Source organism: Nomascus leucogenys, chromosome 10 (assembly GCF_006542625.1).
Source record: "Nomascus leucogenys isolate Asia chromosome 10, Asia_NLE_v1, whole genome shotgun sequence".
NCBI classification, from domain to species: domain Eukaryota; kingdom Metazoa; phylum Chordata; class Mammalia; order Primates; family Hylobatidae; genus Nomascus; species Nomascus leucogenys.
This window is the reverse complement of record NC_044390.1, coordinates 95,340,027-95,916,742: the sequence shown is the minus strand read 5'-3', so window position 1 is coordinate 95,916,742 and position 576,716 is coordinate 95,340,027. Positions and strand designations below refer to the sequence as shown.

At 45.1% G+C, this 576,716-nt stretch overlaps 1 protein-coding gene and 1 non-coding gene across 2 annotated transcripts; both read right to left on the bottom strand.

The window, feature by feature from the left end:
- Nucleotides 1-111,610: 111,610 nt before the first annotated feature.
- On the bottom strand, nt 111,611-564,800 carry TMEM132C (transmembrane protein 132C). The gene is made up of 9 exons (XM_012509870.2): nt 564,711-564,800; nt 415,725-416,613; nt 287,320-287,466; nt 210,019-210,202; nt 151,023-151,166; nt 125,437-125,642; nt 123,361-123,634; nt 122,033-122,224; nt 111,611-114,552 (listed from the first exon to the last, which is right to left on the bottom strand). The coding sequence occupies exons 1-9, from the start codon at nt 564,793-564,795 to the stop codon at nt 113,347-113,349; spliced, it is 3,327 nt and encodes a 1,108-aa protein (XP_012365324.2). The 5' UTR covers nt 564,796-564,800; the 3' UTR covers nt 111,611-113,346.
- On the bottom strand, nt 432,793-432,896 carry LOC115837158. The gene has a single exon (XR_004032188.1). It is a non-coding gene; the product is annotated as a small nucleolar RNA U13 (small nucleolar RNA).
- Nucleotides 564,801-576,716: the final 11,916 nt, after the last annotated feature.

Here is a 576,716-nt window from a genome sequence, read left to right as displayed (position 1 = left end):
CTCCCAAAGTGCTGGGATTACAGGCGTGAGCCACTGCACCTGGCCTCTTTTTTTTTTTTTGAGATGGAGTTTCGCTCTTGTTGCCCAGGCTGGAGTGCGATGGCGAGATCTTGGCTCACCGCAACCTCTGCCTCCCGGGTTCAAGCAATTCTCCTGCCTCAGCCTCCCGAGTAGCTGGGATTACAGGCATGTGCCACCCCCCCGGGCTAATTTTGTATTTTTAGTAGAGATGGGGTTTCTCCATGTTGGTCAGGTTGGTCTCCAACTCCTGACCTCAGGTGATCTGCCCACCTTGGCTTCCCAAAGTGCTGGGATTACAGGCATGAGCCACCACGCCCGGCTTTTTTTTTTTTTTTTTTTTTTGAGACAGGGTCTCTCTCTGTTTCCCAGGCAGGAGTGCAGTGGTACATTCGTGGCTGGCTGCAGCCTTAACCTGCTGGGATCAAGCAATCTTCCCACGTCAGCCTCCAGAGTAGCTGGGACTACAGACACACATTACATCCAATTACTTTTTTATTTTATAGTTTGTGGAGTCATGGTCTCACTATGTTGCCCAGGCTGGTCTCAAACTCCTGGCCTCAAGTGATAATCCTGCCTCAGCCTCCAAAAACACTGGGATTACAGGCATGAGCCACCACACCTGGTCAAGAATTTAGTAGAGATGGGGTTTCACCACGTTGGCCAGGCTGGTCTCCAACTCCTGTCCTCAAGTAATCCACTCTCCTCGGCCTCCCGAAGTGCTGGGATTAGAGGTGAGAGCCACCACACCCGGCCATGTGACTATTATTTTTGTGGGAAAGGGCTGGATTCCTGACCTAGCTCTCTCTGTTTGGTGAAGGCTGGGGTTTGGATTTAGTGAGTCAAAAGTGAGCTGTAAATGGTGCAGATGCTTTCACTGGCCCCTATACACAGCAGGATCCTGAGCCTGGCAAGAGGATGCCATTCAGGGAGAAAGAAGCCTCCAGGTCCTCACTGTTAGCAAAGCCTAAGGGGGAAACACAGGGGGGCTGTGAACTTGGAGGAGAAAAAAAGGGAGTGGAAAAAGCCATGCATCCACACAGCTCTGCAGGACTTAGGGCCAGGCAGGCCCAACCCAGCATGAATGTTCGAGGCCATGGGGGCCAGCCCTTCTGTGACATAGCCACCTCTCAGCATCAGAGAAGTAGATGGCTGCTGTACTGGGCTGACTTATATAGCCCCAGCCTTCATGTCCATCCAGAACCTGTGACCTCATTTGGACAGTGTCTTTGCAGATGGAATCAAGTTAAGATGGGGCCACACTGGATTAATGTGGGGCCTAAATCCAATGTGACTGGTGTCCTTGGAGGAAGGGAATTGGGACCTCCTTAGGGGCTGTCATCCTGCCTGCTCCAGTGGCACAGAAACCAAACTTTGCTGCCTGGCAGCCAAATTCCAGGATATTGAAGCCACCTGCGTGAAGCCCTGGCATGTTGTCACAGGAGAAGTCGTCGTCAGTCAAAAATGCCTTCCTCACAAAGCTGGTAAGAATGCTAAAACTGCTCCCTCCAGGACCGGCAGTGCTAATAGCTTACAAAATTAAACTTTTTTCCTACAGATCTAGACATGAAATTTTATTCTTTATATTACTGCACAAATTTACTTCATGGGTACAGATATGGACATAAACAAAATTACCCGCTTTAGAGAACTGAATTAAGAAAAAAGCCCTCCCTGCTCTGAAGTCATCCAAACTCCCCGAGCAGAGAAAACAAGCCCCAGCGGGCCACCTTATTTCCTTTTCATTTTTGGTCTAGGACTTTAATTTTCCTACATCCGAACACAAAAGTCGTATGTTCCTGAAGTCAGGAAAACCGCAATAGCCCATTTATACCCACTAGAAGTTACACCCGTGCTCTGCGTGTTAAGGCCGATGAAGGAGCACTTCATTACGCCCCTCTAACTGGAATCCCATCTCTGCCGGGCAGAAGCTCTTCTGGAGAGCTGCTTTTCATGCTCACACTGCAATTTCACATCCATCAGGGAAGCGGGAAAGAGGCACTCGGAGCTGTCACTCAGGGATGGGCCACAGGGTTTGGACCGCCAGTCCTTCCTGGGGCGGGGCGGGGGCACAGCCTTCTACACAGAAACCTCCAGCAGGTGGGAAGACACCGTGAGATGGGACGAGGGAGTGAGTGTGCACGGGATGGGCACAACTTTCCTCGTGGGCAGGTGGACCCTTGAGGGCTGGTGCTCAGGACCACTCCTGCCCAGCATCGACCACTGAGCCCCACCCCTGGGCCCTCGCACCTCCCCATGCCCAGGCCGGGAAATCGTCCCCTCCACATAGGTTTCTTGGAGGGATTAGGAGGTCGGTGGGCCGCAGAGGGGCACCCATTTGTAGATGCCTAATCCTGCTCAGGCAGTTTGTAGCATTTGACTACTGGTGCGGATGGGGACCAAAGTGAAAACACCTGCTCCAGGTAGCCAGCTGTGCCCCCTCTCCAAGCTGGAGCAGACTCCCTGGGCCAGGAGGACTCGCCTCTGGCATTTTTTGCCAGCAGCCTCCGGGATCCCCTGATGATCTGTCAGCATTCAATTTGACAGATTTGTCATCTACCGGGAGCCCCTCGTTTATTTATTTTATTTTATTATTTTTTGAGACAGAGTCTCGCTCTGTCACCCAGGCTGGAGTGCAGTGGCAAAATCTCAGTTCACTGCAACCTCCGCCTCCCAGGTTCAAGTGACTCTTGTGCCTTAGCCTCCCGAGTAGCTGGGATTACAGGCACCTGCCACCACGCCCGGCTAATTTTCGTATTTTTAGTAGAGACGGGGTTTTGCCAGGTTGGCCAGGCTGGTCTTGAACTCATGGCCTCAAGTGATCTGCCCGCCTCGGCCTCTCAAAGTGCTGGGATTACAGGTGAGAGCTACCGGGCCCAGCCAGGAGCCCCTCATTTAAAATGACCTGCCGGCCAGTGCCAGGAGCAGGGCAGCTGAGGCGAGGGCCCTGCCCTAAGCAAGCACCTCACAGGGTCCTTCACCCGAGGCAGCCTCTTAAAGTGAGTTAGTGTTGGGAGCAGGCATTAGATCATGAGCTTGTTCTCCATTAAAAAAAACTTACTAAATCGACAGAAATTGTATATATTAATATTTATTGTGTACCACACGTTCGAAAACGTATACATGGTGGAATGGTTACATCGAGCTAATTAACGTGCATTACTGCACATATTTTACTTGTGATTAATAACACTTGAGACCTCTCATCAATTTCAAGAACATAATACCTTGCTATTAACTATAGCTGTGTTGTGCAATAGCTCTCTTGAATTTTTTCCATTTTAATTAACTTTGGGTTAGGATTCAGACCAGCTTTGCTGTGGGCTGAATAATTACCACCACCCCCCAACCCCAGGTGTCCTGCCCTGATCCCGGAACCTGTGGTTGTCACCTCACATGACAGAGGGCACCTTTCTCATGCAATTATGTTGATGCCGTGGAGATGAGCAGATTGTCCTGGACTAGCCAGGTGGGCCCCAAGGTCACAAGGCTCATTATGAGTGAAAGACGGAGGCAGGAGGTCAGAACCAGAAGATGAGAGGACAAGATGCAGGTGGGAGCGACGTGCTCTGAAGAAGGAGGGAGGGGCCACAAGCTCAGGGGTTTGAGCGCCTCAGGGGTTTGGGCACCTGTGGAAGCTGGAAGAGGCTGGGAAATAGATTCTCCCCTGGAACCTGCAGGGGGAACATGGCTCTGTCAGCACCCTTGATTTTAGCCAGTGTGTTAATTCATTCGGGCTGCTATGACCGGAATATTACTGGGACGGCTTCAACAACAGGAATATATTCTTCAGAGTCCTGGGGGCTGCGGCATCCAAGGTCAAGGCGCTGGCTGATTGGCCTGCTGGTGAGGCCCCTCCCGATTTGCCCACTGCCTGTTTCATGCTGTGTCCTCACGTGGGGCAGAGATCCTCTCCTTCCTATCCCTTCTCATAAGGGCACTAACCCCATCACGAGGGTGCCACCCTCGAGGCCTAATGGCCTCCCAAAGCGCCACCTCCTGATACCATCACCCTGGGGACTGGGCTGTCACATAGGAATTTTACCAGGCACAGGGTCTGGAGTGACCAGTGAGTCCCATTTCAGACTCTGACCTCCAGAACTGAAGAATAATACACATCTGTGCTGTTTTAGGCCACCAGGTTTTCGATACTTTGTTGAAGCAGCAATAGGAAATGAATGGAGGATATTTGTTTGAATGTAGTAAAACCTCCAGGCTGCACTCACGTGCTTCGTCATGTTTTTGAAGCTACAGAAGTAAGTGATCGTCTCACAGCCCTCAGGTAGTTCAGCATTCTCTCCTGGGTCTTTCGAATTTGGGGAAACCAGGGACTCGTTCCCTATCCCAGCTCCCCCATAGCCAGCGTGGTGAAGCTATCCTGTGCTCCAGGGCTGAGATGGGGCACGAAGTTGAAGGGAGTGCCAAAAATCTCAGTAGCCAGGATAAAAAATATTTAACTCGATATTTTAAGAACTCAAAATTAATGCAAAAAACTTCATGATGAACAAAAAGGCTGCAACAGTGAACAGAGGCAGGACTGTTTCTGCCCTTTCAGACTCAGCCGCCCCCACCCCTCCTGCCAGACCCTGCTGCACATGGTCACTCCGTTTCTCAGCCCTTGGACTTGTCTATTTCCAGACTGTAACATCCCTGGCACTCCCCCACGCGCAGCACAATCTCTGGCTACTCTGAAATGTGAATGGGTGACTTATCCAAAACCACCTAAATGAGCCAGAATTTACAACTTCACTTCTGTGTAAGTCATTTGTCTTTTCTAGAGGAAGGGAATGGACACAGTTCCGAGAGGATCAGAGAAGCTTCAGAGTAGATTTATGCTCAGCATTTAAAATCTTTAACCCAAAACAAGCCCGGTACACTCAAAGGACTTCCCGCTTACTGCTCTTTAGGGCTGAGATATTTCAAAGACATAAACCAAACCACACAAGTCAGCATTTTTCTAATGTTCTGGACACCATGCTGAGTTCAAATCGACTCATTCACCATGAATCATAATAACATCGGAAACAACGCCAAGAGAGTCAGAGAGGCCGGGCGCAGAGGCCCACGCCTGTAATCCCAGCACTTTGGGAGGGTGAGGCAGGTGGATCACTTGAGGTCAGGAGTTCAAGGCCAACCTAGCCAACAGGGCGAAGCCCCGTCACTACTAAAACAACACAAAAATCAGCCAGGCATGATGGTGAGCACCTGTAAGCCAAGCTACTCAGGAGGCCGAAGCACGAGAATTACTTGAACCGGGGAGGTGGAGGTTGCAGTGAGCAGAGATCGTGCCTCTGCACTGCAGCCTGGGCCACAGAGAAAAACTCTATCTCAAAAAAAAGGAGAATCAGAGAAGGAGATTCAGCCTGGTTATTATTGTGCATCAGAGGTCGTTCATTCATTCACTCCTATCATTCAGTCACTCAACAAATATCCCTCAGCCACCTGTCAATTTATGCTGTAGCTCCATTTTAGACAGGGACGCAGCAGTGAACTAAACAGGACCTCAACTTTCCTGGAGCTCACATTTTCATGCGAGAGACAGATAATAAACGTGTCAGCAAACAGCCACATTTCAGAAAGTGAAAGCGTTTTGAAGAAGCAATCGAAGACGATGTGATGCATGACGAAGATGGAGGAGGGGGTCTACCTCAGGTTGGCTTGTCCAGGGACATCAAGGGACCAGGAGTCAGCTCGCTAATATCGAAGGACAGAGTTTCAGGCCAGGAGAACTAAGGGAAAAGCCCAAAGTCGGAGAAAGCTTGATGCATGCAATGAACAGAAAGAAGGTCTGGGAGGGAGATGGGGGAGGCAGGGCTGATGCGTAGAGGCATGAGTAACATGCGTGAGTAACTCCACACAGAGCATGACTCCGGAGCAAACCACTTTTTTTTTTTTTTTTTTTTTGAGGCGGAATCTTGCTCTGTCACCCAGGCTGGAGTGCAGTGTCATGGTCTCGGCTCACTGCAACCTCTGCCTCCCAGGTTCAAGCAATTTTCCTGCCTCAGCCTCCCAAGTAGCTGGGATTATAGGCATGTGCCACCAGGCACGACTAATTTTTGTATTCTTAGTAGAGACCGGGTTTCACCATGTTGGTCAGGCTGGTCTTGAACTCCTGACCTCCAGTGATCTGCCTGCCTCAGCCTCCCAAAGTGCTGGGATTACAGGCATGAACCACCGCGCCCAGCGGCAAAACACTTTTTTTTTGAGACAGAGTCTCACTCTATCGCCCGGGCTGGAGTGCAGTGGCGTGATCTCGGCTCACTCACTGCAACCTCCACCTCCCGGGCTCAAGCGATTCTCCTGCCTCAGCCTCCCCAGTAGTTAGGATTACAGGCGCCCTCCACCACGCCCGGTTAATTTTTGTATTTTTAGTAAAGATGGGATTTTGCCGTGTTGGCCAGGCTGGTCTCAAACTCTCAACCTCAGGTGATCCGCCTGCCCAAACCACTTTTTAAGGATAACCCCCACCTTCGGTCAAGCAGTTGGTGAGATTCCCAGTAGATGTCCAGCATTTCTTATTCAGCCTGCTATCTAGTGGCCGACACATAGAACTACAGTCTATTTTCAAAAACTGCAAAGGCATTTTCTTGAATGCCTCTAGTAGCGAAATTGTGCAGAGAAGAAAAACACCGTTAGCTTTCGCCAGAATGTTCGTATGGAACCTGGTCACTTAAGTTGTTTTTCCAAAACCTCTTAGGTTCAAAGTCAATACGATTTTTTTTTTTTGAGATGGAGTCTCGCTCTGTCGCCCAGGCTGGAGTGCAGTGGCGCGATCTCGGCTCACTGCAAGCTTCGCCTCCCGGGTTCACGCCATTCTCCTGCCTCAGCCTCCAGAGTAACTGGGACTACAGGCGCCCGCCTCCGCGCCCGGCTAATGTTTTGTATTTTTAGTAGAGACGGGGTTTCACCGTGTTAGCCAGGATGGTCTCGATCTCCTGCCCTTGTGATCTGCCCGCCCCGGCCTCCCAAAGTGCTGGGATTACAGGCGTGAGCCGCCGCGCCCGGCCGTCAATACGATTTTTGAACACACCAGCCGTCTGTCACGTACGGGGATATACGCCCTTGCGGATTTGCTCTTGCGCTTTGAGAGAACGACCATGCCTCAAGCCTGGGCTTCGTGGAAGACAGCCGGAGATGCGGCCTCAGGGGCAGGAGGCAGGAACAGGGAGTGAAACCGGGGAGAAATGAGAGTAGGTGAAAGAGAGGTTCCGGAGCTGGTGGCCACCCCGGGTGCCTGGGACCCGACTCCCTGGGTCCTTGGGAGGAGCCTTTTCGAATGCATTTCAGAGCTGTCGGCTTGGGCACAAGACGGGGTAGGCGGGGGGAAGCTATCCATGGGTCTCATCCTCCCTCCACGAGCATGGTTCCTTGAGCATAGCTGCCAGCTCCCGGGTTATCCAAGGGCCAGGGCTGAGCGGGTTTCCAGGCATCCCCACTGTGGAGTCAGAGGTGAGTTCTGGAAGGTCATCTAGGTGAACTGAGGGCACTCCTTGCATGGGAAGACCCGAACAGAGACGGTCAACTCAGAGGCGCTGACCTGGACAGATGCCTTGTGCACACGCTAGAATTTTTCCCAAGACAGAAATGGTCTGGGAACCACCAACGGGGCACTTCCCAGAGCGCTGGATCCAGACACCCTCCCCTCGTTCACCCGGTTCTTCCAGGGACCAGTGTTTGCTCCTGTGAGTCCCAGGAGCTGGCGTTTCCCAAGCTGCTTGCTGTGCTGGAGGATTTTCATCCTGAGCCTTGGACCAGGTTGGGGCGGGTCAGATCCTGAGCCTACAGGAGGCCGAGATCACCGACAGGCACCTGCTGGCTGTGTGTGGCGTTTGGGGCACTCTGCTCAGCTTGGAGGGTATTTTCTTCAATTGACCTGATAGCTCGGTGTCCTCGCTAGGGTGGCTTCCAGCATCCCTTGGCTTGTGGCTGCATTGCTCCCATCTCTGCCTCTGTCTTCACGTGGCCTCCGCTCTGTGTCTGTGTCCTTTCCTGTCTCTTAAAAGGACACTTGTCATTGGATTTAGGGTCCACTCAATTCCAAATGATCTCATCTCCATTCTCTTTTTTTTTATTTTTATTTTTTTCTTTGAGATGGAGTCTTGATCTGTTGCCCAGGCTGGAGTGCAGTGGCACCATCTTGGCTCACTGCAACCTCCGTCTCCTGTGTTCAAGCAATTCTCCTACCTCAGCCTCCCGAGTAGCTGGGATTACAGGCACCCACCACCACGCCCAGCTAATTTTTGCATTTTTAGTAGAGACGGGTTTTCACCATGTTGGCCAGGATGGTCTTGAACTCCTGACCTCAGGTGATCCACCTGCCTCGGCCTCCCAAAGTGCTGAATTACAGGCGTGAGCCACCATGCCCGCTCTCATCTTCATTTTTCATGACACCTGCAAAGGCCCTGTTTGGGAATGAGACCACATTCTGAAGATCTGAGTGAGCATGAATTTTGGGGGAACACTATTCAAACCACTAAACACATTGGAGAAAGAATCAGGAGATTTTTTTACATTAGAAAATCCAGACTTCTGGCCAGGTGTGGTGGCTCACACCTGTAATCCCTGCACTTTGGGAGGCCGAGGTGAGTGGATCACCTAAGATTGGGAGTTTGAGACCAGCCTGGCCAACATGGTGAAACCCCATCTCTACTAAAATTATAAAAATTAACCGGGCATGGTGGTGGGCACCTATAATTCCAGCTACTCAAGAGGCTTAGGCACAAGAATCACTTGAGCCCGGGAGGCAGAGGTTGCAGTGAGCTGAGATTATGCCACTGCACTCCAGCCTGGGTGATAGAGTGAGACTCTGTCTCAAAAAGGAAAAAAAAAGAAAAGAAAAAGAAAAAGAAAAGAAAGAAAATCCAGACTTCCAAAGACATCAGAAAATTGGTCAAGATTGCTAGTCCCTAGGCTGTCTCCTTTGGAAGGGACATCTCTTCCGATTTGTTGCAGTTCTGGCGGCTCAGAGGAGGCACACCTATACCCTCTCCCTGGCTGGTTAGTGCATTGGCATCACCTACCCGGGCTGGGCAGGGTCTGAGTGTCTGGCCATTGATGTGAGAGAAGTTAATAGTTGGCAGAAAGTGCTGAGTAAGCTGCTGGCTTCACTATGGCCATTCAAAGTGAAACAAAATTGTGCTTTGAAAAGTCCAGCATCAGGGGAGAATAGACCCTTCACTTTGGAACCTTTATAATGGTAGGTCACAGGTTAGAACAGAACACGTCCATGAATTTCTGTCTTGTGCAGACAATTCACATTACAGCAATTTATATCATTCCAATTAAGTAAAGCCATTATTTCCCTTACTCATTAGTTCAGATGGCTCTTATCTTGTTGAGAGAAGTTCATCCAAGACACAGAGACTTTATGTGGTCTAACCTTGCCTGCAGTAAAAGGAAAGTCTGTCTGCTGTTGCATGTAACCCTATAAAGGTTCATCAGTACTGCAGAGATAGATTTCTATATAAGGCTAGAAACATCAGAAATCCAACACAGTCTGGCTTAAGCATGATAGGAAACTATCATTGGTGCAATTGGTGCAAATAAATAAAAGCCTACATATGGATTTCAGGTATGGGTGGATCCAGCAGCTCACATCATGGTACCAGCACTCTGTCTCTTCCCATCTTTTGGGTATGGTTTTATCTGTGTTAATTTCACTCTCAATTTATCCTGCAAGGCTGCAAGAGCTTCTGATCACCAGCAACTCCATGCTTCTATTCTACCAACATTGAGCCCTGTGAAAATCAGGTTTCCCCTTCCCACAAGTTCCAGTAAGAGTCTTAGAATTGATCTCATTGGTTCTAACTGGAAAGGTTACAGACACATGCTCATCACCACAGCCAGGAATGTGCAAACCTCCCACTGGCCAGGACTGGTTCACACCACAGCCCTGGAAAGCAGATCAGGACCGGCTGTCCCAAACCACATGGATAAAGACAGGGGAACTGTGGCTCCCCAAGGAAATTCTGGGATATATATTTTTTTGTTGTTTCTAGGGATGGGGGTCTTGCTCTGTTGCCCAGGCTGGAGTGCAGTGGTGCAATCGTGGCTCACTGTAACCTCAACCTCTCAGGTGCAACCAGTCCTCCCACTTCAGCCTCCAGAGTAGCTGGCACTACAGGCATGCATCACCATGGCCAGCTAATTTTTTAATTTTTATTCTTATTTTTGTGGAAACGGGGTCTCGCTATATTGTCAAGGCTGTCTTCAAATTCCAGGACTCAAGCAATTGCCTCACCTCAGCCTCCCAAAGTGCTAGGATCACAGGTGTGAGTCATTGCACCCTGCCTTGGGGTGGTGTTTCCAAAGTAACCGGAAGGAAACTTAAACAAATTAAGAGACGTCTGCTACATATTGTGTTACCCATTGACATGGTTTGGCTGTGACCCCAACCAAATCTCATCTTGAATTGTAGCTCCCATAATTCCCAGGTGTCATGGGAGGGACTCTGTGGGAGGTAACTGAGTCTTGGGGGCAGGTTTTTCCCAAGCTGTTCTCGTGATAGTGAGGAAGTCTCACGAGATCTGATGGTTTTATAAAGGGCAGTTTCCCTGCACACACTCTCTTGCCTGCCACCATGAGAGATGTGCCTTTGCTCCTCCTTCACCTTCTGCTATGATTGCGAGGCCTCCCCAGCCATGTGGAACTGTGAGTCCATTAAACCTCCTTTCCTTTATGAATTACCCAGACTCGGGTATGTCTTTATTAGCAGCGTGACAACAGACTAATCCACCAATTTTACCTGTTTGGACTTTTGTCTGAATCTCAGGCCTTCCTCCAAGTCCACAGCCCTCGACAGCCAAGCTCCCAGCACTCTGGGGAGTAGTTTTCCAACTTAACACACAACCCTGCCCGCATTGCTTTATCTCAACACCCACAGGTGGTCCCTGATCCAGGGAATGGTTCACACCAGTCAATTTCACTTAGACACGAATTTCAGGCAGGACCACTTTGCCAGAGGGTTGGTTTGATGGTGGCTTTTGAATGGAGGACTGACCAGACCCTGCCCAGATATAGTCACAAGCTGATGTGGGGCACAAGCCTCAGACCCTCAGACAGTGGGGTGTGCGCTGGGTCATCAGAGGAGACCATGCAAAGAGGTGGTACAAGAAAGGGGACCCAGGGCCCACCTGGAATGCAGCGTTTCTGAATCAGACCTATCCGTGTCACTGTAACTGTTGCTATGTTCACAAGTATGAGTTTACGGGGGCTTCCCTAACAAAGTACTACCAGCTTCATGGCTCAATACGACAGAAATTCAATCTGTTCTGGAGGCAGACACAAGTATTCTCATTACACAGACAAGGTAACATGCACGGAGATACATAGCCCCTTGTCTGCATTGCTCATTTAGGAAGCAGGAGAGCAGGGATTTGACCCGAGAGAGTCTGCTCTGAAGACCATGTTTTTCTTCTTTTTTTCACTTTATATATAATTTTTATTCATTTTAAAAGTATATATTTAAGGCATACAACATGATGTTTTGATTACTACTGTCAAGCATATTAACATACCCATTATCTCAAATAGTTACCTTTTTTTTGAATGTAAAAAGCACCTAAAATCTGTCATCCCATTTTTACTACAGAAAACACTATTATTGGCTGGGTGCAGTGGCTTACGCCTGTAATCCCAGCACTTTGGGAGGCTGAAACGGGTGGATCACCTGAGGTCAGGAGTTTGAGACCAGCCTGGCCAACATGGTGAACCCCGTCACTACTAAAAAGACAAAAACTAGCCAGACACGGTGGTGCACACCTGTAGTCCCAGCTACTTGGGAGGCTGAGGCAAGAGAATCACTTGAGCCTGGGAGGCGGAGGTTGCAGTGAGCCAAGATCACACCACTGCACTCCAGTCTGGGTGACAGCACCAGACTCTGTCTCAAAAATAACAATAATAACAAAGAGAAACATACCAAAGATGAAAAATAATTGTAACATTAAATACCATGAAAACACCTAAACTCAGTTGCCTGCCTATTTCAAAATAGCTAAAAGAGAAGATTTGAAATGTTTCTAATACAAAGAAATGATGATGGAGAGCCTAAATACCCTGATTTAATCACTGCACATTGTCTGCATGTATTAAAAGATCCCGTGTATAATTATTCAGTATCAGTTAAAAAATTTTAAAGAGAAATTAGCCAGTGTTGAGGAGGTGTTAAACTATACGTGTACCTGAGTGAGACCTGATTTCCGAAACAGGATTGAAAAGAAGCGTTCTCATTATCTGGGTCGATGTTATTCCATGCCACAGATGTGCAGCTGTAAATCATTTCCCAGTGATGGTGACGAGCATCCCACCTGCGTGGAAACTGGAATCAGGCTTCATTCAGCTTCCAGTCTCCAGTGATTAGGGCCGTGGTGGAGGGGGGGGGTGCTGTCTGTGAGTCCTCATTCCAGAGGTTATAAGAATGAATACTGGCAGCCTCCTTCCAGCCAAGCTGGGTTAGCAGGCCCACACATCAAGGCCGGCTCAGCTGTCTCCTGGGGAGACTTTTCAGGGCCTCAGGAAGAGTGGATCCTCACTGACCCTGGAGTGGGGCGGCTGAGGTCAGTCCACACCCCTCAGCTGCAGCCCCTCCAATGCCAGCTGCTGGAGCCTGTACAAAGACCCCCCTTTCGTCTCCTGATTCTGCAGCAAGTATAGGACCTGCCAGGGGCACAACCTGGCAACCGCCTCTTCATGTGCATACACATGCATGCACTTGCTTACACACAAACTCACACAGGCACGCATACACACACATACCACACACAGCATGCGTACACAAACACATTTGCACACACAGAAACAACACACACTTCTCTCTCCAAGTGTCAGTTTTATTCTCTGGCTACTTTTTTTTTTTTTTTTTTTTTTTTTTTTGAGACAGAGTCTCGCTCTGTCGCCCAGGCTGGAATGCAGCGGCGTGATCTCGGCTTACTGCAACCTCCGCCTCCCAGGTTCAAGCAATTCTCCCACTTCAGCCTCCCGAGCAGCCAGGATTACAAGTGCATGCCATTATGCCTGGCTAATTTTTGTATTTTTAGTAGAAACAAGGTTTCACCATGTTGGCCAGGCTGATCTTGACCTCAAGTGGACTCCTGACCTCAAGTGATCCACGCACCTCGGCCTCCCAAAGTGCTGGGATAGGTGTGAGCCACCTCTCCTGGCCAATTCTCTGTCTACTTTCCTGTTTCTTCAGAAGCCACGCCCAGAGCTTGGACGGGAGGGATCAGGATCACTCCTCTTATAACGTTTGGAAGGTACTGGAGACGCAAGAGTAAAGGAAGTGAAGACGCATAGACCGGACTGAACTTAAGTTCATCACCATCGATGACTTCCCCCTCCCTCCAATAATTAACACCCTTTGGGCTTTGCAGGCACATCCTTGACTAATAAAAGGCCCCTTCTTATTTAGTTACACAAATTATACAAAACTTCATACTTTAAAAATGATATAAAACATAGACATTGTTTAAAGAGGAATAATGTGTGCCTTCCCACTATCCAGTGTAGGGAATAGCAATTTATCAGCATCATCAAAACCTGCCATGTACCCCACGTTGCCCTCCTCCCTTCCCTCCTCTGTTGTAGATTTCATCTTTATCATGCTTTCTTTTCTTTGTTGTTTTACTACATTTGTTTGTGTCCTTCAACTTTTTAAAAAATTTTCTATGCGTTTAAATTTTACATAGATGGATCCATGCTATATGTCTTTTTTTTTTTTTTAATAGATGGAGTCTTGCCTTTGTAGCCCAGGCTGGAGTGCAATGGCACAGTCTTGGCTCACTGCAACCTCTGCCTCCCGGGTTCAAGCGATTCTCCTGCCTCAGCCTCCCAAGTAGCTGGGATTACAGGCACCTGTCACCATGCCTGGCTAATGTTTTGTATTTTTAGTACAGACAGGGTTTTACCACGTTGGCCAGGTTGGTCTGGAACTCCTGACCCCAGGCGATCCACCCGCCTCGGCCTCCCAAAGTGCTGGGATTATAGGTGTGAGCCACCGTGCCTGGCTGTATGCCTTCTTTTAAGATTTGCTTTGATATTTCGCCTGTGAGATTCAGCCCTGTTGATCCGTTTAGCTATCGTCCATTCATTTTCATTTTAATTCGATATTCTGTTATAGGAAGGTACCACAGTTTCACGATCCCTTCTCCAGCTACTGGGTGTTTGGGTTATTCCAGTTTTTTGCTACAGCAAACAGGGCTGCATGTGAAGAGTCTGAGTTGGGTCTCAGATGTTTCTCTCCAGCAGGGGAATCGGTGGACCATCTTCCCTTTTTTATCTAGTGAACACCTTATCAGCTTCTGAGACACTGTCTAAAAGCTGCCTCTTCTGAGAAGTCTTCGGATCATGTCTGCGTCCCCTGGCCCTCTTCCCCCTGCACTGGGCTAGTGGCAAGGACTGTGGGCTCAAAGAACAAGCTGTGGCCCCGGGTGGTGTCCCAGGAGTGTCTTGAGTATAAGCCACATCTCTCCAAGTGGACTTCAACCTCCCGAACTAACTCTCACAAAACATAAATGTTAAGAACTTGGCCTCTAGAGCTAGACTGCCTAAGTTCGAGTCCCATGCTCCCACTGGTTAAGTTGCACCTGGAGGACGTCACCTAAGACAATGATGATGGTCCCTTCCTTCCTGAGTTGCTGAGGTTTAAATGAGTCGCCACATGCCACATGCTTTGACTGGGGTCTGGCGCATTGTAAGTGCTACACATTTGCTATCTGCTTCTCACAGTCCATGTGCAAGTCACAATAATCCTATTGCCTTCATCTTCAAAGTAAGCCACGAATCTGACCAAGCCTTCACCACAATTTCCATCCCAGTCACACCTTCCTCATGCAGTACCTGGACTCTTTCTTACAAGAGCCTCTGACCTCGATCCCAAGATTCTACCCTTACCCCCCCTATAGCCTATTGTCCACCCAGCCAAGAAGACAATTCTTTAAAAAAAAAGTTAATTCATTAGTTAATTCTGATTACATATATTTAAGATGTACATGATATTTTGATACACATATACATGGTGAAATGATTACTACAGGAAAGCAAAAGAACATTCCCATCACCCTCCATAGGTACCTCTTTTTTTTTTTTCTTTTAATTAGCATCCGGGTCTCACTCTGTCCCTCAGGTTGGAGTGCAGTGGATCATGGCTTGACCTCCCAGGCTCAAGCAATCCTCCCACCTTAGCCTCCCGAGTAGCTGGGACCACAGGGGCATGCCACCATGCCCAGCTAATTTTTTATTTTTTGTGAGAGAGACAGGGTCTCACTATGTTGCCAAGGCTGGTTTCAGACTCCTGGGCTCAAGTGATCCTCCCACCTTGGCCTCCTACCACGCCCAGCTAATTTTTTTTTTAAGTTTTTGTAGAGACAAGGTCTTGCCATGTTGGCTAGGCTGGTCTCGAACCCCTGGACTCAAGATATCCTCCTGTCTCAGCCTCCCAAAGTGCTGAGACAGCGTGAGCCATAGTGCTGGCCCAGAATTCCCTCTTGTGTGTGTGGTAAGAGCACCTAAAATCTACCCTTAGCTCATTTTCAATATAGGATACAATGTTACTGAATACAGCCCTCCCGTTGTGCCTCCATCTCTAGACTTATTCCCCCTTCATAACTGCAACTTTTTTTTTTTTTTTTGAGACGGAGTCTTGCTCTATGGCCCAGGCTAGAGTGCAGTGGCACGATCTCGGCTCACTGCAACCTCCACCTCCTGGGTTCAAGCGATTCTCCTTCCTCAGCATCCTGGGTAGCTGGGATTGCAGGCACCTGCCACCATGCCACCTAATTTTTGTATTTTTAGTAGAGATGGTGTTTTGCCATGTTGGCCAGGCTGGTCTCGAACTCCCGACCTCAGGTGATCCGTGCACCTCAGCCTCCCAAAGTGCTGGGATTACAGGCGTGAACCACAGTGCCCAGCCATAACTGCACCTTTGTTGTCTTTGTCCTGCACCTCCCTATCTCCTCCCCTCCCCACCCTGGAAACCTCACTCTACTCTGTTTCTCCCTATTTACTTTTTATGTATTTATTTATTTTTTTTGAGATGGAGTCTCACTCTGTCGCCCAGGCTGGAGTGCATTGGTGCAATCTCCGCTCACTGCAGCCTCCGCCTCCGGGGTTCAAGCAATTCTCCTGCCTCAGCCTCCCGAGTAGCTGGGACTACAGATGTGCACCACCGCGCCTGGCTAATTTTTGTATTTTTAGTAGAGATGGGTTTTCACTATGTTGGCCAGGCTGATTTCGAACTTCTGACCTCAGCTGATCTGCCTGCCTTGGCATCTCAAAGTGCTGGGATTACAGGCGTGAGCCACCGCACCCGGCCTGTTGACTTTTTAAAGGTTCCGCAGGTAGGTGAGATGGTGCTGCATGCTTCTTCCTGCGCCTGGCTTATTTCACTTAGCATTGCGCCTTCCACTGCATCATCTGTCATCACTGGAGACACACTTGCTTTCTGATGCCATGAGATTCTGTATTCGCCATTAGAATGTGAGCACCAGGATTTTGCTCTGTTCTCTGCGTTGCATCTGTGGCACAGGGTAGGTGCTCAATAAATATTTGCCTGTGTGAATGAATGAACAGATAAGATCCAGATCTTATACGCTGTCTGTATTGGTTAACTATTGCTGTGAAATGTGTAACAAACAACCCTCACATGTCAGCAGCTCGTGGAGACGCATGTTTAAGGGTCTGGGAGTCTGCTGGGAGGCTCCCCTTCAGCTGGTGATAAAGTTCAGGTTGGTTCCACCTGTCTCTCTTCCCAGAACTCGGGGTGAAGGAGTTGCAGACACCCAGGATGCATTCTTCTCACTTTGCAGGACAGGAGCCCAGGAGACCACGCCAACCACGTGGGCCTGTGGAAAGCCTCTGCTTGGAACCTCCATATGTCCAGTTGGCCAAAGCACTCAGGGCTCATGGCTGAGCTTCGTATCATGGGTTGAGAAAATATACTGCCATCCCGGGAAAGCAATAGCATGGGTGAGGAAGGATGGAAGGGTTTCGAATACACAGAAACTACACCGTACTGTTGATGATCTAGTGGTGGTACCGCCAGCTCTGGAGCTGTCACAATTCATGGGGAGAAAGAACCCAGGCTGGCCCCTGTCACCGGAGCAGTGAGCTGGGGGAGAGGGAGGAGAAGAGGTGAGAGAGCCAGAGGTGCGACGGGCTCACACAGGGATTTGTTCTGGAATGTGATTCTTTTAATTTTTTGAGACACAGTCTCGCTCTGTTGCCTAGGCTGGAGTGCAGTGGTGAGATCTCAGCTCACTGCAGCCTCCTCCTCCCCCTGGGTTCAAGTGATTCTCCTGCCTCAGCCTCCTGGGTAGCTGGGATTACAGGCACCCGCCACCATACCCATCTAATTTTTGTATTTTTAGTAGAGACAGGGTTTCACCGTGTTGGCCAGGCTGGTCTCTAACTCCTGACCTCAGGTGATCCGCCTGCCTTGGCCTCCCAAGGTGCTGGGATTACAGGCATGAGCTACTGCGGTCAGCCTGGAATGTGATTCTGACTGAGCTGGGGACCACTGGGCGTCCTGGAGCAGAGGAACGAGGTGGTCTGACTGAGGCTGCTGGCTGGATGGAGAAGAGACTCTAAGGTGCAAGGGTGGAATCAAGGAAACACGGGGTGCTGAGAGCAGATTGAAGAGGGATCATTTCCATCATCGTGTGACGTGAGGTTACCTGGATGCCCGGCCCTGTGCCACCTGAAGTCAACCTGAGCACCTGCAGTGGTGCACAGCCCACAGTTTGCCTTAAAGGATGATGGCGTTTCAATCCCAGGATGTTTGATGAGAAAAGAGAGAAACAGTGCATTGCTGATTAGGGCAGCACCACTAGCCAAAGCTCAGAAGCTGAAAAGAAGCACTTTGGGAGGCCGAGGCGGGTGGATCATGAGGTCAGGAGATCGAGACCATCCTGGCTAACACGGTGAAACCCCGTCTCTACTAAAAATACAGAAAAATTAGCTGGGCATGGTGGCAGGTGCCTGTAGTCCCAGCTACTTGGGAGGCTGAGGCAGGAGAATGGCATGAACCCAGGAGGCGGAGCTTGCAGTGAGCCGAGATCACGCCACTGCACTCCAGCCTGGGCGACAGAGCAAGACTCCGTCTCAAAAAAAAAAAAAAAAAAAAAAAAAAGACGCTGAAAAGAGCATGGGAGATAGATTACGTGATGCAGGGAAGCATTCCCGCTAACAGGGAGCACTTAGCTGTGTTTCTCCTGCTTCTGGAGAGGATGGGAATCTCTGTTCCTCTCTCCAAGAATAGGGTGACGGTATTACCTACTGTCCAAAGCAAAACACCTTTGAGAATGGGAGTTTAAAAAATATATCAAAACACCACATGGTACTCCATAAATACATACAATTAGTATCTGTCAGTTAAAAATAAATTAATAATAACACTATACCTTAAGAATCTATACCTTAAGAAATATTTTTATGGTGTGATGAATTAGTTTTATTATATTGATGGGCCTATAAAGTCTATTTAAAAACTGTTTTAAAAAATGTTTGAAAAACTATTCCAAAAAAAATCATACCTGTGTACATTATGGAAAAGAATGTTAAATTCTTTATGTTAACTAAAATACTTTGGCCTGGCATGGTGGCTCACGCCTATAATCCCAGCACTTTGGGAGGCCGAGGCGGGTGGATCACTTGAGATCAAGAGTTCGAGACCAGCCTGGCCAACATGGTGAAATCCCATCTGTACTGATAACAAAAAATTAGCCGGGCATGGTAAATTGTACCTGTAATCCCAGCTACTCAGGAGGCTGAAGCAGGAGAATCGCTTGAATCCAGGAGGCAGAGGTTGCAGTGAGCTGAGATGGTGCCACTGCACTCCAGCCTGGATGACAGAGCAAGACTCAGTCTCAAAAAAAATTTTTTTTAGTATTAATTTAAAATAACAGACCAGGCATGGTGGCTCATGCCTGTAATCCCAGCACTTTGGGAGGCTGAGGCAGGCAGATAACTTGAGGTCAGGAATTCGAGACCAGCCTGGTCAACATGGTGAAACTCCATCTCTACTAAAAATACAAAAATTAGCCGAGTTTGGTGGCATATGCCTGTAATTCCAGCTACTCAGGAGGCTGAGGCAGGAGAATCACTTGAACACAGGAGGTGGAGTCTGCAGTGAGCCAAGATCGCACCACTGCACTCCAGCCTGGGCAACAGAACGAGGCCCTCCCTGTCTCAAAATAAATAAATAAATAAATAAATAAATAATAAAATAACATAAGCTGACTAATTATGCTTATTGCAGATTCGCACTCATTATTTTCTTAGTCATGCATGTCTCTAATACTATACCAGTGTTATTTTTCTAGAGAATACATTTTTTCAATGTAATCTGTCTAATATAAGCTCAGAACAAGAGCTACTACATAAAGTTTCTTTCACTAACTTTTAAAATATTTAAATTAATAATAAAATATTCAGCCCAAATATTTTCACAGGCAAAGTTCTTTTTGCCTCTATTCAGGGAAGCTTTCTCGGACAAATATTTTTACAATACAAAACCTATCAAACAAATTACCTCTATTTAAGGTTTCTTGACACATTTTACCAAATTTAGATCCAGCTGAATTGTAAGCTTTCTCAATTATACTTCATTCTGACACAGAATCTAAATTTATCTAATTAAATATAGGAACTCTTTCAAAAGATTCTTCCTGCAGGTCAGGATATTTCAAACACAATCCCATGATTTCAAAATTAGATCTCGCTGCAGTTTTACACCCTCATCATTCGATTTGTTTTGTTCCTCCTGTCCTTCCGCAGGGATAAAATTCAATGTTTTTCTGCTTTGCAGCTTTTTTTTTTTTTCTCAAGGATTGTTATTTGCTAAAAGCTCCAAAAAGCTAAGGTTTGTGATGTGTCATTGTCTGAATACTCTGATGAAAGATTTCCATCTGATTGTGAGCAGAATGCAATTCTAATCTCAAGCTTTTACAAAACAGTTCTCTATCATTGTAGGACACTTAGGTGGATTTACAAAGTAGCTCTTCAAAGACTCAAATACTTCTCAAATCTGATTGAATCATAGCACCAAACAGAAACTGATCACTGTTTTGACATTTTTTTTGTATCCACCTCAACTTTATTGAAACATTTTGAGGCCCACTTATTCTGCGTGTATAGAAATATAACTAAGCTGGCCACAGTGGCTCATGCTTGTAATCCCAGCACTTTGGGAGGCCAAGGCAGGAAGATCACTTGAGCCTAAGAGTTTGTGATCAGCCTGGGCAACATAGTGAGGCCTCATCTCTATTAATAAAGTAAAATATTGTTTTAATATGTATATATACCTTTAAAAGAGAAATATATCTTTTACAGCTAGAGCTTTCTATTTGTTATCTATTATTGTGTAACAAATTACTCCCAAATTTAGCAGCTTAAAACAGCAGGCATTCATTATATCACAGTTTCTGTGGGTCAGGAATCCAGGGAGAGCTCTCAGCTGGGTTCTCTGGCTTAGCGTCTCTCATAGGTGGCAATCGAGATGTTGGCTGAGTCTGCACCAGGTTCAATGGCGGGGAGGATCCGCTTTCAAGCTCACTCACAGAGCTGTTGGTAGGACACAGGGTCTCCCTGGCCGGTCACTGAAGACTCCGCCTCCTCCGTAGGTTATTCCCAACGTGGTGGCTTGCTTTCCCCAGAGCGAGAGATGGGAAAGAGATACAGCCCAAGGAGTACTGAGAGAGCCTGTGCAACACAGAAGCCAGAGACTGACTGTAACCGACTTCAGAAGTCATATCCCATCACTTTTGCTAGGTTTGATTATTAGAAGCAAATCACTCCATCCAGCCCATAATCTAGAGGAGTGAATGGTACAAGGGCGTGGACACGGGGGGGCGGGGGGGGGGCAGGTGGGAGCCATTTGGGGTCCACCTTAGAAATCGGTCTGTCGCAGCTTTTCCTTGCTAGACCACTGCAACTCAGTTGGACATAATTATGAACAGTGTATGCACCTCAATCAAACCAACTAAGATCTGCTCTGTAAGGGTTTGTAACATTAATTTCAAAGAACAAACATTATATATAGTTATTATGTAACAATACGATGTTTTGAAATAGGTATACATTGTGAAATGGAGTCGGAGTCTTCAGTCACTGGCAAATTGGGCAATTAACATATGCATGACCTTGACCTCACATACTTAACATTTTTGTGGTGAGAACACAAAATCTCTCAGCAATTTTCAAGAATATAATCCATTGTTAACTCTAGTCACATGTTGTGCAGTAGATCTCTTGAACTCACTCCTCCTATCCTCCTATCTAACCGAAACATTTTATTTTTTGAGACAGGATCTCTTTCTCACCCAGGCTGGGGTAAAGTGGTGCAATCATGACTTACTGCAACCTCGAACTACTGGGCTCTGACAATCTTCTTGCCTTAGCCTCCTGAGTAGCTGGGACTACAGGTGCACGCCACCATGCCCAGCTAATTTTTTTTTTTTTTTTTCTTGGAGACAGAGTCTTGCTCTGTCGCCCAGGCTGGGGTGCAGTGGTGCAATCTCAGCTCGCTGCAATCTCCGCCTCCCAGGTTCACGCCATTCTCCTGCCTCAGCCTCCTGAGTAGCTGGGATTACAGTGCCCAGCTACTTTTTAAAAAATTTTTTTGTAGAGACGGGGGTCTCTCCATGTTGCCAGGCTAGTCTAGAACTCCTGGGCTCAAGCAATTCTCCCATATCCTGGGATTACAGGCCACTTGCCTAACTGAAGCTGTATAGAAATATATCTAAGCTGGGCACAGTGGCTCATGCTTTTAATCTAAGCAAGCCTGGACAACATGGAGAGACCCCCATGTTGCCGGGACTACAGGCACCCACCACCACACCTGGCTAATTTTTTGCAGAGACGGAGTTTCACCATGTTGGCCAGGCTGGTCTTGAACTCCTGACCTCAAGTGATCTGCCCGCCTCAGCCTCCCAAAGTGCTGGGATGACAGGCGTGAGCCCCCGTGCTCGGCCTTTTTTCCCTTTTGAAAAATCAGGCCAAGACTTTGACTGCGGGTCCTGGGCTGCGTCAGGCCTTGAAGGTCCTGCCAGCGACTTGTCTCTCTCCGGCACCAGAATGTTTCGGTCCAGCAAAGGGATGTTCCCTCTCCCCAGAGCAGTGGGTGCACTGTGGCTGGGTTGTTGTGTTTTGTTTTCGTCTAACCTAAATATTGACTCTCTCTAGAAGCAGCAGATGCTAGAACAACCTTCTTTCCTATCACTTCAGACTAAGGAAGCTCTTGGAAATAGAGAGCAAATATTTTGTTGAAGTGCATTGAGTGAAAACAGAGAGAGAGAGAGAGAGAATGTGCTTCAGCTGGAAGATTTCTTTGTCAGACTGGCAATTCCCAGAGGTCCTAAGGCCTGGGAGATGAGGCTGGACAAATTTCAAATACACATGAGGGGCTTATACACCTCTGGGACCAGCCTTTTCCATTCAGGTGGCTTTGAATAAATTGGGAAGAAAAGTGAATAATCAGAGGAAAAGCCTCAGCAGGCAAAGTTGCTCTCAGAGAAGTGACAAAGCAACATACACATCAAACCGCCAATGCTGACAGAGGACGGGCTGCAGCAGGGCTGCCAGCATTCCCGGGTACCTCATTGGTGCAAGACTTTTACAGGCAAGAGTGTGTTTAACTCTTAATGACTATATGATGTGGATATTGTAACCTCTATTGTTTATACGCAATGCTAGAGGTCAGGAGTATCCATTTCAGGAAACCAAAGAAGACATTTGAGCACAGATAAATTTGCACAACCTTTATTCATTCAATAAGTATTTGTCCAGCCCTTGTGATATGCCAGGCACTGTGGAAGGTGCAGGAAAGAACACAGTTTCCAATTCTGCTTTCATGGAGCTTAAAATCTAGTCGGAGGCTGAGGGAGGGGAGCTGGAGAGACAATGAACCAGGAAAGAGGTAAAACCAGACAACGTCACAGAGAGATTAGTGCTTCGTGGGAGGCTAAAAAGGCGCCAGGATGGTAGTGCAGGAGTGACTCCCTTAGATTTGGGGAAGCTTCAGAGGAGAGGGGAATGGGAGCTGAGAAATGGCGAGAACCCATAAAACTGACCCCCATTTGCCCCTCCCGGGGGGAAGAGTCTACCAGGCAGATAGAAGAACAAAGATCTTCTGTCAGGTCTGTTTGAAGGATACAAAGAAGGCAAACGTGGCTTAGTGAGGAAAGGGGAAGTGGTAAGTGTTGGGAGGGCAGAGGCAAGCTTGTAATCCCAGCACTTCAGGAGGCCGAGGTGAGATGATGGCTTCAGTTTGGGAGGTGGAGGCTGCAGTGAGCCATAATCATGCCACTGCACTCCAGCCTGAGTGACAGAGTGAGACCTTGTCTCAAAAATTAATTAATTAATAGAATTCTGCAAGGAAGCGTACTGGCCCTATCACTTTTATGAGATGAAACTCAGCCCCACGGCCACACCTCATTGCAAGGGGGCCAGAACGTGCCGTCTATTTGTATGCGTGTGTGGCAGACGAAAGATGGTGGCAAATCTTTTGACACTTCCATTGCAAGGGAACTGTTTCCCTTCACCTGGGGTCTGGGCTGGCCTGTGTTTGCGTTGACCAGTGGGGTACAGTGGAAGGGATGCTGTGCTTTTTCCGAGTTCAGTATGAACAGGAAAGACAGCCTCTGGCTTGACCTCCATAGAATAAACCCAACTGTTCTGTGGTTGCCATGTTGTAAGGAAGCTGAGGGAGTGGGAGCTGCTCGGTGAGACCCAGCAGGTTCTGCCCCCACTGTCTAAGCCATCTCAGCGGTGCCTTGAAGGCACCCACAGACACATGAGGTATGATCATATTAAATGGTTTTCTGAGGGCACTGAAGTTTGGGATGATTTGTTATGCAGCAACAGGTGACTGAGACAACAAGGAAGGAGAAGGCGCTGACAGTGGCAAGCATCACCAGTCTCCGTTCCATTTCACATTTCCTCTACCTTGGATGGCACATGTGCAGGAAGCACTGCAATGGCCAGTGCGGCAGCTCACTCCTGCAGTTCCAGCACTTTGGGAGGCCAAAGTGGGAGGATCACCTGAGCCCAGGAGTTCTAGACCACTCTGGGCAACATAGTCAGACCCCACCTGTATACAAAATTAGCCAGGTGCGCTGGCATGCGCCTGTAGTCCCAGCTACTCAGGAGACTGAGGTGGGAGGATTACTGGAGCCCAGGAGTTTGAGACCAGCCTGGGCAACCAAGTGAGACCCCATCTCTACCCAAAATTTAAAAAATAGCTGGATGTGGTGCTGCACACCTGCAGTCCCCTCTACTCAGGGGCTGTGGGGAAAGGATGGCCTGAGCCTGGAGGTCAAAGCTGCAGTGAGCTATGATCATATCACTGTACTCCATCCTGGGGATCAGAGTAAGACCTTGTCTCTATTTAAACAGAAACAAGAAGAAGAAAAAGAAAAAAAAAATGCAAACTCTTTGTCCCTGCACTGAAGCTAGCTGCTTCTTTTCCCTGATTTTTCTCCATAGCACTTACCACCTTGCACATACCATTTAAGGTGTTATAGGATTTGTTAATTTAGCGACCGTTTCACCCCACTGGTGGATTTGAGAGTGTGGACTTAGGAATGCAATCCATGGCCAAGTGGCCTTCCCTACTTCCTTCCCTCAAACGGAATTCTCTGGCTGCAGCTCAGACCCATTTACCCAAGCAGCCGCAGGGGAATCCTCTGCAGGGGGCGAGTGAGGAGGGCAGGGAGAGGACGGGTGCATCCTTCCTTGCTTTCTGTCCCGGAGTTAGACATTAGAAGCCCAGGAAGAAACTCGGGAAGAGGAAGAAAATTGTCTGTTTTGCAAAAGCCGAATTGTTTGTATTCGATAAATTGAAAAGAAATTTTAGAAAAACAAACGAAGAGAGGCATTTCTTTCTTTTCACTTCAAGAATTTATTCTTCCTTAGACTCCCCGTGGCCTGGTCTTTCTCTCAGCGATCTGGATGCATCCTGGACACACGGCTTTGCTTCAGCCCTCTCTGTGGCTAAGCAATTTTACAATCAGTTTACAGCTATCCATCTTAGTTTCTTCCAAAGAAAGCTGTTTTGCAAGCACAGCTGCTAGTGGCAGATTCCCCATCTTGAGAAGACAACCGGAGAAAAGTAGTGGTTTGATTTAGTTGAGGGAGCGCAGGGCGGTGGGGAGAGTCTGGGGTGAGGTGGAGACAGAGCCATCCGTCTCAGTCTGAGACTGGCCGCTGCACCCCGGGGGACGGCCCGTGTCAGCAGAACCACTGCTCTTTAATGAATTCTGAGCCGAGGGACATGTCTACAGGTTTGTAAACAGATTATTGCTGTGTTGAAGACAGCTTTGATGATTTCAATCTGGGACAGAGGTCCACACTCAAATAAGAATGTACACTTTGGAGCCGGTTAATCTTTTAGTCTGAGACCCACCTGCAAACTCTAGGCTCTCTCCTGAGCCCTGCTCAGAATTTCATGAAAGACCTTGCCTCTAACACAAAGCAACTCATTCTCTTCCCTTTCTTTCCTTCCTTCCTTCCTTCCTTCCTCCCTCCCTCCCTCCCTCCCTCCCACCTGCCTCCCTCCCTCCCCCGCCCTTTCTCCTTTCTCCTCTCCTCTCCTCTCCTCCCCTCTCTTCTCCTCTCCTTTCCTTTCTGTTCTCTTTCTTTTATCCCTCTCTTTCTTCATTCCTTCTCACTCTTTTCTTCCTTCTTTTCCTTCCTTCCCCTATTTCTTTATCATTCTTTTCTTTATTTCCCTCTCTCTATCCATTCCCTCTGTCTTTTCTCTTGCTTTCTCTTCCTTTTGTTTTTCTTTCCTTCATCTTTTCCCTTTTTCTTTTGTTCTTTCCTTTCCCTTCATCCCTCCCACCCCCAACTTTCTTTCTAATTAATTGTCATCTCCCTGCTCCACCCCACTGCACTGGACCTTCCGGAGCAGTGCCTGTCTCTGCTCACCGCTTCTTTCCTCTCCCATCGTGCCATGCCCACAGTAGGAGCTCACCACATCATTGTTAAGATGTTCAGGCAGGAGCCCTCAGGAAGGTGGGGCACCTTGAGCACAGTGTCCGCCTTTTCTGGCTGAAGGCTTGGGGAGCGTGGGGGGCTTGGGCATTCCTCAGAGGGAGATGTTGTGAGCTCACAGTTATTTACAAAACCCGTGTTCCCAGCACCATGCAAAGCACTTGGCATATCGTCTCGTCTCATCCTCATAGCAGCCCAGTGGGAAAAGACTTGTTAATATCCCCAAGTTAGGGATAGAGAAACTGGGGGCACAGGTGGGTGCAGCAGCTTTCTGAAGGTAGCAAAGCTGATGAGGGGGCAGCCCGGTTTTTGAACTGAGCCTTCAGATTCCAGAGCAGATTCCCTTAGGCACTAGAGAGAGAGAGAGAGAGGGATTCCACACCTAGCCATCAACTGTAGAAGTACTCATCTTTTCTGCCTGTATTTTGAGACGGGGTCTCACTATATTGCCCAGGCTGGTCTTGAAATCCTGGGCTCAAGTGATCCTCTCACCCTGGCCTTTCTAGTGGCTGGGATTACAAGCACATGCCACTGCACCTAGCTCTTTCTGTGTGTTTTTGTAAAATCAACTTTATTGAGATGTAATCTACATATAACCCATTTTAAGTATTCCATTCCATGTAGTGTGTGTGGTTCCACGCCGTGTCTACCACCTCTCCTGCGTGGTTATGCATGGATTAGTTCATGTGTATTCCTGTCAGAAGGCTTGCGCGTTATTACCTCCACATTAAGGATGGGGAAACTGAGGTTCTGAAAAGGCGGGTGACTTGCTCAGGGACATACAGCTGGTAGCAGGGCTAGGGTGCAGACCCAGGTTCATGTCAACCTAGATTCCATTCCTGTCTCCTGTGATCATCTGCTCTTCACCCCACGGGTGAGGGAACTGCCACCCTTAGGTATAAGGATGGAAAACGTGACACCCAGCACAGGATGGATGGGATAAACGATGGTTTGTCAGCCACTTGTACTCCCTGCAGGCGAGAGGGCATCACTTGCTACATGGGGCCACATGGAGGTTGTCGTTGGAAGCAGACTGTGCCAGCGGGGACTGGGGGCCAGCTCTATAGTGACAAGAAGATGTGGGTCCCCTGGTTCCCACAGGAGGGTGTCATTGTTTCTGTAATTCCACGGGGGCAGGGAATGGAACAAAGCCCAGGGCTCGGGGAAGGGCAGGCATCATGCCTGGTCTCCATGGTAAGGAGGGTGGAGTGGCTGCGGGGCCTGATCTGTGGGAGCAGAGTGGGAAGGGGGGCTTGCAGTTAGGCAAGTTCCCGCACAGTTTCCCCAGAGGTCAAGGCAGCCCATAAGCTCGGGCCTTTCTTTTAGAGCTCACACTGCCCTGTCTTGCAGCGGCCACGACCTCTCATGCTATGCACATGGACTGTTGTACTTCTGGAATGCTCAGCCAAGCCCCCTTCTCCTTGACACTTCCACCTAATAACAGTGACTCTGCTGCATTTACTCTATGTCAGGCATCTTCTATAAATCCTGCAACAGCAGCATGGAATGGGTCCCACCAGTGGGTCCCACTTTACAGGAGGAAGCACTGAGCCTCTGGGAGTTTGAGTGGCCTGTTCGTGGACACACACAGCAAGGGGTGGGTGGCACTTGCACGCATGTGTGTTCACTGGTTCACCTCGGCCCTGTCTGCCAGCCCTGCCCCCTCCTCCGCTGCAGGTGGCAACCAACAGGGTGGCATCTGGACATATCCAGAGCCACAGCCCTGCTGCCTTCAGAGCCTGAATCCCAAACATCTTTGAAATGGAGTTGTTTCTGCCCAAATCAGTTTCTTCAGGTTGGTTGTACACTGAGGATTTGCAAGATGAGGTTAGCTAAAGTGAGAAATGATTGAAACCATCACTCAAGCTTTAAACTGCTGCTTGCTGTGGCATCGGCCACTTGCTTCTCCCGGTTGGGGGTTTCTTTCTTTTCTCTTTCTTTCTTTCTTTCTTTCTTTCTTTCTTTCTTTCTTTCTTTCTTTCTTTCTTTCTTTCTTTCTTTCTTTCTTTTCTCTCTCTCTCTCTCTCTCTTTCTTTCTTTCTGAGATGGAATCTCACTCCGTTGCCCAGGCTGAAGTGCAGTGGTGTGATCTCGGCTCAGTACAATCTCTGTCCCCTGGGTTCAAGTGATTCTTGTGCCTCAGCCTCCCAAGTAGCTGGGACTACAGGCCTGCGTGACCACACCCAGCTAATTTTTGTATTTTTTGGTAGAGACAAGGTTTCACGATGTTGCCCAGGCTGGTCTCGCACTCCTGACCTCAGGTGATCTGCCTGCCTCGGCCTTCCAAAGTGCAGGAATTACAGGCGTGAGACACCCCACCCAGCCTGGGGTTCATTTCTACAGAACTCTCCAGGATAAGCCCTGGCTGAGCCTCAAGCCAGCTGTGTGCAGCTCGTGTGGGGGTGCGGTGATGGCTCTACCTCCTCCCCACACCTGGATGGCGAGAAGCCTGAGGGCAGAGTCTGGCTCTGCTCACGTCTGTCCCCACAGTGCCCAGCCCAGCACTGGCCACACAGGGATGCTCCAGATAACATCCCTGTGCAGACAATCAAAGCACTTGCTTGTTGGATGCTCACCAGGCACTAAACCCTTTGCCATGGGCTAACTCACTGAATCCGCCTGTCGACCCCATGAGATACAGCCTCTTATTACACACGTTTTCAGAGGGGAAACTGAGGCACCAAGTGTCAACACAGCCCTCGCCACTTCCTGGGTCTGAACCACACATTTCCTTTTGGGTGAGATTTCCCTCTGCTTGGAGCTTTCTCTGCATTTCTTCCCCATTTAGGAGGAGGAGCGACCGTTTCCAGCTATCCTAAGTGGGAAAAGGGAAGATGCTGAGAAGCTGGATCACGCATCAGCGAAGCCTTGATTTTGGGCTTCTGGCTTCCGGAACCATGAGGCCATGCACTTCTGTCATTTAAGCCGCTCAGTTTGTGATAATTTGTTCTGGCAGCACTAGGAAACTATGCACAGGACGAAAGCCACGATGTCAGCAGGGCTGGCTTCTCCTGGAGGTCCCAGAGGAGGCTCTGTCATTCCCTCTTCCAGCTTCTAGCAGCTGCCGGCATTCCTGGGCTCATGGCACCTCTGCTTCCGTGCTCCATCTCCTGACTCTCTGCTGTGCCATTCATCTCTCTGCCTCCCATGTGTGAGTTCCCTTGTGACTAGGTCCTCCCATGTCCCTTGCCTTGGATAATGCAGGATAATCTCCCAAACATTGTCCCTTAACCCAATCACACCTGCAAAGCCCCTTTTTTTCCCCCATATAAGGTAACCTATCCGCAAGTTCCAGGATTTAGAGGACATCCCTTGGGACCATTGCGAGCTGACCACACTCACATTCTGCTGTGATGATTATGGAGACCACGTGCTCTATACAGCGCAGCCATAAGCACGACTTCCTGTCTTGCACTGCGTGAGAGTGTGAGCCGCCTGAAGCCCCCAAGGTCAGGGGTTCACCCCCACAGCATAGTCTGTTCTCGCCTGTGCTCTACGAGCGACCCCTCCTGGTGTTCTTCATCATATTCAGCAATATCTGTGAAATCCAAGAGGTTCACCTTGAATGGGTTTCTCTAGCAAAGGGCCAGAGTCTCTTTTTTTTTTTTTTTGAGACAGTCTTGCTCTGTCGCCCAGGCTGGAGTGCAGTGGCGCAATCTCGGCTCACTGCAAGCCCCGCCTCCCGGGTTCACGCCATTCTCCTGCCTCAGCCTCTCTGAGTAGCTGGGACTATAGGCGCCCGCCACCACACCCGGCTTATTTTCTGTATTTTTAGTAGAGACAAGGTTTCACCGTGGTCTCGATCTCCTGACCTCGTGATCCGCCCGCCTCGGCGTCCCAAAGTGCTGGGATTACAAGCGTGAGCCACCGTGCCCGGCCCAGAGTTTCAAATGTCTGGGGTATCAGGGTATACCCCAAGTATCCAACATGGATACACCACATGAGAGCAAAATATGGGGAACTTGCAAAAATTATGGATAAAATTTTATGGTTATAAAGTAGAGCTGGGTGCGGTGGCTCACACCTGTAATCCCAGCACTATGGGAGGCCGAGGTAGGTGGATCACCTGAGGTCAAGGGTTCGAGACCAGCCTGGCCAACATGGCAAAACCCCATCTCTATTAAAAATAAAACAACAACAACAACAAAACTAGCCGTGTGTGGTGGCAGGCACCTGTAATCCCAGCTATGCGGGAGGCTAAGGCAGGAGAATCACTTGAACCCAGGAGGTGGAGATTGCAGTGAGCTGAGACTGCGCCACTGCACTCCAGCCTGGGCGACAAGAGCAAAACTCCATCTCTAAATAAATAAATAAAATAAAATAGGATTGAGGTCAAATTTAATCTTTTTCTCTGAAGGACAGTGGGGTTCAGCTGCCATCTGGATTCCATGTGAAATGCACTTAGCATACAGTTGATTTTTTTTTTCCTCCAAATACCAGCTATTTCTAAATTCAACCCCTCTCTTAGGCCAACCCCACTCTACTATTCTTACAGCAGGGGAAGCCCTGAGGTTTCCTGCTCATCAGTGAAGAGGGGCGATTTCTTTCCCATGACAATGACAACTCCATTTCCAATGTCTAATTTCTTCCATTGTCATCACCACATCATTTTCTTTCTTCCCAGGGAGCAAGCTTCTGCGATTGTTTGCCGATGAGTTACTTGGACACTGCAACACTGCTATTATTGGGTCCTCCTCCCCCAATAATTATTTTCCCAATACTACATGATCCTTAATTACCTCTTGATCGATTTCTCTCCCTGCGAGCTGGTTGTTACTGCTAAGGTTAAGCTCAAGGCTGATGGAAAATTCAATCAGATGCACATAGTCCCCAGTCCTGCTAAAGACTTTCATAGATAAGAAAGTGTCACTGTTTGGGTACTTAAGTTAAACAGTGCAGTAGTCTGTGGACATCTGATCAAGGTTGGTAAAATGCTGACCACAGGCAAACATCTTGAGATGTTGGTCAGGAAAAACTATCAGAGGCCACAAGTGGGGAAGAATGGTTTAGGAGTTTTTAGCCTTAACAAGTGTCAACAGAACTCACCACTAAATAGTTCTCCCAGGACCTTTCATCTGCGTTAGGCTCATTATTCAGGGACCAGCTCAGCTACCACCTGCATGAAGCCTTCTCTCATCTCTCCTCGGAGCACCTGAAGGAATCCACCTAAAATCACTGTGGCTGGGTGGGGTGGCTCACGCCTCTAACCCCAGTGCACTGGGAGGCTGAGGCGGGTGGGTCACCTGAAGTCAGGAGTTGGAGATCAGCCTGGCCAACATGGTGAAACCCTGTCTCTACTAAAAATACAAAAATTAGCTGGGTGTGGTGGTGGGCACCTGTAATCCCAGCTACTTGGGAGGCTGAGGCAGGAGAATCCCTTGAGCCCAGGAGGCGGAGGGTGCAGTGAGCCGAGATTGCGCCACTGCACTCCAGCCTGGGCAACAGAGCTAGACACTGTCTCAAAAAAGAAAAGAAAAGAAGAAAAGAAATCACTGCAAACAGCCAACTCCTTTCTAAAGGAATCTTAATGTTACTGGATTAATGCGCAGCCCCCTCTCCGGAGTCAGGTGCTTCCCTAAGCCAGTCATGGGAATCTCATTTTAATCACCAGGGACGGGTTGAGGAAGTAGAGTGTGAAATGTTTCCAGCCGAAGGGGGCCACGTGAGGCTGCTTGGAGGCACCTGAGAAATGCGCCTATTTTTTTAAAAAGAGGGAAGCACAGGAATGAACAGTCCCTCCTTTCAGTCAGACCCATCAGTGATGCCTGAGATCTTGGCTGCCGTCCTGAGACCAGGAAGGGAGATTCCAGAGGGGAATCCACGCTCGAACAGCAGTAGAGCAGAAAGAGGGAAGGGCTGCTTCCTCAGTGGCATTGCTGGCTGTCTGAGTCAGGAATCCTGCAAACTTCGGGTCTTCTTTCCTAGACAGCAATGCATTTTTCCTACTGTTCGAGCCACTTGGAGCTGGAGGATAATGCAGGAATTCTGAATGCGCTTCTCCTTGTTGGAGGGGACACCCCTCTGCACTTGCCCGGTATGGAATCACCCACTTTTGACAAATTGAAAGGAGACGTTTATTTGTTGTTTTTGTTTTTCTTGGCTGAAAACTTCTTGAAAGCAGTTTTTGGAATCTATTTTCCATCTTCTCCCAAGAAGTCTCAGGAAGCAACTCTTTAAATGATATTTTTTTCTGGGTGCAGTGGCTCACACCTGTAATCCCAGCACTTTGGGAGGCTGAGGTGGATGGATCACTTGAGGTCAGGAGTTCAAGACCAGCCTGGCCAACATGGTGAAACCTTGTCTCTACTAACAATACAAAAAAAAAAAATTAGCTGGGCATGGTGGTGTGTGCCTGTAATCCCAGCTACTTGGGAGGCTGAGGCAGGAGAATTGCTTGAAACCAGGAGGCAGAGGTTGCAGTGAGCTGAGATCGTGCCATTGCACTCCAGCCTGGGCAACAGAGTGAGACTCTGTCTCAAAAAACAAACAAACAAACAAAGAACCCTCTTTATACCACATGAAATAACAACATCTTGTATAGATTGTCTGAAGTGTACTTCCTTAAAAAAAAAATCTGACTATTCTAGTTACTGTGGTTGCATAATGGATTACCATACAAAGTGGCATCAAACAACCATTGGTTATGCTCACAGATTTCTTCACTCAGGAATTTGGAGAGGACACAGTGGGGACTGCTTGTCTCTGCTCCATGGATGGCTGGAGCCTCACCTGGAAGATCCGAAGCTGGGCGGCTGCCATCCTCTGAAGGCTCTCTCACTTATGCATCTAAATGTTCAAGCTGGCTGCTGGCTGTGAGCCTCAGGGGCGCTCCTGGGGTCTCCCCATGGGTTCTCTTTATGTGGGTCTCTCTCTGTGCGGGTTTCCCTCTGTGTGGGTCTCTCCATGTGGACAAGTTTGCATGTCCTTAAACCATGGCGAAGCAGCTGTCATCCTCCAGAGCAAGCATTATCCAAAGAGGGAGCCAGCTTGGAGCTGTATCATTTCCAGGACCTGCACTAGGAAGTCACATGACTTCACTTTTGCCATACTCTGCTGTCTGGAGCAGTCACTGAGTCACACCAGGATTCAATGGGAGGGGCGTAGACCACCAATGAGTGAAAGCGGTGTTTGTCACACTATAAGAACAAAGGGGGTGGAGTGACTGCTGTGGCCTCCAGCACGTGTGTTCCCTGAGTGCCTAGGGATGGATTGGGTTTAGCAGGGGCCTGGAACCTATATTTTCAGGCTGCTTTACAGTTGGCCAGATGCTCACCCTCACATCCCCCATCCCTCATTTCACAGAAGAATAAAGCTCTTAGAGGGCTGGAGAGTTACCTGAAGGTCACAGCAAAACACCAGACACAACCCCAATGTTTAACTACAGAAACTGGTCAAAGAGGTGATGGCTCATCCACACAATGTAATGTTAGGCAGCTATTGAATAAAATCAACTTTATGTCCAACGATGAGAAGATTACAAAGTTACAGTGTTAATTTATTTTTTAAAAGACGTATAAAAATAGGATGATGGCTACTCTTAGGGGCAGGTAGAATAATGGTGTGGGTGCACAAAGAGTGTTTCTGTGTGAGTGGTATGGCAGTAGTTGCCAGGGTATTCATGTTATAATAATCTATTATTTATAATTTATATACATTGTTAATTATTAATAAATTATAATTTATATAATTGTTAATTTAATAATAAATTAACAATTTATCAATTTTTTTGGCATTCTGTATTTGTGTTATATTTAACTATAAAAAAATTTAAATTAGCTGGGTGCAGTGGCTCACACCAGCACTTTGGGAGGCCAAGGCAGGTGGATCACTTGAGGCCAGGAGTTCGAGACCAGCCTGGACAACATGGTGAAACCCTGTCTCTACTAAAAATATAAAAATTTGCCAGGCATGGTGGCTGCCACTGTAATCCCAGCTATTTGGAGGGCTGAGGCATGAGAATCATTTAAACCCAGGAGGTGGAGGTAGCAGTGAGCCGAGATCACATCACTGCACTTCAGCCTGGATGACAGAGTGAGGCTCCATCTCAAATAAATAAATAAATAAATAAAATAAAAAATAAAAAGTTTTAAATTAAAAAAGACCAAAACAGTTTAGCAGGCCCTCAGAAAACTGGACAAAACTACCTTTTGACCTAGCAATTTTACTCCTAGATTCACTCCCCACCAAAATATGGAAAACAAATGTTCACATAAAAACTTGTACATGAATATTCATAGCAGCTCTATTCATGATAGTCAAAAAGGTGAAAACAGCCCAAATGTCCATCAATGGTTGAATGAATAAACAAAATGTGACATGTCCATACAGTGGAATATTACTCAGCCATGAAAAAGAATGAATGATTGACATGAGCCACAACATGGATGAGCCTTGAAAACTTTAAGCTGAGGGAAAGAAGCCAGTCAGAAAAGGATACATACTATATGACTTCATTTGCTTGAACCATCCAGAAGCATTAAATCCATAGAGATGGGAATTAGATTGGTGGTCGCCAGGGGTGAGGGAATGGGGAGAGACTGCTTCATGAGAAATGTTTTGAAACCAGATAGAGGTGGTGATTGCACACTATTGTGAATGTCCCAAGTGCCACTGAATTGTTCACTTTAAAATGGTTAATATTATTTTATTTAATTTTACCTGAAAAAAAAGAAAAGGGCCAAGTATGTTAAGGGCCCTACCATGGCAGAAGAGATCCTGTTGGATGAGGGAAAGCAGTCACGAGCGCTCATTAATTGCCCTGCGAGGCTGGAGGAATCTGTCTCCAGCCTGACTGCCCTGCTGGGAGGTGGAACAGGTGCCTTCTCTGTAGGGGGATTGGGGGGCAGCCTCCCCAGTACCCATGGGCTTGGGCAATAGCTGCCTTTCCCTAATGCTTTGTCCTCCACAGATCCCACCCACATGGCCAGGGTCCTTGATCTGCCACAGTTTCCTAGGGGACAGGGCTCCAGGAAGGAAGGCAAGGTGGGAACAGTATTCTTGTTATTTTTTAGGATCTAGGGATTTCATCTGATTTGAGCCTTTCATTGAGAAGTCCACACGATCAATAGAAAAACAGCACTGGGTCCCAGGGAGTCCAAATTTTAGCTATAGTCCATGGTAATAGACCCAAGGTGGAATGCCACATCCCAGCAGAATGATCACATCTATTTTGTGAGACCTGGGGAGGTGTGGTGGGGAGAGGAAGCTGTGTGTGTGTCTGCGTGTGTGGATGTGTGTTCCTAAGTGCATTGTATGGCTCTGCCTATGTGTGTCTCTGTGTGTTCATGTGTATAAGAGTGTGTACATCCGTACGTATCTATGTGTGTCTCTTACTGTGCATGTGTGTCCATGTGTGTATGCCTGTGATGCACATGTGTTCATGTGAGTGTGTGCATGCATGTGTATGTGTCTGTGTGCGTGTGCACATTCGTGTGCACAAACCAACTAAGCAGGAAGCTTGAGGACAAACCTCAGGGTCTGATCATGCCCTGGAACATCTCATCCAGCTTCTTACTTGAGTTGCTACAAAGCCTCAGGGGAAGGCAGTTGAACGACCTTCCCAAGTCCCAATAAGTCTTTCATTGTCCTTGACCAAAGGAATAAAAATGCAGCCCACCCAAATATTAACAGCATCTTTTTGTCATCTCAAACCAAACTGCTTTATAATAAAAAAGAAAATTACTTTATTGTGTGCAGACCTCAAGTTATTCACTTTCATCCCTCAAAAATTTTTATATGCTCCTAACATATGGAAAGTGGGCATCAATGGCCCATAATCCTGTAAAATGAGAAATCATATATTTTCTTTCCTACGATAAAAAGGCTCAGCTCTGTGAGGAGAGTGGCGCGAGCTGGCTGCTTTTATTTTTTAAGCCATCATGATGAAGGTCACTCATTTGCAGGTGGAGAAATATGATAACCCATGTCGGGGAGTCAAGCTGAGAGGGGGCTGTGGCCTCTGGGGACAGGATGGGTATTGAGCCTGTGGTCAGCAGGGTTTAATCCTAGACTTTCTCCAAAGCCCTGTCTGTGGTCCTTCCCTCTGGCTTCCCCCTCCTCTCCCCTCTCTGGAGGCTTTGTCTCTCTGCACGCTGGTCCCCAGGCTGGCTCATTAAGAAGCCGTCTCCTTCCCTGTAGCCCAGTCTTGGGCTTTGTTGTTAAAGAATCTGACTTCCTTTCTTTTCTTTTCCTTTCTTCCTTCTTTCTTCTTTCTTTCTTTCTTTCTTTTTTTTCTCCTTTTTTTTTCGAGATGGAGTCTTGCTCTATTGTCCAGGCTGGAATGCGGTGGCACAATCTTGGCTTACTGCAACCTCTGCCTCCCAGGTTCAAGCTATTCTCCTGCCTCAGCTTCCTGAGTAGTTGGCACTACAGGTGCCCATCACCACACCCAGCTAATTTTTGTATTTTTAGTAGAGATGGAGTTTCACCATGTTGGCCAGGATTGTCTCAAACTGCTGACCTCCAGTGATCCATCCACCTCGGTCCCCCAAAGTGCTGGGATTACAGGCATGAGCCACTGCACCTGGCCTATTTCTTAAATAATGGAATAACATGGTGGATTAGTTTTCTAGGGCTGCTGTAACAAAGCACCCTGTGTGCCATAAAACATCAGAAGTGTATTTCCCCACCGTTCTGGAGGCCGCAAGTTAGAAATCCAGGTGTTGGCAAGCCAGTTTCCCTTGGCTTGTAGACACATCACTCCAATCCCTGCTCTGTCTTCACGTGATGTTCTCCCATTCTCCCAGGTATTTCTGTGTCTGTTTCTCTCTTCTTTTTCTTTTTTTAGAATCTTTTTTTTCTGTTGAAACAGGGTCTTGCTCTGTTGCCCAGGCTGTTGGAGTGCAGTGGCGTGAACATGGCTCACTGTAGCCTTGACCTCCTAGGGTTAAACAATCCTCCCATCTCAGCCTCCTGAGTAGCTAGGACCACAAGCACGCACCATTACACTCTAATAATTTTAAACATTTTTGTAGAGATGATGTTTCACTATGTTGCCCAGGACGGTCTCGAACTCCTGGGCTCAAGCCATCCTCCTGCCTTAGCCCCCCACAGTGCTGGGATCACAGGTATGAGCCCCCGCACCCAGCCTGTTTTTCTGTCTTCTTAGAAGAGCATCAGTCATTGGATTAGGAAGCACCCTAATCTAGGAGGACATTATCCTAACATGATTATAACTGTGAAGATCTTGTTTCCAAATAAGGTCACATTCTGAGGTTCTGGGTCTTTTGAGGCACTCACTTTTCAACTCAGTACACACAGTGATAGCTGTATAGATGGTGCATAAAGCAAAAATCATGCATGGTCAGAATGACCCTCAAAAACCCTTCGAAAAGGAGACAAAAGGTGCAGCTCTTTCTCTGCGAGGGAAGAAACGCTTTCTCAGAGACTCTGGCAGACTCTCCTTACTCGTCATTGGCCAGAACTGTTTCACATGTTTCCTGTGGATGAGTCATTGGCAAAAGGAATGAGACGGCCTTGCTTGGCTTTGTCCAATCATGATTCATTGCCTGGGACTGGGAACATTGTCACCTGTAACAAAATCAATGCAAGGAAAAAGCAGTAAATGAACTGATGCTGCTGGGTAGACTGTTTGCCAAAATGGCCTCAACTCTCCCCCTTTCTGTATCTACACTCCTTGCAATATGACTTTGCAGCTCCTTCATAAACACGTGGAGCCTATTTCAAAACTATGCACCTCTTAAATGCGAGGCATCCCTACAATGGGATATTACACATAGCCCTAGAAAGAAGGAAGCATTGATACATGCCACAGTGTGGATGCACCTTGAGAACATCATGCTAAGAGTGAAGAAAGCCAGACACAAAGGGCCTCCTATTCTATGATTCCATTTATGTGAAATGTCCAAAATATGCAAATACGTAGAGACAGAAAGGAGATTTGTGGTTGCCAAGGACTGTTGGGGAGAGCCGGGGGCATTGGGGAGTTTGGGGGTAATGACTAGAGGTGAAGGGTTTCTTTGGGGATAATGAGAAAGTTTCCAAGTTGACTGCAGTGTTGTATGCATAACACTGAATTTACTAAAATCTGTTGAATTCTATTCCTTAAATGAGGGAAATAGGTGGTATGTGAATTACACCTGATATAGTTTGACTATGTCACCACCCAAATCTCATCTTGAATTGTAGTTCCCATAATCCCCACGTGTTGTGGGAGGGACCAGGTGGAGATAATTTAATCATGGGGGCAGTTTCCCCCGTCCTGTTCTGGTGATAGTGAGTGAGTTCTCCGGAGATCTGATGGTTTTATGAGGGATGCTCCCCCCACGTCACTCTGCACTTCTCTTTGTTGCCACCGTGTGAAGGACATGCTTTCTTCCACTTCTGTCATGGTTGTAAACTTCCTGAGGTCTCCCCAGCTCTGCAGAACTGTGAGTCAAGTAAATCTCTTTCCTTTATAAATTACCCAGTCTCAGGTATGTCCTTAGAGCAGTGTGAGAAAGGACTAATACAACACCTTAATAAAGGTGTTGAAAAATAGTCTACACCTCTTGTCTCAGAGCTGGCCTTGTGACTTGCTTTGTGCTAGAGGATGGGGCAGAAGTGATGCTGTGTCTGTTCTGAGGCCTCCAGAAACCTTACACACCACTGGCATTTCTCAGACTCCGGGGGGTGTCATATGCACAAGCCCAGACTGGCCTGGGGACAATGACACCTGGACCTAGTAACCCCGCTTGCCCCAGCAGAGAGCAAGCCAACCAGCAGGCATGTGAGTGAGCCCATCCTGGGTTACTCAGCCATCTCTCCAGATGACTGGACTGTGAGCAACCAGCCAAGACCCACCGAGCCACCCAGCTGACCCATATTCTCAGGATCAATAATGAGCATGTGTTGCCGAGTCACTACACCTTGGGACAGTAGGTGACCCAGCGATAACTTACACAGCTACCATCCTAACTCTTGCTCAACAGCTTCATCCAGATATAACTCACAGACATCACAGCTCATCTATTTAACCAATTAATCAATTTTAGAACCATTTTCATCACCCAAGAAAGAAGCTCAGTGCCTATGAACAGCCACTCCCTGTTTCTCCCTTTCCTGTCCCTGAAAACCGTGAATCTACTTTCTGTCTCTATGGATTTGCATGTCTTTGGCGGTTCATGTAAATGGTGTCGTTCGATATGTGGGTTTTTTTTTTTTTTTTGGTGACTAGCTTCTTTCACTTAGTGTAGTGCTTTCAAATTTCTTCCACATTGCAGCATAGCCTCATAACTTTTTATGGATAGTATCAGTTATTTATTTGCTTCCTTATTCTCTTTCTGTAGTAAAATTGAAGATCCATGACCTCAGGAGTTTGCTTGTTTTACTAATTGCGGTTTCTACCTTGCTTAGAACTGAACTTTGCACATAGAATGCTTCTGGAATGAATGAGTGAATGAATGAATGGATGGATGAATGAATGAATGAATAGGAAAATCAGTTTGTTTCCCTCCTCCTATTAAAAACAATGTGGAATGACCAAAGAACCTGAACAGGCACCGAGTTAAAAGCTTGTCTGGGTCAGGGCATGTCTCATTGTCATGAGGGGCAGGCCAGGGACTCAAATCCAGCTCCACCAGCTCTCTGTATTTTCATGAAGCTACGGGGACAACTGCTTCTTTCCCCAGCTTCATATATTTTGATTCCAGGCTTTTGCAAAGCAATGTTCTTTTTGCTGTTGCATAATAACAACAAAAAAATTCTTCTTTTTGCTTCTGGCAAAATCAACAAAATTGACAATGGAAGACAAAGGAAATTTTCTTACTTGATAAAGAAACTGGTTTTGCTTTAGGTGGGAAAGGTTTCCCCAGCTCCATTCCCTCTCAGTGTGTTAACAGGGACAGGGAAGGCCTCACTCCCTACTGACCGCTCGTGCATTTACTTTAATTCCAGGGTCCTGGGTGGGAATGAATTACAGGGTTATTTAAGCCTGTCTTGCCATAAGCCTTGACAAAGTCTTTCATTTCATAAAAATGTCCTTCATTTTCAAAACTCTGTTTGGCAGTGGAGGGTGCAGCCTGTAATCCTTTTATGCTGTGGTGGTGTCTGTTCTCCATGTGACTAGAAACGTCTTTATTGGCAACATTTTGTCTAACTGGGGAAGAGAAAGAGACCCTGGTTGCAAAGGGTAGTCCTATCTGTACTAACGCTGAGGCCCTGGGCTTCGTGACAGCCCGTGGCACGTTCCCAGTTGTTTCTAGCATGTCCAGCAAACCTCCAAAAGTTTGCTCAGGGGTGTTCACTTGGAGAAGGACAAACACGTTGGGGAGAGTAATAATTTGCAGACCTCTGGAGAACCATTCAGTGCTCCAGCGCTGACAAATCCCCCATGCTGTGACTTGCCAAACCATTTTGTAATGGATGCATGCGGTGCACATCTATAAGAAGCATTTTCAGGCCTAGGGCTAAAAGAATACATCACAATGAAGAAAGATGGTGGCAATATATGTGCGCCAATAGCCGGTAATTCACCAGCGTTGAAATCATAGCCAGCCATTGAGGACTCTGTGAAGGAAGGAGAAGGGAATTGGAACTGCAGTGCGGTCTCTTAGCTAAGTGTCTCCGGGGCTGGCCCAGAGGTGTGAATGCCTTAAACCTCCCAATAGCTTTGCCTGGTGGGTAGGACTCGTGGCCTAGCTGAGGACACTGAGACAAGGAGGAATTGGTGGAATTAAAAAAAATACCTATTTCCATTTTTTCTTTGCACACAATACCTGCTTGCTGTAAAAACACCATTAAAAAAATATATGTATATATAAAGTAGAAGCAAAGCCATTCCTCACCACAGCCAACCAAGAGATAGCCACTGAGAGCTGCTTGTCATCTTCCTGGCACACTTCTACAGCACATGTACACGTCAGTGTGTGTATAAAATGCATTATTGTTTTAACTCAAATGGGATTATAATCTTTATATTGTTATTCATCTTACTTGAAAAAAATCTTTGTATAACTAAATTTTTTACACCTACACAAAAGTAGAGAGAAGAGTATGATGATGTTCACCCACTGAGCTTTAACACTTGTCAGTGTTCTGCCAAGCTAGTTTTATCTGCCATATCTCACTTTAAAATTTTTTCTGTTTTGGAAACTGTTAGATACAAAGGTAGAGAGAAGTGTATCATGAGCTCTCCTGTGTTCCTCACTTAGGAACACAGTTTCAGCAGTTTTTATCATACAGCCAACCCTAAACCCTTCTTACTAAACCTCCACCCTTGGATTTTTCAAAAAGCAAATCCAGGATGTGGCACAGTCTATAATCCCTGCAGTCTCAGTGCTCTGGGAGGCTGAGGCATTCGAGACCAGCCTGGGCAACACAGCAAGACCCCATCTTCACAAAAGATAAATAAATTAGCTGGTGTGGTGGCATGCACTTGCGGTCCCAGCTACTTGGGAGGCTGAGGTGGGAGAATTGCTTGATCCTGGGAGTTTGAGGCTACAGTGAGCTGTGATTGTGCCACTGTACTCCAGCCTGGGTGACACGGTGAGTCCCTGTCTCAAAAAAAAAAAAAATCAAATCCTATTTCACCCATAACTTTCTTTCTTTCTTTTTTTTTTTGGAACAGCTTTATTGAGATATAATTTACATGCCATACATCTCACCCATTTAAAGTGTACAATTCAATGGTTTAAAGCATATTCACAAAGCTATACAGTCATCACAATCAACGAACATTTCATCACCCTAGAAGGAAACCCCTTGCCCATTAGCCCTTTCCCATTTCCCCTCTCCCAGCCCCTGGCAAGCACTAATCTCCTGGATTTGGGTATCCTTTATATTTTACATGAATGGAATTGTAAACTATGCAGCCTTTTGTGTCTGGCATCCCATATCTCATATCTTCAAGGCTCATCCACATTGTGGCGTGTGCCGGTGCTTCATTCGTTTTTATGGCTGAGTCATGTTCCATTGTATGGATACCCCACTTTTTGCTGATCCATTCATCAGTTGAAGGGCACTTGTGTTGTTTTCACTCTTTGGCTGTTGTCAGTAATGCTGCTGTGAACATTCGTGTACAGGCTTTTATGTGGATGTATGTTTTCATTTCTGTTGGGTTTATACCTAGGAGTGAAACCGCTGGGCCATATGGAAACCTTTTGAGGAGCTGCTGGGCTGTTTTCCACAACAGCAACAAACACTATGCTACATCTCCATTAAGCTGTGTGTGAGCATCCCCATTTCTCCACATTCTCACCAACACTTGCTAGGATCTTTTAATTAATTAATTAATTATAGAGATGGGGTCTTACCATCTTGCCCACCCAGGCTGGTCTCAAACTCCTGGGCTCAAGTGATCCTCCTGCCTTGGCCTCCAAAAGTGCTGGGATTACAGGTGAGAGCCACCCCACTGATATGTCTTTTCAAATAAAGTCATATTGGTGGGTATAACTTTCTTTTAAATGTATCGACTTATCATGGAAATATTAATGGATCAGTATATATCCATATATACTCACATATTCACTGGCTGCTTCCTAATCCATTATATGAATGTAGCATCCTATCTTTATCCTTTTGGCTAAGCATTTATGTCAGTCATTTCCCATTTTTCAGCATCACAAACAAGGTGACAATGAGTTCCTAGGCATCTACAGTTTTCTCAACCAGTGTTCCCAAGAGAATTACACTCTCTTGCCCTGAGCCATCCATTGTATGTCAGGAATGAACTTTTCTCCCAGGGGTCTAGAAAGGTGTTAGTTATGTAACCACCCTCGAGAGAATTGATAAAATAGTCTCTCAAGCCACTTTCTGTGTTGCATGATTCACATGAACACCCCTGGTTGGGAAGACTACATGTGTTCAAATACCATTTCATATTGTTAGAGTAGAATTGTGAGTTGAAGTTTTCCTTTGACATTTGGGGCTATTCCTAAATTGCCCTCCAAACTGGTCACATCCATTCACATGACCACAGTGTCCAGCATATGCCTGGAATATTGTCATATTTTACATTTTAATTTTTTATATTTATATAAGTAGAGATGGTGTCTCACTGTGTTGCCCAGGCTGGTCTTGAACTCCTGGCCTCAAGACATCTTCCTGCTTCAGCCTCCTAATGTGCTGGGATTACAGGCATGAGCCACCACACCTGGCCATGTTTTAATCTTTGGTAACCCTAGAAGCCCCAAATTATTTGTTATAATTTTTCCCTCCCATTCTTAGTGCAATTGAAAATCTTGTCAAATGTTTAATAGCCACTAGAATTTCTGCATTTAAGAATTTGTGTTAGAATTGAACATAATTACTCTTTGAGGAAACATGGATTTCCAATACCTGGGTATACTTCAACATTTAATTCAAGACATTCCTGACAACTGTTGGGGGCTAATTTTGTCCACCTGGTAAAATACGGTACCAAAATGTGTCAGTAGACAGCAGGCAGGTCTCAATGGACTTTATCTGACAGCTTTAAATTTATGTGACTCCTGATAAATTTTTGACTTAAGGGATTATATTTTTAAAAATTTTGCTGATAATTGATCCACTTAACTTTTTTTTTGTATTCACATAATTCTAGTTCATGTTACTTACAACCCAAACTCTAGCACTCTTAAAATAACCAGAGAGTTGTGGGGCTTGATGGAAACATACACCCACTGGACTCCAGAACTTTCCATCATTTCATCCCAGGCAGCCCTGCATCCTCCTACCTAATTACTGAAAATATGGTCAAAAGCCAAACAGTAGACTTATGCGTCAGTAACCTGGGACCTGGGGAATGTGTATTCTCCGTTAAAAATCATCACATGACATTCTAGGATCTGTAATTACAGCTCACCTGCCAGGTACCGTCTTTATGATGTATTTGCAGCAATTATTCACATACCTGAAAACAGTCACCTGTCGTCGCCTCGATTTTATTAAAAACATGTGTCTCGTCGCCATATAGTAACCATATTTTGCATTTTTAAAAACCATTTTCTCTATTTCATAAAGCAAAGGCAAAATATACTCTAGAAATATCAAATAATTGCTTTCACTGCATGGCTCCAAATAAAGAACTTTTTTTTTTCACTTCCATCCTCTTCCATCTACAGAGAGTTCTATTTTTTCCAAGCGAGTTCCCAGCTGGCACGGAGGAAAGGCTGGAGAGAAACATGGGAGGGCGGAGGGGTTCAGGGGAGAGGGCTGTGGTGGAGAGAGACTGATTTTAATCATGTTGAGGTCCCAGATGTGCCTATGAAGTGGAAGATCCAGCAATGGAGAGGAGCAGAGAGCCCTGACTCAGCCTGGAGGAAATGGGTCCCCCTCACCTGGGTCTGTGCCTCTGTTTCCCTCCAGAGCAAGGCAAGGGCACCTTCCAGAATGATGCCGCTGTCCTGCCCACCTCACAGGCCCTGAGCGGCTTGCACTTTCTAGTTTTTGTTTTTGTTTTGTTTTGTTTTTTGTTGAGACAGAGTCTCGCTCTCTCCCCCAGGCTGGAGTGCAGTGGCACGATCTCGGCTTACTGCAACCTCCACCTTCCGGGTTCAAGCGATTCTTCTGCCTCAGCCTGCCGAGTAGCTGGGACTACAGGCGCCCGCCACCATGCCCAGCTAATTTTTGTAATTTTAGTAGAGACAGAGTTTCACCATATCGGCCCAGCTGGTCTCGAACTCCTGAGCTCACGATCTGCCCGCCTCGGCCTCCCAAAGTGCTGGGATTACAGGCGTGAGCCACCACGCCCGGCCTGTGCTTTCTAGTTTTTATGCATTATCTCTCGAGTAGCCTTTTTACATTTAGGGGATGTCTGAGTTTCCCATTGCTGCTGTAACAGATACCACCAACTGAAGTGGCTGAAGATGGCACACATTTATCATTTCACAGTTCTGCAGGTCAGGAGTCAGAATGCATCTCAAGGGGCTGCTCATCCTCAAGGTGTCTGTGGGGCTGCGTTTCTTCACGACGCTCTGGGCAGGAGCCCTTTTCTTGTCTTTTCCAGCTTTGAGAGGCTGCCAGCGTTCCTGGGCTCATGGCCCCTTCTGCATCCTGAAACCAGCTAAGTGTCCTCTCTCTGTGTCCTCCTGCGGGAGTCTTACCTTCCTCTGATTGATGCATGTGCTTCCGTTTATTGCAAGGACCCCTGTGACTGCACCACGCCCACCTGGGGAACCCAGGAGAATCTCAGAATCCTGAACTCAATCGCAGCTACCCAGTTCCTTTGGCCATGAAGGTGACATTTTCATAAATTCCAGGCTGCAGGACATGGACGTCTTTGTCCAGCCTCCACAAGGGAAGCCTCACATGATGAGTCTCACTGTCCTACTTTAGGGGTCAGAGCCCGCACGTCCCGACTCCCCCACCCTGCGCTGTTGCTGAGACGCTGGCCATCGGGGAAGGGCCCCAGCCTCACCGAGGAGAGGAGTGGGAACTAGGCCCCAATGTCAATGTGGAGGCTGGCCAGCAAGTTGCCAAAAATAGACAACAAGCTGGAATTGGCGCAAGGCGTTTGTCACTCACAGGGCACAGGAAACGGAGAGAGCCTCAGCGTCACAGAGCCCGCTTCTCTGTCCCAAATGCCACGGTGCAGTGGCTACCCACAAAGCAGGATGGGAAACGCAGGGCTGCAGGCCTGTGGTAGCGTGCAGCCGACAAGCCAGTCCCCCTCCCTATGGAGTTCGCAGGTGCCTGGCAGTCACTCTGTGGGCACCTCGGCCTCCTTGGTTGCCTCCATACCATCTGCAGAAAGTGCTCAGTATCAGGGGACGCTATCCTTGCAGCAAGGACACACAAAGATGCCCCAGGACCACCGCAGATTGCTTGCCCCAGCCAGCGTGAGCCTGAGCTGATGGAATTCCCTGGGATGAGACTTTAGTTCTAAGGGGAACAATGTGAGAAGGAAGCCCAGCCTGGCACTGCCATTTTTTGTTGGCCCCGTTGGTTGAAGATGGGTTTGGCTTTTGGTGGTGGGAGAAGCAGTGGCTATTCTCTCAGTGACTATATATATGGCCAAGTTCCTGGTGCAGAGGTGATGTCGCTAGGGTTGGGGGTCTTCACGCCTGTGCTAGGGGCCCTGTCTGTGACCAGCGGGTCAGTAAGAGCTCTATAGCTTTCCCCATCTGGCCAGGCCTGCTGTGTGATTTCGGACACGGTTCCTGGAGATCGGCTTCAGTGTAAGTTCTCCAGTCCTGCCAAAGATTTCACAAACTCCCCAGTATGCTCGAAAGAAACTTTACCAAGCTCAGCAGCTGGAATCAACCTCTAATCTTGGCAACAACAACAAAAATTTGATCTTAATTAAAGCTGTTCTTAAAACATTACCTCTAGCTGCTGGACTGTTTTATCTTCCTTTGCTTATTTTTGCTTGTTAGTGTGTGGCCCTGGAGAAGCTGAGCTGTCTGGGATCCTAAGATGTGTGTGTGTGTGTGTGTGTGTGTGTGTGTGTGTGTGTGTGTGTGTCTGTGTGCTTGCATGTGTATAAATTTAGCAAAGGAAATTCCTGAAAAATTAGCCAGATTTTATACCATTTTGGTTCCTGATAACAGTGTAAAGTGTGTCTCAAGTCCTGCTGGTTCAGAATGTAAAACTATCTTCTTAAATGCACCTGTCTCTGTGGGGCAGGGTGAGCATTTCTCCAAAATGCACCATTTTCTCTGCTAACTCTTCTAAACCAGTGTCTGCAGAAATGTAAAAGGGAATCTGAGAGGAGCGTGGCATTAACATTGTCTTTGAACCAGGAAAACCCAGTCTTCAGCTGCTATTGATTTACTTTCCGTTTGGAGAGGTTGTTATTTGCTCTGATGAAGGCTGAACACGGCTTTTATAAACTATTTCAGCATTGCCCAGGTGAGCAAATGCGGACCCACTACCCCACTGATCTGACAACATCCCAGAGCTGTCCACCCAGAAAGACCCCGTACATTTATATCATATTAAAGACCCTCTTATCTTTTCCAAGCACCTTGGGCTCACAAACAGTTGGGGCTGAAGAGAAGGGAAATAGAGATCGATGTGTCATTTTCTTCAAGACAGGGTGTCAAGACCACAAAAATATTAACTAGGGCAAGAGGAAATGTAAAAATAAATATAGCCACTTCTGAATCCCTTTTCCAAATAAACAAACATTTTGTTGATACCAGTGTGTGTAGGGTCCAGGATTGAATGAGATGCAGATGCTTAAAATCACTCCTGCTCCAGGTGCTAGTTGGGAAAGGGAGGCAAACGCAGCTAGAGTCATTCACAAACATTTGTGGGGTTGTGGAGGTGAGCAGTATCTGGCCTCTGAAACATCCTGATTCTCTGAGGGTTGAGTCATTAGGTAAAGCCCTGTCGTCTTCATCTCTTCTGTTCCCAGTCCTGCATGCATTCTCTCTTCTCTTGGTCACAAAACCGTGTGATGTTTTGGGGGATGAACGCACCCCACTTTTAGTGTATGAGGTTTTCTTTGGCTCTGGAGGTAGAGACACTTGACTAGGCAACCAGAACACCAAATACCCTTAGCCAGTGCTGACTTTATAAGTAGACACGGGATGCAGCGATCCAAAAATATTCAATTATATGTGGTTTTTTTTTTTTTGAGACGGAGTCTCGCTCTCAAAAAGGTGAGAGTAGCCCAGGCTGGAGTGCAGCGGCGCGATCTCGGCTCACTGCAAGCTCCGCCTCCCAGGTTCACGCCATTCTCCTGCCTCAGCCTCCGGAGTAGCTGGGACTACAGGACCCCGCTACTGCGCCCAGCTAATTTTTTGTATTTTTTGTATTTTTAGTAGAGATGGGGTTTCACCGTGTTAGCCAGGATGGTCTCTATCTCCTGACCTCGTGATCTGCCTGCCTCAGCCTCCCAAAGTGCTGGGATTACAGGGGTGAGCCACCGTGCCTGGCAATTATATGTATTTTTTTAATGGTTAGGGAAAATATGGTTCTTTTTCCTGGAAGTATGGAGGGGCTGTGAAGCAAGCCGAGCATTCCCGACAGCCATGGTTCTGCCTGCCTGGAAATGGAGGTAATGCAGGAAATGACAGAACTGAGAGGCAGAGAGAGTGACCACACTCAGACCTTGTATGACCACCTGGATCCAGCTATGCCTGAAGCTTCATGGATCTTTAATTTCAGCTAGCCTCCTCCCTCCACCCCCAAACTTTCTTTCCTTTAGGTCACTTCGAGTTGAATTTCTTATGTCTTGGAACCAAAAGAGTCCCGGCTCATATAGAAATCAGGTAATACTTTCTGTTCTTTATCCCCTCTACTCCTTGTCTCCCTTTCTGTCTTATTTCATCTTCTCCAGTTCTGCTGTTCTTACGTGTTTTCCCTTCCACTCCATTTCCTAGCTCTCTGCTGATAATATCATCATGTTTCCTTCAGAGACAAAGTGGGTGAATGGCCATTGGCGTTCTTAACGGCATTAAAATGAAGACAGGCAGGGGGTTGATCCTTGGTCCAAAAGCTCTGCAGAGATTTCCAAATTAGGCTTTATTTATCAAGCATGAATCTCTCCCCTTAAAAGCCAATTTTTTACACACAGAAGGACATGCACTGAGGAGCCCTGAGATATCTGGGAGTTAATTTTATTTTTGCCTACTCACCAAGGTTTAATATTTATACTCAAGTTTGTGCTTCCAAAGGGAGAAAGGTCATCGTTCTCACTGTCTGCATTTCTGTGATTCTCATGAAATGGAATTATATAACCCTGAAGCCTGCAGTTATGAGTGAGTATGTTCCAGTATTATTCCGGGCATTTGTGTAGTAAATGTTCTGCTGGGAAAAATTAAGCAAGCTTAGTTTAGAATTTCTCCTCCTTTCTTACGGTAGAAAAGCCCTAATGAGGGCCTGTAACTACAGCCTCACTCAGGGCACCTTCTGGATAATGCACATCTGCTGTGCTTATTCTCTGAAGAAAAGGAAAAAGAACTTTGACCCTCTGTTTTGGGTAGATGTCGATGAAGCTATCGATGAACTTGTTTCTGAAATAGGCATAATTACACTTTGGCCAGGAAATGCAGGGAAATTGTGTTCTTTTACATGAAAATCAATTACGGAGGCAGCAGCTTCAGAATAATTAGAACATATGAAAATTTTTATGAAATACCAGTTCAGACTTCATGCGTGAGAAGAGCCTGAGTCCGGACCACAGAGCCTGAAAGAGGTTTCCATGGTAACACCGCTTCCCTCGCAGTGCTGATGAGCCCTGGCCATTGCGAATGAGAGGCACGCTCTTTTGAGTTCCCCACTTCCCTGATTGAAATCCCCCTTTTCTGTCTTGCTCCTGGAGAGGCCATCCCAGGTTTACTTTTTAAAATAGCCCTTCTGCAAACATCACTTGTGACTCCTCAGATGCATTGGGCTTTTCTATTCAAGTGGCTAGAAGAGGCAGCCTGAAGGTTCCAGAGTGTCTCTTGGCCCAGCTCACCATCAGTATCAGGAAGATGAAAACGGGGTTGCCCAAGGGCTAATGGAGTCTCAAACTCCCATTCGATTGGGTACCATTGGCCTCACCCCTGACATTTGTGAGGCCCAAAGTGAGAACATCAGTGGAGGTCCTCCTGCCACAGATGTAAATGCTTAAAGGTTACTAATCAGGCGAACAAACAAAATGTGTTCCCTATCGTTGCCTTCAATGTAGGACAGGTGAGCCCCAAAGTTGGGGCTTAGGTTGGAAGCGTTCTTGGCTTTGCCTAGGAAAGAATTCAAGGGCAAGCTGGTGGTGTTAGACAGGAGTGTTTTACTGAATGGTACTGCTCCTTGTGGGGCAGGACTAACTCAGGCAGTGCACCCAGAGTTGACAATGTATGGGCTCTTGGCAATTGCATTTATACCTACTTTTAATTATATGCAAATTAAGAGGAGGGCTAAAGCAAATTGAGGGGTGAGTGAGTTAGAACTTTCTAGGAAAGGGACAGTAATTTCTGGGTTGTTGCCACAGAAAGGGGTGACAACTTCCAATGTGTTCCCATGGTATTTGTAAACTGTCACGATGCTGGTGGGAGCCTCTTATGCCAATGAACAATGAGGGCAGCTAGGGATGGCTTTTGTCACCATCTGCTGGTTCTGCCAGTTCTTTCACTTTATCCTGACTGCACCAGATCCTGTTTTGGTCAACGGGGTTGTCACCAGAAAACAAATCCTGCTGGTCTCTTTCCTCACTTTGACACTATGTCTGCATAACAACCCAGAAAGCCAGGCTCCAGTGGAAAACCCTTTGACTCCCTGTAGTTGCATAGGACATGGTACATACAACAGGGAAAGCCAGCCTCAGCCTTGATGCCCGGTGGTGGTTTGCTCACCTTCCCTCCCTCCCACGTCTTTCTCCTGCAATTGGAGAGGCCTCACCTGTCTGCATGCAAACACCTGTCCTCAGAAGCCAGCTCTGCTTGGCCTCCCTGCAAACAGCTACTTCCTGGGTGCCTCTCTGGGCCAGGCTGGGTACATGGGCTTCATGGTCCTCTCTTGGGAGGTCAGCCTCAAGGTAGAGGCCCTTACTGGTCTGGAAATAGTCCTGGGGCCACTGTGCAGAGGATTCTCGGGTCCAGCTCTGCGGAGCACAGTCTAGAAGTGGGTACCAAAGCCTTGGTGGACACATCCCGTCGGCCTGTGAATTAGTCTGCTGGGGTTGCCATAACAAAATGCCACAGACTGCATGGCTTTAATAACAGAAATTTATTTTATCACAGTCTGGGGGCTAAAAGTCTAAGATTGAAGGTGTCAGCAGGTTTGGTTTCTCCAGAGGCTCCTCTCTGGGTTGGGGTCAGTCTCCTTCTCTCCTTTTCTCTGAGGCCTCTCTCTGGGTTGGGGTCAGCCTCCTTCGGTCCTTTTCTCTGAGGCCTCTCTCTGGGTTGGGGTCAGCCTCCTGTCTTTTTCTCTGAGGCCTCTCTCTGGATTGGGGTCAGCCTCCTTCTGTCTTTTTCTCTGAAGCCGCTCTCTGGGTTGGGGTCAGCCTCCTTCTGTCCTTTTCTCTGAGGCCGCTCTCTGGGTTGGGGTCAGCCTCCTCTCCTTTTCTCTGAGGCCTCTCTCTGGATTGGGGTCAGCTTCCTTCTGTCCTTTTCTCTGAGGCCTCTCTCTGGGTTGGGGTCAGCCTCCTTCTGTCCTTTTCTCTGAGGCCTCTCTCTGGATTGGGGTCAGCCTCCTTCTGTCCTTTTCTCTGAGGCCTCTCTCTGGGTTGGGGTCAGCCTCCTTCTGTGCTTCTCACTGTGATCTCTCACGGTCTTTCCTCCATGCTCACGCATCACTGGTGCCTCTGTGTGTCCAAACGTCTTCTTACCACCACACCAGTCAGACTGTATTAGGGCCAACCCAATGGATCCATTTTAACGTATTCACCTCTTCAAAAGGTCCTATCTCCAAACGCAGTCACATTCTGAGATACTGGGGGTTAGGGCTTCAACAGATGCATTTTTAAAGAGATATAATTCAGCTCATCACGGCCTCCTTCACAGGGAGGAACACGGGTAAATGTTAATACATGGGCAGAGGAACGCTGGAGCGGGGTCCTCCGAAGTGTGGGGCCAGGGCAGAGACCCACCGCGCCCACGTGTAAGAGCCAGACTGCACTTTTTGTTTGCTGCTGAAGCTAATGGTCTGGCTTCCCTGCTTTCGGTGACCTCTTTTCACTGCTGGACCATTTAAATGGCATCCTCAGATCCTAGGATCATATCTGTCCATTGCACTAATTCCGTGATGAGCTCTCTCTGGGTAAATCACAAAGCTTTCTTCATAGATCCCCCAGGTGGGAGTGCAGCCAACGTTAGGCCAGTATTAATGGGCCATCAGCACAATTGAACATGGTCAGCTCATAGAAAGTCACCGAATCTGTTGTTAGATTAATCATTTTCAGAACTAAAGAAAGGAAAAAAAAATCTGCCGGTGATATTGATGAGAGAAGCAGATTTCCAGCGGTTTCCGAAACAAGGGAAATGCAGAAAACGGTCGTTTTGTATAGAAAGGCTTTTCTTGATTGATCAAACGATTTAGAGTTTACAGTTTAGGCCAAGGGAGCACTGAATTGAGGTTGTTTTTTTTCCTCCTCTCAAGAGACAGCTGAGTTTGACCCTTTGCTAATATGGAAACATTAGCGAACAGTGGATTTTCCTTTGCAGACGGCCGGCGAAGTGAAAACCGGTCCAGCAGACACATGCTTAACTTGTCAGTCTGCACCGGTCAGGTACCGTTGTCTAACAAATCCCTCGCAATTACATCTTGTCCAATTTTTCTCCCCAGTAACAAAGAGAATATGATAGAATTTGCTGAATGTGGATACTCAAAGAAAATGCCCCACTTGGAGACATGCCTGTGCATTCGTGAGGCCCACTGCAGAGGTTTCTCATCCAACTTCAACACAGTAAAAAAGAACAAATAAGCAATTCTTCGTTGTAGCAATTAGGGATGCTACTAGTAATACCAATAACTGTACTGAGTAGTTTCAAAGAGCTGAGCAGTGGGCGAAGTGTTCTGCTTGTATTTCGAGAATATCTACCCAATGACATTTGAAGCGAGCCATCACTCCCATTTGACAGCTGAGCAAACTGAGGATGAAAGTCACTAAGTAACTGGCTAATGGCCACTCAGCTTATAGGAAGTCCCTGAGCCATCCAGATATTGTTTTCTTTCCTTGTTTGTTTTTTTGAGATGGAGTCTCGCTCTGTCACCCAGACTGGAGTGCAGTGGTGTGATCTCGGCTCACTGCAACCTCCACCTCCCGGGTTCAAGCAATTCTCCTGCCTCAGCCTCCCGAGTAGCTGGGACTACAGGTGTGCATCACTATGCCCGGCTAATTTTTGTATTTTTAGTAGAGATGGGGTTTCGCCATGTTGGCCAGGCTGGTCTTGAACTCCTGACCTCAGGTGATCCACCCTCTTTGGCCTCCCAAAGTGCTGGGATTATAGACATGAGCCACCGTGCCCAGCTAGATTTTCTTTTAAGTGTACAATTAAATGGTTTTTAGTATATTTATGGAGTTGTGCAACCACCACCATGGTCAATTTTAGAAAATTGTCATCACTCCCCAAAGAAACCCCATACCCTTTAGCTATCACTTCCCTAATCACCATTCTCCCCAGCCCAAAGCAAAAAACACTCTACTTTCTATCTCTATGGATGTGACTATTCTGAACATTTCATACAAATGGAATTGCACAGCATTTGTCCTTCTGTGTCTGCCTTCTTTTCCCTCAGTATCATGTTTTCAAGGCTCATCCATGTGATAGCATGTATCTGATTCTGATTCCTTTATTATGACTGAATAATATTCCATTGCAGGGATTAGACCACATTTTGTTTTTCCAGTTACCCACTGATGGACATTCAGGTTGTGTCCACCTATTGCTACTGTGAATAATGCTATGAACATTATATATAAGTTTTTATGGGAGCACCTGTTTTCAGTTCTCTTGAGTATATACCTAGGAGTGGAATCTGAGCCAGGGCTTGAGCTGGGTTTGTCTGGTTGCTTATTTTATTTTTATTTTTTGGAGATGGAGTCTTGCTCTGTCGTCCAGGCTGGAATGCAATGGTGCAATCTTGGCTCACTGCAACCTCCACCTCCTGGGTTCAAGTGATTCTCTGGCCTCAGCCTCCCAGGTAGCTGGGATTACAGGCACCTGCCATCATGCCTGGCTAATTTTTGTATTTTTGTAGAAATGGGGTTTCATCATGTTGGCCAGGCTCGTCTTGAACTCCTGAGCTCAGGTGATCCACCCACCTAAGCCTCCCAAACTGCTGGGATTACAAGTGTAAGCCACCACACCCAATTTGCTTATGTTAGTAACCAATAACTTTGGGAAAAGCAAAGCTCTTCTGCCTATGAAATAGCTCGGGTGGAAACTGGTTGACTCCTGAAGGATCTGGTCAATATTGGCTATCCAGATGATATGGTTTGTCTCTGTGTCCCTGTCCAAATCTCATCTTGTAGCTCCCATAATTTCCATGTGTTATGGAAGGGATGCAGTAAGAGGTGATTGAATTATGGGGCCAGGTCTTTCCAATGCTGTTCTTGTGATAGTGAATGAGTCTCATGAGATCTGATGGTTTTACAAATGGGAGTTTCCCTGTACAAGCTCTCTCTCTGCCTGTCGTCATCCATGTAAGATGTGACTTGCTCCTCCTTGCCTTCAACCATGATTGTGAGGCCTCCCCAGCCACGTGGAACTATAAGTCCATTAAACCTCTTTCTTTTGTAAATTGCGCAGTCTTGGGTATGTCTTTATTAGCAGTGTGAAAACAGACTAATACATCAGATGTGACAAGTGCCCCCCTCATTCTTTTTTTTTTTTCCACAACCTTCCAACTGGACATGACATACTACTGACTTCTGGCCAGAATGTGGCCACCAGGCAAGTTTTGCTTTTCCCTTAGAGTATGTTTACGTAATTGTTGTTGTTAGTAATTGAAACACCTTCAGATGGACTATCACCTCCCTGGTCCCGTACTCCCTATCACTTCCTGGAAGCCCTCATTATTGAAGGTGTAATCCCTGGATCAGCCACATCACATCAGTATCCCCAGGTCGCTGATTCTCAGGTCTCCAGGTGCAGAATCTCAGGTCCCTGCCCCAGCCCCTCCGAATGGCAATCTGCATTTAATTAACAAGGTCCCTGGGCAATGCTTACACACTGGAAGGGTTGAGAAGTGCTGGTTTAAGCAGCTGAGTTTGCAACCCTTGCTCTATGTGACTTCAAAAGCATGAGTTAAGATAGACACCTGGGTTCATGGGTTCTCAGCTTCCTAGATACTAATTTTTCAGCTCTGTCAAGATCTTAGAACAACCGCATCTATTTCTATCTGGCTGGATGAGTCTAATAATCGGCTGTGATGTCCTCAGCTTATCTGAGACAGATAACACAAACTATTCCTTACCTTTGAGTACTTAGCGAGCTCTTCTAAGGGTCTGAAGGGACTGAAAAGTCTTGGACAGAATGTGAAAGAGATCCACCTCATCAGTTTGTTTCTAGAAACAGTCTCTTCCTTGGAAATTTTATAAATAACTTTGTCTGATTATATGAGCAATCCATATTTATTATAGTAAATTTAGAAAATGAAGAGCATACAGAGTTAATAAGAGTTAGTCTTAGTGCCACATAGAAGGCACATTACCTCTAAATAGCTAGTTTTTTTTTTCCTGAAAATACACTTACACACAGCATGTACACACACACACACACACTCTTTAAAAATACAAAATTTAGATCATATGGTAGGCACTGTTTTGTGAACTACTTTTCCCTCAAAGTATATTGTAAAGATTTTTTCAAATTTACAGAGTAATTTTTTTTTCATTCAAATTACTAAGGTAATACTAGTCTGTGGTAGGCAGAATAAAGGCCCCCAAAGATGCCCATGTTGGCCGGGTGTGGTGGTTCACTCCTGTAATCCCAGCACTTTGGGAGGCCGAGGTGTGTGGATGACTTGAGGCCAGGAGTTCGAAACCAGCCTGGCCAACATGATGCAACCCTGTCTCCACAAAAAATACAAAAATTAGCCAGTATAGTGGCACATGCCTGTAATCCCAGCTACTCGGGAGGCTGAGGCAGGAAAATTGTTTGAACCTGAGAGGCAGAGTTTGCAGTGAGCCAAGATTGCACCACTGAACTCAACTCTATCCTGGGCAATGGAGCGAGATTCTGTCTAAAAAAAAAAAAGGAAAGGAAAGAAAGAGACAAGGAAAGAAAGAAAGAGACGCCCGTGTCCTAATCCCTGTGACCTGTGACTATGTTACTTTACTAGGTTTTCCGTGTGAGTCTAATGTAATCACAGGAAAAGAGTGAGACAAGAGTCAGAGATGTGCTGACGAAAGCGGAAAACGAGTGTGATGCACAGTGAGACAGACTTAACCAGTCATTGCTGGCTTTGAAGAGGAAGGAGCTCAGAGTCTGGAGAAATCTTCAGATGGGACAATGCTGGCTTTGCAGGTGGAGAAAGGGGCCATAAGCCAAGGAGTGCGGGTGGCCTCTAGACACTGAAAACATCAAGGAGACAGATTTTGCCCTAGAGCCCCTAGAAGGAATGCTGCCCTGCCAATGCCTTGATACAGCCCAGTGTGACCCATTTCATACTACTTCCAGAATGGTCAGATAATCTAAGCCAGCAGGTTTACAGTAATTTGTTATAACAGCAACGGGAAACTAACACATGGTTTGTGGTGTTACAGTTCAGAAGAACTATTAATGAGAAGCAATATTCTTTTGTACCCACCCCAAACATTCCCTAGTTCTATTGACAATTTTTAACCATTTCTAATTTGTGTGATTTTGTGCCTATCTCTATAAAGCGTCATTTACCTATACTGTGATTTTTGTTTGTTTGTTTTTAATCAACTTTAGACATTATCTAAGAACTCTCAGCTATGCAGAGTGTCACTACCTCCCTTTCCAGGTCTCCTTAAATTGTTGATGGCCATATACTTACTTTAAATTCCTTAACTGGTGAGATATATACATGTATATAACATACAGCAATCTCTACTTCTTGACCCATCAATGCTAAATTTTATCTTGTGATGGCTACGTGATGGGAATATAAGTGCTTTTGATATATTTTCTGCCTTGCTTTTCTTTCTTCTTCAGGCAGCTTAACTTTGGGTTGATCACACAAAGTTTAATAAGATTTATTGTTTGGCATCCTGGATCCAAAACTCTCTGCTTAAATACACATTGATTCTAAAAGTTGAAAATTAGTATAACATGATTACATTATTATGTACATTAAAACTTTTTGCACCATCATAGAGAGTCCTAGAATATAATTGTTCATTCTTCAGTTCTAATAAAATGAGCCTATTCCATCCAGTGAGTCAACCGTCACTTGTGGTCTCAATGTACAAAGAATGTGTTATCTTCACATTGCCATTGAGGACCCATGGATCCTTATTGCTTAATGCAAGGCCGTGATGTTTTTGTACAGTTTGTTGTTTCTTCAGAGTTCATGAATTTCTTTTTCTTTGTCTTAGAGAGAGAAAATGTATACTCTCATCATGTTGCTAAGATCTTCTAGCCTTCTCCTCATTCCAGCTCCTGAAATAGATTCCTCCATTTTTCTTCTTAATGATATTCTCCCATGAGACATTGACTTCTTTCTTCAGTTTCAATAGATGCTTTCTGTCTACTGCAGAGATGTTATTGTTTTCTTTCTGATGGAGGCCAAGGTTAGTCCAACAGTTTCTTGGGTCCCGTATCTTCTTCTCTAGGATTTTTTTCTAAGAATTTTTTTTGTTTTTTTGTTCACCTTCTGCACAATTAAGGTAGGTAGGTCAATATTATTGGCCTGTTTCTTTTTTTCTTTTTTGAGACAGGGTCTTTCTCTGTCACCCAGGCTGGAGTGCAATGGTGCAGTCATGGTTCACTGTAGCCTGGAGCTCCCTGGACTCAAATGATCCTCCCACTTCAGCCTCCTGAGCAGCTGAAACTACAGGAGCACACCACCATGCCTGGCTAATTTTTTTTTTTTTTTGAGACAGTCTTGCTCTCTCGCCCAGGCTGGGGCACAGTGGCGCAATCTCGGCTCACGGCAACCTCTGCCTCCCAGGTTCAAGCAATTATCCTGCGTCAGCCTCCCAAGTAGCTGGGACGACAGGCACATGCTGCCACACCCGGTTAATTTTTTGTATTTTAGTAGAGACGAGGTTTCAGCGTGTTGCCCAGGCTGGTTGTGAACTCCTGAGCTCAGGCAATCCACCCGCCTCGGCCTCCCAAAGTGCTGGGATGACAGGCATGAGCCACCGTTCCCGGCCATGCCAGGCTAATTTTTAAAATTTTTTGTAGAGCTGGGGCTTTGCCATGTTGCCCAGGCTGGTCTTGAACTCCCAAGCTCCAGTGATTTGCCTGCCTTGGCCTCCCTGAGTGCTGGGATTACAGGTGTGAGTCATCACATGCAGCAGGATTTTCATCTGTAAGGAACATCTTCAAAAAAGGGTAGGATCTGGGGGTCTTTTCATGTCTGAAAAGGACCTTACTTTGTACTCCCCGTTGCATGATAGTAGGCCTGAGTTTAAATGTCTAGTCCTGAAGTCATTTTTCCTTGAAGTTTGGAAGAAATTGTTCCACATTTCTGTGGCATTGAGTGTTGCTGATGAGAAGTTTGATGCAAGTCTGATTCTTAATTTCTTTATAGGTGAATTTTTTCCTCTCTTGGAGCTTTTAGGATATTTATTTTATCTTCGAAGTTCTGAAATTTCATGAGGATATGTTAAATTCGTTTAGTTAATTTTAATTAATATGTAAAATTACTTTAGTTCCGAAATTTCATGAGTATAAGTGTTTTAAATGTACTGTGTTCATATGAGGTGACCCATGTCTATAGTTCTGGACACATTTATTATTTCTTTAATATTTTTCTCCCCTCTGTCATCTCTAGTGTCTCTTCTTTGAGCTTCTTATAGTTCCTGTCTTGCATTTTGTTCTAGGAAAATTCCTCCAGTTTATTTTCCGGCCATTCAATTTAATTTTTAATTTTGGCAATGTTATTTTTAAATTTCCAAGAGCTGAGCAGTTAGTCTCCGATTGTTTCCTTTTTTCTTTTTTAAATTTTATTTTATTATTATACTTTAGGTTTTAGGGTACATGTGCACAATGTGCAGGTTTGTTACATATGTATCCATGGGCCATGTTGGTTTGCTGCACCCATTAACTCGTCATTTACATTAGGTATATCTCCTAATGCTGTCCCACCCCCTCCCCCCACCCCACAACAGTCCCCGGAGTGTGATGTTCCCCTTCCTGTGTCCATGAGTTCTCATTGTTCAATTCCCACCTATGAGTGAGAACATGCGGTGTTTGGTTTTTTGTCCTTGTGATAGTTTACTGAGAATGATGTTTTCCGGTTTCAGCCATGTCGCTACAAAGGACATGAACTCATCATTTTTTATGGCTGCTGCATAGTATTCCATGGTGTATATGTGCCACATTTTCTTAATCCAGTCTATCATTGTTGGACATTTGGGTTGGTTCCAAGTCTTTGCTATTGTGAATAGTGCCGCAATAAACATACGTGTGCATGTGTCTTTATAGCAGCATGATTTATAGTCCTTTGGGTATATACCCAGTAATGTGATGGCTGGGTCAAATGGTATTTCTAGTTCTAGATCCCTGAGGAATCGCCACACTGACTTCCACAATGGTTGAACTAGTTTACAGTCCCACCAACAGTGTAAAAGTGTTCCTATTTCTCCACATCCTATCCAGCACCTGTTGTTTCCTGACTTTTTAATGATGGCCATTCTAACTGGTGTGAGATGGTATCTCATTGTGGTTTTGATTTGCATTTCTCTGATGGCCAGTGATGATGAGCATTTTTGCATGTGTGTTTTGGCTGCATAAATGTCTTCTTTTGAGAAGTGTCTGTTCATGTCCTTGGCCCACTTTTTGATGGGGTTGTTTGTTTTTTTCTTGTAAATTTGTTTGAGTTCATTGTAGATTCTGGATATTATCCCTTTGTCAGATGAGTAAGTTGCAAAAATTTTCTCTCATTCTGCAGGTTGCCTGTTCACTCTGATGGTAGTTTCTCTTGCTGTGCAGAAGCTCTTTAGTTTAATTAGATCCCATTTGTCAATTTTGGCTTTTGTTGCCATTGCTTTTGGTGTTTTAGACATGAAGTCCTTGCCCATGCCTATGTCCTGAATGGTATTGCCTAGGGTTTTTATGGTTTTAGGTCTAACATGTAAGTCTTTAATCCATCTTGAATTAATTTTTGTATAAGGTGTAAGGAAGGGATCCAGTTTCAGCTTTCTACATATGGCTAGCCAGTTTTTCCAGCACCATTTATTAAATAGGTGCTGGAAAAACATTGCTTGTTTTTGTCAAGTTTGTCAAAGATCAGATAGTTGTAGATATGCGGCATTATTTCTGAGGGCTCTGTTCTGATCCATTGATCTATGTCTCTGTTGTGGTACCAGTACCATGCTGTTTTGGTTACTGTAGGCTTGTAGTATAGTTTGAAGTCAGGTAGCATGATGCCTCCAGCTTTGTTCTTTTGGCTTAGGATTGACTTGGCGATGCGGGCTGTTTTTTGGTTCCATATAAACTTTAAAGTAGTTTTTTCCAATTCTGTGAAGAAAGTCATTGGTAGCTTGATGGGGATGGCACTGAATCTATAAATGACCTTGGGCAGTATGGCCATTTTCACGATATGGATTCTTCCAACCCATGAGCATGGAATGTTCTTCCATTTGTTTTTATCCTCTTTTATTTCATTGAGCAGTGGTTTGTAGTTCTACTTGAAGAGGTCCTTCACATTCCTTGTAAGTTGGATTCCTAGGTATTTTATTCTCTTGGAAGCAATTGTGAATGGGAGTTCACTCATGATTTGGCTCTCTGTTTGTCTGTGATTGGTGTACAAGAATGCTTGTGATTTTTGTACATTGATTTTGTATCCTGAGACTTTGCTGAAGTTGCTAATCAGCTTAAGGAGATTTTGGGCTGAGACAATGGGGTTCTCTAGATATACAATCATGTCATCTGCAAACAGGGACAATTTGACTTCCTCTTTTCCTAATCGAATACCCTTTATTCCCTTCTCCTGCCTGATTGCTCTGGCCAGAACTTCCAGCACTATGTTGAATAGGAGTGGTGAGAGAGGGCATTCCTGTCTTGTGCCAGTTTTCAAAGGGAATGCTTCCAGTTTTTGCCCATTCAGTATGATATTGGCTGTGGGTTTGTCGTAGATAGCTCTTATTATTTTGAGATACGTCCCATCAATACCTAATTTATTGAGAGTTTTTAGCATGAAGGGTTGTTGAATTTTGTCAAAGGCCTTTTCTGCATCTATTGAGATAATTATGTGGTTTTTGTCTTTGGTGCTGTTTATATGCTGGATTACATTTATTGATTTGCATATGTTGAACCAGCCTTGCATCTCAGGGATGAAGCCCACTTGATCATGGTGGATAAGCTTTTTGATGTGCTGCTGGATTCGGTTTGCCAGTATTTTATTGAAGATTTTTGCATCAATGTTCATCAAGGATATTGGTCTGAAATTCTCTTTTTTGGTTGTGTCTCTGCCAGGCTTTGGTATCAGGATGATTCTGGCCTCATAAAATGTGTTACGGAGGATTCTCTCTTTTTCTATCGATTGGAATAGTTTCAGAAGGAATGGTACCAGTTCCTCCTTGTACCTCTGGTAGAGTTCAGCTGTGAATCCATCAGGTCCTGGACTCTTTTTGGTTGGTAAGCTATTGATTATTGCCACAATTTCAGAGCCTGTTATTGGTCTATTCAGAGATTCAACTTCTTCCTGGTTTAGTCTTGGGAGGGTGTATTTGTCAAGGAATTTATCCATTTCTTCTAGATTTTCTAGTTTATTTGCATAGAGATGTTTGTAGTATTCTCTGATGGTAGTTTGTATTTCTGTGGGATTGGTGGTGATATCCCCTTTTTCATTTTTTATTGCATCTATTTGATTCTTCTCTCTTTTCTTCTTTATTAGTCTTGCTAGTGGTCTATCAATTTTGTTGATCTTTTCAAAAAACCAGCTCCTGGATTCATTAATTTTTTGAAGGGTTTTTTGTGTCTCTATTTCCTTCAGTTCTGCTCTGATTTTAGTTATTTCTTGCCTTCTGCAGGCTTTTGAATATGTTTGCTCTTGCTTTTCTAGTTCTTTTAATTGTGATGTTAGGGTGTCAATTTTGGATCTTTCCTGCTTTCTCTTGTGGGCATCTAGTGCTATAAATTTCCCTCTACACACTGCTTTGAATGTGTCCCAGAGATTCTGGTATGTTGTGTCTTTGTTCTCGTTGGTTTCAAAGAACATCTTTATTTCTGCCTTCATTTGTTATGTACCCAGAAGTCATTCAGGAGCACGTTGTTCAGTTTCCATGTAGTTAAGCGGTTTTGAGTGAGTTTCTTGATCCTGAGTTCTAGTTTGATTGCACTGTGGTCTGAGAGACAGTTTGTTATAATTTCTGTTCTTTTACATTTGCTGAGGAGAGCTTTACTTCCAAGTATGTGGTCAGTTTTGGAATAGGTGTGGTGTGGTGCTGAAAAAAATGTATATTCTGTTGATTTGGGGTGGAGAGTTCTGTAGATGTCTATTAGGTCCACTTTGTGCAGAGTTGAGTTCAATTCCTGGATATCCTTGTTAACTTTCTGCCTCATTGATCTGTCTAATGTTGACAGTGGGGTGTTAAAATCTCCCATTATTATTGTGTGGGAGTTTAATTCCCTTTGTAAGTCACTCAGGACTTGCTTTATTAATCTGGGTGCTCCTGTGTTGGGTGCATATATATTTAGGACAGTTAGCTCTTCTTGTTGAATTGATCCCTTTACCATTATGTAATGGCCTTCTTTGTCTCTTTTGACCTTTGTTGCTTTAAAGTCTATTTTATCAGAGACTAGGATTGCAACCCCTGCCTTTTTTTGTTTTCCATTTGCTTGGTAGATCTTCCTCCATCCCTTTATTTTGAGTCTATGTGTGTGTCTGCACGTGAGATGGGTTTCCTGAATACAGCACACTGATGGGTCTTGACTCTTTATCCAATTTGCTAGTCTGTGTCTTTTAATTGGAGCATTTAGCCCATTTACATTTAAAGTTAATATTGTTATATGTGAATTTGATCCTGTCATTATGATGTTTGTTGGTTATTTTGCTCGTTAGTTGATGCAGTTTCTTCCTAGCCTTGATGGTCTTTACAATTTGGCATGTTTTTTTTTATTGGCTGGTACCGGTTGTTCCTTTCCATGTTTAGTGCTTCCTTCAGGAGCTCTTTTAGGGCAGGCCTGGTGGTGACAAAATCACTCAGCATTTGCTTGTCTGTAAAGTGTTTTATTTCTCCTTCACTTTGAAGCTTAGTTTGGCTGGATATGAAATTGTGGGTTGAAAATTCTTTTCTTTAAGAATGTTGAATATTGGCCCCCACTCTCTTCTGACTTGTAGAGTTTCTACCGAGAGATCTGCTGTTAGTCTGATGGGCTGCCCTTTGTGGGTAACCCGACCTTTCTCTCTGGCCGCCCTTAACATTTTTTCCTTCATTTCAACTTCGGTGAATCTGACAATTATGTGTCTTGGAGTTGCTCTTCTTGAGGAATATCTTTGTGGCGTTCTCTGTATTTGCTGAATCTGAATGTTGGCCTGCCTTGCTAGATTGGGGAAGTTCTCCTGGATAATATCTTGCAGAGTGTTTTCCAACTTGATTCCATTCTCCCCGTCATTTTCAGGTACACCAATCAGACGTAGGTTTGGTCTTTTCACATAGTCCCATATTTCTTGGAGGCTTTGTTCATTTCTTTTTATTCTTTTTTCTCTAAACTTCCCTTCTCGCTTCATTTCATTCATTTCATCTTCCATCACTGATACCCTTTCTTCCAGTTCATCGCCATCGGCTATCGAGGCTTCTGCAATCTTCGCGTAGTTCTCGAAACTTGGCTTTCAGCTCCATCAGCTCCTTTAAGCCCTTCTCTTCATTGGTTATTCTAGTTATCCATTTGTCTAATTTTTTTTTCAAAGTTTTTAACTTCTTTGCCATTGTTTTGAATTTCCTCCCGTAGCTCGGAGTAGTTTGATCATCTGAAGCCTTCTTCTCTCAACTCATCAAAGTCATTCTCCGTCCAGCTTTGTTCCATTGCTGGTGAGGAACTGCGTTCCTTTGGAGGAGGAGAGGTGCTCTGCTTTTTAGAGTTTCCAGTGTTTCTGCTCTGTTTTTTCCCCATCTTTGTGGTTTTATCTACTTTTGGTTTTTGATGATGGTGATGTACAGATGGGTTTTTGTTGTGGATGTCCTTTCTGTTTGTTAGTTTTCCTTGTAACAGACAGGACCCTCAGCTGCAGGTCTGTTGGAGTTTGCTAGGGGTCCACTCCAGACCCTGTTTGGCTGGGTGTCAGCAGCGGTGGCTGCAGAACAGCGAATTTTTGTGAGACCACAAATTCAGCTGTCTGATTGTTCCTCTGGAAGTTTTGTCTCAGAGGAGTACCTGGCCGAGTGAGGTGTCAGTCTGTCCCTACTAGGGGGTGCCTCCCAGTTAGACTCCTCGGGGGTCTAGGTCAGGGACCCACTTTAGGAGGCAGTCTGCCTGTTCTCAGATCTCCAGCTGTGTACTGGGAGAACCACTACTGTCTTCAAAGCTGTCGGACAGGGACATTTAAGTCTGCAGAGGTTCCTGCTGTCTTTTTGTTTGTCTGTGCCCTGCCCCCAGAGGTGGAGCCTACAGAGGCAGGCAGGCCTCCTTGAGCTGTGGTGGGCTCCACCCAGTTGGAGCTTCCTGGCTGCTTTGTTTACCTAAGCAAGCCTGGGCAATGGCAGACGCCCCTCCCCAGCCTGGCTGCCACCTTGCAGTTTGATCTCAGACTGCTGTGCTAGCAATCAGCAAGACTCCGTGGGCATAGGACCCTCTGAGCCAGGTGTGGGACACAATATCCTGGTGTGCCGTTTTCCAAGCCCGTTGGAAAAGTGCAGTATTAGGGTGAGTCTGACCTGATTTTCCAAGTGCTGTCTGTTACCCCTTTCTTTGACTAGGAACGGGAACTCCCTGACCCCTTGTGCTTCCTGAGTGAGGCAATGCCTCACCCTGCTTTGGCTCGCTCACATTGCGCTGCACCAACTGTCCTGCACACACTGTTTGGCACTCCCTAGTGAGATGAACCTGGTACCTCGAACAGAAATGCAGAAATCACCCGTCTTCTGTGTCGCTCACGCTGGAAGCTGTAGACCAGAGCTGTTTCTATTCGGCCATCTTGGCTCCACCCCCCCCCCGGTCTCTGATTGTTTCTTTGCAATGTTCTTATTTTCTGCATATAGTTGCTCCAAATATGATTATTAGTGTTCCTTTAAGCTGTCTTCCATCTTCTAAGAGGCTGTGTCTCTTTGTGAAATATGTCTGTGTCCTACGTGGTCAGCTGAACTGCTTGCTTTTATTATTCTTTGTGTTTCTTCATATGTCTCACCAACGTGCAGCAACGTCAGTGAAACAGTTGCAACAAAAAAAGAATTGCCAGTTTGGAAGGTAACAGATGATGGACTGTTTTCATTGGTCATCATGAACATCTCTTAGATGCTTATTGATTCTTTGTATTTCTCCTTTTGCCAGGGAATGGGTCATTAGATAAAACACAAAAATGAAACTGGAAAGGGATAGCTAAGAAAGAATTCTCTGGCATCACTGAATCCTCATTAAATGCTGCACGTCTTTCCCTGCTACCTAAGTCTGAATCTCCTGGTGCTCTGCCTTCTCCCTTCCCCTCAGTGATAAGAAACAGATCCCCAGGATGAGCTACTCCATTCATCCAGGAAGGGAGATGAATTAGTCAAGACCAAACAGGAAAGAACCACTTCTATGAGGCTTCAGAAAATACTCAGCTAATGAGAAGAGAGACTTTTTGGCAGCTGCCCTCCTTTGTCTTCTCTGCTCTCTTGCCATGACATCAGGCATGTCTACCTTTTTCATTAGATTGCTCCAAATGAAGAGAATTCACAAAGGTGCAGAGGCTCCTCTTTGGAAGTTATGCGGTAAGCTCTTTAGAAATGCAGGCACAGGCTGAATCAGAGAAAAGAGCCCTCATTATTTGGGCATGCTTGCAAGATTTGAACCCTTGTGCATGGATTGGGGTCAGAGCAAATGGACCACGACAGCAGATACAGATTAACCCCCTGTGTTGTGGAGATTCTTCTGCTAGAGGAGTTTCCTGCACCTCCCATAACACAGTACCACCAACTGGGTGATACTTTGCTTAAAACAACAGCAATTTATTCTCTCATCGTTCTGGAGACCAGAAGCTGAAATCAAAGTGTCAGCTGGCCACCTTCCCTCAAAAGCCTCTAGTGGAGAATTCCTTCTTGCTTCTGGGGATTGCTGGCCATTCTGGGCTGGTGGCTGCCTCTCTCCAGCCTCTGCCTCCATCTTCACAATCTGTCTTTCTTTTGCATGTGTCAGTGGCTTCAGATGGTGATGATAGAAGGATGCCAGTCATTGAATTTAGGGCTCTCTTGACTCCAGAATGACTTCATCTTAACTAATTCACCTGCAAACACTTGTTTTGAAATAAGGTCATATTCTGAGGTTTGGGCGACATGAATTTTAGGGAACTCTATTCAACTCAGTATGTATGCCAAGAATGACTTCTTTTCCTACCACCAAAAATTCAAAGCATCACCTCCCCTTTCTGTTCTCTTTATTGTTGCAAAATTCCCATGTATGGTTGATTGCATTTTGCAAAGATGGCTGCACTACTATATCTCCCATCCCACCTGCTCTAATGCTGTGACAGGGTGGGCTCATGGAGTCCATGTCTCCTGCCTTGAACTTGGGTGGACCTTTAGACTAACAGAACACAATGGTTACTGATGATGAATGACTTCCGACACTAGGTCATAGTTATGGTTTCTGCCTTATGCACATGTTCTTGTTCTCTCTCTCTTCTCTCTCCCTCTTTCTCCCTCTCTGTCTCTCTCTCCTTGTGCTTTGGCACCTGAACTGCCATATAAGAAGTCCAGTCCAGCTACCTTGACATCACCATGCTGGAGAAACCTCTTGGATAAACCACATGCAGAGACATGTTCAAATCTTCCAAGCCTCATGATCAAGAAGCTTCAAGACGGTCCTAGCACCAGCCCCCATCCAACTGGACCTACATGGAGGGTCTGACCCAGAACCAGCCAGCTGAGCCACTCCTGAATGACCAACCTACGGAAACCAGAAGAGGTGATAAATGATGATTGTGTTTTAAAGAATGAAGCTTTGGGGTGGGTTGTCATATAGAAAATGGATAGCTAATTCGTTGCCACTTCAGGAAAATGGAGAATCTGCAAGGAGGCTTCTCTTGCAAATCCCGAAGGCCACTTGCCTGCTGAGTTGGTTGAACCTCTTCATTATTAGCTGATTCTGGGCCCCAAAAGAGGAGCTTCTCCAAGACACAAAGAACTTCTCCCTACATGGTTCTCCCTGCCCCTCAACCAAACCTCTCCCATGTGCTGGCGCTCCAGGAAGTGGAGACAAGTGACAAGAGTGGCTTCTCTCCTCTACAAATGGGAAAGGCATGGAGAGGAGCCTTTGTGGCTCAGCCTTCTACAAGCCTTGCTCCTAGAGCAGGCAGCTGAGGGTGGGGCCTAAGATGAAACAGTGGTTTTTCCAGTCTCTCAAGGCTAGACCCTGACCAGCCTGCAAGTCACCTGCTCCACCAACCGTGGCTCTCAGGAAAGCTCAGGGAGACCACGCAGTCTTCTCAGGGCGTACCTCCCCTCCTTCCTCTTCTCACCCTGCCCAGGCCCTACAGATGGGTATGCCTCATCCTCAAAGGGCCTCCCAGGAAGCAGAGGGAGGGAGCAGGGAGCATGATGAGGGAAGAACAGAATTCATCATCACGAGGCTTTATCAAGGTCACAGCTGTGGCAAGGGAAGCTCAACTCTGCAAGGCTTTACCTCACAAGTTTCCAGAATGCATCTCCAAATCGTCCAGCTGAAGACTGGAAGACTGGAGCCCTTACCCAGGGCTCTAACCCCCTTTTGGCTGCAGGGCTTCTGGGGCAGCCAGGCCCCCACTACAGATTGCACTGGTCCTTGTGATAAGTGGCCTCCTAACTCAGAGAAGTCTCTTGGAAGGAAGAGGAGAGGCAGGGAGCACTGGAGCTGCACAGAGTCAAGGCTGGATGAGCCTGTGCTGTGCAGAGCTGCCCTGAAGCTGCAGCTGCTACCAAAGGCAGGTGAGGGCCCCTGATGCTAGAAGCACCCACCATGTTCCATGAGCACACTTTCACCAGCTCCTGATGTTGTTTGGTTTGGTGGTCTAACTCCATGGTCTAGCTTCACTGTCAAACATGTAGGGGAAGAAAAGATTTGTATTTTTCTCCACCTTCTTAGATTCATTGGCTAGAGCTCTGCAAATTAGACCAACAAAACAGATTAACCAGAGAAAAACAAACAGGAAGTTTATTGATGTGTGTGTCCTGCATACACACGGGAGAACCCTGTGATGCATAACTCAAAGGGATGCCTAGAGCTTGGGCTGATGTTGCATCTGCAGTGAACTGAGTGTGTGTCTCTCCCAAATTCATATGTTGAAATCCTAATCCCTAGAGGGATGGCATTCGGAAATGGGGTCTTTGGAAGGTGATTAGATCACAAAAGTAGAGCCCTCATGAATGGGATTAGTGCCTGTACAAAAGGGATCCCCAAAGCTCCCTCTTTGCTCTGTGCCATATGAAGACAGAGTGAGGAGATGGCCATTGTGAACTTGGAGGAGATCCCTCACCAGAAACTGAGGTCATTGACACTCTAGTCTCGGATTCTAGCTCCTAGGACTGTGAGAAATAAATTTCTGTTTTTTTATAAGTCGCCCTGAGCGGGCTAGGACAGCATCTTAACGAAGAACGACAATTTTGTAGAGAAGTGATAAAACACAGGAAAGAACTTTGAGCTTCTGGGGCAGCAAGTGTGGGCAGGTAAAGGTATGAGACAAACAAAAGGACAGTGAGGCTTGTAGGTTTGCTGTGTGGATCTCTTTGATGTCATCGCCGGGCCGATGAGGATTGGAGTTGTGTCTGGTGACAGAGAATCATCCTGCCCTTCTTGTAGAAAGCGAGTTCATGGAGATTTGTCCTGTGTCTGCTTCTCGATTGCTTTTAGCTCAAAATAATTCCCACGTCAGAGTGGCGTATTTGGGGGTGGCGTACTCTGAACTCCTACTGCCTTCAAATACCACCGGACACTTGAGATGTGATGTGGCGAGTCTGAATGGAGATGTGCCCTCAGTATTCTGCACACTGAATTTTGAAGCCTTAGTGAAAAATACAGACTATCTCATTGAAAAATTTTGGTATTGATAGGTGGGCGCAGTGGCTCACACTTGTAATCCCAGCACTTTGTGAGGCCGAGGCAGGTGGATCATGAGGTTAGAAGTTCAAGACCAGCCTGGCCAAGATGGTGAAACCCTATTTCTACTAAAAATACAAAAATTAGCTGGGCATGGTTGCAGGCCCCTGTAGTCCCAGTTATTGGGAGGCTGAGGCAGGAGCATCACTTGAACCTGGGAGCTGCAGGTTGCAGTGAGCCAAAATTGCGCGAGTGCATTCCAGCCTGGGTGACAGAGCGAGACTCCGTCTCAAAAAAAAATTTTTTTGTTATTGATTATATGTAGGAAGGATAATAGTTTAGATAAAGAGTATTAAACAAAATGTTATTAAAATACATTTCACCCCTTTTTTACTTTTTTAAATTATTTATTTTTTGCTATCAGAATCTTTTTAATTTTTATTTTATTATTATTATACTTTAAGTTTTAGGGTACATGTGCACAATGTGCAGGTTTGTTACATGTGTATGCATGTGCCATGTTGGTGTGCTGCACCCATTAACTCGTCATTTAGCATTAGGTATATCTCCTAAGGCTATCCCTCCCCCCTCCCCCCACCCCACAACAGTCCCCAGAGTGTGATGTTCCCCTTCCTGTGTCCATGTGTTCTCATTGTTCAATTCCTACCTATGAGTGAGAACATGTGGTGTTTGGTTTTTTTGTCCTTGTGATAGTTTACTGAAAATGATGGTTTCCAGTTTCATCCCTGTCCCTACAAAGGACATGAACTCATCATTTTTTATGGCTGCATAGTATTCCATGGTGTATATGTGCCACATTTTCTTAATCCAGTCTATTGTTGTTGGATGTTTGTGTTGGTTCCAAGTCTTTGCTATTGTGAATAGTGCCACAATAAATATACGTGTGCATGTGTCTTTATAGTAGCATGATTTATAGTCCTTTGGGTATATATCCAGTAATGGGATGGCTGGGTCAAATGGTATTACTAGTTCTAGATCCCTGAGGAATCGCCACACTGACTTCCACAATGGTTGAACTAGTTTACAGTCCCACCAGCAGTGTAAAAGTGTTCCTATTTCTCCACATCCTCTCCAGCACCTGTTGTTTCCTGACTTTTTAATGATGGCCATTCTAACTGGTGTGAGATGGTATCTCATTGTGGTTTTGATTTGCATTTCTCTGATGGCCAGTGATGATGAGCATTTTTGCATGTGTGTTTTGGCTGCATAAAGGTCTTCTTTTGAGAAGTGTCTGTTCATGTCCTTTGCCCACTTTTTGATGGGGTTATTTGTTTTTTTCTTGTAAATTTGTTTGAGTTCATTGTAGATTCTGGATATTAGCCCTTTGTCAGATGAGTAGGTTGCAAAAATTTTCTCCCATTCTGTAGGTTGCCTGTTCACTCTGATGGTAGTTTCTTTTGCTGTGCAGAAGCTCTTTAGTTTAATTAGATCCCATTTGTCAATTTTGGCTTTTGTTGCCATTGCTTTTGGTGTTTTAGACATGAAGTCCTTGCCCACGCCTATGTCCTGAATGGTAATGCCTAGGTTTTCTTCTAGGGTTTTTATGGTTTTAGGTCTAACAGGTAAGTCTTTAATGCATCTTGAACTAATTTTTGTATAAGGTGTAAGGAAGGGATCCAGTTTCAGCTTTCTACATATGGCTAGCCAGTTTTCTCAGCACCATTTATTAAATAGGGAATCCTTTCCCTATTGCTTGTTTTTGTCAGGTTTGTCAAAGATCAGATAGTTGTAGATATGTGGCATTATTTCTGAGGGCTCTGTTCTGTTCCATTGATCTATATCTCTGTTTTGGTACCAGTACCATGCTGTTTTAGTTACTGCAGGCTTGTAGTATAGTTTGAAGTCAGGTAGCGTGATGCCTCCAGCTTTGTTCTTTTGGCTTAGGATTCACTTGGCAATGCGGGCTCTTTTTTGGTTCCATATGAACTTTAAAGTAGTTTTTTCCAATTCTCTGAAGAAAGCCATTGGTAGCTTGACGGGGATGGCATTGAATCTATAAGTTACCTTGGGCAGTATGGCCATTTCCATGATATTGATTCTTCCAACCCATGAGCATGGAATGTTCTTCCATTTGTTTGTATCCTCTTTTATTTCATTGAGCAGTGGTTTGTAGTTCTCCTTGAAGAGGTCCTTCAGATCCCTTGTAAGTTGGATTCCTAGGTATTTTATTCTCTTGGAAGCAATTGTGAATGGGAATTCACTCATGATTTAGCTCTCTGTTTGTCTGTTATTGGTGTATAAGAATGCTTGTGATTTTTGTACACTGATTTTGTATCCTGAGACTTTGCTGAAGTTGCTTATCAGCTTAAGGAGATTTTGGGCTGAGATGATGGGGTTTTCTAGATATAAAGTCATGTAATCTGCAAACAGGGACAATTTGACTTCCTCTTTTCCTAATCGAATACCCTTTATTTCCTTCTCCTGCCTGATTGCCCTGGCCAGAAATTCCAACACTATGTTGAATAAGAGTAGTGAGAGAGGGCATCCCTGTCTTGTGCCAGTTTTCAAAGGGAATGCTTCCAGTTTTAGCCCATTCGGTATGATATTGGCTGTGGGTTTGTCATAGATAGCTCTTATTATTTTGAGATACGTCCCATCAATACCTAATTTATTGAGAGTTTTTAGCATGAAGTGTTGCTGAATTTTGTCAAAGGCCTTTTCTGCATCTATTGAGATAATCATGTGGTTTTTGTCTTTGGTTCTGTTTATATGCTGGATTACATTTATTGATTTGCAAATTTTGAACCAGCCTTGCATCTCAGGGATGAAGCCCACTTGATCATGGTGGATAAGCTTTTTGATGTGCTGCTGGATTCGGTTTGCCAGCATTTTATTGAGGATTTTTGCGTCAATGTTCATCAAGGATATTGGTCTAAAATTCTGTTTTTTGGTTGTGTGTCTGCCCGGCTTTGGTATCAGGATGATGCTGGCCTCATAAAATGAGTTAGGGAGGATTCCCTCTTTTTCTATCGATTGGAATAGTTACAGAAGGAATGGTACCAGTTCCTCCTTGTACCTCTGGTAGAATTCAGCTGTGAATCCATCGGGTCCTGGACTCTTTTTGGTTGGTAAGCTATTGATTATTGCCACAATTTCAGAGCCTGTTATTGGTTTATTCAGAGATTCAACTTCTTCCTGGTTTAGTCTTGGGAGTGTGTATGTGTTGAGGAATTTATCCATTTCTAGATTTTCTAGTTTATTTGCATAGAGATGTTTGTAGTATTCTCTGATGGTAGATTGTATTTCTGTGGGATCGGTGGTGATATCCCCTTTTTCGTTTTTTATTGCATCTATTTGATTCTTCTCTCTTTTCTTCTTTATTAGTCTTGCTAGTGGTCCATCAATTTTGTTGATCGTTTCAAAAAACCAGCTCCTGGATTCATTAATTTTTTGAAGGGTGTTTTGTGTCTCTATTTCCTTCAGTTCTGCTCTGATTTTAGTTATTTCTAGCCTTCTGCTAGCTTTTGAATGTGTTTGCTCTTGCTTTTCTAGTTCTTTTAATTGTGATGTTAGGGTGTCAATTTTGGATCTTTCCTGCTTTCTCTTGTGGGCATTTAGTGCTATAAATTTCCCTCTACACACTGCTTTGAATGTGTCCCAGAGATTCTGGTATGTTGTGTCTTTGTTCTCGTTGGTTTCAAAGAACATCTTTATTTCTGCCTTCATTTCTTTATGTACCCAATAGTCATTCAGGAGCAGGTTGTTCAGTTTCCATGTAGTTGAGCGGTTTTGAGTGAGTTTCTTAATCCTGAGTTCTAGTTTGATTGCACTGTGGTCTGAGAGACAGTTTGTTATAATTTCTGTTCTTTTACATTTGCTGAGGAGAGCTTTACTTCCAAATATGTGGTCAATTTTGGAATAGGTGTGGTGTGGTGCTGAAAAAAATGTATATTCTGTTGACTTGGGGTGGAGAGTTCTGTAGATGTCTATTAGGTCCACTTTATGTAGAGCTGAGTTCAATTCCTGGATATCCTTGTTAACTTTCTGTCTTGTTGATCTGTCTAATGTTGACAGTGGGGTGTTAAAATCTCCCATTATTATTGTGTGGGAGTTTAAGTCCCTTTGTAGGTCACTGAGGACTTGCTTTATGAATCTGGGTGCTCCTGTGTTGGGTGCATATATATTCATGATAGTTAGCTCTTCTTGTTGAATTGATCCCTTTACCATTATGTAATGGCCTTCTTTGTCTCTTTTGATCTTTGTTGGTTTAAAGTCTATTTTATGAGAGACTAGGATTGCAACCCCTGCCTTTTTTTGTTTTCCAGTTGCTTGATAGATCTTCCTCCATCCCTTTATTTTGAGTCTATGTGTGTGTCTGCACGTGAGATGGGTTTCCTGAATACAGCACACTGATGGGTCCTGACTCCTTATCCAGTTTGCCAGTCTGTGTCTTTTGATTGGAGCATTTAGCCCATTTACATTAAACATTAATATTGTTATGTGTGAATCTGATCCTGTCATTATGATGTTAGTTGGTTATTTTGCTCGTTAGTTGCTATAGTTTCTTCCTAGCCTCGATGGTCTTTACAATTTGGCGTGTTTTTGCAGTGGCTGGTACCGGTTGTTCCTTTCCATGTTTAGTGCTTCCTTCAGGAGCTCTTTTAGGGCAGGCGTGGTGGTGACAAAATCACTCAGCATTTGCTTGTCTGTAATGTATTTTATTTCTCCTTCACTTATGAAGCTTAGTTTGGCTGGATATGAAATTCTGGTTTGAAAATTCTTTTCTTTAAGAATGTTGAATATTGGCCCCCACTCTCTTCTGGCTTGTAGAGTTTCTGCTGAGAGATCAGCTGTTAGTCTGATGGGCTTCCCTTTGTGGGTAACCCGACCTTTCTCTCTGGCTGCCCTTAACATTTTTGCCTTCATTTCAACTTTGGTGAATCTGACAATTATGTGTCTTGTAGTTGCTCTTCTCGAGGAGTATCTTTGTGGCATTCTCTGTATTTCCTGAATCTGAATGCTGGCCTGCTTTGCTAGATTGGGGAAGTTCTCCTGGATAATATCTTGCAGAGTGTTTTCCAACTTGGTTCCATTCTCCCCATCATTTTCAGGTACACCAATCAGACGTAGGTTTGGTCTTTTCACATAGTCCCAAATTTCTTGGAGGCTTTGTTCATTTCTTTTTATTCTTTTTTCTCTAAACTTCCCTTCTCTCTTCATTTCATTCATTTCATCTTCCATCAGCGATACCCTTTCTTCCAGTTGATTGCAGCTGTTACTGAGGCTTCTGCAATCTTCGCATAGTTCTCGAAACTTGGCTTTCAGCTCCATCAGCTCCTTTAAGCCCTTCTCTCCATTGGTTATTCTAGTTATCCATTCTTCTAATTTTTTTTCAAAGTTTTTAACTTCTTTGCTATTGTTTTGAATTTCCTCCCATAGCTCAGAGTAGTTTGATCGTCTGAAGCCTTCTTCTCTCAACTCGTCAAAGTCATCCTCCATCCAGCTTTGTTCCGTTGCTGGTGAGGAACTGCGTTCCTTTGGAGGAGGAGAGGTGCTCTGTTTTTTAGAGTTTCCAGTTTTTGTGTTCTGTTTTTTCCCCATCTTTGTGGTTTTATCTACTTTTTGTCTTTGATGATGGTGATGTACAGATGGGTTTTTGGTGTGGATGTCCTTTCTGTTTGTTAGTTTTCCTTCTACCAGACAGGACCCTCAGCTGCAGGTCTGTTGGAGTTTACTAGAGGTCCACTCCAGACCCTGTTTGGCTGGGTGTCAGCAGCGGTGGCTGCAGAACAGCAGATTTTCGGGAGATCACAAATTCAGCTGTCTGATAGTTCCTCTGGAAGTTTTGTCTCAGAGGAGTATCCAGCCGAATGAGGTGTCAGTCTGTCCCTACTGGGGGGGGTGCCTCCCAGTTAGGCTGCTCAGGGGTGAGGGACCCACTTTAGGAGGCAGTCTGTCCGTTCTCAGATCTCCAGCTGCGTGCTGGGAGAACCACTACTCTCTTTAAAGCTGTCAGTCAGACAGGGACATTTAAGTCTCTGGAGGTTCCTGCTGACTTTTTGTTTGTCTGTGCCCTGCCCCCAGAGGTGGAGCCTACAGAGGCAGGCAGGCCTCCTTGAGCTGTGGTGGGCTCCACCCAGTTCGAGCTTCCTGGCTGCTTTGTTTACCTAAGCAAGCCTGGGCAATGGCGGGCGCCCCTCCCCGAGCCTCGCTGCCGCCTTGCAGCTTGATCTCAGACTGCTGTGCTAGCAATCAGCGAGACTCCGTGGTCATAGGACCCTCCGAGCCAGGTGCGGGACACAATCTCCTAGTGTGCCGTTTTCCAGGCCCATTGGAAAAGCGCAGTATTAGGATGGGACTGACCCGATATTCCAGGTGCCGTCTGTTTCCCCTTTCTTTGACTAGGAAAGGGAACTCCCTGACCCCTTGTGCTTCCCGAGTGAGGCAATGCCTCGCCCTGCTTTGGCTAGCGCACAGTGCGCTTCACCGACTGTCCTGTACCCACTGTTAGGCACTCCCTAGTGAGATGAAACCGGTACCTCAAGCAGAAATGCAGAAATCATCCGTCTTCTGTGTCGCTGGGGCTGGGAGCTGGAGACCGGAGCTGTTCCTATTCGGCCATCTTGGCTCCACCCGCCTCGATGATTTTTACAATGTGGCATGATTTTGCAGTGGCTTGTACCAGTTGTTCCTTTCCATGTTTAGTGCTTCCTTCAGGAGCTCTTTTAGGGCAGGCCTGGTGGAGACAAAATCTCTCAGCATTTTCTTATCTGTAAAGTATTTTATTTCTCCTTCACTTATGAAGTTCAGTTTGGCTGGATATGAAATTCTTGGTTGAAAATTCTTTAAGAATGTTGAATATTGGCCCCCACTCTCTTCTGGCTTGCAGAGTTTCTACCGAGAGATCCGCTGTTAGTCTGATGAGCTTCCCTTTGTGGGTAACCCGACCTTTCTCTCTGGCTGCTCTTAACATTTTTGCCTTCATTTCAACTTTGGTGAATCTGACAATTATGTGTCTTGGAGTTGCTCTTCTCGAGGAGTATCTTTGTGGCGTTCTCTGTATTTCCTGAATCTGAATGTTGGCCTGCCTTGCTAGATTGGGGAAGTTCTCCTGGATAATATCTTGCCGAGTGTTTTCCAACTTGGTTCCATTCTCCCCGTCACTTTCAGGTACACCAATCAGATGTAGGTTTGGTCTTTTCACATAGTCCCATATTTCTTGGAGGATTTGTTCGTTTCTTTTTATTCTTTTTTCTCTAAACTTCCCTTCTCACTTCGTTTCATTCTTTTCATCTTCCATCACTGATATCCTTTCTTCCAGTTGATCGCATTGGCTCCTGAGGCTTCTGCATTCTTCACGTAGTTCTTGAGCCTTGGCTTTCAGTTCCATCAGCTCCTTTAAGCTCTTCTCTGTATTGGTTATTCTAGTTATCCATTTGTCTAAATTTTTTTCAAAGTTTTTAACTTCTTTGCCTTTGGTTTGAATTTCCTCCTGTAGCTTGGAGTAGTTTGATTGTCTGAAGCCTTCTTCTCTCAACTTGTCAAAGTCATTCTCCATCCAGCTTTGTTCTGTTGCTGGTGAGGAACTGTGTTCCTTTTGAGGAGGAGGGGTGCTCTGCTTTTTAGAGTTTCCAGTTTTTCTGCTCTGTTTTTTCCCCATCTTTGTGGTTTTATCTACTTTTGGCCTTTGATGATGGTGATGTACAGATGGGTTTTTGGTGTGGATGTCCTTTCTATTTGTTAGTTTTCCTTGTAACAGACAGGACCCTCAGCTGCAGGTCTGTTGGAGTTTTCTAGAGGTCCACTCCAGACCCTGTTTGCCTGGGTCTCAGCAGTGGAGGTTGCAGAACAGTGGATTTTTGTGAACCGCGAATCCTGCTGCCTGATCATTCCTCTGGAAGTTTTGTCTCGGAGGAGTACCCGGCCATGTGAGGTGTCAGTCTGCCCCTACTGGGAGGTGCCTCCTTGTTAGGCTGCTCATGGGTCAAGGGTCAGGGACCCACTTGAGGAGGCAGCCTGCCGTTTCTCAGATCTCCAGGTGCGTGCTGGGAGAACCAGTACTCTCTTCAAAGCTGTCAGAGAGGGACATTTAAGTCTGCAGAGGTTACTGCTCTCTTTTTGTTCATCTGCGCCCTGCCCCCAGAGGTGGAGCCTACAGAGGCAGGCAGGCCTCCTTGAGCTGTGGTGGGCTCCACCCAGTTCGAGCTTCCTGGCTGCTTTGTTTACCTAAGCAAGCCTGGGCAATGGTGGACGTCCCTCCCCCAGCCTTGCTGCCGCCTTGCAGTTTGATCTCAGACTGCTGTGCTAGCAATCAGCGAGACTCCGCGGTCGTAGGACCCTCCAAGCGAGGTGTGGGATATAGTCTCCTGGTGTGCCGTTTTCCAAGCCCGTAGGAAAAGCACAGTATTAGAGTGGGAGTGACCTGATTTTCCAGGTGCCGTCTGTCACCCCTTTCTTTGACTTGGAAGGGGACCTCCCTGACCTGTTGCGCTTCCTGAGTGAGGCAATGCCTCGCCCTGCTTTGGTTCATGCATGGTGCGCTGCGCCCTCTGTCCTGCACCCACTGTCTGGCACTCCGTAGTGAGATGAACCCGGTACCTCCGATGGAAATGCAGAAAACACCCGTCTTCTGCTTCACTCACGCTGGGAGCTGTAGAGCGGAGCTGTTCCTATTTGGCCATCTTGGCTCCCTCCCCCTCTTTTTTACTTTTTAATACAGCTTCTAGAAAAGTAACATTACACATATGGCTTGCATTGTGTTTCCGACTTTTTTTTTTTTTTTTTTTTTTTTTTTTTTTTTTTTAGATAGAGTCTTGGTCTGTCATCTGAGCTGGAGTGCAGTGGTGCAATCACAGCTCACTATAGCCTGCAGCCTTGACCTCCCAGGTTCAATTGGTTCTCCTGCCTCTGCCTCCCAAGTAGCTGGGACTACAGGCACGCCCCACTAATTTTTGTATTTTTTGTGGAGACAGGGTTTCACCAATTTACCCAGGTTGGTCTCGAACTCAGATGCTCAAGTCATCCACCTACCTCGACTTTCCAAAGTGCTGGGATTACAGGCATGAGCCACTGCGCCTGGTCATTGTATTATATTTCTAAGGACAGTATAGGTTAAATGCCTGTGAGTCACACACACATCCAACACTTGTATTCAGAAGCTATTGTGTGTAAAGTGCAGGGGACCCACGTGGGAGCATGAACAGACAATCTCTGTCTTTATAGAGCTTACAGTTTAGTGCAAAGCTGTGCGCCATGCCAACAGTCTCCCTGTGTTAAGAATTGACTGAGTCAGACTTTTGGCTTGAGCGTGCAGTCAGGCATGGGTGGCCTTGCACATAAGTATGCCCAGCTCAACCTCTGAGGACATCGCTTATGTTAGAGACACTTACAGAGGGAGCAGGCTGGAAAACAGACCCGTCTGCTCCCTCAAACTTTTTCTCACTCCCTTGTCATCTGTTAACCCAGTAGCAGCTCACCTGGCAAAGGCAGTGTGGGGTCAGGTCCCTAGCAGCCTCGCAGGGCAGGACTGTGTTGTTTGACAGCTGGGAAGAATGTTAACCTCATTAGTCACCCAAGAGGAAGCAGACCTCTTTCCCTAAAACCTGCTTGTCTTTGATTAACCAAAGAGGAAAAAAATAGACCGAAGAGGATGGCACTGGGTGTCAGATGAGGATAGGAAGGGAAAAGGAGAGAAAGGATGGAAGGCTAATGTAAAAATGACACAGAGGCTTTGCATCCCAGTTGGTGTAGCCTCTCTGTGGCTGACTCTTTTTTTTTTTTTTTTTTGAGACTGAGTCTTGCTCTGTTGCCCAGGCTGGAGTGCAGTGGCATGATCTCGACTCACTGCAACCTCTGCTTCCCAAGTTCAAGTGATTCTCCTTTCTCAGCCTCCTGAGTAGCTGGGACTACAGGTGCATGCCACCACGCCTGGCTAATTTTTGTATTTTTAGTAGAGATGGGGTTTCACCATGTTGGCCAGGATTGTCTTAATCTGACCTCGTGATCTACCTGCTTCGGCCTCCTAAAGTGCTGGGATTACAGGCGTGAGCCACGGCGCCCGGCTGTGGCTGACTCTTTGGTTCTGAGGTTTTATTTTGGAACTGCAATGGAGCTTAAGCTCTTTCCTACACAACAGGTGCAATTTTGCCATTTATGCTTGGGGCCGTTGGGCAGGTGGCCTTCCCTGCATACAATGGCATGGTAAGCCTGCTTCCTGCAGCGTGTTTCCCAACCTGCAGCTAAATATCTGCCAGGTCATGAGAGAGAGTGAAAGCAAGGAGCACAGGTCTGGGGGTTTGGCTGCCCTTGAAAGCTGCGTAGAAGAAAAAGCCACATCTGCTTGTTGCCTCATCCCTCCCTGACTCACGGAGATCAGAGAAAATGCACTAGGAGTCCATACGTACTGAAAATTTCTCAGTCCATATTCACTGAAAATTCCTCATATTTACTGAAAATTCCTCAGGCATTTGGCATCATATTGTTATAGGAAACAGGTCCCTATTTGGACCCCAAGAGAGGGTTCTTAGATCTCATGTAAAAAGAATTCAGGGCCAGTCCACAGAGTAAAGTGAAAGCAAGTTTATTAGGAAAGTAAAGGAATAAAAGAATGGCTACTCCCTAGGCAGAGCAGGGCCTTCCTGAAAGTAAGAGGAGGAACGCGTCCACCCGAACTATAATACTCATATATATATAGGACTAAAAAAGATCATGGGGAAATATGTTCTGCTACAAGGGTTTGTGATAAAAGATTAATTTTCTTAATTACTATACTTTGCAAGAATCAATATTATTATCTTTAAAGCAAAATCAGGAATGCCTTTGTTCTGAAGATATCAGGATATCAAGACACTCCCAAGTCTGGGCCTGTTTCATAAACGTTATCAATCTGTTCCCTTAACCATAAACATCTCGAGGCTAGCAACACCTAGCTTCCTGGGAATGCAGCTCAGCAAGCCCCAGCCTCGTTTTCTAGCCCTCACTCAAGATGGAGTCGCTCTGGTTTGAATGCCTCTGACAATATGATGCTAAACATTTTGCTTGCAGAATGCTTCTACACTGAGGAATAGTGAGGTGCAGTGGGTAGGGACAGGGCCACTGGATCCAGGCTGCTGGAGTTTGAATGTGGACTTTACCCCTTGATAGCTAGAAGACCATGACTAAGCTGCTTGGCCTCTGGTTGACTCACTTTTCTCATATGTAAAAGAGTGGGAGCAATAACCCTACTGTTACAGTAGGTAGCTAGGCAGACATGAGCAGGGCAGGAGAGGCCCACCCTGCCCCAGGAATGGTCAGAGGGTTGTTAACTGTGTCTCTAAAATAAAAATTGGTCACAGCCAGTGCCAGGGAAAGGCAGTCTCTCAAAGACAGAAACACTGAAACTGGTGATCAGCAGCTTCCCGATGGGATCTCAGGAGCTGGGCGAGTGGACTCAAGCACGCACACTAAGAGGCAAAATGGCGGAGTTTAACTGGCATATGACCTTCCTCTAGGAGGGCTCAACTGGTAAGGAAAAAATGCCTCATGTGAGCATGCACTCAACTTCAGTATACACACTGCACACGCGTCCCCCTGCGAGGGCTGGCAGGCCACTGGGCGTGCGGATGGCTGGCCCCAGAGAAGAATCAGGGGAGAAGGAATGTGGACTCCAGAAGCCTGCCAGTGTATAAAACCCCAAGTCAAAGATCAAACCACGCACTCGGAGGTCAAACCATGTACTCAGATGTCTCGAGTCACCCGCTTGGTCCTCTTTCAAGTGTACTTTACTTCCTTTTGTTCCTGCTTTTTAATAACCTTTCACTCCTGCTCTAAAACTTGCCTTAGTCTCTCACTCTGCCCTATGTCTCTTGTTCAAATTCTTTCTTCTGAGGAGGCAAGAACTGAGGTTGCTGCAGATCCCTACAGATTCACCGCTGCTAACACTACTACCTACCCCATGGGTTTGTTGTAGGGAATAAACCATTTAATATTTTTAAAGCTCTGTGAACAGACTCATATGCAGGTACATCAGCGTCATCTCTTACGTGATCATTTAATCCTCATGGTGACCCTATGACAGAGGTATATGAGTTTCCAATTGCTGCTGTAAGAAATTATCAACTTAGTGGCTTAAAGCAATGCACATTTATTATTTTATAGTTCTGGAGGTCAGAAGTCCTAAAATTAAAGTGTTGGCAGGACTGCTTCCTTCTGAAGGTGTCAGAGGCATGTAAACCATATGCAGTTTTGCTAATTTATGCTTGGGGCTGTTGGCAGGTGGGCTTCCCTGTACACAGTGGCATGGTAAGCCTACTTCCTGCAGAGAGTTTCCCACCCTACAGCTAAAGATCTGCCAGGTCATGAGAGGGCGTGAAAGCAAGGTGCAGAGGTCTTGCTTGCAACTCCATCTTGAATAGGGACTGGATAAAATGAGGCTGAGACCTACTGGGCTGCACTCACAGATGGTTAAGGCGTTCTAAGTCACAGGATGAGATAGGAGGTCAGCACAAGATACAGGTCACAAAGGCCCTGCTGATAAAACAGGATGCAGTAAAGAAGCTGGCCAAATCCCACCATAACCAAGATGGCAATAAAGAGTGACCTCTGGTCGTCCTCACTGCTACACTCCCACCGGTGCCATGGCAGTTTACAAATGCCATGGCAATGTCAGGAAGTTACCCTGTATGCTCAAGAAAGGGGAGGTATGAATAACCCACCCCTTGTTTAGCATATCATCAAGAAATAATCATAAACGTGGGCAACCAGCAGCCCTGGGGGCTGCTCTGTCTATGGAGTAGCCATTCTTTTATTCCCTCACTTTCTTAATAATCCTTGCTTTCACTTTACTCTGTGGACTTGCTGTGTGAATTATTTCTTGTGTGAGATCCAAGAATCCTCTCTTGGGGTCTGGATTGTGACCCCTTTCCTGTAACATCAGCTCTAGGGGCAAATTCATTTCCTTGCTTGTCCCAGCCTCTAGAGGCGCCCACATTCCTTGACTCAAGGCCCTTTGTTTGTATGGCTCTGACTGGCTTCCATCTTCACATCTCCTTCTCCAACTCTGACCCTTCTGCCTTCCTCTTTCCGTTATAAGGACATGTATGATGACATTGAAGCCACTCAGATAATCCAGGAGAATCTCCCCATCTCAAAATCCTTAATTATGTCTGCAAAGTTCCTTTTGCTATGTAGGGTAACATATTCACAGCTTCCAGAAATTAGGACATGACATCTTTGGGAAGCTGTTGTTGAGACTACAGTGGGTAGATACTAATATACACCTGTGACGTTGGTATGTCTTTCTGAAAGATCATAGGAAAGGGTGATTTGGCCCATGTCCTGCTGAAATTACTGCTAGCCAGTGGAACATACAAGTGGTGCATAGGAGATTGTACCAAACAAGTCTGTATTTCAAGATTAAGTTGGATGTGCTAATCCATTCAGAACCACGTGGGACAGGGGTTCGCAAGTGGCTGGATTATTGGATTCCACCATTCCCAAGAGACCAGCGCTTGCTCTAGACTGTTGAGTGTCCACACGGTTATCCCGCTGGTGGCTAAAGGGAAGCCATTCCTGTTCTCTGTGCATGGCCTCTCTTTTCTCCCTGCATGCTCTGTCTCATTTACTCATTATTCCTTCTGCCTTCCCCAGTCTCATCTTTTCTTTAAGTAAATTTCTCAAGGGAGATAGCAAGAAATGATGCCCAAACTCAAGGCTCAAACACTGGTGTCTCTGATCTCAAAGCTTATGCTCTGAAGTCTGAAGAATACTCAAGATAGCTCCCGGGTTTGAGAAAGAAATGTTTTGCCTCCCAGTGGCCATGCAGAACGGGTAACTGACTGCACCGCACCTGTCCTGGGTATGATAAATTCCAAAAAGAATGCCTTGAGCTGAGTCTTTGTTCCTGCCGTCACCCTGATGGCACAAGTTATTTGGGTGATGTCAGCAACAAAAACACTGGACTGACAAACAGCCACCAGAGTTTGTATAAAAACTAAACTGGAGGCATTAGAGTGTGACTTCTGGCTCCACTGGGTGGGTGCTGTGGCTCACACCTGTAATTCCAGCACTTTGGGAGGCCGAGGCAGGCAGATCACCTGAGGTCAGGAATTCAAGACCAGCCTGGCCAACATGGTGAAACTCCATCTGTAGCAAAACTACAAAAATTAGCTGGACATGGTGGTGTGTACCTGTGATCCTGGCTACTCAGGAGGCGGAGGTTGCAGTGAGCCAAGATTGTGCACTACTGCACACCAGCCTGGGCGACAGAGTGAGACTGTCTCAAAAAAAAAAAAAAAAAAAAGAAAAATTTCCCCACTCCTAGTCTTTCTTACAGACAGCAACAGGAGGATGCCAGGGAAATTGTGCGCACACATGGTGAGGTGCACTGAGGCGGAGATAGCAGAGTGTCCACCAAACCACATTCCTGGCACAACCAGGCTGCCTCTCCCTGCTTCCTCTGCCGCCTGTGTTGAAAACGCAGGAGGAAGTGACAGACCTCACGCCCACGCATGGCCCATGGAAATCCCTGACATAGGATCCTTGTTTTCTTTCCTCAGCTTCTGGTTGATTCGAGAGGACGTTGGGGAGCCTGGAGCTGCAAGGTGGAAGGAGCTGAATGAAAGAGGAAACAGGGCCTCCTTCCACCTTCCACCCCATCCCTATGGGACTGTGAAGTGAGTGAGAAATCAACTTTTGTGGGATTATATCAGCGGGATTTGAGGATTATGTGTTGTAGCCCCTGGCTACCCTGACTAATGCATCCAAGTATTTCCAACTCCATGGTCTTCTTTCAGCCTTTCTACAACCTCGTGACATAGGTAATTCCATTTTGTTTTTTTTTTAAGGCAGGGTGTCACTCTGTCACCCAGGCTGGAGTACAGTGGCATGATCATGGCTCCCTGTAGCCTCAACCTCCCGGGCTCAAGCAATTCTCCCACTTCAGTCTCCTGAGTAGCTGGGAATACAGGCACATGTTGCCACACCTGGCTAAAACATAGGTACTACTATAATACCTATAATACAGGCAATATTATAATACCATGGTATTATAATAAATAACACCATATAAGATTAACTTTAAAGATGAGCATCCAAAGACAGGAAGTGAGTGAACTCTGGCAGTCTTCATCCCAGGTCACCTTGTCCTGGTTGCTTTTGTGGGATGGGGCAGAGGCCTTGGGGCCAAGGCAGAAATGTTTCCTAAGCCTGATCTGTGATTCTACAAGGCTTTAGCTCCAGATGACTTAGACCCAAGACGGTCAGTGAGGCAAGTGCTATAGCTCCCCAAACCCCAACCAGGTCACTCCCTGCCCTTTCAGGTCTCCTGGGTTTCCTGGCTGGAAAGAAATGTAGCTGCTGTACTCGAGAAGCAGCTGAGTGGGTGCACCCTGAAGTGGAGGGTGATTGTTCAGCAAGGCACCAGAAATGCAAATGGCTTCAGACACAGTCCTTGCCCCTGAACTGTAACAGTCACAGCCAACACGGACTGAGCTCTCACCTCGGGCTGGGCACTTTGCTGGGTGCTCATCTTGCAATACTTCACGGAGCACACACAAGAGCCTTATTGGGGAGAATCTCCTGCTGGAATCACTTCCACTGTGGTGGAAGGAGAATTGTGTGGTGGTTAAAAGTCTAGGCTCTGGAGTTGGAGCAACTCTACCCCTCTCTAACAGGGCAATGCTATTCATGTTCATTCGCCTCTCTACTCCCATTTTCTCGTACAATAGAGATAATGAAACTGTCTTAAACTATCTTTATCCTAAGGTTATTGCAAAGTTTAGGCAGAATGAGGCTAACGCTGCAATGGAATAAGAACACTGTGTGAGCTACCAAGTTACTAAGGAGACTGGGGTGCAGAAAGATTAAATTGTTTGTCAAATGACACTGAGCTAACATGGTCAGGATATGCACCAAGTCAGTCTGACTCTAGAATCCACTTTAAAACACTTCGTAGGAGGGAAAGGAATTTGTCAGGGTCACGTACATGAAGAACAAAATTTTTCACTGGGGGCCAAAGACTCACCTCAACCAGACTCACCTTATCTGGTGCTCATCTGTTCAGTGGAGGTCTCCCAAGGCGTTATGCTAAGGGTGTAAATGCAAGTGTGCATTGACCATCCAGAATCCACTTTATCCTTCTCGCTGCCTTTTATAACCTGGTGCACCTTTCTCTACGTACAAGCATTTTCTGAATATTGTGTGTGGGGCAAATCACATTTGAAGCATAGCTTGGATGTTTACTCATCAAAGGCTACCCCAGTGAGTCCTTTCGTAGAGCAAAGTTTTGGGGAAGATGACTAATGACCCTCCTGGTAAAAAAGTCAATGTGGTAAATGCAGATCTCAGTAAACTCAGGTCTGTGACCACACACTTTAAGTTTTTGTATAATAATTTAATTTATTTTAAGGCAAGCATGACTTAAAGACCTACATCAAAGAATTCCCTAATACCTGGAATGGTTTGGTAGCAATGGATTCTGATCCACACAGGAACAGCATGAAAATGGGGACTGTCTTAGGTCATGTCACGTGGGATTCTGCAGGCTCAACAAGGTGTAGGAATGCTGAAAGGATCGTGTGACTGCCACAGCAGCTGGGGAGTAAATGAACATGACCTGGACCTAGAACAGTGTTGCGTTGGGGTCAGGAAGGACCAGCTGGGGCAGCAGATGCCTGCACGAAGAGACTCAAGGCAGCACCCGCTCCTCAACTCGTGGTACAATTTCATGCATCACTTTAACCTACTGGAACTCAGACGCATCCCTGGGGAGAAAGGAGGAAAATCTGAATTGTTTGAAAGTGAATTCTTGTTCCTAAAGGTAAAGGACTTCATAAAAAAAAATTTCAGTAAAAAAAAGAAAATTATATTTTTAATGCACCCAAGTCTTTGGCCTGAAGACCATTCTACCAGAAATAAGTTTTCATATCTTGAGGTTTTAAAATTGGGAGCACATTTGCTTTTACTATGGTCATTTATTAAGAAGCAGAAGATTCTAGAAACTTCCATGTCTGCCTGTGGCCACGAGTGTACTTGATTTAAGCAGTGGATAGTAACTTAGGCAGAAAGGAGGAATGTTTTCTTATTTGATACTTCTGAACTTAAATCATCTGGATAATTACAGCTTTTCTTTTTCATGAGATTGATCTTCCTTTACCGGAAGATGTCTGATAACTGTTTAAACACTGCCAGGTGTCCCAGTAATCTCAGTCCTCAAATTTTTATATAATTGCAGGTTCTGTTGCAATTTGTGCCTATTTTCTCCACTAGAAGACGACACCAGGCAAAAAGGCCAAGTGGGGTGCCGCGGACAGAGTGCTACTTATTCAAACCAAGACAAAACGCTCACACTCAATGTATTAATCTGTTTTCACACAGCTATAAAGAACTACCTCAGACTGGGTAATCTACAGACAAAAGAGGCTTAATTGACTCACAGTTCTGCATGGCTGGGGAGGCCTCAGGAAACTTAGAATCATGGCAGAAGGGGAGGCAAGGCATGTCTTACACGGCAGCATGAGAGACAGTTAAGGGGAAACTGCCAAACACTTTTTTTGTTCGTTTTTTTGTTTTTTTTTTGTTTTTTTTAAATTAAAGAAATTTTTATTATTTCTTTTTTCTTTCTTTTTTTATTATTATTATACTTTAAGTTTTAGGGTACGTGTGCAAAATGTGCAGGTTTGTTACATATGTATCCATGTGCCATGTTGGTGTGCTGTACCCATTAACTCCTCATTTAGCATTAGGTATATCTCCTAATGCTGTCCCTCCCCCTACCCCCCACAACAGTCCCTGGAGTGTGATGTTCCCCTTCCTGTGTCCACGTGTTCTCATTGTTCAATTCCCACCTATGAGTGAGAACATGCAGTGTTTGGTTTTTTGTCCTTGCGATAGTTTACTGAGAATGATGGTTTCCAGTTTCATCCCTGTCCCTACAAAGGACATGAACTCATCATTTTTTATAGCTGCATAGTATTCCATGTTGTATATGTGCCACATTTTCTTAATTCAGTCTATTGTTGTTGGACGTTTGGGTTGGTTCCAAGTCTTTGCTATTGTGAAAAGTGCCGCAATAAACATACGTGTGCATGTGTCTTTATAGCAGCATGATTTATAGTCCTTTGAGTATATACCCAGTAATGGGATGGCTGGGTCAAATGGTATTACTAGTTCTAGATCCCTGAGGAATCGCCACACTGACTTCCACAATGGTTGAACTAGTTTACAGTCCCACCAACAGTGTAAAAGTGTTCCTATTTCTCCACATCCTCTCCAGCACCTGTTGTTTCCTGACTTTTTAATGATGGCCATTCTAACTGGTGTGAGATGGTATCCCATTGTGGTTTTGATTTGCATTTCTCTGATGGCCAGTGATGATAAGCATTTTTGCATGTGTTTTTTGGCTGCATAAATGTCTTCTTTTGAGAAGTGTCTGTTCATGTCCTTCGCCCACTTTTTGATGGGGTTATTTGTTTTTTTCTTGTGAATTTGTTTGAGTTCATTGTAGATTCTGGATATTAGCCCTTTGTCAGATGAGTAGGTTGCAAAAATTTTCTCCCATTCTGTAGGTTGCCTGTTCACTCTGATGGTAGTTTCTTTTGCTGTGCAGAAGCTCTTTAGTTTAATTAGATCCCATTTGTCAATTTTGGCTTTTGTTGCCATTGCTTTTGGTGTTTTAGACATGAAGTCCTTGCCCACGCCTATGTCCTGAATGGTAATGCCTAGGTTTTCTTCTAGGGTTTTTATGGTTTTAGGTCTAACATGTAAGTCTTTAATCCATCTTGAATTAATTTTTGTATAAGGTGTAAGGAAGGGATCCAGTTTCAGCTTTCTACATATGGCTAGCCAGTTTTCCCAGCAACATTTATTAAATAGGGAATCCTTTTCTCATTGCTTGTTTTTGTCAGGTTTGTCAAAGATCAGATAGTTGTAGATATGTGGCATTATTTCTGAGGGCTCTGTTCTGATCCATTGATCTATGTCTCTGTTGTGGTACCAGTACCATGCTGTTTTGGTTACTGTAGCCTTGTAGTATAGTTTGACATCAGGTGGCATGATGCCTCCAGCTTTGTTCTTTTGGCTTAGGATTGACTTGGCGATGCGGGCTCTTTTTTGGTTCCATATGAACTTTAAAGTAGTTTTTTCCAATTCTGTGAAGAAAGTCATTGGTAGCTTGATGGGGATGGCATTGAATCTATAAGTTACCTTGGGCAGTATGGCCATTTTCACGATATTGATTCTTCCAACCCACGAGCATGGAATGTTCTTTCATTTGTTTGTATCCTCTTTTATTTCATTGAGCAGTGGTTTGTAGTTCTCCTTGAAGAGGTCCTTCAGATCCCTTGTAAGTTGGATTCCTAGGTATTTTATTCTCTTGGAAGCAATTGTGAATGGGAGTTCACTCATGATTTGGCTGTTTGTCTGTGATTGGTGTAGAAGAATGCTTGTGATTTTTGTACATTGATTTTGTATCCTGAGACCTTGCTGAAGTTGCTTATCAGCTTGAGGAGATTTTGGGCTGAGACAGTGGGGTTTTCTAGATATACAATCATATCATCTGCAAACAGGGACAATTTGACTTCCTCTTTTCCTAATTGAATGCCCTTTATTTCCTTCTCCTGCCTGATTGCCCTGGCCAGAACTTCCAGCACTATGTTGAATAGGAGTGGTGAGAGAGGGCATCCCTGTCCTGTGCCAGTTTCAAAGGGAATGCTTCCAGTTTTTGCCCATTCAGTATGATATTGGCTGTGGGTTTGTCATAGATAGCTCTTATTATTTTGAGATACATCCCATCAATACCTAATTTATTGAGAGTTTTTAGCATGAAGTGTTGTTGAATTTTGTCAAAGGCCTTTTCTGCATCTATTGAGATAATCATGTGGTTTTTATCTTTGGTTCTGTTTATATGCTGGATTACATTTATTGATTTGCGTATGTTGAATCAGCCTTGCATCCCAGGGATGAAGCCCACTTGATCATGGTGGATAAGCTTTTTGTTGTGCCGCTGGATGCAGTTTGCCAGTATTTTATTGAGGATTTTTGCATCAATGTTCATCAAGGATATTGGTCTGAAATTCTCCTTTTTGGTTGTGTCTCTGCCAGGCTTTGGTATCAGGATGATGCTGGCCTCATAAAATGTGTTAGGGAGGATTCCCTCTTTTTCTATTGATTGGAATAGTTTCAGAAGGAATGGTACCAGTTCCTCCTTTTACCTCTGGTAGAATTCAGCTGTGAATCCATCAGGTCCTGGACTCTTTTTGGTTGGTAAGCTATTGATTATTGCCACAATTTCAGAGCCTGTTATTGGTCTATTCAGAGATTCAACTTCTTCCTGGTTTAGTCTTGGGAGGGTGGATGTGTCGAGGAATTTATCCATTTCTTCTAGATTTTGTAGTTTATTTGCATAGAGGTGTTTGTGGTATTCTCTGATGGTAGATTGTATTTCTGTGAGATCGGTGGTGATATCCTCTTTATCATTTTTTATTGCATCTATTTGATTCCTCTCTCTTTTCTTCTTTATTAGTCTTGCTAGCCATCTATCAATTTTGTTGATCTTTTCAAAAAACCAGCTCCTGGATTCATTAATTTTTTGAAGGGTTTTTTGTGTCTCTATTTCCTTCAGTTCTGCTCTGTTTTTAGTTATTTCTAGCCTTCTGCTAGCTTTTGAATGTGTTTGCTCTTGCTTTTCTAGTTCTTTTAATTGTGGTGTTAGGGTGTCAATTTTGGATCTTTCCTGCTTTCTCTTGTGGGCATTTAGTGCTATAAATTTCCCCCTACACACTGCTTTGAATGTCTCCCAGAGATTCTGGTATGTTGTGTCTTTGTTCTCATTGGTTTCAAAGAACATCTTTATTCAGCCTTCATTTCGTTATGTACCCAGTAGTCATTCAGGAGCAGGTTGTTCAGTTTCCATGTAGTTGAGTGGTTTTAAGTGAGTTTCTTGATCCTGAGTTCTAGTTTGATTGCACTGTGGTCTGAGAGACAGTTTGTTATAATTTCTGTTCTTTTACATTTGCTGAGGAGAGCTTTACTTCCAAGTATGTGGTCAATTTTGGAATAGGTGTGGTGTGGTGCTGAGAAAAATGTATATTCTGTTGACTTGGGGTGGAGAGTTCTGTAGATGTCTATTAGTTCCGCTTGGTGCAGAGCTGAGTTCAATTCCTGGGTATCCTTGTTAACTTTCTGTCTCATTGATCTGTCTAATGTTGACAGTGGGTGTTAAAATCTCCCATTATTTTTGTGTGGGAGTTTAAGTCTCTTTGTAGGTCACTCAGGACTTGCTTTATGAATCTGAGTGCTCCTGTGTTGGGTGCACATATATTTATGATAGTTAGCTCTTCTTGTTGAATTGATCCCTCTACCATTATGTAATGGCCTTCTTTGTCTCTTTTGATCTTTGTTGGTTTAAATTCTGTTTTATCAGAGACTAGGATTGCAACCCCTGCCTTTTTTTGTTTTCCATTTGCTTGGTAGATCTTCCTCCATCCCTTTATTTTGAGTCTATGTGTGTCTCTGCACATGAGATGGCTTTCCTGAATACAGCACACTGATGGGTCTTGACTCCTTATCCAATTTGCCAGTCTGTGTCTTTTAATTGGAGCATTTAGCCCATTTACATTTAAAGTTAATATAGTTATGTGTGAATTTGATCCTGTCATTATGATGTTAGTCAGTTATGTTGCTCGTTAGTTGATGCAGTTTCTTCCTAGCCTCGATGGTCTTTACAAATTGGCATGTTTTAGCAGTGGCTGGTACCAGTTGTTCCTTTCCATGTTTAGTGCTTCCTTCAGGAGCTCTTTTAGGGCAGGCCTGGTGGTGACAAAATCACTCAGCATTTGCTTGTCTGTAAAGTATATTAATTCTCCTTCACTTATGAAGCTTAGTTTGGCTGGATATGAGATTGTGGGTTGAAAATTCTTTAAGAATGTTGAATATTGGCCCCCACTCTCTTCTGGCTTGTAGAGTTTCTGCTGAGAGATCAGCTGTTAGTCTGATGGGCTTCCTTTTGTGGGTAACCCGACCTTTCTCTCTGGCCACCCTTAACATTTTTTCCTTCATTTCAACTTTGGTGAATCTGACAATTATGAGTCTTGGAGTTGGTCTTCTCGAGGAGTATCTTTATGGCGTTCTCTGTATTTCCTGAATCTGAATGTTGGCCTGCCTTGCTAGATTGGGGAAGTTCTCCTGGATAATATCTTGCAGAGTGTTTTCCAACTTGGATCCATTCTCCCCGCCACTTTCAGGTACACCGATCAGACGTAGGTTTGGTCTTTTCACATAGTCCCATATTTCTTGGAGGCTTTGTTCACTTCTTTTTATTCTTTTTTCTCTAACTTCTCTTCTTGCTTCATTTCATTCATTTCATCATCCTTCGCTGATACCCTTTCTTCCAGTTGATCGCATCGGCTACTGAGGCTTTGCAATCTTCACGTAGTTCTCAAAACTTGGCTTTCAGCTCCATCAGCTCCTTTAAGCCCTTCTCTGCGTTGGTTATCTTAGTTAAACATTCATCTATTTATTTTTCAAAGTTTTTAACTTCTTTGCCATTGGTTTGAATTTCCTCCCTTAGCTCGGAGTAGCTTGATCGTCTGAAGCCTTCTTCTCTCAACTTGTCAAAGTCATTCTCCATCCAGCTTTGCTCCGTTGCTCGTGAGGAACTGTGTTCCTTTGGAGGAGGAGAGGTGCTCTGCTTTTTAGAGTTTCCAGTTTTTCTGCTCTGTTTTTTCCCCATCTTTGTGGTTTTATCTACTTTTGGTCTTTGATGATGGTGATGTACAGATGGGTTTTTGGTGTGGATGTCCTTTCTGTTTGTTAGTTTTCCTTGTAACAGACAGGACCCTCAGCTGCAGGTCTGTTGGAGTTTGCTAGAGGTCCACTCCAGACCCTGTTCGCCTGGGTGTCAGCAGTGGAGGCTGCAAAACAGTGGATTTTCGTGGACCGCAAATTCAGCTGTCTGATAGTTCCTCTGGAAGTTTTGTCTCAGAGAGGAGTACCTGGCCGAGTGAGGTGTCAGTCTGTCCCTACTGGGGGGTGCCTCCCAGTTAGGCTGCTCGGGGGTCAAGGGTCAGGGACCCACTTTAGGAGGCAGTCTGCCCGTCCTCAGATCTCCAGCTCTGTGCTGGGAGAACCACTACTCTCTTCAAAGCTTTCAGACAGGGACATTTAAGTGTGCAGAGGTTCCTGCTGTCTTTTTGTTTGTCTGTGCCCTGCCCCCAGAGGTGGAGCCTACAGAGGCAGGCAGGCCTCCTTGAGCTGTGGTGGGCTCCACCCAGTTGGAGCTTCCTGGCTGCTTTGTTTACCTAAGCAAGCCTGGGCCATGGCAGGCTCCCCTCCCCCAGCCTCGCTGCCGCCTTGCAGTTTGATCTCAGACTGCTGTGCTAGCAATGAGATAGACTCTGTGGGCCTAGGACCCTCCAAGCCAGGTGCGGGACACAATCTCCTAGTGTGCCATTTTCCAAGCCCACTGGAAAAGCACAGTATTAGGGTGGGACTGACCCGATTTTCCAGGTGCCGTTTGTTACCCCTTTCTTTGACTAGGACAGGGAACTCCCTGACCCCTTGTGCTTCCCGAGTGAGGCAATGCCTCGTCCTGCTTCGGCTCACACACAGTGCGCTGCACCAACTGTCCTGCACCCACTGTTTGGCACTCCCTAGTGAGATGAACCCAGTACCTCAGATGGAAATGCAGAAATCACCCGTCTTCTGCGTCGCTTATGCTGGGAGCTGTAGAGCAGAGCTATTCCTATTCGGCCATCTTGGCTCCACCCCCCTGCCAAACACTTTTAAACCCACCAGCTGTGCTGGGTGCAGTGGCTCACGCTTGTAATCCTAGCACTTTGGGAGGCCAAGGTGGGCAGATCACTTGAGGTCAGGAGTTGGATACCAGGCTGCCCAACATGGTGAAACCCCATCTGTACTAAAAATACAATATTAGCTCAGCATGGTGGCGCATCCCTGTAATCCCAGGTACTTGGGAGGCTGAGGCAGGACAGTCGCTTGTACCCAGGAGGTGGAGGTTGCAGTGAGCAGATATTGCACCATTGTACTCCAGCTTGGGCAACAAGAGTGAAACTCTGTCTCAAATAAGTATATAGAAAAATAATTAAATAAAACCATCAGCTCTTGTGAGAGCTCACTCAGTATCACGAGAACAGCACGGGGGAAACCATCCCCAGGACCCAATCACCTCCCAACAGGTCCCTCCCTCGACACATGGGGATTACAATTTGGGATGAGATTTGGGTGGGGATATGAGCCAAACCATATCACTCATGCACCAGGAAGCTGAAGGGTGAGGGTAGCCACTTACCCTGATCCCACATGGAAACTGCCTTCTGCCACGACTCAGCTGAGAGGATTCCATGGAGGAATTTCTACAGACGCCATCTGAAGAAGGTTTTTTATTTTTTATTTTTTGAAACGGGGTCTTGCTCTGTTGCCCAGGCTGGAGTGCAGTGGTGCAATCATGGCTCACTGCAGCCTTGACCTCCCGGGCTCAAGTGATCCTCCCACCTCAGCCTCTTTAGTAACTGGGACCACAGGCACCTGCTACCATGCCAGGCTAATTTTTGTATTTTTAGTAGAGATGGGGCTTTTTCATGTTGGCCAGGCTGGTCTCCAACTCCTGGCCTCAGCTGATCACCTGTCTTGGCCTCTCAAAGAGCTGGGATTACAGCCATGGGCCACTGCACCTGGCCAGATTTTTCTTTTAAGTCATTTGATCACTACCTCAGTAAATGGATGAACCATTCACTAGTTGCTAAAGTAAGAAATCCCAGGATTCTTTTGTTTTTTATTTTTTTGAGACAGGGTCTTTCTCTGTCACCCAGTCTGGAGTGCAGTGGCATGTTCCTAGCCCACTGAGCCTTGAACTTCCAGGCTCAAGTGATCCTCCCACCTCAGCCTCCTGATTAGCTGGGACTACAAGCACATCCCACCTCACTCAGCGAGTAAATTTTTTTTTTTGGTAGAGACGAGGTCTTGCTCAACAGAGGCCCAGGCTAACCTCAAACTCCTCAAACTCCTCAAACTCCTGTCCTCAAGCAATCCTTCTGCCTTGATGTCTCAAGGTGCTGAGATTACAGGGATGAGCCACGATGGCTGGCCCCAAGATTCTTGATCTATTGGCAAATCCTTATGGTCTTATGTCTTACATTGAATTCCTCCAGAAGTAGAACCTGGAACAAAGGTTTGAAAGCAAACAATTGATTTTGGAGCAGTTTATTCCAAGAAGGCACCACTAGAGAGCTGGGCCGTGAGGTTGGGAAGGGAAGGAAGCCAATGCAGGCGTGTGAACGAGCACATCACCTCTGTGACAAATGGAACTCAGTCCTGCGAGGACTCTCAGGGAGATGGGGTCAGTGGTGTGTTGGTGAACGGCTCTGAAGGAAACTCTGATTTGTAGCTTAATGCATTGAATGGTATCCTCTCCCAAATTCATGTCCACCCAGAACCTCAGAATGTGACTCTATTTGGACATAGGGTCTTTGTACACGTGATTATTAACGTTAAGTCATACTGAATTAGTGTGGGCCCCATATCCAGTGACTGGTGTTCTTATAAGATGCAGCAACATGCAAAACTGGAGGGAAGGCACTGTAAAGATGAGGGCAGAGACTGGAGCAAAGCAGCCACAAGCCAAGGAATGCCGGAAGCCACCAGGAGCTGGAAGAGGTGAGGCAGGATCCTCCTCTAGAGCCTTTGGAGGGAGCACGGCCCACTGACACCATGATTCCAGGCTTCCAGCTTTCTGAACTGTAAGAGATTACTTTTCTGTTGTTTTAAGTTTGTGGTAATTTGTTACAGCAGCTGTAGGAAGCTAATGCATATAGCGTGATATGGTTTGGATCTGTGTCCCCACCTAAATCTCATGTCCAACTGTAATACCCAGTGTGGGAGGTGGGCCTGGTGGGAGGTGACTGGATCAATGCAGTGGAGTTCTCATGAATGGTTTAGCACCAACCCCTAGGTGCTGCTCTCATGAGAGTGAGTGAGGGAGTTACAGCGAGATCTGGTTGTTTAAATGTGTGGCACCATCTTGAGTTAATTTTTGTATAAGTTTACAATAGCAAAGACTTGGGACCAACCCAAATGCCCATCAATGATAGATGAGATACAGAAAATGTGGCACATAGACACTGTGGAATACTATGCAGCTGTAAAAAAGAATGAGTTCACGTCCTTTGCAGGGACATGGATGGAGCAGGAAACCATCATTCTCAGCAAACTAACACAGGAACAGAAAACCAAACACTGAATGTTCTCACTCAGAAGTGAGAGTTGAACAATGAGGACACATGGACATAGGGAGGGGAACATTACACACTGGAGCCTGTCAGGAGGTGGGGGACGAGGGGAGGGAGAGCATTAGGACAAATAACTAATGCATGAGGGGCTTAAAACCTAGATGATGGGTTGATAGGTACAGCAAACCACCATGGCACATGTATACCTATGTAACAAACCTGCACATTTAGCACCTCTATCCCAGAGCTTAAAGTAAAATTTAAAAAAAAAAAAAATGTGTGGCACCTCCCCGCCCCTTCCTCCTGCCCCAACCATGGGAAGTGCTTGCTCCTGCTTCACCTTCCACCACAAATAAAATCTCTCTGAGGCCTCCCCAGAAGCAGATATTGCCATGCTTCCTCTGCAGCCTGTGGGCCCATGAGCCAATTAAACCTCTTTTCTTTAGAAATTACTCAGTCTCAGGTATTTCTTCCTAGCAGTGTAAAAATAGATTAATAAAGAAAGTTGAATCTGTATTAGGGTTCTCCAGAGAGACAGAACCAATGGATCTATGAAAGGGAGTTTATTAGGGAGAACTGGCTCACACAATTACAAGGTGAAGTCCCAGGATAGGCCATTTGCAAGCTGGGGAAGAAAGAAGCCAGTAGTGGCTCAGTTGGAGTCCAAAAGCCTCAAAATCAGGGAAACCAACAGTGCGGCCTTCAGTCTGTGGCCAAAGGCTCAAGAGCCCCCAGCAAACCACTGGTACAAGTACTAAAGTTCAAAGGCTGAAGAACCTGGAGTCTGATGTCCAAGGGCAGGAGGAATGGGAGGGAGCATCCAACATGGGGGAAAGAAAGAAGCCAGGAGACCCAGCAAGCAAGGGCATCCCACCTTCTTCCACCTGCCTTGTTCTGGTTGTACTGGTAACTGATTGGATGGTGCCCACACACATTGAGGGTAGGTATTCCTCTCCCAACCCACAGACTCATGTCTATCTCCTCTGGCAACACCCTCACAGACACACCCAGAGACAATACTTCACTAGCCATCGAGGCATCCTTCAATCTAATCAAGTTGCCGTCTAATATTAACCATCACATAATGTTTTCCAATTTTGATGGTGTAAATATCCCCCCTCTCCATGGCTGATTTTAAGCTGCCAGTGAGATTGGACTGGATAATGATTTGGGAAGTGATGTTTATGGTCATACTTTGTGAGCCAATACCACCTGACTCCAGCTCATGACAGAATGGCATAGATCCTACACTGTAGAACATGCTTCTGAGTTATTCCATCGAGGGACATAAATGCTTACTTACTTTTGCTGCATAACAAATTACCCCAAACTTAGCAGCTTAAGATGACAAACACTTGTCTCACAATTTCTGTGAGCCAAGAATTCGGAAGTAGTTTAGCTGGGTGGTTCTGGCTCAGGTTCTCTTACAATGTTGCACTCAAGGTACCAGCCAGGGCTGCATTTATCTGAAGGTTTGAATGGGGCTGGAGTATGTACTCCTACTTGGCTTTTGGCAGGAGGTCCCAGTTCCTTACCAGCTATGGGCAGGAGGCCTCAGTTCCTCAGCACAGGGGGCTGTCTATAGAGCTGCTTGAGTCTCTTTACAACATGGCAGCTGGAATCCCCCAGAATGAGACAGTGCAAGAAAGAAACCACAATGCTTTTTGTGGCCCAGTCTCAGAAGCCACATATCATTACATCTACCTCATTTTATTCATTGCACAGTGTGGCATAAATTAGTGGGGAGAGACCTATGCAAGGATGTGGACATGAGGATGCTCCTAGATCCTGTTTCCTGACTGTCATTGGCTGAGGGCTGCTCACCAACATGGCAACTCTCTAGCTATTCCGAAAGCATTCAGTCATGTTTTGCATGCTTGTCTTAGGTGCTCTTGGCAGGTACTGCACCTGGAGTGTGGGGGAATATGGGTGGGGCACCAACAGGGTCTGTTGTATTCTTGCTGCAAAATGCATCCTACATTTTAACAGTTCTTTTCATCTCCCCTGCTACTACCTCTGAGCCACTGCAGTCCTTCCCCAGTACAACTGCAAGTAGGCCTCCTAATGGAACACACCTGAACATACTCTCCACCTGGTGGCTCTACTCATCTTTTAAATGAGATTCTGAGAAGCCCTCAGTGGCTTTCACTCTACCCACTCTCCTTGCCATGCCACAGGTTAGCAGTCTCACCCTTTATGATTTTCTCCTGCACTCACTGCCTTCCAGCCACACTGGCATTTTTCTAGTTCTCAAACATGGTGAGCTCGCTCTTGCTTCCAGGCCTTTGCACCTACTATTTGCTTTGTCTGGGATCCTAATCCCCGGGTACAACTGTGTTTATTCATAAATTCTCAGCTTATATGTCATCTCATGACCACCCCACATAAGTAATACCTTTTCCACGCATGGTGCCTGGTTACTGTTTACCACACCACTCTGTTTATATCCTTTGTAGTGCTATTTTTTTCACTGTCTTATATCATCATTGATTAATTTAATGTTTGCTTTTAACTGATTCTCCTCTTCAAGAGTACAAGTTCCATATGGATAGGGACTCCAACTGTCTTGTCTACTGCCATATTCCAACCACTTACACTAGTGTCTCATTCATAACCCATGCTCTGTGAGTATTTGTTGAGTGAACGGATGAATGAGTTGGATCTGCTGTGACTTCACTCCAGTTTGTATCATCCACTAAGCCCACACTGTCACCTTTAATGGAATTGATTTCTCTTTCCATGGCTACAGAAATACTCTGAAGCAGCAGCTGTCTAGAGAGTGTGTCCTCACAATTCAAAACGGCCTGAGTCTTCCAATCACATGCCTCATTCAAAGGACAGTGCATATTACAGAAAATGTAAATCTTGACCCCTAACTTAATCTGAATTTTTTTTAATCAATAAAATTTCATAGTCCGGTAATTTTTTTCCACCCAAATGCCCTCTTTGACAGAAAGAAAAAGGCTTTTTGGACAGAATATTTTGGTTGGTAGAGGATAAATTGAAAAAATGTCATAATTTTCCTCATTCTTTGAAACATAATCTAATGTCTTCCCTAAAAGAAAAATGGTAACAGAATAACCCACTTTCCTCTTCCTCTTAGTTCTACTTTATAAACTTTCTTGATCCACATTTTCAAATAAGCACCTCCACCTCAAAGAACTCCTAAAATAGGACTCGACCATCAGAGCCCATGGGTTTTTGTTTTTGCTTATTTGTTTATTGTTTAGAAGCTGTTAATAAACCTTTTTGATCAGGCAAACACTCAGGAAACCCACCCAATTTAGCTTCTCCAGATGCCAATTTTTAGATGCAAAGACCATCCCAACACCCTAGTGTGACAGTCAAATGTTTGAATACTTCAAGCCACTATAAAGAACTTAGAACAAATGCCCATTTAAAAAGCCAACGTATTACATGGGCATTTGGCCGCTGTTCCCAATAGAGCTGTGACCTCCACAGCTGTGAACAGGGGAAACAGTGACTTTTCATTGCCCCTGGGAAACTCTCTCTCCAACAACTTGGTATTTTTGTTTTCACTTTTGTTTTTCAATGCCCGGTTCTTGGCAAGCTCTCACCTTTCTGTTCTGAGTCTTTGTACCTGTGCTTTTCTCTGCCTGGTAGTTCATCTAGATTCCTAGCATTTCTGATGCATCCTAAGTCTCTGGTCAAGCCACATTTCCTCTGCGTGACCTCCCTGACCACCTGGAGGACCTCCCTGACCACCCGGAGGACCTCCCTGACCACCCGGAGGACCTCCCTGACCACCCTGACCACCTCAGGTACCCTCCTTAGAACTTGTCCTAGCACTCTCTTCCTCCCCTTAACGTTTTCCACAGCTGAAACTTTTTTTTTCTTTTTGAGATGGAGTTTTGCTCTGTTGCCCAGGCCGGAGTGCAGTGGTACAATCTTGGCTCACTACAACCTCTGCCTCCTGGGTTCAAGTGATTCTCATGCCTCAGCCCTCCCTAGTAGTTGGGATTACAGGTGTGCGCTACCACACCCAGCTAATTTTTGTATTTTTAGTAGAGATGGGGTTTCACCATGTTGGTTCAGCTGGTCTCAAACTCCCAACCTCAGGTGATCCATCTGCCTTGGCCTCCCAAAGTGCTGGGATTACAGGCGTGACCCATCATGCCTGGCCACAGCTGAAACTTTTACAGCATCCAGTGTGAATATTTGGTTTGTATTTGTAATGAATAAAGTCGATGTTCTGCCCACATCCAGATCTCTCCATGCCATGCCCTTTGGTGAATGCCTTTTGTGAATTCCTTCCCCCTGTCTGCCTGGCTTCTGCCGGATTTCCTTCCCACTAGCTGGCACCTGCAGCTCTTCCTTAGAGGACTGTTCTTGGGCACTGGAATCCCACTTTGCCTACCTCTGCAGAGGTCAGGAAGAGCCTGGAACTCACATTGTCCCAGGGCAGCTCTCAACCCAGGAGGACGCATGTGGCCCTGGACAGGACCAAGTAGACAAAGGCAGCACATCCCGCCTTTGGCAATACTGTTTCTATCATTAACTGGGTGATTTTTGGAAGGTTGCCAGTTTTGAGTGGTGTCTGGAGCATCAGAGGGCTCTTTTTCAGGCCTAAGGGATGGACAAGAATGACTGTCTCAATTCTTTTCCTTCCCTTACAGAATAATCCAGGGAAAGCTGGGTGGTCTGGATGTTCTGCAGAGCATCACGCTGACCGAGTGCATTCATGGACCACGTTAATTGGATCTGATGAGCAGGAAGTGGCAAGGACTTTGAATGACCTGGAATACATGCTCCAGAGAGTGAGAGACGAACTCTGCAGAATGTTCGAGTCCTGCCACGTTGGTAAAATGCTGAGCGGTCTAAGGCACGTCTACGCGGTTGAAACTTTCCCTATAAGGTACAGTACAAGTTGCTTCTTGTACCTCCCAACACTGAGAAAGAGCACACTGCTTGGCATGTCTCCTCTGGTTTCAGAGGCAGCCTAGCTTTCTTGGCCACACTTTCTTGGCCATATATTGAGAGACTCATCAGGTTGCCAGCTTTTAGTGGGGCTCAGAGTGAAACAAAAAAGTCTTCATCAAGTCCAGGCTGCAGATCAATGGCCTTGTCACTTGGGCCATTTGAGCTGGCAGAGCCCATGGCCATAGAGGTATTGCTGTTAAAGTAGGTGCCCTGTGTGGTTTCTGGAAATCTCCAAAACAAGAAGCCCAGTGGAGTGCCCAGGGTTCTGGAGCACAGCCACCTGTCTCTAACAGAGAAATAGACACCATTATTCAAATAGTAGCTGCGAGCAATGGTGAGAGCGAGCATCTATAGTGGGTTGAATGGTGCCTCCCCTCATCAAGGACACATCTACAGAATGTGATCTTATTTGGGTTAAGAGCCTTTGCCAATGTCTTCAAGGAAAGGATCTTGAGATGAGATAATCTTAGATTGGGTGGGTGCTAAATCCAGTGAGCGTCCTTATGAGAGGCAGGAAAGGAGAAGACACAGAAGGACCTGCCGAGACAGATACAGACACTGGAGTGATGTGCCCACAAGCCACAGGACACCAGGAGCCACCAGAAGCTGGAGGAGGTGAGGAAGCCTCCTCCCCTTGAGCCTTCAGAGGGAGCATGGCCCTGCCCACACCTTTATTTCAGACTCCTGTCCTCCAAAATGGTGAGAAAATAAATCCTGTTGTTTTAAGCCACCAAGTTAGAGGTAGTTGATTGTGACAGCCCTGGGAAGCTAATACAGCATCTGGCTGTGCAACCAGAGCTGCCCATCCTGAGCTGGGAGTCACCAGACCCTGCAGGTCATAAGGCTGCAACTCACATGGGTTCCAGAAGCAATCCACTGAAGATCCACTGTAAGATCCACAGTAAGGTCTGCTGTATGACAGAAGTGGCCTCTCTGAGGAAGATACTCCATCCTGAGGAAGAGCCCAGGCTTGGAGTCAGCCTCCGGTGTTTCCACGATGCCCATCTCTCCGTTGTCACAGATGGCCACCCGAGGGATTCCGAAAGGGCAGATGATAAAGGAGGAGAACCTCAAGCCTGGTAGAAAGATGGGTCTGCTTAGTAAACTGACACAGGCCACAAACAGTCTACACTGCTGTCCCAAGAGGAGCTGGAAGAGCATTGAGTGAAATTCCTTTTAATGGACAGAGCTCTGGACACGTGCCTTCCATCCATGTCACATGGAGAGAGAAGTGGCTTCAGGTGAGGATATACGTGCACTCCCAGGCAGTAACAGGTGGTCTGGCTAGTTGGTTAGGCCCCCTTAAGGAGGAAGATTAAAATTCTAGAGTCAAAGAAGTCTATACAAGGGGCATATGGCTGAACCTGTGGGAGCAGGCACAGAGCGTGAGGTTCACCTATTGCACGTTAACACCAGACTGCAGAAGAGGCACTCAACAAGTGGACAGGATGACCTGTGCATTAGAAGCCAGCCAGCCCTTGTCCTCAGCTGCTCTGCTATGCTCAGTTACGGAATGGACAAAGAGGCAGAAACGGAGGCTGTCCCTGGGCCTAGCAGGATAGTTGGCCTTTGCCAAGGAGGCTGTTGCCACTGTGGCTCCCAAGTGCCTGAGCTGTCCTCTGGAGAGACTCGTCCTGGCCCCCACATGGCTCATCCCAAAGATACTGTGTTAGATTCCCATCGCTGCTGGAACAAACCACCGCCAAATAAGTGGCTTCAGACAACACAGATTTATTATCTTAGGGTCCTAGATAAGCATGGATATTTTCCCTTTTATTTAGGTCTTCTTCAGTTTCTTTCAATAGTGTTTTGCAGTTTTCAATCTTCTGTGTATATATTTTGCAGCTGTTATAATGTTCATACATAATTAGGGCTGTTCTAGCTTCCTTTTGAATAATTTTTATTATGATTATGAAGTGTCTCTTCGTCTCTAGTAATGCTTCTTGCTGTAAGGTGTTCTTTTTCTGACATTAGTATAGCTATGTTAGCCTTTTATTAGTGTTAACATTGTACATTTTACCATCATTCTTTCACTTTCAACCCTGCTAGCTGTGGCCCTGGGAAGGAGGCTCTGCACCTGTTTTTTCATCTATGACAAGCGGTAAACCACCTACCTCAGAAGGAGTTGTAAGTAAATAACTAAAAGATGTTTAACATCGGTCCTGGCATGGATGGAGTCTCTTATTACTGTTGCTGTGGCTATTAATATTAATAGAGAAGTGCAACTCTCCATTCACACTGAGAGAGAAGAGTTTCTTTCATCAGACCTTCGAGTTTCTGAAAGACCATGAGAAGATAGGCTGGGGTATACAGGTAACTTCTGTCGACAATGGGGTGGGAGCAGAAGAGCAGCAGAGTGGAGCCCCTGCCCATTGTGGTGTCAGTCATTCTGTGCCATAGCTTCCCCCCTTCTCTACCTCTTCCCTCTGACTGTGTGCACCTTGAGGTCTCAGCCATTATTCCATCTTTTGCATGTTGCGCTGGGCCAGGCATGTAGCAGGTGTTCCATGAGTGTGTGCTGAGTAAGTAATTGAACCAGCAACCGAGAGACAAGGTAGCCTTCTATTTCATCACGTGCATATGAAGGGAGAATTCCAGGCTTGCAGTTGTCTCTTTCTCTGGTCTCATACTTTAGTGAAAAGGCAGTGGCTTTTGTGAAGTGGCACACACCTGTTTAACATTTGACCTTATTTGCAAAATGGGTTGACACATATCCTGGGAATGAATTAGAGGTTATGAGCCCACAGATCCATCCAGGGGATCACATGTTCACACACCAAGGGGAAGTGGGCTTGGCAGGTGGCTGCAGGGCTGGTGCTCAGGTGGGAAGGTGTGCTGGAAATCTTCGATGACTGATCCAATTTGTTTTAGGGTCTAATGAGATTAGGACTGTGTGCCCTCACTCGGTAAGGTCATTTTAGCACTAAGATTGCAATGAAAGATAAATTTTGAACACCACGAGGCCCCCAAGTGACTGAACTCACCAACAGAAAGTGTTTAATGATAGTGGCCATCACTTACATAGGCCGGAGTTACCAACCATGCAGGTGTCCCCTGGGAGGATTCCTGGAATATGGGTCTTCCAGGTTTAAACGAGGATAGTCCCAGAAGAAATAGAACCACCTGGTCACTCGAACATAGACTCTTATTTGTCTACCAACAAAAATGGCAGGTTTTTCCTTGAGCATCCTGCTTGAGGGAGGGAATTATTTATTTATTTATTTATTTATTTATTTATTATTATTATTATACTTTAAGTTTTAGGGTACATGTGCACAATGTGCAGGTTTGTTACATATGTATCCATGGGCCATGTTGGTTTGCTGCACCCATTAACTCGTCATTTAGCATTAGGTATATCTCCTAATGCTGTACCTCCCCCCTCCCCCCACCCCACAACAGTCCCCGGAGTGTGATGTTCCCCTTCCTGTGTCCATGTGTTCTCATTGTTCAATTCCCATCTATGAGTGAGAACATGTGGTGTTCGGTTTTTTGTCCTTGCGATAGTTTACTGAAAATGATGATTTCCAGTTTCATCCATGTCCCTACAAAGGACATGAAGTCATCATTTTTATGGCTGCATAGTATTCCATGGTGTATATGTGCCACATTTTCTTAATCCAGTCTGTCATTGTTGGACATTTGTGTTGGTTCCAAGTCTTTGCTATTGTGAATAGTGCCACAATAAACATACGTGTGCATGTGTCTTTATAGCAGCATAATTTATAGTCTTTTGGGTATATACCCAGTAATGGGATGGCTGGGTCAAATGGTATTTCTAGTTCTAGATCCCTGAGGAATCACCACACTGACTTCCACAATGGTTGAACTAGTTTACAGTCCCACCAACAGTGTAGAAGTGTTCCTATTTCTCCACATCCTCTCCAGCACCTGTTGTTTCCTTTTTAATGATGGCCATTCTAACTGGTGTGAGATGGTATCTCATTGTGGTTTTGATTTGCATTTCTCTGATGGGCAGTGATGATGAGCATTTTTGCATGTGTGTTTTGGCTGCGTAAATGTCTTCTTTTGAGAAGTGTCTGTTCATGTCCTTTGCCCACTTTTTGATGGGGTTATTTGTTTTTTTCTTGTAAATTTGTTTGAGTTCATTGTAGATTTTGGATATTAGCCCTTTGTCAGATGAGTAGGTTGCAAAAATTTTCTCCCATTTTGTAGGTTGCCTGTTCACTATGATGGTAGTTTGTTTTGCTGTGCAGAAGCTCTTTAGTTTAATTAGATCCCATTTGTCAATTTTGGCTTTTGTTGCCATTGCTTTTGGTGTTTTAGACATGAAGTCCTTGCCCATGCCTATGTCCTGAATGGTAATGTGTAGGTTTTCTTCTAGGGTTTTTATGGTTTTAGGTCTAACATGTAAGTCTTTAATCCATCTTGAATTAATTTTTGTATAAGGTGTAAGGAAGGGATCCAGTTTTAGCTTTCTACATATGGCTAGCCAGTTTTCCCAGCACCATTTATTAAATAGGGAATCCTTTCCCCATTTCTTGTTTTTGTCAAGTTTGTCAAAGATCAGATGGTTGTAGATGTGTGGTGTTATTTCTGAGGGCTCTGTTCCATTGATCTATATCTCTGTTTTGGTACCAGTACCATGCTGTTTCGGTTACTGTAGCCTTGTAGTATAGTTTGAAGTCAGGTAGCATGATGCCTCCAGCTTTGTTCTTTTGGCTTAGGATTGACTTGGCGATGCGGGCTCTTTTTTGGTTCCATATGAACTTTAAAGTAGTTTTTTCCAATTCTGTGAAGAAAGTCATTGGTAGCTTGATGGGGATGGCATTGAATCTATAAATGACCTTGGGCAGTATGGCCATTTTCACAATATTGATTCTTCCAACCCATGAGCATGGAATGTTCTTCCATTTGTTTGTATCTTCTTTTATTTCATTGAGCAGTGGTTTGTAGTTCTCCTTGAAGAGGTCCTTCACGTCCCTTGTAAGTTGTATTCCTGGATATTTTATTCTCTTTGAAGCAATTGTGAATGGGAGTTCACTCATGATTTGGCTCTATGTTTGTTATTGGTGTGTAAGAATGCTTGTGATTTTCGTACATTGATTTTGGATCCTGAGACTTTGCTGAAGTTGCTAATCAGCTTAAGGAGATTTTGGGCGGAGACAATGGGGTTTCCTAGATATACAATTATGTCATCTGCAAACAGGGAAAATTTGATTTCCTCTTTTCCTAATTGAATACCCTTTATTTCCTTCTCCTGCCTGATTGCCCTGGCCAGGACTTCCAACACTATGTTGAATAGGAGTGGTGAGAGAGGGCATCCCTGTCTTGTGCCAGTTTTCAAAGGGAATGCTTCCAGTTTTTGCCCATTCAGTATGATATTGGCTGTGGGTTTGTCATAGATAGCTCTTATTATTTTGAGATAGGTCCCATCAATACCTAATTTATTGAGAGTTTTTATCATGAAGGTTGTTGAATTTTGTCAAAGGCCTTTTCTGCATCTATTGAGATAATCATGTGGTTTTTGTCTTTGGTTCTGTTTATATGCTGGATTACATTCATTGATTTGCATATGTTGAGCCAGCCTTGCATCCCAGGGATGAAGCCCACTTGATCATGGTGGATAAGCTTTTTGATGTCCTGCTGGATTTGGTTTGCCAGTATTTTATTGAGGATTTTTGCATCAATGTTCATCAAGGATATTGGTCTAAAATTCTGTTTTTTGGTTGTGTCTCTGCCTGGCTTTGGTATCAGGATGATGCTGGCCTCATAAAATGAGTTAGGGAGGATTCCCTCTTTTTCTATTGATTGGAATAGTTTCAGAAGGAATGGTACCAGTTCCTCCTTGTACCTCTGGTAGAATTCAGCTGTGAATCCATCTGGTCCTGGACTCTTTTTGGTTGGTAAGCTATTGATTATTGCCACAATTTCAGAGCCTGTTATTGGTCTATTCAGAGATTCAACTTCTTCCTGGTTTAGTCTTGGGAGGGTGTATTTGTCAAGGAATTTATCCATTTCTTCTAGATTTTCTAGTTTATTTGCATAGAGGTGTTTGTAGTATTCTCTGATAGTAGTTTGTATTTCTGTGGGATTGGTGGTGATATCCCCTTTATCATTTTTTATTGCACCCATTTGATTCTTCTCTCTTTTCTTCTTTATTAGTCTTGCTAGTGGTCTATCAATTTTGTTGATCTTTTCAAAAAAACGCCTCCTGGATTCATTAATTTTTTGAAGGGTTTTTTGTGTCTCTATTTCCTTCAGTTCTGCTCGGATTTTAGTTATTTCTTCCCTTCTGCTAGCTTTTGAATGTGTTTGCTCTTGCTTTTCTAGTTCTTTTAATTGTGATGTTAGGTGTCAGTTTTGGATCTTTCCTGCTTTCTCTTGTGGGCATTTAGTGTTATAAATTTCCCTCTACACACTGCTTTGAATGTGTCCCAGAGATTCTGGTATGTTGTGTCTTTGTTCTCGTTGGTTTCAAAGAACATCTTTATTTCTGCCTTCATTTCGTTATGTACCCAGTAGTCATTCAGGAGCAGGTTGTTCAGTTTCCATGTAGTTGAGTGGTTTTTAGTGAGTTTCTTTATCCTGAGTTCTAGTTTGATTGCACTGTGGTCTGAGAGACAGTTTGTTATAATTTCTGTTCTTTTACATTTGCTGAGGAGAGCTTTACTTCCAAGTATGTCGTCAATTTTGGAATAGGTGTGGTGTGGTGCTGAAAAAAATGTATATTCTGTTGATTTGGGGTGGAGAGTTCTGTAGATGTCTATTAGGTCCACTTGGTGCAGAGCTAAGTTCAATTCCTGGGTATCCTTGTTAACTTTCTGTCTCATTGATGTGTCTAATGTTGACAGTCGGGTGTTAAAGTCTCCCATTATTATTGTGTGGGAGTCTAAGTCTCTTTGTAGGTCACTCAGGACTTGCTTTATGAATCTGGGTGCTCCTGTATTGGGTGCATATATATTTAGGGATAGTTAGCTCTTCTTGTTGAATTGATCCCTTTACCATTATGTAATGGCCTTCTTTGTCTCTTTTGATCTTTGTTGGTTTAAAGTCTGTTTTATCAGAGACTAGGATTGCAACCCCTGCCTTTTTTTGTTTTCCATTTGCTTGTTAGATCTTCCTCCATCCCTTTATTTTGAGTCTATGTGTGTCTCTGCACGTGAGATGGGTTTTCTGAATACAGCACATTGATGGGTTTTGACTCTTTATCCAGTTTGCCAGTCTGTGTCTTTTAATTGGAGCATTTAGGCCATTTACAATTTAAAGTTAATATTGTTATGTGTGAATTTGATCCTGTCATTATGATGTTAGCTGGTTATTTTACTCGTTAGTTGATGCAGTTTCTTCCTAGCCTTGATGGTCTTTACATTTTGGCATGTTTTTGCAGTGGCTGGTACTGGTTGTTCCTTTCCATGTTTAGTGTTTTCTTCAGGAGTTCTTTTAGGGCAGGCCTGGTGGTGACAAAATCTCTCAGCATTTGCTTGTCTGTAAAGTATTTTATTTCTCCTTCACTTTGAAGCTTAGTTTGGCTGGATATGAGATTCTGGGTTGAAAATTCTTTTCTTTAAGAATGTTGAATATCGGCCCCCACTCTCTTCTGGCTTGTAGAGTTTCTGCCGAGAGATCAGCTGTTAGTCTGATGGGCTTCCTTTTGTTGGTAACGTGACCTTTCTCTCTGGCCGCCCTTAACATTTTTTCCTTCATTTCAACTTTGGTGAATCTGACAATTATGTGTCTTGGAGTTGCTCTTCTTGAGGAGTATCTTTGTGGTGTTCTCTGTATTTCCTGAATCTGAATGTTGGCCTGCCTTGCTAGATTGGGGAAGTTCTCCTGGGTAATATCCTGCAGAGTGTTTTCCAACTTGGTTCCATTCTCCCCGTCACTTTCAGGTACACCAACCAAATGTAGATTTGGTCTTTTCACATTGTCTCATATTTCTTGGAGGCTTTATTCGTTTCTTTTTATTCTTTTTCTCTAGACTTCCCTTCTTGCTTTATTTCATTCATTTCATCTTCCATCGCTGATACCCTTTCTTCCAGTTGATTGCATCAACTCCTGAGGCTTCTGCATTCTTCACGTAGTTCTTGAGCTTTGGCTTTCAGCTCCATCAGCTCCTTTAAGCACTTCTCTGTATTGGTTATTCTAGTTATACATTCGTCTAAATCTTTTTCAAGGTTTTTAACTTCTTTGCCTTTGGTTTGAATTTCCTCCCGTAGCTCAGAGTAGTTTGATTGTCTGATGTCTTCTTCTCTCAACTCATCAAAGTCATTCTCCATCCAGCTTTGTTCTGTTGCTGGTGAGGAACTGTGTTCCTTTGGAGGAGGAGAGGCACTCTGCTTTTTAGAATTTCCAGTTTTTCTGCTTTGTTTTTTCCCCATCTTTGTGGTTTTATCTACTTTTGATATTTGATGATGGTGATGTACAGATGTGTTTTTGGTGTGGATGTCCTTTCTGTTTGTTAGTTTTCCTTATAACAGACAGGACCCTCAGCTGCAGGTCTGTTGGAGATTGCTAGAGGTCCACTCCAGACCCTGTTTGCCTGGGTGTCAGCAGCGGTGTCTGTAGAGCAGCGGATTTTCGTGAACCGTGAATGCTGCTTCCTGATCGTTCCTCTGGAAGTTTTGTCTCAGAGGAGTACCCGGCCATGTGAGGTGTCAGTCTGCCCCTACTTGGGGCTGCCTCCCAGTTAGGCTACTCGGGGGTCAGGGACCCACTTGAAGAGGCAGTCTGTCCGTTCTCAGATCTCAAGCTGCATGCTGGGAGAACCACTGCTCTCTTCAAAGCTGTCAGAGAGGGACATTTAAGTCTGCAGAGGTTACTGCTGTCTTTTTGTTTGTCTGTGCCCTGCCCCCAGAGTGGAGCCTGTAAAGGCAGGCAGGCCTCCTTGAGCTGTGGTGGGCTTCACCCAGTTGGAGCCTCCTGGCTGCTTTGTTTCCCTAAGCAAGCCTGGGCAATGGCAGGCGCCCCTCCCCCAGCCTCCCTGCCGCTTTGAAGTTTGATCTCAGACTGCTGTGCTGGCAATCAGCGAGACTCCGTGGGTGTAGGAACCTCTGAGCCAGATGCAGGGTATAATCACCTGGTGTGCCATTTTTTAAGCACGTCGGAAGAGCGCAGTATTAGGGTGGGAGTGACCTGATTTTCCAGGTGCCGTCTGTCACCTCTTTCTTTGACTAGGAAAGGGAACTCCCTGACCCCTTGTGCTTTCTGAGTGAGGCAATGCCTCACTCTGCTTTGGCTCGTGCATGGTGTGCTGCACCCACTGTCCTGCACCCACTATCTGGCACTCCCTAGTGAGATGAACCCGGTATCTCAGATGGAAATGCAGAAATCACCTATCTTCTGCATCGCTCATGCTGGGAGCTGTAGATGGGAGCTGTTCCTATTTGGCCATCTTGGCTCCACCCCCAAGGGAGGGAATTCTTCAGGCTCATTGTCTCAGGGCCTTGGAACTGGGGTAGCTCCATTGACCTGAGCGGACCACTGAGGGATTTGCCCAAGGTCAGCAGTTGCCTTGCTGCAGATTCACACAGGATGGGGGTGGAGGTGGCTGTGACCATTTTTTTTAGAGTCAGCATCTCACTTTGTCACCCAGTCTGCACCCAGGCTGGAGTGTAGTGGTGAGATCTTTGCTCCCTGCAGCCTCCACCTCCTGGGCTCAAGAGTTCGTCCAGCCTCAACCTCCTGAGTAGCTGGGACTACAAGTGTGCACCTCCTGCCTGGCTACTTTTTAATTTTTTGTAGAGACAGGGTCTTGCTATGTTGCTCAAGCTGGCCTTGACCTCCTGGGCTGAAGAGATCCTCCCACCTCAGCCTCCCAAAGTCCTGGGACTACAGGTATGAACCACCACACCCAGCAGATTGTGACCATCTTATAGTTTAACTCAGGGCAGAAACTAAACATCCAGCATCACCTCCAACCACAATCCTCCTGTCCCTTGTTTGGAGCACAGGTCTTTTTGAGAATTACAGAGCTAGCCAGGCAGGTACTCAGACACAGGAGTGGATGTGGTATCTAAAGGAAAGGTCTTGAAGCCTCTGTCCTCTCTAACTGTGAACCTGCAACCGTGTGCTAAGGAGGCCGAGGTCTCCTGCAGCTTTGATTAGGAAAATCACAATATATTCCTCTCATCTGCTTCTCACAAGGAGAAAAATTGTTACTCGATGATGTCATGGGGATTCTAATCCCATGTGGAGGATTTTTACGATGGTTTCCCATAATGATATAAATGCCAGCCCCTCTAGGCAAATCCATGCGGACAGAAAATAGTGTGGTTGTGACTTAGGGCTGAGGAGAATGGGGAGTAGGGAGGTGATAGCTAAAGTGTATGGGCTTTCCTTTTGGAGATGATGAAAATGTTTTAAGGTCTGATGTGATGGTGGATGCACAACTTGGTGAATATGCTAAAAAACATTAAGTTGGCTGGGTGCGGTGGCTCACGCCTGTAATCCCAGCACTTTGGGAGGCTGAGGCAGGCAGATCACCTGAGGTCGGGAGTTCAAGACCAGACTGACCAACATGGAGAAATCCTATCTCTACTAAAAATACAAAACTAGCCAGGCATGGTGGCACATGCCTGTAATCCCAGCCACTCGGGAGGCTGAGGCAAGAGAATCGCTTGAATCCGAGAGGCAGAGGTTGCGGTAGCCGAGATCATGCCATTACACCCCAGCGTGGGCAACAAGAGCGAAACTCCATCTCAAAAAACAAACAAACAAAAACCATAAAGTTGTACACTTAAGTGGATCAGTTTTATGGTTTGTGAATGATGTCTCGATAAAGTTATTATTTTAAGAAAATACCTTAGCTTCTACCAAAAAATTTTCTTCCCACAACCAATGAATAATAACAATCTCACCCAAACCTCAAACAACAATAACAATAAATGCAAAACTGTCAAGGCAAAAGTAAACCCTTTCTCCAGGGGAGAGATTTCACACCTGCTCCCAGGGTTTCCCTTCTTCTGTTAAGGACATTGGTAGTTTTCAAAGCTGGGGCTCGGACTGGCAGTGTTGGCATCTGGCATAGCCCTGGAAGTCGTGAAAAAGGCAAATTCGGGAGCCCTGCCTTAGTCCTATTAAATCAGAACCTCTGGCGACAGTGCCCGGTCATCTGCATGTCTTCAAGCTCTCCTGCTCACTGATTTTGGGTACTGGTGCGGATGATGCTGGATCTATGAATAAGAGCCCTCCTGCCTGCTCACTTCGAGCACTGGTGTGGATGATGGTGGATCAATGAATGAACACCCTCCAGCTCACTGACTCTGAACGCTGGTGTGGATGATGGTGGGTCTATGAATGAAGGCCCTCCTTCTTGCTGACTTTGGGCACTGGTGTGGATGATGGTGGGTCTATGAATGAAGGCCCTCCTGCTCTGACTTTGGGCACTGGTGTGGACGATGGTGGGTCTGTGAATGAAGGCCCTCCTGCTCTCTGACTTTGGGCACTGGTGTGGACGATGGTGGGTCTGTGAATGAAGGCCCTCCTGCTCTCTGACTTTGGGCACTGGTGTGGGTGATGATGGGTCTATGAATGAAGGCCCTCCTGCTCTGACTTTGGGCACTGGTGTGGATGATGGTGGGTCTATGAATGAAGGCCCTCCTGCTCTCTGACTTTGGTTTGGGCACTGGTGTGGATGTCAGTGGGTCTATGAATGAAGGCCCTCCTGCTCTCTGACTTTGAGCACTGGTGTGGATGCAGTGGGTCTATGAATGAAGGCCCTCCTGCTCTCTGACTTTGAGCACTGGTGTGGATGATAGTGGATCTATGAATGAACACCCTCCTGCTCATTGAGTTTGGGTACTGGTGTGGATGACGGTGGGTCTATGAAAGCCCTCTGTATTAGGAATCACTGTGGATCAGTCAAGAAACCAAAAGGGAAAAAGTTTTTTTTTTTTCTTTTAAAGATTGGCAAATATAGTCTTCCCTTCAGCCTAAGAGTTTAATTCTTCTGGGGTTGTATATTTTGGGTTGGGAAATAGCAATTAAGTGAAACAAAACACACCCCACAAGACACTGATTTGTCAAGCCATGAAAAGCCTTTTAATGACAATCGGCATCACAGGTATAAATAAATATCTTCTTTCCATCTATAATATGTGCTACAAATATATTTTTCAAAGGTCCAACCCAGGTTAGGAGGCTTCAAGGACCCTTTCTTAGCTACTGATTTTAGTAATTAAAAAAATAAACACAATAAACACCCCTGGAATCTTTGTGAGCGCCCCCCTGCGGAGAGCATGAGGGCTGTCAGGCATCTTCCTCCTGCAGCCGCAGCCAATGGTGCACACGGAGAACTGGAGTCAGGTGATCACGAAGGGGCTTATTTCACTGGCGTGGTCTTCGTTGCCACATATGTGTCACTTTGGATGAATGCGTTTTTGCAATGTGCTGCTACACAATTATGCTGTTCAAAAACACAGTTGATTGACAATCTAACATAGATTTTATCTTTAGAGTTTATGCTGGTATACCCCACCCAACAAAGTAAGAAAAACAACTTAAAAACCCTCCAAACAGTTTTTATCTTTGTTCATGTTCAGCATCAGTTATGTCTTGTGATAGACCCAGCCCACCAGGTTGACTCTGATTACACCTGGGCGTGGCCTCTTTTTTGATTTAACCCAACTTTCTCCTATACAGGAACACCCCCACGATGACAGGGGTGGAATCCCGAGGGGTCAGGTGGTCCGGGTGGGGCTCTGTTCTCCTGGCCAGATCCCGTCTGCACAGCCCCTCACAAGGCCACACCTGTTGGCTTTGCCCTGTGGTAGTGGTGATGGATTAAGGACAGTTCCTCTCCTCCCCCAGAAGGCTCTGAGAGCTCCCTCCAATTGTACAAAACCAGCCACTATCAACAAAGCTGGAAGGATATAGAAAAACACTCAAGTTACTACTTAAACAGTGGATTAATTGACATTGTTCCCAGGAACCTATCTAATGAATAAGGATATAATTTATGTTTCACTTAGGAAAAAATATACTGCTTGATTCTCAGAAATAAACATTAAATATAAATGCAATGGAAGTCCAGGACACAGAGAGAGAGAGAAAAAAGGAAAAAGTGGAAAAGAAAATAAAAGATGACCAAGTAAAGATTTAAAACTCCTTAGTTCTGTCCCAAGAGGCATCCCTTGTTAAGAAATGTCTCCTCCCCAGCCGCGTGGTGACAGTTGAAGGCTTTCCTTGGAAAAGTGAATAGTGAATTAGAATGGAAAATGTCTCTTAGCAGGCCCTATTTTTATATTTTGCTCCTTTATTAGAAATATAAACAGATGATTATTTCTCTTTTTGTCTTTTTACATTTTTTAACAAATAATTTTTGGTAGCTTGTCTGTAGTATGTTTTGACTCATAAAATAACCTTCCTAATTTTGCCTGTGCCGTTCAGTAACTCGGTCTGTACTCCCCATGCCCCAGACTTTATTCCCCTGACCTTTGAAAATCCACCATCATTGACTGCTACAAATCCCTTGATACAAAAATGTCTTTTCCTGACTTCAAAACTTTCCAGCTGGTCTAGCATGGACCGGGGGACCGTCCCTTCTTAACCCCACTGACAACGCCTTCTGCCCCACTTGGGCCAGTTTCCAGTACAAGGAAGGCATCAGGGCAGGGCCCTTTGCCTAGAGGGGCCTAAGCCTTATCTTTGAGTTTCTCCAGATAGTTTCTAAGTTCCTTGGGGGCACCTACAGCCATGTCCTGACACACCCATTTGATGTCCTCATCATTGCTGCTGACGATGGAGTTCACCGTGGGGCAGCTGTCGTCTGGGGGGATGGTGGTAAAGGTGGTAAATTTCACCTTCTTCCTCTTGGAGGTGGGCGAGTGCAGGGGGTCCTGCTTCTGTTCTCTGCCCTGCCGCCCCCCGGAGTCGGCTGACCTGTGAATCTGGCTCTGCACGTGCTTGTGGGAGCCGCCATTGAGCAGGAGATGGTTGCTCTCCTCGCAGGCCCCCGGTCCACGGTCTATGATGGTGGTGTGCTCGTCCTGGGGCGGCGGCGCATCCCCCATGCTCTCCAGGAGCTCAGCCTCATTGCCAAGCCACACCCAGTCGTGAGAATGGGTCATGGAGGCCTGACCTTCCAGGGGCACTTGCTTGTGCCTGTACTTCAGGGCAAAGGTGGCACAGTTGATCAGGAAGACGAGGATGGCCAGGCAGAACACCCCCAGGAGGGCGTACATCCCTATCTCCAGGTCACTCAGGCCCCGTGGGGTCTGCACCAGGTCATTTTCCTCCAGCCCACTCCCGGCCTTGGGGAGGTCCACGTGGGCCGGGAAGTTGGTGAAGTCAATGGGGATGTTCTGCAGCTGCCCCTCTCCTGCCAGCCTACCCCCGTCCGCCCGGCTGTTCTTCACCACTTTGTTGTCCAGCAGGGACCTGGCCGTGGTAGTGGCTCTTCGGAGCGCCCCTTCCTCACGCTCCACGGGAGAGCTGCCATAGAAGTGCCCGTCCTGGCCTGTGCGCTCATGCTGCTGACCCTTCTGCCGGCGGTCGCTGGCGTGGTTCTTGATCTCATCTTCCTCATAGTCCCTGCCGGGGCTGGAGTCAGCATCGTTCTGTCCGAACTTGACCCTGACGTTGCCGACGCCCACGGCCAGGACGCTCTTGCGTTTGGATTTCTGGCAGGCCTCGGCGATCGTCATGTCCACGCGGATCAGTGGGCCCTGGCCTTCCCCTTCGGCCACCACAACGGGCCACCTGAGAGAGCGGGCCTGGGGGACTGACACGACAGCCTCGTTCTGGGAGGTGGCTGCCAGGGAGAAGTCCTTGGTGTCGTAGATGTCCAGGGGCGTCACAGAGCCATCACTGAACTGCAGCCACGTGCTGAATACAGCCTCCTGCAGGGACACAGGCAGTTAGAAGACCACCTGGGGGATGCCTCTTCCCTTAGAAACCCCCTCCTAGGAGGACACCCAGTGAAACAGGGAGCAGGACCTCAAATCCAGACCCAGCAGCTCATGCATCTGGGGAGAAATCATACAGGTTTTCTATCAGGGCAGAGAAACCACCTTAATTTAAACAAGAACAAATGGGGATGTGACTAATAGCGCCCTCATAATCCTTACCAGGAACAAACAAATGGCAAAACAAAAATCCCTAACTGAGATGAGGCTCCAGGTGGCTTTATCCACACCGTCATCGCTTGAATCAGTTAGCCGGTGCATCTTCCCAGACAATGACTGGCTTCCAGGGCAGGCCCTGGTCATTTTGTCACACACTCTGTGATTAGTGGCCTGAGTATGATGAATGGATACAGCTGTTGTCTGTATCCAGCCTGATGACAAATGTTGATGGGCAGGAAACACTGCCAGAACCAATGACATTAGAAAGGAACCTCCCCTCTTCTCCCTGCACTGCCCCCAGTGAATTAAGCTTTGCCTGAGAAACAAGAAAACAAGAGCATTTTGCCCTTTAAGGTTGACCCTGTTGTGCCGTTGCAGATAGATGCTTTGCTTGACTGTAGTTGGGTGACAGTGATGTGTGGGATGCAGTATATGGCACTGGCTGGTGGGCCTGGTTCAATTGTGCTGCCTTTGTTCTGCGTGGGTAGCAGAGTGAAAGAGGAAGCAAAGTGTGAAGGGGTTGCGTTTATTTTGCAGACTCACTATACTTCTGTCGGTGACCCAACAGCTATGTAAAAATTATTTGCCATTGTGGGGACTGATAAAAAAAAAAACTGACTTTATGTGCCTGGCTTATTTTACTCAAAATGATGTCTTCCAGGCTCATCCACGTTGCTGCAGATGGCAATATTTCATTCTTTTTATGGCTGAATAATATTCCAAAAAAACCAGGAAGCTACTGGCCTAGAAATGCCACTCACACCCATGCCCATGTGACTGGCAGATTCTCGTGAGCACAAGGTTTCCTGCTCTCTCGCCTCCTCCCCAGGGCAATAATGCCATCCTCTCCCCTTTGTGTGCCCACAGCAAACATAATCCCACAGAAGGCCTTGTTCTTGACTTAGCCACGGGTACTTCTATTCTGCCTCCAAGAGTGGGAGCTCCCATGAATAGAGGAGGGTGAAATGTGCAATCCTAATCATAAAATAGACAGCCCATATCCACTGGGCGCTTGCTGTGGGTCAAGTCTTGTTCGCAGTTATTACAGAATGTATTTTCTCCCCTTCCACAGAGTAGGTTGGGTTATGCTTCCTGCCCAAAGAGAGGTTAAGAACTGTGCTCACATGCACACATATGTTCATCACAGCACTATTCACAATAGCAAAGACATGGAGTCACAATAGTAAAGACACAAAGTCAACCTAAATGGCACCTGATCCATAGCAAGTGCTCAGTGGATGCAGGCTCTCCACTTTGTGATTAGAATTGCATATTTCCGCCTCCTCCATTCATCTAGGAAAAACTCTCCAGTCCATCAGTGATAAACTGGATAAAGAAAATGTGGTACACACACACCATGGAATACTATGCAGCCATAAAAAGAACAAGATCCCATCCTTTGCAGGGACACAGATGGAGCTAAAGTCCATTATTCTTAGCAAACTGACACAGAAACAGAAAACCCAACACTGCATGTTCTCACTTATAAGTGGGAGCTAAATGATGAGAACTCATGGACAGATAGAGGGGAACAGCACCCACTGGGCCTATTGGAGGGTGGAGGGTGGGACCAGGGAGAGGATCAAGAATAATAACTAATGGGTACTAGGCTTAATACCTGGGTCATGAAATAATCTGTACAACCAACCCCCATGACACAAGTGTAGCTATGTGAGAAAACTGCACATGTACCCCTGAAGTGAAAATAAAAGTTGTTAAAAAAAGAAATATGTCCAGTCATATCGTTAGGAAGAGGCAGGATCAGGGCTGGAACTGGTGTGGCTTTAGAGCTGAGCTCTTGACCACTGTGCTAGGGACCCCCGGAACAGCCACTGCCAGAGCCCATTTTATCAGCCCCACAAAGACCACGATGACTCACCCTCTGCTGAAAAAGTCAAGTAGCTGCCTCCTTTCCTCCCTGCCTTTTTCACAGCAAACCAGGTCTGACCTCGTGGCCTTCCTTTGTCCCCATCCGTCCTGGACACTGTCACTGCAGCCCAGGGAGGCAGCAGCACCCACTCCATGGACGGGGCCTGGGAAAATCCTACCTGCTGAGCCAGAGATACAGCAGCAAAGCTTGTGTGTGCTCTGAGCACTGGATGGAGGTGTCGCCACTCAAAACCAAAAGCCCACACTTGGGTGTGGTGACTACCTCTGTGGTATAGGAATTGGGAGAAAAGAAACTCACTTGAAGTTGGACCTGTGCAAATGCAACCTCCTTCAGAACAAAACAAAGCCCAGCAACCAGGGCTCAAGAGGTGCTCATGATACACAGAAAGAAAGGTTACAACCTGTAGGTGGAAAGGCTGCACCATGAGGGGGTGCATTGAACATTTACACAGGAAGGTGAGCAGACTGATATGTGAGATCATAAAAGACTCCAAAGGCTATAACATAAAGGAGACCAACAAAAAACAATAGTCTATGAAATAAAACATAACATAAAACAAACCAACAGAAATAGTCTAGGAAATAAAAAGAAATTTAAAAATTTAATTAAAAAAATTAGAGATATTAAAAGGAGTTGAAATTGTCTCAATAAAAGCGAACGGGGGCCAGGTGTGGTGGCTCATGCCTGTAATCCCAGCACTTTAGGAGGCCGAGGTGGGTGGATCACCTGAGGTCAGGAGTTCAAGACCAGCCTGGCCAACATGAGGAAACCCCATTTCTACAAAAAATACAAAAATTAGCATGGTGGTGGGTGCCTGTAGTCCTAGCTACTCGGGAGGCTGAGGCAGGAGAATTGCTTGAACCTGGGAGGCAGAGCTTGCAGTGAGCCGAGATTGCACCACTGCACTCCAGCTGGGGTGACAGAGCAAGACTCTGTCTCAAAAAAAAAAAAAAAAAAAAAGCAAATGGAAACAGAGCAGGAAGGAAGGGGTGCAAAGAGCCATGTAGAATTTCTAGAAATGAAAAACACAGTCACTGAAATCAGTGACTCAATGGGTGGTTCGAACAGCAGATGAGACATGTTCGAGGACAGAATTACTGCAGTGGGAGACGAAGCCACCCACGTTACCCCAGATAGAACCACAGGCATATCAAGAAATGACACTGTGAAGGGCAGGTGAAAAGACATAAAGGAGAGAATGAGAATGTCCAACGCTTGTTTGGTAGGAATTCCAGAAGGAAAAATTGGAGTAGCCTGGGAGCAGCCAGTGTTCACAGCAATGATCCCTCTACATCTCACAGGACCGAGGAAGAATGCGCGCAATTAAAGAATTCTGATGACAACGTTTGAGTATCTGCATGTAGCTGTAGCTGAAGATCCAAATGCCTGGACACGAACTGATGCATTCTGCTGTGTGTGAAGGCAGGTTGAGTTGGGTTGGGTCATAGCACTTGCGATGGTAAGCCCTGGCCAACACCAGCTGGCTCTGAGGGGTGAGCCTGTGTAGGAAGTTTTAGGAGGGCGTGGAGCTCTCTGTGGGTGGCTGCCCATTCAGCTCCTGCTAGCTCAACTTTCAATGATCAACTTTGCTTTTTTTTTTTTTTTTAACTTATTTTTTTGCCCAAGGTCACTCTCTGGCTCCTGGAATCCACGTGGTTGTGCCCACAGCAAGATGTGCCAAGGAGTAAATAACCGCTGTGGGCAGCCCTCAATGAAGGACTCATGGAAGTTGTTATATTTATCCCAGATCCCTTGCCCCTCAAGTGCAGTAACTCTTCTGGTCTTTCTAGACTGGCATACTGTCACCCAGCAGACGAGCTCCGGCTGCCATTGGTTGTGGCTGAGTTGGTAACACACTCTACTGGTTGCATTTTTCTTCCTTCCATCACCCCTGACTTCTCTACTGGTGTTGTCTGCACCACCTGAATAAACTACTTGCACCTGAATCCTTGTCTCAGGCTCAGCTTCTGAGCAGACCAAAACTAGGACAGAAGAGATGGTTCAGGGATGTTGGTGCTCACCCTCGTCTCCTCTGTCCATATCAGCTGATGAATCACACAATCCAATAAGCCGTTCTAATGCCTCAACCTCATGCATGAATACCAAGTGATTTCTCCTTTCATTTTTCTATCCTACTTTCTTTAGAGCAAACAAGGCACAGGGGAAAATGCAGGCTACTACCCTCTATTTGTAGGTGTAAAAACCATTCAGATTTTCTATTCCAAAGTTGATAATATCATGAACAAGGTGCCAGCCTTCTACGCTCTAAGGGCTGAGATAAAAGACTGAACAGTGTGTAAGTTCATCATGGCTGACATTTCATCTTGAATAATTTTTCTTCACAAACTAGATGGGGAAAGAAGTTAACATGAAACAAGCCCCTGAACAGCAGACAACCGGAATTAAAGCCTCACAACACCGTTGGCTTGCTAAGATCCATCTCCATCAGCCCTGCGGCATGACTGAGACTAACTTCTTCCATTAGCTCATTACAGAGAGGCTGGAATGTAGTGTTTCATCAGGAGAAGCCAACGCATTTCCCCAAAGATGAGAAATTCTGAATGACTTAAAATAACACATGCTCAGAAATGATTTAGAGCTCTATCCTTTCAAGAGTCGTGTGTGCAAATCAGATGAACTACATCCACAAATCCCCCTGAGTCAGTGCTAGGGGACGCCAATTACTGTCAGCTGATGAAGACAGATGGGCAACAGGAAATGTGGAGCGGCCGGCCATGCCCCATGCCAAGGGGGTTGCAATGCCAGTCGTCCACCCTAATTCATTATCCATTCTCAGCAAATAGCTCCATGCTTTCAGCTTTCTCTCTCCCACTTTCCTCTGCTCTTTTTTCTTCTTAATCCCAAATGTGAGAGTATTACTCTGCTCTTTGTAAACCAGAAAACAACATGTTGATTTCCTGCCCCATCCGCCCCCAAAGAAGACTTGAAGCCAGTGCTGTGGGCTGGATGAGCACCTGCATGCACCCCAGGTCCCTCCTGCTGACACTGTGGGGCATAATCAGGTAGCAACTATCTCCTCATTAGGCAGAATTCCTAGAATGGCCCACCAAAGATGTTCTGCCCCAGTTCCCAGAACATGGGCATGGGATGAGTGACTGCTGTCATGATTATGTTATATTGTTACATGGCACAGGTGATAGAGTGGTCTTCCTGGATTATCTGGGTGAGTCCAGTGAAATCACATGAGTCCTTAAAAGTTGAGCAATTTCTCTAGCTGGTGACAGAAGGGGAAGGTGGAGAGACTGGAAGCATGAGAAAGACTCCATGCATTGTTGCTAGTGTTGGAGCCGATGAGGGTAGGGTGGGGAGTGAGAAGGGATGCAGGTGGACTTGAGGAACTAAGAGAGGATTCCAGCCAATAACCTGCCAAGAATTGGCAACCTCAGTCCTATAACTGCAAAGATCTGGATTCTGCCACCACCCAAATAATTCTGGAAGCAGATTCTTCCTTACAGCATCCTGGTAAGAACTTAGGCAACCAACACTGTGATTTCAGCCTTCTGATACTCTGAGCATGAACCCAGCTGAGCCCACCCACCGCACTGTGAGCTAATAAGTGCGTGTCATTTTCAGCTGCTAAGTGTGTGGCCATTGTTACGTAGCAGCAGATAATGGGCACGTCTCTGAGCACTGAGCGTCATCACTCTAGCTCGTCATAGACCCCACTACTGGACAAGGCAGCCACATGGACTTTGCACAGCCTGCACTGCTTGCTTATAACACCAGCCCAGCCCCTGTAGGCATCTGAGTTTGCAGTCCTTGAACTGCATTGAAATCCTGCACTATGGCTGGAACTTTCCAATCCCCCCTAGAAGAACACAAGCCCCTAGACTTTGTCATCATGCCTGCTCCCTTGACCATCGCCACCCTCTGTTCTCATCATCATGCCTCTGCTTTGTAGCACTATTGTGTTCCTGCTAGTGCATGTCAGGGGATCCCAACCCCTACTACTAACCCCTGGGCCCTGTCGCCTGTCCCAGCCACATGACAGCTCCTCCAGCATTGCTCAGTCCATAATGGGGTGTGAATTTAATCTTAGCTTCCTCCCCAGACCGCCTGCCTGTTGTGGCCGCAAGTCACCAGAGGAAACGGTTTGAAGCAGAGTGTTCCGAGTCAAGACTGTCTGCTCTGAAGGAGCATCCAAGGCCCTGTGTGCTTTCACTAAAATAGTGATCGTAATAACAGCAGCCGTTCCCAGGAAAAGAGCTAACACAGGCTGGCATGTGCCAGGCACTGTTTTTAGCACTCAACATCGTTAAGCCTAATTTGCAAACGGACTCTTCACAGGTGTTGTTACTTTCTCATTAAGGATTGAGACACGGGTGAGGCGTCTTGCCTGAGGTTACATAGGTGGTAACTGACATAGCTGTGATACCATCTAGGCCTTTTGGCTCCTAACTTTGTACTCTTCTCATAAGTATTGTTCTAATGATGACATCAGAAGCAGAAAGTCCTGCAGACAAGGCAAATACCCATATGCAGGTTGGCAGGTTGTTAAGGTCAGATGAGCCTATCCTGGCTGTGTTATGTAGATAACTCTCCCTGCTCTCTTTCTAATTTCCTGTCTTCCAGCCCAGTTCTAAGAGTCATTAAGTCACTCAACCAACATTTACTGAGCACCTACTATGTGCTGGCCCTGTGATGGTCACTAGGGATGGAGCGATGAACAGGGGGCTTGTCTTGTAGAAGCTTATATCCCATGGAGGAGAAACATGCTTTATGTGGTAAGAAATGGGGCTGATTCAGACCCATTCGCTGTGAGTGAAGGCATTTATGAGAAGAGGGTATCACAGCTGGGTATGAAAATGAGAAGGAGCCATGCTCAGTGGTGAGGGTGGTGTGTCCCAGGAAAAAGCAACAGCAATTGCAAAACCCCTAAAGAAGTGCAAGGGGAGTGTGTGCCTCAAATAGGATGAGAGAGATGAGGGCTGCAGAGGATAAAGTCAGAGATATAGCCAGGGGCTATGTTGTGTGGGGTCATGTGGGCTGTCAAAGGAATATGGTCTCTTTCTAAGTGCAGTGGGAAGTCATTGGAGCATTGTAAGCCAGTAAAAGTCATGATGTGATTTATGGTTTTAAAGGCTTACTCTGCTCTTGAGAAGAGAGGGGAGTGCAGGGGTAAGAACAGCAGCCAAGAGACCTGGTGAGGAGGCTGGTAAATGGTCTGTGTTGCTCAAAAGCTATGTGGGTAAGATGAGCACTTTGTCTGCAATAACATGGCTTCCATTGTGGAATGTGGTTCTGCTAACCTGCCCCCATTTCTCACTCCACCCTGCCCCTTTGCTGAAGCAGGCACAGTGGCTGACCCTGCTCCCTCTGAACCTCTGGCATTTGGCCCCCTACCTGTTTGGGGGTCCGCAGCACCTCCTCAGCTGTGACCACAGCTGTTATGGCCTTGCTGTTTTCTGCGTTGGGGTAAAGGGCGACAGACAGCCCAGCCACGAGCTGGATGGCCAAGTCTGTCACCGACACTTTGTCATCTAGCACGGTTATTGTCTTCTCTGCCAGGATGGAGTCAGACAGTGGAGACAACACCTGTGGAATTGGCAGGACACAAGGAAAATCCATCACACCTGTTTCCAGATGTTATCCCCTTTCCCAGCAATATTTCTTCCATCCCAACAGGCCTGAGGTCCAGAATACAGGGCAAAGGAGTTACATATCTACTTCACTCTATACACTGGCCCATCCCATGCCTTCGTGAGAATCAAAGTTACCCTTTCCCCAAGACACCTTAATTCTACCTGTTGAAAAATTGGAATAGATATTAAAATCCATTCTGTCTTTAAAAGGGAATGACCCCTCCTATTTAGATGAAGTATGCTTGTACAGTACACAACCTGGCTTACTGTACATGGTGATCCTGTTGAACAGACTCATGAAGAGTTGAATTATAAATTTATAAAAGTGAATTATAAATAGTTCACTCCTCCCGCCACCACCACAATGTATCGTCTGCCAAAACATTGCTTTCTGCCTCATCTTGTAAGCCAAATGTTGGGCTTGAGATGTCCAGGGGAAATGATGGGAATGTGCTAACCATTTCCACATATGGTGTAAGGATCCTGAATGACATTCCAGAAAGGTGGATTCAGTAGGGTGGGACTTGAGGGATTGAGGAAAAGGCTGTTCATGCCCCATCATGAAATTTTACGATTCTATACACTTCCTCGAGTGAAAAAGAGGGAGCAGGATTTCAAAGAGAGTTGTTGAATAAGTAAATGGCAGGAAGACAGAATGACTGAAAGAAGGAAGAAATGAGAAGAAGAATCCATGCTTTTTCCCTGGGCCACTGGTAGAAGTGGTACATAGAGAAGACCATGGCTATTTCTAAGAAGGCATAGGGGGAATAAGTTAGCAAAGTGTGGACTAAGAAGGAGAATCAGAGGTAGGATGGGGGTGCTGGGAGGTGGTGGGAATGGTGGAGGCAGCCATTGAGAACGAGGTCACATGGGGAGCTAAGAGGGTGCAGCTGCCACCTTCTCCATTCTGTTTGGAAGGAGACTGGACTCAAGATCTGGCCTGGGCTCATCTTCCTGTGTTTCCATGATACCATCTGGAGCCATCATAGGGTTGGGGAATCGGCCACAATGACCTGCCCACCCATTGACTCTCCCTCAACACTGCACACATGCCCAGTGCTGGGGACACAGAGATTCCCAGCTCCCTACCTGGATGGTCGTCATCCCAACCTCTCGCCCAACCAGGACCCGGCTGTCCTGGAGGGTGGCCACGTGAGGTTCCTCCAGCTTCATGAAGTCTGCCACCAGGTGAGTGATGTCGAACTGCCAGTTAGGACTAAGCAGGTAGTTAGGCTGGCCCCATGGGCCGGCGCCCTCGGACACAAACTGGGTGAGGACCCGCACGGTGGCGTGCTGGTACTGCAGCGCACAGCCCCGGCCCCGCCGCTCCTCCTCGTCCTCATCCTCGCTCTCACGAGTGGGCCTTGTGGGAAGGGACAAAGAGCTCTCAGATCCAGGGAGAGGAGTCTAAGATGTTCTTGAAACAGACAGGCGCTCGCCTCAACCTCAAGGAGACCACACTGAAGACATGAGCCCCAGGACCATGCAAGGGGCACCAAGCCTATCTCTAGGCTACACTAAGCGATGGGCATCTCTTTCTCAAATACATTTATTGAAAAATAAAAGACAAGGGCTAATATGTACCAAGCCTGCACTGTCTCATAAGTAGGCATTGGCCACATGTGGCTATTTTATTTTTTATTAATTAATGAATTATTATTATCTTTTTAGAGACAGGGTCTTGCTCTGTTGTCCAGGCTAAAGTGCAGTGGTCCATCCTAGCTCAATGCAGCCTTGAACTCCTGGGCTTAAGTGATCCTCCTGCTTCAGCCTCCTGAGTAGCTGGGACTACAGGCATGCACCATCATGCTTGGCTAATTAAAAAAAAAAAATTCTCTAGAGATGGGGTCTTGCTGTGTTGCCCAGGCTGGTCTTGAACTCATGGCCTCAAGTGATTCTCCCACCTTGGCCTCCCAAAGTGCTGGGATTACAGTCATGAACTATCACACCCAGCCCTAAATGTTAATTTAAATAAATAAAAATTAAATAAAAAATGGAACCTCCTCATCACACTGGCTACAGTCCAGGCACTCCATAGCTACTTGTGCTAGGGATGACCATATTGGACAGAGGGGTTCTAGAACATTCCACCACTGTAGAAAGTCCTATTGGACAGAGCTGTCTTACACACTTGAGATGTGGCAGGTCCCATTTTATGCTTCCACATGTATGAACTCTTTTAACCTCATAACACTATGAGGCAAACTCATAATTATTCTCATGAACAGACGAGGAAACTAAGGCACAGAGAGGTTAGGTAGCTTGCCCACGCTCACAAAGCTAATTAGTGGCAGAGATTGGATTGGAGCCCAGGGAGTCTCAATTCTTCCCCCTCAGGGATGTGGAACAAACTCATTGTCTTGGCCACTCATGACCACAGACTAATCTGAAGGACTGGGTAGATTCACGGCTGTCCTCCCCCATCGGGCCAAATGCCTTCAGATTCTCCTTGTAGAGACGGATTCCGCATCTCACTGTCCTACTTACTCTTCTTGAGACGCTCTCCCTTATGAGAAAGGCCCTGGTGCCTGGGGCACTGTCAGGAAAAGAGCCCTGATGGTCTGGGGCGGAGCATTCCAGGCAGGAAGCTGCAAACTCAGGAACACCTTCACTTAGCTAATGTCTGCTAATCCGGGGGTCACAGGGCTGAGAAAACAAGGCCCCATACTCTTACATGTGACAGACAGACAGACAGTCCGGAATCTCAAATAAATTACAGGCTTTTGGCAAATAGTGAGTCCAGCATCCATTAGAAACACAATTAAATTTTATCCAATAATTTGATCTGCACAGAACATTTCAAGCTTATAGATACGCATAAAGCACAGGAAAGGACTGACTTTTTTTGGAGAAAATAAACCAAACTTCAAATTGCCTGGTAACCAAGATGCTAAAAAAATGTATTAATTCCATCGTGTCATTTTGGGAGAGCCACTTTCAAGAGACAGCCTCATATAAGCCCCAGTGTAGAGTGCAGACAACCTGGGTTTGACACAAACCTGCTGTTTAGCAGATTTTGGGCCTGGCTGGGTTATCTGGGAGCCTGGGGGAGATTCAACTGCTGAGATAATACCAGCATCTCTTAAGCATTGGGTCCTTTAGTGTTAAGGTCAGTAAATAAAGTTGTTGTTATGGCCCTAGGGCATCTCCCCATCCGAGGCTCACCTCTTATTGGTCACAATGGGGACCCTCCAGCCCTTTATCTGGCTGAGCTCCGTGTCAGAGACCTCGATCTGAAGGGGCAGCCGGGGCACCCACACAGTGACAAGCAGGGGGGCGCTCAGGTACTGGTATGTGAAGTTCACCACCGCATCCATCTTTCCTTTGATCTCTTTGCCATTGACAAAGACGTAGTCGCAGCGGTCAGACACCTGCAAAGACAGAGGGAGAAAGGATGGAGGAGAAGTTCATGGGGCCTTGGAGACCAACCTTTTTTTGTTTTTCCTATTATCTTGCAAAGCACAAATGCTTAATTCTGGTTTCTCCTAATGCAGAGCCTGAGACAAGGATTTCGTGCACTCAGTTTAATTGGGAGGTGACCCCAGGGAGCGGGGGTGAAGGAGCAGATGAGGAAGACAGAGAAAGAAGAAAACCCAATAGGAAGGTGCACTTTTTAGGCTGTTACAGGGACCATGGGCTTGGTTTTCAGAGGCTTCATGAAAAGTATCTAGAATTGTCCACCTGAGGAGTAAGAGGAGGGAATATTTTTAGCTACCGTCTCTTATTCCTACTGGTTGAGGGCTTCCCCCGCCTGGAACAGAAAATAGAAAGCAGATTGAGGTGAGACTGCAATCAAAAAGTGAACTTGAACTTGTATAGAACTGCAGCTGTAGCTGAAATCTGGGTGGGCTGAGTGATTTGATGTGAGCACCAGAGGTTTTCACACCCTGGGCAGGTGTGTCTTCTCAGAAAGTAAGCTGCACCCACAACCCACCCCATCCAGCCTCCAAGGATGCAAAGGGCCTGTAGTGCCTTCCTCCCCAGCATGATTCTCACTAATTCTGAGGTCTCTCTCCTGCATGCACATGCAGGCCTGATGCAGGTTCTTCATGGTCCCCAGGCTTTGGCAAGGCTGGTCCCTGTGCCTGGGAGCACCTTCCCATCCCTATTTGCCTGACCTACCCCAGCTCAGGGGTCCCTGGGACATGTCTTCTATGACCCTGTGGGATTGTTTATATAATACGTGTTCATTATGTGAATGGCAGATCACATTAGGGACTACCAACCTGTGTTCCCTTTCCCTATGTGCCTCCCTTTCCTTTTCCCCTTTCTGGCAGATTGCTGTCTCAGGAAAGGGATGAGACAGAGCAGAAAGAAAAATAAACACACGGACTAAAAAAATAAAGCTTGCAATTATTTGGCTTTTGTGTTCCAAGATTATTCATTCAAATATGACTCTATCTACCAGCCCAGTGGGCATTCCCAACGTAGCAAGGAAACAGCAGAATGATACCTGTGTTCTCAAGCAAGCAGGAAGGGGCAAAATGGACAACAATGAGGGGCCATTGAAGAGGTAACCTGTGCAGACTGTGACTGGTAAAAAATGTCCCCTAGGAACTGTGAACAGAAGACTATAAGACAAGATATGCCCTTCCCCAAGGCCTTGGCAATAGTTAAGTCCCCTGGAAATTAGACTGGTACTCTGTTTCTGCCACCCTGATGAATTGAAAACTGAAAATAGAAACCAAGTTGTGTTATAAAGAAACAATATGACCCCTGTTGAATAGCCAAGCTTATCAGATGTGATTTAAATTGGTCCCATGTGTCCATATCACCTCTTAAACTAAGAAATCTTTGAAGGCAAAAAGCACGTCTTGTTCATTCTTCACCTCTGGGTTCCTTACACCAGCTGCTTATGAAGCAGGAGCTCAGTGAAATGGATATTGCATGGATGGATGGATAGATGGATAGACAGATGAACAGATGGATGAATGCACACACTGATGCATAGACAGATGGAAAGATGGAGGAATGGATGAACGGATGGATGCATGGACAGGTGAATGGGTGGTGGACAAATGGGTAGACAGCTGGATAGATGGATAGATGAACAGATGGATGAATGCACACACTGATGCATAGACAGATGGAAAGATGGAGGAATGGATGAACGGATGGATGCATGGACAGGTGAATGGGTGGTGGACAAATGGGTAGATAGCTGGATAGATGGATAGACAGATGAACAGATGGAGGAATGGATGAACGGATGGATGGATGGACAGGTGAATGGGTGGTGGACAAATGGGTAGACAGCTGGATAGATGGATAGACAGATGAGCTGATGGGTGCATGCACACACTGATGCATAGACAGATGTAGGAATGGATGAACGGATGGATGCATGGACAGGTGAATGGGTGGTGGACAAATGGGTAGATAGCTAGATAGATGGATAGATGAACAGATGGATGAACGCAGACACTGATGCATAGACAGATGGAGGAATGGATGAACGGATGGATGCATGGACAGGTGAATGGGTGGTGGACAAATGGGTAGATAGCTGGATAGATGGATAGACAGATGAGCTGATGGGTGCATGCACACACTGATGGACAGACACATGAATGGATGGGTGGACAAGTGAATGGCTGGTGGATAAATGGGTGACTAGGTCAATAGATTGATGGACAGGTGAACAGACAGACAGATGCACACATTGATGGACAGACAGATGGGCGGATGCATGGATGGATGGATAGATGGATGGATGGACAGGTGAATTGCTGGCGGATAAATGGGTAGATAGCTGGACAGATGGATAGACAGATGAACTGATGGATGGAGGCATACACTGATGCACAGACAGATGGACAGAGGGATGGATGAGCAGGGCCTTCCCTTCATGGGGATGCCTGCTTCAGGACAGTCATCAAGGATCTTGGGGTTGATGGAAGATGCAGTGAGAGACTGAGATGAGATGGAGCCAAAAGTCACAAAAACACAAGAAGTTAATACAAGTTTCTAGAAAGTGCTCAGCCAGTGTTTCCTAACCTTTCTTGGGTCATTCACTCTTTTTAGAATACACATAAAGCTAATTCTTGCTAGAGAAATGCACACACATACAGTTTAGTGGAACATTTCAGAGTTAATGAAGTCACTTGGAACCCCCTCACGTAGCACTTAGCATACTAAGCTATAATTGCCGATTTGCTTATCGGTCTTCTGTCTAGATCATGTAGGTTGGAAAGAACAGAGTCTCCTTCTGGGGGGTCTGTGGCCTCTGCAAAATAACATCCAGTGCTGAGTAAAGAACTCTTATAATCTGATCACCCTCTCTTTCCCCAGCTTCCGGGAACCATGGATGGCTACTCTGGGCTCAATTTTCGTCTTCAACTTGCACTTCTGTTTGGAGAGGCAGCTGGTGAGGGCTGGGCTGAGAGAATTTCCTCCATCTGCTGGGGACAGTGGCAGGGAGCAGTTGGGACGGGAACACATGGATGGATCTTCTCATTCATGGTCAAGAGTGGTTTAAAAACGTTTACATGCTGAATAAAGAAGGAAGGCAATTTTAGTTGCCATCCCAGGCTTGTCATTAGCGGGTAAACACTGTCCTGGATCTGGCAAGGCATTAGCATAACAGCTGAGCAAGAGTTATATCAGTAATCACTTCTTTAATCAATGTTGTAATTTACAGACCATTGACTTTTCTCATTTATTACCTTTCTGAGCTCTGGTGGGAGGAAACCTGGCTGCTCCCGAATATATAAATAATTAAGAGCAATGCCAAGGGTATGAAGTAGCCATGCATGATACAGCCATCATCACTGCTATTCCTGAAGGTGTCATAAATGTCTGGGGACATCTCAGGATGCATTAATCATCTCCTAAGTGGCCAGCAGTGAGAACCGTCATATGAAAAAGTGAGCCCACTCATCTACAAAAAGGAACCAAAACCTGACGGGCGTCTCTTTAGTCCCTGGGCTTTGTTTCTCAGACTGCTTTTCATCTGTCATTGTGCATGAACTGCCCATTGAGAAAACTGCCCACTGAGCTCCACTCACTCTATTTAAACTATGCGGGCAGAATGCGTAGTAGCCATGGCCCAGAAATCAGTGTCTGTCTGTGAGGACCCAGGGGCGGTGGGGTCACGTGAGGCTTGGTGGAGCCACATATGGTCAGTTGCCATATTCCGTTATCACTCAGGCTTTGACACCTTCCTGAGTCTGTACCTACCTCCTAGGAAGAGCCTGGTGGTCACTTTCCAAGGGGAAGGCAGAGGCATCTGCCGGTCAGCCATGGATGTCCCGTGGGAGCCTGGCCTGAATCGTCATCTAGCCAAGCTGGTTCTCAGACTTGAGTGAGCCTCAGGGAGGGCCTGTTGGTGTAGACTGCTGAGTGTCCGTCTCAGATTCAGCAGGTCTGGGGTGGGGACCCACACGGGCATTTGTAACCAGCGGCTGCAGATGCTGTTGTTGCTGCTGCTCTGGGTACCACTGTGAGACCTACTCCTTGCACCCTCTACATCCCGCTTATGATGGTAATCGTTTAGTTATGATGCTTGCAAGTGCATCTCTGTGCTGACAACTCCGAAACTCCTGTCTCTGGATATCCACCTGCTTCTTCCACGTCTCCACTTGGGTCTCTAATGAACATTTCAAACTTACGTTCAAAAATCAAACTCCTAGTATGGTTTTTGTGCATCTCAGGGCACTGAGGTTGTGCTTGAATGAAGTTCAGATACAGGAAAATCAAGTGTACATTTCTTGTACACCCAAGTTTGTGGACCTGCTCCGTTAATATGAATGAAATGCTCGTACACAGTGACAATCCTGCTTCACATCTGCAAGGTGCTTTCACGTCATTTTCTTTCTTTTTCTTTGAGCTCAAGTGTTTTATTGCACGATATGATAAATATAGTTAATAATAGCATATTGTACATTTCAAAATTGCTGAGAGAAAATTTTGAATGTTCTCACCACAAAAAGTTAAGTATTTGAGATGATGAATATGCTGCTTAGCTTGACTTAATCACTGTATAAAGAATACATTGTATTCACACATCATATCACTTAGTACTGCATAAATACATACCACTATAATCTGTCAATTTACAATAAAATAAAAAATTAAAAAAGAAAACAGAAAAGAAGGCCAGGCGCAGTGGCTCACGCCTGTAATCCCAACACTTTGGGAGGCTGAGGTGGGCGGATCACTTGAGATCAGGAGTTTGAGACAAGCCTGGCCAACATGGTGAAACCCTGTCTCTACTAAAAATACAAAAAAAAAAAAAAAAAAAAAACAAACCCTACTAGCCAGGCATGGTGGTGCACGCCTGTAATCCCAGCTACTCAGGAGGCTGAGGCAGGAGAATCGCTTGAACCTAGGAGGCAGAGGTTACAGTGAGCTGAGATCGCACCACTGAACTCCAGCAAAGAAATGAAAACAGAAAAGAAACCCAATTTTTTTAAAACATTTTTTAAGGCTTTATTTTTACCATAAAATCAATTTTGCCCACTCTTCCTAGGCCACCAGGTTTCTTCTTGTTATTATTTGCTTGATTTGTCTTTTTCTCTCTTTTACTTTCAGCCTTTCTGGAGCCTTCTGTATCCTGGATGTTCTAGATGCTTTGCAAGAATAAACACTTACAATGATTTTTCTTTTAGAATGTTTTCCCTATAATTCATTGTTCTTTTGCTGGAACTTTCAGCACATTCATGTGAGTCACAATGGATGTTTTACTTGGATTTATTTCTACCATATTATTTGTGCCATCTATTTGTCCATCTTGTTTTCGTTTTGCTTTTTTTAATCTCATTTTTTCCTTCTTTGCCTATTGTTTTCATACTCAGTTTTTCTAGAGCTATGGACAGCAGTTATGATCCTATTTTTTAGATGAGAAAACCAAGGATCGCCATGGTTGTGGCTCATCCAAGATGGAGAGGTGGAGTGAGAACTGTCATTGAGCACTGGTTCAAGATTTGACTGGACTGTTTCAGCCATGTTGATACTGGGATTATCGCCTTGGCTGAAGTCGTCCTTTCTGCCATGTGGCTGTTCGAGTCATTTGCATTCCTATGGGCAGGTGGGCAGGGGAAAGGCAGGTGCTGAGAGAGGCCGCTGTCCGGCAACTGTGGCATGCCCGTGGCAAGGGGCCAGTGGCAGTCCGGAACCTCTCCTCAAGTGGCTCTGCCCACATTTCCTCATCCCAACCCCCAGGGGCCACTCGGAAAGGCTCTCTCTTTCCAAGTCTAGGCAGGGAACAGATGGTCCACACAAACCTGGAACCTGAGGATTGCTGATCGAAGGGGCGGGTAGGGTTAAGGGAAAACAGTGTGAGCGGGGAAAGCATGCCAGGGCTTAGAGGTAGGCAGTGGGTTGGTCTGCATCCTCCAAACTCATGTCTTCCTGGAACCTCAGACTGTCAGCTTGTTTGGAAACAGAGTCCTTGCAGCCCAGGGGCCTCTTCTCAACAGTTGCCTCTGAATCTAGGGCTACTGTTGGAAAATGTTTAAATAACATCTCCTTTTCAGCTCTGGATAAATCCTTAAATGATGTACAAGTTCCTCTCTGATGTGCCTGGTTTTCTTCCCTGTGCATCTTCCGTGGGTTTCACACTGTTCACTCACCCAGCCACTGGCCTCCCTGCTGCTTCCTGAACATGCCGGTGCACACCTGCCACAGGGCCTTTGCATGTGCTGTTCTCTTTGCCTGAAGGCTCCTCCCCTACTCGTCTGCCTGATTTGTTCTTCATGTCCTTCAGCTCTTTAATCTGGTGGATCTCAACCTGGGCAATTTTGTCCCCCAGGTGGCATTTGAGCATCTCTGGGCATCTTGGTTGTAATAAATGGGAGGATAGATTTGCAACCAGTATCATGGGGATGGAGGACAGGGATGGCGCTCAACATCTTACAGTGCCTAGGCCAGTCCCCCACGACAAAGAATTGACCCACCCCAGATACCCCAGATGTCAATAGCACTGAGGCTGAGAATCCCTGCCTTGCTCAAATGTCAACTTCTCAAAGATTCTTTCTCTGACATTTCCTTTTTTCTTGAGACAGAGTCTCGCTCTGTCACCCAGGCTGGAATGCAATGGCACCATCTCGGCTCACTGCAACCTCTGCCTCTCGGGTTTAAGTGATTCCCCTTCCTCAGCCTCTGGGTAGCTGGGACTACAGGCATGCACTACCATGCCCGTCTAATTTTTGTACTTTTTTTTTTTTTCAGTAAAGATGAGGTTTCACTGTGTTGGCCAGGCTGGTCTCAAACCCTTGGCCTCAAGTAATCCACCCACCTTGGCCTCCTAAAGTCCTGGGATTACAGGCGTGAGCTACCATGTCCAGCCTGACATTTCCATTTTAAATGGCAACTCCCCCGAACCTCCCTTCCCTATTCCTTGCTTCCTCTCTCTAGATTGCTTACTGCCATCTGATGCACTGCACTGTAGATTTTACCTGCTCGCTTTGGTTATTATGTATCCTCCCTCATGAGAACCTAAACTCTAGGATGGCAGAGATTTTTGTCTGTTTTGTTTACTCTTGTATCCCTAGGGCCTAACACCTGACACACAGCGGATGCTCAATAAGTATGTGTTGAAGAATGAATGAATGAATCAGAGCTTGCAAACTGGTGGCCTCCCATCACATTTGGCCTAGACAGTGTTGTCTTTTTCAACAGAGACAGGGTCTTGCTCTGCTGTCCAGGCTGGAGTGCATTAGTGCAGTCAGAGCTCACTACAACTTCAAACTCCTGGGCTCAAGCAATCCTCTTTTCTCAGCCTCCTAAGTAGCTGGGACTACAGACAGGCACACACCACCATGCCCAGTTAATTAAAAAATACATATTTTTTAAAGAGATGGGGTCTTGCCATGTTTCCCAGGTTGGTCTCCGACTAATGGGCTTAAGCAATTCTCCCTCCTTTGCCTCCCAAATCTATGGAGCATTAAATGGCCAGAGCTGGTCTCAGCATCAACAGGGTAGAATGTTTCCAAGGTAACCACCACGTGTGGCCTTGGCAGGGAAAGGTGCTCAGGTATCTGGGTCACTGAACACTCCCTATGCTCAGGGGAAACTCAGGGGTAACACTACCCACCTATCACACACATATGCACACATGCACACATGCATGCACACACACGCATGCACACCCACATGCACATACACATGCACGCACACACACACGCATGCACACACACGCGAATGCACATACACGCATGCACACACAGGAAGAGATGGACTTTTATCAGTGATTGCTTACTTTATAACAACAGCAAACATTCATTGACTGGCCACAGTTATCCAGGCACCATTCTAAGAGGCCCACATGGATCATCTCTCTGAGTCCACACCATAAACACAGGAGGGCACTATTATATTTATCATATCCATATTGCAAATGAGAAAACCAAGGCATGGACAGGTGATATACCTTGCCCGTGCTCACACAGCTGGTAGTCATCAGTCAGGACTTAAACACAGCCAGACAACCCTAGAGGTCTGCTCTCAGCCATGACACTGAGCTGGCTCTGCACTCAGGGAGGCCCGCCTTCTCCTCCATCATGGACAGGGTCTACTTCCTCTCCCCATGGATGTTGGACTTGGCTTTGGCCAGGAAAATATGAACAGAAGTGACAGCCATGCTTGGACCAGTCCAAGCTTGGACTTAGGAAATGTGTACTTCTGCTAGTCTTTGGAACTTGACCATTAATAGCATTAATAGCTACTTCCTCCAAAGTAGCTATTAATACAGTCTCTCAGCCTGGGACCCAGAATGGGACACAAGGAACAAGAAGCCGACCACAGCCCAGTGGCAGCGAGAGACCAAACCCAGCAGAGCTCACGCCTTAGGCTGAGCTGTCTGGCCAAGCCCCGCTTACCTGCAAACCCATAAGCAAGAATACATTGCAATCGTCTTGAACAACCAAACGCTGGAGTTGTCTGTTACAAAGACTCGCTGACAGATTCATTCTGCTAAGAGATGGGATGTGGCCGATCCTGACTCTAACCCTCACGGGCTTTTACATGGCTTCCCCTCTCTTCCTTACCTCCCATTCACCTTTTTATCTTATTCTATTTTCTCTCCTTTTTAGGCAGAGGACACTGGCAAAGTTGAGAAGAAAGCAGGGATTGGCAGAGTCCTGATCCCGGATTTAGGAGGCTTCCCAGGATGTGGGAAGACTCCTGTCAGAGCTTCTTGTCCTGGAGGGGCCACCATTTCAGGACATTTACCAGGACCTGACTTTGGGACATCAGTTTAGAATCCCTTTCCTCTCGTTGCCTGTACCTGTTCTCACCCCAGGGAACTTCTGGCTGATCTGGCATCTCCTGTGCAATGTGCTCTTCCCCTGTAGTGGCCAGAGCTGAAGTTTTACATTTTAAGGAGGTCTCTCTCATTACTAAAGCAGTTCTCTCATTACTAAAGTGCATTATAGCTACTTCTTTGACATCGCTGGAAGAGAAGGAAAAAGAAAAAGGCAGAGAAAAGTCGGGGCTAAGCAATATTTCTGAGACTACGTTTATGCTCTTCCCCTCCCTTTTACATCTTGCCCGGTGAAATGATGGCCAAGCAGAATTCTAATGGCCAGGCAGAAATTTGTTCTGTGATAAATCACACTTTATCCAGCTGACGGTGCACAACGCTGCCAAGACTTGGACACATCTCCCATCGTTCTCGGTTCGGGACTGCTGTCCATGCGGGGGGTTCGCAGCGCTAATGGGCTGCCTGGCCTGGCTTGGGGAGGAGGAAGGGGAGATGGCTGGTTGCTCACCCCACTTGGGCCGAGAAGACAGGCAGGATTGTGGGTCAGGGCAGTAGGGACCAGAGAGAGGCATACTTTCTGACAATAGGACATGCTTCCTTGTAGGATCCAAATGTTGTGGTTAGGAACACAGGCTTGCATCTGTGTTGTGCTGGAGTTTGCACTGCTTTAGGATTCACTTTCCTCATCTATGAAACCAGGATTCTTTCTTTCAACCAATACTTTCTGTGCCCCTACTACGTGCTAGGTGTTTCTAGGCATGGAGATACAGAAATGAGTGGGAGAGACCAGGATTTCATTTACAGAGTGAGAATAGATGATAACAAGTAAAAAGAAAATAATTGTGAGCCGTAAATGCTACAATAAAAATAAAATAAGAAAACATGACTGAGAATGGTGCAGAGACCTCTCTCGTGAGGTGACGTTTAGGTCGGAGATATGGGGGAAGAGGGTTCCAGGAAAAGATTCAATAAGAGGCACCAACATGTATGTATGTATGTATGTATGTATGTATGTATTTAATTTGAGACAGCGTTTTGCTCTTGTTGCCCAGGCTGGAGTGCAATGGCGCAATCTTGGCTCACTGCAACCTCCGCCTCCCGGGTTCAAGAGATTCTCCTGGCTCAGCCTCCCAAGTACCTGGGAGGACAGGCATCCACCACCATGCCTGGCTAGTATTTTGTATTTAGTAGAGACGGGGTTTCACCATGTTGATCAGGCTGGTCTTGAACTCCTGATCTCAGGTGATCCACCCACCTTGGCCTCCGAAAGTGCTGGGATTACAGGCGTGAGCCACCGTGGCCAGCGACCAACATTTATTAAGTGTCTGCTGTACGCTAGTTTCTGTTCTAAGAGTTTATATGTGTGGATTCCTTTCATCTTCACACAAACCATTTTACAGGTGAGGAAATCAAAGAACAGAGAAATCAAATAACTGGTCCAAGGTCTCACAGCGAACAAGAGTTGGAGCTGGATTTGAAAGCAACCATCCAGGTCCAGAAGAGCCTCACTTAACCTCTCTCACTTACACTGCGTGAGGGCCTGGAGGTAGGAATAATTGTGGCCTGTTCTAGAAAGAGAAAGAAGGTTGGTAGTACAAGGTCAGAGAAGTAGGCGGAGCTTGTCATGCCGGAGAGAGCAGCGTCACAGGTTTATCAGGAGAATTAAATAAGAAAGCCTACAAGTAGGGGAATTAGCCCAGTGCCCGCAAATAGGGACACAGTGAAAGCCTGTGGCCAGGCAGAAACCTCGGGCCTGGCAGATGGGACTCTGTAGAGGGCCGGGCAGACAGAACATATTAGCCCCAGAAGGGTGTTTACAAGGGAGTTCCAAGAGGAGAGTGGGGAGAGGCTTCCAGGATGACAGCCTTAATCAGATCTGACCGCACCACGCGTGCAGTTTCTCTCCCGCAGCTCCTGCCCCAGGTCACCCTCTGCACCATCTGTCTTCTTTCTCCTTAATAAGGCACTCGAGATCCTAAAGCCCTAAAACCCAGAGGCGGATGCACAGGGAGGAGACCATGTGAAGATGCAGGCAGAGAATGCGGTGATGCGTCTACAATCCAAGGAAGGAGTGCCCTGTTCCAGACGCTGGAAGAGGCAAGGTGTCCGCCAGCAGCCATTGCCTGGGATTGTTCCCTGGAGGCCTCGGAGGAGGGGTGGCCCTGTCCACACCTTGACTCCAGACTTCTGGCCTCCAGAGCTGTGAGAACGTAAATATCGGTTGTTTAAGTCATCAGTTTGTGGCACTGTGTTGTGGCAGCTCTGGAAAACGGTGACAGAGTGTATGCACAGCACTCCCACCTGGGGCGGGCGATGCTCTGTTTCAATAGCGTTACATGTCTGATATTTTCTTCTTGCATCCGTTTTCTGATTTGGAGTCATTCTTCTGAAGCTTCCTACACACAGAGAGTGTTAACGGCCACGCCAGCGGTGCTGAGGCCTCTCACAGTCAATACAGGACCAACGCCTTCCTAGGAGACCAACGGGCAGCACCTTGCTGGAAGACGCGCAGAGAGTACCCGGTTCTCCCATTCCTCTCCGCCCTTGGCTAGATTGGGAACCACTGCTTGGATGACTGTCATCAAGGAAAACCCATTCATGGGTGGGGCTGAAATGGGCTATTTCCCTGACCCAGGCCACATTAGAAATGGAGTGGAAGTGCTGGGGCAGGGAACAATCAGGTGACAAAGAATAAGGGGGTGGAGGAGAGGAGCCCCCACTGTCATCCCATGGAGCTCCCTGTGGCCACAGCCCTAGTTTCTTTGGGGATCTTCCCTTGCCCCACTCCAGTTCAGAGGTTTGGCTGAAGCTCCGCCTCCAGCCAGAAGAGTGAAATCATGTGACGATGGCCTAAGCCAATCAGAGCTTCTCATTCCTAGCCACAGCGATTGGCTCAGGGGTTAGCACAGGACCTAAGCGGGAGCAATCAGAGGAGACCTCAGGATTTTGATTCAAGCCAGGCCAGGCAAAACGTACCTGCTCTTTTCTGCTAGATTTCTACCTGTAAAGGTACCATCTGGGCCAGGCACAGTGGCTCACACCTGTAATCCCAGCACTTTGGGAGGCCAAGGTGGGTGGATCACTTGAGGTCAGGAGTTTGAGACCAGCCTGGCTAACATGGTGAAACCCTGTCTCTACTAAAAATACAAAAAAAAAAAAAAAAAAAAAAAAATGGCTGGGCGTGGTAGCGCTCACCTGTAGTCCCAGCTACTCAGGAGGCTGAGGCAGGAGAATCACTTGAACCCGGGAGGTGGAGGTTGCAGTGAGCCAAGATCATGCCACTGCACTCCAGCCTGGGAGATAGGGTGAGACTCTGTCTCAAAAAAAAAAAAAAGATACAGTCTGGTAGCTGTCTGCAGCCATGGTAGGACAGGACAACTTGTCAGAGACTGTGATCCGCATGGAGAATGCTGAGCCAGGTGATGGAAAGTCGGAAATAACATAAAAGTACTGATTACTTCATTTGAGCCCCTGGATCCAGCCATCCTGGAAGCCAGGAAATCTCTTACTGTTCAGATATAGGAACCCCTAGATGTTTTCCCCCTTAATTCAGTTTGGGTCTGTTAACCAAAATCATCCTCTCAGATATAAGTGGCAATTTTGTTGGATATCTTCCCCAGCCCAGACCCATTGGTGCCACTCTTTCCACCAGCCTCTCAGCAAGGAAGACAAGAGGAGAAACAGAAAAAAACGTATAAAAATGAAAAACAGTATGGGCGTGGTGGCTCACACCTGTAATCCCAGCACTTCGGGAGGCCGAGGCAGGCAGATCACTTGAGGTCAGGAGTGTGAGACCAGCCTGGTCAACATGGTGAAACCCATCTCTACTAAAAATGCAAAGAATTAGCTGGGCATGGGTTTCATGCCTGTAATCCCAGCTACTCAGGAGGCTGAGGCAGGAGAATTGCTTGAACCCGGGAGGCGGATGTTGCAGTGAGCCAAGATTGTGCCACTGCACTCCAGTCTGGGTGACAGAGCAAGATTCTGTCTCAAAAAAAAAAAAAAAAGAAAAGAAAAGAAAAGAAAAACATAAAAACGTTGTCATTAGGCTCACAAAGCCTGGTCATGATTAATCCTCTAAGAGGAAGCTGAGTACTGTAAGAAGACAATTCAAAGTACACTGAGAGCAAGCAGCCTGGCTGAGTTTCAACTCAGATACATACACATTTGCTATTTAATATTTTTTGCTGCTATTTAATATTTTTCTCTTATTCTATTTTCTGCAACCATTTAAAAAATATTTCCAGGGGACCCTGCCCATATCCCCATGGCCAGTCTATATGTTGAGGTCTTGGCCTCAGCCGCACAGTTAAGTGGTGTCCATCACAGTCCTGTGGCGACAGGATTGGTCCAGGGATGGTCACATGGCTCAGCCTGGCTCAATGACAGAAAGCCCCAGGGTTTCTGATTGAGTGACGGCAGTGTCTCATTTCCACTGGACTTGAACCTGGGGAGGTGTGGATCTGGAGCCTCCAGGGGACTCCATCTGGGGCTGCGAAGGCATCTACACGGTTGAAGGCAGAGGTGAGAGGTGCGGAGAAATTGATTTGTGAATCCACCTGTGCCTGAAGCCAACACTGCCCTAGACCTTTTATTGAAAAGACAGTTTCTTCCTTTACTTGTTAAGCCAATTTGAGGGTCTGAACTGTTCAACTACTGTACACTCCTTGATAAAGATATGATGGGTTGGCGTAAAATGCTGTTGAGACCAAACCCTGGTTCTCAAATTCATTTTAGCAGAGGGGTCAAAGTGGGACAGAAATGATAGGATCTGGCAGGAGAAAAAACAAGCACAGAAGAACTGATTTCTAGAGCTACATCTTCCCCGAGGCAAACCAGATATCCGGGTCTCAATCTGGACTGTATCCCGTGCTTCATGAACCTGACCAGAAACTTTTCATCAATGCAGAGACCAGCTGCAAGGTCCCTGGGACTTAAAAACTTCTCTTTCCATTTAAGCACACCCACATGGAGCCCCATTTGGCTTAAGTAAAATCTGACTCATCAATAAATGGTCTCATGTTCCGTAAAAGTCTTTTATTAGAACAGGATATTATTTGTAGCTTAAATCAGAGGGTTGGAACAACCTGATCTTTTTTGGCCAGTTCTAGGCCAAGAAAGGTTGATCCATCAACCTCTCCTAGGAACGAATGTGTGGCATAGCTCCTACCAGTCAAAGGTTTTGATTCTGTGCTTCCCATAGAACTTTCTGTGATGATGGAAACGTCCTATACGTGTGCTGTCCAGTGTGGTAGACACCAGCCACACATGACTAATGAGCACCTGAGATGTGGCTAGAGTGACTGAGGAGCTGACATTTTCATTTTATTCCATTCTAACTAATTTAAATAGCCACACAGGGTTGGTAGCTGCCATACTGGGCAGCACAGCTATAGGTAAATCTTAATATCAGTCTATGATGACAGCATGTTCCCACGCTTGCCTGAGCCTGCTGGGAATCTGAGGCCATATGCGCTTCGTGATCAGGCAGACCTGAGTTTGAATCCTGGCTCTGCTACTAATCAGCTGTGCGGCTTTGGGCCAGTCACTCAGCTTCTCTGGGCCTGAATTTCCTCATTTGTAAAATAGGACTTAGAGTCGTACCTGCCTCATACTTTCTAGAGTGATCTACTTAAACACCAAACCAGAATGCCCTGCAGTGTCATGTTGCTCTGAGAGTAAAACAAAATTCTGAACACAGACTCCAAGGCCTTGGACAGCCTGGCCCTGCCTATTTCATCCATCTTAACATTTTCTCTTCCTCTTCTTCCTCTTCATCCTCCTTCATCCTGGCTGTTCTTTTGTTCCTTGGACATGCAAAGCCTGTTCATACCCCGGGGCCTTTGTGCTTGCTGTTCTGTCTGCTTCAACAGCTCTTTTCCAAGCTCTTGGCATTTAGATCTCAGCTCAAATGCTACCTCCCCAGAGAAGCTTCCATGATGGTTGACCATGAACTAGCCCTGTGAATTCTCTCCTCATCCCATTACCCTCTTGGTTTTCTCCATAGCATCTACAATATTTGAAATAAACTTGCTTTTATGTTTGTTTACTTATATACTTTCTATCTGTGCTATTACAGATAAATATGTGAAAGTGGGGTTCTGGCGCAGTTGGTTCATGACTGTATCCCCAGAGCATGGTACGTGCTCAGTAAATATCCGTGAAGAGAATGAGGAAATCATAGCTTTGATGGAAGGATTATGACTGTCAAGACTACGGCTGTAAAACAGTACGTTAGTGGGTGTCAGGTCCACAAAGGCCCCAAATGTGCTTGCAGGGCTTTGCCTGGCCACTCGTGCTCCTAGGAGCCACCGTAAGAATGTTCTTAAGGTGCTGCTGCCTTTTGCCACCAAAGCGAGACACACAGAGCCAACCCAAACCCAAAACAAACCTGGATCCCAGCCCACACAACCGGCACACTGAGGCTGGGCTGCTCTACTTAACCCAGGGGCCCCGAGGGAGAAGCCAGTGCTTGCTGTTGTAAGTTACTGAGAGGTCAGGTTGTTTTGTTATGCAGCATTATCACAGCAATAGCTGCCTAATGCAAGTCTAGCCTTCCAGTGATTAAATAAAGACCCAAGTCCACTAGCCAATACAGTGTGGAGAACTTTCTGCTTTGAACAGCTCTCAGCTCTCAGCAGAGCTTAGTGAATATCGCAGCTGCCATGACCCCCGTTACCAGTGCTACCTGATAATTATTGAGCACTTACTATGTGCCACGCATGTCACATGCCTTTTCTTTTTCAATCTTTGAGTAGCATGTATGCAATATGACTGTTAGGATCTCCGTATGTGAGATAAGGACACTGAGGCTCAGAGAGGTTGACTTCCCCAAGATCACTCAGAAGGTAAGTGACAGAAAGACATAACAGGAGTCTGTCTGAGGCCAAAGGCAGTGGCCCTTTCTTCCAGACTAAGTCACCACACCAGGCACTTTCATGGCAATAAGCGTCCTCCCACAGGAGACTGGAGACCCTGTGGTGTCTGCTCGGCCTATGGCAGGACTTCTCAACCTCAGCATGATTGACCTTTGGGGTCAGATAATTCTTTGTTGTGAGGGCTGTCCTGGAATCGCAGGATGTATAACACTGTCCAGAACTTCTAACCACTAGATGCCAGTAGCCTCTGCTCCAGGTGTGACAACCAAAAATGTCTCCAGACATTGCTAGATGTTCTCAGGGGGTTCAATCACCTCACAGAGAACCACTGGTCTAGGGCTGCCTGGGTAGGAGGAAGAGGTGACACAAAGGCATCGTCCTGCATGCTTGAGATGGATGACTGCATTCAAACTCACAACAGCCTTCTGGGGTAGTCCTGGGTCTTCCCCCAGTTTGCAGATGAAAGAACTGAGGCTTAAAGAAGAATTTGTCAGTGGCAGAGTTCAAGCTCTTAAACATGCCTTTTAAACTGCACTTTGAATCCCAGATGGAGGCATGCAGGTGCTAGAAGAGCCCCTCAAGGAAGGGTCCCTTTACAGCAGGGACCCCAAGCCCACTAAGAGGCCAAGGTAGGGCAATGTCGCCCAGCTTGGCTTGGAGCCCGGGACTTCTGGATTCCAGGAATTTCTTTGTTCTTTTTAATTTTCTTTCATCTAAGAACCAAATGGCTCTTGAGGATAAGAGACCTTCCAGGGTTTCTTCCAAAGCCCCTCAGTCATGACAAGTACAAATAGAAAACTCTCTTCTGCCTGTCCTGCTGCTTAGGGAGGGATGCCACCTGAAAGCAGTAATGCATCCTGTAGATACCCTAAAAACTTAGGGCTGTTGCCAAAGAACTTCACACTCTCAAGGACTCGGAGCCTGCAAAATCAATAGTAGGTTCAGCACAGAGAAAGTTCAGTGCTGACGGGAGCCCGAGCTCAGGGCAACTATCAGGCTATTGGCTAAGCAAGGTTGCTCTCCATGTGCCGGAGCTAATGCAGGCACCTTTGGTCACTGGGGAAAAGCCCGGCCTGCTCGTTGCCCAAATGCATTATTTTTAGCTCTGCACTGGGATCCATTCGCTGGAATTGTGCCCTGGAGGTCAAACAGGCTGCACTGGAAATTCAATAGATGAACTTTCTCTAACGATGCTTTAAATCTCAGCATCCCCACCCTGTCCTGGGCAGTGCCTAGCAACCCATGGCTACAGGAGTCCTGCGGAAGGCACATGCAGGGCTGAGGACCAGGGTGGGGGCACCCAGGGGGCACAGGGTGGGGTATCGTGTGTCACTGTCATTAGGGTGAGGGGATGTACATAGGGAGCTGTCCAAATAGGAGGTACAGCCAGGTGCAGGCATTAATAATCATTATTTTCCTTGCTAACTGACTCCAGTGTCCCCTCCTTGAGGACCACCCCATCCCCAGTAACTCCTACCCAAGCCCCTCTCCAGCAGAGTGTCCTATTCACGGCGCCCAACATCTCCGTAAGAGTCTCATGCATTTTCTTATTATCTGCTTCTCTCCATCGCTAGCATGCTGCTTCCTTGAGGGCAGGGACCGCTTTTGTTCTACTTATTGCTGTGTCCCCAATACCAGAATGGTACCTAGAAAATGGCCGGCACATCTGTGTTTAATAGATTGTCATGTGACCTGTGAAAAACACGGACTGGATATTGCTAAATCTATGACACCACTCTAAGAAAACCACTGCCAGGTAATCTGTGCCATGTCATCAACTGCAAGCAAGACACAACTTTATGTCAAAGATGTTTTAAAGCTTGGACCCCAGAGATGAGATCCTCTATGATGGACACTTGGGCATTGCAAGTGCTTGTCCATATTGCATGTTTTTCTTCCTATTATTGTTCCTGGGGTTATTGTTGGGCGAGTCATGGCCCTTGGCCCTTCTCTAGGTGCTGCTCCTTCACCTCTTGAATGTGAATCAACAAAGAGGCCGACATCCAGGGTTCTCTCCCATTCAAATGTTATGACTCCTATTAACCTGCACATCGCAGACCAGACTCCTCGGCCCTTATTGTTCTTTGACACCGCACACTGGCCTGGCTTCATGTTCCAAGTGCTGCAAGGCAGGGATGTTCATGACGCATTGCAAGGTGAGAGAAGGAATCGGCAGAAATGCATAAGGATATGGCTCTATTTCTGTAAGACATACCAGGACTGCAAAGCCCTTATACGTGTGTGTTGAATTGTGTAGACACGTGTGTGAGCGTGTGTATGTATGTGTATAGATCTGCCAATAAGACAGTTTGTGGTTAACAAGAACAGTATGTATGATATCTTATTATTAAAAACTTATCTGTATATGTGGGTATATGTGTGTAAGAAATGATTACCAAAATGTTTACAATGATTCTCTAAGGGTGATGGGAGTAAAGGTAGTTCTTTCTTTCTTAGAGTTTTCTGGAGCAATTATTATTGTAGACAAATTTTATACATTACTTATATAATCAGAGAAAATACCCACTGAAGTATTTCAGGGTGATTAAAAAGCATACAAAAATAAATGAAACAAAATATATATGTATATCATCAATTGTATAGTTATCCTTGCTGGGAACGCAAATTTGAATCTAAATGAAGAAATATCAGGAAATCTTAAATGAGGAATATTTTATTTAAAAAGTTAAAAAAAAAAGGACTGTATTCTCAAGAGTATTCTGTGTGTTAAAAGACAGGGCAATGCTCAGGACCTGCTTCAGCTAAAAGGAGACTAGAGTACGTGACAATTAAATGTGCATGTGAGCCTAGATTGGATCTTGTACTGCAGAAAAATACGCTCTTCCACAAGACACGGTTGGCCAACTGACAAAATTGGAAAACAGAATATGGATTAGATAATGTATTGTATCAATATTAAATTAACTGAAGTTGATGACTGTGGGTATGTAAAAGAATATTCTTATTCTTAGGAAATATACACTGAAGTAGTTAGAGTTAAAAGGCCTTGATATATGTAACTTACTCTGAAGTGGTTCAGCAACAAATCAGTCAATCAATCAATCAATCAATCTATCTATCTATCTATCTATCTATCTATCTATCTATCATCTATCTATCTATCTATCTATCTTCTATCTAAATCTACCATCTATCTAATCTGTCACTTATCTATCTAACCTATTACCTATCAATCATCTATTAATCACCTATCCTATCTATCTCCCTTCTTCCATCTGTCCACCCATCCATCTATTCACCTATCCACCCATCCATCCATCTATCCATCTACCTGCCTACCTGTCTATCTGTCTATCTAGAGGATGGGAAGAGAGAGAGAGAGAGACTGAAGCTGTGAAAAAGCAAATGGGTAAATATTGGCAACAGTAGAACCTCAGTAAAGGGTATATAGTATACTTTGTCCAGTCATTGCAACCTTTGAGATAAGTATGAAATTCCAAATAAAAAGTAAAATGTTAAGCAAAATTTGAATGTACAGAGACTATATAGCCTAATGGCCGAGAGCTTTTGGCCCTCTAGGTAGAATCCCTTCTCTGCCATGTGCAAGTTGCGTGACCTCAGGCAGGTGGCCTCCATTTGCTGAGCCGCAGTTTTTTCTACTATAAGACAGAATTAATAATAGTGATAATGCAGACGTTATGAGTAGTAAATGAGTTGGTATGCAAAATAAAGTGTGGCATTTTACCTCTTCTGTTGGGCTGTGGGTCCTGAGAGGTTCACTTTCTTCATCTGTTTTTTCCTTACCAAAATCACAGAACCTTAAATGTGGTAGTTGGTTAATAAATGTTGGCTGAATGAAATTGAGGAAAAGAGGAAGAAAGAAAAGGAAGAAGGAAAGAATGAAGGAAAGAAAAAGGAAAAGCTAGAAAGCAAAATCATAAAACCCAAGTCCTCCTGCTGAACCTCAGCCTCCACATTTACACAATGGGTAGTGTCCCATCTACACACATTCAAGTGCTTACATGGGCCAAGCAGATAATGGAAGTGGACCAAATATAAGGCAACTGTGACAAATCAGAAGGTGCCGTTGGGAGCTAAGCTATGAGGATGCAAATGCATTAGAATGATACAATGGACTTTGGGGGCTTGGGGGGAATTTTGGAGGCGGAGGGCACGAGGTGAAGGATAAAAGACTACAAATATGGTACAGTGAATACTGCTTGGGTGATGAGTGCACCAAAAATCTCACAAATCACCATGAAAGAACTTAATCATGTAGCCAAATACCACCTGTACCCCAATCACTTATGGAAAAATGAAAAAATAAATAAAGGGCACCACACAGTGTCGCCAGGAGAGCACACTGTAGCTCTACCAGATCTGCTGGATTTTCCCAATAAGCCAGAGGGGAAACCCTCAGATATGACTCGTGAGAATGCAAAATGGTATAGCAACTTTGGAAAAAAGTTTGGCAGTTTCTCAAACATTAAATGTCAGGTTACCATATGACCAAGCCACTCTACTCCTCTGTATCTACTCAAGAGGAATGAAAATGTATGTCCACACAAAGGCATGAATGTGGATATGCACTGCAGCAGGATTCATAAATGGATGAAACATTTAAAAAGTGGAAACAACCCAACCGGGTGAATGGATGAACACAATATGGTATATCCATACAGTGGAGTATTATTCCGCAATAAAAGAAACAAACTACTGCCCCATGCTACCATGTACGTGAGCTTCAAAAACATAATGCTAAGTGGAAAACGTCGACACAAAAGACCATGTATTGTGTGATGCCATTCACGGGAAATGCGCACAGCAGGCAAATCTATAGAGACAGAAACCAGCTTAGTGACTGCCAGGGACCGGGGATGGGAATGGGGATTAACTGTGACAAAAATGTTCTAAAATCGGATCGTGGTGGTGGTTGCCAAACTTTGCATAATTTACTAAAAATCACTGAATTGTACGTTTGAAATGAGTTGCATCCAGTTCTTATATTTTTAAGCAACACTGTGCATATCACACAAAATATACCTGTAAGCCTCCAGTCTTAATCCCTGATCTGCCTAATCAGATGATTACATGAGATGACCAGAGTTGACTCTGAGTTATTAAGCCCTTACTACATGCTGGCTACTAGGTCATGTTCTCTGCTGCATTTATAAACCTGATTAATCCTCATGCTGATCTTTTGAATTAGGAACTATGCTTATCCTCATTTTACTAAGAAGGAGACTGAGTACTGGATGGAACGCTATATGATTCACCCAAGGCTGCATAGCTTGAATGTGGCAAAGCCATGAGGAATTCTTTGGGAGACATTCTCCATGATATGCTTCCATTTCAGCACATTGTACAAACAGAGCACAGGCTATTTTTGTTCTGAAAGGTCTTTTCAAAGGTGTTTTATATAGTGAGCAGTCTTGGAAGACAGACAGTGCCTTCTTCTGGAGCAAAGGGCAGACACGCTGAAGGTCCAGTATGATAAAGGCATTGTCTCTTTGGGGAGGTCAGGCAGGCTTCCTACCTGTCTTAAGTCAGGTTGACCTGCTTTAACAGAATACCGTAAGTCGGGTGGCCTAAACAACACACAATTTATTTCTCACAGTTCCAAAGACTGGGAAGTCTGAGATCAGGATGCCAGGATGGTTGGGTTCTGCTGAGAGCCCTCCTGGCTTGCAGACTGCTGCCTTCTTGCTGTATCCTCACATAGTAGAGAGACAGCAAGCTCTGGTCTGTTTTCCTCTTCTTATAAGAGTGCTACTGCCATCATGGGGCTCCACCCTCATCGAAGCCTAATTACCTCCTAAAGGCCCTACCTCTAATACCATTGCATCGGGTGTTAAGGGCTTCCACATAGGAATTCAGGGTGGGACACAAACATATAGCCCATGATAAAAGATGCACGTTCTCTAAGGCCAGGATTCCTCTCCTGAAACCCAATCCACTACATGTGCAAGTGTCACTGGCCTCTTCTGCATAACCCAGTGGGAACTGAAGCCCAGGCAACTGGTGCAGAAAGATGCTGACACAGTGACTGTCCTTTGTCTCTGACGTCGGGGTCTTGTGTCTTCTGCCAGCATCCACAAAACTGTGACAGTTTGATTTGCCAGTTTACGCTAGGGTGCAATCTCAGAGCCTTCAGAATTCTTGACAGAACTCTGAACTGCCTAAATCCAAAACGTCATGGGCCTGCTGCAGACTAGGCACGGATTAAATGTCAATTCCCTCCCCCTCTTCTCTCCATGGCATTCTGAGCTGTACCCAATTAGCACTGCGAGTATCATTGATCTCATCAGACCCGAGGCCACAGCCAAGCCTGGGTCCTACGGACTGTGCTCAAGTACACTGAGCCTGCCTGCTCTGATGTCCTCACCCAGCTTCTGCTGACTCAAGATTTCAGATTGCTTTGTCAACAGCCAGGGGTATCAACTCTGGATTCATTTCAGGAGGCAATTTTCTGTTTGAATACATTGATTTCCCTAAAGATACTGATTATAATTCCTGGAGATATTAGTAATGGACTCCATGTCGAAATTGTCTTAAGAGTAGCTAAGGATTGCTATGTATACAGCTGGGATAAATTTTGGGTTGTTTTCCCTCTTGGTTTTTGTAGGCTGAAAGATAGGTTCTTTACCTCTAGAAAAGTTATCAGTACTGGAGGTGTCCTATCAACACGTTACATTCATCAAGGGTTCTGGCTTTTAGGGGGCTTGCAAATCAGTGACAATGACCAACAACGACCTGTGCTGTCCACTGTGGGAGCCACAAGCCACACACGGCTATGAAGCACTGGAAATGGGGCTGGTGTCGATTTCAGTGTGCTGTTAGTATAACACACACACTGGATTTCAAAGACTTAGTGTAAAAAAAAGGAAAGTATTTCATTATTAATGTTTATATTGATTACATGTAGAAATGGTAATGTTGTCATATAATGGGTTAGACACGATGCATTACTACAACTAAATTCAACTTTTCTTAAAACTTTTTTTGAATGTGCCTATTAGAAAATTTAAAGTTTCATATGTGGCTCAGGCCAGGCACGGTGGCTCATGCCTGTAATCCCAGTACTTTGGGAGGCCGAGGTGGGTGGATCACTAGGTCAGGAGATCGAGACCACAGTAATAATAATACTAATACTAATAATATAAAAAATTAGCCAGGCACGGTGGTGGGCACCTGTAATCCCAGCTACTTGGGAGGCTGAGGCAGGAGAATGGCGTGAACCTGGGAGGCGCAGCTTGCAGTGAGCCCAGATCGCGCCACTTCCCTCCGGCCTGGGCAACAGAACGAGACTCTGTCTCAAAAAAAAAAAAAAAAAAAAATTCGTATGTGGTTCACATTGCGTTTTCATTGGACAGCGTGGTTTAGAACTTCATCCCCCTTTTCCTCTTCCTCCCATGGGCCTTGTTGTCTTTCTGTTAAAGCAGTCTGGATTCAAGGCCACCACCAGCCCATATATCACTTTTGGGTAAATTAGGGAAAAAAGCGCTTCCTTGAGATACTATCTCCAACAGTCAGAAGGATCGTCATAGTATACAGATGTTGCTGGAATGTTTACTGCCACCTATTGGAGTGGACTGTCTAGAATGGTGGTCTGTTGCTTGTTCTGAGGGTGGGGTTTGCAGAGAAGTATTTTTCCATGTCATTTCTCCATCTCAACAGTTTGTTAACTTCTCTTCTACTCAGACATGGAGTTTTAAACACCAGAGAGAAGGCTGGTTGCTATCTGTCAGACTCTATTTGAGGGAAACAAAAATCACTACCTGCATGTTTTTTTTCATATTTGTTTTTTTCCTGGGTGTGTTTCCAGGGATTACAGAAAAATACAGAGAGAGACTAAATGCTTTATTTCTGGCTTGGTAAAGCCCTCACATTGCCTTATTCTTTAAGCAAGCATTGTGTCTAGCATCATGACTAATGATGGGAAACACCAGGAATTGCAGTTCTTCCTCCACAAAACTTAAGACTCTATAGCACACATTACTCTAGGCAAGCCGTTTCTGGGAAGAGCAAAATGCTGGATATTTTAGACTGTCTAAGCCATATAGTTTCTGTCAATTACTCAATTCTCCTGTGGTAGCCCCCAAAGCAGCTACAGGCAAAATGGAAGTGAATTTGAGTGGCTGTGTCCCAGTAAAACTTTATTTACAAAATAGGCAGTGATTAGGTTTGGCCCATGGCTCACGGTGTGCAACCCCTACTCTAGAAGGGTGCTTTTAAACAGTTACCCCATCGGCCAGCCCGCAGTGCAAATATATTTTGTTTTTTATTTTTTTGCCCATTAAAAAAATTAGAATTTGTTGCTAACCTTGAAAAACAAGGTTGTTGTTGTTTTTTTTAACCAGAAATCTAGATTTTCCGTCCTTTTGGAGACATAAAATACTGAAATCCCACTATCTCATGACCACAGCTGGTTATAGCAATTTCCTTGCTGGGAAAGACAAAGAGCAGAATCTTGGCTGCCCTTCTAGAATAGGCAGAACCAATTTACCACTTCACTTATTGAAGTCACCTGCTTAGCTACAGTAGGCATTCAGGGTTTGACCTATAGTCCAAAGCACCACTGATGGTCTATCAAGGGATGAGTGGGTAAAGAGAATGTGGTATATAAACACAATGGAAGACTGTTCAACCTTAAAAAAATAAAGAAATCCTATTACTTGTTAGAGCATGGACGAACCTACAGGACATCATGTTAAGTGAAGTAAGCAGGGCACAGAAAGACAAACACTGCATGATCTCACATACATGTGGAATCTAGTGAAGTTGAACTGATAGGAACAGAGAGAGAATGGCAGTTACCAGGGGATGGGTAAGGGGACAGTTGTGCAGATATTGGTCAAAAGATACAAAATATCAGTTAGACAGGAGAAGGAATATGTTCAAGAGATTTTTTGGTACAATATGTTAAATTTAGTTACTAATAATTATATATATATATATTTTGAGATGGAGTCTCACTCTGCCACCCAGGCTGGAGTGCAGTGGCACGATCTTGGCTCACTGCAACCTCTGCCTCCTGGGTTCAAGTGATTCTCCTGCCTCAGCCTCCCAAGTAGTTGGGACTACAGGTGCACACAACCATGCCCAGCTAATTTTTGTATTTTTAGTAGAGATGGGGTTTCACCATGTTGGCCAGGCTGGTCTAGAACTCCTGACCTCAGGTGATCCGCCCACCTCAGCCTCCTAAAGTGTAATAATATATTCTTGAAAATTGCTAAGAGAGTAGATTAAGTTCTCATCATACAAAAAAGATAAGTATGTGAGATGTGCAGTTATGCATATGTTAATTATTAGGTTGGTACAAAAGTAATTGTGGATTCCGCCATTTAAAAGTAATGGCAAGAACCATAATTACTTTTGCACTGGCCTAATAGCTCAATTTAGCCATTCCATAATGTATATGTATTTTAAAATAATATGTTGTGCATTATATAGGTATATGCACACACACAATTTTTAATTGTCAAATAAAGGAAGAAAGACAGGAATGAACCAAAAACCCTAGCCAGGTTGGCATGATGCGAAAACAAAGAGATGGCAGTGGACAGGTTGAGTGGATCAGCTGGAAGTGTGTTGCACATAAGTCTCTGTATGGTTGAACCTCATGTATTTCAGTCTAAATGTCCCTAGCAAATGGGATGTCCAAGTGAAGTTCCCACCGGTTCCATCCAGCTGGCTGTGGAATGACTTACTTTGATAACGTCCTTGTCTGTGGACTTGCACTCCACCGACTCTGAGATGTCCATCACGGCACTGTTCTCCTCCACAGACACCACCTTGATAGGCATGGCAACTGTCTTTCCTGTGAGTATGGCAGTGTTCAGAATTTCAGTGTCCTGCCAAAAAGAATCAAACACACTGGGTTAAGGGAGATATTCCATTCTGTTGGGAACTGGACAATTCTAGGGGGAACCTCCCAGGGTAAACACCAGGCTGTCCTTGTTTGTACAAGACACATTGTACCATTTACACACTGTACCAGGACTTGGAATAAAGGGCTATTCTTTGAACAATTTACCAAAAATGTTCAACAGTTTACTTTTATTTATGATCATATTCCTAGTTTTCAACAACAATCAAAAAGTATTTATTCTTTTTCTTTATTGCAGAGACCAAGTAGAAGTAATACATCAGTTAGGTTTGGTTGTAAGCAACAGAAACTAACCCTGGGTACCTTGAGCAAGCACAGTAGGTTGAATAATGCTTTACTCTCACCCCCTGCAAAAGATATCCATGCTTTAATCTCCGGGATCTGTGAATATATTACCTTACATGGTAAAAGGGACATTGCAACTGTGATTGAATTAGGATCTTAAGATGCAAGAATTATCCTGGATTATCTAGGTGGATCCAGTCATCCTAAAGTCCCTATAAGAGGGAGCCATGAAGGTCAGAGGAAGAGGAGGAGATGTTGCAGTAGAAGCAGAGGTCAGGGTGATATGGCCATGAGCCAAGAAATGTGAACAGTCTCTAGAAGCAAGCTGGAGAAGGCAAAGAACAGATTTTCTCTGAGAGCTTCCAGAAGGAGTGCAGCCCTGCCAACATCTTAACTTTAGCCCCTTAAGACTCACTTCAGACTTCTGTCCTCCAGAACTGTAGGATAATACATTTGTGTTAATTTGTCATGGCAGCATCAGGAAACTAACACAGATCCTTATGGGCTAGATCCTGGATTGCTCCCAGCAACAAAGGAAGAGCTGAAGAAGGCTTTGCAAAGTCCAGATCACCTTCAAGGATACTAAAAGCAGGGAATAATGGGCAGTGTCTCCCAAATAAGGTGGAATGAATGTCTTCAACCATTACTTTCTTTTTCTTTTTTTTTTTTTACTTTATATATAAGGGAAATTATTGGCTCACGTAACTGAAATGCCTATAGCATGGGATATGATTGTGTCCAGAGGGCCAAACAATGTCTTATATGCTGTCAGTTTTCTTGACATCTTTTTTCCCCCTTCATCTCCCCTTCCCCCATCTTCAACCATTTCTATTCTTTTTTTTTTTTGAGATGGGGTCTCACTATGTTGCCCAGGCTGGTCTTGAACTCCTGGCCTCAAGCAATCCTCCCACCTTGGCCTACCAAAGTGCTGGGAAAATAGGCAAGTGTCACCATGCCCAGATAATTTTAATTTTTTACTTTTCTTGTAGAGACAGGATCTTGCTATGTTGTCCAGGCTGGTCTTGATCTCCTAGCTTCAAGCGATCTTCCTGCCTCAGTCTCCCGAAGTGCTGGGATTACAGGCATGGGCCGCCATGCTTGGCACCTTCATTTTTTAAAAAAGCAAGCCTAAAGCAACGCAAAGTGCCTTCCTCTGTTGCTCCATGGAAGCCCGTTCCATCACAGCCAACGGGGACTTTGATTTATCCTACTCAGATGACTTCATGCAAAACTATTAGTGTCACACCTCTCATGTATGTTGTGATTTGCCAGGTGATGAAGAAAATACCTTCTATTTGATTTTGTAGGATACTACCTGATTGCCTTTTTATAATTCTTTTCTTTATGGACAGATGAAAATGAAAAAGGGCCTTTGGCTTTGGGACATCTAATGATGCCAGTCTCTCGCAAAGTCCCTCTCCAGAAACACTGCTCTGGTGTGAAGCAGGAGATGGAAAAAGATTTTCTCCGTTCTTTCTCCAGGGAAGCAATTGACACAGAAATGACCTTTTGCATTAAACAAGAGCGCGGCTGAAAGAGTTATGAGTTTTAAGTAGAGCCTCGGCCTCTCTCTGATGCTTTTGCATCAGCCAGCAGTTACATCACCCTCGGCCATGTCTTCTCCTGGGTCCATGGGATTCCTGGAGCTGGGCTGCAATCCGGGCAGCTTGCACAATGTCTATTATGGAGGCTAAGAATACTTTAGAAATTCCCCAGGTCTATTTTCAGGTTCATTACAGGTAATGTGCTCAGAGTTCAGTCTTTACATTTTCTCTCGCAGAATGGTCTTTGGCTAATGGCTTCATTAAAGCAGTACATTCCCTCATGGATTGTGATTAGTTTTCTAACGGTTGTTGCAATTACACACACACATGCACACACACACACACGTTCACACACTCTACCTAACACTCCCTATCCCTAAATTGCACTTTACCAAAATTAAGATGGGTTGGACATATATGTATATGTGTATGTATATATCTATATCTATACATATGTATTTTTTTTTTGAGATGGAGTCTCGCTCTGTCCCCCAGGCTGGAGTGCAGTGGTGCAATCTCGGCTTACTGCAAGCTCTGCCTCCCGGGTTCACGCCATTCTCCTGCCTCAGCCTCCAGAGTAGCTGGGACCACAGGCTCCCGCCACCATGCCCGGCTAATTTTTTGTATTTTTAGTAGAGACGGGGTTTCACCGTGTTAGCCAGGATGGTCTCGATCTCCTGACCTCGTCATCTGCCCACCTCAGACATATATATTTTCCACTGACCAACGTCAATTTCAGGAGCAGAGAATTAATAGTCATAGAAATAAGAAATGATAAAAGGAAACTTTGGCCTCCAGAATAAACTGGCTGTGACACGGAGGAATTTCCCTGTATTTAAGATCACTCTTCTGACTGGTAGTTTGGTGTCTATGATGTGGTGGGCCCTGGAGTCTGGACTCCTGGATTCCGCTCCTTGCTTTCCCATTAACTTCCTGTGCAATCCTGATCACATATCATATCTCTTGGAATCTTTGTTTCCTCATTTTACAAATTAGCAGGGGTTGGGCTATGTCATCTATCTTTTTGACTGTTGAATCCTGGACTGTCTTAGTCCATTCAGGCTGGTATAAGAAAATACCACAGACTGGGTATCTTCTAAACAGCAGAAATTTGTTTCTCACAGTTCTGGAGGCTGGGAAGTCCAAGTGCAAGATTCAGTGCCTTGTGAAGGCAGAGAGAAAAAGACGTGTGTGTGCCTGTGTATGAGTGCCTGTGAATGTGTGTGTGCCTGTGTGTGTGAGTGCCTGTGTGTTTATGGGTACATGTGCCTGTGAATGTGTGCGTGTCTGTGTGACTGCCTGTGTGTTTATGGGTACATGTGCCTGTACGTGTGTGTGCCTGTGTTTGTGTATGAGTGCCTATAAATGTGTGCCTGTGAATGTGTGCGTGCCTGTGTGAGTGCCTGTGTGTTTATGGGTACATGTGCCTGTGTGTATGTATGTGTGCCTGTGTTCATGTATGAGTGCCTGTGAATGTGTGTGTGCCTGTACGTGTATGTGTGAGTGCCTGGTGTTTATGGTTACATGTGCCTGGGGGTGTGTGTGTGTGTGTGCACGCCTGTGTTTGGGTATGTGTGAGTGCCTGTGTGCAGAGGGGTGCACATGCCTGTGTGTGTGTGCGCCTGTATTTGTGAGCCTGTGTTTGTGTATGTGTGAGTGCCTGTGTGCATATGGGTACCTGTGCCTCTGTGTGTGTGTGTGCCTGTGTGTGTGTGTGTGTGTGTGAGTGCCTGTGTGTATGGATACATGTGTCTGTGTGTGAGTGCCTGTATTTATGTATGTGTGAGTGCCTATGTTTGTGTGTGTGTGTGCGCACCTGTGTTTGTGTATATGTCTGTGTGCACGTGGGTACATGTGCCTATTTGTGTGTGTGCCTCTGTGTACGTGTGAGTGCCTGTGTGTGCCTGTGCCTGTGTTTGTGTATGTGCGAGTGCCTATGTGTGTGCGTGCCTGTGTGTATACATATGAGTGTCTGCTTACATATGGGTGCATGTGCCTGTGTGTGTGTGCCTGTATTTGTGTGTGTGTGAGTGCCTGTGTGTGCACCTGTTTGTGTATGTGTGAGTGTGTGCATATGGGTACATGTGCCTGTGTATGTGTGTGCCTATGCTTGTGTGTGTGAGTGCCTGTGTGTGCCTGTGTGTGTGTGAGTGCCTGTGTTTGTGTATGTGCGAGTGCTTATGTGTGTGTGTTCCTGTGTGTGTGAGTGCCTGTGTGCCTATGGGTGCATGTGCCTGTGTGTATGTGTGAGTGCCTGTGTTTATTGCGAGTGCCTGTGTGTGAATGATATTGATGTGGTAGGCCTACAGAGTTCTTTGCATCTGGTTGCACCTCTCAAATACCTTTTTAGTTGAGGCCAATTCACAGCAATATACCTAGCACACTATTTACGTGTATACAATTGTTCTGTCTTCTGAAACCCACCTAAACCCCCACTGGACCAAGAAGAACACATCATGTGCGTGGCAGGCTGGGGGTGGATGCCACTTCCCTTTATGCTGCTGCTTAGCACTGCTCCAAGAAGGCCTACACTGCTAGCTGCCTTTCCTCTGGCCCCATCCGGCTCTGATAAGTTTAGCATCACAGAAGGCAGCCTGCTTCCTGAAAGCGCACAGGTGTACAATTCCTGCCGACCCCGGTAGGTATTAGAGACTGCTTAGCAACACTGTCTCAAGGCCTCAGAACACGACAGAGGCAGAACTATGACTTGGAAGCTTTTTGTATTATTAAATGTTTCTTCTCTCCTTTTACCCTGCTCTGAAGCCCTCCACCCGCCTCCATCATAAATCAGAGAACTGTTCTGTTTTGCTGAAAATAATCAATAAGGTAGGGTTCTTTAAATGATGGTCATTTCAAATTTGAAAAAAGCCCGAGGCTTCTGAGAAAACACATTTTTGTTGTTTGATTTACCCTCATAAATGTAAATTAGTTTGGCCATTTTCTAGGTGAATTGTATTTTTAACTTTTAAATAAATAAGAACACGGAATTACTTCTGGAATGACTTCATGGAGTTACTTCTGTGTATGGGTACATGTGCCTGTGCGCATGTGTGTGTGCCTGTGTGAGTGCCTGCGTGCGTGCGTGTGGGTGTGTGTGCCTGTGTGTACGTGTGTGTGCCTGTGTGAGTGCCTGCGTGCATGCATGTGGGTGTGTGTGCCTGTGCGTACGTGTGTGTGCCTGTGTGAGTGCCTGCGTGCGTGTATGCATGTGGGTGTGTGTGCCTGTGTGTATGTGTGTGTGCCTGTGTGAGTGCCTGCGTGCGTGCGTGTGGGTGTGTGTGCCTGTGTGTACGTGTGTGTGCCTGTGTGAGTGCCTGCGTGCATGTGCCTGTATGTGTGAGTGCCTGTGTGTGCATGATATCAATGTGGCAGGCTTACAGAGTAGGCACTCGCACATATACAAACACAAGCACACACACATAGACACACACACACGCGTACACGCAGGCACATGTACCTATACATAGAAGTAATTTCCTGAAGTCATTCCAGAAGTAAATCCATGTTCCTTAACACGGAAGTGTTAAAAAGACTCAGAAGCGTGAACGGACTCAAATATGTTAGGGGAGTTCGACTGACTGGCCACGGAGATGGGGGATTTGTCCCAGGAATGGGTGTAAAATGCCCCACTTCGAATATCCCCCAAGGGTTCTCCTGCAGAGTAGAAAAGAGTGAGGAAATGTATTACGTCCACACGATGGAAGACTATTCAGCCACAAAAAGGAATGCATGCATGTGAGAACATGGATGGATCATGAACATGTTGTGTGAAGTGAAACAAGGCCAACACAAAGGCGCCATATTACACGGTCCTACTCATATGAAATGTCCAGACCAGGCAAATCCACAGACAGAACGTGCATTAGTGGTGGTCAGGGGCTGCAGGGATGGGGAAGGGAAGTGACTGGTCACGGGTACGGGATTTCCTTTTGTGGTGATGAAAGTGTTTTGAAATTAGATAGGGATGATGGTTCATAACCTTGCGAACACTAAGAACCACTGACCTGTATATTTTAAAACAGTACATTTTATGGCATGAGAATTATATCTCTATAAAAAAGAAAGGAAAGAGTGTGGGATGGGGCTGGAGCCATGGAAAGGCCACATCAGGCTCAGATCTGGCTTTTGATTCTGGGCTCCTGCCTGGCCTCAGACAAGCCAATGACCTATCCACCCACAGCTGACTGACCCTGGAAATGGGACTAAGAACAGACACGTCTGTGGCTCAGAGACCAGACGTCTGCCTAGTAAAGCAACTTTGGGGGTTTAAATTTCATGAAGGTCTGGAGAAAGGGTGAGCTTAATCTAAAATGTCCCAGAGAGCAGCAAACAACCTCTCTCAATCCATGTGGCTAGGAGTCAAGAAGAGGTAGTAGTTAATAAAAAGGAAAAAAGAAGCCAGGCCACATTTGAGGAGCTCTCGGCATGTGCTAGGTGTTGCTACTATTCTCACCGCTACCCCAAACCCATGAAGCGGGTAGCTGTGTTATCCTTAGTCTGTGGATGGGGAAACTGAGGCATGGAGCTGAGTGACTGACTTGTCTGGGGGCACAGCCCATACATGACTCAGCCACATTTGAACGTCCAGCCCAGAGCAGGGGCATATGTTCTTGACCACAGCTTCTCGGCAGGTCAAGAGCAAGGACCTGAGAGAGAACTGCCTTAAATCCTGGCTCTGCCCTTTTCTTGCTATTATTTAAATGCTCCAAGCATCAGATTCCTTGACTGTGAACTCCCGGAATAATTAGGTTTGTTGTGAAGATTAAATCAGATAATGTTTATGGATTGCCTGTCAGGGTTTGGAACGAAGTCCAAGTAGACTCAAAGGGCGCCTATTAAACATAAATGTGAAGTGTCTCGTATGAGGCAATTGGTGGCTGGAGGAAGGCCAAATTCACCCACTTCAATCTCTCTTTCTCTCTGAAAATTGGGGCTGTGCAGGGGGAGGAATAGAAAATAAAATAAAAACAGGTTAAACACATAGCAGACATCCGAACACATTTAAAATGTATTTATGTTAGCACTTTTTGTATTCATTTCAGATTTTTTTTCTTTTACAAAAGAGAAAAAACATGGCTGTTAACTTTAAAATCTCTGTCATTTTTCCAGTCCTGATCCTCAATTTCCCTCCCTAGAGGCAATCACTGTCGCGATTTGGCACGTATCTTTCCAGTTTGTGATTCTTAGGCTTTTACCAAATATCCATATTTGTGTAAAGAAAATACGGTATTGTCTTTTACTTTTATGTTTTATACAAAAGCACGTTTTACATAGTTTATGTAAATATATCATACTGTACTTTCATCAACTTATGTTTTGTTTTTCAAAACACTCAACATTATGTTTTTATGATCTATCCCTGTTTGTATAGCTGGAGCATTTATTCCTATTTAGATCCATATTTACATACTGATTGAATTCATTTGTCTCAAAATTGACTAAATTCCATTGTGTGCCTTTTCTATATTTTACTTTTCCATTCTCTTACCCATGGAAACTTACAGTGTTTCAAATTCTTTGCCTTTGCAAATAACTGAATCTCTCCACGTGCATATGTATCCAGGGTTTTTTTTTTTAGCATCTTCTCATCCTAGAAGTGAAGTTGCTGGGTTGAGAGTGTACACATTTTCCTCTTTGATCCTGCTATTTGGTGCTTCAAAGCGGTTGTTATCATACACTCCGAGCAGCAGCGTGGGAAGCCTTCCTTCCCTGAGGCCCCGGCAAACCCCCGTGATTATGTATCCCTTGGCCAGGTCATGGTTCCAGCTGGTCAGTTAAACATTAACCTAGCTGTTGCTGTGATGGGATTTTGTACATGTGACTAATGCTCATAACCAGCTGACTTTATTTATAAAGGAAGTTATCCTGCATAATCTGGGTGGGCCTGGTCCAATTGGTTTGAAAGGCGTTTAGAAGCAGAGCTGAGGCTTCCCTGAACAGGAAGAAATCTTGCCTGTGGACAGCACTTCAGTTTGTACCCCAAAGATCCAGGCTGCCCTTCATGACAGTTTGTCCATGACACATAGCTATATCTGTCTGTCTATCTAGCCTATCAATCATCTGTCTGTCTATTTATGTGTCTATCATCTATCCAATCTATCTTCTATCATCTATCTAATCTGTTATCTATGTATTATCTATCTTATCTCTCACTATCTAATCTACCGTCTATCTTCTATGTCCTATCTATCTATCTATCTATCTATCTATCTATCTATCTATCTATCTACCTACCTACCTACCTACCTACCTATCTCCTCATCTTGTTTCTCTGGTGAAACCTGCTGTCTTACCAGCCTCTTTATTTTAGGTATTTTGGTGGGTAGGGTACTATTCACTTCCCTATTACTGTAATAACTGTGCCTGGCTCATGGTGGCCGTGGAGGTTCAGGGCTTGTGGACCGCAGAGATGTGAGAGCTCTAAGGCCTGGCTTTGGGCCAGTCCACAATGCCAAGGTCATGGGCACATGGGCAAATGGGGCTTGGCAAGCCACTTTCTTCCTTGAGGAAGCTGATCCCCATCCTTGAACTATATGCTGGGAAAGTGACCGCATAAAGTGTCCGGGAACCACAAACGACAAGTGGGAATCCCATAGAGAAAGCAGGAATAGCCTGCCTCACACTTTGCTATGAAAATTTGGCCCTTCTAAGTGGATTTAAGGGACTTTTCTAACCGTGCAGGTTAAACTAGTTGGCCGCACGTCTCAAAGGAGACCCTGCAGGAACTCCCAGTGGTTGTGCCCAGACCTTACATTCTCATGCCCAAGTTTAATTTCTGGGAAGAAACTTCTCCTACAGAACTGGCTATTTTAAAGCAAGTTATAAGTCATCCCATTTTTGAGCACCAGAATCAGAGAGGAAAGGGGTTCCTCAGCCCACCTGGACGAGGAGGAATGTCTTGCCCAGGGCCACACAGCTGGACAGTGACACCATCTTGCTTTTATTTCTTTTATCCACCACACCTGCCACCTCTCTCAAGCATGTTTTCTCTGAGGTGGAGCAGACCCTTGGTGGTGACAGCAGCATGCGTTACGCGCCAGATTCTCTTTAAGCGCTTCGTGTGTCCCAGCTCCCTGAACCCTTGCAGGGAGACTCTGTTCTCACCCTGATTGGAAGCGTGAACAGACGAAGTCAAGAATGCCAACTAACTCACTCAAACTCACAAAGCCAGCAGCGGGGTGGAGCTGAGATATGAACCCCAAGTGAGAGGTCCGGCCCCTGGTTCTTACTCTTTGCACAAGACAACCCTCTAGAAAACAAGCTCACCAGTGGAGGGTGTGGGAGTGGACGGGTGGCCCTGAGGGCCAGTCTCTCCCTGGACTGGAGAAGCCACTGGACAGTGGGACGTGGACATTTTTTATTTCTCTCCAGACCCATTCTGACATCGGTGACTCTTAAATCTATCTATCCAATCCGTCTTCAACCATCTGTCCAAGGACATTTAAATTTAAGGACACTTAAGGACGCTTAATCCAAGTGTCCTTCATTCCATCTACAGCCAGGGAAGCAGTCCGTTCCTGTGAGCGCCTCCCAAATCTATGGATTTTCTTCCCCGCCACCTGTCTCTGAGGGAGGAATAACTGGACGAATGCTCCCCCTCCACACATACAGGCGTCCACAGAGCCCAGGGTGTCTCGCTTGGTCTCCTCTGGGGGCTTGCGGAGCTGACTGCAGACCAAAAGTTTCACATTTTCCTTGAGGAAGGCAACTAATAGGGAAATCTACTATTCACCAATTCAAAGTAGATGCTGAGAACAGAGATGGCAACCATGAGATGCTTTTCAGAAGGAAAAGGAAGATGGATTGAATTTCTGTGGGGAGAGCAGGTGTCTGTGATGGCTTCGTAGACGTCTTTCACGTCCCATTAGATTTTGCAGACTGATGAATAAGACACAGGAGCCAATTCCTGCCCATAGCAAGTTTTTATGTAAATCTCTTAGCCAAGAATGATTTTTACATTTTCAAGGCTTTTTAAAAAAAGAAAGAAAAACAATATGTGACAGAGACTATGTGTTCTGCAAAGCTGAAAATATTTACTATCTAACCCTTTATAGAAAAACTTCGCTGATCCCTGAACAAGGTCATTTTTCCAACAGGAGGGGCGCTCTTTCCTCCAAAGGCCTCTTTTAGTCTTTGAGTTTCAGGCCATTCTCTCTGGCAGAGCCATGGAGTCATCCTCCTTTTGCAGAAGCTAACTCCTGTCCTTACTGCTTTCTCCTCTTCAGTGGTTACAGCCTCTGATCCACCATGCTTCCAGTGGGACTTCAACATCAGCGTGATGGCCCCCTCCATAAAAGCCTGCACTCTTTGCTCAACTTGGCATAGATTTGCATCTTGATAATTTGCATTGCATGTTTGGACCTATGAGGAATCTTGCACTAAACCAGAGGGGCTCATGTTAAATAGGAAGGGAGATTTGAATTGGGGAGAACTTTATAAGTGGTTGATCATTTACATTTGTGATGATTTTTGTGTTATTGAAAGCATCTGGTTCCCTGCACATGCTTTTAGCTCAAGGAAGGTGACTATAAACACTTGAATAACAAGAGTTCCCTAAAACTGGCCTTTCCGGACTTAACCATAGCAGATAACGTTACCACACTGCCTGCTCCAAAGGAAAAGTATATGAACAGGAAAAAAAAAAAAAGATCATGTCTTCCTCTATCTCAGCGGAAGTGCAGTTGGTCGGGGAAACATCCCAGCAGGTTAGGAGGATGCTGGAGATGGCGGGAAGGCACACCGCTCACACGGCAGGTTCTGGGGAGATCGCTCACACGGCAGGTTCTGGGGAGATAGCTCACACGGGAGGTTCTGGGGAGATAGCTCACACGGGAGGTTCTGGGGAGATAGCTCACACGGGAGGTTCTGGGGAGATAGCTCACACGGGAGGTTCTGGGGAGATAGCTCACACGGGAGGTTCTGGGGAGATAGCTCACACGGGAGGTTCTGGGGAGATAGCTCACACGGGAGGTTCTGGGGAGATAGCTCACACGGGAGGTTCTGGGGAGATGGCTCACACGGCAGGTTCTGGGTAGATGGCTCACACGGCAGGTTCTGGGGAGACCGCTCACACGGCAGGTTCTGGGGAGATCGCTCACACGGCAGGTTCTGGGGAGATAGCTCACACGGGAGGTTCTGGGGAGATAGCTCACACGGGAGGTTCTGGGGAGATCGTTCACACGGGAGGTTCTGGGGAGATAGCTCACACGGGAGGTTCTGGGGAGATAGCTCACACGGGAGGTTCTGGGGAGATAGCTCACACGGAGGTTCTGGGGAGATAGCTCACACGGAGGTTCTGGGGAGATAGCTCACACGGGAGGTTCTGGGGAGATAGCTCACACGGGAGGTTCTGGGGAGATAGCTCACACGGCAGGTTCTGGGGAGATAGCTCACACGGCAGGTTCTGGGGAGATAGCTCACACGGGAGGTTCTGGGGAGATAGCTCACACGGGAGGTTCTGGGGAGATAGCTCACACGGGCGGTTCTGGGGAGATAGCTCACACGGCAGGTTCTGGGGAGATAGCTCACACGGGAGATTCTGGGGAGATAGCTCACACGGGAGGTTCTGGGGAGATAGCTCACACGGGAGGTTCTGGGGAGATAGCTCACACGGCAGGTTCTGGGGAGATAGCTCACACGGGAGGTTCTGGGGAGATAGCTCACACGGGGGTTCTGGGGAGATGCTCACACGGGAGGTTCTGGGGAGATAGCTCACACGGGAGGTTCTGGGGAGATAGCTCACACGGGAGGTTCTGGGGAGATAGCTCACACGGGAGGTTCTGGGGAGATAGCTCACACGGGAGGTTCTGGGGAGATAGCTCACACGGGAGGTTCTGGGGAGATAGCTCACACGGGAGGTTCTGGGGAGATAGCTCACACGGGAGGTTCTGGGAGATAGCTCACACGGGAGGTTCTGGGAGATAGCTCACACGGGAGGTTCTGGGGAGATAGCTCACACGGGAGGTTCTGGGGAGATAGCTCACACGGGAGGTTCTGGGGAGATAGCTCACACGGGAGGTTCTGGGGAGATAGCTCACACGGGAGGTTCTGGGGAGATAGCTCACATGGCCGGTCCTAGGGGGATGAAAGGTCCAGTTTTGAAACTGGAACCCAGAAAAGACGGTCCAGCTGTCAGCATTCAGAGGGCAGCGACCATCGTGGCTTCATGAGTTCAAACTAAAAAGGTGCCTGCCTTGTGGTCTCCATGGGAGCTGCGTTCCTGCTCCTGCCTTGTTGGAGCTTTGCTTTCCTCATCTGTGAAATGGGGATAATCCCACTTTCCTCTAGGGTTGTAGGCAAGAGGACCTACAAAAAATCCCAGGTCAGTGCCTGGTACAGAGGTTGCCACTCCACCACCCCAACCCCGTCCATCTTCATCCCAGGAATCAGAGCCCACAATCTGTGACACTGTATTTGAATGTCCCGATTCACCATGTCCCTTTTGAGCTCCCTGTAGCTGCACCAGACCAATAGGTTCCATTTTTATGTAACAAAGTTGTGAGTTGTTTTTCACTTGCCATGGACCCCCAGTTGAAGGTCACATAGCCTGAGCATGCCTAGATGAGCCACACGTGCAAACACAGAGGAACCCTAAGTGCTCAAACTGAGGTGTGGGAACTGAATTAAGAAGAGGGCACTGCATAATAAGGTCCAGGATCCAATCAAATTGAGCCCTGGCGTCACCCCATGGCAGGATCCAGTCAGATCATGCCTCCCTGCATCACCTCACTGCAACATCCAATCTGATCACATCTCATTACCCAATGCTTATAAAACCTGACTCAACCCTCAGCTCTGGGAGAGACTGCTTTGGGAATTATCCCAGGTGTTTTCTTTACTTATGACAAGTAATAAAATCTCCTTGCTAACTCCTCCTTGGTTGTGGTCATTAGACTTATACCTGCCAACCAACTGAACCCACCTGTTGTGTGGATAGCAACCCCCCAGCTTCTCAGCTGCAGGAGGATGAGCATTCAACTGCAACTAATTTGGGAACCAATTTATTATCATTTGGAAGTCCAAGGAGTGGCTGTTTAATTGCACTTACAATTCGATAAGGAGGCACCATCAGTGGGAACCTGGAGGCATTGGGAAGGTGCTTTGCTGAGGGCTTCAGTGCCTTGAAGCTGAACCCCTGGGTCTGGAGCAAGGTGTGGTCTGGTACTGATCACTCAGTGAATGTGGAGTCTGAGACTGACCTGCCCCGGGGATTAAGAAGAGGGCACTGCATAATAAGGTCCAGGATCCAATCAGATTGAGCCCTGGTGTCACCCCATGGCAGGATCTAATCAGATTGAGCCCTGGCGTCACCCCATGGCAGGATCCAATCAGATCATGCCTCTCTGCATCACCTCACTGCAACATTCAATCTGATCACATCTCATTACCCAATGCTTATAAAACCTGGCCTCCCTTCCTGAAATAAAGAAAAAGAGCTTTTCTAGCTACCAAACAATGATGAAATCTGTTTGCTGGAGTAATATTGAGATATTAACTTATGTTTTCCCTCTCTGTGGCTTCCCCTTCCTTCCTCCTATTCAAGCAGGGAAACCAGTTCTGTATGTATCTTCGGGGGAAGGAGGAGAAGGATAGAAAACAAAACGCCTCCCGAATTCCAGAGAGGTGAGGAAGTTCACAAGTAGGACAAAATGTTGGGTCAAAATCACGGGGGAGCAGGGCGCTCCCTTCACCCATCCTTCCAGAACAGAAAGAACCAATTTTTTTCTCTTGGGAGGTAATAAGAGAGGAGGAGTGGTCTTTGGGTTCCGAAAGGAAACACACATCTGGTTTCTAGGAAGCGTTTTTGGAGAAGACACAAGAGGAGATGCCTGCCTGGTGTCTGTGCAGCAACGCAAAGACCCTTGAATCCCAGAGGTAGCTCCCAAAAGGCAGGGGCTAGGAAAATAAACTGATTAGATCTGGAGGAAATAGAGACCCAAGATATTGTGGCAAAAGAGGCTGCCTCTCAATATCCACTCTCCTTTATTCTTCAGTTACTGAACCATGATGCTTTGGGAGGTGGGTTGTGAGGACAGACTAAACTTCTCAGCCTCCCTTGCAGCTGGCTGTGACCATGTGACTGGGTTCGAACACAGTGGTTCTCAAAGTGTGGTGCTTGGGCCAGCAGAATCAGCATCCTCTGGGGACTTGTTAGAAATGCAAATTATTGGGCTCTACCCCAGACCTACTGGGTCAGAAACTCTGAAGGTGGGTGGGGCACATTAACTAGTACTTTACCAATTCCTCAGGTGATTCTGATGTTGTTGAAGGTTGAGAACCGGTCTAGTCCAAAAGTAAACAGAAATATGCAGTACTTTAGAAAATCTCCTTCATGAGAACTAGACTCAGTAAGTGGGGCATTTCTTTTATCCTTTTTCCCTTCCTGCTACCAGGAATATAGATATAATGGCTGGAACACCAGCAGTCACCTTGGATCATGAGGCAAACTTGGACATAAAAGCCATTTGCTAGGCTGGGCACAGTGGCTCACGTCGTAATCCCAGCACTTTTGGAGGCCGAGGTGGACAGATCACTTGAGGTCAGGAGTTCGAGACCAGCCTGGCCAACATGGTGAAACCCTGTCTCTACTAAAAATATAAAACATTAGCCGGGTGTGGTGGCACACGCCTGTAATCCCAGCTACTAGGGAGGGTGAGGCAGGAGAATCGCTTGAACCCGGGAGGCAGAGGTTGCAGTGAGCTGAGATCCTGCCACTGCACCCCAGCCTGAGCGACAGAGCGAGACTCTGTCTCAAAAAACAAACAAACAAACAAACAAACAAGCCATTTACTGATGGTGAGATGGTAAGACAGGAAAAGCCTAAATCTCTGAAGACTAATGAGTGGTCATGGCCTTACTGATGTATGTGAAATAAACTTATTTTATGTTTCACCTAGAGGTTTTGAAGGTTTTCTGTTATTCTCAGCCAAACTTAAGGCTAACTTATGTAGATATTTGTTTTTATGCTTGAGATGGTGGACAAGGACTGCTACTGGTTATGCTTGAATGCATTACAACAAATTCCAGTTTTGTACCCATGAGAAGTCAAGTGTCTGACGAGGGTGCTAGATGGTGCCTTGCAGTTTGGGAATGGCAGGGAGTGGTGGTAATCCCACTGCTCTCTGTGGCTGCTGGTGGTGGGTGCCCCTGTGGAGCCAGGCTGACAGCGAGGCTGTTATAGGAGGAAGGAGAAAGCAGAAACTGACAATTCAGCCTAATTTGCAGCAATAGAAAAATTACTCCAAAAGGGCGCTTCATTTTCCCAATTCAAGGCATACTAGTTAAAATGATGCACGGGCCGCCCGGCAGCCGACTGGTGTGCTGATTAGCAAGGGTGCTTGAAGTGTGGGTTCTGGATTCAGGGCAGAGAAGCCCAGAGAAGAGCCATCTGATTAACAAGCTGACTCTGCTAGGTGTAACCAGTGATTTACATAATCAGGTGATTAAGAATACCTTACACACATGCACACACACACACACACGCACACACACACACACACACACAGGCATTGTAGGGGAGGCCTCTTGCAATTCCACCCAGTAAGGTAATTTTCCCTCTAAGCAGGCCAAGTGCAGACCCCAGCTGTGTGGCACGGTGAGGTGTAACAATTTCTCTCATCAGGGGAGAAAAGAGAACCTTGTTACCACCGGCTTGCGAAGGGCAGTCCTGATGGAGCAGACCAAGCTGATCCCATTACCTGACCACACTTCCTCCCCGCTCCCATTTCCTAATGAACCCAAGAGTCCTGTATGACGTTTTGGTAGAATTGATCAAAAAATGCTTGATGAGATGCCAATAGGAAAATGCGTTGCTGATGACGGCACTAACAATTCCCCTCATTTCCTCTGTGACTGCCTTAGATTCGGTAGGAGCAGGGAGACCCCGAGGTGGCAGGGCAGGGGACAGAGGACAGAGGAGGTTTCTCACAGGAAGCTCTCTCTCCTGAACATTTACAGGAAGCAAGAGAAAAGACGTTCTTCATCGATACACCGGCAGGCCCGTCCATATGGAGGCTGTTCTCAGTTATGCCTTCTCTGTCACCTCCGTTTGTCTTGACTTTGCAATTCCTTCTAGAAATCTTAGCACAGTGCAATAGTGTACCAATTAAGATCCACGTCTAAAACCAGGCAGCATCTCAGCCCAGCATTCCATAGCAGAGTACAGCAGGGTGCGTGTGGCGCTGAGTGACAAGAGCTTACTAGTTAGCTCAGAGATCCTGCGCGGGACATCAATCATCAGAGCGGCTCAGAGTTACTGGGCACCTACGATGTTGTTAGGCAGGAAGCAATGCACTATTGTATACATAGTCATGATAATAACAGTAATTTATGTGTATGCCTCTGTTAGTTTTCTAAGGCTGCTGTAATGAAGTACAGCAAACGGGATGGCATACAACAGCTGAAATTTCTGCTCTCACTGTTCTGGAGGCCAGAACTTGGAAATCAAGTTGTCAGCAGGGCCGTGCTCCCTCTGAGGCTCCAGGGCAGGGTCCTTCCCTGCCTCTTCCTAGCGTCAGGTGTTTGCCTGCAACCCTGCAATTCTGGGTCTTGTGTATGTGACGCTGCAATCTCTGCCTCCGCCACCGTGGAGCGCTCTCCCTGTGGCTCTGTCCAAATCTCCCACCTATAGGGACACCAGTCATTGGATTAGCAGCCACCTAATGACCTCATCTTAACCCAGTGGTATCTGCAAAGACCCTACTTCCAAAGAAGGTCAGATTCATAGGTACTGAGGGTTAGGACTTCAGCATATCTTTTAGGGGAACAAAAGTCAACCCACAACAATGTCTCTTCATTCTTTGCAAAGAATTTTCACATAAATCATTGCCACATTTCACATTCAACACAGCAGAGCAGAAAGGGCTGGTGTCACCACAGGAGGGGAAACTGAGGCACAGAGGGCTTGGATTCCCGCCCTTCTCGCCTCCGGACAGCCAAGCCCTTCAGTGTGCTCTCCCCTTCCTGGGTCAGCCCCTCTGAGTTGGTGGTGAATTGATCCAATCAGCACCATCGTAGTAGTAAAAATACCAACCCTAACATGGGCCACCTTGCACCCCACCATGATTTTGAGCTCTTTTCAAGTACCAGGTGCTGTTCCAGACATTTCTGCATGCACTGATTTATCTAGTTTCAACAGCCCAGTGAGCCGGCACTTCAATTCTCCCCCACTTCACAGGTTAGGAAATGGAAGATTTGCAGGAAGTGTAATGAACTAGCTCAAGAACTGGCAGCTACTAAGTATGGAGGTGGGGAGGGGAGCCGGGGATGGAGCCCAGGCCGATGGAACCCTAAAGCTCACGCCCTGACCCACTACAATATCTGACACTAATATCCCTCAAATATTGTAACTCAACTCAGAAAACGCAAATGCATACACTAAATATCTCAGGAAAGCTCCTTTTAAGAAATAGCTTTATTGAGATATAGTTCAAACAGCATACGATGCACACATTTAAAGCATACTAACCAGTACGCTCTCACTTGATCTAGCTTCAAAACACCTCCCTTATGCCAGAAGGAGACTCTAATCCCATTAGCAGGCCCTCCCATCCCCCCCTCCTCCCAGCCCCTGGCAACCACTAATCTGCTTTCTGCCTCTATGGACTTACCTATTCTGGACATTTTATTTAAAGGGAATCATACAACATGTGGCCCTTTGTGCCTGGCTTCTTTCATCATATTTTCAAGTTTCGTCCACGTGGTAGCATGGATTGGTCCTTCCTTCCTTTTAATGGCCTGATAATATTCTATTATATGGAAAGACCACATTTTGTGTATTTCTTTCTCAATTGATGGACATTTGGGTTGTTCCCACTTTTTGGCTATTATGAGTAATGCTGCTACGAACATTTAAGCACAAGTCTTTGTGTAGACGTAGGTTTCATTTCCTTGGGTTTATACCGAGGAGTGGCATTATGACAGGGCCTTTTTAAAAGTAGGTAATTACATAGACTTTTCCCCAAGGCGAATTATCTTTCTTTAACTCTGGTGAACTGACAAAGTTAGAATAATCCCGTGGATTTATGAATCTCCGTCCTCCAAAGTGGCCTGAGCACTGTTCTCCATGCTACGAAATCCATTCCTCTGCCATTATTTTTGTGGTCATTCCAGACAGCAATGGGGGCTCCAGAAGGGCTTTACCCGGGTCAGGGGCTGGGAAGGGTGGCCGTGCTGGCCACCAGGCAGGCCTCCTGTCCTGGGCCCCTGTTTCCCGGAGCACGCTCCACTTACAGGCACGTGGAGGCATTGTCCTCTGTCTTCTGTGAATCCTGCTCCTTGTGGCTCCGAGAACTCTGTGTTCCGAGCTGCAAATGTTCTTGGATGGTGTCTCATTAATTATAGCTTATCAGCTGCCTTGCGAGTTGCATCTTAATGAGTGACCCTCATCGCTGACCCTTTATTAGCACAGGAGTTCTTTGTTGGGTCCTGCATCTCTTCCGATTTTGTAAACACAGATCAATGGGATGTTGTGGGGCTGACGTGTCCCACTTCCCAACCCGGAGGAAGGGGAAAGCTTCCTTGCAGGTGCTCTGCGCAGCTCTGCTCCTGGCACCGACCCCGCCCCACAGCCAACAAGAAATCCCTTTGATGTGCAGAGGAGGATGGGGTAAGGGTTCTCTCATAATCTAGTTATGTGGCTAGATCCTATTTCAAGAGAGTTTACTCTGCACACAGCAGCCAGGGCCAGCCTTGGGGTACCTGAAAACCCTAAGAATACAGAGGTCAGAACACAAAGGAGAGTCATCCTTGTCGAAATGACCTGCAAGGGTCTAGGCATGTGACTTCTGGACTGCGGAGAAGGGTGCTAACTGCATTAGTCACATGGAGCTGAAAACAGAGTTAAAAACCCTTTAAAACTTCCAGGCTGCCACTCTGCTCAAACGTCCCCCTGGTTTTCATCTGATTCAGAGTGAAGCGAAAGTTCTGTGGAATCTGGACCCCTTGGTTTCCTCCCTGCTTCTCCTCCACTCCGTCATGTTTTCCAGCCACAGTGTCTTGTTGCTATGTCTTAAACATGGCAGTCTTTGCATATGCTGTTCCTTCTGCCCGGAGTGCTGTTGCCCCAGATATTCCATTCCCATTCCCTGCTATGGTCTCCCTAGCTGTGATCACCTAGGAGACATTGTTTCATTTCAGCTTTGAGGACTTGACTGTCTCCCTCTTAAAGGGAATCTCCACCTCCACGAAGAGATGTTCTGTCTCTCAGTCGCTGTTCCTCCCCCATAGCCTGGAACAGTGACTGGGCATAGCAGTTGCTTAACGAACATATAGGGCATGAAAGAAAAGGAGAAACCATTTGCACATCTTTCCTATTTGAGTTCTAAAAGCATTTTAAAGAAGGGAATTTGAGGGCACGGCGCTTTATGAAGAAGGCCTTGAATTAGAGAGAAGCAGCAGGATCTTGGCCTGCTTCCTGCAGGAGCACCATCAGGACCCTGGATGGAGTCGTTGTCCGAAGTGCCAGCCTTGGAGATGAGGCCGGGGCCCTGTGCTGGGGATGCAGACAACTGCAGATGTGAAGAGACTCTGCAATCCAGGAATGATGGATGGCTCAGGGCAGCCCGTGTGTCAAGACCAGGAAACAAAATCTTCAAGCCGCAGCCTTGGCTTGGGCAACAGGAGATCCAGGAGTCGTTACCCCAGAAAACTGCGAAGTGGGTAGAAACCCCAAGAAGGATGGGGCTAAATTTCGTTTCTTACTCCCTGATGGAATGGTGGATTTAGAAATCTGGGCAAGGCTCAGGACAGCAAGTCATGGTTTGAATCTGTAGTCCCCATCTGAGGGTTGGAGATTTATATCCACGCTGCTGCTCTGTGGTCTATGCCGAACCTCCGACCCCCTTCTGATTGGTCAGTGTTATGACTCTGGTCTGTTCTGATTGGTTGGAGCCCACACCACTCCAGTTGGTGGAATTTGAGCCTCACCTCATTTGCATCCATGTAAATGGGACATTTCAAGTAACACATGAGATTGGCTCTGCAATTTCTCTGGTGCCCTATGAGTGACCATGATGACTCCCTAATCTCCTGATGAACGTGGGCCAGCAATGACTTTTTTTTTTTTTTGAGACAGGGTCTTGCTGTGTTGCCCAAGCTGGAGTGCAGTGGCGAAAAAGATCACTGCTGACTGCAGCCTGTAACCCCTGGGCTCAAACAATCTTCCCATTTCAGCCTCCCGAGTAGCTGGGACTGCAGGCATGCACCATCCTTGCCCTGGTATTATTAATAATTCTTTTTGGTAGAGATGGGGTCTCACTATGTTGCCCAGTGTGGTCTCCAACTCCTGGCCTCAAGCAATCCTCCCATCTCAGCCTCCCAAAGTGCTGGGATTACAGATGTGAGCCACCATGCCATGCTTCCCCCACCTTTTTTAAAAATAAAACTTTATCCATGTTAAAAGTCTTACAATAGCAATGGCCTCCTTTTAATGAGACTCTTACACGAGGTGTTCATGGGTCTTCTTGGGGTACCTGGAAACCCCAAGAATACAGCAGTCAGAACATAAAGGACAGTCATCCTTGTCAAAATGACCTACGAGGGTCCAGGCATGTGGCTTCTAGACTGTGGAGAACTGTGTTAACTGCATTAGTCACACGGCGTTAAAAACAAGCCTCATTCCTCTTCCCTACTGCACTCTGAGTTTCTGCCAGAGGTTACCACTGGAGGAACATAGGCTCACAATAGTAAACCACTTAACAGATCATTCCTGGGGAGATGCAACTCGCCTCAAATGGTAGCTGAGCAATTTTCCTCCCTCCCTGAGGACATAGCTAACAGCTCTGCTGGCTGGCAGTAACAGACCAATAATTCTGGGCTGTCACTGCAGGGAAACCCAACTCCCTCCTCATTTACTTTCAATTCATTCATAGTGCAAGCTGGGGTACAGGAAACAAACTTTACTTATCTGTCAATTTGCTTCTAATACAAGATAGAGAATCCATTTTAAAACGTGCATTTAAAAAAGAAAGCAATTCAATTTAAGCAGGCACCATCTTTGGAAAGTCTCATGCTATTAATGAGTTATTAAACAGGCCATCCTTTGGGGTGGCACATGGGCTAAGTGGCACCAACTTCCCTGAGAAATGGCATTTTTTTTCAACCTAGCCAAGAAAGGAGGCAGTTGAGAAATACGTACTTCTCCAAAGTTGTAATCTCTTTCACTGTTTGCAATATTTTGCATCACTTGGGTATAAACACATTATTGCTATAAATCAAGGGTATTTTCAAAGTCAGTCCCAAGGGCAGAGCCTGCTCCAGCCGTATTATGAAAGAGGTGAAAGTGGCCTGTGGTAACTGAGTGTGAGAGGCATTTCTGGTGTGCATCCATACCTGGACATCTTCTCTGTCCTGAGCCACAGGGAAGCGTCTATGTCCCAGACCCTTTGCAGCCAATAAAATATGAGTACAAATGATGTGTGTCCCTTCCAAGCTAAGGCAGAGAAGAACCAGTGTGCCAGCTCTCTGCTTCCTCCCTCCCTGGTGGCATAATCAAGGGCAAAAGTATCACATGATAGTGTGAGTTGGATCCCTGAGTCACTGGCTGGAGGGCAAGACAGGCTGACCTGGACCGCACTTTGCATGAGTGTGATAAATACACTTTGGCTGTGTGGAATCCCTGAAATTCCATCAGTAGTCGGTTGTGGGAGCTAGCTGGACAGCTGCTGATAAATCACCCCGAGAAGCCAGGATGGCAATCACCTGACACGACAAGAGTTCTCCAGTAAACACACTCACATCCAACGCTGATGGGATCTAGTAAACACACTCACATCCAACACTGATGGACTCCAGTAAACACACTCACATCCAACACTGATGGACTCCAGTAAACACACTCACATCCAACACTGATGGACTCCAGTAAACACACTCACATCCGACACTGATAGACTCCAGTAAACACACTCACATCCAATATTGATGGACTCCAGTAAACACACTCACATCCAACACTGATGGGATCTAGTAAACACATTCACATCCCATGCTGATGGACTCCAGTAAACACACTCACATCCAATACTGATGGACTCCAGTAAACACACTCACATCCAACGCTGATAGGATCTAGTAAACACATTCACATCCCATGCTGATGGACTCCAGTAAACACACTCACATCCAATACTGATGGACTCCAGTAAACACACTCACATCCGACACTGATAGACTCCAGTAAACACACTCACATCCAACACTGATGGACTCCAGTAAACACACTCACATCCAACACTGATGGACTCCAGTAAACACACTCACATCCAACGCTGATGGACTCCAGTAACACACTCACATCCAACGCTGATGGACTCCAGTAAACACACTCACATCCAACACTGATGGGATCTAGTAAACACACTCACATCCCATGCTGATGGGATCTAGTAAACACACTCACATCCAATGCTGATGGGATCTAGTAAACACACTCACATCCAACACTGATGGACTCCAGTAAACACACTCACATCCAACGCTGATGGACTCCAGTAAACACACTCACATCCAACGCTGATGGACTCCAGTAAACACACTCACATCCAATGCTCATGGACTCCAGTAAACACACTCACATCCAATGCTGATGGACTCCAGTAAACACACTCACATCCAACGCTGATGGGATCTAGTAAACACACTCACATCCCATGCTGATGGGATCTAGTAAATACACTGACATCCAATGCTCATGGACTCCAGTAAACACACTCACATCCAACGCTGATGGGATCTAGTAAACACACTCACATCCAACGCTGATGGGATCTAGTAAACACACTCACATCCAATGCTCATGGACTCCAGTAAACACACTCACATCCAACGCTGATGAACTGAGCTAAACACACTCATCCAATACTGATAGGTTCCAGTAAACACACTCATCCAACGCTGATGAACTGAGCTAAACATACTCAGATGCAATGCTGATGGGCTCCAGTAAACACACTCAGATCCAATGCTGATGGGCTCCCGTAAACACACTAATCCAACGCTGATGGACTCCAGTAAACACGCTCATCCAACGCTGATGGACTGAGCTAAACACACTCACATCCAACGATGATGGAGTGAGCTCAAAGGGTGCCCCTGCTGGGGCACTGGCATCTCAAAGAAAACCACAGGTAGAGGGAAACACTTCCAAGAGAGGGATGAGCTAGCAATGGTGGCTGCAGTCAACATCTAGAGGCTATCAGGAGAGAGAATTTGGAGGCTGGTTTTCTTGATGTCCATAAAATCACAGAAAGCTTTCATCAAGTGAGGATTTGGGGGTGTGAGCATAGAAACGAAATCTGGATAACTCAAGCAAGAGAAGAATGTGCTGGAAGGATCTCGGGTGCCCCACAGAATTGGCGGTCAGGTGCCAAGACTGGGGCTGGGCAGTGAGGGCTTCTCCACGTCTTGGTAGGAAGATGCTGGTGAGGGGATGCCAGGTGGCTTCTGTTCTGTCCTTGCATCGCCAGTCAAGAACCGGAAAGACCCAGTTGGCCCAGCCTGGGTGGCGCCCATCCCTGGCTGTGGCAAGTCTGTGAGAGAGGGCTCTGGAGGAGGGAGGCTGTACCGGTTCTGAAAAGCCACAGCGCCATAGTCCACCCAGACCCTCCACAGACGGTGGCTTGGGCACAACCACATCTGGTTTCCCAGGTTTTCTCTAGTGAGGCCAGGAGTCCCCCATCAGGGCCACCTCTGATCTGTTTCAGTGAAGGCCAGGAGGTTCACAATCTCAGTGCCCCATTAGTTCCACTGCAGCTCTCAGCACAGAGGACTCATTCTCCCTTTCAACGCTGTTCGCCCCCAAACCGCATGAATCCTACTTGACCCTAACCATAGCCTGAAAGCCCAGCAGCTGCCACTTAAATAATAGATGACACCGCCCTCTTGTGGCACAGACTGGCAGCACAACGCGTCCCAGCAAACATTTTACCTGTCGCGGACTTTTCTGAACAAAGAACAAGCTGCAGCCCACACACCTGACCAGAGGAAAACGGACTTTACTCCTCTCATATTGTCAACACATCCAGAGCCCTACTGAGGGGAAATATACATGCCATAAAACTTAACAATTTAAGCCTACAGTGCAATGGATTTTAGTAATTTTATACAATTGTGCAGCCTGTACCACAATCCAGTTTTGGAACACCGTTATTATGCAGAAGGTCCCTTGTGCTATTTGCAGTTAATCTGTGCTTCAACATCCAGCCCCCAGCGATCACTGATCCTGCTTTCTGTCCCTATAGTTTTGCCTTTTTTAGAAAGTTCATCTATATGGAATCCTACAATATGTAATTTTTAAATGCTTGACTTCTTTCATCCCAGTGGTCTCTTTTATTGCCAAATAGTTTTTCATGTATTTGATATTTTTACTTATTGTTCTATTTGATTGCCAAATCGTGTTTTATTCTTTGGCTGCCCACAATTTGTTTACTCTTTCACCAGTTGAGGGACACATGGATTGACTTTGGGTTTTAGAGATTATGAATAACGTTGCATGATAACATTTGCCTTCCTATCTCCATGTGGACAGATGTTTAGGTTCCTGAGAGCAGAATTTCCGGGTTGTATGACAAGCATACATTTCACCTATTAAGAAACTGGCAAATTGTTTTCCAACAACTCTTTGTCATCCTACTGCATTCCCATCACCAGCACATGCAGGTTCCAGTTCCCCACATCCACACCAACACTTAGCATTGGCCACCGTTTCCATCTTAGCTTTTGTCGTGCATAGGAGCTGATATTTCATTGTGGCTTTAATTTGCAGTTCCCCCATGACTAATCATACTGACCATTTTAATTTATCTATCATTTCAGATTTCAATTAATTTCTATTGTAGGTTTGGGCTCAAGTCCATTTTCTAATATTATATTTAGACCTTGCTTTTTTTGGCTCAAGTTCATCGAGCCATTACTGTAACATCATACTTAATCTTTATGTTGGAAACTTTGAAAAGAACCAGATAATAGGATGAAAAGGAGGCATTTTGGCTTATCATCAACCAAAAAATAAAAATAAGTGAAAATCTAAAGAAAACGAGAGAAGCTGGAAGCAGCTTGATGTAGCAAACAAAACAATAACATGTTTTATATTATCAACAATTTAAATGATCAAAACACATATAATTAGATGTACTACTTTCTCTTCACAAATTTCCCTGTAAAAATGGATTTTTAAAAATCTGCCCGTTGTCTATCCCAGCAAATACAGTGTCTGAATAATGAGATCTTTTGGGCCCCAAATGGACGTGTGTGATGCTGTCAGCTGAGCATGTGACTTGCTGCTGCTCTCTGGCCAGTTTTTCTCTGCTCTCGCTGAGCCAAGTTCCTCAGCCGAGGTTTCATTACCTCCTCCTCAATTGTTAACGAGCATGTCTGCTGAGGAGTCTGGGAGTATCTGCCAGAACGTGAGGTCCACATCAAATGTGTAAGCCCAGACAGCAGCAGCCAGGGGCCTCCCTTGCTGCCCTGGGTTCATCTCTCGGATTAATTCAAACCTTTTGCAAATTAGTGGAGAAATTTTCCAGTTTCCTGTGTCTCGGCCCAGCTTTGCAGATTTAGTTTTGAGAAGCACAAGCGGTAACCTGGTCCTGAAATCCCTCGTCCCACGTGGTGTTACTGACGTATTGGACAAATAAAAGCCTCTGGGGAAAGAAAAAGAGGATCTCGTCTCTTTCTTTCAAGTGATTAAGGGGATGTGAACTGGTGTGTCAACTCCATGGTTTTTCTGGCAAATTCAAGAAAGCATTCTCTGAAGTCAGTGAGAGATCATTACAATGCTAAGAAGAGGCCCGGGCATCAGAAGACACAAACATTTCCTGCTCCCTGCTTTAGGACACTTGCCAAAACCCTCCTCAGTCTCTGCCCACTGGCCCAGTCGGTGGAGCACCAGTGAACAGCACACACACTCAGAAGCCAGTTCACTGGATTCCAACCACAGCCTGCTGCTTCTGAGTTGTGTGTCCTTGGCAAATTACTAAACCATTATGTGCCTCCGCTTCTCTTTTAGTTTACTTTGCATTGCCATAAAGGATTATCTGAGGCTGAGTAACTTATAAAGACAAGAGGTTTAATTGGTTCATGGTTCTGCAAGCTGTACAAGAAGCACAGTGCTGGCATCTGCTTCTGGGGAAGCCTCAGAAAACTTTTATTCAGGGCGGAAGGCAAAGGAAGGCTGGCATCACATGGCGAGAGAGGGAGCAAGAGAGAGAAGCAGACGTCTCAGATTCTTTAACAACCAGGTCTTGCATGAACTCATTACCACCAGGAGGATATCAACACATTCATGAGGGATCGGTTCCCATGACCCAAATACCTCCCATTAGGCCCCACCTCCAACACTGGGGATCACATTGCAGCATGAGATTTGGAGGGGACAAACATCTAAACCATATGAACTTCCTTCCCTTTAAAAACGGGAAATACCTGAGCTCAGGAGTTCGAGACCAGCCTGGGCAACACAGCGAAACCCCATCTCTACTAAAATACAAAAAATTAGCCAGACATGGTGACACACAACTGTAGTCCCAGCTACTCGGGAGGCTGAGGCAGGAGAATCACTTGAACCCGAGAGGGGGAGCTTGCAGTGAGCCAAGATCGCACCACTGCACTCCAGCCTGCTGACAGAGTGAGACTCTATCTCCAACCAAACCAAACCAAACCAAACCAAACCAAACCAAACAAAACAAACAAAAAACGGGAAATAATCTGGGCGTGGTGGCTCATGCCTGTAATCCCAGCACTTTGGGAGGCAGGTGAATCACTTGAGGTCAGGAGTTTGAGATCAGCCTGACCAACATGGTGAAACCCCATCTCTACTAAAAATACCAAAAAAAAAAAAAAAAAAAAAATTAGCCGGGCGTGGTGGTGCACACCTGTAGTCCCAGCTACTGGGGAGGCTGAGGCACAAAAGTCACTTGAACTTAAGAGGCGGAGATTGCAGTGAGTCGAGATCGTGCCACTGCACTCCAGCCTGGGTGACAGAGTGAGATTCCATCTCAAAAAATAAAAACTTAAAAAATAAAAGCGGGAAAATAATACCAATTTTAGATTGGTTTCCTGTGGCTGCTATAACGCATGACCACCAACTTGGCGGCTTCAGTAATAGAAGTTTATTCTCTCACGGTTCTGCAGGCTGGAGGTCCACAATCAAGGTGTTGGTGGGGTCACGCTCACTCTGAAGACCCCAGGGAGGCTTCTTCCTTGCCTCTTCCAGCTGCTAGGGGTTGCAGGAGTCTTTGGTGATCCTTGGCTTGCAGCAACATCACTCCAGTCTCCGCCTCCCTCTTCCCACAGTGCTCTCTGTGTTTCCTCCTTTTCTGTCTCTTATGAGGACACTTGTCATTGGATTTAGAGATCACCCTAATCCACTATGATCTATCTCATCTTGATCCTTCACTTAATCACATCGGCGAAGACCCTATTTCCAAGCAAGGTCATATTTACAGGTACGTGGTGTTAAGACTTGGACATACTTCTTTGAGGGACACAACCCAACCCACTCCAGATCTCACAGGGACACTGGGAGGACATGTATGCAGTTGTTGTCTTAGTGTTATTGAGGGAGATGCTGGACATGGATCTGTGGGGAAGATGATGGAAGTGTGTTCATGCAGGGACAAGGGTGCAAATGAGGCCTGAAGGCTGAGGAGGCCTGGGGAGTTGTGTGAACGGGGCACCGTCTAGTGTCAGAAGCCAGATCTGAGCATTCATCTCCTGACTCTGCATTCCAACCACGGGCTATTTCACTCCTCCCTCTGGGAGCCTCCTGTGTTTTTCCCTTCATCTCTTCAGCCCTTTTCTTATCAGCAAATGTGGCATTTGTACTGGAAACCAAGCTAGCTGCAGCACACTTTCAGAAAACAGTTTTGAGATACGATGCACATACTATACAATCCACTCACTGTGTGTGTGTGAGTGTGTGTGCATGTGTGTGATACAGGGTCTTCTTGCTCTGTCACCCAGGCTGCAGTGCAGTGCTGTAATCATGGCTCACTGTGGCCCAACCTGTTGGGCTCAAGTGATCCTCCCACCTCAGCCTCCCCGGTAGCTGGAACTACAGGTTTGTGTCACCACACCTTGCTAATTTTTAAATTTTTTGTAGAGGTTTTGCCATGTTGCCTAGGTCTTGAATTCCTGGGTTCAAGTGATCTGCCCGCCTCCACCTCCCAAAGTGTTGGGATTATAGGCATGAACCATTGTGCCTGGCTCACTCATTTAAAATATATAATTCGGTGGTTTTTAGTAGATTCTCAGAGTTGTGCAGTCATCTCTACAATCAACTTCAGAACATTTTCATCACCCCCAAAAGAAACTCTACACACTTTAGTTGTCACTTGCCTCGAGTCCCTCCCAGCCCTGGGCGGCCACTAAGCTCCTTTTTGTCTCTGTGGATTTACCCCTTCTGTAATGTCACATAAATGGAATCATACAGCATGTGGTCTTTTGTGACTGGTTTCTTTTGCTTAGGATAATGTTTTCAAGGCTCATCCATGCTGCAGCAAGCATCAGTGCTTCATTTTTATTGCTGAGTGACTGCAGTACTCTTGAGCAGAGAGCTACTAAGCAGAAATCATAAATTAAAATGGCTATATCTCTGAGTACTTCCCAAGTGCCAAACACTGTGCTAATTACACACATTATTTTAATTGAAATGTTTACAGAGGTTGGGTAGGCAAAACAAGGAGGTGAAATGGACTTTGTAGAAATTATTGCAAACCCCAGCCATGCCTGATCCAAACTAGCAGGGATGCAGCCTCCATTCGGCCTTGCTGATTTCTGTCTTGTGGTCTGTGGCTTGCCAGATATTTTCAATCTTTAAGTCAGGAATCTGGATTTATTTGTGTGAAATCTCCCAAACAATAAGTATGAACAACAACAAAATTCATCTTAAGATTCTGACAAAGAACTTCTTCCATGTAACAATCTTCACTTGTAAAGCAAGAAGATGGTATTAACATAACCACAGTGGACCTACACATCCTGTTTGTAACCCCAAAGTCAATTTGGGAGGAAGGGTGATGAATTCATCTTCTTTTGCTCAGATATCCCAGTTTTAAAACTGGGAGTCCCACATCCCAGAAACCTCCTCAGTTTCAGGCGAACAGGGATGGTTGGTCACCCTACTGGAAGACCACAGTCTATTCCCATAGGTATCCATGTTTGACATATTATAGCTGTTCACCTTTGGGAACTGCTCTCAGAGTTAATTTATGAACACAAGAAAGGAAAGAAGTCAATCCCTTCAATTTATTGTCACCTTCTTTTGGGTCAAAAATGCCATTCTCTTTCTCCAATTTTCTCATTTATCAGATCTGATTTTGCCTATTCTCAAACATGATGTCACCACTATTACCATGACCATCACCATCACCATAATTATTATCATCACCATCATTCTTGCCATCATCATTATTATTATCATCATCACCATCATCATTATCATCTTCACCACCACCATTATGACCATCATCATCCTCATCATCAACACCATCATCATCACCATCATCACCATCACCATCATCATCACCATCACCATCATCACCATCATCACCATTGTCATTGTCAACACCATCATCATCACCATGATCACTATCACCACAATCATCATCATCACCATTGTCATTATTATCATCACCATCATCATCACCCTACCATCACCATCACCACCATCATCACCAGCACCAACATCACCATCACCACCATCACCATCACCATCATCACCATCATCATCATCACCATCACTATCACCATCGTCATCATCATCACCATTGTCATTATCACCATCATCATCACCATCACCACCATCATTGTCACCATCACCACCATCATCACCATCATCACCCACCATCACCATCATCATTACCATCAGCACCGTCATAATCACCATCACCACCAGCAGCCTCACAGTCATTATAACCACCACAACTATCATCAATGCCATTATCATTTTCCTCCTCTTCTCCACCCTTTTACTATAAATATTTTCCAATTTAAGGTGTGCTAGTAAAAAGATAAACCCTGGAGCCAGAGATACATAGGTTTAAATCCCATAACCACCTTTCCAAGCTGTGTGACCATGGTATATTAGCTCTGCCTTCTGGCCTCCATGCCCTTACTCATAAAATGAAGATAATATAGGTTCAGACACCACTGAAACAGCTGCTATGAGGATTAAATGAAATAATGCACATGAAGCACTTAGCATAGTGCCAGCACTGAGGAACTGTTAATTATTATCACTGTGGAAATGAAACTCAATAGGGTTCAGCAAACTTTGATCTTACAGATTTACCAAACCAGGGCAGCTCTAATTTCTGGAAATTCTTGCTAGTTTTTACTCTGACTTCCTCTGGTTAGGTGCCCCAGGATTACACAATCCTATTCTGGGGGATACTGATGATGTTTGCCTGGAAGGGGGACTTTCCATGGCTGACACCGAGAAAGACAAAACAAGACCAAATATGTGAAAGCATTTGATAAGCTGTAGAGCACTGAGCAGGTGTCAGGAAAGGAAATGATGACTCATTGTTTAGCCTTTAGTCACTCACAGAGCCAAGAGGGTCATCCAGTCCAGTTCTTTACCCCAACCTCTGCAGAACTGAAGACAAACACCCAGGGTCAGGCTTCCCATGCAGAACTGGAAGCTTCTAGAGGTTTTGCAGAAAATGAAAGCACTCTCATGTTTCCCATGGTGTCTCGCTATGTATAAATAATCTCAATTAAAATCAGCCCCCAAATTACGGGTGACATTTTCTTTTGCTGATTCTGAAAGTCCCAGGGTTCCTACCTAGATATGCAAGGCTGCAGAGAAATTAGGTCACAGAAAGACAAATATTCGCAGTTGAACTTGGCAAAGTTCTGTTCTGGGAGCTTCTGCTGTGCCAACTGTGGGCTCCCACTGGGCTGTTTGTAGCAGAGCAGGCCTCATTTGATCTGCGGTGCTTCCCAGAAGCAGGTTTGTATCGTGGCGAGAGGAACATGGGGGAGATGCCTTAAAAATTAGACGGCATCCAGCTACTCAGGAGGCTGAGGCAGGAGGATTCCTGGAGCCCACGAGTTCCAGGCCAGCCCAGGCAATGTAGCAAGACCCCATCTTTAAAAATAAAATAAAAACCATTTAAAAAAGAGAATAGCAAAAACAATTTAGAAAAGACTGTGGTAAATACAGAGGCTTACGCTATAAATACAGCTTCTCAGCTGGTCTCTCAGCTTCTGCAGTCATCCCAGGGAGGGAGAAGGAGATCAGACAGACTGAGGTTAAGCCCCATGGCAGCTCCTTACAAGCTGTGTGATTTTTGGGTGAATGACTTTACTCTTCTGGGCCTTGACTTTCTCATCTGCGAATGGGAGTAATGCCTGCTACCACACAGAGCTTTCAGGATGGCGTAAGGAGCTCCTGAGCACATGGTGAACACTCCACAATGTTGGGTACTGTTGCTGGGGGGATTGTAGGCTGTGGGGAGGATTTCTCACAGTCCTCTTGGAAAATCAACAACACATTCAAGAGAAGACCTTAAAAATAAAAAATAAAACTACCATGTGATCCAGCAATCCCACTTCCGGAGGTATATCCAAAGGAAATCAACTCAGTATGTAGAAGAGTTATCTGCACACCTATATTTATTGCTGGGTTACTCACAATAACCAAAATATGAAAACAGTCTAAGTGTCCATGGACAGATGAATACATAAAGAAAAATGGTAGAGACATATGGTAGAATATTACTCAGTCATGAAGAAGGAATTCCTACCATTTGTGACAATATGGATGAACCTGGAGGACCCTAGGCTATGCAGAATACACCAGGCACAGAGGGACAAACGCTGCATGATTCCATTTATAGGCAGTCTCTGAAACAGTGCAACTCATAGAGGCAGAGAAGGAAATGGTGGGTGCCAGAGACTGGGGGAGGGGGAATGAGGAGATGTCGCTCAACGGATGTAAAGTTTCAGTCACGCCAGGTGAATACTTATGTTCTAGAGATCTGCTGTCCAACCCTGGGTCTGTAATGATAATAGGGTGTTATGCACTTAAAACTAGTGTTAAGGGGGTGGATCTCATGTTAAGTGTTCTTAATACACACACACACACACACACACAGACACACACACACAGAGAGAGAGACACCCACAAAAAAACCCCCAAAAAACAAAGCAGAACAAAACGCACAAAAGGACATAAGTAAACTTTGGGATGGGTCTTCTTGTTACCTTGATTGTAATGATCATTTCACAGGTAGATGTGAATGTGCAAATTGATGAAATTGTATACATTAAACATGTGCAGATTTTTGATACATCAATTATACCACAACAAAGTTATTTTAAAAATGTGGATGACACCGGGTGTGGCAGTTCACGCCTGTTCTCTTAGCACTTTGGGAGGCTGAGATGGGAGGATCACTTGACCCAGGAATTTGAGACCAGCCTGGGCAACAAAGTGAGACCCTGTCTCTAAAAAAATTTAAAAAAAATGGCCGGGCGCGGTGGCTCAAGCCTGTAATCCCAGCACTTTGGGAGGCCGAGGCGGGCGGATCACGAGGTCAGGAGATCGAGACCATCCTGGCTAACACAGTGAAACCCCGTCTCTACTAAAAATACAAAAAATTAGCCGGGTGGTGGCGGGCACCTGTAGTCCCAGCTACTCGGGAGGCTGAGGCAGGAGAATGGCGTGAACCCGGGAGGCGGAGCTTGCAGTGAGCCGAGATCGCGCCACTGCACTCCAGCCTGGGGCACAGAGCGAGACTCCGTCTCAAAAATAAAAATAAAATAAAATAAAAATAAAAATAAAAAATTAGCTGGTGGTGGTGATGCATACCTGTGGTTCCAGCTACTTGGGAGGCTGAGTTGGGAGGATTGCTTGAGCCCAGGAGGTCAAGACTGCAGTGGGCTATGATCGTGCTACTGCACTCCAGCCTGGGCAACAGAGTGAGACCCTGTCTCAAAAAAATATGTGGATGAGAAAAATTTAGAACATCTCCTGAGAACCTAGTAGAACTGGCAGAGCTTGCCTCCCGCAGGGAATGACAAGATTGGGCAGCTATGGGGAGGTGGCTAGAACTGACTTCTGGGGCTCTCCAAATGCAGGATGTGTGGCACTTAGAACTCATCCTCACCTTTGTGCCTTTGTCACAACTTGGGGGCAAGAGGAAACTCCCTCTCAGATAAAGGTTTTGGGACAGGGAGCTGGCATGTTGGGACTGTACACTGAGTGACATCCACCCAGGAGCGCTGGCTTTTCAGAAGTTCTCTTTAGGTTCAGAAATAAAATTGTAAGTTGCCCGTGGCTCTTACAATATTCTGCTGCAACCCTGAGAGGTTACAACTTCGCTGTGGGTTGCTTTTACACAATGGAGATCTGTTTCAGGGGCTCATGTGTCACCTGGTGGCAGGTGGCCCCTCAAAGGGAAAACAGAACTCTCCCATATGTGTGCTTGGAAAGCACAAAGAACACTTTTTAATAAAATAAATGAATGTGCTGATTTTGACCTTTTTAAACTCCATGACAAAATCCAGATAGAAACCAAAAAAAAAAAAAAAGAAAAAAAGAAAAAACTCATTTCATCTAGCTATTCTCATATTAATTTACAAAGCAAAATACCCAAGATTAATTCTCATTTTAATCTGCACCCACCTAAGGTTCTTGAAAATGAAATTCCATTAACAATTCCTTTTCATTTTTACTTTCAAGAATCTTTAGTACGCAGGGACTTCAGCTTCGGTGACTTCTGCACTTGAGCACAGCGGGAATTCTGTAAGCATTCTGAAAACTTTTTTTCTCTTCAATTATAGGATAGGATACAACGCTGTATCTTAGCAAGTTTGTTGTTTAGAATCTCTTAACATTATGAAAGCATGTATTGGAGATAATGTCAGGAACACATTTGTAAGTGAATCTAGGTCTGATTACAGCAAATGCTTGCTTTAAAATACTTACTCTGAGTAACCTGATCCCTATTATTTTTTGTGGGTGATATGTGCACACACACACCAGCCCAGCATTTACAAGAATGAAAACTGCTTCTTCCCTATAGCTGCCCGACAGTTATACTTAGAAAAGGAACTATCTACTGCTCATATACTCATTTCCTAATAAATCCAGCCTTTTCCAGGCCTCTTCAGAAGGAAAGGAAATAAAAGGGATACTATGAATCTTAAGCTAATAATAACAGTAATTTCAGGCTCTGGCACAGGCAAAGCCAGAGTCAAAGTCTTTGGTTTGGTGCTAAAACCTAAAATGCGGGTGAAAGAAAAACTAACGAAGAAATGAACACCCTATAGATGGCGTCAGTTTCTCTGTAACTAAGGAAAGTGGGTGTTACTCGGTTTGTAGATGAGATCGCACAAGGGTGCCAAGTACAGTTGGACAGGCTTTGCACAGCATAAGGGCTCCACATCTAAGGAGGTGTCATTCACGTAGCAGGCATCATGTATTTTCTGATAAAGGGAAGTCAGTTGTCATATGGAAAGCACTTTCTAATTTGTTTGGGTTAGTGTTGGGGCCGTTCCCTTGAGACATAATGAATTACAAAGAAGAAGCACGCAAATATTTTCAAAGCCATCTGTTCTCAGATAGAGAAGCACTGGTTTCTAAATCAAGCCCCGTCTCCTTACTTTTTGATTTCATTAATGAAAAGACATGGTGCCTGGGCACAGCGGCTCATGCCTGTAATCCCAGCACTTTGGGAGGCTGAGACAGGAAGATGGCTAGAGGCCAGGAGTTTGAGACTAGCTGGGCAACATAGTGAGACCCTGTCTCTACAAAAGGAATTTAAAAATTAGCTGGGTGTCATGGCACATGCCTGTAGTCCCAGCTACTCAGGAGGCTGAGGCAAGAGGATCACTGGAACCCAGGAGTTCGAGGATGCAGTGAGCTGTGATCATGCCACTGCACTCCAGCCTGGAAGACAAAGCAAGACCCTACTCAAACAAACAAAGAAGGAAGGCATATGATTCTTGTACCAGGTAAGCAGGAACCTTGATTATTTTGTTCACTCCCTGAACTCAAAGTCTAGAATATTTTCCTCGTGCTTTGTGGATATCCAATAAATATTTGTTAAATGAATTAATTGATAGGCAATTTTGTATATGAAGCTGCAGTTAGCTTGACATCTGCCCTTAGCTCTTATCCCATTCTCTTGGGAATATTAATTATTAACCACGATTTTTTTTGGTGGCGGGGTGTAACATAATGGAGTGAAGAATAATCTAGATGAAAAGTTAAATAAATGAAATCTCCACTTACACTTGACTCACACATTTGCAAATAACTGTTTGGCAAGAAAAATTAGATTTCCATGTGAGAATCAGGAATTAAAGACTCTTCCCAAACATCTCTTTTTACTACTACTATTTAATTCTTCCAGCCTTCTTAACTAGGTGAGGGTTTCTCAGAATTCCTGGTCTTAGGATCCCTTTATTGTCTTAAAAATTATTGAGAACTGTAAAAAGCTTTTACTGGTGTAGGTTTCATCTATTGATACTCATTGCATTAGAAATTAAAACTGAAAAGTTTTTGAAACTCAAGATGACACAGTCACACTTTATATTTATTGTCAGGGTGATGACAACATCCTATGTCTCTGTGCACTTGGGAGGGACTGTGAGCAAAAAAGGCAAATAACATTATAGCATTTTGGGGAGTCAGCTTCCAAGATGGTCCCAGTAATCCTTATTCTCAGTAATCACACCATGTGTATAATCCCCTACAACACTGAATCAGGGCTGTCGATGTAACCAATGGGATGTAGCAGAATCCATGGTGTATGGCATCCGAGGCTGTCATAAAAGGCTCTGCAGCCTTGATCTCTGCGGGGATCCAGCCACCATGTTGTTAGGCCACTATGCGGCCTGCCTGGGAGGAACTCACTTGCCAGCCAGGTGAGGAGACCACCTTGAATATGGATCCTCCAGTCCCAGTCGAGCCTTCAGATGAGACTGCAGCCCCCACCAATCTCATACCTGCAACTCATGAAAGACCTCAGGACAGAACCACCCCGCAGACTCGCTCCTGAATTCCTGGCCCTATATTGCTATTGTAAGCCACTGTGTCTTAGGGAAAATTGTTATGCACCAATCGATAATTACTACAGCATTATTAGAAAAATAGTTTTGATCTCACAGACTCCTTGAAAGGGTCTTGGCGGCCTCCAAGAGTTTCCATACCACATTCTGAAGACTGCTGAACGCAGCCATGCAGGATTTAAAGAGATATATTCCATAAAGATTTGAGGTCAGGAGAAGCCTTTGCCTAGAAAAATGAATGGAAAACGCAAGGCTTCAGGCTAAGGAGACTGTTCTCATTTGGCGACCTCAATGGTTCTGTACACATGGCTGAGGTGCAAAGAAAAGGGCTGGTTGCTTTCCTCCTGATCTTCTACAAGACTGAGTGCTCCTCCTACTCTGTTATCTTCCCATTTTCATAGTCGGAAAAAAATTACTCCTGTTCCTCCACTCACCTGGGACTTTAAGGGCACAATTTTACCAGGTGTGTTGGCACAGAAACTAGCATAATACTAATAAACTTGGAATATGCATCTGGAGAGAAAAAGAACATCAATTAAGTCTGTATGGATCATAAATAACAGCAACTAGCTCCTTTGTAGTAAACAAAGCAATTTCCTATGAACATGGAGGAAGATCTAATTAATGTTACTGTTACTACTGCTACTAATTAATAATAATGGCCAATATTTTTCTATAGTATTTAATATGTGCCAAGTACTCTTCTAAGCATTTTACATAGATCAACTGAAGTAATCCTTGCTGCACTGGTGAGGGCTGTTAGCCTCTGACACCTTATTCTCTTTTGTGTCTTCATAACATTGGCAGAATTTAGGCCAAGGGATGAGGGTCTGTGGCTGTGAATGCCCGGATGCCTCACTCAGGTTGAAGCTCACTTGCCCCTGATCTCTTATCAATAGAGATCGGTATGCTACAACTAAAATGGTAGCAGCCAGATCTGGGGTGTCTGTAAAGCCAGGGGTCATGGGCATCTGTTGGGGTTTGTCTGTCAGCCCCCTTTCCCCCCATCCCCACTCCAATTATTTTGGATCCTGTTGGATCTGAGGTTATGTGGGAGGCAGGCACACACCGTGCCTGGCCAGTCACAGTCAGGGTGGCTGCTCCAGAAATGGGATGAAAATGCCGTTAGGAGGAATCCTGGGATTTTTGCTGGAACTCTTGGTAAAGAGGTAGACTTTTTACTGGGGATGAGAAATTGCTTGCATGCCAGGAACTACCTTTGGGAAACCGTGCCTGAGAAAAAAATCCACAGACAGAAAAAGCAGAGCTGAGACAAACAGACAAATGGCTAGGCTAAAAATGTTTGAGCACCTGGATCCAACAGTGCCTGAAGCTACATGGTCAATCTAATTCATTCTCCATTTGGATTAAGCCAGTTGAGCTGGGTTTCTGCCACCTGCTCCAAAATTGTGCTGATGAAACACTAGGAATTCAAAATCTTCCACTATGCTTTGTCTGATTTTTAGAGTTTAACATACCAGATTTCACACAATCTGAAAAAACATAGCCCCATCACTGGAGGATCTCAGAAGAACCACACCAAAGGGTGAAGAGATGAAGAATGATAAGGAGAGAGACTGTGACTCCCTGCAGGGCTGGGGCCGAATCTGGTTCTTGATTTCTAGTGAGGCACCTCCATCACCACAGATGCTCTCTAGCACTGCTCTGTGCAGTAAAGTGGCCACTAGTCATGTGTTGCTACTTACGTTAAAATTAATTAAAATTAGATAAAAATAAAAATTTAATTCCTTTTTTTTTCTAGCCAATTTTAAGTGTTCAAGGACTGCATGTAGCTGGTGGTCCCCAGAATGGACAGTGGACACAAAACATTATGACCAAAAGCTCCGTTACATAACACTGCTTCGTCTGTTTCTAAATGTGAATCTTTCCTTCCCAGACCAGGACCAAAACAACATAAAGTTTAGAAACATACAGAAAACATACACATTATTATCATTATTATTATTATTATTATTGAGACAGTCTCACTCTGTTGCCCAGGCTGGAATGCAGTGGCGTGATCTTGGCTCATCGCAACCTCCACCTCCCAGGTTCAAGCGATTCTTGTGCCTCAGCCTCCTGAGTAGCTGGGAATACAGGCACATGCCACCACGCCCAACTAATTTTTGTATTTTTAGTACAGATGGGTTTCACCCTGTTGGCCAGGATGGTCTTGATTTCCTGACCTTGTGATCCGCCTGCCTTGGCCTCCCAAAGTGCTGGGATTACAGGCGTGAGCCACCGCGCCCAGCCAACACATTATTATAACTCATTTATTCAATGTAGATATGTTTTGGCCATCAACTAGATATTGAGCAGTGATCTGGAAGGTGGGGACTAGGGAGTGGACACGGCCAAGTTCCCAAGCCTCTGGGCATGACCGTCCGGAGCGGACATGGATGATGGAGAGGCTGACTGCGCAGATAGCATCGTGTCTGGCAGAGATGGGACTGCAAAGGGAGTGGAGAAAGCTCAGAGGGGTTCGAGGCTGCTCTTTTACGCAGGTTAGTCAGGAGGCCTAGTGAGGAGGGGATATTTGAGTAGACGCCTGGATGAAGTCTGGGAGCCAGCTGTGAGAAGTTCAAGGGCAGCCATGCTGAATCCTGGACGTGCATGGAGTCACCGAGCAATGAACTATAAACACAGGCCCAGGTTCTAACTATGCTGATTTGGCTTAAGTGGTGTGGGATGTGGCCAGAAGCTCCAGCCCCTGTCCCCTAGTGACCCTCACGGGCAGTCAGAGTGGCAACCCCGGACCCAGGGCAGTGCTTCTCAAAGTGGAGTCCCTGGAGCTTGTTAGGGATGCAGATTCCTGGGTTCGCCACCAGCCTGCCACCTGAGACACCTTGGAGGGGGACACCCAGGCTTTCCCAAGTCCTCAAGGCCATGCTGACCCTGCTCAAGTTCAAAGACCCCTGAAACACAGCCACGCCCCTCCCTTAGCCCACAGCTTGCATTTGAATTTTTAAAATTTATTTTATTATGGTAAGAACAGGTAATATGAGATCTACCCTCTTGCCTTTTTTTTTTTTTTTTTTTTTTGATGGTGTTTTGCTCTTGTCATCCAGGCTAGAGTGCAACGGCGCAATCTCAGCTCACTGCAACCACCGCCTCCCAGGTTCAAGTGATTATCCTGCCTCAGTCTCCCGAGTAGCTGGGATTACAGGTATGCACCACCATGCCGGGCTAATTTTTGTATTTTTTAGTAGAGATGGAGGCCTGACCTCATGATCCACCTGCCTTGGCCTCTCAAAGTGCTGGGATTACGGGCGTGAGCCGTGCCTGGAAGAATTTTAAAATGCAGAATTCAGTGTTGTCGACTACAGGCAGATCTCTGGGGCTTGTTGGATCTGCAGGGCTGAGACTTCATGGCCCTTGATTCATAACTCCCCATATCCCCTTCCCCAACCGCAGGCAGCCACCATTCTGCTATTTGCTTCCATGAATTGGACTATCTCAGATACCTCATATTAGTGGAATCATATTGGTTTTTTTTTTGTTTTGAGACAGGATCTCACTCCCATCGCCTAGGCAGGAGTACAATGGTGCAGTCATGGCTCACTGTAGCCTCGACCTCCCAGGCTCAAGCAATCCTCCTGCCTCATTTTTTAAAAACTTCTTTGCAGAGACAAGGACTCACCATATTGCCCAGGCTGGTCTTTAACTCCTGGGCTCAAGCCATCTTCCCACCTTGGCCTCCTGAAGTGCTGGAATTATAGGCGTGAGCCACCTCAACTGTCCCAGGTTTTTTTATTCTTAAGATTAGCAAAGGCTGGGGGTGGGAGCCAAGATGGCCGAATAGGAACAGCTCCAGTCTACAGCTCCCAGCGTGAGTGATGCAGAAGACGGGTGATTTCTGCATTTCCATCTGAGGTACCAGGTTCATCTCACTAGGGAGTGCCAAAGAGTGGGTGCAGGACAGAGGGTGCAGCGCACCGTGCATGAGCCGAAGCAGGGCGAGGCATTGCCTCACTCGGGAAGCGCAAGAGGTCAGGGAGTTCCCTTTCCTAGTCAAAGAAAGGGGTAACAGACAGCACCTGGAAAATCAGGTCACTCCCACCCTAATACTGCGCTTTTCCAACGGACTTGGAAAACGGCACACCAGGAGATTGTGTCCCGCATCTGGCTCAGAGGGTCCTACGCCCACGGAGTCTCGCTGATTGCTAGCACAGCAGTCTGAGATCAAGCTGCAAGGCGGCAGCGAGGCTGGGGGAGGGGCGCCCACCATTGCCCAGGCTTGCTTAGGTAAACAAAGCAGCCAGGAAGCTCCAACTGGGTGGAGCCCACCACAGCTCAAGGAGGCCTGCCTGCCTCTGTAGGCTCCACCTCTGGGGGCAGGGCACAGACAAACAAAAAGACAGCAGTAACCTCTGTAGTCTTAAATGTCCCTGTGTGACAGCTTTGAAGAGAGTAGTGGTTCTCCCAGCACGTAGCTGGAGATCTGAGAACGGGCAGACTGCCTCCTAAACTGGGTCCCTGACCCTCGAGCAGCCTAACTGGGAGGCACCCCCCAGTAGGGACAGACTGACACCTCAGTTGGGCAGGTACTCCTCTCTGAGACAAAACTTCCAGAGGAACAATCAGACAGCTGAATTTGCGGTCCATGAAAATCCGCTGTTCTGCAGCCACTGCTGCTGACACCCAGCCAAACAGGGTCTGGAGTGGACCTCTAGCAAACTCCAACAGACCAGCAGCTGAGGGTCCTGTCCGGTAGAAGGAAAACTAACAAACAGAAAGGACACCCACACCAAAAACCCATCTGTACATCACCATCATCAAAGACCAAAAGTAGATAAAGCCACAAAGATGGGGAAAAAACAGAGCAGAAAAACTGGAAATTCTAAAAATCAGAGCACCTCTCCTCCTCCAAAGGAACACAGTTCCTCACCGGCAACGGAACAAAGCTGGACAGAGAATGACTTTGACGAGTTGAGAGAAGAAGGCTTCAGATAATCAAGCTACTCCGAGCTACAGGAGGAAATTCAAACCAATGGCAAAGAGGTTAAAAAATTTGAAAAAAAAATAGATGACTGTATAAATAAGATAACCAATGCAGAGAAGGGCTTAAAGGAGCTGATGGAGCTGAAAGCCAAGTTTCGAGAATCATGTGAAGATTGCAGAAGCCTTGGTAGCCAATGCGATCAACTGGAAGAAAGCGTATCAGCGATGGAAGATGAAATGAATGAAATGAAGCGAGAAGAGAAGTTTAGAGAAAAAAGAATAAAAAGAAACGAACAAAGCCTCCAAGAAATTTGGGACTATGTGAAAAGACCAAACCTACGTCTGATTGGTGTACCTGAAAGTGACGGGGAGAATGGAACCAAGTTGGAAAACACTCTGCAGGATATTATCCAGGAGAACTTCCCCAATCTAGCAAGGCAGGCCAACATTCAGATTCAGGAAATACAGAGAACGCCACAAAGATACACCTCGAGAAGAGCAACTCCAAGACACATAATTGTCAGATTCACCAAAGTTGAAATGAAGGAAAAAATGTTAAGGGTGGCCAGAGAGAAAGGTTGGGCTACCCACAAAGGGAGACCCATTAGACTAACAGCTGATCTCTCGGCAGAAACTCTACAAGCCAGAAGAGAGTGGGGGCCTATATTCAACATTCTTAAAGAAAAGAATTTTCAACCCAGAATTTCATATCCAGCCAAACTAAGCTTCATAAGTGAAGGAGAAATAAAATACTTTACAGACAAGAAAATGCTGAGTGATTTTGTCACCACCAGGCCTGCCCTAAAAGAGCTCCTGAAGGAAGCACTAAACATGGAAAGGAACAACCAGTACCAGCCACTGCAAAAACATGCCAAATTGTAAAGACCATAGAGGCTAAGAAGAAACTGCATCAACTAATGAGCAAAATAACCAGCTAACATCATAATGAGAGGATCAGATTCACACATAACAATATTAACTTTAAATATAAATGGGCTAAACGCTCCAATTAAAAGACACAGACTGGCAAACTGGATAAGGATTCAAGACCCATCAGTGTCCGGTATTCAGAAAATCCATCTCATGTGCAGAGACACACATAGACTCAAAATAAAGGGATGGAGGAAGATCTACCAAGCAAATGGAAAACAAAAAAAGGCAGGGGATGCAATCCTAGTCTCTGATAAAACAGACTTTAAACCAACAAAGGTCAAAAGAGACAAAGAAGGCCATTACATAATGGTAAAGGGATCAATTCAACAAGAAGAGCTAACTGTCCTAAATATATATGCACCCAACACAGGAGCACCCAGATTCATAAAGCAAGTCCTGAGTGACCTACAAAGAGACTTAGACTCCCACACAATAATAATGGGAGATTTTAACACCCCACTGTCAACATTAGACAGATCAACGAGACAGAAAGCTAACAAGGATATCCAGGAATTGAACTCAGCTCTGCACCAAGCGGACCTAATAGACATCTACAGAACTCTCCACCCAAATTCAACAGAATATACATTTTTTTCAGCACCACACCACACCTATCCCAAAATTGACCACATACTTGGAAGTAAAGCTCTCCTCAGCAAATGTAAAAGAACAGAAATTATAACAAACTGTCTCTCAGACCACAGTGCAATCAAACTAGAACTCAGGATCAAGAAACTCACTCAAAACCGCTCAACTACATGGAAACTGAACAACCTGCTCCTGAATGACTACTGGGTACATAACGAAATGAAAGCAGAAATAAAGATGTTCTTCGAAACCGACGAGAACAAAGACACAACATACCAGAATCTCTGGGACACATTCAAAGCAGTGTGTAGAGGGAAATTTATAGCACTAAATGCCCACAAGAGAAAGCAGGAAAGATCCAAAATTGACACCCTAACACCACAATTAAAAGAACTAGAAAAGCAAGAGCAAACACATTCAAAAGCTAGCAGAAGGCAAGAAATAACTAAAATCAGAGCAGAACTGAAGGAAATAGAGACACAAAAAACCCTTCAAAAATTAATGAATCCAGGAGCTGGTTTTTTGAAAAGATCAACAAAATTGATAGACCGCTAGCAAGACTAATAAAGAAGAAAAGAGAGAAGAATCAAATAGATGCAATAAAAATTGATACAGGGGATATCACCACCGATCCCACAGAAATACAATCTACCATCAGAGAATACTACAAACACCTCTACACAAATAAACTAGAAAATCTAGAAGAAATGGATAAATTCCTTGACAAATACACCCTCCCAAGACTAAACCAGGAAGAAGTTGAGTCTCTGAATAGACCAATAACAGGCTCTGAAATTGTGGCAATAATCAATAGCTTACCCACCAAAAGGAGTCCAGGACCAGATGGATTCACAGCCGAATTCTACCAGAGGTACAAGGAGGAACTGGTACCATTCCTTCTGAAACTATTCCAATCGATAGGAAAAGAGGGAATACTCCCTAACACATTTTATGAGGCCAGCATCATCCTGATACCAAAGCCGGGCAGAGACAAAACCAAAAAAGAGAATTTCAGACCAATATCCTTGATGAACATTGATGCAAAAATCCTCAATAAAATACTGGCAGACTGAATCCAGCAGCACATCAAAAAGCTTATCCACCATGATCAAGTGGGCTTCATCCCTGGGATGCAAGGCTGGTTCAACATACGCAAATGAATAAATGTAATCCAGCATTTAAACAGAACCAATGACAAAAACCACATGATTATCTCAATAGATGCAGAAAAGGCCTTTGACAAAATTCAACAACCTTCATGCTAAAAACTCTCGATAAATTAGGTATTGATGGGACGTATCTCAAAATAATAAGAGCTATCTATGACAAACCCACAGCCAATATCATACTGAATGGGCAAAAACTGGAAGCATTCCCTTTGAAACTGGCACAGGACAGGGATGCCCTCTCTCACCACTCCTATTCAACATAGTGCTGGAAGTTCTGGCCAGAGCAATCAGGCAGGAGAAGGAAATAAAGGGTATTCGATTAGGAAAAGAGGAAGTCAAATTGTCCCTGTTTGCAGATGATATGATTATATATCTAGAAAACCCCATTGTCTCAGCCCAAAATCTCCGTAAGGTGATAAGCAACTTCAGCAAAGTCTCAGGATACACAATCAATGTACAAAAATCACAAGCATTCTTGTACACCAATCACAGACAAACAGAGAGCCAAATCATGAGTGAACTTCCATTCACAATTGCTTCAAAGAGAATAAATACCTAGGAATCCAACTTACAAGGGATGTGAAGGACCTCTTCAAGGAGAACTACAAACCACTGCTCAATGAAATAAAAGAGGATACAAACAAATGGAAGAACATTCCATGCTCCTGGGTTGGAAGAATCAATATCATGAAAATGGCCATACTGCCCAAGGTCATTTACAGATTCAGTGCCATCCCCATCAAGCTACCAATGACTTTCTTCACAGAATTGGAAAAACTACTTTAAAGTTCATATGGAACCAAAAAAGAACCCGCATCACCAAGTCAATCCTAAGCCAAAAGAACAAAGCGGGAGGCATCACACTACCTGACTTCAAACTATACTACAAGGCTACAGTAACCAAAACAGCATGGTACTGGTACCACAACAGAGACATAGATCAATGGATCAGAATAGAGCCCTCAGAAATAATGCTGCATATCTACGACTATCTGATCTTTGACAAACCTGACAAAAACAAGCAATGGGAAAAGGATTCCCTATTTAATAAATGGTGCTGGGACAACTGGCTAGCCATATGTAGAAAGCTGAAACTGGATCCCTTCCTTACACCTTACACAAAAATTAATTCAAGATGGATTAAAGACTTACATGTTAGACCTAAAAGTATAAAAACCCTAGAAGGAATCCTAGGCAATACCATTCAGGACATAGGCATGGGCAAGGACTTCACCTCTAAAACACCAAAAGCAATGGCAACAAAAGCCAAAATTGACAAATGGGATCTAATTAAACTAAAGAGCTTCTGCACAGCAAAACAAACTACCATCAGAGTGAACAGGCAACCTACAAAATGGGAGAAAATTTTTGCAACCTACTCATCTGACAAAGGGCTACTATCCAGAATCTACAATGAACTCTAACAAATTTACAAGAAAAAAACAAAGAACTCCATCAAAAAGTGGGCCAAGGATATGAACAGACACTTCTCAAAAGAAGACATTTATGCAGCCAAAAAACACATGCAAAAATGCTCATCATCACTGGCCATCAGAGAAATGCAAATCAAAACCACAATGAGATACCATCTCACACCAGTTAGAATGGCCATCATTAAAAAGTCAGGAAACAACAGGTGCTGGAGAGGATGTGGAGAAATAGGAACACTTTTACACTGTTGGTGGGACTGTAAACTAGTTCAACCATTGTGGAAGTCAGTGTGGCGATTCCTCAGGGATCTAGAACTAGAGATACCATCTGACCCAGCCATCCCATTACTGGGTATATACCCAAAGGACTATAAATCATGCTGCTATAAAGACACATGCACATGTATGTTTATTGCGGCACTATTCACAATAGCAAAGACTTGGAACCAACCCAGATGTCCAACAACGATAGACTGGATTAAGAAAATGTGGCACATATACACCATGGAATACTATGCAGCCATAAAAAATGATGAGTTCATGTCCTTTGTAGGGCCATGGATGAAACTGGAAAACATCATTCTCAGCAAACGATGGCAAGGACAAAAAACCAAACACTGCATGTTCTCACTCATAGGTGGGAATTGAACAATGAGAACACATGGACACAGGAAGGCGAACATCACACTCCGGGGACTGTTGTGGGGTGGGGGGAGGGGGGATGGACAGCATTAGGAGATATACCTAATGTAAATGACGAGTTAATGGGTGCAGCACACCAACATGGCACATGGATAAATATGTAACAAACCTGCACATTGTGCACATGTACCCTAAAACTTAAAGTGTAATAATAATAATAAAAAAAAGTTAAAAAAAAAGATTAGCAAAGGCTGAACAAAGGGCCACGTGTAGAACTTGCACTCCATTCTCATTTGAAAAATGAATGGATGATGACGTAAAGCAGGTCCCAGTGTGCATGATGTGTGTAAGAGAGATTGAAATCACCCCAAAGTTATCCCTTGCATCCACACAGACATGTATTCTCCATGTTTTTCCTCCAAAATATTTTCTTTCCTCCTCATGTGACAATTACTTAAAATAAATTATAAATTCATTCATAGATCAATGCTCTCACATGTTTCAAATGATGACATAATTATGAGGCTGTAGAATAAAGGCTGACAGCTTTTAATGTTAGCCTTGGCACCATAATCATATACCAAACAATAAGGATAATGCATCTTCCTTGGGCTGCATTCATTTAGGCAACAGGTATTCACAGAGCAATTTCCATGAGGCAGGAGCTGTGCCTGGCACTGGTGATCAACACATAAAACAGATCAGAGTCCGTCACCTCCCGGTGGAGCAGGCAGATGCGGCGGGTCATTCATCCACCTATACATGCTACAGCTCCTTGTTACGTGCCTACTGTGTACCAGGCATTGTTCTAGAAGCTACTGATAGAGTATCCGCTCCCACATGGAGCTGACACCCCACTGGGGAAATTCAGAAAATGAATGTACAAATAGACATGCATTTTATTTGGTCATGTTATGCGAGAAAATCAAGCCACTCAGGGCATAGAGTGGGTGGCTGTTATTTTAAAACAGGTGATGGAGGTGCACCTGAGAAGACGTAAGCAGAGACCTGAATAGCAGGAGGAAGAACACAGTTTGGAATGTGGGGAAGAGGCTCCTGGTACAGGAAATAGTAAGTGCAAAGGCCTCAGGGCAGAGTGCATGGGAGGGGCTGCAGAAGGAGGTTAGATCCCAGTGTGCCGCCGTGGACCAGACATTGCACTTTTTTAAAAAGTGCAGTGGGGAGTTTTCAGGGAGGCAAGAGCAGGGAGGAGATGACGGGTTCAAGGCTCTTACTGTGAGGAAGGGGCTGCCAGGGGTCAGCATTGAGCAGGGGAGACCAGTCCAGAGGCAGGTGATACATCCAGGTGTGAGATGATGGGGCTAGGCTGAGACTGGAAGTGGTGAGGTGAGGGGAGACTGCTGCATTCAAGATGCATTTTGAGGGATGGCACAGATGGGCAGGTGCGATACCAGAGTGTGCGGCAGGCCCGGGGAGACCTGGCTGATGCCAGGATTCTGCACCTACATCTGCACCTGCACCTGCATCCTAGATTTCTCCTGCAGCAGCAGCTCCGTGGCCACCTCAAGTTGTGCAGATGCTGGCCGTGAGCTGTCCAGCAGTTTCACAGCCATTTTTGGCCTCCTTTTCATGGCACTGACCAGGACGCAGCACTTTCTGGGCATGGAGGCATGACTCCTCGGTGGAGGGAGCCGGGACACTGCAGAGCAGAGCTGCAGGGCAGGGGGAGGCATCAGACCTGCAGAACCTGCTGTCTTGGGTTGGAGGAAGCAGAACAGGGGACAAGGGCTCACAGGGGCTTTCCAAATGATGGTCACAAGATAAATGATCACAAGATAGTGCCTGGGATGCTGGTGCCTGGGGACAGGAATCTTATGTCTGTTATGCTCGTTGCTGTTTCCCTAGACTGGCACCCACCAGTCCCCCAGGGGGTGTCTGGTGGGAGACTAGGAGGCAAGAGACTCAAGGGTAAAATGAGATAGAGACAAAATCCCAGCTGTCAGGGAGCCAGCATTCCAGACTGGTGCGGCTGGGGGAGGGGGAGAAATATATACACAAATGAAAACATAAGGAAGATAATGTCAGATAATGATCAGACAGAACAATAATTCTGTCAAGGCTAAAATGAGAAAGAGATGAAATTCCAGCTGTCACGGAGCCAACATTCCAGATTTCACTGGGGAGGGGAGTAAACATACAAACAAATGAAAACATAAGGCAGATAATGTCAGACAATGATCAGACAAAACAATAATTTTATTGGATATGCCAAAAATAAGATCAGGCAATGTGCTAGAATGGGGGCAGGGAATGCAGCTGTCAGCACCATCTTGGGGCAGGAGGGCCTCCAGGGACGAGGTGGGCACGGAGTCCTGAGGGAAGAGGAGGAGGAGGTGGGGTACCTCTCAGGATGGCACAGTGAGGACAAAGATGCCGGGTGAGGAGAGCTGGCGGCACCTGCAACAAGGCTTGCACACAGTAGGTGCTAACTAGGGAGCGGCCCTTGGTGGCTCCTCCCTTGACTCAGCAGGCTGGGGTGGCGGTGGGGCTGGAATGAGCATTTCCTTCTGTATGCAGCAGGCCTGAGCCATTTCTCTATGCGGGTCATGGGCATCTCTAGCTGGCAGGTGAGGTCTGAGAAACTTTTCTCAGAATAAAGTTTTTAAAGGCATGCAGTAAGATATGTGCGCTCACACAGGAAATCAATTGTATTGAAATGCAGTCACTGGCTGGGCACGGTGGCTCACACCTGTAATCCCAGCACTTTGGGAGGCCAAGGCAGGCGGATCGCTTGAGGTCAGGAATTTGAGACCAGCCTGGCCAACACGGTGAAACCTTGTCTGCTAAAAATACAAAATTAGCTGGATGTAATTGCAAATGGCTGTAATCCCAGCTACTCAGGAGGCTGAGGCACGAGAATCATTTGAACCCAGGAGGCGGAGGTTGCAGTGAGCCGAGATCGCACCACTGCACTCCAGTCTGGGTGACAGAGTGAGACTCCATCTCAAAAACAAAAATAAAAATAAAATAAAATAAAGATAAAAATAAAAATAAAAATGTTCAGCACAGGCCAGGTGCAGTGGCTCACGCGTATAATCCCAGCATTTTGGGAGGCTGAGGTGGGCAGATCACCTGAGGTCAGGAGTTCGAGACCAGCCTGGTCAACATGGTGAAACCCTGTGTCTCTGCTAAAAACACAAAACATTAGCTGGGCATGGTGGTGAGTGCCCATAATCCCAGCTACTTGGGAGGCTGAGGCATGAGAATTGCTTGAACCTGGGAGGCCAAGATTGCAGTGAGCCGAGATCGCACCACTGCACTCCAGCTTGGGTAACAGAGCGAGACTGTCTCAAAAAAAAAAAAAAAAAAGAAATGCAGTTAGCAAAATTCAAAATAACTTCAGGTACTGTAGTACCTGTGTTTCTTTATTACTGAATTAAGTAATAAGATGTAGTGCTTTACTTCAAAGCAGTGAAGAATATAGAAGGTATTTCATGACATCTGTATCAACTGCATATGATATGACATGGAAATGTGTGAGTTTGGTGGCAGCTGCTAATGCTTTTGGGGCTATGACCTGTGTTCACAATGGTTGTGTCCCCCAAATTCATATGCTGAAATGCCAACCCCCAAGGTGATGGGTTAGGAGGTGGGGCCTTTGGGAGGTGATGAGGTCATGCAGGTGAAGTCCTTATGAATGGGATCAGTGTCTGATATGGTTTGGCTGTGTCCCCACCCAAATCTCATCTTGAATTGTAGCTCCCATAATTCGTACATGTTGTGGGAGAGGCCCAGTGGGAGATAATTGAATCACGGGGGCAGTTTCCCCTAGGCTGTTCTCATGGTAATGAGTAAGTCTCAGGAGATCTGTTGGTTTTATAAGGGGTTTCCCCTTTCACTTGGTTTGCAATTCTCTTTGCCTGCTGCCATCCATGTAAGATGTGACTTGCTCCTCCTCGCCTTCCACCATGACTGTGAGGCCTCCCCAGCCATGTGGAACTGTAAGTCCATTAAACCTCTTTTTCTTCCCATACTTGGGTATGTCTTTATCAGCAGCATGAAAATGGACTAATACAGTGTCCTTATAAAAGAGACCTCAGAGAGCTCATTTGCCCGTTCCACCACATGGGGACACAGTGAGAAGCCACTGTCCATGCACCAGCAGGCAGGTCCTCAGCAGACACTGAACCTGCTGATCTTGAACTTCCAGCCCCCAGAACCATGAGCAGTAAATTTCCACTATTTATAAACCATGCAGTTTACGGCATTTTGTGAGAGCAGCTCAAATGGACTATGATAGGAAGAAAATGCTAAGTTTCAGTTAGAGGTTAAATGGAAATGCAGGTGTAACTTTCCCATTCAAGTTCAGAGAGCCTTGTGGATTCTCTGGGGGTTTCTCCACCTCAGGACCCCAGCAGGGTGGCTGCAATGCTGCTGCAGCTTTAGGGCACAATCTTCTACTGGCACAAGCATAGGGTCACCCCCCTCCCTTCACTACTTTCTCTCGGGACTGTGTTTCTTACATTCCAGCAGGAGGGCTCATCATTGAGACAGTGAGCTGGCAGGTGGCATCACTCTTCACATGAGGGTGGCACTGGGTTTACAGGGCTCTATGGACAGATTTCACTGAGAATGGTACCTCTCCGACTCAGCATGATTCTAACCGGCACATGGATAAACATTTCTGTATTAACAGTCAGGTTTCTAGTGTAAAGTGATTAATGAACTACTGTTTGAATACCCACAAGTAATATATGAATACTTGTATTTTTACTAATAAATATAAGTAGAAGTGTAACCTGAAGCTTATTTAAGCTAAAATAACTAGCATTTCCTGAAGACTTACTAAGTGCCAAGCAAAGGTTTCTGAGTACAGTTAGTTCTCGAAGCAGGACCATGAGTTGGGGGTCATTTTCATTCCTTTTTTTTTTTTTTTTGAGATGGAGTCTCACTCTATCACCCAGGTTGGAGTGCAATGGCACGATCTCGGCTCACTGCAACCTCTGCCACCCAGGTTCAAGCAATTCTCCTGCCTCAGCCTCCCAAGTAGCTGGGATTATAGGCCCCTGCCACCATGTCCGGCTAATTTTTGTATTTTTAGTAGAGATGGGTTTCACTATCTTGGCCAGGCTGGTCTTGAACTCCTGACCTTGTGATCCACTCGCCTTGGCCTCCCAAAGTGCTGGGATTACAGGCATGAGCCACCGCACCCGGCCTATTTCTATTTCACAGATGAGAAAACTGAGGCACAGAGAAGTCAAATAATTTGCCCAAGGTCACACAGAAATTAGGAGGAGGCATTGGGACTCACCCCAACTCAGTCAGGCTGAAGCTGAGTGCCCAATTTCTATACTATTCTCTCTTTAGAAAATAATATTAAGTAAACGATAGACTCAGTGGTTTTTGGACATGGCAAAAAGTGAGAAAGGCTGTCATTAATCAACACCGTGGCGTGGTGTTCCCTCCTGGGCCCTCCTCCTACCTTGCGCAAACTCCAATTGACCTGGAAGGTGAGGAAGAAGAAAATGCTGACCTAAGTCATTCCCGCTGATTTTTCTGTTCTAGCATCACTCTTTTCACTTTGGGATGATAGATTATTATTATGATTATTGCTTATGTATATATTCTCTGTTTTCATTTCTCAATCATCTCTAATGAAATTATATCATCTTTTTTTTTTTTTTTTGAGACAGAATCTTGTTCTGTCTCTCAGGCTGGAGTGCAGTGGGGCAATCTCGGCTCACTGCAACCTCTGCCTCCGGGGTTCAAGCGATTCTCCTGCCTCAGCCTCCCGAGTAGCTGGGATTACAGGCGCACACCATCGCGCCTGGTTAATTTTTTGTATTTTTAGTAGAGATGGGGTTTCACCATGTTGCCCAGGCTGGTTTCGAACTCCTGAGCTCAGGCAATCTGCCTGCCTTGGCCTCCCAAAGTGCTGGGATTACAGGTGTGAGCCACCGCACCCGGCTGAAGTTATATCATCTTATCATTTTTAAAATTAGAACATAGCTTTACTTTTTTTTTGGCAGGTCTAATTTTTTTAATTTTTTATTTATTGTTTATATATATATATATATATATTATACTTTAAGTTCTAGGGTACATGTGCACAATGTGCAGGTTTGTTACATATGTATACATGTGCCAGAACACAGCTTTACTTTCTAAGTAAAGCAAGTCCCATAATGAAAGCTTAAACTTGGAAAGGCCTGTGCTAGCCCTCAGTCCCCCGCTTTCCTTTTACTGGTGGGGAAACCAAAGTTCAGATAATGATGATGCTACAAAGGACAGCAATGATTCCTCAAATTTTTTGAGTGTTGACTCTGGCAGGCAGTGGGTATGGTATCATTTATTGCAGAATTAATCAGTGACCCTGCAAACATTGCCACCAAGGCAGAACAGCTTCGTATGCATCAGAGATTTACTTTTTAGGCAAAAATCTGGGCCAGTTAGTTGGAGGGGAGCGACATTTTTAAACCTAATCCCAAAGCAAATCTCCAGCTGTGACAAGAAAATACTTATTCTATCCATATGGTTATCTTTCAACTGAGCAAATATTTTTCAATTGCCCTAGAGCATCCAACCCATCCTTAAAATTCTCTTAGAGAGTTACAAATAGAAACATTTTGAAGTTGGAATAGGAAAGTGGAGATCAGGACAGGATGTTTTTGAAAAACAGTAAAACATTATTTTTCCACTGTCTCCTTAAAAGCAATATTCTCCAGTCCCCGTCAAAGGAGATCTCCCCCGCGTCCTATGACATGCCTGCCTTGGCCCTTCTCGAACACAGAAGATATTGCTAACACACTTCCCCACGGACCCCAGAGCAGAGTGAAGCCAACCATCACCTGCAGATTGACGTGCAGATCCGATAGCATCTCTGCAGTGCCATGGGCCTGTTCATGCACATCCAGGTCTCTGAATTTAGCAAGGGCAGAGGATGCAGGAAAACAACCATAGGATGACCCCAGGTGGGAAAATCCAGCGACAACCACTGGGGTCAAGATACCCCAACAGGATGTCTTAACTGCTCCCTTCCATTTTGACTGTCCATGAAGAGAAGAAAGGCCACCCTGGGAATGTTTCCTGGTTATATATATATAGAGAGAGAGACAAAGTCTCACTCTGTCACCCAGGCTAGAGCGCAGTGGTACCATCTTGGCTCAGTGCAACCTCCGCCTCCCAAGTTCAAGTGATTCTCCTGCCTCAGCCTCCTGAGTAGCTGGGACTACAGGCACCTGTCGCCATGCCTGGCTAATTTTTGTATTTTTAGTAGAGATGGGGTTTCACCATGTTGGCCAGGCTGGTCTTGAACTCCTGACCTCAGGTGATTTGCCCCCCTCAGCTTCCCAAAGTGCTGGGATGATAGGTGTAAGCCACCACGCCCAGCCCATATATATATTTTGAGGATAATGGTGTGTTCTCAGAAAAAGAGAGTCTAGTGGGAGCATGCAGCATTTAGCTCTCAGGTGTCACTCAGGGTCCTGGCTGGAACAGACAGCCTGCTCAGGGTGGTTTAACTGGAGGGAGTGTTGCAAAGGCTGAGCCATGGAGCTGTGGGCATAACAGAGGGAAATAGCCAGGGATGGTGCAGCACCCCACGCTAGTCCCAGCTGGGAGCTGTTTCTACCCCAAGGCCTAGGGGCAGGGCAAGGCAGTTGAGATGCTGGAGCCCAGAGAGAGGAGAACCACAGAAAACAGACTTCCCAGTGGGACAGGTATGTGGGCATGGAGGACCACACCCCCGCAGGACACACATCAGGCTGGGCAGATGAGGATGCATTGTGTCCTGAGACAGTACCACGGATGGGGGCTGAAACAACAGACACTGATTCTCTCATAGCTCCTCAGGCTGAAAGTCCGAAATCAAGGTGTCAGGTGCAACACAATCCCTCTGAAGGCTCTAGAGAGAACCGTCCTTGCCTCTCTCCTAGGCTTGGCATGTTGCCAGCTAGTCTTTGCTTCCCTTGGCTATGGGGTGCTATTGGAAGCTCCAGTCTTTGTCGCCATCCTCACATGGCCTTCTTGCATCCTCCACGTTCAAATCTCTGTCCTTATAAGTACACCGATCATTGCATTTGGACTCCACTCGAATCCAGCATGATTTCCTCTCAACTTCGGTACATCCGCAAAGACCTTACTTCCAAATAAGGTCACATTCACTGGCTCCAGGAGTTAGGACTCCAACCTACTTTCTTGGGAGGGTGGGCATAATTCAACCCATTCCCTCCAGTTCTCTCTGGTGCCTCCCACTGGTTAAAGCCCTCCAGAAACCAGAGGGCAAGGGAGCCTGGGGGCTGTAGTTCACATGGGCCAGCCCCCAGGGCCCAGAGCAGAGCCCAGAAGGGTCTGGAAGGGCAAACCAGTCACAGGAGAAGGCCCTGCTGCCATCTCCTTCTTCATCATCCTTTCTAGTGGCGTACTTCATCCAGGGGCTCCAAGGATCTCTCAAGCCCTAATGAATCTCCATGACACCCCAGAGAGGTGAGAATTAGATCATCATTTTGCAGATGCAAGAATAAGTAGCAATCTCTCCTTTAAACAGCCCTACTGATTGCCACTTTATTTTTAATTTGATTTTATGCAGAGAGATAGGAACATGTTCTAGGAATTTTGAAAGCTCTGTGTAAGAAAAAAAAAAACCCAAGTTACCCTCATGTTTTAGGGGTCAAGGAAAACGATTTCATAATGAGTTTGCAAAGGATGAAAAATGGCAGTGATTCGAAACTTTTCAAAATTCCAGGTAAATCTCACCACTTTTCAGGAAATTTAATTTCAGACTAAATATGTCAGTCCCGGGGACAAAGAACTTCTTCCTACACCTGCCAGAATTAGTGGTTACTGCCTTCTCTAGAGTTTTGTGCCTAAAATTTAGTTTTTTATTTATTATTATTACAAATAAGCAGTAGGAAGAAAGTTCATGACACTAACAAAGCTAGAAATCAGTTAGACCCCATCCTCTTGCTCTCCTTGATTTGTCTGACAGCAGCATCTGATCACTATCTGGACCTCACCTTAGGAAGTACCTACCTGTTTGCTGTCTGTCGCTCCACTAGAGTATACCTGCAGGAAGGCAAACTTTGTCTGTTGACTGCTGTCCTCTGAGGATCTGCAGCAATGAATACCTGCAGAGCTTAGTGTGAGGTTGAATGAATTCTGCTGTTTGTTTATTCCTTTTTTTTTTTTTTTTTGAGACAGGGTCTCATTCTGTTGCCCAGGCTGGGAATGCAGTGGCATCATCCTGGCTCACTGCAGCCTCCAACTCCTGGGCTTAAGCAATCCTCCCACCTCAGCCTCCCCAGGGGCTGGGACTACAGGTGTGTGCCACCGCACCTGGCTACTTTTGGTATTTTTTTGTAGAAATGAGGTCTCACTACGTTGCCCAAGCTGGTCTTGAACTCTTGGACTCAAGCAATCCTCCTGCACTGGCCTCCCAAAGTCCTGGGATTATAGGTGTGAGCCATCACGCCTGGCCTTGTCCATTTATTCTTAAAAAGAGACCACCACCTCAGGCACTCACATACAGAAACTATCACCTGGAAATCTGTGCATGGTCTCTGCTCATGTGGTCTCAACTTGGGATACGAACCCTTTTTTCTTACACTGAAGAAGAACTGAACTGCCAACATTTTTGTTGTCCCAAATGTTCCTTCCTCTGTAGTTCTGAAAGCTTTATGTAAGAAAGTAGCCTTGGTCCTCCCATTCAGATACCTCTCTCACCCCATCCCCCAAGCCTAACACTGGCACAGTGGGGACAGCACAGGGAGGAGGGGATTAGGGAGAGGTGGGTGCTGCAGGAGGGCTGTGGAGCTAAGACTTGGAGCTTTCCTGCCCTCACAAGGCAAGAGTCTCATTGCCAAGAAGACTGGAGGCAGGATGAGCAAAACGGTGGCCTTGGGAATCAGTGCTCTCCCAATAAAACAGTGCCCAGGGACCAGCAAGGGAGATTCAGGTGACTTCCGCCTGGAGGGTCTGCTGTGGGGAGAGTCGAGAGCACTTCTCCCTGCTTTTCCCATTGCATTTACTCAGGGGGAGTCAGAGGCAGTAGGTGACGGGGGGGAATGCTGTGGCTGAATCCTCCCATCCATGGCTCTCTCCTTGGATTTAAAAAGGAGCTTCAGAAGGCTTGATTTTAAGGCGAGAACTTCCCCAGTGAGGCAGATTTTCCATCTGTTAATCCCCTATTTCACCTTTCTGAAGTTTGTTTTCTTTAAAACGATCAACAAATTGGAAAGTATGCTTAATTGGTTCAAAGATCTAACCAGCTGTCTCACTGGCTGCTAACAGACAACACAGGACTTGCTTTTTGTTTAGTAATTTTTTTTAAATTTCTCATCTTCTAGTCAAAGCTGCAGTTTTATTAGCTAGTTACTTCCAATAAAAGTTTATTTTTTGCCCGGTTATAAATGACCTAAAGCTTATTCTGAACCAAAACTTTGAACATACAGAAAATAGGAGAATAGAAGTTCCTCTAAATTGCCTCATCTATTTTCTAATTTTCCATGTTGCTTTGCATAGCTGAGGTCAAGTTGTACATCCCAGGGGATGCAAAACAATGATACTGCATGTATTAGTCTGTTTTCACGATGCTGATAAAGACATACCTGAGACTGGGTAATTCATAAAGGAAAATAGGTAATGGACTCACCGTTCCGTATGTCTGGGACGGTCTCATAATCATGGCAGAAGGCAAAAAGCATGTCTTACATGGCGACGGGAAGACAGAATAAGAGCCAAGTGAAAGAGGAAACTCTTTTTTTATAAAAAGCACCAGATCTTTTAAGACTTACATTCACGAGAACAGTATGGTGAAAACCACCTCCGTGATTCAATTTTCTCCCCTCGAGTCCCTCCCACAACATGTGAGAATTATGGGAGCTACAATTCAAGATGAGATTTGGGTGGGGACACAGCCAAACCATATCACTGCACGAGCACCCAAATCCAGCATTCAGAGCCCAGAGCTCTGTGCTGGTGCTGCAAAGATGTTTGTTAATCAACAAACTTTTGAAGAAAGCTCGTTTGAATTCACATGCATTTACTTGCAAACAAAAGGATCCTGACAAGAGTACAGACATTAGTAGTCACCTCACTTTACCTTAAAGGCATTATGAAAACACAACAACCTCAAGAATAACAATACATCCATCCAAGGAAGACCTGTGCTCCACTGAAAAGGACCATTATAGTATCTCACACTCTTAAGATGGCTTTTCCTTTTCAAAGTATTTGAATGTCTTATCCTTCTGAAATAGGTAAGATCGAAACCCAGCACTTGTAATCCAGAGCTGATGTTGGCGTGTGCTCTAGGACACAGGTCTGCACATTTTCTCTCTAAAGGGCCAGATAGTAAATATTTTAGAGTTTATGAGCCAAGAGGCAGAACTGAGCATATGAAGTAGCTAGACAGGATCATTTAAAAACGTAGATATTTAAAAATGTTAGAACCATTCTTAACTTGCGTGGTGTACAAAACTGGGCAGCAGATTGGATGTGGCCCATGGGTTGTTGTTTGTTGACCCCTGTTCTAGGACATAAAACGTCAAAAGGAATCATTCTCTAACTTCAAAGTGTTTGCAGATCTTTGTGGTAGATGATGCCTTCTGGGGTGGACATCTGCTGTTTTGTCTGACCAGCATCTGTTCCCTGTTTCAGTGAAAGCCAAATTTTTCCATGATGCACAGGCTCTTAGTCTCATTCCACACTTGCCCCACCTGAGGCTACACCTGCCCCACCTGATTCCACACCTGCCCCACCTGATTTCACACCTGCCCCACCTGATTCCACACCTGCCCCACCGGACTCTACATCTGCCCCACTTGATTTCACATCTGCCTCACCTGATGCTATACCTCTCCCACCTGCTGCTACACCTCCTTCACCTGATTCCACACCTGTCCCACCTGAGGCTACACCTGCCCTACCTGATTTCACACCTGCCCCATCTGATTCCACACCTGCCCCACCTGATGCCATGCCTCCCTCACCTGATTCTATACTTGCTTCACCTGATCCACACCTTCTCCACCTGATGCCAAACCTGCCCACTTGGTTTCACACCTGCATCACCTGATGCTACACCTGTCCCACCTGCTGCTACACCTCCTTCACCTGATTCCGCACCTGCCCCAGGGTGATACATCCCCCAGGCCTGGCCAATCAGAGCAACACATCCTTTTGATTTCAGTGATTGGCTTCATGTTGGGCTCATGACCCAAGCCAATCAGTTTCAATCAGTCCCTGTCCCAAAGGATTTGCTGGAGTGACTGGCAATGAGGTTTCCACTCATTTCTATACGGACATGATGCTGTGAAGAAGCCAGCATGGCATTGCCGGGGCCACCTTGTGACTAACAAAGAGGAAGGAGAGCTGAGAAATGAAGAGAAGCCACCATCCATACCACATCATTTGCACACGTGGGCCCCTCACACTCCAAGTGTGGTCTGCAGACCAGCCGCGCTGACATGGCTGAGGAGCTTTGAAAAATAAGTACCCAACCCAGACCTCCTAAGTGAGGATGGGCATCTACTCAAAATGTTCATGTGATCTGCATGCCCAATAATGTCTGAGAAACACTTTTCTAGACTTTTAAACTTACATGAGCCGAGTTTAAGTTGGGTTGTGTTTGTAGCCTTTATAACTCAAAGAATCCTGAATAATCCATTTCTTATAGTCCTTATTAATCCATTTCTCATAACATGATTCACACAAGTAGCATGTTTGCTTACACGTTCTCATCAGTGTACACGACTAATAGTAATCTAAGAGTGGCCACATTGTGAGTCAGATAGAGGGTGCTGCACTACTCAAGCCCAATGTCACTCATCTACTTTCTACATTTCAGGTTGACCTCGCTGCCCAATGACAGCCTCTCAGAGTTCAATGCCAAGTGAGCTCCATCATCCTAAGGAAAGAGGAGATGAAGGGGTGTCTATCTCAAGCACGGAGTGGGGAGCAAGAAGGAGCCGAGTTTGCAGAAAGATGGCAAAGCTGACCATCCTTTTAGCTCAGGGGTTTCCAACCCTGGCTGCACACTGAAATCATCTGGGGAGCTTCTCAAAATCACAGGTGCTCACTTCCACCTCCAGAAATGATTGTGACTTGCTGTACTAAACTTTATGACTAAAGTTGAGAAAGGCCAGGCTAATGAAAAGTAATAACTTCCAGGGTGGGGAAAGATGAGAAACTTTGAAAGTAAACACTCCATAAAACCATTGTGGCAAACATCCCATGACAGATAGGAAGGACACAGGATGCAATCAGGTGGCTGAATGCAGGAGCATCCAAGGTAACTCAGGACTCACCATAGCCAAGGGAACGATGCCCACCAGGTCCTTCTGGCTGACAAAGATCTCGGACACGGCGATGTCTGTGGTCCCCTTCCGCGGGTACTCCACCTGCCATGTGATGGGCTGAGTCCCTGAAAGGCTGCTGAAACTGGCTATTTCAAAGTTCATCTGAACAACCTCATTGAATAAACTGCTGCTCCTGGAAGAGAGAAAAGAAAATGGCTTTAAGCCAACTTTGTTCAAAGGACCCTTCTCTCCTCATAATAGCACCCAGAAGATAAAGAAAAAGAAACGCGTCTCAGGGATGGCTCTAGGGTTTTGGTGGGGGTGCCTGGGGCATGGAACCACCTACAAGGTAAGGACTGGCATCTGGGACAGAGAAGCACCCACAAGTTAAGGATATGGGCCAAGAATATTCAACAATGAGCAGTAACCTGTGTCTGTGTTGATGAGGCCTTGGAATGATTATTACCAGCTCTGCAGATGATGAGCTAAGAGGTAAGCGAGCAAAGCTTCACCTCTATTTACAGCTACTCCCCATAGCTCACATTATCACCTGAGCTCCACCTCCTGTCAGGTCAGTGGCAGCATTAGATTCTCACAGGAGTGTGAACCGTATTGTGAACTGCACATGTGAGGGATCTGGGTTGTGTGTTCCTTATGAAAATCTAATGCCTGATGAGCTGTCACTGTCTCCCATCACTCCCAGATGGGACAGTCTAGTTGCAGGAAAACAAACTCAGGGCTCCCACTGATTGTACATTACGGTGACTTATGTAATTAGTTCATTGTTATTCAATATTCATTATTCATTATCATTACAATGTAATAATAATAGAAATAAAGTGCAAAATAAATGTAACGTACTTGAATCATCTCAAAACCATCCTTCCCCCACCACACCCATCTGTGGAAAAATTGTCTTCCATGAAACCGGTCCCTGGTGCCAAAAAGGTCAGGGACCACTGCTGTAGGCCACTCACTCAATAGCACCTTCAACCCCTTCTGCTTGTTCTCCTCTGCTGTAGGGGCTGAGAGGCCTAAACTACATTCTCAGAACCCCTTGCTGCTAGATGCAGGATTGAAGCAGAGTTTGCTCCAGTCAGACCCACTCATTTGGGATGCAGAGGAAGAAATAGGTTCTAGAGCAGCAGCCAGGAAGGGAGTTGGGGTTTTCTGGTGAGCACAATGGCCCTGGTTCTCCTGGGGCAGCTGTGGGGTGCCCCTGGCATCCAGGCCCTCACATCATCATGCCAAGGGGTGACAGGGATGTTTCCACCACAACAGTCCTCTGCAGAGGTTGGACCTTTTTCATCTGTGTTATCGCTGGCTGCCCTGTCCCTAGCTGTATAGTAAATACATTCAATTCAGTGGTTCTCCTAGAGATTATGTGAATTGTCTAATATCCTTTAATGACATCTCTTCTGCTTAGAGGGGCTACTTAGCTAAAGGGACTCTTTGTCTGCAACTAAGAATTCTGACCAATTCCATGCATTTGAGATATATGTATCTTGGGAACTACTGTTGGTCCAAACTTTTTCATTTTTTAGATGATAAAATTAAAGCCAATAAAGGAAAGATGGCTCGCCCACAACCATATAGCTGGCTAGTGCAGAGTCAACATAAAATGTAGCATCTCTTGTTTCCCAGTCCAATGCTCTTTATAGATCCTCGCCTAAGACAGCTGGTGGTCAAATATGACATCACAAGGCTCCAACAGTTTTTTTTTTATTTGTTTGTTTGTTTCCTTAGGGCAGGAGACAGCAAACTGTGTCCTGTGAACCAAATGCAGCCAGCTGCCTATTTTTGTGAGTACCATTTTACTGGAGCACAGCCTTGCCTATTTGTTTACATTTTCCTATAGTTGCTTTCGTGTCACAAGAACATGGTTGAGTAATTGCATCAGTCAATGTAGAGCCTGCAAAACCTAAAATATTTCTTATCCAAATCGTTACAGAAAACTTTTGCCAGTATTGGCTAGAGAAGTTCAGAGAAGGGGAAGTTGGCCGAGCTTTGTAGAGCTGTTGAGTCAATAGAACTGCTATTGGTGGAAACAAGAAGGAAGGGCATGGCAGGCATCACGCCAGGTTTGTAGGGGGGCCAGGGTTCTGGTGAGCCTTGGCATCCAGCCTGAGGTATCTCCAGTGCCCTCTGTCGATATGCTAAGGATGGCACTAAGTGGTGGGTCTGTGGTCAGCAAGACCTCAGGCTGCCATCCCCTGGAAGGCTACATGTTTGCAGATGAATTAAAGGAGATTTTCCACGGCATATCAAGAAAGAAACACCAAATATGCTTAAAAACTGCATCTCAAGCATGTGCCAACATGAAGAGTAGCAGTGAAACACTTTCCTTTGCTGGGGCACTAATATCGAGTGCACCGTTCAATCTTCAGGGCTTGATTGACAGCCAGAGCGCTAACTCTCCACCACATCACCCTCAGTCCTGCTCAGTGGCTGGGGAAGGATGTAATGGGAAGGTTACTGCACCAAACCAGCACTGGGTTTCGTGAATCTTCCTTAAGTTCACAGGGCCGGGGACAGGGCCCAGAGAATCATGATTTATGAGATGCTAGAGAATCCTCTGGGAGGGAAAAGAAATCCAAGGTCTTGACCATCAAGCTAGAGGCTGCAAATCTCAAGCATGAATTGCTGGTCTTTAAAAATGAGGGAGAGATGTCTTGAGTCTAGAGTGTTTCCAAACTAAGAGATGTGTTCTTGGTCCAGCAGCTGAGGCCCACAGGGGTCTAAGTGTGCACAACTCAACATTCAGGAGATCCTCTCTCACTGCTGGCCTGCAGACAGTCTTGCATTCCAGGGAGTTGAATCTCGTCTTCTTAGCAAACACGCCTAGACCTGCTTCTCCTTATCTGCCACCGGGTACTGGCACTGGTGCTGTCCAGGAGCTGCATGGCTACTTGACTGACTCTACTCAGCAAATAATTCAATTCCCTTAGTATTGGATGTGACAACCATCCAAATGTCCAAAGACCCCCTTTCAGTCCCCAAACGGATGCCTATACTGGCACAGCACCACAGAGGTTGCAATGAGCTTTCAGCCTGCACCTCTCTTCACTCTCTTACAAAGTTCTGTGAGCACTGCAACCACTCACATCATCTCTCCGAGACTCAGAGGCACCATCTAGAAGATTGAAATAATGACATTCCCGTTGTGCAGGGAGGAAAGAGGCATGAAAAAGAAGCCAGCACAACTTCTCACGCTCCAGCAGCAGCATCCTCCACTGCAGTTATGCTAACGAAGGGCATTAAGAAAGGCACAGTCACGGACAAGGGAAAAGAGAAGGAGTATTTTTCCTTTTGGCTTGAAAGACATTGTTTCGTGATTTTTGTGAGCAGTGAGGTGACCTCCTGAAAGCGTTCTGTTGTAGTTGACATAAGAATAAAAACAACACGTGACTGTTAACAATATACTCACTATGTGCCAGGCACCAGACCAGGTTCCATGCAAACCTTATTCCACATCCCAATACAAACTCCGAGGTGGTGATTAAGGTTCTCATTTTGCACCAGTGTCAGAGCAGACACTTTTGAACCTCTGCAGCCAGAAAGTGTGTTTGCATCAACTTGCTCTTCAACCACAGATAGAAGAGAGCAACTCAGCAGGATACCGTTTGAAACATGCTGCAGCTCCCCACTCAGATGCCCATCACTTGTGAGCCAACTCAACCTAATCTTGGTTTCAGAACGGAAAAAAAAAATACAAGTTTCACAACTGGATGAAAACTCCAGCTTTCTGGCAGCTGCACAGAATTCTAGGTCAGGGTGACATCAGGGCAAGCTCTCTGGTGCACTGGGGGCAGGGGCCTGGCTGGAACACCGACATCTGTCTTTCAGGGAGTTGGAGATCTCAGACAAAAGGAAGAAGAGATAGTTCTGTGTCCACCGGGACCCTGGGAATGTGTGTGATAGAGCAAAGGTCAGACCAGACTGACCCGACAGAGAAACGAGCCCCCGGGAGGCCTCAGGATTCAACATTCTGACACAAGACAAAGAATTCCCCTGGGAAGATGCAGAACCAATACCCTTGTCTCTTTATTTTTGTGCATTCATATTCTTTCCTACCCCTTCTCCACCCTCACACAGTCTTTGCCTTCTTTGTCTCTAAAAAATGCATAGTATGATGTATCTAAGTTAAAGAAAATGCAACCCTATTTTGAAACTTGACCCTTCTGTGGAGATGAGTGACTGGGCGATTTGGTGTCGCTGGTTCGGCTCTGTTCATTTTAAGGGAGGGTCTCCACTCTGTCCTTGCTGACTGATGGGATGGCTGGCCAGTGGTACTGGACAGCAGAAGAGTTTCCTAGAAAAGCTGGGAATCTAGGCTTTTTTTTTCTCTAAAATCTCTGGATTTTAAATTATAAGAACCTTCACTTTTTAGCTAAGGCATAGATCAGACAACATCTCTGCTGATTCTCAGTTTCCTGTTTCTGGCTTAGAAGGTTTCCCTCCAGTACCTACATATTCTGGCAAAAGCATTTTATGGTTTGCTGTGACCTGAGGTGGAAGATATCTTCCCAAAAATGATGCATGTGGTGATTCTCCAACTGCAGTGCCCAGGATCCTTGGCGCTCCAAGGGGTGAGACAGCAGTGGCCATGGGGCTGGAGCCAGTCCCTAACCCCGCTCCCGCCCCTGACATATTCCTGTTGCAGTGAGAGTACCTCCAATCGGATGTGTTGTCCACATTAGGCCTCCAACAAGCCTTTCATTCAAATAATGAAAGAGAAAAGAAGAAACGAAACAATAAATGAAATGAAGAAGAGAGGAGAGGAGAGAAGGAAGGAAAAAAGTGAGGGAGGGAAGGAGAGAGGAAGAAAGTTAGCAGTTTGAACCGAGACGAAAAGCCATGGCCCTTTAAGGGGAGCACACACGTGTCAGGATTCATGCCGTGGGCTTCAAATGAACTTCCTGACTCACAGCCTGGCTTCCCAGGTACCGGCTGGATGACTGAACAACTCTGCCTCATTTTCTCTATTTGCAAAATGGGGAGGTTAATCCCTCTTATTTCGGAGTTGACATGAATGAATAAGTCAAAGTGCTTAGAACAGAACTTGATGCCAGCAAGCATCAATAAATGGAAGCTGTTTCTTGGTTTTAGCAGGACTTGACATCGCATTCAGGCTCAGTGGCTTTAGGGTTGGCTGCCTAAAGCCACCATTCACACGCAGGCTTGAAGGCTGGTCCGGGAGCTTCCTGAGAACGAACCACAGTGGAGGGGCAGGCTCTCAACCATTCACTGTGAACTGGGACTCATTACGATTTGTATACAGTGCATTTCCTGAGTGTCTGCCTCTGCAGACACAATGCCACAAGGCACACTGTACTGGCAGATAGAGACTAAAAAAATAAGAAATCTTTTCTTCTTTCAATTCTTCTGTGGTCAGTGCCTTTCCGCTGACTCTCATCAGACTGAAATATTTGCTAAGCTTTGCCTTGAAGGGACCAAGAGTCTTTCACATCAGCTCATATGGGGCTTGCGATGTTGCTGGAGTAATAAAGAGAGGAATTTAAACACTTAAGTGACTCCAGAGAGCACCCAAGAACTATCACTTGGTAAATCAATAGCGTAGATTTCTTGCGGTAACTCTTGAACTAAATTTTCAAAATTGGCTTAAAAAGCTCTTACTCAAAAGCAAATAAATTCTCCCAACAGTCACAATACAGTTTGGACCACTGGAAACCTAATTTACCAAACCTCGTAGCCGTCAGACTCTATTTGGTAAGAAAATTGAGTCTGGGGGTGAGTTAAAAGCCAAAAGGGCTTTACCTCCCTACTACAGGGAGTCAGGGATTTTAGCTCCAAAGTTGGTTGACAGCTTAGTGCCCGCAGAAAGAAAAGGGACTAAGCAAATAAAGAAAATCAACTTTCTCATAGGGAAGCCGCTTCAGGAGAAGAGAAGCACTCGATCCAGGCTTTGCTTTATTCATTCTACCTCACGAGTATCTCATGAAGGCGAGGACACGTGCTTCCTCACTGGGAAGGGCTTTCTTAGAAAGTCTCATTGACCCTAATGTCAATACTCACATCTGAGGGCTTTCTGGGATCTCTCCATGGTGCCGAGGCACGTCCCTTGCTGGCACAAATTGCAAGCCACAGAAAACACCCTGCATTGATTGACAAGGAAAAGAGAATGGAACAAATGCCTCAAAATTACCAGGCTGACAGGAGAAATAGGCATGGGGCCTAGGTGGGAGCAAAGGAAGGCTACAAAGCTAGAACTTCAGATGCCAGTTCTAGAGAGGACAGTGCTGCTGATATCAAAACTTTCTCCTGTTCTTGAGTCTTTGCTTTAAGGATCCCTCATTGAAAGGTCTGAGTAAGGAGCTCTGATTGGCTGAGCTAAGCTAACACACCCAGATCCAATACGCCAGGGGAATCAGACAGAATCTGGCCTTTTAGAGAGGGAGTCCCTCCTTCATCCATGCTCTCTGTACCTAGCTCAGGGTGTGCAATAACAGAGACAGGCAGCAGGGAGGAGCAAAGAGTATGAAGGTCACCCTATTTCCAAGCACCCTTGAATTACATTATGAGTTCAAATTTGAAAAGCCAAACAGGCTGTGCACGGTGGCTCATGCCTGTAATCCCAGCACTTTGTGAGGCCAAGGCAGGTGGATCACTTGAGCTCAGGAGTTTGAGACCAGCCTGGGCAGTATGGCAAAACCCTGTCTCCACAAACAAACAAATAAAACAAAAACAAAAACTAAAAATTAGCCAGGGTGGTGGTGCAGTCTGTGGTGGCAGCTACTTGGGAGGCTGAAGTGGGAGGATCCCTCGAGCCTGGGGAGGTGAAGGTTACGGTGTTGCAGGGAAGCGGGGGTTACAGTGTTGCAGGGAGGCGGGGGTTACAGTGTTGCAGGGAGGCGGGGGTTACAGTGTTGCAGGGAGGTGGGGGTTACAGTGTTGCAGGGAGGTGGGGGTTACAGGGTTGCAGGGAGGCGGAGGTTACAGTGTTACAGTGAGCTGAGATCTGGCCACTGCACTGCAGCCTGGATGACAGAGTGAGACCTTGTCTCAAAATAAAAAAATAAAAAACCCAAACAAGCCACATTTCACTTCTCTCTACCCCATTCTCCAAAGCCTAAAAATTTACAGAAGCAGATAATGCATGGAAAGATGAAAAAAGAAAGAGTATTGCAAACCATATCAATGCCAGCGAAACTGCTTAAAAGATCTGCAATCCTTATGGAAGAAACCTGAGCCTCCCCATCCTCTAAATCGGGGGCTCTCCATTCTGGCTGCATATTATAATTACGTGGGGAAATTAAAAGAAAAACTGTCAATAGCTGTGTCTACCCTACACGAACAGAATCAGAATCTTGAGAAGCGACACTCAGACATTAGTATTTTTTAAATTTAAGTGATTTTAATGTGTTGTCAATGTTGAGAATTACTGCTGTACACAGAAGTGTTTTCTGTCTGTGATTAACAAGCTTTTCACTTTCTTTTTTTCTTTTATTTCCTCATTTCTATGCACAGATATGGTTGGGTAGATCTTACAACTCTGGGTTTTGAAATGAACACATTTGGGTTTGAATTCTGACTTCACTATTTAGCAGAGGGGTAACTTGGGCAAATTACTTAACCCACTACTTCTCAACCGTGGTGACACACAGATAATTCTGATGCCTGGGTCCCATCTCAGAGATCTTGCTTTCATTGGTGTGAAGTGGGTCCTGGCTGTTGGGAGTCTTAAGAGATCCCCAGGAGATTCTAATATGCAGGGATGTTTAAGAGCCTTTAACTTCACCTCTAGAAGAATCAGTTTTCGACCTGTAGTAAGCCAACCCTTGTGAGGCTGTTTGTCGCAAGGATAAATGGCACAGCACATGTGTAGAGCTTAACGCACATGGTAGCGACTACCCACCCAGTGGAAGCTCTTAGCATTCTACAATTGTTTCTCCTGTTTAATAACTCAATGCATTTATCTTTCTAAGGCCATGTATCCTAAGGGTTGCTGAAGGTACCAGGTGAGTGATGAGACTTTATCCAAGCTCCCCAGGTCCTGATCTAAGTGATCTTTCCCGAATGACATTTGCATCCCTTCCTTCCCCTAAATATAGCTAGACCTGGCCCTGTTATTTATTTTCCTTGCTGCAGCATAGAGGGAGAGTGTGACCACAAGCTTTGGAGTCAGTGCCCTGGGTATGAATCTCACACTTAATTATTTACCAGCCTTCAGACATTACTTCTGTGATTCACGCTCTCAAAACCACGGTTTCCTCATCTGTGCAATGGGATACACAGTCTGGCCTTGCAGGGTGCTATGCATACTGAGAGAGAGAGAGAGAGAAATGTGCATACGTAACAGGCCCCAGGAGTCGGGCACACAGGTGATGCTCCACAAATGGTAGCTCTTACTATGACATCAGCTGTCGTGCGAGGAGTAAACGCAGCTAAAATTTCCAGGAGTCATTCTTGAACGCTATCTTTTTTTCACATCCCACACCGAGTCCATCAGGACTATCTTGAAATCACATCCCGAACCTGAGCACTTCCCACCACCTTCGTTACGACTGCTCCAGCCCAAGCAACCATCATCTCTTACCTGGCTCACTTCAACGCCTCCTAACTGGGATATGCCCATTTCTGCCCTAACCCCCTACTTCCCCTACCTCTCTCCTCAATGCAGCAACCACAATAATTCTGCTGAGATGTGACTCGGGCCATGAGATTTCTCCAACCTAAACCTCCAAGGGCTTCCCCATCTCACTTGGCTTAAGCTGAAGTCCTCACCAGGGCTTGTGAGGCTGAGCCTGACTGGTGCCAACCACCTTCACCCCTGGGACTCTCCTACCCTCTCCTTGCTCATTCTCCTCCAGCCCCACTGGCCTCCTCGAAGCTTTCAAACACTCCAGGAACATTCCTGCTTTAGGATCATTGACTTTGCTCCTTCCTCTGCCTGGAATAATCTTCCGTCACACATCCAGAGGCCTTCTCAACCTCCTTTAGGTCTCAGCTCACATGAGCCCTCCCATATCACCCTCTCACCTACACTTCCTGCCTCCTCTTCTACTTCTGGACTTTTCTACAGCACTCATCACCCTCTGACCTGTCCTGTATCTTCCTTATTCATCGTATTTGTTGACTTCTTCCAGCTCCTCTTATCTAAAATGTAGGCCCCGTGAAAGGGTTTTAAAAACTTGTTATGCTTACTGGTGAGCCCCAGCAATAACAGGACTTCATATCCATAAAACGAGTTTTAAAAATTCTAGAAATGATCCACTCTCTGAAAAGCTTGTCAATATACAAGAGAGACCCCTGGAACCAAGACCTGCCCCTTTGATGGGTCGCTTGGTGTGAGGGCAAGAGAGGCAGAGAGGTGCATCCATCTGTGGCAGGGTCCACAAACTCAAGTGTCTTTGGAAGCCAGGCAGGTAGAAAGCAGGTGATTGCACTGTCACACACAGGCCTTGATGGAGGCTGTGACACACTAGGGGCCCTCTGCCACATTTAGGGACAGCTGCTTCCCAGTTCTAGCCCACCGCAGCCAGGTGCAAATCTGGACCCCTTGTTGCCAGAAATTCTGTTTTCCAAGAATAAAACGGAAGTTTGGATTTTTTAAAAATGGGAAATCTCCCACTGCGGAAATGTTGAAGCGAATCCAATTAAGAAAGGAGGCTGGGCAGCGAGGGAAATACAGTCAGGGGGAATAAAACCACGGATGAAACGAAGGCCTTAAGAGAGGAGACTATGGGAGCTTCTGGTTCTTCCCGGCCCCTCCTGTGTGAAAGCCCCAGGCAGTGGCTCCAGGGAACCCCTGGCCACACGGAGGAGGGGTCCCTTGTGCTCTTGAGAGCCTGATGGTTTTTATTTTCCATGCAGGATGCAACTTCCTGAAGCACAGCAGGTGGCCTGCATGGGCCTCGCATACCAGAAGTGTGTCATGCAGTCATTCTCCAGCAGCTGAAGCTTGAGCTAAATTAGGTCACACTTCAGGAAGTGCAGCTGCCGAGAAGGCCTCAGAGGTTCGGGTGTCTTGGCTTCACACAGCCCCCGGCCCAAGCAGGCTCCCGGTGCTCCACAGACATCCCAGTGCGCTTCCCAGTGCTGCAATGGTGGCCCCTAGGCCAGCCCGAAGTGGGCACTGAGTCCAGCCCTTCAGATCCAATTCACATGCTGGACAGAGGGTTCTGCCAAAAAATGATGAATCTTTCAAAGTGATTCTCAGAGAAGATGGAACTGGGGTGCATGGAGGCTCTAAAGACCCCCACACATGACCTGAAAAGATCAAGGAACCTGACAATGACCCTTTCACATCTTGCTTTCCAATGAGTGTAAATTCTCCAGTGCGAGAAACCAACCTTGCTGCCCAGGACCTTATGAGATACCTGAAGCAATAAAAAGAGGAATGAGGGAAAACCCAGTGGTGCCTCACACATGAAACTGTCCTCTCCCACTTCCTTTTCCCCAGCCGATGCCTCAGGAGGTGGTCTGACGTGATGCCACTGAGGGTGTCGAAGGCTGTCACACCAGATCCATCATGCACCCCCATCCTCCTGTCCCATCTGGTCTCTGTGAGGGTTAATTTTGTGCATTACCTTGATAGAGCCATGGGATGCCCAGATATTTGGGCAAACATTATTCTGAGTGTGTCTGTGAGGGTGTTTCTGGGGGAAATTAACATCTCAGCTGAGCAAAGCCCTTGGCCCCCACAATGTGGGTGAATGTCATCCAATCAACTGAAAACCTGAACAGAACAAAAGGGCTGACTCTCCCCAGAGTAAGAGGGAATTCCTCCTGTCTGACTGCCTGGGACATCAGTTTTTTCCCTGCCTTTGGACTCAGAATGAAATATTGTCTCTCCTGGTCCTCACATCTTCAGAATGGAGGTACTTTGCTGGCTCTTCTGGGTCTCCAGCTTGACAACTGCAGTGTTCGGGACTTGCCAGCCTCTATAATTGCATGAGCCAACTCCTCATTATCTATTTATGTATCTATCTATGTATCTATGTATCTATCTATCCATCATCTATCTATTCATCCATCCATCTATCCGTAATCTGTTATCTATATATTATACACCCATCCATCCAACCATCTATTCATCTATTATCTATCTATCCATCTATTTATTATCTATCCATCTGTGCATCCATCTACCCATCTATTATTTATCTGTCCATCTATTTATTATCTATGCATCCATGCGTCCATCCATCCATTCGACCAACCATCCATCCATCCATTACCTATCATCCATCTATCCATCTTTTATCTATCTAGCCATCTCTCTCTCTATCTACCCGTCTATCTATTATCCATCCATCCATCATCTATCTACTATCTATTCATTATCTATCTATCCATCCATCCATTATCTATCTTCCATCCATTATTTATCTATCTAGCCATCTATCTATTAGCTATCCCTCTATGATCTATCTATCCATTTGTATCATCTATCTATCCATCTATTATCTATCTTCCATCCATTATTTATCTATCTTGCCATCTATCTATCCCTTTATGATCTATCTATCCATTTGTATCATCTATCTATCCATCTATTATCCATCCATCTACCCATCTATCTCTCTATCCACACGTCCATCTATCCATCCATCCACTCATCCCATCTATCCACCAATCAATTAATCACTCTATCCATTCTATCTATCCTTCAATCAATCCATCCATCCTATCTATTCATCAATCAATCATATCTATCCATCCATCCAATGTATTCATAAATCTGTCTACCTAAATCTATATCTATGGACTCATCCACTCCATTGGTTCTATGTCTCTGGGGAACCCTGACTCATACAAGCTCCTTGCTGGAAAGGCTTTGGATGGGAGAGGCAAATTCCACCAGGGAGAGGGACACGGAGGGAAAACCTGCACCTTCGACATTCTCTGTCGACACTCTCTGCCCTCTACCCTTCCCCATTCCACAGCAGCTAATATGACCCTACTTCCACTCTGGCCCAACCACAAGTGGGGTTCTTCCCTGGCCTGACCACAATCAGAGTCCTTTCCTTAAGGACATAGGATTCTTTGATTCTAGCTTTGTTTCTCAGGGCCTCCAATTTGCCACCTGCTGCTTGTGGACACTCTAGTTTGCACAGTTTTATATGATGCTATGAAATATTAACCAAGCAGTTTTCCTTACTGGTGACTAACTGAGCTTCTTTACTGCACCCTGAGTCCTGGAAAGTAGCGAGGAGGCTGCTGATACCCTCAGAAAAGCCAGCACAGTGGAAGAAAAGAGATGTAACATTTAGGGCTCCTGAGTAAAAAAGTAAATATATAAAGTAATCTGCAGACTGGCTCTAAGTGAAGAAAATATTCGGGAGGAATACTCACCAAGCCCTCCACCCAACATCCACTCCTGGGAAGACTAAACACAGGCATAGAGGGCCTGCTGGAGGGGAGAGGCGCGAGTGGGTGCAGGTCCTTTGGAGGGCTGAGCTCAGCCCTCACTTTGAGCCAGTTTCCTGCGCTCTCCTTCCCGCTGTGGTAACTGCTAAAAGCAGCATCTGTTCTTTTGGTTAGACCCTGTGGTAGATTATTAAATGGTCTCAGATGCTACCCACCCCAGTATACACACCCCTCTGCAAGGGGACTCTGCTGTGCCGCCCATCAAGAGGAGCATCTGTGTCCTCACCCGCCTGAATCTAGGCTGGCCCCGTGATTCGTTTCAGCCCCTGCAAGGTTGCAGAACTGATGATGCAAAATTTCCAGGGCCGTTGGGAGCCTTCCAGCTGCTTTTTTTCACTCTCTCAGAGTATTGCTCTGAAGTCAAAGTGTCATCAAGACCCCTGGATGCAGAATCCTGTGGAGAGGGGAGAAGCCTGGCAACCCAGCCCCAAGTGACTGCATCAGATGGACACAGCTCCAGCAGAGGAACTGCCCAGAAAACTCCGACTTATTGTGAGAAATATCAAATATTTGTTTGGATCCAGTAACCTTGGGCCACCTTGTCAAGCAGCAATAGATGAAGGTTCTGGTTGCTAGAGTTCTCTTGCTCATTCCCAAGTGATCCTAAAGTCTCCTCTGCACTTTGCCGGCAGCATGTGGCAGAGGTAGATCAGGATTAGCTTGGGATGCCCAGGCAGAGAGGAACTCAGAAGAGGCCGCCCCAATCCCCAGGACCTTAAAGCCCTGAATGGGGTGGAAGCAGTGGGACATTGGCCTAATTCCAGGGTAGGTCACTGAAGTTAGCTGGGGCAAGAACCAAGGCAAGCGTGAACCTGGCATCAGTTTCTTGCAGGAAGAATGGGTGGAGCAGTGAGGATGGAACAGACCATGTACTTGGAGACCAGGTAGAAACACGGATGCCTCGGTGAATTTCAGGGCTAAATGATGGAATCATACACCCCTGTGAAGGACGCCACAAGAGGGTGAATACCTGAAGACCTAACATTTCCCCCACAGCGCAATGCCACGATGAACTTTCCCTCCTGGGTCAATCTTGGGCAGATCAGGCAGAGCTCGAGAGGTTGAATCAACGGAGTTTCAACCGGAAATGCCTTGTCAGACCTGGAATGAGCGAGATGAAGTTTTCTGCCACCAGATAGAATGTGGGGAGACACCAAGTGCAATGCCTGGGGAAGAAATAGGGCTGCACAGACTGTTTTGCACGCTGGAGCTTGTAGATTGGAAATACACTGATGCGTTGGTAAGCTGAAGTGGATTGTGGTTTAGAAACCTTTATTTCTTATTTTAGAGACAGGGTCTTGCTCTGTCCGGGCTGGAGTGCACTGGTGCCATTGTGGCTCATTGCAGCCTCGACTTCCTGGGCTCAAGTGATCCTCCTACCTCCTGAGTAGCTTACACTACAGGTGCTGACCACCACACCCAACTAATTTTCTTAATTTTGAATTTTTTATAGAGATAGGGTCTCGGTACATTGCTCAGGCTTATTTCCTGGCCTCAAGCAATCCTCCCACCTTAGCCTCCCAAAGTGCTGGGATCACAGAAAAGAAAACTGTGAATATCAGGAAACTGCTCCCAGAGCAAGCATGCGACCACCATACGCAGCTACAGAATGTTTATCAACTGACCAATCTGAGCCTGGCCTCAGGATCTGTAATGCTTTTACCTCCCAAATCGTGATACTAGGTTGGCACAAAAGTTATTTCCATTAAAAGGCAATTACTTTCTCACAAGCCTAATAAGCTGTCTCTCCACCGCCACTGCACTGATCCCCTTCCCTACCCTCTTACCAGGTCCTTCCGCCTTAGGATGACTCCAATTCATCAAGTGCCCTCCACCTCAGTGTCCCTGCCTGTGCTTTTCCCCAGGGCTCGCCCATCTTGGCACTCACCCCTGCCATCCATGGCTCCCTTATTCACGACATCCACCCCAGTTACACGGGACTCACTTGGCCACTTTATGTAGATGGCCTCAGTGCAGGATGCATTTCTATGCATTTGGTGTTCACCATCTGCCTCCTCCTTTCTCTGTCATGAGCCCCGTGGCAGCGAGGACACCGTTCTACTCCCCGTTATCACCTCGTGATACATCACAGCACTGGCTTGTAGAAAGTGCACAGCAAATGTTTGCTAAGTGAAGAATAACTGGGTGATGGCTCCAGGAGCTGAGCGCCCCGACAACCACACTTTTCTTTCCTTCCACGAGTCAGGTTGGTATTCATTTTTACTCAAGAAGGGAGTAAAAATGAATACGCCTCTCTGCGTAGCCGGAGAGGAGGACAGATGCATCCTTTGAAGCTATCAGCCTCTCCAGAAGGGTTGAGCCCATTCCAAGAGAGAAGCGAGACGCAGAGCTCATTGGAGACCTTCCAGGAAAGACACGCTCCAAGGTCCACTCCTAAAACTTTGCATTTTCAAAATATCACAGAAGACAGAAACTGGATTTGCTCCAAAGCTTGCTGTTGAATTTTATGCCTGCTGAGCGCTACCAAACACAGAATGAAGAGGCTGAATTAAGTATGCAAAAGGATAATTTACAGTTAATTTTCGTAATTGATGGGTTGAGGGTTTCTGTGGTAGCACTAACTGCTAAGACTAAAAGGCCCTAGGGGGGATACAGTTTTTACATTTAAAACAGAAGGCTTTCTCTACTCAGCATCCAACTCATTCATCCATTTATCCATCCATCAAGCATTCACCAGGCACCGGATTTGTGCCAGGCACAGTGGGAGAGGTGCAGAAGCGTATCATTGTGGTCCATGGTGGGTCCCAGACTGCCATAGGGAGTTCCCTCACACCTGTGATCAGTGCCCCATCCATTTGGCTAAAGACAGGCGAGGAGACTGACCAGAGTACACTGGAAGGCAGCAAGTCTTGGGGCTGCCCTGCTCTTGTCCCTGCATGCCCCCTGTGGTGCCCAGCTGTAAAGGTGTTTCCCAAGCAGGCATGGGTCCACTCGACTTGAGAAAGCCATCCAATTCTCACTGCAGCACTTCCCTTTGTATTTAGGGGTATGAGTCTGTATTAATAAAGACATACCCAAGACTGGATAATTTATAAAGGAAAGAGGCTTAATTGCTCACAGTTCAGCATGGCTGGGGAGGCCTTGGGAAACTTAAGTCGTGGTGGAAGGAGAAGTAAACATGTCCTTCTTCACACGGTGGCAGCAAGGAGAAGTGCTGAGCAAAAAACGGGAAAAGCCCCTTATAAAACCATCAGGTCTTTGCCGGGCGCGGTGGCTCACACCTCTAATCCCAGCACTTTGGGAGGCCAAGGCGGGCAGATCACAGGGTCAGGAGATCGAGACCATCCTGGCTAACACGGTGAAGCCCCATCTCTACTAAGAATACAAAAAATTAGCTGGGCGAGATGGTGGGCGCCTGTAGTCCCACCTACTCAGGAGGCTGAGGCAAGAGAATGACGTGAACCCCGGGGGGTGGAGCTTGCAGTGAGCCAAGATCACGCCACTGCACTTCAGCCTGGGCAACAGCAAGATTCTGTCTCAAACAAACAAACAAACAAACAAAAAAAACAAAACAAAACAAACCAGCAGGTCTTGTGAGAACTCACTCACAGTCATGAGAAGAGCAGCATGGGAGTAACTGCTCCCATGATTCAGTTACCTCCCACCAGGCCCTTCCTATGACACGTGGGTATTATGGGAACTAGAATTCAAGATGAGATTTGGGTGATGACACAGCCAAACCATATCAGGGTCCACATTACACTCATTCTGGAATAATTTACACGAACAATCTCTGTCCTCTTGTTCAAGGTCCTCAACCTTGGCTGCATGATAGAATCACCTGGTGAACTTTAGAAGAACACTATTGCTTTTTAAAAAACCTTCCTTTTTTCTTTCTCCTTTGCAGATTCAGCTGATCTATGGCGGGCATGGGTATCACTTTTCATTTTGGTAAAGCTTCCTAGGGTATCCCTACGTGTAGCCAGACTTAAAAAGGATTTTTTAAGGGAATAGTTTCAAATATGGAGATCCTATTTCTGTATGAAAGTAGCAGCAGCAAGGCAACAGTCCCCTCCAGAGCAACATGTCAGAGGCCCAGGTGCCCTAGCCGCTGTCGCTGCTCCAGGTTTCCCAATGCCACAGGAAGGTCCTGTCCCCCAGTACCTGGAAGGGCTCGGTCACTGGGTGCTTCTTATTCTTTGCTCATCAGGCAGGAAAACCAAGCCCATCCTAGGCAGTTCTGCAGCAGGGAATTAATTCTGGTGTTGAAGGTGTAGAAGGAGCAGACAAGTTAGGTAACCCGAGATTATCAACGAGAGGAAGATGCTTCCACCTTCAGGGTCACGGGACAAACGGTGGGGGTGATGACCCCAGGGGCGAATTCACTGGATGAGATCTGGGTCTGCACTGGGACCTGCCCTGTGGGAGCTGCAGCCACAGAGGAACAGGGGCCACTGCCTGAGACACCATCAGAAGCAGAGGCCAGAAAACACCCAGGCTTCTTTCTTCCTTCCCACTGTCAACTGCCCACCAGAGCCTCCTGCTGGCTACACGTAGCCAAAATCCAGTTGGCAAGGGGTCCGGAAAATGTAGTTTGCAGGGATCACTGAGTGAAGGAAGGGCAGGAAATGGATTGAAACTAGACAAGCCACTGGGGAACACACTCCCACCCCAAAACCCACCCCAGCCCCACCCCAGCCCCACCTCCAGCTCAGCGGCGCATGGTCCCAGCATTACAGTCAGATGCGGCGAGGGTTATGATATGAAGAAAGCCTGGCACAATCCCTACAATTGGGGCAACTAAACCCAAGGGGTTAGAGGGTTCCCTGAGACAGGGCCTTTGAGCTGAAAGATGATCAATAAATGAGAGAAAGCCAGGAGGAACAGGCAGGGATATTTTAGGAAGAGGGGCCATTGGGAGTGAAGAGACTTCGAGGAACTGAAAGATCACTGGTGTGGGGGTGCAATGTGCACAGGCCCAGACACATTCTCACATTGGGGAGCAAGGCTGGGGTGGGATCCTGCATCATTGCTGGGTGGTGGAAGGGGGGCCAGGGGGCTGTCTTCCACACTCATTCCTCCTTTTTTTTTTTTGAGACCATGTCTCACTCTCGCTCTGGCTGGAGTGCAGGGCCGTGATCTTGGCTCACTGCAACCTCCGCCTCCCGGGTTGAAGTGATTCTCCTGCCTCAGCCTACCAGGTAGCTGGGATTACAGGTGTGTGCCACCACACCTGGCTATTTTTTGTATTATTATTTTTGTTATTATATTTTAGTAGAGTTGGGGTTCCACCATGTTGGCCAGGCTGGTCTCTAACTCCTGGCCTCAAACCATCTGCCTGCCTCGGCCTCCCAAACTACTGGGATTACAGGCATGAACCCCCATGCCCAGCCTCCTCTAACAGTTTTAAAAACATAGTTTTAATCACTGCCAGGTCAACATTTTATCTTTAAAAAAGAAACAATCTTTGAGAAGCTGTCACATTAGGAGGACGTGCTCTGGGGAGCCCCTGAAATCTTTTACTTGGATGCATCCTCTCCCTCTGATCTCAGCCTTTGTTTTCCCTCCTTGATAACTATGCTCCAGCTACCCTGGGACCTGTGCCTGCTCCACAGACACACCACATTGGCATTTGCTGTCCCTCTAGCTACTCTCTGCATGTTTGCTCCCCATAGAAGTCGACACCATCAAACACTCAAACACCCACCTCAAGCAGACACCTCAAGGCCTGCAGCTCCAGAAACTATCACTTTGCTAGGCTGTCACGGTTGCCCTTAACACCATTGGAAATCTTGTTTGCTTTTCCTTTGTTCATTTTCTATCTTCTCTGGTAAGACGTAAGCACCTCTAGATGAGAAACTTTGTGTTGGTCACTGTTGTATCCCCAAGGTTTAGAATACTGCCTGGAAGTACAGGAGGGGATGAATGCATCTATATTAGTTAATAATAAAATGATGAATTTATGTTCCTTTGTTCTAGCTTCCAGCTTAATCCATCCTTCTTTCTTTCCTTCCTTCCTTCCTTCACTTTCTCTCTCTCTCTCTCTTTCTTTCTTTCTGCAGGCTGGAGTACAGCGGCACTATCTCAGCTCACTGCAACCTCCACCACCCAGGTTCAAGCGATTCTCCTACCTCAGGCTCCCAAGTCGCTGGGATTACAGGTGTGTGCCACCATACCTGGTTAATTTTTTTTTTTTAGTAGAGATGAGGTTTCACCATGTTGGCCAGGCTGGTCTCGAACTCCTGACCTCAGGTGATCCACCCGCCTCAGCCTCCCAAAGTGCTGGGATTACACATTTGACCCACTGCACCTGTCCCCAGCTTAATTTTCTTTGGGGATAGCATGGCTATTTGCATTAATCAACACTCCTGTAAACTTACTGGCCACATTGCAGAAGGGTATAGCCAACTGGGTAAGCTGATTTGGAGAAGCAAAAGTAAATTGAGGAAAAGGTGGAGAGAAGGAAACTCACTTCTAGGGGGGCACTGTTGAAAGGCTGAGCTACTTAGCATCCCCTGTTTTGGAAAAGCCATTATGGAACACCTTGAAAGCATCCCTAATAGAAAACAGATGAGCTGAAAAGAACACCCTGCCTTGAAGACAGTGGTCTTCAGTCATCCAAGTTGCTTGTCCCATGGAGATGATAAAGCACTTAACAAAATTAATGTTAACAAACAGTCTTCAGTGGGAAGAGCCCTGTGTGGTGGGGTTTCAGTCTGCTGGGGCTGCTGTGCGTGGTGAGGGGAAGGCAGGTTCTTCAAGCCCTGCTGCTGCTGTACCGGTAGCCCAGTGTGATGGAAAGAACACGGGATCAGTGAAGCCCTGCCGCCTCTGTACCAGGACCTGCGAAAGGGGCAGCCCAGTGTGATGGACAGAACACAGAATCAGGCATGGGGAAGTGGGTGGCTGGCCCTGATAGAGTGGATGTGTCTCACTGCAGGGCTTTCCCGCATCCACCCGACTTAATAGCATGGCGGGCATGGCAGTTTCTTCCTGGGAAATCGCCCTTCTCCTGCTGTATGGAGCTGTGATGGGAGGCTACATTCTGGGGGATGCTCCTCTGTTTTAAAGCTGAAGTGGCTGATTCCTCTTTCCCATTCTGTACGGTCAGTGTGACGTCACCAGGTGGATTTCCCTTCTAGGTCCTTGCCACTAAGTGTTGCAAAGAAGAAAGAAAAGAGAAAAGGGCTGCATCTGTCAGTGCCACGGGCGATGCTGGCTGACCCATCTGCCTGAAGCCCTGGCAAAGGCAGCTGCTGCTTGGCCTCTGGTCTCACTGGGTCAGGCTCACCCCCATGTGCCTCCTGCTGCCTCTTACAATCCCGTGGCCTCCTCCTCGTCACCGCATGGGTCCCTTTGGCTTAGGTTAGCCAGATTTAGTTCTGTTGTTTTGCAACTGATACACCTGGCTTGGCAATTACCTTTGCCCATCCCTGGGTCCAGCTTCCCCCTTAGTGAAAAGCCGGTGTGGTAAGATGGCCAGATGATCTCCCTGCTGTGCCTTAACATCCTGGACTCTAGTAGTATTTGGCACCAACACTTTGGGAAGCCAGGGCCTGGAGAGAAGTCGCTTCAGATGACAAAATCCTACCTTCCTCAGGTTACCTAATTGTCATGTCAAACTCTTTCATCTCTAAATAGTTCCTTGTATTCTGACACCAAGGTGGCCTAGCTTGAAATGCAGGCAGATGCTGTGAACAAATGTCTCCTCTGTGAGCCATCTCCAGACACAGTAAGAGAGTCAGATATCAGAAAAAATGCAGTGGATGGAAAAATAAATGGAGGATCAAAACAAGACTTCCCCGCACTGTTCTCCGGGGAGCAGTGTTTCCTTCCAGCTTCACCAATGGCGGTGACCCATCCTAGAAAGGGAACGCTGGCCGGCAAGCACCTCACCCTCCTCGGATGTGAGGGATGCAGTCGCCACCGAAGCTAGTTCCCTTCGGCAGAGGGGACGGCCAGCTAGGGGCATTTTTCTAATCACAGGCACTGAGGCCGTAGCTGTTCTACTGCAGCAATCCGAGGGGACCTCCAATTTAGAAAAAGCCATTCTTAGGAGTCTTGGAAGCTGCCTGCGTGGAGAGCGAAGATGCTGAAATGAATGGCATCCTCTGAGAAATCAGTTTAAAGGCTACAATTTCGTCTTAGAGTAAACTGTTTAGGTGGGCTCCCTGGACTGAGGGCTGCGGGGAATTGAATAACACCGTGTTCACACTGGAAATGGAAAACATCATCCTTGTTGAAAAATAGTTTTAGTCCCAGATGCCTCCCTGTGCTGGAGTGTTACAAAGCAACCGTGACAGCTGTTCTTTCACTTTCTCCAATTCCCAGCTTTGCTTGGGAGGGAGGGTGGCTCTGGGTTCGCCAGGTGCAGGGGTGGGAGGTCCCTGGCTCCCTCCATTTGCACGGCACAATGTGCATCCTTTCAAGAAACACCCACCGAGCACCTGCAATATGCAAGGCGGTTCTTAAAAAGTGGGGGGCACAGCAGCCACAAAACAAAGACCCCGTGTCCCGTGGAGATTTCACTCCAGTGTATGTGGGGTTGGGGGACAGGGGACGGGAGGACAGTTACAGTGGCTCTCCGTGGTGAATATGCATCCCACAGCAGGTGGCTCAGCACTGAGCGATGCTCCCGAGATGTCAGCTGTCACAGACTCGCACGGGCACATCCCCTTTCACCTGGCCTCCCCCGGGGTGGGGACACTGCCCAGAGTCTGTGCAAAGCTGTGCAGGGGGCAGGACTCAGTGCTGACCCAGGAGCAAATGATTCTCAGACCCCACAGAGGTCAGAGATGCCTGCAGTGGAGGTGGGGGCTCTCCCTTGGCTGATTTCTTTGTTCCCTCTTGTTTCCTCAGTGGGTGGCGTGCTGGGTGGGGGGCGGGAGGCGGTGGGTAGGCCAGCATTGAGAGCAGGTCTTATGTTAGGGGTACAGAAGGAGCCCCACTGCTCTCTAACTCAGGAGAGCCAGAGGTTGGAGCTCAGGCTCCTACCACACCCTGCCAGCATTGTTTCCATGATTCTGTAGGCAAGCAGGAAGGCTTAGGCTGTGATGAGATGAGAGAGAGATGGAAACTAAACTGCACTGGAGGTTGGAAGCTGTACAGGAGAGGGAAAGAGTCTGCATTCGCCCCTGTACTATATCTCTCATCTTCCGAATTGTTCAAGGGATTGGAACCTGGTGGAATGAGTGGAGAAAGAGATGGGGACCCCTATTTAGGGTGCAGATGCCCTGAGCTGGGTGTCGAATGTGCCTCAGCTCACACAGTCCTCAAAACAATGCCATAAAGTAGGCACCGGCCTCATGCAGAATCAGGACCTGCCCCAGTGCACAGGGCTGCTGGAGCAGGACCAGAACCCAGACCAACTCAACTCCAATTCCCATGCAGGAATCAGGCATGTCAGGTCAAAGCCTGAGCTCCGTGGATTGGCTGCGTGAGTGTCTCCACATCGCAATCTGCAAAGCGGGAGTGAGGTCACACCCATCATGGGCTTGCCTGGAGAGTGGAAAGGACCAGCTCCGGCTCCACTGAGGGAGAGATCTGTTTCTTACTTTAATTTGGGGAGAGAGAGAGAGAGAAAGAGAGAGGGAAGGAGAGAGGAGAGAGGGAAGAGGGAGGAGAGAGTGAGAGAAAAGGAAAATGGAGAGAGAAGAAAGAGAGACAGGTAAGAGAGAAGGAAGATAAGAAAGGAGAGAAAGAAGAGAGAGAGAAGAAAGAAAGCAAAGAGAGAAGGAAGGTGAGAGAGGGGAAGAGAGAAAGAGAGGGAAGGAGAGAGGAGAGAGGGAAGAGGGTGGAGAGAGAGAGAAAAGGAAGATGGAGAGAGAGAGAAAAGGAAGATGGAGAGAGAGAGAAAAGGAAAATGGAGAGAGAAGAAAGAGAGAGAGGTAAGAGAGAAGGAAGAGAAGAAAGGAGAGAAAGAGAAGAGAGAGAGAAGAAAAGAGAGAAGGAAGGTGAGAGAGGGGAAGAGAGAGAGAAAGAGAGGGAAGGAGAGAGGAGAGAGGGAAGAGGGTGGAGAGAGAGAGAAAAGGAAGATGGAGAGAGAAGAAAGAGAGAGGTAAGAGAGAAGGAAAAGAAGAAAGGAGAGAAAGAGCAGAGAGAGAGAAGAAAGAAAGAAAAGAGAGAAGGAAGGTGAGAGAGAAGAGAGAGCAAGGGAGAGACAGAGCAGAGAGAAGAACCATGAGAATTTGGATGACTGTCGCTGTGGCTTCAGGGAACCCCACTGCAGAGCCAGGCTGGCTACAGAGGGAAACGTGGCCCTAGGATCCCAAGGGCAGCGGCTCACCCTGAGAAGGGCCCAGGCCTCCTGATTCTCAAAGAATGGAGACAAATGACAGGGCCAGGACCCTGCAGTTAAATGGCCCATAAGAAAAGGGAATCTGGCAGCCCGGGGGTCCTCGCTATGGGGGAATCCTGGAGGTCAGCCATTTTCTCTCCCCATCCCCTAAGCCTGTGTCCCCTCCGTGGCTGTTCTGACAGGCCATCCCTCAGCCTCAGCAAGTTTCCAGCCAGGGCAGAGAGCTTAGCACCTCTTAAAAGTGCCAATTCCATTGTCACAGCCTGACTGCCAGGAAGTCCTTCTTTATCTGGAGTGGAAATCTATGGGGATAGCTTCCTGCCATTAGTCCCAAGTCAGCTTTGGAGGATAATGAACTTCACTCATTCATCCATTGCATCACTCATCTAGTCCTTCCATCATTTGTCCATCCACTGAACACACATTCCTGAGAACTTGCCATTCAGAAGCTGGGAGGAGTGTGTGGTCAACGGGGAAGATGCAAATGCAGGAGCTTCTGCTCCCCTGGGGTCAGGAGTCCCATTCTCACATGTCCAAGAGTGCCAGTGAGTAGGAGATAAAATAAGTGAAGCGATCCAGGCGTGTAAAAACTAAAGAGCAGCAGCATGGTGAGGTGTGATGACCTTAGGAGCAGCCTCCGTGTCAGGGTAGGATGGTGACCTGGGGCCTGCCTGGCCCAGTTAAAGGGGCAGCTGCTAGCTACTGGGACCTTCAGCTTTTCCAGTAAGGACAAGAATCTGAGTATTTATGTAAAGTCTCTTGGCTGTGTCTGTTGTTTTTTTTTTTTTTGAGTCTCACTCTGTTGCCCAGGCACACAATCTCAGCTCACTGCAACCTCCTCCTCCCGGGTTCAAGCAATTCTCCTGCCTCAGACTCCTGAGTAGCTGGGACTACAGACATTTGCCACCACACCCAGCTAATTTTTGTATTTTTAGTAGAGATGGGGTTTCACCACGTTGGCCAGGCTGGTCTTGAACTTCTGACCTCAAGTGATCCACCTGCCTCGGCCTCCCAAAGTGCTGGGATGACAGGCGTGAGCCACCGTGCCTGGCTGTCAGTTTTTTTAACTTGGCAAATAATTCAATAAAAAATGTAAAGAGACAAATGGGGCAGGCTGGTGGGAATGTGAAATGGTGCAGCCACTTTGGAAGACAGCCAATCAGTTCTTTAAAGGGTTGAAAATAGAGTTCCCATATGATCCAGAAATTCTACTCCTAAGTGGACATATTCATATGGAACCATATCTCTGCATAAAAACCTCTGCAAGGATGTTTCTAGCAGCATTTATTCATAAAAGCCCAGGAGGAGAAACTCAAAAGTCCATCAGCTGACAAAGCGTTGAACAAAATGTGGTCTATCCACACGCGGGGGTGTTACTCAGCCATACAAAGGAATGAGGCATGGATGGCCCCTCAGACCCTGATGCTGAGTGGAAGACACCAGTAACAAAAGGCTACACACTATGATCCCACCGACACGAAACGCCCAGAACAGGCAAATCCACAGAGACAGAAAGCAGATGAGTTGTTGCCGGGGCTGGGGGAGGTGGGGAGGGGGTGTGACTGCTAATGGGTGTAGGATTTCTTTTTGGGATGATGAGAATGTTCTAAAATTGATTGTGGTGATAGTTACGCAACTCTGCAAATATTCTAAAAACCATTGAATTGTACGCTTTAAATGGGCAAACTGTATAGTATGCATTTATAGTAATAAAAGCGTTATATTAAAAAAAGTAAAGCATGGCCCCAGTGGCTCATGCCTATAATCCCAGAACTTTGGGAGGCTGAGGCAGGAGGATCACTTGAGGCTAGGAGTCTGAGACCAGCCTGGGCAACATAGTGAGGCCCCTTCTCTACAAAACATAAAATTATAAAAACTAGCTGGGTGTGGCAGTGCATACCTGTGGTCCCAGTTCCTCAGGAAGCTGAGATGGGAGGATGGCTTGAGCCCAGGAATTCAGGGCTGCAATGAGCTGTGATGGTACCACTAGACCCCAGCCTGGTGACAGAGCGAGGCCCTGTCTTTAAAAACAAAAACAAGGCTGAAGAACGTATGTCTGCCTGAGCCAGCCTCAGCCTGCCTGCATGCAGCTTCCAGTCCAGCATGTCTACACCCCTTGTCCCTGGACAGCCTGAACCTCCTGCCTCTCCTTACGTGATGTGACTCAACACCATTCTCCTTAATCTGGCAGGAGAATAACAGTCTAGAAGGGAGTTGCCAAGACTGAGGTGCTGTTCTTGCTCTGGCCAGAGGAACCAGGTGGAAGTGGGGGAGACCCGGAGTCCCTCGTTGGGAACCTGGACCTTGACTCGCGTTCCGACTGTGCAGCTACGTTACGCCACGGTTTGCCAACTGTCATTTTCTAAGCATTGAGAATTTGCAAGCTTTTCTTTCTCTCCACCTGCACCGTTTCTGAATTACATGTTTCTTATCCTGTTTTCCTGAGTGGTTTATTTTCTGATCCAGTTGCTAACTTTCGAGTATACATCCCTGCTAAGCTCTGCCGTCTGTTTTGAGGCCATCATAACAGGCAGTAGTAAGCTCTTGGATCTGGATCTTGTCATCCCGAGTCTCAGGCAGGCCTCCCTGTCCCAGATCCCTTGTGAATGCACTAACTCTGACTTCCACATTGCCCTCCAACGGGTACACGCGTGCTTCAGCCTGTGGCCAGAGTGTCCTGGCCCTAGCCCAGCCCAGGAGAGCCCGTGGGTATGCCTTCGTCAATCTCCCAAAGCCTCCAAATCCCAGAGAAGTCATTTCCTTTTGGGTTTTAATGCTTCATTCAATGAACAACCTCCACTGTTTATTTTTCTTCCTCCTGAGGAAGGCACAGTAATGATTCATGAAACTGCTTCAAACGTAACAACAATGATGATGATGAATAGGAGTGATTCTAAGCATTGCATGTGCAGTTACCATTTAGTACTCATAATAACCCCAGGAGATAAGTATGCTTTATTCCCACTTTACAGATGAGAAAACTGAGGCACAGACAGCATAAGTACCTTGCCCAAGGCTGCACTGCTGATAAGAGGAAAAAAAAGGAATTCAAATTCAGGCTTATTCCAATCCAGCCTCTTCCAGGTATCAAAAACGTACTACAGGCCCTGGAAAGGGAATGCTGAGCAAAACTTCTACTGCGTCTGTGCTGGGAGATCATTCTGGTATTTCTGCAAGTTTTATGACAGCTTTTCATGCTATGCAAATCTCTCTGGAAGCTAGAGAGATGTCTCCCTCTGGGGCAGAGGGGAGATTTGTTTCCTGACCAGGATAATGAGGAGAGTGTCTTGCTGCAGGGCCGAGTTTGGGCAGGTGGGCCAGGAGCCTGGGTGTGTCTGGGGGTGTCCTAAGCTTAGCATTTCTCAACTGTGACAGAGACCTCTCAGTGCTCCCCCAGTTCCACCTGGGACTGCTCTGCCTCACCCCTGCCGCCCTGCCCTGGGACTTGGCAGGGAGGATAGGGAACCATCACAGATGCGAAGCTCACGCTGCCTGCCGTGCTGTGAGGCTCTGTCTGAACCCATTTGGGCTCATTGTTTCCTGGCCAGTGGAATTTAAGGAAGTGTGGCAGGCAAATCTCAGGAACTGCTCACCTATTTCACACTTGGCCTCCTGAATTAATGCTAAAATAAAGAATCAGGGAAACCTACTACTATACAATGCGACACGACGCTATCGAGAGAAGGTAACTTATAAGGGGGTGGGGGGCTGTGGGGAGGGGGAGGTGCAGGTCTGGATTTTTATACCAAAACCTGGAAGATGAACAGAGGCCAGTGCACAGTGGGCAGACGGGCAGCGTGTGTTGGGAGGGAGGCAGGTGGAGTGAGAGGGATGGAGGGAGCCAGGTGAGAGTGGAGGGAGGTCTGGGTGGAGGGATACAGGCTGCAGAAAAGTCTGATCTTGGTCCTGAGGGCAAGGGGAGGCCCTTGCAGGGCTGCATGCTGGATAGCTTGCTGTGGGGTGGCTGGCGGAGGGGGCCTCATGTTCTGCACTAACACTTGTTCTTTGTGCGTCTTGCCTTCGTGTCCTGCATCGGGAGAGCTGTGCATGACTCCCTTCCAGCCCGGAGTCTGTGGATCCCTCTCCATGTGTAGGGAACCGACACGACAACCTGGTTCTCACCCTGGAGCCCGACACACCCTGCAATCTGGGCTGTGCTCGCTGGTCGTGCTGCTTCCAGGCTCGCTGACTGCCCTCCAGTCCCCAATGCTCCTGAGGCAGCTCCAGCCTGCAGCCCGTCCATAGACTCTCATAAAATCAGCAGCGCCATTGCATGGTGTCATGAGTTTGCAAACACAGCCCCTGACTTTCTCTTCTCGCACCAGGTATCTTGGCTTGTGGGCTGCTATAATAAAACCTCACAGACTGGGTGACTTATCAACCACAGAAACGTACTGCTCTCGGTTCTGCAGGCCGAAGCCCAAGGTGAAGTCAGTTTTGGGGTCTGACGAGGGTCCTTCTCCTGGTTCATAGATGCTGTGTCCTCACTTGGTGGAAGGAAAGAGGGAGCTCTCTGTGGCCTCTTTTATAAAGGCACGAATCACATCCCTGAGGGCTTCATAGTCCCCACTCCCTAATACCACCACATTGGGAGTTACATTTTAATATATGAATTTTGTGAGTCAGGGGGACACAAACACGCAGTCCATAGCACTGGGGCAAGGCTTGGATTCAAGCAACCCATGGCAATTCCCAACTAAAAGACTCCAACTATGTATGAATGAATGAATGAATACACACACATATCGGAAACAGATTTTTTTTTTAATTAAAAATTTTGTTTTTGAGTCAGCTTCTTGCTGTCACCCAGGCTGGAGGGCAGTGGTGTGATCTTGGCTCACTGAAGCCTCAACCTCCCTGGCTCAAGTAATCCATCTGCCTCAGCTTCCGGAGTAGCTGAGATTACAGGCACACGCCACCACATCTAATTTTTTAAGATCTTTTGTAGAGACAGGGTTTCACCATGTTGCCCAGGCTGATCTTGAACCCCTAAGCTTAAGTGATCCACCTGCCTTGGCTTCCTAAAGTGCTGAGATGACAGGCGTGAGCCACTGCACCCAGCCAGAAAGAGACATGAAGGTCATCTTGTGACCAATGTCTTCTGTACTCTGGAAATTTGGATCATTTCCACATCTTAAAATAAGGGTACGCCAAAGTGCCTCTGTCCTAGAGTGTTACAAGCATTCAATATGCTTTGCACAGAGTCTGACCCGGAGTGAGTGCTATTTAAGAGTTGGGTGCTGTCACTGTTATTTTTATTACTATTATCCTTAAGCTCCGGTCTCCAAACTTCATATCCGGAATGCGTATCACCTGCATCATGTTTTCCTCATTCGAGGTACCTATTGTTCTGTTATTTACTTTGTGTTTTCTCTGTAAATCGACTCACTTTTTTTCCTCAAACTTACACACATTTATTTAACAGAGAACTGTATATCAATGCATCACTTTGAGAATGAGATTCCCTTGCCAATATAAAATCAATACAGTGAGTGCCTCATTAGCTCTTCCTGCAGGAGAAAGTCCTGAGCTTGAAGGCTGATCCCCAGTAGGACTCATCGGGAGAATTTGAGAGAGCAATAGATGAAATCACGTGCTCACTTTGTGATTTGATTGGCTTAATGCCATTGTGTACATGATCCACATAAAGTCATCTGCCACAGTCTGAGTGTTTGTGCCTTCACTGTCCCCCGACAAATCCAGATGCTGAAATCTAAGCCCCCGAGGTGATGGTGTGAGGAGGTGGGGTTTTAGTGAGGTGATTAGGTCATGAGGGTGGGGCCTTCCATGACTTGGCTTTAGTGACATTACAAATGAAGTCCCAGAGAGCTCCCTCGCCCCTCTGGCCATGTGAGATTAGAGTGAGAGGACGGCTGTCTAGGAGGAAGGGAGCCCTCACCGGATACAGAATGTCCTGGCACTTTGATCTTGAACTTCCCAGCCTGCAGAACTGTGAGCTCCATTCCTGCTCTTCAGAAGCCATCCAGTCCATGGTACTTCGTTATAACAGCCTGGATGAACTGAGACACCATCTTATGTAATACTTTGGGCAGTAAGTCTTATTTGGCCAGTGCTATCCACTGCTGCCAACACCCAGTGGAAACAGCACCACAAGAACGTATTCCCTGAATGGAGCTGTACATGATGCATCCCCACACTGGGCAATTCCCTTTCTGTTCTCCTTCTGCCTTTATGGCCCAATGTATCTGTGAATATGGCTCTAAGTGAAAAAGGAAGAGCAGTCACTGAAAAGCAGGGTTTCCAGGTCCTTGGCTCTGTTTTTTCCCATGTCCTGTGGCCTCTGCACCCCCAGGGGAGAGCAGGTGCTGCCCAGGAAGGCTCTCAGGAAGGCAGGAATTGTCCCAGGCAACAGGGAGGGCTTTTGCTGAGTCTGAGGACAGTGCTCCCCACAGCAGGAGCCAGACGTGGCTTCAGGGATGAGGCAAGGATGAGAGTTGTTTAAATCGGCTTTATGTAAGACAAACATCTTCCTTCCCGTGCTGGCTTAGCTTCCTGTTTAATATTTGCCACAATTTTCTTTCCACAAAAGGCACAGTTGTTTTGAGAGACAGAGAGAGAGAGAGAACAAAACAAGGAAGATGCAGAGGAAAAGTCTCACACATCGTTAAGGAATATTTAAATAAAGGCAGCAGCTTGGCAGTTTTATTTGCTTATGTAATAGTGGAAAAATACAAGCCCAAATCCCATTTCCCCCTGTAGCTAATAATCCTTCTAACCATAACAGAGCAGAATTCTAGCCTTGCAAAGTAGTTCACAGATTGCTAACTATATACCGCTAAATAGATCTGTATAATATATATCATACATTTATAAAAACACAAGATACTAATAGATGTCTATACTATAAGTCACATATAAGCATATACTATATATTTATAATAATATATAATGATAGAGTATATTCAGCTATGGTCATTGTTTAACTTTTTCGACATTTAAAATAGACATTTTAAATGGGACCCATGCGTGCACTGGCAAACTTTCAAACATAACAAAAAATATGCAAAAATTTAAGTTTTCTCCCATCCCTGACCCTTAATTCCTCAAATCCCTTCCCATTGTAGAGCTTCCCAGAGATCCGCTACATATTGATACATATATTCCTGTTTTATTTGCTCTTTTGCATCGTGGTAAGGTGCACGTAACATAAAATTTGCGACCTTCACCGTTTTTAGGGGTACGGTCCTCCGCACAAAGCACATTGATGTTGTCGTGCAGCCGTCACCACCATCCATCTCCAGAACTCCTTTCATCTTGTAAAACTAAACCTCTGTCCCCATTACACACAAACTCCCCACTTCCCCCTCATCCCAGCCCCTGGCACCCGCCCCTGTATTTTCCATCTCCATGAATTTGACCACTCTAATTATCTCTGCTAAGTGGAATTCTACACTATTCGTCCTTTAGCGATGGGCTGATTTCACGGAGCATAATGTCCTCAAGGTTCTTCCATGCCGTAGCCTCCCTTTCATTTTCCTTTTAACCTCAAATAGTAACACACAGCACACGCTGCTTGCTGCCTTATTTGATGTTGTGATATTTCTTAGGGAATGTTCCAGATCATTGGGTACACATGTGACTCATTTTAAATGGCTATACACGGGTGGAGCCAAGATGGCCGAATAGGAACAGCTCCGGTCTACAGCTCCCAGCTTGAGCGACACAGAAGACGGGTGATTTCTGCATTTCCGTTTGAGGTAATGGGTTCATCTCACTAGGGAGTGCCAAACAGTGGGTGCAGGACAGTGGGTGCAGCGCACTGTGCACAAGCCGAAGCAGGGCGAGGCATTGCCTCACTCAGGAAGCGCAAGGGGTCAGGGAGTTCCCTTTCCTAGTCAAAGAAAGGGGTAACAGACGGCACTTGGAAAATCGGGTCAGTCCCACCCTAATACTGCAATTTTCCAACGGGCTTGAAAACGGCAAACCAGGAGATTGTGTCCCACACCTGGCTCAGAGGGTCCTACGCCCACGGAGTCTCGCTGATTGCTAGCACAGCAGCCTGAGATCAAACTGCAAGGCGGCAGCGAGGCTGGGGGAGGGGCACCAGCCATTGCCCAGGCTTGCTTAGGTAAACAAAGCAGCCAGGAAGCTCGAACTGGGTGGAGCCCACCACAGCTCAAGGAAGCCTGCCTGCCTCTGTAGGCTCCACTTCTGGGGGCAGGGCACAGACAAACAAAAATTCAGCAGGAACCTCTGCAGACTTAAATGTCCCTCTCTGACAGCTTTGAAGAGAGTAGTGGTTCTCCCAGCACGCAGCTGGAGATGTGAGAACGGGCAGAGTGCCTCCTAATGTGGGTCCCTGACCCCCGAGCAGCCTAACTGGGAGGCACCCCCCCAGTAGGGACAGACTGATGCCTCACTCGGCCAGGTACTCCTCTCTGAGACAAAACTTCTAGAGGAACAATCAGACAGCTGAATTTGTGGTCTCACGAAAATCCGCTGTTCTGCAGCCACCGCTGCTGACACCCAGCCAAAGAGGGTCTGGAGTGGACCTCTAGCAAACTCCAACAGACCTGCAGCTGAGGGTCCTGTCTGTTACAAGGAAAACTAACAAACAGAAAGGACATCCACACCAAAAACCCACCTGTACATCACCATCATCAAAGACCAAAAGTAGATAAAACCACAAAGATGGGGAAAAAACAGAGCAGAAAAACTGGAAACTCTAAAAAGCAGAGCACCTCTCCTCCTCCAAAGGAACGCAGTTCCTCACCAGCAACGGAACAAAGCTGGACAGAGAATGACTTTGACGAGTTGAGAGAAGAAGGCTTCAGACGATCAAACTACTCCGAGCTATGGGAGGAAATTCAAAACAATACCAAAAAAGTTAAAACTTTGAAAAAAATTAGACAAATGGATAACTAGAATAACCAATGAAGAGAAGGGCTTAAAGGAGCTGATGGAGCTGAAAGCCAGCTTTTGAGAACTACGCGAAGATTGCAGAAGCCTTGGTAGCCAATGCGATCAACTGGAAGAAAGGGTATCAGCGTTGGAAGATGAAATGAATGAAATGAAGCGAGAAGGGAAGTTTAGAAAAAAAAAGAATAAAAAGAAATGAACAAAGCCTCCAAGAAATTTGGGACTATGTGAAAAGACCAAACCTACGTCTGATGGTGTACCTGAAAATGATGGGGAGACTGGAACCAAGTTGGAAAACACTCTGCAAGATATTATCCAGGAGAACTTCCCCAATCTAGCAAGGCAGGCCAACATTCAGATTCAGGAAATACAAAGAATGCCACAAAGATACTCCTCGAGAAGAGCAACTACAAGACACATAATTGTCAGATTCACCAAAGTTGAAATGAAGGAAAAAATGTTAAGGGCAGCCAGAGAGAAAGGTCAGGTTACCCACAAAGGGAAGCCCATCAGACTAACAGCTGATCTCTCAGCAGAAACTCTACAAGCCAGAAGAGAGTGGGGGCTGATATACAACATTCTTAAAGAAAAGAATTTTCAACCCAGAATTTCATATCCAGCCAAACTAAGCTTCATAAGTGAAGAAGAATTAAAATACTTCACAGACAAGCAAATGCTGAGTGATTCTGTCACCACCAGGCCTGCCCTAAAAGAGCTCCTGAAGGAAGCTTCATGGAAAGGAACAACCAGTACCAGCCACTGCAAAAACATGTCAAATTGTAAAGACCATTGAGGCTAGGAAGAAACTGCATCAACTAACGAGCAAAATAACCAACTAACATCATAATGACAGGATCAAATTCACACATAACAATATTAATGTTAAATGTAAATGGGCTAAATGCTCCAATTAAAAGACACAGACTGGCAAACTGGATAAGGAGTCAAGACCCATCAGTGTGCTGTATTCAGAAAACCCATCTCACATGCAGAGACACACACAGACTCAAAATAAAGGGATGGAGGAAGATCTATCAAGCAAATGGAAAACAAAAAAAGGCAGGGGTTGCAATCCTAGTCTCTGATAAAATAGACTTTAAAGCAACAAAGATCAAAAGAGACAAAGAAGGCCATTACATAATGGTAAAGGGATCAATTCAACAAGAAGAGCTAACTATCCCAAATATATATGCACCCAATACAGGAGCACCCAGATTCATAAAGCAAGTCCTGAGTGACCTACAAAGGGACTTAAACTCCCACACAATAATAATGGGAGATTTTAACACCCCACTGTCATCATTAGACAGATCAACGAGACAGAAAGTTAACAAGGATATCCAGGAATTGAACTCAGCACTGCACAAAGTGGACCTAATAGACATCTACAGAACTCTCCACCCCAAATCAACAGAATATACATTTTTTTCAGCACCACACCACACCTATCCCAAAATTGACCACATACTTGGAAGTAAAGCTCTCCTCAGCAAATGTAAAAGAACAGAAATGATAACAAACTATCTCTCAGACCATAGCGCAATCAAACTAGAACTCAGGATTAAGAAACTCACTCAAAACCGCTCAACTGCATGGAAACTGAACAACCTGCTCCTGAATGACTACTGGGTATATAATGAAATGAAGGCAGAAATAAAGATGTTCTTTGAAACCAATGAGAACAAAGACACAACATACCAGAATCTCTGGGACACATTTAAAGCAGTGTGTAGAGGGAAATTTATAGCACTAGATGCCCACAAGAGAAAGCAGGAAAGATCCAAAATTGACACCCTAACATCACAATTAAAAGAACTAGAAAAGCAAGAGCAAACACATTCAAAACCTAGCAGAAGGCTAGAAATAACTAAAATCAGAGCAGAACTGAAGGAAATAGAGACACAAAAATCCCTTCAAAAAATTAATGAATCCAGGAGCTGGTTTTTTGAAAGGATCAACAAAATTGATAGACTGCTAGCAAGACTAATAAAGAAGAAAGGAGAGAAGAATCAAATAGATGCAATAAAAAATGATAAAGGGGATATCACCACCGATCTCACAGAAATACAATCTTCCATCAGAGAACACTACAAACACCTCTACGCAAATAAACTAGAAAATCTAGAAGAAATGGATAAATTCCTTGACAAATACACCCTCCCAAGAGTAAACCAGGAATAAATTGAATCTCTGAATAGACCAATAACAGGCTCTGAAATTGTGGCAATAATCAATAGCTTACCAACCAAAAAGAGTCCAGGACCTGATGGATTCATAGACGAATTCTGCCAGAGGTACAAAGAGGAAATGGTACCATTCCTTCTGAAACTATTCCAGTCGATAGAAAAAGAGGGAATCCTCCCTAACACATTTTATGAGGCCAGAATCATCCTGATACAAAAGCCTGGCAGAGACATAACCAAAAAAGAGAATTTCAGACCAATATCCTTGATGAACATTGATGCAAAAATCCTCAATAAAATACTGGCAAACCGAATCCAGCAGCACATCAAAACGCTTATCCACCATGATCAAGTGGCCTTCATCCCTAGGATGCAAGGCTGGTTCAACATACACAAATCAATAAATGTAATCCAGCATATAAACAGAACCAATGACAAAAACCACATGATTATCTCAATAGATGCAGAAAAGGCCTTTGACAAAATTCAACAACACTTCATGCTAAAAACTCTCAATAAATTAGGTATTGATGGGACGTATCTCAAAATAATAAGAGCTATGTATGACAAACCCACAGCCAATACCATACTGAATGGGCAAAAACTGGAAGCATTCCCTTTGAAAACCGGCACAAGACAGGGATGCCCTCTCTCACCACTCCTATTCAACATAGTGCTGGAAGTTCTGGCCAGGGCAATCAGGCAGGAGAAGGAAATAAAGGGTATTCGATTAGGAAAAGAGGAAGTCAAATTGTCCTTGTTTGCAGATGGCATGATTATATATCTAGAAAACCCCATTGTCTCAGCCCCAAAATCTCCTTAAGCTGATTAGCAACTTCAGCAAAGTCTCAGGATACAAAATCAATGTACGAAAATCACAAGCATTCTTGTACACCAATCACAGACAAACAGAGAGCCAAATCATGAGTGAACTCCCATTCACAATTGCTTCAAAGAGAATAAAATACCTAGGAATACAACTTACAAGGGACGTGAAGGACCTCTTCAAGGAGAACTACAAACCACTGCTCAAAGAAATAAAAGAAGATACAAACAAATGGAAGAACATTCCATGCTCATGGGTTGACAGAATCCATATCGTGAAAATGGCCATACTGCCCAGGGTCATTTATAGATTCAATGCCATCCCCATCAAGCTACCAATGACTTTCTTCACAGAATTGGAAAAAACTACTTTAAAGTTTATATGGAACCAAAAAACAGCCCGCATCGCCAAGTCAATCCTAAGCCAAAAGAACAAAGCTGGAGGCATCACGCTACCTGACTTCAAACTATACTACAAGGCTACCATAACCAAAACAGCATGGTACTGGTACCACAACAGAGACATAGATCAATGGAACAGAACAGAGCCCTCAGAAATAATGCCACATATCTACAACTATCTGATCTTTGACAAACCTGACAAAAACAAGAAATGGGGAAAGGATTCCCTATTTAATAAATGGTGCTGGGAAAACTGGCTAGCCATATGTAGAAAGCTGAAACTGGATCCCTTCCTTACACCTTATACAAAAATTAATTCAAGATGGATTAAAGACTTACATGTTAGACCTAAAACCATAAAAACCCTAGAAGAAAACCTAGGCAATACCATTCAGGACATAGGCATGGGCAAGGAGTTCATGTCTAAAACACCAAAAGCAATGGCAACAAAAGCCAAAATTGACAAATGGGATCTAATTAAACTAAAGAGCTTCTGCACAGCAAAACAAACTACCATCAGAGTGAACAGGCAACCTACAAAATGGGAGAAAACTTTTGCAACCTACTCATCTGACAAAGGGCTAATATCCAGAATCTACAATGAACTCAAACAAATTTACAAGAAAAAAACAAACAACCCCATCAAAAAGTGGGCAAAGGCCATGAACAGACACTTCTCAAAAGAAGACATTTATGCAGCCAAAAAACACCTGAAAAAATGCTCATCATCACTGGCCATCAGAGAAATGCAAATCAAAACCACAATGAGATACCATCTCACACCAGTTAGAATGGCCATCATTAAAAAGTCAGGAAACAACAGGTGCTGGAGAGGATGTGGAGAAATAGGAACACTTTTACCCTGTTGGTGGGACTGTAAACTAGTCCAACCATTGTGGAAGTCAGTGTGGCGATTCCTCAGGGATCTAGAACTAGAAATACCATTTGACCCAGAGATCCTATTACTGGGTATATACCGAAAGGACTATAAATCATGCTGCTAGAAAGACACATGCACACGTATGTTTATTGCGGCACTATTCACAATAGCAAAGACTTGGAACCAACCCAAATGTCCAACAACGATAGACTGGATTAAGAAAATGTGGCACATACACACCATGGAATACTATGCAGCCATAAAAATGATGAGTTAATGTCCTTTGTAGGGCCATGGATGAAACTGGAAAACATCATTCTCAGTAAACTATCACAAGGACAAAAAACCAAACACTGCATGTTCTCACTCATAGGTGGGAATTGAACAATGAGAACTCATGGACACAGGAAGGGGCACATCACACTCCGGGGACTGTTGTGGGGTGGGGGGAGGGTGGAGGGACAGCATTAGGCGATATACCTAATGCTAAATTATGAGTTAATGGGTGCGGCACACCAACATGGCACATGGATACATATGTAACAAACCTGCACATTGTGCACATGTACCCTAAAACCTAAAGTACAATAATAAAATAAAAGAAAATAAATGGCTATACAATATTTCAGTTAAGGGAAGTGCCAGCACTTATCTGACCATTCCCCAGTGCCATGATAGATGTCTCAGTGCCTTTGTGCACCTCTCCTGCAGGACACAGTCCTGCAAGAACGGTTGGGTCATAGCCTTTGGGCATTTAACATCTCCTGTCACCATACCACTGTCGAAAGAGATGGCATTAGATTACAGGCTCAATAACAATATCCCCAAATATACATTTTTCATGTGTGTGGTGATTTGGCATCAAGAACATAGTGTTCAAAAAAGTAGCCACGGCCTGTACGTGTAGAGACGTTCCATGGCTTCAAGTGTGAAGACGGTCCATCAGTTGCTGATGCATTCATTTTAGCCCCCAGTGAAGCATCCCTCCTGGACTCAAGCCTTTCCTAACTCTTCCCCTGGAATCTAGGCTGGCCCTGGGAAGCGGTTTTCCAAAGACAATTGGCAGACATGATGTTGCACCAGATGGGAATCTAAGTCTTGAGGGGTCGTGGCAGCTTCTGCTCTGTGCTCTGGGGAAAGCCAGCTTCTAACTGCCCTGAGGCCACCATGGTGGGAGGAGTGGAAGCCACCTATGGGGACAGCCAAGTGGAGGTCAGCAAAGGCCCCCCGACCCTCGCCCAGTGGAGCACCCAGCTGACAATAGCTGACGCCCATGTGCCAGCTGCACAGATGAGGCCACATGGACTTTCTGAACCCAGATGAGCTGCCCTCAATCGGTGCCACATGGATCAGTGTGAGCACTTGCTGGGTCTCACCAAAATGATATTCATGTCAAGAGCACAGAAAGATGGCTGTAAAAAACTGTATGTTGGGGTTGCCTGTTACACAGCAATTATTAACCCTACAGACCATTCGCAGCACAGTGGGATATACACAAAAGGTAGGAAACCAACCCCAGACCGTAACAGTGTCAGTATTTAGGTAGGGAGAGACCCAAAAACAAGTACTTACACTAGAATATGCTAAGGGCAAAAATACAGAGTGTGCAAAGTGGTATGGTTCAAGAAGGAGGAGAACGTCTAACTTTACCAGCTGGTGGAATTGAAGGGGGGCTTCCTGGAGGAGGTGACATGTGCTCTGGGTCCTCCAATGATATTGCAACTTTCATGCATAGAACTCCAGAAAGTTTCTCATTAAGTCCAGTGGTCTCCTGCTTCCAAGGAACTATTTCCTGTAGAGGCCAACAAAGGTCAGTGGACTTTCTCAGAAATGTTCTCCAGCTGGGGCAGAGATGGTGACTGAGAACTAAAACTATGTGAGAAATATCTCCAATGCCAGCATCCAGATTCCCTCAACAGTGGATCATCTGCCTCTTTCAGTTTGGATTAAGAAATATGCCTTGGCAGGAGCTGTCTTCATCCTGCTACAAAATACCTCAAATGCACAGCCAGCACCCTGGCTGGAGCTTTCTGTTTGCCTCTTGAAGAGCAGAAATGCTAGGTTAGGTCTTCTCCTACTCATTTTCTCCCGGAGCTTCAAGAGTCCCACAGAGCCGTTCAGCAGAGACACCCTGGGGAGACTCCTCATTCAGCCTTTCTCTGCAGGAGTGGAACCGTGGATGGAGACGTTTGAATGCTGCTCTTTCTGCCAAGGAGGCCAGCTTCATGCACAGCTTCTTCAGCCCTCACTGGTGTAACTTGTGGTTGGGGTGGGGGGGGTCTGCTGTGTGGCCGCTGGGTCTCCATCTGGGGGTGCTCGGGAATACTCAGCACACGTTGAGAGAGGGAACCAAGGAGCAGTATTTCCCCTCCTCTCCTCTAGGGTCCAGCCATTCTCAGCTGTTGACAGTGCTCTCTCAATGGCCTGGCATCTTCCCTGTTCCCAGCATCAGGCAGGACCAGTGAGGTCCGATCAACACCAGTCTGATTTAAGGTGAGCCTTTCTAGAGGCGACTGCTTCAGGTGGAGAACACTTTGCCACCTGCAGAGCAACTTTTCTTCAGTACTTAGCTCAAAATTCTTTTTTGTAAAGCTTTTTTTTTTTGACCAATATTCTGCATAAGGGAGACTTAGAATCTCATCACTGAAATAATTCCCAGTGCATTGCGTGCCTTTGCATTTTCAAAAAACACTTACGTATATGTTGTATAGTGTACGATGTCGGCACAGAAGTGCATCTATTTAACCTGATACAATCATACCTACTAATGAATTGCATGCTCAAAAATTACTTATAATTAGGAGTATAAGATCAAAGATGTTTGGAAACTAATGACGTATATTGATTTAATTAGCCATGTCCCTATTGATAAACATTTGGGTTGTTTTCAGTGTTTTTCTCTTATAAATAATGCTGCAGTGAGTAAAACCTTGATGCCTTTTTCTGAGTTCTCTTCTCAGCCACTACAAATGGAACTGCTGTTTCATAAAGTGTAAACATTTATGAATTGAATGGAAAATTCCAAATTGCTTTCCAAAGTGTCTGTACAGGGCTGGGCACCATGGCTCATGCTTATAATCTCAGCACTTTCGGAGGCTGAGGTGGGAGGATCGCTTGAGCCCAGGAGTTTGAGGCTGCAGCGAGCTATGATTTTTTGCCACTGCACTCCAGCCTGGGTGTATCAGTCCGTTTTCATGCTGCTGATAAAGACATACCCGAGACTGGGAAGAAAAGAGGCTTAATTGGACTTACAGTTCCACATGTCTGGGGAGGCCTCGGAATCATGGTGGGAGGCAAAAGGCACTTTTTACATGGTGGTGGCAAGAGAAAATGAGGAAGATGCAACAGCGGAAACCCCTGATAAGCCCATCAGATCTCGTGAGACTTATTCACTACCATGAGAACAGTATGGGGGAAACTGCCCTGATGATTCAATTATCTCCCACCGAGTCCCTCCCACAACACGTGGGAATTATGGGAGTACAATTCAAGATGAGATTTGGGTGGGGACACAGAGCCAAACCATATCACTGGGTGACAGACTGAGACCCTGTCTCAAAAAAAAAAAATAAAAGCATCTATATCAATGTATACTCCCACACAGAGTGTGTAAGAGTCTGTTTCACCTGCATACCCATCCACCTGTGAGATTATGAGATGCTTGAATTGACACTGATCTGAAATCTTATTGTTGTTTTCATGTGCATTTCCTTAATTCCCAGTGATATGAATATCTCTTCCCAGGTTTAATGGCAACTTTTATTTCCTTTCCAGTGAATTGCCTGTTCATATTGCTTGCCTATTTTCCACTGGGTTATATTTATCTTTTTCTTATTCTCAATACTATTCCTTGTCTGTTACATGGGTTGCAAATATTTTCAGCTTCCTCTTCTATGGTCGTCTCCTCGAGAAGGCCATGCAGTCACTGAGGCCTGGGATCCTGTCGCTGGAATCTCTGACCCTCTGATATCTGGCCCCCTGTCTGCCACAGAGTTGGGTGTGGCATTTGCTGAGGAAATGTAGGAAGGATTCGTGGTGTTGAAGCCACTTGTTTGGGTCTTCTAAGCTGGCGTCTGGCAGCCTGCACCCCCTCAGTACACAACTCCATTTTTCTCAACCTTTTCTCAATGGCATAAAACCATAAGCTATACATCACCCCCAATTCATCTCTTCGGGGAATCGGAATAAAACATCTGCTTTCTCCATTTCCTCATAACTTTGTTCCTTTATGACTTGGCACTGCTTGGATCGCCCTGAACCAGAGCCCCCTCGAGCTAACGCAGTAAAAAGAGAAGATGAGAAGTCATGCAAATCGACATCAGCTGCCTGGCTCTGAAACACACTCCAGCTGGGTCTCCCATGTGTCTAATATCCTGGCTGGTCATTATCATGGCGAACTTTGCATTTTAAAGACTGGAAAGAGGTTCAGATTCAAGGAGCCCAGGATTTGTGGTAACTGCTGTGATGAGAATCCATCCTCTTCAAAGGAAAGTCAAAGTGAGCTGTGAAATACTGCGAAACCCACAGACGCAACGTGCCCTTTGCAGATGCAATAAAGGGTGTTTCCTCTCCCCTTCGGTGGAAGCAGGAGTCTGCAAGGGGCCTCACCACGGACATATGCTGCACATTTGTTCAAGGACTGACTGGGTTTTGGAACTCACTGTGATTTGCAAATTAAACATTTCTTTTGTTAGTGTTTAAAAGGAAAAATTTTTTTAAAAAAGATTCCCGGAATGGGGACTCCAACAGCATTGTGATATGGTCTGAGCACTCCGTCTGAGCCCACACATGTCTGCATTAATCATTGGCAGTGACTTTATATCTGCTCCCTGATCTGGTGCAAACTTCCCTCTGACTCTCTGGAGCCCTCACGATCTTCCTGCAGCTCTAGCTCCCTTTTCTTCTTAAGAAGACCCTCAGCTTCTGGAGGGTGGGAGGGTTGGTGTTGTAAACTAGTGGTTCTCAACCAAGGGCAACTTTTCCCCCCACAGGACATTTTTCATTGTCACAATTGGGATAGAGGAGGGTGTGCAGTCGGCATCTAGCGGGTAGGGCCATGAATGCCGCTAAATATCCTAGCAGGCACCCGAAAGCCCCCACCACGAAGAATTACTGGCCTAAAGTGTCAACAGAGCCAAAGCTGAGAAGCCCTGGAGAAAATGCAGATGCCTATGGGGTGGGGTAAGTCATATCACTGAGTAGCAAGCTGGGGCGAGTGCGCAGCGTAAGTTTAGTCTCAGGGGGCGGTGGGGACTGTCGCTATAAGAAAAATCATACCCAGCTCCTTCTCCACCCTGATCAACGCCATGTGCAACGCTCCTCTGTCCTCTGCAAGAGAATTCAGAAATTCAGATTTTTAGATAAAATGTGTTGATTTTAAAATCACTGCATGGAGTGAAAAAAAATGTATCTACTTTGGTCATCCAATTTCCCATGTTGGACCGTGACCTTGGACTCCCTCTAACCAGGCTGCAGTGAGGTAAGATTTATTAATACCTGCCAGGCTACTTTCATGGGTTATGTTTGTTTGCTGTTTTTATTTTTTTATTTTATTTTATTTTATTTTATTTTTTGAGACAGAGTCTGGCTCTATCACCCAGGCTGGAGTGCAGTGGTGCGATATCGGCTCACTGCAAGCTCTGCCTCCCAGGTTCACACCATTCTCCTGCCTCAGCCTCCCGAGTAGCTGGGACTACAGGCACCTGCCACCACGCCCAGCTAATTTTTTGTATTTTTTTTTTAGTAGAGACGGGGTTTCACCGTGTTAGCCAGGATGGTCTCTATCTATCCGCCAGGCTATTTTCATGTGTTATGAATTTTTTTAGTCCTTCCAATAATTCACAGTATTATTCCCACTTCACAGATGGGGGAACTGAGGCTTGGAGAGATTACGTCATCTGACCCAGGTCCCCCAGGCAGTACACATGGCGGGTTTGAACATGCGTCTGTCTGGATCTCTCCTCACTGCCTGCGAACACGTGTGTCACAGCCTTTTTGCTGAATTGTTCGCTTTCTTTGAACCTTCCCGTCCTCATTACTTAAAATTTAGCCACCTATCCAGGTCCAGAGCAGTTCAAACTTCTCCGAAGAGCCTTCTTGACCACATACAGCCCACTCTTATCTCTCTCTGGATTCATGCAGCAAAGACATGAATCAAGACATTTATCCTGGCTCATTCTGGGTCAGTATCAATCAGCCCATCTCTCCAGCTTGAAGGCAGGGACTCAGTTAATCATTCTCCTCTGCTTCCCTCTCTCCTGCCCAGCACAGAGGTAGGCACTCAGCAAAGAGCATGTGCATCACTTCTCTAAGTGGGCTCTGTGGGCCTTTCATAGATCACCTTTGCAGGGAGAGGTTCTGCCATCCAACACATTTGGGAAGCAAGAAGTTTCCTTCCTGCAGGACTTATCAGTGCCTTTCCTACTATGTAATGTGCATCGAGATGCTCCAACAAAGAGAATATAAATTGCATTATCTTCCAAATGTATTTGAGAAGAGAAGCTGGGGGCCAGATGTTTGTTGGGAGGAGGGGTGGGTAATGCAAGAGTCATCTTCATGTTCTCCTTGCCCCAGCACATATTCACAAAGTGGCAGTTTTTCAGCAATTTTAAAGTAGTATGTTGACATGACATTGATACATTCTTAATGGAAGACATTGGAGCAGAAACGATTTAGTGATACAAGCCAGCATGTTGGACGTGTGAACAAAGCTGGGCTACGAGGCAGTGAGATATGTGGGGGGAGCAGAGCAAGGGCCTTCTTCATGTGTCTCCTTCCCCATCAACTGTGGCCCCGTGCATGGGCGAAGGAGGCTCCTTCAGGTGCTTGCCCCAAGGCTATAAGATGGCGCCACTGGCCACTCCACGAATGGAGCTTCGTTTTCCTTGGCAGCATTCGCTTGTGTGTGGTGCTGGCATTCCACTGAACAGGCTTCAGGAAGTTGGTTCAATTGTTGCAAGGCAGGGCTGGCATAGATAATCCCCTAAAAATAAAACTCCCCTAGTCACCTCTATTTGGAGTCATGTTTTTACAATCTCCCAAATTATAACTGTGTTCATCTATTCCAAAAAAAAAACAAAAAACTTTTGGCCGGGCTACGCCTTCCGCATTGGAAAGGTGGCAATCCTGAAGCAAGTTAGCCCCCATCCCCATCTCTACTAAAAATACAAAAATTAGCAGGGTGCGGTGGCAGATGCCTGTGATCCCAGCTACTTGGGAGGCTGAGGCAAGAGAATCGCTTGAGCCCAGGAGGCAGAGGTTGCAGTGAGCCGAGATCATGCCACCGCACTCCAGTCTGGGTGACAGAGCAAGACTCTGTCTCAACAACAATAACAACAACGACAACAAAAACCTCTTTAATTTTCCATTCTCAGGTAGGTTTAATAGGAGGAAAGGATCTACTTGGAAAGTCATTTGCATCTGATAATGGATAATAAGGTGACAAGTAGACTTTGAAGGTACAAACGGATTTAGATGTATACTCAAGTAAAAGGATGTTATTGGTGAGCAGAATAGAAAAAGCAAAGCTGGGAGTGGGTACCCGGGGAGCTCAGACGGAGGTGAGGGAGGGCTGGTGAAGGGGGAATTGAGAATCCATGTTGACATACAGGCTGCGACCAATGTGGGAGGTGGGGCCGGGCAGCCTGCCTTGCTTCCAGGCATGACCTATATTCTAATTTCAAATGCATCCTTCTGTTCATACAAAAGAAGATTAAGATGAAAGCTCTCTTGGGGCATTTAGAGGCAAGAAGGGAGCCATTTAGGCTCACTCAGCTCCACTGGCGTGGAGGGAAGCGGGCCCAAGGCCAAGAATTTAATTGCATTTATTTCTATGGTTGGCTTTTATTTATGGCAAGTGATATAGTTTTTTTCATACTCAGTAATGACATAAAGTTTTCTCTTGAAATATATTTAAGAAGAAAAAAATGAGTTAACTTGAATATACAAGACAAACTAAATAATAATAGTATGTACTTATGACCTGCGGATATGGCAAACATGGTGAAAGGTGTTTAGGAAACTCTTCCATGGCTACCTGAAGGCACTGCAGAATCCTCATTTGAGGGGAGCCGCGAAGAAGGTGGTATTTCAAGCCTTCTAACAAGGCAGCAAGGGCAGGACTAAAAGGGCAGGTACCTGCTTAACTGGAAGTGAGGAGGAGAGACTCATCCGAGGCCCTGGGGGGAGTTAAAGGCCACTGCTCTCTTTGCGACCCCAAGATGAGATCATAAAACTTTTAAAAGATCAATAGCCACTTCAGGAGGGCAAGGCTGGAGCAGAGAGCTGAGTTAATAAGAGCAGAGTGCACCAGTGGTGAGAGGCACAGTTCAATCCCTTGATGGGCCAATTAGTTTCCAAAAGGAACATTTTCAAGGCTTGGGGACAGAACGCTCAGCCACTGTCGCAGTCAGAGATTTCACAGAAGCACAGCTTTGGTTCCAAAGCAGCCTGGAAAAGCGAGTGCCACCGGGGCTTGGGGAAGGTTTGTCTCCCAGGTTCTCTTATCCCAAGGGGGGCCACGGCCACAGCCTCTGGGAATAAAATGATGATGCATTCCCATTCTTGATGTACCAGTTTTTCTCCCAACAGTGAAAAGAGACAGTAACAAATGGGACTAAGAGCACAGGTCCCTGTGGTGTATCCACACAATGGAATATTCTCCAGACATAAAAATAAATGAACTACTGATACATGCTATCATATGAATAAACCGTGAAAAGATGATGCTAAGTGAAGGAGGTCCATCACAAAAGACCACGTATTTTATGATTCCATGTACATAAAATGTCCAGAATAGGCAAATCCATAGAGACAGAGAGCAGATTCGTGGTTGATGGGGGCTGTGGGGAGGGAAGAAGGTCAAATGCCTGCTAGTGGACATGGGGTTGCTTTTTGAGGTGATGAAAATGTTTAAGAATTAAACAGTGGTGATGGTTGCAGAAGTATGTAAATACACTAAAAACCATTGCATGGTACACTTTAAACGGGTGAATTTTAAATATGTGAATTATCTCTCAATAATATACCACAAGAAACAAAAACTAAGAGTGATTAATTTTAAGCACATTTGAAATTTTCTGAACAGCTGCCAGCAGGATGAAAAAGATTTTCCAACATCATCATCATCATCAACAACAACAACAAAACAACGTTGACAACAAAAGCAAGGGCCTGGGAGTCAGAATCCTGCCTTCAAAACTCTGCCACCCCTTAGGTGTGTGACTGCAGACAAATGGCTTAACCTGTCTCAGTTTTCACATGTGTAACACAGAAATAATTGCAGAGGATAGATTTGACAATTTAGAGATGCATGCCAAGTGCTTAGCAAAGGCTGGCAAATAGAAAGTGTACAAGCCTGTCACTATTATCATCGATTACGAGCCATTTGTCACTCTATCCTAGTTACTGATCCAAGGGAAAGTCTCATGCCAAGGAAGATTAACTCAAAAAATAGGAGCCGTTCAACAAAGAGAAGTTGCCCACTCGCGGGCTGTTTTAATTAACTGAGTACATATATAACTCAACTTCAAGCTGCAGAGGTGATCAGCCTCCCCTTTGCAATGGTTTGCTCTTTTCTGTCTCAATTTTAAGGGCTTCGGGAGAGAAGGCTTTGACTCTACCCTCACAGATACTGGGAGGCCACTGAGTCCCCTCCCCTCCCCTCCCCTCCCCTCCCTCCCCTCCCTCCCCTCCCCTCCCCTCCCCTCCCTCCCTTCCCTTCCCTTCCCTTCCATTCCATTCCATTCTATTCATCTTTTCTTTTTTTTCAGAGTCTCGCTCCATACCCAGGCTGGAGTGCAGTGGCGTGATCTCAGCTCAGTGCAACCTCCCCCTTCTGGTTCAGGTGATTCTCCTGCCTCACCCTCCCGAGTAGCTGGGACTACAGGCATGCACCACCACGCCCAGGTAATTTTTGTGTTATTAGTAGAGAGGAGTTTTCACCATGTTGGCCAGGCTGGTCTCGAACTCCTGACCTCAGGTGATCCACCCGCCTCTGCCTCCCAAAGTGCCACTCACTTTTCAGTTTAGGTCCTGACCATGAATTGTACCACAGGGATATTCATGATGCCCAAGAAAGGTGCAAGATATCAGCTTCAGATAATTTAGTGGCCACATATTGTAGGAAATACTGTGACAGGCTTCAAAGTGGACACTACTGAGTGTCATGAATGGCAAATTGTGCCATGTTTGGAAGACATCTTTCCTGTTATTTGATTCTATGATGTCTGTACAGTGCGTTGTCTTTGACCTATTTCGCAATTCCATAACTTTTAAATAAATGATAGCAACGGAAACAATTCTTGTCAATAGACATACAAATAAATTATGTTCAGTGGAGGCGCAATTGTTGCCCTCCACACCCATGTATAAAAGTCAGCTTTTCACCCACTTATAAATTTATCTCATGGTCTGTATATTTCTCTGCTTTTATTGATAAATTTTCCTTTGAAATGCTACATTTTATAGACTCTTTCATTAATCATTAATTAAAATATTTGACTTTTTTTTTTTTTCTTTTTGAGATGGAGTCTCACTCTGTCGCCCAGGCTGGAGTGCAATGGCGCAATCTCGGCTCACCGCAACCTCCACCTCCTGGGTTCAAGCAATTGTCCTGCCTCAGCCTCCCCAGTAGCTGGGACTACAGGTGCACACCATCATGTCCAGCTAATTTTTGGATTTTCAGTAGAGATGGGGTTTCACCATGGTGGCCAGGATGGACTCGATCTCTTGACCTTGTGATCTGCCTGCCTTGGCCCCCCAAAGTGTTGGGATTATAGGCGTGAGTCACCACGCCTGGCCTCTCTTTATATTTGTAAGGTATGATGACTTTACTGTGTTTAAAAAAAATTATCCTGTAACAATGTAAATGCTCGTCAAAGTTATTATTCCATAATCCTACTGCCAAGAAAGATAAAGCACAGGACTGTCCACATTACAAAGAAAGACACAGCAAGGAATTGCAGTGCACATGGTGGGAGGTACAGATGAGAGAGGAACTTGTATGGTTTTCATTTTATTACCTGTTACCTCTGCTATAGCCTATTTTGCACCTACTGACCCCTAGAAAAGGGGCCGCAAATACAAATGTCTTCAGAGACCAGTCAGATAATGGAAATGTGTGAAGAGGCTGGACCTAAAGTAATGAGGAGTGGCAAGGACAACTGGAGAATGCATTCTCTGCCTGCATTGGCCAAATTCAGTGAAGGAACTCGAAGCACCAGGCCCTTTCTTTATGAGGGCCAAGGAATCAGTCCCTGGTGCCCCAAGGTAGCACGGTTTTTCCACTTGGAACCACCCAAGCCCATCAATCTAGATCTTATAGAACAATCCGGTCTACACGGAAACACTGCCAATTTACCGGAACTGAAGTCTCTCACCTGCCCTCCAGAAGGGGGCCACTGGGAAGGACAATTGAACTTGGCCAAAGAAACAGAGTGACAGCATGCCTAGGAACGAGGGCTTCAGACCAGTCAAATTCAGGTGGGGCAGCAGTGCCGCCACGAGGGAACAAGAAGTCATGTGCAAAAGTGGCTTCACCTGCCCCAGGCTCGGTTTCCTCATCTGTAAATAAACAGGAGATAATAACGGTTTCTCTAGGGTAGGGACGCTGTGAAGATTAAATGATAGCAGCGAAATGCTTCAGCCAGTACCCATCATGTAGCTGGTGCTTGAGAGACATTAGCTATTATCATACAAATCGTACTCCAAATATTAGCATTGGAATGATCCATAACTAATAAGTATTGATCAGCACCATGCATAGACAAGATGCTCTGAGTGATATAAAAGTGAGTGAGGAAGAATGCACAATAGAGCAGAGAAATAGAAGTGTCCAGATCAGATCTGCCAGGAGCAAGGAAGTGGAGCTCTGGCCCAGAGCCCAGGTGTGGAGAGCATGTGGGTTCCAAATGGGGCAGGCTCCTCTGGGACTGTGTGGAAAGTGCCCTCGGTAGTGGACATCTGTTCAGTCTGCCCATCAAGCATGTATTCTGTTTTTCCAATAACAGCATCCAGTTTCCCTTGGGGAAACCTCTCCACTCCTCTTTGGTACTAAGGGCTTTGCAAATGGAGTCCTATTTTCACCACTCTTTTTTTTTTTTTGATTGCAAAAAAGTAAAATAAATTTATTGTAGTAAAAGATGCATAGTAGATTTACCATTTAACCATTTAAGGGTACAGTTCAGTGGCAGTAAGTCCATTCAAATTGTGCAACCATCACCACCATCTGCCTCAAGAACTTTTTCATCCTCCCAAACTGAAACTCTGTCCCCATTAAACATTAATTCCCCAATCCTCCCTCCCCTAGCCCCTGGCATCCACCATTCTACTTTCTGTCCCATGAATTGGACTGTTCTGGCTTCTTTTTTTTTAATCTTTTTAAAAATTATTATACTTTAAGTTCTAGGGTACATGTGCACAACATGCAGGTGTGTTACATATGTACACCTGTGCCATGTTGGTGTGCTGCACCCATTAACTCATCATTTACATTAGGTATATCTCCTAATGCTATCCCTCCCCGCTCCCCCCACGCCACGACAGGCCCCAGTGTGTGATGTTCCCCATCCTGTGTCCAAGTGTTCTCATTGTTCAATTCCCACCTATGAGTGAGAATATGCGGTGTTTGGTTTTCTGTCCTCCTAGTTTGCTGAGAATGATGGTTTCCAGCTTCATCCATGTCCCTACAAAGGACATGAACTCATCCTTTTTACGGCTGCATAGTATTCCATGATGTATATGTGCCACATTTTCTTAATCCAGTCTATCATTGATGGACATTTGGGTTGGTTCCAAGTCTCTGCTATTGTGATTAGTGCCGCAATAAACATACGTGTGCGTATGTCTTTAAATGGGATAGCTGGGTCAAATGGTATTTCTAGTTCTAGATCCTTGAGGAATCGCCACACTGACTTCCACAATGGTTGAACTAGTTTACAGTCCCACCAACAGTGTAAAAGCGTTCCTATTTCTCCACATCCTCTCCAGCACCTGTTGTTTCCTGACTTTTTAATGATGGCCATTCTAACTGGTGTGAGATGGTATCTCATTGTGGTTTTGATTTGCATTTCTCTGGTATCTTCACCACTCTTAAACCCTATGTTTTTAGTGAGACCAAGTCACTGGCTTTGAGAAGTGGGCATGTGACCCAGGCCTGGCCAGTCAGAGGCCAGCACAGGCCACAGTGGGCATGTGACACAGGTCTGGCCAATCTGAGATCAGCAGAGGCCACAGTAGGCATGTGACCCAGGCCTGACTAATCAGAGACCAGTAGAGACCACAGTGGGCCTGTGACCCAGGCCTGGCCAACAAGAGGCTACCAGCAAGTGGTACAGTGGGCATGTGACACAGGCGTGGCCAATCAGAGACCAGCAGAGGCCACAGTAGGAATGTGACCCAGGTCTGGCCAATCAGAGGCCAGCAGAGGCATATGATTGGTTCAGGGATAAGCAGGTGACTCAATCACAGCCAGTAATTCACAAAACCCTGGAATGTTTTTTGTGAACAGTGGAGGAGCAGTTGTGGCTTTTTCACTTGATTTATATCTAAGAAGATGAAGACCTGGTACGGGGGAAAGGAAAACCTGCCTCTAAATGGAGTCAGCACAGAAAATACACCTACTGCAAGACAAGAAGGCACCTCTTAATGGAATAGATCTGAGTTCCTGCATCCAAGCGTGCCTCACTGGATTCTCTTGTGGACTCTGCAACAAATGTCAGTTAGATTTTCTGTCTCCTATAACCATGAAAGCCCTCATCAAAATACTCTCCTTTAAAGGAAAAACACTGAGTGATTCCTCTTACACGATGTGCTTAGATGAGTCAAATTCATAGAGACAGAAAATGGAACGATTACCAGGGGCTGGGGGGAGGGGGAGTGGGGAATTTTTGTTTAATGGGTACAGAGCTTCAGCTGAAGATAAAACAATGTTTTGGAGGTGGATGGTGGGGATGGTTGCTCTACGGTTTCGTTGTTTTTGATACCACTGAATTGTACACTTAAATGTGGTTAAAATGGTAAATTTTATGTTATGTATATTTTACCACAATAAAAATATTCATTACAGAACATTCTCCTTTGTAGAAGACTGTGTCAGTTACAATATTTTGACTGAACACTCTAGAAACCTAAACTGAGGCTGGATTAAATGATAGTGAGATGTACCTTTTCACCGAATAAAGAAGGATAGAAGACAGGCAATAAGGGTTGGTTAATTCAGTGACTCCGCAATGTCATCAAGGACACAGAGAGTTTCCAATTTTCTGTTCTACCATCCTTAGAGCACTGGCTTTTGTTTTTGGCCTTGTCTGGTATAGTTTCAAGGTTGCTAGAGCAACTCCAAGCCGTTAAACCTCCACACGACCACATCCAAAAGCCCAAAGCAAGCATGTCCCTTCTGTCTCCTGGGCCAGCCACTGTTGGTTGCTTCCCTGACATCCATCCTTTTCTTCTTTCTCGCTAACAAAGCCCTGATCTTTTCAGGGTGGTGATGTGCCCAAGTGAAAATATTAACTTCCCCAGACTTCCTTATTGCTAGCAGTGGCTATATGGGTCCCATCCAGCCATGAGATATAAGCAGATGTCTACTGGCTGGACTCGCAAGGAAGCTATTGTTTTTCTTATCCAAAGAGGCAAACAGAGCCAGCCTTCACCTACTTACTGCCTTAGCCATACGTCTTCCTCCATTTGCTCAACCTGGAACACAATAAGATACCTGTGGGTATAGCTGTCATCCTGTGAGCATGAGAAAAGCCACCACAAGCCAAAGATGGCAGAGCAGAAAGAGAAAAGGAGCCTGGGTCCCCTGGTGGCTTTGTGGAGACACTGAGCCAGCCCCAGCCTAACCCTAGCCTCTGAACTTCACGCTGGGTCAAAGGAAAAAAAAAAGCCATGTTTTGTTAGGCCTCTGCAATCTAGTTTCTGTTCATGGCATCAGTAAAAACACCCATTGGGGAGTGAATGAGTAAAAAAGAAGGCAAAACCAAGCAAATTCTGGAATGAAGTCTAACCCAAGACCCATTCATCAGAGCAGTTTTTCTCTGACGTGCATGTCAAAACAAGATTTGTAAAGGCCCATGAATGCACTCACATGTTGTGAATTATTTGGAAAAGAAACTGACAAGAGAAAGCACATCCCCAGTGGCTGTGCTTCAGCTAAGTGTCAGAATGTGTGTTGCATCTTTTCCCGATGTGACCACAGTGTGTGTGTGTGTGTGGGGGCGGGGGGAGGTGTAGATATTTTTCAGTCCTTGAATTTTCTTTCTTTTACCTTTCCACCCCTCTCTGGTGCTAAGGAGTCTAAGATGAGAAGATAACCCCAGTTGTATTCACGGTGGGTTATATGCTTTTTCATATTTTTCCTAATATGGCCAATGTTTATTCTCCATCTCTCCTTTCACTTCTCACGTTAACAGCATGATAATAAAAGAGCATCGAAAGTGGTCAAAGAAAATACAGTGAAGAAAGAAAGAATCCAGGCGCTTGGAGACCAGGAGAGACTTCAATGTATCTGAGGTTGGTTTTTTATTTTATTTAATTTCTTCTTTTTCGGTATTTTATGATTTTGGCAAAAGGTGGAATGTGATCAGGGCCCTATCTGAGGCAGCTGTGTAAGCAATCCTCATTTAACTGGAGACAAAGAAAAATTAATCCAAGCCCAGTGTGGCTAAGTTGCCATGGAACCAATGAAACCCCTTGAATATTATCGTCCTCAACAGATGTTTGCTGACTGTCTTGATTTACCAAATTACCTGTCAGGTTTTACTACTCTCTCCACAAGCTGCTCTAGTGTGGGCTCTGTCTTCATGTCACCTGGTTAATAAAAAGCTGATGGTATAAATGGAAAATGTAGATTGTGCTTTCTTTTCTTTTTCTTTCTTCCCATCCCCTCCCTTCCTCTACTCTTCACTCCTCGGTTAAAAAATCTGTCCACTATGTATATATTTGCTGTAGTAGGTGAAAGCACTTTTTCTTTTTTCACCATTTAAGAACTCATTAGTGCTTTTAACATCTGTCTTTGTAAGAAAGGCAGAGTAAAAAATATACTTGGGCCTGATTTTTGCTGCAGGAAGGAGGCCGAGGAAGGCCTGTCAGACCCAGATATGTTTGTCCTGATTAAAAAAATCATAACTGGCCCCTGCTTCTCTCTCTGACCTTAACCACCACCTTGTCCCCTCAGGCGTCCTGCTCCAGCCCTGCTGGACACTGTGGAGACTCCCAATTCGGTCCCAAACTCAGTCCACTGTGCCATCTGCCTGGGCTCACGCCCTTCCTATTCCATTGTCGAACATCACCTCCTCAGAGAACTGGGTTGACCGCTCCAACTCAGCACGCCCCCGCTCACCTGCTTCAGTATCCCTCATGGAATGTCCTCAACTGGCAGGTCATATGTCTACCTGTGTTCTCTCCTCTCTAGATTAAAAGCCATGAGAGAGCAGGGTCTCAGTCTCTTCCGTCACTCAGTCCTAGAAGAGTGAGTGCCTAGCGCAGAGAAGGATCTCAGTAAATATTTTTAAATGAATGAAGTAAAGATTGCATAAAGAACCCCCGGTAACAATCCTTTTCTGGTTTCATATTGACTGTGGTTTTCACTGGGCAGATTGTTTCTGAGAGATGGGCACTTTGGATCTTGTCAGTAGAAAGATGAGGGACACGGGGCTCAGGGTCTCATGACACCCGTTTTGTGCGTCCATCTCACACCCGGCTTTACCTCACTTTCCCACCTTCATTCTCTCCTTGTCAGTATCAGGAGAGGCTAAGAACATAGATTCTGAGCTAGTTGAAATCCCCCACTCTGCCACTCGCCAGCTGTGTGACCTTGGAGCATTTCTTAAACGCTCTGTGCTTCAGTTTCAGCATCTGTAAACCAGAGCTGATAACCACATCCACCTCGTAGGGATGTGGAGATTAAATAAGTCTGCATAAAGTGCTTAGAATAATGCCTGGTCCACGGCAAGTACAGGGTAAGTATTTGCTATGATTATTTATTTGAAATTTGTTTTGGCTTCCTATATTGGAGACAGTATTGTAAATTGTCTAAAATCCTTTGTAGAACAAGGTGTGAGCATAAATAATAAAGCTGTTGGAGTGAAGCCAGGAGAATGCATCCTTGCTGCCATGCAAATCTATGATTTTTTTTTTCCAGTTTCATATCCTCTGGCTGCCCCTGAAGGTCTTCATCATTAAGGGGCACCATGAAAAGCATTTGGTCTGTAAGTAAGAGAGAACTGCTGCCTTGTTTAATGGCAAGATGACATTGTTAAGGGGTGTTTTTGAAAAGAAACGAAGCAATCACACTGTTTAGTAAATGTTCTTCTGGCATCATTTGTTCCCTAAATCACAAACCCATTCTGCACACCGAGGCACTGTGGAGGAGGCCAGCAGTAAATGTCTCTGCATGAAGCCCACCCCTCAGGAAGGGCTGTGTAATGGCCATTGGCTCCTGCGTCATGTAACTTAGGGGGTCCTTTCATCTCTATCTCCAGGCCATGTGGCCGAGATGGGGCTCCCACCGTGCAGCACGTGGCACAGGCTTAGCAAATCGAATCGGCACAGCACATGCACAAGGCATTGGATCTTGTTCAGAGACAGGCATTGTAGCCTAGAACCTTCACATCAGACTGGTCGTCAGAACTCTGGCATGGCCACAGAACAGAGCTGCTTTCTGCCCTGCTGGACTGGAGCGTGGAAAGGTCAGCGGGGTGGAGATGATCTGCCTATCATCCCGCCACGTGAAGCATGAGAATGACTCCAGTGGAGGAAAGCAGAAAGAAATCAAAACACCTTAACGTGGAGGAGGCCACTTTCTAGTGACATACTTTTTTCCTCAGCTTTACTGACATATAATTGACAAGGACAAATTATATTAATTCAAGGCATACGACATGATAACTGGATATACATGCTCACTGTGAAACCATTACCGTAGTCACATCTGTCACTTTCCACAGTTACCAGTTGTGTGTGTGTGTGTGCGTGTGTGTGTGTGTGTGTGTGTGTGTGTGTGTGTGTCTATGGGTATGTGGACACTTATGATCTCTCTTAGCAACTTTCAAAGTAAACAACACAGTATTACTAACTACGGTCATCGGGTGACATACATTGAACTACTAAATCCCCTTGTGCAGAATTCAAGCTTACTCCTAGTTTGCTAGGTTCTTTTTTTCAATTGAGTTTGGGTTGGCACTTCTTTCTCTTGCATTGAAACAGCCTTTTTGGATAAAGATAGGTCTGTGTGAAACACTCCTTGAAGGAGACATTATGATGTTCTGATTTGGATGCGGTCTTAGAAGACTGGCTATCCTTGAGTGGTCGTGGAAAACTTGAGATTGGGTTGGGATGTTTTTCTAAAGGGTCAATAAGCTGAATTTGCTCCTCAAAATGACGCAGCCCTTTGGTATTTTGTTCCCAAGTTTCTAGAAGTGAGGATCCTTGAAACATTTAAAAACAACACAATAACCACAACCATAACAACATTAAGCACAATGATAAGGCTTCATGTTTCCCAGGAGCCTTTAAAAGCACATTAATTTTCAAAATAACTGTAGGTGGTGGATGCTATTCATGTCATCACTATTTTAAAGATGAGGAAACCTAGACATAGAGCTTAGTAACTTGTTAAAGTTCAGTTATTAAGTTGAATGTTGGAACCTGAACCCTGGCAGTCTTTTCTGAGTCTAAGCTCTGAGGCACCATACAGTATTAACTACGTGATGTGGCAGTGCAGCTGGGAATGTGGCTATTTATCCACCCATTACTCCCCTGATGGAAGATTCAATCAAAGAGATCAATCTCATGTAAGGACAGCGTCACTCTTCCATTCAAACTCAGAAGTAATTTCATAGGCATTTTATGTCAGTTTGACGTGCTCTAGACTGAGAAAAACAAAGCAAATACCAACAGCCAGGATCTTTCCCCCTGTGGCGTGGCTGCAATCAATACAGGGCTAAACACAATGTTTCACATTTTCAGGTAATGGTTGAACCAACCCAATACATTTAAATAAAAGAAGCAAAGAAATAACACTCTCAGGTCCAAAAAGTCAATCAGTTCTTTAGGAAAACCTCCCCCAAACAATATAGGTTCTCAGAAATATGCACACAAAATGTCAATCATTTTTTTTCTATATTAGACCTATGTTCATCCTCATGCTATCTTCTTTAGTAGCATTCCTTAATCTGAAGGCCTAGAATGCAAGGGAATCTGAAAGGTCAGAGACAGCTATTGATTAAAACATTTTTTTTTTTTTTTTTTTTGGCTGGGCGTGGTGCCTCATGCCTGTAATCCTAGCACTTTGGGAAGCTGAGGCAGGTGGATCACTTGAGGCCAGGAGTTCAGGATCAGCCTGGCCATCATGGTGAAACCCCGTTTCTTCTAAAAATACAAAAACTATCTGGGCATGGTGGCACACGCCTGTAATTAATCCCAGCTACTCGGAAGGCTGAGGCAGGAGAATTGCTTGAATACAGGTGGCGGAGGTTGCAGTGAGCCAAGATTGTGCCATTGTACTCCAGAGGCAGAGTAAGACTTTGTCTCAAATTCTCAAATTCTTTTTCTTTTTTCTTTTTTTCACCTATTTAGATTATATTATGTTACTGACCTTCATGCAGTTCTTAAGAGTCAAATTATGGAATTTATGCTGAGTTTTAAAAAAAAGAATCCCCAAATAGATGGTGAATTTCTTGGAAAGAATATAGCATTTTGGAGATAGAATACCATTTGTTTCTTCTACTCTGCTAGGTGGTTTTGGAAGAGTTACTTTTAATGCACCTGAATATCAGTTTCTTCACCTGTGACATGAATGCCCACACCCTGTCCAGCTCTCAAAGGTTTATTGTGATGATCAAATGAAATGATATCCATGGAGATGCTTTTTGCAAATTATAAAGTTCCATAAAGACATGAAGAGCTTTTTATGTCTTACATTTACATTTTCCTATTGACTATTTTTTAATACCAAGAGTTTATACAAGCAATTCTAGGTCATCTGTAAGAACACTGTGAGTTACGCATTGCTGCGAAACAAGTTTACTCTAAAATTTGTGGTTTAAAACAACACACATTTATCATCTCAACGTTTCTGTGACTTAAGAATCCTGAAAAGCTTAGTTCTGGCCTCTGCCTCAGGGTCTCTCAAGCCTGAAATCCAGGTGGTAGGAGAGGCCGGGGTCTTACATGAAGGCTAGTTGGAGAAGGATCTGCTTCCAAGATCATGTCATTCATTGTTGAGAGAATTCTGCTCACCATGGGCTATTGGGCTGGCAGCTTCAGTTCCTTATTGACTGTTGGCTACAGATCACCTTCAGTTCTCTGCCAGGCGGGCTCTGCCAGCACACAGGCCAAGAAGACAATGGAGTCTGCTAGCAACACATAAGCCCCAGGCTTTGCCACCTAATCATGGGAGTGGCATATCACTCTTGGTTAGTTAGATATCCCAGAATATTTTTATTAATTAGTTATAATAATTATTATCTTTCTCAGACCATTCTCCATAACAATATCCCATAATATTGGTTAAGAGCATTGGCAGTCTAGCCCATGGAAGAGGACAGGATTGTGTAAAGGCATGACTACCAGGAAGCGGGGATCCCTGGAGACCATGTCAGAAGCTGCCTCCCACAAACAAGAATCCCTGGCTTTCCTAATATCAGCAGCTCTCATTTTGGGCTAAGCATGTGGCACTTGTCAACTTATTTGCCCTTGAGGGCAATCTCATGAGGTGAGAAATACAAGTTCCCTTTTACAGATAAGGAAACTGAGGCCCAGAGAAGTGTCTTCCCTGAGTTGTACGAGATATAAGTGGCAGAACTGATTTTAAATGGCAGATGTTATCTCTCAACCCCGTCACTGCACTTACATTGTTTTCTGGAATATGGGACTCATCGTACCCATATCTCAGGGTTGATGTAAGAATCAGAAATCATCATGGTTGAACTGGAATTCCTGCAAAGAAGCAGCACGGAGTGGGCATAAAGCACTGCTGGACAGTGCTGGCCTTGACGCTGCCCAGGCCAGGCGGCACAGTTTGTACTTGAATCTCATGCTGGCTTGCGGAGCACTGCTGGAGATGAAGCTGTGATGGCTGAAGCCTCTCCTCACTGACTGAAAAGCCGTGAGAAATAATAATTATTATAAAGGTGTTGTGACCTGCATATCTGTGCCCCCCTAAAATTCATATGTTGAAACCCTAACCCCCAATGCAATTGTATTAAGAGGTGAGGCATTTGAGAGCTGAGTAAGTTTAGATGAGATCTTGAGCATAGAGCCCCCACGATAGGACTAATGTCCTTATGAGAAGATAAAGAGCCCAGAGTGCTCTCTCTGCCATGTGAGGCAAAGGAGACAGCAGCCTACTGCAATCCCAGAAGCAGCCCTCCTCAGACAACAGGTCTGCGGTGCCTTTATCTTGGGCTTCACAGCCTCCAGAACTTTGAGAAATAAAGGTTTAGCCATTTATGCCTAGTGTTCCATTATTGGAACGCTAAGCATGTGGGAGTTATTTATATCCTATTGCTCAAGGTCATTGCCAAGGTCTGACTGCAAAAATTCAAAAAATTGCAACCTCAGGCATAAATGCGTTAAGCCAACCAGTGTATGGTATTTTTGTTTGAGCAGCCCAAATGAACTAAGACAAGAGATAATATTTATTGAGTATTTGCTAAGCATCAAGCACAGTTCTAAGCTTTTCACATTTTTACATTACTTGTCATCCCCATAACAATCTTTTGATATCCCCATTTTATACGTGAGAAGTCTAAGGTCTGAAGAGTGATTCTTCCAGGAATGTACACTGCCCAAATTCAATCACATCAGACCCAGACTTGCCCGAAAGCGCATGGCACAGTGCTAGGATAATAGCAGCAGCTCTGCCAATGGGGGACATTAGATGATCATATCATCATTATCATTATCACTCCAAGGAGCAAACAGGAGTCCTTGGCTTGTGGCAATGGTCGCCTTAAATATTAAAGTCTCCCTTTCTGCTGAGCAGCCCTCTGTGCTCTGCTGGTTCTTGCTCATGTGATTGAAAACTTTTACGAGCCCACTTCTGTCCTTTGCAGTTGAGCCCTCACCTTGCTGTCCAGATGACCTCCTTCCAGAATGGCCTCCAGGGCCTGCCAAGGCTCTGGACCTCCTCTCTGGCTCCCAGATGTTCCTCTACTTCAGAGGACTCATGTTGGCTTTCCTTCAACATTCGTTCTCTGAGTATTTTCAGATTTGTACTTGAATTTGAGTAGAGACTATCAGCTGTCCCCTTCTTCCTCTGTGCCCTTTGGGCATGGCACATGGTTAACCAGGATACGAGATGACATTTCCTTGCTTCCCTTGCAGCTAGGCACAGCTGGTGTGTCTGTTCTGTCATGGGACATGACATAGAGCTTCTGGGTCAAGAGCTTCTGGGTCCTGCACTTAAAAGAAGGCAGCAGGCTCCTGGCTTACCCTTTGTCCCTCTCCCTGTCTGGAGTTCACAGTGGTGATGAGCTATCTGGGATTGCACTGACTGTAGCAACATTTTGGGGTGATGGAGCCACAAGCTGGCAGGAGTCTGGGTACCTGCCACCTTTGCAGAGTGGAAGCTGCTACAAGAACTCAAGCACACAAACAAGAGAGAAATCTGCTCTATCTTGATGAACCAGGGATTTGGGGGCTGCTGTCATAGAAGCTGATCCCTTTATCCTAATCAATCTACACGCACCATGGTTACAGTGGTGACCACTGTGGTTTTAAGATAGTCGCTTGCCATTGTCTGCTCCATGGTAGGAAGGCGGGGCATGCAGAGCCTCAGCCCAAGCAGCCGGTGAAGTATTAAGGTGATTTGCTTTCATCCTACACTTAAGCTGCAGTGCTTCCTTCTAAAGTGGGGAAATTAAAGACATGATGAATGAGGCATCTTTGCCATTTAGCCGGCCTAGTTTACACACCGCTGGTGAGAAAATACTGCACTGGAGATGGAACAAGTAGGGAATAATAAGGACCACTTATGAAGAATTAATGTGATGCGGGAAACAGAAAGAAAAAAACTTATTAGGTCACCCAGGAAAGGCATGGAGAACAGCCTTACGGAACAACTGTCATGATGTCTTTGAGAAAAGAAGTAAGAGGTCTGAAGGGCCAATTTAAAGTTATTAAGATAATCTCTCTGTGTTCGAAGACTGTCTCTTTTCATACCGCTTTTAAAAAATAGGTGTTGCTATGCTTTCTCCTGAACCACAACCTCAAATATTTTGCCAACTTAAGAGGCTTGGGTGTCATTTCAGAATGCTTGGCGCCAAGCCACATGGGCTTGTGCAAAGTGACAGAGGAGAGAGAGGCGTGGTTCCCAGTTTTGCGGAGGCTGTAGTTTGGAGTAGATGGTGGTGGGAGGGTAGATGCACACTGGATCCTTATTTGGGGCTATTGGGATAGTCTAACTGGTTGACGGTATCTTCCTGGACCACTCCCCCCAACACCCCAATCATCTCTTCTCTGCTCCACTGCCCTCCCTCGCTCTCCACCCTCCCATTGGCTGGGCTTCCAAGTACTAGCACACCATCTTGAATCACATCAACAAGGGCAGCCTCTAGTGCCAGGAGAAAAGAGACTGGGCTTCTGATAGCATTGCAGAGCAGAGGCACCAAACCACTTTGGATCTCTATGGAACAGAAAAAATTATGTTTTTGAAATTCAGACCACTTTAAACGAAATCTCTTTTGCAAGCAATTGGCCCATATCCTAAGTCATACACTTCTTTATGTGGGTTCCTTAACAGTGCACACCTCTTCTTTATAGCATTTGCCAGAGTTGCAACTGAATACTTTTTGGCGTGCATCTTTTCTAACCAACAATGAAGTCCACACGGTCATCGTCCAGACCTAATGAACCCTAATATCCCCACTGCTTAGAAGGTACTTAATAATTATTTGATTAATGAATATAAATACAGAAGTTCAGGGGCTTCCTCTAAGACCTTCCAATCGGGCTGCTGTCATCAGAGGTCCCTCCCTGGGAGGGTTTAACAGGCATGCGGAAGGCAGCGTGTGAAGATTCTTCCGTTTTCAAACTTTTAGGGGAACAGTCTGAGCTTTCCTGCTCCCTGCAAGTCTCTGATTTCTGAGAGGCAGCCTGGCATGAAAAATAAAGATGAAGAAGCTCTATATTTCCTTATGATTAGCAAATTTCAAGCTTGGGCAAAGCCATGAAGTTCTTGCCAACTGGAATGACATCTTAACAAAATGTCTTGTCTGTGTGTCCAGCAGTGCCTAGTACAACATTGACATAAAAACTTTGCTTCATAAATCCCTCACTGCATGAACAATAAATCCTCCCCCTGCCTTTATCACAGCTGTTGAGAGGAGGAGAGCTGGCCGGGAGGTCTGGGGGAGGGGAAGAAGCCATGGGGCATGACAGTAGCTTCGGTTTTTGCTTGCACTTCCCTTCCAAAACCTTGGGGCCACATCATTGACTCCTAGGGCGCCCTTCTTTCAGCACATAGAGACTGTCTGAGCCTCTTCCTTTATCTGTACAGTGGGACAACAGGCTCTAACTCAATATATCATGACAAGCACCATTCATTTATCTAGTCATTCAGCATTCATACTCTCAACATGAGGGCTCTCTGATCCCATTTCTTCATCTGTAAACTAGAGACAAGATAATTCAACATATTGTTACAAAGATCTTTCACCCAGCAGTACATGTATTCATGCAGCAAATATTTCCATCCCTTCCCTGTGCCAGGAACTGAGTTAAGCCCTAAACACACAGATGTGAGGGCGATAGGCACTTCCCTGCCATGGTGAAATCTGCATTCTCATGGAGAGACAGATGGCAAACAAAGAAACAAGGTGATTCCATACTGGTGAGTTCTAGAAATAAGATGAAGCAGGTGATCACCATGGTGGTCACAGATAGCCTCTTGGAGAATACTTAAGCTAAGATGTAGAAATTAGAATAATCTGGTCATGCAAAGAGTCCAGTCAGAGGGAATGGCAGATCCAAGAGCCCTGGGGTAGAAACACACTTAGCTCATCAGGGTCAGGTTTCCTGGAAGGCCACTGTGGGAGATGAGTTGCAAGTGATGGGAGAAGCATGGGGTAAGGTCCAGAGTGGGCAGGGGCCAGATTACTCAGGATCTTGCAGGCCACAACCAAGCTTGGGGATTTATCAGAAAGAAATGCAAAGATTGAGCCAACAGGAAGTTCCCTGGTCTGACTGAGACAGAATCTCCCTCTGTTGCCCAGGCTGGAGTGCAATGGCACCATCAGGGCTTACTGCAGCCTCTGTCTCCTGGGCTGAAGTGATTCTCCTGCCTCAGCCTCTCCACTAGCTGGGACTACAGGCATGTGCCACCATGCCTGGCTAACCTCTGTATTTTTGTAGAGACAGGGTCTCACTATGTTGCCCAGACTGCTCTCAAACTCCTGGGCTCAAGCAATCCACCTGCCTCAGCCTCCCAAAGTGCTGGGATTATAGGCAGGAGCCACCATGCCCAGCCTGACTTATGTTTTAAAGAGAACACTTTGGTCATTTTGAAAAGAAAGATGGGGCTGGCATTGGTGGAAAGAGTGGAATTAGAGAGCCCAGGTTAAGTGAGAATTTAGAGGAGACACAAGGTAGAGCCTGCACATGGTCCCTGTTCACACACAGTAGCTGTCCCTGCAGCAGATCCAAGGGGGATGCACCAGTGACTCAGTGGATCCCAGGCTCACAAATACCATGCTAGAGCTTCCCAGGAGTCACGGGGCTGGCTCTGGCACAAAATCCTAAAATTCCATAGCACGATTCCCACGGTGAGTGGTAATCTCAGGCCACTCAATAGCCAAGTCATTTTTGAGTACATAAAACATGAGTCTCAAAGGAGCAAACAGCTTATGAGTAAGGTGTGGGTAAAGATGGTGGTGGTGTGAATGGGTGCAGCCTCTGTGCAGGGTAACATGCTAATATACAATTTATAAATGCCCACACCATTTTGTCCACTGCTGGAGTTTATTTCACGAATATGATCACAGAAGTACAAAATACTCTTTGCATAAGGTTATTCAAAGCAGTACTTCCAGGCAAAAAAACAAACAAAAAAAAACCCGAGAATAACCTAAATGCCAGTTCATATGGGGGTTGGTTTATATAATTTACACTATATGCCATAATATACAGATGTTTGAAAAAAAAAGAATAAAGAACTTTATGTACTAACATGGAAAAAATACAAGATATATTGTTACATAAAAAAGATTGAAGTTGCAGTAGAAAAGGAAATGTGTGTGTGTGTGTTTGTGTGTCTGTGTGTGTATGTTTGTGTGTGTGTCTGTTTGTGTGTTTGTGTGTGTGTGTGTTTGCATATGCATGAAATATTTTCAGAAAGGTATGTGTTAAACTGCAAATGTGGATCACCTCTGGGGGCTTGCACTGGGTGGCTGGAGGCAGAAATAGATATTTGTATATAAGTCTGTAATACTTTTTGAGTTTGGAACTATATAAATGTATTACCTTTTACCCCCAAATAAATCAAGATTATAAAAATAACAAAAGTAGGAACAAGGGGGAATATACCTTAGGAAAGTGACAAATTGCAACAAGCCTAGGACCTTTAGTGTTGGTTTATAAATAGTCAAGGCAAAGAATAGTCAATCACCAGGTGCCCTCTGACTGGGCACTGCTCTCTCTTTTACCTACAGGTTGCCCTGAGGGTGGGAGTAAAGGCCAGAGCCAACCAGCCACTGAAAGGAAGAGAGAGGTGGACAGGATAGAGCTTCCAGTGGGAATTTGGAGTGGATCAAAGTCAGCAGGGCAGTATAGCTCCGTGGTTGGCATGTGCCACTGTATTAGTCTATTCTCATGCTGCTAGTAAAGACATACCCGAGACTGGGTAATTTATAAAGGACAGAGGTTTAATTGACTCACAGTTCAGCATGGTTGGGGAGGCCTCACAATCATGGTGGAAGGCAAAGGAGGAGCAAAGTCACGTCTTACATGCTGGCGGGCAAGAGAGCGTGTGCAAGGGAACTGCCCTTTATACAACAATCAGATCTCATGAGACTTATTCACTATCATGAGAACAGCATGGGAAAAACCCAGCCCCATGATTCAATTCCCTCCCACCGGGTCCCTCCCATTACATGTGGGGATTATGGGAGCTATAATTCAAGATGAGATTTGGGTGGGGACACATCCAAATCATATCAGCCACCAAGGGAAAATAGTGCTGTGCCTCTGCTACAATTATAATGCGAGATATTCTGCACCACTGTGTAAAAAATGTCAGGAAGAACTTAAGGAGGCCTTGTTCCATAGAAAACACAACTAACACTCCAAGTGGGCACCCCCTATATATTAACCCACTTAATCCTCACACGCACTCCTCAGCAAAGGTACTATGATTACTTATCATCTCATTTTCATGTAAGAGCCAAGGAGACTGCCTAATGTGCACAAACCCACGCAACTTTCATGCAGAAGAGCCAAGATGTGAATCCAAGTTGCCGGGATTGGCTCAAGAGACCACGTTGTTATTTGTGGCACCATATTCCTTTGTGGAGTACTTGAAATGTGGGCACCATGTGAGCAAAAACCTTACCTCTGATGTAGAAAAAAGATCCATTAAATTACAAATAAAAAGGCAACTGCTCATTTCTACTGCAGTTTGCCACTGTCTTGTGAAGATCAGCCAGGTATAAGAAGGAGCCTCAATAACAAGAGTCTGTGAAATCTGAAGGGTTTTCCAAAGTGGATGAACTTTGCATGGCATGGTGGCTCAGTGGTGGCTGAGAAGACTGTGAATATGTTCTCTGAGACACACAGAGCCTTGGGGATATTAGAAATCTAGTCCCACAACCCTGTTCTAGTGTCCAGTTTGCTGTCTGAGGACCAGTAACAGAGGCATGGCTTCAGGGGGAGGACCTCACCTGTGCGTGTTGGTAAGGCAGGGTCTCTAAGGCGAGACATTAGTTCTGAAATGCACGTGCTTTATGTCAGAGGCCAGGGTATCAGCTTCCCAGCCTTCCCCTAAAACTAATTACTGGTCTGGCAAGAGCTTGAGAGACTTGTTAACTTGATACAATAAATCATTTCAGGACAGATGCTGAGAGATATATTTGCTTCATACATTTTCAGTTTTGACTGGGGACCACATGTCAGACTATGATGGGAATGAAGAAAGCAGAAACTCCTCATTCTGGCCATGAAATACCTTAAATGAGGCTTGGGTGCCGAAAGAAAAGAAATAAGCTTCCAGAGGTAATGCTGGGCTGGGAAGTGGGAAGGGTCCCTTGGTGGAAGATGACATGCCCGTCAATCTCTTTGCTTAGGAATCTCTTCCTTGTTGTGGGAGAAGAAAGGGCATTTAGAACCATAAAGAAGAAGATTAAAATATTGCCACTGATCTTTAGTAGCTCTTGGGCTTGGCAAGTAGTTGAACTCCTCTGAGTTCCCCTGTTTTTCACTTTTATGGTGCTATGCTACAAATCACCCCAAAACATAGTGGTATAAAACAAAAGCAATCATTTTATTGTTTCTCATTGTTTCTGTGAATCAAGAATCCTGGAAGGGCTTAGCTGGGTGTCTTTGGCTTGGGTCTCTCATGCAGTTGCTGTCAGACAGTGGCGGGAGCAGTCAGGGGCAGGTGGACACCATGCTCTATTCACAAGGTTTGGGGGTCCTGCTTGTGGCCTTTCCACATGGGATAGTTGGGCTTCCTCACAGCATGGTGGCTTTGGACAATAGGGCTCCCTCCATGTTGGTGCAGGGCGTTTTTTATGATTTAGCTTTGAAAGTTACATAGCATCACTTCCGCTCAGCACTATGAGTCAACGAGTCACTACAGCCCATCCAGTTTCAAGGGGAGAAGACAAAGTTGTCACCTCTTCATGGGAGAGTAGAGAGGTTCCAGAAGAGCACGTGGGTTGGGGACATGGAGAGTATGTTCCTTGGGAATACTTCTGAAAAAAGTACAACCTATAACACAGAGTGTCATAATTTGAAAATGGATCATATTAATACTCACTGTATAGGGGAAATGGGTGATGGTGTGGACAAACTGTCCCACACTGTGGAGGTTCTCATGGGTGCCATGCCCTACACATCAGCTTTCACTGCCCAGCCTCTATTCCTCCTCTATAGACACATCCTGACTTCCTTTGGGAAAACTCATTTCCTCCATGGTAGGTAGTCTTGATGGGATGATAAACCGTGGTGCTTGCATTTTGAAACGAATCAAGCAATGGAGAAGCCCCTTCACCATTTCAGACATCAAATCGAGGCTTGGGATGCCAGACCTGGCCCTTCGATCTCCAGTAAAATCTTCTTTCAGGCTCTATCACAGCCTCTCCTCAACTGTTCCTCTCCCCCACTCTCCACCCACCACCCCAATGCCTCCAGCAAATTCTCTTGGAAGAGTTTAGTGTCTGCAAATGCCAGACAACTTGGGCCAGGCGCGGTGGCTCACGCCTGTAACCTCAGCACTTTGGGAGGCCAAGGTGGGAGGATCACTGAGCCCAAGAGTTTGAGACCAGCCTGGGCAACACAACGAGACCGTTTCCACAAAAAAATACAAAAACTAGCCGGGTGTGGTGGTGCATACATGCAGTCCCAGTCGCTCAAGAGACTGATATGGGAGGATCACCTGAACCCAGGAGGTTGAGGCTGCAGTGAGCCATGACCGTGCCACTGCATTCCAGCCTAAGTGACAGAATGAGATCTCGTCTCAAAAAAAAAAAAAAAAAGTTAGGCAACAACAATAACCTCAGTGATCTTGGGCTTTAACAGTCAATGTTTGCCACGGACCTCTATGGAGTCCAGGAAGCCAAAGGCCTGGCGCCTGCTCAAGGTGAAAATGAGGGAGAATTTTATGGAGACCCACGCAACTTGTGTATCAATAAATTATCCTGCTGCAGATGCTCACAGAAGCCTGCTATAAGTTTGGGGTGTGTGGTGTGGGAGACACTTTTAACTTGTTTTAGGAGGGGACCCAAAATGTAAGTTTATGCCATTGGTTGGGAGATTTTATTTCGTGGTAGTTTGCAATCTTCAAATATCTCTTATGGAAAGCAGTTGGTCTGAGCAATTTCCTTTAGGGAAAAGCAGATTATTTTAGCACTCCATTCCTCTAAGCACTGTTGAAAACTGTTTAAGCAGCTATGAGCATGTTCCTATTCCAGAATTCTCCAAAACAAATAGCCAAGCACAGTTATGTATATAAGGTATGCAATTGAGACTGCTTAAATGAATACTAATGGGCATTTTATTCACCATTTTCAATGATTTTGGGTTTTTTTTTTTTTTTTTTGGAAAGAGCCTTCTCGTTTTATTACCTGCCTGATTTACTTTTCTCCCCTGCAGCAGAGAGTCCCTGAAGCACGATGCTGGCTCTTGAATTAAGGAGCCTGGGGATGCAGCAGCTGCTTCTGTTCCAGGGAGGGGGAAGAACAGGAGAGGCATCATTCACTGTTCTATGGAAGCATGTGGATCCCGGTCTCCTCCAAGAACGCCTGGGGAACACTGGCCCAGAGACCACCCCATCAAACTAGAAGCTGGGTGACAAGAGGAGCAGGGAGAGAGAACTCCACATCATGTAGCAGGATCCCAATTAGGGCTGACACTTACAGCCATAAGAAACAGAGCTCAGATGCGTGTTTACAGCAACTGCTGGAAATACAGGAGTGTCTGTGTGATGTGGTCTGTTTAGGAGGGCTCGTGTGGTGAAAATGAGGGGCAGCTGAGTCTTTGAAACAGCTGGCCTCCTTTCTAAGTCCCTCCAAAAGAGGCACAGTTGAGTTCCCCGACAGCTGTTTTGCTGCAAACTCTGTACCTGGACAATACAGGCAATCAACCTCCTAAAGAAAACAGGCATTATTTTGACTCAAACAGGCCACTTTTGCACATGGTTTACTTCCTGATGAACAATTTTTCCTGAACAATATACCTTTCGTTTGATTCGCACAGTGATTTTAAACATCCAAGCAAATGTTCAAAAATGGAAAGATTTCTGGATTTTCAGCAGGTCTAGAAAAATCCAGAGATTTGGCAACTGACAGCCTGCATTCCCACCTGGGAAGGCTCTAGAGCCTAAAGAATGGATGTGTCCCCTAAGAGGGTGCAGCCTGCCACCCTCCCTACCTCTCGCAGCCTGCAGGGCATGGTCATTCCACCCACTTCCTTACCCACCTCCTCCTTTCACCTGTCCCTTGCATGTGAGACTCCTGGTTAAATGGCTCAGAATTTCATGTGGATGCCTCTGAGTCCAGCTAGCTTTGCAGCCTCTCAGCATGCGGTGCTACGATTACAAGTGTCAGAGACAGCCACTCTAGGGGACCGATGAAGCATCCCAGGAAGGGTTTCCAAAAGGCAACGTGCATCCCTTGAGTAAGGTTGAATCACGTGGACAGAAAGTGTTTCCTTTTTAGATTCTTATAGAAGTTTTGAGGTTAAAGCGAAAGTCTCCCGGATGGCCCGTAACCAGTCCTGGGCACAGACACCCCCGGAGCTGCAGCAAGGAGGGATTGAAGGAGTAAAGGGGGCGTCACACGGGGCCCCTCCCTCTCCTCCCGCAGGCCATTCCCGGCTCCCTGCCTCTTCCCTGGCCCCTTCACTCGTCTGGTGCCAGCTTTTGACTTTGTTCCCCAATTTCTATGTTGGGTGTGAAGGCCAGGAGAAGGGGTGACAAAATAGGAAGGGCAGAAACTCGGACTAGAAATCCCTCACAGCAGCTCCCTGTGCTCCATGATTCAGAATGGGGGGAAAAGGCAACGCCAGATCGTCTTGGAAATGTCTGCCACTGGTTTATTCACACTAAAACGCTGAGAACAAACAACCCAGGTGCCCCGCGATAGGGGGCTTTCTAAATAAATTCAGGTCATCCACTTAATCGGTTATTTAAAAAGCTAAGTATGGGACAAGCAAAGTACTTTGGCAATGTTAAGTTACCAAAAGAGATGTAACATATTACAGACTGATCCCAATGGTATAAAAATACTTAGATACACTCTGTAAGGCAGGACACAATAATGGTAATAGTTACATAAGATATGGAATATGTGTTTTAAAAACGTATCTTTGAATATGTTTTTATGATTACAAAAGTAAAATAAAGGCATTAAAAAATAAGCCTGATAAAAAGGTAAGAAGAAGAAAATCTCAGCTTGGTCCACCTGCAAGCTTGTCCAATCTGTAGCCCACAGGCTGCGTGTGTGGCCCAGGATGGCTTTGAATGTGGCCCAACACAAATTCGTAAACTTTCGTACAACATTATGAAATTGTTTTGCAATTTCTTTTTCCAGCTCATCAGCGATCGCTAGTGTTAGCATATACTATGTGTGGCCCAGACAATTCTTCTTCCAATGTGGCCCAGAGAAGCCAAAACACTGGACACCCCTGCACTCTCGTGTGTCCATAGCACTTCCCTGTGCCTTCTAACCCCTTTCTGTAACCTCCAAGGCAAGCACGCACCTTCTTGCTGCTAACATTAGCTAGCTAGATTTCAACAGGATTTTTATGATCTTGTTTGTTTGTTTTTGAGACAGAGTCTCACTCTGTTGCCCAAGCTAGAGTGTGCTGGTGTGATCTTGGCTCACTGCAACCTCCGCCTCCTGGGTTCAACCCATTCTCCTGCCTTAGCCTCCTGAGTAGCTGGGATTACAGGCATGCACCACCATGCACAGCTTAATTTTTGTATTTTTAGTAGAGGCAGGGTTGGCCTGCTGGTCTCAGATTCCTTGAACTCCTGACCTCAGGTGATCCACCATCCTCGGCTTCCCAAAATGCTGGGATTACAGGCGTGAGCCATCGCACCTGGCCAGGATGTTTATGTTTTAATTGTATTTGTTTATGCTCACCTTTATTTCGTGCAACTGAGAGGCATTTTCTCCATTTATTTGTATACATTAAAGTTATTTTTTAAATAAAACATTTTTATGATTTCCCTAAATATTCATCTGGATGCTTACTTCCTGTGAGGGTCTTTATTCTTTTCTTTATTTGCCCAATGGTATGACGCCTCAGTTCATGAGACCATTAGAAAGACTTACTGAAATAATGTACACAGAGCATTTTGTAAAGTGCCAGAGACAGTGAAATACACACAGTATTATTCTGTGTGCTGTCAAGCACTATGAAATCTACAGAATATTATGGTTTTCTATGTAAGTTTCTATTTTTAAGATACTATATTTGCTTCTGGAAGAGATGTTAACAGTAGTGTTTTAATAAGAATGCCTAAGTGGGAACCTGGAGACGCATAAGTGAACCGGTTTAAGTGGAGGTGTTTAACATTCAACAGCACAGGCGCACGTGGGCCAGTGGGAAGTGGAGCGGCAGGCAGGTGTGCCTACACCGACCCCACTGGGGAGCCCGCCTCATCAACAGCCTCAGGGGGTTGCATTCCCAACACGGAGTCCCCCCTGAACTTCAGTGTATGCCCACAGTTTAAAGAAACACCTAAGTTTTGGCATTTTCCCTGAAGGAATTAGCTTAAAGTAAGGCTCCAGGAATGCTTGAGGCATTTTCCCTGAAGGAATTAGCTTAAAGTAAGGCTCCAGGAATGCTTGAGGAAACCTTTATTAGATCAAGGTGCAACGTTCGAATCAAAAGCAGCCAGGGTCCGCTCTTCCCTCCTGCCAGTGCTGAGGTCAGACTCACTGCTCGCTTCACTGCTCCCCAGCTACTCAGACTCACCGGGACACCTGGTTTTGAACCATCACACTCAGGGGACTGTTGTGGGGTGGGGGGAGGGACAGCATTAGGAGATATACCTAATGCTAAATGACGAGTTAATGGGTGCAGCAAACCAACATGGCACATGGATACATATGTAACAAACCTGCACATTGTGCACATGTACCCTAAAACCTAAAGTATAATAATAATAATAAAAAAAAGAAAACAGATGCAGATCGAGGAAAGGAGATGAAGGGGGAAGCGGAAGATGCTTCCTAAGGAACACGAGGATGCCAAAAGAACCGCAAGATGTGTTCCTGCCTTTCAGCACGCTCTCCACGTGCTTTTATGCCTCTTCCCTGCAGACACAGAAGCATTTGCTTCATGCTCGATCCTCTCCGTCACAGGGCGCTGACGGGGAAGGACCTGGGCAGCATGCTAATTGCTCTGTTGGCCTCGCACCCTGTAAATACGACGTGCACTCTGGTAAATTGTTGGCTGAGTTTGCCTGACTGCCGAGATGCTCAGACCTCTCCCAGGGTGATGCGGAGCCTGGAAACCAAATGCTACACGGTTTGGTGCGCGTACAGACCAGGTGCTGGCTGTCTTCCTGGGTCTGAGTGTTTATAGACAGATGGTTTCAGGACCATAACAACTCTGGTCTTTCAGAGGTTCTAGGTTACAGGGAGACGGCGCTCCAGCAAAACAGCTGTCTTGCTTGACAGTTTTCCTAACAAGTGCTCTCTCCCTGTCTAAGAGGACATTTCGCCAGGGGAGGAAGCGGGGGGCTCTTATGTTTCTGAGAGTCTCAGTGTGGGTTCATTAGAAGCAGATCATAAGACAAGGATTCATTTGCAAGTGACTGATTAAGGATGTTGTTTCCTTTCTCCCCACGCACCAGGAGAAACTGGAAAGGGAGAAGGGGAGAGGGAAATAGTTCACATTGCAGGAAGAAGCAAACAGAAGGTGTGCTTTCAAAGACCCAGCCTGCAGCCGGACCCCATGGGAAGCTCTGAGTCGAGCTGTGTCCATGACAATTCAGAGTTGTCTGCACTGGGGGAGATGGGGCTGAGCTTTTGTACTCCACACCCGTCCATCATCGGCAAAGAGGATCCCAGGCTCTTCCAAGAATCTGCACAAGTGCACAAAAGTGAGGGGCAGCCCCAGGTGGTGCAGTGATGGAAGCAAGTTCAGGATGACAGAGCAAACCCCATGACTACAGACTGAATTGTTCCCTCCAAAATTCATCTCACAAAGCCCTCTCCCCTAGTGTGACTATATTTGGAGAGCAGGCTTTTAAGATGGTAATTAAGGTTAAATAAAGTCCTAAGAGGGGGCTCTAATCCCATGGGACTGGTGTCCTTATGGGAAGATGAAGAAGCCAAGTGCAGTGGCTCACACCTGTAATCTCAGAACTTTGGGAGGCCAAGGTAGGTGGATCACTTGAGCTCAGGAGTTTGAGACCAGCCTGGGCAACATGATGAAACACTATCTCTACAAAAAAATACAAACATTAGCTGGGCTTGGTGGTGCATGCCTGTAGTCCCAGCTACTTGGGGGGCTAAGAGAGGAGGATGGCTTGAGCCCAGGAAGTCAAGGCTACAGTGAGTCCTGTTTACACCACTGCACCCCAGGCTGGGTAACATAGCGAGACCCTGTCTCGAAAAAAGAAAAGAGACCAGGAGCTTCTCTCTCTCCATGCACAGAGGAAAGGCCCTCTGAGGACACAAGATGCTGAGAGGGTGGCGAACTGCAAGCTAGGAAGAGATCCCCCACCAGAAACGACCCTTGACAGCACCCTGATCTCAGACTTTCCAGAGTCCAGATGCTGAGAAAATAAATTTCTGTGTTTTAAGCCAACCAGTCTGTGGAATTTTGTTCAGGCAGCACTAGCTGGCTAACACACCTACCGAGGGATATAGAGCAGTGAAAGAGATTTAACGGGAACCGGGGTGGAGCAGTGTCTGCCAGCCAGGGTGATCCATTGGGTGTATCTCCTGTCAGGACAAGAATAAGCACAAGCTACAGCTTGTTCTTCAAGGCAGACCTTCCAGGTTGGAATTCCACCTCCACCTCTTACTGAGCGGGTTTGAAAAATGCATCGTGTCTCAGTTTCCCCTCATGCGAACTGAGATCACAGCTCACTGTGACTACCTCGAATGCCTGAAGGAGGATTAGGTGCTTAGGAGGATTAGATGCAAAGCATTTGGAGAGTGCGAGGCACACAGCCAGCACTGTTTGTCTCACCTATGATTCTTCTTTCCTCACTCACTCAAGCGCCACTGTTCATCCTATGCTGAGCACGACACGGTTCATCATTCGCCAGGTGGGAGTTCATATTTGGGACAGTCTTTAAGTGTCTCATCTTCGAACTTCCCCCCGATAAGACTCCTGGCCATAGACTGTCAGCACGGTAGCTGGCAAGTACTGGGCACTTGACAAATGATTTGTTGAAGAAATGAACGTGGGAAAGGGGATGTCTAAAGCTTCCCACAGATGGAAACTGTGTAAGAACATTTCAGCAATAGGGGAAATTTTCTGAGCCAAGCAGCCCTTTGACGTGCCGGGGGGTGATGGTGGCTTTAACTCAGTGCAGCACGCCCTCCCTCCACTCACCCGCCCCGTATGTCTGGGTGGTGAGGACTTCCTCTCCCCACGGCCTGGCCTCGTGACTCACTTTGGCCAAGGGGATGTTAGTGGACAGGACACCAGTTTTGATCTCAGGTGAGAGGATAATGAGCTGCTGTGAGAGGAGCACGCCCAGAATAACTCTGCCCCTTTAGCCTGGGCCCGGGCCCAAACACACATGGAGAGGCAGACACTCAGCTTAAGGCTAAGAGCTAAGCCCAGCCAGCTCACACCCCAAGGCAGTCTCCTGCCTGAGCTTCCCCTTAGCAGGCCCAGACTGCACTTGACCTACAGCCCTGGGAGCATGAGAGCGAAGCTTTGATAGTCGCCCCTTGGTACCCAAGGGGGATTGGCTCATGGACCCTTTGCAGATAACAAACATCCATGGATGCTTAAGTCCTTTAGATAAAATGATGTACTAGTTGCATATAACCTGTGCACATCCTCCTGTATACTTTAAATCATCTCTAGATTATTTATCATACCTAGTATAATGTAAATGCTATGTAAATAGTTACTGTGATACCATATTATTTAGAGAATAATGACAGGAAAACCAAAGTCTGTATATGTGCAATACAGACACAACCTTCCACTAAAAGAATCTGGAATCTGTGAACACAGAACTCATGGATCTGGAGGGCCAACTGTAGTTATAAATCACTGAGATTTGGGTGCATTTTTTATGTGGCATGATTGTGGCAAATTTGTCCACATCCTAGTGCCTAGAACCTATGAATATGTTATCTTATAAGTCAAAGGGACTTGGTAGATGTGATTAGGTTAAGGATCTTGAGATGGAGAGATGATCCAAGTGGGCCCTATGTGATCACGGGGTCCTTACATAGCAGACTGATACACTGGATTTTCATACTACAACGCTTTCACAAACCACGTAGCCAATTCACAAGTGGAGAGGCCAGATACAAGCCAACAGGATGGAATGGGGACTATGGCTAATTGGAGATTTTGTGTGTCCCAACAAACGTCATTCAAATTTTATTTTTGCATGAAAAACACAGGTCAACCAAGTTCAATTCAGGGACGACCAGTTCATATGAGTTAAAGAACTGGGAGAGAGCAGTGAAACTGTTGTAAAGAGAATGGCACATGGATGCAGCCCCCCACACACCATATATTTTCAAGCAATTTTAGGGATCGGGGGGCCCTTGGTGCCCATTCATGGTCCTGTTTGAAACTTATGGACTAGAATGACTTTCAGAGCCCTTGAGGCATCAACAACAGGCATGTTTAACCACTAGCTGTCTGCCACTCTCAGAGCTCAGCTCCCCAGATCAGCTACCATCATCTCCTGATGTAGAAGGCTTCTATGTTTGGGGTGAGTGGCCATGCGGGATCAGTAGGGGTGAGTGGTCATGCGGGTAAGGGCCAGGGACATGCTCTGAAGCTGTGTTTGTTTACAAAGCCGCCACTTTTAGTTAGACTTGGTGTGTGTGTTTGGTGTTTGTGCCTTTGAAGAAATAGCCATGGATGGGAACGGTCGGCAGGGGGTCGTAAAACCTTCCAGAACCACCTTTCTGGACCTGCCTGGGGAAGCCACTGGTGTGACAGCCCCTCCATGGGCTGACCAGTTTCACCCTTTTGAAGCTATTTATGTCTCCCCAGGTTCGCGTCTTACCAGCCAGGGGATGTGGCCAACACAGGGATATGGCCAAGATCTGAAAACACAGTTGCAGCTTCCATATCTCAAATCGGTGACTCACCTAAATGCAAAAGCTCACAATGGGATATTTCTTTTCTTTCTTTTTCTTTTTTTTTTTTTTTTTTTTGAGATGGAGTCTCGCTCTGTCGCCTAGGCTGGAGTGCAGTGGCACGATCTCGGCTCACTGCAAGCTCCGCCTCCTGGGTTCACACCATTCTCTTGCCTCAGCCTCCCGAGTAGCTGGGACTACAGGCACCCGCCACCACACCTGGCTGATTTTTTGTATTTTTAGTAGAGACGGGGTTTCACAATGGGATATTTCAAGTGGTTCAAGGAACGAACCACTCTCTGCAACTGCGAGTGCCATCCTGGCCAGCACAGGCTCTCAGAGTCCTGCACAGAGGCTCCTTCAGGCAGCCACAGTCATGACCTTGGTAGAGCTCAGTGCCAATGAGGCTTCAGATACTTGACTGCGCAACCCTCACCTTGAAGCAAGAATACACATCCCTGGCTGGCACTGACTGCTTCTGCTGGACCCTGCCAGGAAGGGAGACACCATTGCCCATGGCAGTGCTATACGTAAGAAAGATCTTGCTATCAGACCTCCTCGGCTACCAAGAAAGCTGCCATGGGAAGGAACGCCATTCCCCACCCTGGGAATCTTGGAAGGTACACTCGCTGGCCTGACCTCGGTATCCCAAGGTGTCCAAACCCAGCATTTCAAAGACTCAGGACTGAATGGACATGGCAAGGGCCATGCTGTAAGAAGACAGAGGCAGGCCAATTTGTCTACATCCTAATCCTTAGAACTTATGAATATGTTACCTTACAAGGCAAAGGGACTTTGCAGATGTGATTAAGTGAAGGTTTTGATACAGGTGATGATCCAGGATTACCCAGGTGGGTCCAACATGACCACAATGGCCCTTATAAGTGAAAGTGGGGCCAGGCACGGTGACTCCACCCAATGCACCACCCGCCCTCCTCTTTGAACACATTTCTCGGGTCTAACCATCTGCAGTGCCTCTTTCTGTGCCTCAGATGCCATTATTCTCTATTTCTGCAGATTCAGATCTTCCTCTTGTCCACAGTCTGCCAAAACATTCAGGATGGCTGACTGTGGAAACTCACGCACAATGCTTACCACTGAGACAGGAAACATAACTGGGGTCAAAGTGGGGCGCCTGGAAGCTCAGAACCAACAGGGTGGCCACAGGAGCCCTTCAGGACTCGGTACCCTCATCTCCCTCGCTCTGCTTCTCATTCAGGTTCCCACCTGAAGAACTATTCACATACATAACTCCGCCACCTGCTAATGAACACATTCACTTTCATTTGCATAATCAACACTAATCTTACGGGTTAATTAGACTTCATGTGCATTCAATTCAGGAGATTTAAATTGGCCTCTGATCTCCTGCTTGGAACAAGGGACTCATAAACACATTTCCTTCTGGCCATGTCTTCACAAGTTCAAAGATTCAGACACCCAACCCTCGTCCCTGACCTCACCCCCACCAGATGCACTAAAAATCCTTCTTGGGGTAATGATGGTGAGGGTTGGCATTTGAGTTTGTAAACTGTTCGGGACACCAGATTTTCTTTTTCTGGTTACACATTAAAGGAAGGACAGAGGGGGTTCTATGGGCAAAATAACAGCGTGGTTCTAAACCAAGCAGAGAATTTGAGGATTTTTCATGGTGCCTTGCAGCTGTCACTTAAGAAAATGTGTCCAGTAATAGAATATTTCTTTCTTTAATACTAATCCCTTCAGAAAAATACACTGGCAGAATATAACAAGAGCCTTGAAGAATAATCTTATGTTTTGAATCTAAGAAGCCACCTTAAGGAAAAAGGGATGTGGACAAAGATTTATGTGGAAGGTGGTTTACTGCTGCATTATCTATAAGAATAAATCTTGGACATACAAGTGGCCACAAACTTATGAAAAAAATGTTCCATATTACTAATCATCAGAGAAATGTAAATCAAAACCACATCGAGATGCCATCTCACACCAGTCAGAATGATGATTATTAAAAAGTCAAAAAATAACAGATGCTGGAGAGATTGCAGAGAAAAGGGAACACTTACACACTGTGTGTAGGAAAGTAAATTAGTTCAATCACAGTGGAAAGTAGTTTGGAGATTTCTCAAAGAACTCAGAACTACCATCCAACCCAGCAATCCCATTACTGGGTATACACCCAAAGGAAAGAAATTGTTCTACCAAAAAGACACATGCACTCATGTGTTCATCGCAGCACTGTTCACAATAGCAAAGACATGGAATCAACACATCCACAGTGAACTGGATCAAGAGAATCTGGTATACATCCACCATAGACTACTACACAGCCATAAAAAAGAACAAAATCATACCCTTCGCAGCAATACAGATGCAGCTAGAGGCCATTATCCTAAGCAAATTAATGGAGGAACAGAAAACCAAATACTGCATGTTCTCACTTGTAAGTGGGAGCTAAGCAGTGGGTACATGTGGTTACAAAGATGGGAACAACAGACACTGGGGACTCCTAGAGTGGGGAGAGGGAGGGAATAAAGGGCTGAAAAACTACCTATTGGGTGCTCTGTTCACCACTTGGATGATGGGATCATTCACGTCCCAAACCTCAGCCTCAGGCAATATACCCACATGGCACACCTGCACATGTACCCTCTGAATCTAAAATAAAAGTTGAAATTTAAAAACAACTTGGAATCAACCTAAATGGTAAAATACAGGCATGGTTGGTTGTTTATATTATGTTAAATCCATCTGATGAATATTATAAAGTTATTAAGAATGTTTTTGAGGAATATTTAATGTTAAGAGAAAATGTTTCCAATAGAAGTGAAAATTGTAAGTGTCCTTAAAATCTGTACGTATTTGATGATACCAAATTTGTAAACTAAATATATGTAGCATATATTAGCATTACACAGGTATAAAACCCTGGAAGGAAATCAACCAGCATGTTATCAGTGGGTTACCCTTGAGTAGGAAGGATATTGGCGTATGATTCCCTCCCCACCAATATAATTGTGCTTTCCTCATATTCCAAAATGAGTCTGGATTGCTTTTATAACCAGAAAACAATTATTTTTAAAAATCATCTAGGATGTCTACAATGAATCTCACATAGCAGGTTCTTCTCCATTATTGCCACTGACTGTCACCTCCTTCCCTTAAATTGCTTCTCACTGAAGACTCAATCTTACCCTTCATGAAAAAATGAGAACTTCGTAACTGAGCATCTTCTTATAATATAGGCAGGGCAAGGCCCCCAGAAAGTCAGTTCAGGTGTGGAGAATGCACAAGCCCTATCAGAGCAGACATGATATCACCCTGCTCCAAAGCTGACCCCACAGCGCTGCAGAGCGAGTGCCCCACCCCGCCCTGCTGCAGAGCCAGAGGGTCCTGCATGGATATCAACGCCTCCAGATTTCCACGCGGTGGGTTCAATAGCTCCTCTGAGCAGTGGCTCACGCGAGTCCAAGTCAAGGCTCTTAGGCAGCAGCCGGCCTGGACCCGGGACCAGGAACCACGCACGCTTGCAGGGAGGGCACCGCTTACCTGTTGCGCGGGCTGGGCCCCAGGCGCTGGCAGGCCACGGTGGCCGTCACATGCTTTCCACCGCTGCCCACCTCCTGCTTGACACCCCACTGCCGGGGCTCACGGGTCTGAGCACTCAGGATGTTCACCCCCTTCTTCACCTTGGCTCTGTGGGGATGAAGATGGGAGAGAGAGAGACAGGGTTAAGGTTTGGCCTTTCCAACGTGCCCAGCTCTGCAGAGTTGCCACCTTTAGTTTCTGTTTTGCTTTTCCACTTTTTTCATATCTAGTGAGAGGCAAAGCCGACCAGTGGTGGTGATGCCAGGGCAGGGCGAGGGGGATCTGCCTGTGGATAAGGCAGTCACAGACCTTGCTGTCCGGTTCCAAGGGGGAGGAAAAAGGACCCCGGAATTCACCAGACCAGGAGGTCGCAGGGCAGAGCTGTCAAGGCATGCACACAGCCTGCCTGGGTCAGTCTCCTCACTCAGGGGGCTCTGCGCCCTGCCAGGAACATTTGGCAATGTCTGGAGACACTTGTGGTTGTCACGGTTGTGTGTGTGGGGGGTGTTGTTATCCAGTAGGGAAGTGGGGAGAAAGGAGGAAGGCAGCTAAACAGCCTACAACCCACTTGAAAGCCCCACCACACAGAGCCACTGGGCCCACAGTGTCACTACTACTAGGAAAGCCAGGCCTGGGTTCATACCCCAGTTTCACCACTTTCTAGCTGTGCAAATTTGGGCGAGGCACAACTTCTCCGTGCCTCGCCTCCCTCCTCTGTAAGAAAGAGCACGATCATAGTAGCTCCCATTATAAAGCTGTTGTAATGATTAAATAGATGTAAAGAGATTAGAACAACAGCGCCAGGCATACAATACACACTTAATAAATGTTAGCGATTGTTACATCACTCCAGGGAAGTCCCCAACCTGCTTAATGTAACTTGCCTGGCACACACTTTATAAAGATACATTAAGTCAGGGACCAAAACATAAAGAAACAAAAAGGCAAAGAGCTCCTTCTGAAGCTGCTGCTGTTTTGATCACGCCACTTAGCCAGCCTCAGTTCCACTTTCCCTATCAATAAACGGATGAGACAAGTGGCAGCTTGAGCACACACATCTACTTATACCATCTTCCTTCATCCCACTCACGGGAGAGCAAAGGGACTGTTTTAAAAGGCATAAGACAGCTGGGCACAGTGGCTCATGGCACAGTGGCTCACGCCTGTAATCCCAGCACTTTTTTTTTTTTTTTTTTTTTTTTGCAACGAAGTCTTGCTCTGTCGCTAGGCTGGAGTACAGTGGTGCAATCTCGGTTCGTTGCAACCTCCGCCTCCTGGGTTCAAGCAATTCCCCTGCCTCAGCCTCCCGAGTAGCTGGGACTATAGGTGCCTGCCACCACGCCCGGCTACTTTTTTTGTATTTTAGTAGAGATTGGGTTTCACCATGCTGGCCAGGATGGTCTCAATTTCCTGATCTTGTGATCCGCCCACCTCGGCCTCCGAAAGTGTTGGGATTACAGGTGTCAGCCACTGCATCTGGCCAATCCCAGCAGTTTGGGAGGCTAAGGCGGGCAGATCACTTGAGCTCAGGAGTTCGAGATTAGCTTGGCCAACATGGTGAAACCTTGTCTCTATGAAAAATACAAAACATAACCGGGCATGGTGGTGCATGCCTTTAGCCCCAGCTACTCAGGAAGTTTAGGCAGGAGGGTCACTTGAACCTGGGAGGCAGAGGTTGCAGCGAGCTGAGATCGTGCCACTGCACTCCAGCCTGGGCAACAGAGCAAGGCTCCATCTCAAAATAATTATAATAATAATAAAATAAAAGGCATAATCCCGTGATTGGAAGAGGAAATGCAGCCACAGCAACAGATTTGGGAAACTGGAAACTGGGAGTTCAGTGGATAAAACAAGTCAGCAGAACTTCAAAATGGAGCTTCGAGCTGTCAGTGAGCAGAGTCCACAACCAACACAGTTTCTACCAAAGAGCCCCCCAGACTCAGGAGTGGGTGATAACAGTCACAAAATCGGAGTGAGTGAGGACTGAAATAAAGAGGGTTGGCTACAAGTGTGTTCAGGAAGCAGCCAGATGCAATTAAACTCCCCTTTTTATGCCCAGGTGATGCCAGGACTTCACATCGGGTATGGATATTAGGGCGAGTGGGGAACTGGGGGTGCCTGGGGGTGCCACACCCAATACAGAGGGACCCCACAACCCCATGTGTGCTGAACGCTGAGATTCCCAGGCGGGTCCCCCTAGACTGGATCTTCACCCTCCAGGAGAAACACAGGGTTCCAGAGGGTGCTACCACCCTAAGACCAAAACGCAATAGGCCTCTCCAAACAGCCAGCCAGACGCCCTGCAGTGAAGCCTGAAGTCAGCGAGCACTTTTGAGGGGCTCTGAGCCTCGCACAGCCTTTTAGTCCCCCCTCCTTTATATAAACCAGCAAATGAGAATTGTTAGACAATAAGAAAAGTCTCTATGTGATATAAAGACCGTGATATGCTGAAATAAAGATTGGATACTCATCCCTGTTTCCTGGCATACGGCTCCTAAAATCCTGGGAATAGTGATGTCTTCTTGTGTGCTAAGGAGGTGACTGGTGGCTGGGATTACACGCAGCTTCAAGATAGGGTTGGTCACCAGAGAGACCAAGGCAAGAACAGAGGGTTTGGACTTTCAGCCCATCCCCTCAATCTCCAGTGGGAACAGAGGGGCTCATCACCACTGACCAAATATTTAATCAATACTTCCTAATTATAAAGCCTCCTCAAAGCCCCAAAGGACAGGATTTGGGGTGCTTCCTGATAGCTGAACCCATGAAGGTTCCTGGAAGCTGGTGTCCCAGGAAGGTAAGGAAGCTTCATACTCCTTCCCCTATATCCTGTCCTACATGTTTCCTCATCTGTATCCTTCGTAACATCCTTTATAATAAACCAGTCAACATACGTAAATGTTTCCCTGAATTCTTTGAGCCGCTCTAGGAAATTAATCAAACCTGTGGATGAGGTCATGGGAACCCCACTTTATAGCCAGTCAGTCAGACACACACACACAGAGAGAGAAAGAGAGAGAGAGACAGACAAAGGGAGAGAGACAGACAGACAGAGACAGACAGAGAGACAGAAAGAGAGAGAGAGAGTAATAGACAGACAGAGACAGAGAAACAGAGTCAGCCAGGGCTTGCAGTTGGTATCAGCAGTGGGGAGGAATCCTGGGGAGTGAGCCCTCCACCCGTGGGGCCTGATGATTTCTCCAGGTAGAGATGGTGGGAACTGAACTAGAGGACACGCAGCTGACATCTGCTGCAGAATTGCTCACTCACTTGTCGGTGGGAGAAACCACCCCCTCCGCCCCATGCCCCAGGAGTCTTCTGTGTTGGTTGTTGTGGGGTGAGAGCGGAGGAAGCAGTTCGTGTTTGTGCATGCAGAAAGACTGAAACAGGCAAATGCGGGGAGGGGAGGGCAGCAACCTACAGGAAATACAGCCTACGCAGTAAAGAATATCCATGTTTAAAAAACAGACAATTGGCTGGGCGTGGTGGCTCATGCCTGTAATCCCAGCACTTTGGGAGGCCGAGGTGGGCAGATCACGAGGTCAGCAGATAGAGATCATCCTGGCCAACAAGGCGAAAACCCGTCTCTACTAAAAATACAAAAGTTAGCTGGGCATGGTGGTGCACGCCTGTAGTCCCAGCTACTCGGGAGGCTGAGGCAGGAGAATCACTTGAACCCGGGAGTCGGATGTTACAGTGAGCCAAGATCGTGCCACTGCAGTCCAGCCTGGTGACAGAGCAAGACTCTGTCTCAAAACAAAACAAAAAACAGAGAATCATTCACATTCACTAAGAGATAAGAGAAGATATTGCAATCATGAAACAAAAATGACTGCTATATCTTAAAAAGGAACACCCAGCAGGGACAGAATGAGCCCTTGGAAATTAAAAATATGGCAAAATGGAAAGTCGGTGGAATGGCTGATGGATAAAGTTGAGGAAATTTCCTAAGAAGCAGAGAAAAGACAAAGAAGTGGAAGATAGGAGAAAAAAAATTAAGAGGATGACTTTGAGGTTCAATATGTCAATAATAGAAAAAAAAAGCAGAGAAAAGAAAGAGGATGAATCATTAATGAAGTAATTTAAGAAAATGTCTCCAAATGAAAGGATGTGTTTTCAGACTGGAAGAACCCATTATGAGATCAGCACAATGAATGAGAATAGACACACACCAGGCCACGTGATCAATACATTTTGGAAGACGGGGTAGGTAGAAGTGAATTCTACAGTCCTCTAGAGAGAAAAAAACCATCAGAAAGAATTCAGAATTCATAACAGCCACTCCATAAACTAGAAGACAATAAAAAAATGTCTTGAATATTGTAAGGGGAGATGATTTCCAACCTAGAATTCTGTATCCACCCTATGAGCTCAGTGTTTCCGCACATGTGTGTTTTTTTTTTTTTTTTTTTTTTTTTTGAGAAGGAGTCTTGCTCTGTCACCCAGGCTGGAGTGCAGTCAGTGGTGTGATCTCAGCTCACTGCGAGCTCTGCCTCCTGGGTTCACGCCATTCTCCTGCCTCAGCCTCCAGAGTAGCTGGGACTACAGGTGCCTGCCACCATGCCCGGCTAATTTTTTGTATTTTTAGTAGAGGCAAGTTTTCACCATGTTAGCCAGGATGGTCTCGATCTCTTAACCTTGTGATCCGCCCACCTCAGCCTCTCAAAGTGCTGGGATTACAGGCGTGAGACACCGTGCCCAGCCCACACATGTGTGTGCTAAGGACATTTACTCCTTACACCCATGCTTGGGAACCTACTTGAGCATGTGTTCCATCAAACCACAAAGTGAAGCTGGAAGGAAGACATGAGATAAGGAAACAGATCCCAAATACAAGTGACGTGGAAGGAATCCCAGGTTGATGGTGAAGAGAGGTCCTTGAATAACAGCAGAGCATGAGGCATGGAGAAGATTCCGGCAAAGACTTCCTCGGGAAACAAACATTTTCTTAATAAATATGATGTTGAATAAGTGTTTCTTGAGGACATTTAAGCAACTAGAGGAGAGTTTCAGGACAAATATGAGCTAAATATACAGAAAAACAAGAAAAAGAATAAAACCCAATCAGTTTTTAATCCTAAAGATAAGAACTCATTATGCAGAGAAGGAAAAGTAATCATAATTTAATACTTGATTTTACTGTGATTAGCACATGTACTTATATTTTAAACACTGAATATTAATCTAGACAAAATATGATTATTATACTTGAGGGATGGAGAGATAAAATGGGAGGCACTTATGTGGGGGAGAAAAGAGATATATCCTAATTCTCCATAGTGGGAAATTTATAGATATTGCCTAAAAAAAAAGTGTCAACATCAGTGCGTTACTTGGTGATATGCCTATAAATACCAGATGAGGAAAGAATTTTGCCTCTGTGCATGGAGAGAAGCAGTAAAAGGGAGCAGGGTACTGCAATATTATCTTAAAATAACTTTGTATTTTTAAATAGTTTAATAGTTTGAGATTGAGAGGAAGCTGTGGCTGGGTTTGGTGGCTCACACTTGTAATCCCAGAACTTTGGGAGGTGGGAGGATCCCTTGAGGCCAAGAGTTTGAGACTAACCTGGACGACAAAATAAGATGCGGTCTCTACAAAAAGATAAAATAATTAGCCCCACACGGTGACCCATGCCTATAATCCCAGCACTCTGGGAGGCCAAGACGGGCAGATCACCTGAGGTCAGGAGTTCGAGACCAGCCTGGCTAGCATGATGAAACCCTGTCTCTACTAAAAATACAAAAAAAAAAATTAACCAGGCATGGTGGAAGGGACCTGTAATCCCAGCTACTTGGGAGACTGAGGCAGGGGAATCACTTGAACCCTGGAGGTGGAGATTGCAGTGAGCTGAGATTGTGCCACTGCATTCCAGCCTAGGCAACAAGAACGAGACTCCATCTCAAAATACTACTACTGCAACTACTAGTACTACTACTATTAAGCCACATATGACAGAGTGTGCCTTTAGTCCCAGCTACTGGGGAAGCTGAGGCAGCGGGATCACTTGAGGCCAGGAAGAGCTATGATAGCACCGCTACACTCCAGCCTGGGCAACAGAGTGAGATCCTGTCTTAAAAAATAAATTTAAAAAAGTTGCAAAACAAGAAAATACTGAGTTCTCACGTACCCATCATTTAGCTTCCCCCAATGATAATATTGTACATAATTGTGGTTCAATGTCAAAGCCAGGAAATTTATATAGGCGTAATACTATTAACTCAGGTATATACTTTATTTAGATTTTACACTTTTTCACATGAACTTTTTTGGTGTATAGTTCTATGAAATTATATCCTATGTGCCAATTTGAGTAACCACACAATAGATGCAGCATTGTTCCTTCAACACAGAGGAGCTCCTTCATGTGCCCCCTTCATAGTCACACCCCCCTCGAATCCTGTCACTGATCTGTTCTCTAGCACTACAGTTCTCACACTTTGAGAATGTTGTACACAGGTTTCTGCCAATAAACTCTGCAGAACTGTTTGACCTTCTAAATTACATGCAAGAAACAAAAATACAATTCTAAGCTACCCAACAGATGGAACGGACCCCCTCTTGGCCAAGGAGATGCCAGTGAAACCTTGAAAACTGAGTTCCTGGCTAGGATGGGATGGGAGGCTGGATGCACTTCCTCATCCCCCCACCTTCCCTAAGCACCATTAGGCTTTCTCCCTGAGGGCTAAACGGAAACAAGCCATTTGGAAAGACTTGCTCCAGATACCAACGACTGCCTGACACTTCCTTGCCCTTTTATGGTTTTGACAAAAGGGTTCCTTCCTAATAAGAGACCACCAACCTTGCAGTGGTTCTAGCCATCTACTGAGGATGCACAGTGAGGGGTTTCATGTCCTCTGCTTCATCTTTTGATGTCAGAGGGCTGAAAACCCCACCTTGGGATCATGCTATCCCTGTCATCTTTTGTACATGGGACCCATGAAAGGGTATGAAACTCAGCCGTGCATACACATGCTTCTCCTCCCATAGATATTCATGACTCCTCCTACGGTTTATTGAATATGCATATTTATCCTTTTTACTCAGCATAAATCCCTATCTTGTTCTTCCCATCTCTGAATGTCTTGTTTCTGGCTTCTGGCTGGAGGCTACACTTCCCAGCCTGTCAGATTGGCCACCTAGCAGGCTGCAATCCTTTAAGAAATAAAGCTCTTCCTTCCAAATGTATGAACCTCATCATTCTTCAGTTGACATATGCAAGGTCATGTCTTATGAAAGGAAATTACACACTTATACACACACACATACACACACAAACACACAACCTATTAACTTCCCAGACTGAAGGAGATACATTCTTGTGAATAGTTAAAAGGCTAGACATAGCTGATGAATGTGATTACCAGGGGGTTGCCATGCGGGAACACTGTGGGTGGAAAGTGGTGATAAAATACATCTTCACCTGCCAAATTTAGGTGTCCAACCCTTATAGCAGCAGTAGCATGCCAGCCACACAGCCACCTTCCCTCTTTTTTATTATACTTTAAGTTCTAGGGTACATGTCCACAACGTGCAGGTTTGATACATAGGTATACATGTGCCATGCTGGTTTGTGGCACCCATCAACACATCATTTACATTAGGTATTTCTCCTAATGCTATCCCTCCCCCCAGCCCCCCACCCCACGACAGGCCCCAGTGTGTGATGTTCCCTGCCCTGTGTCCAAGTGTTCTCATTGTTCAATTCCCACCTATGAGTGAGAACATGCGGTGTTTGGTTTTCTGTCCTTGTGAGAGTTTGCTGAGAATGATGGTTTCCAGCTTCATCTATGTCCCTGCAAAGGACATGAACTCATCCTTTTTAATGGCTGCATAGTATTCCATGGTGTATACGTGCCATATTTTCTTAATCCAGTCTATCACTGGTGGACATTTGGGTGGGTTCCAAGTCTTTGCTATTGTGAACAGTAGTGCAATAAACATACGTGTGCATGTGTCTTTATAGCAGCATGATTTATAATCCTTTGGGTATATACTCAGTAATGGGATTGCTGGGTCAAATGGTATTTCTAGTTCTAGATCCTTGAGGAATCACCACACTGTCTTCCACAATGGTTGAACTAATTTACACCCCCACCAACAGTGTAAAAGCGTTCCTATTTCTCCACATCCTCTCCAGTATCTGTTGTCTCCTGACTTTTTTTTTTTTTTTTTTTTTTGACAGAGTCTTGCTCTGTCACCGAGGCTGGAGTGCAGTGGCGTGATCTCGGCTCACTGCAAGCTCCGCCTCCTGGGTTCACACCATTCTCCTGCCTCAGCCTCCCGAGTAGCTGGGACTACAGGTGCCTGCCACCATGCCCGGCTAATTTTTTGTATGTTTAGTAGAGACGGGGTTTCACTGTGTTAGCCAAGATGGTCTTGATCTCCTGACTTGGTAATCCACCTGCCTTGGCTTCCCAAAGTGCTGGGATTACAGGTGTGAGCCACTGTGCCTGGCCTGTTTCCCGACTTTTTAATGATGGCCATTCTAACTGGCATGAGATAGTATCTCATTGTGGTTTTGATTTGCATTTCTCGCATGACAAGTGATGATGAGCATTTTTTTCATGTGTCTATTGGCTGCACAGATGTCTTCTTTTGCAAAGTGTCTGTTCATATTCTTTGCCCACTTTTTGATGGGGTTGTTTGTTTTTTTCTTGTAAATTTGTTTGAGTTCTTTGTAGATTCTGGATATTAGCCCTTTGTCAGATGGGTAAATTGCTAAAATTTTCTCCCATTCTGTAGGTTGCCTGTTCACTCTGATGGTAGTTTCTTTTGCCGTGCAGAAGCTCTTTAGTTTAATTAGATCCCATTTGTCTATTTTGCACAGCCACTTTCTCTTAAGAAACTTCTTCTGAGTCTCACATTAAATGATTCACTAAATACACGTGCTACTCTGAACACCAGAAGACCAGAACGTGCTTGAGGGACGAAGATCAAAGACACATTAGCATGGGAAAGTCCCCATTGCCCTTAGCAGGAAATGAATGCCCCAGTTGTGTTCATAGCATGGACACCTTCTACTTCTACTGCTGGAAATAAATGCCTCTTGCAATGTGACTTGGCTTGAAATTGGCTTTTGCTGCATTTGGATTTTTCTCAAGATTTCAGATTTCACTGAAGCTACAAATTGTTCTTTCCGCTTAATAGTGCATACTCATAGGAGGATTCTCACCAACTGGTGCAGTGGCTGGTGTCACCTCTGGATGGGGTGGGAGAAGGAACCACAGAAACGGGAGAAAGGCATAGGTTTAAAAGGCTGATTGTGTTAATTGGGCATTTTTGTCGATGAGAGCAGTGGATGTTTCTGTCTACTTCAAGGAACTAATTGTTGCAGGGTTTGTGTCCAGGACCAGACGTTTTGCAACCAGAGTCAGCATTTTAAAAAACAGTGAAAGTGGGCAGTAAACCCTGAGGATGCCTGGCTTCAAGGTGCAAGCCCAGGGAAGCTGGCCAGTGGCAGTGTGAGGCCAAACCCGCTCAGCCAGGCTGCATGGAGGGGAGGAGCTTCCAGCCCTGATTCTGGAGGGTCAGGCAGGTGTGCTTTTCTTTCTTCATCTGCTGCATCCAGGGTGGCCCTAGTTCAGTGGTTTCCAGTTTGTGGGTCTGCTATTGCTGGTAGCTTGGGAGACGATTTCCCATGTAGCATGGAGCACCAACTGTTTCCAGCACTGTGCTAGACATTGCAATGCATCCACGCGGGACTCAGGCAAGGGATGGACTTGGTGGCATCTCTGGTCCCATCTGGGTTACCTGAACGGGGCTCATGCCATCTACAAGGCATGTTGATCACTGATGCTCCTACTCAGGTTTTTAGTGGTTAAAACCCAAACAAAACAAAAAATATTTTCCCTCTTTTTAAAATGTGCTTGGCTTGGGTATAACACAGGGATGATTAAGTGTTCCTTAAGGAAAATCAATGTTCAGTACAAATTTTGAACACGGGAAGCCTAATTTCCACCCTGCAAACCATCTATCTCATGGTCAGCTACAATCTTCTTATGAAATTCTCTCCTTAGAGGCTTCTCAGGCCTGCTGGGGTGTGTGAGTGCCTGGGTATGATGAGGAGTGTGTGTGTGTGTGTGTCTGTGTGTGTGTGTGTGAGGGGCATGTGTGTGTGCACGTGTGAGTGTGTGTGTATGTGTGTGTGTGCACAGATGCGAGGGCGGGTAAGTACCATGTGGTCTCTGGGCCCTGTGAGGCTGTCTGCTCAGGAGCTGAATCTGATCTTCAGAGTACGTTCAAACTGAAAAATGATAATTATTGTTGTTAAGGGTTGAACTCCTCACCTTTCCAATCCATATGTTGAAATCCTAACTCCCAGCATTTTAGAACGTGACCATATATGGAGATAGATCTTTACAGAGGTAATCACATTAAAATGGAGGTCATTAGTCTGGGCCCCAATTCAGTGACTAGTGTTCTTATGAGAAGGGGAAATTTGGAGACAGACACCAGAAGGGAAAGTCCATGGGAACATAAAGATGGCCATCTCCAAGCCAAGGAGAGAGGCCTGGGACAGACAGTCCCTCACACCTCAGAAGGAATCAACCCTGCCAACACCCTGATCTTTAACTTCCAGCTTCCAGAACTGTGAGAGATTTGTATCCTTCAAGCCCCTCAGTCTGTGGTACTTTGTTACAGCAGCCCTAGAAAATGGATACAGTTGCTAACATGAAAATAAAGGAGCAAGCAATAAGAAAGCAGCCCACCCCTGGCCTGGCCCTTAGGAGGAGGAGCTGCTGTGAAGCTAAGTCATTACAACCCTGAAGGAACCAGCTGATGTAAGGTCCCACTGCACTGAGCTAACCAACCAGCAGCTGTAGGGTCCCATTGCACTGAGCCTGTTAGTCCAGTGCTCTCCACCCTGGGCATTGCACAGGAAAGCCTCCGGTCACATGTACATAACAGCTTCTGCACTGAGAAGACGAGGGCTGGCCCTTTGCAACTGGTGCATACTGCATACAAAGGGATGGCACACCCGCATGCTTGCTCTTCCACTAGAATAAGACTCCCACACTTATATCCAAACCCACCCACTGACCTGACAGCAGCCCTACAAAGCTGCTTCCTCTAAAGGAAGGGAGCTGTGGGTTTTCAGTATTCCAAAGCCCTTCAGAGGAAACTAACAATGTCTTAGGATCAGGGTGTGTATATCAACAAACGTGGCATGGGTATTGCTGTTGCTTTCACTGTCTCATCCAGTGAGCGTGGCCACCCAGGCCTCATGGGCTGAAGACATGCTCACCGGAGGGTAGACAGCTCTACATTATCCATGTGGATTTCCCTAGGATTAGGCACTCGAGCTTCACCCTCACATTGTTGCCACATCCATACATTCTCTATAATATCATTTCTTTATTTTTTATTTTATTTATTTATTTATTTATTTATTTGAGATGGAGTCTCACTCTGTCACCCAGGCTGGAGTGCAATGGCGCGATCTCGGCTCACTGCAACCTCTGCCTCCAGGGTTCAAGCCATTCTCCTGCCTCAGCCTCCCAAGTAGCTGGGATTACGGGTGCCTGCCACCATGCCCGGCTAATTTTTGTATTTGTAGTAGAGATGGGGTTTCGTCATGTTGGCCAGGCTGGTCTTGAACTCCTGACCTCAGGTGATCCACCTGCTTTGCCCTCCCAAAATGCTGGGATTACAGGTGTGAGCCACTGCGCCCGGCCTCCTCTTTTTTTTTTCTTTAGAAAAGTTATTGTTTTCTAAAGTTTTTATTACTGCATATATAATCATTTTATTATGCATACATAGTCATACATAGCTCCTCATAAAGAAGCTATAGAAAAAAATTTTACAAACTTTTCCCCTAAATACACATTGAAAGAAGGAGATCAAAATACAAATAAAAACTGTGTGTTCATGAATCTCATAAAAGAACATCTCCTGCTGCTAGCAGGTGTGTAACACTCTGGCAAGCACTGAAAATGCACAATTTAAAATACACTTTTCCTTTCATAGATACAGTTTTGTATCTGAAATCTTTCAACACATGGGAGGGAAGAGTCATTAGCAGGGCTCTGCATAGAAACTATTGAAAAACATTGAAAATTATTGTTCTTGTGTTTTGTTTTTAATAATGCGAGCTGGTTTCCATCTCCCCGTCTGCCACCAGGAGCCTTGTGAGCAGGGTCATCTTATTCCAGCAGCAGCTTTATGGGCTGGGTACAGGTGAGCTGCCAGTGGGGTGAAGGTGGGGGGCAGTGTCCTTTTCCAGGCTAAGACCCAGACTCCTGCCCCCTTGTGCCATCCCCCTTTGATTTTTCCTAAACTACCTGTCAGGGCAGACTTTCTGCCCCTGTCAAAGGGAGTAGAGGCCCTAGGAAATGAGGAAGCACAGACTGGTTCCAAGGCCATACAAAAGACTCCAGTGGTCACTACTGCAACTTCCTAAGAGAAGTCATGTGTATGTGCATGCATGTGAGCAGGTATGTGCCTGTGTGTGTGCACACACATGTGCCTGCACCTGTAGTTATGTGTGTGCATGCATGTGTGTATGTGTGAAGCCACGGAAACCCAGCTCTCCTCCCTGCCTGTAGAACTCCCTGCTCTCTCATTGACCAAGAGGGACAGCCACTGCCAGTCCATCTGGAACAAATTCTCCTCACCTCTTTCAGGTTGGCTGTGAAAACAGCTGCAGTCAAACGTGTTTCCAATTGAGCGCTCTTTTTCATCTTCTGTTTAGCTTATCAAACGCTGACCCCTTTTGGCCACTACCTTTTGCTGCCTTTTACCATTTACTTTGATCTTGGGTGCTAATGGAAACTTCCTTATCAGTAACTCATCAAATGCCGGATCGGAGAGAGCAGTAGGATTTCCTAAGCATTGTTGCTACTTCTAACTCTATTATTTTTTTCCCCTGTTCTGGTCCCCAACAAAGGGCCACTCCTATAGCAAAAACTTTAGCAAAAGGAATGTTTCTTCACAAAACAGTTACCAATGTTTTGCGTCTGTAAGTTTGCTCCCAAGAACTCCCAATTCCACCTTTCCATCCCTCTCCTTCTCTTCTTTCATTGAAACTTCAGGCTGATCAGCATGAACCAACCAGTGGTGTTCTGGCTGTTACATTTTCAGGAATTTGGCAAGCTAGCTGCCAAACAGCCATTATTCAAATATAAATCATAAATGTACACGTTAACCTATGTTAGAAACAAAGGTAATAAATACTCAAAACTTATCACTTCCTAATTATTTCATGACAATTTGATATTATCTGTCCTCTTGGGTTTATGCATATATATTTATATGGAATGAGGAGAATACTATATAAAGAAGTGTTATTGGATGTGTGCTCTCAACTCCATATTCAGTGATGTCAGGTAGCCTGAAATTGGCTATGGTGAGAGTATTTCATACCACAGCATCTGGCAGTCCGTATAAATCAAGGCCTTTTTCCTCTGGGGAGAAAGATGTTAAACATTGACGAGCACAGCCCTGGTGAAGGGCTGGCTGCTGTGCTGTGAGGGCTGATCTACATAGAAAAATGTCCCCGGCATCTTGCATGGCAATTACTGCTTCGTTCCCGTCAAATCATCGTTAGCCTGGGTGCATCGTCTAGGCCTGCGGAGACTCCATCTGCACATCTCACCACTCTTCCCACCCCCGCCCACTTTCTGCCTTTTTCAGTCCTACTCCATGTCCTAGGAGGCTGACCTCTAAAAATAGAACCACTCAGGGATCCCTTCCCTTCTGGCTCCCATGAGGTTTGGCCAAATACCAGATTGAAGGGTAGGAGGGGAGAATTTTAAAAATGTCATCATTTTGCCATTATCATGCATTACAAAATTTGTAATTTTCTAATATAAACATTTCCCTAATCATCTCAAAGATACTGTTTTTCTGTAACTGGTTTGAACCCATCAGAATCCACAGGCTTCACATACAGCATTTGGTTATATTCTTACATCTCTTTTATTTTTACTTTTTTTGTTGTTGTTTGTCTCGCTCTGTCACCCAGGCTGGAGTGCAGTGGCACGATCTCGGCTCACTGCAACCTCCACCTCCCAGGTTCAAGCAATTCTCCTGCCTCAATCTCCTGAGAAGCTGGGATTACAGGTGTGCACCACCATGCCCGGCTGATTTTTTTGTGTTTTTAGTAGAGATGGGGTTTCACCATTTTGATCAGGCTGGTCTCAAACTCCTGACCTCAGGTGATCCACCCACCTTGGCCTCCCAAAGTGCTGGGATTACAGGTGTAAGCCACCACGCCTGGCCTTTATATCTCTTTTATTCTATTAATAGAAAAAGACGTGTCTCTCACATTTTCATGAAATTGATATTTTTTGAAATACGAAGTCACTTGTCTTATAGAATACCCATATTCTGGATTTATCTGATTGTTTCTTTGAACTGTCATTTAATTTTTTCTTGTATCCTTTGCATTTCCTTTAAACTAGTTGTTAGATCCAGACACATGAGAAGATCCAGATGTAATGGCTAGGCAAGAACGCTGATGGGGGCTGCTCTGTGTCTGTTACTGCGTCATACACTGAGTCCTGATGGAGTCCACCTGTGTTAACAACGTTTCATATAAAATATTTTTATATTAACACATTTCTGAGATGAACAGTGTTATAATTATAAGTGAGTGTTATACAGGGCAAGGCGAGACAATATCTGCCTGTTAGGAATACTGGTTGGGCACCAATTTGGAATGACTGTGAGATGTACCATTCTGGAAAGGGTCAAAAGGCAAAGTGAATTTTTAGCCTTGGAACTAAAATCCCCGCCGAGTCGCAGCAGTGGACAGTAAGTTTTCCTGAGCTGAGATATCTGTCCGTCCAGCCCTGAATACACAGCTCTTCAGGGTATGTTCACGGAGAGGTCCCAATCCCATCCTGCTGTGAATTATCCACCCAAAGCCCCATGGTGAGCCATGGTCTAAAGCAGGGTTCTCAGGGGTGTTCTGTGCTCCGGGGGACATTGAGCAATGTCTGGAGGCGTTTTTGGTTATCATGAGTAGGAGCAGGGGTGGGTGATACTGGTATTTAGTGGGTGGAGGCTGGGAGGGGATGTTGCTAAACAACCTACAATACACAGGACAGTTCCCCTCACCACCACACCGACTAAGAATTATCTGGCCCCAAAAACCAACACTACTGAGGCTGAGAAACTCTGTTCCAAGGCAGGGTAAGCAGAGTTCAGCAGAGTGAGTGGGGCAAGCAGGAGACATCGCTGTGTGATCACCAGAATAGCCCAGCCACGCTCCCCAAAAACACTGTCCATGCATCTGCTGCTCTGAGATTATGATGCTCTGAGCCTACATGAGCACACAGGGAAGAATTTTTATGAGCTTGCCTTACCTATTTCAGAATGTAGACTGGCACGATGCTAATTTAATTATGGGAGAATAAACCATCAGGAGGAGAGATCGTGCTGTGGTCCAGGAGAGTTTCAAAGCAAAGCCCACGATGCGTGAGGGCGCAAAATTCCGCAGATGAGACTCTCCTAGTGATCTGAGTCTGGAGGCTGGCCCACGGGAGACAAAACCAAGTCTTTTTTGCTGCCCTAACTTACCAGGTTCTTGTGGAAGTGGGGACGTAGCCCTGAAGGCAGCGCTCTGCTCTGTTTGTGAGAATGTCCAGTCGTAACAACGACAGCAACAGCTGACCTTTCTTATTAATATTGCTGGTATCAGCCAGGCTCTCCTCTAAGTGTTTTCCTTGAATTACTTTTAAAAAAATCTCCTAGTAGCTCATTGAGTGGATTCTTTTGCTAACGCTTCTTTTTTAAACAGATGAGAAAAAGAAACCACACACCCAGAATGGTGAAGAAACTTGCTCAAGCTCACATAAGGAGTAAACAGTTAGGAAAGAGGGAGTGGTTCATCCCTGCACTCTGACTACAGAGTTAGAACAAACCTAGGCAAGTGTTGGCTTGAAAATGTTGCCCCTGATGCCATGCTTTTTTCCACTGTGGTAGGGGAAATGGTATGGATGTAACACACACACACACACACACACACTCACATACATGCTCATTCACGTACATGCACGTTCACACACACAAACACTCCACTGCTAACTTGATAGGAACCAGACTTCTCTTTGGTCAAGAATTACTGCTGCAAAAGAATGTATTAATAATAAAACCCCAAAAGGGCAAAACAGCGCATCCATCAATCCTTAATGGCTCCTTAAGTAACTCCTTACAGGTAACTGCGGCTTCCTTGATACTCAGTGGCCAGGCACGGGGGAGCTTTGGCAGGGCGAAGATGACTTCAGCGCAGCTGCCCTCTCAATATTTGATGAGGCTGACCTACTAACTCACCCCTCAAGGAGCCCTGCTCTCTCACTAGCGCTGCTTTGCCCAGCAAGTAAGGAAAAACTCCTTCGTGAAAAAACAGCTAAGCATGAGCTAATAGCACTGGGCTCCTGGCTGGGGGCGGCATCACATCCCGGCCACTTTCTTGACCCCACTCCCAGTGCCCCAGGAATTCATCTTTCCTTTGTTCTTGTCATGTTGGGGTGCAATTCTGGACACAGCGACCATCTATGGTTGCTTTCCAATTCTTGCACAAAGTTCCCTGAATTTCTTTCTTAACAGCAGCGGAATGTCCTCTGGAAGGTAACCAAGAGAGACTTCATGAGGGTGCATGGGCCGAAACGGATCTTCCTAGCTTGCCAGGGAGTCAGGCAGTGAGGTGTGGGGATTACAAGTGTGTGCTTTGAGGCCCACCTGCCTGGGCTCACAGCTCGTCTCTGCCACTGTCTACGTGTTTTCTATTCTTGTTTATTCCTTAAGGCCCTGCATGATCTGTTCCCCATGCTGTTTCTCCCACCTGCCTCTCTGGCCTCATTTTGCAGTCCTCACTCATGATAATCCAGTCCAGGCTCTGTCCTGCTGCTCCTGCCTCTGAGCCTTGCTCTCACTGTTCCCTCCTCCAGAATGCCATTCCCCCAGGTATCTGCATGGCTGGTGTCTTCACTCTCCCCCTTCTCCACGCAAATCCCACCTTAGAGACGCTCATATCAAGTGGGATTTGCCTTATCTTCTCTATCCTTTATTTGACTTTATTTTTCCCGTAGCCTTTATCACCCTCTGACATATATAGTTAATATTTTTTGTTGATGTGTCTCCCCTACTAAAATATAAACTTCATCAGAGCAAGGATGCTATAGTCTGAATGTCTGCATCATCCCCAACTCATGTGTTGAAATCCTAACCCCCAAGGTGTTGGCTTTAGGAGGTGGGGCCTTTTGGGAGGTGCTTAGGTCCCCAGGGTGGAGCCTTCATGAATGGGAAGGGTGCCCTTATAATAGAGGCTGAGGGAGCCTCATCCACTCCACCTCGTGAAGACACAGAGAAGGCAGCACCTACAAACCAGGAAGGTACCTTCACTGGGCTCTAAAGCTGCAGGTGGCTTGATCTTGAACTTTCCAGTCTCCAGAACTCTGAGAAATTAAATTCTGTTGTCTATAAGCCACCCAGCCTATGGTGTTTTCTTACAGCAGCCCTAAGGGACTAAGACAAAGGACTTTGCCTTCTTTGTCCATTGCAATATTTCTGGCATCTAGAGCAGCTCCTGGCACATGGCGCACACTCAAAATATTTGTTGGTTAATTTCAATAACTATTTACTTACCAGGTGACTGCCCTGTGACTGACCCTGAACTTGGTTTCTGAAATACGGAGACAAGGCCCAGAGTCATTCCTGCAGAGAGCACATTCTGTGGCATTCATGTCTCTTTTCTGCTCCCAATGTGGTAGCCCGTGGAGGGCGTGCCATTGTCTGCCATCCGGGATTGTGAGCTCTATGAGGCAGGGGTCATAGGTATGTGGTTCTCCAGGTATGAAGACAAATTCAGGCCTCTTTGATGCCAGGGGCACTTTACGCGACATCAGCAGCCAATGGCACTGCTGCACCTAAGGCAGGCCAGGAGTTGCAGGTATTTCTCCAGAAGGCTAACACATCCCCAGGGCTAACAGCTCAGCTCATCCTATGTGAGCACCCTCTCAGGAACCTGGGGCACGGAGAGGCTGAGTCACTCACAGCTTGACAGGGGTAAGGCCGATGGGCTCTAGAAGCTACGCTCTTAATTCTTGCATTGCAACAGATCATATACCTCTCAGGAGGGTGTGTGCAAAACTCAGATCAGCCCTGTGTGTCACTGACACAGAGCACATGTGAGCACTTGGTGTTACTATTAACACCTTAGGCTTCAAAAGTCAGCTCAAGAGATGCTTTAAAAAGCAAGACATTTAATTATTCCAAAGAACAAGATGTATGGAGGTTGGCAGGTGTGAGGTTGATCTCTCATAGTGTCAGGGGAATTGCCATAGCTATTAACATTATATTCTTTTACCACTATTCAAAGGGGAGAGAGAGAGAGAGAGAAGTGCAAAGGATTTCTCTTCAAAGGGCTTTGTTCCTGAAACACACCAGAAAACTTCCCTTTATGGCTCACGGGCCAGAAAACCACCCAAGCTAGTATGGAATGCTTGGAAAGGCCCTGCCTATCACAACAGATTGGAATTAGACCAATCATGATTCATCCTCTGAGACTCCAGGAAGGCCCACCTTCCAAAGACCAGGCACCTCGACCTGCAATCTAACAGCATCAGGCTTCTCTTAGAGGTATAGAAGGTGGGAGGCTACTGGGCACTGAGCCAGTCCTCTCAAGGGTCTGCCTCATCTGTTATCCCGGCGGGATCCTTCCAGATCAAGCTTCGACAACTGCTACAGCGGGCAGTGACTAGGGTAGGACAGTCTTCTATCCCACTCCTCAGAGGAGGGCATTTCCGTATTCACAGAGCACCCTGGGCAAAGCAGGGATAAGAAAGCATCAGGAGGGTATCATGGAAAATCACAGTTCTCAGCTGAGTGGACGGCTGGCATTTATACCCTAAGTCTGTCCACATCTTTACAGAGAACTGACAGGTCACCTACAGGGAGACATGGCATTTCCACCTGTGCCCTTTCTGGAAGGAAGGAAGGAAATGACAGCAGAGAAACCCACCAACCCCAAAGCCTGCTTCAGAAGCACATTTCAACCTAGAATCTCACCACAAGCTTCTCACGGTGGAATTTTAATGAGTAGGCTTGTTTTCTCCCGATTCACAAATTACTCTTTGTAGCTTCCTGTTTGATGAATTCTACCCTGGAGTTTGCCTTCCAGGGTTAGAATTATATTCTTAGGTGAACAACAGGAGAAAGAAGTAATATCCAGGGCCATACATGACAGCCTGTCCATGAGCTATGTAGGGCTAAAGCTAGCAGGGGAAGGGCTCTCTGCAGAAAAGCCCTGTGATGGCAAGGGACAGCTCCTGGGGCTTATTCACATCAAACGGCGGCACTTGGGTCCTGGTGAGACGGTTGATGCCACCGTTAGTGTTTTGAATGCACACTCCCAATGCCATCGTGTTACATGGTGACTAGGATTGTACGCTACACACTCCCCAATTTTTTCCAAAGGGTACTGCATAGATCAAGGATTCAGTTGCCCTGGGCTCTGCAATAGCTCTCTTCCCTTCTAATAACAGAATCCCACCTTAAGCCAAGGAACCCAGTCTATGTTATTGTGGTACAGAGAAATGGCTATGACTCATAAGAATCGCATCACCCTGGCCGTGGCAGTTGGTTCAGAAATGCACCATGACTCAAGCTTTTTTTTTTTTTTTTTTTTTTTTGAGATGGGGTCTGGCTCTGTTGCCCAGGCTGGAGTGCAGTGGCGCAATCCTGGCTCACTGCAGAGCCTCGACCTGCAGGGCTGAAGCAATCCTCCCACCTCAGCCTCCTGAGTGGCTGGGACTACAGGTGTGTGCCACCACACCTGGCTAATTGTTTTCATTATTTGTAAAGACAGGGTCTCTTTTTTTTTTCTCCCCCCCTAGGCTTGTCTGTAACTCCTGGGCTCAAGCAATCCTCCTGCCTCGGCCTCTCAAAGTGCTGGGATTATAGACATGAGCCATCATGCCAGGCTCAATCAGAGGTTTTGTTTTGTTTATTTTTTTTACAGATTTTTCTGACATGGTAATAGGGAAAGAACATCCCTTTTCAAGGGTCATTAAACAAGGAGGTTGTGAGTCTATGCTGCTGGTGACATCTGGTCTACCTTGTGGAATGTTCATGAGAAATGGAGAGAAAGATAGACCCTTGGCAACACCATTCAAACTCCTGGGTCCAGCTCTGCTTGAATCTAGTTCTGTCTCCAGATGTTTTCAGCTCAAAGAGAAAATTAGTTTTCTTTTTAAAAAACAAAGTGGTAAAATACACATAACATAAAATGTAGCATCTGAAGCATTTGTAAGCATACAGTTGAGTGGCATTAAGCATCGGCACAGTATTGCACGACCATCATCACCATCCACCTCCAGAATCTTTTCTTCTTCTCAAAATGAAACTCTGCACCCATTAAACACTAACAGTCCATTCTCCACTCATCCCATTCCTTGACAACCACCATTCTGCTTTCTGTCTCTATGAATTTGACTACTGGAGAGATCTCATGTAAGTGGAACCCTACAGTATTTATTGTGTGACTGACTGTCTTATTTCACTTAGCACAGTGTTCACAGGGTTCATCCATGTTGTAATGTGAGTCAGAATTTCCTTCCTTTTTACAGCTGAATAATATTCCATTGTGTATCTATGCCCCATTCTGCTTATCCATTCATCTGTTTATAGGCACTTGGCTTGCTTTTACCGTCTGACTATTGTAAACACTGCTGCTATAAACACGGCTGTGTAACTATCTCTTTGAGTTCCTGCTTTCAATTCTTCTGTGTATATACCCAGAAGTGAAACTCATGGATCATTTAATTTCCTTTTGTTTTTTCTTTAACAGTCTGGGTTAGGGTTCTGCTGCCTGCAGCCAAGAGTAGCCTATTTAATACCAAGGACACCTTCGGCATCAGTGCCAATAATAATAATAGAATATTCTTAAACAAAGACTTGGCCCAGCTTGCTTGTGGCCACATCTCAGTAATCATTTTGGATAGACATGAAACAAATCAAACCTCATTCAATATTTCTTAAATGCAGGGACACTTCTAAAACTTCAGAAACTCTTTTGATTGCTCTGTCTGCCAAATTAATTAAAAACAAGATATCTCCATGTAAATGTGGGAAAACAAAGCATTCACTAACCAATGATGAAGGTTGGCTAGGGATTGAACATAACCACCTTCTGAATCTGAGCTCCAGTGAAAAATGAAAATAAAATAACACAACCAAGCAATGCCAAGAAGAGACTGATAGAAAATGTACAGTCTAGGGACAATTGCAGAGAAGGTGGAGTGCTGGGCTAGCAGTCTGGAAAGCCTTTGATGGAGGAGGCTGTGCCTGAGTCTGATTTTGCCATCAGTAGCTCTAGACACCAACTGCATGTACGAAAATGGAACTGTGTGGCTCCTTGAATACCCACAGGCCTCTGAGGGTAGCACCTGAGTGCAGCAGCAGCCTCCTGCTTGATGTGTGCACTGCTAATTGTTATGACAAGATGTTATAAGGGTACCTCCAAAACAGCTACAGGGAACATACACCCCAGCGTTCTTGAGATAGCATGGGGTTCGGAATTTCTCCTCTGTTTTCTGGCCATGTGTCAAGACATTGTGTCCCAAATTTAGGTCTGGAAAATACAGTCCTCACAGTAGGAGCAATGCACAGCTCAGCTCCGACCGGGGAATCACTGAACAAAGACCTCATGTATTTAGCTACACGTGAGGACAATAATAAGACTGAGTGAATTTTTTCTACAGTCATCTTTGCTTCCCTGGCCACGAAACACAGGAGTGAAGCACATAATTTTGGACAAGAAGCTGTTGACAGGGATTTTTACACAAAATATTCTTATTTAAAATTTTTGTAAGGACTTTAAATATTTTTAAAACATTATGGAAAAACAAAACAAAATATATCTGAGCACTAGATTCCACTCTTGAGCTATCATTTGTAACTTCTGCCTTCTCGGGACAGGCTGCAGAATTTCCACAAACATGGCAAATCTAGCCAAGTTCACGTCAGTAATCTGGTAGAGTAGATATTGCTAGTTTTCTAACCAAATCAAGGATGGATTTGTCTTTAACGTTGAGCATCTAGTTAGTCCTGTAAAATCTGTTAAAATTATTAAGAATAGATGTGTATATTAGTTAGGGTATAGTAATCTACTGTAACAAAGACATTCAAAAACACTTGCTTTAACAATATGTGTGTTCCCACCAGGGCCTGTCGGGGGGTGGGGGGCCGGGGGAGGCTGGGGGAGGGATAGCATTAGGAGAAATGTCTAATGTAAATGACGAGTTGATAGGTGCAGCAAACCAACATGGCACATGTATACCTATGTAACAAATCTGCATGTTGTGCACATGTACCCCTAGAACTTAAAGTGTATACACACACACACACACACACACACACACACACATATATATATATAACAATATGTGTGTTCCCTTCTGTCTCTTAGAACAGAGATAATCACTTCGAGGATGGTAGAGCTGCTCTCCAACTTTCATGCCAGTGGTTCTCAACAGGGGGGAATTTTATCTTGCAGTGAATATTTGGCAATGTCTGCAGATATTTTTGGTGATCAATGTAAGAATTAAAGAAAGAGAAGAGAAACACGAAGGGTGGTTTGACAGCAGGTTTATTCTAAACCTGGGAGTGCACCTTAATAAGCACATTCCTTTCCTTTCAGGTGCACTAAGATAGGGAAGGTAGAGGCAGACTCGGGGGATGTTCCTGCGGCTGCAAAAAAAACCACATGAGAACAAACACACAACATGGGAACAAACATGCAACTCTCCCTCCCAGAGAAGCACAACAGAGTGACACAGAAGCAGTCCAAGCCTCTAATAAACTCTGCAACCCTAAATCCTTAAAAACTCTTAGTCTGTAAAAGACCTAACTAGGTCAGAAGTCCCTCCCAGGTTTAAAATAAACCTGTTAACTGTCAAGCCACCCTTTGTGTTTCTCTCACAACTGGGGAATGTGCTACTTGCATTTTAGTGGGTAGAGTCCACAGATGCTGCTGGATACCTTATGATGCACAGGACAGTCCCCTCCAACAAAGAATGATCTTGTTCTAAAATGTCAGTAATGTTGAGGCTAAGAAATTCTGTGGTATACATATCTTCCATCTCTGGCTCTAAGGTGGCTGCTGCAGTGACTGCCATTACATCTGTCTCCCAGCCAGTGGAAGGGTGAACCAAGGGTTCAGATTTATACCTTTTCAGGACATAATCTGATAAAAGAAACACATGTCTTTTGCTCACATCCATTCAAAGGGAAACACAGTCTTTATCCTGGGTAGTCTTTGGCCCAGCTAAAATCCAAAAGCTCTATCAAAAAAGAAAGAAGAAAATGTTGGTAGACATCTACAGTCTCTGACACACTGACCGAGAGCATGCAGGGGTCATACGTGGACTGGTGAGCGAGAGCTCTGAGCTGGTCAGGAAGTGGCTTCCGAGATGACATCTGTGCTTCTGAGAGCACTGAAGAGGGGAAAGGTGTCGGGGGCAACCTAGCATGTGCCTTTGCAAGTCACTTTAAAGTTGGGGAGGGCAGAGGGTGACGGTCATTCCTCTGAGAGTTTAAACAGCTCATGATCGAATTAAATGATATGAGAGGGGCTTAAGTCCTAGAGATTTAATCACAAACAGAGTCTGAGACCAACAGGAAGAAAACAAATGACCTTGAAATAACACGTGTTTTATGTGGTTACTGAAAGTAACCAGGGGCAAGACATTGAAAACAAAGAGGGGCAGAGACCTAGCAGAAGTCAGGGCTGCACAGGCAACGTCGGAGGAGGTGTCTGGACCTCACCGTAGAGGCCTGGCAGGGCAGACTCTCGAGGGGTCTCACTAACTGCCAACCCCTCATTCTTCCTTGTCAATAGTCCCAGATTTTGTTCAAATTTTGACTGGCCAAGTACTTCTAGTGAGGTTGGCCTCTTTCCCCAGCCCTAGGGGAAAAAGTATTAATGAGAATACAACAGACTTGTAATTCCATTTCCCTTACCAGTAATGGATTTAGAAATAAACATGGATTTCAGTTTTGGCCAATAAGAAGGAAGCCTTAGTCCGGTGGGGCTGTAAGATTCTGGAAATAATTTCCTTGACCTTAAAGGACATAAGGAAGGGCCATTTTTTCCTTTAGCCTGGACATGTGCCTTGTAAAGATTTGATGAATGCAGCTGTAGAAGCCATCTTAAGATTTTGAAGGGACAGATATAGGGACAATATCTAGCACAGCAGCTTTCACTGTAAGGATGAAAACTGGATGCAACTCATTGTGGTTCATTCAGGACAGTCCTAGTTTATACTTGCTGTCTTGGAATAATTATTACTAACACATTCTTTCACTCTGAAAAATTCCCAGTTTGGATAATAAGATGTGGTCACCTTCTCAACAGGGAATGGCTACCTTATCCATAGTTTGTCTGGGATTCTGTGCCGCAGTTAAGAAGAATGAGGCAGAAGAGGTATCTGTACTAACGTGGAAAGTTCTCCAGGATGTACTGATGAGGGGAAAATTAAGTAGTGCAAAGTGATGTGAAATACTGTATCTTCTATGTTTAACATCCCCCACACAATTACTAAACATTTATCACTTTATGTATAACATGTAAATTATACATAATAAAATCCTTAGACCCTACTCTCTCCACGCCAAACACCCTTCTAAGTTCTGTAAATATATTAACACATTTAATATACATTTAACACAAAGCCAGGGGGTGGTACTATTATTCCCATGTGACGGATAGCGAAATAGACACAAAGGGTTATGTAAGTTGCCCAAGTTCCGGCACGGCTAGTAAGTGTCTAAGCTGGAATTCAAACTGTGGAGTCTTTTGCCTTTTGCTTCTGAAATAATGGTGTGTCCCTGTGCATACACACACACCACACACATACGCGCACACACACACACACATTCACACACCAATGGATAATTCAAGGGGATAGGGTAGGCAGTTTAGATTGAAGCTGAAGATCAAAAGAAGTATTACTTTTATATGGAATGCTTTTAAAAATTTACAAAAGGTATCTTCATGAAATTTTTGCATAATTAAAATACAGTAATTAGTTTTTAGATCCAGTGAAAAGAGGAGGAAAGGTCTCATCGTGGACCCTACGTGTGGCATCAGGTCCCGTTCTGTTGTCCAGGTACCTTCTTCCTTCTGAACTACAACATCCCTCAGTCTCTATGAACGAGGATGGCAAACCAGCAAGCCACAGGGCAAGTGATGCTGGCATGGACACCTGTGTTCCAAGGACGCTGCCTGCACTTTCCATCTTTTCCTCTCTTCTGAAGCTATTGTTGGTAAAACTTGTGGGTTAATTGCAAAACAACTCCAGACAAAAATAAAAGACTCCTCGAATATATATCCAGGTGCTTTCTATTTTCATCTCATTAATTGTCCACACATTATTTCATTTTCTGCGCAAATAAATCAGTGGCCCAGAAAATGCAAGCTTTATCCACCAGGGCCCAGAAAGTGCAGGGCCGAGCCCTAGAGCCTTCAGCATACATTTGTTTGTGCCACATAAGATGTCGATTCTAATAAAAGACAAAAGGCTGCAGCTTAACCATGCTTTCCCCTAAGGGTGAGGACTTCTGCTACCTGAATTTCAATGCTCTTTGCTGAAACTTTCAATGCAACATAATCCTGAGGTTCCTGGCTTTACAGGTCTATTCTGGTCTTTGAGGCTAAGCTCATTTAGCAGCTGACACGTCCCCTTTTGGATCTGTCTGAGGCCTTCCTCCCAGGCATTACACGAGGCTTTGCATAAAGAGCTCAATCCCAGGCAGTGCAGCTCCACCCTGGCTCATCCGCGCTCCTAGTTCCAAATCTCATTTCCATAAAACTACCTTCGCCAAAGAAAGGACATGGCTGCTGGGTAAAGCTTGGAGAATTTTACCAATAACAACGTCTGCAATGTTTACATTAATGATACCCCCAAATTTATTATGAAAATTTCCAATACACAGAGAGAAGTTAACCAGAAAAAATAATTAAGATTAAAATTAATGGATGGAGGCTAGATGAAAGAAGAATGACAAAATGCTAATAATTATAAATACTAGGAGATGGGTACAAGAGGGCTTATAATACTGTTCTCACTCTGCTTTTATGTATGTTTTTAAAATTTCACAGTAAAAAGTAAAATTAGAAAAGATAAAAAAAAAAAACAAAAAAACAAAAAAAACTGTACAGTGAACGCCCACAGACCCACCACCTCGAGTCTGTAATTAGCATTTTGTTACACTTGCTCTATCATATACCTATTCACTGCTCCATCCATCTGTCCATCCGTGGATCAATCTTATTTGTGGATGCATTTTGAAGTGTTAAAGTATAAATCACCCCTGAAGACTTTAGCATGCAAATTATTAACTTGAGTTTTGTTGTTGTTGTTGTTGAGATGGTGTCGCACTCTGTTGCCCAGGCTGAAGTGCAGTGGCATGATCTCGGCTCACCGCAAACTTTGCCTCCTGGGTTCAAGTGATTCCCCCGCCTCAGCCTCCCGAGTAGCTGGGATTAGAGGGGTGTCACCCTTGCCGGTTAATTTTTTGTATTTATATTTATTTACTTATCGAGACGGAGTCTTGCTTTGTCACTCAGGCTGGAGTGCAGTGGTGTGATCTCGCCTCACTGCAACCTTTGCCTCCTGGGTCCAAGCGATTCTCCTGCCTCAGACTCATGAGTAGCTGGGATTACAGGCACACACCTCCACGCCTGGCTAATTTTTTTTTTTTTTTTTTTTTTTTTTGTATTTTTGGTAGAGATGGGGTGTCACTGTGTTGGCCAGGCTGGTCTCAAATTCCTGACGTCAACTGATCTGCAAGCTGAGCCACCATGCCCGGCAAGTTCAATCTTTAAAAGTTTTTTTTTACAGACAGGGTCTTACTGTGTTGCCCAGGGTGGAGTGCAGTGGCATGACCATAGCTCACTGTAACCTTGAACCCCTGAGTTCAAGCCATCTGCCTGCCTCAGCCTCCCAAATAGCTGGAACTACAAGAATGTACCACCACACCTGGCTAATTAAAAAAAAATTTTTTGTAGAGACAGAGTCTTGCTATGTTGGCCAGCCTGGTATTGAACTTCTGGCCTCAAGCGACCCTCCCACCTTGGCTTCACAAAGTGTGGGGATTATAGGTGTGAGCCACCACGTCTGACTCAATCTTTTTTTAAGGTTTTTTTTTTTTTCCTCCTTTGGAGGTAAAATTTGCATACAATAAAATGTAAAAGTTGTGACAGCACCCTAAACTCCTATCAAGGCACCAAACATAACCATCAGCCCAGAAAGCTCCCTCTGCCTTGCTTCCCAGTCCCTCCCAGCCCCAATCCTAGAGCCATCCTGTGTCCTGATGTTCTTCCACCATGAATTAAGTTGCCTGCTATGGAATGTCTTGGATGTAGAATCATACAGTGTACAGTCTTTGGTGCGTGCCTGCTTGACTCAGCCTGACACATGGGAGAGCTGCCGTGTCGTGCTCGCACCAATTTTCCCATCGGAAGAATGTTCCACGGGTTTATCCAGCCTCCCGTGGATGGGCACTCTCACTGTGTCTCGTGTTTGGCTCCTATGAATAAAGGTGTTATGAGTATTTTCCTCAAGTTTTTTTGTGGGTACTTAGTGTTTATTTTTTAAATCCAGTGAAAAGAGGAGGAAGGGTCTCAGTGCGGACCCTACTTCTTGTGGCGTGAGGCCCCATTCTGTCGTCCAGGTTCCTCCTTCTTTCTGAATGGAAACACCACTCAGTTTCTAAGTACAAGGACCTCAAACCAGCGAACCATAGGGCGGGTGATGCTGGCACGGACACGGGCCCAATGTGTCTGTATATTATCCTATAATCCTGTATCCTGTGGATCCTATGATATACCCTTGCATTATCCTCTAATATACACACACGTTGGGCTGTATTTCTTCTTTAAAATGTTATCAAAGATACTTTCTTTTTTCTTTTCTTTTTTTTTTTTTTTTTTTTTTTTTTTTTTGTGACAGAGTCTCGCTCTGTCGCCCAGGCTGGAGTGCAGTGGCGCAATCTCGGCTCACTGCAAGCTCCACCTCCCAGGTTCACACCATTCTCCTGCCTCAGCCTCCAGAGTATCTGGGACTACAGGCGCCTGCCACCACGCCCGGCTAATTTTTTTTGTATTTTTAGTAGAGACGGGGCTTCACTGTGTTAGCCAGGATGGTCTCGATCTCCTGACCTCGTGATCCACCTGCCTCAGCCTCCCAAAGTGCTGGGATTATAGGCGTGAGCCACTGCACCCAGCCAAAGATACTTTCAACTGCAAATAAAAGAAAACAGAATCAATGGCGGCTAGAGCATTCACTTTTTGTTAAACAGAAGCCCAAAAGTAGGTGATCCCACCGTCAGTTCAGCTGCTTAGCATTTAAAGGACAGAGGTGTGTCCAGTTCTTGTATTTGGCCATCCTCACTGGCTTTTGCACCTTGGCTTGAGTACTCATGCTCACCAAAAGGCTGCCGCAGCTCCTGCTATCACATCCTCCCATTATCATGGGTAAATGCAGGTCACACGGGTGCAGACCTGTCAATGCAGGAGAGCTATCTGTGTGTACCTCTCTCTTTATGCATCTGTCAGAAGTCCCCAGTGTATCTGAATGGTTAGAAACGGGTTACACGGCTACCTCCAGCATGTAGGGGAGAATGTGATTCATGATGGCTGCTGGTTAGCTGACCAATGAAGTCCACTATGAAAGATTATTCGATTTCAACCAGGAACTTGTCTAACATGCTAGGGATCAAGTTATCTCCATGGTAAGCCTTATACAACTTTGCTTTATCCATGTCCAGACTCTTAGCATTGTAGACACCATGAGTAGTTTTGCCTCAAGGAAGTTATTTACTGTGTTTTATTGCTCGGGGACTCAGGATCAACAGCCAATAGTCTGCTCACTGTATTTACAGGTTTCATTTATTTGATTTGTTTGTTGTCTGAGTTTCCTCACTAGAATGCAGAGCTGGGAATGTTCTCTGCTGTGTTCACCATTATACCCCCAGTCTCCAGTGCCTAAGACAGCTCAGTAAATATGTGTCAAATGAATGGCAAATCTGTGCCATCTGTGGTCAAGGCACCGGGCTCACAGGGCTGCGAATGCCTCATCTTTACAAGGGCATAGAGAGAATTCTCATTCTTGGGTTCCGTTATGGTCACTTCTTGCTGTTCACAGAGGTCTCCTTCACAGCTGATATACAACATATCAACTTCTTTAGGGTGAAGACTTTGCATCTGGGGTCCAATCAGAACTTTGGAAGTCCCAAACACTGAACAAATTGCGTCGCCCCACCACCCCACCTGCCACCACCACCTCCCACCACATTCCAGATATATGAACATCAAAACAAAAAGAGATAATGAAATAAATGTAAGAAAGTCCAGTATCTGGCCTTGGGCAAATTACTCACTCTCTGTGATTCCATTTCTTTATTTTAAAGTGGAGAGAATAATAGCACCTGTGTTTAGCTATGTTAGGAAGATTGAAGGAGACTGTATGCAGAAGGTGCTTAGCACAGAGTCAGAGCTCTCTGATGCTTGCTAAATAGAAAGAGAAACATGTTTCCCCCCATGCTTACTGCTTTGAGTTCTTTTGAACTATCCACTTAAAAAATTCTTTTTTTTTATGTTAAAGGTGCCAATTATTTATTTTTATATATTTGTAAATGTTACTTTCTTTTTTTTAATTTTTTTTATTATTATACTTTAGGTTTTAGGGTACATGTGCACAATGTGCAGGTTTGTTACATATGTATCCATGTGCCATGTTGATTTCCTGTACCCATTAACTCGTCATTTAGCATTAGGTATATCTCCTAATGCTGTCCCTCCCCCCGTCCCCCAACCCCACAACAGTCCCCGGAGTGTGATGTTCCCCTTCCTGTGTCCACGAGTTCTCATTGTTCAATTCCCACCTATGAGTGAGAACATGCGGTGCTTGGTTTTTTGTCCTTGTGATAGTTTACTAAGAATGATGTTTTCCAGTTTCATCCATGGCCCTACAAAGGACATGAACTCATCATTTTTTATGGCTGCATAATATTCCATGGTGTATATGTGCCACATTTTCTTAATCCAGTCTATCATTGTTGGACATTTGGGTTGGTTCCAATTCTTTGCTATTGTGAATAGTGCCGCAATAAACATACGTGTGCATGTGTCTTTATAGCAGCATGATTTATAGTCCTTTGGGTATATATCCAGTAATGGGATGGCTGGGTCAAATGGTATTACTAGTTCTAGATCTCTGAGGAATCGCCACACTGACTTCCACAATGGTTGAACTAGTTTACAGTCCCACCAACAGTGTAAAAGTGTTCCTATTTCTCCACATCCTCTCCAGCACCTGTTGTTTCCTGATTTTTTAATGATGGCCATTCTAACTGGTGTGAGATGGTATCTCATTGTGGTTTTGATTTGCATTTCTCTGATGGCCAGTGATGATGAGCATTTTTGCATGTGTTTTTTGGCTGCATAAGTGTCTTCTTTTGAGAAGCGTCTGTTCATGTCCTTTGCCCACTTTTTGATGGGGTTGTTTGTTTTTCTCAAAGTCTCAGGATACAAAATCAATGTACAAAAATCACAAGCATTCTTCTACACCAATCACAGACAAACAGAGAGCCAAATCATGAGTGAACTCCCATTCACAATTGCTTCAAAGAGAATAAAATACCTAGGAATCCAACTTACAAGGGATGTGAAGGACCACTTCAAGGAGAACTACAAACCACTACTCAATGAAATAAAAGAGAATACAAACAAATGGAAGAACATTCCATGCTCATGGGTTGGAAGAATCAATATCGTGAAAATGGCCATACTGCCCAAGGTCATTTATAGATTCAATGCCATCCCCATCAAGCTACCAATGACTTTCTTCACAGAATTGGAAAAAACTACTTTAAAGTTCATATGGAACCAAAAAAGAGCCCGCATCGCCAAGTCAATCCTAAGCCAAAAGAACAAAGCTGGAGGTATCACGCTACCTGACTTCAAACTATACTACAAGGCTACAGTAACCAAAACAGCATGGTACTGGTACCACAACAGAGACATAGATCAATGGAACAGAACAGAGCCCTCAGAAATGATGCCGCATAGCTACAACTATCTGATCTTTGACAAACCTGACAAAAACAAGAAATGGGGAAAGGATTCCCTATTTAATAAATGGTGCTGGGAAAACTGGCTAGCCATATGTAGAAAGCTGAAACTGGATCCCTTCCTTACACCTTATACAAAAATTAATTCAAGATGGATTAAAGACTTAAATGTTAGACCTAAAACCATTAAAATCCTACAAGAAAACCTAGGCAATACCATTCAGGACATAGGCGTGGGCAAGGACTTCATGTCTAAAACACCAAAAGCAATGGCAACAAAAGCCAAAATTGACAAATGGGATCGAATTAAACTAAAGAGCTTCTGCACAGCAAAAGAAACTACCATCAGAGTGAACAGGCAACCTACAGAATGGGAGAAAATTTTTGCAACCTACTCATCTGACAAAGGGCTAATATCCAGAATCTACAATGAACTCAAACAAATTTACAAGAAAAAATTCTTTCATAAATGTTTCTGGTGTTTGGGCTTCAGGGGTGCCACCAACTTGGATTGTGATGCTTTCTTTTGCATTAGTAAGTACAACACTTTTGTTCACAAGAAAGGGATTTGATTCCTTGGGGAGCTGGACAGGCTGCTGGGATTTCTGACTACCCCGCTGTGCAGTAATTCCGCCTGGCAAGCATTGGAGCCTCAAAACAGGAGGAATGGCAAAGCTAACTTAGACCAGCCAAGAGGCGATGCCACCTTCCCTGCGGTCTGTCTTGCTGCAGGTTCAGCTATTCTTGGAGGCTGGGGCTGCCTGTCCTTGGAACAGCCTCCATCTTGATCACTTTTTGGTCAGCTGCAAGGAGGAGGCCTGGATAATTCTGCATCCTGGACCATACCCTGCTGATCGTGCATGTGAGGACTTTGCCAGACACTTTGTCTGAAAGTATTTGTTCAATTAAAGGAAAAGTCCTCACAGCCCCTAGACAATTCTTCAGTAAAAAGAAATCTCTCTAGCGCCTACATCTCATTTTTATACCTGACATCTCTCCTAATCAGCTTTCCCCCTCTTCTCAAGGAGCAAAACCTCCACTATAATTGGAGATGTCACGGTTAAGCCTGAAAGAGCCAGGGTGCTTTCCCTCTCACCCAGCTCTCACTGCTTGTTAACTAAGTAAAAGATCATCCAACATGGGAGGGCCCCATGGCTGAGACTGTGCCAGAAGGCAAGAAGCGCCCCTGCATAAAGTGCCCACTGTGGATTATTCCTTTCTCCCTGACGAGGGCAGGGCAAAGGAATTAGGCCTGGTTTCTGTGTTAGAGTACGTAATGAGATTATATCTCGGCATATTAATCAAGGTGATTTTCATTCCTGGCACAGCTTGTCTCTTGTCTCTTCCCCTATACTTAGGGGCTGGAGGAGGGGGAGGCAGAGGAGGTTATTCCATACTGACACTCCGCAGCCATTGACCTTCAGGATGTTTCTGCTTGACGTGCCCGAAGCAGTCCTTCCCCTGTGAGCAGGGGGCTCCCTCCCTTCCTTCAAGCAGATCTCTGCATCATGTCCCCTCCCCAGAGGGTCCATTCTGGCAACTGCATCTAACCCTGCTCACCTCTGCTTTCGTCTGTCTTCCCCTCTTCTGAGCTGCTTCTCCTCACAGCACCTCTCCCTCCCGGCATATCATCCATCCAACCTGTGTCACGTGCTTCCCCCACTGGAAGGTCAGCTTTACACGGACGGGGTGTTGCTGTACCCCCTGGCTGAGATCCGTGTTCCATATATACATCTGTCGCATGAACTCAGACTGAGAGAGTGGAAAGTCACACATTCTTAGCTTCAAATTTTCTTTTTTTGTGTGTGGCTTCAAATTTTCAAAAAGCAGGGTGTGGGAAATCCAAAAGTTGCACCAAACCCACCGTCTCGCCGCAGTGTGGGGAACAGGCTCTCTCATGTTGGTGGCTGCAGAAGAGTGCCACCTCACAGCAGCAAATTCAACAGGTCCTTCCAAATGACAATTTTTCCCTGTGATCCAGCAGCTCCCCTCTGCTTACCTGCAGAGCTTTACAGAATTTACCCCACAGCTAACGCTACCCACACCCAACAGCATATCCACAAGGTGATCTGTTGAAGCATGACTTCAAACATGTTTTTGAAGCATTCTTTTTAACAACAGACATTTGGGAAACACCCAGGTTCTCTTGCCTGGTGAAATAGATTCTGGAAGCTCTACTCAGTGGAATACTATGTGGCAATGAAAAAGCTGAGAGAATGGATATACTGATATGGAAAAAACTCCAAGACATATTATTAGGGGGAAAACGGAGCAAAACAGGACATACAGAGTGGTTACTTTTGCACGGGAAAAGAGGTGAAAACAAGAAAATATTATCATACTTGCTTATATTTGTATAAAGAAAGATTAGAAGGAGATACAAGAAACAAATGCAAGTGGCTATTCCAGGAGCAGGTGCATGGGGATGTGGGGGTGGGCGCTGAGATGGAGAGGCCCAGGAAGGGGAGCAAGGTGTTTGTTTGTCTATCTTTTTAATTGTCATGATTTTTGAGCTTAATTTGCTGTCTAAGGAATAATGACATACCTTAAAAAGAAATAGAAAAAAAAAAACCAGTTGCAGTGAGGTCGGAGAGTGCCTGTGGCTGACAGGGGCGGCGCTCAAGGGGCCTTGGGTTGTGCTTGGACAGACACAGCAGCCCTGGGAGTGTCAGGCCAGAGAGGGACTGGGCCTGAGGTGGTCTTGGCAGATACAACCATATGGGGACAGTGACCCAAAGGACAGGTGCACCAGCCTCTAGGCTCCTGAAAGGCAGCTCTGAGCCTGCAGGAGTATCTTTGTTCACCAGGGGGCCAAGCCAGACTGTAGCAGTAGGATGCAGAGTGGGGCCTCGGCTCCTCACCAACATTGCACCTTGGGGTGGGGTGTGGGCCAAACACTATCCACTCCACCTCCTGGGGCTGGGGCTGGGGACAGAGGTCAGCTATGTAGAATGTCCACCACACTTAGGTGGTGGGGCCCCAGGAGACACAGGACCCCGAGGCTCAGGTGAGCATCTGGTTGTAATGCTCCAGGTGTGTTGTGACACAAGGCCAGGAAAGTGACACTGTCTGTAGCTCCACAGGGCAAGGCACACAGAAGCCCTGCATTTGGTGTCATCTTGGACTCTGCCCCACATGCTTCTTCCCTCAGGTGGCTTCAATCTATGTCCCTCCCAGTAAGGAACTGGAACCAGGGATATGACAGTTTTTGGTGAGTTCTGTGAATCCCTCTATGGAGAACGGTCAAACCTAATGATGGTTTGGGAACTCTCTAACCTTGAAATGGTGTCAGAAGTGAGAGTGGTTTTGTAGATTGCTCCCTATCTTCTCACTCCTTCCCCAGAATGTCAGCCACCCGCGGCTTAATAAGTGTCTGGTTTATGGAAGGTGCTTGAAAATACCTGCTGGCTGAATGACAGCAGCTGCATTCACGGGTGGGGGCTGTAGCCATTACAGAGGTGTACTCCAGACAGAGCTCCTACTTGGTAGTGCAGCGTGGCTGAATCCACGTACTTTCTCAACTCATCCACAAATCAGTTGCAGAAATCCCTGGGCCCACCCAAATGCCAGGGCCAGCCCTGCATGCCTGCTGTTTCCATGGTGCACCCAACCACTCCATGGCTGCCAGCTCAAAAAGGAGGAGGTCCTCCAGCAGGACCTGGAAGGGAACAGCTATCAGCTAGGAGAAATGCAACACGGAGTTACTGGAAAGCAGCGTGGACATCGGTGGGTGAGCGGCACAGAGCATCGCATTGCGGGCCATCTCCAGTCTGGGAAGCAATGAGCGGCAGGCACAGGACACTAAGAGAAGGTTCCATCTGCCACTCACCAGGCGAGGCTGCCCTGTGATCCACGCCCATCTGAGGTGCTTCCCCTCCCAGCATCCCAGTGCCTGCCAAGGGCCTTTGATCCTGCCTGGGGAAGCCCTCCAGGGAAAGCGAGACAATTTTGGCTTATTCCCTCTCTGCTAACTCAGTGGGAACTGCGGTTTACCAGGTTCATGTCCATCTGATGGAAGTGGGATGGAAGCCAGAGAGCTTTGCTTTTGCTGCCAACCAGCTCCAGCGATGCAGAAAATGTGAGGAGAGCCTTCTAGACGGCAGGCTACCGGAATTTACAAAATGCAGGGGGTGAAGGCAAATCAGAACCGCCGTTCTAGGAGCAGGCTTGAGAGGCCTTAGCCCGAAAAGAGATGCAGGGCAGAGAGACAAGCAAACCTTGTTATTTTTTTTTAAAAGCAAGAGAAAATCTGCCCTCTTGGCAAATCCTGTCCTTAGCCTGCCAGCCTTCGGGGCCATTTATGATGGTGATCGATGTGCAAAGTTTCCTTTCCCAGTCACGGTGTTGTTGGCCTGTAAATGTTTTATAGGGTGGTTGCTTTTGGGATCCATCAACAGAAAGGAATCACATAATTCAAAGGAAGAATAAGTCACAATATAAAAAGAAGTTGGCCTCCTCAAAGTAGATAAATGTCAAAAGAAAGAGGAAAGCAAACCCAGGTCCCCAATCCTTCTCCTCACCTTAAACCCCTGGGCCAGTTGGCATTGACTTTGTATGTCCTTGACTCCAGGCAGGTGACCAGCCTCGGAAGTGTCGGTTAACATCCTAAGAACAATTTCTAACCTTTCTGCATCATAAACTCACCTCTTTTTCCTCCAGCATCCCCTACTCAGTAAAGACCAAGATACGATGATAAAGTCACAACACCAGGAAAACGGAGCCCGCCTGTAGGATTAGCATTCAGTTTGACTCTGATAACAGAATAATACATTCTTTCCCCCTTTTAGCCACCACAAGATGTTCTCTGGCCTGCGACATGGTACAGAAAGCCTCACTGGCCTTATTTTTGAAAATGAATATCACCAAATCCTCCCCTGTCCACCAAGAGCCGACCTGGACTTGTTCCCTCTGCAGAGGTCTAAGACCTTCTGGGATTTTCCCCAGTGCTGATGGCTGTGATACTCCAGTTCTCCAGCCGTCCTTACCCTACAATCTCAGGCTGCTGGTCATAAAATGACTGAGTTCTCAGAGGGCTCCCTGTGGAAGGCAAATAGAATCTCAGGACCCCAAACTCACTATTCCAAAAGCAAAGTTAAGTTTGGGAAACTGAGTCATGCAAAAACTGCCTCCCTTTTGTTACTCAACAGCTGTGATTTCACCTGTTTGCTTTATCATGTGTAAAACGCAGATTTACTGAGCACACTAAGAATGCATAGTTGGCTGTTCCTCTACCTCCTCCTTTCACACGTAAAATGTGGATTTGGTGAGGGCTAACCAAAGCCTCCCAAGAATGTGACCCCTGCCTCACTGCATACTCTTTTCCTTTTTTCCTTCCTTTCCTCCTTCCCCTCCTGCCTGCCCTTTCCCCTTTAAACACTGAGGTCCTCAAAGCCCGCTTTGGGAAAAGCACAGGTGCAGATCCTACCGTAGCTTGTGTTCCCTTTTCCCAGGCACATCCTCAGCCTTGGCAAAATAAACCTCAAAATCAATCGAGGCTTGACTCAGTCATTTGTTGCTTTGGTTTGGTTTGCATCAAGGACCCGCACACAGCCCAGACCAGCCCACTGTCCTCTCCTTGCCCAACATCCTTCTGATTCCCACTCATTCACCCCAATAACAGCTTCTGAGGCCCTGCCCTGGGCCAGGCAGGACACTGGGGCCTGGGTTTACAGATGTGAACCAAATGATCATGGGTCTTCCTCTCCTAAAGCTCGGTCTTTGCTAGGAGATGAATAACTGTGCAAGTTAGCCACACTGGGGAGAGACATGACATGAAATGACATGATATGATATGATATGATATGATATGATGACCCTCATGCCACTTTCACAGCTCCAGCCCTGGAAGCTGAGCAGCTGGAGGAAGCATGGGTGTCAACAGCTACAGATGGCACCAGGCTGACAAACAGGAAAACGAAGGGCAGCTCTCCTTAAGGAGGGGATGCTGGAACAAGGGAGAGCCGAAGAGGGAGAAGAGGACAGTTACAAATGAGATCCACAGAAGGAGGCACTGGTGGCATCTGGAGCCACGGCCTCGCTCCACACAGAGGCTGGCAATGCAGGCAGCACTTGCTTGGAGGCCGCAGGAAGTGGCTCTGCACACAGCTGGGGACAGGAGGCAAAGCCCAGGGAGCCCAGGCAGCAGGACCCATGTCCCCAGTCTGCCTCCCTGCATCTATCATTACCAGGAGAAACGGTTGTTAACTCCTCATCTCGAGGGCCATAGGGCACGTGGATGCCCTTCAGATGGGTCACCCACTGATATGGTTTGGCTCTGTGTCCCCACCCAAATCTCATCTTGAATTGTTTTCCCATAATTCCCAGGTGTTGTGGGAGAGACCCAGTGGGAGATAATTGAATCATGGAGGCGGTTTCCCCCATACTGTTCTCACGGTAGCGAAAAAGTCTTACGAAATCAGATGGTTTTATAAGGGGTTTTCCTCTTTCGCCTCTGCCTCATTCCCTCATCGCCTTCTGCCATGATTGTGAGGCCTCCCCAGCCACGTGGAACTGTGAGTCCATTAAACCTCTTTTTCTTCCCAGTCTCAGGTATGTCTTTATCAGCAGCGTGAAAACGGACTAACACATCCACAGACAAACCACAGACAAACCAAGGGTGTCAAGGTGACTCCGGACTGTCAGAGTTAGTACAGCCACATCATGGTTAACATTCAGCAAGAATCCACAGATCAGACAATATGTTAGTATCTGGGTGAAAAAACCGGTTAGAGTTCCACCTGAGTGGATTTTTCACCATCTCCTCACACAGCTTCTTAATCCCACTTTACAAAATGGTCCTCAGGTTCCCATGCCTCAGCCAGTTTCCTGTCACCAAAACGATATGATTACTCGCAGAGAAGTCTGCGGAGCCTCAGAGGGGTGAGTCCCTTTCTCCTTCAAAACATGCTTCTGGGAGAGTTGGCTCACTTCCTCAAACATTTGCCAGTGCAAGAGTGCTTTCGCGCCTTTTGAAACATATAAAACCTTTAAACGACTTGATGACTCAGGATTGCTGGCTGAGTTGGCAGCCCTGAAAACAGCCCAGAAAAAACCCGAAGCAGCTCCCCGTCATGTTGGGACACATGGAGATTTTTCAAACATCTCTCACTGATGTTTCTGGAGCTTTTCCTACAAGGCAATGCAAGGAAATGAAGCATACAGACAGTGCCTCAGGAGAAATCCTGTCCTTTGGATTTTCATCTGAAAGACTGAGCCGCGGGGAATGGCTTGGTCTTATTTTTTTTAAAAAAAAAGAAAGAAAAAAAGAAAAAACAGCCTGGACAAACCTTCGCACACAATTACAAGGGTTTCAGTTTCTTCTCTCTCTCAATCCTAAAATCTCATTATCACATCCCTCTCTGCACCGTCCAGCATTTCCCAAGTACAATTAGGTCTCCAGGTGAAGTATGCAGTAATGGAATAAAAAATAAACAGGAACAGCGGTCACCCAGGGTGTGGGACAGCCTGCGTTGGTCGGGGATTTTTTGGTTGTAAGCAGCAGAAACCCAACTCAGACTGATTTAAGCAAGAAAACAATGGTGGAAAACAGAAAACCAAACACTTTAATCTAGGGGCCCCAAAGCCAGGTGAACCAGGACTTTTTTTTCCCTGGGATCTGCTTTTCTCTCTGTAGGCTCCCTTTTCAGGGCATTCTCTCCTGGGGTGGTAGCAAAAGTGGCCACTACTAGTTCACAATGCTGAAGAAAGAGGGTGCCTTTTCCCATCAGCTACAGCAAAGTCTCAGAACTGAGTCTGAGGTCGTGGTCACACCGTCCAGCACTCACTGTGACCCTGTCTCTTCCTGCTAAGGGCATCAGCCCATTCTGGAGGCAAACACTGTCGCCAATGGAGATGAACATTTAGATTCGCCAAGTCTACTTCATGTGCCCAACCTTGGAATCTGGTGGTGAGGACAGGAGCATGGGAGCCACCCGGATGGTGCATGGGGAGGCTGGGCATTACCAACAGAAGCAGAGAACAGCATTTTCAGAGGAAGGGAGATGGAAGCCAGGCAGGTTAAGGCAACAGATCTCCATGAAAGCTACCCACAAATGGCCTTGGGTAACGTTACCCCAATTTAAATTTAAGCTGGATGACCCATATACCACTTCTGCATCCTCCTCAAATAGCTCCCACCAGAGCCCCCTCCTATGTCCAAGTCTTCGAGAAGAGGAAACCTGGAAGATCTTGAGGCAGCTGTGCAGCCATGGCAAATCTACTCCTCCATGTCTTTGGTCTAGAACTCTGCAAGGAAAACCCAAACATCTCCCACATGTCGACTTGAGCACCTGCCTCTTTTTGGAAGGAAACTTGTGTTTTTCTGGTTCATAGGGTTTTGCTCTTTGAGATGCTCACTGGAAAGCAGACCCACAGGAGACCCACGTAATGCAGATGATGCTGAGGCCGGCTGCCCCCAGCCATTCCCCACTGCTTTCTCCTGCATCTGGAGAGCTGGCATGATGTCTAGAGGCGTGTCTGCTAGCTGCCGACCATGGGCATAAAAGCCACACATTAATGATGGCGAGGTTGGGTCCTGCAGAATGAGTGGGGCTGCTGGCTACATCATGAACTGCTTATATCCAGGCGTGATACAGAAGAACAAAACCAGGGCCAACAAAACCCAGAATGCTCCATATTTATGCCACCATGGTCTGGTTTTCAGTTACATGCAGCAGAATGCAGCCCATTCTGATGAAAGAGGCTCTAAAACATGGGGACTGGGAGGCTCTGGGGAACGTCAAGTGCCACTCCAAATCCCATGGGTCTGACCACTCTTCAGCTCTCTGACCTCCCTCCTCAGAGCTGTCTTCCAGGAGGGAGGCCAAGCCCTGAGATGAGTCTTTGCATCCTCTGTTTGGAGAATTCGAATGTCACTCATTCATCCAGTTCATCACTCAATTGACATTGAGTAGCCCTCACATTTGCAGGGCAAGGCCCAGACACACACTGAGCAGAAGAGCAGTCAAACACATTGATTATAATTTTTAATAATGGGCAATGATTATTGAGGGCCTCCTAGGTGTCAGACATCAGGTTTGGCATGTTTTACATATCACGCTATTTTTACAACGGCCCTATAATATGAGGAACACTTGTCAATTTTTTGGTTGCTATATTTCTCCTCCATAGGGGTGGGTACCAGGGCCCCAATTTCATCCTGGAAGAACTTGGAATAACTAGCCCCCCACAGACTCCTTTGATTGCAATCTTGGCAATCAAAGGAGTCTTTCAAGGTGTGGTACTAGCCATGAGCCAGTTGAGCAAGTAACTCACACTGACACTAGAGATGCCTCCTAGGATTTTAGAAGTTGAGCAGAGGGATGTAGGAGCACGGAGGGAAGAGAAGCATGCTGGAAATAATCTATCCTGTCTCTGGTGCCCTCTCAAGACTGTTGATTGGCCACCAGCACCTTGATCTGTCTGTTCTGATCCCCTTCCCTGACTGCATTTCCATCAGGTCCTTTGGTTCTGGGAACCAACCATCTCCTTCCCAATGAGCCCTGATTTTGCTTCATCTAGCCAGTGTTGATTTCTGTTGCTTGCAACCAAAGGACTCTAATTGAAACTTGCTCACTAGGGCTCTCTAACACTGAGAAGGGTGCCAGGGCTGTGAGATATTCAGTAATTTGTTCATATTTACATAGTAAGTAATTTAGCTGGTCCCCAAAATTGTGTATTGTTTTCTTTTCTTTTTTTTTTCTATCATACTAGCCATTTTTTCTGTAAGTGCAGTAAAGCATTTAAAACTTTGCAGCTAAAAATTATTATGGACTGAATGGTATTTCTGCTCCCACCCCCACCCCCACCTAAATTCATGTAATTTAAGCCCTAACCCTCAATGTGACTGCACTGGAGACAGGGCCTATAAGGAGGTAATGAAGATTAACTGAGGCTGTGCAATGGGGCCCTCATCCAATAGGACTGGTGTACTTATTAGAAGAGGGAGAGATGCCAGGGACCTCTCTCTTTTTACTCTCACACAGAGAAAAGGCCATGTGAAGACACAGAGAGAAAGTGGCCATCTGCAAGTCAAGGAGAGAGGCCTCAGGAGAAAAGAACCCTGTCGGCTCCTTAGTCTTGGACTTCTACCCTCCAGAAATGAATAAATTCCTGATGGTTAAGCTGCCCAGACTATGGTATCATCTTATGGCAGCCTGAGCTGATGAATACAGATATTGCAGCAAACTGTATTTTCCAAAGATTGCCCAACATTGACTTTCATTATATACACTCCTCTTAAAATGTGACTTTGGCATTCTTCCCACAGATAGCTGTAATGTGTGTTCCATCCCTTTGAAACTGGGTGGCATTCTGGGGCTCTTTTGGCCAAAAGAGCATATTGGCACAACTTCAAGCGTGTTGTGTGACTTCTGGGGCTAGCAGGCTGGGTCATCAATAGTTATTCAGGTTCTGAACTGGCCTGTGGATTCACTTGCTCTTGGAGACCCTGAGCTGCCACATGAACAGCTTGGGGCTGTCCTGAGACCACCATGCTGTGAGGAAGCCCAACTAGCTCTCATGGAGCCACCACCTGGAAAGGCCCTGAGATGATGTGAGAGGGAGGGAGAGGGGGAGAGAGGAAAAAAGAAAGCCCAGACAACTCCCTGCTTCTCTCGTTCTCACTCCAGCCACTGTCTGTTCACAACTGCAAAAGGGTCCATGGGCCAGAACCACGTGGCAAAGCACTTCCCAAGTTCTTGATCCCCATAAACCATGAGAGACAATAAAATGATGGTTGTTATGAGACACCAGGTTTTGGGGGTGATTTGCTGAATAGCACCAGAGAGGCTGACCACACTGAGGGTTGACAGTCAGGCCTGGGTTTGAAGCCAGCTGTGACACTTGCCAGCTGTGTGATCTTGAGCAAGATACTTAGCCAGTCTGCACTTCCATTTCCTCATCTGTGTAACAGAGAGAACGATAGAAGCTTCCTCATGACATTGATGATGCGATTAAAGGAAAAGATACAGACAGCACACGGTAACCATCCTGTAAGCATTAGCTATTGCTATTTCAGTATTTGTGTTGTTTTTGTGAACCAATCTAAGAAGATTATGCCAATAGGAAAAAGTCAGAAACACTGAAGTTCAGAACCAGAAGAACGTTAGAATTCCAGCCCAATCTCCCACTTTAGATAGATATACTGAGACCCAAAGACTAACATTAGGGGTCCACTGGAAGAAAAAGAGCGCTGCAGACTGAAGAGGAAGAATTCAGCACAGAAAGCTGTCACCAGGGCATTTCCAACAAAACCAGAAACCTCGGCTCCTCGCCTACACTTAAAATTCCTCATTGTTTTGAATCCAAGGTGGGAGAATTTTCTTGACTCTGAAAAGTGTACATCAAGCTTTTGTCACATGAACTCCCAAAGCCCCATGCATAGATAATGTATCTCCAGATGTGACAGACTCTGCTATATTGAGGTCAATGATAGCCTACAACTTTTCTTCACTTCCTTTAAAAGAAATTATTATTTAAAGGTGGAGAGCATCGAAAGTAAGGCCTTGAGAGTTAATGGGACCATTTTGGCTAGATGCCATCGCTCTGAGAACCTGAATAATGAGACACTTTTTAGCCTTCAAGTTTCAACAATGCTCAAGGTAATGGCACAGCTATTATCCCAGCCTCCGACTGACACAGCCTTCTAAAATGCTTTGTGACTGGTTAAATGGGACTGAATGAGAAATACTTGAGAGATCAGAGCAGATGGAACATTCTATCTACACGTGTTTTCTATTCAAAGAAAGACCACATCCCGGCCCAAACTGGGTGCCGCCAAGGCCTCCACCACAATTTGTAGGGTCTTAGGGTAGGCACATTCCATTGGGGCCATTAGAGTCTCTGGTGAGGAGTGTCCTGAGAAGGGCAAGGTTATTCATGACGCACCTTGAACCTGTTGCCTTGACTAGGTCAAGACAAACCAAGAGGCTGCCAATCGCTGATGTCTTCACTTCTGTGAATCTTCCTCTCCATCCTGAGGCACAGAGCAGCTGGTCGGGGATGCTAGCTTTGGATCCACTCTGGTGTAGATGGCCCGTGGGGCTGGCTGCACCATATCACTTACCTACATAGGATCTGCCCTTTAGGGTGAAAAAGGTGATGACCTCTGCCAATGTGTTCTTCCAATATAGCCAGGAAATCAAATCGTAACCAAGTTAAAGAAATTAGAGATATAAGCCCTGAAAGAGCTGCCATTATTATCCAAATGGCCCCTTTAGAAGCCCAGGAATCACCTTATTCTCCCAAGGCTCTTCTTGACGTCTCCATGGAGAACTGCACACACACATCTCTGTCTTCTCCTTACGCCTGGCTTGCACCACTTCAAGGACACCCATCACACAGACCACTGTTCGTTCATGTGTTTGTCTCTCCCTTGGGGCTGCAAGTTTCTCGGGAGCAGGGCAGCCTCTGCCACTTCTTCATCCAAAGCATGACTTGGGTGGACCCATGGTTGTTGGATTCAATGTGTCACCCAGCCAGTGCCAACCCTGGCTGCACATTGCAACCACTCAGGGAGATTTCCTTTTGTTTATTTCATCTATAGATATTTGGCATGTAGCTATAAAACAGAATGACTTTCTTCTAAAATGTAGCCATCATCACCTTGCACACAGAAAACAGCAAATGATTTCAGGCAGAAATTTAGAGGATTGGTACTCAGGTCCCTCCCCAGACCTACTGACTCAGGCTTCCCAAGGATGGCTCTCAGGATGTCAAAGTGTTACAGACACAAAGGCTTGGGATGCAATGGTTGAGAATCATGGTCTAAGGTTTAACAGGTTTCTTTCCACCCACATGTAACCGACTTGGGCCTTACAAAAAGTTCATCTGGATACACAGATGCTGCTGCTGCTCTCAGGTTCAAAGACTCATTCTTCTATTTTTATCTTGTAGATTCAGATTATCATTGTGGTTGGTGGTTGAATCATCTGATTTCTCTCCAAGACACCACACTCAACTCCAAGTATTGAAGCCAGGGCATAATTGAAGCTCTGGCCTTCCAGAAACTTCTGGTAGAGCATGTCACAGCCCATGTTCACACACTCCTATTGGTCCATGAGAGGAGAATGTACGTTTAGATGCTTCTTCTCAGCACACAATGGTTTCCATGGTCTCAAGCTGTAAGGATTATAAGGATGATAACCCTGCACCGCTCAGTTAGGAGCTATGATGAATTTGGATTATTGGCTGACATTTTGAGTCACATAGGGATGCAGGTGGATGGCAGAAGAGAAAGAAAGATAACATCAAAGTGATGATGAGGTTTAAATAAGAGTCTCCTCATGTGCATCAAGATTTCAAAATTGACCACTAGCCTTCATTCTAGATTGACTATCTCGAGTGGTCTAAAGATGCTGAAGACAAACATGGCTGCATTGGTCTTGGTTCCATTCGCGGAGCTGAGCCACCTATGGTACCATGGAATAGGGTCTTAGTTACAGGAGTACCACAGATATGGGGGAGAGCTATGGAAGTGAAGGTATGCAAAGGAAAGGTGAGAAATCATACAATATTTTGTCTTCTGTGTCTGGCTTCTTGTACATAGCATGTTTTTGATATTTGTCCATGTTGTAGTAGGAATCAATGCTTTATTATTTTTATGGCTGAATAACAGTCCATAGTATGGCTATTCCAAATTTTGCTTATCGATTCTTCTGTTAATAGACATTTGGGTTGTTTCCACATTTTGGCTGTTATAAAAAAACACTACCTTGAATATTCATGTACAAGTTTTGGTATAGATACATAGTTTCAATCTTCTTGCGTATATATATGTGGGAGTAGAACTACTAAATCATGTGATAATTCTATGTTTAACTTTCTGAGCAACTGACAAATTGCTTTCCATAGCATCTTGTACCATGTTACATTCTCATCATCAACGTATGAGTGCTTCAGTTTCTTCACAATGTCTGTGGTCTCTTGACTATTGTCATCCTAATGGGTGTGAAGCGGTATCTCCTTGTGGTTTTGCTCTGTATTTCCCTAATGACTAATGATGTTGGGCACCATTTTGTATGCATATTGGACATTTGTGTATCTTCTTTGGAGAAATGTCTACTCATATCTGTTGTTCATTTTAAAGTGGAATTATTTGACTTTTTGTCATTGAGATGTAATAATTCTTTATATGTTCTGGATACTAGATGCTTATCAAATAATGATTGGTAAATATTGTTTCCATTCTGTAGGTTGTCTCTTCACTTTCTTGACAGGGTTCTTGGAAGAACAATTTTAAAAATTTTAATGAAATCTGGTTGATCTTTTGTTGCTTGGGCTTTTAGAGTTGTATCTAAGAAACCATTGTCTAATCCAAGGTAATAAAAATTTACACACCCATCTGTTTTTTTCTAGGAGTTTGAGTTTTAGCTCTTCCAAGTAGATTTTGCATTAATTTTTGTGGATGGCATGAGGTAGAGTTGGAACTGGGTTGTTTCGCCTGAGGATAACCAGTTGTCTCAGGACCACCTGTTGAAAAGTCTATTGTTTTCCCCACTGAATTGTCTTGACACTCACTCTTGTGGTTTTTATCCAAAAGACAGGCAATATGAATACTAGTGAGGATGCCAAGAAAGGGAACCTTCATACACTGTTGGTGGGAATGTAAAGTGCAGCTGCTATAGAGAACAGTATGGAGGCTCCTCAAAAACTAGAAGTAGAACAATTATATGATCCAGCAATCCCACTACTGGGTATATATCCAAAAGAAAAAATCTGCATATGGAAGATAAATCTGCACTCCCATGTTTATTGCAGCAGTATTCACAATAAGCAAAATAGCGAATCAGCTTAAGTGCCCATCAATGGATGAACAAATGTTTAAAATGTGGTAAAGATACACAATGGAGTATTATTCAGCCATAAAAAAGAATGGAATCCTGTTGCTTGCACCAAGATGGATGAACCTGGAGGACATTATGTTCAGTGAAATAAGCCAGGCACAGAAAGACAAATATTGCATGTTCTCATTTATATGTGGGAGCTTAAAAATGAACTTATAGAGACAGAGAGTTAAACGATGGTTGTCAGAGGCTAAGAAGGGTAGTGGGGAGAGGGTTAATGGGTACAAAATACAGGCTGATAGAATGAATAAGTTCTAGCATGCAGTAGCACAGTAGGGTGACTCCAGTTAACACAATTTATTATATATTTTAAAATAACTAAAAGCGTAGAATTGGAATATTCTTAACATAAAGAAATGCTAAATGCTTGAGGTGATGGATACCCCAATTATCCTAATTTGATCATTACACACTGTATGCCTGCATCAAAACATCACATGTACCTCATAAATATGTACACAATTGCATATCCAGAATAATTAAAAACTTACAAAAATTAAAAAAAGAAAATCAATTGACCATTAATTGGTGTTTATTTCTGGACTTTCAATTCTATTCCATTTATCCATGTGTCTATTTATATGCCAGTACCATACAGTTTTGATGACTGTAGCATTGTAGTAAGCTTTGAAATCAGAAAGCGTGAGCTCTTCAAATTTGCTCTTTTTGAAGATGATTTTGGCTATTCCGGGTCCCTTGTATTTCCCTATAAATTATCAGATCAGTTTGACAATTTCTGTAAAAATGGCAGCTGGGATTTTGACAGTAATTGCATTGAATTGGTGATCACTTTGGAAAGTAATATTACCATGTTGATAATATTAAGTCTAAGTCTGCCAATCACAAAACCTGGGATGATTTTACATTTATTCAGATCTTCTTTTATTTCTTTCAACAGTTTTTTTTTAGTTTTCAGAGTACAAGTCTTAGTTTCTTTTGTTACATTTATTCTAAGAAATAAATTTTATTCTTATTCTTTTTGATGCTACTATAAATGAAATTTTTTTAAATTTCATTTTCAGATGTGCATTACTCTGTATAGAAATGCAATGTTTGTTTCTTTGCAGATTCTTTTTTTTTTTTTTTTTTTTGAGATGGAGTCTCTGTTGCCCAGGCTGGAGTGCAGTGGCATGATCCCAGCTTGCTGCAACATCTGTCTCCCAGGTTCAAGCAATTCTCCTGCCTCAGCCTCCTGAGTAGCTGGGATTACAGGCATGTGCCACCACACCCAGCTAATTTTGTATTTTTCATAGAGATAGAGTTTCACCATGTTAGCCAGGATGGTCTAGAACTCCTGACCTCAAGTAATCCACCTGCCTCAGCCTCTCAAAGTGCTGGGATTACAGGTGTGAGCCACTGCACCCGGCCTTCTTAAGGTTTTTTTATATAGAACATCATGTCATTGGCACATAGAAACAGTTTACTTCTTCCTTTCCAGTCTGGATGCCTTTTATTTCTTTTTCCTGCCTGATATCTTGGCTGGAACCTTGGGTACAATGTTGAATAGAAGCTGGAACAGCGGCCGTACATGTCCCATTTCCAATCATCCAAATTCTATCTCGCGGAAAGTAGCGGGCAATGCATTTGAAGAGTCTCCTTTATGGAGAACATAATTAAACAAGGGGATCATTCCATCAAAATAAAACCAAAAATATGTAGATCCTCAAGTAACTTTAGATCCTAATGAGCCTGCCCAAACATGCTAGGGGGATCGAGGAAGATTGTGAGCCAGTGGTCTGAAGAATCCATTTGAAGCTTCTCTCATAAAGAACTGGTACAGACAGGGGGTGGTTCCAAGATGACTGAATAGGAACAGCTCCAGTCTACAGCTCCCAGCGTGAGCGATGCAGAAGATGGACGATTTCTGCATTTCCAACTGAGGTACCAGGTTCATCTCACTGGGGCTTGTCGGACAGTGGAGGCAGGAGAGTGGGTGCAGCCGAGTGTGAGCCAAAGCAGGGTGAGGCATCACCTCACCAGGGAAGCACAAGGGGTCAGGGAATTCCCTTTCCCAGCCAAGGGAAGAGGTGAAAGACAGCACCTGGAAAATCAGGTCACTCCCAACCTAATGCTGCTCTTTTCCAACGATCTTAGCAAACGGCACACCAGGAGATAATATCCCGCACCTGGCTCGGAGGGTCCCATGCCCACGGAGCCTCGCTCATTGCTAGCAGTCTGAGATCGAACTGCAAGGTGTCAGCGAGGCTGGGGGAGGGGTGCCCGCCATTGCTGAGGTTTAAGTAGGTAAACAAAGCTGCCGGGAAGCTCAAAATTGGTGGAGCCCACCACAGCTCAAGGAGGCCTGCCTGCCTCTGTAGACTCTACCTCTGAGGGCAGTGCATAGCCAAACAAAAGGCAGCAGAAACCTCTGCAGACTTAAATGTCCCTGTCTGACAGCTTTGAAGAGAGTAGTGGTTCTCCCAGCATGGAGTTTGAGATCTGAGAACGGACAGACTGCCTCCTCAAGTCGGTCCCTGACCCCCAAGTAGCCTAACTGGGAGGCACCCCCCAGTAGGGGCACACTGACATCTCACACAGCTGGGTACCCCTCTGAGATGAAGCTTCCAGAGGAATGATCAGACAGCAACATTTGCTATTCAGCAATATTCACTGTTCTGCAGCCTATGCTGCTGATACCCAGGCAAACAGCGTCTGGAGTGGACCTCCAGTAAACTCCAACAGACCTGCAGCTGAGGGTCCTGACTGTTAGAAGGAAAACTAACAAACAGAAAGGACATCCATGGCAAAACCCCACCTGTATGTCACCATCATCAAAGACCAAAGGTAGATAAAACCACAAAGATGGGGAAAAAACAGAGCAGAAAAACTGGAAATTCTAAAAATCAGAGCACCTCTCCCCTTCCAAAGGAATGCAGCTCCTCGCCAGCAACGGAACAAAGCTGGATGGAGAATGACTTTGACGAGTTGAGAGAAGAAGGCTTCAGATGATCAAACTTCTCCAAGCTAAAGGAAGAAGTTCGAACCCAACACAAAGAAGCTAAATCCTTGAAAAAAGATTAGATGAATGGCTAACTAGAATAACCAGTGTAGTGAAGTCCTTAAATGACTGGATGGAGCTGAAAACCATGGCACGAGAACTACGTGATGAATGCAAAAGCTTCAGTAGCCGATTTGATCAACTGGAAGAAAGGGTATCAGTGATTGAAGATCAAATGAATGAAATGAAGCGAGAAGAGAAGTTTAGAGAAAAAAGAACAAAAAGAAATGAACAAAGCCTCCAAGAAATATGGGACTATGTGAAAAGACCAAATCTACATCTGATTGGTGTACCTGAAAGTGACGGGGAGAATGGAACCAACTTGGAAAACACTCTTCAGGATATTATCCAGGAGAACTTCCCCAACCTAGCAAGGCAGGCCAACATTCAAATTCAGGAAATACAGAGAATGCCACAAAGATAGTCCTGGAGAAGAGCAACTCCAAGACAGAAAATTGTCAGATTCACCAAAGTTGAAATGAAGGAAAAAATGTTAAGGGCAGCCAGAGAGAAAGGTCGGGTTACCCACAAAGAGAAGCCCATCAGAATAACAGCAGATCTCTCGGCAGAAACTCTACAAGCCAGAAGAGAGTGGGGGCCAATATTCAACATTCTTCAACCCAGAATTTCATATCCAGCCAAACTAAGCTTCATAAGTGAAGGAAAAATGAAATACTTTACAGACAAGCAAATGCTGAGAGATTTTGTCACCACCAGGCCTGCCCTACAAAAGCTCCTGAAGGAAGCACTAAACATGAAAAGGAACAACCAGTACCAGCCACTGCAAAAACATGCCAAATTGTAAAGACCATCGAGGTTAGGAAGAAACTGCATCAACTAACGAGCAAAATAACCAACTAACATCATAATGACAGGATCAAATTCACACATAACAATATTAATGTTAAATGTAAATGGGCTAAATGCTCCAATTAAAAGACACAGACTGGCAAACTGGATAAGGAGTCAAGACCCATCAGTGTGCTGTATTCAGGAAACCCATCTCCCGTGCAGAGACACACATAGACTCAAAATAAAGGGATGGAGGAAGATCTATCAAGCAAATGGAAAACAAAAAAAGGCAGGGGTTGCGATCCTAGTCTCTGATAAAATAGACTTTAAACCAACAAAGATCAAAAGAGACAAAGAAGGCCATTACATAATGGTAAAGGGATCAATTCAACAAGAAGAGCTAACTATCCTAAATATATATGCACCCAATACAGGAGCACCCAGATTCATAAAGCAAGTCCTGAGTGACCTACAAAGGGACTTAATTTCCCACACAATAATAATGGGAGATTTTAACACCCCACTGTCAACATTAGCCAGATCAACGAGACAGAAAGTTAACAAGGATATCCAGGAATTGAACTCAGCACTACACAAAGTGGACCTAATAGACATCTACAGAACTCTCCACCCCAAATCAACAGAATATACATTTTTTTCAGCACCACACCACACCTATTCCAAAACTGACCACATACTTGGAAGTAAAGCTCTCCTCAGCAAATGTAAAAGAACAGAAATTATAACAAACTGTCTCTCAGACCACAGTGCAATCAAACTAGAACTCAGGATTAAGAAACTCACTCAAAACCACTCAACTACATGGAAACTGAACAACCTGCTCCTGAATCACTACTGGGTACATAACGAAATGAAGGCAGAAATAAAGGTGTTCTTCGAAACCAACAAGAACAAAGACACAACATACCAGAATCTCTGGGACACATTTAAAGCAGTGTGCAGAGGGAAATTTATAGCACTAAATGCCCACAAGAGAAAGCAGGAAAGATCTAAAATTGACACCCTAACATCACAATTAAAAGAACTAGAAAAGCAAGAGCAAACACATTCAAAACCTAGCAGAAGGCAAGAAATAACTAAGATCAAAGAAGAACTGAAGGAGATAGAGACACAAAAAACCCTTCAAAAAATTAATGAATCCAGGAGCTGGTTTTTTGAAAAGATCAACAAAATTGATAGACCACTAGCAAGACTAATAAAGAAGAAAAGAGAGAAGAATCAAATAGATGCAATAAAAAATGATAAAGGGAATATCACCACCGATCCCACAGAAATACAAACTACCATCAGAGAATACTATAAACAGCTCTATGCAAATAAACTAAAAAATCTAGAAGAAACGGATAAATTCCTGGACACATACACCCTCCCAAGACTAAACCAAGAAGAAGTTGAATCCCTGAATAGACCAATAACAGGCTCTGAAATTGAGGCAATAATTAATAGCCTACCAACCAAAAAAAGTCCAGGACCAGATGGATTCACAGCCGAATTCTACCAGAGGTACAAGGAGGAGCTGGTACCATTCCTTCTGAAACTATTCCAATCGATAGAAAAAGAGGGAATCCTCCCTAACTCATTTTATGAGGCCAGCATCATCCTGATACCAAAGCCTGGCAGAGACACAACAAAAAGAGAATTTTAGACCAATATCCCTGATGAACATTGATGCAAAAATCCTCAATAAAATACTGGCAAACCAAATCCGGCAGCATATCAAAAAGCTTATCCACCATGATCAAGTGGGCTTCATCCCTGGGATACATGGCTGATTCAACATATGCAAATCAATAAACATAATCTAGCATATAAACAGAACCAAAGACAAAAACCGCATGGTTATCTCAACAGATGCAGAAAAGGCCTTTGACAAAATTCAACAGCCGTTCATGCTAAAAACTCTCAATAAAATAGGTATTGATGGGACGTATCTCAAAATAATAAGAGCTATTTATGACAAACCCACAGCCAATATCATACTGAATGGGCAAAAACTGGAAGCATTTCCTTTGAAAACGGGCACAAGACAGGGATGCCCTCTCTCACCACTCCTATTCAACATAGTGCTGGAAGTTCTGGCCAGGGCTATCAGGCAGGAGAAAGAAATAAAGGGTATTCAATTAGGAAAAGAGGAAGTCAAATTGTCCCTGTTTGCAGATGACATGATTGTATATCTAGAAAACCCCATTGTCTCAGCCCAAAATCTCCTTAAGCTGATAAGCAACTTCAGCAAAGTCTCAGGATACAAAATCAATGTGCAGAAATCACAAGCATTCTTATACACCAATAACAGACAGAGAGCCAAAACATGAGTGAACTCCCATTCACAATTGCTTCAAAGAGAATAAAATACCTAGGAATCCAACTTACAAGGGATGTGAAGGACCTCTTCAAGGAGAACTACAAACCACTGCTCAATGAAATAAAAGAGGATACAAACAAATGGAAGAACATTCCATGCTCATGGATAGGAAGAATCTATATTGTGAAAATGGCCATACTGCCCAAGGTAATTTATAGATTCAATGCCATCCCCATCAAGCTACCAATGACTTTCTTCACAGAATTGGAAAAAAACTACTTTAAAGTTCATATGGAACCAAAAAAGAGCCCACATTGTGAAGACAATCCTAAGCCAAAAGAACAAAGCTGGAGGCATCATGCTACCTGACTTCAAACTATATTACAAGCCTACGGTAACCAAAACAGCATGGTATGCGTACCAAAACAGACATATAGACCAATGGAACAGAACAGAGCCCTCAGAAATAATACTACACTTCTACAGCCATCTGATCTTTGACAAACCTGACAAAAGCAAGAAATGGGGAAAGGATTCCCTATTTAATAAACGGTGCTGGGAAAACTGCCTAGCCATATGTAGAAAGCTGAAACTGGATCCTTTCCTTGCACCTTATACAAAAATTAATTCAAGATGGATTAAAGACTTAAATGTTACACCTAAAACCATAAAATCCCTAGAAGAAAACCTAGGCAATACCATTCAGGACACAGGCATGGGCAAGGACTTCATGACTAAGCACCAAAAGCAATGGCAACAAAAGCCAAAATTGACAAATGGCATCTAATTAAACTAAAGAGCTTCTGCATGGCAAAAAAACAAAACAAAACAACAACAAAAAAAAAAACAAAAAACTACCATCAGAGTGAACAGGCAACCTACAGAATGGGAGAAAGTTTTTGCAATCTACCCATCTGACAAAGGGCTAATATCCAGAATCCACAAAGAACTTAAACAAATTTACAAGAAAAAACCAAACAACCCCATCACAAAGTGGACAAAGGATATGAACAGACACTTCTCAAAAGAAGACATTTATGCAGCCAACAGACACATGAAAAAATGCTCATCATCACTGGCCATCAGAGAAATGCAAATCAAAACCACAATGAGATACAATTTCACACCAGTTAGAATGGCGATCATTAAAAAGTCGGGAAACAACAGGTGCTGGAGAGGATGTGGAGAAATAGGAACACTTTTACACTGTTCTTGGGAGTGTAAATTAGTTCAACTATTATGGAAAACAGTGTGGCGATTCCTCAGGGATCTAGAACTAGAAATACCATTTGACCCAGAGATCCCATTACTGGGTATATACCCAAAGGATTATAAATCATGCTGCTATAAAGACACATGCGCACATACGTTTATTGTGGCACTATTCACAATAGCAAAGCCTTGGAACCAACTCAAATGTCCATCAATGATAGACTGAATTAAGAAAATGTGGCACATTTACACCATGGAATACTATACAGCCATACAAAAGGATGAGTTCATGTCCTTTGTAGGGACATGGATGAAGCTGGAATCCATCATTCTCAGCAAACTATTGCAAGAACAAAAAACCAAACACCGCATGTTCTCACTCATAGGTGGGAATTGAACCATGAGAACGCTTGGACACAGGAAGGGGAACATCACACCCCGGGGCCTGTCGTGGGGTGGCGGGAGTGGGGAGGGAAAGCATCAGGAGATATACCTAATGTAAATGACGAATTAACGGGTGCAGCACACCAACATGGCACATGTATACATATGTAACAAACCTGCATGTTGTGCACATGTACCCTAGAACTTAAAGTATTTAAAAAAAAAAAAAAAAAGAACTGTTACAGCCAAAAAGGTCACTGGCAAGTGGTCCATAAGAGGACAGCGGGGTAAGCAGACTCCTGGAGGCAACGTGAAGTTGGGAACTGGTGCAGTTGAGAGCAGGTACAACCTCGTCCTTGAGAAAGAACCAAGGAGTGGTAGCCAAGGAGGAATGCTGTGGGTCAGCGCCAGGTCCGCAAGCTCCTGGCAGAGGCATGGAGGTCAGTGTCAGTACATCAGGGACAGTAGGAGCAGGATACAGCTGAGGACACACTGAAAAAGCCCTGAGTGGTTTCAAAAAGTTTCTCGTGTGCTTGCAGCTCTCAGGGAGTCCATCGGGCTGTTGGCAATTTTTATGCCAGCCAAAGAGACATCACAGGAATAGTGCAGGGACTAATCTCCGACTGGCTCTCGCTCTACTGGGCACAAGCAGCCCACTGACATTGCTGAGATGTATGTGCTGCTCCGCGCTGACCAAGGCAGGGCCGCCTGAAGCAAAATTCATGGACAGAATCAATGGGATTTAGATGCCCAAATTGCTCAATTGCAGCCAAATCCATCAACCTCAACGTTGTTGTATTTCAAGAAAAATGGAGGCTCCAGGCAGCAAGTTGGTGAAATTCATCTGACCCCTTTTTGTCTCTAGCTAGACTTCCTGCTCCTTATCAATGATAACAAATGTCCCTGCAGTGGTGCAGTTTGTTCTGTTTGTCTACAGAGCACCTTGCCTGTCACCTTCTGTTTGGCCACAACAGGGCTACACTATGGTCAAGGGTTTGGTCTTTGGAGCCAGACAATGCTGGGCTGAAATCTCAACTCCACTCCTTACTCACTCTGCACCTTGAATGAGTCTTACTCAAAAGTAAGCCTTGGTTCCCTCACCTGAAAAATTGGTATTATAACTGCGAGTGCTTCTGCGGCCATGAATTAAATGAGATAAGGCAATGAGGGCTTAGTACAGTACCTGATAGAGGGTAATCACTAAAGAAAGGCTGAAGAGTGCTATTAATGAATCACCCCATGGAATAGGAGGGACAATCACTATTCTCTTTATGAAACCAATGCAGATTTGGCATTTAGAACTTGGGGACTTTTCCAGAATTGCCTCTTGATACGGGACCAGAGCTGCTTCTTAAATCCTATTCTCCTGATTGATCATCAATATTATTCCCGCTCCACTCTTCAGGATTTGGCTTTGTGACTGGCTTGTTATTCAGCACTGATCAGTAGGTATGCCAACACTAACACAACCACAAAGGCTCTCTATAAGGAGCTTCTGCTATGATAAAAATATATCATTCAATGCGGCAGTTGCAGAATGCATCATTATGCACTGGCTTAGGTCTCCAGGAGTCTCCCGCCCCTCACTGAATTCAATGAGGTGCCAGGCCCCACCCATAGTCATTCCTCTAAATACACTGCCAGGGGCAATGGGGGTGTGGAAGTGGGGAATTTGCTTCACATTGTCCAGGAGCCATCGTGGTGGCCAGGTGTTCTCTTCCAGGGCAAAGCGAGGGAAAGAAAGCCCACTGGTGTTCCTGACCACTGAAGGGCCAGGCAAGCTCCTATGACAAAAGCCAGGCACAAGCATTGCCTAGAAGAACCACATCCATGACCAAAGCTGGTTCTTGGATCAGAGCAAAAATCTTGGCTCAAAACCCGGTCTGTTTCACAGACACTCAGTGAAGGGAACTGAGTGCTCACCAAGATAGGGCGACATAAGGGTCTCCTTCCCCAAATCACCTCCCTTGCTAGCCTCCCACTCATGCTTATTCATCCATACTTAGTCCCTTCAATTGGAATTCAGTTGGGATTATATCTTGAAGGAATGGCTGAAATGTGAATGTCCAGCCTAGACTCTAAGCCTGTGGCTTCTCAGTTTTATTTTGGGGTCCATGACATGTTTGCAAACACGACGATTTTGGTGGCATACACGTGGACGAAAGGGAACATCCAGGTTCTTTTGATTGCTTGTTGGCTTGAAAAGTATATTTCAGGATGTTGTAACAAAATTCCAGTTACTGTACTGTTCAGCTGGTGGCTCTTTAATAGAAGGATGCTCATGAAACAAATATTTCACATGCCCTCATATGTTATAGATATGAGTCTGAGTGAGGCAAGAAAATTTCTGAGTGAGGCATGTGAAATTTTTTATATCTATATTCATATATATATATTTTATATATATATATTTTATATATATATATATATTTTATATATATATATTATATATATATATATATTATATATATATATATAAAATATATATATATATATATATATAAATATATATATATAAATTATATATATATATATAAAATATATATATATAAATTATATATATATATATAAATTATATATATATATAAATTATATATATATATATAAATATATATATATAAATTATATATATATATATAAATTATATATATATATATATATATATATATATATATATATATATATATATGAGTCTGAGTGAGGTGAGAAAGCACTGGAGAATTCTGAGCAAGGGAGTAGCATGATCAGAGCGAAAGGTTTAAATAATCACTTTCACTTCTGTGTTGTGGACAGAATATATATATATATATATACGAGCATATAAAAATATATATTTATAATGGGGGGCATCAGCTTGCCTTTAAATCTGACAAGTATTCTGTCTTGCACTCCTTCTCACGCCCTCTCAGGTCAACCTCCATCTCACAGACATCATGGTAACACAGCAGCAAGCCCTTAAACGCTTTGTGCTACAGAAGCTAAGAGGCTATGTTTTGTTTTTTTTTTTTCAGCTTTTATTCTCGCCTCCTTTTTCCCCTCATCCTCTTCCTCTAACATGAGCATGGTGGGCGAGAAGAAAGTCAAGGTGAGTTAGAAGAACCTGTAATACCACTTAGCAGTTGGCATCCTGGTGTGAATACCTGCCCTTCCACCTTCATCTAGCAGGAAAACGCCCCGATCAGTACTGACTGGGGTGGACAAGGGAGAGGAAACAGCTGGAGAACACGTGGAGGAGAAGGAAAAGAGACAGAGGCACCTGCTGCCCGCTGTCCTGGGACCAGTCCTGCTGCTCTGCATCCTTGGCCTTTGATTATGTGATCTGGGACTTTCTAAGGTACCCCGGGAGGAACAGCCTTGAAAGGATCCTCCATATGTATTTGTGGATAAAAACTCTGTTTTTGGCGTGAAGAATCGCAACCTTCAACAACCTGGGTGGGACAAACAGCACTGAGATATGAACTGAAAGAGAAAATTTGATTTATAAAAGCTTTTCTGTTAATGGATTTTTTGTTTGGTTTGGAGACATTCAACTTGTTTTCATTCAATAAGTAATTATTAAGAGCCCTTTACATCCTTTTACATCCTAGTTATTGCAAAGAAAGGTTTTGACATTCGAAGAAAGTCGTTTTCTAGTTGTAGGAACAGAAAACAAACAAGTATATATAACATTAATATACACTAGTATTATAATATTTATAATATCTTTCTATATATAATTTTTGAGATGGAGTCATGCTCTATTACCCATGCTGGAGTACAGTGGCATGATCTCTGCTCACTGCAACCTCTGCCTCCCAGGTTCAAGCAATTCTCCTGCCTCAGCCTCCCCAGTAGCTGGGATTACAGACATGCACCACCATGTCTGGCTAATTTTTGCATTTTTAGTAGAGACAGGGTTTCACCATGTTGGCCAGACTGGTCTTGAACTCCTGACCTCAGGTGATCCACCCGCCTTGGCCTCCCAAAGTGCTGGGATTACAGGTGTGAGCCACCAAGGGAATGTGGCGGTGTCTGGAGACATTTTTGGTTGCCACTACTGGGGAGTGGGGGTGCTCCTGTCATCTAGTGGGTGGGCTAATTTCCTGGCCAATAATATCAATATTTTTAAATACTAAATATTATATGTATAATGTTAATTTGCCAGGTAATAATAAGTGGTAAAATCAGTCAATCAAACGGTAAACATTCAGAGCACTGCTCTCCAATAGAACTGGCTGAGTTGAGAGAAATGTTCTATGATCCGCACTGTTCACATTAACAACTAGCCACATGCCACGCAGTGGTAGGCTGGAGTCAATAGTTTAAAACTGATAAATTTTTCAAGCCAGTTGATAAATGCAGCCATCTTTGAAATTAGCTATGCTGTGAGTATTTACACCATGGGAACCGGCAAGTGTTACAAATTAGAACTTTGCTCTTTCCCATTAGAGAGCCAGTTGCTAAATACTGATCAGCACACCACTGTGTGTGTTGTCACTGGCCACTTGAAATGTGGCTATTGCAACAGAAGAACTGTGTTTTGAAGTTTGATTTTAATTAATTTTAATGGAAGCAGCCACACACGGCTAGTGAGTACTTCATTGACAGTGCAGATCTAGAGAATGAGGCCAGTGGCAGACTGTATGATCCTGTGGGTACAAAATTCCAGGACTGGCAAAATTGACCTATGGAGACGGGGAGGGTGTTCCTTGACTATGAAGGGGCCCCAGGGAGCTTCCGAGGGTGACTAGAACACTCTATGTCTTGATGAACGGTCGATGAAACTGATTACATGGGGCACTTAAGATCTACGCCTTTCACGTGTGTGCCTGTGTATACATGTGCGCATATATGTATATATTTACACACACACACACCGTTGAAACTGATTACATGGGGCACTTAAGATCTATGCCTTTCAAATGTGTGCCTGTGTGTATATGCACATATACATGCATGCACACACACACACACACACACACACAATTTATATGTATAAAAGACTATACTGAAGGCCAGAGAGAGACCAAAGTAGCTCATTTTGGGGCAGTTGGTGTAAAATTGCTAAGAATGTTTAGTGTGTTAGATTATGGTCAAGTTCTTCATTTGACAGCTGGAACAACATAGTGAAGTAGGTCGGGGAAGAGGGTGAGCAAATGCCAGCTAAACAGTTGCTTGAAGGGGCTGATTAGAACAAGGAGGATGGGTGAGGAAGAGCAGGAAGCAAACTTCACTGAGCTCCCTGGAACCAGACACCGGCGGGGCACTCTGCCATAGCATAGCAGGGAGCTACTGAATGAGCAATACCACGCAAGATCCGTGCACAGCCAATCACTCCAGAAAGTCCCTTGGTTGGTGGCTGGGTTTCTGGACTACCCTGGCACCCCTTTCTCCACCGTGGCTCTCAAATGGGCTGAGCTAGTAAGTTTCTAGAACAGAGCAGCAATTTACAGCCTCAGGATCATTACGATTTCCTGACATTGTTTCTTTCTTGGATTTCACATTAGTACTAGCACTAAAAGTGCTTAATTGTGTGTGTGTGTGTGTGTGTGTGTGCGTGTTTGCATGCACACATGTTTAGAAGCATCTAAAAACACATTCTTTAAGAGTTGCATTTATTTCCGCAGCTGTTGCAAATTCTCTGCCAAGATTCGGTTCAGGTGACGTTGGCAATGAGATATAATGGTCACCAGAACTTCCCCGGACTGCGGAGAGGCTGTGGCTGTCAAAAATCTCTCCTCCCACAGTGTAATTTGCTTGTCACTGTTTCTTCAACGATGGGGAGGATATAAAAAGGCAAGTGAAAAATAAAGAGAGGAGGCATGTTGTCAAGGAAACAGCATTTTTTCCAGAAGCAGTAAGTCTTTGCAAAGTCTTAGCGACCCACACTTTCCACAGGGCAGGGCTTTGAAAAAGTCCCTGAGGCTGACTGTCTGAGAAGGAGGGTCTGCTGGGTGGTGGGTCCTTTGCCTCTTAGCTTGTAGACTCTCCTCGGGCTAATTTCCTCCCAATCCATTTTCATTCCTGTGCCCAGTTTTGTGTGCTCCCTTAATTACCTTTCCTATTATTGAGAAAGGGGAGATTCCCCCAGCTCTTGCCTCACTCACCACATGTCGATCTTGGAGATAGGAACGTGCGGAGAATGCTGTCACTTCTCGAAGTTAAAGTCACCAAGGGCTCTGAATAAAGATGGCAACGATCTTCAAAATAGTAATACTTCGAATGTGAGACTGAAAATGCAACAACCAAATGTGCCTACGAACGTGTCCCCACCCAGCCAAGCGGACCGTGTTCTAGGTCCAGAAGGTGTCGCCGAGTAGACTACAAAGCTTTGGCTCTGTCTCCGTGAATTACTGCACTGTCACATTTCTACAATAAAATGAACACACAACGTGTCAGTCCCCGTCTCCTAAATATGAGCGGAAATCTCCAACTATCCAGGGAGAAGCCATTTTTTATGGACTCGACGTCTCAGAGTCTAACTCTGAAGCGTTACGTGCTGCAAACATGACATACAGCTGCCACAAAAGGAAAAGTGGATGCAAATTAGAGGAGGAGGAGGAAGAAGGGACAGGCGCTTTGCTGTCCCTCAGAAACCTCCACGCCCTCCGTCAGCTCAATATTTGCGTCCAGCGGGATGGCTGGAAGGGGGAGGAGCAATCCGTTTACCCATCATCTTAGTACGGCCTGAGACTGGAGGTTCATTGCATCCCAGAGCAGGATTTCTCAGCCTCGGCACTACTGACGTTGGGGATGGATGAATTTTTGCTGTGGGGGGCTGTCCTGTGTTTTTTGGGGTGTTTTGCAGTATCCTGGCCTCCACCCACTAGATGACAGTAGCACCCCCACTCCCCAGTAGTGGCAACCAAAAATGTCTCCAGACACCGCCACATTCCCTTGGGCAAGGGTTAGGGGAAATATTCCCTCCAAATTAAGAACCACTTAAGAGTTAAATGGGAGGCCGGCTGTGGTGGCTCATGCCTGTAATCCCAGCATTGTGGAAGACCAAGGTGGGTGAATCACCTGAGGTCAGGAGTTTGAGACCAGCCTGGCCAACATGGTGAAACCCTGTCTGTAATAAAAATACAAAAATTAGTTGGGCGTGGTGGCAGGTGCCTGCAATCCCAGCTACTCGAGAGGCTGAGGCAGGAGAATTGCTTGAACCTCCCTTCCCCTCCTCTCCCCCTCTCCCTTCCTCCACTCCCCCTCCCCCCTCCCCTTCTCCTCTCCCCTTCCCTTCCCCCCTGCTCCCTTCCTCCCCTCCCCTCCCCCCTCCTCTCTTTCTTTCTCTCTTTCTTGTTTTGAGACAGGGTCTTGCTCTGTTGTTGCCCAGGCTGGAGTGCAGTCGTATAATCACAGCTCACTGCAACCCCAAACTCCTGGACTCAAGCAATCGTCCCACCTCAGCCTCCCAAGTAGCTGGGACTACAGGTGTGTGCTACCATGCCCGACTAATTTTTTAATTTCATTTTTATTTTTAGCAGAGATGGGGTCTTGCTATATTGCCCAGGCTGGTCTCCAACTCCTGCCCAGGATTGCTGGGCTCAAGCGATCCTCCTGCCTCAGCCTCTCAAAGCACTGGAATTACAAGCATGAGTCACCACGCCTAGCCAACCAAGCATTCTTTATTTTATTTTTGGCTCTGCACCCAGGCCCTGTTCACATACACACCCATCTGCCCACTCGTCCAGGGACGTGCTGGACTCTTGCTCTGGGCAGGGCTTGGTGCAGGGAGATGAGCATTGTGGGAGATTCATGGGTGAGAGGAGAGGTGAGAGGACTCAGTGACTGTCTCGAGGTGTGAAGCTGGGGCTTTGGGAAGAGGGTGCTTGATACTGAAGAAGAAATAGACACATTCCTGGACACATACACCCTCCCAAGACTAAACCAGGAAGAAGTCGAATCCCTGAATAGACTAATAAGTTCTGAAATTGAGGCAGTAATTAATAGCCTACCTACTAAAAAAAGCCCAGAACCAGATGGATTCACAGTCGAATTCTACCAGAGGTACAAAGAAGAGCTGGTACCATTTCTTCTGAAATTATTCCAAACAATAGAAAAAGAGGGACTTTCCTCTAACTCATTTTATGAGGCCAGCATCATCCTGATACCCAAACCTGACGGAGACACAACAACAACAACAAAAGTTCGGGTCAATATCCCTGATGAACATTCATACAAAAATCATCAATAAAATACTGGCAAACCGAATCCAGTTATTCAATTATTTCTGAATAACTCCTGCATCACTACTGCCCTACTTAGAATTCCCCAGTGCTTTCTTCCTCACTCAGGTGAGCACATCGAAAAGCTTATCCACCATGACCAAGTCGGCTTCATCCCTGGGATGCAAGGCTGGTTCAACATATGCAAATCAATAAACCTAATCCATCGCATAGACAGAACCAATGACAAAAACCACATGATTATCTCAATAGATGCAGAAAAGGCCTTCAATAAAATTCAACACCCCTTCATGCTAAAAACTCTCAATAAACTAGGCATTAATGGAACATATCTCAAAATAATAAGAGCTATTTATGACAAACCATCAGCCAATATCATACTGAATAGGCAAAAGCATTCCCTTGAAAACCAATACCGAAGAGGCAGAAGAATGAGACAAACGGCCCTCATGTGTGTACCTTCCACATGCTCCAGGCTTCTGCAAAGGCTTCTCAGCAGCTTTGCCAGGGCTGGTGTGGTCTTACATTCATTTCCTTACAAGGAAATAGGGGCTCCACCAGGTCAAGCAGAGTGCCTCCAGTGCCGCAGCTGGAAAGCTAGGGACCACCAAGCCCCCGTCCCCTTCCTCTGAAGGAGGCCAAGGCAGTTCAACACAGTGCTGCATCTGGCACCAAACCATGGATGCCAAGTTGAAGGCTCTGAGCATCCCTTTTTGGGAAAGCAGGCTTCAGAATCTGACTCCAGAATCCGCCTGCTAGGGTGGGACCTGCGCTTTGACACTCACTCCCTGTACGGCTTGGAGCCATGAACTGCACACTGCTAGGCCTCGGCTTTCTCATCCGCACGGCAGCAGGTAACAAGGGTGCTTATGGCGATGACGCAGATTCTAGGGGACGATGGTGGAAAAGCACTTGTCTGGGGGCCTGGGACATGCAAGCACCCTGGAGGGTTTCCTGCACTCTGGACAGCAGAGAGGCGAAGAGCCGTGGCCCCAAAGCCATCCGGTGGACATCCTGTCCCCATTCCTGGTATATGTGCAACCCTGGACACACTTCATAATCCTCCTGTGCCTTGTTTTCTACATTGCATAAAAATCATTAGGGTTGTTGACAGGATTAAACGACCTAACGCACACTGAGTGTTTGAGTCACAGCTAGCACCTGTGCACCCTTACAAGGTGTCACCTGCCGCTGCCATTACTAGGCTGGTGGAAATACAGGCCCGACTCCAGCAATGATACATTCAGGCATCTGGATGTTTCATCACGATAAAAGCAGAACCGACTACACACGGGCCTGGACTCCATGAGCAACTCACATGCACCTGTTCATTCGTGTCTTCAGTTCACATTCATTAATCACCTACTATGAGCCAGGGAGCACGCGAGATGCTGGGAACAGTGCGAGGAGCTGGACCACGTGAGGAGCTCGGAAACAACATGGGTTCTGTCGCCACCCTCTCTGAGCTGACAGGGAAAATCTATTCACAAGCCCTTTCCAAGCGGCCAAATCCTTTTTGGTGAATGACGGGCTGGAAGATGATGTATGACTTTGTCCTCTTCCTGCTCAGATAATTTGTGAGGAGTGCGGCAAGTCTTCCCCGCCGATGCTCTGTGTCACCCTCGCGCCAGCCTGGCCCAGGAGGAGGCTGTTCAGGTCTCACAGTCACACTCCTGATTGGGGTGATAAATCTGTACCCTAAATGCTAGTTAAGTGGGAAGCTCAGGAATTCTCAAAATTCAGCTCTGTTGCGGTCCTCACAGAGGACAGCCGTTCTTTCCCTTCAGCCACAAGAAGGCCCCGGGGTGCTGCAGTAACTGGGACTGCAGCCTCAGAAAAGGGGGTGCAGCCAGATGTCCCAGCTCCTGCATGGGCTGGCTCTGCCTGGGACTGGATGCTGTTACTAACTTGCAACCCTACAGTAGCTGGCGGAGACCTCTGATGTAGATCTGTAACTATCTCAGACTTCGGGCGCAAGCTTACCGGCTTATTGCTGTCTACTTTAGCTTAAGAAATACAGAGGTTTTAGATTCAGCAAAGAAGGTCCATGCAGAATCATCATAGAAGCCAAATGTATCAAAGTGACTGGGCCCCACTGTCCATGAATTCAAGGAGAAAGGTCAAAGAGATTTTTTCTTTCGTTGTTGCCCAAGCTGGAGTGCAGTGGCACAATCATATCTCACTGCAGCCTTGAATTCCTGGCCTCAAACAATCTTTGCACCTCAGCTTCCAGAGTAGCTGGGACCACAGGCGTGCACCACCCAAGTCCAGCCAATTTTTAAAAATTTTTGTAGAGATGTGGTCCCACTACATTGCCCAGGCTGGTCTCAAACTCCTGGGCTCAAGCAATCTTCCCACATCAGCCTCCCCAAGTGCTGAGATTACAGCCATGAGCCACCATCCCTGGGCAAAAAGCAGACTTTTCCCCCCATGATTTATTGGCAGAATTTTCCTCCTTACTAAAAGAATTATTTTTATGCGTGAGGCACTGTTTTAAGCACTCAATCTGTATTAACTCTTACTGTTCTCACAATATTCACATGAGATGGATACTATTATCATCACCAGCATTCCCATTATCTGGAAGAGGAAACTGGGCTCAGTGAAGTTAGGAAGCTTGCTTAAGGTCACATTGCAAATAAGCAGCAGAGCTGGGGCCTGGGTCCACCTTGGCTGGGGGTCAGCAGACAATTCCTCTACAGGGCCAGATAGTAAATGGTTTTGATTTCTTGGGCCATGCAGTCTCTTGCAACGCTCAACTCTGCCACTGGAGTGTGAAGGCAGCCGGGGCCAAAATATAAACAAATGAACATGACTGGGACTGGGCTCCGATAAAACTTTATCAGTGGACCCTGCAAGGTGAATTTTGTATGATTTGCACTTGTCACAAAGTACTTTTTTTTTCCCCCAGTGGTTTTAAAATATAAAACCTACAGCCCATCTCCCTGGCTGTGCAAAAGCAGCTGACCCGCCAGACCAGGCCTGTAGGCTGTAGTTTGCCAACCCCTACTCTGTTTTTTTCTTAACTTTTAAGTTTAGGGGTACAAGTGAAGGTTTGCTACATAGGTAAACTTGTGTCATAAGGGTTTGCTGTACGGAATATTTCATCACCCAGGTATCAAGCCCAGTATCCATTATTTGTTTTTCCTGATCCTTTCCCTCCTCCCACCCTTCACCCTCTGAAAGGCCCCAGTATCTGCTACTCCCCTCTAGGTGTGTTCTCATCATTTAGCTCCCCCTTATAAGTGAGAACATGCAGTATTTGGTTTTTTGTTCCTGCGTTAGTTTGCTAAGGATAATGGGCTCCAGCTCCATCCATGTCCCTGCAAAGGACATTATGTCATTCTTGCCAGCCCCTACTCTTAGGCCACCTACATGTATGTAGATCCTGGATGATCTGGTTTAACTTGTCCAGCATTGTCATAGAATAGCCTTATGAGGTCTCTCTCTTCTTAACTTTTTATTATGAAAATTCACAAATGCACAGAAAAGTGGCGAGAACAGTACCATACATCCTTAACATACTGGCCCCCAACCATGACAGGCAGGCGCCGTTGTGACATCTCTTAGCATAAGTTGGGAGTGCTGGGTAGACAGGATTAAACGAGCAGATGCATCTGAGTCCTTGTAGCATCTATCTGGTGTGCAAATAATTCAGGAGGCTTATGTGCCTTTGCTGTAACTCTGGTAATGTGGCATTGAGAGTGCTGAAGCCAGGGGCCTTGTCTTTTCACCTTTCGGTGAGCTACGAGATGGGACAGGTGTCATCTTAAAAGAACAAAATGCTTAAGTACTTTACCAGTTCAATTAGAAGCAGAGGCTGGGTAGGGTTTACTCTCCAATCTACCCATTGGGATAAAGAGAAAGTCTGGGATAAGAGTCCAGCCAACGAAATTTCTAGTGTTCTTTGGGCCAACTCACAGGGAAGGAATTCCTCCCTGAAAGGAGGCCACCCTGACTTCCACTCCTTTGCTCAGCATTGATGGCCTCCTGATGTTAAGAGGCGGAAGTGAGCCTTTGCTAGTTTGCCACAATGATTATTTTGTTTAAGAACTATAGTGCTTAGAGATTGAAAAAATAAAAAAATAAAAAAACAACAATCAGTGTTTTTCAATAAACAGCTGATGGCTAAGTTGAAGATGGAAATGCAGTCACAATCATCTCGAATGAGCATTCATTACGCGTCTATCTGCATGTGGTATGGGCTTTAAAGGAAATGATGCATTGACCTACTTTTTTCCAATAGAGATGCTTCACCTGTTTGGGTTTTGGCAGAGTTTGCAAACTGTTGCAACTTTAAAAATAAGTACTCATAGACTCAGGGACTTGAGCTTGTAGGACTATGGAATGGCTTAAAGTCCTAGTAAGAAAATGCCTTTGTCTTGTTATGTCATCATGTTCTTCTCTGGATAAACATATGTTCTTGCCCAATTTTCATCATGGAGAGACCAAGATCAAGTTTCATTCTACAGGGACTTATAATAAAAAGGTGCCTGCCCAGCTGGGCATGGTGGCTCATGCCTATAACCCCAGCACTTTGGGAGGCCAAGGTGGGCAGATCACCTAAGGTCAGGAGTTCGAGACCAACCTGGCCAATATGGTGAAACCCTGTCTCTACTAAAAAAATGCAAATATTAGCCGGGTGTGATGGCAGGTGCCTATAATCCCAGCTACTCAGGAGGCTGAGGTAGGCTGAGATAGGAGAATCGCTTGAACCTGAGAGGCGGAGTTTGCAGTGAGCCGAGATTGCATTGCACCACTGCACTTCAGCCTGGGCAACAGAGTGAGACTCTGCCTCAAACAACAACAATAACAACAACAAAACAAACAAACAAACAAAATGGTGCCTGCCTACCCGAATACACTGTATTAGTTGTCTCAGTTCTTTATCCCATTCTGAGCCCTGAAAGGGGGTTTGTGTGCCCTTCTGGCGGAGGGGGTGTCCAATTTCTCATCTCTGGGCTGAGCCATGGACTTAGCTTTAGCTAATAGAACACAGTGGAAATGATCCTTCTGCTTCCAAGCTTTGGCCTCATGCAGGGAAGGCCTCTGCTTGTTCTTTTCTTCTCTGCTATTGCTACAAGGAAGATATTCCCAGGCTAGCTTGGTGGCCCGGGATGAAGTTGAGATATTTACAGTGCAAAGTGCATCTACCCAACTGACGTGTGAGTGAGTCCAGCCAAGATTCGCAGCAAGATTTAGCAGAATTCCCAGACCAGCCCACTCCAAATCCGCCAACCAGTTCCCTCTCCCAGGCAGCCTTCACAATAGAGAGAAATCATCAATGAATGTTGTTTTAGGCCCCTGAGTTTTGGGGGTGGTCTGTTACACAGCAGTAGCTAACTAATATGTCAAGTCACTTTGAACTAAAACAAACCACAAGCAGAAAGCTAATTTTTCTGGAAAAAATAATTGTGATATATTTTAAATCCAAGTGAGAGTGAGGTTTTATTTTATGTACAGATTTGGTTTATGAGTATTTATGTAGATAATTGAGACTTCCCTACAGAATGTGGGAAGTATAATAAAATTTCTTGCTTAGCGAATACAGTAGGCAAATATAAATATCAAATGCTGCTCAAATCTAGCTGTGCACTACATTTATCTAAAGTTCCGTCACCTGGGCCCAACTGCCACAGATCAAACACTTACTGGTCAGGGGGTGAGGCCCAAGTATTTTCTGCAGAACTCCCTAAATGACTGCTTGTACTGTGCAGCTGAGGCTGAGAAACACTAGGCTCCATGATCTAAGATCTAAATAGTTAAAATGCGGTAGAGATTTTAGCAAATTCTGTGGTTTTTTTTTTCTTCTAACACTAAATGCATTTCCCAGTCCCCATCAATATCAGATCAGACAGGAGGCTTTTTTCTAGATGACTTTATGATGTAGACAGGAAATGCTCTACTTCCAGGCTGGAGGCAGCTGCAAGCCACGTGAGAAATGTTCTTTTCTTCACCCTTTCTCTCCCATTACAACCTCCCGGAGTCATTAAGCTTCGTTCTGTGGCCTTGCTTTATTCTGCATTGTACAGGTTTTGAAATGTGACGATGTCTCCCCAGCCTTTCTCTCTGTACTGCCATGTGCACATTGCAACCATCTCCTCAGTTTGCCAGGAAGGATACCAACTCCGAGGAGCTGCTGAATCCCTATCTTGTGGACACAGGCATCAGACATTGCTGTTTTCATTCCAAGCGAATTAATCCAACGGACAGCCTTTTTTGGTGGTGCCCTGCCAATCACAGGTAACTCAGAGGAGAATGCAGGGATGATCAGAGACTGACTCTAAAGGGAAGTTTGCCTTTTGCTGCCCACCTGGAGGAAAGCAGGAACTCGGTTGCTAGCTCACGTCCTGGGGCCCAGAAGATGGCTTGATTCACTGTCTGGACAAAGTCCGAGCAAAACTCACTGGTAGGGCAGACATTTCTGTAGGTTCCTGAACCGCTGGTGGAAGCAGATGGGGGACAGTGAACCACCTACCTCCCTTGGTCAATCCCAACCTGGTCACTTGCTAGCTGTGGGGTCCTGGGCAGGCAGGGCGTCGGCTTCCTCATCTGTAAAAGGGGTGGCCCAGGGTGTACCTCGTACAGGATTGCTGGGAGGCTTCTGTGAAGTTACACATGGAACCCTGATGCCAGTGTTGCCATTATGTTCACTCTGCACAGATTAAGGGACCAGCAAATACTGAGACACATATTTGAAAGAACTGAAAAGAAATTCAATGACAAAAGAGATGGGACTTGGCTGCCTGATTTCCCTTTTCCCCCTACTTCTTGTCCTTTCCTGAATAAAGTGGTCTTCAGCATAAACTTAAACCTAAATTTTTTTTATTGAGATATAATTCACATACCATGTAATTCACCATTTAAAAGCATATTCAGTGTGAATTCAGATATTCACAAAGTTGTGCAACCATCTCTATTATTTAATTCCAGAACATTTTTTATCACCCCAAGGGAAACCGCATGCCAGCTAGCAGTCCCTTCCCATTTCTTACCCCACCAGCACCTGCAACTGCCAATCCGTTCTCTGGTTCTGAAGACTTGATTATTCTGGACATTTTATATAAATGAAATTATGTATAAATGGAATGGAAATAAGTACAATATGTGACCTTTTGTGTGTAAGCCTGAGTCATTTTATAGGAGAAAAAAGAAATTGGAGGTCCTAAATGCCTAAGAAATGACATTTCGAGTTGGGGGCGGGGTCTTATCTTCTGGCTGTAACCTGATATCCCCACCTGCTAGTGGTGCTTGCATGGAATTCTGGAAATGGGGTCGCTGGAGTTGAAGCCCTGCTGTGCTCCCACCCATAGCCCTTCTGCAGAATTGCTGCCACAACCTCACATCCCTGCCCCGTTCCCTTCCACATGTAGCCTCGGTAATGGATCCTGTGCCTGGGGGAGAAGTCATTGGGTAAGTCATTGTCCCTGGCAAAGAAGTATTCCAAAGGGGGCACTGCCGGGAATGTCTGATAACTGCTCACATACAGAAAAACCGAGACACAGATGATTCCCGCGGCTTTACTACAAGCTGCTGTTTTTAAGAAAGGGGCAGGTTGTTTCCGAGACATACTATGTGGTACCAATTTGTGCAGCTTGCCACTGTGAAGTTTTCAACAGACCACTGCTCAAAGGAGAGACATATTCATAATTCCAGAATTCATAACAAAAGTAAGGGATTGCATGGAGTGGCACAAATGGGCTATATTGTAATTTCTTCTCCCGGGATGTCAGAATTTTCTCCACTTCAATGAGCGTTCTCATCGGGCATTCTAATTACTATGACAAATATCAAAACATTACCTCTGTTGTTGCTGCAATCTTACTTATGGAAATGTGTCTGGATGTAAAACATGTTGTTCTGCTGCTTTGGTGCAAGATAAATTGCGCCTCTATTGAAGTTGCCCCATCTGGCATTTGGCAAATGGTTTCTATGGACCAATGACATCCCTAGATGTGATGTTTTTCTGGAGTTTCACGGTGTGTGCTAAAGGCACTGAGGCCTTTGAGCAACATTCGAGGGAGCTGGGGTACTGCCTATCCAGGAACATAGACTTCCTGCAAATGGTGGGCCCAGCATGCTTGTGACTCCCCTCCTGAAGAAAACCTGCCAGACCAGAGGTTCTCAAAGTGCTTTCTGGACCGGCAGCATCTGCATCACCAGGGATTTCTTAAAAATGCAGATTCCCAGGTCTCACCCTAGACTTGCCAAACCAGATGCTCTGGGGTGGGACTCAGCAATCTGTGTTTCAGCCCTGGGCAGATTAAGTCCTTCAGAAGATGTGGCTGTTTCCTCGAGTTTAAGAACCATGGTTCTAAAATTTTACAACAGAATGATTCATCAATGCAAGGAATTAGTGTAACAGGGACCCGAGATGACAATAAGGTAGTTTGTTATCAAGAGCATCAGGCATTTTCAAGATAACGCGGCCTGCAGTGGGTGACTGGTGATCCCCAAAAGATACGTCAACATCCTGGAAACTGTCAATGTGACCTTCTTTGGAGAAATGATTTTTGCAGATGTAAGTTAGGCATCCAGTGATGAGATCATCATAGACTTTCTAGGTGAGTCCTTAATCCAGTAACAACTGTCCTTATTGGAGACACAAAGGAGAGGCTGGGGGCAGAAGACACGTGAAGATGAAGACAGAGGCTGGAGTGAAAACAAAAACGGAGGCTGGAGTGAAGACGAAGATGGAGGCTGGAGTGAGGATGAAGATAGAAGCTGGAGTGAGAATTAAAATGGAGGCTGGAGTGAAGATGAAGACGGAGGCTAGAGTGAGGATGAAGATGGATGCTGGAGTGAAGATGAAGATGGATGCTGGAGTGAAGATGAAGATGGATGCTGGAGTGAAGATGAAGATGGAGGCTGGAGTAAGGATGAAGATAGAAGCTGGAGTGCAGATAGATGAAGACGGAGGCTGGAGTGAGGATAAAGATAGAGGCTGGAATGAAGATGAAGATGAAGGCTGGAGTGAAGATGAAGAAGGAGGCTGGCATGCAGATGAAGAAGGAGGCTGGCGTGAGGATGAAGATAGAGGCTGGAGTGAAGATGAAGATGGAGGCTGGAGTGAGGATGAAGATGGAGGCTGGAGTGAGGATGAAGAGAGAGGCTGGAGTGAAGATGAAGATGGAAGCTGGGGTGAAGATGAAGATAAGGCTGGAGAGAGGATGAAGATGGAGGCTGGAGTGAAGATGAAGATGGGGTGGAGTGAGGATGAAGATAGAAGCTGGAGTGAGGATGAAGATAGAGGCTGGAGTGAGGATGAAGATGGAGGCTGGAGTGAGGATGAAGATGGAGGCTGGAGTGAGGATGACGATAAAGGCTGGAGTAAGGATGAAGATGGAGGCTGGAGTGAGGATGAAGAGAGAGGCTGGAGTGAAGATGAAGATAGAGGTTGGACTGAAGATGAAGACAGAGACTGGAGTGAAGATAAAGATGGAGGCTGGAGTGAAGATGAAGACGGAGGCTGGAGAGAAGATGAAGATGGGGTTGGAGTGAGGATGAAGATAGATGCTGGAATAAGGATGAAGATGGAGGCTGAAGTGAAGATGAAGATAGTGGCTGGAGTGAGGATGAAGATGGAAGCTGGAGTGAAGATGAAGATGGAGGCTGGAGTGAAGATGAAGACAGAGTCTGGAATGATGCTGCCACAAGCCAAGGGACACCTAAAGCCAGAAAATGCCAGAAAAGGCAGCAGATCCTTCCCTAGATCCTCCAGAAGGAACCAATTCTGTAGTGTCTCACAGTCCTGGAGGTCAGAAGCCCCCAATCAACATTTCTATTGTTTTAAGCCACCACATTTTGGATAATTTGTTACAGTAGCTCCAGGAAATTAATGCACTGCCAGACTTTGTATACATGTGGGCTCCTGGTCATGTGAACCTCAAGAAAGGCTACATCATCAGGGACCATTTTATAACTAACAGCGAATGGGATGAAAAACACTGTTCCCAGGGTCACTGTATGCAAAGGAGCCTGCACACCTGCTCTCAAATAAATCCAGGCCAAAGCTGACCCCCAGATGTTTGAGGTCCTTTGCCACAGAGTACCCGACCCAGGTGTCAGCCCATAGAGCTTCCTGATCCCAACAGGGATATTATCTCCCCTTGGAATTCACAGCAATCATTAGCACAGCAAACATGATATAGAAAGGTCTGCCTTGATATCATCCAAGCTTCTGTCACCATGGTGGTCTTTCCCAACCACTCCGTGCACACATGTTCCCTGGAAGGTAGGGAACAGATTGGACCTGGAGCCCCCTCAGGCTCCCAGTGCATAATGGCCTACTAAGGCTCCCTGGAGTTCTGCCATAAAGAACTCTATTTCCCATTGACTAACAATATTTCCCAATCTTGCATGGAAGAGGGTCTCTGACCCAGAACTGCTAGCATCTCACAAGACAGGAAGGTTCTCTGGAACACAGAGAGGTGGGGAGATTATACTGCTTGTTTATAATTGGCCAAACAGGTGAAAAGATGCATGGGGCTGCAGAGAGTGTCTTTAATCTTGTATTATGTCATGGTGTCAAACATCAATATAGAAACCCGAGTTATTATGTAGCCCAGAAGTTTGCAGGAGTACAGAGCCCCCCACCCCACTCCTGAACCATCTGTGTCAAGAGGCACTGGGTACGTGCAGGTGCCTCCTGCAGGACTTACCTGCAGGTCTCTTGGGGAAGCACCATGAGTGTGAGGAGTGGCTATTTCATCCGCGTAACCCTAAACTACCCCCAGACTACAGCCAGCCCGTGCAGTCTGATTTTCAGGGAACCGAGAAGACTGCTCTTCACACCCAACTAAATATTTCCAAATTTCCTACTTGAACATTGCTGGAAATTTGACTTCAGAATATCCTTTTTTGGTTAGCTTTTATTTTATTTATATTGTTCAAGAAGCACTTATAGAGTGCTGATTTCAGGCCAGCCACTATCTACATAGCTTGGGATAGCAATTCATTCAATCTTCCACATAGCCCTAGAGGGTAGGAATTAACATTATTCACATTTTCTAGATGAGAAGACTGAAACACAGAGAAGTCAAGTGATTTGCCCAAGGTCACACAGCCAGGAAGTATTAAAGTCTATATTATACCCAAGCAGTCTCACCCCAGAATCTGTGCACCCAAGCATGATGCTATGCAATGCTGTTTCTCGTTTAGAGGCTGCCTCCCATTTTAATCCCCTCTAGCAAAGATAACTTCTTAAACTCCTATCTTATATATTACTGTCTTTTTTCATAGCTATGCCTAGGGCCAGGGGCAGAGTTTGACAACCTCCTTCCATTTTGTTCAGAAGAAGGAAGATCAAGATTCAGGTCATGGAGGTCATGGGCCATAATTGATTCTTTGAGCAGCAACCAGGGGCCATCTGTGCTTCCACCTCCCTAAATTAATGCCTTAAGATCTCCGTCAAACAGACCAAGTGCACAAATACATCAGGAAGGAAAACAATGGCGAGAATTTAAAACATGAGTTGTCCACTGAGGGCGATTTTCCCCCAACCCCACCTGGAAGGGAATGTGGCACTGCCTGGAGACATTGGTTGTCACAGATCGAAGTGGGGATACTTCTGGAGTATCTGGAGACATCTGGTTGTCACAGATCGAAGCAGGGATACTTCTGGCATTCAGTGGATAGAGACAGAGATGCTGGTAAACATCCTACAATACACAGGAGAGCACCCCAACGCAAAGAGTCACTGGATTCAAAATACCAATAGTGCCAAGGTTGAGAAACTCTGGTTCAAAGATTCTTGCAACATGATCTATGAAAGAAGAGTGAAAATACAGAAAACATGCATGGTTCAGGGCAGGGGTAGGCAGACTATAATGCATGGGCCAAAAGCAGCCTGCTGATTATGTGTGTAAATAAAGTTTTATTGGCACACAGCACACTCACTTTGAATGTATTGTCTAAGGCAGAGTTGAGTAGCTGCAAGAAAGGCCACCTGGCTTGCAAAGATAGAAATATTTACCATTTTGTTTTTTAAACTAAGAAAAAGTGTGCAGATACCTGATGTAAGAGCCCACCAAAACTTGAACACATTCCTCTTGCATAGTAAATCTGACTTAATGGAATCCAGTTATTCCCCATATATGCAGCTGAGTGTAGTTCATGTATCAACTGGATCTGATTGGCTCTTTAGTGTGTATGCGATTGACCCATGCTGGTTTTATGAACTGGATTATTTCCTTACATCCTCTCCTCCACCGGCCCGTCCTGCATATTTTCCTCCCAAATTAGCAATGGTTGGAAAATTGGCTTCTACCAAGACCAAGAGGTAGCAGAGGAGACCACAGAGAAGCAGGTGATTAGCAAGGATGAGAAGATCCTTCTACCACCGCCTGAGCTACAGAACCAAAGGGAAGTCAACTCAGCCACGCTGAAAACTGGTCTAGGAATGACAGGAAATTCAGAGGACACACGACAAATGCCTCTTTGCTGTCAGAGTTCACCGGTTGGAAATCGTCCATCATAAGCAAGACAGGATGGTGAGTCGACCAGCCACTTTCTCTGCCTCAGCAGCTGACCCTTCCAGTTCTTATCACCCTGCAAAAATGAAATGAGGGCCACCAGGTCCTGCCATCCACGCTGCACTCTGGCTTTTCAGAAGCTAGTCCATTTGGAACAGGAAACTTCAAATCAGTGGTGTTCAAATAGAGGTCATAAGCTATTTGGAATCAGATTAGCGGGTGTCATGCAGTCTTTTGTAAGTCACAAAGGAAAATAGAGAAGCATCAGTTTGTAACATAAAGCAAAAGCAAATATTGTTTCCTGAAACTGCATTTCAGATATAAATGTACATACATATGTGTACATATTTTATAATATGTGTGCATTTATGTGTGTGTATATGTATGCATTTATATGTGGGTGTGTATATATATACACACATGCATTTATGTGTGTATACATACACACATACACATACACACACATACACAAACACACAGACATAATGCATACAAGCATACAAAAATGCATGTTGTGGCCGGGCATGGTGGCTCATGGCTGTAGAGCTGGGTGTATCTCTCGAGTTCAGGAGTTTGAGATTAGCCTGGGCAACATAGCAAAACCCTGTTTCTACCAAACATACAAAAAGTTAGCTGGGTGTGGTGGTGCACGCCTGTAGTCCCAGCTGCTTGGGAGGCTGAGGTGGGAGGATCACCTGAACCCAGGAGGTCGAGGCTGCAGTGAGCCATGTTCGGGCCACTGCACTCCAGCCTGGGCAACAGAGTGAGATCCTCTCAAAAAAAAAAAAAAAAAGCATGCTTTATGATATTACTTGTGTACACTCACACTTATATATATGATCTGAGTCATAAAGTAAAATATGTCTCTGTGCATGATCAAAAAATGAGAAACCCTGCTTTAAATGCTATCTTTATTATCTGAAACACCAGAGCTCTTCTGGAAATGGCTTAGGCTGCCGAGACAGAATTAGGAAATCAGAGAGAAATGTTTCCATTTCCTTGTGTCATGAAAACATCGTAAATGATCCCGTTTGCTTCCCCTACAAGTCTGATGTAACTTCAACCAGGCGGTATGGTTGCTATGAGGGATGCGTTGAATTCTTTGTGTTTCTAAGACCTAAGAAATAAGACAGATCGAGAGCTAGAAGGAAAGGGAGAAGAAAGTCCAACGTTTCCCACACTGAGTCTTATTCATGATTTTTGTTAGAACCATGACCCGTATACTATTATTTAATATTTTAAACGAATATTTTTAAAAGTTGTCTTAAGTAGTAATATCTGTACCATGGCCCATTTGATGTGATAGTGTTTTCCTTTTTTCTAACACATATTCAACTAAATACATTATTATATAAATAAAAAAGTTAATGTACCTCCTAACATTAGTGGTACACATGAGATATTCTGGGAAATTCTGACTTTGCCAAAGCCTCTTATGTTATTCTCCACCTTGGCAGTCAGAGAGATTTTTTTAATTAATTAATTAATTTTTTTTTTTTTTTTTTTTTTTTTTAGAGTAAATTTGGCCAGGCGCAGTGGCTCACGCCTGTAATCCCAGCACTTTGGGAGGCCGAGGCGGGCAGATCACCTGAGGTCAGGAGTTCCAGACCAGCCTGACCAACATGGAGAAACCCCATCTCTACTAAAAATACAAAATTAGCCGGGCATGGTGGCACATGCCTATAATCCCAGCTACTTGGGAGGCTGAGGCAGAAGAATCGCTTGAACCCAGAAGGCAGAGGTTGTGGTGAGCCGAGATTGTGCCATTGCACTCCAGTCTGGGCGACAAGAGCAAAACTCCGTCTTTCAAAAAAAAAAAAAAAAGTCAATTTGGTCCCTTCCCCATAGCTTCCATGCGCTTTTAGGAGAAAGTCTAAGTCCCCCGCCCTCCCCACATGCCCCTCACTAGTACTTCAGGCTGTGCTTCTAACTCCCATCATCCTTGTCAACCTGGGGTTGGTGTTCCCTCCGGACCGCTAGCCCTGCACAGTTAGCACCTTCCCTCTGCTCAACACGCATTCACTGAGGCCAACACCTGCTGAGTTTCAGCACTGAGTCAGACATCGCATCATCACCAGACACATCTCTGCCCTCTACTCCCTATGGGGCCGGATTCCCCATCACCTCCGAGTGATCTCCTTGTACACTGCATCACAGAGCACATGTTTATCATAGGCTCACATCCTTGTGTGACCGTCTGATCGATGCCCCTCTCCTCCACCGGACTGTAAACCTCATGAGGGCGAGGAGCATCCTGGTCTAACACATCATGGGCACACATCAAATGTTTGTTGAATGAATGAATGAATGAATAGACGGACGGACAGATGTTTGTGTCTGTTTTGCAGATGGGGAACTAGAATGCTGAGAAGAACAGAGGGAGGCTTGCTCCAGATGCAGCTGATCGGAAGCTGAGTATTAGAGCTCGAGTCTGGGCCCTTCATCCTGCTCCCTCCCCCATGCTCCATTCTTGCAGAAACCTACAGTGTATTTAGCCATATAATCCCAGAAGATATTCCAAATAAGCCCCACGCCAGTGCTGGCGTCCCCGCTTCCTTTCTCACTGCTGTGTTAGGATCCAAAATCTGGACCTGACCCCTGCTACTGAGAGACCGAGAGGCCAACTTGGAGCAGATTTGTTCCAATTCATGGAATAACAACAACAAACGGAATGAAAACAAAACACAACAAAACTTAGCTCAGTTGGCTCACAATCATCCGTAACAATCGCTTATGATTAGCCATCTCGTTAAAATATAAACTAATTTAATTCAATCATTTAAGCAACAGCCCAAGCCAGCCCAGCCATTATCATCAAAAACTCCATAACACTCACCCTCTACAAGACATGACAATTTGGTGTTTGTATTAAGAATAGGAATTTCATGCTGGGATGGAGAAGAAGATCTCTGGCAGCTGCCATTCTCCCATTGTTCCTGTGTGCCAATAGCATCTCTATTAATTTCCTAAACAAAGCAGGGAAGAAACCACCCCAACATACCCGGAGTCGGAGATGACAGTGCATATAAATAGTTCAGAAGGAGGATTTTCTATAATATTAGCAACGTGTCTGATGCTTGCACTATGAACGCCATGAGTTCCCAATTCCATGGGAGGTTTCAACCATTCCACTGTCCCTGCCTGACCTTCCAACCGCCTCACATCTTCTGACCTTCACCTGAAAGCCCCTCTTCCTTATCATGTTGAAATCCCACTCCTTCCGCAAGTGCTAGCTCAAAAGCTCGGCAAAAGTCTTTATCAGGTACCAGGATGAAGAAATACCTCCCCTCAGCACATTTGCAGCTTTGTCTCTTCCCTTATGAAGCCAAGTGTCAGGACTCCAAACCTGAATGTCCAAGGGGACTAGGACAGGTCACATAAAGAAGTGTAGCTGGTCAGGTGCAGTGGCTCATGCCTGTAATCCCAGCACTTTGGGAGGCCGAGGCGGGTGGATCACTTGACCCTAAGAGTTAAAGACCAGCCTGGGCAACATGGTGAAACCCTATCTCTACAAACAAAAACAGGCATGGTGGCACGTACTCAGGAGGCAGAGGCTGGAGGATAGCTTAAGCCCTGAAGGTTGAGGCTGCAGTGAGTCGGATTACACCACTACACTCCAGCCTGAGCTGCAGAAGACACCGTGAGACCCTGTCTCAAAAGAAGAAAAAAGTGTAGCCCTCTAGGTGCAAGAAAGTCATGACCTGGTGGGATGACTTGGCTCCATTTGGCTCTAAGCAATCCATTATTCTAAATTGCCATATGTAGTCAGAGAGTTGAATTTTCAAATGAAAAGTTTAAATCTTGGCCACTAAATTGGTAAAATGTAAACTTTATATAAGCCAAACAAAGCATGCTTGCAGGTCAAACTGAGCCGATGGCTACCGTTTTTCTTCCCTCTGTTCTAGGATTTTGCTGACTCTCCAGCGGTTCTCTTCAAGGACAACTTGGATCCCTGGGTTTGTAGCTCCCAGAGGGAGGCTGCACTTGCTCCTTCATTCCTGTGCTCTCCTCTTCACACATGCTGGCTAGTTCTCCACTGCAGCCACGGCATCGCTGTCTCATTTCTGGGCCCTTCTCCCACTTTGACTTCATCATCCCTACCCTGTTCTGTCTTTATTTAAAATTTAGATATATGGTTCTATATGGTTTTTTTTTGCATTAATTTTGATTTTTCAAAAATATTTTATTTTCATGCCATGTTATCTCCACTCTGGAGTCTTTTGGAGGCCCCTTCAACCTCACGCCCAGTGCTTCACTCGCCTTCCCTTATCCCTGGGCCTCCCCTCACCTGTGCACATCCTCCTTTCCACAGACACACCCTCATCACAGCCCTGCTGTGAGGCAATCAGCAACCGGCTAACTGAGCACCCGGTGTCGCAGAACCACAGCTGACAGCCTAGCATGCATGCAGTCGGGTTCTGCACCTTAACGCATGGCATGCTTACTGCCACCTTGACAGTGTTATTTTGGCCCTTGGGACCCTCACACCACACCCAAGCAGAGTCTCACCCCAGTGCTTGTGAGGGCAGGCCTGGGTTCAGGGTACAATGAGACAGGAAACCCCAGGCAGGCCCTCGCCACGTGCCTAGGAGAACGGATTGTGCTGGTGTCACCTGGGCGGACGCCTGGCTGCGGACAGTGCTGGGCATGTCGAGTGTGCTCACGAGTACCTCTCATGTGAATGAAGAAATGAAGACGCCAGGGGCGGCGGCTCACGCCTGTAACCACAGCACTGTGGGAGGTCGAGGCAGGTGGATCACCTGAGGTGAGGAGTTTGAAACCAACCTGGCCAAGATGGTGAAACCCTGTCTCTATTAAAAACACAAAAAATGAGCTGGGCGTGGTGACGGTCATCTTCAATCCCAGCTACTGGGGAGGCTGAGTCAGGAGAATGGCTTGAATCTGGGAGGTGGAGCTTGTAGTGACCCGAGATCGCACCATTGCACTCCAACCTAGGTGACAGAGCAAGACACTGTCTCAAAAAAAAAAAAAAAAAGAAATGAAGAATGATCAGGATGATGAACAGCTTATCTGTGTGGGCGTCTCCTTACCAGGGGTTTAAAGAAGGAGACATTTGGACAGAAGACACAGAAATCGGACACTGCTTATAGACTAACAAGCATGGGAGGACGTCTCAAGGGACATGATTGCAGAAAGCACACCCAAGCCTCGGGAAGACTGGAAATTCCTCCTGGATTTACTCTCCTCCTTCTCTCCCCTCCCTGTGTCTGCTTCTGTCCTCCTCTCTCTCATCTCCATTCACTCACTGGCATGGACACCCCTCACCGTTGTCCCTAAGCGGTGCCTGAGGTCCTTATGCTCACACAGCCTTGCAGATCTGCTCTTCTCATCCGTGTTATATTTTGTATTCTATTTATTTTCTTCCTTCCTCCCTTCTTCCCTCCCTCCCTCCCTCCCTTCCTCTCTTTCTCTCTTTCAAGACAGGGTCTTGCTCTGCTGCCTAGGCTAGAGTGCAGTAGCATAATCGTAACTCACTGAAGTCCCAAACTCCTGGACTTGAGAGGTCCTCCCGTCTCAGCCTCCTGAGTAGCTGAGACCACAGACATGTGCTACCGTGTCTAGCTAATTATTTACTTATTTATTCATTTTTTTTATAGAGATGGGGGTCTCAATATTTTTCCCAGGCTGGTCTCAAACCATCCTCCTGGCCTCAAATGATCCTCCTGCCTCAGCCTCCCAAAGCCCTGGGATTACAGGTGTGAGCCGCCATGCTACATTCTATTTTCAAATGCCCTAAGAGGAGACAGGGTCAGCTCAGTCTGGGTGAGATCACCTGCTCCTGGTCCATCAGCTAAGGTCCAGGGACCCGGCTCAAGCTGAATGTCATGCACCCCCCCACCAGGATGCGGGCAGGGCCAAGCGTAGTGCACCCAGGGGAGAAAGGGATGTCCAAGGCAGTCCTTGCAGCGCTGGTATATCAGTCCTGAAGAGTGTTACCCTTGGAAGCACCAGTTAATGCATGGGCTCCCTTTGCTCATGAACGGTATTCTCCAAGGCTGATGGTGGAGGAAAGATCAAAGAAACTAATGACTCACAACGGAAGTGGAGAAGTGTTGCCTGACATAACATCAGGAGATTAGGTGTCTAGACAGAACTTAGCATGGGGGACGCTGTTGGCCAATCGCTAAACATGGTTTCTGGTCTCCTCCCTTGTCTGTTGAAATACCTGTGTTATTTAGGGGAGGGCCAGCTGCTGGGAAAAGTAAATGCCAGAGTGTTGGTGGTTTAACATGATACAGGTTTATTTATGACTCACACATGAATCCAAGGTGGGCCCATGGCTGGAGGGTTGGTTTCCTGCACGTGGCCATTCAACTCATATCTTGGAGTTTGCCCACTCCCTAGGACCTCAGTGTCCTCTATCCAGCCACAGATAAGGAGAGAGGGAGTAGGGAAGGCACACAAACGGGGCACAGAAGCAACACAGGCCAGCTCTGCTCACATTAGATGGACAAGAGCTGGTGTGTATCTCATGGCACACCGAGATGGGAGAGGAACGGGGAACATAGGCTCTAGACAGGCAGGCCCTTCCAGAGACATGCTTCAATAAGAAAAGGGAAGCATGAGCTGGGCATGGTGGGTCACACCTGTTATCCCAGCACTTTGGGAGGCCGAGGCGGGTGGATCACCTGAGGTCAGGAGTTCGAGACCAGCCTGGCCAACATGGTGAAACCCCATCTCTACTAAAAATACAAAAATTAGCCAGGCATGGTGGCGCATGCCTGTAATCCCAGCTACTTGGGAGGCTGAGGCAGGAGAATCGCTTGAACCCAGGAGGTGGAGGTTGCAGTGAGCTGAGATCATGCCATTGCACTCCAGCCTGGGCAACAAGAGAGAAACTCCATCTCAAAAAAAAAAAAAAAAGAAAAGAAACATAAAAGAAAAAGAGAAGCATGAGTTTTTGGTAAACCACCATCCCTGCTATCATAGATGCTGAAAGAAGAAAGTACCAACTTCCCCAGCTTCTACAGCAAGCAGATGAGGCTGTCTGATATAATTGCAGTAGGTTATATATAAAGATGAGGCCATGTGATATAATTGCAGTTGGTGATATATAATTGGAAGTAGCCGGAAGTCCTCCAGGCTAGCTTTTGCTTTTTTGATAAGAAGAAAAGTCATAGCTTCGGCCAGGATGTCTCCTCTCCTCCTGCTTGAATGTCAGCTTGGAGTCTGTAGCAGCTGTCTGTAGCCACGAGGCAGGGACCAAGTGCATGGCAGATACAAGAATCAAAGCCTGGATGGGGCTGGGCTGTTCAGCTGGGGCTACCTACCTCCAGGTGTATTGATCTATGAGAAAAACAACCCACTATTTGTTTAAGCTGCTGTTATTGGGGAGTTCTGGTACTTGCAGCCAAAAGCATTCCTAACTGTTGCACCCACACTGGGGCTCTCATTTTCTTTCTCTTCCTCCAAAATAAGTATTATAGACCTTCATCAAGGTTACAAGCATTCCTTTTTGTGGCTTATGCACATATGGGCCTGTGGACATTTTTGCTCCCTGCTACTGATTTAGGGATTTTTATAAGTTTTGAAATGAACTAAAATAAAAAAAAAAATGAAACAAGAAGAGATCAAAGAGTTAGAGTGTGGCTTTCCTTCAGGAGGAAGAGCTCCAAAGAATGCCAGATCCTTTCATGTCTTCACCATGGTGAAGTTTCATTTCTATAAAAATATTTGGCTTTTCAACTTCACATTACAAACAATTTTGGGAAAACCAGAAATAAATACACAAGAACTGCAAAGGAAATCCAGGAATGCTCAAATAGGGAAATAAAAAGTCTGACTGCAAGGTTTTTTTCTCCGGGGATCGTTTCAACTGCCTGCTGTATGCTGTTTTCTCTTCCTCAGGTCCGCTGATACCTCCACTGTCTCCCCGTTGGAATTCCACCTTTACTTTGGGAGGCCGAGGCTGGCGGATCACCTGAGGTCGGGAGTTCGAGACCAGCCTGACCAACATGGAGAAACCCCGTCTCTACTAAAAAATACAAAAATGAGTAAGGTGTGGTGGCCGGTACTTGCAATCCCAGCTACTCAGGAGGCTGATGCAGGGAGAATTGCTTGAACCCAGGAGGCGGAGGTTGCAGTGAGCCGAGATTGCACCACTGCACTCCAGCCTGGGTGACAGAGCAAGACTCTGTCTCAAAAAAACAAAACAAACAAACAAATAAAACAACAGATGCAAAGCAGAAGCTGTATTCATTCCCAGAGCTACAAGGAGGCTGGATTGCACAGTGAAGAAGGCACCCCCACCTTCTGCTGAACACACAGAAAATGAGGCACCTGCTCCAATCCGATTGTGTTTGCAACAGAAGCTTTTGCAGTTAGAATGAGGTGTCATCCAAATAGCACTGAACTCTTTGCCTGAGAAGCCTTTCTATGAGCAGGTCCTAGGTTAGGAACTCCACCACCCCCCGGAGAATGGAGTTCCAGAAGGTGGGGCTTGGGAACTGAAGCAAAATAAAGGTAGAGGCCTTTGCTGGGGGCTTTGATAGAGAGTGACACACCGCCATCACCACTATCACACACATCAACTTTGAATGAATTACTCAAAAAATTTCCCTGGGTGGGCACAGGCCTATGAGATCCTGACCTGGTGAACAACGGGGTGGGCTGGACATTAGTACCCATCATTCCCTCAATGGAGTCTGCTGGAGCAGTGAACAACCTGTACAACTGTGCACAATAGTCCTGGGCCGTGAGGAAAGAGCTCCTGGAAATGAGGAACAATAAAAACTTTGCTTCCCTTTTTAAGGGTCTCCCACTGACAGTCTTCAGGCCAAGTCCCTTTCTCAGACTGTTTGCTTTTTGTTTTTTTTGTTTGTTTGTTTGTTTTTGTGGGTGGGATGGAGTGGGCTGGTGATCTACACAGAGTTTCAAAATAACTCAAAGTATTTGAAAATGTCTTCAGATGGGGTCTGTGTGCACTTATCAATTGTCCATAGGCCTCCCCCACCCACCATGCTCCTTGTTCATGACGCTCCCTGCAGTGCACAGTTCTATGTCACTTGTCTGGACTCGTGCGGCACCTGATGGAAGAGAATCAGAACATGTAGATTGTAAAATGCCAACTGCCTCTTCTTCCCCTCTTTGAATTAATAGCTGCCAGGAGCAAACTTTGAGGTGCAAGTTACACACAGAGAAGATAAATGGCTTTTTAATTTGGGTCACTGACAAGGTCAGCAATAGAACTCTGTTATTGTTATTTTTTTCTTTTTTTTGCAAACATGCCTTCATTAACTTTCTTTTAAAAAACAACACAAAGAAGTCCCAGGCTTTTGATGAACGTGCATCCTCTCCCTAGCTACTCATTTTCAAGTTAAGTCACCGTGGCAGGCCTGAGCCCTGGGTAGCTGGGGGCTGCCTCTGGTTTGCTGCCTTTTTTTCTTGGTAAGGTCTCTATCAAGCATTCCCCCCACCCAGCTGCTGAGCTGGGAAAAGCTCCAATGGCAAAAGCCCAAACCTACTGATGATTGAGTATGCCAAGAGTGGAGTCCTGCGGGTTAGGACAAGAGGGTGCATGAATCTCCCTGATCAAATATGGCCACATGGAAAGCAGCTGCCCCTCCTTGCAAACTTGCATTCATTGACCAACATCTGTAGCTTTGGCTTGTCCAACACCCATTCTCCCTTTTTCTGGTGACAACTTTTATTTTCTTTTGGGTAGCCATCGCTACTCAGTGGGGTGGCAATGAGTGGCACCGCCTGGGGCACTGGGACTGACCCATACTGTAGCTCTCGGGGTGAGCGCAATACTCAAGCCAGGTGAAGTGATTCACAGGAATTGGTTCAGGAACAGCTGCATGGACTAATAGAAGCCACTAGGAAGCAGCTCCAAGACTTTGGTTTGAACAAGTGGACTTACTAAGTTGAAAAGACATAGGTCTGGATTTGCTGGTGGCCGCCTGGCTACCCTGCGAGGACAGGCTGCCTGAGAATGAAGCCATCGCAGAAGAAAGCAGGGGTGAGAGGTGGGACTAAAGGCAGTCCCGGTGACACTGTCATTGGCCTTGATCCAGCCATGCCTGAAGTTTGTTCTACCAGAGTTTTTATTTAGATGACCCACTATTTCCCCCTTCTTCTCCCCTAAGCCAGCTTGATTTGGGTTTCTGTCACTTATAAGTGAAATCGTTCTAGCTAGTTATTCTATCTCCCAACCAGTTCTCTTCTGCAGAATTCACTGGGAAATTCTGACTAGTAATCTCCAAATTTGTTAACTACGAATATGAACCTTTGTTACTTTTCAATCTGAGACTCCAGCCTCTGCCCTCCCTGGACCTTCAGGCCTTATTTTAACACTTGCTGGATACCACTCGGAGGTGCCAAGAGAATCTCAAATTCAAATAAATTTAACAGAGCATTCTTTTTTTTTTCTTTTTTTTTTTTTTTTTTTGAGATAGAGTCTTGCTCTGTCGCCCAGGCTGGCGTGCAGTGGCACAATCTCGGCTCACTGCAAACTCCCACTCCCGGGTTCAAGTGATTCCCCTGCCTCAGCCTCCCAAATAGCTAGGATTACAGATACTCACCATCACACCTGGCTAATTTTTGTATTTTTAGTAGAGACAGGGTTTCACCACCTTGGCCAGGCTGGTCTTGAACTCCTCGTGATCCGCGTGCCTTGGTCTCCTAAAGTGCTGGGATTACAGGCATGAACCACCGCTCCCAGCCCAAGAGAGCATTCATTACCTTCCCCTCAAAACTTGGTCTTCTGTCTGTTTTTCTTATTTTCACCAATGACACCACTATCATTCAGGAGAGAAACTTCAGAGTCACGCTCTATCTTCTAATTCCTTTTAACCCTGACATCCTACCACCAACTTCTATCAACCAACAACCAAATCCTGAAGAGCCCACTTCCTTGGTCTCTCAAACCCAGGTCCTCTTCTCTACCCCAGCCACAGTGAGCTCATTCAGGTCCTCCTGATCTCTCAGCAGGGGGACCAGGCTCCTAAGGGAGGCTTTCATATGGCCAGCAGTGCAGAACAAAGACTCTGGTTCACATTCATGGAACTTAGATCCTCACTAACTGTGTGATCCAGGGCTCTCATCAGTCAAATATGGAAATTAGAGGTACGCAGAGAATGCTTACCTCCGCCTCCACTATTCCCCATTCTCTCCAAAGGGGCTGCTGGTCCAGTCTTCCCCTTCCATGCCTCCTCCAAGGCTGCAGTGGGACCTTCTAAATCCAGTTGTAATAACCTGATACTCCTCTGTCTAAAACCTCTTGTACTGCAGACTTCCAGCGGTCTCAATGATTTACCCTCAATTTCTTCTATAAGAAAAGAAGCTTCAGTTTGTAGCTGGGCCACCTGGCCACTGGACTTAATGTCAACGAAAAACTACATTCCCTAGCCTCCCTTGCAGACAGATGTCTAATTCCGGAGATGTTGGTGGAAGTGAAAGAGGCAATGCGTAGATGGCGCTCTTAAAACAGTGACGTGCCCCAGCAGCAAAGCCCAGCCTGTACTGTGAATGTCTCTTCCAGACTCCACATTCAGTTTACTTCATGTTGGTAGCTTGAAATTGGCAAGGGTGGGAATATTTACACCATGGAAACTGGCAAAAGCAACCAATCAATCTCCCCTGCCCCCCAGCAGAGATCTGGTTGTTAAACACTTACTGGCGCACCATGGCTTTTACGTGAAGGGAGGAGCCCTTCCTGTCCCATTTCTCCTTCCCCATGATGGGAAAGGTGCCTGGTGGCAGTCATTGGGCAAAGGGGACCATGTTCCAGGGACAACGGAGCAAGAATGGGAGGAATCCTCTGTCCCCAGCACCACGAAGTGATTACACAACCCGAAACTGCTCACAGCTGGATGGTATGTGAGCAAGAAAGAAGGAAATAAAATTAAGAAACTAAATTGTATTTTGTCCAAATCATTAATATTTTGGGTTTCTGTTATAGCAGTGTTTATAATACATACTATAATAAATATATGATCTGTATAATTTTAGTATTATAATTATATAATTACAATACTAAATATATTATAATTATATAATAATACTAATTATTATATAATACTATCACTCCATGATATAATTATATAATTATAATACTAAAATATAAATATGAGATATTCTAATTATATATGATATAGAAAATGAATTACAATATATAATCAATCTACTAACTGTAATATCTCCCTATTGTGTACAACAGATATTTTTCAAAACGGGGTTCACTCCCAGGCTTTGTCTGGCTTATTCAGCACATAAAAACAAATTGTTGAACTAAAATTGACACACTGTATTTTAAATATATGGATCTCGGCTCACTGCAAGGTCCGTCTCCCGGGTTCACGCCATTCTCCTGCCTCAGCCTCCCCAGTAGCTGGGACTACAGGCACCCGCCACCACACTCGGCTAATTTTTTGTATTTTTTTTTTTAGTAGAGAAGTGGTTTCACCGTGTTAGCCAGGATGGTCTCGATCTCCTGACCTCGTGATCCACCCGCCTCAGCCTCCCAAAGTGCTGTTTTTTTTTTTTTTTTTTTTTTTTTTTTTTTTTTTTTACAGACTGAGAATCTCAAATTGTGATGACAGAATGCTGCAATCAAAACTCTCAAACAATGTTGGTGGTAGTGCCAAGTGGCATAAAACCACTTTGAAAAACTGGCAGTTCCTAAAAAAGTGAAAAATATGCTTGCTTACCCTATGAGCAGCAATTTCACTCCATGATATACGAAAACATGTATCCACACAAAAACAGGCATATAAATATTCATAGCAGCTTTATGCATAATAGCCCAAACTGGAGGCCACCAGATGAATGATAAGCAAATCGTAGTGTATTCATATAAGGAAGTGAGCTCTGCAACAGAGGAATGATACACTCACACATGCAACAACATGGATGAATCCCAAAAACACGCAGAGCTAAGGAAGACAGCAAAAATAGTACATTATGTAAGAATCCACTTATATGAAGTTAAAGAAGAGGCAAAACTCATCCATGGTGATAGAAATCAGGACAGTGGTTGCTTCGGCATGGAGCAGATGGGGTTATCTGGCAGGGAACATGGAGGGATTTATGGGAATAATGAAATTGTTCTATGTCTTCTTAGAGGTATGGGTTACATGGGTGTATGCTTTTGTCAAAAGTAATCAGAGGCCAGGTGTGGTGGCTCATGCCTGTAACCCCTGCACTTTGAAAGGCCAATGTGGGCGAATCACTTGAGCACAAGAGTTTGCAACCAGCCTGCATAACATGGTGAAATCGGTCCCAGCTACTTGGGAGGCTGAGCTGGGAGAATCACTTGAGCCTGGAACATCGAGGCTGCAGTGAGCCAATATCGAGCCACTGCACTCCAGCCTGGGTGACAGAGCAAGACCTTTGCTTAAAACACAAACAAACAAAAAAAAAAAAAACAAAAAAAAAAGCTAATCAGACCATAGAATTAAGGTCTGTGCATTTTAGTGTAGTAAATCATGTCAACAAAAATAAGGAAAAATATGACACAAGAAAAGTCCGCGCAAATCAAGCGAACATCTCTGAAGACCGCATTGGGTCTCAGATTTAGTCTTTGCGTGTCTGCTGTCAAGATTCTGTTGCCTGAAACTAAGAGAGTTGGTTCCTGAAAGAGCCCGCATGGTGTGTAGGCTGCCATTCTCCCTCTGGTGCAGGGTAGACATCAACAATCAACGTCCTCCTCTCTCCTTCACTAAACCATGGCCTCAGAATCCCCCTCAACACATAATCCCAAGCATTTACTCCAAATAGAGCAAAGCTGACGTATTTGCCATCTGGTAGTAGAAACGTGAGCTTCCAGAGTACAAGACTGAAATCTCATTTATCTTTGTTTTATAAACACTCAGCACAAGATGTGACACAGATGTTTTCTGACTCCATGCTGCAGTGAACTTCGTCTCCTTGCTGCTGGGGCCACAGTCTGAGCTCACAGGAGCCAATCTACCCCCGGGCTCCCCCATAGCCCATAAGTCAGCCTGGATTGCTGTGCCCTGGCCCACACGTGTTTTGTCTTCGTTTCTTTGGCTTTTCTCTCCTAGAGCTGGGAGTGCACAACCTGTCATCTATAAACACCAATACAATGGATGTCATGTTTACTTATCACCCACAGAACAAGATCATACATTTCTATTATAATATGTTTCTATTCATGATCAAAATGACTTGTAGTGGAAAATCTGCTTTCTCCAGCAATGGGAGTAAGGCACACCCTCTCCTGAACATGTTTACGGTCACATACATATGTCAATGAGAGAAAGGGTGTTTCTCTTATGATGAATAAGGCTGCTCAGCTCCATCCTGCTTACTGGTTCCCTTGTCATCTTTCAGGACCACAATACGGCTTCAGTGGGTCACATATTCCCCTCCTGAACCTGAGCACAGATGGCCGGGCTGCAAAGCATGCACTTGCCTCCAACCTTCTCACTTCTGTTTCAGAAATTAACCACCTCCTCTGTGTGGGTAGAGCCTGGTCTCCAGAGAAACTGAATTCAGGTGGCAGACCCAGTCACTGCAGACCCACTTAATTGGATTTGACAGCCATGATTTATTTACCCGGCAGCTCTTTGCTTCAAGCTGTAATCACACCTTAGACTTATCTTCTCTTGAGCTTGCTTGGAGTACCAAAAATTCAGATTTTTCTTGACACTCTGTAGTCACAGCAGAAAAGGGAAGGGCAAGGGAGAAATCATGAAGGACTTAGTTATACGGCCTCAACTTTCTACATTTCACACTTAATTTGGCTGATTTTGTGGACATGAGGAGGAAGAAATCAGTGTGCAGTATCTAACCCTGCCACTGCCCATAGGCAAGTCAACCCCACCTGCTCTTTGCCTCTCGGCCAGTTTTAACAGGGGACAGGATCAATTGTCTTCTTCAGACAGACTGCAGTTTCCTGTCTCTGTGACAACCCATCCTCAGGGCAGGACCAGGGCAGGTGAGACATCAGAACTCAAGCATGTGTTGGAAGCCAGGGTACCTTTGAATATCGGTTTGCACACAAACCTCTTCTTGAATCTGTCTGCTATCTTTGCTTTGATTCTCCTGTTTTGGGGTTGGATCACACATGGTGGACAGTCCAGCTCAGCATCCAGCCAAGAGTCAGCGTCAACTCCAAGCCATACGAGCGCTCCATCCTGGAGGTCCTGCCCAAGGGGTCTCTCAGGAAACTTCAGCCCCGGCAAACACCTCTGCATCCTCCCTCATGGGAGACCCCAAGTGAGAACTGCCCGGTCAAGCCTTGCCACACAAAGTTAGAGGCAAAACCAAATGGTCATTTTAAGCTTCTATATTTCTGAGTAATTTGTAAACAACAGTAGGAATCAGAAGATCAATCACATCAACTTCTGGAGCTGGGGGTGAAATTCACATTTCCTGAAGTACAGGGATAGGTGAGAAAGAGCAAATCCATGGACCTGAACTTCATTAGGATTCTGCTAAGATGAAGGAAGTGGATGATGGGTAGGCCACCAGTAGTATTTTCTATAACTTTGAAAAATTCAATGCATTAACCTCCTGTGAATTAATATGTGCAAAGCATTGACACAGTGCAGGCATATAATAAGGACTTGATAGATGATAGTTATTTCTATTATTATTATTCGATGTGTGAATGCGCTTAAGAGTTTCTTACATACCTTCCCAAGGAGCTCACGAGTACAATTTGGTTATCTTGTCTATATCCTTGTGGACCTAGATGGGCAAATATATGCAGAAGGAAAGAAGCATAAATCTTCCTTTCAAATCAAAAGGGCCCCCTTCGCTAGATCTTTTTCACATTAGGTCTTTTGCCTCCTTCTGTACCTTCTGACCTGTGGTCTCCACATGTCTCCTTCACGTGTCACAGCTGTGTCTCCCCATACTGGGATTTTTTAAAAAATCAAACATAATCGTTGAGGTGTTGAGGCTTGTCGTACAAAACCTATCATCTTTCTTGGCTTTCTATAGGTGGCCAAAGAGCCAATTCTTCTCCCCTTCCTTCTTCTTATTCTGAAATTGCCCCAGCCCCTGATGGCTGCCGCCTCACGCCCCAACGCACACACAACCAGCCAGAGTCATCCACTTTTTTCTGTATGCTTCCGACCTGCATGCGCTGCTTTGCTCCCAGCTCCAGAAGGTGGATCATGGTAGATTTTTACCAAAGATGGCTGCAGCCCTCTTTCCCACCCTTCTTGTCTGATTGCAACATGACTTTGTCACTGCTCCTATCCAGAGTCAAATGTCCCTTTCCTTGATTCTGGGCTGGCTCAGTGACTTTGAGCCCAGCAGTGTCTACATTTATTCTCCTGGAACACTGTGCGGCCATGTCAAGAAGCCCAGGTACAAAGCTGGTGAGGCACAGGAAGGGAGAGGCTCGAGAGGTTGAAAGACCACAAAGGGAGAAGCCCAGCAGTCCAGCCACTCCTATGGGAGACCAGACACAGGGTGAGGTCATCTGAAATCCTTCACCTTAAATTGCAGCTGCATGACAAAGTCCAGCCTATGCCACACGGAGCAGAGACAAGACTGCCAACTGAGCCCTGCCTGGCCAACCCAGAGAATCAAGAGCCGGTGAAGCAGCTGCTTGTTGAATCCATTGTGTTCTGGAGTGGCTGCTATTTAGCACTAGAAAACGGAGTGAGGCAAACCACCTTCGTAGGGACACTCCGTCACACTGCAGTCATTAGAGAATCAACAAGGTCTTGTCTGCCATTTTCTTCTTCAGTTATTATTTTTGGAATAGAAGGCAGGTATTAGAAGCTCCCTGGAAGAGCCAGGTGTGTATCCCCATCTTTCCGTATCCATATACTACCATTTCTGTAGTTTACATGTTTTTCTTTACAGTATGCCTTTCTAACATACACATTTGCTATAAATTAAAACTTCATATTATCTTCATAAATGAAAAACTCATGCTACTTCATAAAAAATGAAAGGCCACCCTAACGATACATATGTAATGATGACCATTTAATTATTAAATGGCAATATTTATAATTAATATCATTTAAAGATCTGGATCAGTAGACAGCCAGAAATGCACAAATCACATTCTGGAAACATTGCCTTAAGTTTTGTTTTTGTTTTTTTTTTTTTTTTTGAGATGGAGGCTCACACTCTGTCACCCAGGCTGGAGTGCAGTGGTGCGATCTCAGCTCACTGAAACCTCTGCCTCCTGGGTTCAAGCGATACCTCAGCCCCTGGCACCCCCCCCCGCGACGCCCCCACCAAGAGTAGCTGTGATTACAGGCACACCACCATGCCTGGCTAATTTTTGTATTTTTAGTAGAGACGGGGTTTCACCATGTTGGCCAGGCTGGCCTCAAGTGATCCACCCACCTCGGCCTCCCAGAGTGTTGGGATTACAGGTGTGAGCCACCGTGCCCAGCCCACATTGCCTTAAGTATTAATGCACTTGTGAAAATTGCAACCAGGTGTGGTGGCTCACACCTGTAATCCCAGCACTTTGGGAGGCCGAGGTGGGAGAATCGCTTGTGTCCAGGCTTTCTGTAGATCAGCCTGGGCAACACGGCAAAACCCTGTCTCTAAAAAAAAAATACAAAAATTAGCTGGGTGTGGTGGCGCATGCCTGTATTTCGAGCTACTACTCGGGAGCCTGAGATGAGAGGATTGCTTGAGTCTGGGAAGTGAAGGATGCAGTGAGCTGTGATCGCGCCACTGTACTCCAGCCTGGGTGACAGACTGAGGGAGACCCTGTATCAAAAATAATCATAGTCATAATTGCATTTTTTATTTTTTAAAAAATAAAAGAAAATTGCTTGGCCTTCTGCATTTTGACTTCCTTCTCTTTTTCAAATTATTTCTGGATATAAGACTTAGTAAATAATACTTAAAATTTAATTTTTGTTCTTTGCACTTATCACTGTATTTTTAAGTGACTTTATTTTGTTGTCTGATGGTTGTCCACCTACCCATAAAGTGTAAGCTCCACTGGGTCCCTCTTTTTGTCTGTTCTGCTCACTCTTGACTGCCCAAGGTGGAGAGCTAACACTTAGTAGCTGCTTAATAAATATGTATTGACTAAACGAATGAATGAATAAATTAATGACTTGTGGCACAAAGCCTCAAACTCACCCCACCCATCAGGAGGAAACTTGTTTGATTTTTAAAGACTCTCCAGGGAATTTCTTTTTCATAAATCAATATTGTTTGTACAGACCCAAAGTGCAAGGCTTACTCCCCTTCATATTTTAGTCAGTGTCTCAATACATTTTTGAGGTGTATTTATTTTCTGCCAAGTAACAATAGGTCTCATGAAAAATGAGTGGCCCTGCACATTGGAATGTGTGAGGAAGAATAATGGGTTGATTAATGAACCTCACAAAATATGCAGCCCTCTTTCCTGCCGGGCGTAGCAGGCGGAGATTCACACAAATTAAAAAGGATGAAGAGGATCAATTTTCTAGAAATCAGAAAGCAAAGGAAGCCTGGGAAAAATCAAAGGCACATTTTTAGCTGTAGATGCTTGTGTCTTTTCTTTCTCTTGAACTTAGGACAAACAGGAAAAACAATATTTCTCCCTTCTCCCTTTTTTTCATTTATTATTTTATCTTGTCTTACTCTGGTGCTCAAGGATAGAAAAGAGCAGTCCAGAAACGTAATACTGGTTTATTTTTGTATTTTTTTCTAAAAGAGACTAACACCTTAGTAGCCAAACATCTACATGTTTAGCAAAAGTAAACAGCAAATAACCCAAATCTCTGATACCAATCTTTCAATGGGGCTTTTACTCTCTGGCTAGAGAGCCACAAACAAGAAACTTTGAATCTGTTTTTGTTTTCAATAAAAATCTTGTTTAACAGCATCATGAATATTCATGCTTTCGGCTTACTTCCAAATAAAAACAAGAGAAGCCAAATGAAACAAGAAAAAAAGAAAAAGTAGTTCACTCAGCTGCACAAAGGTTTGAAGGACAAGATTTTATGTTTTGAGGCATGTGCACCAATTAATAAAAAAGAAACTTCAGGAGAAAAATAACTCGTAATAATCAGAGCACAAAGAGTGCCAGCATCCTCAGCAGAATTCCTTGAATTTCAGTAATTGCCTTATTCATTTTGCAATATTTGCTGTATTTGAGAACCCACTATCTCATTATTTATATATTTTTTCTGTAAACTGAATTCAACCAAACTCACTTTTAAAACAGGTAGCCTCAGTTCCTTCTGTGCCATCAATAAATTTGATAAGCGAATTATATTTTTTCTTATACGTATGAATACAAATCATAATTAGTAAATAAAAGAAGTGTAACTAAAATTTGGTATCTCACCAGTGGCATGCCTACCATGTTTCTGGAATTATTTACCATAGCCTAGGGCATTTTATTGGTCTTTAATCATTCAACAGTCATTGATGGGTGACCCTCATCTGATAAGGGAATTGGAAATAAAACAGTGAGAAACATAGGGTCCCTGATCTCAAAGGCTCTCTCTTTGGTGCAACTCCAACTATAAAATGAGTTGGTCTTATTCTATCATTTGTTTTTGACCTTGAACACCCAGAAGTCAGGAGTTCAAGGTAGGGCTTCTTAATGTTCCCTGCTATCCAATATGATAGCCAGTAGCCACAAGTGACTCTTAAATTTATATTAATTAAAATGAAATAAAATAAAAAATTTAGTTCCTCCATCAAATGAGCCATCTCAAATGCTCAATAACTACCTGCAGCAAGTGGCTGCTTTTACCAGGCAGCACTGATATAGACTATCAGCACCACCACCCAAAGTTCGACGGGCTAGCTCTGCTCGAGAGAAAGAGAAAGCACAGTGCCTTCCTTTCACACCACTGAGCTACTTTTAGGAACTCACTTGTGAAACTCAGGGCCTCACATCCCTCTCTGGGCAGGCTGGGATCGTCAAATCTTCAGAGGCATTATGGACATTTCCCTAGAAAATTCTAGCATCTATTGCATATTAAACTTGATTCCACTTCCTAGTAAGTTGCCTTGTTTCTGCTTCTGTGTGTCAAATGCACTTCCTCCCCTGGCAAAGAGTTTCTACATGGAAACGTCTAGTCACCTTCCTGGGAAGCAGCAGCTTTATTTACTTTAATCACTGCATAGCTAAGGAGACACCTGTCAAAAAAAACCACTGCTATTTTTGAGACAATGGGATTGTTTCCAGCATGATTAGTCTGTACTCTGACGGGTGACACTGTAACACAGTCATAGCCAAGCCCAGTAAGATTGCATCTTCACGCCTTGCATATTGGAAAACTGTCATGACATCCTCCATAATGGAATCATGATAACATCAGACAAGGATGAGGTTTCATCTTGGCTTCAGTCCAAATGGAGAAGTCATCCTAATAAACTGTAAACAGACCCAAAGCATGAACTAATAAGAAGTTATCTGGTCTACTTGTTTCTAGCAGTGGAGTAGGTTAACACAATTAACTTCATGAAGTCAAAGACTGAGGCACTGAAATACTATAGTAGACACTGTAAACACAAATGCCTCTGGGGACCAGGAAAGTAATTTCAGTAAATGAGCCGGCTTGTCTGGGAGGCACTATAGGGAGTGACTGGAGCTTCGATGGAGTGGAGAGCACATGCCCACCAGAGCAGCCACGCTTGGCTCCAAACTGTTGGAGCAGAAAAACGGGCTCAGTTTTCAGACCTTCTGATTTTTAAGATAAAACAGGAAGACAGCTTCTAAATAAAATTTCTTAATTTTTAAAATATGACACAGGCCCCAAAAAACACTCCTTCAAGCCACCAGACTCTAACCCATGTGCTAAGCAAAGTTAATATGAATTGGTTAATAAATAAGAAACGAAGAGTATAATTGCATGTTCAGGTTATCCCTCATGGTAGATTATAAAAGAGGGCATATTTTTCCTTCCCTATATCCAAAAGTCCCTTAGTAGTTTGAAGCTCCTCCTATTAAGAAGTGGGATCTGTTTCCCCATTCCATAAACATGGGATGGACTAGTGATTTGTTGTGGCCGAAAGAAGGTGGCAAAAGCAGTGTTATACCAGTTCCAGTCCAGGTCATTGGCTCGACTCTTTCTCTTGGAGCCCTGGGACTTCCATGTAAACGAGCCCAGGCTGGCCTGCTAGAGTAGGACACACAGATGGCCCTGAGGCCTCCATCATCCCAGATGATAGCCAGTCGACCCCTACAAGCAGAGCGGCCTAGCTGACTGGCAGTTGACCTCAGACAAATGAGTGAGCCCGGCCAGGAGCAGAAGACCTGCCCAGCGGAGCAGAGCGCAAATGACAGACACAGAATTGCAAGGTAAAGAAATAGTTGTTGCTCTAAGTCATTGGGTTTTCAGACTGGTTTGTTAGGCAAAAAGCTGCGTAACAGTTCAGTAGCTGTATCATTAGGGTTCAAATCCCAGCTCCACCAACTACTAGTTCTGTGATTTTGAAACAGTGACGTAACCTTCAGTGCTTCCCATCAATTTTCACCAGTGACAACTAAAAAAAAAAAAATTGTCTTACTTTTACCAAATCTAACATTCAGCAGGTTATTTGTTTGAGAAATGGGAGAATGTGGTGGGCTTCTTTTAGGAATTACATTACTGTGCTTTTCTAAAAAGCACTTGAAATAATATCACACGTCTAGGAGTGTGGTGACTCTGACTCTTACTCGCTTATGAAGGCCAAATGTTAAATCAGAAATTCAGTAAGCCAGTTGGCAATTCGAAATTAATCATAGTGGGAGTATTTACACCTGAGAAATGGGCAAATGCTATGCATAAGGGTTTCTATTTTCCCCTCCCTGAAGAGCAGGTTGTTAAATATTGATCAGAAAACCTCTGTATGCATTCCTTATATACTAATCAAGGAAACAGGTATAGCCTCTTCTTTCATAAACATTTGTTTTAGAACCTCAGCATCCATTTCCTTCCCTGATGGCACCAAATTATTTTCAGGGAATTACCTCTTGCCTGTTTTAGAAAGTCTTGATAAGACAGTAATTTTAAGGGACCGGAGGTGGAAAGACATATTCTTTCTCTCCCTGCCACAGGACAGCCAAAGGATGGTGTGTGGCCAAACTCAGCCAATCATGCTTCTTCCCTGGGAGTACGATGATTAAGTAAGTGGACACAGGTACAGGAGGGACAGGGGCGATCACTGGTCACAACAGCTACAAGCAAGTGGCCATTTTGGAGCCCCAGCTTTCCAGCACTGCCCTGAGAGCTGTTTCCACTCCTTCCACGCACTGCCCAATATGCTTCCCAAAAATTACCTTCTCCTTAGCACACGTGTACCAATTGCTGTTGCTTGCAATCCACAACCACAAGAGAGACCTCAAAACTGGATTTGGAGACATTTCTCCTACCTTACTCTAGGCCTAGTTTCTTGGACTTTTGCATCCCACAGGCTCTGTATTCATTTATGCATTTTGTATCTGTCTATGCAGCAATGAAACCACTTCTTAGAAAACAGCAGTGCAATCGGTCCCCAGAGGCAAAGTATGATGGCATTATCAGGTCATTTCATAATATATCGCTGCTTCAGTAATGACTGTATGCAGGTTGGAGTGGCTGAATTATCCCAGCCCTTCTGAAGCATGGGGTCCCATGCCTGATATAATGGGAGATGCAAAAGCAATCAAGGACAAAGACAGCCTCAGAATCTAGAGGACTGCAAAGCTAATCTACTTAAAGTGCAAACCCATGCTGTTTTCTTTTAAGGTTACTATTGACTCCAGTAAGAGGTGTTTGCTAAATAGTTGATTAAAGAACAGAGATGGAGAAATTTAAATGCCTTTGGGAAAATGGGAGAATGAGCATCTTATGATCGGGAAAGTTTGGTATTTGCAAATGTGTGGTCTCCAGAGTCAGGAGTTAGACTTTCTTACGGAAGATGCTTGGCATCTGTGGGCTCAGGGACATCCTAGATTCTGTCTGGGCCCTAGCAGTTGTCTGCGGCTCACTCCACCAAAAGGCTGGTGCACCTGTCTGCATCCCTCATGGCCCAGCATCTAGAACTTCTTAGATCTGAGACTTGAGCTCAGCCTATAACAACGACCTCAGAAGGAGGTAGCTCCTCCCCACTGCCACTGCCCTGTGAGTTTGACTGCTGTGAAACTGCCGCTGATTTCACCCTGGTTGTGGGGAGAATCAGGCATTCAGTCGATTAAAAATGGGGCCTCCTCACTGTATCCGAGAAGGCAAATAATTTCAGCTGAAGATACGTGTCCAAATACTGACAAGTCTCACACCATCCCCCTTTGCTTTTCTTTTTTCATAGCATAAGTGGGGAAAAGGACATAAAGGAAAATGCCGCATTATGAAGTTGTCAGAGGCTTTTATAGATGACAGAGATTAATTATCTCACATTCATTATGACTCAATTATTGTGGTTCTCTGGTGTTTTGTGGCCTCTGCTTTCATGTTCTACAAACAGGAGCTTGGCTGCCTGTCTGAAGATAGAGCATTCTAGAAGCAGTGTGAAGTCCCCAGGGGTGAGGGGTGAGGGACTTTTAATTCACCATTTACTCTATTATGGAGAGTTATTCTTATTCCCCGCAGACTTTTCAGCAAGTGCCAGGGCACTGAAAGAGATGCTCCCTGGAGGTTTGTAAACACCAGCCGCTCAGAGTGAGCCCTTCATGAACAAGCCTGGGAAGTGTCTCCAGCGGCAGCCGCCCGGGTGCTCAGCAGAGACTGGGGATGGTCTGCGGAGCTGAAGAGGAAGAAGCTCGTCTCCCGCTGCGGACAGGCAGCTTCCCAGGTCTCCTGGGCTCTTCGCTGGACACATGGACACCCCAGGACCAAGGTATAGCACCTCCAATAGTGACAACTCCTGACTCGTCACACACGGGGCTGGCTCTGCCTAATGTTTACTGAGGGCTTTGAAAGTGCCTTGCAAAAAGACAAAAAGAGCATCAGCGAGCTAAGAGTACACAACCACGGGAGAGGCAACGAGAGGAAAAGAGGCCACTCGAATCTTCTAAATAGCACCCACTCTTTTAATGTTGCTTTGTTCAATTCAGTTCGAATGTGCACACCGCTGAACTGTTTAAATTAGATGGCCAAATGATAGCAATCTGGAGGGAAAAACGTTGTAGTTTTTTTTTTTTATGTAACATTTTAACTTTTTCTATGCAAAAGAAAAAAAGTCGACAATTTCCACAGCAACAGGCCTGTTCTCTGCTTTTTTGGAGACAGTTCAAGAATTAATTTCAGAATTTTGTATGAGGCTTTTCCAGATACAGGTAACTCTTAATTCTTTTTTTTTTTGAGTAATGCTCTTAGTGGCTTCAATTAACCCCAATGGCGGGAGAGCCCGATATATTTGCCTTTAAACCTCCGTACAAGGTTCAAACACCTTCCTTTTAGTCTCGCCTATCTCTGTCAGATTGAAAAATATAATTTCTTAATGAGTTCTTTGGTCTTGACTTAAGACCACTTCCTAATGGTCGTTCCTCACAGAGTTAATTGCAGAAACAGCATTCAAGTGCAATCAGAAAGGGAACAGAGAGAGAAACCTCATCAAATACCACCCGTGCCAAGGACATGGGGCCACGCAAGACTTGCTGAGTCTTTGCTCAGAACAAACAGGAAAGATATTTATTGCCACAATGTTTAGCCAAAGAACACTGGAGTTTGTTTTCTTCTAGGAGTCAGTTGCCCGAATGTGGCCCGACTTGAAAACCAGAGTTTAAGGTTCTGCCCACATTTGCTACACACATCCGTTCCCAAGTATTTCCCCGTGTGACTTTCATCAACAGGCCAATGAGAAGACAATCTGAAAATGCGCTTAATTCACTATGAGTCTGTTCCCTCCCTGCATGCAAACATCAAGGGCATCTTTACAAAAAGTTCCCCATGTGGTCACAGCACCCCTCTGGACGCAGACCCTTGCTGCCCACTCATCCGGAGCCTTCCACCTGGGGAGAAGCACCTTGAGATGCTGTGGGGAATAAAAAGGCACAGCTATGGCTGGAAATGAAGCTCAGAGGGGTATTTCCACATTTACAAATCCATGGTGCAAAGATGATAAATGACAAAAGGTTGGTCCAAAAAGAATGCTACAGAGAACTTGAAGAAGGAGAGATCAGGCCGGGTGCAGTGGCTCCCTCCTGCAATCCCAGCACTTTGGGAGGCCGAGGTGGGAGGTTCGCTTGAGCACAGGAGTTCAAGACCAGTCTGGGCAACACAGCAAAGGCCTATCCTACAAAAAATTTAATTAGCTGGGCGTGGTGGTGCGTGCCTGTAGTTTCAGGTACTTACAAGGCTGAGGCAGGAGAATCACTTGAGTCCAGGAGTTTGAGGCTGCAGTGAGCTATGTCTGGTACCACGGCACTCCAGCCTGGGTGAAAGAGTGAGATTCCAGCTTTACAAAAAAAAGGTGAGTTCATACCTGGCTTGAAGAAAGGGGAACAGGGATGGGAACCAGCAAGGGGCAATCCTGAATGGCAGGAAGAAGCCCACTTTGTGAAGACAGAGGACAGAGCATTCCGGGCAGCTGGAACAGCAACACAAAGACCCCCAGGTAGGAATAAGCTCTGCGTGTTGCAGCAGGAGATAGCGAGCCTTTAGGACTAGCAGTGTGGGCAAGCAGGATGAAACACGAGGCTGCAGAGGGAGGCTGGTCTCAGCCTGTGGATTTTAGCCTTGTCTGCTCACCAGAGCCATCCAGAGAGACTTTAAAATACAAGTCATATCCAGGTGGATCCCAGAGATTCTGATTTCACTGGATTAGGGCAAGGTTCAGGCATTGCTCTTCTTAATTTTTCAAAAAATATCATAAAACTATAGAAAAATTAGAAGAATAGTATCATAAATGCCTCCAGCTAAATTCAAAAACTTAAAAACGTTTAAATGTATGCTTTTAAAAATTTTTATTAATTTTTATTTCTGTAGCTTTTGGGGTACTGGTGGTTTTTGGTTTCATGGATAAGTTCTTTAGTGGTGATTTCCGAGATTTCAGTGCACCTGTGACCTGAGCGGTGTACACTGTACCCAATATGTAGTCTTTTGTCCCTCACCTACCGCCCAGCCTTCCCCCTCCAACTCCCCAATGTCCATTTTATCATTTTTATGTCTTTGCATCCTCTAGCTTAGCTCCCACTTGTGAGCACGTATGATTAAATGTTTTGCTTTTGCTTCTCTCTCTCTCTCTCTCTAAATTTATATATGTATATATATACACACACACATATAATATATATATCCATTTTTTTAGTGAGCCATTTGAGAGTAACATGCAGACACCATGACACTTCACTCCTAAACACTCCACATGCATCTCCTGAGAACAACAAACTTCTCCTATGACGGCAATGACCTAATTGTACTCAAGGCAGTTTTTATTGATTCAAAAACATCACTTAATACATAGTTTATGGTCAAATTTCCCCAATTGCCAGGAACTGGGGGTAGAAACAGGTGGGAAGTAATTGTTTAATAGGAATGGAGTTTCTTTTTGGGGTGGTGAAAATGTTCTGAAACTATTAATAGAGATAGTAGTTTCACAACACTGTGGATACACTAAGTGCCACTGAAGCGGTCACTTTAAAATGGTGAATTTTATGTCATGTGAATTTCACCTTAATTTTTAAAATCTCAAATTGTTCAAAAAATACCCTTTGCAGCATGTTTTTCCCCCAACGTTTGAATCCAGGATCACGAATTGCACTTGTCACCGTTCTTTTGTTTCTGTCCCTCACCTTTTTTTTTTTTTTTTTAAACACTGGCATTACGAAAAGTCCAGGCCAGACCAAATTAAAATTCTTTTAATTTTTTAACAGTTTTATACCTAAAAGTGAACAAAAATACCAATGCCTGAACCTCACCCTAATCCAATTAAATCAGCATCTCGGGGTCCACCTGGATATTACTGGGCTTTCACTCTCTCCAGATGGTTCTAATGAACAGACAGGGTGAGGGCCCCAGGTTTACCAGCATCTCCAAACTGCATGTGCATATGCCCTGGAGAATAACCCACACTCTGGATCTGTCTTATTCAACTCGAGTTAAACATTTTTGGCAAGAACAGAAGCCATATGAAGGAGAAATCAATCAGAAACCAACAGCAGTTCTTACTTCTGGAGGGGAGGGGGTGACTGATGATGAGGCTGAACAGACAGGGAGGGGACTGAGGTTTCAGGATCTTGAAGCCAGATTCCTTTTTCACAGAAGAAAAGACTGAGGCCCAGGAGGAGGCATGACTCCTCAGAACTGCCTAAGATTGCAAAGCTGAGCCAGGGGGAGCCCTGCATAGTGCCATTGTTTAATTTTTTAATTTTAATTTTAATTAATTAATTAATTAGAGATGGATCTTGCTCTGTCACCCAGGCTGAGTGCCATGGTGCCATCCCAGCTCAGTGCAACCTCCGCCTCTTGGGTTCAAGTGATTCTCCTGCCTCAGCCTCCCGAGTAGCTGGGATTACAGGCGCCCACCACCACACCTGGCTTTTTTTTTTTTGTATTTTTAGTAGAGATGGGGTTTCACCATGTTGGCAAGCTGGTCTCGAACTCCTGACCTCAAATGATCTGCCCGCCTTGGCCTCCCGAAGTGGCTAGTGCCATTTAAACCACAGGGAAGACAAGAGCAGGAACACAGGCTGTTCAGGTTGCGCCTCCAACACCAGTTCCTGGAAATATTCCCTCCACTGTCACCAAGTGTGTGGGTGTTTCACAGACATTGAGAATAAGCTACCTGGCAATGACTCACCTGTCTGCAGGTGACTGCCGGGGACACGAAGTATCTTGGCATGCCACCGAGTCTCCCATATGTGTGAGGAGCCAAAGTCCCTTTGCTGGAATTATATCTTTGGATGCTATTTCAGCCGAAGCTACAGGTTTGGAAGCAGCTATGCTTTTAGCAGTGGAACCAACTGTTTACTAAGCCATCACCTTGCAGCAAGCCATGTATGACTTGAGGGGAAGTGAAGAAATGCCAGTAGGTAGGCAGTAGCCAGAATCTGGGCTCACTGGACAGGCCCACAGAGGTCAGGTGGGTACTGTGTGAGTGAAGTGGACTGAGAGTAGTCCAGTGAACTGGATGCATGTGCCCTGTCTGATGAGGTTGACTGTGGCTCTGCTCCTCGCACTCCTCGCCGTGCAGAACTGCTGACCCGCCAGACCTCAGTTTTCAAGAAGAGCTGAATGCCTGACTTTCTTTGTGAAATCTCTTGGGTTTTCAGAAAAGCGTTAGCAACTAGGGTAGACATTGTTCTTGCTTTTTGTTTTTACTGTTTGTTTCCTTGTTTTGTTTTGAGATGGAGTTTCGCTCTTGTCGCCCAGGCTGGAGTGCAGTGGCGCGATCTCAGCTCACTGCAACCTCTGTCTCCCAGATTCAAGCGATTGTCCTGCCTCAGCCTCCCAAGTAGCTGGGACTACAACCACCACACCTGGATAATTTTTCTATTTTTGGTAGAGATGGGGTTTCACCATGTTGGCCAGGCTGGTCTTGAACTCTTGCTCTCAAGTTTTCTGCCCACCTCAGCCTCCCAAAGTGCTGGGATTACAGGTGTGAGCCAACGCGCCTGGCTGTTCTTGCTTTTTGTATACCCATCTATACCCACCATCATATCAGGAGAATGGTCCCCATTATCATCTTCACAAGACAGAAGCTAGAAACTCACTTTCCCAGACCCCTTTGCTGCTAGCAAGAAGTCATGTGACCAGGTCTCAACCAATCAGATCTGGCCATGTGATATACTGATTTAGAAGAGAATAAAAAGATGTATTCCTTGGCAAGAGGGGATGATTTTGGAGGGCAGCAGAGATGTGGTCCCAGTATTTAGTGTTGGTAGTGACAGCTGCAAGGTCTCATTCAGGGGCCATGGCAGCAGGCCCTTTCCTGGAGATGTCCCCCACAGAGGGATTTGGCTATTACGCTGGGCATGGTGGGTCCTAACCCTGGCTCTGTTTCTCATGAAGATTTTGTGAGCTACCGACCATTCTTTTCTACATTCATTTTCTGTCTAACTTAGCTAGAGTGGATTCTGTTGTTTGCAGTTGAGAACTACAACTAAAAGAGCAACTAATTCATCTTATGTTTAAAGCCTTGTAGAGACAAAATAAAACACAATTGTGAGACTGATATAGCCAGAAGCCACTAGTTGTGACCTCTGAGTTGGAGTTAGCACCTGACTCCAACGTGGATAGCCCCAGACAGGAGAATGGGAGAAATAATCCTTTGACTGAGAAAATGCTTTCAAATTGTGGTTATTCATAAGGATATCAGAAAGAGCTGTGAGTAGACATTTCCTGCCTTCAAATGACACCTCCAAACAGGAAGAGAAAAGCAAAAGCTCTCAGGTTGTTTTGCAATACATGGTGCAACATACCCTATGAAGCAGCCAGACATGCCCTCCAGGAGGCTGGATGGGAAATGGTCCCTCAAGGATACAATCCCATATGACCATTCTCTAAGGAGGCTCACAGACTGCTGAGAGCACCATCGGAATCACTCATTCTGCTGCTACATCATCTGCTGCTCATGTGCCTGCTGCCTGCCTTTCCCTTACTGTAGGGGATGCTGTCAAATCCAATCGTGCCCTCCCTTTGACCCCCTCCCCACCGCAGTCAGCTACAGAGAGTAAAGATAAAAATACTGCTTGGGAGAGAGGGCCTCTGGGTCTCCAGATGGCCTTGTGTAGGGTGTGCTGAAAACTGGCAGCTGAATCATTGCTTCATCCTGCTGAGAAAAGAAAGGTTCTTCTTCACAAATTTTCTGGAAGTTCCTAAGATATAAAGTATTGAATGAAATAGCTCCAGATAGTATCTCTACTGAAAACACTGCCAAACACTAGGCAATTTCTTTTTCTTGGATAATAAGTCTAACACGCACAGATCTCATTCTACAAACTCAGAGTTTGCTCCCCCATACCTCCATAATTGAACTAAGTTTTCTTTCTGGCCATTATTTCAAAAGCTGATAAAACTGAGCCTCAGGGAGCTGGCAATATCCTGTATTCAAAAGACATCCCTCTGCTTTCTGGCTGAGTGGACCCTAGTGTTGTCTGGGCAGCGTGTACCCAGCCTCAAAAGATGCACAAGAAATAACGTACATTATTTTTTTCATGGTGTTGTGGAGGCAAATAGATGCTTCAAGGTGAAGATGGGCAGCTCCTTCCTTGCCATTGGCTGTCAGAAACTCATTGAAGTGGATGAATGACAACTTTGTACCTCTGCTTTGGACCATATGCTTATGAGAAGCATATGGTTACAGAAGTTGCTGTTGACACTTTGGGTGAAATGTGAAAAGGTCCTAGGGTCTGAGTCTATGATAACAACCAATATGTCTTCCCCATAAAGCAGGGTATCTTGACCTTGCCCACCTGCTACTGAATGAGAGGCACTCCTATTACAGCAGACCCAGGAGAACTGGGGGAAAAAAGAGAGAAAGTCTGCTCAGGTTTGCATTGGTGTGCATAGAGTCAAATCTGAGTGTTCTCAACTTGAATATTGGGAAAAAAAATGAAGTGGAGAGAAATGCAAAATAGGAAATCCAGAGATAGAAAGCAGATTGGTGGCTTCCAGAGGCTTTGGGGAGACAGGAGGGATGCATAGCGACTTAGGGTATGAGATTTCCTTTTGGAATGACAGAAATGCTTTAGGACTAGATAGAAATGGTGATCACACAAAATCGTGAATGTACCAAATGCCACCATATTTTTCACTTTAAAATAGTTAATTTATGTTATGAGAATTTTACCTGAATTTTAAAAGTGGGCGTTCTTAGTGCATTTTGTGTTGCTATAACACAATACCCGAGACTGGGTAGTTTATAAAGATAAAGTTTATTTGGCTTACAATTCTGATGGCTGGAAAGTTCAGGATTGGGCATCTGAATCTGGTGAGGACCTCAGGCTGCTTCCACGCATGGTGGAAGGGGGAAGAGGAGCCAGTGTGTGCAGAGATCACATGGCAAGAGAGGAAGCATGAGAGAATGAGGTATGGAGGAGGTGCCAGGCTCTTTTAAACAACCAGCTCTCATGGTAACTAACAGAGCAAGTACTCACTTGAATCCACCCCCATGACCCAAACACCCCCCATTAGGCCCCAACTCCAACACTGGGGTTCAAATATCAACATGAGGTTTGGAGAAGACAAACACTCAAACCATAGGAGGGGTTTTAAGAAGGAATTTTTTTTTTTTGGACTGACTGATATTACTGGGCCTTGTCACTTGAGGACTAAAAGAGCTAACAGAATCTGTAAACTTTCAGTCACTCCAAAGAAGATGATTTCCACCAGTACATTTTCAGAAAGCCCCTGAACATAGAAGATAAGAAACCAAGGACCAAAGCTCCCAAGATTCAGCATTTTATTACTCCACTTCTCCTAGAACACAGTGTCAATGTATTGCTCTGAAGAGACAATGTATAAGAAAAGCACAAAGAGATCACAGAGTACACTAAGCTTCTGACCAAGAGAATAAAACAGGGTCAAAGAAAAGTATGAGAAACAGATTGCCAAGAGATGGGGGCTGTCCTCTCTGAGAGTTTCTCCTCCAAGTCTAGTCAGAAATAAGATTTCCTAAGGGAAACAAATAAATAAGATCAAACATTTAAGAAAAAACATAACTTACGATGGCATAACCTCCCTTTCCTTCCTGCTAGAGATGGTATAAATATGCTCACAGAACAAGTTCTAGCCAATGTAATGTAATAGGAAGTCCGCTGCCAGGCTTGTGGGCAAAATTTTCCTCCCTGAAAAGGCAGAGACATACAAGCACACAGCCCTTTATTTTCCATCTTTGCCCCCTTCCTTCCTGCATGGAACACTCACAGTTGGTGAGTTTATCTTGGTGGTGGTAGTGGCCATCTTGTGAGCCCTGGGGCATCATGGGTAAGTACTGAGGAAGTCAGCAGAGCATGATGGGAAGATCCTGAGTTCATGACAGCATGGAGCTGCTGAACTCATGCCCAGCCTCCTTGTTCAGTAAGCAATTAATGTTCTTATATTTATAAGCCAGTGGTTTATTTATTTTATTTGATTAAACTTTAAGTTCTAGGGTACATGTGCACAACGTACCCATTAACTTGTCATTAACATTAGGTATTTCTCCTAATGCTACCCGCCCCCGCTTCCACCGCATGACATGCTCCAGTGTGTGATGTTCCCCACCCTGTATCCAAGTGTTCTCATTGTTCAATTCCCACCTATGAGTGAGAACATGCAGTGTTTGGTTTTCTGTCCTTGTGATAGTTTGCTCAGAATGATGGTTTCCAGCTTCATCCATGTCCCTACAAAGGACATGAACTCATCATTTTTTATGGCTGCATAGTATTCCAGGGTGTATATGTGCCACATTTTCTTAATCCAGTCTATCATTGATGGATGTTTGGGTTGGTTCCAAGTCTTTGCTATTGTGAATAGCACCACAATAAACATACGTGTGCATGTGTCTTTATAGTAGCATGATTTATAATCCTTTGGGTATATACCAGTAATGGGATGGCTGGGTCAAATTGTATTTCTAGTTCTAGATCCTTGAGGAATCGCCACACTGTCTTCCACAATGATTGAACTAGTTTACACTCCCACCAACAGTGTTCCTATTTCTCCACATCCTCTCCAGTATCTGTTGTTTCCTGACTTTTTAATGATCACCATTCTAACTGGTGTGAGATGGTATCTCATTGTGGTTTTGATTTGCATTTCTCTGATGGCCAGTGATGATGAGCATTTTTTCGTATGTCTGTTGGCTGCATAAATGTCTTCTTTTGAGAAGTGTCTGTTCATATCCTTTGCCCACTTCTTGATGGGGTTGATTTTTTCTCATAAATTTGTTTAAGTTCTTCGTAGATTCTGGATATTAGCCCTTTGTCAGATGGGTAGATTGCAAAAATTTTCTCCCATTCTGTAGGTTGCCTGTTCATGCTGATGGTAGTTTCTTTTGCTGTGCAGAAGCTCTTTAGTTTAATTAGCTCCCATTTGTCAATTTTGGCTTTTGTTGCCATTGCTCTTAGTGTTTTAGTCATGAAGTCCTTGCCCATGCCTATGTCCTGAATGGTATTGCCTAGGTTTTCTTCTAGGGTTTTTATGGTTTTAGGTGTAACATTTAAGTCTTTAATCCATCTTAAATTAATTTTTGTATAAGGTGTAAGGAAGGGATCCAGCTTTCTACATATGGCTAGGCAGTTTTCCCAGCACCATTTATTAAATAGGGAATCCTTTCCCCATTTCTTGTTTCTGTCAGGTTTGTCAAAGATCAGATGGTTTTAGATGTGTGGTGTTATTTCTGAGGCCTCTATTCTGTTCCATTGGTCTATATCTCTTTTTTGAGTACTAGTACCATACTGTTATGGTTACTGTAGCCTTGTAGTATAGTTTAATGTTAGGTAGCTTGATGCCTCCAGCTTTGTTCTTTTTGCTTAGGACTGTCTTCGCAATGTGGGCTCTTTTTTGGTTCCATATAAACTTTAAAGTAGTTTTTTTCCAGTTCTGTGAAGAAAGTCATTGGTAGCTTGATGGAGACGGCATTGAATCTATAAATTACCTTTTTCATGATAATGATTCTTCCTATCCGTGAGCATGGAACGTTGTTCCATTTGTTTGTGTCCTCTTTTATTTCACTGAGCAGTGGTTTGTAGTTCTCCTTGAAGAGGTCCTTCACATCCCTTGTAAGTTGGATTCCTAGGTATTTTATTCTCTTTGTAGCAATTGTGAATGGGAGTTCACTCATGATTTGGCTCTCTGTTTGTCTGTTATCGATGTATAAGAATGCTTGTGATTTCCGCACATTGATTTTGTATCCTGAGACTTTGCCGAAGTTGCTTATCAGCTTAAGGAGATTTTGAGCTGAGATGATGGGGTTTTCTAAATATCCAATCATGTCATCTGTAAACAGGGACAATTTGACTTCCTCTTTTCCTAATTGAAAAGCCAGTGGTTCTTAATGTTGGGTCACTTGACTGGCAAAAGCAGCAGCACCTGGTGCACTAGTTTCTTAGGGCTGCCATCACAGAGTACCACTCACTGGGTGGCTTAAACAATGGACATGTATTGTCTGACAGTTCTGGACGGCAGAGGTCCAAGATGAGGGTATTGGCAAAGTTGGTTCCTTCTTAGGACTTCTGGTAGTTTGCTGTTAACCTCTGACATTACCAATCTCTGCCTTCATCTTCCAAAAGTCATTTTGATCTCTTCTTAACTAATTACATCTGCAATGACTCTATACCAAATGAAGTCACATTTGGAGGGGCTGGAGGTTAGGACTTCAATATATGAATTTTGAGAGACACAATTCAACCCATAATACCTATGAACTCATTAGAAATATAAATTATATGGGCCGGGTGTGGTGGCTCACACCTGCAATCCCAGCACTTTGGGAGGCCGAGGCAGGCAGATTGCCTGAGCTCAGGAGTTTGAGACCAGCCTAGGCAACATGGTGAAACCCCGTCTCTAGTAAAATACCAAAAACAAAAAATAAAAAAAAAAAATTAGCCGGGTGTAGTGGCATGTGCCTGTAGTCCCAGCTACTCGGGAGGCTGAGGCAGAAGAATTGCTTGAACCCTGGAGGCGGAGGTTGCAGTGAGCCGAGATCATGCCACTGCATGTGAGCCTGGGTGACAGAGGGAGGCTTCGTCTCCAAAACAAACAGAAAGAAAGAAATATAAATTATCCGGGCCAGGCGTGGTGGCTCACGCCTGTAATCCCAGCACTTTGAGAGGCCGAGGCAGGTGGATCACTTGAGGTCAGGAGTTCAAGACCAGCCTGGACAACATGGTGAAACCCCACCTCCACTAAAAGTACAAAAATTAGCCACTGTGGTGGCAGGCATCTGTAATCCTGGCTACTTGGGAGGCTGAGGCAGGAAAATCTCTTGAACCCGGGAAGGGGGAGGTTGCAGTGAGCTGAGGTCTCACCAATGCACTCCAGCCTGGGCGACAAGAGAGAAACTCCGTCTCAAAAAAAATAATAATAAATAAAATTATCTGGGTTTCCACATATACTGAATCAGAAACTCTAAGAGTGAGGTCCAGCAATGTTTGTTTCAACAGGTGTTTCTGGTACTCAACTTTGAGAACCACTAGTTTGAGCTACTGTTGGTTAAGCATTGTTAGCTGCAGCTGAAGGCATTTTAGTTCATTCTAGCTGATGATCTGCCCCGCTAGGAGAGCAGCCACATTCTTCGAAGGCTGGAGGCGAGGGGCGGCATCCAGCTCTTATGGATGGAGTCACACTGGCATCGGCTTGCTGCCCGTGTGGCTATCCAGGAACATACATCCTAAAAAAATATTCCCAAATCAATGGAGCTCCTTCAAGGCAGCCCACTGACGCCTTCTTTTTCTGATAACAAAGCCACAATTTTCTTAGTTCCGTCTCTGTCTTTTGTACTGCACAGGAAACATAGGGGATTGTGTGGGGCTATAGGCATCTCACTGCCATTCCCACTACTGTCCTTCCACGCTAGGCACAGGAGGACTCTGAGATCTTGCTTGCTCCCTGTGTTTTATCCAAAGACAGAGAAAAATAAAATCCATTGCCTTCCTGATTTTTCCAAAATTCCCAGGGGGTTTCTCAGATCCTCAGAGTCTGAGGATCCTCTGAGGGTCCTATCAACACTTAAGTTTTCCCAAGTTCCATCTGACACTCTTTTTCATTTCACCTCCAGTTCAGGAAAACTTATCTAATTTTCTGCAATGAGTAAAATCCTGATGACAGTTTCCCAAATTTTTGCCCAGTTCCAAAGTCAAGGGTGTTAAAAGGTAAACTGAGGCACGATCATTTTTTTTTAAAGTTTATTTAGGCAAATAATTCACGAATTGGGCAGCATCAAGCCAGAAGCAGTTCAGAGCTTATGGAGGGAGCAGAAGGGGAAAGCTTTCACAGGAGAGACACAGAAGTAAAGCAAAGAAAATATTGGATTGGTTAGTTACACAGTTGTCTTATTTGTTCTGTTCCACTGGAAAGTCCCTAATTATACACACACACCTCAGTGATACTGCAAATTCGGTTCTAGACCAGTGAAATAAAGTGAATATCACAATAAAGTGAGTCGCACGTTTTTTTTCTATTTCCCAGTGCATATAAAAGTTACGTTTATCCTTACTGTAGGTCATTAAGTCTGCAAAAGCATGGTGTCTAAAAAATAATATACAGAATTTAAAAATGTTTTATTGCTAAAAATGCTAATGATCAACTGAGCTTTTAACAAGTCACAATTTTATTTATTTATTATTTATTTATTGCTGGTGGAGGGTCTTGCCTCAATATTGGTGGCTGCTGACTGATCAGGGTGGTGGTTGCTGAAGGTTGGGGTGGCTGTGGCAGTTTCTTCAAATAAGACAACAATGAGGCTTGTTGCATCCATTGACTCTTCCTTTCATGAATCACTTCTCTGTAGCATGCGATGCTGTTTGATAGCATTTTACTCACAGCAGAACTTCTTTCATAATTGGAGTTAACCCTTTCAAAACCTCCTGCTGTTTTAACTAAGTTTATGTACTATTACAAATCTTTTACTGTCATTCTGACAATGTTCCAGTATCTTCACCAGGAGTAGATTCCATCTCAGAAAGCACTTTCTTTGCTCATCTGCAAGAAGCCATTCTTCATTTTTCAAATTTTATTGTGAGATTGCAGCAATTCAGTCACATCTTCAGGCTCCACTTCTGATATCTAATTCTTCTGCTATTTCTACCACATCTGGAGATAGTTCCTCTAGTGAATTCTTGAACCCCTCAAAGCCATCCAAGGAGGCTGGGACAAACTTCTTCTAAAATCCTGTTCATATTGATATTCGACTTCCTCCCATGAATCACAAATGTTCTTAATGGAATCTAGAATGGTGAGTCCTTTCCAGAAGGTTTTCCATTTACTTTGCTTAGATTCCTCAGGGGAATTACTATCTTTGGCAGCTACAGCCATACAAAGTGTCTTTCTTAAATAATAAGACTCAAAAGTCAAAATGACTCCTTGATCCATGGGCTGTGGAACAGATGTTGTGTTAGCAATGGATGTTGTTTTAGCAGGTATGTAAACAGCATTCATCCCCTTGCACATATCCATCAGAACTCTCGGGTGACTAAGTGCATTGTCAGTGAGCAGTCATATTTTGAAAAGAATCTTTTTTTCTGAGTGCCGGGTCTCAACAGTGGGCCTAAAATATTCACTAAGCCATCCTATAAACAAATGTGCTGTTACAGGCTCTGTGGTTCCATTTATAGACATAGGCAGAGCAGATTTAGCATAATTCTTAAGGGTCCTGGGATTTAGAGGTTGATAAATGAGCAACTGAAAGTCACCAGCTGCATTAACTCCTAAGGAGAGAGTTAGCCTGCTCTTTGAAGCTTTAAAGCCAGGCATTGTCTTCTCCCTTCTAGCTACTAAAGTCCTAGATGGTCGAAGCACTTTGGGAGGCCAAGGCAGGCGAATCACTTGTGGTCAGGAGTTCAAAACCAGCCTGGCCAACATGGTGAAACCCCATCTCTAATAAAAATACAAAAAAATTAGCAAGGCGTGGTGGCCGGCACCTGTAGTCCCAACTACTCGGGAGGCAGAGGCAGGAGAATCGCTTGAACCCGAGAGGCAGAGGTTGCAGTGAGCCGAGATCGTGCCACTGCACTCCAGCTTGGGCGACAGAGTGAGACTCTGTCTCAAAAAAGAAAAAAAAAAAAATAGAGTCCTAGATGGGATCTTCATCCAAGAGATCCAAGAGGAAGCTATTTCACCTGCACTGAAGATCTGTTGTTTAGTGCAGCCACCTCATCGATGATCTTAGCTAGATCTTCTGGATCACTTGCTGCAGCTTCTTCATCAGCACTTGCTGCCTCACCTCGCACTTTTATGTTATGGAGACAGTTTCTTTCTTTTCTTTCCATTAGCCTCAAGAACCAACCTCTGTAAGCTTCAAACTTTTCTTCTGCAGCTTCCTCACCTCTCTCAGCCTTCACGGAATTCTTTTTCACAGAACTAGAGCCATGCTCTGGATTAGGCTTATGGCTTAAAGAAATGTTGTGGCTGGTTTAATTTTCCATCCAGACCCCTAAAACTTTCTCCATTATCAGCCAGAGGGCTGTTTTGCCTTCGTATCATTTGTGTGTTTGCTGGAGTTGCACTTTTCATTTCCTTCAAGAACTCTCCTTCGCGTTCGCAACTTGGCTAACTGGCCTAAGAGGCCTAGCCTTTGGCCTGCCCACTTTCACGTGCCTTCCTCATGAAGCTTCATCATTTCTAGCTTTTGACTGAAAGTGAAAGATGTGGGACCCTTCCTTTCACCGAAGCACTTAGAGGCCCATGTAGGGTTATTCATCAGCCTAATTTCAATATTGTTACATCTTAGGGAATAGGGAAGCCTAAGGAGAGGGAGAGAGACGGGACCGTGGCCAGTCGTTGGAGCAGTCAAAACACACACAACATTCATTAAATTTGTCATCGTATATGGGCACAGTTCATGGTGCCCCAAAACAATACAGTAGTAACATCACAGATCACCGATCACAGATCTCCATAACACATATAATAATAATAATGTTTGAAATATTCCAAGAATTGTCAAAATGTGACACGGAGACAGGAAGTGAGCACGTGCTGTTGGAAAAATAGTGCTGATAGACTTGCTCAATGCAGGGTTACCACAAACCTTCAGCTTTTAAACAACACAGTAGCTGTGAAATGCAGTAAACTGAAGCACAACCAAACAACGTATGCCTGTATAATTATAAGTTTGTTGGCTGCTTCTGATTGATTGAGCTTAAGTTCTATTTTTTCTTTAATATCTGCATTTACAAGAAATGGTTCCAGTTAAGTTCTCATTATGTTTGCAAATCAAGCAAGGTTAAGGTCACTTAAGAGGCCTAACTGGTTTTGTCTGCTCAGGGATTATTCAGGCCTGGTCTGCATTTAATTTTCTAGAACAAGGGTTTCACCCTCCCCTCCATCATTTGTGCTATGGTATCCAATGCCATGGGGACATCAATAGAACACGCTTGCCCTATGGCTGGAAGCTTGGCAAGAACCACTGTGTCATACGAAGCGTAGTGGGGTGAAAAATCAATTACATCAAAATAAGGTAGGCTGGTGGGTGGTTAAATGCCCACTGCAGACTTACTAGGAATGTTGTGGGTCAAAGTCTCTTGAACTCTCTGGAGACTCTGTAGCTCGCTGGGTTACTGAGAAGGAGGCCGAGCTGCCCCCAGCACCCTGCAGCCACCAGCCCAGTGAGGTGAAAATGGTGCCTTCCCCCATCCACCGTGATGTGCAGCCATGCCTGGTCCTCCTCTCCCCACTGTGCATCTCAGGATGGCATAATTGTGTCTGTCCGCTACGCCCTTTAGCTCTCCCATTTGAGATACGGAGCAGTGGTCCAACATTTTTAAGAGCCAGTCCCATGCCTGGGCACCCTGTTTTGGGATGTATTCATTAGGAACTAATGAAATGCATCGTAATTAAGGTGTGACACTCTTTCTGCCAGTGTGTTATCCATGGTAAGCCCCATCTTTGAATACCCCTCTCTGATGTTATCAAAGCCCTGTTCTTGTTTTCTAACAGAAGGGATATTAAGATATTACGAAGTATAGGCTAACTAGATTAGCTCCTTGCTCTTTGGTGAACATGAAAACTGGCCTTGATTTCCATGGCTGGTCGACACATGACCTGCAGCCAACATCTGGGAGGAGCATTTCAAAGAGACAGAGCTCCTTGCATTGTCAGGAAAGGCTGCCAGGTTCCCAGCAGACAGCTCTTAGCAGCCCATGTTCCCGGGCACATTCGTGATCCACGGAGAAGCACGGTGGCTTTTCAGCCTGATAAGCAATGGGTGATAACCTACGGCTGTGGTCATCTACCTAGCCACACGGCGATCAACCATTTATTCATCTCAGGGTTTCTCCATTGCTGCACGTTGACTGGCATTTGGGATTAGAATATTCTTTGTGGGGTTAGTGGGGAGGCAGTCTTGCACATTGTAGGATACCTAGCACTATCTCTAATCTCTGTTTACTAGATGCCAGTAGCACCTCCATGCCAGTAGACATTTTGACAACCAAAAATGTCTCCAGACATTGCAGATATCTCCGGGGAAGTGAGGGTAAAACTCTTCCCCTGTTGAAAAACCTGTCTTACCTCAGTGAAAGCAATGGCATCCCTCCTCCCAAAGAAGGTAGATGCTGCTACAGAGATGGCAGTTCATCAATTAGAATGCTTTCAGCTGCAATCCACAGCACTCAATCAAGCATAGTTGCAATAGACTCTCTGTGTAATGTCCAGAAAAATACACGTAATAAAAATAATAATGCACTGAAAATGGAGTTAATATTAAGTGCTTAATATGTGCAAATACGTTAAAATTATCTGACTGAAGTGTCACAATTACCCTGAGCTGGTGTTACTGTTATCAACTCTATGTAGAAACTGAGGCACAGAAAGGTTGAGGAACCCGCCCTGGTGGCACAGCTAGAAAACTGTAGGTGCAGGATTTGGACTCAGTTGTCCATCTCTGAATTTACAGCCTTCCTCTATGCCATAGGTGTGGGCATCTACAGCTACTTCCTGCACATGACATGAACCCTTCTTCTAGAACCTGCACCCCGATTTTCTCTTTTCCAAACCACTCTGTCTACACTTACAGACAGCATGTTTTTGGTGGGATTAATCTACCACTTCCATTTCTAAGGGCAGCCTGGCAAATAGATATGTTGATAGTTGCTGGACACAATAAATGGATGACAGGTGGGTGTATGACTCGTACCAAGCTGAGACAACTCAATCTGAGGACACGTATTGCACCTATTATAAAAAAGAAGCCTACTTTAAACTCTGAGCAGGGTTGAAGCTGGGAACCCTTGGGGTGACCACGTAGAGAACCAGCAGGAGAAGGAGAACAATGTGGGCGAACGGAGTTGCACAAATAAGTGAGGGAGACTGAGTCCCAGGAACATCATTCATGCCTTGATGCATTTGTACCTGAAACTCCCAAAAGTTTTAGTTATAGGGAAAAAGAATTCCTTTTTAAGTTTAAGTCAGTTAGAGTAGCAACCACAATAAGCTTGACAAATGCATTCCTCTTCTCTCAGGCCTTCGGTTTCCTCATCTGTAGAACGGGTTGTTGAGAGGATTGCATGGCATATCAGGAATGCATGACCTGCCAAACCCCACACAAATAGGATTGTCTGGAAGCCCAATAGGATAGCCCAAGCAGCAGCCCCAGGAGAAGCCAGCATTCTGGCTCTTGGGACTGACAGGTCCCATCCTGGCAGCACTGGGTAAGAAGAGCTGAAAAGGCTGTGCACTCCTTTATTTTGCTCTAGCAAATTCTGCTTTTAAAGGTCCCTCTGGAAAATTCAACAGAAAGAAGCCTTCATCAAGAAAGCATGTCCGCAGTGCTCGCAATATCAGAGCAAAATGACAATGGGCACTGGTTTTTAGAGGAACGTCAGAGATGGCCTCTGTCTCCTGCACATTGTACTGAGGAGTGCTTCCATCTGAGTGACAGCCACAAGCCGGGGGTGAGGATGTTGGGCGTGTCTAGCCGAGTGCCTTAACGGGAAGGTGATGGAGGAAGCAAGTCCTGGTGGATGTGCGTTCACCTAACGTAGCTGGGTGGAGTATTGAGAGCTTGGATCCCACCCTGGAGGAAAGTGGGGAAGGGGAATCGGGAGGATCCAGCCCTGGGGGAAATGTCCTGGGCTGAGCCTGAGACCCACAGCCTGCCTCTTCCCTCCCTCTCAATCCTGTCTACACTGTGTCCTCCTCCTGTGTTCCTGGATGTCCCAACTTCCAGGCCACTACCTTTCTTAAATATATATAATATATATTTTATGTATATATTATATATGATATATATTGTATATAATATATAATATATATTATATAAAACATATATCATATATAATATATATTATATAAAACATATATAATATATAATATATAATATATACATAAAATATATATCATATATAATATATACATAAAATATATATTATATAATATATATTATATATTATATATAAAATAAATATATAATATATATTATATATATTATATATAAAATAAATATATAATATATATTATATATATTATATATAAAATAAATATATAATATATATTATATATATTATATATAAAATAAATATATAATATATATTATATATATTATATATAAAATAAATATATAATATATATTATATATATTATATATAAAATAAATATATAATATATATTATATATATTATATATAAAATAAATATATAATATATATTATATATATTATATATAAAATAAATATATAATATATATTATATATATTATATATAAAATAAATATATAATATATATTATATATATTATATATAAAATATATATAAAAATATATTATATATATAAAATATATAATATATATAAAATATATGTAATATATAAAATATATATAATATATAATATATAATATATATAAAATATATATAATATATAATATATATATTATATATAAAATATATATAATATATATAAAATATATATATACACACACACACACACACCCCTTTGGAAGTAGAAACGAAAAGGACTCATAAACACACAAAAACACACACCCCACATCTCTAGCAGCACAGGACATGGGAGCTGATACTGCAAGGAGGTTCCAGGAAAGACTTTCAATAAGCACAATGCAATCAAAATGCTTTTGAAATAGGGATGCTTTTTTTTTTCTTTCTATACAAGATTTTAATTACTTTCAGAGTTTCAAGACATAAACGGTGCAGGTTTGCAATATTCAGGAACCCTGGAGCAACGACACGACCGCAAACAAGTGCCAGCAGACGGGACTCTAAAGATGCCTCAGCACCCAGAATACTGGCATACCCAGCATGCTTCTGAAGTCATTACTTGCCACCTTATACTGCCTCTCCTCCCCACAAATATTTAGATAGAAAGGGACTATATGTCACAGGTCCACTAATTCATGTGTTAAATCTTTCACAACAGACAAAGCTGTGATTTGGAGAACTCAAAAACTAAGACGACACTTAACTGGGCTAAAGAATGTGGAAGAAAGAAAGCAGAATTCGGGTCAGAAGGGCTCTGGTTCCTTTCTGTTTCCACAGAGCTGGAGTCAATTTTATGTTTAAATGTTTCCCACAACAGTAAAATCGCTCTCCAATGTTTCACGGGAGCTGGGCTGCCTGGCAACCCAGATGTGTTGTGGGGAGCTGCGGAGGGGGACAGGGGATGGAGCAGGAAACATTATTTCTTTACTTCTTCCCAAGCAGAAAGAAAATCGTTCCTTTTCTCTGTTCCAGAAGAATACATTTAAAATGACAAGCTGAAGAAAATGAAAACAAACCCTTCCTTTGGAGACATTCAACAGGGGAAATGAATTTCAGACAGACTGTGGGAAAATGAGTTTCCAGAGTTCTCTGAATTAGCTCCAAATCTGCAGTCAATGTAAACTTGGTCATGTTTTAGGGTCTCCTCTGCTAATGAGGAGTCTGGGAACAGTCAGCTTGCTCCTGAGGAATCCACTTGATCCTGCAGATTTATTACGTCCAGTAGGAAAGAAAGAGCCAGCGATCATGCAGGACAAGCCAGGTATCTGGACAATGCCTCCGAGGGTTTCTCGTATCCTCACATATCAAACAGATAAGAAAAAACTTCACTGCCTGAAATGAAGCGATAATGGCATACAGCAGACTGTGCTCAGAAATTAGAAGAGTGGATTTGAGAGTGCGGTCTAGACTCCTTCGGTGGAGAGGAGTTTACTCTCCACGTGGTGAAGGTCCAGATTCCCATTTGTAACTTTGCTTTTCCACCACAGGGAGCACGGCCTGGTGTTGCCAAGGGGCATGTGGCAATTGAAAAGAACCAGGGCAAGACTGAGTGGCAGGCTCTGAAGCACGTCGGGCAGTCTGTATTCTCGGTCATGGGTTCAATGCTGCCTTCCACCCACCCCCAAATTCACATCAAACGGGGAACTTCAGAATGCAACCTGATTTCGAAACAGGTCCTTTGCAGATGGAATTAGTTAAGGATCTCCAAATGAAAGCCTTCTGGATGAGGGTGGGTCTGAAATTCAAAGACAGATGTCCCAGTAACGGAAAGGACAGGGATATTGAGACACAGGAGAAACACAGAGGGAAAATTCACATGAAGACAGGGGCAGGCGTTGGAGAGATGTGGCCACAAGCCAAGGACCATCGAGGACAGCTGGCAGAGGCAAGGAAGGGCCTTCTGTAGAGCCTTCGGAGGGAGCATGGCCTTGCTGGCACCCTCATCTCAGGCTTCTGGCCTCTAGAAACGTGAGAGAACAAAGTTCTGTTGTTTCAAGCCACCAAGTTTGGGACAATTTGTTATGGCAGCCGCAGGAAACTAATGCATCCTTCTGCTTTGAGGCATGATTTAAACCGAGAGACAAAGTCAAGTCCCCCAGACTGTGCAGTGGTGGTCGAGAAGCAATTCTGCTGTCAGCTTCCATTTCTAATTTCTCTTTAGAGCCAGTAACTCTGGTCGCTATGGTCCTGGGTTCTGGCATGTCTGAAATCAAGGAGACTTGTAATGTGGCTGCTCCCTTTAACAGGGCACACATGTGAGTGCCATTCACTGTGGCCCCTCCCAGATGAGCGCCAAGCGGCAGGGGATGGGGTGTACAAAAGGCTGGCCGCTGTGTGCAGGTGGGGAGTTTGAATCAGAACTGGGTCTGCATCATGGATATAGTGTCTTCATTAGATTGTGTGTTGATCTGGGTGGCCTGAGGGCCTGGCTAATGGAGATTATGGTGCGGGATGCTGAGGCCCTTTCAAATATCCTCTTACCTCTACCTCTCCCTCTCCCCTGGGAGCTTCCCTCACCTACATCCCTGGCCAGTCATACGGGTGCGGAAGTTTGCTACCTTCAACCCACATATCTGATTGAAGTTGATTGGTCCTTGTTTTGGCCATTCTCACTAATCAAAAATGTTGAAGGGGTTTCTAAATGTGATACAGTACAAAGCACAGTAAAAAATTAGAAAGAGTGGTCGGATCCTAAGAACCTCGTCAAGTAATGGGCAAAGCAAAACATGTGGCCATCCAGTGGAGAAACCATCTGTAGGATAAATTTTTGAAAATTGGCTCAATGTTTAACGTGTAGTTAGTTTAGAGGCAATAAAGTCAAGGTCAATAGCCTTTTCTATGACACACGTCATCTCTTGGGATATCAGTTTGTCAAGCATACAGTTTTTAGTATATTCACAAAGTTGTGCAACCATCACCACTACCTAATTTCAGCATGTTTTTATCACCCCAAAAAGAAACCCCAAGCCCATTGGCAATCACTCCCCACATGCCGCATCCCGTTGTCCTGGCAACAACTCATCTACTTTCTATCTCTATGGATTTGCCTGTTTTAGGCATTGCATATAAATGAATTCATGTATTACGTGACCTTTTGTGCCTGGCTTTTTTTTTTTTTCCACTTAGCATCATGTTTTTAAGGTTCATCCATGCTGTAGCATGTATCAGTGGTTTATTCCTTTTATGGCTGAATAATATATCATTGCATGTAAATATCACATTTTGCTCATTTGTTCATCAGGTGATCTGTGCATACAGTGGGATATTATTCAGCCATCAAAAGGAAAGCTGCTGTGAACATTTATGTATTTTGTAATTGTGTATATTTCGTGCATAAGTAGGAGACTCACTTCTGAGCAGCCATGATTGGCGTTTGTCTATTGGAACAGGCATGTTCCATGAATCCCACCTCTCACCCTCCCGTGGGAATCTGTGACTCTGCCCTTTGCCCTGAGCCGGTTAGAAACTCAGGTTTAGTCTGCAATGGATTAGCCTTCCAAAGTCCTTTTATTTTATTTTATTTTATTTTATTTTTTTTTTTTGAGGCAGAGTCTCGCTCTGTCACCCAGGCTGGAGTGCAGTGACATGATCTCAGCTCACTGCAAGCTCCGCCTCCCGGGTTCATGCCATTCTCCTGCCTCAGCACCCCCAAGTAGCTAGGAGTACAGGTGCCTGCCACCATGCCCAGTTAATTTTTTTTTTTTTTTTTTTTTAGTAGAGATGGGGTTTCACCGTGTTAGCCAGGACGGTCTCGATCTCCTGACCTCGTGATCCACCTGCCTCGGCCTCCCAAAGTGCTGGGATTACAGGTGTGAGCCACCATGCCTGGCCCCAAAGTCCTTTTAAAGGAGGTGAAACCCACTTTTTTTTTTGTTTTTTAAGAGACAGGGTCTCGCTATGTTGCCCAGGCTGGACTTGAACTCCCGGGTTCACACAATCCTCCCACCTTAGCCTCCAGAGTAGCTGGGACTATAGGCAAAAGCCAGTCTTTCAACTCTACCTGAATTTCCTTGACGTACAGTGAGATTCCAGAAATGAATCCACCTGTAAACGTCATCCTGTTTGGAAAAAGAATACTTGTCTCAGTATTCTTGCATAAATCTTAGCACATTTCTTCAAAGGCTTTCTTCCCTGTGCCCGCCCTTCATCCTGTTTGTTTATTGGAACATGGTGAGAGCATACGTGGCTGTTAAGCACATGCGGCATGGTGTTGGCTTGGTTGGGGGAGATTTTGTGACTGATAAAATGACTGGGCCTCATCCACCAGTCAAAGCAGGACAGAACTAATGAACCAGGAGGTCCCATACCCCACAGCTAGGAAAGAACATCACCTTCTGTGCCGAAGCTGAGAAGCAGCTCCTTGCTCTCTTGTTTTCTGAGTGCACCCCTACAAAGCAAGGGCTATTAAAGACTGCATGCTTGGCATCTAGTCTCTCTTTCATTCTGTCTTCATTCGTGAGAGAGGACTACCTCCTTAGTTCACAGTGTTTTACTTCAAAAACAAATCTCTTAGGATTTATGTCCTGAAGCCTCCATTATCAGTCCTGACACACAAAACCTACCCAGCAAAGGACAAAGAAGCTACGTAATCGCTGTTCTATTTTCAGTTATGTTTGAGGGACCATCACAAGGCCCACATCCCACAGACCACCCAGATATCACTACTCTCTGCAAGTCAAGGGTGTAGGCTCATGGTTGTCAACCATGGTGATTTTGTCCCCCAAAGAAGAGTTAGCAATGTCTGGAGACATTTTGCTTGTCAGACCTGGAGCAGAGGTGGAGGTGCTACTGGACTTTATCTACTGAGTAGAGTCCAGGGATGGTGCTTAATATTTTACAATGCACCAGACAGCCCAACACAAAAGAATTAGCTGGCCCCAAATGCTGATGATACTGAGGTTGAGAAGCCAGTCCCTATGCTAAGCACCTCTCTTCACTGTGTTAAGACATGGGGATGTGTCTATTTACTACACATAAATTCATGTTAGCAGCAGAGTATAATCTCCCAGTCAGGAGCGATGCTTTATGACTCTCTTAGCATCCCTAATGCAGGGTTTGGAATTGGTTACAAGTAGAGAACAAATCTCTTCCACGTCTAGGAATCACATTGTTCAATTAAGAGAGCTTATTTTAAATTGGAGAGGATGAATGATCACCACCTCTGCTCTTTAGGTATCAATTTCATTGCTTACTGACAAGGCCAAACATTCACACCCCCTACCCCCAAGTTCTTCACTTTAATAACCTGCAGGCTCAAGACTGACCTACCTACTTACAACCTGCAACTTGAGTCAAACTAACACTGATTTTGGCAGCAGAGTGATTCTCTGAGCTCAGTCGAAGCTGGGCTTTGGGGAGGCAGTCACGTGGAAGTCATCCCATCCTCAGCATCCCCAGGGCTTCAGGAGCGCAGACGCACACTGGGATGGCAGTGAGAATTTTCAGAACCGATGATCTCCATTGTCAATATATTTTGAACATCCTTGGAAAAGTAAATAATGCCTATGTTTTCTCTGAGGAATCCTGATCTTTATTTCAAGAAGACTCAATTAATTATGAAAGAAAACATCCATGGAAAGGAATGTTTATGAAATAGGTTTGATATTAGGCATTTGGTTTTGCATTTATTTAATAAATGTTTAGTGGGGCTTTATTTTTTGCCAAGTTATGACCAAGGGCTGGGGATATAGCAGTGAACAGAGAGATGGAAAAAGGGCTTACCCTCATGAGCCAACCCACTTATATTTGTAAAACCTATCTGCATATGTGTTTTTCATTTATGTTGGTAATTATTTTATTTTTTATTTTTTAAAATCGGCTTCCAAAATAATGTTAAAGCCACAAGAAACAAAGGTTCCATCTTCCACACCTTGACTTTTGGGTCTCGTGAACTAATTTGATTATAAAGCAAGGGTTGCCTTTGAATTCACTTTGTGAAGTTGCAAACAAAATCCAGCCTGCTTCTTTTTGCTCATGGAAGAGTGTCCTTTGTGAAAATGATCTTGCCAAGAAGGTTCATGCCAAGTTTCCATGTAGGTTATTAGTCCCATAAACATTTCCAAGAAGTCCAGGCCCTCTCAGTGAAGCCATTGTGCGAAGACCCATTGGAGAAAGTCTTTGGGTTTCTCAGTGAGGAGAGATCATTCAAGGTCTCCCTGTCTGTCCTCCATGAATTTCCCAACAGAAAAGATGCAGCAATGGACCTTGATGATCCAACATTCTGTGTCCTGGGTGGATTTCTCCTGTGATCTAACCAGCAGCCATAGGTGGAGGCAGCTGGAGAGATCTGGATGATATATACACCACGTGTTCTTTATCCACTCATTGGCTGATGGGCATTTAAGTTGATTCCATATCTCTGCAATTAGCTATGCATACACAGAGGCACACAGCGTGCTAGAATGGATGCTAGAGGCTTGGAAGGGGAGAGGGTGAGAGGCGGTTCAGGGATGAAAAGTTACCTATTGGGTACAATGTACGCCAGTTGGGTGACAGGTGCACTAAAATCCCAGACTTCACCACGGTGTACTTCATCCTTATAACCAAAAACCACTTGTACCCCTCAAGCTACTGCAATGAAAAAATACAGTGTTGGTTCCCAAACTTCAGCGAGACTCATACCAACTTCACTATTATTCTCACATCTGTGTCCATCCTCTTATATTATTTGCTTCTTGAATATTTTTTCCTTAAAATGATGCTTTTAAGTATTAAAGTACATTTTAATTAAATTAAAATTATAATACACTATCTAGAAAGGGAAAACCTGCCTCTCCCACAGGCTTTCCATCACAGGAATGGCAGCTCTGTCCTTCATCCCCTACATCCTGATGCTGTGTCTCCTTCACACAAGTGTGCCCACAAATCTCATCAGTCCTAGCTTTAAATTTAATCCAGAATCTGCACACTCATTTACACCTCTGCTGCTGCTATCCTGATCCAAGTCCTTGTCTTCTCTCACCTAGATTACTGCAATACATAAAAATAAGTTACATCGTGACATTCCTTCTTCAAAACCTTCCAGTAGTCCCCATCTCACCTGGAACAAAAGTCTTTACAATGGCTCCCAAAGTCCAAGGTGATGTGAATCCCAGCTCCCCTGTGAGCTCGCCTCCCCCTACCTCTCCTATCTTCCATTCTGTTTCAGCCACATTTATCTCCTTACTGTTCCTGAAACAAACCAAGCAAGCGTCCCCAGGACCTTTGCACGTATTTCCCTGCCAAGACCACGCTTGATTCGAATGCCACTTTTTCAACAAAGCCTGCCTTGACTGTCACCTTAAATTGTATTCTCAGCACTTTCCATTCTTTCTCCCTTGTCCATTTTTTCCTAAGCCACTTACCACTATCCATTGTATTTACTTGGTAATTATGATGATTTCATTTTTTGAGATGGAGTGTCACTCTTGTCACCCAGGCTGGACTTCACTGGCATGATCTTGGCTCACTGCAACCTCCGCCTCCCAGGTTGAAGCCATTCTCCTGCCTCAGCCTCCCAAGTAGCTGGGATTACCAGTGCCCACCATCGTGCCCAGCTAATTTTGTTTAATTTTTAGTAGAGACAGGGTTTCACCACGTTGGCCAGGCTGGTCTTGAACTCCTGACCTCAGGCGATCTGCCCAACTCGGCCTGCCAAAGTGCTGGGATTACAGGTGTGAGCTACCACACCCAACCCAATTTTGATTATTTTTATCTCCCCTAACTAGGAAATCAGCTTCACGCAGGCAGGGAGTTTTGCCTGTTTCATTCAGTGCTGTAGAACAATGCCTGGCAAATGGGCAGGGGTCAATACATATTAATTGAGTCAATATTTACCAAGTGAATGAAAAGAAATATTGTATCCACAGTGAAAATGGAAAACCACTGTTTTGTTTGTTTTGTGTTTGGGCTATCAAAAGAAAATAAGTATAAACAATGAAAGCAGAACAAAGTTTTAAAATTCCAGCTAGAAAAGAAGAAGGCTTGGCAACAGTGACCTGTCTTTCTTTTTGCCAAAAAAAAAAAAAAAAAAAAAAACAAGATTAGTAGGTGCTGTCAGGATGTTAGAGGTATACTAGCAGAGAACAAGACTTTCATTGCAGCGTTAGGAGAACTGAATGACAACTGAACACAAAGCCTGTGTACACTCTGCAATTCCATGGCGTTTAGTGTCTAGCATTGTACATCTCTTGTACACAGCTGTGAGCCAACACACAGAAGTCCAGAGCCTTCCCACTCATCCTAAAGAGTTTGCTGTTCATAAAGCTCATTTTATGCAGGATGGAATTCCAGGGACTCTGTCTTTACCAGCTGGCTTGAGGCTAAGCTCTCTGAGGGCCTCTCGGATGTTGTCCAGCTTAAGGCAGATGTTGCCCAAATACCTATTGGTTTCTTGACAAATACCAGATTCAGAAAGAAGGGCGTGCAGTCTTGGAGGCTGTACTAACTATGCCCTTCGGTTGTGTCACTTCTTGGCACACGTGCGCATTTTGATTATTTTTATCTTGCCTACTAGAACATAAGCTTCACTCGGGCAGGAAGTGTTGCCTGTTTCATTCACTGCTGTAGAACAATGCCTGGCAAATGGGCATGGTTGGATACTTGCACATTGCATTGATGATACAGAAACACACAACATATCTAGGGGCCTGCAAAGATGGCATCTCTGCACAGGAAGGAAGTTCTCTATATTCTCTAAAAAAATAAAAAATAAAAAAATACAGGAGAAGCAGACCGAGCTCATCTTTTCCTGACGGACACTAAAGAGACTCTGGCAGGTGTTCAAGGAACTAATTTTCCAGCTGAACTTCCCTGCCTTCAAAAATGTCTTCAGTCACAGATAAGCTGGAAAGAGATAAGATGCCCTAAAACCTACATTCTGACCCGAACATCCTCTGTAGTTTGGTTAATAATGTTATGCCAATGCCAGTTTCCTGGCCTCAATATTGTACTATGGTTATATGAGGTGTTACCACCAGTGGAAGCTGGGGGAGGGGTCTGCGAGAAATCACTGTACTATTTTTGCAACTTCTTACAAATCTATAATTATTTAAAAACATAGGAGCTTAATTTTTTAAAGAAGTACCTTCAGTCATGTTGGAGAAACAGGAGAATTGGAGAGAGGGGGAGAGAAAGAGGGGGATTAAGGGAAGGAGAGAAACAGAGAGACTCCACAGAGCAAAATTCCATTTGACACACTGTTGCCTGCCAATCATTCTGGCAACTCAAATTAAGCCGAGACTCTGAAACGTGTACGCCGTCCATAACGTCCGCTTTTTAATTAGTGAAATTCCATCTTCAGAATGAGAATGAACCTCAAAGACGGGTCTTCAGATGGTTTGTTTGTTCCCTATTCGTTGAATTCTGACACGCCTGAGACACAAGGACTTGCATTTGCACACGTGTTTGGGGAACGTTTGCTGCTCAGACTTTCTCATAAGCAATTGCTTTTAGCCCTTAGGAAATTTGCTTCGAATTTAAAATCTGAGGTAAGGAAATATAACACGTGTCATATCTTGGTGAACAAGGGGTGAGGTGGATCTTCTCTCCCCAGAACTTTGATCTGTGATGGGAAAGATCAGAATGGAGGGAATACAGCTGCTGCACTTGACGGCACTAAGCAGTGCCCTTTAATGTGACTAACTCTTACACCCCAGAACCACGCCATTAGTAACCTCTGTGCTACAAATACTCCTGTCATTATACAAAGACACTGCTCTTTAAACAAAATCATAGTACAATGGGAATAATAGAATTTTGAGAATAAATTTGGTAGTTGTTTTACACAACATACAATGTCCATTTACTGCAAAGATAGAATTCAATGCTTATTGAAGGTTTGACGGGTGTTTAAAAACAGCCCTGTTAGTAATGTTCAATATTCACAGAGAAGTTTCAGTGCACCAGACACTGTTATAAGTACCTTGCAAATAAATATTAGCCCACTGAATCCTCACAACCCCGTCGAAGCAGGTGCTATAATTACATCTGCTTTAGAGAGGAGGAAACTGAGGCACACAGAGGTTAGTTAACTTGCCTACCAACACACAGGCTGTAAGTAGAAGAGATAGGATCAGAATTGAGGTCAACTGGTTGGAAGACCTTTGTTCGCCACCACCATGCCTACCTTTGTGATGAAAATTTCAGAAAACAGATCCTCCTCTCTGAAGAGCCCCATGTAAGCATCCCTTCCAGGTACAGCTGTAAGGTTGCGGACCTTAGACCTAGGGACCCAGGTGGCTTGCTCATGGGTGCCAGCTCATTTTGAAGAATTAACAAGTGCAAGGAAAGATCACTCTAAAATTTTCCAAGTACTTAGCATGCCATGCTGGAGACTTTCTGTCTCCAGCTTCCAAAGCCAGGGATAGATGCATTTATTTCATGATTGATCTGAAACTCAGGGGGCAAGAGGACTTACCAAAAATTAAACTCAGTGCTCCCAGATCAGTATCTTTTCGAATCCAAACCATGGGGAAACAAACCCAGTATTCAGACCCTTCTATCTGAATATTGACTCTCCTGGCTCCTCAGTGACAAGGTCACGATACTTTCAATAAGCCGCCGATACGCTCACAGCGAGACTGTTCCTCCCCACCATGATGTCAGCATGTCCCTCACTGACCACCAAGGTTCACAATGCAAATGCAATGAGAATCCCTTGTACAGTAAATCTCATAAAAAGATGTAGGATTTCATGACGTCGCTGAAAGAGGTGTCATAACAGTCCTCCAAGCGTATCCAGAAAACATTAGCAAACGAAGATCTGCAAAATTAGTCCACTTAAAAATTGAAAGGAAAAACTACAAAGATAATGACAAGATGCATACTTCAGAAGACAGTTATTTGAATCTGAAGGATAAAGATGAGAAACTAGTGGAAACCTCTGAACCTTTTTGTAAATGAAAAAACAAAAAACTTAAAAAATAAGCATCCGTATAGTCATATTACAAAAGTTAAACAGAAATGAAATATGGTATGATAGGCTATCATTCTAGCTTGCAAATATTTTTCCAAGCAACTCATTCAAAATGTGATTAGGGCTGAATTCTAACAAGAGCCAAAGCATAGCTGCAATTACAACCTAACTCCTTCTTAACTATAACAAGAAAAAAACATTTTTATCCCATTTATTTTTTAAACAAATTTAAAACAAGTACTTTTTTCATTATTATGACATTCTAGTCCACATTGTAAGAGGATTTGCTTTAAATGAATTTTAGCCCAGTGTTAATTATCCTCAGAAAACATGTGCTCCTGTACCAAATTTTAGAATCATTATACAGAGTGACAGAGCAGCCCCGTCACAGCTCGGATGGCTGCTCTCTGTTGAACCCGCAATGGTGGCACTAGGTAGATTATGCTGCTGCTTCGTTTATTTGTACTACAAGATGGAATACCTTTGCTGAAGAGTTTCATGCCAGGCATGTTTGCTTAATTATTGCTAAGCTATACTCATGCACTAAGGCCTCCCAGACACTAACTGGCAACATTTAATACCACCTAATTAAAAGAAAGGGTACTATGCTTGGCTCTTCTCACATATATACCCAGAGTGAGATCTCATCACTCCTCTGCCTTTTCCTGGGCTTCTTGAACATAGACTTTCAATCATGCAACTCATCAAAGGATTCACAGCAGAAGAAAAATCACGTCCCTCTCCAAGTGTGAGGATAACTGAAGATCTAGGGAGGCGGATTACTCTCATCTTGCTCCTTTTGGAAATAACTTCTGCCCGCCCTTTGCCTCTTCTTCCCTCCATAACCCACAGTGTAAGGAGGGCTGTTGAGAGCATGTGGGCAGGTGCATAATTTGCCTTCCCCTGTTAATGCTGAACGGTCCCTGAAGGTAGTGAAAATAGATGCTTCCTGAATATCTATCTGCCACGCACGGAACCCAATCTCACACCAGGCATGTCAAAGATGAGCAGGGGCAAGCATGGGCACCTACCTCAAGATGAAGAGGTCCACGGAGGAATTGCTCGAGATGGTGACATAGGCCGTGACCACGTCTCCCTGCTTGACTGGCCTGGAAGGCAGCCAGATGACCACGTTACCATCCAAACGCAGCTCACTGAGCTGGGCGCTGTCCTGGGCGCGGTAAAGGCCGACGGTGCCGATCCTCTGCAGGTGGGACGTGGTTTCCTCCAGCCCATCCTTTCCTGGACGGATGGCGTTGCCCTTCCTGAAGTCACCCCCGGCACAGTCCCCTCTGTCACCCCCTGGGTGCACGGTGTAGTAGAGCTCCACGGGGGTCCCCTCCGGCTGGTCCACGGACTTCTTCCTCCCGGCGACCACCGTCGGGGGGCTGAACCAGCTGGACAGGAGCTCCAGCTCGGCCACGCACAGCCCCAGGTCCCCCTTCAGCCGGCAGCTGCCCCGCACCTCTCTGGTCTCTCGGAAAGCAAAGACCCTCAGGCAGGGCAGCTTCTCCCCGGCGCTGCGGTCGTCCCAGTCTCTGCCCACGATGTGGAACAGGACCCGCACTTTGGGCCGGCTCAGGTAGACTTTGTCCCGCAGGATGTGGGCTTTTAGTTTCCAATCAAAACTAAACTTACTGGTTGGACCTAAAAAGTTGGAAGTCAACATCAAGTCCAGAGGCACAACCTTTTCCACAGAAAAGGGTCCATAGCTGGCATTGAGCACTGGGGGCTGCCTGGTTTTGTAGGTAAAGAAGGAGTCCACCCTCGCCTGCAGGCTGGAGTTCCGCAGCGGGTCCTGGCTGGCTTCCTTGAGGAAGAAGGAGGTCTCTGCTCTGAGGATGTGGTAGCTCACAGGTAGGTAAGGCGGCAGTGAGGAGAATCTCTGTATGTTGTCTGTGACTCCGTGACCCTCTATCACTAAAAAGGGAAAAAGAAAGAAAAGAAAAAATCAAAGACAGGATTGTTAATGGGCTGCTCATTAGCTGTTAGTTCTGTAAGCCATTCAGAAAGGAGGGATAGAAATTCTGAAGTCCACTTGGCTCGAATTTTTATATTCTTTCTGGAATAAGTCATTAAACGATTCTACATGGTCCACAAATTATGCATATACTTATATTAGGTTGAAACATATGAAAGTGAGAATTCTGTAGAGTAAGATTCATTGAATGGTGGCAATTTCATAGAGTTCAACTTAACAGAATGATGGTACATTACCTATAGGAGTAAAGTGGGTATTTTATTAATAATTTGCATGAGTTTAAAATGTACTTAATGGCACTGGTACATGAATAGCAAAACAGGCCAGTGAATGAAGTCCGTAAATAAACCCAAGAACATATGGAAGTTGAGTCAGTGATAAAGGTAGCATCTCAAATCCTGAGGTAAACATAGACTTTTTTTCTTCTTTATTATTTTTTTATTTTTATTTATTTATTTTTTTAGAGATGAGGGTCTCACTATGTTGCCCAGTCTGGTCTTGAACTCCTGGGCTCAAGCAATCTTCCAACCTCAGCCTCCTAAAGTGCTGGGATTACAGGCACGAGCTACTGCACCTGCTGCAAATGTTGACTTTTAAATCATTGGTGCCAGGACAACTGTGCAGCCATTAAGAAAAAAGTAGATCCACACCCCACACCATACATAAGACTAAACTTCAAATGGATCAGCAATATAAATCAAAGAAGTTACATCTTTCAAGCACTAAAGAAAACATGGATGAATTCCTCTATAACCTGGGTGTAGGAATAGCTTCACAATTATGACTCAAAATCTAAATGAAATTTAAAAAATAATACATTTTCCTATATAATTTTTAAAAAATTTGCATTACAAAAATACCATAAATAAAGTCAAAAGGAAAATGACAAGCTGGGAGTAAATATTTGCAACACATATATCATATTAAAAGGGCTAATGGCCCTAATATACAGATTTTGAAATTAGAGGAAAAAGATTTTTAAAAATTGAGAGAGAAGTGAATAAAGGATATGAACAGATATTCACAAAAATATATTAAAATTGTTTACATATATATATATTTAAAACTGTTGAGCCTCACTCACAGTTAGAGAAATACAAATGAAAACTACAACTGCCACCTCTTACCTATAAGACTGACAAAAATTACCAAGTATAACACACACAGTTGGGAAGTCGACAGGCAATAGATGGTCTTGGTATATTGCTGCTGAGAATGAAAAGCGGTACGACCTTTCTGGAAAGGAACTTGGCATAACATTTGCATTTTTCTTTGACTCTTTCATCTTACTTCTAGGAATCTACTCTGAAGATACACCTCTGGCAATTAGAAAACACATACACACAAGATCATTTATTGCAACATTGGTTGTTTTTTTTTTTTGAGACAGAGTCTCGCTCTATCGCCCAGGCTGGAGTGCAGTGGCGTGATCTCGGCTCACTGCAAGCTCCACCTCCCAGGTTCACGCCATTCTCCTGCCTCGGCCTCCTGAGTAGCTGGGGCTACAGACACCTGCTACCATGCCCAGCTAATTGTTTTGTATTTTTAGTAGAAACGGGGTTTCACCATGTTAGCTAGGAGGGTCTCGATCTCCTGACTTCATGATCCGCCTGCCTCAGCCTCCCAAAGTGCTGGGATTACAGGTGTGAGCCACTGTGCCCGGCCTCAACGTTGGTTTTAAATGCAAAACATTTTGACACAAGCTTCATACCTCTATGCAGAAAAATGGTTGAATAAACTACAGTAAATCCACACAGTGGAGTATCATGAGCTGCAATAAAAAAGGGAAGAAGATCTTTATGAAGCAATATGGAGTGCTTTCAAAAATATACTGCTAAGTGAAAAAGCATGGTGCAGAAGGCTATCTGAGTATACTAACTTCTGTGTAAGAAAGAAGGGGAATGTATAAGTCTGTTTTCACACTGCTAATAAAGACATACCCCACGCTGGGTAATTTAAAAAAGAGGTTTAATGGACTCACAGTTCCACATGGCTGGGAGGCCTCACAATCATGGTGGAAGGCAAAGGAAGAGCAAAGGGATATCTTTCATGGTGGCAGGCAAGAGAGCTTGTGCAGGGGAACTCCCATTTACAAAACCACAAGTAAGTCTTGTGAGACTTACTCACTACCCCGAGAACAATATATGGGAAACTAGCCCCATGATTCAATTATCTCCACCTGGTCCTGCCCTTGAAACATGGGGATTATTACAATTCAAGGTGAGATGTGGGTGGGGACAGAGCCAAACCATACCAGGGAGATAAGAAAATGTCTATGTATCTGCTCATTCATGTAACACACATGAACACACAAGAAAAGAAATCGGTCTACAAGGTTGGTTACTAATGGGTCGGCAGAAATAAAGGGGGCTGAAGATGGGGAGAAAAGATGGAGGGTGTAGCTTTTTTGTATAGTTCTGACCTTTGGAATCATGTTAATGTTTGACATATGATAATAATATCAACACGGGCAAGTAAAAACCCTGAACTGGTTACAAGTGGAAAGAAATGAACTTAATTGTATTTCAAATGAATGTCAAAATCACATACTGAAGGAGGGTAAGGGAGAACTAATCCAAGTAATTTTGGACACATATTTTGGCCATAAATCCTGAGGCTAAAGACAACAGACAATCATAGACAAACATTGAATGATAGTGAGTAAATTTGTTTTGGACAAAAGTATGAATTAGCAATTCTGAAACTACTTTCTGTATATTTCTTATCAAGTAGATAAGAAATATATTGTGAACCCGGGAGCCTGGTTTCTCACTGTCAGGGAAGCGGTTACAAATATAGAAAGGGATATGGGCAAAATGAAACCTGCAGTGGGTTAGAATGGGATTGGTATATAGACACTCCAGTTTATAATATATATATATACAGATAGAGAAATAGAGGTAGATTGTGTACACACATGTATGTGTGCATGTGTATGTACATAGATGTTTTTCTTAACTCTGTCCTCAGTGAGATCCCAAGAGCAATAATCACCTCTAGCACCCAGATATTGGTTTCTAAATACCATTCTTCACTAAAAGAAACCAGGACTCCTTGGAAAAGTGTCTCATTCCTAGTACAAGAACCTGGAACACCTATCTTATTGTGTCAGAAAAGAGGAAGAGCCCTTAGAATGATAAGAATATGTCCAAAGGATGCAGGAACAGCAGCACTGAACACATTGAAGATAATTTGACCATCAAAATAAATAATGACGTTAAAAGATTGTAAGCCATTAAATGAAATAAGAATCTACGACTTGATGATACTGTCATAAAGTCAGATCGAAGGGACAGTTTTTCCTTATAATATGATCCAAACTGATCATTGACAACATTCACAGTAGTGATTGATTCAGGCAAAGATCATAAGTGGATGCTAAAACTAGCTGGTGAGAGTTTCATGAGTAACAGGAGATTCACATCATCTTAAATTGTCTTCAAACAAGTTAGCCCCAAGTTCTTCACTGAATTACAAAGGAAACACTGGTAGGTTTTGGTGGAGAAACCTGGCAGGCAGTGCTTTAACCAAGTGACCAAAATTGACATCACCAGGAATGCGGCCAACAGAGAACTGTCCCCCGACATGCACACACAGAGAAGAACACAATATCGGTTCCCTAGTATTTCTGCAAAAATTTGCATAATTTGCATCTAATCATAAGGAAATGTCAAAGTTCATTCTATGAAGTAATTGGCCTATACTCATCAAAAATGTTGAGGTCATGAATTAAGAGGAAAGTGGAAAGAACTGTTCCAGACTTGTGGATAAAAAGACGTCTAAAGATGCACCAAACTGAAGGCAACACATGATTAGAAATTTTATTTTCCTATAAAGAATATTTTTGAGACCATTGGCAAAATTTGCAATAAGCCTCTAAAGTAGCTAATAATTTTGTAACAATGTTAAGTTCTTCATTTTGATAATTGTACTATACTTATATAAGAGAACATCTTTATTTTAAAAAATATATATTCAGGGCCAGGCGCAGTGGCTCATGCCTGTAATCCCAGCCCTTTCGGAGGCCGGGGTGGGTAGATCACAAGTTCAAGAGATTGAGAGCATCCTGGCCAACATGGTGAAACCCCGCCTCTACTAAAAATACAGAAAAATTAGCTCGGTGTGGCGGCGTGCACCTGTAGTCCCAGCTACTCGGGAGGCTGAGGCAGGAGAATCACTTGAACCCTGGAGGTGGAGGTTGCAGTGAGCCAAGATCGTGCCACTGCACTCTAGCCTGGTGACAGAGTGAGACTCTGTCTTAAAATACATACATACAAACATATACTTATATATATGGGTGTATATATATATTCAGAGTTAGTGATAAAGTGACATTATGTTTGCTTGCAATTTACTCTCAAACAGCTTGGGGTGGAGGGGAACTCAGGTGAAAGGAAACATGGTCAAATGTCACCATTTGAGGAAACTGAATGAAGGGTATACGAAAATTGCTTTTACTATTCTTGTAACTCTTCTTTAAGACTCCAACTGTGTCAAAATAAAACTGTTCATTGAAATAAATAAAATGTAAGCAAGACATCTTGGTCTTTTTTTAATTCCTCGTTTCTTCCTTAGAGATTTTTCCTGTTTATGTTTATTCATTTGTTGGAAAAAATAGTTAATAAGATAAGCCATTTTTCTCATGTTACTCAAAAATAATGAGCCAATGCCCCACCATATTATTATTCCTAAATTCATTAGATTCTTTGATAATCTTGATCTATCTGGGTGGAGAGTGTCTTTCAGTCATTGATCATCAAAGACACTATCTTGTCATCATCGTCTTCCTTCTCAGCCAGGGAGAAAGTGTTCATTATTAACTCTTCCAGGTAAAATGAGTTAGCAGAATGAATAAGCATGCCACCCTCTCTCCACTGGGTGGGAGCCCAGTTCCAAGGCTCGGGTCCTTCTGGCCCCCTACTGAGATTCAGCACACCAAGTGGCGATACTGATTGGAGTGTAAACCACATGCCTCTGGGCTCTGCATCTGTTCAGACCTGACATCGCAGACTGCTCACTCTGGGGCTCCACCCAGCCTGCGGATGGGTTTTGCTTGGCCCACAGTGCTTTTAAAAAAAGTCTTTATAAAGTGAAACTCAATTTTTTAAAACTGGGGAGTCTCTGGGTTTCCAGCTTGTCTTTGAAGATGGGAGGAACTGGAAACATTTGGGGTTTCTCCCCGCATGGCGACGATGGGAGGAGGTGACTTACAGCCCCAGCATTGCTGTCATCCTACACTCAGCCCGCTGTGCGCCATGGTCCTGCCTGCTTGTCCGTCAGGTGCTTTTGAGTTTGAGATTCCTGATTTACAGGATTCAGCCGGCTAAGTCGCTGAATGCTGGGGGCTCACAGGCTCACCTCCAAGGTAGGAAAGTGCAGCATGTCACCCCTCGCTGCCAGGGTTATTTGAACCATCCCTGACATCAACAGAAGGACCACAAGCAGCCTCCTTGCTATTTGAATATTTTCTTTGCTAAGATCCCCCATGAGCTTATGCTACATGAGGGCATGGCTGAGAACTTGCTACACACTCATGACCCAGAAACTTCAACTGCTCCAGTTGGTAACTTTGAAAACCCAAGAAAGCCCATCTCCTGGCTTCTGTTTTTTAAAACCCCCAGAAAACCCAAACAAGCCTGCATTCGTATATCGAGAGAGGAGATGAGAGTTGCTCTCTCTCCTTCTTTCCAGCCTTCCCTGCTGTCCCTTCCTCTCAGTGCAGCCTGTGCAACCCGCCAGCATATGGGGCAGCCTGGCTCTGCTGTCCTCTGGAAGGACCCTAATCCTTTTCCCGGCAGGGACACTGGCGAGCAGATCAAAGCTGCCTTTGGTGCTGCAGCCAAACGGACTTGGATTGTCAAGATGGCTTTTCAAAGAAATAACATTCTCTCCTGTTCTCAGCCCAGAGGCCTTGTTCTGGGGTCACCAGCAACAAGGGCACATTCGCCTCCCTCTCTTTAGGGATGGCTCGGCACTTCCATTTTAACCCCCTAATTTCAGAATCAGCTTAAAACATTCACAAAAGGCCCTGCCGAGGTATGACACTCCAGAAAGAGCTCTGGCTCTCTGTCCTTAAACACGGACTATTTAGGCAACTTGTAATATTTTGTAAAAACTAAAAGCCACATCTGATGCTTTTGAGGTATTTATCCCAATCCAAAAAAATGCTCTTAAATCTTGAAGTGTAGGGACTTAGAGACTCATCTGTTTGGAGAAGGTTGTCAGCCAAGGGCTCTGTGAAGGGGCGAGGCACAGGATTCCAGGCCCATCTGCAGTGGGGACATTCGCCAGCAGGAAGTATTTGTCAACAAGCTGTCTTGTCATTCTTCATTCTTCCTAGACATAAAGATTCCTTTTCTCTCCTTTTCTTAACTGGAAATAAGCCTAAAGGAAACCCGTTTTCTTTTAAGCAAATGCTGAGTTCACTTTCTATAAAATACAGATGGAGTGGGCTTGTGGTCTCACCTCCTGTCTTAGGGTTCTTCCATTCTTTGAACAGGTCACTCTTTATCCTTCGCATGAGGAAAAGTGAGAAGGGATGAAGTGAAGTGAAACCTAGCTCATTCCTTCCTGTTGAGCCTCATTCTGAACTCTTCCAGCTCATGAGAGATTTGACTTAAGAGACAGACACCGTAAAAGAACGGAGCAAGGCCTTGTACAGTAGCTAAGGGAGCTTCAATTTCCATAAAGAGGAGAGAGAGACAGACAGAGAGAAAGAGAGATTGAGACTGGTTGATCTAGATACGTAGCATAATAATAACAATAGAAGGGCAATTAAAAAATGGCACCCCATCTCCTGTATCTACATGCTGATCTACAACCTTTGCATGAGACTTTGCCGTTCTCCCATCAAGAGGTGGAGTCAATTTCCCCACTCTTTGAATCTGGGCTACCTCATGATTTGCTTTGGCCAAGAAAATATGGAAGAAGTGACAGCATGCCTATTCTGGGCCCAGGTCTCAAGGGGCCTTGCACATTTCCACTCTGCCTCTTTTGGACGCCTGATAGCAGGAAGAAGAACAAGCCTGGGCCAGCCTGGAGAAGAGACCACGTAGCGGGAAGCGGTGCGATCCCAGCTGAGGCCGTCCTGCATCAGGCAGCCCATGCCCAGCCCCAAACAAGTGGGCAAGCCCAGCCAAGATCAGAAGCCCTGAGACTCAGGAGGCCTTGGACATGATCAAGCCTCTGCATTTCAGGGTGTTTCATCATCAAACAATCCCTGATGGAGCGGCCAGCAGTCATCAAGAATTGACCATATGTATTAGTCCACTTTCATACCGCTATGAAGAAATACCCAAGACTGGGTAATTTATAAAAGAAAAAGGACGTTTAATGGACTCTCAGTTCCACATGGCTGGGGAGGCCTCACAATCATGGTGGAAGGTGAAGGAGAAGCAAAGCCACATCTTACATGGTGGCAGGCAAGAGAGCATGTGCAGGGGAACTGCCCTTTATAAAACCATTAGATCTTGTGAGACTTATTCACTATCACGAGAACAGCACAAAAACCCACCCTGATGATTGAATTACCTCCCACCGGGTTCCTCCCACAGTATGTGGGGATTATGGGAGATACAATTCGAGGTGAGATTTGGGTGGGGACATGGCCAAACCATATCACCATGTTCTAGGTGTGTTTTTAAATGCTCTACATGTGGAATGTCAATTAGTTCTTCACAACAATCTTAGGGGGTATCATGATGACCACTTTTTATAGAAGAGGAAATTGAGGAATAGGGAAGGTAAGTAATGTTGCCCAAGATCTCCTGGTTGTAAGTGACGTAGCTGAAACTCATGCCTGGCTGTCTGGTTCCAAGTGGACATTCTGGTCCACTTGGCAACAGGGCTCACCTTGCTCTACTCCCTGCCTCCCAGGTGCATGAGGGTTCATTGAGATGATACCTACAAAGTGTTTAGCAAGTGCCCGACTCATAATAAGGGTGCAAGCAGGGTTATATCTTAATTATATCTTAGTACAACCTTGTCCCAGGGTTTTAAATTTATTACCGAAGTTTAAATACATCTTGCCCCTTCATATCTCCAGGGTCTCACGCATGGCCACTCCTTCTGCCTAATTAATTTCCATTTGGTTCCCAGATCCACCTCACCTCTTCTATTCATAGGAAGCCTCCCTGACTTCCGCACTAGGTCCAGTGCCCCTCCCAAAACACCATGCACCTCTCTTTTATATCTTTTCACACAGCTGTAATTTTATACTTGTTTGTGTGCATGTTTGGTTAATGACCGTCTTCCCTAACAGACTGGAAGCTCCATGGGAAAAAGGATAGTGTGTTTATCCAGCAGGGTACCCTCCTGTCTTGAATACCATGTGACTCAGTGACAACTCATTCAACACTTGAGGAATGCATGGAGTTTGACCAATAGCCCAAACATGAAGCAAGCCAGATGGGGGACGAAGCCACTTCACAAAACATAGCAGTAAGGTGTACAATGAGGGAAAATGCAGACACCGTTTGTTGGAAGGCAGAACTTCTCGCATGTGGTAGGAAGAATTGGAGCCAATATCCACGGACATTCCGGCATCCAGTACCAGGGGATGGTGACTCTCTGCAGCCATTCAGTGTCAGTGCATCAGAGGTGTGGAGGAAACTTCACCTTCAGGTAAGTACCTTCTTTGCCTCACATTTGCCTACTTTTAGAGCGTATGGTCACCCAGAAGTAAACTAACAATTGTTGCAGCAGACAAGAACAATCATTCCTTTCCCCAATAAAATAATGCATTAGCACCTGTCCATGGGGGCTGCTGAGAATTTATCAAGAACTTCTTGAGTACATACATGCCCAAGACCGCCTGGCACAGCTCTCTGTACACAGAGCTTTCAACTGAGGGTGGTGTTTCCTAAGCTTCACATCTCCCTCAATCTCATGACATGAACCAGATAATGTATGCACTGTTAATCGGTCCAGGAGCTTACTAATAATTGATAACTTTATAAATTAAAATTGCAATTAATAATGTACTAATATAAATGAACAGTTTTGTTTAAATAATCTTACTGTAAATAAAAAACCAAGATCACATCCCCTAATTGCTGCCTGTCTATAGCTCTGAGCCATAGTTTGCCATTTCTTTGTTAAGCAGGGAGATTATCAAGTGTTGGGTGCTGAAGAAACAGCGGCTGCAAAATGAGATTTTCTCTTAGATAGACTCAGAATAATTCAAATAATTAAGCAGGAAATTCTCACTTTCTCATATGGTTGAACAGGTGATTTTGCACCATGTCCAGGTATCTCCAACAGCCAACCACAGAGATGCTCACATGAATGACTCCCCGACGACGAAGCTATGCAGGGTCCATCTGCACCCTCACAGGCTGCAGCACCGTGTATGCTCCCTAAACTTACCTCTCATCTCGGGAAGCCCAGAAGAAGCAGATTAAGGAATCAGAGATGGTTGCCAGCCTTTGCTGTGTGTTTTCTCCTGGAAACATTATCTCCTGACTGCAAGGAAACAATTCCAGGGCTGCCATGTCATTGCGAGTTCTGACAAATGTCTTTCCTCTTACTCCAGTTCATCTGCCTGCACCAACATCTCCCAGAAAGATAGGATAATTGAGTCATTTTTATTGACCTGAAACAATACCTCTGGAAAAGTCCAATGCTGGTTTCCTAAGGCCACAGGAGAGAGCCTGGGGAGCAGTTGACAGCTGCACCTGCCTATCTGGCCTCCACGCGGACAGCATGTTCATTGCTGTCTCCCTTCCTGTTTATCCATTTTCTTTATCTGTACCCTCCTGTCAGCGTTGGGGATATCATGTCCTCCGTCGGTTGTTCATCAGAGAACTCTATCACAAAGCTGCTGCCGGAAATTGAGTTTTTGAGATTCTAAGATAGTGGACACAGGAGATGGCCACGTCACTCAGTGCCCAGATAGGATAACACTGGGAGAACGAGCCTTCCCACTAACGTGATGCACTGCTTTCGTCACAACGCTCACTTTCAGATGTGTTGACCAGGGATGGATTCTTTAGAGCTGATGTTCTCTGGGCTGGGACAAAAAGGACGGTTAGGACCTGAGGAGGTTGAATGGAATATGGCAAGGCCACGTCATTCAGTGCCCAGACAGGATAACACTGGGAGAACGAGCCTTCCCACTAACGTGATGCACTGCCTTCATCACAATGCCCATTTTCAGACATGTTGACAGGATAGATTCTTTACGGCTGATGTTCTCTAGGCTGGGACATAAAGGATGGTAGGACCTGCAGAGGCTGAATGGAATACGGCAAGAATTCTAGATGAAGAACAACGTAACCAAAAGATTGGGGAGGGAAAGCTCAGAATCCCAGCATGTGGGCAGTGGGAAGTCCATCCAGGCAGATGGGATGAAGCCAGGGGTTACTCTAAATGGGGTGGGCAGTGGATGCCCACAAATATACAAATACGCCCACAAATAGAGTATTTTTACTAGGTCCTGCTTCCCTCTTGAATTGGATAAACATAAAAATAACATCCCCTGAAATAATCCACAGGCACAAGTGGACTTGTTTTAGGGTGTGCAAGGGACTTTCAAGAACAGCATCTAAGTCAGGGTTAAGGGTGATTTTCTTGAGAAATACTTGGTGACATCTGCAGACATTTTTTGGTTGTCACAACAGGGAGGGGCTGTTATTGACATCTAGTCGGTGGGTGCCAGGGATGGTTCGAAACATCTTACAAGGCACAAGACAGTGCCCCCACCACAAATAACTATCCAGCCTACAATGTCAATAGCACTGCGGTTGCCAAACCCTGATCTAACTTGATCCACATAGAAAGCCTGAGGTAGTTTGTCAGGTATTACATACATAGGAAGAAACAGGGGAAGGACTTTAATCAAAGCCTTCTCCAGCCCGGCAAGAAGAAATGTATCACAGTGATTAGGAGTCCACGGAGCGACACGAAGTTCAACAATGAATCCTTGTCCCACAACTTCCTAGATGAGGATTTTTTTTTTGTTTTTGTCTTTTGGAAAATACCTTAAACTCTTGAGCCTCAGAATCCTCATGTCGATGATGGGAATCACATAAGACCGCCTCACTTTAAGCAATACACTAAGCACTCAGCATGCTTAACAATTGGGAGTTGTTGTTGCTATTATCATAATCATTACAATTATTTCAAATATGTTCATCAGTTATAGTAACAAGCTTTTAAAACTACAGAAATAGTGGGGGGAAGGGTGATATCTATATGCGAAAAAAAAATTGGGTGATGTCTATGTGAGGAAGAAAAATCTGAAATTAAGGGAAGCGGGCTCTTTTCAGGACTTCAGAGGCGTCTCCCGCATCAGACATCTCTGGTTTACTCATATGATATCAGACACCTGCAAAACAGGGCTTGCCTTTCTCCATACGCCTCAAGGAGAGCCGTGATTGGATTTTCCTTCCAAGTCACTGCAGCTTACTTGAAACACAAGCAAGCCTGAATATTTTTTCCTCTCTCCATTGGTGATTTATTAACATTCCCCAGACACAGAATGTCTCTCTCGGCTAAATATGGCTCATTGTTTCTTTTTTATTGAAACAAAAGGCACCTTGATAAATGGATTATTTGATTTCAATGCCTCTTCTGAAGAAACCCTGAATATCCTTTGCTGAAATTACACAGCGCAGTTTGCAATTTCGTAACTGTCAAACTCTCCTTTAAAAGAGCAGGTACTTACATTCCCCTCTGAGCCCCTGGGGGGATATTTCCCCCCTTTTCTCTGGGAGCGCTCCATAATCACTCTCAGATGCTACTCGGACTCCCAGAAGTACAGCAAAGGAGCTGTGCCTTTCAAGTCTGCTCTAAAATCTTCAGAATCTTGGACTTCATCAGCACAAGAAGGGTGCCCTGGGTAGGCACAGAGGGAAATATTTACCAGGCGAAGTTATAAATCTAACATGGGCTGCTTTAACTGCATGGTGTCAGGGTTTCCGCAAGTTAAGCTCAGCCAATGGCTTGCCTGGCAGCCATGTGGCGGATTCCTCCACATCCTCCACCTGCCCTCCCCCGCTGACCACCCACAATGTGGCTTGGAACCGAGGTCCCTCTGCAGGTGGGTTCTGATTGGCTCAGGCTGGGGCTCTCCCAGGACAGGTGCTCCTCTGAGGGACGGTGTGTCAGTTTCCCATGCTGCTGGAACGAATTACTACAAACTTAGCCATTTAAAACAACACATATATATTTTTTTCTTTTTATATAGTCCTGGAGGTCAGAAGTCTAAAATCAAAGTGTCACTAGGGAAACAACACACACTGGGGGCTAACGGAGGGTCGGGGGTGGAAGGAGGGAGAGGATCAGGAAAAATTACTAATGGATACTGGGCTTAATACCTGGTTGATGAAATAATCTATACAACAAACCCACATGACTCATGGTTACCTATGTAACAAACCTGCACATCCTGCACATATACCCCTGAACTTAAAAGAAAAGCTAAAACAAACAAACAAACAAACAAACAAACCCTGAAGTGTCAGTAGGGTTGTGTTCCTTCTGCAGGCTCCAGGGAAGAATCTGCTCCCTTTTCCATTTTCTGGAGGTCACCTGCAGTCCTCAGCTTGGAGTCTCTCTCTTCTAAGCCAATACCTCGGCAGCTTCTCTCGCCCCTGACTTCCTGTCTCCCTCTACAGGGACCCCTGTGATGACATCAGGGCCACCTGGATGATCCAGGATAGTCCCCCCCATCTCAAGAGCCTTCCCTTAATCACATCTGCAAAGTTCCTTTTTATTTGCAGCCTCTGGTGATAGGGATGTAAACATCTTTGGGGAGGGTGGCATTTTTGATTATGACAATGACTGGAGGGAGGAACACCACTGACATGTAGAGATCACAGCCAGTTCTGCTAGGTTTTCTGCACAGCACGAGACTGTTCTACGACCACAAAGAATTGCCAAGATTCTGCATGACGTTGCCCTACTGGACATTCACAGAGGTGAGGAACCCACTTACAGTGATCCAAGCAAAGAGCCAATCTTAAACATCCACTAAATAATTGGGAGAAGGGCAATGATTTCATATACTGTACGTGTTCCAGAATTGCAACTACTGGGGTGGAGATCAGACTTTGATGAAACTTATCTAAAAAGTTGTTGATCCTTTTCCAAAATTACATCCACAATGTCCAATCTGCGTGTGAAATGCAACTTGCTCCAACATAGCTATACCAGTCTGCGTCTGTGGCTGACACACCCATGGTGACTCTAAATACAGGAGCAAGTATCTGACTACTTCATACGACCTTCTAGATATACCTGTTAAAATATTACTTTACTTTGAATTATTTCTCCTGCCTATGACAGAGCACTATACTGATTTGTTTTTAATTATGTACATATGTAGGTTATCAAATCAGAGATTTTATTTCATGGCTCATAAAGGTGAGGGTTGAGAATGATTGGTGTTAACCCAGGGGTTGGCAAACTTTTTCTTAAAGGACCATATAGTAAATGTCTTAGGTTTTTGCAGGCTAGAAGACAAAAATCAATATTATATAGGTACTTATATAATCTTTAAAAATGTAAATACCATATTTAGCTTGCAGGCCGTACCAAAACAGGCGACAGGCTGGATTTGACCCATGGTCTGTAGTTTGCCATTCCCTGGTCTAAATCAAACAGGGCAATTCCAAGCTCATTCCCATTACCTGGTTCAGTTACACATAGGCCTAAACCCGTGATTCTCAAACGGAGGCAGTTTTGCTCCCAAGGGGACATCTGACAATGTCTGGAGATTTTTTCCGTTGTCAAGAATGGGGCTGGGGGGCAGCCAGGTGCAGTGGCTTAAGCCTGTAATCCCAGCACTTTGGGAGGCTGAGGCGGGTGGATCCCTTGAGGTCAGGAGTTTGAGACCAGCCTGGCCAACATGGTGAAACCCCATCTCCACAAAAAAATGCAAAAATTAGCCAGGTATGATGGTGCACGCCTGTAAGCCCAGCTACTCAGGAGGCTGATCGCTTGAACCCGGGAAGCAGAGGGTGCAATGAGCCGAGATTGTGCCACTGCACTCCAGACTGGGCAACAGAGTGAGACTCTATCCCCCACCCTGCAAAAAAAAAAAAAAAAAAAAAAAGAACGGGGTCGGGGGGCATCCTGTTAGCATCTAGTGGGCAGTCAGAGGCCAGGCATGCTGTCCAACAACCGGCACTGTGCAGAACAGCCCGCCCGCAGAGTTATCCAGCCCCAAAGATCACTGTGCTGGGCTGGGAAAGCCCTGCCCCAGGCCAAACTGGGCCAAGGACCTATGAGGAGACGTGTGTTAGGACTTCTGGGAAAGAAGGTCCCTCACTCTTAAGCAAACGCCTTTCACCCCAGGGGCCAATGAGTGAGCCAGTCTCCCCATAAACACTGTTATCCATCCGGAATCTATGCATGACAAGCTCAGCCACGGGTGGGCACAGTGAGGGAAGGGACCGTGCTTTTATCCCAGGGACTGGCCCAGTGAGGGGCCCGGGAGAAGCTCGCCTGGATCTCACCTTGCCGCTGCGCTTCCAGCCACGTGAGCCAGTGGACTTCCTCAGTGCACGAGGGTTTTCTCTCCTTATCAGCCAAAACGTCTAAGAGGACACACCTTGCTTGATCCAAACTGCGGTAACTCGGCTTTGCAAGTCATATAAAGAAGGAGTCAGCATACTTTTTTCTGTAAAGGCCCAGGCAGTAGATATTTCAGCCTCTGTGGGCCAAATGGTGCAACTCCTCAACCCTCCTGTGACCGCAGCCAGAGACAAACGTAAACAAATGACTCTGTCTGTGGTTCCAGTAAAACTTTACTTTTAAACACTAGAATTTGAATTTCACATGTCAAAAACACTCTCTCTCTATTAAACAACACTTTTCCAACTAACTACAGACATAAAAACATAAAAAAAATTCTTAGTTTTCAGACCACCACTCAAAAACTGGTGGTGGGCTGTGTTTGACCCACAGGCCATGGCGTGCGGACCCCTGATAGAGAGGAAGCCTTTCCGATTCGTGCTTCATGCATAGGAGAACTTTCTTAGTGTTTCTTCGGTGCATTTTACAATCTGAATTATAGACCAGGTTTGCCTCTTTGATTCAAAATGTAAACACGGTTTTTACTATGCCTCCAAAACAGTTTGGAAATGGAAACCAAAAAGAAAAAAAAATCTGGAGGGATTTAGAGTTGTATAATATAAGCATTTACAGCAGAATTTAAATATCTGCATTTGCTGCTCACATAGCATATGGTTTGAGAATGTTTCACTGTATCTATTCAAAGAGAGAGGCATCCATTTATCACAGATGGTGGTATTATTTATGATGGAAACTTACATTAATCCTGAGAGTCCCAATTATCTCAATTCATGTAAATAAAAAGGACAGCATTCCTGTTCTTTATGATGGTCTTTTTCCTCAAAAATAAAGAGCTTATTTTTAATATAGTCCACATATTTTCTTTCTCACTAATTACAGATAACTTAAAAAAACTTGTATGTACCAATGAGTCATCTGCATTTTTCCCCCACATGTGAGTTTCATCTGCTTGCTAGTTAGCATCTGTAGTTTTGTTTGGTTATACCAGCATTTAGAATGATTATATTAATGACAAGTCTCAGGGGACAAAGTAGAAAATCCTTTCCTGATGGTTGAGTAAACAAAAAGAGAAAAGAATACACCAGAAGATAAAAGTAATTTTCTCTTTCATTTTAAAGCCTTTAATGTGTGAAAAGGACATTTAAACTGAGCTTTCCAAGAGGGAATGGAGAATTATAAGGGAGAACTCTGAAAAGTCAGTGGGGAAAAACATCCGTTAAGTGGAAGGTGAAATCTTTTATCCTTGTGACACCTGGATTATCAAGACAGGAGGAGGACAAGATGGGAGGAGGACAACAGTAAAACCATCATTCAACACCCTGCTGGTCCGGGTGCTGCATATCATATATTGACTTCTTTGTACTTTCAATATCCCTATGCATGAAGTATTTTTATTATCCCTAATTTTCACATAAAGAGATTGAGGTCCAGAGAGATTGAGTAATTCAGCCAAGGTCACACAGCCAAGAACTCTGAAATCAGAATTTGAACTCAGGGTCCCTGTGCCCACTTCTGCGCTATCCCGTCTCAGAGCACAGGCTTTATGTTATGTATTTTCTTTATTCATTTCTTATTTTTCACATCAGATGGGCAACGTGCCAACATCATAACAAGGTCTGAGGAAGACATGTCTCACCCATGAGCATGAAAACCCACTCATCACCCTTATGAACTACAAAAGGACCTAGGCTTTATTTCAAATCCGTAGCTCACTCCAGCTCCATTTTTCCCTATGGAGAGAGAGTGTCAGTCCTCGGTAGACACAAAGGTTGCAGAACTATCACTGGCTGATGCTCAGGTCAGTCTAGAGATACCAAATGCCAGCTTGCACGTATGTACAGCTAGCATCGTGGAAAGAAAGGTCAGGAGATGGAGCCCCTGAATCCAGCAGCGCCTGAAGCCAGAGGCCCCTGAACTTTTCTCCTCCCTGGCTTGAGCCAGCCTGAGAGGCCTTCTTGTCGTTCTTAACTGACTGATGCTCAGCATCCGGTCTGATGGATGAGGCCTCTGAGCTTATCGCGGTTCTTATTTAATATTGCACCGGCAAGACATCCATCTCGGTCCTAACGTTAATCGGGGGAAAACAATCAACAGAGGGATAGGATAAGGAATGGTCTTCCCTCCATCAACATCAACTAAGAGGCTTGTCTGTACCCCATGCTGCCTTGCTTCTGTAGGGAGCACACAGACAATTAAACTGTGTTTATCAAACTTGTGGGAGGCTGAGCAGAGGGGAGGTGGCCAGTCGCAATAGCGAAGGGCTCAGATGGGAAGAAGTCAGCATGGGTGTATGATATGACAGATGAGGGCAGCCTTGCACCCTAATCATTGTTTAGAAGCAGAAGGTGGCCATGTGAGGAGAGAAGCAACAGGACTCCATGCCGCAGGACTGCAAGGTTGGAACGCAGAAGGGGGAGGAGCACTGGGACCCAGGCCTTGGAGGAGGCAACGTCCCAAGGGGAGGGGCGAGTGCAGTCCACCTCCATGGGGACCAACTTGTTATTTCAAATTGTCAACCCACAGTAAGAGCAAAAAGCAGACCCACTTTTGCTCTGTTTTATGGTGGTTTGTAAGTTTCTCTAGGGAATATAGACCCCCTCGTACGACCTTTCACTGCCGCCCGCCTTGCTACACTGCTGCAGCTGGGTGCTGAAGGCCCCTGACGGTTGCAATTGTTCCAGAAAGATGCGCCTTCCTTTACAAACTCACAAACCACAAAGAGGCACTCACAAGGGAGACAGAACAGACCATGTTAGAAGACACACAGCGAAGCCCTACCCAGACCTTTCTCTCTCCCCTGTGGGACCAAAGCCTTCAGCTTAAGCAAACCCTATGGCCCCTGCGCACAGGTGGAGACGGTATGCTGGAGGAAGAGGGAGAAACCACCTTCTATCCATGGGCGAGCGGCAGAGAGATGTCCTGCGCCCAACTACTAGAAGGCTCCCCCACCCTGGGGCCAGTGAGGCTGGGGGGAGCAGCAGCCAGGGGTCACAGCTGCTGATGTATGGTGGGGGCACCTGACTGGAAGGCACTGAAGCCTCTGAGTGCCACCCGCTGGCCTAAGATGCTCCCTGGTCAGTGGCCACCCTAGGGTCACTCCCACTCCTGGGCACAGGCAGACATGTCTGAGGTGTCCACTGCAGCTTTGCGCCCCATTGGAAATAACAGAAGGGCCTATCCACAGTAAACTGCCTGAACATAGCAAACCCCAGGAGAGAATGCAGTGAAGAAAGCAAGAGAAGAGAGACAGACAGGGCCCTGTGGAGAGGGCACCAATCACAGCCTGGCCACTTCCTAGCTGTGATGGTGGGTGCTCACTTAGCCTGCCTGTGCCTCTGTTCCCTTCTGTAGAAGGAGCTTCATAACAGCACACTCCTCTTGGGACCATTTTGAAGATTAAACAACTTACTCAATACAAAGTGCTGAGTCATGCCTGGCACATGGTAGGTCCTCAAAAACATTACCTATTATTATTATTATTATTATTTTTACTTTGAGTTCTGAGATACATGTGCAGAATGTGCAGGTTTGTTACATAGGTATACATGTGCCATGGTGGTTTGCTGCACCCATCAACCCCTCATCTAGGTTTTAAGCCTCGCATGCATCAGGTATTTGTCTAATGCATGTGAGCATTTGTAATTCTCTCTCTTCCCTTGCCCCTCACCCTGCTGACAGGTCCCAGTGTGTGATGTTCCCCTCCCTGTGTCCACGTGTTCTCACCGTTCAACTCCCACTTACAACTACCTATTATTTTTTTACTATTATTAGGAAGCAACTGGAAAGGAGAACTACATGTACTAGCATAGAAAGATCTCCAAGATGTGTTATTGGGTGAAAACTAAGTGACAGAACAATGTCAATTATGTAAAAACAAATAACCACGAGTATTTGTAATAATTATGTTTTCTTTGTAGTCTTTTTTCCCCCACAGAACTTTAGAGAAACACTACCCAGAGCTTATTCAATGGCTCCATGAACTCACTAAGGACCCCACATCCATGTATCTTTCTGTACCACCAACTCTATTAAAGGGCTTCATGCCTATGACCACAACAAAGCTGCTACCCATCCAGCCATTGCATCTGAGTTCCAGGAGAAACAAATTAAGGGCAAAATGTCTGTATTAGGTAAGTCTATTTACTTAACCTCTTTTTTTTTATTGGCTCAGGTAACTCAGTGAATATCAGTTTATATGTTCTTGCCATACTGGCTCATAATTGCACCACTACAAGGGGGTCTGGGAAGGAGATTACAGTTGGTCTCCAACTTAGGATACTGCAACGTAGGATTTTTCTACTTTATGACGGTGTGAAAGTGATACCCGTTCAGTAGAAACTGTGCTTGGAATACTCATGCAACCGTTTTGCTTTTCACTTTCAGAACAGTATTCAATAAATTACATGAGATAGTCAACACCTTATCATAAAATAGGCTTTCTGTTAGATGATTTTGCCCAGGTGTAGGTTAATTTAAGTGTTCTGAGCATGTTTAAGGTAGGCTAGGCTGAGCTGTGATGTTTCATAGGTTAGGTGTAGTAAATGTATTTTCAAACTTAGAATATTTTCAATTTACCATGGATTTATCAGTACATAACCCCATCATAAGTAGAGAAGCATCTGTGTTTTTAGTTGAGCATGTTGCCACCTCCAACAAATTTAGTATTCTGTAAGTAAGGAGGTAGGTGAGAGTGGATATTTTGTAGATAGTTACCATTACTACACAATTATCACACAAGGAACCTATCATTTATGCTAAAACAATTATGTTAAAACAACTATATTGACATTAGTATTTATATATAATAGTATAGTTTAATATTCTATTAAATTAATTTTAATATATTAAAATGAATGAAATATATTATATATTTAATTAAATATGATATTTAGTATTCTGTTATTACCATAAAATATTAATAAATTTAATAGTTATGTAACAATAACAAGAAACTGAAACACAACACTATGATTGTATATATGTATATATGTGTGTTTGTGTGTAAATATGTACTCACACATATACATAAATGTTTAGAAAAAAATTATAAATAATAAATCACACTTACAAAAGTAATTACCTAAGAGGAGTAGAAGGGAGATGAGATCTTTGGGATGGTCACATGTGTTTTAGCTTTACTAGATTTTTTTTTTTTTTTTTGTAAAATAAGGGAGAGTGTACTCACACATTAGTTGTGCAATTAACGTGCTGCTTTAAGAGAGTGTCCCTTGGCAACAGAGCTGCTATTACCTGATTTGGCTGGGTGAAAACAAACCAGATACATATACTATCCTGTGTATGGCTCGTATGGTTTTCCAACAGGTGCACAACACACTTTAAAGGAAGAATTTCTTATTTTTTCCCTACTTGTTCTTTGCTATTCTTAAATATCTGTCTTCAAAGAAGAGAAAAGGCGATGCATCTAACATGAATATACGAGCATCCAACATTTCCTAGTTTTGTTCTGTGACAAGAAGGAGTCACTAGATGTTGGGCTGAAGGAAAGGACTTTTTCCTTTGTGAGCACCCAGCAGTTCAGATGGGTTAACCCAAGTTGTGCTTGCTTCACATCTCTGGCAACCCCCTTTTTGTGCCTACCCATGTTATTAAAAGTCCTTGCAAAAGTTTGTTCCCTTTCCTGCCTGTAAAGAAACCCAGAGAGCACCCAGCAGAGGATGCTGTTGGCTTCCCAGGATCAGTTTTCTTCTCCTTGTGTCTGGAGTCCTTATGTTCTTGGGGAATGCCATATGGCTGTCTGATGTGGTTTGGCTGTGTCTCCACCCAAATTTCATCTTGAATTTCCATGTGTTGTGGGGGGGACCTGGTGGGAGATAATTGAAGCATGGGGGCAGGTCTTTCCTGTGCTCTTCTCACGATAGTAAGTCTCATGAGATCTGATGGTTTTTAAAAGTGGAGTTTCCCTGCACAAGCTCCCTTCTTTTGTCTGCCGCCATGTAAGACATGCCTTTCACCTTCCCCCACGATTGTGAGGCCTCCCCAGCCTCGTGGAACTGTGAGTGCCTTAAACTGCTTTCTTTTGTAAATTACCCAGTCTTGGGTGTGCCTTTATCAGCAGTGTGAAAAGGGACTAATACATCGTCTTTAAAGAAGTGCATATCTCAGCCGCGCGTGCACTTAAAGATGGCTGTGTGCCAACATCCAGGCCGGGAGCTACAAGAGGGAGTTGTTGCGTGGAGCTTCAAGGATGGCACCTTAAAAGGAGCACAGCTGAGTCATTATCAGGTACCTCTGCCCATTTGCCCTTTCTTTTTTGCCCGATTGCAATGCTGATCTGATGCTGGAGATGGAGCAGCCTTTTTGTAACCATGAGGCAAGAAGCTCATGCTGAGGATAACTGAATGGAATAACAGCAGGAACTCGGTCCCCCTTGGCATCTCGAAGCATCATGCCAGCCTAAGCTACCAAACACAAAACTCCTTTCCTTCAGCCCAGCATCTAGCAACCTCTTCCTGTCACAGAAGAAAGCTAAGAGATGTTGGATGCACATATATTTGTGTTAATATATGCCAAACACTGAAATTGGAATATAAACTCCTGCCAAACACTGTACTATCAAAGACAAAATTGATACTGCAGCAAAATAAACAGGGGCTGTTAATTCATGAGCTTGTGGTGGTGAGGCCTATTGTCTGTCATTTCCTTTCAGCAAGGATTCAAGGGTTCTAGGAAGGAGAGTCTATTTTATAGGGTAAAAGAGGAAATCCTGAGACGTGTCTGATTGGCAAATGTCCCATGAAGTTGGGAATTCTGAAAGTGGGGAGAGACTTTCCTATTGGTCTTCATGTACATTTGACAGCCCTGGATTAGCTGCAAGTGAGCAAGGGGGGCAATTTCGGGATATTTCAAAAGAGGAAGATTGTTCAGTGTTATAGGTTGACTGTGGATAGTCATTTCCTAGAACAAGTGGGGGTCAATAAAGCACTATTTTAAAGCAATGATGCTTAGGACAAGTTGCATGCCATGATAGGCATCTCTCAGGACTTTTTGTTTTGCAAGAAAAATAAAGTCCCAACTTTGTTTGAACCACCCATTTGTAGGTTTCTGTAACTCGCAGATTCACACTGTTTGTGCATCTTGATACATCTAGGCCTCAGGCTAGAGACCATCATGCAGCTTTTAGTTAGAGAAACGTATCAATCAAGCTTCTCCAACCCATGGCCTGCAGGCCACATGTGGCCCAGGATGGCTTTGAATGCAGCCCAACACAAATTTGTAAACATTTTTAAAACATTAAGAGATGTTTTTGTGATTTTTTTAATTTTTTTTTAGCTCATCAGCTATCATTACTGTTAGGGTATTTTATGTGTGGCCCAAGACAATTCTTCTTCTTCCAGTGTGGCCCAGGGAAGCCAAAAGATTGGATACCCCTGAAATAATATCCTTTTGTATAAGAAAGTTTGAATATCACCTGTTTGCCTGTCTTTGCTGCCCCACCTCCTCCAGGAAGTCTTCTTTGATACCCTTGGCCAACACTGGCCCTTCCTTCTCCCTGTGTCTCCTCCCCATCCTTCACCTGGACCACACATTGTGCTCCTTCATGGCGTTCTGGGGTCAGGCTCTCTCACACTCAAATCTTATTTGAGAAACTGGAATAGAAGCTCTTTCAAACCAGGCAGGCAGTTGAGACAGAAGAATATGCTTTTGCATCAGGCATGATGAAGGTGCACATCCTCACTTGTTAACTCAGCTGCCTGGCTCCACCGGTTCAAGCCTTTCTTGATGAATGAAGTGGCAGTGACAACCCACCTCCCCCCAGGAGCTGCTGCAGAGGCTGATTGAAATCCCCACCAGAGTACCTCAAAGCACGGAGCTCCCTGTCTCCATAGAGAAAATGGTCTGTGTTGTATCCACACACCTCTGAGAGAGAGAGACAGAGAGAGCAGAGGGTGGGGGAGACTCTGCAAAGTTTTAATTAAAGGTTCAGGTCATAGATCTTAGTGGATAGTAGGTATCTTATGACAAGAGGCAAAATTGAGGATGCTATGTAAGTATTTAGGTAACCATTTAAAATGAAACCATTAAAAAATATAAAGATTATTCTTAGCTTGAAGGCCATATAAAAGCAGACGGCAAGGGTTTGGCCCAAGGGTTCTAGTTTGCCAGACCCCTGGTCTAGAGTCTGTGTGGGGACAAAATGCACAGGCTCTGAAGGTTTGTGAATCCTGTTTCTGCCACTTGGCATCTGTGTGACCTAAAGCAAGGAGGTTCGTTCTTCATGCCTCAGTTTTCCTATCTGTGGAATGGGGACAATAATACTAACAATACCTACCTCCTAAGGCTGGTTCAAGGATGATAAAAACTATGTCAATGCATATAAAACAATTAAAACAGAATCCAATATGCAGAAAGTGTTTGATAAATGCTAACTAGGATTGTTCCCTCATCGTGTCTAGCACACAGACCAGGGCTACTTAATCTTTTGCTGGGCTCTGGGGTCCTCGGGGAAAGCTGATGGATATTGAAGGTACCTTTCCTGAGGGGAATACATGTACCACTTAACATATATGTGCAAAGGCGGGAGTCAGGGACGCCTCTTCCATCCCACCACAGCGAGCCTCTCGCATGAAGTCTGCCCTCAACTCCTGCAAAGGATGCTGAGTAAGTTGTTGGAAAAACGATGAGAAAGGGTCTCCTGGCCTTCCCAAAGGCCACTCCTCCAAGGCCATCCTGCTGGCCAGCTGCCAGAGTGGAGTTAGGATTTAAGTGTTAGCACCAACCCTACCGTAGTGGTTCTCAAACTGTGGCATACTGTATGGCCACCACTTGGAGGGAGGGTGATTGCAGGAGCCCCTCCATTAGAGTGGCTTGAGAATTTGCATTTCCAAAGAACTTCTCAGGTGATGCTGATGCTGCTGGCCCAGGAACCCCACTTTGAGAACCGCTAAGGCATCAGCCTCCACTCACTGGAAGCTGCTAAAATGCACCAAGAGGACAGCACACAACTCTTCGAATTACAGCTTCAACATAAAAGCCTGGGAAGCTAGAAGATGATCTGATTCTAAAAGCAACCCTGCATCTGCCTGTGTCTAAAAGCAACCCTGTATCTTCTCTCCATGGCCACCGCTCAGCCCAGGCCACCTGTGCAGATCACCTGGACAGTGCCACGGCCTTTGCCTGGGCTCCCGGCTTTGCTCTTTCCAGGCTGTGACCCATTTCCCCATTCAGCACAGAGGGATCTTTACACATCAGAAATCAGATTCTGTCCCTGTCTGACCTAAAACCCAGTAGACAGAATGATGTCCCCTCTCCTAGAGAGGGCTTCATCCTAATCCGTGGAGCTTGTGCATACGTGAGGTTGCAGGGAGAGGGAGGCGGAGGCGCGGCTGCAGGTGGAGGCAGGTGGCCGGCCAGTCGGCTGACAGTAAGACAGGAGGATCATCCGGAGTGATTGGGTTCTCCCCATGTAACCTGGGGTTCTTAGAAGTGGAGGAGGGAGGCGGCAGAGGAGGCTTCAGGGATGCGAAGTGAGCAGGACCCACCCACAGCTGCCAGTTCTGCAGATGGGGGAAGGGGTCAGGAGCCAAGGTCCATGGGCACCTCCAGAAGCTGGAAAAAGCACGGAAATGCATCTGCCTCCGGAGCTGCCAGGAGGAACACAGCCCTGCCAGCACCTTGCTTTCCGCCCGCTGAGGCCCATGGTGGGCTTCTGGCCTCCAGAACTATAAGGTAATCAATTCTTGTTATTTTTAAGCCAAGAAAGTTGTGGCGCTCCATTACAGTAGCCCAGAAAATGAATAACCTGCCAGGTGTGGTGGCTCACACCTGTAATCCCAGCGCTTTGGGAGGCTGGAGTGGGAGGATCACTTGAGCCCATGCATTCGAGATCAGCCTGGGCAAAACAGCAAGACCCCACCTCTATGAAAAAATTAGCTTGGCATGTTGGGGCATGCCAGTAGCCCAGATACTCAGGAGACCGGGGTGGGAAGATTGCTTGAGCCCAGGAATTCAATGCTGCAGTGAGCTACGATTGCGCCACTGCATTTCAGCATGGATGCTAGAACGAGACGTTGCCACAAACAAAACACAGTGAAACAATACAAAACAGAAAAGAAAACCCTTCAGCAGCTTCTCTTTGAATAAAATCTAGGCTTCGTAATGTGGCGAGGGCTGGGCCTTCGTTAGCCTGTGTCCATCTGGATTGATCCAATGCCCCTACTCAGTGTGCACCCGCCTTTGGCCACACAGACCAGTATGGAATGTTTATGCCAACTCGGAGGCATGGGGCTGGCCATGTCCTCTCCTTGGATGCTCTTCCCCAAATCCTCATTGAGCCTTTACATGAGGCAAGTGCTCCCTCCATGATCAACACATTGGCTGAGCACCTACTATGCGCCAGGGTCTGCTCTGGGCGGCCGTGAATAAAGCAGAGTTCCTGCAAGCATGATACCTACGTTCTGGTGGGAGAAAACAGAATGCAGGCATGCGGTGTTGGGTGGTGTTGAGCACTCTGGAGGAAGACGATGTGCCCCGACAGGAGCCTACTTCCTGACCGTCCCAGCGGAAGCAGCTCTTACCCCATCCCTATCAGTCCCCATCTGTCCCCATCCACCTCCACTGCACTGCCTTCATGGCTCTTCCTGCTATCTCCAAAATGATCTTTGTTTTTTGCTGTTTTCTTTGCTTAGTGTCTCTCTTTTCCTACTAGACTGGGCAGCCCAGGAAAGACGGACTTTATCTCGTTTGTCCCCAGTACCCAGATCAGTATCTGGAATTTGGGTGTGCTTACTAAGTATGGAATGAATGAATGAATAAATGAATGAATGAAGTAGGAACAAAGTAAAGGAGTTAGCACCCCCTTGGAGATCAGGCTGCCAACCCCCTGGGTGCCCCAGACTCATTTCTTCATCTCGCTAGTGTCTCTGGTCTTCGTCTCTCCCAGGGGGACTCTCGTAGGGTGTGAAGGTAGCCACAGAGTCTGACAAAATACAAACTATCACGGTCTTCTGTTGCCTGCATAGACTTCTTTTGGAGCAGCCTCCTGTGAATTCAGTATCTGGTATGTGTTTAGCCAGCTGCCACTGTTTTCCTCAAGCTACTTTTTCCTCAAGCTACGTGTGAAACCAACACTCTGTTATGAAGTGGAAACAAGATCCTCCCCGTTATTGCATCAAAACTAGGGCAACCAAAATAAACAACACAAAATCAGCGCCGGAAGCGGAGGGAAGGAGGGAAGCCAGCCAGCGTCAGCTGCGCAGAGCACATGGCCCAAGCCTCCTTGGAGGGTGATTGTACCTCTTTGGGGTGGCCCCCAAAGCAAGGTGATGGCAGGGCCCACGGTGCCCTCTCTCACCCGGAGCACAGGCTCCTGGCCCAGTGCTGGTCCAAGCTGGTCAGAGGCTGCGGAGCTCAGACTCAGCGACACCTTCTCCAGGGAAGCAGTCTCAAACTCTAGGCCCAGGGGGCCTCATTGGCCCTCGGACAGTTTATTGCACACACAGCAGTTAAAAGAACAACAGAGAGGGAGGGAGAGAGGGAAGAGAGAAGACACAAGGGGAAGAAGAGAGGGAGGGACACTTCTTTAAAATTAGAGACAGCACATAAAAACTTAGATTCTTAGTTTCTTTAGAAAAGTTAAGATTTGGGGCAATGGCAGACTGGATTCGCTGCCTGGCAGCCATCAGCTGGAGTCAGGAAGGGGCCGTCCCTAGGGTCATCAGATCACCAGAGTCCCCACCTGGCCACCCTAGCATTCCAGCCCTGCCTGGCCCTGTATTCTCTGGGTTGGCCACGCCAGCCCAAGAGGAGCCTCTTCCTCTCTCCACACTGACACCACGGATCCCAGAAGAGGAAGACACTGGCTCAGATGCTTTTCCTGGGCTCAGGCCCTTGGAAGTGAAGGGATGCCCTGGGTGAAATAGAAGCCCTGGCCTCTTGGGACCAAGTCAGACCCACACAGGAACCTGCCGGCCAAGGAGCCAGTGGACATTTCTAAGCTCTGCCACCAGAGGGCGCGGAAAGGCACAGGTGAGGGCCGGGCACAGCTGCCCAGGAGCAAGCCGGGTCTGGGGTTCCTGAAGCCAGGCAGGGCAGCTGGCCTGCACAAAACACCTGCGTCTCCACACACAAAAATCGCTTCCGTGATTTTGTCTTTTTTTTTTTGAGACGGATTCTCGCTCTGTTGCCCAGGCTGGAGTGCAATGGTGTGATCTCTGCACTGCAACCTCTGGGTTCAAGTGATTCTCCTGCCTCAGCCTCCTCCGTAGCTGGGATTACAGGCGCCCACCACCATGCCCAGCTAATTTTTGTATTTTTAGTAGAGACGGGGGTTTCATCGTGTTGGCCAGGCTGGTCTTGAACTCCTGACCTCGTGATCCACCCACCTCGGCTTCCTAAAGTGCTGGGATCACAGGTGTCAGCCACCATGCCCAGCTGATTTTTGTTTTTCATTGTAATGAATTGAGAACAATTTGGTTCCTTAGAATTGCTGGAGGAGTCCACAACGGAACTCAGTCACTCAAAGCCTTGCAGGGCAAAGCGCTGGGTGTGCGGTTCCCTCCCAGGCACAGGTTTCCCAAGCCCGGCGCTCCAGGTGGACAGCCAGCCATAGGCATCCACACCTCCTGGTGCAGAAGCCACAGTTCTGGAGCGACCTCCATAACCTGCCAGAGGTAAGGCCCAGCTCAGGACAGCATGCACACATGGTTACTCGTCCTGCGGGTTCCCGAATTGGGGCTTTGCTGAGAGCTTTGCACAGCAAAACCCACTGCATTGCCATTCCCAGTTTTTTCTTTCTTTTCTTTTCTTTCTTTTTAGACAGGGTCTTGCTCTGTCACCCAGGCTGCAGTGCAGTGGTACATTCACAGCTCACTGCAGCCTCGAACTCCTAGGCTCAACAATCCTCCTGCTTTAGCTTCCCAAGTAGCGGGGACCACAAGTGTGCATCAACCATGTCTGGTTAATTTTTTAATGTATTTTTATTTTTTGTACAGATGTGGGTCTCACTATGTTGCCCGGGTTGGTCTCAAACTCCCGGCTTCAAGGGATTCTCCCACCTCAGCCTCCCAAGGTACTGGGATCACAGGTGTGAGCCACCATACTGGTCTCATTTCCAGTTTTATCAATCACATCTTCATTCACTCAACAAATACTGGGCATCTACTACGCATCAGGACCTGATCTGGCAGCGCAACCGTAACGCAAATGTGTCCGCTTTCTCTGCCTCAATGTCCTCATCTAAAAGATGGGGGATAAGAACGAAACCTACTTCACAGTGTTACCAAGAAGATGGGAGGACTTAGCGCCCGTCACACACGTAGAACAATCCCAGCCCAGAGTGGGTACTGCCACGGGATCCCCGCTGTGGCATTTTTATTTTTATTTCTCTTATTTCCTCGCTTATCTCCTTATCCAGCCTTCTTGCCCCTCAGTTTATTCTCCACAACCGTGAGACCAGGCAGGGTCTAGGGTTTGTGGAAGGAGGGATGAGGATTTGCGGAAGCCCAACGGAAGGGGAAAATATGGAGGAAAGTTTCTGCAGGGACAGCCACCTCTGTGCCTGTGCCCCTGGAGGGGGAAAACCAGGGTGTCTCCCCTGTGGTTCAAAGGCAAGCGCTGGCCCTTCCAGCAGTCTAGGAAATAGAGGGTTAAATGTTGGCAAGAGAGAGAAACGGTGCCACTTTCAGGGGCCCACCTCTCAGGTCTGCTGGATGGGTCACAAATGAACATTCTGAGAGGGGTACGTGGGCAGGAGCGAATGAATAAAACGCCACCTCTGATGAAAACACATCTGGCTAAGGAGTGGCTTTCAGATTTCTGATGGGGAGGCACTTTCTGCCCATAAAATTCTGAATAACACACAGCCTCATTATGTGCGTCTTCTAGGTCTAAGTGTGAGGGTGTCCTACCAGCAACCCCTTTGAGCCAGCCAGGGCCAAATACTTCGTGAGGGGCTGCTCCAGGGGCCACAGCCCAGCTTTCTGTGGGAGCACTGCGCTCAAGAGGTAGCCCTCACCCCAAGTTCAGAGTAGGCAGCCGGCTTGGGAGACACAAGCCCCATCCACCAGCACCTCATGGAGCAGAGAGCGCCCATTCACTGGTATGTGACTCTCACTTGCGGCTGTGGCAGATCAGAGCCGCAGATCAAATGTCCTTCCCCAGTTATTTTTGATGTGTTGTGTTTTATGCAACAGAGGTTCAGTTAAGGACTTATGCCCAAATTGAATTTCTGATATTTCGTCTTTAACTTTTTAACTTCAGAGATGGTTTTTCATTTCCTTACTCCCTGTTCTCCTCCAACGACTAAAAGGATGCTAAAATGGATCTTTAACGTATCCTGTATAAAGCAGAGTCATGATTTTATGCATACTGCAGACAAAGCCCACAGGCTCGGGTCTCTTACAGCGGCCCTCACATCAATTGCAAACGGAAACATTTTAGGGGCAAAAGGAAACGTGATCATCATGTGCCGTGTATCAGGCTCTGTGCGAGGACTCCGCGTTTATGTCTCGAATCTTTGCAATGATCCTGTGAAGCAGGTCTCCTTGCCTCCATTGCACAGATGGGAAGAGGGAGGCTGAGACCATAACCAAGTCTCCAGTCACACGGGATTTCAACACAGACCCATCTAAATTCCAAAGCCGAGCCCTTCTCATCACGCTGTTGCCATCTGAATCTGCAAAGCGGTATGACAACCCATACAGTTCTGGAATACTTTGAGACAAAGAGACGAACGCCAAGACAGGAGGCCGGACTTTGACAGACCCGAATGTAAAGATCACAGGTGGTCGTGAAGGCTTTAGGAGCCCGGAGAGGACCATGTCCTGCATGGCAGAGGCCTTTGCAGGGACTCTGTTTACATGGCATTTGGCATGAGGCTCATTATGTCTCAGTGTGTGCATCTTTGAAGGGAGGGTTGGTGGATGCTACTTGAAAGTAGAAGGTGAAGTCCCCTCACTAAGCCAGGCTTTAGTGCCCCACTGTGGGAGGTGGATTTGGAGGGGACAGAATATTCACTTACTGCATGAGGCCTGATGAAGTGGAACAAAAAGTTTCTAGAAATACATGTAAAAATCAGAACTGAACAAGATTGATCCAACCCTCTGACTTCCAGAAGCTTTAGTGGAGCCTAGGAATGGAGTCCCCAACACAGTGGCCTCACCAAAGGCCATAAAAGAGCCATCCAACCCACCATCACGGGCTTGCTTTGCTTTGAATCCTGGAAACTTTGCTGCCGGACCTTGAACATGAAAACAAAGATCCCTCCCCTAAATGGGCTTCTTAAAACCTCTCGACCCTTCTTCATTTGATAGAAGCCAAATGGTACAACCCTGCCTGCCGCTGTCATGGAGGCTGGGGATGGCACAACTGCTGGGGGAGCCACCCCTCCAGAGCCCCTGCCCTGGGAGCTCCTACAACCCACGGTTTCTTCTGCAGGGAGGGTGCACCCCCAGATCTTTTCCCATCCCGTGGCCCATGCTCAGCACCTCCCAAACCAGTGACTTATTTGATTCACCTTACTCTCGAAATTGTCTCCTTCGTCTTTCAAGAAGGAGAAGGTCAGACTTCAGCTCCTCTAATGATTGATGACGGGCTGCCCACCTGACTCTTCCCTTGCCCCATTTTCTGGAACCTGACCACCTCTTTTCGTTTTGTAGGATTTGTTTGTTTGTTTGGGTTTCTTTGGTGGTAGTGGAGCTGTTTGTTTTTGTTTTGTTTTTAAACTCTGCAGCTTAGCTAAAACCCACCTGTTGGCATTAGCCATGGGGCCAAACTAGGCCAGCTAAACAGATGCAGTTCTCTTAACAGTTGAAAAAGCGTCCTTATGTAGATAATCCCTAACTATCCTGATACGGAAGGACTGCTCAGTAAGGGAGTGGCTACACTAGGAGGATTCCTGGAAGCAGAGCAGAACTTTGCGAGCCATTAAGAAAGCAAAATGGCTTAGCCTTTTCCCTCCCTGGGCTTCTGATTCCTTACTGCATTAATGGGGTCTTTATGGGAAAGTATTCGCCTGGAAAAACTCATTCAAGCAAGCTCCAGAAACACCGACGGTCCCCTGCCCTGCAAAGACAAGGACTGGGGAAGGGGAAATAGAAACCCCCTGGGGGTGGAGACAGAAATTCCGTTTGAACTTAGGAATGATAAGATGATTAGGAGAACAGGGGGGCTTTGTGTCATTAATCTGACCTGCTTTATCTTGCCCCGAATCCCGGGACACCCAGGGATTCCCAGTCGGATGCCAGAGCCTGAGCACCATGGGAAACGGCTCGAGCATCCATCCCTGAGGACGGGTCGACTCAGCGTGGCTGTGAGCTCCTTAGTGCCCAGAGCGTGTTTCCACGTGAAGCTGATTTCACTGCCTGTGAAAGCGAATTGGCCAATGGGTGGTTGGCCATTGCGGACGCTGAAAATGCACCCACCCCTTGCCCACTTCTAAGTCCTTGCTCTAGAGGAATACACGGACATGCACATATATACGCAGAGCACAAATACACAGACATGCGTACATGCTCATACACACATGTACACAGGGGTGCACATGCACACACACTGACACACATGCACGGTGCACACACATACAGGCACACACCTAAACAACTGCATACACACACATATATATATGTACACACAGATGCACATGCATACAAACTCACATACACATACATACAGATGCTCACACGCACACACACAGACACGCATACACACACATACATACACAGACGCAGACACAGATACATACAGACACAGAGACAGACCTATACACACACATAGATACACACACACCCATATACACAGATTCACACACACAAATATGCACACATACACAGATACATACATGGTACACACAGCACAAACACACACATACTCAGATACACATACCACATACACTGGGAAACATGTACCAAGAGGATCACTCTTTTATGTGTTTTAGCAGAAAATTAGAATATCTGTTCTTCTGTCAATAGGAGAAAGGTTAAAACATTATTTATGTAAAAGAATACCGCAGAGAGTTGAAAGGAAGACTCTAGAAACAAGAATGGTGACATTCTTATTACTGAATCATTATTATTAAAGTTGGAGGATGAGTGCATAGGAGTATGATCCTCTCTTTTTGTAGATGTCTGAAAATTTCCCATCATAAAAAAACAATAAAAAGAATGACGTAGAGCTATGCTACTGTCCAACACCGAGCCATTAGCCTCATGTAGTTACTGATATTAAAATTAACTAAAATTAAAAATTCAGTTCTTCGGTCACACTCGCCATGGTTCAAGTGCTCAGGGGACATTCCCATCATTGCGGAAGTTCTATCGGTCAGCGCTATCTGGATCTTCGATGTCTGGGATCTTTAAAATACCTTGTGTTTTTATCACAAAGCAAATAATATTCCTACAGCGGAAGCGTGTGCAGTACGTCAGTATGATAGCATTTATAAAACTTTTTAAAGCTCAGGGAAAAAGTGCATTTTCCTGTGAGCACAAATCTGTATGTACACAATATGTGAAGGGTCTGGGAGCTCGTGCCAAGCTCAGAACAATGGCTTCTTTCGCCTAAGGAGAGGCTGAAATATTACAGAGCGGCAGTGGGTGGCTGAGCCATGGGGAATCAGCTTCACCATTAAAGTATGAATGTATTATTTGTGTACCAAAAAAAAAAGTGAATAACAAAAACAAAAATGGACACCCCTGTGGGAGGAGTGTCGCGAAGGGTCTTCAACGGGACAAAGAGAAGGAGGTGAGAGAGCAGAGTGTATCCGAGACGGTTTCCCCTTTGCGGGGTTGTCTTCCTCTTAAAAGCAAACCCCCTTTTCCTCTTAAGAGGTTGCTAGACTGCCCACCGCTTTTCATTGCTGACAAAAAGCAAGGGAAGCTTCCGAGAAGTGCTTCTCTTTGAGCCACTGAAGTTAGTGTCTTGCCACTGGCACTCTTTCAAGCCGCCAGATGCCGTCCCCCTCAAAGCTGCTCTTTGTGGAGGGTATTAAACCCCGGCCAGCCTCCCAGCTGGGACAGCTCCCTCCACTCTGCTGCAGCCCAGTGACTGTGCCTTCCCATGGTGTCTTCAGAGCGGCGATTCCCGCAGGAGACCCTAGGAGCCACTCCCGAGGAAGGACTGAGAACGAGCAGGCTTCCTCTTTCACGCCCATAGGTTTGCTGGTCGGTTACATTATTATTAAGCCCTTTCAAAAGAGCAGCCACAACTAGCTAAACTGAGTCCTCTGTAAACACTCAGATTCGATTCTAGAAAGCTGCTTCTCCCTGAAGACCAGCTCCTCGGGTTGCCACGTGTGTTCAGCAGGGACAACTTTAGTTTCCCAGGAGAGGCTGTGGGAAATGAATGGGACAAGCTTCACTCCTCTGCTGCACCAGATGGATTCACAGTCAAGCCCCATCATTTGTGGGATTCTGTATTTGCAAATCCACCTACTCGCTAAAGTCCATCAGTGCCCCCAGTACTTCCACGGGCATTCCCCGATAAGGCGGTACAGAGACAATTTTGAGTGGCTCAAAGCACGTTCCTAGCTGAGGTCAAATGTACCCACGTTGTACTGTCCTGCTTCAGCCACGATACCATATATAAGCAAGTGGCCTTTCTGCAGTCCTTGTAATTTCATGTTTTTGGTCTTCTGTGCTTTCTTTTGGTGATTTTGCTGTTTCAAACAGCCCCCAAGTGCAGGAATAAAGCACTGTCTAGTGTTCCTAAGTGCAAGAAGGCTGCACTGTGCTGTACAGAGACAACACCTGCATTCAATCAGCTTCCTTCAGGCGTGAGTTATGGTGCAGTTGGCCTTGAGTTCAATGTGAATGAATCAACAATATGTATCTAATCAGGTGTCTTTAGACAGAAAAATGCATATAATCAGGTTATGCATTAATCCATTGATGAATATGTTATGACCAGAGGCTTGTAGGGACCTAGCTCTGTATTTCCCTTAAAACACTTTTTTTAAAGAGATGGGGTCTTGCTGTGTTGCCCAGGCAGGTTTGCAAGTCCTGGGCTCAAAGCCATCCTCCTGCCTCAACCTCCCAAAATACCAGGATGACAGGTGTGAGCCACCACGCCTGGCTTATATTTCCTTTAGAGCAATGATTCAGTATTTGCTAATTTAGTGTTTACGGAGACTTTATAGAAGATACCTACTGTGAATAATGAAAATCGATCGTACTTCCCTCCAGTATCTCTGCCTTAGAAAAGATGGGATGCTCAAATAATACATCTTTCTCCATTATTATTTAACATCCTGTTGCCTATTTCTTGCTGTGACTGAGTGGCATCCAAGGCATTACAGGTCTGGTATAGAAGAAGGAAATGGGAGGAGGAAGGGCAGGCGCTGGCATTTACACAAGATCTCCTATCACATGGACTCTCTGATGTATTTCTCACAAACATCTGGCCACATGTCCTAGGGCATCTCCAACACTATTCATTCCTTCAACAGACAGCTCTTGCTCACCTACTATGAGCCTGAGCCACAACAGTAGACACTATAGACAAACCGTCTTTCTGAAGCTTCCTTTCTGTGTAGTAAAATAAGGACAGGAGTGCATGTTATTTTAATACGGTGATCAGAGAAGTTCTTACAGAGAAGATGACTTGTGAGCAGAAGCTTGGAGGAAAGGAAATTTTACAGATGAGGAAACTGAGGCATGGAGAGATTAAGCTCTTGTTGAAAGTTCTTTGGCTCTTCAATGGCAGAACTGTGACAAGTGCTTGATCAGCTGGTGTCGGTATCTCCACCCACACTCACGGACTATCCCCAGATCATAGCACAGGGCGAGGTCTTGGCAAACTATTACTGAACAGAACTCTGTACTCTGACCACAGAAGAGTACGTTTCTCCTCTTGGGTTTAAAGTGGGTTGAATGCTGGTCGCTAAAAGCATATGTCCTTGCCCAAGCCCCAGAACATGCAAATGTGGCGTTATTTCCTTGGGAAAGGGGTCTTTACAGATGTAATTAAGGAAGAGATCTTGAGATGAGAGCGTTCTGGATTTGGGATGGACTCTTAATCCAATGACAGGTGTCCTTTTCTAGAGGAAGAAAAGATGCAGGAAGAGGAGGCGGTCATGTGAAGATGGAGGCAGAGACTGGAGCAATGCAACCAGCAGCCAAAACATCTGGAGCCACCTGAAGATGGGACAGGCAAGGAAGCGTCCTCCCCTAGTGCCTCTGCTGGGGGAGGGGGATGCAGCTTAGACTTGTTGCCTCTAGAACTGACAGGAATTAAATTTCTGTTGTCTTAAGTCATGCAGTCTGTTGCCATTTGTTATAGCAGTCCCAGGAAACTGGAATAGATTGTAAAAAGCCTAGCTGAGACAAACCAGGCAGAATCCTCCAGACTGTGTGGGCTGATTGACCAAAACAACATGGGGGAGGCAGAGGAGGCAGCTGCTCAGCTAATCTGCACCAACATTCCCCAGGAAATCAATACCTCTTTCTCACTGACAACATAGCATGTGACCCCTATCTTTCCTTTCACTGACTAACCATAACCCAGCCCCATCCGATGGCATGGCCCATGCATGGTGGGGGATGCAGGGCTGCGGTGAACAACCAATCCATCATGTCATCCTCATGTATCAGTCTGTTCTCATGCTGTTAATAAAGACATACCAAAGACTGGGCCATTTATGAAGAAAAGAGGTTGAATGGACTCACAGTTCCATATGGCTGAGGAGGCCTCACAATCATGGTCAAAGGTGAAAGAGGAGCAAAGGGATGTCTTACATGGTGACAGGCAGGAGAAGTGCTGAGCAAAAGGGGGAAAAGCTCCTTATAAAATCATCAGATCTCATGAAAACTCACTATCACAAGAACAGCAGCATGGGGGTAACCACCCTCATGATTCAATTACTTCTCCCTGGGCACTGGGTCCCTCCCATGATACATGGGGATTATGAGAACTATAATTCAAGATGAGATTTGGGTGGGGACACGGACAAACCATATCACCTCAACCTTCTCGCTGTCCCGAGCAGAGGAGAGGCCAGTCATCTTTTGTGCCTAGTGAACTGTGAATTGATCGTCACCCTACTCACTGGGCATGGAGGAATACGCATTACTATGACAACTCCTTCCACCAGCAAGGCTCACGTGTGGAGAAAGACACTGTAAAAGTGCCAATTAGTGCTTTGATGTAGGCGTTCCTGAAATTGTGCTCTCCTGTCGAAATCTGTGAGTAGCATGGAATGCATTTGCTCTAGGAAATTTTGATCTCCTCACTGGGTAGTGAAGGTGAAAATGAATAGAGGTACTTAATTTTTTTAAAAAAATCTGCTCTTGGCCAGGCGTGGTGGCTCACGCCTGTAATCCCAGCACTTTGGGAGGCCGAGGTGGGCAGATCACGAGGTCAGGAGATCGAGACCATCCTGGCTAACACGGTGAAACCCCGTCTCTACTAAAAAATAGAAAAAAATTAGCCGGGCATGGTGGCGGGCTCCTGTAGTCCCAGCTTCTCGGGAGGCTGAGGCAGGAGAATGGCATGAACCAGGGAGGCAGAGCTTGCAGTGAGCCGAGACTGTGCCACTGCACTCCAGCCTGGGCGACAGAGCGAGACTCTGTCTCAAAAAAAAAAATATATATATATGCTCTATTTTTGCACCTCCAAGTGATCTTCTAAAATGGGCACAGTAACAACCCTAACATGCTGGTGTGAGAGCTCGGGTTCCTGGCTCCGGGCTCCAGGCGCTGTCACGGTGCAGGACCAATTCTGGATCTCACACCGGCACAAATAACTTGTCCATGGAAATGACGAGGGCAGAGATACACAGTTGGAAATATCCGAACCTGCAGTTCCCCTCACAACTCGGCCAGCCCTGGGGAAGGAGCCCACACTGTTCTTCAGAAAATCTGATGTCAGAGCAATGTTGATTAGTCCCCAAATCTACAAGTTGACTAGTCACCAACCCAAAGCACATCATGTAAGTGTTTTCCTACTTTAAGACCTGACAATGAGGAGCTGGGCAGCGGAGAGGACGGGGATGGTTTACAAACATGCTGGGGTGTGTCCCACGGTTTGAAATATTTTCATCGCGATTAGGACACACACATATATACACATATGTGAATTCATCTCACCAAAATAAAAGTCTCATTACACAGAGCTGTTTTCTCTTCTACTCTGATACTTCCTGTTGTATTCACTTCCATTTCATTCCATGCTAGTCTGACTCTTAAATACCTGCTGAATTTGTCTCATCTCCTTCTAATGGGTCATTACCTACAATGGGAAAAACACCAGCTGACAGTGGGGCAATAGAATCCCAACCTATGTGGTAGGCAGGTTCTGTAGTGAGCCCGTTGAGGCAAAAACACAGAGTCAAAAGTATCTATAGAAAGATTCTCGGGCCAGGTACAGTGGCTCATGCCTATAATCCCAGCACTTTGGGAGGCCAAGGCAGGCAGATCACAAGGTCAGGAGTTCAAGACCAGCCTGACCAACATAATGAAACCCTGTCTCTACTAAAAATACAAAAATTAGCTGGGCGTGGTGCTGCATGCCTGTAATTCCAGCTACTTGGGAGGCTGAGGCAGGAGAATCGCTTGAACCTGGAAGGCAGAGGTTGCAGTGAGCTGAGATCACACCACTGCACTCCAGCCTGGGCGACAAAGCAAGATTCCATCTCAAAAAAAAAAAAAAAATCAAAAAAGCACATGGTAAAGGATGACATAAAAAATAAAAATCTCTTAGTTCAGTGAGTCCAGCATCTCCTGGAAGGGGAGTCCAGTTTCTCCCTCCGGCATCAGGGAGATGGATGTTTCCAGAGCTGGATGTCAGTAGTCACTGGCCTGCTTTGGGGGTCCACACCATAGCAGCAATGCTTATCTTTCCACAGTAAACCCACTCTATGAAAAGCACAGGAGAACAGAGACCTGTGAGGAAAAACAGGTTTACATCCCATGCCCACTTCGGAGCACGCACCTATGAGCAGAATGGCAAGGAGGCCGCTTCTTAAGTTTTCTGTTCCTACATACAAAGTGAGACGCATACCCTTTACTAGATCTGCCCATCTGTAAAATAACATTCATTCGTGTAACGACACTCTTTAGCTTTCAAAATTCCAAGAGGCTCTAAATAATCTCATATTTGGATCCATCTTTTAAATGTCATCACGTGTTGGCATCCACATCTTGAAACCCCTAGAACTTGAGGGGTTTGCTTCATGCTTCACGTTCATGAGTTTTTCAGTTGCGTATTTTCTCTTTTGTAGTCATAAATATATCATGAATTCTCTTGATATCTAAAGTTGACACTTTATAGCAAGAGATGTCCCGAAGGCCTTTCTTTAAACCTATCAAACCCTTGAGTGAATAATCAAACAAATTTCACTCTGAGACAAGTAGGAAAGTTTCAGATTTCTATGACAACACCCAAGAACAAATTTGATCAGCAGTTTCAAAATTTGGACCCTGAGACCTTCATAAGTCAGAAGAAGAAAAATAATCTCTCCAATGCACCTGGTTACTTTAAGCCCAGGAAATAATTAGGGCAGGCTACTGCAGTATTTCTTTGGTTTACTTCCTTCTAAAAATCCTTAACTGATGATTTCAAACATTCTTAGTGATTACAGCTTCCTGATGATTAACAGCTGCAAAGTCATCACTATCTCCGTAAGCCTTCTCCAAAGGGGAAAACGGGAAAGCAGAACAAACCCACAGCAAAGCCCCACTTGAAACTCTGAAACTTCCCACCGCAGGCAGCCTCAAACCCAAGGTGCTTCCCATGGCCTCCGACATCCCGCATGAGCTGGCCTTGCCTAGGTATGCAAAGTCACCTTCTAAATCTGCCCTGCTACTGACACTCCAGACCCAGTGGCCACCCTGGATATGCCGCCCTCGCTCCTGCCTCAAATCCATCACCTTTGCATCCATCTCTTTTCCCTGGAACATACCATCCCCAACTCCCAACACACGCGCTTCTTCAAGTGCCTCATTCCCACACTTCCCTTGAGTTTCATGCCTTAGGGAATATAGTGTTGAATTATGTCCCTCAAAGAGCTGTGTCCAAGTGCTAGACTCCTGGCACTTATGAATTGATCTTATTTGGAAACAGGGTCTTTGCAGATATAATTAGTTCAGGAACACAAGATGAAATCATCTTGGAATTAGGGTGGGCCCTAAATCTAATGGCTGGTTTCCTTATAAAAGAAAGGAGAGGGATATTTGTGATGCACAGACGCAGAGGAGAGACACGGAGGGAAAGTTCATCTGAAGGAAGTGGCAGAGAAGGGACAGATGCAGCCACAAGCTAAGAAAGACCAGGTGCTGCCTGGAGCCACCAGAAGCCAGGAGATTCCCCCACAGCCTCTAGGAAGAAGCCACCCTGCCAACACCTGGATTTCAGATTTCTGGCCTCCAGAAATGTCTTTTGTTTCATGCCACCCAGTGCGGGGTGATTGTCACGGCATCCCTAGAAACTGACAGAGGAACCCTCCCGTGGCCTTCCTGTGACAACAGCTCCCGCCTACCCCAGTCACACTGTCCCCAGTGCTTTTCAACCAGGGCAGTGCCATCCCACAAGGGACATTTGGTAAGATCTAAGGACATCTTTGGTGGCAACTCTGGGGAGATGCTACTGGCATCTGTGGCTAGGGGCCAGGGACGCTGCTGAACATTGCACAGTACACAGGATACCCCCCGCCCCACCCACCCACCAAAGAAGAATCTGGCCAAGAGCGAATGGTGCTGAGGCTGCGGAATGGCTCTTATCCCCTGTTGTCCTTTATTTCTGTCTCTATCCTGCAGCCTTTTTTTTTTTTTTTTTTTTTTTTTTTTTTTGAGACGGACAGAGTTTCACTCTGTCACCCAGGCTGGAGTGCAGTGGCGCGATCTCGGCTCACTGCAACCTCCACCCTCCGGGTTCAAACAATTCTCCTTCCTCAGCCTCCTGAGTAGCTGGGATCACAGGCACCTGCCACCGCGCCTGGCTAATTTTTGTATTTTTAGTAGAGACGGGGTTTCACCATCTTGGCCAGGCTGGCCTTATCTCTGCACTGTGGGTGTCGTATGGTCATTTGTCTTGGGCTCCTGTGTGTCTTATCTTCCTGGCCAGGAGGACAGGGACTGTGTCTTACTCCACAGGGTGCACAGAGCCTCACACAGCACTTGGCATAAAGGTGCAAAAGATGCCAGGTGGAAGAGCCGGTAGCTGTCAGGCACCAAATAGCCAAACCCACCCACTGCCTGGCACACGTCTGCAAATGGCAGGTGCTGGCTCTCCTTCCCACACCCTCTGCAGAGTGCTCACTGTGCCCAAGAGCTTCATTGACTTGTAGTCACTCCAGGGGCACCGGAAAGCCTGAGTTCTGAGGGGTGCCAGCAGCAATGGCTCCACCCAGGCAACAAAGCACAAACCCCAAGAGCTCATCTTGACACCTCTTCTTCCCTCACCCCAGTAATCGGTCAGCTCTGAAACCTGACTTCTTCCATATACAACACATACACTCCACCTTGGAGGGTCCTAGTTTCAGTCCTGTTGTTTTTTGCATAAACTGTGCAATAGTCTCCCAGATGTCCCCCAGCCTCTGTGTGTGTCACAGTTATCATTCCCACATGCTGAGCCCCTCCCCACCCGGGCCAGTCCTCATCCACAGCGCCCTACCTGCATTTCCTCATCGTGTCTTACACAGCATTGAGCAGGGACTCTTATTATCCCCATTCGATAGAGGAGAAAGTTAAAGCACAGAGATTACATGAGAGACACAGGATCTTAAGCCGGGGTCCAGGCTGCGTGGCCCATGTTTTAAATCCCACTCCTTGCCTGACTGAAGCCAGGGGATGCAGGCAGCTGCTGCAGAAACGGAATCTAAGCTGAAGTGCAGCATGGAAGGCCATCCCTGGCCTTGCTCCTGCATCTCTCTGATGCTCATGTTAGGATGTTTTCACAGTGAACTGCCTGAGCTTCCTCCAAAACCCTGAACAAATTCAGACCTACCAGTGTTCACTCATGCCTGTATCTGCCGAGTGCTTCCTACCTCCTTCCCCATCCCCCAAAGGAATCCTTTCCTATCCTCTAAGATCTGGCTCAGTCGTCAACAACACGAGATCTTCCTGGATCACCCAGTGGAGGCTGGTGCTGACCTTCTGTGCCCCACGGTCCACTGAACATCCCGCTACGCTACGCATGGGAGAGGTGGGCCATCCACCGAGGAGCTGGTCCCACTCGTCACTTTTCCTTTGGCAAACATTACTGGCTCTTACCCACTACTCATTCTCTCTTTCTCCCTTGCAAAGTGAACTTGGTTTTGTTGAATTCAGCAAGGCAATGATAATTGGCCTGTCAGCCAGGAATCCCATTCCCTCTGAACACTTGCTCTCTTTCTCAGCCTACCTTGAAGGTAGAAGCAATCCAATTCTGGCCAATTACAATTAGGGGGCTGTCTGTCTTGGTGGAACGCTTTTCCTTCCTTGACAAGAAAGGACAGAGAGGACCGGTTCCACTCCTTCCTTTCTTGACCAAGAGTATGATGCCTGAAGAGGCAGAAAGGATTTTTTGATCCTGTGGGAAGAGGACAAGAGAGCTGAGTTAAACCAAGCAGAGAGATAGAAAGAATGCGGGTTTCTGAGGACGTTGTTGAGCCCTGCCTGAGTTCCTCCTCTGATAGCTTGTGCTGTTAAAGGCAATTATACACGTTTATTGCAGGACACCCCGTTACTTGTCTCCAAAAGCAGTCCTGACTGGTCTAATATCCTTTGTAATGGGCAAAAAGCACATGCTCTGTGAACTGAGATCCAGCACTGGATGCTTCTGAATGGTGTCCTATCAGCCCCTACAAAATTGCTGCTAATGAATTCCACTATGGAGTGGCTCCACAGAGAAATTCAGCACCTACTTGGTTTTAAATGTACAAACTCCAGGTTTCTAGAACGTAAGCATGTTTCCCTCTCGCTCTGGTTAAGATAAAGCCTAGAATTTGGCTGTCATCAATCTCGGCGGTTGCACACAAGTCCTCCCGTTGAGCTTTCTGTTTACGGAGCTTTTCTTTCAGTTCCAACTTCTCTCTCAGCCATTTCCCCTTGGCCTCATTTTTCCTGTGTTAACTTACTTCATGGAGGAATGTATCTTGTCAGCATCTTGGTAAGTCTTCTTTTTGGAACTAGACAGGATATGAGTAACTAATAAGCATTCAAATGCTTATTGTGCAAGGTAGTGGTAAAGACATCCCCAATTTAGCTAAGAAAGACCACTTCTATATATTATATCCAGCTTTGTCACCGGCAAACGTAGCCTTTGTTCTCTCTCTCACGTTTATTTCATCTTGTGCTTTCAGTCACTCTGTCTGTCTCTGTCTTTCTCTGTCCATCTCACTGTAGGGTATGATTTATAATTTGTAGATGGAAGTCAGAATACTTCCAGTTACATGAGGCAGAAAACCTCACTGAAACTAACTCACAGATGCACACACACACAGACACACGCACATAATTTGAAAGGTAAGGATCTTGTGGTAGCTCTTGTAAAAAGCTGAGATTCAGCAATGGTGAACTCCACGGACTCAGCGTCATAGGACTTGGTTTCTCTCCATCTCTCAGCCTGACTTACTCCATTCTCGGACAGGACCTCCCTTCATGGGGGCAAGATGGCAGCCAGCAATGGAGAGAAGCAAAGTTTATTAGTGGTTGCCTGGAAGGAGGATGGCACTAAAGATTAGAGAGGCATGAGAGATCTTCTTGGGGTGATGGAGATCGTAAGACTGAAGACACGGTGATGACTGCCCAACTCTGCAATCTGACTAAACATCACTGAACTGTATGCTTAATGGATGAATTTGACAGTATATAAATAATAATAATAAAATAATAGTTGTTTACATGACAAAAAGAGGCGGGGCGCAGTGGCTCATGTCTGTAATCCTGGTGCTTTGGGAGGCTGAGAAGTGAGGATAACCTGAGGCCAAGAGTTTGAGACCAATCTGGGCAACATAGCAAGACCCTGTCTCTATAAAAAATTTTTAAAAATATGTTAGCACAGCATGGTGACATGCGCCTTTAGTTTCAGCTACTCAGGAGGTTGAGACAGGAGGATTGCTTGGGCCCAGGAGGTTGAGTCTGCAGTGAGCTGCGACTGTGCCACTGCATTCCAGCCTAGGCAACAGTAAGGCCTACTCTCAAAAATAAATACATACATACATACACATATACATACATAAATAACAACGACAACAAAAAGATGACTTCCAGCAGTTGGAAGCCTCAACATTTCCAATGGAAAGAATATGCTTCTCCCTCAACAGAGCCAATAGAAGCTCCAAGATGAGTCTGTTGGCTCTGATTGGTCTGATTTATGTTACATGCCCATCTTGGAACCAATCACTTTGGTGAGGAAGATGGATGCTTCGATTGGACAGGCATGGGTCATATGCCTTCCTGGAGCCAAGATGGAAGTCAGTTGCACTTGACTTACATTGACAGAGAATTAAAAAGAAATAATTCCCCCAGAAAAATCCATGTGCTGCTATGAGAAAAAGGGAAAATAGATTTTAACTAGGTCAGGCAACACTCTCCACACACCAATGCACCTTCCGTTCACATGAGAACGCAATCCTTGGCCCCCACAAACCTCTTCCCTTTAAAGCCCATCCTACTATGTTAGGATGTTAGTTGAGGCTAACATCCCATCCATGTTAGACGAGGCTCTTGTGCATGCTGGTTAGACCTGCGATGATTCTAGAGCCCAGGCACCTGGATTGAAAGCCCTGCTTCACCACTTCTATCGGCACAAGGGCAGTAATAAGACTTACCTCAGAGGGTGGTTCTGAGAACTAAATGAGTTAGAACATGAATCCTTAGAACAATGTCTGGGTCACAGTAAGCTCCTCAGGGGTAGCTGCTATTATTCTGGTGTCGTGCAGGATAGGTTGAATTCTATGAATAAATGGGAAACTCTTTGCCAGTTTTAGGAGCTGTGCTGGAGATTCTTCATTGAGCCTCCCCACTCCACCTCGACCCCCACTGCCTTTCTCTGAGCCTTGGGGAGATGACTCTCACAGATGTGCACCATCTGCACCCCCTCTCACACTGGCTTAGAGTCAAGTAGGAGATCAGAGGGTTGCAGGAGAGAGGTCAGGGTGCCTTTCCAAGTTCCCCCTTTTCTTGGTGCTGTGCCTCTGGTGGTGGCCACTTCCCTCTGCATCTCTACCTCCCTCCTGCTTGACCCCTTTCCTGAGGCCCCACTCTCACTGGGCTCTAGAAACACTACTCTCCTTGCCTCTTCACCTTTGCTTTGCTGCTGGTCCCTGGGTACCTTGAAACATCTTGTTTGTTCCTTTAACCCTGCCGATGACTCTGTCAATAGACCCTTCATTTGACCACCCTGGGTAAATTCCGTTTCTTGCTAGGATGCTGTCCCACACAGGAACGTTTTCTGGTTATGCTTATGCTATGTTAAGGCATCTTTAGGTCACCTGTAATAGTCTAACACACCTATGACTGTTGCTCAGAGGAAACCAGGCAGCCCCGTGCATGTGCTAGATTCTTATTGCAGGCAGGTGTGGATCTCCCTACACACCTGAGCCCCAAGACTGGCAGGGGGCTTGCTGGCCAGGGCATCTGCCCATCTAAGCTCAGGCCCCCAGGAAGTCAATGACGGATTTGTTCCATGAAATGGGGTATGATAAGCAGGTGCAGAGGACTCTGGCAGCTATGGAAAGACAGGAAAATTTAGTGCAAAAAGGAAAGACTTTCAAGAAATGCAAGATCCATCAGCAATAAACAAGGGCCTAGAGCCCAACTCTTGCTTTTAAACCCATACTAATGTTTGGGATGGATTTCTAGCCAGGGAAACCCTGTGGCAGATACATCGTGATACATATACTAATTCAGGCTCATATATGAGGGTCTCCAAAATAGGAACAAGTGAGGAACCAAAACGCATGCACAGCAGGACTGAAGCTTCCACGGCAGCGCGCCTCGATGAAACAAGCCACAGCTTCAAGGCATTGTCAATGGCGGCCTTAGGTTTTGGGTGAGAACGACCACTGAACAGGACACGTGTCCATCCCAAGCCTGAAACTTGAGAACAAAAACCATGACCCAGGCAATCACTTTGAGTGATAACTGTGGAGTCTTTTATTCAAACGAAATGGAAGTAATGATGGGTTACAATGCCTGGGTCTTTACTCTCTGCCAAATGCCTGTGTTACCTCCTGCTGTACCCAGTTAAATAGCCCTAGTTCAGCATGAATGCTGAAGCATGAACCATCTGCATCATCAGAACAAGATGTGCAACCTGTCAAGCCTCAGTTCTCTCAGTTGTAAAATGGGAATGATCACAGAACTTCCTCTGATTTGGCATCAATGTTTTCACAGTAAACATTGTATTAATGTTTAATAATGAGTTTTTAATAATAAAATGAGTTTTTAAAAACATCGTATTGAGTTTAAAGCTCAGTCCAATAGTATTAAACTCATCATTTTAAGTATCAATGAGATCATCTGTGTAAAGTGAATGAGATAATCTGTGTAAAGTGCTTAAGACAGTGTCTGGAATTTAAGAAGGCGTAATAAACGAGAGTTACCATCAATTCATTATCACCAGCTTCATCTCATTATATTTGTCAGTGTCATAAAAAGCAAATGCCTTACTAGACTTACCAGTATTCCAATAAGTAAAATCAGCAAATAACCACCATCCACTCACACCTTCTGAGGACACTGAAATGTCCCCATAGAACCTGGAGGGAACAGGAGCTTGCAAAGCACATCCCTGGAGTATTTTTCTAAGTCATCCGTAATGATCTCAGGGAATTCTCTAGAGTCTCAGGGGCGATTTCAGTTCCCCAAAGCCTCTCTTCATGCCTTTGGTGTGCCTTCCTCTAAGCTGCTGCACCAACTTTGAGAAAGGACTCCCTGACTCTCAGTCTCCCCCTTTGTGGAATGGGCTGGCAGTGCTTGTCTTGGATGTGAGATAAGAAACATAAAACAGTTACCTAAAAACAGTGAGCAGAAAACATGCTCTGTATTTCATACTTTGTGGGGAGACAAGATGCTTTCCAACCAATGGATGTTCCTCCAAGGCCAGAAGTGAAATTTCTTCTTCAAGGGCATCTGGACATACCTTACACCTTCATGCCCACCCTCCTTTGCTAAATCAAGGATGGTCATCATTGTAATAACAGCAAACATTTCCAGAGTGATGACTATGTGTCAGGAACTGGAGCGATTAATTAACTCTTTCACCAAGCCCAGGAGGACCTTCTTATCATCTTCGCTACTTTAGAAATGGAGAAATGAAGACCCAGAAAGTTTAAGTAGCTAAACTGCCCAAGATTGACTGGACCTTTTCGGAGCTAGACTGGATTCGAGCATGTTTGTTTGGTCCCAGAGGTGGCAGTCATAACCACTGCACTACCTTGCTTCAAATCTGGCTCCCTGACACTCAAACCAAACGGACATCACTTCTGGCTGTACAGCAGAGCAGCGGGGACAAATTAGTCGTCAGCTTCATGCTACTATGCAGACTGTGGCCTTCATAAAAGCTCCTAGCTAGTGGGGATGAACTATGCCCCATGTCCATTTGCCAAGTGGGGCACCCTGGCTGGTGGCTAGGTCTTCCTGGAAGATGGGGTATTGTCTCCTTCTTGGTCTGCACAGAAGCATCGGCTTTTTCTAATTCACGCAAAGTTGCCATGTATAAAGCCAGAGCTCTGATAACGTCCTTTATTATCTGACCTCTTTCATTTCCAAAGTCCGGCCGACAGCAGCTAGCACGGTCTAGACCAGCCACCACTGTCTAATAGAAATAGAATGCAAGCCTCAAATATGGGCTAAATATAATACTATATTTCCTAGTAACCACATTAGGAAAGTAAAATAGCAGATGAAATTAATTTTAATAACATTTTATTAAACCAAATATAACAAAAATATTATCATTTGAACATGCAATCACTATGTAAATTATTCATGTGATTTTTTTAACTTTTTTTCATACTATGCTTTCAAAATCTGGTATTTCATACTTACAGCTCATCTCAAGGGTTCACAAGTACACTTGGCTACTGCACTGGACAAGGCAGGTCCAGAATCACTGGGAAAGGGCCACTCCAGTGGACTCCTCGTCTCTGGGAGCTTGCTAGGGGCAGTGCCACAGCCCTTGGACTGTACCAGGGAATCATTAATCCAAACTGGAGCCCATCAGATGGGACTGTTGAGTATGCACACCTCGCTATTGTTTTCCAACCCTTTCTGGTGGAGAGTAGCATTGTCACCTGGATGAAGCTACCAAAAACACCTCACCAGAAAAGCTATTTTTCTCTCCCAAAGGTGACCATTTTGCATAATGAGCATAGAACACAGAGCTCAAGTATTTAGCATCTGGAGGAAATGCGACTTCAGGACTGTGCTTCAAGAACAGACACATCTCTGGTGTGTTCTGGAAACTGATCAACCTCTTATCAAAACCCCTAGTGATCCAGACCCGGCCTTCCCCTCCAAGCTCTTGCCTTGAACCACTTCCTTTCCTTCCCTAAGCCCCTGTCACAATGGCTGCCTTTCCTTCTGGTCGAGGCCTTCATTTTCTCCTTCCTCAGGGCCTTTGCATGTTCTAGTTTCACATTCTAGAATGCTCTTCCCATGGCTGGCCCCAGCTCAGTCATCACCTCTGCAGAAAGCCCTTCAAGAATATCAAAGCCAAGTTGTTCCCCAGGTCCTCACTCCCATGTCACCCATGTGACTTACTTCTGCACCATTTCTGAATTCACGTGATTGCTTCAGCACGTGCTTATTTTTGGCCTCTGTCCACAGGAATGTCATGTAGGACCCTGTCTTTCCGACTCAGGACTCAGTATGTGACTCTGCACGCAGCACATAAGAGGTACTTAATACATGCATATTAATTAAGTAAATAAAGCTGGAAGGGGTCTTAAAATACTTCTGGTGCCATCCCCAAATTTCATAGGTGAGGCTTCTGAAACTCAGAAGGAGGAACTGGCTTGACCACTCAAAGGCACCAAAAGGGTTCTCCCACTATCTTCCCTGCTGCCTGTGTGAGGCTGGGGCACGTTTCCATCTCATAAGCCTCGAACTTACTGAACAGGGCGGGAGACAAGGGCCATTTCCATGCCCTGTTTCCTGAGAGGTCAGACGGCCACCGGAGATGCAGAGAACCATCAAAGAGCTCTGTGATCGGGGGCTATAAGAAGCCGTGTCCAACTGAGGAGCCAGAAGGTCATTAAGGGCGGCTGCATGCTCTGGTGATGCATTTTTTTAAACCCCATTCTGCAGAAGCAGCTAAGGAAAGTCAGCAAGTTTGCACTGTGCAGTTGTCCACGCTGGGGGGAAATGGCACTAACAGTCTGAATCAAACAGCCTGGACAGTTCCCTCAAAGGCTAGAAAACCGGGTGGGGGGCAGGGGACGTAAAAAAGGAAAAGGGGACAGCATAGAGGTCTGGAGTCTGTCACTGGCAGGAGAGCCGCGGGCGACACAGGCAGCGACGCACAGCACCTTCTCCCTTCCCGGCCCTGGGCTGGAGGCCCAGCCGGCGCCTCATCCTTGCAACACACATCTTGTCTGTGTGAGCCCCGCAAAGGGAAGTGCATTCACAGCGCCTTCCGAAACACCATCTCGTCAACAAAGCGGGCAATGTGTTTAATCACGGCCCGCGGATCCAGCTGAGTTTACAGCAGTGGGTGGCTTTCAAACCTAACATTGGATCAAAATGAAAAAGTGGCCCTTCCTTTCACCCCGTGACAAGCCTGCGCGTATAAATCACAGCCTTCCCGGGGAGGGCTCCTCGGTACACAATCAACGGGGCAGCCTGGCCACCTCCATCGCCATCTGGACAAAGGGGGCTGGGAGTCTTCAAGGGGCCCAGGAGTTTTTAAAGGCGCCTTGTGAAAATGAAACTCAGACACTATTCGGAGCGAAACTGTGGGGGCAGGGAGAGAAGCCATCCTCGGAGATTTGCATTTTATTTGGTTTGAGAGCTCAATGGAAATCACAGTTCCTGCTGGAACCGGTGCTCCAGCAACCGCGGCTAAAATCAGAGGGCGAGGAGGCATTTTTAGTTTCCAGACATAATATGCTTTCGGGCTCTAAGAAAAGAGAATTCAGAAATGTGAATTTGGTTGGGAAAGAAGTAGGGGGAGGACAATTCTTAAATTAGTAAAGTCAGTTAATTAATAGTCAAAATATGCTAATAATAGCAATAATAGCATATTCGAACTATAATAGAACTAATAATAGTAATAGTATAATAGTGTAAAATAATGTCTAATAGTATAGTGATAATGACAACAGCAGCAACAGGTAAGAGCTTCCCTGAGTACTCACACCAAGCTGGCCAGACGTTCCAGCACTTGAGCATTCCTATGTGTCTCATTGGTTTACAGTTCTATATCGTGAGCACTTGGACCGTTCCATTTTGCAGTCGGGGCAAAGGGACCCAAACAACTTGGCTTTGATCAGCCGATCAAGCAGGAGCAGAGCTAAAAGAGGATGACGACAGATTCCTGCCCCCAGTGTCGTGTCTCACTTCTCACACCCTCCTGGAGCTTGTTTCAACTCAGGATGCCCCAGTTCTCCAAGTCCCTCCATCACTGGTTGTTAAGGAACAGAGAGGGGTTGATCTGAAACCCACAACATAAATGATCCAGGGAAAGCACTGGGGACACCTCCTTACCCGCAGGCGGCTGACACACTCCCTGCTGACGTCCAAACCTGGGTTGTAGCTGACGGACTCCCCAGATGGGAGCCAGGGATACTCAGTCCCTCCCAGCCACCTTTCTGAGGGCAACACTCGGAATGCTGGGCATGGCTCTTTGTCAAATCGGTGGGAATCAGAAGCCCTCAGCACATCAGAGTGGGAGCCCCTTAGAAGCCGCCACCACTGTGTCCCTCAGGCCATGGTAGCTTCAGATGGGTAAGGAACACACTGAAGGTCCCGCAGACCCCCTCGGTGCAGGCAGAAGGTGATCTCCCTCCAGAACTGCCATCCAGGTCTCTGTCCGTAAACACGCAGCCTTGAAATGGCTTCTGAATAGAAATATTTAGGGACAGGGGAGAAAAAGGGAGAGTGAGAAGGATGGAGCCACTTTGGAAGAAAAGGACCCCTCTCTTGGACTCCACAAGAAACTTTGTCTGCAGGGTCCAGGCAGGGAATCTAAATGAGTGGAGCTTCGCCCAGCATGGGGCCCATCCATGTGCCCTGTGTGAGCGACGGGTCCCCTGAGGGACGGAAGAGCAAGAGACAGACAGTCGTCCAACAGAAAGACTCTGCGAGCTTAGCTAAGTGTGTGTGACTGAGTGAGAATGATGGGGGGGCGGAGACGGGAGGGGGGGAGAGGGTAAGAGAGAAAGAGAGATGGGGGGAGAGAGTGAGAGGGAGGGGGGAGAGGAAGAGAGGAGGAGGAGGAGGGGGAAGACAGAGAGAGAGAGAGAATCTGATTTTTTAATGTTGCAAACTTGTTCTAACTCATAGTGCCCTAAACGTGGTTATGGGTCAGGTCAGATGTGGCATTCTGAACCTCTACTCTGCAATTTCTGGTTTAAGACTAAGTTACTTCATTCCCTGTCCTCCAGCCATGAGGTATCTAACTTAGCTCCTGCTTTCCCTTCAAGGCAGAGCTTGATGTCCCCTCCTCCATGAAGCATCACCAGAGCCTTCCAGGAAGGCTGCTTCCTCCTCTCTGACCACAATTTTCCTGGGTTGTAGTTATTGGAATATGGAGATATCCAGCTGCCCCACCATGCTGAGATGAAATCTCGAAGTAAGGGACCCCATCTTCTCCCATCTTTTTTTTTTTTTTTTTTTGGGGGGGGGGACAGAGTCTCGCTCTGTTGCCCAGGCTGGACTGTAGTGGTGCGATCTCGGCTCGCTGCACCCTCCGCCTTCTGGGTTCAAGTTATTTTCTTGCCTCAGCCTCCTGAGTAGCTGGGACTACAGGCATGTGCCACCAGGCCCAGCTAATTTTTTTATTTTTAGTAGAGACGGGGTTTCATTATGTTGGCCAGGCTGGTCTCAAACTCTTGACCTCGTGATCCGCCCCCTTGGCCTCCCAAAGTACTGGGATTACAGGCATGAGCCACCGCACCTGGCCGGGAACCCCATCTTACTCTCCATCCTTGTGTCCCCAGTGCACGGCAGAGTGGCTGACACATGGTGGGTGCACCCACACTGACTCTGTTAGCTTTACTGTGATTGGGTCAAAGGCTGGAACAATACTGGCACCTTACCGAAGCCTGTTATATAGATTGTGCAGGAAGGCCTCATGTTCCAGTGATGATCCCCGGAAACTGAAAAGTAGGAAGAATCCACTTCAAACAGAAAGTAAAATGTCATTGTAAGTCGTTGAAGTGGAGTGGGGAGAGGAGGATTTGATTGAGACTCTCTTTTGAAAAGTGACAGTTATGAAAATAATTGCATTTGATCTGTCTTTTAACAAAATGTGAGTTTTAATTAAAACCATGTGCTCATTTTTAGAATAGAGTGAAAAAATTGTTACTTCCAGTGAAAAAATGGCAACTTGACTTTTTCCTACAAAACGGAGTGATAGCACTATCAATAAATCCATTTATAGTTGACTTTTGCAGCTCAATCGTAAAGAAGGCCATCTATTTTCTTTTTCCTGGCAAAGGCTTAGAACGTTTCCTCAGTTTTGCTCAGGCCCTCTCTTAGTCTTTTGATATTTAATTCATGCTCTTTTTATTTTCACTTCTTCATTGGAAAGCTGGTGGGAGCCCACTAGACGTTCACTTCGCCGTATTTTCAGAGGCTCTGTGGTTGCAGTAGCTCACCAAAAAATCACTTTCATGAACTTCAGGAAATCCTATGTCTTTTGCAAGACTTGCAAACTCACTTCATAAAACACTGCACTGTTTTGCATTTTATGGGTTTAGCATTCCTAACCTGAAAAGTCTAAAATCTGAAATTCTCCAAAATCTAAAACTTTTTGGGCACTGACATGATATTCAAAGGTCATGTTCAAAGGAAATCCTTATTGGAGCACTTAGGATCTTGGATTTTCACACTGGGATGTTCAAATGGTATTACATGCACATATTCCAAAATGGGAAAAATATCTGAAATCTGAAATGCTTCTGGTCCCAGGCATTTCGGATAAGGTATACTCAACCTGTAGTGGTGGATACTTCTAGTCCCCCAAATTAGAGAATGAACAAAAAAGACTCTCCTCATATGAAAGCTGCAACCACTGGCTAGCTTTTTAGCAACTCACACCATTAATGAATCTTTGCTTGAGATGAAAACATCTACCTTTTAACACAATTTCACAACGGGTAATTAGATAACAGATATCTGGCTACTGAGAGACCTTCTAACAAGATGCAAGAACTCATGGGTGATGAGGTACCCCTCCCGCTGCAGCCTATCTCCAGATCATACTGACTCTCCTGCTTGGAGTTTCCAGCACCGTTTGCTCACTGTCTGTTGTGAGGTTTTTATATGTTGCCTTTGGGAAAGGCAACAGGAGAGGTTTTGAGCTGAGAGCTGATACTCTCCTAACCAACCTGGTCATTTCACAAGTAAGAAAGTCGAGTCTGACTGGAGACAGCAGCTGCCCAGTGAGTGGCTGATGATATCTAAGAAGAATCTTCCTCTCCTGGAGAAATCCAGCGTGTCCCGAACTCCGAGTCCCCCAACCTGCTTGTTCCTGGCTCTCTCTAGCAGGCTGCTCATCTGCACTCCCGCTCTGATGAATGAGTTCCACAAGCTTTACGCGTGCTGAAATGGCACAGTCTTGGAGTTGCAAGCCTTTCTGTGATTCACATTTGTTTCCTAATGGGGAGAAAAGCAGCCTCCCTTCTTAAGGAAAATCCTTAGAAGAAAAAGCTTACCAACGGGGCCCCAAGTCCTCAGAAATGAACACACATCAAACATCCTTTACCGAAGTGTATTTTGGAAAGTTAAGAGCCCAGGAATTGAAAGCACATGGCCTCCATCTCCTCCCACAGGCACAGCGGTATTAAAAAAAAAAAAAATTAAAAGAAAGAGGAGTTTGGAGAAATATGTTTCAGTTTTTGTAGAGCCTCAAACACTTGAAAACAGTTCAAGATGTTGCCCATGATCCCAGCAATCACTGTGTATTCTTTTCCCAATTACGAAGTATTTCAAGACCACCAATGGAGACATTTGTTATATGGGGAAGTCCTGACTTCAAAAGGTCTGTTCTTGCTGAGGCTAATGTGATGGCAAGGGTCAGGCAGGCACTTCTGATCTCGTTGGTGCCCGCGAATTTGAGATTCCCCACGTAGACGAAAAGACATCCTCGGAGCTTCTGGCCAACAAGTGGAAAACTGCACACAAGTCCTCAGAGCCTTTCAAGTACCCTCCCAACCTTCCCCTCCTGATAAACCCCCAAGAATTTCAGTTGCATCCAGCCACCATCTCTCTGCTTTGTAGCAACACAGGTTTGAAGACAGATGGAAATTCTTGGGCCACCTAGGCCAGTCCTCTGGGTTACAGACCAGGGAACTCAGGCACACAGAGTAGGTGAGTTCCTCGGAGCACTGAGCATCAAACTCAAGCATTATGATCTAACAGCGAGCACAATCCGCCTTCCCCTGCCCAACTCCTGCACCATGAGCTTCATAAACACGAACACTGTCTTATTTCTGGGTGTCCAATGCCTTAAGCAATGCTAAGCACACAGTAGGAGCTCGTGACCTGTGTGCTGAGTCGGTGAATGAGAAATATGGTCACCACAGAGACACTCTATGAGACACAGTCTCAGCTTGCAAGCAAATAGAAACAATTTTAGCTCACGTATGTAGGAAAAGACCTCACTGGTACACTCCAGCGAGGCTAGAGGGCACCTGGAGAATTGGTGGGGAAGTTGGAGAAACAGGTGTGGATGGACAGGCATCAGGGCGGCTCCTCAGGTCTAAAGCTTTCCTGATGGAGAATTCATTCATTCCAACAGCCTTGCTCAAGATTCAAACTCCAAGAAGAGAGTGTCTAATGGACTTTTCCCTTCACCACGGCCAAGTTATTGCACTTCCTAATGATTCGGGCTGAGATACATCCCCTGTCTTGGAATGATGGGTAGGGTCAATTCCTCTCGACTCTAGGGAGCAAGGATGGGAGACAAGTGGTTCCCTGAGGAACTGGGGGTGCCCTTATCAGCAGGCACGAGGGGACATTTATGTTCAAATTAATTAAAACTAAATAACATTAAGCATTCAGTTCCTGGGTCTCACTAGCCACGTTTCAGGGTTTCAATGTCCACATGTGACTCATGGCTTCCCTGTGGATAGCACAGTCATAGGATATTTCCATCATCATCTAAATTCTGTTAGAATCACTCCAATCAAATCCAGGTTCCTCCTATTGTTCTCTCTATATTGCCCTGGGTGTGTGTGTGTGTGTGTGTGTGTATCTGTCCTTTATCAATCTAACATTGTTACTGTATGCTTACTCACTTCGCATTTGATTCTTCTATTAGACTATGAGACCTATTAGACGATAGAGCTGCAAGAGCAGTCACAATGTTGGTTTTGTAATTGTTCCCTGTCTGGTGCTGGGCAAATCATCAGCATAGATCAGAAACAATAAATACCTGTGGAGGCCGGGCGCGGTGGCTCACGCCTGTAATCCCAGCACTTTGGGAGGCCGAGGCGGGCAGATCACGAGGTCAGGAGATCGAGACCATGGTGAAACCCCGTCTCTACTAAAAATACAAAAAATTAGCCGGGCGTGGTGGCAGGCGCCTGTAGTCCCAGCTACTCGGAGAGGCTGAGGCAGGAGAATGGCGTGAACCCGGGAGGCGGAGCTTGCAGTGAGTCGAGATCGCGCCACTGCACTCCAGCCTGGGTGACAGAGCGAGACTCCGTCTCAAAATAAATAAATAAATAAATAAATAAATAAATAAATAAATAAATAAATATCTGTGGAACAAAATGCATGCACAACCTCCAAACCCACCACAGTGATTGTCATTCTACCCACAATTTAACAGAATTTAAATCTAAAATTTAAAAAATTAAAACATCCTTCATCACCCGCCCTCCTGGATTCTAAATTAATATTTCACCTTCCCTGCTATAAAACTTCACTCTCATTAGCATGCTTCAAATTAGTTTTATCCTGCTATAAAGACTAATTAGCCACTATCTTTAAATTAGCGCCAATCAGGTTTCTGTCGAACGGCATCTACTTGATGAGGAACACCAACATGACCCCCCAAGAAAAGACACAAAGTGTTGTTTAGGTGTCTGAGGTTTATCTAGATGCCACACTCACAGTGTCTGAGGCTGCATGTCATCAAGGGATTTCACAGAATGAAAACATCCTCAGAGAACACAAACAGAAGTAATAATCTTTGTGTTTGTTTGATTTTAGAATAGGGTCAGGGAATAGAAGTGGCTGTTTTTTTCTCATGTGACTACAGCAAATAACAAATAACAAGTGGAAAGTCTTAGAAGCTCCTCAAAAAGGCAAATGATATGGTTTGGCTGTGTCACCACCCAAATCTCACCTTGAATGGTAATAATCCCCACGTGGCAAGGGCGGGGCCAGGCGGAGATCATTGAATCATGGAGGCAGTTTCCCCCATGCTGGTCTCATGGTAGTGAATGAGTCTCGCGAGGTCTGATGGTTTTATAAAGGAGAGCTCCCCTGCACATGCTCTCTCTTGTCTTCCGCCATGTAAGACGTCCCTTGCTCTTCCACCATGATTGTGAGGCCTCCCCAGCCATGTGGAACTGTGAGGCAATTAAACCTCTTTCCTTTATAAATTACCCAGTGTCAGGTATGTCTTTATCAGCAGCGGGAGAACACACTCATACAGCAAAGCAGGTATAATGACAAAGCGCGTAGCAGGTGAGTCCTGGGTGCCACTTCATGACCTTTTGTGACCTTGAGCTAGTCCTGAAGCCACTCAGAACCGCCGTTTTCTCATCTGTAAGATGGAATACTATTACCTCTCTTGCTGCTGGGAGCACTGAATGTGTTGATGTGCAGTAAAGTGTCTAGCATGGCCTCTGGCACATGCAAGCACTTTACACTGGTTTGCTATAATACTACCATTTGTGTGACTGGTACCAGGGTGAGCATTCTCTTCCTGTTTTGGTTAGCAGAGCATAGAAAGCAAATTCAGTTAACATGAGTATATGGGCAGAGTTTCCTCCACGTATCTTGGAAGCCTGTGTGCACAATTCAAATTTCATGTATTTTTCTCTTTTAAATGTTCTTTAGACATAGATACTGTCTGGGTTTGAGACATCGTCCCACGATAAGTGCCTCAATTAGCTTTGGGGACCACGTGGAGCTCTCCAAGGTCTTACCCTAAGGCACATGCTCTTACCAGGGGACCCCATGGTTGGTTCAAGGCCCTATTCCTGTGTCCTGTGTGGCCAGGACACTTAGCTCCTAAAACTCTCACACCATGTACTGGGTCTATAGGAAGTTCAGGCGCACATGCACTAGACACGCACACACACACACACACACACACACACACACACACACACAAAATTTTAAAAGTGGTCGTGGCATCTTCTGATAACTGCTTCATAGCATTTGCTACTGCTATTTTTAGTGAAAAATCAAACTAACATTAGAACACATAAAATACACTTAGCTTGGTTTTGCTTCACAGTTCATAAATTTAGAAAGCAGTCCAATCCGTGGGTTCTTACCAATTTTTGAGCAGGATAAGCAGGTATTAAAGATTTAAAGTGTCCCACTGTGCATATGTAGGAATCTTTCTTTCTCTACAAAGGAGACTTTGTAAACCTACCTTTTCTGAGTAGCCACAGCCTGAGGCCACTCCTTTGCCTCCTCCACTCCCTGTGAAACTTCCAGAAAGTGGAGACTGTTCTACCCTGGGCTTCTCTGCCCAGGGCCCTGCAGTTCCAGCCCCAGAGGGGATTCAAACCTCGAATGGCTCAAAGGGGTCTCTCCCCACAGATTGAATGACTCAGTGCAGGGATGGGACTCTTGAGAAGGAACAATGATGTCGACACAAAAGCCCGGGGACCAAGGACACTCGTGGCCCCTGAGCAGGGTGGAGCCCTGTGTTCCATTCATGGTGTCTGAAATTCTACAAGCAGAACTGGAGAGAAATCCAGTCCAGGGCCAGGGATGTGTGTGTGCTGTGCTGTGGACGGAGGGGAGGCCTCGGGTGGGTGTGGTGGGGTGGGACATTTCTCTGTCCCAAGAACAGAAGTAGTAACCAGAAGCCCAGGACTGCACTGGCCTTACCCTTGGCTGGGAGAAGGGGGAATATTTGCATCTTTGGGCTCCTGCTTTTCCTTTCTTTTTTTTTTTTTTTTTTTTTGAGACAGAGTCTCACTGTTGCCCAGGCTGGAGTACAGTGGCATGATCTCGGCTCACTGCAACCTCCACCTCCCAGGTTCAAGCAGTTCTCCTGCCTCAGCCTCCTGAGTAGCTGTGATTACAGGCACATGCCACCACGCCTGGCTAATTTTTGTATTTTCAGCAGAGACAGGGTTTCACCATGTTGGTCAGGCTGGTCTCAAGCTCCTGACCTTGTGATCCGCCCGCCTCGGCCTCCCAAAGTGCTGAGATTACAGGCATGAGCCACCGCGCCCGGCCTGGGCTCTCTCTTAATTTAGCAATCTGACTGCATTCGAACAGAAGCCACTCGTGGGTATTTTGGATGATGGAGCTGGGGGTCTCCTGGGGCGCCCTCCATGAATTCCCTTGGTCCTGTCGGTGAGAAAGTGGCAGGACAGAAGGGCTGCAAACCTAAGCCAGGGATAGGACGGGATGACAGCCAGGAGGACAGTCAGGTCTCTGAGTTTGGTGGGCCACAGGCCTGCACTTGTCTCCCCAAAGTAACCTGATACCTCTTCTCCATTTAAATACATTCAGATTGGACACACGGACTCCAGACCTACTCTGTTCAAGACAGAAACAGACAGACATGCTGTAATTCTGTATTTAACTTAATGGGTTTTTTAGCATAATGTTTGCAGACATTTAAGATGTATGTGTGTGTCTCTGTGTGTGTGTATGTGTGTGAGAGAGCAAGAAATAGAAAACTACACATGACTTTAAATGTAAATGAGATTTTTGTCTCCCATATTTATCTTGGGCAAGTTCGTGGGATTCATCTCTATTTAAGGTAGAAATAAGCACATTTTTAGTGGGAAAACAAATGCAGCTTTGCAAGAAAGTCCTACCCCCATAGCTGACAAGTGCAAGACTCATTGCAAGGCCAGGCATGGCTTGAGGTCTCCAGAGCGGGCAGAAGGCTGCAACATTAATACACGGTTCATTACAACCGAATTAGAGGCTGGTTACTCAGTGCTCTAGAAGTACGGGTTGGTCAGCAGCAAACTAATTTTCCCATGAAAGCAGGAAGTGTCCTGTTCAACCCTAGAAAATCACTAATTACAGCTGCTGAACCTATTTAACATGCAGAGCCCCCTACTTCTTGCTTTCTGTTTTAACTTTAGTATCTGGGTGTAAAACATCCCTTCTGGGGAGCTATTGCTGCTCAGAGAGTCATTTATTTCCTCCTAACGGAGAAGACAATAAAGTAACCTGGTTTTAATATTATGTCCCTGCAGGTGGGTATACATGGAGTCGATGCATTTTATTGATGCAGATTCAACTCTTTAGGAGACAGAGAATAGGTTAGGTTCGTGTGGCAGACCCTGTGGATCCTGCCATCCTTCCCAGGGATTTGCAGCTGAGGCACGGGGTCTGGGTTTCCACCCACTCAGTGGGGCTCGGATCACTGGCTTCTTACAAAGTCAGCCTCCTGGATTGCTTGCTTATTCTAGTCTTTAAAGGTGCGTTTTCCATACAACCTGGCCCTGAAACACAAGCTAAATATTTCTCCTGGAGTTGAGAAAGAATCCGACCATCCAAACCCTAAGGGTGTTCAAGGGTAATTCATTTCTTCCATCGTTCCTTGGACACATGTTCGGTGAGCTCCTGCTACATGCCTGGCTTTGCTCCAGATGCTCATGATAAAGCAGAGATCAACAATGACAAGACACCTAACCACAGAGATGACCTGCTTGCAGCAGGGAAAGATAAATAATAAAATACACCATGACAGGATGGTGACAAGGCAGGAAGGGGGTAAGGAGTGCCAGGGGGCTGCAATTTTATGTAGGGCACCCAGGGACACCCTCACTAAGCACGTGGCATTTAAGTAAAGCTCCAAAGGAGGCAGAGCTATAAACCATGCAGATGTGGGAGGGGAGCGCTTTGCAGGCAAGGACAGGGATGTGCAAAGGCCCTGAGGTGGGAGCTTGCCCGAGCGTCTAAGGGACAGCAAGGATGACAGTGTGGAGGAAGGGAGGGAATAAGGGAAGAGAGTCAGGGGAGGTGCCCGGGGGGTGGGGAGGTATGAAGAGAGGGTACAAAGCATGCCTTGTAGATGATTTGGGCTTCTAATCTGAATAAGATGGGAGCCATGGAGGGTGTCAAGCAGAGGGGTGACACTGACTGACTTAGGATTTAAGAGGATCTCTGTGGTTGAGGGCAGAGTTTACGAGAGCCAGTGAAACAGGAAAATCAGTGTGGAGGCTCTTGCACTGGTCCAGCTGAGAACACCTAGATGATTATCCTGAGGCCCATGTGCCAGCTTTGAAACTCAGCTTCCCGTAAAAAGCAACTTCACTGTGCATCCTGTCAACACAGATGGCAGCCCCACTGCAGCCAGAGGGACCCTCCTCAGGCACAAACCCACGCATGCTGAACCCTGCAGAGAGATCCCTTCCCTCCTGAAGATCCCTCCGTGGGCTGGGACCCTTCGCCTATCCCTGCTCATCCTCTTGGTGTCCCCCAGTGCCCCTGGGAAAATGGAGGCCTCTCTATTTCAATCCCAGGGTTGTTTCTTCTTTGGGCTTCTGCGGGCTTAAAATGGAATATCTCAAGAGGGTTTTCTCTTCTTCCTATAAAGTTCGTCTTTGAACTGCAGGGGGAGGGATTTAGAGTCATCATGAAGAAAGCATTTGCCCAAACCGGGATGGTTTTCTCCACTGAAAGGTTTGCCCACATTCCTCTAGAGGGGTATGCAGTGATTCTCTCAGGTAGTGGAAGCTGGAAGAGGCACTTGTTCCCTGACCTGGGTGATTTGTTTTCAGTTTTCAGGTAAGCTGGTTTTCAGGCTACCTGGTGATGTCTGTGGAACAGGGGGTGATGGTGTGAAGGGTGGGGATCTCACCCGGAGCCATCAATCTCCAACTTGTATGAATGGCTCACCTCTTCCTCAAGCCTATAGTTCCGGTCTCAGGGTTCTGCAGATGCACAGGTCACATAATGTCTGCAGGTAAAGTGCAAATCACAGAAAGACAAATGACTCCTGACAAACCCCTTAAATTGTCTAGGAAGGAAAGGAAAGTTCCATCTCTTCCTGAGTCCTCCTTCTATTCTTGGTGGAATCCCAGAGAAAGCTGTGGTTTTGAATTTAGACACCCTGTTGTGGAAGAGAAGGAAGAAAGAGAGAGAGAGAGAGAGAGAGGTGGGGAAGGGAGTGACACAGAGAGAGAGAAGAAAGGAAGGAAGCAAAGAAAGGAAAAGAAAGAAAAGGAAGGAAGGGAGAAAGAAAAGAAGGGAGGGAAGGAAGGAGAGAGGAAGAAAAAGAATTAAAGAAGAAGAAAAAATGAAGGAAAGAGAAAGGAAGGAAAAACAGAAAGAAGAAAGAGAGAAAGAAAGAGAAGGAAGGGAGGGAGGGAGGGAGACTTCACCCTATCTAATGCCCCTCCCTCCACTGAGTGGCTGGATCAGAGAGGGGAAGGGTCCAGGGTCGTCAGCTTCTCAGTCACTCTCCTTGGGGGACTCACACACCTAGGGGCTTCATGCGAGAAAGTCAGTCTGCTCTTCTGTCTGTCTCTTTCTGAGCCAAATAAATGCAACTTATTTGGCCCAAGCTAACTGTGCAATTTGCAGATAGTGGTGATTCCAACTGGGTAACCTGGAGGTGAAGAGACTCAAGGCACCCCAGCAGGGTCTGCTTCTCTTCTTCATTGACCCTTTATATTTGTACAGAAATATCATTACAGCATCCAACTTTTAAATTACCTGATGTGCAAATGTCTGACTCCATTCAGGTGGCTCAAAATAACAGTATTCTTTTGAAAACAAAAATAAATGGAAAACAACAGCAACCCCGTGATATGAGGAAGCAGCACTCACAGAGTGCATCTTTGTGCTGGGTGCTGTTTTCAGCACTTGGTACCTTTCATCTCACTTAATTCTCACAGGAAGCCCACCAGGTTGCGGCTACTATTACCAGCAGGAAAGTGGGACCCGGGAGACTGAACAACCCACCCTTGGTTCCAGAGCCAAGGCAGAGACAGCACTTCCAGCCAGGCTGCCTCCTCCTGTGCTCTCTGCCAATGTGGGAAAACAAACAGCATCGTTATCCTGACACCATTCACAGGAAGCAACACCCCAATAAAAAGCTGCAGGAGGGGAGGAGCTGCGCAAAGTAGGGGCAATAAATAAAACGGCTCTTCTGAGTCCTCCTTTGTTGCCCTGTCCTCAGCTTTGCTAAGAAAACCCCATGGGAGAACGCCCTTGTGAATGCTGCCACTGCATTTCCAGGAGCAGCCGGCCTTGGCAGAAATGGAAGGAGTCACAGACTCCCGGGGTCTCAGATCGCAGCGTCAGCACCTCTGTTCTCTGTGAAAGTCTTGCAAACCATCTTGCAAACCTAGGTGGCAGGAAACCTTCACCACGACCACATCTCTGGTCTTTTTCCTCCAGACAGTGAGAAGCAGGGGTTTGCTCAAGTTTCCCTTTTCACTCGTGCTGCCAGGAAGCCTCGGGAGTTGCATTTTTAGATTTTATTCACTGTTGATAAACATGGATGATTAACAGTGTTTGAATTATTTCCTCCTGGTCTCAACCCCACTTCTGTTTTCTTTGGCCTTGATTTATATTTGTCTCTTGTATTTCTCTACTTTGTTACATGCTTTATGAGTGCTAGAGAAGATCTTTTAGAAAAAATGGACAGAATAGCCAAGTATGGGACAGAAATAGGATGCCCGTCTATGTTCTCTGGAGCACTTGGGGACCCTGGGACCCTGCTTCTCTCCCACCTCGGACAGTTCCCTTGTGCTTTGCTTCCAGATGTCACACTTCCTCACTGAACTAAATTAGAAAAAGGTATTTCTTTCCTTTATGTAATTCCTCTCTCACCAGAACCACGAAAATCACAACTTTGCCCTGGCCCGGGCTTCCTGAGGGATCCTGCATAGGGTGCTATGAGGCAAACTCCTTGAACGATCAAAGCAAAGTAGCTACAGAGCTGTGAACTATTAGACTCCCTGTTCATAAAAGTTAAGGTTCTACAAATCAAATCTATATACCTGAAGTCAAAAGCATTTGAAACGTGATTGCTTCCATCATCTCCCTCCCTTCCTCCTTCATCTGAGTAATTATGGGGATGGCTGATTTTAGGTGTCAACCTGACCGGGGTGTCCAGATATTTGGTCAAACATTATTTTGTTGTGTCTGGATGTTTTTGGATGAGATTAACTTTTGAATCAGTAGACTAAGTGAGATGATTTGGTTGTGTTCCTACCCAAATCTCATCTTGAATTGTAGTTCCCATAATCCCCATGTGTTGTGGGAAGGACCTGGTGGGAGGTAACTGAATCACAGTCATGGTTCTCCATGCTGTTCTTGTGACAGTGAGTAAGTTCTCATGAGATCTGATGGTTTTATAAGGGGCTTTCCCCAACTTCACTCGACACTTCTCCTTCCTGCCGCCACGTGAAGAAGGACGTGTTTGCTCCCCCTTCTGCCATGACTGTAAGTTTCCTGAGACCTCCCCAGCCCCGTGGAACTGTGAGTCAATTAAACCTCTCTCCTTTATAAATTACCCAGTCTCAGGTATATCTTTATTAGCAGTGTGAGAACAGGCTAACACACTAAGTAAAACACACTGTCCTTCCTAAATGGGTAGGCCTTGTGCAATCAGTGAAGACCTGAATACAACAAAAGACTGACATTCCCCTAAGTAAGACATTGTTCCTGCCTGACAGCCTTCAGACAGGAACACTGGCTCTCCTGGGCCTACAGCTCACTGACTCACCTTGCAGATCTTGGGACTTGTGGGCCTCCATAATTGCATGAGCCAATTCCTTATAATAAACCTACTCACATACATGCACACGTATGACATCGCTCTGCTTTCAACATGGTTTGTCTCTGCCAAATCTCATGTTGAAATTTCATCCCCAGTATTGGAGGTGGGGCCTGCTAGGAGGTGTTTGGATCCTGAGGGTGGATTCCCCATGGATAGCTTGATGAGATTCTCACGGGAGTGAGTCAGCCCTCCCCCTGAGTTCCCACAAGAACTGGTTGTTGAAAAGTCTCACTTCCTCTCTCTCACTATGTGATCTATACACACCTGCTCCAATTCACTTTCCACCATGAGTGGAAGCAGCCTGAGGCCCTCCCCAGATCCAGATGCTGGCACCATATTTCCTGTACAGCCTGCAGATCCATGAACCAAATACACTTCTTGTCTTTATAAACTACCCAGCCTCTGGTACTTCTTTATAGCAATACAAATGGCACAAGACAGACATAGTGTTAATTAGCATACATTCATATATATCAATATATGCACGCAAATATATATATTTGAATATATATGTCTTCCTATTGGTTCTGTTTCTCTGGAGAACCCTGACTAATATAATTACCTTCTACCTGGATGACAGCAGTGGCCCCAACAGACCTTTCTATGTCCCTTCTCAGCCCCCAGGAGTCCAGTCTCCTTATAGTACACAGAGTGAGCCTTTTACAAAATGAACCAGGTCATATTACTCCTTGGCCCCAGACTCTTCAATAGCTTCCCATTGAATTCAAATAAACTGTAAAGTCCTTACTATGGGCTATGAAAATGGCTTAGGTTTAGTGGTGAGTTATAGGAAGACCCCACACAGCACGGGCTTAAATAAGAGAGCGGTTCATTTTTCTCTTGGGTTCTTGGACAGTTGGGGCATTGTATGGAGTAAGAGACTCAGGCTCTTTTCTTCCTTTTGTTTCTACTCCCAGGGCCACCTCATGATTCAGTACAGCTGCTGGGGTCCTGCCATTATATTCCTATTCCAGCAGGCAATGCCCCTACCTTTAAGATGACTTCCTGGAAGCTACTGGTGCCTCTAGTAATATATGTAACTGCCTTTATATACCAAAATTTAGAGCACAATTACCAGGCCAAGCCTAGTTGCAAAGGAGGCTGGAAAGGGCAGTCGTTATTCTGGGTGGTCGAGTGCTCAGCTAACCATCAGGAGTTCTATTCCTCAGGAAGTAAAGGGAGAGTGGATACTGGGAACAGCTCCAATCTGGGACACATGTGGCCTGGACCACATGAAGAGGACTCTGCCCACGTCCCTGATGCATCCCCCACCCCTTTCCCACACTCACTCTGCTCCAGCCACATGGCCGTCTCACCGTTGCTCTTCCTCCAATGCACCCAGCTAATTCCAGCCTCTGGGCTTTTGCACTATCTGTCCCCTCACCCGGACAGCTCTTCCCCAAATATTCACAGTGCCCCTTCTTCACTCCACTCAAGTCTCTGTGAGGTTCCAGGGAGAAGCCTTCTCTTTCACCCATCTAAGAGGTGGCTCCGTCACGCTCTGTCCTCTCTACAGCTTTGCTTTGCCCCCAGCCCTTCTGACTCCCAGTATGGTATTCACATCTCTAATTTGCCATCTAGCCCCCCATCCAAACTCCCACCTCAATGCAAAAACAGCAGGGATTTCTGGCCATCCCTCTCTTGTACTCTCAGCTCCCAAACTGTCTAAGAAAAAAATAGATGTTTCATCAACATCAGTTGAATAAATGAAAAAGGGAGTGATGATTTCATATGTTATTTGCATCCAAAAAATTCTTCATTTTTGATAATTCATAGAAGACAATTTTGCCCAAATGGGAGTTTTTCTGAATGAAATAAAAATGTAATTGAAAATGAATTTCAGCTTATAGGTGGCTATTTTAGAGATATCCTCTTTTGTATTAGATGTGCTTCTAAAAAGTAATTTTTAAGCTGAAATCACACATGTACGCATACACGTGTGTGTGTGTGTGTGTGTGTGTGTGTGTGTGTACAGTATGTGTTCATACATATTTAGAGAGCCACAGGGACTCTGGAGGAGACAGAGAAAGACAAAGAAGTAGAAATATTAATACAGAGAGAGAAAAGAAGAGAATTTACCTACAAGTAGACATTCTATTTTTTCCAATGGATCAGGTGGAAATTTTGCATTACTGCCACCAAAGAAATTATATGAAAAAGTCCCAACTGGGGCACACAAGCTTCATAAGGGCAAGAATCTTTGTCCAGCCTGCTTTGACAGTATGTACCTAGCATACCTGAAACATAAAAGGAGCCCAACAGGTATTGGTAGAAGAACAAACTTGGAGGCAATTTGACAGGAACCTATGAGTGGTAATTAGAAGGAGTGTATGTATGAATCTTCATAGAATTTTAGGGAGGTGGGGAGTGGTTGTTTCAACTATCCCTTCCTTTGTAGTAGCATAAAGCCCCAAACCCCATGATCCAAGACATAACTTTAGAAAGAAAGCTTTAGGAATGTGGCACCAAGCTTGAAGGATTCAGTGGTGGCATGCCAAGGGCCACTCATGCTCACCTGGCAGGCAGCTCTGCCCTGCAGCATGGGTCACTTGATGGTGGTGACTCTGCCTTTTAAAAACAATGGCTCAGCTGGGTATGAGCTGATTACACACCTGTAATCCTAGCACTTTGGGAGGCCAAGATGGGTGGATCACTGAGGTCAGGAGTTCAAGACTGGCCAACATAGTGAAACCCCGCCTCTACCAAAAATACAAAAATCAGCTGGGTATAACGGTACAAGCCTGTAATCCCAGCTACTTGGGAGGCTGAGGCAGGAGAATCACTTGAACCTGGGAGGCGCATGTTGCAGTGAGCCGAGATTGTGCCACTGCACTCCAGCCTGGGTAACAGAGTGAGACTCCGTCTCTAAGACCACCCAGAGTCCTCCCCCCCATACCACTTCAGGGTTACAAACAACAAACAAATAACTTCAAAACAAAGCATCTTTCAAATAGAAAACATGTCATAATTGGCAACTGGTATTTTCAGCCAATTCTTTCAGTGACACATCCTCTTCAGATCTCTAGTGACATTTCATTAAGGAGAAACAGATTCTCAGGGATGCAAAGAAACTGAGTGTTTGAGCTGCAAAGAAGCCCTAATGATGATTTACTTTTAGAAAATAAATAAGTAAACACTTTCACCTCACAGAAAGATGAGAAAGCTCTAGGATTACCAGGTCTTCTTGGTTGGCTGGAAACCTTCCAATTTTGGCATAAGCCCGAGGTTTTAGGAAATCCCTCAATTCCAGGAAAACTAGGTTGGTTGGACACCCAAGAAAGGGCCCGAAATGCCAGTCATTTTTACACAAAAGCACTCAGTGGACCACAGCTGCCATCATACTTCACAGTGAAAGATTTAATGTGTTCCTCCTAGGAGCAACAGTAACACAAAGATGTTTGCTCTCACCGTGTCTACTTGATGTTGTACTGGAGTTTCTAGTTAGGGCATTTAGGTAACAAAAGAAAAGGAAAAGCATCTAGATTAGAAAGGAAGAAATAAAACCATTTCTATTCTCAGGTGGCATGATCTCTTTTCAGGAAATCCTAAGGAATCCATAAAGAAAAATTACAGCTTATACATGAATTCAGTAGAGTTACAGGATATACAATATGCAGGTATCAATGGTATTTCTATACGATACAATGAACAATCCAAAATTAAATGAAGAAAATAATTCCATTTACCACAGCCTGAATAATAAAAAAATACTTAGGCATCAATTTAACAAAGGAAGTGCAAGACTTGTACTCAGAAAACTACAGAACATTGTATAAGAAAATTAAAGTCCTGAATGAATGAGAAAGACATCCCATGTTCATGGACTTGAAGATGCATATTGTTAAGATGGCAACACTCCCCAAATTGATTACATATTCATGCAATCCCTATCAAAATCCCAGCTGCCTTTCTGTAGAAAATGACAAGCTGATCCTATAACTCGCATGGAATTGCAAGAGACCAAAAATAGCCAAAACAGTCTTGAATAAGAGGAACATATCACACTGCTGGTGGGAATGTAAACTAGTACAACCACAATGGAAAACAGTATGAAGATTCCTTAAAGAACCAAAAGTAGAACTACCATTCAATCCAGCAATCCCATGAATGGGTATCTATCTACCCAAAGGAAGAGAAGTCATTATATGAAAAAGACACATGCAGGCTGGGCATGGTGGCTCACGCCTGTAACCCCAGCACTTTTGAAGACCAAGGCGGGTGGATCACCTGACCTCAGGAGTTCAAGACCAGCCTGACCAACATGGAGAAACCCTGTCTCTACCAAAAATACAAAATTAGCCAGGTGTGGTGGTGCATGCCTGTTATCCCAGCTACTTGGGAGGCTGAGGCAGGAGAATCACTTGAACCCGGGAGGCGGAGGTTGTGGTGAGCCGAGCTTGTGCCAGTGCACTGCAGCCTGGGCAACAGAGCAAAACTCTGTCAGAAAGAAAGAAAGAAAGAGAGAGAGAGAGAGAGAGAGAGAGAGACATACATATACATGCTTATGGCAGCATAATTCACAAATGCAAAGATAGGAACCAACCTAAGTGCCCATCAACCAACGAGTGGATAAAGAAAATGTGGTATATATACACCATGGAATACTACTCAGCTGTAAAACAGAACAAAATAATGGTCTTTGCAACAACTTGGATGGAGTTGGAGGCCATTATTCTAAATGAAGTAACTCAAGAATGGAAAACCACACATAGTATGCTCTCATCTGTAAGTGAGAACTAAGCTATGAAGATGCCAGGGCATAAGAAAGATATAACAGACTTTGGGGACTCGGGGGAAGGATAAGAGGGGACTGAGGGTTAAAAGACTACATATTGGGTACAGCATATGCTGCTCGGGTGACCACTGCACCACAATCTCAGAAATCACCACTAAAGAGCTTATCCATGTAACCAAAAACACCCTGTTTCCCAAAAGCAATAGAAATAAAATTTTAAAATAAAAAGAGTTCCTGATTTTGAGACTTATTACAAAGCCATATTGATCAAGACTTCATGGAACTAACATAAGGATAGACATACAGATCAATAGAATAGAATTCAGAGTCCAGAAACAAACCCTTGCACTTATGGTCAATTGATTTTTGACAAGGGTGCCAAGATCATTCAATCAGGGAAATCATCAATGTGGAAAAATCACTAACATCCCTATACGCCATTGACAGTCAAGACAAGAGCCAAATGAGGAACCTATTCCCATTCACAACTCACAAAAAGAATAAAATATCTAGGAATACAGGTAACTAGGGATATGAAGGATCTCTATAAGAAGAACTACAAAACAGTCCTCAAAAAAATCAGAGATGACACGAACAAATGTTAAAACATTCCATGCTCGTGGATAGAAAGAAGTAATATTGTTAAAATGGCCATACTGCCCAAAGCAATTTATAGATTCAATGGTATTCCTATTAAACTACCATTAAGATACTTCACAGAACTAGAAAAATCTATTTTTAAAATTCATATGGAACAAAAAAGGAGCCCAAATAACCAAGGCAATCCTAAGCAAAAAGAACAAAGCTGGAGGCATCACCATTACCCGACTTCAAAGTACACTACAGGGCTACATTAACCAAAACTGCATGGTACTGGTACAAAAACAGACATATAGACCAATGGAAGAGAATAAAAAAAAACAGAAATAAGACCACACACCTACAGCTATCTACTCTTTGACAAACCTTACAAAAACAAGCAATGGTGAAAGGATTCCCTATTCAATAATTAGTGCTAGGGTAACTAGCCAGCCATATACAGGGGTGTAAGGACCCCTTATACAAAGGATACCACATACAAAAATTAACTCAAGATGGATTAAAGACTTAAATGTAAAACCCAAAACTTTAAAAACCATAGAAGACAACCTAGGTAATACCATTCAGAACACAGGCATGGGCAAAGGTTCCATGATGAAGATGACGAAAGCAATTGCAACAAAATCAATAACTGACAAATGGGATCTAATTAAATTAAAGAGCTTCTGCACAACAAAAGAAACTATCAACAGAATAAACAGACAACATACAGAATGCGAGAAAATATTTGCAAACTATGCATCTGAACTTAAATTTACAAGAAAAACAAACAACCCCACTAAAAAGACATAAACAGACACTTCTCAAAAGAAAACATATATGTGGCCAATAATCATATGAAAAGGAGCTCATCATCACCGATCATTAGAAAAATGTAATTCAAAACTGCAATGAGACACCATCTCCTGTCTGTCAGAATGGCTACTATTAAAAAGTCAAAAAATAACAGATGGAGGCGAGATTGTGGAGAAGAAAGAATGCTGATACACTGTTGGTGAGAGTGTAAATTATTTAATAGTTCAATCATTGTGGAAGACAGTGTGGCGATTCCTCAAAGACCTGAAGATAGAAATGTCATTTGACCCAGTAATCCTATTACTAGGTATATACTCAAAGGAATATAAATCATTCTTTTTTAAAGACACATGTACACATATGTTCACTGCAGCACTATTCGCAATAGCCAAGACATAGAATCAACCTAAGTGCCTATCAGTGATAGACTGGATAAAGAAAATATGGTACATATACACCATGGAATACTATGCAGCCATAAAAAGGAATGAGATCATGTACTTTGCAGGGGCATGGATGGAGCTAGAGGCCATTATCCTTAGCAAGTTAATGCAGGAACAGAAAACCAAATGCCACATGTTCTCAGTTATAAGTGGGAGCTAAATCATGAGAATACATGGGGGAAAACAATACACACTGAGGCCTGTTAGAGGATGGTGGGCGGGGAGGAGGGAGAGGATCAGGAAGAATAGCTAATGGATGCTGGACTTAACACCTGGGTGATGGGATGTTCTGTGCAGCAAACCACCAGACCCTCGCTTACCTATGGAACAAACCTGCACATCCTGCATATGTAGCCCTGAACTTAAAACCTGGAAATTAAAAAAAACAAAAGAAACTCATCTCTTTTAGGAAAGAAAGCATTAGGCTCAACAGAACCTGTTTGTGTATGGTTTGTGTTTTACTTTTAAATAAGAACAATTTGGATATCTATATCTACCTATTTATATAGATCTATAGAACCAATTTTTAATTGGCCTATAAGCACATAATTTCATGCACCTATAGGTGATAAGTTCATGAAAAGATGCTCAGCATCATTAGTGATTCAGGAGATGCAAATCAAAATTACAATGAGACGCCGGGCGCGGTGGCTCACGCTTGTAATCCCAGCACTTTGGGAGGCCGAGGCGGGCGGATCACGAGGTCAGGAGATCGAGACCACGGTGAAACCCCGTCTCTACTAAAAATACAAAAAATTAGCCGGGCGTGGTGGCGGGCGCCTGTAGTCCCAGCTACTCGGAGAGGCTGAGGCAGGAGAATGGCGTGAACCCGGGAGGCGGAGCTTGCAGTGAGCCGAGATTGCGCCACTGCACTCCAGCCTGGGTGACAGAGCGAGACTCCGTCTCAAAAAAAAAAAAAAAAAAAAAAAAAAAAAAAAAAATTACAATGAGACACCACTGCAAACAGAATAGGATGACTGAGATAAAGATGGACAATAGCAAGTGTTGATGAGGATGCAGAGAAATTGGACGTCTCTTTCATTGCTCTTATGGCTCTACGGTGTAGCAACTTCAGAAAGCAGTTTGACAGTTCCCCAAAATGTTAAAGACAGAGTTACCCCATGACACAGCAATTCCACTTTTAGGACTATACCCAAAAGACATAAAAACATATATCGCCGGCACGGTGGCTCACACCTGTAATCCCAGCACTTTGGGAGGCCAAGGCAGGTGGATTACGAGGTCAGGAGATCGAGACCATCCTAGCTAACATGGTGAAACCCCGTCTCTACTAAAAATACAAAAAAATTAGCCAGATGTGGTGGCGGGCTCCTGTAGTCCCAGCTACTCGGGAGGCTGAGGCAGGAGAATGGCGTGAACCCGGGAGGCAGAGCTTGCAGTGAGCCAAGATTGTGCCATGGCACTCCAGCCTGGGCAACAGAGCAAGACTCCGTCTCAAAAAAAAAAAAAAAAAAAAAAAGAAAAAGAAATAAAAACATATATCCACACGAAAACATGTACATGAATGTTCACAGCAGCATTATTTGTAATAGCCAAAAGGTGGAAACAAGCCAAACGTCTATCAACGAATGAATGGATAAACTAAATGTGGAATATCCATATAATAGATTACCCAGTCATAAAAGAATGAATTATTCATACATGCAATGACACAATGAACAAAACCTCATGCTAAATGAAAGAATTCACAAAGCACTGCATATTGTGTTGTATGAAGTTTTGTACATATTACACAGAATTTTGTTGTATGTATATTGCATGGTTTCATTTATATGAAATGTCCCAAATAGGCAAATCCATAGAGACAGAAATTGGATAATGGTGGCCAGGGTGGGGAAATCAGGTCCGCGGAGTGACTGCTGAATGAGTACAGCGTTTCTTTTCTAGGTGGAAAACATAACCTAAATTTAAATGATAGCGTTGATTGTACAACTTTTAATATATTAAATGTCATTGGCTCATAGACTTTAAAAGCGTTAATTTTATGTATGTAAATTATGTCTCAATAAAACTTTTTAAAGACAAAAATGATTTAGTGGAATATTGCAATCACTTCCTCAACGACAGGATAAGATACTCAACAAGGGCCAACAGCTCTAACCTTATGAGAAAGTGGTAACAGTATAGAGTTCCTTTAGGGATATCTAAGTAAGCAAGAAGACAGCTCCCTTTTTTTTTTAGACTGAATCTCACTTTGTCACCAGGCTGGAGTGCAGTGGCGCGATCTCGGCTCACTGCAACCTCCGCCTCTCAGGTTCAGGTGATTCTCCTGCCTCAGCCTCCTGAGTAGCTGGGACTACAGGCACGCGCCACCATGCCCAGCTAATTTTTGTATTTTTAGTAGAGACGGGGTTTCACCATATTGGCCAGGATGGTCTTGATCTCTTGACCTCGTGATCCACCTGTCTCAGCCTCCCAAAGTGCTGGGATTACAGGCTTGAGCCACCGCACCTGGCCACAGCTCCTTTTAACTCCCCAGATGCACCTGCACAGACTCAATTGCCTGAAACGTTCCCCAACTGCCACCTGGCAGCATCTGTCACCCTAAACTTCTCTTGGGCCACCTTGCTATCCCAGTTTGCTACATCTCCCTGGGGACATCTTGGGGATCCTGCTTACTTTGCACGATCAAAGGATGTTCAGAACCCCTGAAGACTGCAAAGAATGGACCTCCATCAGCAACCTCTGCACTGTGCAGTAAATGCAAATGCACCGCACAGGCAGCCAGGGCGGGTCCTCCCTGCTCCTGAGGAAATGAAGTTCAAAGGGCGGAGGGGAAGCTCTGCCCACTAATAGGAAACATCCCCAAGCATCCAGCAGGGGCCCAGGGGCCCAGGGGCAGAGGATGAGAGCAGCAGTTCCAGGCAGCAGAATTCCTTCTCTGCCCTCCCTGGGAAGGATCAAAGCAGGATGAAAAGAAAACCCACCTTGTCTGAAAAGGAGCCTTGGCTTGTGGAGCATAATCAGATGTAAAGGCTTCTCAACACTCTTTAAAGAATCCCACAGAACAGAAGAAAAGGAGGGAGGAAATGATGTCCTGAGATCAAACTGTGAGAATGATGAGTGACACCTTGGCCAGGGGCATCCGCTGGGGGCTATGTCTCAGCAACTTTCTTCTGTTCAAACAAGTTTGGAAGATTTTCTACCTTATGTAATCAAGACAACTGGACTCCTTAACTAATACTTTTATACAGTGGTATTAGAAAGGTGGTCCGAAAATGCATCTAGCACAAAAGGACACTTTCTTCTCTTCCTGTTTCTTGCTGAACAATTTCGAAGAAGCGTGGCCAGGCTGGCTGGGCATGGTGGCTCACATTTGTAATCCCAGCACTTTGAGAGGCAGAGGTGGGCAGATCACGAGGTCAGGAGTTCGAGACCAGCCTGGCCAATATGGTGACACCCATAAAATACTAAAAATACAAAAATTAGCCGGGCATGGTGTTGTGCACCTGTAGTCCCAGCTACTCCGGAGGCTGAGGCAGGAGAATCTTTTGAATCTGGGAGGCAGAGGTTGCAGTGAGCTGAGATCGCGCCACTGCACTCCAGCGTAGGAGACGGAGCGAGACTCCATCTCAAAAAGAAAAAAAGAAGTGTGGCCAGGTGAACTTTTAGCCTGGAAGGTGGAGTTGACTATGGTAGTGGAAAGAGAGAGAAGACAGCAGGAAGCAGGGGGGTGGGTGGTGGACTGTAATATATAGATATTAGTTGGGATAACTCAAATCACCAGTGGTTTATCGAGTAGTTAAGACATTTCTTTCCTTCTCATTTAAAATATAAAGTAGTGAAATGGTGCAGGGGCTGAGTTAACAGTTCCATGGTATGAGAGGCCCCGAATCTGCATGCCATTCTCTACTTCTACCTCATGGCCCAAAATGGCTGCACCAATTCAAGCCATCATGTCTAGATTCTAATCGGCAGCAAGAAGAAGCAGGAAGAAGCCTACCTTCACTCCCTTCAAGTTCACTGTCTAAAAGCTGCACACTCATGCCCATTTGTGTTTATTGTATAGAGTAGTTAGCTCCACTGTGTTTCAGAAGAGGTTGCATAATGTATTTTTTTCCTGATAAACTACACAATTTTGACTGAGTCCTGACTTCCCCCAAAAGTGCGGTTGACATTGAGCTAAACTATTTTTAAATCCATTTGAGTAAAATAAAACACCTTGGGAGATAAATGATTAGCAATGACAGTAATTACTTTTTTACATCAACAGACTACTTTTATCTCCAAATTAAAATACTCACTGAGAATTCCCTGACAATCAGTAAAAAGAACAAATGTATTCACATTGCCTTTCCATCCTAGACATCCTGAGAATAAATGAAAAGCAACACAGAAGCTGGTTAGCCTTCACCAGCAGATACCCAAAGAAAGAGCATAGAGTTTTTGGGAGGCCGAGGTGGTTGGATCACCAGAGGTCAGGAGTTCGAGACCAGCCCAGCCAATATGGTGAAACCCCGTCTTTACCAAAAATACAAAAACTAGCCGGTCATGGTAGTGGGTACCTGTAATCCCAGCTACTCAGGGGGCTGAGGCAGGAGAATCATTTGAACCTGGGAGGCGGAGGCTGCAGTGAGTTGAGATTACTCCAGACTAGGTGACAGAGTGAGATTCTGTCAAAAAAGAAAGAAAGAAAGAGAGAGAGAGAAAGAAGGAAGGAAGGAAGGAAGGAAGGAAGGAAGGAAGGAAGGAAGGAAGGACAGAAAGAAAGAAAAGAAAAGAAAAGAAAAGAAAGAAGAAGGAAGGAAGGAAGGAAGGAAGGAAGGAAGGAAGAAGGAAGAAGAAGAAAGAAAGAAAGAAAGAGAAGGAAAAGAAAGAGGAAGGAAGGAAGGAAGGAAGGAAGGAAGGAAGGAAGAGAAAGAAAGAAAGAAGGAAGGGGCCGGGCGTGGTGGCTCACGCTTGTAATCCCAGCACTTTGGGAGGCCGAGGCGGGCGGATCACGAGGTCAGGAGATCGAGACCATGGTGAAACCCCGTCTCTACTAAAAAAATACAAAAAATTAGCCGGGTGTGGTGGTGGGCGCCTGTAGTCCCAGCTACTCCGAGAGGCTGAGGCAGGAGAATGGCGTGAACCTGGGAGGTGGAGCTTGCAGTGAGCTGAGACTGTGCCACTGCACTCCAGCCTGGGCGACAGAGCAAGACTCCGTCTCGAAAAAAAAAAAAAAGGAAAGAAGGAAGGAAAGAGAGCATAGAATATCAGGACGGTGACCAGTATCGTTCCCCAAATGGTGTACATTTCATCTTGTCCTCGCAGAACCCCGTTTTAGTATTTGGGCTATAGCTTAGATCAATGAAGACTGCTGATGACCAAATAATTAGACTAATCTATTAATGCCATTAATATACTGGGTCTTTGCTCTATGTATCACCCTGGTCTTACTTTTTCCCTACTAGTCTATTTATATTTCCTTATGAATTTGTAACAGCTCTTTATTTATTAAAAATAAAATATCTTTGCCATTTTGTTGCAACTAAAATAAGCTTTACTGTAATAAGATAATAGGTCTTTAAAAAAACAACTCAGAAGAAAGAAGCACCGATAGAGTATTCAAGCAGATAAGCAGAATTAGGCAGAAAACTTTTTGAACCTAGAGATATCAGGTGTTAACGTTAGACAGGGGAGAAAAACATTTTCAATGTGAACACTACTCATTTTCAAGGTCTCCAAATTGTTAAGACTACCATTTTCCCAAGCTTTGAAGGTCTTCGGCACATCCCCATACTTTCCACAGAGTGCGTCCTTGCCAAGGAAAAGCAAAAAAGAAACAACAGCTAAAAGTCATTTTAAGAAGCCCCGAGTGCGTTATGTAAATATGGGAAGGGACATAGAAGCCCCCTGTAAACTCAAAAGAACCATCCAAACGTTACTGTTCTTTTAAAAAAAATGTCTGTACAAACACTTGCATTGATGACCATGTTTGTATTAGAGAAACACAGAAAGGTGGCCAGGAATTGTCCTCACATCTGTGTGGACACAGCTCTGCCAAGATTCCTGGGTGTGTGAGCCCCTGGTTGATATCCCGGAGGTGGGGCCTGAAGCTGCCCACAAGTTGCCTGGAATGGGAAGAAGACTTTACATCTTTCCTCTTCCCTGGCTCCAGGTCTATGTGCAGCAGGATCAGCTCCTCAAACGCATGGAGAGCTGCAGGCTGCACTGCTGCCAGGAGCTGTTTTTTTTTTTAAGGGACTTGGGGAGTGATGGGGACCTTTCTGGGGTGAATGAGACGAAGACCCCCTCAATGCAGCTGTGGAAAGACAACAAACAGCACCAAGACGGCAGTCCCCAGAGCCAGAGACAACCACGCAAGGCCACTTCCTAAGTGGCCTCTAAATCAGTGGGAGAGGAGGGGAGACTTGCAGCTTGAAGCAAACAGAGCAGGCACATCCTAGGAACATGCTGTGCTGAACCGCAGGCCTTGATATGCAAGCGGGATGAAATCAGCAGACACCCTCCTTTCTCTGAACTTCCTGACTCCTCTGGATAAACCAGCACAGACAAGATTAGAGCAGAAGACAGACAGACCTCCAACCCCCTGGGCTGCCATGGCTGCCCTCCCAGATGAACTTAAAAAAAAAAAAAAAAAAGCCCTCTGTAACTTGATCTCCTTTGCCTCTAAGAGCTGGAAGCCCTTGGAGGTCCCTGGCACGTCTCCCTGAACACAGACCACATGCTGGCAGTGGGGCCTGACCTCCAGTGCTTTGAAGGAGGGAACCCCCAGCCCCCAACACAGACGCCCGCCCACTCCAGCAAGGCTCAGAAAATCAGCAGAGGGGAAGAGAGGCTAGAAAACCCTTTCTAAATTTGCCTGCCAGATGTGAAAATCCAGGCAACCCAGGAGGGGCACTCAGAGAGACACAGAAGAACCTTAAATGCTTAAGTTAAGTCCTCCTTAAGGATCTCCTGCTAATCATTTAAGCCAATCCAACATCTTTACAAAATCGAGGGAATTACCCAAAGCCCTCTGTGTAGGGAACTTCTAAGGGGAGCCTGGGCTTGCCTCCTCCCCTGACATCATGTGAAACGACTCAGGCAACAGTTAATAAATCTTAAGACCCTGGGATGGATTTCATCTTTGTGCAAATATATATATATATATATATTTCTGCAGAAGGAAAACAAGAAAGGAGCCCAGGATCTGAGTGTAATCAGTTAGCTGATCAGACAGCTATATAGTCACAGCCAGCCAAAAGCTTAGAAAGGAGTGGGAGGGGGCCCGCTGAGAACTCTTGCTTTGGAGAACTTTTTCCAGCTCTTTACCCGTCTATTCAGCAACATTGATGGGAGCACCCACCACGTGCTTAACCCTGTCCTTGGCATGTGACACACTGGTGAGCAGAATGGCAAAGATCCCACCCCATGAGGCTTCGATAAACAACACACGTACTCAATAAGCGCATTTTATAAATGGGTCACATGTGCCAGGGGAAACTAAGGGAGAGCCAAGGAAGGAGCACATGCCCGGAGATAAGGTCTTCCCTGGATGATTAAGCTGTGACAGCACTGGCAGTTGATTAAACTTCCACTAATCGGAACGCACGCTTTTTGGTATGCAGTGATTCCACCTGCAGGAGTCTCGGCTCTACCTGAGTGGACTAGTAATTTCCCACTCTCTGTGATCTAAAAGATGCTGTGTGCAAACCTAACCAGTGCTTCACGACATCGGTCTACCTAGTAAAGAGAGAACTTTATGTCTGGTCCTTACAGGAATCTGAATATTGCTTTGAGAGGTTCTCCAGATAGCCGGTAAAAATCAAGGTTCAAAAACAAACAAAGCCAGATGTAAAACGCTACCTCGGAGTGCAAAGACTTCAATGCAGAGACAAGGAGTGTGAAGTTCGGGATATGCAGGCTCTCTTTCCCTGGCTCCTATTTCAGGAACATCACACAGCTGGTCTTCCCTGGGGTGTTAGAATCCTCACTGTGACTACAACATCAAGAGGCTCACATGTTTGTGAACTGGGATAAAAACAAAAAATCTACCTTCAAGTTAGTACATCCATTTCCAGAGCTCCACAAGGAAGGAATTAAGCGGACAGGAAATCATCCAAACATGAGGATAAAAAGGTCTGACAGAGAGTGTTTGAAATACGAGAAGGAGTGCTATGAACTCTCCCAAAGAAAAGAAACAGCAAGGAGACTGATAGAATTGCAAAGGTCTGCAGGGAACAAAAGAATGCTAGGAGCAAGGGGACGAACCTCCCCGGGTTTGCAACTTGATTTGTACTTTCAGAACTGGTCCTGGGCAGTTTGGAGGTTCATTTGGATTCCAAGGACCTAAGTGATTCTTAGATTTTGCTGTTCTACCCAAGTCAGAAAGTGACTTCAAAACATTTTGTATTGGTGGAATTCCAACCTGAGAAATTAGAAAAAGGTAGGAATGCGATCACAAGTCCTCCTTGGAAAAATCCACACACATTTCCAAAGCCTCTCCTTTATTTACCATTGCCTAAGCAGCAAAGCACAGCTAATGATGAGGCTGAACTGCGAACACAACACGAGTCCCCGGGAACAATAGAAAAATATAATCAAGGAGTCGAACCCCAGCATAGCGATAATTATTCTTATCGAGTCATTCCCCCATTGAATATAATAAGCCAGACGCTATAATCTTCAGGCAAAATGTTGCAGAAACAGCTGTAGTAATGAAAGAACATGCTAACGAGATCAGAGACCATGAAAAAAAAAGGGAAGAAGAACACAAGAAACTCCCACGTCATCTCTTCCAGTTCTCTCTCTTTAAAGCCTAATTTCTCTATGGCTTACTTCTCTTGTTCTCTTTAAAGCATTCTCTTCAAAGCTGACTGGTTTCTGATTTCCATGGCTTTAGACTTCAGTTTGTCATGCCAACTTGGAAGGAGGCCAAACTGTAGATAAAATAGAAACATTCCACGTAAAAGCAATGGAGTCTCAGCCCAAGCTGGCACAAATGCGGGATATGAAGTGAGCACACTCCTTGTTCGGAAACACTGCCTCCAGGAAGCCTCTCTGGCCTTGCACCCAGATGAGCTCTCTCCTGACTCCTGGAAAAGACAGGAAGAAGATGGCAGGGATGCAGGGTTCTGAAAGCTGTTCTCGGTGAGCTGGGTCTTGGGGACTTTTGCATTAAAAAATGGCACTTCAACTAGTGTGTCTCCTGCTGCCAGGGAGCGGAAATGTCACCTCAGCTTAGGGACAGACAGATGGCTAACCAAGATGGTTTCTCATCACTATTGGCTTAGTTCATTCCTGTGCATAGCAGCAGTAGACTCTTTGGATAAATGACTGTGTATTTGAGAAAAAAAGATACATATTTGATATTTAACTTATAAAATGAAAGGAATGACTTCTCAACCTTTCAAAAGAATAGTCTTCCTAGAAATAGTAACTTGGCTTAAATATAGAGTCCCAGCTGGGATGTCTTCATCATATGATTACTTAACTAGAGACATTCTGTTAGGAAATGGGCATACAGTGTCAGCAAATAACCCCTCCCAGAGAACTACAGATTGCATGGAGAAAATTCTATTTCTCACAAAGCTCTATAATGACCGTGTATATAAATAAGAAAGCATCTCTTTATATATGCACATATTTAAATGTAGTATTATAGGTATGCATATATTTTTTATAAATGCAGCCTCTTCCCATCTAATGAACAAACTCAAGAAGAATTCTATTTTATGCACTGTAATAGTATGACTGTAATAGTAATTAAACCAAAATCACTTAAACATTTATTGCCCAATATTAGACAAATATTTTCACAATAAAGCCTGTTGTATTTATTTAAAATACAAAATGATAATGGAAAATTACCGTGATCACTTAAAACCCCAATACTACAGAGGCAAAATAAAACTTTTCTTTCCACTGGTCTAATTTAATGAGCTGGGATAAAGCACTGTGAATAATTAAGGATTAGATCTTTAAGAATATCTACACTGTGTTTCCAACAAAATAATTATGAGAGAGAAAGAGATTAGAGTAACAGAAAGAACACCTGGGGGGCAAGGATGCATTTCTCCATTTGTCCTGGGTTCTCCTCTCACTAACTGGGTGATCTTGGGCAAGTAACTTACCTTCTCTTTGTCTCAATACTCTCATCTGTGGAATGGGGATAAGGCAGGTATCTACCCCATGGGGCTGTTATGGGGACTCACAAACTAATACTGGCTTCATCATGTAGTTACTGAAAGAACCTGACATGTTATTGTACTTGTTTTAGCTTAATTTTCCCCTCTTTTAAAATGAGGATAACTATCAGCCCTTCTTCATGAGCTACAATGATAATCAAAAGAGGTTATTCAGGCACGAGTACTGTCATGTACAGCAAGCATTTTAACAAATGCTGGTGATTACTGATCTTCCTTGGCCCCATTCAATATAATGACGGGCAGTTAGGATACAACAGCAATGGTTAATCTTTCTGAAAAATTTGATCTCCCTTTTGAAAATCCAAATGCCAATATGTAAAATATTCAAAAGGCCAATATACAAATGTACCTTTATTGCGTAAATGCAAATTTATAGTTATTTATTATGAGGTTGATAAGATGAGGATGCTTTCGTGAATAACAAACTCCTTTGCAAAAGCTAAAAAGTCAGATATTACCCAAAAATCATAAATCTATCCCCTATCGCAATATTATCACAAAGCATATTAATTTTTCACCAAGCAGCATCATCTGAGGTTTGAACAATATTTCACAGACAACACAATGAAGAGAACTCAGATGCCGAGTTATACATGAATTCACATATGCAAATCTAAATTTTAAAATGAAACATGGCATAATCCTGTAACTTTTGCAATCTATGATACATGTAAGACTCTTAGCTTAAAAAAAATCAACATGGAAATCTCCAACTATTTCGAACTAATAAAGTATGAGTGCACTGAGAGATTCAGCCAAAGTAGCATTGAAAGGAAAATTTATAGGCTTCGCTATGTGCATTAGAAAATTGAAAAAGGACCGGGTGTGGTGGCTCACACCTGTAATCCCAGCAATTTGGGAGGCTGAGGTGGGCGGATCACGAGGTCAGGAGATCAAGACCCTCCTGGCTAACACAGTGAAACCCCGCCTCTACTAAAACTACAAAAAAATTAGCCAGGCATGGTGGCGGGCCCCTGTAGTCCCAGCTACTTGGGAGGCTGAGGCAGGAGAATGGCGTGAACCCAGGAGGCGGAGCTTGCAGTGAGCCGAGATTGCGTCACTGCACTCCAGCCTGGGCGACAGAGCGAGACACCATCTCAAAAAAAAAAAAAAAAGAAAAAAGAAAATTGAAAAAGAATAAATAATGTTTTATTTCAAGAAACTAGTTGGGGAAACTCAAATAAGTAGGTTAAGATTTTAAGAGATAAAAAAGATTTTTGCTAATGACATGAGAAGTAAATGTTAAATGTCTTCTAAAGAAGGTTGATGATGGCCTACATGTCTATGGAACACAGTTGGAAACCATCAGGCTCAGTAGGGAGACGCTGGCACTGAGGAACGAGAATGGATGTGGGCCCTGCAGCTGGCTCCTCTGCCAAGGCCAGAGACTAATGCCTTGAATCTCGAGGACATGGTGGGTGGGTCGGGGCGGTCCATGGAGATGGGCTGGGCTGACACTGAGGTGCAGCCTGGGTATTTCAGTATTTTAGTACTTTTGCAACTGCTGCCACCTTTCCAGGTCATCTGAGCTGAATGTTGGCACTGAAACTAGACAGCCTTTCTGATGCTTTCCAGCTCTTCTGAAATCTAGAGGTTTCCAGTGTTTGTTAAGGTGGGGTGAGGTGGAGAGATTCCCGAAAACCAGGGAAGGGAGGGCATCCGTGGCCTTCTCCCACGCCTCCCTCCCTCGCTCCCACACAGCACACACTTGGTCACACAGTCACATGCATGCACACACACCTCATACAAGCCACACACTCTCACACTTACACACAACACCACACACTCTCACACATACACACACACCACAAACTCTCACATATGCAACACACCCAAGCCACACACTCTCATACATACACACACAACAAACTCTCACACATACAACACACACACACCACACAAGGCACACACTCTCATACATAAACACAAGCCACACATTCTCACACATACACACACCACAAACTCTCACACATACAACACACACCACAAACAAGCCACACATATATACACCATACATACCACAAACTCTCAAATATACAGCACACACACACCATACACAAACCACACACTCTCATACAGACAACACACAACACCACACACTCTCACACATACACGCCACACACACCATAAACTCACACATACAACACATACACACCACACACAACGACACACACTCACACACACACATATGCACCACACAGAAACCACACTCTACACATCACACACATACCACACACAAACACACTCCACACATACACACACACACCACACAGAAACCACACACTCTCACACATACACACACACACACACCCACACAAACAACCACACAAAAACCACATATTCTCACACATACACACAACACCACATATTCTCACATATACACACAACCAACACTCACATATACATGCTACACTCACAATCATAAACACAACGCCCTCTCAAATACACACACACAACAGACACAGCACATCACTCCCAAATACAAGCAATGCTCGCACACATAAACACAACACTCACACACACTCTCACCCATATAGGCATTTACACGCATATATGTACTCTCAAATACATATGTACTCTCAAATACAAGTAACACACACATACACACAACACTTGCACACACATACACACAACACTCAAACACATGTAAACACAATACGTGCAACACACATATGGTCACACAGTCACATGCATAAACACATCACATACTCACACATACACACATCTACACACACACACACTCCCACAAACACATACATATACAACACATACATGCACACACACACATAAAAACAGCACTCACAGAAACACATAAACAGTGTTCATACAACACACATACATATACATAATACACACACAACACATACACACGAATAATCAGTAAAGCATCTAAGCCTTACTTTTCAAAACATGATACTATGTGCCCATGTCATATTTTCTAGCCCTGGACTCCAAAATTCACATTTTCTTTAGCAAATTCTGAGCTGTCTGGAGGGTGGAGGCCTCCACAGGCCACTAGGCAGATGTCCAAGACCCCAGGGCACTTGGCAAGAGCCACTGCAACTCCTTGAAGTATAAAGAGAATCTCAGAGATGATTGGGAACATGCCAATTCCCCTTCTGGAGGAAAGGAAGGGAGAGTCAGGGCTCTGGGACACCCACTCATGTCCACAGTGGACACACCAGTGGAGGCCCATCTATGAGGGCCAGCGCCTTCCCACAGCACGGACTCAGAGCCTCCTCCCAGGCATCAGGGTGACAGGTGCACCAAAGAGGTGCTGCAGGAGCCTACAGCTGCGAGGGTTGCAACCTTTTATTTTTGATCCTTCAAGAAAATCAGAAGTGGCGCCTGAGGGCTTTGGCTTAAAACCTTGACATGTGAGAATTATATGGTCTATCACTTCCAAGACAACCACTGTGGCTCACAGGAGAGAGAGAGAGAGAGAGAGAGAGAGAATACATCTTCAAGGAAGAGCTGTTAACAATTTTGAAACAGAAGACAGAAAACTGATGTGGCTCTTAATACTAATATTTCTAGACGATAGTTCTGGGGCTGGGTGGAAAAACAGCTTTTCTAACAACAGAAAAAGGACTGCAGAAGAACAGGAAGGCATACCTTCTTCAAACAAATCACCTTTCTCCATCTTCCCAGAAGTGAAAGAAACGCTTAGATGTCTTAAGACATTAAGAAACCATGTTAAATCATCTCCCTGAAAAGCCCTTTCGTATGTGCAAACACTACTTGAAGCATGTTTATGTGTAATAATGAAAAACAAAATACCATACATGCCCATCACCCAAGAAGTGTTTGCAAACATGTGGCATCATCATATGTTGCATAAAATGTAGGAGTTGAAATGCATAAGATAGAACTACGGGCGTCTTCAGGGCTTGAGCTTGAAACCATCATGTTGGGTGAAAAAAATAAACTGGAGAAAGATACAGTATGATACTCTGTATGCCTAGTTTCAAAATGTTTGAAGCAACTTTGTTGCTTGCCGTTGATGGATCCAACCACAACTTCTGTGAATTAGTACAACTTCTATGAAAAACAGTATGGAGATTTCTCAAAGAACTAAAAATAGAACTACCACTGGATCCAGCAATCCCACTACTGGGTATCTGCCCAAAGGAAAAGAAATCATTCTATCAGAAAGATACCAGCACTGGTATGTTTATTGCAGCACTATTCACGACAGCCACTTAGGATTCAACCTAACTACCCATGAATGAATGATTGGATTTTCAAAATGTGGTATACATAGATATATACAATGGAATACTACTCAGCCATTAAAAAGAATGAAATCATGCTTTATGTAGCAACGTGGATGGAACTGGAGTGCATTATCCTAAGCGAAACAAGCCAGGCACAGAAAGTCAAGTATCACATCTTCTACTTACAGGTGGGTGCTAAAAAATGTGTACATGTGGATGTAGGGAGTGGAATCATAGACAAGTAAGACTCAGAAGTATTCAGAAATTAGGTAATGGGTACAATGTACATTATTCAGATGTTGGATATTCTAAAAGCCCTGATTTGACCACTACACAAGTAACAAAACTGCACATGTACCCATAAATTTGTACATTAAAACAATTAGAATAGATAAAACTTGGTTGCTTATTGATGTGCATATATTACAAAAAGTTTCAAGATATGGACTGGAAAAATTAGCACCACATTCATGTTAGTGAATGATAAAGGGGTAGAGATGGGGATGGAGGGAGGGCTGGTGGAAGGAGTAGAGAAAACAGGATTGGGGAGCAGAGGAAGAGGCCAAAGTAACAAGGGACTGGGTGGCAGGGGGAAAGAGGGAGCATCCTCTGAGGAGGGTGCAAAGGATTTCAACTTTATCAGTGATGTTTGCTTTCTTTCATTTATTGTTGGATAAAAATCTGACACAAACAGGATGAAATTCTAGCATCTGTAATTTTGTGGCGGATGTTAGTTATCTCATTCACTATGCTATTCTCTCTTTTTAAGTATATATATATATATATATGTATGTATTTAAAGGTCTTCATTTTTATAACAGGGAAATGTTAACAGTCATGTATATAAAAATATGATGTTTCTAACAGCTTCTTTTCATAGTCTACCTTCCTAACTGAAAACTCATGGATTCTATTTTTGGTTAAAACTAGAATTTTTCTACTAGGAATTCAGCGGGGGGAGATGAGATATAAGTGATGACAGGCATTCCAGAAGATGATTTTCAAAATGAAGAGAAAAGAGTTTAGAGGCATTCTGACGAAATGGAGCAGTCAGAAGATGATCTACAAAATGAATAAAATTAGTTTTTTTCAAATCAATGTATTCAATGATATATACTTTAAAAACATTTTTTAGAGATGGGGGTCTCGCTATTTCTGTTTGCCTTTTCATGGTGGTTAATTTTTTTTTTTTTTTTTTTTTTTTTTTTTTTTTTTTTTTTTTTTTTTTTTTTTTTTTTTTTTTTTTTTTTTTTTTTTTTTTTTTTTTTTTTTTTTTTTTTTTTTTTTTTTTTTTTTTTTTTTTTTTTTTTTTTTTTTTTTTTTTTTTTTTTTTTTTTTTTTTTTTTTTTTTTTTTTTTTTTTTTTTTTTTTTTTTTTTTTTTTTCTTTGTTTTTAAAGTCAGGTGCGGATGCTCCAGCTAAAAAAAAAAAAAAAAAAAAAACAAAAAAAAAAAAAAAAAAAAAAATATATGGCAAAAAAAAAAAAAAAAAAACAAAAAAAAAAAAAAAAAACAGGGCTGGGAGGATGTAAATAGGCACTACACTGGTATTGCAGTCCTTGGATCTGTGGGCTCATCCGTGATCCTTGCCCAGCCTCCTCGGTATACAGGACTAACAGGTGCACACCACTATGCTGGCACTAAAATAGAAATTAAAAAAAAAAAAAAAAAAAAAAAAAAAAAATAGACATAAAAAATGTTTGTCTTTGGCTATGAATGGTATTTCTAAGGAAAAACGTGTTTCATAGGTATTGCATGGATCACACAGGTCCATCGGAGGGGGGGGGAGGGAGCATGGATCACCAGCATGAGATTATTGCAGGAATCACACAAAAAAAAAAAAAAAAAAAAAAAAAAAAAAAAAAAAAAAAAAAAAAAAAAAAAAAAAAAAAAAAAAAAAAAAAAAAAAAAAAAGATCCTTTCAGGATTTTACTCAATCACATTGATTGGCTCACATCCCCCACTTAGTTGGCACATGCAATTGCTAGAATTTTTTTTTTTTTTTTTTGGTCAGTGTCAACAGAAGGTAAAGATCAATCATGAATGTGGGCTGTTGTGACTGGGGCTTTATGTGCACACGCTGGGGGTGTTCAAATATCATGTGCATAGGTGTGTACTTGTTGGCATTGTGCCTGTATACTTGTGCACCTGCAGAGACACCTGTGGGCGGTGGCAGTGATGCTGCCTTCTACTCACTGGCTTCATCAGACCCCTGACTTCCCGGGATTTGGTATTGTGCAGACATAACCAGAACGAAAAGGGCCCTCACCTACAGCCAAATAGAGCGCTTCATGCCATAGGGACAGTAAGGAAAAACACACATACACATGGACACAGGCATCTAGCACCGAGGCTGTCACGAACTTCCTCGCAGCCGTGTTTTACAAGTTTCCATTCAACAGGACAAATCAAACTTCAGCACCTTTAATGAGGACAGTCTTAACTAAATATTTGGCTTTATAAATTTGAGGAACATTTCTTCTCAGTAATGTTTAGCCGCCCAGACATCTTGGGACCAGCTTAATGGTCTCCACATGCCTTCTCCAGGGGGTCCAGCTCTGGGAGCCTCCTCCACCCCCCCCCAACAAAGCTGACTAGCCAATGCAGAAACTGCAGGGGGTCTCCGAGGTGCAGCACGGCCAGACCTCCGCATACCATCTTCTGATCAAGGGGCATCCATCTGTGGGATAATAATTTAAACCATCTCCCTGTCCACAAACACAGAGAATAAAAAGAACAGTAGGACTCTGCCCCCCAGTAGATCCTGGGCTGGGAAAACACAACTTTGTTCTTCCCTAAGAACTGATATTTTCACAAACCAATAAAAGTTAATCCTCTCGCCGCCAAACCACCTTTACCACACGCCTTCAGCCTTGTACAAACGGCCAGAAGGCTTTGCAGTCCTCGGCCCTCAAAGGATTAATCTCCAGCCTTCCAACTGCTTTTCCTTCTTCCCCACTCCCGGACAGAGTTTACTGAGATCAGAGTCATAAAAGTATATATATATTTTTTAAACAGAAAGAAAAAAAATCCAACTATGCTAATACTAGGGTTTTCATCTCCAAAATAACCCCAAGGTTCAACCATATTGCAGTCTTTAAGAATGAAATACTGAATTCCTCAGATGAAACAAATAGAAATGCTTTGCAAATCCCCGGGTTACCAAAACCTTGCCTTGGCCAATGATGTCTGTGCTGGATTTGTCACTCACAGAGCAGGCCTGCTCCTTCCCCTGATAAGTCCTGGGGCCTAGGGCAGAAACCTCCGACTCAAGACAATAGCAATGGAAGTTCCCATGGAAACCAAGGGTAAGGAAAACATGGAAAAAACAAAACAAAACCCAAAGAGCACGGAGGATAGGCAGGGATGCATCACCACAGTTACCCAAATCTTAAGCCAGAGTCCGACAACCTTAGCTACTTCATATCTGGCTCCGATCACAATGGTGTTTTACAGGTTGGTGCAAAAGTAATTGCGGCTTTTGCCTTTTTTTTTTTTTAAGACAGAATCTTGCTCTGTCACCCAAGCTGGAGTACAGCGGCACGATCTCGGCTCACTGCAACCTTCACCTCCCGGGTTCAAGTGATTCTCCTGCCTCAGCCTCCCGAGTAGCTGGGATTACAGGCGCCTGCCACCACACCCAGCTAATTTTTGTATTTTTAGTAGAGACAGGGTTTCACCATGTTGGTCAGGCTGGTCTCGAACTCCTGACCTCTTGATCCACCCACCTCAGCCTCCCAAAGTGTTGGGATTACAGGCGTGAGCCACTGCGCCCGGGCCTGCCATTATTTTTAATGGTAAAAACCACAATTACTTTTGCATTAAACTAAATACAACTGGGCCCCGTCCCTAGACAGCAGCGTCTTGCCCTCTGTTTGATGTGAGCCAGGGGGTCAGTGCTAGTTCTATCACAACAGTTCCTTCCCCACAGTCAGTGTCATCCCCTCATCCCAATTTAGTCTTATCCATAGATTATGGATATTTTTCATTTAATAATTATTCTTTTTTACCAGCTCATCTAGATATGAGCCTTGTTTTAAGCGACCATGTCTATGATATTAAAGTTTGATGGGCTAGTTATTTTGAAATAGCTCAGCCTGAAAATAGCCCCAAAGCTTTCCAATCACCCGCTTTCTCACTCTGTAAAACACAAAATAAAATTCTAAGCTCCACTCCCCATGCCCCCAAACAACTAACTGGACTTCCTCCTTGGCCAGGGCACTCTAAAATTTAACCTGAAAGACTAGTTCCGACCATGACGGGAAGTGGGGGGTCAGGCAGACCTCATTCAACCCTCCAGCATTAACATGGACACAAACTAAGTCTGATAAGAAACATTCACATCTATTCTCTCTGAAGCCTGCACCTGGAGGTTTCGTCTGCATAAAACTTGGTGTCCACAACCTCCTGTCATAAGTCAGACACTCCCTTCTGTTGATAACTCAACCAATGATCAGTCAGAACATTTTTAAATCTGCCTATAACCTGGAAGCCCCCTGCCCCTCAAGCTGTTGTGCCTTTCGGACTGAACCAATGTATTTCTTAAATGTATTTGATTGATGCCTTCTATCTCCCTAAAATGTATAAAACCAAGCTGCAGCCGGGCACGGTGGCTCACGCCTGTAATCCCAGCACTTTGGGAGGCTGAGGCGGGTGGATCACGAGGTCAGGAGATCGAGACCATCCTGGCTAACACGGTGAAACTCCATCTCTACTAAAAATATTAAAAAATGAGCCGGGAGTGGTGGCGGGCGCCTGTAGTCCCAGCTACTCAGGAGGCTGAGGCAGGAGAATGGCGAGAACCCGGGAGGTGGAGCTTGCAGTGAGCCGGATCTGCCACTGCAGTCCAGCCTGGGTGAAAGTGCGAGACTCCGTCTCAAAAAAACAAACAAACAAACAAACACACAAACCAAGCTGCGCCTCGGGCACCTGAGGCACCTGAGGCACACGTTCTCAGGATCTCCTGAGGGCTGTGTCTCCAGCCATGGACACTCATGTTTGGCTCAGAATAAGTCTCTTCAAATATTTTACAGGGTCTCTTTTTGTCGACAACTCCCTGTTTAATTTTCATCACAACTGATATTTTCTTGTTTGTTTCTACCTGTCTTCCTCGTTAGGCAATCTCCTAACGAGGAAGACAGGGGCTGCCTGCCCCATTAAAATCACTCCATCTGGGTCTGGTAAATGATTAAGTGAATGAATGGTGTGATATGACACTGACTCAACTTGCCTTATGATGTAATCTGCACACAGACAAAAAGGTTGGGGATAAAAGAAAACCTAAAAGGAAAAATTACACCACTAAAAATAAATTTTACTTAAATAGTCGTTCTAACATTTCTTCCCCTACGACACGGCTAATCTTGAGCTTCTCAGAATTAAGCAAGTTCAACGTTAACAACAACAACAAAAGCCTCTGCTTTATTAAAAATACAATTAATTCCTGAGTGCTGTTTCACTATGTTGTTGAGAAAGAAAAAAAATATTGTGAAGTCGGTAATGAGATGTGGGAGCCATAAAGACATCTGATGAATCTCGAAACTTCTCTGCTTCTTACCTTCCAGCCTGCTCCGTCTTAGGGGCACAAAGGCTAATAGAGATCCTGCTCCAGTGTTCCCCTCCTCGAGAGTGACAGTCTAATTACCCACGCTGTAATCCTGGGGCTTTGCAGGAGCTGTCTCCAAGCACATTTTCTTTTCCCGGGGCTACTGTTTCAATTCTAGATATTGTGGATGCCTGGGCTGCCCCACCTCACACTAGGCTCAGGGCAGGATGGAAAACCAAGACCCCTCTGGAGAACTGGGATGATTTGTAAATCTGCCTTTGCAAAGATACCTGAACCAGCGGGGGATAAGCGTCAGCCAAAGGCTCAGAAGTATTCATCTTTATAATATTCTCCAGCAGATCTGGCAGCTTGAACACTCTCATATCCAGAGAACTGGACACGGAGAAGAGCCCAGGGAGGCTGGAGGGTTCACTGAGTGATGGTGGGGGGGAGGAATGGAGGTGCTCAGACCAGGACAGATTTTTGTCTTACTGCCTCTTTTGCAATTTGATAAATAATTGTACAGTTCCCTCACCCTCATAAAAACAATAAAACGTGACAAATGATATTTATTCACCTGACATAAGTGAAATTTATCTTTGAAGAAACATGAATGCATGCATTCATTCATTTACTCATTCATTCCAATACTGAGTGAATACTGGCCACGTCCTGAGTATGGCGTCAGGACCCAGGAATACCACCAAGTACAACCTCCGTACATGCGCGACGAGGGACCACATATGTCCTGCTCACCGTGGGGCTGCAGACCGAGGAGCAAGAAGTTACCACCCCAGAACTTGCACTCAAGGAAACCGCCAGCTGTCCAACAACCACACTGTGATGACCTCAGGTCACTGAAATCCTCTTACTGGGAGGGCAGCCTGATGGTCGGGTTGCTGGTGATCCTTCCAGGTCACCAAATGGGGGAACAGCAGGATGCAACTGGGGGAACACCAGATGTCCATTGGTGAAAGCCCCGAACTGGAAACAGCCACAGTGTCCTTCAGCAAGGTATGGCCAAGCGATGTAAAAGCATACAGGGAGGTACATGCTACCATGAAAACATCTCCAAGACACTGAAAAACTTCACGGGAAAGACAAGTATGTATACGCTGCACATTTTAAGTAACTTTCATGAAGAATATCACTCCGTAATACATATATACATACATGTGCATGTATATACATGCATGTATACACATATACAGATATTTAGATACATTCATACAAGCATATAATGCACACACAGAGACACACATGTATTTTTGTTTTCTGGAAGGATCACAGCAAACTGCGAATGGTGATCCTGTGGAAGGTGATCTGTACTGGGGCTGGCAGATTCAACGTTCATGTTTACCTTTCTGTCATGGCCCAATTTTGTAACTAGATACAGTCACTAATGTTTTTCTTGGTTGAAACTTCCAAGAGGATTCTGGGCATTGAATTTAGGGAACTACTATCAGTTTCTTTCTGTTTTCCTATACAAAATTAACAGCAGCAGCACTAACACTTATTATGACAATAAATAAGAACACGCGCAAAAGCAGGACTTCTTTGAGACGAACACACTCCCAGCTGGTGTGCGGGCAGCCACCGCCCTTCTGCAGAGTATCAGGCCTTCAAGTAGTACCTCTCCTCCCCTCTAGCTCAGGAATTCCACTTTTAGGAATTTATACAGGTCTACTTAAAATGTTTTCCATGACTTATATCTAAGATTGTTTATAAAGTGTTGTAACAAATTTATAAAATTGGAAATGAAGATATTCATTAATGTAATTGAATGTAGAACGTAACCACTAGGCCGGGCGTGGTGGCTCACGCTTGTAATCCCAGCACTTTGGGAGGCCAAGGCGGGTGGATCACGAGGTCAGGAGATCGAGACCACGGTGAAACCCCATCTCTACTAAAAATACAAAAAATTAGCCGCGCGTGGTGGCGGGCGCCTGTAGTCCCAGCTACTCGGAGAGGCTGAGGCAGGAGAATGGCATGAACCCGGGAGGCGGAGCTTGCAGTGAGCCAAGATCACGCCACCGCACTCCAGCCTGGGTGACAGAGCGAGACTCTGTCTCAAAAAAAAAAAAAAAAGAACGTAACCACTAATGTCTTGTTCTTGGAGATAATGTTTTGAAGTCAGAAAATGCCCACAACATTTAAAAAAAATTTTTTTTGAGATACAGTCTCACTCTGTCACCCAGGCTGGGCTGCAGTGGTGCAATCATGGTTCACTGCAGCCTCAACCTCCTGCGCTCTGGGACTATAGTTGCAAGCCACCACGCCTGGCTAATTTTTGTATATTTTTGTAGAGACAGGGTCTCACCATGTTGCCCTGGCTGGTCTTGAGCTTCTGAGCTCAAGTGATCATCCCGCCTCGGCCTCCCAAAGTGCTGGGATTACAGACGTGAGCCACTGCCCCAGGCCCACAATATGACTGTTGATGACCAAAAAGGAACCTGTAAAAACCAACTGTTTAACTTTGTAAACAAACATGATTTATAAACCTATACACACATCTATGCTATGACAGACATACATGTATATGATACACACATACAAGCACTCGTGGACATGGAGAGTCAGCACGTAAGCACTAGATTAAGAAAAATTGGCAGAAAGTACAAAGAATTATTGACAGTTGATATGGCGGATCAACCTCTCCTTTTAGGCCGGTGGAGACTACTAGTGGTTTGCATGTCATTCTTTACATGTTCTATTGGTTTTATAAGCTGAAAATTTGACCATAAGCATTCCCCTGTTTAATTTCAACCACCATCACATCTGCTAAGCGACCCTCTATTTGCACTTACACTCCTGATCATAAGGAAGGTGGATTGTAGACAGGCTGCTTGCCACGTGACTCTGTGGACACTGAATAAAGACTGGCCCACAGCGACTCTCTAAGCAGATCACGTGTCCACCAATTAGTTTCCATGTGGCACAGAGCATATCTGGGGAAATTCTCTTTACTGAGATCTGTCCCTTTACTGAAACGACTGCATTTTAAGCAAAGACCCTTCTGGGAAGTTTTCTCAAAGAGCTGCTTGCAGGCCTGCCTGTCTTCTGGACTTCCCTCCCTCTCTTTCCCCTCCTTGCCTTTCCTTCTTTGTTTTTCTTTCCTCCTCTCTTCCTCTCTTAATCGATGCCGCCTCCCCGGCGTGCAGTGTTTTAGCTGCACACAGGTACCCAAGTGTCCCTTCAAAGACTCCAGCCTGAGCGCAGCTGAGCATACGCAATCAGGCAAGCTGCTTCCCGGCTCCCTCCAGGACGGTGTCTTGCAAGGGAATTACATTTTCTCCACTGCCATTGGCCACCTGCTGGTTCCTGATCCACACTCTGTTACTGTGCTTATTGGCAAAGCCCACAGATTCTATCTGGAGCCTGGGGAGGCGACAGAGGTGCATCTATCAGTAATCTAATTCCACACGCCTGGTGAAAGGAGCCAATGTTATCACAGCAAAGACTCGCCTCTTGCTATATTGATTTTTATATTAACAATAAAGGACAGCTGGTCCCCCAATGAGCAAGGCTATGAAGAGAAGACGAACGTCCCCACTTCCCTCTTGGCCTGCAATTTGTGAATATTCTTCAGCTAAAATTCCTGCTTCGTCATGCCTGACAATCTCTCCTTTTAGGCCAGTGGGCACTCCATTCTGTGGACAGTGGCTCGAAGCCAATCTTCCCCTGATGGACCTGACACTTTGTCTTCCACGTCCCCAATCAGTCCAGGCTCAGGAAACTAAGCTGCTTTTAACTGATAGAATTCTTGGCTCTGGTTCCATATCCTTGCACCGAGCCAGGACCTCATTGAAATATTTCTCCTAGAGTTGGCATATAAATTCTTCATTTTTCTGGAAGTTTTCTTCTGTGATGCTCTCAGTACTTCACCCACAACGATGAATATTAGCTGGTTTGCTCGTTTGTCTGTTTAATTCAGTCCCGCTCCACCAGAATATGACACACACAGGAGCAGAGACCTTCTCCACCCTGTTTATGGTTGTATCTGCAGTCCTAGAACAGGGCAGGCACTTGAAAATATATGCTGAATGAATGCATGGGTTCTGCCTTCTTTTACATAATCATATTGCATGTTTAATCTTCCCTGAGCTTTAATATTCCCTGAGCCTCCTGTTTATCATTTTAATGGATATCTCTCCTCCAATACGGACAGAAGAGCATGGTTAAAGAGTTAATCTATGTAAAAGTAAAGAAACCGTAAAGAAAACAGAGCTGTTTTGGCTAGAGATTATTCCGTGCTTACATATAATTGGTGCACGAAATATTAAATAAAGTAGCACCCACTAGATGCTTCACAAGGATCTTTTGGGGCAGTTTCTCAGACCTATTTCTGTTGGTTACTGATGTCCTTCGAACTCCCCAGAGTCTCTGAAGTGAGCTCATAGGAGTGACGGGTGTGCGGAAAGATGAAATTGACTCAGACCCCCATGGCGTAGCCATATGTTGTTTTTAGCTGTCCAGCATCCTCCTAACAGGGAATTTCCTCTTTCCCACTGTGTGCAGTGTTTGGAAAGAAGGTAGTCCAGTAACTTATTGCTGTGTCACAAACCATTCCAAAAATTTCTATCTTAAAGCAACATTTATTTCACTCATGAATCTGTCATTTGGGCAGGGCTCTGCCAGGATGTCTTGCCTCAGCTCCACATGGTATTACTCAAGGCGGCTCAAATGCTGGGGTTAGAACCATGGAGAAGCTCAGTCACCCGCATCTAGCAGTAGAGCTGTCTTTCAGCCGGACTGTCGGCAGGAACACTTACAGGCAGGCTCTCCACGTGGCTTGAGCTTGCTCACAACATGGTGGCTGGGTTCCAAGGGCAAGCAACCCAAGAGAGACAGATGCGGGCTGGCAGAAGCCACATCAACTTTTATACCCAGCAAATTTGATTCATCAGATAGGTCACAAACCATCTCAGGTTCAAGAGGATGGAAAATAGTTTCTATCTCTTATTAAGAAGTAGTAAGATTCTGGGAGAGTGTGTGGGTCTGGTAATATCACTACGGTCATTCTGGGGAGATACATTCTGGCACTTTAGGTGGGCCAAAGTCCTGGCTTTCCACAACACAAGCTTTAGGGTCTCTGCTGGACCTTCCACCACATGCTGTCTTCAGTCTCATTGCAGTTAGGCAATAGGCCAAAGAGATGATCTCCAAGAATGTCTTTCTTGAACTGAAAGTTTTTATTGAGATGATTAGAGGTGTACATGTATTTGCAAGAAATAATACAAAGAGATCTCATGGACTGTTTACCCAGTTTCTCCCAATAATGACATCTTGCAAAATAATAGTACACTACCACAACCAAGATATGGACACTGATGCAATTCTCTGATCTTTTCTGAGATGTCCACAGTTTTACTTGCACATGTGTGTGTGGTTGTGTCTTTAGTTGTAACAATGTTTTCCCATGCGTAGGTTGTATGTCCACCCCCACCAGGTAAGGATACAGAGAGTTCTAGCTACACAAGGAGCCCTCCTTTCTCCCTTTATAGCCAAAGCTGCATCCCTCCACCACCCTCTCCATCTCTAACACCTGGAACTCCCTAATCTGTTCTCCATTTCTGACATTTTGTCTTTTCAAAGATGTTATTTGAATGGGATCATACGATATGCAGCCTTCTGACCTTGGCTTCTTGTCGCTCAGCATACTTCCTTGGAGGTTCCTCCAAGTTGCTGTGAGTATCCAGTTTCCTACCTTTAATTGCTAAGTGGTATTCCATGGTACACGGTTTGTTCACCCATCTCCCCACTGAAGGACAGTTTCTCCAAGATGTTGAATCATAAGCAGTGGCATAAGGGCAAAAGAAATGTTGGCATTATTATTATTATTTTTTTTTTCCAAAATGGCAGCCTGGAGAGAGACTTCAGCTCCTCCTACAACTCATGGCTGAGGCTCCTTTTTAGTGTTAATGGCTTACGAGCCAGGCTTTGTGAGTCCCTGATAGGGCTCTGACAGGTCTGCTTTTGCTTAAATTATCCCAAATCAATTTCTACTGCAGGCAACCAACTGTATGTCTAATTGGCATGCCCCTAGAGCAGGGACCTCACATCAGCAATCCGAAAATGGATATTGGTGATGGCCTCTCATTTCTTGGAGATCTATTTTAAAATCCTTTATTATTAAACTTTGATATCGTCACCTTTTTTGTTTCATTTTTGAGACAGGGTCTTGCTGTGGCGCCCAGGCTGGAGTACACTGGTGTGATCTCAGCTCACTGCAGCCTTGACCTCTTCTCTCCCAGGTGCAAGTGATCCTTCCGCCTCAGCCTCCCAAGTAGCTGGAAGTAAAGGCATGAGCCAACACTCCTGACTAATATTTTTTAATTCTTTTGTAGAGATGAGGTCTTACCATATTTCCCAGGCTGTTCTCAAACTCCTGGGCTTAAGCGATCCTCCTGCCTCGACCTACCTAAGTATTGGGATTACAGGCATGAGCCATCGCACCTGGCCATCTTCACCTTTTGAATATGTTACTGTCAACTAGACTTTAAAAGGTAAATAAAAATCAGCAAAATAATAGAAATAAAAAAGATACAAATCCTAAATATTTTGGCTTAACAAATAATTCAAGAAACAGCTATGCTCACTAATCAATGGAAGTCAATAATAACAAAATTGTCTCACACAATTCCACAAAACGGAGATTTGTAGACATTCGAAATGCAAAAAAAAAGAAAGTTTACAGGCAAAGTCTCACTTGATCTCACACTTCACTGAAGCTCGAATAGTGAAATAAAAGGAATTAATTTTATGACGAGGGCAATTCATCCGAGAAAAATACACTTAGAATAAAACCACCTACAGAAACAAAAACAGGGGCGTTCCTAACTAACAACTTCTGGCTACTTGGATTGTGCCTTATTAGACTATAGGGCTGATTCAACAGGTTTTTTTTTTCTTTCTTTTTCAATATCCTTGAGATGATAATCTTTACATTGACAATTTTTTCTAAACACTGCCGCCAACCATTTCATCACCTGGAAATGTCCAAGATCTCACACAGAGCAGGACTTTCTCAGATCATCCCGCATCTGTTCAAGAAGATGCAAGATGGGAAGGTCAGTGAAGACTGCTCACTTTGGTGGCCTTTTCTTTTGAGATGGAGTCTCACTCTGTCACCCAGGCTGGGGTGCAGTGGCACGATCTCGGCTCACTGCAACCTCCACCTCCCGAGTTCAAGCAATTCTCCTGCCTCAGCCTCCCGAGTAGCTGGGACTACAGGTACCCACCACCACACCTGGGTAATTTTTGTATTTTTAGTAGAGATGGGGTTTCACCATATTGGCCAGGCTGGTCTCGAACCCCTAACCCTGTGATCCGCCCATCTCGGCCTCCCAAAGTGCTGAGATTACAGGCGTGAGCCACCGCGCCTGGCCTGGTGGCCCCTTTTTTAACATCCCTTCCTTTGGTGACAGCACTCCAGTTGCTTCTCATGGCAACAGCCTCTCCAAGACTGCTAGGCAGGGGGTCCTGTACTCCCTCAGTCAAAACAGAACACGTGAACCGCACTTGGCCCAACAGGCAGATACACACACACTCTCTCACTCTCTGTCTCTCTCTCTCTCTCAGGACTGCAAATCTTGAGTGGAGGGAGTCAGAGAAAAAAAGATGCAGGAGTCAGCATTCCATTAGCAACTCTCTGACAAGGTCATTGTGTTCCTGTTAACTGATAAGTGTGATATTACTGATCTTGATCATCCTAATGTCTTTCTTGCAATTCCTTCTCTATTAGGGCAACCACAGGGCTTCTGTGGCTGACCACAAAGGAGGCCTGCTCTACAAAGAGGAGCAGAGACTCCAGATCCTAAGCAGTTTGCCTTATGGCCAAAACATCGTATTTACCCTCCCTCACTGGAACATATCGCTCTAAGTCACAAAAATAGGATATGAGTGAACAGGGATTTTTAAGACCCACCCAACTGTCATGATGGAGACGGAGATGCGTAAGCTCCAGAGGAATTAAGGTCTGGGGGGAAGTGTTTTTGCCATGATGAGAAAGGATCCCCTGCAAGGCTAGGACCCACAACTTCTGACTCCTGCTGGAGTACCCCTTTCTTGCAGCAACAAATGATTTCTACTCAGGTTTCTTTCCTAACTGTCACGAAAGCACATGCCAGTTCAATATTTGAAGGCTGCTATGCTAGAATGCAACACATCTCTCCGTGATCACTTTAACGTATCCAATCTATTGATAAAACCCCAATTAAGTGTCTCCTGTCAATTAATTAAAGCTGAGACAAATGAAATACTGGTTTTTATTTAAAGTTTAGTAAAAAATGGCATGCAATTAGCTGGCAACAGACGCGATCTCAGCAGGGTTTCAATTATGTTATGGATGATAGTTTTCCTAATTCAATACAAAGCTGTAATTAAGAATGTAATTAACTCTTGAAGTTGTAGTGATGTCATGCACCACAAGAACACATAATGACCCCTGTTGTTCTCATCCAAAAGCCTTTAGCAAGTCAAATTAGTCCTCTAGGGGAGTGTGTGTTTCTACTTATCATTTAAGTACACAAAATGATTTCTAATGGGCCTTTGGCCAGTAGGTTGGTTACATGTACGATGCCAGGAAAATGCAAGTAACATCACTTTTCCAGCACCTGCTCTCCAGAGATTTGGAGAACTAGAAATTTGGAGCTGTTTTTCATTACTGATAAAGAGCCATTTGTGGTCCAGCAAAAAAGAAAAGGAAACTCAAAACTGGTCCTCTAGGAATTTATCTTCAAACACAAGTCAAGTTCAGTATTTTTTCCAAACTTCTGTTTTTGATTCATTCCTCAGTAAGGGTTAGGGTGAGATCCGTGTCTGTTTTTTTCACCACCACGTCCTCAAAGCCGAGCCCCAGCCTGACATCCAACAGGTCCTCTGTAAACACTTCTTGCCTAAACTAACTCACATACACTGTCCTCTTTCCAAACTGTCTGTATTTTTGATGTCTTCTCTGAGACCATAGCACAAACAAATGGCAGAGCCAAAATTTACTTGTTTCTGAGATCTTTACAATTTCCACTAATTTAAAACTATTTTTAGACAGAGTCTCACTCTATCACCCAGGCTGGAGTACAGTGGAGTGATCTCACTGCAACCTCAATGCTCACTGCAATCTCCACCTCCCAGTTCAAGCTGTCCTCCTGCCTCAGCCTCCCTAGTAGCTAGGACTACAGGTGGGTGTCACCACGACTGGCTAATTTTTGTATTTTTAGTAGAGACGAGGTTTTCCCATGTTGGCCAGACTGGGCTCAATCTCCTGACCTCAAGAGATCCACCCGCCTTGGCTTCCCAAAGTGCTGGGATTACAGGCATGAGCCACTGCGCCTGGCCTAATTTATAACTTTTATTCTCCTCCAAAGCACTCCTTTAAGAAAAAAAAAATTCTAAGGGAATTATGTAAAAGGAAACAGAAAAGAAATATAGACTATATCAAACTTTCTTTTCAGCTTGACTCATCTTGTCTGTGGGAGGGTTTGTTTCTCGATAGATGTGAGTTTGCCCAGTTTTCTTCCTTCACGTTTCATCATCTGGTATTTGAACATCCAGTACCAAGATCTGGACCCCTAAACAATTGATAAACATTTCTGGCTTGAACAGATAAACGTGTTATCAGCTGAGTTCACTGAACGTCTGTTCTTACTTCTTTTTATTGTATAACCACATGGCAACCCAGTTGCTCTTGGCTTTGTTCCTCAAAGAAATCAGTTAAGAAAGGAGAAAGTTTTGCTTAGGAAAAAAAAAAAAAATGAGTACAGAACTGCATTTGGTGCAGGTCAGTAGAGAAGATAAGAGTCTTCTCAGAAGATTATGATGGAATATGTGGTTTTCGGCAGCCAAAAAGTCCCACATGGGAATTAAACACATGCCTGAAACAGATTTGGTTACTGAGCAAACAGAAAAGATCAAGCCCTCAGGATATTTATGTAACTGCATTTTAAAGTACATAAGGGTGATAGCTATTCAAAAAATGGAGGTCACATGGATATATTGTTAAGGTCCCAGCTTTAGTTGTGGGTGGTGGGTTCCCAGGTACTCATTACACTATTTAAAAATAAACAAATAACCCTGTAAATATGAGTGAGTCACAGACGGCCCCAGGAAAGGAGTGTATCTTGGAACAAGGGTTATGATTAAGCCAATTCCCTACCTGTGGTCAAAATAATAACAATAATATTAATGAGACAAAAAATTAACTTGAGGTGATATAACATTAAAGCTGTTTAAATAAAAAGCTGTTAAAAATAATGGGACAGAGAGAGCCTCTTCCTCCCCACCCCTTGACACCAGAGGTCCATGAATAGGCATAATTTTAAGTTGTACTGTGGTCTTCGCATGTCTGTGACACAGAGCCTCAGAGCCTGTTTCCCCAACATTCTACAGCTGCATTTTCTATTGCAAAGCCTGGTTTCCACCAAAGATTTCACAGTGGGCCCTCACTCAGTTCCTTTCTAAATGGGATGCCTGCTGAACTCCCATCCCTTCCCAAGAATGGAAACATCCTGTCTCCAAAATCAACTACAAATCCTCAGTGAAGTCCGTTGGGTCTATCTTACTGCTGTGGAGGTGGTGGAGAAGGAAACTGAGGAAGGAAGAGAAAGGGAGCCTTGCCCCAGTGGTTTTGCCAGCAATGCTGAGATGTGTAGCCCATGTGGGACCCCACACACTCGGAGCCGCCCGACTGTGGGAACCAGCAAGGTCCCTGGGGGTTCCTGTTAGAACAGAGAGTCTAACAGAATCAGTGACAAGCGTGGTAATATGCTCCGGTGACTGTGCCTTCTTACACTATGTAAGAAACAAAAACAAAATAAACCAACAAAAGTACTCCTTTCTCCTGCTTGGGGGATTTATTTGATTCTCTAAATGCACTCCAATCTGTATCAGTCTCTTGGAACTGCTCTTACAAAGTGTCACAAACTGGGTGACTTAGAACAAGAGGAATTTATTCTCTCACTATTCTGGAGGCCAAAGGCTGAAATCACGGTGTCGGCAGGTCCACACTTGCTCTGAGGGCCCTCGAGAGAATCTGTTCCATGCCGTTCACCCGGCTTCGGATGGCCCCGGCTATGCTTGTCACCCGTGGGCTTGTGGATGCGTCACTCCAGACTCTGTTTTCTTCACTGCATGGCCTTCTCCTCCTGTCTCTCTTGGGGTCTGCACATGGCCTTCTCATAAGGACCTCAGTCACCGGATTAGGGGCCCACCTACTCCAGCATGACCTCATCTTCACTAACTACATCTGTAATGACCCTGTTTCCAAATAAGGTCACATGAGGTCCTACATGGATAAACATTTTGGGGGGCCACTATCGAATCCAGTGCACTGAGACACACATCTCTGTCCTGCCACCATAGGCTCCCGACCTTTCCTGCAGGAAGAGAGTCAACCTGAAAATGCAAGCTATTTTTTTCCAAAAAGTTGGGTGGATTTGGTGAGTAGAAAAGGCTATCGTTACCCTGGCGGGACTGGCAGCAAATCTCATCTGAAATGGCGCCGTTTTCTTCCTTATTTTAAAACTCAGCTAGCCTCTAATTTTACCCTTTCCCTAGACAAATCCAACTGTGTGGCCCTGACACTTGGTTTCTATTCTTTTATGTAAATATTACGTGCATTTAGCGATACCTGGAAGGCAGCTGCCTACCCCTGCAGCCTCATCCCGTTCCTCTCCCCTCACTGACGCTGGGGCAGGGACACACTGGCTTCTTTCTGTTTGCGAAAGCTCCAAGCTCTCTTGTACCTCAGACTTTCACATGCCTCTCTGCCTGAGCATGTCCCGTCCAAGGGTTGTGTGCCTGGTCCTTCTAACTGTCCCGGACCCCGATCAGATGCCTCCTCATTGAAGAACCTTCCGAGACCATCCATCCTATTTAAAATAGACTTCCCATCGCAACCTGACTCTGGGTAACATATTGCCTGCTTTAATGTTTTTCAATAATCCTCTTGAAATTCACATTTATTTACTTGTTTCCTTGTTTACTGTCTCTCTCCCACTTCACAGGCTGGACAGCTGGAATGTGAGCTCTGTGAATCGTCCCACAACCATTTGATTTCATTCCCTGTGGCTGCCTAACAAAGGCCCCAGACTGAGTGGCTTAAAACAATGGAAATTTATTCTCAGACAGTTCTAGAGGCCAGAAGTCCAAAATCAGGGCGTCAGCAGGGCTGGTTCTGCTAGAAGCCATGAGGGAGCATCTGTGCCTGTCTCTCCCAGCTTCCGGTGGCCGCCGGCAGTCCTGGGCTCCAATCTCTGCCCCAGTCTTCACAAGGTCCCTTTTCTGTGTGTCTCTGTCTTTTCTCCTCTCCTTATAAACATACCAGTTACTGGATTTAGAGCCCACCTGAATCCAGTATGTCCTCATTGAAACTCAACTAATTGTATCTGCAATGACTCTATTTCCAGCTAAAGTGACACTCTGGGGTTCTGGGTGGATGTGAATTTGGAGGGACACTGTCCATTCATGATACCACTGAATTCCTACTATCCGGATGCCAGATGGTAGGCTCTTAATCAAAAATTGAGGAATACATGAGTATGGGAGCTTTCTATCAATGACACATTCAACTGCAATTTTGAACAGCCTCGAATAGCAGGCCTGATGGGCAGCTAGGAACTCATGCCTTCCCCAATTAAAGAAAAGATTGTTCCTTATAAAGCTCAGAAATCACCTGAAAACCAAACACCCCAATCTGCAATAAAGACAGAAATGGACAACACATTTCTTCCTTCTTTTCTCACTCCGGGGATATTTTTGGCTCCAACAATAAGTGACTGAAGTAACAGATTTCTCCACTGAGTAAGATAAAAGTCCTTTGATCTCCGAGAGACTCTTGTTTGCTTTTGTGCCAAGAGCTATTAAAGAGATTCCAAATTCAAGTGTCTCCCAGGGACCCTAACCATTTCTAGGGTTTCCCACCCTTTCTTCTCAGCTGTGAGTGATGGATTTAATCAACTTCTCAGACAACCTGCAGGAGGAAGGGAATACCTAGCCTCAAACAAGGGGCAGGTTTTTCTTCTGACGGAACTCAAAGACTCTCTTAGGGGAAAAATATAATAAAATAAATTAATCCCCACATGCTTGGCCATTTCTTTTGTCCTCCTAGTTATAACGGACTTGATCCCCACACCGTTTTCACTGTAATTCTGCCCACAGCGTCTGTGCTATGCAATCACCTCATGGAGCAGAAATCCTCACTGCCAGTGCCAGCTCTCTCTCGTCCTTCCTAACAAGATCCCAGTTTGACCAGTCATTTATGCTCCTCTGCTGGCCCCGTCCACCATCCCAGGGGCTGGATCATAAATGATCTAAGCTAATCACGGTGAAAAGAAACCCTTGTCCTGCAGGACCTTGGAGAAGAGAAAGTTCTGCTGCTGTTTGGGCCAGCAAGTCCGTAATCCCATCACACGTGTTCTCAGCTCACTGTTAATAAAGATCCAGAAAAGCCAGTCCCGATAACTGGATAATTCTCGCCTTTGGGAAAAGAATTCTCAGTGCTGCGGGGCCTCCGGTCTGCCTCAGGGCAGTGGCATGCAGGATGGCAGAGCGGGTAGGAATTCCTTGAATGAAGATAGAGACTGGGGGTGCCAAGGCTGATTCTGCCATTTCACATCACTGAGTGGCCTCGGACGAGTGACTTGGCTTCTCAGAACTCTCCTTACGAGAAGTTATGAGGTGATGTCCTATCATATGTGCAGGAGATAGCAGAGATTAAAACATCTGCTCTGACACTGACAAAGTGGATCCCTGGAGATTTGGCTTCATATGGTGAGTCCAGAAGGCCTGGCTCTGTGCTGCCCCGAGCCTGCCTTCCCAGCCCAGAGCAGATGAGAAGACACTCTCCTTGCAGGCCGGAAGCTGCCACAGGAAGCAGCAGCTTGGGCTAAGCTTGTTATGTTGCCTCTCTGGGCACTAAGCTCCTCTTCCTTCTATGAGGAGAGGGAAGATGGAGGAGGTTGAGGAGTGGGCTTGCCCTGCAGCCTGGGTAGTCCCTCCACTGGGGAAACGCAAAAGCAAGGCAAGAAAGCCTTCCTCCTCGGTAGCCCACGTGCGGGAGGCGAGCCGAGTGCAGCTGGGAGCCGCCATTGATTTCACTGAGTGAGCATCAGCCTGTGAATGAAGGGGCATTACTTTCCCAGAGCTGCCATAATAAGTTAGCACAAACTGGGAGAGAACTTTATCCTCTCACAGTTCTAGAAGCCAGAAGTCTGAAATCAAGGTGTTGGCAGGGTTGGACTCCCCTGGAGGCTCTCAGCACGAGTCTGTTTCATGAGTCTCCCAGTTCCTGATGGTTGTCGGAAATTCTTCGTGCTCCTTAGTGTGTAACTGTGTCCCCTCCAATGTCTGCCTCCATTGCTACATCGCCTTCTACGCCGTGTGCCTCTGTGTCCAAGTCTCCCTCTCCCTTCCCGTAAAATATACCAGTCAGCCTGGGCAATATAGTGAAACCCCATCTCCACAAAACGTACACAAATCAGCCAGGTGTGGTGGTGGGCAGTTGTAGACCCAGCTACGCAGGAGGCTGAGGTGGGAGGATCACCTGAGCCTGGGAAGTTGGGGCTGCAGTTAACCAATTGTGCCACTGCACTCCAGCCGGGGCAACAGAGCAAGACCTTGTCTAAAAAAAAAAAAAACCCACCAGTCACTGGATTTGGATTTGGGAGGCCCCTAATCCAGTATGATTTCATCGTAACTGACTCCATCTACAAAGACCCTATTTCCAAATGAGGTCACATTCTGTGGTTCAGGGTGGACGTGAGATTTGGGGGGAACACTATTCACACCCACAGAAGGCACCCCAGAAGAAAGCAGAACTGAGAGAGGGAGGGAAGGTTCTCAATGGTATCCTTAGGGCACCTCCAGCCAGCTGCCCTGAAGAGTCTCCACCGCCGGACTTTGCAAACCAAGTCAGCCCTGCTCCAGGGTCCCTTTCAGCGCAGCTCGAAGTTGGGTTTCTATCACCACTCAGCATCCTGATGAACCCTATCTGAGATAAGCAGAGGATATGACTCAGCTTCTGAATTTGAGTCGCCCCTTGCCATCACCCCTGCACCGTCAACGACAGCCTGGAAAAATACTGCGTAGAGACAGTCAGGAGAGGCTGAGGGCATGATGTGGACAGTGGGCGTGGGGAAGAGGTGGGGCCTCGCTGGCCCGTGCTGGATAAAAAGGTTTGAGCAGGCAGCGTGGGGAGCCAGGACCGACGTGAAGTGAGTCGCCATTTGCGGATGGCCACACCACAGCCTGTGGGGCACCAGGTTCCGGCGGGGGTGCCACGTTTCTGGCACAAAGGAGAGAGGGAACAAAGAACTGTTCTGAAAGTACTGTGGGTGAGCTAAGCGCACCTCTGGGCAAATCTAATGGACTTGATCAACATTTGGTGCTGTCACTATGGCAACATTTTCGGACTTTTACCTTTAAACAACAATAGTAGAGAATAGAGGCAGAGAAGCGGGTCCCCTCCCAACCAGAGCCTGCTGTGTCCCTCTCATCTAGGGCCACAGCATCAGTCTCCTGCAGCGTACACTCAATGAGAAAAAGGCTTCTGGCTTCCTGAGTGGGTGACACTTCACAATTCCATAATTACAGCGAGTACCAGGAGTATGGTCACAGAAGTGAGGCGAGGCTGTGTGCAACCTTCGGATCCAGCTTAGCTGAGTTAATAAGGGGTGGCTAGAAAGAAGTACGGATCTTATCTTGTCAGAGTGTTTGAGACCGTCAGTGAGAGCTCCCGGAAGATGTGGAGAGGGTAAAGGAGTGTGCAGACTTCTGCAGTCTAGGTCTGACTAATTAGCTCTGTGGCAAGCCACACGCTTATTATTATAACTAGGATTCATATGAATAATAGGGTTAACAGTTAATAGTATTTGATAATATACTTTGTATTTTTAATTTTTTAGTTTTTTTTTATATTAATAGATGATAGATATACATAGTTGCAGGGTACACGTGATAATTTAATACACCCATATAATTTGTAAAGATCAAATCAGTGTACTTGAGATCTCCATCAACTTAAATAGTCTTCTGTTTATTCTGGGAACATTTAAATTCTTCTCTTCTCCATATTTTGAAACACACAGTACTGTAAACTACAATCACCTTGCTGATCTATCTAACACAAGGTCTTATTTCCTCTATCCCACCATATGCTCGTACCCATTAATCAACTTCTCTCCATCCCCACTGGTAGATATAGCTTGGATGTCTGTCCCCACCCAAATCTCATGTTGAAATGTGATCCCCAGTATTGGAGGTGGGGTCTGGTGGGAGGTGTCTGGATTATGGGGGTGGATCCCTCATGAATGGCTTGTTCATCTCCTTGGTGATGAACGGGTTCTCACTCTGAGTTCATGGAAGGTGGTGTAATAGTGTGTGGCAAACCCCCGACCCCACTCTCTCTTGCTTGCTCCCTTGTGTGTGGCAAACCCCCCAACCCAACTCTCTCTCGCTTGCTCCTTCACTTTCTGCCACGATTGGAAGCTCCATGAGGCTTTACCAGAAGTCAAGCAGATGCCAGTGCCATGCTTCCTGTACAGCCTGCAGAACCATGAGCCAATTAAGCCTCTTTTCTTATAAATTACCCAGCCTCAGGTATTTCTTTATAGCAATGCAAGAACAGACTAATACACCCATTATCCTTCCCGGCTCTGGTAACCACCAGTCCACTCTCTATCTTCATCCTTTGATAATATCATTTAATAGTATTTAATTAATATAAATAATCATTGTGTTTATCATCACCATTCTCAAAATGTAAATACTTATACATGAAGGGTAGAATCAACCTCTTGATTAGTCAAAGGTTTGCATAGTCAAAAGGTAGTGATCTATCTGTACAATGAAATATTATCCACCCCTGAAAAGGAATGAAGAGAGGCTGGTTGTGGTGGCTCACACCTGTAATCCCAGCACTTTGGGAGGCCAAGGTGGGAGGATCACCTGAGGTCAGGAGTTTGAGACTGGGCTGGCAAACATGGTGAGACTCCATCTCTACTAAAAATACAAAAATTAGCCAGGCATGGTGGCACACACCTGTAATCCCAGCTACTCAGGAGGCTGAGGCAGGAGAATCGCTTGAAGCCATGAGGCGGAGGAGGCTGCAGTGAGTCGAGACTGCACCACTGCACTCCGGCCTGGGTGACGCAGCGAGACTCCATCTCAGGAAAAGAAAAAAAGGAATGAAGAGCTGATATATTTTACAGCACAGATGAAACTAAAGAAGTGATGCTGAGTGACAGAAGCCAGACACAGAGGTCACATATTGTAGGATTCCATTTACGTGAATTTCCAGAACAGGCAAACTCACAGAGACTGACGGTAGGGCCCTGGTTGCCAGGGGCTGGGGGAAAACGGAATGGAGAGTGATGGATTAAATGGGTATGGGGTGTTCTTCTGGGGTGATGGAAAAGTTTTTAAACTAGAGAGATGTGATGGTTGCACATTGTGAATGCACTGAATACCACTGAATTGTACACTTCAAAATGCTTATTTGTAGTATGTGAATTTCACCTCCGTTTTTAAAAAATGCACGTGTTGGTGCTTATTGTGTGCTAAACATTTGAAGTTCACAAAGAAGGTCCTGAGGATCTGTAAGAATAGGTGATTTGCCAAATGTCACAGAGTTAAGAAGAGAAAAAGCAAGATTTGAATCTTTCTGCTTAATTTTGGCTTCTCATTCCTGAAACAAAACGGTACGGCTTAACTCTGAACCGGCCTCCTTTCCATCCACCCCTGCCTCGCCAGGTCTTGGCTGGAGGCCAGCAGTGCCATCGCCGGAGATCACCGAAAGGTCCTTTTTTCTGCTTAAGTAAGGACCTTGATCCCCACCGCTCCCCCAAATTGTCTCCTCTACTTTCTGTCATCACAGACACCCCAAATATCCCCCAAAACTCCCCTCATCCCAGCAGAGCAATGACAATTATCCCTGTTACCACCACTGGAAGATAATGCTTTCCATCACATTTTTAAAATGCCATTTCCCTCTATGGAAACCAAGGGAGACAAGGTAATTGAACCTGAGAGCTAATTAGTTCACAGGAAAGAAGAGCCTCAGCACCAGGTGATGGGACCGAAGATTTCTCATGTCTGCTGCTGTGGAGCTGACCAGCGGAGCAAACCCCCGGCCTTGTGCACGGTGCTCAGCTGATGCTTCATAAAGGTCAGCTACCCCCAGAAGATGACAGTGGCTGGCCAACAACAGGTTGTCCCTGCTCCAGCCCTAGTGAACCTGCAGCTCATCCCCACCCGGAAGAGCTTCTCCCGCCTGAGGAATTGCTCCTGAAGACAGTAGGAGCCCTCTCCCAAGGAAGCGCTAAGGGAGACTTGCAAACATCCCTCCATGCACTCAGCAAAAGCTTCTTGAGTGTCTGCAACGTGCCGGACACAGTTCTAATTTCTCTGTTGTGCACTGGTCCCTGTGGTATGGTTAACTCCCTTCCTAAATACCATCAGCTGTGCAATGCAATGTGTTTCCAGAATGTGAAACAAGAAATGCATTTCTAGAATCTGAATCCCCAGAAATAAAAGAAAAAAAAAAACTGGCCAAGGGTGATATGTTTGATAAGATTCAGTAACAAATAATAATAATTTTAAAAACCTCGTTGAGGCTTAAGCATAAAACAGACTGTTATGGACTCCTACGGTGGGAAAGTCCAGGGAAAGGTCTAGGTCCCAAAGAGACTAGATTTAGGAGCTGAGATGATGCCATTAGAACCACAGGCTGCTGCCATCAGCCTGGGCTTTATGCTTAGGAAAGACAGCCACCTGCAGCTCCAGGACTCACAACCCAGGTGTAAAGAGCAGCACTGTTTCCTAATTGTTGCAGATAAAGTCCAAGGACAGACATTCCTTGCCTCTGAATGGCCCCACTTTGAATACCTGCCCAGCCCTGCGTCTCTAATTCCCATGGAATGCACCGTGCTCGTTGGACAGGCCTAGGGAAGGAACCCCACCCTAAGGGACTGACAGGGAGGGGCAGCTCCCCTAAAGTAAAGCAGGGTGTTGACCCATTGCAAGGAGGGCAATGACTTCTTGGGGTGAAGAGACTGTGGGAGTGGGGGACCCATTGCCATTTGATAGCAGGACTCACAAACTGAGGGCATGAGAGTCATGTAATATGGTGACCTGAAGTTCTTAAGAATCCTGACATAGCAAGAAATGCACTGGGAACATCTATTACAAAAAGAAAGTAAAAAGTCAAAATGCTATTGAAGAGATAATACAGTTTTTGCTTTCCTTAATTATTAATAGACATCGAGGAATAATTTAGAGTTATATTAAAACTGGATGAAGGAATTCATAATACATTTGGGTCACAAGAGATTATGAAAATATCTGGCCTCATTTTCATGTCACCTGATAGAAATTTATCCTGCAAAACAATTGCGAAATGTAATAATGCATATTAAAATACGGGTCCTTAATAGCTTTGCTGTTTTTTCCTATTTTTTTTTTCAAATCTGGAGAGCTGGAGCTTACAGTTTTATGTGCAGACAATTCTGAGTGTCTTTACTTAGACATTGCTGAATTTCTAAGACACATTTTGACTTCCAGTTGAGATATCTGTATATTTTCACAACTCAACATCCTTTCTCCCTTCATGATAACACCCCACTTTGGGGACAGAAGAAGCTATTACTTCTCCCCCAATTATGTCCAGTCTAAGAGGGAGGGTAAGTCTGTGAAACCAGGTGATAAGGTTTCTAGAAGCTCCTTGCCTCTTATGGTGCCACATAACCAGGGGTGGGTACGTGAACTAACCCTGGGAAACTGAACTCTTGCCAAAGACTCAGAACCTTAAGGATGCCAGAAAGAAGGAGGCTATTCCTTCCAGCAATGGTGGAAGGCTTCATGTAGCTCCTTTCTTTGATTCCTTCAATAATAGTTCAGGGGTTTCAACTACCTTCTTAACCCAAAGGACCGGTGCATATCCTCTTTAGTAGGGCTCACTCTTTGCTTACAGCTAAAGAACATGGGTTCACTCAGTGGCTTACCATGCTAACACATGCCCAGGCTTTTCCCAACATGCCAACGAGAGAACAAAAACCAATCTCACATTTCAGCAATAATTTACTTTGGGGAACCATCACTGATTCTTTCATTTTTCGTTTTCTCCAAAACCCTAGCAGTAATCCAATTGATAGATGGGAAATTGAGCTACAGTGGAAGTGGACAAAGGTCTCTTCCTTTTATATGCTCTTCTTGAAGTCTTCAAAACACAGGACACTAAAAATAACTAAATAGATACCTGCCACAGAAATCCTGCTGTCCCATAAACGTTACACCTCAATCATTCATTAGCCTTTAGCCTTCCAAAAATAACATTACAAAAGAGAAAGCAGAAACCCCCAAATTACAAGTTAGAATTTCTTTACAGGGTGGCCGGGCAGGGTGGCTCATGCCTGTAATCCCAGCACTTTGGGAGGCCGAGGCGGGCAGATCACGAGGTCAGGAGATCGAGACCATCCTGGCTCACATGATGAAACCCTGTCTCTACTAAAAAATACAAAAAATTAGCCAGGCGTGGTGGCAGGCGCCTGTAGTCCCAGCTACTCGGGAGGCTGAGGCAGGAGAATGGCGTGAACCCGGGGGCGGAGCTTGCAGTAAGCTGAGATTGCCACTGCACTCCAGCCTGGGCAACAGAGCAAGACTCTGTCTCAAAAAAAAAAAAAAAAAAAAAAAGAATTTCTTCACAGGGTAAAGAGGTGTTTTCCATGCAGAAATGTTCACATCTAAATGTTTCAACCTGAAGTCACTAGAATGGAAGTCTTTCTTGGGAAGAAAAATCTGCATACCTGTTTGGAAAATAAAATCTAATGTCATTGGTGTCGAACCCAGCACTATCGGGAATGAATATAGACTCAGACTGACTTCATTAACTGCACACAATCAGAGATTTTAAAAGCCTAAATTAAGTCTCAAGCCCTGAAAATGGATTACCGACTCCTTGAGATAATCTCTAAAATAAGCGTCCATTTGTAATTGTAAATATCACCAGGCTACCGTCAGTTCTAGGCATCGTCTATACAGGCAGGCACCAAACCATTAAGATCACGCTGGAGAGATCTGCCAGCAATCAGCACCATCTTCAAACATCCAGACGCAGCTAAAGCTAGTGTTCCATTTTCTCTGAAAATACCAATAGATTCAGGGTTCTTCTTAAAATAGGCGATTTGCAAATGGCAATTCTTCAGATTGCTGCTGCCGGGAGGTCTCATTTTTAATCACGAGCCAATTCTTCCATTAGAGCATAAGATAATGATGTTTAAATGTCATCTAATGCCCACTGTTTAACAGCTGTGGTTTTGTCATTCCAGATAATTTAATTTCAAATGAAAAAAAAAAAAAAAAAGCCACAAAACCACAACACAAAGCCACAGAATCATCTAAAGTTCAGCAGAAACTTAATGTTTAGAGAATGGATTGAGTTGTCCGGCTTGGTTCTAAGGTCAGGATTCAGGCCTTCCAGCTCTTGAGCAATTTGGGGGAGACAGAGTAACTGCCAAGATGGGGGTAGTATCAACATAATTAAAATGTTAAGGCTCTTTCTCCTTACAAATAAAACTCTCGCTCTTCAGACTGAGATATCACATGCAATCCTTTCTGTTTAAAGTCGGGGTCTAGCCACCATGCCTAATTTTTTATTATTATTAAAAAATTAATATTTTTATAATTTTAATATTAGTAAAAAATAAGATGTCTCGATAAAAGATAAATTAAAAGGATGTGTTTATCTCTTCAAAAATACTTAGTGACAATCTACTTTTTTGTTACTCATGAACTTGTGTAACACCAAGGGTATCAGCCAGCTGTTATGTAACAAATCATCCTCAAACGTGGTTGGGTTAAAACAATAGCCAACGATTTAGCTCATAATTCTGGGCTCTGCTGGGATTACATGTGTCCTAACTACCAGGTTAGTTGGGTCTCATTGGTCAAGAATGGCCTTCACTGGGAAGACCTCCCTGGTAATTTCCATATTTCATACTTTCACCCATGCTTGTTCACATGGTAACATGGAAGGTTCCAAGAGAAAGACAGAAGTGTGCAAAAACCTCCTGAGGTCTGAGCTCAGAAATGACTTCCACAATGTCACTTCTAACTCATCCTATTGGCCAACACAATCAGAAGGACTGCTGCATGCAAGAGGTAGAAAAATAAGACTCTACCTTTTGATGGTAAGAGCTGAAAAATGTCAAGCCCAGCAGGAGTGAGGAAAACAGCCACCATTTCTGCAATCTACCACAGCAAGCAACGCTGAGAACAGCAGTTCCATGTGCAAACTTCTCCTGATACCTAAGGCTCAGGATGTATTTTACCACCCCTTTTTGCTCTTTGTTAATTGGATAAGCACAGATATTATTTGCTTGAGTTGACCAGTTAATAAGTGGTCAGGAGTTATTTTAAGAGACAGGTTTGAAGTTCTGCAGAAACAGTAAATTAAAATCCGTATTCCCTCGTCCCGAATAAAGAAAACTTTGGAATCAGGCTCAGTCACAATGGATCCCTACATTGCGTTACTATCAGAATATCTGCTTCTGAACTTGCCCCATGAAAGATCAAAGGGAAGAAGGGAAATGCAAGGCACAACCTGAGACAGTGCTGAAACACTAAAACTTGGACCCATTTTTACTGATAAATTTTGTATTCCTGCTGTCATAGTATCCTTTTTTTAAAGAATAATAAATTTCCATTTGCTTCGACAAGTAGATAGAATAATTCCTTTTAACACCCATAAGGAGAAACCTGAACCCACATGGCATCATTAATGCTCTGGCACCCAAGTAATAAATGAATATATATCCTAAGGTCTTGGAAGGCAAAGCTGTGTCCTCCTCTTTGATTTTCCCCATCACTGATTTATTGATTCTTGCTCAGGTTGGAGAATACCATCTGGAGGTCAGGTGGGGGCATACATTGCCCTAGGGTACAAAGATGCTTCCCAAGTTGTTGGCTGTGAACCTTATTTGGGGTATCTGAAAACTGATACAAGAAGAAGGTCAAAATATCTGCAAATGATGGTTTAAAAAGACCCTCTTGAAACAGTTCACCAGGGTTAATCCATTCAACTCTGAAGCATCATTCAGCCCGTGGATCTTCAATTTATATAAATCATTTCATATGTATTAAGATAAAGACTTTGAAGTTTTGCTATTGTGTCATGTAGATATTTTTTATTAACCCTCCCTTACAAGCTGCTCCAAAGAAGTATCTGCTGCATTCTCTTAAAGCCCTGTTTTCCCTTAGTAGCTCATAGTCACCTATAAACAATAAAAGCTTGCTAGCAAATTTGTGACACGAAAGAGCTACATGATCTCTTTTAACTTGGCTTGATTTGAATAACAACTGTGTCTTCTGAGCAAAGCTAGTGCCTATGCAAATTATATTTTGGCATCTGAGTCCATTTAGTGGCATTTCAGAGAGGAATCAAAAGCGAACCAGAGGAATCCACATGAGGAATAGGACTCAGGGCTGAAAATTGGTCAAGTGATCTGATTTTGCATGTTTTGCCACTGCTGCCTATAGAATATATTTACCCACATTTGATTTGTGAGACAGATAATAATAAGATCAGCCAGCACTGTGATGACCGTGGTCAGCTCCTTCCAAGACCCGAAAATTATTTGGTGCCAATGATACAACACAAAGTAAAGAAAGTTTTCTCTCACTCTCTACCCTGATCCCAGCACTTCACCAATGTCAGGTACAAAGCTGAGTGACCATCTGACACACATAACAGAGTGTAGCCATTTATACCTGATGTGGGTTGGCTGTGTCCCCACCCAAATCTCATCTTGAATTGTAGCTCCCATAATTCCCCCATGTTGTGGGAGGGGCCAGTGGGAGGTGACTGAATCACAGAGGCAGCTTCCCCCATACTGTTCTCGTGGTAGTGAATAAGTCTCACAGGATCTGATGGTTTTATAAGTGGTTTCCTCTTTCACTTGGCTCTCATTTCTCTCGTCTGCCACCATGTAAGATGTGCCTTTTGCCTTCTGCCATGATTGTGAGGCCTCCCCAGCCATGTGGAACTGTGAGTCCATTAAACCTCTTTTACTTTATAAATTACCCAGTCTCAGCCATGTCTTTATCAACAGTGTGAAAATGGACTAATACAATACTTTAGTCAGCTACCTTCACAGGACACCAGTAATACTGGAAGCCCACTACTGGGCCTATTCTGCATCTGTTTACCAAGTCCCAGTGCAAATGAAGTGGAACTCCTTCCTCTAATCCTTGCAAATTTCTTTCCTGTTTTTGGTGGCAATGGTGGCATTGTAAATACTACCATCGCATCATTTCTACCTGATTCTTCAAAAATCAAGGCAAATATTCTGGCTCTGGGAAGGACACGGTTCCCAGGGCAGAAGCATGGCAGTCATTTGTAGATGTTAGAGCCAAAAAGAAGACGGGAAACTATTAGGCAGGCAGGCTACGCTAATACTAATACTACTACTAATAAATTTTGATATATTTAATTTTTTGAGATACAAGTAAAAGAACAATGTTTTTAAAATAGAAAAACTTATTTTAAGGGGCAACTACTAGGGAGGCCTGAACACAGCAACGAGGTGGGAACTAGAACTGAGGTCTGGAGAGCTAACTGGGATGAGGCAACTATAACTTGCTCAGCTATTTCTGTTTTTCTCTTCATTTCTGTGTCTATTTCAGTCTCTGACTTTGATTTCTCCTCCCTACACTTCCTTTCCTCTTTCATGCTTCCCTCGCCTTCCATCTCCAAGCTCTCCTACTTCTGCTTCCCGCAGCACACCTCTCCTCCATTCATTGTTTGTTTCTCATCCGTGTGCATGGTAAAAGGTAGCTGGACCATGGTCCCTGAGTTTTCTGTTCATTTGTTTTGTTTGTTTGAGACAGGGGCTTGCTCTGTCACCCAGGCTGGCATGCAGGGATGAATTCCTAGCTCACTGTAGCCTCAAACTCCTGAGCTCAAGAGATCCTCCCACCTCAGCCTCCCAAGTAGCTGGGACTACAGGCATACACGACCTTGTCTGACTAATTTCTGAACTTTTTTCTGTAGAGGTGGGGTCCTCCTATGTTGCCCAGGCTGGCGTTGAGGCTCCTAGCCTCAAACGATCCTCCTGCTTACATCTCCCAGAGTGCTGGGATTACAGGCTTGAGCCACGATGCACAGCTGGACCCTGAGCTTTTTAATAGGCGCTTAGCTCCACCATAAATAGAGCCTGGTATCAGCCAAGATTCCATATTTCCAGGGAAGCACATCTTCTTAGTCCAGCTTGGAATGAGTGTCCACCCCTGGTTCTTAGAACTGACTGGAGACCAGAATCACTTATGGAAAATACGGCTGCTTGGTGTCCTCTGATAGACTTAGAGTTCTCAGTGAAAAAGCATCACTGTAACTCAGGCAAACACACTCAAGAGTGCCCACCACAACTGTGCTGTGAAAAACTTTGTTCACAGAAGAAAAAATGCAGGAAGCACAAGGACACACAGAAGAGACCCCTTTCTCTCTCCCATAATGCCTCCTTCAAATGAGAAAAACCATGAACTCTGCTTTTCAGGAGGTCCCAGGCTCAAGGAGATAAGTTCATGAGGCTGGAACCTGATCCAACACTCTGTAAGCTCTTCCACCTTCCTGTTGCCAGCAATAACCCAGGGAGGAAGAACAGAGGACTTCTCCCAGTCTTTCATCGCAGCGGTGTCTCTTTTAAAGCCAGTAAAAAACTGCTTAGAGGACTTCAAAAGACGCCCAATCCCAGGGAACAAAAAGTCACTGAGCCACCCTGCAGACTTTGGCCCACGCTTATGGCTATCTCCTTAAAGCACCACCTGCTTTGATCATGGATTTGCCCAAACATGTTTACTCTTGCTCCTACCTGTCTTGAGTTTTGTATTTCTTATTGTGTCTAGTCTAGTATTGAACACTGCCCGAGTGTGTCTAGACTACATTGATGGAATTATTTAAATGTGGGCATCCTGCCCCAGTTCTACTGGCACCTAACTTCTGGTCTCTTCCTGGTGTGGGGTGTGGGATGTGTCTACCCAGCTCAGTGCTAACATCTTAGAGTTATGTGAACCCACCTGCAGTCATGTGGTGGGGGTGAGAGGTAGGGACCACATCTCATAGAGTAGAGACCTGAAGGAAAGGAATAACCGGGGCTGCATGCAGCTTGGGAGACCCTCGGAACAGGATTTTCACAAACCTTTACCTTAATATGACCAAGCTACACACCCTTGCCTGATTCTCTCCAACCTTCTACCAAATGTTCCCTCTATGAGAAAAACAATCTGGAATTGTTTTCAAATTTCAAATTTTATTTTCTCCCATTGCTTGAGAGGAAGACAACATCTATTCTCTCACATCTCTGTTTTACTCTGTGTTATTGTCTCTCTTGTTTCTGGTTCTCTTCTGGGTCCTCTGAACTGGCACCATCAGCTTTCTCTAAGAGCACCTCAGTAGCCATGCCATCAATAGCTGGTGAATTCCGTGTACACTGCTTAACTCAAAATCTCACTGGCCCAGCTCATCTAATGAGACCAGATCATCTTTTCAAAACCAGGCACCCAGGTATGCATTAACCACCCAAGGATCAGGTGCTTCTTGTGGTTGACTCAAACGTGGATTCAGTGTAGAGGACGGAAAGCATGGTATGAAACGTGGCTGCCTAAAAATTAAGGCTCCAAGGCAGCACAGAGTCCCCGGGACAGTGAGTCTCATGACCAATATCTCTAGTAAGATTTTGAGTTTTCAGAAAATGTATCACCTTTCAAGCTCCAGAGTGATGGTTAAAAGGTAAAGGTTGAACACAGGGCTCAGGGTCAGGATACATGGACTTTCATACTAATCCTACCATAAGCCACCGTGAGGAAGTTACCACATTCATCCCACACACATGTGCTGTTGCTCTCAGCATTAAATACCAACACTGTATGAAAAATCCAACACCACACTGGGGAAATGATAGTACATACAACCAAATAAAAGAGAAAAAACACCCCTGTCTTCATGGAGCTTCAAGTTAAATGGGGACATGTATGAGCCCATATCTGCATCCAGGGACATGCTGTGCAGGACAGGTGCAAGGTGCTCTACCAGCGACCTCGGTCCACTCCCCACTGGGGAAAAACATTCCCCGAAAGAAGGGAGCTGAGGTCCTCTGCATGAGTAGATGTGGATCAAAGACAACTCCAGCCTCATCTGTAAAGTTCATTTTCTTCCCCCAAAGGAATGTCTTCATGTGAGGATACAGAGGTGGCAGGAGGGAGGCTCTGATGGCACAGTGTAGTGTCTTCAGAGCAGTGGCCGCAGGCAGTTACCCACAGGATGCAATGGCAAAGAATTATGCAGGCACCTGCCGATGCTGGTCTCCTGGCTGTGAGTCTTAGGTACCGTAGTTACGTGAGATGCAGTCGCCGGGGAGCGCTGGGTGAAGGGGACTTGGGGCTCTCTGTACTATTTTATGAAACTTCCTGTGAGTCTCCATTTAAAAACAAAGTTAAAACAAATAAACAGACAAAAAAATCAACATAACAAGTTGCCCTGTAGGAAGAACATTTTGCGCTGTACCAGTTGCCCTTTAGGAAGAAACACATTCAACAAAACACAATGCACATGGCCCAGGGGGAGGAGAGGGCAGGAGAACCTGGGGCTGGAGAGCCTGGGGAGCTCCACCACGGAGGGGCATCGGTTAGTTTTTAGAACAATGGGAGCCGCACTGGGGTCTCGAGCAAGGGAATAACATGATTAGATGTGCATTCTCACAGGGGCTCCCTGGCAACATCCTGAACCTGTACTGGGCAGAGGAGAGGAGATAAAATGGGATAAAAATAGGAAAATGCTTTGTAACCTTTAAAGCTACATTCATAGCTAAAGGCAGGGTGAGATTACCCCACAGGCTGTCACACCAGACAAAAGCAAAACAGGGAAACTAACATGAAGGAGGGAATATTTTTGTAAATCATTTGATATTGAAGTCATCATCATGAGAAAACACATATTTTGTTGGGTTTTCTTCCATTTGCTCTATGGCTAAGTACTATTTTAATTGTGAATTGCAGACAGGTTGAGTAGGGCCCCATAATTTATTTTCAGTGCTTGGGGTCTCTAAGGAATTTCATCAGGTCCAGGGTAAATGATTGGGTTTTTAAATTTTTTTGAAAAATTATAGAGTTTTCGCTTCAAATCATGTGAGTGTCAGAAGGAAAAAGTTCAGATGAGATACTGAATCCTGGAAAAAGGAAACGAATTGTGCCCACCAGGAGATATTGCTACACTCTCTGAAAAGATTTGGGGGTAAGGGGTCAGAATTAAAGTCAGATCTTCTCAGTTCAAGTCGAGTGCCTTCAAAGCCAGCTTTTGCAGGCCTCGGTTAAATGTTAACCCTAAGCAGGAGAGACTAAGTGGGGAAAGATTCAACATCAATTAAGGCAAGACAGTCACTATCCCAAGGAGGGCGAAGCTTATTAGAGACCCGGAGCCATGATAGCACCCGTAAATTACTTAGAGGCATGACCAAGGAATAATCCAATAATCCATTTATGACTTTAAATAAATCTGGCTGCACACTAAACCCCTTCTGAGTTTACAAACCTATAATATTCACAGCCCACTGGCCTCATATCGGCAGGAGGCCATCACGTCCAGCCCAACTTCTGCATGGTGTTCATAGCACAGAAAATTACCCAGAGCCAAGTGGTCAATACCATATTATCTCCTTCACTGCAGTTATTTATTCTATTTGTTGCTCTTCATTTCAAGCCAGCACCAACTGAAAAGATGGCCAGTCCAGCCCCTAAAAACAAGACTCTTGCTGCTTTCTATTGAATCATGAAAGTTTAAAAAGGGGAAAACGTACATATGCACTTTGCAATTAAGAAAAAAAAAAAGACCTGGGATTCATTTTGTCCAAAGATCGCGGGGTGTGTTTTGGTGAAATATGCCGTTTGGCAAGTCTAGTCTAAATCTGGCAATTCCCAAAATGGTACAGAGATAAATATCTTTTATTTATATTATCATATATTTATTTTAATGCCGGTTAGAAGAAAACACTTATAGCATATCAAACCCTGAGGTTTTAAAAATAGTTTTGCTAAATTAAAGAAATGCATCCGTTTAAAGGAAAACATGAATTTCTTGCCTACTCCTGACTGTATTGCCCCATCTTCTTCCTCATGACACTCACAGTCATGAACCTGACAGAAGAAAACTTCCACTCTGAGGTCCAAGTGTTGTTCTCTCTAGCCCTCTAAGGCGAATCCAGCTCCCTTTCTAGTGACTGGCTACAGAATGGCTCTGTGCTCTAAATATGACCGGAGAGACAGAAAGGAAATTAACGGCCGGGCTGGCCCTCCTTTGTTTTTGAGAGAAGCCTCTGTAAAGCTGGTCACTCCTTCTAGCCATAAACATATAAACTGTGCACCCTAAATACCAGTGTCATCTCTCCTGTGACCATGAGAACAACCAGTCTTGGGGTGAAGCCAGGATGTCATGAGAGAGACAGGAGGCCTGGGATCATTAAGGGGAGCAATAAGCCACTGCATCAATTAACCTGGAAACCGCCGTTGCTTTTTAAGATACTATGTTTTCTTACCACTTGAGGAAGACTGTATTCGTGTTGTTATTACTTGCAGCCCAAAGCATCCTAATGATAAAACGTGAACCTCCAGTGACTGGGAAACCCAGGTCTCCATGCTGGATCGGCCCTGAGTCCTGTCTCCTGGGTTCAGGCGTCAGGCCAAAAGCTTTGCATCTCAAATCAGCAAATACTCTCAAAACGAGTGTGCTACTTCAGTAAATATAGGGGACAAAGAGAGACAAAGGGACTTGGACACAAGGAAGAAAGGGAGGCAAGGGGAGGTACAGAGAAAACCAATGTTCACTCATTCTGGCAAGATGCATTTCACTCCTTATTATGTGTTGAATACCCCATAACAACCTGAAGATATGGAAGGTAATAAGGAAAGGCCCATGTCTTCAAGAAATGACAGAGCAGAGAGAAAGACAGAGGAATGCACAACTAAATATGGTCTGAAAAGCACAACATGCTACAAGGATCAACAAGGAAATAGGAGAAATTTTTAAGGTGTTTTTTTTTTTTAATTTAGTTGGTGCTTAAAACTGAAATATATGACTGGACTGGTCTCTGATCACTGAGCAGAATTTTATGTAGGGCTCTCATTTTTCTTCTTTCTTCAGGCTGTCCCCCACCCTTTTTTTTTTTTTTTTTTTAAGGACTTGAAAGGCACATCGCTAACATTGGAGGGAAAGTCTAAGAAGTCAGGTAAGGAATGAAAGTATACCCAGGGGAGGGGGTGGAAGGTAGCAGGCTGTTACAGAGAGGATGCCTTGGACATCACAATTTCAAGGCGGTCATTGTTTATTTTCCATGTGACCCTACACATCTCAGTTTTCGCGTCTGTAAAATGGGAATGAAACTGCCTTCCCCTCAAGTAGGTCTGAGGCTGAGAGGGAATGATGCTGATGAAAGGTCTTTGTGAATAGCTATAGCTATAGCTATACCAAATATTTATTTTGGGACTGGGTGTGTTGACTCACACTTGTAATCCCATAACTTTGGGATACTGAGGTGGGAGGACTGCTTGAGGCCAGGGGTTCGAGGCTGCAGTGAGCTATGATTGTGCCACTGCACTCCAGCCTGGGCAACAGAGCAAGACCCTGCCTCAAATATAATATAAATTTATTTCTAGAGCTAGCTCCATACAGAATTTCAAAGAACCTTGGGGCACTTGAGTACTGGCATCTATTTGTGTTACAAAACAGGATGAAACAGGATAAATCATTTCTTCCTCAATTTTTTAATTTTTTTTTTTTTTTGCTGGGGGACAAAGAAGCTTGAACTTCTTATCTATCTATCTATCTATCTATTATTTATTTATTTAGGGCTCACACTAAGCATCGGTTCCTCAGATACAAGTCCAAGATGAGGAAAATTGAGGCATTAAAATATTTGAAATCTGACTACAAAATGGCTGTGTTCTAAATGTCTTTGTCCCTTGAAAATTCATGTGTTGAAATCCTCCTCTCCAGGGTGGAGGTCTTAGGAGGCGGTGCCTTCAGGAGGTGATGAGGTCATGGGGGTGGAGCCTCATGAATGGGGTTAGGGCCCTTAGAAAAGAGGTCTAGGGAGCTTCCTCTCTCCTCCCCTGTGAGAGGACATAGGGAGAAGCCCTGTCTATGAACCAGGAAGCCGGCCCTCACCAGATACTGAATCTGCGGGTGTCCTGATATTGGACCTCCAGGCTCCGGAACTGCAAGAAACAAATTCCTGTTGTTTAGAAGCTTCCCAGTCTCCGGTATTTTGTTAGAGCAACTAGAATAGACTAAGACAGCTGTCAATCGTAAAATATGGCATTTCTTCCCATGCTCAGAGTGCCGCCAGCCATTTCTCCAGCGGCTTGCATTTTCTACTCTTTCCAGAATTAGAGAGGGAGAGGGAGTCAGCTGAAGCCTGAGTCCTGTTAGGGCCACCTTGCTGCGTGAGTCACTGGGCGGTGGTTTTGCTGCTGTTGAGCATTGTTGGCTGGTTTCTGCAGATTTGCTAAGCCCCAGTTTCATTCAAAAGCCCCAAGAGGGAGATGCGTGTCTGGTCTCCTTCTTGCTCCTACTGGTCTGCTAGGTGTGTTCTACCAGGACACCTTTGGACACTTTCCCATGGGCGCTTCACAGAGGAAGATGCTGAGCTGGGGGTGTCAGGACGCCTCTAGTGAACTGGAAGTAGATCCCATTCCTTACACTTCTCAAGATGCCTCCCCATCCCCAGTCCCCAAAGTGAATGACTAAAGTTTCTACTGCTCTGCAAAACCCAAGATAGGTCACCATTTTATTCCATTCTGATTCCCCCAGCAGACACAACCACCTGATTCCCCTTCGGAAATATTCTACACCAAATGAAATCTGAGTGAGGTCATTAATTATGAAAATTCACAATGCATAATTATAATAATTACTCTGATCACATAAACATTATACCACCATGAATAATTTAATAGGAATCGTGCTTTTGAAAAGCATGGCAATTAAAATAAAACCCAGGGAGGTGACAGAGAGGATGCAGGAAATATATGCTCCAGTTTGTTCGGAGGAGGCTGTGCAGTCTCCAGAATGCTCACTCTTTGCCATAAAGAATTACTCTCAACCTTAGGAGGCTGGGAGACAAAGAAGGCAATGAGAGACCCGAGAGTTTACAAATGGGCTCCACTCCTGAGAAATGGAGATCAAGAGTTCAAAGAGAGGCTATTTTTCCCCTAAATAAAACAAGTTTAAGCATCTTTATTTTTATCCTCCAGGAAAATAAAATGAAATAAAATAAAATAAAAAATCCTGATTGAAGAAGAAATGATTCATCCTGTCTGAACACCAATCCTCAAGTGCCCCGAGGTTCTTTGAAATTCTGTATGGAGGTAGCTCTAGAAATAAATACAAGTTTTCTGGCCTCCCAATGGGTGGTGTGTACAACTAAACGAAACAATCAGGGAGGAGGGAATTATATTTTGCACTGAAAAGAAGAAATAAGACCAATTTACCCTGTGACTTTTATTAATCATGACAAAATCTTTTTTAAGTGCCTTACTAAGTCTGTGAACAAGCAGCAATTTCTGCAATGAAACAGCCCCCTGAGATTAGGGAATTAAGTTATTTGGAATGGTTGGAAAGGAGAGTTTATACTGTGGAGAGGTGCAAAATGAGACCAGAGGGAGTTTGGACCCAGTTTTTAAAGAGGATCCTCTGTCCTCACTGACAGCAATCCAGGAGACACTACAGGTTCAGATTTACACACTCCTTACCATTCAGAAAAAGCTGACCTATTATCTTGCTCTCTGGCTTTCAAATTTTTTGAAAATCAAGGTCTATTTTAAGAATCACATTTTATAACACAAGTTGGTGCCCATGCTTGCATATACACACACACACACATACACATACCTACACTAACACACAGAAAACACAGACCTACCATGTGAAATGTGCTCTATTAGGAATAAAACTTCTATGCTATTCTGTTTATGAAAGAAAACTGCTGACAGCAACAGTCCACCAAGTTAATTCCACTGCGTCATGATCCACAATTCTTACTGTACACTTAACACTTATGAAGCACCTCATCTAGGTACTAGGGTACCTAGGTAATAAGCACACTTACGAAGTACCTCATCTAGGTACTAGGGTACCTAAGTACTAAGTACACTTATGAAGTGCCTCATCTAGGTACTAGGGTACCTAGGTACTAGGTACACTTATGAAGTGCCTCATCTAGGTACTAGGGTACCTAGGTACTAAGTACACTTATGAAGTACCTCATCTAGGTACTAGGATAAGTACACTAGAAGTACCTATTAGGTACTAGGTATAAGTACACTTATGAAGTACCTCATCTAGGAACTTAGGTACCTAGGTACTAAGTACACTTAACAGACACTTACGAATACCTCATCTAGGTACTAGGGTACCTAGGTACTAAGTACACTTATGAAGTACCTCATCTAGGAACTTAGGTACCTAGGTACTAAGTACACTTAACAGACACTTATGAATACCTCATCTAGGTACTAGGGTACCTAGGTACTAAGTACCCTTAACGGACATGAAGTACCTCATCTAGGAACTAGGGTACCTAGGTACTAAGTACACTTAACAGACACTTATGAATACCTCATCTAGGTACTAGGGTACCTAGGTATAATACCTTAAGGACAAAAGTACCTCATCTAGGAACTAGAGTACCTAGGTACTAAGTACACTTAACAGACACTTATGAATACCTCATCTAGGTACTAGGGTACCTAGGTACTAAGTACCCTTAACAGACATGAAGTACCTCATTTAGGAACTAGGGTACCTAGGTACCTAGATACTAAGTACACTTAATAGATACTTACAAAGTACGTGCTGTGTGCCCAGCACTCATCTAGGTACCAGGGTTTCAGCATTGGCAACGGAGACAAAATCTGTGCCCATGAGGAGCTTACATTCTACCGGAACAAGTTAGAGAAAAACATTGACAAACCCATTTCTTACAACTGCTGGGTGAGGAAGTTGGGCAGGGATTGTCAACCTCCTTTTAATTGACACAAAAACCGGTTCAGGTAGGGGAGTGTGGGCCTCTGCCTTGTACACAGCAGCCATCTCAGGGAGGCCAGCTTTGTTTCCAAGGCTTTCCTCTAAGTTTTGCCTTTCATTCTGTTTGACCATGATTCTTTTGACTGCAAGAAACAGAAAGCAAACTTGAATGTGCATAAGAAAAAAAATGACATTTTGTCAGAGTTCAGCCAGAAAAACAAAACAAAACAAACTGCTGTAGTTACTGCAACAGAAGGGCTTAAACATAGGAGTTGATTATGTAGTGAGGCAAGAGTTACGAAGCAGAGATGGATGGTGAGACACGCAGATACCACTGACAGGAAGGCACCATGCAGCCCTAGGGGAGGAGGAACAATGGATCCCAGGGAGTTTCCAGGGGCCAAGGCCACCCATGGGGCAGGGTGCAAACCAGGACAGAGCGCAGAAGCTACCTCCGGTCAGCCAGGATTCCTGAGACGCCCTGGCCATCACTGCAGGCAGTCCAGGAAGCAAAGCAAGAAAAGGAGAGAAACACTGTGGCTTTCCCCACTTCAATCTCCCTCCTGTCTTCCGCCACTGCCTCAGACTGGACTAGAATGTGTCCAGAAGCCAGAAAACAAGGGAACCTGGGAGGTGCAGTTCCCTATAATCCAGAAGTGAGCAGGGGAAACAGGATGGATCTGAGGACGGAAAGGCAGGCACTCGACCAGCACAGGACTCAACCAGCACAGGTATTGAGTGGGATTGCTCCAGGGCATAACCCTGAGTTATGGGAACAGCAGGACAACTGAGCCTTGAGGAAACAGGAAGCTAAACCAGAGACTCCAATCCCTTCCAGACTGTCCTCTCCCTGTCACCTATTTCTGCTGTTCTGGGAATCTCAGCATCATCTCCTCCTGCAGCAGGTCGGCTGCATTCACACAGTCGGCGCAGGCTGCAGGCAGCTCAGCCCCTCAGTATCAGCCCATCCAGGGGAAAAGGGCACCTGGCACTGTATGGAGATGTTTTGGTTGTCATCAGAGAGGCTGGGTACTGCTGGCATCTAGCGTGTGGGGACAAAAACTCTGCACTATAGGGTGAAAACGGTACCTACACCAGAGGAGGGGAACTGGACTTCAAAGGACTTCATTTGTGTCATGACTCCTGGGAGGTTTGCAACACCTCTATAGATATTTATTTCTTCTTGGATGTACTGAGCAGCCTTGCAGCTGGCTCAGACCATAAGAATGTCCCTCGAGAATATGGGAATTCCTGTGCTGCTCGGGTCATCCAGCTCTTCAGAGGCGTAAGAGCTGCAGGACATAACCTCACCAGGAGGATGGTGCACTCACCCACAGCACACTCCAGTTCAGTGCCTTTCATTGTGGAAAAGATGTAAACTTCCATTCGGACCAGCAGTTCTCAACTGGGAGGGGTGGGATGTGTATACATCAGAATCCGGGAGTAGGGTTAGCATTCAAATGCATATTCAGTCATTTCTATTAGGAAATTGGGAAATCACTTCTTTTTTTTTATTATTAAATGAGCCACAGAAGGCAAAGTTAATCTATTTGTTGTTCTCTTGGCTTGGAGAATAAAGAACAGGATCTTTAAGGGATCATGTTCTCTCCTCTGAGAGAAGAAGTAGAGAAATCTCTGGATTTTTATGTTTATTTGGAAAGGGCATATATGTTTAAAGTTGGGAAATGCTGACTTGTATGTTGGTTGATGGGCCCAAGCCCAGCGATGTCCTGGTCTAGAATAATTCAGCACCTGGCTAGGGGGGGACCCTATTTGACAATTCGGGGGGCTATAACTCCCGGTGGAACAGGGCATCACGCATCTTCAGTGTCCAATATGGTTTAGCTCTGTGTTCCCACCCAAATCTCATCTTGAATTGAAATCTCCACGTCAAGGGAGGGACCTGGTAGGGTGTGACTGGATCATGGGGGCTGCTTTCCCCATGCTGTTCTCGTGATAGTGAGTGAGTTCTCATGAGATCTGATAGTTTAAAAGTGTGGCACTTCCCCCTTCACTCTCTCTCTCTCCTGCTGCCATGTAGGACGTCCCTTGCTTCCCTCTTCCCATGATTGTAAGTTTCCTGAGGCCTCCCAGTCATGCTTCCTGCTAAGCCTGCAGAACTGTGAGTCAATCAAACCTCTTTCCTTTATAAAGTACCCAGTCTCAGGTACTTCTTTATGGCAGCATGAGAACGGACTCATACAATGTTCCTGAATCACATGCCCTGCTGGGTTTCATATGGTAGGAAATAATGTTCCTTTCTGTGCCTTTGGATCCAGCCTTTCAGAATTTCAGGAAGTAATTCCTCCACCTTTTCTGGAGCCCTTGCTTCATGTTATAGGACAGGGCACGCCATCCAGAGGTTCCATCAAGGAAAGAAAAGCAGCTGATGTCAGATCTGCCTGCCCATCTTCATCAGGGCCTGAGGACAGGGTTTGCTGCATGTGAAATATGAGATAATTTGAGGTGAAACATAGGACCTTTAAACGTGCTATCAGTTACGTATTTAGCTTGATGTTTTGGGGAAAATGCAATTAGTATGTAAAAGAGTGACTTTCATGGAAATGAGTGCTTAGGGCAAAGCTCAGATTAAAAGATTTGAAATAGAGAAAAACTGTTATTAAGTAAATGGAAGTGCAGATGATACCAATACAGGCCAAAAATTATTGAGAATCATATAGGGCAGGCTGCAAATTAGAAAATGCTGATTTAAAAGTTACCAGCAATTTTCCGTCTTTGAAGATGGGGATGTTAAATACACCTCTTAGGCCTACTTTCTTTCAGAATATTCTCCAAAATGAGTTGTGAGTGTGTGTGCTTGCGTGTGTTTTCAGCTGCACCCCTATAAACCAGGTATGCTGTGTTCTTGGAGGAAACTGTGAAGTTACCATTAACCCTAACGAAGATACTCACTGTTTTGGTTAGTCCCACAAATAGATGTACTAACAGGACTGTGCCCCATGGAGTTAAGGGACATTTTTAAATTCCTAAATCTAGATTTAGATTCCCTTGTTCTTAAAAACTAATGGCTAGTCACGACGCTACATTCATATGTGTGTGTGTGTGCACATGAGTGTGTGTGTATAAGTGTGCATGTATGTTAACATGTGAGAGGGTGTGTGCATAGGTGCATATGTGCATTAATGAACATGTGAGAGTATGCAGGTGTACGTGTGCGAGTGCGTGCGTGTGTATGAGTGTGCGTGAATGCATTAGTGTGTTAGCGAGCATATGTGAGTATTTGTGCACGTGTGGGCACACATGTGAATGAATGCGCATGTGTGTTCATGAGTGTGTGAATGTGTGGGAGGTGCATGTGTGAATGTGAGTGTGCATGTGTGCGCTGAGCATGAGCGTGTGAGCACATGCATGCGTGTGTGAATGTGTGACTGTGTGGGGGGCAGTGCACACATGCAGGCATGTATGTCTAAGCATCTTCTCCAGGGCAGTAAAAGCCAAAAAGAGCTGGCTATCCTGGGGAAATCAAGGGAAGGAGGAGGCAGCAAGAAGATGTGAATTTCCCTCAGCCCTCACTGAAGGGAAGGTTGTAAAAGAAAAGGGCTTATTTAGCCTGTGACTGTGACACTCAGGTACAACAGCGTGTGCCAGACTTCAGAGGCGACAGTGGGTTTGACCCATGAGTGTATGAGAGTGCCAGCCTCCACAGTGACATGGAGCCCTGTTGTCCCTCACCTTTCGGAAAGTCCTATTAAAATTCCCACCTGCTCTGTGTCATGCTGAGGGAGCTGGGAGCCAGGTCTCCTCCCCTAGTGCTGCCTGGGAGAGAGCTGTGCCCACATGGCTGTCCCAGGGAGAACCTAGCAGCAGAACTCTACTAGATAAAGAGGCAGGGCCAGAAGAAACCACTCACGCCAGAGCAGGACAGCCCAGACCCAGCTGCAGGGGAGGGAAGGACAGGAGAGTTTCCTACAAGCAGGCCTCTGAGCCCTTCTGCCACAATAACAGGGACATTAAAAGTAAGAGAGGGCTGGGCGTGGGTCTCACGCCTGTAATCCTAGAACTTTGGGAGGCCAAGGCAGGCAGATTACCTGAGGTTGGGAGTTTGAGACCAGCCTGACCAACATGGAGAAACCCCAACTCCACTAAAAATACAAAATTAGCTGGACATGGTGGCACATGCCTGCAATCCCAGCTACTCAGGAGGCTGAGGCAGGAGAATCGTTTGAACCCGGTAGGCAGAGGTTGCAGTGAGCCGAGATCACGCCATTGCCCTCCAGCCTGGGCAACAAGAGCAAAACACCATCTCAAAAAAAAAAAAAAAAAAAAAAAAAGTAAGAGAGGATCCTGCAGGGATAACTGGGGACATCAGTGATATTAAGACTGCACCAAACACACAATCATCCCAATTCAGAACTCAATGTCCGGAAGGGCTAGATCAATTTGAAATGAATGCAGCTATTACCTCCAAATCAATACAGATCAAATTGAGGGACATTCTTCTAAAAAACCTGGCCTGTACTCTTCAAACACATCAGAGTTATGAAGACAAAAAAAGGCTGAGAAATTGCTTCTGATAAAAAGACACAAAGAGACATTACAAGGAAACACAGCATGAGATGCTGGACCAACAGAAACTTAGTTTTCTTTGGCTTTTAAATAACAGTAATGGCATAACTGGAAACATTTGAATAAAGGAGGTAGATGCATAATAGTACCGTAGCAATGCCGTTTTATTCTGACCAACGTGATTATATCACAGAATTGCCTTATTTTAGGGAATACACATGATAGAAGTATAACGTGTGCAACTTACTATTAGTTCAGAAAAATTGCACCTAGAGACATACACACACAGATATAGATAGAGATAGAGATATGCAGACAGAGGGGAGAGAGAGAGAGAAACATTCAGACATAGCTAATAAGAAGAATAGTGATAAACAAACCTAGTAAATGTTAATTTGGAGGAATCTAGGTGAAAAGTACGTAAGACTCTTTGTACTATTTTTGCAACTTTTCTGAAAGTCTAAAATTATTTCCTAGTAAAAAGTTTAAGATAGTATTTTGATGCAGGAAGTACTTTATCCACAGTGGGCAGGATTTAAACCAGAGGTTCTCGATGCACCCAAGGGACATTTGGCAATGGCTGGAGACATTTTTGGTTGTCATAACTGTGTGGGCAGGGAAAACGCTGCTGGCATCTAGCCCTGCACAGGACACTCCCCCACCCCAGCAATAAACAATAATCTTGCCCAACATGTTAACAGCGCTGAGGCTTAGAAACTGATTGCAAAACTTAAAGGAGAAGGAATGAGATTTCTCACAGACATGACCACAAGTAGTGCTGGCAAAGCCACTGCCCTTCTTGGAAAAGCAGCATCATTTGGCAGAGACAATATAGTTCTTCTTCATCTTCTTTTCCTTATTCTCTTGACCAACATCTTTACTCTTTCTACCCCTCTTTCTCAAGTTTTCCAGAATCCTGTTCAATGGACGCTAATCTCACGTGCCTGGCACTCCCTCTCTCCCTCCTTCTGGTACCAACAGATCCCTTCTGGGAAGGGATCTCAAAACTCCAGCCTCAAGGACTGGATGGGAACTTCCATGTCTGTATGGATCTTGCTGCTTTGGCCTCAGGGGACTGTGTGCCCAAACTGGGCCACTTCTAGCATCTCATCCTTTCCATCAAAGTTGAGTGGTCAAAGGCAGAAATGAAGAATTGTCCTGAGGCCATAATCTAGACTATTTGTCCCACACAGCATTTAACAATTTTTTATTTTGTTGTCCACACTTGAAAGCTGCCATTTCATATTTAAATATCCTTATTTCCTGGTTTATGTAAATCAGTAAGGCTTAGGAATTATTCTGCCCACATCTGCTACTGCCTATGGGAGCCAGGGCTACTCTCACCTGCTGTCACCACGTGGGAGTGGCCCTGGCCCCACAGACTGAGCATCACACTCCCGTTCATCATGGCCCAATCAACATGCTTCACTCCTGAGTAAACAGGGGCCCTGGAGGCATTTGAGTTTGTAAGCCTGCATCCGGGGGGGGGCACATTCCACCAAGCAAGCCAGAGTCGTTTCCTCAAAAGTTCACGTATAAGCTAAGGGAAGCAAAGACCTTCCTGAGAACTGAAGTCCAGGAGCTCTCAGTGGCCACATTTCCCATGATGTAGAAAATCCAAATGAGAGAATGAAGCCTCCATGAAAGCGCGCATGTGTGTGAAGGAGGGAGAGAGTGAGAGAGAAAGAGAGAAAGGGAGAGAGGGATAGAGATGGGGAGAGAAAGAGAGAAAGGGAGAGAGGGATAGAGATGGGGAGAGAGACAGAGAGAGAGAAAGAGAGAAAGGGAGAGAGGGATAGAGATGGGGAGAGAGACAGAGAGAAAGGGAGAGAGGGATAGAGATGGGGAGAGAGAGAAGAGAGAAAGGGAGAGAGGGATAGAGATGGGGAGAGAGAGAGAGAGAGAGAAAGAGAGAAAGGGAGAGAGGGATAGAGAGAGAGAGAGGGAGAGAGAGAGAGAGAGACAGAGAATGAATGAATATGTCCTTGACGCCCTATTCAAATCCCAGTGAACCCCTGGGTCTGGCTGGTTCCTCTCCTCTTTTAATCAATTTTACCTTGGCTTGCCTGTCTATAAAAGTTCCTCTGCTGCCTGCGCTGGTGTTAATCTGTTACTTGTGTTTAAGAGTCTAATGTTCTTCCCTGGCAACTCCATTAAGCTCTTTAATCTTTTAAAAGCTGGTGATAAGATTAATTTGATTTATTTAGTAAAATATCTTTTTTTGTTTTCATTCTTATATGTAATTGAAACACAATAATTGTACATATGTATAGGGTACAGTATGATATTCTGATACGTGTACAAAACGCATAATAATTAAATCAGGGTACTTGCGTATCAATCACTTCAAATACCATTTTTGTTGAGAACATTCAAAATCTGCTCTTCTAGGTATTTGAAAATATACAATAAATTGTTGTTCATCATAGTCACCCTGCAGTGCTGGAACTTATTCCTCCTACCTCACTAAACAGGGTCTTGCTCTGTCTCCCATGCTGGAGTGCAGTGGTGCAATCTTGGCTCACTTCAACCTCCACCTCCGAAGGTCAGCAATCCTCCCACCTCAGCCTCCCAAGTAGCTGGGACTAAAGGCACTCACCACCATGCCCAGCTAACTTTTTGTGTGTATTTTTTGGGGGTAGAGATGGGTACGCTATTGCCTAGGCTGGTCTTGAACTCCTGGGCTCAAGCAATCCTTCCACCTCAGCCTTCCAAAGTACTGGGATTACAGGCATGAGACACCACGCTGGCTGTCTTCTACTCTTCTGTTCTGTGAGAGACGGTAGACTTAGAAAGGCTTATTATTATTAAAATGATAATTTCTCCCAAATTCATCTATGTCATTTTCTTATTTTACATAATTCTAATTAACTTAAGCCATTGACTTTTAATGTTACAATATGTTTTACCGCTATAGGTAGAGATTGTCTTATTTATGTGGGCTAGAGTTACACGGGAAGTCTAATCTGTGCATAGGAGAGGTGCTCACTCTGCTAATCTTTCACCATTATTTCTTACAGGAAACCTCTTGCCATTATTTCTTACAGGAAAGCTGGCTTTGATTCATTTGGATTAGCTTCACGTAAGTTTGAGGGCACTCGCAGTGTGGTGGTCACAGCACATGTGCCAAGGACCATGGAGATAGACCCACTAGGTCCAAACCCTGACTCTGCCAATCATTTGCTGTACATTTTAGAAATGCTCTGAGTGCCCCTAGTTGTAAGACTAACAAATGTGCTTATCTCCTGAGGTTACCATGAAGAGTAACTAAGTTTATATACATATCTGTCACACAAATGATGGCCCTCCCAGAACACTATACACTCCTAAACACAAATTACTGTTTAGATGCTGTATTAGAGTTCTCCAGAGAAACAGAACTGATAGGATATAGATATATATCTATATATATATATGTTAGGCAAATTGGCTCATGTTATTTTCCTAGGAATGGCTGGTCAGTACATGGTGGTACATGGGCCCATGGTCATCTCTGGTCAAAATGCTCATTCACCACCCCGACCTGCCAAAAAATGGGTATCTTGAGAAGTTGCAGCACATTCCTTTGACTTGAACTTTATAGAATTCTTCTAAACAGATAATATAATGGAGTTCATGTAACTGAGGATACGAACTGGATGCTGCCCCTCTTCCTCCTGCTTCTGAACAGTTCAGCCCAACACCATCAGGAGAGGCCCAGCAAGGCAGACAGTGGAGACTCAGTGGCTGGGGCAGGGGGTCAGGGGAATGGCAAGGAGGACTGGCAGCATCAGGGGCTGGAGACTGAGCAGACTGATGTGGGGAAGGCAGGGGAAATGGCCTGGCCTGGGATTAGGAGAAGGGAGCTACAAACACAGAAAGGAAGAAACCTAGAATGACTCGTGTGGTGCTGGATCAGAATCTGAGGCATCAGTGTGAACTCATGGTTTTTAAGACAGATAAATAGATTAGATCATAGATAGATGGATAGGGGCATAGGTAGATAGATACAGAACAGTAGACAGATAGAGAACAGTACATAGATAGCTAGGATAGGTTAGGAGAGAGAGAGAGAGAGAGAGAGAATGCCTAGATACAGAACAGTAGATAGAGGTAGAGAGGTAATGAGAGAGGAAGAGAGAAAGGCCAATGTGTGCACAATGATTTCCTGCCTCTGTTCACTGAGTGGAACTAGAGCACCCCATTAGTCATGAGCACATGCAGAGCCAGGATCTTGATGTCTAAATACCATTTCCCCACTAAAAGCAACTGAACTGATTCCAAAACTGGGGCAGGGAAGGTACAGATGAGCCTTGAGGATCTTATATCCAGAAAGTAGGGCAGTGCTTAAAGAAGGAGGATGTGTCAGAACACAGAAGTTGTCATAAAATGGCTCCCACTGGCCAAACCTGTGATATTGTGAGCATCAAAATAAACAGTTATAGTAATGAAATGTAAGCCATAGAGTACAAAAGAAATCCAGGAACCCATCCTGTTATAGATTCATAAATGAAATGTTGAAATTCTAATGAGGAACAGGATGTTCACACAGACTCTGAACATCTTTCCACAAAACATGTCTTAATTTCAAAGGGAATAAGAGTAACCTCACAGTAGAGAAGCCCAGCAGACACCACCTTAATCAGGTGATCAAAGAGAACATCATTAATATTGTGACACATTTAAATCCCGTGTAACCCGATAAAGTACAAAGACAACAGCAGAGCATCCTGTCTGGAGCATTCCTGCCCAAAATGTAGCATCTGAATCACTAAGCAGGAAGAAACATCAGACAAATCCGAATGGAGAGACGTGTCACAAAATAACTAGCCCATAAGCTTCTACAGTGTCAAAGTCATGAAATTCAAGGGAAGACTGAAAAAAAGTAAAAAGCCATGACAACTAACTGCAATGTGCAATCCTGAACTAGATCCTTCTGCTGTGAATTATTGGGACAATCGTTTATATGGTTTGGCTCTGTGTCCTCACCCAAATCTCATCTTGAACTGTAATCCCGACGTGTCCAGGGAGGGACCTAGTGGGAGGTGATTGGATCATGAGGAGGGGGGCAGTGGCTAGCCCATGCTTTTCTCATGATTATGAGTGAGTTCTCACAAGATCTGATGGTTTCATAAGGGACTCTTTTCCTTTTGCCTCCTCCCTTTCCTGCCACCATGTGAAAAAGGTACTTGCTTCTCCTTTGCCTTCTGACATGATTGTAAGTTTCCTGAGGCCTCCCCAGCCATGCAGAACTGTGAGTCAATTAAACCTCTTTCCTCTATAAATTACCCAGTCTCAGGGGAATTCTTTATAGCAATGTGAAAATGGAATAATACAACAGTATTGTGTGGTAATAATGCAGCAATGGTAATTCTCTGATTTTGATGTTATCTTGTGCTTTTGTAAGAGAATGTCTTATTTGTATGAAATACACAACAAAACATTCAGGTATGATAAGCATCAACTCAGCCAGTTACTCTGAGATGGTTCATGGGACAAAAGTTCTAGGCACCTATTTTTGAAATGTTCTAAATGTTTGAGCTTGTTTAAACATAAAAACAACAAAAAACTCCAGTCATTTTCCACTATGTATGAGTAGTTTTTATTTGTATAAGTGTCAGCCTCAGGAGGAAAGAGAATCCAACTCCAATGTTCAAAGTCCCTTTTATGAAGGACATACTAATGGAAGAAATGAAATAATGAGGCTGGGTACCTAGAGATAAGAAATAGACATTATCTTCACCTGAAGGGGGAAGTGGAGAAGGGAGTGTTCCTGAAGGTCAGTGGGAGCTGGAATCTTCAACAGAGGCCACCCAACAGGAGTTAGATTCAAGGGGAGACAAAGGCACAGCCAGAGATGGGCCCAAACAGGCAGCGAGTGGGGAACAAATATTCCAGCTTCTCCTTTCTCTTGCCCTCCAATCTCTTGCCATGTCCCCACTGGTCAGCCCCCTATGGAATCCAGCAGATACAGGAACCAGGAGTTGCCATTTGCAGGGTCAGCCTCCTAGGGTTCAGAGCAGGACAGAGAACAGTGGAGATTGTATCCAAAATGTGCAAATGAAAAATAAAGACAAACAGACATTAGGTCATTTGACCCTTTTAAATAACTCCACGAGACACATTCTACTAGCCCCAATGACAGACACAGAAGCTGAGGTTTGGTGCTATAAGTGGCTTTCCCATGTCTACACAGTGGAGCAGGGATTTGATTCAGGCCAGTACAACCACCAAGCCTTGATCTTGCCTCCCAAACAGGACCTGTCTGGAGAGGAAGGGGTCCTAACTTGTTGAAACAAACCTGTTTTAGATCTCATCTTTCTGTCTTCCAACTGGCACTTGGGCCACCTCTTGTATCTATCTCATTTTGCCTCTTATATTGAAGGCAGCCTGGGTTGACAGCTGAGTGATAAATGATGTTTTCTTATCCTTGGTTTCAGGCAAGTATGACACAAACTCAATTAGGAAAACACATCTTCATGCTGCCTCCTGTTCATAGATACTAACCCAAGTAGACTTCTGAGAGGGAAAGAGATACAACTTGCTTGCATGACTCTTCTATGTTCCTGTGACCTCTGTTGATCACACTCTCAAAGCTGGAGACGTAGGAATATATATCATTCTTTTTCTGGTCTCAATAATTCATCCCTTTTCTGGTAACAACACCCACATTTTTCGCTGCATCCCACTTCTAGCCCATATGACCTCCTCCCACAGCTCCCTGGCCTGGATAGTTAGAGCACATTGTTTTCTACTGACTGGGTTGAATGGTTCAGAAACGGGCACATGAAACAAACAGAGCCGACGAAACACAGTATGACTTTTGCTGGGATTATTGGGAGAGAGAGATTTGACCCCTCAAGCATGTAAACCTGGAACTTCCAAGAGCCACAAATCAGAACCTAATAAGGAGGCCAACAGTATAACAGGCCAAGTAAATTACTTTTTAAACAAATTCTAATGTTATCATCGAACACCCAGATCAAGTCACATCTGATGCCTCATTATAATATCTTTCCATCCACTCAAAAGATACCTTATACTCATTAGTAGTCAGTCCCCATTATTCTAGTGATTACGCTATTAAGTTAACTGAATTTAAGCATGTTTTCCTTATATAAAGATATTAGGATGCTTTTCACTATTTATGATAGAATTCTGGTCTGTGTTTGAAGTTTATCCCTTTAATGTGGTCAGTTTTGAGACTCTCTTGTCTACAAGGAAGGAGCCCCTCCTATATGTCACCTGAAAGTAAGAGGCAGATGGATACAAGGGAGGGTGGGACAACTCAGAAATAAAGTTGGCGACTTGATAATGTTGCCCCTGGCCAGCATGTGAATCTGTGTATCACACCCCTCTTCGGGCGCTCTCACCTCAAATTGACGGGGACACTTCCCTGGAGTGGCTGACGGAGAGAAGAGATGAAGACAGGCTCCGTTCTCAGCTAGAGACCTTTAATAAAATGGTGGCCTTCAGAGATTTCTGGCATATAAAACTTACCTCCCCATTTTCATGTATATAGCAGGCAGCATGAATCTTGGGCTAGCAAGATTCATGAGACTGGCTCAGAATGAAGGACAGATAATATGAGAAGCCAAAGACAGACTGAAGTCATTTATTCACTTGTCCGTTCATTCATTTATCAAACATTCAGGGCCACACCAGAATACCAGAGGTACAACAGCCATCAGCAAAATAGACAAATACAACCATGAAAAAATAGGCTAAAATTTCTGTGCTCATGGAGCTTTAATTCTAGGGAATGGGAAGACAGTTAAATAAGTCAAAGTTATAATTTATCAGGAGGGGATAAGTGCAAAGAGAAAGGACAAAATAGGGACAGGGCACAGAAAGGGCAGGAATGGAGAACAGACAATGTGCATAGGGAGACTTCCATGAGGAGGTGCCCTTGGCACACAGATCTGAGAAGCTGAAAGTGCGTCATGAGGGTATCTACAAGTTACCCCACAGCAGGCATGTGCAAAGGCCCTGTGGTGGGAGTCTATCTGGTGTGGTGAGCCCAGCAAGCAGGCCCATGGGACTGGAGCAGAGTGTGGGGTTGAAAATGAGGTCAGAAGGATGCTACAGGGTCAGAGATTACAGAGTGCCTTGTAGATCACTGCACAGACTGTGGCGTTATCTCTGAATATGATGGGAGACACTAGAGAATCTGAGGCAGAGGACATGATCTGACCACTAGTCAAGAAGGGCTTAAACATGCAGCTGGTGTTTGCTGAGGATGGTGGACATTTAAATCTTCCCGTCGGGCTAATGAACAAAGGAAGCACTGTCTCTAGAGGATTAGCAGTGATTTAATAATAATAAAAAAATGACAGCACCAATTCTGTCTCTGAAATTTATTCCTTTTATGTGGCCAGTTCTGGGAATCCATTATCTTCAAGGAATGAAGATAATGAGTGTGCTTGAAGAATAGACAGGTGAGATATTTGAGAGAGAAAACAAAATTCCCTTTGCCTGGGACCAGATCTTCCAGGACCCTCTATTACTCAGGGTTCTCCTGGAAAATAGAACCAATAGGGTGAGTATATACCGAGAGAAACTTATTTTAAGGTATTGGCTCATGCGATTGTGGAGTCTGGCAAGTCTAAAATCTGTAGGGTCGGCTGGCAGGCTGGAGACCCACCGAAGATCTAATGTTGCAGTTCCCATCCAAAGGCTGTTGACTGGCAGAATTCCTTCTTGTCTCTGGGGTGGTCAGCCTTTTGATCTCTGCAGGCCTTCAACTCATTGGATGAGGCCTACCCACGTTATGCAGAGTAACCTGTTTTATCAACATCCACCAATTTGTTAATCTCACCCAAACAGACACACACACATACACATACATATAGAATCAAGTCTGAACAAGTATCTGGGAACTGTGGCCCACACAAGTTAAGACAAAAAATTAGTCATCATGGACACCCTGACCAATGGGGATTAGTAAAAAGCTGCTGTTTGCAGGCTTCTTGCCTCTGTGAATGGTAGAGGGGACCCCTTCCCACCCAGAACTAATGGGCAACCACACAGCCAAACCACTGCCAGCTGTCACCTCCATGGCATCGGTGCCGCAGGGAGACAGGCTGGGGTCAAGGGCCAGGACATGGCCAGGGAGACAACTGACCAGGAGAAGGCAGTGAGAGATCCCAGCTAGGAAATGTCATTTAGTTAATAGGATATGAACACGACAGATGAAAACACTGAGTTTGAAGGCAAATGAGAAAAGTCTGCTCTCTCAGTCAATTCATTGCTTACAATTAAAAAGTGGAAAATAAAGAAAATGGTAACCCGGGGCTGTGTAGCAACCCAAAAGATTTACATAAATTGAAGATAAGAACCTATTGCCACTTAGGAAGCAGGAAAGACGGAACAGAGCCGGAGCAGAACAAATGCCCTGAAACATAGACTTCCCCTGAGATTTTTGTTCTCATAAATCAGGATGCCGGGGGGGCAAGCCTTTTAGGGTCACCGTATACAGCTGCAGCATGAGAAACTGGCAGGCTTTAGCAACTCAGCCCAGGGATCGAACGGTCCTGGGGGTGAGCACCTGGGGTTGAAAGCAAGGTCTCCTTGTCTGCAAGAGGAGGTCAGTGATAGAAGATGCTATTATTGCAGTGCCCATCTCTTACTGGAGGGATGTTGGATGGCTGGATATCAATGAAAGAAGAATGAATGAAGGTCAAGACAAGCAGAAAAGAGAAAAAGCCACCCAGAAGTAGAGATGCGGTGAGAGATAAAGAAGGTCACCCTCCTAACTTGAGATGGTCCTGGACTTTGTTGTTTGTGCGTAGGCAGGAGAAACAAGCTGACCTCCCATGTGGAGGTCCTGCGTAGGCAGGAGAAACAAGCTGCCCCCACAGTGTGGAGCACACCCGTGACAAGCAGCCATCCAGTGGCTTTTGATTCCCTTCGTTTTGCTCATTTGGTTGGTGAATAGGGTTTTGCCTGCTGGGCATTCATTCCCCATCTTCTGATACAGCTCCACCTGTGTTTGGGCATCATCACACCTTCTATCTTAGTGGTGTGGGTGGAAGTGACCTCACACCCAGGCTCCCAGAATTCCTGTGCCTAAGATCTGCATAATCAGAAAACCCCATTCCCTTAAGTCAGCAGTGAGTGGGCCGAAGACTGTAGTGAGTGCCAAAAATCTACCCCTGCAACTTTTTCTATAACCATGTGAGAAGTCACTTTCTTTTAGTTGAGTATGCTGTGTGGACAGAATATAAGCCTGGAGCTGCTGCTGACAACGATGCCCTCTCCAAAATGAAGACAGCAAAGAGGACAGAGGAGCCAAGAGACTGGGAGAAACAGAAACTGTCCAGTGACATCACTTGGCCCCTGGATCCAGCTGTGCCTGAAGTCTATCTGGACTTTGCAGTTACCTGAACTAATTATTTTTTTTCTTCTTTTGACTTTGGTATGGTTTGCTTAAGCTGGGGGTTTTGGCATTTGTAACTAGAGGAATCATGAGTAAGAAACTGAATAATTTGGTGCATATTCAAAAACCATTTCCATCAAACAGACAGGGAAAACTGCTTCTGTGTGTCAAACCCAACCTCATTGTTTCCAGTGGAGACAAAAATCACATTTTCAGGAATACCTTGTTAATGGCATAAGTAAGAGTTTGTTCTTTTTTGTTTGTATGTTTTGTCTTAAAATCATCACTAAGCTGTAACTCAATGATAAGACCAGAAACTAGCCTAGAATTGTGTGTGTGTGTGCGTGTGCGCGTGTGTGCACACGTGTGTGTTAAAGGCAGGAGGTGGTTTTCTTCAAGTTCCTTTATTTTGAGAATATGAGAGTCCCTTGTTGCCTCAAAGACTTGCTAGTAGAATACTGTGTGCCAAAGTGGCTAGTGTTCGATCCACATTTCTACAGCATCTGGGTCCGCAGAGACAGTGAGGAAACGCAGCAAAAGCAAACATAATTATGGGGCCAGAGGGACCAATTGAGCAAGAAGGATGAAAAAAGTCAACTGCAGAGTTGGGAGAAAAAATTAACCTAAGAGAGAAATGGGGCCTGCTCTGGATGGTTTTCACGACTCTGAGAACTCAGAGGGAGAAGGGGAGCTTTAAGATTGTGTCAAGAATATCCTAACACTAAGCCAGATGGAATTATGCCTAAGCTGTAGTTAAGCATGAAGTGGTCAAGGGATGTCTCAGAATATAAACCTTTGGCTCTCTGTTTAGGTCTATAATAAACAAACACCTCACACTTGACCAGTTTTCCTATTCCCTGATATTGCTGAATGCACAGTTCTGTTTTCTTTGCTTTGTGTTTTAAATTATTCTCAGTTATTTTTAAAAAAATATCTATGTAAGGTTTCCATTGTATTGTACTGTGGATTCTTCTTCTCCATGGCTTTAATAATACAAATAATGATGGCCCTGACTTACTGAACTTTACTATATGCCAAGTCTTACCGCATGGAATAGTTTGCGTGGCCCCAAAAGTGAATGTCCACTTAGAACCTGTGAATATGTCCTTGCTTAAGAAAAAAATCTCTTTTCAGATGTCATTAAGGATCTTGAAATGAGATCATCCTGGATTACAGTGGATTATAAATCCAATGACTGGTATCCTTATAAGACAGACAGGTAAGGATCATTTAGAATGGACGGCCATGTGAAGACAGAGGCAAACATTGCTGTGATGCTGCCACAAGCCAAGAGCACCAGGAGTCAAGAGAAGCTGGAAAAGGCGAGGAAGGATCCTCCCCTGGGGGCTCAGCACAGTGCATGGTCCTGACAACATATGATTTTGGACTTTTGGCCCCAGAATTGTGAGAGGATCAATTTTTGTTACATTAAGCTTCCCTGTTTGTTACAACAGCCCTTGGAAACTCATAAAGTGCGCTAAGTATCTCTAGTCCACTTTTGCATTAAATATTATCAACCATCCTATAAAATAGATATTATCCCTTCTTAGCACAGTGGTCCCCAACCTTTCTGGCAAAAGGGACCAGTTTTGTGGAAGACAATTTTTCATCAGACCAGGTGGTGGGGGGATTGTTTCAGCATGATTCAAGCACATTACATTTATTGTGCATTTTATTTCTATTATTATTACATTGTAATATATAATAAAATATTATATAACTCACCATAACATAGATTCAGTGGGAGCCCTAAGCTTGTTTTCCTGCAACTAGACCATCCCATCTTGGGGGCTAGTGGTGGACAGTGACAGATCATCAGGCATTAGATTCTCATAAGGAGCACGCAACCTAGGCCCCTTGCATGCACAGTTCATGATAGGATTCATGCTTCTATGAGAATCTAATGTTGCCGCTGATCTTACAGGAGGCAGAGCTCAGGCAGTAATGTGAGTGATGGGGAGCAGCTGTAAATTCAAAGGAAGCGTTGCTCGCTTATCCATCACTCACCTCCTGCTCTGCAGCCTGGCTCCTAATAGGCCACAGACCAGTACCAAACCATGACCAGAGGGTTGGGGAACCCCGACTTATAAAACAAAACTGAGGCTCAGAAAAGCTGTCCTTTATTTTTTCACTACATACACTAGGTCTTAGGGCCAGTGGAATGAACATCGGTTGATTTTTCATCCAGCATCCATCACATCTTCCTTTAGTAACAGCTCTTCAGTTTTTCTCTGGGAGGAAAATCCTTTCCCCTTGGATACAAAATGATGGAACTATTAATGAGGCTGTCTTACACCTTTCTAAATAGAGATGGGCCTACACAATCTGTGTGCATCCCTGACAGTTAGAATCAACTGAAGAGCTTTTAAACAGTAAAACTGATCAGCCCTGCCTCTACACCCACCCCTACTCCATCCCTACCAAAGAGTTTGATTCCATTGGTTTGGGATAAGGCTTGGGGATTGGTATTTTTTAAATTCCCCAGGTGAAAAGTTTAGCCAAGGTATAGGCTTCTTTCATCCTGGAATCTAAAACATGAGCACTGAGACAAAAATAAGTAAAATGGTTCCTGTTTTCCAACTATGGTACCCTAAAGAAGCCAGACAATTATAGCTACAGGAACCCAGCACCTGGCAGCTTCCTGCTCATAGAAAACCTCGTCCTTCAGCTTTCTCTGGAGTCAACAGCTTCCAATCTCTTATAACTTAGTAATAAGCAATTAAGGTATTGAGATGTTTCTGTTGCTAACAACCAAAGACTTCTGACCAATTCATCCAGGAACTGGTGGAACAGAAGCTCAAACTTAAGCTTTTGTTTCTTTTTTTTTTTTTTTTGAGCTTATTTTTTTATTTATTTTTTTTTTATTATACTTTAGGTTTTAGGGTACATGTGCACAATGTGCAGGTTACATATGTATCCATGTGCCATGTTGATTTCCTGCACCCATTAACTCGTCATTTAGCATTAGGTATATCTCCTAATGCTGTCCCTCCCCCCTCCCCCCACCCCACAACAGTCCCTGGAATGTGATGTTCCCCTTCCTGTGTCCATGAGTTCTCATTGTTCAATTCCCACCTATGAGTGAGAACATGCGGTGTTTGGTTTTTTGTCCTTGCGATAGTTTACTGAGAATGATGTTTTCCAGTTTCATCCATGTCCCTACAAAGGACACGAACTCATCATTTTTTATGGCTGCATAGTATTCCATGGTGTATATGTGCCACTGAGCCTTCCTAATTAGTCCATAAGTGATAACTCACCATGTTGCTGGCAAAATGAAGGGTATTGAGAGAAGAAAGAAAAAAATGTTATACATAGAAAAGACATGGTCTTCTATACTAAGTTTTTGGGTTGCTTTAGGATCCCAGCCAGCTGCAAGTGTAAACTCAACATTCCTAACACATTATTAAGAACATCCTTAATCAGGAAAAAAAAAATGTGTACGCATTGTAGAAGACAAGAAATCAGTCTCTCTGGGAGAGTAACTAGAATCCATTGTCCTGGAAATTTTGCTGACTTAGACTCCAGATGGGTTGTATTTCGCATTTGTTTTCTCCTTGAATGCAGCAACTTCTAAGTTCCTAAAGGCATATAAAACAAGGGAGCTCAGTGCACAGGTAGGAAAATAACATCTTGAAGAGAAACTGGTTTTAAGAACATCAGAAGTACCCACTTAGAAACAAAAGCAACACCATTAATACAATTTTTATTCTTCTTTAATAGACATAAAGATAATTTTTAAATGACAATTCTCTTAGTCACACCTAGGGTATGTGAGTGCATGTACTTGAACATATAGTAGAGGAAAACAGTATAAGGAATATACTGTTGTAAATTTCTTATGTAGCATACAAAGCACTGTAACATAATTTGAATGCAAGTAATGATTAATTAAAATTGTATTTTGTAAGCCATAGAGCAATGACTAAAATTTAAAAAGAAGTATAAACAGTAAGCCAATAGTGGAGATAAAATGGAACCATAAAAAAATACACAATATAAAAGCTGGTAGGGAAAGAGCAAAAGAAGAATAAAGAGCAGATGGAACATAAATAAAACAATGAGCAAAATGGTAGATCTTAATACAAATAGATGAATAATTACATTAAACATAAGTGGCCTAAACATTACACTTAAAAGACAGAGATTATCAGATTGGATAAACAAGTGAAACCCAACTATATGCTGCCTATAAACAACTAACATTACATATAAAGACACAAGTTAAAAGTAAAAAGATGAAAAAGATATTACCATAAAAATACCAATCAAAAGAAAGGTGAGGTGGCTATATTAATATCAGATAAAATAGATTATAGAACAAGAAATATTTCTAAGAATAAATAAAGGCATTACATAAAAGTGGACTGATTGAACAACAACAAAAAAATCCTAAGTAAGTATGTATCTAAGACAGTGTTCAAAATACATGAAACGAAAGCTGTCAGAGCTAAAATAAAAATAGACAAAACCATAACATAGTTGGGGATCTCAATACTCTTCTCTCAATAAGTGACAGAACAAACAGATCAGTAGGAATAGAGAAGACCTGAACAACACTATACACACGTAGGGAATCATTGTGGCCTTGGGTTAGGCAAAGCTTTCTTAGATGTGACACCAAAAACCCAATAACTAAAAGAAAATATTAATAAACTAAACATCATTAAAATGTAAAACCTCTGCTCTTCCAAAGACACATACTCAGAGAAACTATCTGTAAAACACTTATCTGACAAAGGACTTGCATTCAGAATATATAAAGCACTCTGAAAAATCGTTAACAGGAAAATAATCAATAAAAAGTGGGTACAATATTTGAAAAAGATACTTCGCTAAAGACAATATAAGGACAGCAATTAAGCACAAGAAATAATGTTCAACATTATTAGTCATGACAGCAAAAATTAAAACCTCAAAGAAATGCCTGTTATACACCTATCAGAATGACTAAACAAAATCAGAACAAAATGGATAATATCAAATGCTGCTGAAGATACAAACCAACTATTATGCATGGCTGATGGGGATGCAAACTGCTAAAACTATATTTAAAAAGAGTTTGCAGTATCTTATGAATTTATATATACAGTCTGCATACAACCTAGCAATCCCAATCCTAGCTACTCAGGAGAAATGAAAATATATGTTTGTATGAAGATTGTTGGTGAATATTTATAGCAACATTTTTCATAATTACCCAAAACTTGCATAATTTTAATGTCTTTTCAGTATGAAATAAACTGTGGTGCATTCATTCAATGGAATGCCATTCAGCATTGAAAAGGAACAAACTATTGATACATTGATGACTATCAAATGCATCCTGCTAAGTAGAAGAAAGCAGATCCAAAAGCTGCATACTGCATGATCCTGTTTTTATGACATTTTGAAAAAGGTAAAACTCTAGAGACAAGTAACAAATCAGTGGTTGCCAGGACTGGAGGTAGAGGAAGGAGGGGGCTACAAAGGCAAATAGAAATTTTGGAGAGCAGTGGGCATGTTCTATACCGCAATCCTAGTGATGTTTACGTGACTGTGTGCATTTGTCGAAACTTAGAACTATACACTCAAAGAGGTGAATTTTATTGTGTGCAAATTTTACTTTAATAAGCCTGGCTTTTAAACAAAGTAGATAGCTGTAAAAATGTTCTATCAATCAGATGTTCCACTTATTCCATTAATTCAGTAATACTCTCCTTCACTTCAATTAATACACCAAAGACACATTTTTATTAACCTTGCTTTTTATGACTATGGATGTATGAAATATCTAATACATCCAAAGGCTTTGTTTTAACCTCTGCTCACGGTGGTGTTAACTACTAATATAATTGAGAGTGCTGAGCTCTTCTCTGCGTGACTATAGCCACCCTTGTGATTAAGCTAACAGTGAACAGTGAGATGAACGAAGAAGAGGTTGAAGCAAAACTCAACTGCTTAAGGGAAGGGCCAGGCGAGTGAGCAGAGGAAGAGAGGACCTGAATAAACACACTCTCCAGAGGAGGACACCCCTGCTCAGCTTTGGCACAAGGTAGCCACAAAAGAAACTACACCCAAGATTGGCAGACTCTCGACACTTTTGAGAGAAGTTGGAAATCCTAATTTGTTTTTCATAATGAAGGAGAAAACTTATTTGATCTTCTCAGTAGATGCAAAAGAGCATTTGATAAAATTCTATATGCAACTTCTAGCAAACTAGAAATAAAATCTTTTTTATAATTGACAGATAAAATGTATATACAGTTACAGAGTACAACATGATGATTTGATATATGCACACATTGTGGAAATCCTAATTTTTTTATGTGAATGCTCCCATTTCTTTTCATTTCATTATTATTATTATTATTATTATTATTATTATTTTGAGACCAAGTCTTACTCTGTCACCCAGGCTGGAGTGCAGTGGCGTGATCTTGTCTCACTGCAACCTCCAACTCCCAGATTCAAGTGATTCTCATGCCTCAGTCTCCCGAGTAGCTGGGATTACAGGCCCCCGCCACCACGCCCAGCTAATTTTTGTATTTTTAGTAGAGATGCGGTTTCACCATGTTGGCCAGGCTGGTCTTGAACTTCTGACCTCAAGTGATCCACCCGTCTTTGCCTCCCAAAGTGCTGGAATGACAGGTGTGAGCCACCGTGCCTGACCAACTCTCACAATTTTTAAATGTTGGGAGCCTTTGAAAAAAAATTGTACGGATAAAACAGTACTTGTCTGCGGGTCCTGAAGTTTGCAAGCACTAGTCAAGAAATGTGGGTATAGAAGAAGAACTATAATAGGACACATTCGGATCTGATGGTTTAATAGAATGATTTCCAAGAAGTTACAATAACTACTAAGAGGCTAAAACACGGTAAGGAATTTCGACTTGAGGGATAAGAAGGGACAAGGATGAAAAGAAAATCTATGTGTCTGTGCTAAGTGTACACATGTAAGTGTATGCAGGACAAGACATGAGCATCATTCTTTGGTGGCAGCACGAATGTGGGTAGGCTGAGAGGGGCTTCTCTACCCTGATGACATCCTAGGAGGGTCCTATTTCTCACCCCTGCCATAGACCCTAAATCCCTTACCAGAAACCCAAAACCCCTAAAGCACTGACAATCTCAAGGTTTGGCTGGTTGGTTATATTTAATTCATTCAGTGGCCAACACTGATCTGAAGTCAAGCTATTTGGGGTCTTATTATCTTTCTTTAGGTAAAGACTCATACATTGCACACAAAGTCAGCACGACGTGCAATTACCGGCTACAACTCCAGACGAAGACTAAGGGAGCCATACCACACATGCATATGACTTCATGCCTCTATTTTTCTACCTTTCCTTCTATCTTGTCATTCAAAGATCTCAATAATTCTGAATCTTGAAATATATTTGCCCCCACAGATTTCAGAAAAGAGATTGTGGTCCCACATAAGCTTCCCAGAAGGTCTCATATGTGACTAACAACCATCACTAAACTTCTGAGGGCATCTCAGCCTGGCACCGCCCTTCCACTTGCTTTATACAGGCACAATACATCAACCTCTAATTCAAGGATGTTTTGCCTCTCCTGCCTCAGCCCAGGTCTTAAATCTTAGGAAAAGATTTCTTTCTTTCAATGCCCTGTCCTATTTATGGAACCTCCCAAGAACAATTCTGCCTTTTCTGAACGCCGACAAATTGCAAAGCCTCTAAATCCACAGTCAAAAATAAACAGACAATTGGTATTAAAAATTAATCAGTGCTTTCAAGGATTCCAGAAATCAGCACTTAAATCCGTGTGCAGGAAGAGACAGAGATGGCTTTTTTTTTTTAAGACAGCAGAAATGTAAACAAGGTCAGCAAACTTTCCTCTCTAGAAGATATCTTATGGTGCAAACGCTTTACGTGTGGAAGAATCCGAGGGGGGAATGAACTGCTGCTTTTGATCATGAGAAACAAATGGAAAATGTATTTTGCAGATGATAAGTTGCAGGCCCTTATGCACCCCCAAATCACGTGGTAAACTCTGTAAAGCAAAAAGCATGGAAAGAAAGCCCCATCAAACCAAGGTTGCACTTAGCTAGAGGGCAGGGGCGGTTTGGGATAGGGGTGGAGCTTCGCTAGGTCCCTAGTTTTCAGCACTTCCCCTTGCTGTGCAAATATCAGCTTCAAATCCAGTCCCAGTTGCCTTTCCAGCCAAATCACTGCCTCCAGCACTGAACACATGGACATCTGTAACAGCCACTCTCTTAATCAAAAGTAAAATCCTCTGGATACACACACACACACACACACACCACACACACACACACACACACACACAGAATGTGAGCCTTAATGAAGAACAGTCCACACTTGCTTTAAAGGGAACATCCAGTTCACCTGGATAAATTCTCTCAAGGGCAAGGGGCGAAACCTGGAGGAGGTCGGTCACGCCCTGCTCAATCAGCACCGCCTTCCTCTGCAAAGTGCTTTCTACCCATTCAGTCATTTTATCAACAAAAAACTGCTGGGAGGTAGGTTGGGAAGGGAATTCTTCAATGGCCACTTTGCATCTAGGAAAACTGAATCCTAGAAACGCAGGAACCTGGAGCTAATTAACAGCAGAATTCAGGCACCAGATTGTGACTGCTGATTCTTTCAAATAAAATAGAAAAGTGCCCCCCTCTCCTACACCCCCACCCCGACTTGCCCCCCCTTTCCCTCGTCTCTCACTCCTTCTTCCCCCCTCTCTCACCCCCCCTCCTCTCTACCTGGAGCGCTTAGAAGAAAGGAACACTTATATAAAACATAGCAAACTTGTCTGGTTGGTGTATATGAGAAAGCGCAGCCTCAAGGAAAGTAGATTTTTCTGGATTTTCAGGCGGTGCGGAATGACTTTTGAAAAGCAAACGCTACTTTTAAACATCCATTGACAACTTGTCTCTCTCAATGCATTTCTAGCTCAGCCTCTGAGCATTAGGCGGGAGGGGGTGGCTTTGAGGGTTCTCTGCTCAGAGCCTGGGGCCAATACCGGACCCGCGGCGCCGCACGAAGGCTCAGGGCACCCATGTGCGCACCTCGGTTTAACCAAATGAACCCGAGACCTTCGCCAAGGCGCGGGCAGCAGGAAAGCGACGCTCTCCTTTTTCTACGCCCTGGACGCGCCCCGGGACTCGGGCAGCCGCTGTCCCTGGCAGAGCCTAGGCCTTGCTCCCCGCTTGCCCCGCGGCTACTGAGGCTGGAGACCGCCTCTCTCCGCCCTTCCCGCCGCCGGATCCGCGCGGCCACTCGGCCGCACACGCACATAATAATAAAGGTCGGAAAAACCACACGGCTACCATTTGTGAGCCCTGCGGGAGCCATACGTTAGCTCCTTTAAATTCCTCCAACCCAAAGCAGGGCCGTCACTCCCATTGTAGAGAAGAGGACACTGAGGTGAAGGAGCTCCGGACAGGACCGCTGGTGAGCTAGTTCCCAACGCGAGGGGCGCACCCACCTCCCCATCCGCGCTCCCAAACCACAGAGGACTCATTTGAGAGAACCCGCAGAGAGCCCCTGGTTTCTGCCAAGCTGGGGTCCCTGGTGAGCTGCGCGATGGGTGAGCGTTCCTCTAGGGCCAGCACAGAGACCGGTTGCGGAAAGGGCATGCAAAGAACCGGGCCTTCCCTTCTGGAGCACCAGCCCCACAGTGCCGAAGCTGTGGATGGGGAGCCGTGGATAGCGAGCACACAGCCGGGAGGAAGGGGCGCACAGAGCGGAGCACCTCTCCTGGATGCCAGTTCCACAGGGTGACTGTGCTGGGGCTGGGGCAGGTCCCCACGGAACTCAGGGATGGGCAACAAACACCGTGTCCCTCAGCCACGCCCCCTCCTCGTCCGCGGGGCAGCTCTGGGTCTGGGGGGTCCGGGGTGGGAGATTCGGGACTCGGGACCAGCCTAACTTGCCCGGATCCCGGCGCCCTTCTGGATTAGGGGGGCGGCTCGGCATCCGCAGAAGCGCTCTTGATGGGATCCGCGCCCCCACCGAGGTCCCCGCCGCACCCCTCGCTTCGGCTGCCCTCACCCCGAGCTCCCCCGGAATCGGGAAGTTCGCATGCGTCGGCGCACCAGACACCCGCCCCGGCCTTACCTTTGCCCAGAAGCGCGCCCAGCAGCAGGCTCAGCGCCCCGCACAGCGGCGCCGCCGGCCCGGGGCCCGCACCCTCGGAGCGCATCCTGCGTCCCGGCCGCTCACGCAGCCCGCCGCCAGCCCGCAGCGCACCGCCTGCCCGCGGCCCCCGCCGGCCGCCCCATGCCCGGGGCCACTCCCGCAGCCCGGTCGGCCGGGCCCGCTGCGTCTCCGCTGTCCGAGGCCCGCCCCTGCCGGGTCCACGCCGCCGCAGCTCCGGCTCTGGCTCTGGAGGTTCCGGCTCCGCCGCTGCTCGCGCTCCGGCCGGGACAACTTTTCTCCAGCAGCCGCCGCAGCCGCCGGCCCGCCCCGCCCCCGCCCCGCCCCCGGCCCCGCCCCCGCCCGGGCCCCGCCCCCGCCGCGCCCCGGGACCGCGGACAGATTGAGGGTACGGGAGGAGAGAGTGCGCCTGCCCCCCGGGAGGGGCGGCAGATGGAGAACCCCCCCGGCCCGGGCAACGGAGGGTGTGCCCGGGAAAGAAGACGGGGCGGGGAGGGGGCGTCTCCCCAGGCGGCTGGGACGGCTCCTCCGGGGGTCCGCGCCTTCCCAGAGAAACTCAGCGTTCCCAGCCCCCTGCCTGGGTGCCCAACGGACCGCGGCCTGTGGCCCGGAGGGTCCTGCCCAGGGACCCGACGCTCAAGGCGGAGCTGGACCCCTTTTCCCCACCCTCCCGTGGTCACTGCGGGACCTGGTGGTCGTCACCCCGCATTCCTCAACTTCAGGTGGCCGCTGCTTTAGCCGGGAGGGCTGGGGACATCTGGAATGCAAAGTCCCGCGCAGCTGCTGCGGGGAGAGCTCCTAACCGGATCACTGAGCGGGGAAAAGCAGCGCGCAGCGGAGCGTGAAGGCGGGGTGCGGGCTCAGACAGATGCGGGTGTGCACCTGTGTGTGTGCGGAGGGGGCGAGGCACGAGATCATAGCGGTGTCTCTGGGAAGGGGATTAGAACGCAGCGGGGAAGAAAGGATCATTTTTCACTGCATGTCTGTGGGGCTTCCACTCCCCAATCATCTCCCCCCTCCATAGTGTGTGTTTTATTATCTTTTCAGGGGGTGGGGAACAGCCCCTCTCTAGACTTGCTCCTGCAATAAGCAATTTCTCTGCAGACTCAGGCAAGGAAGATCTGCCCTCCCCACCCCACTTCGTTCTCTGTATCTTTTCCCTCTGATTTCTCCAGCGCTGGCCTCCCTCATGGTGGTGATCCCAGGTGATCTCAGCGGCTTCTCTGTGCGGTTCCTGATGCTTATGCTCGGGTCTTTCTGCCAGGCGTGGTCTGAGCAGTTTGAGGGCGGGACCCCGACTCCCCCTTGTGACTGGGAGTGAAGGGCCACGGGTTCGGAGGTCTCTGGACGTCCCCTTCTGTCCTGAGCTCCTCACCACGGGCTCAGCATCCCCTCTCACCGTGGGCTGGCTCGGTCCAACATCAAAAGGAAGCCTGAGGGGTCTTTTCTCACCATCAGTGCAGGAAAGAATTTCAAAAGAAAAAAGAAATCCTTGATTGAAAGAAGAGATATGTAAACGAATGATCCCCAGCAACTGCAACCCCAAGTCTTATCTCCCAACTCAGCCCCTAAGGAATGAGCTAGACATTAAGGAGAAATTGGGGCGGGGTGGGGCGAAGGCTTTGCAGGGCACTGGCCAGAGTGGGAGGCTTTCTCCTGGGGCGGGGCCCGGAAGTCTGGGCCAGGCTGTGGGGGAGATGTCTCCCTGGTTTTCTTGGCCGGCTCTACTCACGTGATGTGGGGAGAAGGCATCTTGAAAACTAGCCAGGCCCCAAAGGGAACGGTAAAAGCTTGATTCTCATAGGTCTGGATAACAGATACTTGATTTTTAAAGTGGATTATGCTGATAATCGCCCCATTCTTCAGTACATTCAGCTAGAGTAGACCTGACCTTGGGGGCAGGGGGCAGTTATAAAGTGGATTTGGGCTCCTAAAACGGAAGGTACGTTTTATTCTCAGTGTTTTGAGCCTGAACATCACCGGGGAATAAATATTTTTTTTTCATTTAAATGTTCCCAGCATGAGGGAGAAATACACAACGTGTCCCATTGTTTGTAACTGAGGATGGGAATCTGCCTTATCCTCTCTCCTCCCTATGGGATAACAGTGAAAAAAAAAACCCAAAGAAGTGCCCTCCACTCCCCTGTTCTATGCAGCCTCATAATGTAGCTTCTTTCCACATCATTTCTTTCCTTTTGGCACAGAACATTGCTGTCCCTACTGCAAAGACAAGTCAGGTCCTGGACTACATCTCTATGATGCAAATAATCAAAACCAGGGGCTATCGAACAAGCCACAGCAAAATAAATACTAATTCAACATGGGGTTGGAGTGGGGAGAGGATTCTCAGTCAGATAAGCTCACTGCACAGTACCCCAAAGGCATCCACTGTCTTCAGGTGCTCCTGAATCACAGATGCCCCTTGAGACTATGATGCCTCCGGGCAGCCCCTGTGAGAGACTTCAGGAGACCCAGCAAATGAAAGCTTCTCTGCAAACCTTCCTTTAGGACTCCATTTAATCTATTGCGTGTCCCTCTCAAGAGCACTCAAACAAACATGCACACAAAACTGAACAAACAAATAAAACAGATGACATAGTCAATTTCTCTTTCATAGGTAAATCCACAAAAATTGAGGTTCATGGGCTAATAAAGTTTTCCATATTTATTTTTTTTAAGTCATGTATCATTTAACCCCCAAATCATTAATTCCTTAACTTAGATTACTTCCAGATGGCTTTCTGAATTTCATAAGGAACATCAGAGGCTGCTAATCTCCTCAAAGGCTGTTGCAGAATTCCTTAAGGACTGTGGGCACATGGAAGCACTTAACATAATTTACGGGAGAGGAGAATGATTGGAAAGAGGAAACCTGCTGCTTCCACAGGGTCTCAGGGTTCCTAAGTCAATGAGGCAACTTCGGATTTTTTCGTTCATGCTTAAATGTTAAATTGTTAATATCGCATAAAATGAGGGATGGAACTCGTGATTTTAGTTCAAAGGCTTCTTGCATTGTCTACCTGTAGACAGGGGACAATATGGGTATGTATTGCCATGGACATGGAAAAGAAGGGCTATATGTTGGCCTCATGAAACAGCTATGGTCATCCTGCAAACTCAGTATCAAGTCCTGACTATGGTGCTTACTATTAGAGATAAAAAAAGAAGAAGAAGAAGAAAAAAAGGGAGAAAAATGAAAGAAAGGTCTATGCTTACTTCTGTGTCCTGCCATTGTTCTTAAAACATATAGGCACTATCTGATTTAATCCTCTTCACACTCATGGGGTGTATTATTCTTATCCTTGCACATTTTATTCATTCATTCATTCATTCATTCAACAAATAGGTGTCACTTGCTTACTATTTGTCAGGCCCAAATTTTGGGGTTCTACCAGTGAACAAAATAGATGAGGGTCCTAAATTCATGGACCTTACATTCTAGTGGAGGATGCAGACTCTAAAGTAATATACAAGTAATTGTATCTGTTAATGCAGTGATATGTGTTGTGAACAAAAATAAAGCAAAATAAGGGAAAAGTCTGATTTGGGGGTGCAACTTTAGGAAGGTGGGTGAAGTGAGAGCAATTTTTGGGAAAAGAGCTTCTCAGGCTGATAAAAATGAAAGTGCAAAGACCCTAAGCTGGAGTCCTGAAAGGTCTTATTTTTCTTTCAGAAGGATCACTCTGGCCACTTGTAGACCACAGCCTATAGGGGTAGCCAAGGAAGCCTGAAGTCTAATTAAGAGCTGGCTCAAGGCACCCAGGAGTCTTGGATGCTTGCACTGGAGTAAGAGGAGCAGAGCTGTGAAGTCGAGACATGGACCAGTTAATGATGCCTAGTGGAAGTGAAGCTGGCAGGACGTGCTGATGGATGGGTGTGGACTGTGGGAGGGAAAGAAGAGGCCACTGTTTTGGCCCAAACAACTGGGTACCTGAGGGTTCTCTTTATGGAGGTGAGGAAGACAGGGGGTGAGTGACCTTGGTTGGTACATTGGTACAGATGAGGAAACTGAGGCTCATAGAGGAGGTTAAGCCACTTGCTGGTATGTGACAGCCCATACATTGAAAATCAGCTCTCTGCACCCACCAGAAGCAGCCAGGCCAGTTTATGACCACCAACCCTAAGGCAAATTGAGTATTGCATTGGTATGAACCATAAGCCCTATGTCATCCCCTCTTTCATTAAATCCAGGTCTAAGTCTGGCTAAGGTAGAGAGGAGTCAGAGGCATGGAATGCAGAAATAATACATTCTTCCTCTCCCCGTGTGGATAAAGATTCCAGCCTTTATTCCATCTAATGAAAATATATTTAGGGAACATTTATTGGGGGCGATTCGCTGTATGCCCTTGTTCCTTTATCTGTTTGCTTGCTCATTCCTCATTCCATGTCAACTCCATGAGGGGACTATGTCTGATGTGCTCACCCCTGTATTCCCAGCCCCTACAACAAGTGTGTATGTGAAGACAAGTCCTTGTCCAATGAATGAATACGGTAAATCCATAGGCTATTAGCCCTATTTTACTAATGAGGAATCTCAGAATCGCTCATTTTACCTTTAGTTCATTTAGCTGTTAATAGTGATGACGATGATAATAACAATTAACATTTATTAGGTACTTACTAATTGCCAAATATCTCATTAACAACCCTATGAACATGTACTCTTGTTATCTCCAGTTCACACATAAGAAAACTGATGTCAAAGAAGGGAAGTGGTTAGTTCAATGCCACTCAACTAAGAAGTGGTTGAGCTGGGATTTAATCTAGACCATCTGACTTCAAAGTCCACATTCACAACCATTCACTAGACTGATAGGTGTGTGCTCAGGTGTGCCTGTTTCCTACACCAGATGTCTAGGAAACTTGTGTTAGGTCTCACTTGCTACGTCTCTCTTTGTGTCAGGTTTCACTTGTTGGGCCCTTTTATTTTAAACAAGCCCTGAAGAATTGTCCGTTTGTAACTTCCACTTACCATCCCAGACAACCCCTTGAGACCTTTGTGCTTCTCTGGCACTGCTACTTGAACTCAGCCTGTATGGAGCTTAATCGACCCTGAAGAGGACATGGGCCCAGCATCCCCAGATAAGATGCAAGATGCAGGTGACTTTTGGCCTGTGAAAACAACATTTAAGACTGATGGTCAAATGGCCATACCTGGTTATCATCCCATTTTCCACGTGGTACCTGTTGGATGCCCAAACTCCTCTCACATTTGTGGTTAAGACCCACAGAGTAGAATCTCAACCCTTCAACCTTCCAATAGGGTTCAAGGCCAGCAAATGATCAATTTACTACAGGAATTAGGTTAATGAAGCTTCAGATTAGGTTAAAAATGGAAGTAATCACATTGGTATTTCCTTAACCGTATTTGCATCATCATCATCATCACCATTATCACCATCATCATCACCATCAACATCACCATCACCATTATCATCACCATCATCATCACCTCATCATCCATATCATTATCATCACATCATCACCATCACCATTATCATCACCATCATCATCACCATCATCATCACCATCATCATCACTGTCACCATTATCATCACCATCATCATCACCATTATCATTATGATCATCATCACCATCATCATCACCATCACCATCATCATCATCACCATCATCATCATCACTGTCACCATTATCATCACCATTATCATCACCATTTTCATTATCATCATCATCATCATTATCACCATCATCATCATCACCATCACCACTATCATCATCATATCATCATCACCATCACCATCATCATCCATCATCATCATCATAATTACCATCACCATCACCATCATCACCATTACTATTATCATCACCATCACGATCACGATCACCATCATCATCATCATCATCTCTAACACTCGCAGATTCCTCACTCTGTGCCAGGCACTGTCTGAAGTACTTTGACAGGTGTGGACCCATTTAATCCTCCCAACAGTCCTATGACATTACTTTTGTTATTAACCCCACTTACACACGAGAAAATTGAGATACAGAGTTTAGAAGACTTATCCAATGTCACGGAACAACTAATTGGCAGAGCTGGTATTCAAACTCAACTCTCTTGCCATAGACTCCTTGCTCTAAATAGACAATTCTCAGACTTTCCTGTGTATACACGTGACCAAGGGAACTTGTTAAAATGCAACTTCTGATTTAGTTGCCAGGGGTGGGGCCTTCTCCTCTGCATTTCTCCCAAGCCTCCAGGTGATCTTGATGTTGTGAGTCAGTGGGCCACCTTTGAGTAACAACTCCCTAAATAATTACCCTATTCTGCTCCCTATCTACTTATGCAAAATCATATTATCCAAACTATATTTATTTGAAAATTTCACTGACATTAAACCCTTTCCTGCTTCTCAGCATAAAGCAATCATAGCATATTCAGTGCATTCTGTCATTCCAGAAGAACCTTGAGACTGGAGAATTCGTCCTGCAGTCAGTTAATGATGGCTATTTAATGCACACTCCTCACCAAACCCAGTATTTGGAGTGGGCAGGTGCAATGACTGGCTTTGGTCTAGTTAGTAGCTGCTCCATCAACTGAGTCCCTAAGTGACCTTAATGGGCACAGACCCCTGCCAACCTGCAGTGGACACAAAAAAATGGAATGAGAAGTGAATGTTTGCTGTTATATGCCCCTGAAAGTTTGGATTATTTGTTACAGCACCTTCACATAATCATCCATCCTCATTGGAACACCCAGGCATTCAAATTCATTGCATGTCCACTCACTCAGCTGCATTCCTGTTCCTTTTGGATGATCAGGTCTTGCAGGAATAGGACCCACTCTGTGTCTATGCATTCTTCAGTTCAATAGTAACTGCTGAGTGAATTACTTATAGGCAGGGTGCCTGCCCTCTGACAGCCCATTAGGCAGGATAATATGCATGCACAAATATCTCAAATCAACATCAGAAAATAGGCACACATTAAATGTTTTAAGGGCCTAGAGAAGATAAAAACGATTTCACTGCCCACCTGTCCCCCACGTACACTAATTATCCTGTTCCCTCTACTGGCTCTGCCCAGTTCTCTCCCTCCACAGTCCTTGTACTTGCCACTCTCTCTTCCTGAAATACTTTTCCTACCATGTCCCTCTCCTTACAAATATTATGCCCTCAGCAAAGTCTTTTGTCCCAGGGCCACATCACCAGAAACGAGCGCAAAGCCTAGACCATATCCAGCACTCAATAAATATGGCTGAAGAAATTTCATGATGTTTGATCACAGGCATCAGGAACAGTGGGAGATTAATAGTGGGGATGCAAGGAAAGAAAGACAGGTCTTTCTGGCAGAAAGAATGAGACAGTATGCAGGACAGCCCATAAACAAGAATGGAAGTTGTTATAACCAGTCAGTTCCCATAACCACCAGCCAGAAGATGCAGATTAAACCAGTTCCAACATCTTGGCATTGAATTGGGCTGGGTTCTGCTGTTATATCGATTTCACCCTCTCCACCCCTAAGTCTTTGGATTTATTTTCTCAATTTTGTAGTCTTTATTCACAAGGACCTAAACGTGGAATTGTTAATAGAAAATAATTCAAACTCATCCACTCTACGAAATGCACACAGAGTTCAGTTCCAATATTAAACTATCTTTAAAAAGCCCCTTCTGGCCGACCATGATCCAAATCCTAAACTATGGGATTACTTGTGATTACAGCAGATCCAGCCAGGTTCTGGGAAGGAGGACACTGGTGACTTTTATGTGTGATTAGCTCCTTTCAACCACCTTTCTCAGGGCAGACAATCCAGGTAACTAAAGGCACTTCATAGAAAGACCCACTGCATTGCTTTTAACTCTCCTTAAGACTCTCTGATGGCTTGTTAAAAAAGATTGAGCTTCAAATGGAAATCTGCCAAAATTGTGTTGTTTTGACACTTGGAACAATGGAATGCCAATTCCATTAATTTATGTGCGAAATATCTCAGCTCCAGACCCACACGCAGCCTGGGAATGGTTATAGAGTAAACAGCGCTCCCTGGTGGCCCTGACTAGCATTTGTTGCTAGCAGAGAAAAAAGAAAAGCTCAGATTCGGGGGTCTAAGTGGCAAACAAATCAGAAGAGTGTCACTACGTTCAGCAGCATTTCACACTGATGAATGTCTTTGTTCTCAAGAGGCAATAATGGTCACTACTGGCTTCTTTACCTCTGACTTGTAAGTAAAAGTTGTGATACCTCCTGGGGCAGCCCATCTTTGATATGTTCAGTAAATAGTGATGCCTACTTAAAGCTGTGCCCTCGATAGAGCTCAGGAGACAGCTGTTTGATCTTTATGGAGCATCCAAGAGATTACAGCTCAGCCCAGCTGGGAGCAGGACCAAGGTTGGTGGAAGGAAGGCGTGAAATTTGTATGTCCTGCTCACCACAAAAAGCGTTAAGCATAAATTGTTTAGGTTGCCATTCTACTTATGGATGGAACTCAAATGCCACTGTATCAATCAAGGTTCAGTGAGGGAAACAGAACCACTAGGAATAGGAATCTATTTTTAGGAATGAGATCTTATATAATTGTGGGAGAAGCTAGAGCTATAGGAACCAGAAGAGGGAGTCGGAGGATAAGCAGAAATTACTGACCAGCTTCCCTGAGGCTCTGGCATGGGATTCAGGACAAGCTGAGCTTTCAGTCTATTTCAGGGGAACAAACTGGAACTCGCAGGAGGATCCGGGGAGGTGGGAGTCTCCAGCTACCAGAGCAGGAAGATGAAAGGGGTACTGTTCAAAACGTGTTTGTAGGAGTTCAGCTTCCGGCATGACCAAGTCAACGCCTGCTGGATGGATCTTCACGTAGGTAACAACCATAAATTCTGAATAAGATACAAAACAAAAAGAGCAACACAAACACATCAACAACACCGCAAAGACTTCCAGAAGGCTATGAAAAGTGAAGGAAAACAGGAGATTCTGGAGGGAAGTTGACATTTGGAAGGAGAGGCGTGGAGTGACTTTCCTGTTTTGGTGGCATTTTCCCCTAAAAACAGGCCAAAATCATTGCTGCAAGCGACAACTGACACTCCTGTAGAAACTCACTCTTTCTTTTTTTTATTTTTTATTTTTTGAGATGGAGTCTCGCTCTGTTGCCCAAGCTGGAGTGCAGTGATGCAATCTTGGCTTACTGCAACCTCCGTCTCCCAGTTTCAAGCAATTCTTGTGCCTCAGCCTCCTGAGTATCTAGGATTACAGGTGCGCAACACCATGCCTGGCTAATTTTTGTATTTTTAGTAGAGACAGGGTATTTCCATGTTGGCCAGGCTGGTCTTGAACTCCTGACCTCAAGCAATCCACCTGCCTTAGCCTCCCAAAGTATTGATATTACGAGCATGAGCCTCCGCGCCCTGTGGAAACTCACTCTTTCTAAACTGAAGAACCAGACAACAAAATCTGTAGCAATCACTGCTACTGGAATGCAGAGGGGGAAATCCAACAAAGGAAAGAGCCAGAAAGAAAGACCCCCAATTGCTTGTATTAACTTTGCCCACGTTTTTGGATGACCCATGAACCCCCGGGAGCATGGGGAAGATTAGGCAGCATAGCTAAAGATAAAGGGACTGAGCTGATTTAAGCTGAACCCCAAGAGACATTTTGTAGTGTGAATCCAACCAAGTCATTACTAGCCAAAAAAAAAAAAAAAAAAATTCAGTTAACACTTTATTGATGAATACAACAAAATAGAGTCTGCACGGAATTCAAAACTTTAAAACAGTCAGAAGTATAACATTTGTCATTTGCAAGGCAGAATCCAAAATTACTTGGCATTCAAAAGCCAGAATAATGGGCAAAGGACTTAAATAAACATTTCTCAAGTGGCCAACTGATTTACGAAAAAACGCTCAGCATTACTAATTATCAGAGAGACATAAATTAAAATGATAGTAAGACGAACACCTCCCACCTTGTAAGGATGAGACTTTAAAAAGATGGAAGATAACAAGGGTTGGTGAGGATTTGGAGAAAAGAGAACTCTAGCACACTGTGGAAATTTAAGCTGGTGAAGCTGTTATGTAAAACACTATGAAAGTTCCTCAAAAAAAAATAAAAATAGCCAGCATGGTGACTCACATCTGTAATCCAATAACTTTGGAAGGCTGAGGTGGGGGGATCACTTGAGCCCAGGAGTTCGAGACCACCCTGGGCACATAATAAGACTGTGTCTCCACACAATAATAAAAATTAGAATAAAAAAATAGCTGGACATGGTGGCATGTGCCCCAGTCACTCTGGAGACTGAGGTAGGAGGATCACTTGAGTCCAAGAGTTTGAGGCTGCAGTGAGCTATGATTCCACTGCTGTACTCCAGTCTGGGTGACTGAGCAACACCCTTTTAAAAAAATAGAACTACCATGTGATCCAGCAATCCCACTACTAGGCATATGTCCAAAGAAAATAAAATCAATGTCTTCAAGATATATCTGCACTCCCATGTTTATTGCAGCACTATTGACAATAACCAAGATATGCAATCAGACATAGTGGACATCAGTGGATAAATAGACTTTTAAAATGTGGCATATATGCACAAAGGAATACTGTTCAGCCTCACGAAAGAAGGAAATCCTGTCATGTGCAAGAACATGGATGGACCTGGAGGACGTTATGCTAAGAGAAATAAATCAGGCAGAGAAAGAGAAATACTACATGATTTCACGTATATGTATGTGTTGGTCCATTCTCACACTGCTGATAAAGACATACCCAAGACTGGGTAATTTATAAAGAAAAAGAGGTTTAATGGACTCAGTTCCACATGGCTGGGGAGGCCTCACAATCATGGTGGAAGGCGAAAGGCCTTACATGGTGGCAGACAAGAGAGAATCAGAGAGCCAAGTAAAAAGAGTTTCCCCTTGTAAAACCATCAGACCTCGTGAGACTTATTCACTACCATGAGAACAGTATGGGGGAAACCACCCCTGTGTTTCAATTATCTCCCACCAGGTCCTCCCACAATAGGGGAGAATTGTGGGAGGTACAGCTCAAGATGAGATTTGGGTGGGGACACAGCCAAACCATACAATGTAGAACCTAAAAAAGTTGAAATCACAGAAGCAGGGAGTAGAATGGTAGTTACCAGGGGCTGGGAGGGGAAGGGGATTGGGGAGATGTTAGTCAAAGGATACAACATTTCAGTTTGATAAAAGGAACAAGTTTAGGCGATCCGTTGTACATTGAGACTGTAGTTAACAATATATTGTGTACTTGAAGATTGCTAAAAAAGTAGATTTTAAATATTCTCATTACAAAAGAATACAAGTATGTGAAGTAACAGATGTGTTGATGAGCAGCTTGATATAGTTATTTCACACTGTAAGCACACATATATCAAAACATCATCTTGTACACCATGAAAAAAATATATATATATACTATTTTCATTTGTCAGTTAAAACACTAAAAAATGCAGAGAGAACAAGATTGAAGAAAAATGAATAGAGGTGCAATGACTGATAGAAATGAAATTCAGTGGAATGTATGTGTAAGTAAAGTTGCAGAAGGAGAGGAGAGAGACTAGGACAGAAAACTATACTTGGAGAAACAGTGATTGAAAATGTCTTCAATTTGGTGAAAAAATCATTATTTATAGAGCCAAAAAGTTCAGCAAACTTAAAACATTTAGAGTAATATATATTATGACGATAGTTTAAAGGTGAGGACAGGAATAAATTAACCTAAAGAGTTGCAAGTTTTCTGCATTTTTTTTTGTAAAGAGGTAAAATATTAACTGCAAATTGTGAAAATTTAAAGATTACAATCCTCTGAGTGATTATTAAAAATAATTAAGGAGTTGTGGCTAAAAAGTCAACACGTAAGTAAAATGGAATTTAAAAAGTATTTGAATATTTCAAAAGCAAGTAGAAAAGGAGGAACAGATAAACCTTTAGTAAAATGTTAGACCTAAATCTAACCATACCATTAATTGCATTCAATGTAAATTGGGTAAATACTCAAATTA

Coding starts and splice junctions, on each gene's coding strand:
- TMEM132C (XM_012509870.2), bottom strand. CDS start 564,795: ATGCGCTCCGAGGGTGCGGGCCCCGGGCCGGCGGCGCCGCTGTGCGGG. Junction 125,643..151,022: donor CAGACAAGGACGTTATCAAA/GTAAGTCATTCC, acceptor CTGTCTTTGCAG/GTGTCTGACCGCTGCGACTA. Junction 123,635..125,436: donor CCCATTGTGACCAATAAGAG/GTGAGCCTCGGA, acceptor CCTTCCCACAAG/GCCCACTCGTGAGAGCGAGG.